At 43.4% G+C, this 576716-nt stretch overlaps 3 protein-coding genes and 1 pseudogene across 5 annotated transcripts; 2 read left to right on the top strand and 2 right to left on the bottom strand.

Moving 5' to 3' along the window:
- The first annotated feature begins 105862 nt into the window (after positions 1 to 105862).
- Positions 105863 to 170989, top strand: LOC147461954 (uncharacterized). The gene is made up of 11 exons (XM_086509416.1): positions 105863 to 106725; positions 106832 to 106881; positions 154273 to 154445; positions 154571 to 154631; positions 154723 to 154821; positions 154894 to 154988; positions 169324 to 169437; positions 169519 to 169586; positions 169805 to 169915; positions 169997 to 170291; positions 170370 to 170989. Exons 1-11 carry the CDS (start codon positions 105965 to 105967, stop codon positions 170493 to 170495), a joined length of 1953 nt encoding a protein of 650 aa, XP_086365542.1. The 5' UTR covers positions 105863 to 105964; the 3' UTR covers positions 170496 to 170989.
- Positions 170990 to 206522: 35533 nt separating this feature from the next.
- On the bottom strand, positions 206523 to 465788 carry NRPC2 (nuclear RNA polymerase C2). Of its 2 annotated transcripts, XM_086509417.1 has the most exons (38): positions 465449 to 465788; positions 464904 to 465031; positions 464530 to 464622; positions 434977 to 435055; positions 434812 to 434902; positions 383237 to 383289; positions 383079 to 383143; positions 370805 to 370910; positions 370614 to 370724; positions 370474 to 370533; positions 369903 to 369947; positions 369784 to 369834; positions 369595 to 369693; positions 358739 to 358798; positions 358559 to 358651; positions 358265 to 358366; positions 346610 to 346684; positions 346203 to 346313; positions 345971 to 346087; positions 334597 to 334713; positions 334430 to 334510; positions 334236 to 334340; positions 320186 to 320266; positions 252245 to 252376; positions 252117 to 252161; positions 251935 to 252012; positions 251724 to 251863; positions 216165 to 216273; positions 215964 to 216088; positions 215749 to 215884; positions 214519 to 214649; positions 207807 to 207932; positions 207670 to 207725; positions 207518 to 207588; positions 207357 to 207441; positions 207183 to 207286; positions 206906 to 207034; positions 206523 to 206712 (listed from the first exon to the last, which is right to left on the bottom strand). In XM_086509417.1, exons 1-38 carry the CDS (start codon positions 465572 to 465574, stop codon positions 206662 to 206664), a joined length of 3567 nt encoding a protein of 1188 aa, XP_086365543.1. In that variant the 5' UTR covers positions 465575 to 465788; the 3' UTR covers positions 206523 to 206661. The 2 variants fall into 2 exon arrangements, with proteins under 2 accessions (XP_086365543.1, XP_086365544.1); XM_086509418.1 differs by lacking the exon at positions 346610 to 346684 and having other exon boundaries at positions 465449 to 465786.
- Positions 465789 to 557267: 91479 nt separating this feature from the next.
- On the top strand, positions 557268 to 561841 carry LOC147461956 (putative pectinesterase 53). 2 transcript variants are annotated; one of them, XM_086509420.1, is made up of 5 exons: positions 557268 to 557749; positions 557902 to 558073; positions 558158 to 558364; positions 558452 to 558687; positions 561526 to 561841. In XM_086509420.1, the coding sequence occupies exons 1-5, from the start codon at positions 557376 to 557378 to the stop codon at positions 561671 to 561673; spliced, it is 1137 nt and encodes a 378-aa protein (XP_086365546.1). In that variant the 5' UTR covers positions 557268 to 557375; the 3' UTR covers positions 561674 to 561841. The 2 variants fall into 2 exon arrangements, with proteins under 2 accessions (XP_086365546.1, XP_086365547.1); XM_086509421.1 differs by having other exon boundaries at positions 557270 to 557749; positions 561558 to 561841.
- Positions 561842 to 566427: 4586 nt separating this feature from the next.
- LOC147461957 (uncharacterized) lies at positions 566428 to 566717 on the bottom strand (annotated as a pseudogene).
- Positions 566718 to 576716: the final 9999 nt, after the last annotated feature.

The following is a 576716-nucleotide window of genomic DNA, read 5'->3' on the forward strand; positions in this document are numbered from 1 at the left end:
TCCTTTTGTGCAATTTGTCTAAACATGTATTTGAGGCCCTAAGCATGTGTGTCTAGACCCTATCTACTTGTCCTATAATTTTGGTACATATAATGGAGCTTTGGATCTTAGAAGAACTGTCATGATTTGCTTGTTGATGTGATGACTAGATTTCATTGTCTCACTTACAACTAAGTGTTACACTTGAATTAGTGAGGGATTGAGCATGTTTTCCAAGAGATTTATAACCTCCTATAACCTTCATGTGTTGGTTGTGTCAGCTATGTCCCACTGAATGGAAATTATGTTCATCATTCTTGCTATATTTGCAATAAGATGACAAAATCACTATTACAAATAGATTTCAAATTACAAGAACTGTGGTTTTTTATATAAACTACAAACTTTAACTGGATTGATCTTAAAAGTGGTTAAGATCAAATTCAAATAGGTCTAGAAGATAGTCATAAAACTACACTTAGAACATCTTTTGGTCTATATGGGAATATACTAATGCCTTTGGAATCACTAATGCATTGGATACATTAAACAAGATGATGGATAGAATATTTTGTAAGCATAGGGCTTACACATGGTCGATGTGAAGCATTCTCCTTCTCAGTGCTTACTTTCCCATCCTCTTTTTGCTTTCTGGAAATTGTAATATTATCCCCCTCCACTGTTGGTTGTTGATAGAGTGGTGTACCTCCAAGCTCATCCTCAATTTCTCTTGCAATAATAGTTGGGCCGGATGCTCAGTCTTGTTGTGCCCCACGAGCAAGTTTTCTTGGACATGCATGCATCGTACAAGTTCAACATTTCTTTGTTTCCCTCGCCTGCAAGCCAACTCGCCTGCTTTGTTTCAGCAAGGTTAGTAGTCAAAACGTATGACAAATCATCCACTTTCTACAACACATTTGTATTTAGAGACAACATATCAACACCAAAATAAAATCCACCCTAAAATATTGATTGGTAATGTTTACCCCAACAAAGTGTTTTCCCCAGCGAGGTACCACACATGTCGCCAACTCAACCAACAATCCATTTGCGACAAGTTATAGTCAAGACACTTTTTTGGAAGCCCACCAAGCTCGTATATTTTTGTGCAAGTTGGTTGCCTCTTCCTCACTTCTTGCACAATGCCATAATTCACACATATGCTTGTGTTCATCTTGAAAATTCTTATGAATGTAGTGCACGGTGTGAAAGTGCAAGCTCTGCTCCCAATGAAACAAGTAGGAGTACTCTCTTCCTTCCATAGCATTGTCAGGACCTCCATTGAATACAATTCAAATAGCTTTGCAATTTGCTCCTACCTCATCTACCATGAATCCTCAAAAATCAATTAGAAGGTGTCCATTGTCCAACAACACCATATTCATCATTTCCTAGAACATGATTTGTGCATGCATGGCTTCTTCTTTCATCTCATGGATGGAAATTACTTTCACGTCTTGACTCCTGCAAAGATAAAAGATTAATCAATGACACAAAGGATTGAAGAGGGAGTTGTATGATGTCTTTCTTCATAGGGCTTACGTAGGATCATAGACATGTTCTGCCCCATTGTTGTCCACCCCACTACTCTACACACGTGATCAAAGCAAATGTAGCTTCTTCACAAGTCCCCATTCCCGTCTTGTCGCATTCTATTTACTAGCTCGATTCCAGATCCGGGTCCATTGATGGTCATTTTGAATACGTGACACCTTTTATTACGGTCTATGGATTGTCCTGAAAACAGTATGCCATGGAAAAATTTATACCCACAATTGTTCTTCAGCCTAAGCAACTGGAGACTCTGTGATGACTCCAATTTGTGTAGTAGTTGCTTCTCTCATCAAGTGTTTAAACCTGAGATGAATAGCAAAACCAAGGATGTCAGCCAAAAGATTTCGTAACACAGTCAGAGTTAAGAAGCTGAAATAACAGCTCTATGTATGGATCAATGACCACATTTCCTCTAGTATAGAGAGAAGCTCATTGCTATTCAATTGTTCCCCATTTTCTCAAACAATTTCTCCCATTACCATCTACTTTGCAAGATTCAATTGCAAAGGCCTAGGTCCAGTTGTCAGTGATTTGGACACCACTAAAGTCACAAGTTCTCTTTTCCATTGTATTGCCAATCCCAAAACTCCCTTTGTGACACGATGGTTATGGCTTCCAATGTGGATGAACAACTAGGTCCAGTTGTTCTCAACGAGCACGTAATAGATAGTGGAAGAACACTCTTGAAGCAGAACTGGACTTTGACCAGAGTGGAACACCTTAGAGTTCTGTTTTTAGAGCTCAACATACCAACGACCATAATTTATGTATTCAACTTCCCAGTCCAAGAAGTCTCGTCTGGTTGGTCATTTATCGCTCTGAATGAGCACAAATCATTTTTTGCAGATAAGACGTCTGCCACATTTACTTCTCTTTATTAGAGCCGGATACTTCATTTTAGAATGAACAGGCTTAAGCCAACAATGGCTGTCATAATTTTGATCAATCCCCAACATTTTGGGAACACCAACTCGCATAGGGTCCAACTCATAAACACAATATCCATTGTACACTTGGGAAACTTCAACGGCCTTCTTCTTAACCAAACACCTAGAAATCATTCAGCTCAACTTGGGGTATTTAGTGTAAGATCCCCAACCCGCCAATACCAAGATCGGGATGGGATCCTTGACAGGTCTCTAGGTCTAATAAAAATCAGAGTCTCTAAACAAGAAAAATCCAAGGAATAGACCTTTATCATTGACAATGGCTTGGTTCTATAGCCTTAGAAGAAGACCTAGTTCTGTCTCGCAGCGCAAACGGGACAACATATTAAAAGTCAAAAAAACTATTTCGGCCCTATAACTTCCACAAATTTGGCTAAGGTATCCTCAACCAACGCTTTTTTCCCCCTAACATATGTGAGGGCACAGCCACTGGTAGATTCCTCTTCCAAGTGAAGAAGTTTTCTAAACGTTTTAGTGCGCAGGGATGGATAGTTACCTGACTAATCAGGTCCACCCGTCCATGATTGACAACCTTAGTCAATCGCCACTTACCACCCCGCACTCACACATGATTCATTTGTTATGTAATTACTACCACGTTCTTATCACAATTAAAATAATGATTCCTTTTATCCTTCATAACAGGATTTCATCAAATTTGCCCTTGAAAACAGTATTGAAAAAATTCTTTTAGCAAGCAGACATCTTTAAACTTAAGACAGGGTACTGTCAATCAAAACATTGTCCATAATAACCATGACTAGTACTCTTCTGGTCTCAAGACCACCTAAGGGTGAAAAAATGGCACCCATTCCTTATTCACAATCCGGAGTGGATAAACCCCCACCCAAGGTTTCGAGTGCCCATACACCAAACCAGTTGCCCATACAACCGGGCGGCTCCCCTAGGATAAAAAAAGGGTATCCTAACTTATGTAGAAACATCAAGACATGACACGGACTAGAAACTCAATGTTCATGGGGGTAACCGACTTATCCGTGTGGCTGGAAAGCCATCATTAACATCAAAATATACCAAGGAGTCGGAGGTGTCTTCAGACAAGTTGTCTTAAGGATGATCAATCATATCTTTCCTAATTCAACCAGTTTTAACCCAAACAGTTCTTTCCTACATTATAAACAAATGCACGTTGGAATTTACCTTTCGTTTTTGGTCAATTATTCCTCTCTTGATTCTCTCACTCCTTACCTATGCAATGCTAACTTATAAAAGAACGTAAACTATTTAAAGATTTAATTGAATAATGGGAAACCCACCTGGGTCTGTGTTAACCCTCACGGCTCACGGACACCCCATCACCTACGATGGACGTGTATTATGTATTTGGTAGAGTCAGGTACCGGGCTTGTCGGACCAATAGGAAAAGGGTAAGAGTGATCGCCGATGAGAGACGCACTCTAACTGGGACATTCAAGGGATTAGTTGGCTAAGCATGGGCGCCCAAGTGTGAATGGGGTGAGCTCATATAAAAGCCAACTAAACCTAATTTTTACTCATTCTCTCATTTGTGCAATAGAAGAGTGCTCTTGCTCCATCTCCATCTCCATCTTCTTCTTCTTCACCTCCTTGTGTGTGTGTGTGTGTGAGAGAGAGAGAGAGGGAGAGTGTGTGTGGGATCGAGCATTACGAAGGCACGACGGCGGCGAAGGAGTTGAGCGCGGCACGACTGCAGCTTCTTCTTCATCACGGCGAGGAATCCACCACGAAGGCGAGCGTAGACCGGTGAGTGACACACCCTTTGCTCTCTTGAGCTTGCTAGTTTAGGCTTGTTGTGTGCTTGGAGCCATTCGTGGCTCGCACACGGTGTATTGGCAAGTCCCTTGCTTCGACAGTGCGGCAAGGAGCGCACATTTTTGGCGCGACTGCCGGGGATATGCCCTACACTAAGCTCGGTTAGCACTTTACGCTTTCTTGTGGTGCAATTTCTATCATAGGAAAGGCAGGGAATGAGTGTGTGTAGTTGTGTGGAGATTTCTGTTTTTTGCGTTTTCTACGTTTTCTGGTTTGCACTGCACAGTTAGCATTTCTTGCGATTTTGCATCTTCTGCATTTTCTGGTTCTGTCAAGTTTCAATTTCTGCATTTTTCTGTGTTTTTTCAATTTTCTGCATTTCTTGCGTTTTTTCAATTTCTGCAATTTCTGCATTTCTGCAATTTCAATTTCTGCATTTTCTGCATCAAAGAAAAAAAAATATAAAATTCAGAAAATAAAAACGCGAGTGAGTGGGCGGTTAAATTTTTGAAAATAAAAAACGTGAGTTTTAAAACGGACGGGTTGGTTTGTATAAAAGATAGATCGGGATCGGGATCATTTTCCCAAGCCCAAGCCCAGGCCTCAGGCCTCAGTCCTATGATATATACTAGACTCACTCTCATATATATACCCTACTCCCTCAAGAGAGAATGAGAGCATGTGGGACAAGTCCTCCACTCTCCTCCCTTCTCTTCCCACTTGCACCCTTAGACTTTCTAGATTGGGCCTAGTTCCCTACTGGAAATTGACAGTTTTAGGGATTCCGAGGGCATAGAGTGACCAAACGGAGAGCTGTAAAGCACGGCACGACCCTCTGACCGAGACGCTCGTTTTGAGCTATCATACGCTCTATTCTATAGCCGGGTCAGAAAAAAAGGACCAAAAAGTCAAATTAAGGAAAGACTTGGGTTGCAAAACACCCAAAAATACTAGGTGAGCAGCCTTCACGGGCACTCACTGACACTTCTAGGGGATCAAGTCATATGAACCTACGCTCTGGACGAGTGTTAGAGCACGATCACATTGGTAGTGCCTCTGTTCATACGGACACCCATTACCCATCCACGATAAGCTCTAGACCCTCAGCGGGGACACAAGGTAGCACCACCCCAGACCCTAAAATAGCCGCTAGTGATTCCTCCTCTGACTCAGAAATCATGGAAGCATACCCTACCCAAAACATTCAGAGAGAAGGCCATGCACCTCCCGAAGCTCCACAGCCTAGTACTAGTAAGTTTAGCCGTTTCATGGAAACATTAGGTAGAGCTACTCGCTCAGAACCTGATGCAAATGAAGCACACGAAGGGGGTGGGGAAATGGACTCTCCTTTCACATCGCACGTGGACCCCACACCCCCAAAGAGTGTCCATATGGATATCCTACCTGGGATGACTGAGTCGGACAATGAGGATTGGGTCCACCTAGCATCAACCATAGACACTTGGGGAAATAGGGGGATGACCTGGGTAACACCTGAGGGGGATGAAATGCCTGTACCCTTAAATATGCTACAAGCAATGCATATCGCTTCCGACAAGACTCATCCTAATGTAGCAAAGAAAACATACAAGTGGGTCCCTAAAGCTTCTTTAGTGACCATAACTAGTGCTAAAAAACAGAAGCCTTGTAAGAAACGTACCACTCGCTCCAAGAAAAGTAAGAAAATGTTGCGATGGATCCCTAAACGACTATTGGAAGCCCAAGGCTACTATAAGGAAATGATCAAATCTGGGTGCCAAAACGTAGATTGTGCTCTTATCTATCACCTGACCCAAGTGAGCCCAATCCCGTAGCTCCAAAACGAATCAATGATCGTGGAAAGAAAAAAATCACAAACTGCTACACACCCGCTCCCGAGCTAGTTTGGGTGCCAAAGAAAGAACGATTTGTTCCACCTAGCTCAGGAAGGGGGGAGTCCCATGAAGCTTCTAGCTCCTCATGTAATACATCCATAGAGGTAAAAGCTTCTACACAGCCTCCATCTATAGTAGTGGACCTCCATGAAGCTACAAAAGAATCCACACCTCCCAGTGTTCAAGAATCACCTGATGAACCACTTCAAGTTCGATCCTGGGAGAGTACCTTACCACCCTTGCAACTTGACGAGGCACCTAGGGTAATAGAAAACTACTAGCAAAAATCCTCACCTATTACCAACTGGAACAATTGGTTTCAAAGGGTGACAAGCTCATTTCAAACGGTATGATCTACCCAAGGAAGGGGGGAGTGTTTGTGGACATCCATTATTCACTTGCTTCCCTCTCAACCTTTTTCCCTAACCTCTTAATCTCCGATCTTAGGGATAGTACATATAAAGCTTTATACTCACAAAAAAAATAATAAAACAAAAAATAAAGAGCAAGAGCAATTAGCAAACGAGTATGCACCTTAAAAGTCAAGACATTGACTCAGACCTACACATGTCACATCTGGTACAGTGAAACAAAAACCTATGCCATAAAACACCTTTGATCCTCATCACTTGAGTGATGGAGGGTAGGTAAGATTAGTACGATAGGAGTGTTTCTGTTTTAGAGTTGAGAGATTAGCGAAGTTCTCTTTTCCCACTAATGTGCCTCCTGGAGGTATTCCTTTTGTTTCCTAGTGTGTACAGGAGCGTGTTGCTATTGATTGGATTTGGACCTTCATGGAACCTTTCTCTCGTTCACACTTCAAATCAAGCGCGACCATCAACACAAACAGGTGTTTTATGTCCATTAGCATTGCCCTTATCTTTTTGCATCCATGTTTGTCTGCTTTGATTGTGATTGGTAGCATAATATTCAGCGCATTTGCTTAGTATCAAACATTTAATTCAATGTAATGTTTTGTCATAATCAGTTGTCTAGGTTTAAAAATCAAGCAGTCCGACTAAGCTAGTTTGACCAAGCTAGGTATTAGAAATCTTCTCTTAATACCATGGGGAATGCCTTCCTAATAAGCAATGGTTACTTAGGTTCTTAATCCGATTTAGGCAGCATTGTGTGAAATGCACTAGGGCTTTCTAGTGGGCTTAACCCTATTGACCTTTAGCTTAAGTATTATAAAGGGATTTACTAATGTGATGAGCCTTGGGAGGGTAACAGTGTTATATGACCCCCCAAAGTTACAAAATTAAAATGCTGAAAATGAACAAACAAAAAATCAAAGTGCCACAATGTAAAATTTTAAGCTAGAAGAGAAATCCCTGCTTAAATTGGTACTTCACTCACATGTATCGCCTATGGTACTAGAGCCCTAGAGGTTCCCAGTGTGGGCGTTTTTTCTTGAAAAGCAAAAAACCCAAGGCATACAAAATAAGCACACACATCAAAATTGAATCAATGTGAAAAGACTTTGGGAGGTCAAAGAAAAAGTAATCAGTCAGGCGATGATTTCGTGAGAAATTCCTTTTATGGTAGCTTAACTACAAGGTCTTCTAGATATAGCCTCTAGTCAGCCCTCGAACATGAATACTTGGCTCTCGCGATTAAACAACTTAATTGACCACTAAAAATTAAGAAGCTTACCCATGGTATTAATATTCGATCTCTAGTGCCTTTCGACCGTCAAATTAGCGACCCCATACTTGTTTAATTTTCTACCTTTACATCTGTTTATGCATTTGATTACATTGCAATTTAATGTTCATTGCTAACAAATTGTTTGAAATTCTTTTACCAATCAATTTGTCTACCTAAAACTGCATATGCTTTTTAAGAGAATGCAATTACTGTGCCAATGTTGTTTGATTTTGCAGTGACTGAAGAAGGCTAAGGACATTCATCTCAAATGCTCTTCCACCTCGACGAACGAGCTTCAACTCAATAGCTTCCGAGGACGGAATCTACATCAGGAAGGGGGGCATGTTAACCCTCACGGCTCACGGACACCCCATCACCTACGACAGACATGTATTATGTATTTGGTAGAGTCAGGTACCGGGCTTGTCCGACCAATAGGAAAAGGGTAAGAGTGATCACTGATGAGAGGTGCACTCTAACTGGGACATTCAAGGGATTAGTTGGCTAAGCATGGGCGCCCAAGTGTGAATGGGGTGAGCTCATATAAAAGCCAACTAAACCTAATTTTTACTCATTCTCTCATTTGTGCAATAGAAGAGTGCTCTTGCTCCATCTTCTTCTTCTTCACCTCCTTGTGTGTGTGTGTGTGTGTGTGAGAGAGAGAGAGAGAGGGAGAGTGTGTGTGCGATCGAGCATTACGAAGGCACGACGGCGGCGAAGCGGTTGAGCACGGCACGACTGCAGCTTCTTCTTCATCGCGGCGAGGAATCCACCACGAAGGCGAGCGTAGAGCGGTAAGTGACACACCCTTTGCTCTCTTGAGCTTGCTAGTTTAGGCTTGTTGTGTGCTTGGAGCCATTCGTGGCTCGCACACGGTGTATTGGCAAGTCCCTTGCTTCGACAGTGCGGCAAGGAGCGCACAATTTGATCGGCCATCTGCTGTCTGCTGCACTGGCGCCTGAAGACTCTCCTCCGTAGGCCTACTACTAGGCTTAGCTTCATCGTCGTGTGACGCTCTAGTTCTTTTTAGAGTTCTGCCCTCATCATCAGATATAGGATTGGCTCGGGTCCTTTTAGGTGCCATAACTTCTTATTCCTTATAAAAAGGACGTCTAATCATTAGGTAAATTATCCAGAAGCTAGACTTAACCTTTGTATCCAATTTTACCCAAATCTAAGTTAAATTTATAGTCTTAATTGGTAAATTCTTTACCTAGTAATTTCTTATTTGCCTAAAATAGGCATGATAACTTTTTTTCACAGCTTTCCTAAGGGTTTTTTAGGCTATCCTAATTTTCTTATAATTTTCTATATCTTTTTCCTAATTTTCCCATCGAATCTTAAGCTTGGAATCTGCTTATTTTGAGCTTAATATTTATTCTATTTATTTTCTCTCAAATATTTCATTTCTTCAACTTTATATCACAGGTTTACACTTATTATAATTTTTCTAAAGACTTTTGATCGCAAAGTCTATTTATTTTAATTAATCTTTGGCCAAAAATAGGACTTTTTGTCAATTATAATTTTCTAAACTCACTAAAAAATTATGGTATAATTATCACAAGTAGATAAGGATAGTTTTGACCTCTAGTAATTATCTTATTATTTTCTGGCTTAATTATATAATTTTCACCTTTAATTTTCAGCTAAAGTTGACTTAAATAAATATCTATACTATTTTCCTAACCTTGACATAATTCTCACCACCCTTTTGTTATGTAATCTAACTTTGATAAATAGAACGTAATTATATAACATGATTTACTAATTTTCCCCTTTAAATTTTAGCCAGAATTAGTATATGTTGACTTCAATATATATCTATACTAACTTTCTAACCTTGACATAATTATCACGGACTTTCATCATGTAATATAGATTTGATAAATAGCATGTACTCATATAGCATGATTTACTAATTTCCCTCTTTAGTTTTTAGCTAGAATTAATATAATTTGACTTAGATAAATATCTATACTAAGTTTCTAACCTTGACATAATTATCATGGCTTTCTCATCATGTGATCTAGCTCTGATAAATAGCATGCACTCATATAGCATGATTTACTAATTTCCTCTTCAGCTTTCAGCTAGAATTAGTATAATTTGACTTAGATAAATATCTATACTAAGTTTCTAACCTTGACATAATTATGACGGTCTTTTTATCATGTAGTCTAACTTTGATAAATAGTATGTAATCATATCACATGATTTACTAATTTCCCCCTTTACTTTACCCTCACAAATAGTGTTTTCCTACTAAGCTAATTAGCTAAACTAATTATCTGTAGTTAAGATAATTATCACGGGTCTTTTAAGATGTGATTTACCTTTGATACTTATCTCAAAGGTTTTTAGCTTAATTTACTTTTTTTTTATTAATATTTTCTTAAAAATAGTGTTTTTCTACTAAGATAATTAGTTAAACTAATTATCTGAGATTATGATAATTATCAAGGGTTTCAAAAGATGATTTTTTTCTTTGATAATTATCTCAAAGCATTTTGGATCAGTTTGCTATTTTTCCCTATTTATGTTTTTTCTAAAAATAGTGTAATCTTATTGAGATAATTAATTAAATTAATTATTTGAGACTAATATAATTATCACGGGTTTTATAGGATATTTTTTTCCTCTGAGAATTATTTCAAAGCATTTTGGATCAATTTGCTATTTTTTCCCTTTTAATTTCCCCTAAAAACAATGTAATTATGCTCAGATACTTAGTTAAACTAATTATCTGGGATTAATATAATTATCACGGATTTTATAAGATGTGGTTTACCTCTGATAATTATGTTAAAGCATTTTAAAGCAATTTGCTAATTTTTTCCCTTTTAATTTTCCCTAAAAATAGTTAAATTATGCTGAGATAATTAGTTAAACTAATTATCTAAAGTTAAGATAATTATAATAGGTTTTGTAACATGTGATTTACCTCTAATAATTATCTAAAGTCATTTTGGATCAATTTTTTATTTTTCCCCTTTTAATCTCTCCTATAAATTGTGTATCTCTGCTAAGAGAATTAAGTAAACTAATTATTTGAGGTTAAGATAATTCTCATGGGTTTTGTAAAATGTGATTTGCCTCTGATAAATATCTCAAAGCATTTTGGATTAGTTTGATCATTTTCCCCTTTACTTTTCTCTCAAAAATAGTGTAATTTTGCTTAATTAATTATGAAAATTACTCAAAAAATTACAAGATAATTTTCCTAGGATAATGACAATCTCACACAACTCTGATAATTATCTCATCTTAATCTAAACTTAATTAATATAATTATCATTAATTTATGATTAAAATGAGTAATTTCAGTCCTAGTATGATATAATAATCACAATAATCAATAGAGAATTTTGAATTAAGAGAGGATTTTTTAGTATACATAGGTTTAATCTTCAATTAATTCAAAAAATTTTAAATAGGTTAACCTAGCTTTTCTAATTAAGAAAGGTTAGTGCTAATTACCGTTGATTAACCAACTAGAGCTTTGCTCTCTAGTGATTTCTGCGTAGAGGTCTCTCTAGATGAGAGAGAATGTACCAAGGCTCTGAGTCTGTCTAAAATTGTGAAGCAGGGGTCATATTTATAGGTTTCTTGGCACTCACAGGCTAGAAAATTGCAGTAACTTGCGTCCCAAGCAGCCTTACAACTCCAGAAACGCCCCTTGCTGCTAAATCTAGTCTAGGAAAGTTCATCATTACCCCACACAGCCCCCCAGATACACAGAATCGATTTTCTGTTAGTTTGTTGACTTTTAATGATTAATTTTGGAAATATGTGCAATTTCTAGAACCTTAGGATAAAAAGTCTTTCGCGGTAATAATTACTGAAACCATTCAATTTTACTTAACTAATTAAATTCATAGTGTAACCTTTCAGAGCACGTAACTTTTCCAGATTTTTTCGGAATTCGACTCTGAAAAATTCTAACCCTAGTAAAGCTCTGGTTATGGTTCCAGAAATACCAATATTTACCATAGTTGGATCATTCTACAGTGTTTTCTTAACAACCAAGTTAATTTGATCAGGCTTTGTACAATTTCTAAGGTTTCAAAAACTGAAAACCTTACGTTTAGCACAATCTGCTCCAATGTGCTCTATGTTTTCTCCAATTGGATTGAACCTGAAGATATGTTTTTGTATTTCTTCTCATCTTCTATCCAAACATCTTGTACTGATTCTTGGCACACAAAAAAAGAATCTTGAAGGATTTTGTTTGAGGTTTGAGAAACAAAACCTTCTTTTTCATTAGAGAAGCTGTCAAATAACTCTACCATGGCCACATTTGATCTTGAGGACATATCCACATCTAGATTGATTTTTGCAGGCCATGTTTGTAACCAATAGAAATCTTGCAGGCAAGGTTGAATCCAATATAAATTTAAATTGATCCCCTGATGTCACACCATCTTTCACCTGAGTTTGAATGTCGTTATCAAAGGTGGAAATGATGGCAAACATCTCGCTATTACTAACCCTCCCCCCACATCCCCACATAATCTCCGCGGTTGACCATGATGAGACTATGACAAATCTTGTAGGGCTATCAAGAAACAAGGGTTCAAGACAAATAATGTTCAAAATCACCTTGCACGATGAAGTGGAAGCCATTGCTAGAAGAAACTTCTCAAGAGCATGGCACCCAAGCCTATATTTATAGATAATCAGCAAACTACAATCCAAACAATGAAGTTTTTCTCTATCTTAACCTATCTATTGTACTCTCTCTCTCTCCCCCTCTCCAATTCCCTCCCATCTACCCCCACCTATCCTCATCCATCTCTCCTTATATCTATCATTTCCACTCCCTCTTTCTATACCTTCCTCTCTCCAAGTCTCTCTTTTTCACTCTCTAATTGTCTCCCCCCTTTTCTCTCTCTCTAACTCCTTCTGATTGTCCTCTTCCCTCTCTCTCCATCCATTTAGCTCTCTCACTCTCTCTAGTTGTCTCTCCCTCTCTCTATCTTTCACTCTCTTGCTCTAATTGTCTATCCCTCCTTCTCTTTCTATCCCCCTCTTGTCTACCCCTGCCTATCTCCATCCATCTCTCCCTCAATCTTCCTCTCTCTCTCTCTCTCTCTCTCTCTCTCTCTCTCTCTCTCTCTCTCTCTCTCTCTCTCTCTCTCTCTCCCTCTCTCTCTCTCTCACCCCTCTCTCTCTCTCTCTCTCTCTCTCTCTCTCTCTCTCTCTCTCTCTCTCTCTCTCTCTCTCTCTCTCTCTCTCTCTCTATCGTGCAGCTATTTTTTGACCTAGTAGACAACAATTCACTCTTTTCATCATAACTTCTTCATCCGAATTTTGATTTGGGTGATCTATAGCCTCAATCAAAAAGCACAACGCCCTCTATGCATTGATGTAAAGACATAAATTTTTAGAGTTATGGAAGTCATTTCTGTAGCAGCATTTCTGAAGTGAACAGGTTCAAGAAAGTTGACTCTCATCTCTTATTTTACCTACAATGTCTTTCGACACTCGCAAGGCTTCTTCTTCAACAAGGTCCAAAACCATTGTAGAAAATGATCCAAAATCTCCTAAGTGTAGAGATAGTAACACAATCATCCAAGCCAAGGTGAAGACTTACCGGCACTTGCAAGGGAGAATGGCACACTAAGGGTACTCGTGGTTGAGAATGAGAATCTCAAGAGGACACTTGAGATACAAACAACACGTTTGATGCAGCTTGAAGAGGAAGTCAAGGAATGTAAAAGCTCTCTTGTGGACTTGAATGCTTTGAAGGAGCGCATGAGCAAAGTAGAGCATGACCATGTATTGAAAGAGGAAAAAAGTTGACACCATGAGCCGGGATGTATGCGACATGAAAAATGTATGCACAAACAAGTCTTGGGCTTATCTATGTGGTAACAATGTGGTTCCTAATTCCTCACTCATGCAAGCTATGGTTCAAACAAAGAATGTGGATGTGGAGGAGTTGAAGGAACAGGAGCGACGTTCCAAGAACATTATTATTCGTGGAATTGTCGAAGAGAAGTTAGAGACACCTCCTCAAATTACTCTTCCTAATTTCTGCTACTCTTGAGTTAATAGGCCAATTCCATTATAGCACTCACCCTAACTCTCCTCCTCCCTCCCTCTCTCCCTCGCACTCCAGAGAAAGCGAGTGCTCACCTTCCCTTGAGCACGAGGGAGAGAGGGAGGGAGGGGGAGAGTTAGGGTGAGTGAGAGAGGGAGAGATTTAAAAAAGCAAAAAGATCTTTCTTGGAATGCTTTTTCATGGAAAATCTATCCTCCTCTTGCTTTAAAGATGCCCAAGTCAATAACTAGAAATTATATCCTCTATTTTCTTTTATACTCACTCTCTTACTCATCCTAACAATCTCCCTCCCTCTCTCCTACCCTCTCTCACTTGCCATCATGGGATAGGTGAGTGCTATTTGCTTTTATACTCACTCTCTTACTCATCCTAACAATCTCCCTCCCTCCCTCTCTCCTACCCTCTCTCACTTGCCATCATGGGATAGGTGAGTGCTAGCGCTCACCTCTACTACAATTTCTAAAGAGAGGGGGGAGCAAGATAGTTAGGGTGTCAGAGAAAGAGAGATAGGAATATAGTGAGATAGTCAGGGCTACATAGGAATTCGTCCACCCATTGACAATGCCCTTGCATTAGCTGCAATGCTCATTGAAAAATATGTACCCTTGAGAGGGAACACCACATTTGGCATACATATCAACTAAGTTATTGCCAATCAAGCCTTATTACCTAAGGGCATCATATGGTAATCACTTTTCTTGTGAAACCTTAAGCTTGCAATCCACAACCATCCAAACAAAACTAGTAGTTGTCGCAACAACTGATGCTCGAGTATGCACGTTCTCTCTAAATATGGATATATCAAGCTTTGGTGAGGTGTATTTATATCTAACCCCTCTAAATGGATATGATTCCACATTAAGACTTCGAGTAGAGTTGATACACATGCGTGCAGCAACTGAAAAGGTATGATGGTTATACAAGATACATCTCAAGCCCACCATGATTCATCATAAAAATATTCCTTGCTTATAATAAGTGGCATAAGAAGCATCTTGGTGACCACATTCTTGGTTATGTGGATACAACTTTACCTATAGGGGAACTCCTTACTTCAATCCAATGCATTGACCTCGTCCTTGCCTTAGATAGTCACGTTTAGGCAATCCAAATACATGAAAGAAAGTGTTGGTATCCCCAAGCCCTTGTTCTCCATGATCTTTTAACCCAATGGAAACTACCCTTTTGTATAGCTATATGCAAACTTAATCACAAAGTTTTCCATCTTTTGCTAATATAAGATTGAGGGCTCAATTTAACAAGTTGTATCCTTGCAAAAAGCTTGGTTAACATAGTCAAAATGAATACCTTTGATGTTGCATCTCCATGGTCGATTCTAAGAAAGACCTTGGGCCATGATTCTAAAAAACCAAGGGGCTTTGTAGGAAGAGTTGGGGTCATTCTCATCCTCCTTTGTAGAGGTATCAAGAGTTTCAACTTTCTCAACAGAGAGCTCAGCAAGAGCTTCACCAACAATAACGTGGGTGTAACTTCATCTTTTTCTCTCTACCTCTCACTCAACCTACCTCTCTCCCTCTCACACCCGCCCTCCCTCTCTCAGAAATAGAGTATACAGAAGAGAGAGAGAGAGAGAGAGAGAGAGAGAGAGAGAGAGAGAGAGAGAGAGAGAGAGAGAGAGAGAGAGAGAGAGAGCTAGAGAGAGCAAGAGAGAAAGTTGGTTAATGGCAGGGAGATATAGAGAGAAATAGAATTGGAATAAGGGAAAGGGAGTAGAGAGAAAGAGTTAGAGAAATAGGAATGGAGAGCGGGAGAGTCTAGAATCAGCAAGGTTTTCTCCAGGATATCTTTATGATAGGATAATAGAGAGAGAGATTGAATGTTTAAATTTAAGTGTATCAATTGTCTATAAATATAGGCAAGAGTGTCAGCTAAAATGTATACGGTTAACCAGTAAGCTCGATACAACTTATCAAGTGATGGCTTCCTCCTTGACATGCAAGGCTAGCTTGTTTGTGAATAATCTTAAGGGTGGCTATATGACACTGGATTGTCCAGCAAGATTTTCCATGGTAAATCTTGGAATTGGGGGTAGTAGAAACAATGAGATGTTTGCCATTATCTCTACTCCGAGCAGATGGTGACATTCAGACTGAGATTAAAGATGGTGTGACATTAGGTCATCAATTTCAATTTGTATTGGATTCAACATTGTCTACAAAGTTTCTATTGGTCACATACAAGGGTGTGGATATGTCACCTGGATCAAATGTGGAAATATTAGACTTATTTAACACATCCACTAATGAAAACAAAGAGTTTGTTGATGGAAATCCAACCAAAAGATATGGGGATTCATTTTTTGATTGCCCAGCAAACAGTGGAAGATATCGGTTGGCAAGAAAAAAATGACTACACAAAAATGTCATCGGGTTCTAACCAAGTAGAAAAAACAAAAAGTACTTTGGAGTTAATTTCTCTAAACAGCCACAAGTACCCCAAGTTGAATCAAATGATTTCTAGGTGCTTGATTAAGCAAAAGGTGGCCAAAGTCCCTCGGGTATATAATGGGGACTGTGTTTATGAGTTGGACGTTGTGCTGGTTGGTGTCCCCAAGATATCAGGGATGGATCAAAAGTACGTTGGTCATTGTTAGGTTAAGCATGTTCATTCCAAAATGAGGTATTTAGCTTTGATCAAGAGTAGTAAATGTGCCAAAAACCTTATCTGCAAAAATACCTCATAATCGATCAATGCAATGAGCAGAAGTTCGAATGAGACTGCTTGGATAGGGAAGTTGCTAACTTCAATTGGTATGTTGAGCTCCGACAATGGAACACTACGATGCTTCCACTATGACCAGAGTCTCGTTCTGTTCAAGACTGTTCATGTGATGTCTATTACTTGCTCACTAAATATAATTGGACTTGGCTATTTATCCATATCAAAAACTCTAATGATCCTGTCACAAAGGGAGTTTTGCGGCCTGCGATTCAGCATACAAGAGAACTTGTGTCTCGTGTGGTGTCTGAATCGACAACAACTAGACCTAGGCATTTACAATTGAGTCAGAAAATGGTAATGGGAGCAATGGTTTGAGAAAATGGAGAGCAACTAAATAGCAAAGAGCTCCTCTCTATACTGGAGGAGATGCTACCATTGATCCATACACAAAGATGCTAATTTGTATTCTTGTCTTCAAATGTACCGCGTCTCCTGCCTGGTTCATATGCATATTTGTAAAATTAATTTTAGGTTTAAGCATTGGATGAGGGAGGTGACTACTATATGGATTGGATTTGATGTAGAGTCCCAATTGATTTGATTGAAAAACAGTTGCTGCTAAAGGTTTTTCAACTGTATGATATTACTCTTTTAAAGGTAAGGCAACTAGGTAATGGAATTGTTTTTTTTTTGGAACTAACCTTATTTTCCAAAAAAGGAATTCCTATTTCTCTGAAAGGAATTCTCTTGATTTTGCATAAATTATGTGTGTAAAAGTTTTTAGTGACATACTAAGTTATTATCCAATTTTCAAGAGGGAGTTTAGTTTTGAAGGGTATTTGAGAAAGAATATTCCCATTCCAAATAAGATCATTCCCTCTCTTCCCTCTTGCGAATTGGAAAATCTTAAATCTTAAGCCTCTCCTAGCTGTAAGATTAATCCTCTATATGTAGGCCAAAAATAGTCTCATTTTCACTTGTCATCTTTGGAGAGAGCACTTGGAGACAATTTCCTACGCATGTTTGTGAGCTTCTAGCGGATTCTATGATGCACGGATTCACACAAGACATGAGCAGTGAGTTCCAAACCTACTAATAAACTTGTTTTATAGCACAATCATTGAATGGGTAGCTTAAAAAACCCTCGGTCAATAGGGCCTATCTAGAGCAGAAGAATACAAAATTGACCATAGCAACCAACCCCATGCACCAAAGTGGACCAAACTTGAAGGGGGCCATAGCATAAACTTATAGAGCACTGTTATAAGCTCATATGACTATTTGGCGGGGACCGAAGGGGGTCATTAGATAATAATAATCTAGATTATTACAAAGTGTCAAAACAAGATGTTGACGTCGCGAGGGGAAGTATAAATACAATGTACTTAGGTGGGAGCATGGAAAAACATTAAATGAGGCTTATGACATTAGAAACTGGCTCAAAGGTATGCAAAGCATCTGACCCACAACAAGAAATCAACTCCAAACCAGCCTAAACTGCATAGAGAGCTCATGTATCAAGGTGGCAAGGGGTTGAACTCCACATGTCACAAGGGGAGAGATATTGAGCTTTCTGTGAGCTCAAAGAGAGAAGTAGGTCACTCGGTTCAGGGGAGAGATATTGAGCTTTCTGTGAGCTCAAAGAGAGAGAGAAGTAGGTCACTCGGTTCAGGGCTGATTGATAGTAAGTCATTGTTTTTCTCATAACTTGAACTACAAAACTCAGAATCAAAAACTTTTTTCCATCAAAACAAATTTCTCTTCAAGCTCTATAACTTTATAGAAGAGTTTGTCAGCTCATTTAGAGTGTAGGTAAGTCTGAAATTAAAAAAATTGAGGTTATTTTCTTAAGACAGATTGTCTGGTCGAGTTGAGTAAGAGAGGAGAGAGAGTGTAGAGAGTGCTTCACCTCAAGTTCAACATTGAAGGCCTTGAGGACACACACAATGGAGCAGTGAGATGGAAATAGAGAGTGAGCATCCGACTCTCTCCGGATTGGACTCTCAAACAATTTCAGCATCGTGATGACTTTGACATAGTGAGAGTGTAGCTCTCCGGTTGTGATTACACATAAAGAGAGTGATTATAGCTCTCTGACCTCATTATTGGTCAAAGACAGAAACATGGACACAAATATACAGGTTGTGCTTCGGTGGAGCACGGTCGTCTCTTGCTCTGAGAGAGATTTTGTTGCAACCATACTTGCTACGTTTTATGTATGTTTATTTGTGGTTATCGGGAGTTGACTATTCCTAATTCATACTCACACCCATCTCAAGTTTTAGACAGACACAAGTAGCAGCTTCTAGATTGGATACATGTCTTCTACATGTAGTATTTTTAGTTTGGCAGTTCTATGCACAGTTTTATTAGTCTAGTGGGAGGTCATTTGAGTTCATTCATAGTATTGATGCTTTGATAGTGTTGTCCTCTTTTGAGAGTGGATCCCCACTAGATAGCTATTTCACTACTTTCATATCTTTTGGTGCTTGTTTATGTGCATATTTGCACTTTGCAACAATTTTATGACTCATCTATTTTGGCTTGATTTGGCAATTAACCATCCATTTTGGAGTTGAAGATGCACAAACGGCCTATCAAAGAGCAACGTTGAGTAGCACAAGGTTAGATTTGAGGATGTAGCCTCATGCGAGATCAAACAAACGACTTAGTCTGCTAATATTGTGGAACCTTGGAGATTTCATGAAGCAACATTTGGTGAGAGCAATTTTCTAAAGCTGGTAGCTCTCAAAAACTAGCATTACGTAAGCACTACGTTGAATTTAACTCAAAGCTGATAGCATTTTAGAAAAAAAGCAACATTGTTTAGCTCATCTGGAGTGCTACAAAGAGAGAGAGAGAGAGAGAGAGAGAGAGAGAGAGAGCAGAGACATTACCACACGTAGAGTGTGTGGGCTTCTTCGACATAGGCTTTGTCTCTCCAACTTCGGATATCTGACATCAAGTATGACTTCTCTAGCTTCGACACACACAGCATGTGTGTGCACATCTGGCTCTCGACATCGACTCTACTGGATCTTGGTTTTTTGACATTGACTCTACTCCATCTCAGTTTTTGGCATCAACTCTGCTCGATCTTGGTTTTGGCATCGACTCTTTTTTACGCCTCCAACATTATTCTCTTTAGCTTTGACATCTTCAACATTGGGTTTTACGACATGGACATCACTCTCAGACACAAACAGAGATTGGATCTATGCCTTTTCCAGCATTATTCTCTTCAGATTTGACATCTTTGACATTGGGTTTTACGGCATCGACATCACTCTCAAACACAGACAGAGATTAGATGTATGCCTTTTGTGGATTGATTGTTGCATACACCTGTGGGTTTTGCTTGATTCAACGATTCAAGCAAATCTTTGTGCTAGCAGTCTCTCAAGAGACGCGATTTCTTGAGCACACTCAGAGGTGTAGATTTGGCATCGACATTAGAGGTGGAGTTAGCATTAGATATTCGACCTAGACAATTTTTTTTGGAGATCCAACCATAGATCGTTTTCTGGTCGAGGCATAGCATTTTGTATTGACATTACAGGTGGAGTTTTACACGTTTTATAGGCTTTCAGATACTTGCAGGTACATCTTTCAGCATACTTGGCAGTCATTTTGGCACCAGTTTCTTTGCAGATGTTCATGCGTTGATAGATGCATATTTTCTTGAGCACACACACTACTATGGAGATCTTTTGACAGTAGATATTTTGTACTGCATGCAACTTCTTTTTAGGGCGAGTTTGTGCACGATTTCTCATGTATGTTGAGTTACGGTTATTGCCTATTGTACTTTGTGTGAAGCCATTTTCTGGTGATGCCATTTTTGAGACTCATATCAGAAGAGCCTTTTCTGAGACTGTGGCTAGTCTTGAGTGTGCCTTTGGAGGGTGGTTTGTGTGAGGTTTTCTTGAGCTGGGGTGTTCTTAAATGTTGAGCCACTTTCGATGACACAGGTTGTTGGAGTACCCCTCTTTCGGTATCCTCATCATAATCTATGTATTTGGATAGACACACTTTTGCTTTGATGTTGAGTTGGCAATCACATGACAGTTTGTTACCTCAGTCTTATGCATAGTGGGTCTTGGTCCAGTGTAGACCTACAATTGTATCAGTACTTAGAAGTGTGTGTGTGTGTGTGTGTGTGTGTGTGTGTGTGTGGTGTGTACACTTGCCAAGGCAAGTCCCAGAGAAGGGGGGACGAGTCTTTTTCATGCATAGCAAGCTTGGACAAGTGTATGAGCATGCATTAGTTTCACTTTACGTGTTCACTTCTCATTGTTCAAGCTGTATGCATTCCATTTGAAGACTAGTTGCAAATTTGCATGATCATATAAGCAAGGGCTTGTTGGGTTTTTGGCTCTCTTGCTCCTCATACACACACTCTCAAGGGCCCAAGTTGGCAAAGAAACCTCTCTCTGCCTCTCCCTCTCTCATGGGAGCTTATGAGGTGACCATCATGCTCAAGCACTTGGCTATGGACACAAATCCAAGCAAGTGAAAGCTTCTTCTTCATCATCTCTACTATTCTATTATGCTAAGCTATGCTAAGAGCTTGCTCATGAGTAAGCCTATACGAAAATACAATTTCTCTTGCTTAAAAAATACTTCTTTCACCCTCATCTACCTCTTACCCAACAATTATTTCTCCCTGCTAGGGTGTTTAGGGATTGGGAAGGAGGGTCATACCATGGAATCTGGAAGAGCACCATCTTCTTGGTGTTCTTCAAGATTCTTGCATGCCAAATAAAAGCAAACGAACAATTTTTCTCTATGAGAGGTATTGTATGAAGTTTTGTAAAGAGCATAGCCTTTTGCCAATATCCATAAGTGAAGGATATTTTCTACATTTTTTTTAACAGTTTTCTTCTAATTAAGAAAAACTTTCCCTTTGACCAGAGAGAGAGAGAGAGAGCTCTATCAAAAAACTTAACCACACCAGGAAGGACTACAGCTAAATCTTTTCTTGCTCAAGTGGAGAAGGTTCAAAGTAGCCATTCCACTCACATCAAGCAAAAGAAGGTAGTGGAAAACCCAAACATGTGGCTTGGCTTTGAAACCCAACTAACTTTATTAGAATTTGTCGTTTCCTAGACTTGAAGAGATAATCTTCTTGCAAGAACTTTCCTCATGGTCTGTTTTAATAGTTCATACACTGAAAGGCCAAGGGGAGACTGAACACTGGATCCTCCTCCCAGCCAACCTTTTATAGGAGGGCCCATGGCCCTTTGCCCTAAATGGATCCCTTGCCACACCTTCAGTTCGGGTCCCTCACCCCCCTCGATCAGGCCGTGCCCTCTAGCCCTTGGCCTGACATTACTTCCCCCTTGAAGAAGCGTTTTCATCCTCGAAAACAAGAGTGATGATACACTAATTTTTTCCACACTGGCATCCTTCATGGATCTAGTTGTTTGCTTGACCGGAACACAGTTCAGTAGGAGGTTCAGTGAAACCAAGAATACCATCTTGATTTTTCACATTGTTGTCCATTTGCAACCATCTTGTGTTACCAGTTCCTATCCAATCATAGTGTGTAGAATCCATGTAGAACGCACATGAGCATGCTAAATGAGTTATCACATTAAAGATGTACCCAAAAGAGTACCACTTTCCATGAAAGTAACTTGCTAACATAACTCATCAACCAAGTTTAAGTCCTTGACTTGCTCTCAAATTGCATTAGTAAACAACCCCACTAACTAGTGTTCGAGGTGCAAAACCTGACTTATACATGAAGAGACCAAACCTAGTCACAAAGATGCTTTAACTTAAGGTAAGCAAACTCCAAGTAGAGCAATAAATGCTTACTAATTGGATTGCTTGGTGCTAATGTACACACTTAGCATATCCTTTAGCACAAGATTACACTTTGTAATCTGCCTATCCCTTTGAATAACTGACAGTAATGAGGTGTTTTTCCCCACGATTTACAGACAATCTTCTCAGAGGATTGGTAAAAGGGGATCACAATATCGTACAACATTGCTGAGGAATCAACAATGTCCTGAATAACCATCGTGGTTCACGTGAAAGATCCACAAGCACCCAAACCGAGCCATGACCTCTATTGGTGATTGGTAGACCCAAAAGTAATCTCATAGAGATACTGTACATAGAGTGAAAAATGCTTCATAGCACTAATGTGATGAATATGCATCCCGCTCCAAAGCAGCAGTTGCTAAACACTAGGGCCCATAACACCTAGTGTGCATGCATTTAGTAAAAAACATATCCGAACCTGTATATCCATGATCATCCTTGCCAATATGTATGGCGAATGTGATGCTCCTAGCACACATTAAAGAGAAATGTAAATAGTTTTGAAAAGAAACTAAATACTTTCTACAAGTGAAACATAGCCTTGCTGAAACGTTTGAACCATAATAGAAGGTGAAACATTAATCACTTCTAGGTACAAACAATGAAACCTTTTCATTAACAACTCATAGCCTTGCTATATGCTAAAACAACCATCTGTAATGTTGTTTACTTGCACTTGTACCGTAACAAGTCATTCTAAGTATCCGACAATTTCTGGCCACCAAAATTGCTCTTGATACGTCGTGCTGAAAATGGTCTAGAAAACAGATTTGACCAGCACCTAGGAACTTTGTCGTGACACATACTTGAAATAGTGGGTGGCATTGTCAGTCCCATAGACTCATATTCTCCACATATGGAATATGTCTCATGTAAGAATGTCTGTAAAAAGAGCATCCTTCAAGTACAAGATGTACGTGTGCGTGGAGGTAGCTGCAAACACTCTACGACGGGAGTGAGAGGGACCCTCACTAGCCTTGCTCCACACTAGCTAAACCAAACTCCATGAGTTCCTAGACCATGTTGCATCCCATGTGACAACATGTGCCAAATAAACCCTACAAGTGGGTCTATAACTGCATACTGCAGAAACTTATTTTGGTCATTTTGTTGAAGAGCAAAAATAGATGACAATATAGTATATGCATCCCATTTAGAAAAGCAAACTAAAAGAAAGAAAATCAAATCAGAGGTGTACCTGTAGGTGAAACATAGTGTTCACTTATCCGTAGGGAAAGGCACCTGCCCAAATTTCCCGCCTGCAAAGGCCTAGGAACACTAATTGAAAATTAGTGAAACGCTAGTATTGCACATGTAACCTTGGGTGTTGCCTTTGCAATTCCAGACCCCTTGGTTAAAATCAACATTGGAAATTCCTTGGTTAAACCTTGCAGGAAAAGTGCTCAACTAGCAGTCGGCCCTTGGCCTATGTCCATGACCCCCCTTAGGTTTGCCCGTGGTATTACACTACCCCATGGTAGTCGGTGAACTTCTTTCCTTGAAAATGCAAGTGTGAAGGTTCCAAGAATGGATCATCCACTCTTACTAAGTGATTTACTAAGTGCTCAACTAGCATCCGGCCCTTGGCCTATGTCCATGACCCCCCTTAGGTTTGCCCATGGTATTACACTACCCCTTGGCAATCAGTGAACTTCTTTCCTTGAAAATGCAAGTGTGAAGGTTCCAAGAATGGATCATCCACTCTTATTAAGTGATTTAGTAATCACGAACCAGGTCGTACCCCAAAATTGTACTCATATAGGCACTAAGAAGAAGTTGGAGTCGTATTTACAACTAGATCTTTTTAACACCCAAAAATCCATAATCGTGGGTTTTTGTGAACAATCATGCGGTCTGAAATGCTGGCTTCATCTATACACCTTGATAGAGATAAGCCCTTACGCGTTTAAGACATTCAAAAACCCAACTTGATTTTGACACTCCAAGTGTGTACTGCTAAACTAATGCCCCAAGACTCTTACTTGCCCATTATAATCAATGGGTACTCAACTGGATAGAATTGTTCGATCTGAAAATCCATCAATGATGGACTACAAACAGATGGCACGTAGCCATGCCAAAATAGGTGGGAAAAGATGGCTCTTAGCCCTTTTTGTTGGCTCGTAGCCCTTCCTGTTACCGTATTGTCATAGAAAGATTGCAAAAATATCATGCCTAGTTTCACCTTTCCCGCATAGAAGTTGGGAAGAGGAAGAGAGATAGAATGTTGGGCTGAGGACAAACTCTTATGCGAATATGTTGTATGCCCCTTGTATTTGATCCAGTGTAGACCATGTCAATTTCATAGCTTATCATATAAGCGTACAATAGTGTACGGGTACCACGCCCTCGTAGAGAGAGATACCATAATTCACATCTTGACCCATTGACCTTTTGTATGTGATCGAGACTGTACCAGGGTGACTGTAAATACGGCACTTTGCCTAAAACTATTTTAAGATATCAGTCACTTACCTTGTGCTTGACAGAGTAGTTTGTGTTATAGTGAAAGCGTATGTAATGATGGTTGTTGTATGGCCATTGTACTAGTACGCCATGCATACATTGCCAAAAAAACACATTAAGCCATCGGCTTCAATGATAGACTCAACCATGTGAACCTTTGGGATACGTGCGTGGCACGATTCTCATGAAATTTGGCAAAGCACTTTGCTTTGTATAGCAGCTTCAAGGGAGTCTGCCAAAGCACGTTGCTTTGGAGAACAGAGAGATCTTTTGCAAAGTGAAAAGTAAAAAACGGATGAAACAAACATGACTTGAAAGTTACTAACCTTGTCGCCCACTTGTGGCCAAGTTTTTGATAATTCGCTCGAATCTGCTCCAATGAGGTAGCGTATGCATCATATACACCCATCTGCAATGGCAAGGTTTCCCAAGTTTGTATGCTAAGAGCATATTCCAAACTGTGGAGATCGTGATGCCAAATACCAAAAGGGAAGCCTTGCTTCACATAAGTATGCATGTAGTTCTAATGCGCATAGCTATCAGATACTCATGCCGATTTACAATGGCATACCAAAAGAAAGTCGACCGTGTTGAGCATTCATAGAAAATCAACCTTGTCAAATTGTACACTGTATTGAAAAACAAAAAAAATACTTGCAAGAGAGGTACTTGTATCTGCTTGGCATGATTACTGGTATCTTGAGGATTTGTAATCGAATCAGGCTTGACAAAAATGGGTGGATCATGTCATTGCTTGATTGCATGAACGTCAGACAACTGGCCTAGAAGTCAAGCCTGAGCAACTGGCTTGACAGTTTGTTGAAATGCAGTTAATGATCGGCCTTGCCGAGTACTTTGACCATATAGTCACAAGTTTATCGTTCAAACCACATGCCGTTCCTGTACATGCATGTATTGCTAAACAACTTTGTTTGCACTTAGTGTCAGTCATACTTACACCTTGACGTTTGTCCTTGACAAACATCTCTTGGAACAATCTTCCCGTCCAGCATAAGCAATGGTTGCAAAGCTTGTGTTGCCAAATGCAAAAACTTCTGCAAAATTGGAATGAATAAGAAACATCAACTTCAAGTCCATTGTACCTACCGACCATTGGAAACGTCTATATCGTCATCTCCATCAGGTATGAAGCAATCGTTAAATTGATAACCCCGACATGCTCATATGCATGAAAGGTCTGCAACTGCAAACGTGTTGCTACAATTTTTTGCATGCCTTGCAAGCCACACGCTTGTTGAAAAATTCTTGCCTGTCATAGTCTCTTTTGATGCACTTCTCCCTTGTCTAGGGTTGCTTGTAGACAAAGCATTAGACCGTAGGGTAATCCAAGAAGGGGACAATCGAGCCGCTCGAGGGCGTCAAGCCGAGCTATGAAGAATTTCTGTATGCTACTATCAAATTGCCGAATGCAAATTTTGGTCGTCGACACCATGTAGCCTACATGTGTTCTATGTCGACACCTTGCAGGCGTTCCCTATTCGACTAAATGGTTCTGGGATAGGCCTCTTAAGGCCTTTGAAGAGTGGCCACTTTTGGATTGTGAACGGCTCCCAAAATGTAAAACAAAGAAAAAAAAATCAACAGTGAAGCGATGGCGAGTAGCAAGCTCTGCGCAAGGGGAGAACCTTTTCGTCCTCGCACTCTGTTACAAATTGGGGCTCGGCCCTACGTTGAGAAAACACGAGCGGTGCCCTGCGATCCTGTTGAGCCCGTCTTCTCCTGATTCGATGCATGTCCACTGCCAGCCCCATCTCTGTGTTAGCAGCCCCTCCCACACGAGTAGCCGAGTTCCTCTTCCTCGATACAAGGGGCCATGCCCGCCCTGCATCATCGAGAAGAAGATCTCCTCAAGGAGCTTGCCCATGGTTCTCCACAGCGAAAGAGAGAGAGAGAGAGAGAGAGAGAGAGAGAGAGAGAGAGAGAGAGAGAGAGAGAGAGAGAGAGAGAGAGAGAGCACATGCAAAGCCCTGCCTTCCTCCCTCCTCCATAGCTCTCTCCTCTCCTGGCTCTGATACCAGTGAAAGGCAGAGGGGAGATTGAACACTGGATCCTCCTCCCAGACAACCTTTTATAGGAGCCCGGGCCCATGGCCCTTTGCCCTAAATGGATCCCTTGTCCACACCTTCAGTCTGGGTCCCTGACCCCCTCGGTCGTTGTAAGGTCTCCAAACCTGCCGACACCAAAAGCGGGATGGTACCATTGACAAGTCTCTAGGCCAACTAAAGTCAAAGTCTTTAAACAAGAAAAATTCTACGGAATTCACCCTTACCATTGGCAATGGTTTAGGTTTATAGCCCTAGAAGAGACCCAGTCCTGGCTCGCAGTGGAAACGGGACCCTATAAAAAAAAATTCCGGCCCTATATCTTCATCCGTTAAATTAAGGTTTCCTTATCCAACGCTTTTTTCCCTCTAGCATATGTGAGGGCACAGCCGCTGGTGGATTCCTCGTCCAAGTGAAAAAGTTTCTAAACGTTTTAGTGCGCGGGAATGGATAGTTACCTGACTAATCAGGTCCACCCGTCCATGATTGACAACCTTAGTCAATCCCCACTTACCACCCCACACTCACACATGATTCTATTGTTATTTAATTACTACCACATTCTTTCCACAATTAGAACAATGATTCCTTTTTAACTTTTCAAACTGCATTTCCTTAAGACAACTTTTGAAAACAGTATTGAAGACATTCTTTCAGAAAACAGACATCTTTAAACTTAAGACAAGGTACTGTCATTTTAAAGTATCACTGACCAGTACTAACTTGTCTCAAGACCACCTATACAAGGGTGAAAAACGGCACCCATTCCTAATTAATATAACCGGGGTGGAAAAAGTCTTCACCCAAAGTCCGGGCGCCCATACGCCAAAACCAGTTGCCCATACAACCGGGCGGTTCCTCTAGGATAAACTTAAAAGTACAGTCCATAAACATAAACAAGCACGGGGTAAAGACTCCGCACGTGCCGAGGTAACCGACTCCTCCATGATGGTATCTCCATCATTACTCATTACCTAGAGTAAAATATTTCCAAGGAATCAGAGGTGTCTTGAGACAAGTTGTCTTAAGGATGGTCAAACATTTCTTTCCTAAATTAATCAGTCATAACCCAATCATTCCTTTCCTAGTTACAATCATTGCTCGTGGGTTTCGTGGAAGTTACCTTCCATTTACAGCCAGTTTTTTCCTTCCTAACCTTACGTATGCAATGCTTAACTTAAAATGAACTCTAAAAGCTATTAATGACATAATAGAATCCACCTGGGACTGCTCGTCCATGTGCTGTGGGGCAGGTGTCCATAGACTCTCCTCTGTTGGCCTATGGCTAGGCCCTGCTTGATGGTCATTAGTTGCTTTGTTGTGCTTGTTACTAACATCCTCTTCTTCAGTCAAAGGATTCCCCCTGGTTCTCTTCGGAGCCATTTCGGCAGCCTTATAAAAAAGACTTAATCCATTAGAAGATTAATTGACTAACCTTTATTTTCCTTGTTTATCCAAAAATAAGGATTTTTGGAATAGATAGGGATCTTTAATAGTCGATTTGATAGGTTACTCATCCCATAACTTAATTATGCTATAAGTAACTTTTTCCCCACCCTTCAATAAGGATTTTGGACCTCGGTTAATTATTTGGCAATTAGATAAATTTATTTCCTAATTTTTCTTGTCCATTATATACAAAAATCGGTTACTTTTGACCAAAATACGTACCTCAACTATTTATCTAAGATTAGGATAATTATCATAGATTCATCAAGATATATTCCTTCTCTGGTATTGATATCAAAGGTTTTCGGTTTACTTTACTATATTTTCCTTATTATTTTTCCCAAAAACTAGAGTAATTTTACTGGGATATATAGTTAAACTAATTTTCAAATGGTAGCATAATTACCATAGGTTTCCTGAGGTCTAATAAATCTCTGATAAATATCTCAATTCAATTTAAATCTATTTGTTAATTTCCCCTATTTAATTTGTCTAAAAAACAGAGTTTTTCTAATAAAATAATTAGCTAGATTAATTATCTGAGCTTCCCCTAACTATCACAGGATTCTTAGTACCTAATTAACCTCTAATAAATATATCACAGCATTTTAATTCAATTTACTAAATTCCCCTATTTAAATTACTCAAAAAACAGAGTAATTCTGCTTAAGGAATTAGCTAGATTTATTATTTGAGCTTCTCCTAATTATCATAGGCTCCTTCACATCTTATTAACCCCAAATAAATATATCATAGTATTTGAAATCCAATTAGTAATTTCCACTATTTAAATTACTCAAAAAACAAAGTATTTCTGCTAAAGTAATTAGCTATATTAATTATTTGAGCTTTTGCTAATTATCATGGATTCTTAAACACTTAATTAACCATTGATAAATATATCATAGCATTTAAATTCCATTTATTAATTTCCCCTATTTAAATTGCTCAAAAAAAGGGTATTTCTGCTAAAGTAATTAGCTAGGTTAATTTTCTGAGCGTTTTCGAATTATCACGAGTTCTTAAACACCTTATTAACCACTAATAAATATATCACGGTATTTGAAATCCATTTATTAATTTCCCCTATTTAAATTTCTCAAAAATTAGGGTATTTCTGCTAAAGTAATTATCTAGAATAATTTTCTGAGCTTCTCCTAATCACGTGTTTTTAAACATCTAATTAACCACAAATAAATGTATCACAGTATTTAAAATAAATTTACTAATTTCCCCTATTTAAATTGCTCAAAAAACATGGTATTTCTGCTAAAGTAATTAGCTCAATTAATTTTCTGAGCTTATCCTAATTATCACGGGTTTTTCAACACCTAATTAACCACTGATATATATATCACAGTATTTAAAATATATTTACTAATTTCCCCTATTTAAATTGCTCAAAAAACAGAGTATTTCTACTAAAGTAATTAGCTAGATTAATTTTCTAAGCTTCTCCTAATTATCACGGGTTCCAAAACACCTAATTAACCACTGATAAATATATCACTACATTTGAAATCCATTTACTAATTTCCTCGATTTAAATTGCTCAAAAAATAGAGTAATTATGCCTAATTAATTAGGAAAACTACTCAAAAAATTATAGGACAATTTTTCTAGATTAATAACTCTCTAATGCATCTCTGATAATTACTTCAACTTAATCTAATCTTAATTAATATACTTACCATTCATTCATGGTTAATTTGGCTAATTTCAGCCCTAATATCATAGGATAATTAATTAGCTTAGTATTACAAAGCTTAAATTGCTTTAAAAACAGTGTATTTCTCCTATTTAAATTGCTTAAATTTCTCCTATTTAAATTGCTCAAAAAACAGAGTATTTCTGCTAAAGTAATTAGCTATATTAATTTTCTGAGCTTCTCCTAATTATCATGGGTTCTTAAACACCTAATTAACCACTGATAAATATATCACAGCATTTAAAATCCATTTACTAATTTCCCCTATTTAAATTGCTCAAAAAACAAGAAATTTCTCCTAAAGTAATTAACTAGATTAATTTTCTGAGGTTTTTCTAATTATCATGGGTTTTTAAACACTTAATTAACCACTGATAAATATATCACACCGTTTAAAATACATTTACTAATTTCCTCTATTTAAATTGCTCAAAAAAAGGATAATTCTGCTAAAGTAATTAGCTAGATTAATTTTCTAAGCTTATCCTAATTATCACGGGTTTTTAAACACCTAATTAACCATTGATAAATATATCACATCATTTTAAATCCATTTACTAATTTCCCCTATTTAAATTGCTCAAAAAACAGAGTATTTCTGTTAAAGTAATTAGCTAGATTAATTTTCTGAGATTCTCCTAATTATCACGGGTTCTTAACCACCTAATTAACCACTGTTAAATATATCACAACATTTGACATCCATTTACTAATTTCCCCGATTTAAATTGCTCAAAAAATAGAGTAGTTATGACTAATTAATTAGGAAAACTACTCTAAAAATTATAGGATAATTTTTCTAGATTAATAATTGTCTAATGCATCTTTGATAATTACTTCAACTTAATCTAATCTTAATTAATATACTTACCAAATATTCATGGTTAATTTGGCTAATTTCAGTCCTAATATGATATGATAATTAATTAACTTAGTATTACTAAGCTTAATTATAATAATCAGCAGAGATTAGTTGATTAAGAGAGGTTTTATGAGTATACATAGGCCTAATCTTTGATTTATTAACAAATATCTTAATCTAACCTTGCTGATTAAGAAGGATTGGGCTAATTACCGTTAGGGTTAATAATTAAAGATTATACTCTAATGATTTTTGCGTAGTGTTCTCCTTAGATGAGAGAGAAAGTATCAAGGCTTCGAGTCTCAGAAATTATAAAGAGAAGGGGTCCTTTTATAGCTTTTTCTGGGCACCTGGCAGTTTTTGGCAGTTTTCCCACATTCCAAGCAGCCCCCCAGCTTGCATTTTGCGCCATTTTCAGCTATCATTGTCCTTGGCAAGTTTCCCCAGCTTCCGCACTCTCCCCCATACCTTCCAGAATTTACTTGGTTGATTTTTGCATATCCTTAATGATGAAAATTGGAATTTTCTAGCTAGTTCTAGAACCTTAGTGTAAAGAGTCTTTGCTAATGATTAATACTAGAACCATCCAATTTTTGTTACTAATTGAATTTCTATTGTAATTTTCCAGGACCCGTAACTGTTCCACTTTTTATCAGATTCAGATTCTGAAAATTTCTAAACATAGTAAAGCTCTGCTTATGATTCCAAAAATACCAAAATTAATAGTGCTTGGAATCCTTCAATAGTGCTTTTTATTAAGTTTTGCAAGCTTTGTACAATTTTTAAGGTTTCGGAAACTGGAAACCTTACAATCACCCCAACTTAAGGATTTGAGATGTCCTCATCTGAATCGAAATTGGGAAAATCCTTGTGAAGGGATACTTCATCCTCCCAGGTGGCGTCCTCGGTAGGGTAGTCCTTCCATTTGACCAAATATTCTCTGATAACCCTGTTTCTCAAACTCCTTTCCCTAGTGTCAAGAATACAATCTGGTTGGAGTTCAAAAATTCCTTGCTTCTGCATCACAATTTGTTCGTCATCTAGAGTATAATTTGGAATTGGGATGTAAGGTTTTAGAAGAGTGATATGGAATACATTATGGACCTTGAGGTGCTCAGGCAATTTTAGTTTATAAGCTTGATCACTGATGAATCACTTCATATGGTCCACAATATCTGGAGCTTAGTTTTTTGTATTTTCCCAAGGATAGAGTGCTTCTCTTTGGCCGAACCCTTAGGAATACTTTATCTCCTTGTTTGAAAACCCAATCAGACCTTTTTTTATCAGCATACTGTTTTTGGCGATCCTTGGCTACCTGAATGTCTTGCCTTATGGCTTTGGTTTGGGCATCCATCTCCTCCAACATTTGCTTTGAAGCTTCTACTCTTGTAGTAGGGTCAGAAAAATTTCGGAGTGATATACACTCATGCCCATAAAGAGCATTGAATGGTGACATCCCAATGCTTTGATGAAAGGAAGAGCTATAGGCGAATTCCACCAGAGAAAGAAATTGGATCCATTTCCGGGGTTCCCTACCACAATAGGCTCTAAGGATGTCTTCAATAACTTGGTTCACTCTTTCTGTCTGGCCGTCTGTCTGGGGGTGATAGGATGTACTGAAACATAGCTGAGTACCTAAGGATTCAAACAAAGCTTTCCAGAATTTTGAAGTGAATTTTGTGTCTCTATGACTAACTATTCTCTTAGGAAGCCCGTGTAATCTAAAGATCTCTTTGATAAAGATACGGCTTATGTCTGATGCAGTGTAAGTTGTTTTTACAGGCATCAAGTGGGAGACTTTAGTCAACATATCTACTACCACCATAATGGAGTCGTAACCCCCTTGAACAGTGGGAAGGCCTGTCACAAAGTCCATGCTAATGAGTTCCCACTTCATTTGAGGAATGTCCAAAGGTTGAAGTTTTCCTGGCATCATTATTCGTTCAGCCTTTATCCTTTGACAGGAAAGACGTTGTCGATGTAACGGAGTATATCTCCCTTCATTCCTGGCTAGAAATAGCTTTTCCTTATGGGATTAAGGGTCTTTGCATACCCAGGACGGCCGGCAACTAGAGCGTTATGTCCTTCATAAAGGATTAACCCCTTTAATGTTGGATTTTTAGGAATGTAAAGCCGATACTTATAATAGAGAAGCCCCTCCTCAAGTGAATCCTTGATTCTGTCTTTCTCTTTCTCTTTTAGGTCGTGTTGATTGATAACCTGTAGAAGTTTTTGATAATCCTTATCTTCCAAGGAAGCTTCCTTAACCTTGTTGAACATTGGATTGTCAGCTCTGGAAATAGCCCCAAGAAAAACCTTACGGCTAAGAGCGTCAGCAACCATATTCTCTTTCCCTGGTTTATATTTTATCTCAAAGTCATATTCCTGTAAGAGTTCTATCCATCTTCTCTACCTCATGTTGAGTGTTGCTTGTGAGAAAACCCATTTTAAACTCTGATGATCAGTGATCAATTGAAACTTTCCTCCTAGAAGATAGTGCCTCTAGAGTTTTAGAGCATGGACGACAGCTAGAAGTTCCAAATCATGAGTTGGATAATTCAGCTCATGGATTCTTAATTTTCGCGAAGTAAAGGCGACTGGTCTTCCTTCTTGGTTTAAGACTCCTCCTATAGCAAGACCGTTGGCATCTGTTACTACTTCAAACTCTTGAGTGAAGTTAGGAAGTTTGAGTACATGAGCTGATGTGAGATTTTGTTTTAATGTGAGGAAACAATCCTCCTGTTCTTTTCCCCATGTAAGTTTGGCTGTCTTTTTAAGTAGTTGCGTCAAGGGTGCGGCAATAACTGCATAATCTTTGACGAAGATTCTATACCATCTTGTAATGCCAAAAAAATCCTCGAATCTCACTGACCGTTTTGGGTTGTGGCCAGTCTATTATATCTTTAATCTTTGAGGGGTCTACTAAAATTCCTTCAGGGTTTATTATAAAACCAAGATAACTAACTTCTGGTGTGGAAAACACACATTTACTCATCTTGGCATATAATTGATGTTGGCGTAGAAGATGGAGTACTTTACGTACATGGTCTTCATGCTCTTTTTCATCCTTAGAATATACCAAGATATCATCGAAAAACACCAACACAAAATCATCCAGATATTCTCTGAATATATCCAGCATGAGACGGTTAAAAGTGGCTGGAGCATTCGTAAGACCAAAGGGCATCACTATGAATTCATAATGCCCATACCGGGTGTTGAAAGCAGTTTTGTAAATATCTGCCTCCTTAATCCGGATTTGGTGGTAACGTGATCTGAGATCAATTTTTGTGAATACCTTGGCTCCATGTAACCTATCAAGCAATTCATCGATGCGAGGAATGGGTTACTTATTTTTTACTGATACCTGGTTAAGCCCCCTATAATCAATGCAGAGACGTAAGGATCCGTCCTTCTTCTTTTGGAATAGAACAGGTGCTCCCCAAGGTGAATGCTTGGTCTTATGAATCCCTACTCAATAAGCTGACGAAGCTGTTCTTTTAATTCAATAGCTTCAAGGAGGGACATTTTGTAGGGTCTTTTTGAAATTGGTTCACTACCTGGAAAGGTTTCAATTTTGTGGTCTATATCTCTGGGAGGAGGTAAATTCGAAAGATATTCCAGAATTATATCCAAAAATTCTTTAAGCCATTCTGGAGTTGGGTTGTCCCTTGAATCATCTGCCTTATTAAGTTTTACTACAAAGATCTGTTGCCCTTTACGTAACCCCTTCAGAAGTCGACTAGCCTTGACTAAATGAACCTTAGGTTTCCCATTTAATCCTTGTACTAATGTTTCTTCACCTAAGTGATTTTTGAAGGTTAAGTTCCCTTGAGCACAGTGAATTTGGACTTGATTTTTAATTAGCCAATCCATTCCTAGGATACCATCATAGATTCCTACTAGAAGAGTTCGAAAGTAGAATGAAGTCAGGGTTCCCCCTAGTTCAAACTCAACTTTCCCAGCTGTAAATTGAGATAGAACCTCTTTCCCATTTGCTAGTTCTACTACTAATTTCTTGGTAGGATATTGGTTCAATTTAAGTTTCCTTAAACATTTAGCAGAGAGAAAAGAGTGTGCGCTGCCACAATCTATAAGTAGTTCAAATTTTTCACCTTCTCTATTTGCAGTGGTTTGGATGACAGCATACTGTTGCCGAGCTCCAGGGTTATCAATGGCGGCAAAAAGAGTAGCTCTTTCATCTTCCTCATCCTGCAAGGTAGGCTCTCCTAATGCAGCATAAGCTCTGGCTCCTCTACCTCTTCCTCTGCCTCGTCCTCTATTGCCTCTACCTCTTTGATTATTTCCTTGTCCTGTCTGAGAAGGGGTTCCGTTAGCAATTTGAGGATTTTGCCCCTCATGACATTGACTCCTGTAGTGTCCCATTCTATTGCATCCATAGCATCTGATGTTCGGGAAAGTCTGCTCTATAGTGGCTGCAGCTGACACTGCCCTCCGTTGACCTCCTTGATTATAATTCCCCCTTGCTCTTCCTCTAAAGTTATTGTAGTTGTAATAGTTCCTGGCAGGAGGGTTTCCTTCAGCTACAAGTGGTTTAGCTCTTAGACGAGCATCTTGAATAGAGGTGGGTCTCATAGCTTCTAGCCGGTTACTCAAGGGTTTGTTTAAACCCTGACAAAAATGAGCAATATGTTGTTCCATAGTCATTGGTGGTGCGTAACGTCGTAAAGACACATATTTGGTGTAATACTCTTCCAAAGTAAGCCCTAATTGTTTGAGGGCAAAGAACTCATTCATCTTGATAGCTTGGTGAGCTGGAGGAAGATATCTTTCTTTCACTGTCTGCTTCATTCTTTCCCAAGAGGGACTAATGAAAGGATTATCTCTACAGTATTGTTTTCACCAGAGTTTGGCATCTCCGGTGAGTCGGAACATTCCTAACATTGCTTGATTCTCTGAAGCAGTTCCTGCTGCCAAGAAATAATCATCCATGGCGTGGATCCATGCTTCAACATCACGTTCTAAATTGGTTCCTTCTCCCTTGAAAGTTGGGAGTTGAACTTGTTTTAATAGTAGTTTCTTTTCCTGGGTGGGAGTATAGAGACTTTTGGCAATTCCCTGAGTTTGTAATTAATAAAAATGCTTTAGTGATTACACTACTTTTGTTTTGTCATGTAGTTCTCTAGTTTATATACTTTTTTAAAACACTAAAAACAGAAATCTGACAATCATCATCACCATTTCAATTTAACTACACAAGCATGTCATAAAACCATGGTATATACAAAGGTTGATACAACACTGACTCATACTATGTACAAGATGGGCTCATACTATACAAGATGGACTCATGCTATATACAATGTGTGATTCCCTAAATCAACATCCTCTTTACCACTAGTGGGTGTGACAGGGGATCAAAAAACATGACGTCTTTTGGTCCCCTAAACCTTGGGCCTACCCTCATGGGCCGGATCCTACCTGGGTATATTACTGTGGCTACCTGATCATAGACCCATTGATTCTGTAACAGTTCTACTCCATCTACAACAATGGTCTGATCTGGATCTTCAGTCCCACTGAAGAAGAAAACTTCGATGGTCCGAAGTGTTTCTGCCCAATTGAGTCTTTTTAGATTGAGTGTCAACCCTTCTAACTGACCCACATCAATCAGGAAAATTCTGCCAAACTGTGTGACCAGCCGATTCCCCATGTAGGAGGAGGGGAAAACATTAAATCTAACAATTGCATGATGCTCTTGCGAAGTACAAAGTTGTTGGAGCTACAAGCAGCCTCGAACATCATGATGTTGAAAATCACAAACTTTTGGTAAGCTTGGCAGATATTTTTCTGTATTGATAGGGAAATTCTCATTTCACAATATACCATAATTAAAAATGCAATACAACTTGTGCCTATTTCCCAACTTTTACCCTCCTAAGGTCAGGACCTTATTAAACCATGCTCTAATACCACTTGTAAGGTCTCCAAACCCGCCGACACCAAAAGCGGGATGGTACCATTGACAGGTCTCTAGGCCTACTAAAGTCAAAGTCTTTAAACAAGAAAAATTCCAGGGAATTCATCCTTACCATTGGCAATGGTTTAGGTTTATAGCCCTAGAAGGGACCCAGTTCTGTCTCGCATTGGAAACGGGACCCTATAAAAAAAAATTCTGGCCCTATATCTTCATCCTTTAGGTTAAGGTTTCCTTAGCCAACGCTTTTTTCCCTCTAGCATATGTGAGGGCACAGCCGCTGGTGGATTCCTCGTCCAAGTGAAGAAGTTTCTAAATGTTTTAGTGTGCGGGAATGGATAGTTACCTGACTAATTAGGTCCACCCGTCCATGATTGACAACCTTAGTCAATCCCCACTTACCACCCCGCACTCACACATGATTCTATTGTTATTTAATTACTACCACATTCTTTCCACAATTAGAACAATGATTCCTTTTTAACTTTTCAAACTGCATTTCCTTAAGACAACTTTTGAAAACAGTATTGAAGACATTCTTTCAGAAAACAGACATCTTTAAACTTAAGACAAGGTACTGTCATTTTAAAGTATCACTGACCAGTACTAACTTGTCTCAAGACCACCTATACAAGGGTGAAAAACGGCACCCATTCCTTATTTATATAACCGGGGTGGAAAAAGTCTTCACCCAAAGTCCGGGCGCCCATACGCCAAAACCAGTTGCCCATACAACCGGGCGGTTCCTCTAGGATAAACTTAAAAATACTGTCCATAAACATAAACAAGCACGGGGTAAAGACTCCACACGTGCCGAGGTAACCGACTCCTCCATGATGGTATCTCCATCATTACTCATTACCTAGAGTAAAATATTTCCAAGGAATCAGAGGTGTCTTGAGACAAGTTGTCTTAAGGATGGTCAAACATTTCTTTCCTAGATCAATCAGTCATAACCCAATCATTCCTTTCCTAGTTACAATCATTGCTCGTGGGTTTCGTGGAAGTTACCTTCCATTTACAACCAGTTTTTTCCTTCCTAACCTTACGTATGCAATGCTTAACTTAAAATGAACTCTAAAAGCTATTAATGACATAATAGAAATCCACCTGGGACTGCTCGTCCATGTGCTGTGGGGCAGGTGTCCATAGACTCTCCTCTGTTGGCCTATGGCTAGGCCCTGCTTGATGGTCATTAGTTGCTTTGTTGTGCTTGTTACTAACATCCTCTTCTTCAGTCAAAGGATTCCCCCTGGTTCTCTTGGGAGCCATTTCGGCAGCCTTATAAAAAAGACTTAATCCATTAGAAGATTAATTGACTAACCTTTATTTTCCTTGTTTACCCAAAAATAAGGATTTTTGGAATAGATAGGGATCTTTAATAGTCGATTTGATAGGTTACTCATCCCATAACTTAATTATGCTATAAGTAACTTTTTTCCCACCCTTCAATAAGCATTTTGGACCTCAGTTAATTATTTGGCAATTAGATAAATTTATTTCCTAATTTTTCTTATCCATTATATACAAAAATCGGTTACTTTTGACCAAAATACGTACCTCAACTATTTATCTAAGATTAGGATAATTATCATAGATTCATCAAGGTATATTCCTTCTCTGGTATTGATATCAAAGGTTTTCGGTTTACTTTACAATATTTTCCTTATTATTTTTCCCAAAAACTAGAGTAATTTTACTGGGATATATAGTTAAACTAATTTTCAAATGGTAGCATAATTACCACAGGTTTCCTGAGGTCTGATAAATATCTCAATTCAATTTAAATCTATTTGTTAATTTCCCCTATTTAATTTGTCTAAAAATAGAGTTTTTCTAATAAAATAATTAGCTAGATTAATTATCTGAGCTTCCCCTAATTATCAGAGGTTTCTTAGTACCTAATTAACCCTTGATAAATCTATCACAGCATTTAAATTCAATTTACTAAATTCCCCTATTTAAATTACTCAAAAAACAGAGTAATTCTGCTTAAGTGATTAGCTAGATTTATTATTTGAGCTTCTCCTAATTATCACAGGTTCCTTCATGCCTAATTAACTCCTAATAAATATATCATAGCATTTGAAATCCATTTAGTAATTTCCACTATTTAAATTACTCAAAAAACATAGTATTTCTGCTAAAGTAATTAGTTAGACTAATTATCTGAGCTTTTTCTAATTATCACCGGTTTTTAAAAACTTAATTAACCACTGATAAATATATCACACCATTTGAAATCCATTTACTAATTTCTCCTATTTAAATTGCTCAAAAAACAGAGTATTTCTGCTAAAGTAATTAGATAGATTTATTTTCTGAGCTTCTCCTAATTATCATGGGTTTTTAAACACCTAATTAAACAGTGATAAATATATCACAGTATTTGAAATCCATTTATTAATTTCTCCTATTTAAATTTCTCAAAAAACAGGGTATTTCTTCTAAAGTAATTAGCTAGATTAATTTTTTGAGCTTCTCCTAATTATCACGAGTTTTTAAACACCTAATTAACCATAGAAAAAATATTTCACAGCATTTAAAATCCATTTACTAACTTTCCCTATTTAAATTGCTCAAAAAATAGAGTATTTCTCCTAAAGTAATTAGCTAGATTACTTTTCTGAGCTTATCCTAATTATCATGAGTTCTTAACCACCTAAATAAACATTGTTAAATATATCACAACATTTGAAATCTATTTACTAATTTCCCCGATTTAAATTGCTCAAAAAATAGAGTAATTATACCTAATTAATTAGGAAAACTACTCTAAAAATTATAGGATAATTTTCCTAGATTAATAACTGTCTAATGCATCTCTGATAATTACTTCAACTTAATCTAATCTTAATTAATATACTTACCATTAATTCATGGTTAATTTGGCTAATTTCAGTCCTAATATGATATGATAATTAATTAGCTTAGTATTACTAAGCTTAATTATAATAATCAGCAGAGATTAGTTGATTAAGAGAGGTTTTATGAGTATACATAGGCCTAATCTTTGATTTATTAACAAATATCTTAATATAACCTTGCTGATTAAGAAAGATTAGGCTAATTACCGTTAGGGTTAATCAATTAGAGATTAAAATCTAATGATTTCTACGTAGTGTTCTCCCTATATGAGAGAGAAAGTATCAAGGCTCCAAGTCTCAGAAATTATGAAGAGAAGGGGTCCTTTTATGGCTTTTTCTGGGCACCTGGCAGTTTTCCCACATTCCAAGCAGCCCCCCAGCTTGCATTTTGCGCCATTTTCAGCTATCATTGTCCTTGGCAAGTTTCCCCAGCTTCCGCACTCTCCCCCATACCTTCCAGAATTTACTTGGTTGATTTTTGCAGATCCTTAATGATGAAAATTGGAATTTTCTAGCTAATTCTAGAACCTTAGTGTAAAGAGTCTTTGCTAATGATTAATACTAGAACCATCCAATTTTTGTTACTAATTGAATTTCTATTGTAATTTTCTAGGATCCGTAACTGTTCCAGTTTTTATCAGATTCAGATTCTGAAAATTTCTAAACATAGTAAAGCTCTGCTTATGATTCCAAAGATACCAAAATTAATAGTGTTTGGAATCCTTCAATAGTGTTTTTTATTAAGTTTTGCAAGCTTTGTACAATTTTTAAGGTTTCGGAAACTGGAAACCTTATAGTCGTGGGCGGTGCCCTCTAGCCCTTGGCCTGACATACACTACAAAGTGTATAGGTTGCTTGTTTCTTCCTTGAATCTATAATAATTCAGTGCATTTCAACTCCTTCTTGCCATTATAATCATTCCTTCTTTTCCAAGCACCCATAAATAACCATGTCAGCAATCTTTCTAGATCGTAGAGCGTCACTAGTCATCAACAAGACATCAAGGTCCCTTATCCACTTCCAAGTTTCCATGTGTATGCATTTGCTTGGACTACACACTAGACCGGGGTTGTTCCTTTTAATTCTTAGAGAGACATAGTGCCCACTCTTCACTATACTTTTGAGAAAGTTCTGCCATTCTTCTATTATAGTGTTTGTGGTGCCTATGTACTTTTGTACATTCCTTTGACACATGATGAAGTACACTATGATTATATCGTTCATTGCCTTTTGTTGCTCGGACTGTCTATGTGAGTAGCAAAATTGTCTCTTGTTATTTAGCTCTGCACATGAAGAAGGAGGGTAGTACATGTGAGAATGCAAAAGTCATGTATGTTGTAATGTTGATATAATAGAGAAATGCAAGAATGATGGAAGTCACTCTTACCTATTTGTCGGGGTTGACTATTGATGTAGGCGTATGGATCAACATGTTTGAAGCATTGCTAATAGAATCTCTATCATGGTGCCATGTGATCTATTTTTCTTTGAATTCTATTTTGAAGTTGGCTAGGATTTTGAACGCGTCATTTTTTGTCGAGTTTGTTTGCCCCTTGAGGTCAAAATAGTATGCATAGTGAAGTATTTCAATATTTCTAGAGTTCAATGCCTAACTTTGTTTGCACTAGTTAATTTCCATCATTTGTAGTCCAACGATCTTTGGGTCTATTTCCAGCTTGTTTGGTGATCTCTTTTATATGATCTATAGTAGATGAATGTGTCACTGATTCATTTTCCATGCATAAATGAGCAAGGTGACATTGGATTAATATTACTACATTGTTGGATGTTTGAAGCTTACTCGGTCGTTTGTTTGCAAGGTGGTGAACTACACGATTAAGCATGATCATCGGCTCAAAGACGGGGAAGATTGTTGGCTTTGGTTTTGGTTGTTTTCTTTGAAAAGTTTGAATATTCTCTAGGAAGTTAGCTTATGTTCATTAGTATGTACAATGTCATGCATGAAAGGTAGCTTAGCTAGTTTGTAGCGTATACTAATATACCTTATTTTGTCCACTTTATGTGGCCCTATAAAGATGAAAAGATTAGATGGTTTTGAAATTAATATTAAAAGCAAGCAGGCAGGAATTGGGAACAACATCAGCAAATTGAAAGCTGTATTACAAGAAGATGGCATAAAAGAAACTAAAAAGGCTCAAAATAACATTTTTTTAAGTTCAATAACAATTGTCTATCTATGTTGCACAAGTTTCTCCAAGTTTTCATTACTCCATGGCAATGGAATTGGTTAGAATGTATCTGGGGTTGGCGTGCTTAGAATTCTTAAATTTCACTAATCTGTGATTTTGACAGCATCATGTAGGTGAGGCCATGTGCAAAGGTGTCTCTAAAGACTAGGAAAACTTGGATGGAGATTGTTGCACCTTGTGCCTTGTATCTTGTTATGGAATATGCTAACATGGAGTTATGGTGCCATTTTCTATTGATTGAAGTTTATTTGTATTTGGTTCATATAAGTCTAAGCCTTTTACCTATAAACTAAATGAAAACATTTATATAATTGATTTGTCCTTTTGTTGTCTTCATTAACTTGTCAATGCTACATGCATCACCATTTGTTGTACCAATTCTGAGGCCAATGTTTTAAATGATCATGCAATAGGCACCAATTGCAATAGAATCAAGCTCATGGAACTTTGGATGTTGGAGCACATTAATGTTGCCCATGTTTGGCTTTGCATCCACTTGCGTAATTTCATCTCCACTTTGCAACTTGTGTAGGGCAAGGAGGCCCTATTGTTGTACGATTTCTCCATGAGTAAATATTGCTATTATAAATCTAATATTAGAGTGGCATGGTTCCACTTGATCTACAATGCATGCTTCGTCATGGAGCGAGTTTGTGGCCAGTTATTCTTTTTATGATTATGAATACTTTTTATGAGAATTATGTTTAGAACTTACTTTAGAAGTTATTTTTCACGTAAAAGCAAGATGCCCCTTTTCTCATACTTTAAAAGTCCTTTTTTTCATAAAAGCAAAAAGTGCTTTTAAAAAAGAAAGTGTGCTTTTTGATGTTTTTTTTTAAAGGACTATTTCAAAATCAAGAACCTATCTTCGGATGTGAAATTTGTGAAGCTTAAGTGCTCACTTTCTAAAATTAAATACTACGCATGTTTTTCTAGGCCAATAATAGAATGTAGTCTAAGTTTGGTTGAAAAAAATGGAGAAGATGATGAAGAGTTATGTGCCATCATGCGTGAATCATGCATGGACCTCTATAAATAAAACTCTTCTAAATAGAAGAGTTAGGATATGGAGCGAGCTTTTTTTGGGGGAGGGGAGGGCCACCACTGCACCACCATTGCCACCCTCATTGGGCTCCAAAGCCACCAACTCTTCTCCTCCACCACTATTGTTGCCCTCCTTGGCTACCAAAGCCACCTACTTTTCTCCTCCATCCTCTCCTCCTCCACCACCTCCACCTATCTCCTCTCATCCTCGCTATCCTCTATTCTCCACTCTCCTACTCTCTGTCTCCTTGCCTCTACACCTCTTTCTCACTAACTTCTTCCTCACCCCCCCCCCCCCCCTCTCTCTCTCTCTCTCTCTCTCTCTCTCTCTCTCTCTCTCTCTCTCTCTCTCTCATCATTCCCAGCCTTGATTTCACTCACTCCCTTAATCTCACTACCATGTCCTCTATCCATAAGTTTGCTACTCTCTCCCTCCCTTGGCCTCCACGTGTCATTCTAACCTAATTCTTTCCTCTGTCTCACCCATTCCCTCTCTCCTTCTCTTGGCCTTGATATGTCATTTTAACCTACTCCTTTCCTCTCTCACCCATTCACTCTCTTCTTCCCTCCCCTCCCTCCCTTACATAACCCTCTCCCTCCCCCCTCCTCTCTCTCTCTCTCCCTCTCAATTTTCTCTCTCTTTCCCTTTGTTTCTATACCTCACCCACACCCTAAACATGTCCTCTCTCTCTCTCTCTCTCTCTCTCTCTCTCTCTCTCTCTCTCTCTCTCTCTCTCTCTCTCTCTCTCTCTCTCTCTCTCCATACTGCCATCACCATGCTTAACTGCAACCCTCTCCTACACCCCTCCTCATTGTTTCTCCCTCCATCTCTTTTTTGGAAAGATCCCACTCCCATGATGTCTCCCTCCCTCCTGCCCTTTCCTCCTCTCTATGTCTCTCCAGCCACGAATATAGATAGAGGGAGGGAGGGAGGAGAGAGAAAATATAGTAGAGGTGATCTATATGTGTGTGTGTGTGTGTAGTTGTTAAATCTTAGATAATAAAACATAATTGAGTTTTTACATTCAAAAGACAACTAGCAATGGAACAAGGAATAGATATGTACAAAAACAACTCAGTATTAGAATCATTTAAGTACCATGTTTGTAGGAAAGAGATCCCCTTTCAGTGTGCAAAAAGTAAAAGAACTTCCCAAGTCATCAGTGAGTGTTCCATCCAGAGTAGGGTAGCTTGCCAAAGTTAAAAAAACTTCCAAGATAAGATAGAGTCCTTACCTGCATCCATCAAAACAAGACAACAATTCAGTTAGCCTTGGATGTGTTTTACAGGTATCAATGGACCATACCAGTTGTTATCCATGTCCATCTTACAAAACTTTTTTACCTTTAACAACCTACGTCCATAGTAAAACCTTTTTGTTTATAAGTTTAATTATCACTTCTAATCTAACTGACAGATTTCCCCTTCTAATCCGAGTGGTATATTCCCCTAAGATACAAACTTCATGAGTTATTTATCTGTCATATTAGTGAGGTTCTATCAGTAAACAAGCATAGATATTTTCTTCTAAGGATAGAACTGATGGTGTTTTTATGTTACAAATGGAGTTTAATGCAATCTATCCTTATACAAACTTATAGCTAGCCAAGTAGCAGAGGCCTAGCCCGTCCAAAAAACAAGGACAAACTGTGAGTGCAAATGCTGTAAAGCATTGTCGCAAACAATCCATATCATAACAATCAGGTCCTTCATAGAATATAATGGATCATATTCCTTCCCATAAAAGCAACATAAACTAGTACATGGGTACGAAAACTGTGGTACAACAGTTTACCACTCCCTTCATACAGAAGGTTTTACCAAGTCACAAAAGCTGTAGACAACATGCAATCCATCAATACCAACGACAGAATCAGTAGTAGGAATCCATCCTTATCCGAGGTACAAACCTTTCAAAGCTCTTGCTCTGTTTCTTTCCATTCAAATGTTAAGCCAAAACTGCCATATACCTACCTTCCAAATGAGTGAACAAAGAACCATTAGCAAACCCAAATCAGTGGGCTATACCCAACTTTACTTCCAAGTATAAAAGATGATCCTTTACTCAAAATTTGAGTACGCACAGTATTACAAAGTACCCAACGCCTTAGATGCTACAAAGGCCAAGAATAACCCCAATTTTTTGAAAAAAAACCAGTTATGTCGAGACTAGGTAATGTCTGCAGACGGTAATACCCTGCAACGGCTTTGAAAATCCCAAGTTATATGATCATATAGCAGTTTATAGCCATGCTGCGCACAGTTTCTTTTCAAAAAAACAGTAGGAAAAAACCCTTTTTATACCTCAAATGAAATCAAGCAGTAGATGCCAACCATTTTTAGCAACATATTCATGCTGAGTACAATAATAACTTATTGTTCATGAGTAATACATACACGCACAGTGTAAAAGAACCACAGTCATCGACAGTTGTAAAAACCAATCACAACCGCAAGCAGCAAAACAACCACCGCAATGCTATTGAAAAGCATTTTTTCCTACTGTGTTAACAAATAGCCGAATAATGCCTAATGTAAATAATTCCAACATAACCAGCAGTGAGGCAAAGGTTGGGTAGAAAAAAACCTGAGACACTTGAGTGGTGAGCTCCATAGCTCTATTTGTGAAGCAGGCAGTAAATCCTCTCAGAAAAAACACAACAGAACAATCACTGGCTAAGTGAGAGGCAGAGGTGCACCCTCACCTGTTTAAATAGAGGGTGGACTGCCAGTCCTCTGAGCGGGAGTAGTGAGTGAGCCGAGCCACCCTCCTTTGTGAGTGTGGTAGCATCAAATGGCACACAAATACCCATAGAAAGGGAGATCCATAGCCAGGGAGAAGAGGCCGCCTTCTCGGTGTAATGAGGACAGAGACTTTAATCACGCCCGATACGCCAGGGGAAACATATTTATTTATTTTAGCTTTATTACTCAAGGGTCGGGTCCCATGGTCTTTATAAGGTAATGGCATATTTTGAGCAGTATCACTAAAGTGTCCCAGCAATTTCCGAGCTAGATCAAAGTGGGGGGCAGGGGGAGTGTTGTAGAAGGGGGGTTTTGTGGAGATGGTTTGTATTTGATTATAACGAGAATACCTATAGTAACATTGTTTGTGTGTGTGTGTGTGTGTGTGTGTGTGTGTGTGTGTGTGTGTGTGTGTGTGTGTGTGTGTGTGTGTGTGTGTGTGTGTGTGTGTGTGTGTGTGTGTGTGTGTGTGTGTGTGTGTGTGTGTGTGTGTGTGTACCCGCCCTATCCTAGGCGCCATACACAATGGGTCGGTAGTAGGCCCATTGTGTATGGGCCTACTACCTAATAAGAGAAATTAGATTCTCTTGTTTAAAGTGTAACCCAGGCCAGTTATGTTGGGTGAGAGCTTGTATGATAGTGTTACAGATCACAGATCTGATTTCTATTAAACCCGTTAAGGCAATACTTTTTAATTAGCAAAAAGACCTCCTCCCAGGCAAGAGAAGGGTTAGAGGAAGAATAGCAAATTAAGTGAAGCAAGCAGATACAAGAGCTAATAGCATCCTTGTAAGGCCTATTGCTATTCTTTTTTTATGAATTCTATAAGTGGAAGTTTCAGGAGATCCCTTTTCCACACAAACCTTAGATCATACCCACCAACAGATGGGGTATGAACGAAAATTGAGAGGTTAAGAAATTGGACATATGTGCAGAAAGCCCCATTGGGTGTGACGGTCTCATGGAGAGAGGTGGGTTCAATTTTTAGGTAGTGAGGGTAAATCAGACAAATTCCCTTGGGGAAGTTTCTATTGTTGACACTAAGTAGGTCATCCATGTATCTATAAGTATGTTTCAAATGTGGAAGCTTATTCTTGTAAGATTCCATGGTCTTGAGACAGCACTTGTATTCAAAGAAAGCAAGGCAAATATTACACATAAGTGGAGAGCATGAAAATCCCATGGGGATGCCTAGGCATTGGTTAAAGCAAAGACCTCCTGAAACTATAGTGCAGTTATTCAGCAGCCAGGAGATAGGAGCAAAGCTTAGCTTCATTAAAGTGTAGGGAGTGTACGAAGTGAGATAAGTGAATCCACCTAGGTCTTTCGGAAAGAGAGATGTAGAAAAGCTTCTTCTTTCTAGCATTGGAGAAAGCCAATTTAATCACCTTGGCAAGAACAGCCTTAAGGCCAAGATCCCCATTAAGGGGAATATTTTTGTAACATTGTGTGATGTCAACACTAAAGATATGGAAGATCTGCTGAGGAAGGTTAAGCGAGACCTCCGTAGAGTTTTTTGTGAGCCAGAAGGGATTATACTAAACATGTAAGAAGTCTTGGTAGATTTTCTGTTTAGTGGCAAAAATAAGCTCAAATTCAGATAGAATAAGCTCAAGGCAAAAAGTAATATCCTTGGTGATATCAATAAAAATACAATTGGAGGCATCATATATCCACCTGAATTTATGCTTATGAATTTTATAAGTGGGAAAAAGCACTAGTAGCTTAGTGTTCAGCACAGAGTAGCCTAGAAGCCCTAAGTGTTTAGCAATTTTATTGGAAATAGTTTGAGGTGTAGCATTAATATGACAGAATTACTTACCAGATACTCAATTACAAATGGCCTTCCAAGCCAGGTATTTGCAAACGATAGTGGGATTAGAGCTTTTGTGAAGCCCGACAACAAACCATTTATCAGAGATCTTTTGAAAATCAAGAGTTAGCTGAGAAGTAAGCCAAGAATCATCAGATGATAACCATTTACTAGGAAATTGTGAAATTTTATGAAGGAAGCATTCCTTCACAACTTCCCTTAAGTCCGGTAGGACTGTCATCTCCAATCGGAGAGCACTGACAAAGTCAGTGAGACAACTTAGTATAGCTGATAAGGCAAGGTTTGGGTTTCTGGGAAAGTTAGGTATATGATTGAGCCTTTTGGCCATAATTCTACGTATTTTAGTATTTTTAATAATGCTAAGATTACAAGTGCAAACATAGTTACCAAAGGCCTCAAAATTTTTGCAAAAAGTGGTAAACTGAAAACATGTACAATGAGGGACAGAATCCTGCCGAAGAAAGTCATTATTTTAGATCAACCTTTTAACGGGATGATGATATTTCCATCCTATGAGTATATTGTCAAGCAATTTGTGATTACCAAAAAATAGATCAAAGCACTCACAAAAAAGATTTTTTGGTTGAATCCAATCAAGGAGTACATTGTGAAAGAGAATGTGTATGTAGATGAAACCATCATCCGGATCCACTTTGTTGAGAGTTCTTCCTCCACAAGGGCTTGTGGCAACCTGCAATATAACCAAGGTTTAAAATTCAGGGAAGTTCTTGATGGGGGGAGACCTGCCTCTTCCTCTTGTAAAGCTACAAACTCTTCCTCGGTTAGAGGATGAACTAGGTGTTATGAAGGAAGTGAAGGAGTTGGGGGTGATCAAAGAGTTAGCCCTTTTGAGAGTAGGGGAGTCATCCTCATCAATACAAGGTTTTAAGAAGACTAGTGATGAGCTTAACACCTTTAAAGTTAGCATAGGTAGTTAAGTAAATGCCAGGTTCATCAGCTTTTAACTCCTTCAAGATATCAAGCATAAGTCCACAAAAGATGTTGAAGGCAATCTGTGCAATTACAATCTGCTTAGCTTGGCAACCTAACCGAGAGAAAATGAGGGAGAGATGAAAATCCACAGGTTTCTCCGGTAAAAGTAAGTCCAAATGGTTGAGAATAAACCAGATGTTATGATCAAACCACATGATGCTGGATTGACAAGAGGCTTTAGGGTCAAGAAATCAGCAGGCACATTTCACATAAGGACGAAAGACATTCCAGATGGACTCGACGTAAAAATAAGGGTTACTCTTTCCATGTTTCCTTTGGTACGAATGTACAGGCCTGTATTTGAGGGGCACTTGGAGTGGTCGATGAGATTGAGATTGAAGGGTGCTTTGATGAGCTCACCTTTGTAAAAGGATTGCCCTCCTTTAAGAATCTTGAGTGTGCAATCTTCCACACTAGAGGCAGGGAGGTTGGCAGGGTAAACCCAGGTCTCACTCAAAAAAAGAGCTAAGAAAGCTTTGTTGGGCAAGACCCAAAGCTGATGGTCAACCCCGAGGGATTCAATTTCAATTTGTCTCACAGGCAAGACATGAAAATCTTTAGAGATTTTAGGCACCATCTCTGGGAGGTTTGAGTCATTGAGGGAGCAAAGATTACTCTGAAATTACTTAACTGCTTCAAGGGCTGCACTATCCCGACAGAAGATTCCACCAGTTTGTGGAATAGAAGGAGTGGCCGCGGTGCACAGACAAAAGAGGGATTAAACCCACATAACTTCCTAAGAAAGTTAGACATATCCGCACCAGAGGAGGAGAACAGAGCAAGCTCTTGCTGATATTGTGAGGATAATAGAGGAAGCTGGGCAATGTATTGGGAAATTAAATTTACTCCTTCCATGGAGTCTTTATCCAAAGTTGCTAAAATCTTGACCCAATCATTAAAAGATAGCATATGTAAGACATATAATTTTTTATCAAAGGAAAGAGCCAAATCATAAATTAGTTGTGAAGCATCCAAGCTGCTAATACATCTAAGAACAAGAGAAGTGGCCACTGAGAGGGGCTCCGAGGTCAATTCCAATCCTTGTGAGAGAGCAAAAGTCTGCAAAAACAGTGAGGTGAGGTTCACTTATACTTGCCATAGTAGGTAATACAATCTTTGGACTTCCTAGAGAGGAACGGTCTAGTTCTAACTGCCAAGGCATTTTTTGGTTTACGGTCCTTAAGGTAAAGCTGAATTTGTTCGAGAATCTTTGCATGATTCTCATGGTTGTGATTAGTGCTCATGCGAGCTGTCTTTCTATAAGGGAGATAGTCCTGAAAAGGGAACAGTGTAAACATAAATAGAGTTAGAAACAGTAATTGTGATATTTTCGGGCCTACAAACCTTCAACCGGCAAAGTCAAAGACTATAGTAGCCGTGAGCAGGGAACCAAAAAAAGAGTATAAAAGAACCACCTAACACCAGTCAACCGGTCAAGGGATTACAGACTATGGGTCCAACTTAGAACTCAATTTCGAAGAGAATTTCCAAAGCCAGCATTCCGATTTCTCTTGGAAAGAAAAACCTTATGTATAGGATGTGTGTGTAGCTGTTAAATCTTAGATAATAAGACATAATTGAATTTTTACATTCAAAAGACAGATGGCAATGGAACAAAGAATAGATATGTACAAAAACAACTCAGTATTAGAATCATTTAAGTACAATGTTTGTAGGAAAGAGATCCCCTTTCAGTATGCAGAAATTAAAAGAACTTCCCAAGTCATCAGTGAGTGTTCCATTCAGAGTAGGGTAGCTTGCCAAAGTAAAAAAAACTTCCAAGACAAGATAGAGTCCTTACCTGCATCTATCCAAACAAGACAACAATTCAGTTAGCCTTGGATGTGTTTTACAAGTATCAATGGACCATACCAGTTGTTATCCATGCCCATCTTACAAAACTTTTTTACCTTTTACAAGTTGGGCCCACAGTGACACCTTTTTGTTTATAAGTTTAATTATCATTTCTAATCTAAGTGACAGATTATCCCTTCTAATCCAAGTGGTATATTCCCCTAAGAAACAAACTTCATGAGTTATTCATATGTCATATTAGTGAGGTTCTATCAATAAACAAGCATAGATATTTTCTTCTGAGTATAGAACTGATGTTGTTTTTATGTTACAAATGGAGTTTAATGCAATCTATTCTTATAAGTTATAAACTTATAGCTAGCCAAGTGGTAGAGGCCTAGTCCCCCGTCCAAAAAGCAAGGACAAACTGTGAGTGAAAATGCTGTAAAGCATTGTCGCAAACAATCCAAATCATAACGATCAGGTCCTTCATAGAATGTAATGGATCATATTCCTTCCCGTAAAAGAAACATAAACTAGTACATGGGTATGAAAAATGTGGTACAACAGTTTACCACTCCCTTCATACGGAAGGTTTTACCAAGTCACAAAAGCGATAAACAACATGCCATCCATTAATACCAGTACAGAATTACTAGTAGGAATCCATCCTTATCCGAAGTACAAACCTTTCAAATCTCTTGCTCTGTTACTTTCCATTCAAATATTAAGCCAAAACTACCATATACTTACCTTCCAAATAAGTGAATAGAGAACCATTTCATAAACCATTAGCAAACCCAAATTGGTGGGTTATACCCAGCTTTACTGACAAGTATAAAAGATGATCCTTTACTCAAAATTTGAGTACGCACAGTATTACAAAGTACCCAGTGCCTCAGATGCTACAAAGGCCAAGAATAACCCCATTTTTTTGAAAAAAAACTAGTTATGCCAAGACTAAGTAGCAGACGGTAATACCCTGCAGTGGCTTTGAAAATCCCAAGTTATATGATCATATAGTAGTTTATAGCCATGCTACGCACATTATTTTCAAAAAAACAGTAGGAAAAAACTCTTTTTATACCTCAAATTAAATCCTTTCATCAGCTTTAAGTTCTTTCAGAATATCATGCATCAATCCTCGGAAGATGTTAAAGGCAATTTGAGCAATCACAATCTACTTGGCATGTCCACCTAGCCATGAGCAGATGAGGGATAGATGAAAGTCTACTGGTTTCTCTGGGAACAATAGATCCAAATGGTTGAGGATATACCATATTGCATGGTCAAACCACATGATGCTTAATTCACAGGTAGCTTTGGTCAATAAATCTGCAGGCACATTTTACATAGGGGCGGAAGATATTCCAGATAGACTCTGTGTAGAAATCTGGGTTACTTTTCACAAATTCCATGCTACCCTTAGTACGTATGCACAATCCAGCATTAGAGGGGCATTTGGAGTGGTCGATAAGATGAAGGTTAAAGGGGGCTTTAATCAATTCTCCCTTGTCCAAGAATTGCCCACCTTTAAGAATTTTAAGTTTACAGTCTTCCACTGTTGAGGCGGGGAGGCTGGCCAAGTATACCCAGGTTTCACTAAGAATAGGTGCTAGGAAGGCTTTGTTTGGTAGAGCCCACACTTGATTGTCAACTCCAAGAGATTCAATTTCTATTTGTCTTATTGGTAAGATAGGAAAGACTTTTGAGATTTTAGGTACCATCTCAAGGAGATTAACATCATTGAGAGCAAAGATTATTTTGAAACTCTTTTACTACTTCTAGAGCTGCACTATCTCGACAGAAGAGGCCACCAGTTGGAGGGATGGAGGGGGTATTTGGGGTGCAGACAAACGAGGGGTTAAGTCCACAGAGTTTTCTAACGAAATTTGACAGCTCAGCTCCAGATGAGGAGAACAGGGCAAGCTCTTGCTGATATTGTGAAGCAAGGACAGGAGGTTGGGCAATGTATTGGGAAAGCAGATTAACACCTTCTAGGGGGTCTTTGTCCAATGACGCCATAATTTTTACCCAGTCATTAAATGATAACATATGCAAGACAGAAAGTTTTTTGTCCGAAACAAGAGCTGAATCATAAATAAGTTGTGAAGCATCCAAACTGCTAATACATCTGAGGACCAAAGAGGAGGCCATAGAGAGTGGCTCCGCGGTAAGTTCCAATCCTTGAGATAAAGCACAAGTCTGCAAAAACAGTGAGGTCAGGTTTATTTTTTCTTGCCAAAGTATGTGATACATAATTTGGCTTTCCTAGCAAGGAAAGGTCTAGTTCTAGCAGCTAGGGCATCCTTTGGTGTATGGTCTTTAAGGTAGAGCTTAATCTAATCAAGAATCTTTGCATGATTCTCAGGGTTGTGATTAATCCTCATGCGAGCTGTCATTCTATAACGTGAGCAATCCTGAAATAGAGGTGACATAAAAATTAGCAAAAGTGTCTAAAAAGTAAAGTCTTTTTGGTCTTGCAACCTTTCAACCGGCAAAGTCTGAGACTATGGTAGCCGTGAGCAGGAAACCAGAAGAGAGTCCAAAAGGGGCCACCTAACACCAGCCTACCAATGAAGGATTCAACGACTGTGGGTCCAATTTAGAGCTCTATTTCTATGATAATTTCCTAGGCCAGCATCCCGGTTTCCCCGAAGAGGAGAGACCTTATGTATAGGATGTGTGTGTAGCTGTTTAAATCTTAACTAATAAGACATAATTGAATTTTTACATTCAAAAGACAGCTGGCCAAGGAACAATGAGCTGATATGTACAAAAATAACTCAGTATCAAAATTATTTAGGTACAATGATTGTAAGAAAGAGGTCCTCTTTCAGTAGGGTTGGTAGTAAAAAAACTTCCCCATTCCTCAGTGGGTATTTCATCACAGTAATGTTGCTTGCCAAGGAAAATAAAGCCTTCCAAGATAAGATAGAGTCCTTACCTGCATCCATCCAAACAAGACAACAATTATGTTAGCCTTGGATGTGTTTTACAGGTATCAATGGACTATATCAGTTGTTATCCATGTCCATCTTATAGGTTTTAATTACTTTAGACAAGCAAGTTTATTCATTAGATTTGGTATGTTTAGCAGTCTTTCATATCACTTTATAATGTATGGTGAAGTCCATCAGAAGTAAAACTACGAGCCATAGCTTAGTAGCTATGTATAAAAGCAACCATATACTTACCTTCAAGATCAGTAGAACCCATGTTACAAAAAGGTATTTCTTTAGACAAGGGGATGTGAAATTCGACTTCTTTTTGTCAACCAAATGTCACAGATGAGGGTAGTGACAACCTTTATGTTAAAAACCAATAAGACAACCATGTAACTGGTCAAGAGAGTAGTAAGACCCCCTCTTTTTTGAGACCTCTTTTTTGGCAAAATCTTGGGAGCTATACCCAAGCCAAAATGAACCCGGCCATATACTTACCTTTATTTTCATCAGTCATTAGCATTTTTCAAGAACACTAATGTCCGGCCGGCCCTACCAACCATAGCTTTTTTCCAAAGCCAAAATTTTTTTTGAGCTGCTGTATACTTACCTTCACAAAATGCCAGGCTATCACGGACTGTTAGTGTCCGGCCTGATATGAGCTCCCACTTGTGACAAGCCTCAGCGATAACCAGTTAATCATAGAAAAAACCAACCATTTTTTGAAAGCTGCCAGCCAATTAGATGCTTCTATCACCTTAGAGAGAGAGAGAGAGAGAGAGAGAGAGAAATACTAGTTATAACAGCGCAAAAAAACCAGTCATAAAGCAGTTTATTTTTGCCAGAGTCTGAGCCAAGTGGCCCATTAGTCATAACCCCTATGTTTCCACTGTTTATACAGTCGGTACACAGTTTCAGTCCCCATCTTTGTATCCATATCCAACTGTAGCATGTGTTAGGAACGGCCATCAAGCCAGCCATGATGTTCACAACCATATACATATATACACACATACTGCCATATATGCACAAGAAGCTTTGTGCAGAGATGAAGCTCTTTATACCTTCCTGAGGCTACCCTTATTGCAAAACAACGACCGACCAACGTTTTCTATGCACAAAAGACCCAAGGCTAGCCATGATGTCAAGGCTTTAGCAAAATAACCAGTCAAGCTCATGATCCTACAACAATTTACAAGAATCGACATGTCCTTCAGTATACTACAGAGGCAACCTATTCATTCCGAGGTAAGGAGACGCTTTTATACAAGGCGGGGGTGTTTACCATATCAAGCTTTTGATAAGAAAATCAACAGAAAATAACATTTGTACACGGTCTGCAAAAAAACCCATGCTTTGTATGCACAAGCAATCCCAAGGCTCAAAAAATCCTCACAGTACAGTAGCCAACTTTATGCAGCGTCTACTTTCTGAACCGATTATATGCACAAAAAAGGATCCATTTATTTTGCTCAAGTGCTTTAGGCAAAGCAAGAAGTACACAGTGTAAAGCTCAAACGACTTCATTCCTTTCTTACTATGCAAGGTATTGCACCATTACTTGAACAAAATCCTAAGCTTAGTAAGGTACCTGTGTCACTTGAGCTGCGAGCCCCATGTTGGCAAGATCAGACAGTAGCGAAAAAAACACCGAAAGAAATACCTACTCCATAGCTAAGTGAGGGGCAAGGTACGCCCTCACCTTATTTATAGAGGTTGAGCGTCCTTTGATGAGCGTGATCGGTGAGAGAGGCAAGCCCTTCTGTTAAGCGTCTTCAAGTGATGCATAGAAACTTTGCAAGGGGAGATCTCAACCCAGGATGCGTAGGCCGCCTCATGAGAGCTCTCAATGTGTTTAATTTTTAGGAGAGTTTTTTTAAGCAAGGACCTAGTCCCACCGGCCATGAGTAGCAAGTTATGAGCTAGTGTCCCATGAGTGCTTCAGAGGGAGGGGGGGGGGGGGGATATATAGAAGGAGGGTAAAAAATAAAGCATTTAGTAATACCACAATGTGTGTGTGTGTGTGTGTGTGTGTGTGTGTGTGTGTGTGTGTGTGTGTGTGTGTGTGTGTGTGTGTGTGTGTGTGTGTGTGTGTGTGTGTGTGTGTGTGAGAGAGAGAGAGAGAGAGAGAAAGAATTAATTGACTGTGTGAATCCATACTTTACAAAAGAAAATCTTGATTGAAGAAAATAGAGGAACGTTTAAAACTCTCAGGAATTTGTCACTCGTGGTGATTACACTAAAACCTGTAAAATTTTATTGGTTTTTACAAGGCTGCTCGGAATATATTAAAGATTTTGTAATTGTATCTGATTAAGAATACATCAAACCTTGTTTTTTTACAAACACTATGTTGGTGTGTGTGTGTGTGTGTGTGTGTGTGAGAGAGAGAGAGTGAGAGTGAGAGAGAGAGAGAGAGAGAGAGAGAGAGAGAGAGGACCGCATGGCAGTTAACATAATTTTTTTCAAGGCAAGCTCGAAATCTATTAAAGATGTTGTAATTTTACTTTGTGTAGACATGTGTGTGTGTGTGTGTGTGTGTGTGTGTGTGTGAGAGAGAGAGAGAGAGAGAGAGAGAGAATCACATGGAGAGCCCACAATGTGGTTGAGAGACTAAAGTGTGTAGGCTAAGTCATGGCTAAAAGTATGAGGGAAGCAAGTTTCGATTTGAACAAATGTTGATCGCTCTAGTAGTGTGTGGTACTTATACTCTCGAGCTTATAGTGAGCATAAGGTACAGAGTCAATTTAACTTGTCTTTATTGTCCCAGTGCCCCATCTCTCATCTAAGGGAGTGAGAGCTAACTCGAAAGATTGTGATAGTGCGTATTGTCAACAAGGGGATATGGTCAAGCATATAAGCATGAGTACGGTTTCCATTTTTAACAAAGAACATGGTTGTGTACTTGGGAGAAATATGGGTGTTGTAATGCATGAAATGTGACCCATTGGATTCTTTTGCAACTAGAACACATTTGCAGGGGCGTGTGTGTGTGTGTGTGTGTGTGTGTGTGTGAGTGAGAGAGAGAGAGAGAGAGAGAGAGAGAGAGTTAAAATGTAAAGCTTTTTTTTCTTTTTTAATGAGCTTCATAAGTTCAAATTTAACTTCAAAAGCCAAGTTTCCTTTGGCTTTGCATTTACACACACACAACACACACACACATCATTCATAAAGTCCCCCCCCCCCCCCCCCCCCCCCCCCCCCCCCCCCCCCCCCCCCCCCCCCCCCCCCCCCCCCCCCCCCCCCCCCCCCCCCCTTTGGCCCCCTCCCACCCCATATCTCCTTGGCCCCCGACCCTATCCCCAATTTTTGGCCCCTTCCTTGCCCACTACGCTCTCTCTTTTTGGTCCCTTCCCACTCCATACTCCTCCATCCGTCCCTCTCTCTCTCTCTCTCTCTCTCTCTCTCTCTCTCTCTCTCTCTCATTCATACACACACACACACGCGCACACACACACGCATGATCACCAATGTGTTTTGGATTCTAAAGATTCCAATGGGTCACGCTTCATTCATCACACCACCCATATTTCTCCCAACTATAAAACCATGTTCTTTGCTAAAAAAGAAAAATGTACTCGCCTTTATATGATTAAGTATATCCCTTTGTCAAGGGTACGCACCATCGTAGCCACTTGGCTTAGCTCCAACTCCCCGTCAATGCGAGACGAGGCACTCAGGAAATGGAAGAGATTCACATTAGATATGCAAAATATGTTTACTACCTCCCACTGCATATTCCTCCCCCCTTCTCCCTCTCTCTCTCTCTCTCTCTCTCTCTCTCTCTCTCTCTCTCACACACACACACACACACGCACACACACACACACACACACACTGTATTACGTGCATATAAGATTTTCTAGCATCATTGACATCCTAGATTCTACTAAACACGCTTCCTAGTTTTACTATATATCCACCATGGGATATGGCCCTTATAAATCATAAGTGGTACTAAACGCCTAATAAAGTGGTTTACTGTCTTTTGTAAACTGGTCGTGAAGGCGTTGGGGATTTTTCTAGAAAGCAGAGTCGTTTCTACATATCCCTTTCTAAAAAACCTAGATGGATAGAAAAAACATACTCCTTACACCCCTTACACTTCAATCAAGAAAAGCTATGTATTTACATATCATGTTACTTGATAACTGTACTATCATCTCTGGAGGACAATGTTTTAACCAAAGCCTGGGCATCCCCATGGGGTTCTCCTGCTCTCCATTTATGTGTAATATATACCTTGCCTTCTTTGAATACAAATGGTGTATCAGTGCCATGGAAAGTAAAAATAACAAACTTTCACTGTTTGGACACACTTACAGATATATGGATGACTTACTAAGAATCAACAATAAAGCCTTCTCAGAGGAAATCTGTCATATATATCCTACCTGCCTAAAAATTAAACCAACTTCTTTACAAGAGTTTGTAACACCTAATGGAGTTTTCTACACTTCAGTACAATTCCTTAACTTTTCTATTTCCCTTCATATACCGTGTGTAGGAGGATATGACCAAAAATTTGCATGGAAAAGAGACCTTCTTAAACTGACACCTTTTGAGTTCATTAAAAGGAATAGTAATAGGCCTCACAAAGCAGCTATTAGCACTTGTATCAGCCTACTTTACTTGATTATCTACTCTTCCTCCACTTACCTCTTTCCACGGGAGGACATCAAGGTATTAATAAAAGTACTTAATGGCTTAAATAGAAACAAAATAATCAATAAAATTCTACAATCTCTTACCCAACATGATTGGCCTGGGTTACACTTTAACAATAAGAGTCTCATCACTCTAATAAGGTAGTAGGCCCATTCACAATGGGCCTAATATCGACCCTTTGTGTTTCGTGCCTGGGACACGGCGGGCACACACACACACACACACACACACACACCTTTTCTAGCATCATTGACATTCTAGATTCTACTAAACACGCTTCCTAGTTTTACTAAATATCCACCATGGGATATGGCCCTTATAAATCATAAGTGGTACTAAAAGCCTAATAAAGTGGTTTACTGCCTTTTGTAAACTGGCCGTGAAGGCGCTGGGGTTTCTTATTGGCATTTTGCATCACAGACGGCCTCGCTGTCTTGGATTCCTAGGACGGGATCGCTCCACTCATTACTCTACATGATACACAAGGATGGCGGCCTTCATCCTCCTTCTATTTAAGAGGTGAGGGTGCATCTCTGCCCCTCACTTAGCTTTGTATGTGTTTTTGCTTGTATAAATCGTAAGGGATTGTGTATTTCTATACTGCACCAAAATATGGAGCTTGCAACACAAACTATGCAGGTTGGCTACTCTGCTTGATTATCTTTTTTTTTCCCTGCAAACCTATTGTTTATGGCAGTAGAACTAGTATGGTGTTGCTCTATCAGTTTGATGATATGGCACACTGTGAGGTTTTTTACTCAGCATAGCAATACTTGTTCAAAGTTGGTTGGTGGATAAGTACATAGCTTATGGTTGAGGTTTTTTTTTACAAAGCTTTGACCCCACCACTAGGTTCCAGTTTGTCATTAAGCCCAACATAATACAGTCCTATGGTTTTGATTATAGGTAGTATCTAGCAATTTGGGGTATTGCATCTTAGTTATTACCGCTTAAACTCAGAGTCTTTGTTGCTCTACGTTAATTATTCACTGGTTTTTGGGAAAATTTGGGGTTGTTGCCGCTTAGCTTGGCAAGGCAGTAATCTGTCGTTAAAGACCTGAAAGACTGAAGGTGCTTATTGTTCATAAAATAGCTTGGGGATTGTCTTGGTAGTGCTAATTAAGAATGATACATTGACCATTGTCACATATGCCTGGTAAGGCCCACCGTTTGGGTTGGCTATGTTTATATATATATATATATATATATATATATATATATAAAAGGGGGGGGGGGGGGGGGGGGGGGGGGTTGACATACTGCACATTGATGTTGGTGATTTTTGCTAGGGTTTGTAGGGGTGTTTTGCCCGGGTGCTTATCGATGCTGTACTGGTTCATTACTTGGTTATTTGGATGAGATAATGCAATATTTGCATTCACATGACTGGGTGCAGTTTCTGTTTTGTTTTAAAGAATGCTTTGGGATTGACTTGGTACTGTCGCTTAAGCATGGCATATGGATCACTGTCACATAAATCCCTAGTAAGGCCCATCGGGTGGGTTGGCTAAGTGAATATAAAGAGTTCTTTCGACCTACTACGCATTGTTGATGCATATTTTTGCTATGGTTTGTGGGGATGTTTGCCCCGGTTGCATACCAATGTTGTACTGATTCATTAACTTGGTAGTTTGGATGAGATAGAGCAATACATTTGTTGCATTCACTTGGCGGGTGTAGTTTCTTGACAATAGTTGGGGGTTTTTTGTGGATGCCCATGTTGCTTAAACACCATATTCATTCAAATGAACCTCTACTATTGAGAGTGGGTATACACCGTGAGACTTTTTGGTTTTAGACTTGATACTGGTTATTACAACGTGCACTGTTTTGGCTTATGGGAAATTGGGGCTTGGCTTGGCTGCACACGGGTATTGGATGGTTTTTTTCTAGCCCGAATGCTTACAGTTACTGGGCGTATTTTTTTGGTCGTCTTGTTAAGGTATTACAGTACTTTTTTACATTCACAATGACAAGTAAAATTGGAAACAAAAAACATAATGGCATTTATTCCTTTAACTTCATGGTTGGACATGAGGTCTATCTTGATACCGCAAGGGCTCCTTGTCACTTGGTTTGCTAAAGAGATGTATAAGGTAAGTGATATACAAATTGGGGGATGATTTGGATTCCATGTACCATGATGGGGCATAAACTCTATCTGACCTAAAACAAACATAAACGAGCTTGATACTTTTTAGAACTATAAATGGAATTTTCTAAAAGCTTCTATTATAGCTTCATGAGGTGGAGTTTCATTATTCTAGAAAGATAACTTATAAACTGATAAAAATATTGATGGGGGATTCAGACACTTGGATTAGAAGGGGTGATGGCCTTCCAATCAAAATAATATTTTTTTACTAGAAACTTTGGGGGTTTTTCTTTAATAAAAAAAGAGACATTTTTTGAATACTATGGACTAAGCTTGTAAGTTAAAAAAAGTTTGTAAGATTGACATGGATAACAACTAGTATCGAACATCGGTACCTGTAAAACACATCCAAGGCTAACATATTTGTTGTTTTGTTTGGATGGATGCAGGTAAGGACTCTATCTTATCTTGGAAAGTTTTTTTGGCTTTTAGCAGTTGTCCAAATACAAGATTACACATACACCTACTGCAAGGGAAGTACTACGGTTATGTGTATACTGGAATGAGGCTTCATTCTTACAAACATTGTACAAAGATAATTCTAAGACTGAGTTGTTTTTGTACTTACCATTTTCTTTATTCTGGAGCCAGCTGTCTTTTGAATGTAAAAGTTCAATTATGTCTTAATAATTATGATAAAATAGCTACATACACATCCTAAACATAAGGTTTTTTTATTTTTATGGAGAAACTGGGATGCTCATTTTTATGGAGAAACCGCGATGCTGGCTTTGGAAACTTATTCTAAAACTTAGTTCTAGGATGGACCCACAGTCTATAATCCCTTAATTGGTTGTCTGGTGTTAGGTGGTCCTTCATAGACTATTTTTTTGGTTCCCTGCTCATGGCTATTATAGTGTTTGACTTTGCCAGTTTAAGGTTTGCAGGCCCAATCTACTGTAACTAATCCTATTTTTGTTTTTATATTTCCTTTCAAGACCACAAACATTTTAGAATGACCGCGCATGAGTGTTAAACACAAATTTGAGAATCATACAAAGGTTCTTGAGTAGATTAAGTTGTACCTTAAAGACCATAAACCTGAAAATGCCCTGGCAGTTAGAACGCGACCTTTCTTTGCTAGGAAGGCCAAGGATTGTATTACTTACTACAAAAAGTAGTCACAACCTCACTAACTTTTTTGATATATTGCAGACCCTTGATCTCTTGCAAGGATTGGACTTGACCTCTGAACCCCTCTCTGTGGCTACATCTCTCGTCCTCAGATGTATTAGCAGCTTGGATGCATCTCAACTAATATATGACTCGGCTCTTACCTCATATAAAAAGATGTCCATCTTACACATGTTATCTTTTAATGATTGGGTCAAAGTTTTGGCTACCTTAGACAAGGATTCCAAGGAGGGTGTAAATTTGATCTCCCACTAAATAGCCTAGCTTCCCATACTCTCTTTACAATACCAACAAGAGCTTGCCCTATTCTCTTCCTCTCGGGCTGATCTGGCTAACTTTTTGAAGAAACTATGCGACCTCAATCCATCTTTTATTAGTACCCCGGCTACCCCTATTATCCCTCAAACTGGTGGTATCTTTTGTAGGGATAGTGCGACTCTAGAAGCTGTCAAAGAATTTCATAGTAATCTTTGCTCCCTCAATGACTCTAACCTCTTGGAAATGGTACCAAAAATCTCTAAAGTATTTCCTTTCTTACCTATTAGACAGATAGAAATCGAGTCTTTTGGGGTAGACCATCAGCTTTGGGTCTTACCCAACAAAGCACCGATTTTAAGTGAAACCTTGGTTTACCTTGCTAATCTCCCTGCCTATACTGTCAAAGACTACAAATCAAATAAAAGGGGAACTCATAAAAGCCCCCTTCAACCTGAATCTCATTGACCATTCTAAATGCCCTTCCAATACTGGCCTCTATATTTGTACAAAGGATAACATGGAGTTTGCCAAAAGCAACCCGGATTTCTACACAGAATCCATTTGGAATGTTTTTTGGCCTTATGTAAAATGTGCCTGCAAATTTTTGGACCCAAAATCCTCATGCGAATCCAGCATCATGTGGTTTGATCATACCATTTGGTATATTCTCAACATCTTGACCTACTCTTCCTTGAAAAACCCGTTGAATTTCACCTCTCCCTTATTTGCTCCTGGTTGGGTGGCCAAGCGAAGAAATTGTAATTGCTCAGATTGCCTTTAACATCTTTCGGGGAGTAATGCTGGATATCTTGAAGGAACTAAAATCTGATGAACCTGAGATCTATCTTACCACTTATGCTAATTACAAAGGTGTAAAGATCATCACTCGCTTACTCAATCCATGCATTGATGAGGATGATTCCCCTTCTTTGAAAAGACCCAATTCTCTTACTACTCCCAACTCCTTTACTTCCTTTTTGACACCTAGCTCTTCCTCTAATCAAGGGAAGTCTCGTAGCTACACTAGGGGAAGAGGCAGAAACTCCCCTATCAGGAATTTTCTTGATATGTAATCCTTGATGAACATGCAGGTTGCTATGAGCCCTTGTGGAAGATGGATTCTCAATAAAAAAGCTCCAAAGAAAGACTTCATCTACGTATACTGTCTCTTCCTTAATGTACTTCTCGACTGGATACAACCTAAGGTATTTTTTTGTGAGTGCTTTGACCTACTTTTTGGCAGTCATAAAATACTCGATAATGTACTTATCGGTTGGAGGTATTAACAACCCATTAAAAACTTGGTATATAGTGATGATTTTCTTTGGCATGAATCGGTTCCTGAATGTACATCCAGTCAGTTTATCACATTTTGCAAAAACTTTGATACATATGGTATGCATGTTTGTACTTGTGATCTTAACATCATTGAAAAAAATACCAAAATACAAAAAATCTTGGGCAGGGCTCAATCACATACCTAACTTTCCCAAAAACCCATATCTCGCTCTATCAGCTTTACTTAGCTGCTTAGCTAACCTTGTCAGATATCTCCAATTGGAGAAGACAGTCCTACTGGACTTAACAAAAATTGTGCAAGGTTGTTTTTCTCAACAAATCTCACAAATACCAAGAAAATGGCTATCAACTTATAACTCCTGGTTAACAGCACAACTTGCTCATGATTTTCACAATTTGGCTAAAAATTGGTTCATAGTCGGGCTCAATAAAATCTCTAATTGTCCCACTCTTATATGCAAGAACCTAGCTTAGAAAGCTGCTCAGTTTCGGGTTTCTAGGAGGGAATTCACTAGAATTAACACTTACCTACAAACAGTTACCAATAACATCTCTAGACACTTAGAAAATCTAGTCTATACTCTACAAGACACTAAACTACCAGTACTTTTTTCTACCTATAAAATGCATAAACATAAATGCAGATGGATATTTGATGCTTCTGATGGTATCTTTATTGATATCATTAAGGATATCTCTCTATGTCTTGACCTGATATTAGCTGAGTTTGAACTTATTTGTGACTCTAAACAAAGGATCTGCCACACGATTTTTTACAAATACATTACAACCCCTTCTGGATTGCAAAAAACTCTACTGAGGTTTCTCTAACCTCACTAAACAAGTCTTCCATATATTTTCAGCAGATATTACTCAATGTTATGAAAACATTCCCTTAGAAGGTGATCTTGGCCTTAAAAATGTACTAGCAAAGGTTATATGGCTTTTGCCAATGCAAGAAAGAAGAGTCGTTTCTACATATCCCATTCTAAAAAACCTATATGGATAAAAAAGACATACTCCTTACACCCCTTACACTTCAATCAAGAAAAGCTATGTATTTACATATCATGGTTACTTGATAACTGTACTATCATCTCTGGAGGACAATGTTTTAACCAAAGCCTGGGCATCCCCATGGGGTTCTCCTGCTCTCCACTTATGTGTAATATATACCTTGCCTTCTTTGAATAAAAATGGTGTCTCAGTGCCATTGAAAGTAAAAATAACAAACTTTCACTATTTGGACACACTTATAGATATATGGATGACTTACTAAGCATCAACAATAAAAGCCTTCTCAGAGGAAATCTGTCATATATATTCCTAGCTACCCAAAAATTGAACCAACTTCTTTACAAGATTTTGTAACACCTAATGGAGTTTTCTGCACTTCAGTACAATTTCTTAACTTTTCTATTTTCCTTAAATTTGCATGGAAAAGATATCTTCTTAAACTGCCACCTTTTGAGTTCATTAAAAGGAATAGTAATAGGCCTCACAAAGCAGCTATTAGCACTTCTATCAGCCTACTTTACTAGATTGTCTACTCTTCCTCCACTTACCTCTTTGCCTAGGAGGACATTAAGGTATTAATAAAAAAGTATTGCCTTGATGGATTTAATAGAAACAAAATAATCAATAAAATCTCTTACCCAACATGATTGGCCTGGGTTACACTTTAACCATAAGATTCTCATCACTCTAATAAGGTAGTAGACCCATTCACAATGGGCCTAATATCAACCCTTTGTGTTTGGTGCCTAGGACAGGGCAGGTACACTCACACACACACAATATTACTTCATATAAGATTTTCTAGCATCATTGACATCCTGGATTCTACTAAACACACTTCCTAGCTTTACTATATATCCACCATGGGATATGGCCTTTATAAATCATAAGTGGTACTAAAAGCCTAATAAAGTGGTTTACTTCCTTTTGTAAAGTGGCCGTTAAGGTGTTGGGGTTTTTTCTTGGCATTCCGCATCATAGGCGGCCTCACTGTCTCGGATCCCTAGTACGGGATCGCTCCACTCATTACTCTGCACGCTACACAAGGATGGCGGCCTTCATCCTTCTTCTATTTAAGAGGTGAGTGTGCATCTTTGCCCCTCACTTAGCTTTGTATGTGTTTTTGCTCACATAAATTGTAACGGACTTTGTTTTTCTATATTGCACTGAAATATGGAGCTTGTAACACAGGTTGGCTACTTTGCTTAATTATCATATTTTTTCACTGGAAACCTATTGTTTCTGGCAGTAGAACTAGTATGGTGTTGCTCTATCAATTTGATGATATGGCACACTGTGAGGGTTTTTACTCAGCATAGCAATACTTGTTCAAAGTTGGCTGGTCGATAAGTACAAAGCCTACGGTTGAGGTTTTTTTTGGCAAAGCTTTGACCCCACCACTGGGTTCCAGTTTTTCATTAAGCTCGGCATGATATAGTCCCATGGTTTTGATTATAGGTGGTATCTAGAAATTTGGGGTATGGCATAGTTATTGCCACTTAAACTCAGAGTCTTTGTTGCTCTACGTTAATTATTCACTAGTTTTTGGAAAAATTTGGGGTTGCTGTCGCTTAGCTTAGCAAGGCAATAATCTGTCATTAAAGAGCTGACAGACTGAAGGTACCTACTATTCATAAAATAGCTTTGGGATTGACTTGGTACTGCCGATTGAGAATGATACATTGACCATTGTCACAGATGCCTGGGTAAGGCCCACCGTTTGGGTTGGCTAGGTGTTTATACAAAAAAAAGGAGGGGGGGGGGGGGGGGGGGGGGGGGGGGGTTGACCTATACTGCACACTGATGTTGGTGGTTTTTTGCTAGGGTCTGTAGGGGTGTTTTTCCACGGGTGCTTACCGATGTTGTACTGGTTCATTACTTGGTTATTTGGATGAGATAATGCAATATTTGCATTCACATGGATGGGTGTAGTTTTTTTTTTTTTTTAAGAATGCTTTGGGATTGACTTGGTACTGTCGCTTAAGCATGGCATATGGATCACTGTCACATAAATACATGGTAAGGCCCATCGGGTGGGTTGGCTAAATGAATATAAAGAGTTCTTTTGACCTACTGTGCACTATTGATGCATATTTTTGCTATGGTTTTGGGGGGTGTTTGCGCTCGGTATTGGTTACATCGCACGCATTGTTTTGGCTTATGGTAAATTGGGGCTTGGCCCGACTGCATACGGGTATTGGATGGTTTTTTCTGACCCAAATGCTTACAGTTACTGGGCGTATTTTGTTACTGGTCGTCTTGTTAAGGTATTACATTACTTTTTTACATTCACAATGACAAGTAAAATTGGAAACAAAAAACATAATTGCATTTCTTCCTTTAACTTCATGGTTGGAGTTGAGGTCTCGCTTGATACCGCATAGGCTCCTTGCCACTTGGTTTGCTAAAGAGATGTATAAGGTAAGTAATATACAAATTGGGGGATGATTTGGATTCCATGTACCATGATGGGCATAAACTATATCTGACCTAAAACAAACATGAACGAGCTTGATACTTTTTAGAACTATAAATGGAATTTTCTAAAAGCTTCTTTTATAGCTTCATGAGGCGGAGTTTCATTAATCTAGAAAGATACCTTATAAACTAATAAAAATATTGATGGGGGATTCAGACACTTGGATTAGAAGGGGTGATGGCCTTCTAATCAAAATAATAATTTTTTGCTAGAAACTTTGGGGTTTTTATTTTTAATAAATAAAAAAGAAAAGTTTTTTAAATACTATGGACTAAGCTTGTAAGTTTTTAAAAAATTGTAAGATGGAGTGGTATAGTCCATTGATACCTGTAAAACACATCCAAGGCTAACATATTGCTTGTCTTGTTTGGATGGATGCAGGTAAGGACTTTATCTTATCTTGGAACGTTTGTTTGGCTTTTAGTAGTTGTCCAAATACAAGATTACACATACACCTACTGCAAGGGAAGTACTTAGGTTATCTGTATATTGGAATGAGGCTTCATCCGTACAAACATTGTACAAAGATAATTCTAAAACTGAGTTGTTTTTGTACTTTTCATTTTCTTTATTCTGGAGCCAGTTGTCTTTTGAATGTAAAAGTTCAATTATGTCTTATTAATTATGATAAAACAACTACACATACATCCTAAACATAAGGTTTTTTCATTTGTATGGAGAAACCGGGATGCAGGCTTTGGAAACTTATTGTGAAACTTAGTTCTAGGATGGACCCATAGTCTATAATCCCTTAATTGGTTGACTGGTGTTAGGTGGTCCTTTCATAGACTATTTTTTTGGTTCCTTGTTCACAGCTATTATAGTCTTTGACTTTGCCGATTTAAGGTTTACAGGCCTAATCTACTATAACTAATCCTATTTATGTTTGTATATGTCCTGAATCGGTTCCTTAATGTACATGCAGTCAGTTTATCACATTTTGTAAAAACTTCGATACATATGGTATGCATGTTTGTACTTGTGATCTTAGCATCATTGAATATACCAAAATACAAAAAATATTGGCCAATGGGCTCAGTCACATACCTAACTTTCCCAAAAACCCATATCTCGCTCTACCAGTTTTACTTAGCTACTTAACTGACCTTATCAGTTCTCTCCAACTGGAGAAGACAGTCCTACTGGACTTAACAGAAATTGTGGAAGGTTGTTTTTCTCAAAAAATCTCACAAATACCTAGAAAATGGTTATCAACTTATAACTCCTGGTTAACACCACAACTTGTTCATGATTTTCACAATTTGGCTAAGAATTGGTTCACAGTCGGGCTGGATAAAAGCTCTTATTGTCCCACTCTTATATGCAAAAACCTAGCTTGGAAAGCTGCTCAGTTTCAGGTTTCTGGGAGGGAATTCACTAGAATTAACACTTTCCCACAAACAGTTACCAATAACATCTCTAGAAAATTAGAAAATCTAAGTTATACTCTACAGGACACTAAACTACCAATACTTTTCCCCACCTATAAAATACATAAACATAAATTCAAATAGATATATGATGCTTCTAATGGTATCTTTACTGATATCACCAAGGATATCACTCTATGTCTTGACATGATATTAGCTGACTTTGAACTTATTTGTGCCTTTGAACAAAAGATATGCCACGACTTGTTACAAATACATTACAACCCCTTCTGGATAGCAGAAAACTCTGCTGCAAGTCTTTCATATTATTTCAACAGTTATTACTCAATGTTATGAAAACATTCCCTTAGAAGGTGATCTTGGCCTTAAAAATGTACTAGCAAAAGTTATTAAAATGGCTTTTGCCAATGTTAGAAAGAAGAGTCATTTCTGCATATCCCCTAAAAAACCTAGATGGATAAAAAAGACATACCCCTTACACTTGACTGAAGTGTAATATATACCTTGCCTTCTTCAAATACAAATGGTATCTCAGTTCCATGGAAAGTAAGAATAACAAACTTTCATTGTTTGGATACACTTACAGATATATGGATGACTTACTAAACATCAACAATAAAGCCTTCTTAGAGGAAATCTATCATATATATCCTAATTGCCTAAAAATTAAACCAACTTCTTTACAAGAGTTCGCAACACCTAATGTAGTTTTTTGCACTTCAGTACAACTCCTTAACTTTTCTATTTCCCTTCATATACCATGTGTAGGAGGATATGACCAAAGATTTGCATGGAAAAGAGATCTTCTGAAACTGCCACCTTTTGAGTTCATTAAAAGGAATAGTAATAGGCCTCACAAAGCAGCTATTAGCAATTGTATCAGCCTACTTTACTTGATTATCTACTCTTCCTCCACTAACCTCTTTGCTTGGGAGGACATTAAGGTATTAACAAAAAAAGTATTGCCTTAATGGCTTTAATAGAAATGAAATAATCAATAAAATTCTACAATCTCTTGCCCAATATGATTGGCATGTATTACACTTTAATCATAAGATTCTCATCACTCTAATAAGATAGTATGCCCATTCACAATGGGCCTAATATCGACCCTTTGTGTTTGGTGCCTGGGACAGGCCGGGCGCACACACACACAGTGTATTACTTGCATATAAGATTTTCTAGCATCATTGACATCCTAGATTCTACTAAACACGCTTCCTAGTTTTACTATATATCCACCATGGGATATGGCCCTTATAAATCATAAGTGGTACTAAAAGCCTAATAAAGTGGTTTACTGCCTTTTGTAAACTGGTCGTGAAGGCATTGGGGTTTTTTCTTGGCATTCCGCATCACAGGCGGCCTTGTTGTCTCGGATTCTCAGGACGGGATCGCTTCACCCATTACTCTGCACGCTACACAAGGATGGCGGCCTTCATCCTCCTTCTATTTAAGAGGTGAGGGTGCATCTCTGTCCCTCACTTAGCTTTGTATGTGTTTTTGCTTGCATAAATCGTAAGGGACTGTGCTTTTCTATACTGCACCAAGATATGGAGCTTGCGACACAAACTACGCAGGTTGGATACTCTACTTGATTATCATATTTCTTCGCTGCAACTCTATTGTTTATGGCAATAGAACCTATTGTTTATGGCAGTAAAACTAGTATGGTGTTGCTCTATCAGTTTGATGATATGTCACACTGTGATATTTTTTACTCAGCATAGCAATACTTGTTCAAAGTTGGTTGGTGGATAAGTACATAGCTTATGGTTGAGGTTTTTTTTTACAAAGCTTTGACCCCACCACTGGGTTCCAGTTTGTCATTAAGCTTGGCATAATATAGCCCTATGGTTTTGATTATAGGTAGTATCTAGCAAGCTGGGGTATGGCATCTTAGTTATTGCTGCTTAAACTCAGAGTCTTTGTTGCTCTATGTTAATTATTCACTGGGTTTTGGAAAAATTTGGGGTTGCTACCGCTTGGCTTGGCAAGGCAGTAATCTGTCGTTAAAGACCTGAAAGACTGAAGGTACTTACTATTCATAAAATAGCTTTGGGATTGACTTGGTACTGCTGATTAAGAATGATACATTGACCATTGTCACATATGCCTGGTAAGGCCCACCGTTTGGGTTGGCTATGTGTTTATATATAAAAAAAAGAGGGGGGGGGGGGGTGACATACTGCGTACTGATGTTGGTGATTTTTCCTAGGGTCCGTAGGGATGTTTTGCCCCGGGTGCTTACCGATGTTGTACTAGTTCATTACTTGGTTATTTGGATGAGATAATGCAATATTTGCATTCACATGGGTGGGTGTAGTTTCTGTCTTGTTTTAAAGAATGCTTTGGGATTGACTTGGTACTGTCGCTTAAGCATGGCATATGGATCACTGTCACATAAATCCCTAGTAAGGCCCATCGGGTGGGTTGGCTAAGTGAATATAAAGAGTTCTTTCGACCTACTACGCACTGTTGATGCATACTTTTGCTATGGTTTGTGGGGGTGTTTGCCCCGGTTGCATACCAATGTTGTACTGATTCATTAACTTGGTAGTTTGGATGAGATAGAGCAATACATTTGTTGCATTCACTTGGTGGGTGTAGTTTCTTAACAATAGTTGGGGGTTTTTTGTGGATGCCTCTGTTGCTTAAACACCTTATTCATTCAAAGGAACCTCTACTATTGAGGGTGGGTATACACTGGGGGACTTTTTGGTTTCAAACTCAGTACTAGTTACAGCGCGCACACTATTTTGATTTATGGTAAATTGGGGCTTGGCTCGACTGCATACGAGTATTGGATGGTTTTTTCCTGGCCCAAATGCTTACAGTTTACTTGGTGTACTTTGTTATTGGTCATCTTGTTAAGGTATTACAGTACTTTTTTACGTTCACAATAACAAGTAAAATTGGAAACAAAAAATATAATGGCATTTATTCCTTTAGCTTCATGGTTGGACTTGAGGTCTCGCTTGATACCACAAGGGCTCCTTGCCACTTGGTTTGCTAAAGAGATGTATAAGGTAAGTGATATACAAATTGGGGGATGATTTGGATTCCATGTACCATGATGGGCATAAACTATATCTGACCTAAACTGTAAGGACATGGGTCCTATGGGCAAGGCCATTGGCACGGCCGGACAGTGTGTACGATAGGGGGAGGCTATAAGATAGCACGGTTGGGTGGAGAGTAGCACATGCATTACCACCGCTCTTTCACTGGTGTTCGAGCTATTTTTGTGAGGAGGCTAAAAGCGGCTTGCATGTGCGTGCGACGCCCTGCTTCTCTCCCACGTTCCGCAGACAGCGACGTTTGGGGGATGATTTGGATTCCATGTACCATGATGGGCATAAACTATATCTGACCTAAAACTGTAAGGACATGGGTCCTATGGACAAGGCCATTGGCACGGCCGGACAATGTGTACGATAGGGGGAGGCTATAAGATAGCACGGTTGGGTGGAGAGTAGCACACGCATTACCACCGCTCTTTCACTAGTGTTCGAGCTATTTTTGGGAGGAGGCTAAAAGCGGCTTGCATGTGCGTGCGACGCCCTGCTTCTCTCCCACATTCTACAGACAGCGACGTCTCCGTTGTGCAGCGAAAAGAAGACAGGAACATTTTTTTGTGCGAGCAGCGCGTGGACAGACAACGACATCGACCGCCCCACCTACGCCCTCCACAACGCACGACCAAGGCAAACTCGACCGGCAACTCAACGACACCGAGGCTCCGAAGGGTGCTCGTGTAGGAAGGCCCGCTTAACCCTTGCATAAAGGAGGGTTGAACCCACGGTAAGAAGCCAATACTTTACCATAAAGCTATTGGACCTTGTTGTTTATAACAAGAAAAAATAGTCTACTTGTGTTGAAAGGAAAACTAGAAAGAAAGGGAAAGCTTCAAACTTTAAGGAAATAGTTTCACCCTTTTCACTTCTCCATAAAGCTATTGGACCTTGTTGTTTATAACAAGAAAAAATAGTCTACTTGTGTTGAAAGGAAAACTAGAAGGAAAGGGAAAGCTTCAAACTTTAAGGAAATAGTTTCACCCTTCCTTTTCACTTCTTGGAGGAAGGCAAGTTTTCCTCGAAAAATTCTTTTTTCCTCAAGGAGGTAACTTGAAAGTGAAGAAAAGCCTTCACAAAAATGACGAGTTTTTGTGAAGAATCATCAAAGGTGTTCTTACAGCAGCGAACGACAAATGAAGCGCTCAAATTCTCGTAAGGCGAGGTTCGCATACAACACAAATCGTGGAGCATACAAAACACAAAGACTTCAATTTCTCAAGGTATAAGTTGTCGTTTTTTTTTCTCTCTTTGCATTAGTGTGTGTTTACCATGGCCAGTGAGGATATCCCACCTACACACACGTTTGATTTTGAGCACGTAGATCAAAATCAGGGTACCACGGGTGCTACTGACACTAATATGCATGATGATGATGATCTAAGAGATCATGGGCTTGTAGACATGGCTTCTTTCAAGACTTTGGAACATCGCCAAAGCGTACTTGAAAGCAACCTCTCTGCACTCAATGCAAATGTTACCAATCTTACGGAGTTACTTGTGAAATTTATGGATTCACAGACGACTCAAGGAGCCACAAGTGGTACGGTTCAAGGGAACCAAGCTCGCACGACTCAAGGAGTCCAAGAGAAAACTGTTGCAAAAGATGCAAAAGGTAGCAATGCATTACTTAAGAATATCACCATTCATGAGTTGTCACGGGGAAGAGCGTGATTGCAACAAGGATGCGGTCAATACGTTCTTACACAAATGGAGTGATATTCATAGATTGAGACACACCGCAGATATAAAGACAGTTGTGGAAACAAGTCTATCTCTTAAAGGCAAGGCCTATAAGTGGTGGATGACATTTCCAGTAGATGCTCGTCCTATTAAGTATGGAGCCTGATTTACCCTTGTAATTTTATGTGGTAAAAGCGTACATTTGTAAGGCCCCCATTATGAGGAGAAGCCATCGTGCGTGAAGGAAAATCACTCACCGAAAACCAAAATTTTCACGGACACGAATCAGGGGAAACTTTAAAGGCCTCGAGGACGGAGGCCCCCGAGACCTTTTTTCGCCGGAATATTCTTTTTCACCGGAATATTATGGCCGGCCGGCGGCCGAAAAGTGGTCGGAAAACAATCGGTTGGTTGGCTGGTGGCCGGTAGTCAATGGCCGATGGCCGGTGGTCGGAAGTCAATGGCCGGTGGCCGATGGCCAAATTCAATGGCCGGTGGCCGAATTCAAAAGCGGACTTGTCTTCTCAAGGGCGGCCACACATGGGCGGATTGGAGGGTCCGATTTGGACTTATTTGCACAAGGACGGCTACACATGGCTGTCTCTCATAAGAGAGGGCAGCCCTTTTGGCCTATAAAAGGAGGCCATTTCTACACACATTTCATAGTGTGAAGTTGATGCAACAAGGTGAGTGTGAGGTGGTGAGAGTGAAGCAAGGTGGGAGCTCCATTAAGGATATAATCCCTTTGTAAACTACTTCTTGTTTTGAAGTACTAAAGCCATTGAGTGGCTGCTTTCCCGTGGACGTAGCCCACATTGAGTGAACCACGTATATCGTGTGTACTCTCTCTCTCTCTCTCTCTCTCTCTCTCTCTCTCTCTCTACTCTATAATCTCGTGTATGTAAATCTGTCTCTCTCCATTAAGTAATCTACTCAATTATCTACTTAGCTACGTCTTATTTCCTAACAACTGGTATCAGAGCAAGGTTTGCTCGTAGCTAAATCATCTCAAGGAAAGAATTCCTTGAATTGAGTGGGAGTTATGGCGGAGGAAGGGAAGCTCAAGATTGAGAAGTTCAACGGCAAAAACTACCAACATTGGAAGATGCAGATTGAAGACTATCTCTACCAGAAGGACCTCTATTTGCCACTAGGCGGTCTTGCGAGGAAGCCCGCAACAATGGCAAATGAAGCATGGATTGTCCTTGATCGAAAGGCACTGGGAACAATCCGGTTAAGCTTGACGTCAACGGTGGCCTTCAATGTTTCGGAGATGAAGACCACGGAGGACTTGATGAAGTCACTTGACGACTTCTACGAGAAACCATCGGCATCCAATAAGGTATTTCTTATGAAGCGCTTGTTCAATCTAAAGATGGCAGAGAATGGTTCAGTTGCAGAACACCTAAATGACTTTGACACAAACATAAGTCAACTTCGATCAGTGAAAATCAATTTCGATGACGAAGTGCGAGCTCTCCTTATACTATCATCTCTACCGGATAGTTGGGACAGCCTTGTGATGGCTGTAAGTAATTCTATCTCTGGCACAAATACTCTTAAGTTTGATGATGTTGTGGGTGTTCTCCTAAGCGAGGAAATGCGAAGGAGAAGCACAGGAGAATCATCAAGTGCTGCACTATCAGTGGAAACAAGAGGAAGGCTTAAGGAGAGGTTCAAAAACCAAAAGGGTCGTGATCGCTCAAGGCGGAGCAAGTCACGCACAAAGTCAGTTCTTGAATGTTGGAACTGCGGCAAGAAGGGCCACGTCAAGAAGGATTGCTGGTCCAAGAAGAAGAAGGAGACAGAGTCTCAAGACAACAAGCTAACATCGGAGGCCAATGTGGCAGGTAAAGTAAAGCAAGATGCTCTAATTCTCTCATTAGACAATGTGTCTAATTCCTGGATAGTAGATTCCGGGGCTTCATTCCATGCGACACCACACAAACAACATTTCCAAGACTACACCAAAGGTAATTTTGGGTATGTATACTTGGGAGATGATGAAGCTTGTGAGATTGTCGGCAAAGGTACAGTTTCTATCAAAATTGCTAACGGAAATGAATGGAAGCTGAAAGATGTTAGGCATGTTCCTTCTCTTCGCAAAAATTTGATCTCTACAGGACAATTGGACGATGAAGGTCACAACATTGCATTCGGAAACAAACGGTGGAAGATCTCAAAGGGATCTTTGGTGGTTGCCAAGGGTAAAAAAGTCGGTACACTTTACCTGTGTATTGTTAGCACGCAACCTTCAGCTTGTGCAGCAACTACAGAAGTTGACAGTGCGGTGTGGCACTACCGACTTGGGCATATGAGTGCCAAAGGAATGCAAATCCTTCAAACAAAGAAGCTTCTACCAGGTTTGAAAGAAGTGGACTTAGAGTTCTGTGAAGATTGTGTTTATGGTAAACAAAAGAGGGTAAAATTTCAAAAATCAGGAAATGAAAGAAAAAATAAAAAACTTGAGTTGGTTCATTCTGATGTTTGGGGTCCTGCAAGTACACCATCACTTGGTGGCTCATTGTACTATGTAACATTCATAGACGATGCGACTAGGAAAACATGGGTTTATGTCATGAAGAATAAATCCGATGTATTTTCCATATTTCAAAGGTGGAAAGCCTTTGTGGAGAATGAAATAGGTACCAAGGTTAAATGCCTCAGATCCGACAATGGAGGCGAATATTGCAGCCAAGCTTTTGAAAGATTTTGTGCTAGCAATGGCATTCGGAGGCAAAGGACAACCCCAAGGACACCTCAACAAAATGGGATTTCGGAAAGAATGAACAGAACAATCATGGAACGAGCACGAAAGCATGCGGCTACATGCAGGCCTACCGCTTGAGCTTTGGGCGGAAGCTGTAAGTACGTCTGTGTACTTAATTAATCGGTCACCCTCAACGGCATTGGATGGGGGAGTTCCAGAAGAGGCATGGACAGGTAAACCGGTGAATTATGCATTTCTCAAAGTGTTTGGGTGTGAGGCTTTCATGCACATAGATAGAAGCCTAAGATCAAAGTTAGATGCAAAGTCCAAAAAGTGTTTCTTCATTGGCTATGGAGAAGGAGACTTTGGGTATCGCCTATGGAATCCTGAAGATGGTAAAATCTTAAGGAGTAGGGATATAATTTTTAACGAACAAAATATGTACAAAGATTACTTGGAAAGAAAACAAACAAAAGAAACAGGTGATGAGTACATGGAGCTTGAGGACGATGAAGACTCAAGGACTGCAAACGGTGATAATGTGCAACAACGTCAACCAAATGAGGAGCCTCAACCTATTCCCCGAAGATCTACAAGAGCAAGTAGACCTCCAGAAAGGTTTGTTCCTTCCTTCAACCATCTCTTGATCTTAGATTCTGGAGAGCCGGAATCATATGAAGAAGCTATGCAACATGAATCCAAAGAAGAATGGACGAAGAGCATGCAAGTGGAGATGGACTCACTACATCGCAACCAAACATGGGAGTTGGTTGAGTTGCCTAAAGGTAAGCGGGCACTTCAAAACAAATGGGTGTACAAGCTAAAGGAAGAAGAAGGTGGGAAGAAAAGGTACAAGTCTAGGCTTGTGGTAAAAGGTTTTTCTCAAAAGAAAGGTATTGACTTCAATGAAATATTTTCTCCTGTTGTAAAAATGAACTCAATTAGGCTTGTCTTAAGCCTTGTGGCTACTCATGATCTAAATCTTGAGCAAATGGATGTAAATATGGCATTCCCTCACGGTGACTTAGAGGAGGAAATCTACATGCTTCAACCAAAGGGGTATGAAGTAAAAGGTAAGGAGAAAATGTTTTGCAGATTAAAGAAGAGCTTGTATGGTTTAAAGCAAGCATCAAGACAATGGTACTTGAAGTTTGATCGATGGATGTTGGATCATGGATTCACAAGATGCAACTCGGATCACTGCGTCTACACGGAGAATTTGGGAGATGGAAAATTCATCATCCTAATGTTGTATGTTGATGACATGTTGATTGCAAGTGCTAACATGCAGGACATCAAAGACCTAAAAGAGGAGCTGTCCAAATCTTTTTCAATGAAAGATTTAGGTGCTGCAAAGAGGATACTTGGTATGAAAATATCAAGGGACAGGACGAAGAAGACAATAAAGCTATCTCAAGAAGATTACATCAAGAAGGTACTAGAAAGGTTTGCAATGCAAAATGCAAAACCAGTTTCTACACCTTTGGCTGGTCATTTTAAACTAACGAAGGATATGTGTCCAAAGACACAAGAGGAGATAGCCTATATGTCTAAAGTTCCATATGCTGCAGCGGTAGGTTCTCTAATGTATGCTATGGTCTGGACAAGGCCAGACATTGCACATGCAGTGGGAGTTGTGAGTAGGTTCATGGACAACCCAGGTAAAGAGCATTGGCAAGCTGTGAAGTGGATACTTAGGTATCTAAAAGGGACAACAACAAATGCTTTGTATTTTGGAGGAACTGATATTTTTCTAGAAGGGTATGCTGATGCAGATATGGCAGGTGACAAAGATACTCCAAGGAGCACTACTGGCTATGTGTTCACGGTTGGAGGCACAGCAGTAAGCTGGGCTTCAAAGCTGCAGAAAGTGGTTTCACTTTCTACCACGGAAGTAGAGTATGTAGCAATGACGGAGGCAAGCAAAGCAATTCTGTGGCTTCACAGATTCTTAGAAGAGCTTGGATTCAAACAAGACAATTGTGTCTTGTATAGTGATAGCCAAAGCGCTATCCATCTTGCGAAGAACTCAGCCTTTCATTCAAGGACAAAGCACATTGAGGTGAGATATCACTTCATACGCACTCTTTTGGAAGAGGGACAACTAAAGCTAGGAAAGGTGCATACAAGTGAAAATCCTGCAGACATGTTTACAAAGGTAGTCAACAAGGAGAAGTTGAGCTTTTGCTCATCTTCAATCGGCATTCAAGGATAAGAAGCCAGAATGGAAAGCAGTCATAGGTTTGGTTTGGAGATCAGTCTCCAAGTGGGAGATTGTTAAGTATGGAGCTTGATTTCCCCTTGTAATTTTATGTAGTAAAAGCGCACATTTGTAAGGCCCCCATTATGAAGAGAAGCCATCGTGCGTGAAGGAAAATCACTCACCGGAAACCAAAATTTTCACAGACAAGAATCAGGGGCAACTTTAAAGGCCTCGGGGGCGGAGGCCCCCGAGACCTTTTTTCGTCGGAATATTCTTTTTCACCGGAATATTATGGCCGGCCGGCGGTCGGAAAGTGGTCGGAAAACAACCGGTCGGTTGGCCGGTGGCCGGTAGTCAATGGCCGATGGCCGGTTGTCGGAAGTCAATGGCCGGTGGCCGATGGCCGAATTCAATGGCCGGTGGCCGAATTCAAAAGCGGACTTGTCTTCTCAAGGGCGGCCACACATGGGCGGATTGGAGGGTCCGATTTGGACTTATTCGCACAAGGACGGCTACACATGGCTGTCTCTCATAAGAGAGGGCAGCCCTTTTGGCCTATAAAAGAAGGCCATTTCTACACACATTTCATAGTGTGAAGTTGATGCAACAAGCTGAATGTGAGGTAGTGAGAGTGAAGCAAGGTGGGAGCTCCATTAAGGATATAATCCCTTTGTAAACTACTTCTTGTTTTGAAGTACTAAAGCCATTGAGTGGCTGCTTTCCCGTGGACGTAGCCCACATTGGGTGAACCACGTATATCGTGTGTACTCTCTCTCTCTCTCTCTCTCTCTCTCTCTCTACTCTATAATCTCGTGTATGTAAATCTGTCTCTCTCCATTAAGTAATCTACTCAATTATCTACTTAGCTACGTCTTATTTCCTAACACGTCCTCCGTCTTGGGCTACGTTTCAAGCTTCTTTCTCCAAAGAGTTTTTGGACTCCAATAAAGAAGATAAGGATTGGTTAGCATGGGATGCATGCCGCATGTCTGGCCTCTCTCTCACACAGTACCTTTCGAAGTATCGGGAAATCATATTAAAACTAGAAGGTCTAGATGAATTCCAAAAGATACGGGGTTTTAATAGGGGTCTTGACAAAGACTATCGTCTTCATGTCAAGACCCAACATCCAAAAACTTTGGAAGAATCCATTAGTCATGCGCAAAGATATGATGATGACCAAGAGAGGAAAGGAAACGTTCCCTACTCTAAGAATACTTTTGCTAAGAGCAATGTGGCTAAGAGCCAATGGCGAGGTAGATCTCCTACATGTTCTAAGACGAATAAGAGACAATCTACCTCTCCACGTCCATAAGAGGCTAAGAAGCCTAAACAATCACGAGATACTCCGCGTGGGTCTATCAGCACTGCTGATTTTGAGCATGCAAAGAAACACAATTTGTGTTTTAGATGTCTTTTGGACCAACATAACAAGAAAGATTGTCCTCTTTTGCAAGGCAAAGAAAAGGCCATGCACACGGTGCAACGCCTCACATTAGATTCATCTCCTAAATATTGTGCGATTGAGGTTCTTTATATGGAAGAAAAGCACAAATGTTGTGTGCCTGCTTCAATGTGGCAACCCACCTTTGGCCCCCATGATTTGATTCGCATGCATGGCACTATTAACGGACAACGTGTTCGTATTTTACCTCTTATATGTACAGTCGAGCTTTCTATTTTGCAGAAAGCAACTTTAATAGATGAAGTCTTTTTGTGTTACTGCTTGTCTCCAAGTCTTGTGAATTCTCAAGAGCAAAGTGCGGTGAATTCTAGTAATGGTATGCAATGAATTCTAGTAATGGTATGCAAAGTGCAGTGAATCTAATGATAAAAAAAGTGTTAACAAATCTAACAAGCAAAGTGCTCTCAATTTTAATTCTATAGAGCAACGTGCAACTATTGTAAAACAAACACTACAGGAATTACAAGATTCTCCATCCCAGCATAACTCTAGTTTCCTTTCTCCTTTTGCACGACAAAAGTTGACTCACTTACTCACGGAGTATAGTGATGTGTTCTCAAGTGATTTACCACAGGGTTTACCCCCTACACGTGATGTGCAGCATGGCATAGATGTCTTGCCAGGCACTAAACCTGTGAGTAAACCGCCTTATTGTATGAGTACTAAAGAAGCCAAGGAGGTTGAGAGTCAGTTGGCTGACTTCCTCGCTCGTGGTTTCATTAGACCTAGCACTTCGCCTTGGGCATCACCAATTCTATTGGTAAAAAAGAAAGATGGTACGATGCGCATGTGCGTAGATTATCGCAGATTACATGCGATAACCATCAAGAACAAGTATCCTCTGCCTCAAGTGGATGAGTTGTTTGATCAACTCCACGGGGCAAGATACTATACAAAGATAGATCTTCGTTCAGGATACCGCCAGGTACGTATCCTACTGCAAGATATCTCCAAAACTGCCTTTAGAACACGGTTTCGGCATTTTGAATTTTTGGTTATGTCTTTTGGTCTAACCAATGCTCCAGCTACATTTATGACACTCATGGATAGTGTCTTACATCCCTATCTTGGAAAATTTATTGTGGTTTTCGTTGATGACATTTTCATTTACACAAGACTGAAGATGAACACATAGAACACTTACGATTAGTGTTTGAAAGCTACGAGCTCACGTGTTGTATGCTAAGCAAAGCAAGTGCGATTTCTTTAAAATAGAGATACATTACCTCGGTCATGTGATCTCTTATTCTGGCATCAAGATGGACACTAACAAGGTCGTTGCCATTCTTCGATGGTCACATCCCAACAAGGTTGAGGAGCTTCAAATATTTTTAGGCATGGCTAGATCCTATTGACAGTAAATCCGTGACTATGCCAAAATTATTGTTCCTATGATGGATCAACTTAAAGCAAAAGGTAAGACCTTTTCTTGGGAAGAAGCCCAAAAACGCAGTTTTGAACAACTCAAGGTAGTTATAGCCACTGCTCCCGTCCTAGCAATCGTCGACCCACTTAAGCCGTTTGTAGCAGAGACTGATGCTAGTGATAAATCCATTGGTGTGGTACTTCTCCAGGAGGGAAGACCTATAGCCATTGAAAGTAAAAAGTTAGATAGAGCTCAACAGAATTATTATGTCTATGAGAGAGAGCTCTATGCCATAATTCATGCTTTACGAAAGTGGTGACACTATTTATATGGTGCCGAGTTTGAAGTAGTTTTTGACCATGAGAGTATCAAATGGTTTACTACTCAAACAGACTTGAAGGGCCGTAAAGCTAGATGGGCGGAAATCCTTCAAGATTATGATTGTAAGCTACGATATCTCAAGGGGCGATATAATGTAGTAGCAGATGCACTAAGTCGGATGCCTCAGATTAATTCACTTGCTTTCGTGGAACTAAAGAGTGAATTTTTGGAGTCATTATGTGGCAAGTTTGCACAAGATCAATCATATGCTAAAGTGTGGAGTGCAATTTTAAAAAGGGATCCCTCACACTCACATGTCTCTGAACAGCCAGATCAACATGTCTCCGCATGCGCAGATAGAAATTCCAACCCACAGAGCTCCACCCCTACTCAGGAAGAGCTTAAGCGATGGAAGAATTTTTCCATTGATGATGGCTACTTACTCCACAAAGTAGAGTATGTGTGCCAACGGACTCAGATACTAGGCGCCCAATCTTATTTGAGTGTCACAATAGTCAAAGCGTTGGTCATCTAGGTATCCGTACGACGTATGCCTTAGTTCAACGGAAATTTTACTGGCCGAGCTTACATCATGATGTTCAAGAGTACGTTCTGTGAAAGGAGACTGTGTTGCTGATGTTGATGCAGAATGGGCTTTTAGCACAGAGTGTACTTACAATCCTGTTGTCCATGATGCATGCTTGTCAGTTGCTACATATCAACATGTGTGGTATTTCGACAGTGGTGCTACAAAGCACATTACCTCACATCGTGAATTGTTTACCTCTCTCGAGTCTGTCCCTCATGGGAATTCAGTCACTTGTGCCAACAACGCCTCTTATCGAGTTCAGGGAGTTGGAAAGATTGTGCTCACTACTGCTAATGGCAGTTCCTTCACACTTGTTGATGCACTTTATGTCCCTGGGATCAAGAAGAATCTCTTATCTGTATCCGCACTTGCTAGACTTGGACTTGTAGTCAAATTTGTGGATGATAGATGTACAGTTCATGATCTCAATTTTGGTGATGAAATTGTTGCATCTAGGCTTTTGTGCCGTGGGCTGTATAAGCTCACTTTGTATGACAACTGTGGACAAAATTTTGCAAATGTTGTTGCAGATTCAAGGGCTATTTCAGATGCAAAACGTTGGCATGCACGTTTTGGTCATTTGAATTTTGCCAGTTTGCTACGTTTGCAAAAATCTGATATGGTTGCTTCTCTGCCGCTTCTTGAAGCACCTGTCAAACATGTTTGTGAAGGCTGTATTTTGGGTAAGATGCAGCGTTTTAAATTTCCAAAGGATGGTTCAGTTCGGGCCACATGCAGGTTGCAGCTTGTTCATAGTGATGTTTGTGGGCCCATGCAAACTCCGTCATTGGGCAATTACCTGTACTTCATGACTTTCATTGATGATTACTCCAGGCATGCATCGGTATTTCCGCTTAAAGCGAAGTCCGAAGTTTTTATGTGCCTCAAACAATTTCTGGCTATGGCTGAAAATGTCTCGAAATGTACTATGGGCACCCTCCGTTCCGATCGAGGGGGGGAGTATATGTCTCATGAATTTAATGCATTTCTGGCTAGTCGTGGGATAAAACACCAATGTACAGTGCCTTATACACCTCAGCAAAATGGTGTTGCTGAGAGGAAAAACAGGTCACTGATGGAAATGGCACGATGTATGGTCAAAAGTCAAGCTTTGCCGCATTCTTTTTGGCTTGAGGCCATCGTGTGTGCCACTTATGTACTTAACAGGTGTCCTACGAAAGCGTGTTTTTGGCTGTTTGGCATATGCTTTGGTGCCACAAGTGCAGCGCAGAAAATTGGATGATAAGGCTGTGAAATGTATTTTTGTTGGTTATAGTGCTGAAAGCAAAGGTTACAGGTTGTATAATCCGCAAGCAAAACATATTATGGTTTCTCGGGATGTAGTGTTTGTGAAAGATTCTGTTCAGCCCTTGTTGTCATGTACTAGAGACAGTAATGTAAGCTCACATGACATATATGACACTTTGTTGCCTCTTTTCAGCGGTGGAAATACGAATGTAAGTTCCAATGAGGCAAATGTACAGCCTACGGGGGTTTCTGAAAATGTTTTAGATCAGCCTATACTGATGCAGATGTACATGATGTACTTGATGAGGAAAGGGCTGAAAATGAGGAGGCTAGAGGTATGCCAAAATGGCTGGTGCACACTTTGCATGACATTAAATTGGATGCACCTTTGTCTAGTTGTACTCGTTCAGGCTCTCGCCATGCATCTTATGCATCAGATTGTTATGCTTTGGCTGTGTCTAGCTTACATGATGTTGAGGAGCCTCTGTCTTTTGATGAAGCACAGAATTCAAAAAATTGGATGGCTGCCATGCAATCAGAATATGTTGCACTTATCGAAAATGACACATGGACTTTATGTGATTTACCTCCTGGCAAAAAGGCCATTGGTACGAAGTGGGTTTACAAGTTAAAACACAAGCCGGATGGTGAGATTGATCGCCATAAGGCTCGACTTGTTGCAAAGGGTTATGCACAGCAAAAAGGCATTGATTATGAAGAGACTTTTGCTCCCACTTGTCGTATGACTAGTGTGCATTTTCTATGTGCATTGGTAGCTCATTTTGGTTGGGATGTACATCAATCAGACATTGTTACTGCTTTCTTGAATGGTGACATATTTGAGGAAGTTTATGTAACACAGCCTCGCGGTTTTGTCATAAAAGGACAAGAGGACAAAGTGTGCAGATGTAAGAAGGCTTTGTATGGGTTGAAGCAATCTCCTCGTGCTTGGTATGAGAAAGGTGACACTCATTTGGTTAAACGAGGCTTTTGTAACAGTCCAACAGAAAGCACATTGTATGTAAAGTGGATGTACTTCTCATTGTGGTTCTTTATGTTGATGATTTGCTGATCACTGGACCAAATGAGAGACATATTGCTGAATTTAAGGCTGATTTGAATGCTACTTTCAAGATGAAAGATTTGGGGCTGTTGCATCATTACTTGGGTATACAGTTTAAGCAGTGTAATGGTGGTATTGCCTTGTCTCAGAAAAGTTACATAGAGACATTGCTATGTAAGTTTGGACTTGAGGATTGCAAACCTATTGCCACTCCCATGGAAAGTTGAGTCTACATTATGCTGACGATCCTGCTGATGTCACTCTTTACCAAACTGTTGTTGGCTGCCTCATTTATGTATGCAACATGAGGGCGGATATTCAGTTTGCAGTCTCACAGGTCAACAGATTTATGCATAACGCAGGGTCTAAGCATTGGCAGGCTGTCAAGAGGATTTTTCGCTACCTTAGCGGCACTTTACATCTTGGCTTGTTTTATCCCAAGGGGGGATCATCGCCAGACTTACATGCTTTTTCGGACTCAGAATGGGCTGGTTGTTTTGACACGCGAGTGTCCACAAGTGGTTTTTGTTTCATACTTGGCAGTTCATGTATATCATGGTTGAGCAAGAAGCAACCTACTGTGGCCACTTTGAGTTGTGAGGCTGAGTACAGTGCAATCTTCACAGCTACGGTTGAGTGTGTATGGCTCAGACGCCTTATGGCTGATTTGGGTGTTGGACAGGACACTGCCAACACTATCTACACTGACAGTCAGAGCGCATTGGCAGTTGCGAGGAACCAAGTTTTTCATGCTTGCACAAAGCACATTGAGGTGCATTACCACTATGTCAAGGAGAGGCTCTCAGCAGGAGAGATCAGCTTGGCTTATGTGCCAACACAGGACAACCTTGCAGATCTTTTCACAAAGGCATTGTCTCGTGAGAAGCTTGAAGCTTTCCGCAAAGCTTTGGTCTTACTCTCCTTTGTGGACTGATCCTGTCCTCAAGGCATGGCACTTCCCTTTACTCATGTGCCAGCTCTTGTTCACCGCATCACTCCAGGGGGGATTTGTTACCATATACATGTGGTAGTGATGTGTGTGAACACACTAGGACCGCCACGGCATTTTTTCCCTCTTTAGGAGGTTTTTTCCCCCGTGCATTCTATATACGCCCATCACTCTAGGGCTATCCATCTTTCCATTGCACACTAAGTAACACACTCTCTATTGTGTGCCTTGAGCTTCCTTCGTCTTCTCCAAGCTGTGTGTGTTTCTCTGCAACCCTAATTCCAACATTTTTTACACCACTAATGTATCATGTGGTTCACGCTTCATATATTACACCACATATGTTGCTAGCAATTACAAAACCATTTTATTCTCTAAACAAGGGAACCACACCCACCCTTACATGCTCAAGCCCACCCCTTGAGTGTGATATGCACTATCACCTCCCTTTGCTCTCATTCCCTAAATTACAAGATAGGGCATTGGGTTAATGGCAAGGAGTCTCATTGACTATGCAATTTATGCCCCCAACAAGCTTGCTAGCCTGAATATCACACGATCATTGAACGCTCATCATTTGATCACATTAATGCTTCCTTTAATGACATTGCGATGATCTCTCCCTACTCACCTTCCTCTCCCAACCATGATGTGGACTCTCAACTCTGATGTTCATTTCCACAAATCTTGAGCATCAAGTTATTTATCAGCTTCAAACATGCCACATGATGGAATGGATGTGTGTGTGTGTGTGTGTGTGTGTGTGTGTGTGTGTGTGTGTGTGTGTGTGTGTGTGTGTGTGTGTGTGTGTGCGTGTGTGTGTGTGTGAGAGAGAGAGAGAGAGAGAGAAACAAAGAGAGAGAGAGAGAGCATGCCACAAAGATTCATCCTCTCTCTTTTGAGCGAACCCTCCTTCTATCTCTCCCTCTCTCCCCAAGTGTCTAAATCAAACAACTAGCTAATAAATAGATCATCGTGGTGAAACTAATAGCTTTTGGGGGGGGGGGGGGGGGGGGGGGGGGGGGGGAGAGAGAGAGAGAGAGAGAGAGAGAGACATACATGCCATAAGTAATAAAATACATCATTGCTCAGATCGTGGACAACAAAGACAAATCTTCAAAATGATGAACATCCATTATTCATAGAAAGCATGACATTTTGTATTACATGTAGTGCATAAGGTGGAACTTATATGTTGTAAGTGTATTCAATTTCTTAAAGGCTTGGGTTTTTTAGGAGCACTATCCTCTATCGGTTAAGAGACTATTCACCACATGCTCCAACTAGTCCTTTACTCCTCTAGTGATGATTCCCACTGTCTTCTAGTAATAGATGGCAAATTGGCCCTTTTCATTCAAGTTTAGTAGCATGCCCATGTTGATTTCTATGCAAATTCAATAAAGGCCATACATTTCTACATGGTAAGAGGTTATTCACCACGTGCTCCAACTACTGCCCTCATCCTCCTTCATGATGATCCCCACTGTTTTCTAGTAGGAGATGGCAAATTGGCCCTTTTCATTCAGATTTAGCAACATGCACATGTTGAGCTCCATGCAAATTTGATAAAGGCCATACACTTCTTCTATTGCTTTGATCACTTGGTTGAACCATTGGGCTCCATGTATTGCTTCGTCGTTGGTGATGGCCTCCATGGCATCCTAAGTAGCCTTGATGGATGTCTTTGTTGGGTTCAAGCCCTTATTGGTCAGCCCGTGAGAACAAGTCTCAAGGCATGCAGGTATAGACTATTAGTTAGTTGAGTTTGCATGTGGAAAAGGTGTGGTAGACATCACCTTCCAAAGACTATGTAAAGGCTTCCCTTTAATAAAATTAGAGTAGCGTGGTTTTTGTTTTTTACTGTGTCGACTTCCTCTCTCTCTCTCTTTCTCGTCCCTCTTCTTGCTCTGCACACTCTGCACCATCCCTAGCACGAGTTCACAACAACTGGTATCAGAGCCCTACTGGGCCTCAGCGCTCGACAAGCCACGCGCGGGATCGGCCACTAGCAAAGGACAGAGAGGCGCAGTTGACTTGCAGAAAACTGGACAAGCCTGGCATCAACGAGGTCGCCCTGACCTTGTGATGAGTTTCGACACGCTCTCGCTTGCTAAAAGTGCCTGCAACATCTGCTTTGAAGCAATCCGCCATTGTGTTGTTCTTTTGCTGCAGAAAAATCGACAGATTGTTTTTTTTTCTTTTGTTAATCTTTTCACACACAAGGCATGTCCGCCCATTATTGGCCACCATCTATGGAAGAAGTACTTCCCACCTTCAAAGCCGACTTGGTGGAGCATTAAGGCATTGGACCACCAAATCTTGGAGGCAAGAGGCACAAAGCTATTGCTGAAAGAAAATTAGCCAAGTTTAGTAAGACGTCGGTCTACTTTGATTTTCAGCAAACGGGCATTCACACCTTCGCAAGATCTTTCTGCTACAAGTCAAATCTGATCGAACTCTTCACCTTTTTTTAAAGACCTCAACATGGCATCGAAAGTCGACAAATATAACGGGACCGGTTTCCACACTTGGCAGATCAAAGTTAAAGGCTCTTTGATGTGGAAAAACTTATGGAACGTGGTCAAGCCTCTCGCAGCCGACGAATCTGGAACATCCGCTGCAGTTACAAGGGCATTATCTGCTGAGCTACAAAGGAAAGACGAACAGGCTTTTGGTATCATCCTAACCTCTTTAGAAGATGATTTTATTCATTATTTGGACGATGTTGATTCTTCAAGTGCTGCCTGGATAGAGTTAGAGAAGCTTTTCGGTGCCAAAGCTAAGTATTCAAAAATGAGTTTAAAAATGGAATTATATTCCATCCGCATGCATGAAGATGAAAACATTGCAGCTTTAGCTAATAGGTTGAAGAGTATTAAAACTCAACTTGTTTATGTCGAAGCTTCAGTACTAGAAGAAGATCTCATAGCCATTTTGTTAAAAAGTTTGACTGACAAATTTCATCAGATTGTTACTGTTTTAAAAGAGAAAGATCCGCTGCCTTCCTTGGATGGTATCATCAATTCATTGCAGGAAGAAGAACACAGGGTACCTAGTACCAATTCTACTATCATTCCCAGTGCATATACAGTCTCGAATGCCGTATCTCCCCACCAATTCTTCTGATACTTCCAGTGCATATGCAGTCACTAAATGTGCTACTAGAGTAGCTTCATCTCGACCATTCAATGGAACCAGAACTTGTGCCATTTGTGGGCGCAACAATTATCAGACGAAAGACTGTTTCAAGAAGAATCCTTGTGTTCACTATGGTAAAACAGATCATCCATCAAATAAGTGCTTTCAAAATGGTAAAACTCAAATTCATGTGGTTGAGGGAGACACCGAATCTCCAATATATTCTGTTGATGAGGAAATTTATTAGATCAACTCTTTTCATGTTGTTTAGTCAAAATAAATTGTACGGGTTATAGACACTGCCACAAAGATAAGTGGTAAGACCTCCCAATTTTTATCAGTTCTTAGCCCATTTTTGTTGCACTCTCATGAGGTTACTGGGTACACCATAAACCCAAGGTTTGGCAGTGAACCAAAAACTCCATTTTTTGTAGCTAACTTTTTCTGACCTACACCCTATCTGTTCAAGGGGGGGGTTACTGATTTAGCACCAGGTTATGGATAAACCAAAAATCCTTGGTTGTGAGAAAACCTAAAACTCACGGTTAACGAGTACACCAAAAACTCGAGGTATCATGAGACGGCCTGTCTAGTTCGGGCTTGAGGGGGGGATTGTTGGGTTCAAGCCCTTATTGGTCAGCCCGTGAGAACAAGTCTCAAGGCATGCAGGTATAGACCATTAGTTAGTTGAGTTTGCATGTGGAAAAGGTGTGGTAGACATCACCTTCCAAAGACTATGTAAAAGCTTCCCTTTAATAAAATTAGAGTAGCGTGGTTTTTGTTCTTTACTGTGTCGACTCTCTCTCTCTCTCTCTCTCTCTCTCTCTCTCTCTCTCTCTCGTCCCTCTTCTTGCTCTGCACACTCTGCACCGTCATGGTTCCCTAGCACGAGTTCACAACAGTCTCAAGGTCGTCGAACATTGTGGCAAAAAAAGTACTACTCTATCCAAGCTAGAGGGTGTAGACTTCAAAAATGTGAAGATAGTGTCATTTTATAGCCCTTGAGAGGATTAATTTTTGGTAAGTCTAACACTACTTTGTAAGTAATAAAAAATCGTTTTGATCACTTAAAGATGTTTTAGAGTAGTCCATATTAAAATCTAAAGTTGGACATTGACAAGCCCATAAGATTTGGTTTGAGGGTTTTGACAAGGTTTTTTCAATGACAAATTGACTTAAAAATATCCCTGAGATGGAATTTTTTCTATTTGAGAAGCCTCTTTGGAATGAGGAAATGGGCATAAAGGTGGCAAAAGTAGAAGAAATATCCATTATGATGTGAAAAGTCATTCAATTGTTTTGACATAGTTTATGGCGATTAAACGGGTTCAAAATGGCTTTCAAACCTTAATTTTTGCATTTTGAGAGTAATATGAGAAATGTGTGGGAAAGGTATCATGTGCAATGGTGCACTTGAGTTTTAGATCACCCACAAAAGGTCAAGGAAGGGGGTTCAACCCATACAATAGAAAAGGAGGCAAAAAGAAAAGGTTCTAACTTGTCATGCAAGTTATCTACTAATTATAACAAATATAGAGCTTAATAGATTGGTTTGGGGTGCCATCTCTTTGCTTGAGTGTATATATGTGGGTGTGAGGCATGCTTAAGCTCTTGCAGCATGCTCAAACTCATGCAAAAGCTCTCATCTCTCTCTCTCTCTCTCTCTCTCTCTCTCTCATTTGTTCATCTGATTACTTAGCAAAATTAATTTGTTGTGATACAGAAAAGAAGAGGGACGTTCTTAACCCAAGATTTTCTTGTTTGAAATGCATAATCATGATCATGTATTTAAATTTTGAATCTGATCTCTCTCCCTCTCGGCAAGGCTACCCTATTTGCATAATTAAATGGCTTTAAGAAAGAGGCTAGTCTTGCAAGTGCAAAGTGGGCAAGACAAAGCTACTCAATTTTGACGTCTTAAACTTTCACAAAGTGTGATATTTAACAAAGCTCTCAATAGATTAGCATTTTTGGCTGCATATACTTGTAATTCTTTTCATCGAGGAAAAGTTCTTTAGAGGGGGTCAACCTTAGAAAATCTGGCCCTCTACTGTGTGTCAATGTATAATTTGCTTGTCTTGAATGTCTATATCAATATATTGTTATAATTAATCAATGTAATAGTTATGACATTTATTATCTGTAAGTTACCGTTTACATACATTGGTATTAAAGATTCTAGTCTTTCTTTCTTGTTGAAGAGAGGATTGTTAAAGAGCCTATTGGTTTACAAAGACAAGGGACATAGGGATTTCATGAAGATCACTTAACACCTTGGGAGGTATAGTCTTAATAGTGGACTCCACCGAGGGCTTCCCTTGGCTATTGAGCTATCAAAAAGCTTAAAAGGATTTGTGGATTTAAAGTGGGCAATGACATTTCTTCTGTCTATCTAAATTAATTAATAGAACTTAAACCATGGTAGTGGATGTTACCAATGAGCAGGCGAAAACGAGTCGTGACTAGAGTGAACTTAGAGTTCACGCATTCAAAATTTGAGAAAATGTCATTTAGGGATTGTTCAATGTCTAGGCGTTCAAACCTCACACGGTCATGGACAAACCCCGATTCCCAAGGTCTAAATTTCAAAGGTCAAATCTTGAAAAGCCAAATATCCCTCAAATTTCAAAAATTCCCAAAATACTCCCAATATTCTACAGTTCACTTTGACGCCGGTTTTTGAAGGGAGATTGGATGGCTAGCCCTTCTGATGACGGATCAAACAAATTTTCTTCCTTCAGAGTTGAAGGGAAACTTCAATTTGATCCCTTCAAGTTCAGGGGTTTTCACCAGTTGACCCTTCTTATGCAAGGTTGATAGTCGTTTGAAGGGTAGAAGGGCGTAAAAAATTATCGCTGCAACTTACAATAACTCTTTCTTTTCCGCCAAACTCACAATAGTGAGTGTATATAAATATTACAAAAAATAGAAAAAGAGGAATTCATTGTCTAATTTGAATTCAAGAATTGACTCAAAGCTATTAGGAAGAAACTTTGATGATGATAACGTTATTACACAAGGAATGCATGTAATTAGATACTTTTTAGAACAACATAGGAAGTCCAAAGCAATCCCAATTTGCAATCAGTTGTTTATACAACCAGAGGCTAATAATTCACTTTCTTCCATAGGACAAGTGCAAGCTATGTAGACTCATGCAAATCAAGAGGGTGCAACCCCTAGTTTGGAAGAGATCTCTCTCAAGAGTCCTTTGAATCGAACAATAGAAAAAGTGCATTACCTCATAAAGAAAGTCCTTTTGCAAAGAAAGGAGTCCCTAAGTCACTAAAGAGGGAAAAGTCAACATCTCTTGAGAAAAACTCTCCATAAAACCTACTTTGAGAAGAGTGAGACCAAGAGCAAAAAATCCTTTGACAATGAGGTAGCTCCTTAAAAAAAAACATGTTGCCAGAGCGTAAAACAAAGCATAAACAACTCAGTCCTAGCCCAAGCTCTTCTTCTTGCTAAGATGGGTCAAGCTGTTATAGAAGATCACTAGCTCGTGCGTCGACATGTCTCACTCGCTCTTACCAACGATACATTCGTGTGTGTGTGTGTGTGTCTTTATACATCTCCCCATAACACACATGGTATTTTTAAGGTGTGAAAAAAAAGTCTTCTAAAAGTAACATGGTATTTATTGAGGTTTGCATCGATCATTGTTAATTTATGTCACTTCTTTAATAATATATAAATTCCTTAAATGCAAACATAAATCTTGATATTTGAATTTAGAGTTCATTGTAAAGTTTTTATGTCGTTAAAGGTCATCAAATACATGTTGCTAAAGCCATTGCAAAAATCAACCCTTCTTTTGAAGACCCGTGACCCTTAATCTCGTCATCGTCCACGACTCAACACTGTGCACTCTCATGTGCATTGTGGCCTTGTGCTTTGTGTGAGAAAGTGAGTGCGTGTGAGTGCAGGAGTGTGAGAGCTCAGTTTGGGTGGAGCAGTTGTGGATAACTATTCCACTACCCCTTACTGTTTTATGTATCAAAGAATAAGGTTGATGAAAAGATGGGCGGTGCTTGGTGCCCAGCCCCACCAGTATGGCCTGCACCCTTACAATCTCCCACTTGAAGGCCATGGTGGCCCAAGTGGCCTATGCTATTACAAACATGTACAATTGTGAAGCATTACGAGGCTTCACCCTATGCCCATCATCTCAACACAATGTGCAAACCGCTATGTGGCTAAGCTCTTCGTAAGAGCATCTGTAGGGTTGTCATCCTTTTGAACTTTGGCTGAGTCAATGTGTTTACTAGCCAAAATATCATGTATCACATGATACCTAACCTTGATGTGTTTTGACTTGGAATGAAACACAAGGTTCTTTGCTAACATTGCACTCTGGCTGTCACAATGTAACACTGGAGTTTGGTGTATACCAAGGTCTCCCACTAGACAAAATAACCATACAACTTCCTTTCTAGCACTAGAAATTGCAACATACTCAGTCTCAGTGTTATGAATAAGGGATATGTACATTTATTACTCAAGTGCTCACTAAGAGCTATGGTCGTTTGTGCGGGCCAGCTAATGTGTATTCATTTTGAGCATTGAAGAATCTATAAATAAAATACGTACAAGAGGGAAATGCTCTCTGTTGCACGGGGGGAGATTGCACTTAGTGTCTCTGTCTTTCTTCTCTCCTCTCCTCCCTCCTCTCTCTTGTGCCGGCATAGCACTCCGCTCTAGGAGGTGCACCTCACATGCTCTCTCACTCGGTCTGGCTCTATGTCTCTCTCTATTTGCGTATATCGTCGATTATGTGCTTGTGGATTTCTAGGTATGGAGATTTGTCAGTTTTATGGCTTGCAGTATATTGTTTTTGGTACTTCGCAGGGTCTTCCACGCATCCGACACCAACAGTGGTATCAGAGCATAGGCTACGCTCCAAGATTAAGGATCTCAACAAGCATCAGCTAAGTATTTTGTTCTCTCATGCTTGTAAGTGTTGTTAGTTACTTCAGCTTGCAGTAATTAATGTTGATTGTATGATACACTTAGTCATCTTTCAAACTAAAGAGAATTTCTTCTTTATTGTCATGATATAGTAGTTATTAGTGAAATTATGATAATTAAACATAGTAATTGAAGGATCAGCCCACTCAAAACTGCGATCACCCACATGATTACAAATCATAGGCATACCGAGTTTCTTCCTCATGGGAACTACCCATTGCATAAATTTACATAATAGTTTATATATAATAATAATGTAGTCGAAGCCTTAAAAAATTAGCACTGGTTGCAATGAATCCATATCGCCAAACCACTGTCGATCTTCCATGGCGTGTGAGGTGTCAAGGAGCTGGGCACGACACGGTCTCCTTCGCTCTCTCTCTCTCTCTCTCTCTCTCTCTCTCTCTCTCTCTATAATCACGATTCTCTCTCTCTTTCTCTTGCAGTCTCCCTCTCGATGCCCATGCAGCGCCTCCCCAACCACCCAATCTTTGTCTCTCTTTCTCTGTCTCTCTCTAGTCGCAAACCGCCCTTGGTCTCTCTCTATCTTTCTTTTGCAGACGCCAGTTCCACTCTCTCTCTCTCTCTCTCTCTCTCTCTCTCTCTCTCTCTCTCTCTCTCTCTCTCTCACACACACACACACACACACACACACACACACACACACACCAGGGCTACCAACCACTCTCCATGCAAGCTGGTTGAGACCACTTCCACTTTCAACAACTCCTCGCCATGCAGTCTCCAACAGATTTCTTCTCTCTCTCTCTTTCTCTACACCCGAGTAGTTAGCATCTATCTCTCTCTTTCTATTGCACCGACTGCAGTTGAACTGCTTTCCCCTAGAGTCGTCAGTGGCACCCACTATTTACGTGAACACATCCCTGCTACAAATCTTACCTTACCTGATGCTTGGTACGATGACCATAAACCTTACTTTTCTCGCCTCAAATATGGCCCGTGGCTATCTCAAGAACCACAACACACCCGCTGTGACTGGAAAGAAATGACTCCAATTGCTGCAGGTTACAACTGGGAGGTTGAGGTTCACCAAATCTATGGTGACAAAAAGCCCATCTAGTTTTTTTTTTTCGAATGCCATTTTTCTACATTTTTGTCTATGACTATAGTACAGCAGACATAAAATTTCAATTTTCATCTCGACATTGCTAGCTCATGAAAAATGATCATATCTTCTGATTGATTCTTTTCCCACGTAGTTGAGTGTCCAATTGTGCAAGACAAAGTGTCATTGTGGTCACTATTATTAGCACTTTGAGTTTCTTCATCGCCTATGTCTCTGTCTTGATTGGCATTAATCAAATGTTTTTTATCATGATCCTCATTTGTTTTTGTTACATTTCTCTAACTCGTTTAAAGATTCACAAAAATTTATGCAGCCATAATGCAAGGCACTCAGATAAGTCATCTCACTACTTTATTATGCCCACTCATTTTACAAACTTCAGTGATAATATAGTAACCATGTTCTCTCAGCTTTCAAATTCCTACCTTCCTGGCAACTCACTCGAATCTCTTGATTAATCCATATCTTCCTACTTATTGGTTGACATACTAACACTGTCATACACGGTTGTGCCACAATCCTAGATGTGTTTACTCATACCACTCAATGAGCCACACCGCTTTCTCGACCAAAAGGCATCCTTCTTTCACTATACACACTACAAAATGACAAATTTCTAGTACTCCTCCATAGCTGATTCCGGTAAAACATGCTGAATATAAGGTCATATAGTTCGAATGAATTTTTATTTTCTTCTTATTTTTCAAATTTTGTTTTGAAAATATTTTTACAAAATCCCCTTGATTAGTTCCTTAACTGGACCTACTATTTGACCTTCACATTGTTATCACACAACACTAGTCTCTACTACCACCCATCCCTACATTGATTACAACTCTTATCACAAACTTTTAACATGTTACTACAATTAGTGTGTTCTTCAATTAGCTTTACAATTGATAAGAAGTCATTTTTACTGCTTTGTCTTTGAGAACTACTCTTGCAAATAAAGCTACATGCAATGGTTTCACATCAATGAACCTCCAGGTATAAATTTTTACACAAACCCTTGGTCACACTGGTTGAGACATGGTGCATTGTCAAGCAAGGATCTAATGGGCTGAACTAACTTGTAATGGCAACATTTCTACACATGTTAGAGCTCCTGCGCTTGACTAGGCGGGGACTCTCTGCCCCACATCTTGTTATGAAAACTTATGGTTATTGACATGTGTCTTACAATGCCTACACCTCGTGAGGCAAGCCTCTTCGCTTTGCAATATTATTAAGGGAATTTATGGATGTCAATACATGTGTACTAGAGTGCCTATGCCTGGTCAAGCAGGACTCTCCATGGTTACATTATATGTGGAACTGGCCCACTACATTTGGTATGGATTGATATGAAAGGATATGATGAATTAGTATGGCAAGGTGGAATAGTGACAGATGGTGGTCTTTTTGGCCTTTATGGCTTGCAATATGTTGTTTTTGGTATTGTGCAGGGACACCATGCATCCGTTTGTAGCACTCAGTGGTGGCAGACAAAGTGCAATTTGGGAGACATGATCTCCAAGAGACTGCCGCTCTAGCAAACAAGAAAACATAGCTGGATATGGATCTCCTAGTGTCCACAAAACCCGCATGATCCGAATCAGTGTATCCAACTATGGATGCATCATTGTTCCCAAAGCGTAAGCACTTGCTGGCTGAACCCTTGATGTATCTCAAGATATGTTTCACTGTTTCCCAATGCTTTTTGCCTAGATTTTCCATATACCCGCTGACCACTCCCACTGCAAAATGCAATATCTGGTCGCATTCTAACTATGGAAAACATGAGATTGCCATTTGCCAAAGAATATGGCACCTTTTCATCTCTGCCTTTTCAGTCGATTTGGGGCAATCATTCTTGCTAAGTTTTACATATGCACCCATTGGGGTACTCAATGCTTCCCCCCTTGCATGTTTAAATGTTGCAAGACCTTGTGAATATACTCTTCCTCTGATAGTTCAAGTATTCCATGTTTACAATTTCTCTAGATACGCACACCAAGAAAATGATGTGCATCACCCAAATTTTTAATGGCAAACTGCTTGCTTAAGGAATCCTTGAGGAGTGCAATCTCATCTTTTGATTTTCCAGCTATAGATATATCATCCATGTACAAGATCATACTGATGAGAACACCATCATTGAACCTTCTTGTGTATAAGCAGTGATCCTCTTGGCTCCGTACGCAATTTTGCCCTTGTTATCTTCTCAAGCTTTGTTTGAAAACCTTATGGTTGCTTCATGTAGACATCTTCTTCAAGATCCCCATGAAGAAATGCCGTCTTCATATTCATTTGGACCAATTCCATGTCCTCAATGGCTACTAAGCCAAGCACAAGACGTAGTGTAGTCATCTTGACTACTCGAGAAAAAATATTGTCGAAATATATGCATTTCTTCTACTTGAAGCCTTTAGCAACCAATCTAGCCTTATACTTAGGCTCAAGATCTTCTGTTGTGTACTTCTTCTTGTACACCCATTTGCAAGGCAATGCCTGTTTACCCTCTGGTAACTCTGCCAATTCCCAAGTTTCATTTGCTAAAATTGAGCTATACTCAAATTGCATAGCCTTCTCCCACTTCACGCTATCTTCCATTTGAATAACCTCTTTGTAACAAGTGGGCTCATTGCAGTTAGTGACTAACACATAGTCAAATCCTGGCTCAAACCACTCAGGGGCATGTGATACACATGTAGATCTCCTAATTGCGTGACTGTTGTATTCTATTCTCTCTGGAGCACTACTAGTGGTAGGAACATCACAGTGGACTAAGTTGGTTTTCGCAAATTTGTGGAGGCTACATCCTCAAATTTGACTTTCCAATATTTGGCCTCTTTAACAGAATGTATATGCATTTTAGACTCATTGAATATCACTTGTGAGCTGCCAATAACCTTTTTAGATTCCTGGTGCCAGAGACAATATCCCATCTCTCTATCTGCACCATAACCAATGAAGATGCACTTGTGTGACTTGTGATCTAGCTTCTTGCAAAGTTCTTTGAAAATGTGTGAAAATGCTTCACACCCGAACACACGTAATCTATCATAAGTCGGCTTCTTGTCAGTCCACATCTCCTGCGGAACCTTGAAATTCAATGGAGTACTAAGCTATTTATGATGTGTACATTTGTCATAACATCCTCTCCCCGAAACTCAGGAGGTAAACTCACCATAGATAACATGAATGTGAATCTTTCTTGAATCGTGCAATTCATATGCTCAATAATGCAATTATGAGCAAGTGTGTACGATGTAGTAAATTTTCACCGATCCCTCGTTTGCTATACAATTTTTGAACTCTATGGAGACATATTCTCCACCATTGTTAGTTCATAAAGCTTTTAGCTTTCTATCTGATTCGTTCTCAACCATGGCTAAAATTTTTTGGAATATAGTAAATGCTTCGTCTTTCCCCTTCAAGAGGTAGACCCACACCTTCCGAGTAGAGTCATCTATGAATGCCAAGAAATACAATGCTCTCCTTAGAGATTTGTGTGGCATAGGCCCACATAAATCACTATGAACCAAATCTAGAGGTTTTCCCAACTCTTGATGTAATGGCGAGGAAGTTTGCCTAATTTGCTTGTCATAGATGCAATGCTTACATAAATTGAAATCAAAATAGTTTAACACAGGTAAGTAGCCCAAATGTTGAAGGATTTTCAATCCTTTCTGGCTCATATGGCCTAGTTGGCTATGCCACAACTCAGTAGAAGGCTGCTTGGCTACATAGATAGAACTCTCTTTGGCTGAAGAGACATATAAAGAGTACAATGATCTAGATTTGTGACCTTTTATGAAAACTAAGCTTGTTTTACACACCATCTAAGAACCATTTCCAAAAACTCTAGAGCATCACCAGGCTGACCAACTAACACCAAACTCTTAGACAGTTTAGGATCATGTCTCCACGAAGCATAAATTCAATGCCATTCGTCATACATAATTTGACATCTCCCATACCACATATATCAAGCTGATAGGAATATCCAAGCTTGACTGAAGCATGCATAGCAATATATGTGGAGAAGCATTCCCTATGGGGAGTAACATGGAAACTCGCACCTGAGTCAATGATCCAATTTTGCACATAACACTCATCAAGAGACAATAACGCATTTGGACTCAAATTGAAAGTGAAAACAAGCACATCTGACGGCTACTGCACATGAAGAATAACCTTTGGAGGTGGAGTTTCAACAACATTGATATCCTCTATCCTTACACTACTCTTTGGAGCGTCAAACTTCATAATAGCTTTGCTCTTTTCACACTGCAAAACATGAAAATCTTTCTTTAAATGACCTTTCTTATTGCAATGATAGCATTCCACATTTCTCAAATCACAACCTCAAATCTTGCTAACAATTGTGGCGATGCTTACAATCCTATGAACGACAGCGGCTGCGATTACGTCCACCTCTTTGCCTATGGATATTATGGCCACTTGCCATATATGCATCTCCATGCCCCACTATCGAGAGATTGACGTTCGATCTATTTAGTGAGCAATGCACTAGTAACATCACTGAACTTTAGTTTACCGCTTGGTGCGGAGTTACAAATTGTAGTATTGAATGTAACCAAGGAAGAAGGCAAAGAGCATAACAAGAAAATGGCCTTCATTTCATCATCAAAATCTAGCCCTTTTGATGTAATCTAAGAAAATGTGCTATTGAACTCATTCAAGTGTGCATTAACACCACTACCTTCTTTCATATTTAAATGCATGAGTTTCTTCATTAAGAAAACTTTGTTAGGAGTAGTTTTTCCATCCAAGCTGTGCATAGAGAGTCCCAAAGCTCTTGTGCTATGGCCTTGTCCATAATCGTGAAGAATATGGTCTCACCAAGATGCAATCTAATTGTGGCCATAGCACGGGTATCCAACTCTTCCCACTCATCATCAATGTAAGCATTCTCTCTACTCTCCTATAATGGCACTGATAGGCCCTTGTTGACCAAGGCGTCAAGCATATGCATTGCAAGAACCTCTATGAGCAACTTAATGTTGATAAGATGGACTGTTGTAGCTCCCTTCCGTTTATGCCTCCCTTCTTTACCATTGAAGATGTATGTTGCGCGCTTGAGAAACTTGCTACCCGCAAGGCAGGGGACCTTCAAGGTGTCAAGGCTGAATGATTAAATGGACAAGCAAGAAAACACGATATTGGATATGCGATATCGGCCAATGCAGGACACTTAAACATCTTAACATTTCCTTTAATCAAGGAACTGGCGAAATACCTCTTAAAGCCTTCTTATTATCTACCTTGAACCTCACTATGTTTAACCTTGCACTTCAATATGGCATGCCTCATGATTGGAGTGAAAATTGGATCAAACCTTTACACAAAGGAGGAGTGTAAACAATGTGAACAACTATCGCACTATAATGGTTGATTCTTTGATGGCAAAGTTATTTGGATGTATCATGGAGATGAAGATAAGTGAATGGGCTGAAAAGAACGGGAAACGTGCGCTAGGCCAAGTAGGTTTTCGAAAGCATCATAGCACTATTGATCACCTTGTCACTCTTCGAGTTCTTATGGAAGCGTCAAAGGAAAAAAGTTGTATTGTTGCTTTGTGGATTTCAAGAAAGCTTTTGACATGGTACCGCGAGGAAATCTTTGGAGACGTATGCAAAGCCTTCAAGTGCCGAGAGAATTTATGCATGCAGTCTTTCGCATCTACCAAAAAGTGATATGTCGACTATGTATGGGAGATGGAATTTCAGAATTTTTTGCAAGCACCATTGGTGTCAAACAAGGATGCCCACTTTCCCCAACCCTCTTTGTGCTACCCATTGATGAATTGGAATGCATGGTTCTTGATTTTATGCAACAAGAAGGCATAGAAGAGGTTAAGATTGGAAATGCGGTGATCATGCTTTTGCTTTATGCCGATGATGTAGTGCTCTTGGCACATACCTTAGAAGATGCACAAAAGCTTATGAGTGTCTTGGAATGCTTTTGCCTACATAGCGGGTTGATCGTGAATGGATCCAAAACCAAGGTTATGCTTGTAAAGACCCTCAATGATGAAAATCCATGCATTGTATACAACAATGAGCAACTTGAAGTGGTAGATAGCTTCAAGTACCTTGGCCTTGAGGTTTCATCCAATCATAGATGGAAGGATTGCGCAATGCATCGCTTGGAAGCAAGAAAGAGGGCTTATTATGCATTTGAGAACATGTGCAATGCTGGAGAGATCAAGTGTTGGGCTCTCAAAAAGTACCTCTTTGACACATTGGTGACACCAGTGCTTCTTTATGGAGTGGAGGTGTGGGGTGGTAGCATCGGGAAGTCTACTTGGAAAGAGTTTGAGAATGTCCAAAAGCGTTTTCTCACCAACTTTCTCCAAGTCAAGACACAAACACCCTACATGCTCTTACTTCCTGAGTCCGGATCGCTTCCCATTGAGGTCTTGGGTATGCAAAGGGTTGTGGAGTACATGCTTAAGACAGAACATAGCCCTTTGTATCGACTTCCTAGAATCGCATATGAAGCAAGTCGAACGGTCCAAAAGACAGGCAAGAGCAAAATACTAAGTTCGGGGTGGATGCTTGACATCAAGAAATGGTTTGGAAGATGGGATGCATGTCACTTGGTCAAGGATGCGTCGATCGACTCCCAAGTTAATGAGGCCTTCTTACAATGCCAATGTATCACAGCTTGGGAGAAATCCGGAGGTTCTCGCTTCAGCCATTACACCACACACATTGCCCCAAACTACAAATCTCTCTTCTTCTCCGAACGCGGTATGTGAGGTCTCCACCCCGCCGTTTCCAATGGCGGATCTGATGGTGAACCCGGTGGCCACTAGATCTATTGCGGAAGCAAACAAAATGGTTCAGGGTTCGACTAGCGGACGATCTCTCATCACAAAGTGAGTCGAGTTTGAGCCTACTAGCAGGGAGATCTAGCTCCACCTCGCAGGGGAAGCGTACTTGAACTATCTAGCGATCCTAAGACCCACCTTCCAAGAGGAGAGAAACCTTGAGTGCCTTTTTCCCCATGTTTCAGAGGCACGTACTCTAGAGAATTTCCCGCTCTAGGGACAATGAGCATTACTAATATCGAGTAAGCACTATGGGGACAGAGAGTTCCCGACCAATCGGGACCACCCATCTCGTAGGCATTGGCAACCTGAGCCAAGCCCCCACTTTCCACCCCCACACTCACACTTCCTTGTGTGACCTAATTACTACCACAAAGGTTGTTCAACATAAACATTCCTTGTTTTAATTCCGAAGCACATTGTTCGTTAAGACAGCCCTTCAACCAGTATTGCAAACAACACCAAGACAGTATTCTAGAAAAAATTCTACTCAAACTTATTCATAAAAGTTCCAATGTTCTGGAGGTACAACATCCCCCCTCGAGCGAGAGGTCACTCCTCCTGTTGTCGCCTAGCTGCCCATACAACTAGGTATGTCCACCGCATAGAAAGCACGTCATGGACACTCCCACCGCATAGAAAGCAAGACGTGGGTTCCCACCGCATAGAAAGCAAGTCGTGGATATCCACCGCATAGAAAGCAAGTCATGGGTATCCACCACATAGAAAGCAAGTCGTGGATTCAAGAGTCCTTAACGAGGAACTCTGCCCCCTGTGATCAGTAGGGGGGTCATGACTGATTCAACATTGGAATTAAAATGAACATGTCGAGCTAAATTTTCCCTAGCAGACATTCTTTCCTAATTGCAACCAGCATACCCATCAATCATTTCCTTCCTACTTTAGAACTTAATGTACAATGAATTCAATGCCGAGATTTCCGTCGGATTTCTCCAACATGTTTGGGGATATTTTCATTCCTAACTAAACGTGTGCAATGTTAAATTAAACAACTTGAATGAAATTATGATCTACCTCTTCCATTTCTTCGTTGATGGCCCGTGAGATGGCCGGTACTTGTTCCTCCATGGGAGCTTTTCCCTTTTCGTTCACCTTGCTCGTTCCTGCTTCGTGGTCGTGGGCTCCACCAAAGCGAGTCCTCTTAACCGGGGCCATTTTAAACTCACTACTTTAAGTAATCAACTTGGGGAAAAGAGCTAATGTCCGTAGGCATCATAACAAGCCAAAGGATAGGTTAGCAACATCAAACAATCCCTGCTACATGAGAGGTTTAGATTTTTCCATATAGCAATCATTACGGATGACACATAATCCTATGGGAACCGGTTCTAAAGATAATTACTCGGCTTACATGATTAAGAATAATAGGATTTCACTAATGGAATTACCAGAGAGATGAATTAAGCACGATTAATCTCTTTCCTAGCAATTAGAGGGTGCAGAATTACCACATGCATAGGAGCGAGAAAAACTTAGAGACTTAATGACAGATTAATCTTACCTTAATTATATCTTAATGCATAACAAAGATGGATCTAAATCAGCTACAATATCAATGCGTGATAGAAAGAGTGATTCTCATCAATCTACACAATTACCAGCTTATCGATTAATTTCTATGCTACCTAGAGAGAGAAAATTCTAATAATCGTGCACTAATCATTAATTAAGAGTGATGAATGGCTGATAATTCAGCTATGGGATGATAATTACATAATAGAATATGGTTAAGGAGAATTTAGAGAGTAATTATAGAGAATTACGACTAGGAATAAGCATAATAGACGAGAAATTTAGATGGGAATGAAAAGGATTTGCAGAAAGCATTAATTAAACCGTGGTTACCGTGATTAAGGGCTGATAATCCTCTCGATTCTCTGATCTAATCGAGCTTCTTGAGGTGAGAATTCGACAGCACCTCCCTCCTTGCTTCTCCTTCAAAAGGTGTGTGTTCCGGCAACACCTTCCCAGAGTGTGTGTAGGTGTGTGTGTGTGTGTGCACTGTGTGTGTGTGTGTGAGCATATGTGTGTGTGTGTGTGTGTGTGTGTGTGCAGGCCTTTAAATAGGCTCCTACAGGCTGAAAATCGACCAGCCTTGCTATTAGCATCTGGAGGAGCACTCAGTTCACTGCATTGGCAAGTCTAGTTGCCTACTCACCAAGTGTCAGGTTGGCTAGTTTAACTGACTCTAAGACTTAGTTACTAGCTTGGAAACTCTCCCAGAACTCCCACAAAGCAAGAGGGCGTCCCCTAGCTGCTAAAGCTGATCTAGAGTGGGCTGGAACCTGTTCCCACAGAGTCCCGGGCCCTCTGTACCTCCCCGGACAATTTTTAGGAAAATTGGTTCTAGGCTAAAACGGGCGAAAATTGGTTCTAGGTCGGATTTTGATGTCGAAAATTGCTATAGCAAGCTCTAACTAAGGCGTACTGGCTCGAGTACCTGCCATATTTAGCAGCCCCCGGGGTCCGAAAATGCATTTTTTTGAAATTCGGGGTACGGGTGCAGTTTTTCGAGACGAACAGAACTGGACGGGACGGGTGACCAAAAACTTACTATTTTTGGAATTTTTTTACAAAAATTATTTTAATTCACATTTCGGAGCTTTAAAACATTCTAAACATCATGGCACTGACAGAATCTGGAAAACTGCTAAAAATAGTAACTTATTCCATTATATTCAGTTCATGGTACAAGGGTGCTCTTTTTGATCGGGGTCAGAGACCTTACACGGTAATTGAACCCATCCCTACATCCTTGAGCCCATCCCATTGAGTGCAATCCGCACCATTGCCTCCATGCGTCTTAGCTCCCATTCTCTACGCTGCGAGACAAGACGTTGGGGCACTGGCGAAGAGTCTCATCGACTTTGCACCCTATGCCCTCGTCAAGTGCGAGAGAGTGAGTACCACACACTACTTGAGTGCTCAGCTTTTGACCACATTAGGTCCTCTTTTCCCCATATATTCAACCATGAGCTCTCCCTACATACCTTCCTCTCCCAACCACGATGTGGACTCTCTATTGCGACGCTCATTCCAATCATTTTTGAGCATCGAGAGTCACTTATGACCTCCACTCACACCACATGACATGTTCATTTGGTCCCATAGGTCATATTTGACCTTTGAGGACGATAATAGAACTCTCTCTCTCTCTCTCTCTCTCTCTCTCTCTCTCTCTCTCTCTCTCTCTCTCTCTCTCGTTCATCTCAACACCTCACCATGGCCACATCTCGCCACCACCCGCCATAGCTTGTCTCCTACACATATGACATCACTCAAAACAAGATTTTCAACGAAATTTTTTTTTAATAATATATGTTTTAGTTGTGGATATCGCCAAAAGGCCATGTCTTTTTTTGATGTGATGAGATGAGAGAGAGAGAGAGAGAGAGAGAGAGAGAGAGAGAGAGAGAGAGAGAGAGAGAGAGAGAGAGGTTGCATTAACACTTCTTGTCCTGCTTGTCGATGATAGGTATGAGGTCTAAAGGTGCTGAGAGCTTTGAGGTGATGGTCATGTTGTTGCTAGTTGTGGCTGCTAGTCATCTGCGATCGTGTTAAGAAGTGTCTTCCTATTTGACATGGGTGGAACAAATGTTTTTCTACCATTTACGCTACTGCAAACAATTTTAAACGCTTGTTGATTACTTTTAAGGCATGCTATTGAAAGCAAGTAAATAAGTTGTGGCCATATGATACGATTGCAAGGCAATGGTCAAGATGTAGCGGCCGTAGCTAGGATGCTCATTGTAGAAAATGTCATCGGGCAAACCAAGTAAACAAACACGTTTTAGTTGCCTGTCAATTGTAGCTTGCATGGTGTACTCTATGTAGAAGGTGCATATTTTTCTTGCTTCATAGTTGTTCATTGTCAACTCTTAACCATGGTCATGTCTCTTCAAGTTGTAGCCACTTTAGCTATTATCTACAAAGCAAATTACTTCATGTGCCGTTTCCACATGCAATAACATCTTTTCAAAAGGAAGGGGAGAGAGAGAGAGAGAGAGAGAGAGAGAGAGAGAGAGAGAGAGAGAGAGAGAGAGAGAGAGAGACCTTGCTAGTTCATTCCCATTACAACACAGATGTGATCTTCTTGCTTGCATCACACTCTAATTGTGTTTTTATGCATACTTTACAAACACTCTCTTGATTTCTTATGCTTTTAAACCACTCTTAAATTCCAAGACTGAGATTCTTTTTACAAGGAGTCATATGTGTGTGTGTGTGTAGTGTGTGTGTGTGTGTGTGTTTCACACACACACACACACATAGAGAGAGAGAGAGAGAGAGAGAGAGAGAGAGAGAGAGAGAGAGAGAGAGAGAGAGAGAGAGAGAGAGAGAGAGAGAGAGAGAGAGAGTCCAAAGCGTGTTGGGGTTGTTTTACTGGTGACATAGTAGTTGTTGATGTCATTGCAGGCTTTTGAATTCAACAAATTTGTACATCTCTATGGACAAAGCTCTCTTGCATGCCACATAACTAGTAGTCCATCTTCAAAACTACCACATCGTTTATGCAACCATATCAACATTGTGAAAAATGCCTCATGGGCATTGAGGATAGTTGTATATCTCTATGGACGAAGCTCTCTTGCATGCCACATAACTAGTAGTCCATCTTCAAAACTACCACATCGTTCAACATCGTGAAAAATGCCTCAACGGACATTGAGGGTAGTTGCCAGCACCGCAAGCTCAATAGGTGAGATTGCTCTTTATGATGCGCAATTCATTACGTTGACCATTGCCTACAGATGCAACCAACAATAGCCATGCGTGTCACTAGAGCCACTTGACCTGTAGACAATTTACAAAGGGGAAAACAACAGGAAAAGGAGAGATTCAGAGCATGGAGAGGAAGGTCAGGAGCCTAGAGGCAAAAAGTCGAAACCGCTCGACCGTGACTCTTGAAAATATGAGGAGTATGCGATGTGAAAACATCCATGCCTTAAAAGCCACCCCCAAGTTCCAATGATGGAGATACAATCTTCATGAAGGGTGGGATTTGACCAAGCATTTCTCTCTCCTTTTGAGAAAGTAAAAAACCCCAAAGGCCAGCCAAGTAACAAGTAAATATTTGTCTTTTATGTATATTTTAAATTTTGTTTACTTAATCACATTAAATTGAGTTCCACATCCACATCCCCTTAGCGACAATAAAATAACAATCCAATCTTCACATCTAAAATGTGTTTAGTGAGATCTGCAAATATGTTTCCTCTTGATGTATCGTGTGTTAAAAAAAATTCATCACTAAAACATAAATTGCTATGGCAAGGCCAACCAAGCATTGACTAGTTAGCTCATTTGTCGTCAATAGCTTTGCGCGCACCTGCTCATACCCACCAACACATGCTGCATCAGATGGCCCCCCACAAGGATCTCTCTAGATTCTTGTTCACTTTTTATTTTTGAAATGTGAAGGTTCTATTCCCCCCCCCAGGCCCGCCCCGTTACTCTACTAGGCTATCTTATTGTTATGAGGGCTCTGGAGTCTATTGTAAGGTGAGACAAGGAGAAAAGAAGTGACCAACGACAGAAACAGAACCAATTTAACTAGTGCTTGCAGACAACATCAGCACATGGAAGATGGGCGAGACATGTGGGGCTCCGCGTCTGTGCCCGCGGATCATAGGGACCCTTCTTTTTGGAGCAAGCGGATAGGAAGGAAGAATTCTATGGAGGAGGATGGTGAACTCAAAGAGTTTGAAGAGGCAGGCCATGAAATGCAAGTAGAGTTTCGACGAGAAGAAAAGGAGCGGGAGCAGGAAAGAAAACCCAGAGACGATAGCATTCATGACAAAGAAGACAAGGAAAGAGATGATCAGTCTAGTCGAGGATGGGGCGGTCATGCAAGCAGTGCAATGGAAACTAGCAGGGAAAAATGGGAAAAAGGAAAAGATACTAGGGAAAAGGGAAGGGACAGGAGAGATCCGAATCATGTGGAAAGGGATGAACTAGGTGCAGTTAAGCAAGAAGTGGAGGAGCCTGATGTATCAAAGAAGGCTGCTTTTGAAACAGGTAATGTTGCAGAATACCTAGAGATAGAGAGGAAGTCATCCAAAGATTTAGAGAACATCAAGGGAGCTGACATTGATGAGAGGGAGCGAAGGAAAGAAAGAGAACGTGAGAAGAGACTTGAACAGGAGAGATCGGCAGAGAGAAAATCAAGGCACCAGGAAAAAGCAGTTGATGATGTCAGCATGGAGGATGGAGAAAGAGATAAAGAAACGTTTGTAAATCACAACTTTCAGCAGAAGAGACGGATGCTACGATCAAGAGGAACTTCTCAAGCACTCACCAGAGATGGGCGTCCTCGAATCCTTTCAAAGGATTCTGATGGGTAAGCTGAGCTCATTGGACTGCAGAACAGATTAAATGTGTTGTGCTATCTATATGCAGTTTCCAATGAATTTCTATGAATTTAAGGTGTGGATTTTTCTGTGCAGGAATCAAGGTGCGTTCTTTGATTCGAAGCCTTCATTAGCGGAACATCTGTGTAGATACTTTTGCAAACTTAAACCAAGTCTGTTTGTTCTGTTTTTCTTAGTGTGAGCAACCGAGCTTGCTATTGGTAGAATTTGCTGTTTGTCCTTATTTGATGTTGGTTAGGGGCTAAAGTTTTCTGCAATGTGAACATGAATCTATACGATATTTTGGGATCATCAAATATGAAATTATTTTAACGCTTTGTTATGGGCTGTCACACTTGACCTGTCACTTGCAAGAACTGCAAAGTTTAAGAGTATGAGACCTTGACAAAGTCTGTCTTTTCTTTGTGCATATTGCCTTGAAACCTTGGCTTCTGTCCAATCAGGTAGTTTGTGGGTTCTTATTAGGCCACTAAACTCTGGGTGTCTAGACATCAAGGCATAGTCACATGGGACGCGAAATGGGAACAGGGAATGTGGAACTAGAATGGGCAAGAATTGCCATTCCTTGTGACAACAAACTCACAACAGTCGCATGTATCGGGGGACCGGAACGGCAAAAGGGAAGGCAGAGCTGGGACGGGAACCCAAAAATGGCCAGTCGACTTTGTCTTTGTAGCCCAGAATGGGATTATTGGTGCATTTGATTGTTGTTCTTTCAGAGCTAGCTCACCAACTGAAGGATTTTCTTTTTGACTTCAACATAATAGACAATCATTTAGTATGCATAGAGTTCTGTATTATATGATTGGCGTGCCCAATCTGAATCGTACCAACCAAGTAAGGTGCAACCCTTGGAGCGTGTAACAGACTTGGACACTCCAAGTCAAAAATCAATCGCGACAGCACCAAATAACCACTTCAAAACAATTCACAGATCACAATAGAAATGCACTGGCCCGACGGAGTTCCGTGCCTAGAGATATTGGCCCCAAAGACTGGCGCCCCTTTCTGTATTTCTTTTTATATTAATCAGTTCAAAGTACAAGAGAGTGGCTAGGGTTTCACTCTCAGACTCTGCGTCCAGATGCTCTGAGAAGTGAAGCCCTCACCACTTATTTAAAGATACAAGGGATGCCCAAAAGCAGAGCCCCAAAAGCTTTTAAAATAAAAAGCATCAGTTCTCTCTCTCTCTTAGAGAGTCTTTTCTCTTTTTTTTTATAAAAAAAAAGCAAAATTCGCGTCGCTCATCATTTTCAAAATTTTTTTTTTCAGCCTCCGCGATTTCCGGAAATTAGGGTTTTTGGCAGAGATTAGGGTTTGCAGGAATTTTAGGGTTTTTGGCAGAAATTAGGGTTTCTGCTGTCTGCCACGTCATCACTTTGTGACAGAGCGACCATAGAACACACCATGGTCCAAGGTGCTGCTGATGTACCGCAAAGTACGCTGGGCACACTGCCAATGTCGCTGACGAGGTTGGGTGTTGAAGGAATTGAGGACAGAAATTGTGTAACAGATGTCTGGTCGGGAATAAATCAGCTATATAAGGTAGCCAACAACATTTCTGTACTGCTTTAAGTCAATCCGTGGGGAAGGATCGTGAAGCGATACGTTCTCTCCGGGCTCAAGAGGAGTGCCAATCGGTTGCAGCCTGTCATCTGGAATCTCTCCAGGATAGCCTTCGCATACTTCCGCTGAGAAGATGCCGTCGGGTGCCTGAAAAATCTCGAATCCAAGAAAATACTGAAGAAGTCCAAGATCAGTGATCTCGAAACGCGTCTCCATAGCTTTCATGATCGACTTGATCCTGCTGGTCCATGAGCCTGTGAAAATGAGATCGTCCACATAGACAATCACTATCGCAACCAAAGAGCCATCAGAGAAACATAACAATTGGAATCTGATGAGGTACGCTGTAACCCCAGCTTCACGAGAAACTGGTCAAGTGTGAGTTACCACTGTCATCCAACGTGCATCAGTCCATACAATGCTTTCCACAACTGATAGACCCTATCCTCCTTGCCTGGTATATGAAACCCAGGAGGTCGCTTCACATAAACTTCTTTATCCAAATCTCCATTCAGAAATGCACTTTTGACATCCATCTGGAACTCTTTGTCAACATTTATCTAGATTCTACCCTTCCTCTATTTATCTAGTATCCACACTCTCTATCTACCTACCCTCTCTTATGTCTTGTCTATCTAGATTTTACTCGAGCCCTCTCTCTCTCTCTCTCTCTCTCTCTCTCTCTGTATGTGCAATTCTTGCAAGTCCCCTCAACATCACAACAAGACAAAGAGCAGTACCCAATCACCAGGAGAAAACAACCATTCATCTCAGTGATGATCAGTAGCCCTTTTCTGCTTTGCCCGAGTCTTCTCCAAGGCAAGCTTGGTTTTCTTATACATTTTATCCATGTTCTCAACATATCGGTTTGCTTCAAAAATTTTGTCCTTTGTGTGCAAAATAGGAGGAACCTTTTTGCCACCCTCAACAATCTCAAAAGGTGCCTTGCCTGTTGACGAATGCACCGTATTGTTGTACGCATACTCAAGCATGGGTAGATACTGTTCCCACTTGCCCTTATTATCTGACACGTAGCATTTCAACAGATCTAAGACAATAGAATTAGCCTTTTCTGATTGTCCATTAGTTTGTGGATGAAATGAGGAGGAAAACTTGAGCGTTTCGGACGAGAATCAAATGGGCCTGCTTGCTGAACTTGGAGATAATGGTCCATATACCATCATTCCCTGTCTGCGTTCTTGGATGATCAAAGATAAAATCCATAGCAATACTTTCCCATGGCTTATCTGGAAAAGGCAGTGGTTGTAACAACCCTGGTGCCTTTTGCTTGTCAAACTTGACCTTTTGGCAAATCACGCATGCTCACACAAAGGCATTCACATCTCTCCTCAAAGTAGGTCAATAAAAGAATGCCTCAACCGCTTTCACTGTCGCATCTATACCACGATGCCTTGCATACGGTGGGACATGGCTTTCTACCATAACCTTATGTCGCAATGGCCTAGTGACACAGTCGGCCACACATCATCATAAAACTGTCCTTGAGGATGTAGTTCCGTAAGGTGCAGCGGAATGAATGTTGTTCTTTCTCAAGATGAGTGCTCTATAATGTGCTCAAGGGTTCTTTTTGTTCTTATGGCAGGGAGAGCCTTCCGTTCTTAATGAGAGAGTGCAATGATCACAAACAAAGTGAATGGACACTGTGCGTGCAAGTGTATGAGACTGAGAGATGGAGAGAGAAGAGAATACGACACCAGAGACGTAAAACCCTCATCCGAAGGCCCCACTCTCGCCAGCGAGAGTGGTCTACCATTGATTGCACAAATTGGTGCAAACTGAATGCATGTGACTGAAGCAAGTCTAGGCTAGATCGATGACGACGACGGGGATGGCGAGACCGATCTAAGGGCTGAAAACTGACGCTTCCTATCTGCTGTCCAAAAATGCTAATGGCTGAATTCTGCTGGCTGAAATCGCTGAAGAATCTGCTCCTAAAAATGTTGATAGGGCTGGTTCTTAATGGCTGAAAACTGCTGGTCTTTAGGGCTGAAATCTGCTGGTCTTAGGCTGAAAAATGCCATGAATGAGGGCAATTATATGATGCTGAAAAACGCCATGCAAGGGGGAAACAAAGGGCTGAAGGGGAATCACCCAAGGCTGAGATCTGTTGCGACAATGCTTGGATCAAAAACGCTAGGGCTGGGACTGTCTGTCGATGCTGCTTGCTAAGGAAAACGCCAACGTTGAGGGAGTCTTTGCTGGCGATGCTTGATGAAAAACGCTAGCATGGGGAGTCTTCTGCTTTGAGGGAAAACGCCACCAAGGGAGGTCTTGCTGAGAAGTTGCCTTTTGAGCACTGGTGCTCCTGCTGCCTCTTCTGCTAATTAGTGCTAGTCTAGGTTTGCTTATATACAAACTTACTCAATTTGCCCTACCTACTTTCCAACAAAAGTCACTTAAATAATAAGTGAAAAATGTCAAAAATAGGAAATAGGCTAAATACACTGAAAAATTCCCCTGAAGGATTCTGATGGATTCTGATGGGAATGCTTATGATCATTCTATGTGCAACTAGAGGATATGCATCTACACTAGGTGCCTGGGCATGCACGGTCAGTGAACAAACTCACAAAAGTGCCAGAACACTTCTAAATCTAGACTGATTTGACTGACTGAACCCTTGTCGTGCTGTAGCTTGTCCACGGACACATAGGGTTGGATGTGTCACGTGACATCCCCTCCTTTTTAAAGTGAGGTATTGGTACCGAACTGTATGGCGTCGAGGGAGATCGCCAATAGCATCCGGAATCCTGGAAGGGACTCTTCGCCGGCCCACTCTGATGTGTGGGTCGTGCGGTACTTGAACTTCATAAAGGTCTGCAATGCTTGCTTCTTTGGGCCGCGCCGAAAGCGACACAAAGTCTCTTATGGCTCCTTCGATGCTTCAACTTCGTCTTTAGTCATGCTTCTTTCTTCTTCAAGAATCTCCATGGCTGAAAATTCCTGAAACCATTTCCAACACAAAAACATGAATATACCCATTTCATGTAAAGTGAGTGGAAAAAATCTTGGTTTCCTCAAAGACTGTGCATGCAATGTAGATGAACAAAGAGACGGAGTGCCAAACCATTCACCACACACACGCAAACAATGAGATCGAATCTTTCTCTTATGATCTAAAGCAATCAATTGTGGCAATTCACAACGGAAATGCCCATGCTTGGTGCTCATATTGTCATGTGTTCTTTCTATAAATGTGTCATGCCAGGGAAGAGACATGGAATGTGACTTCCTTGAATGCATACTTTTCAGCTTTTCATGAACAATCCGCATACATTCGTGCTCATTCATGAGGGAAACGTGCTCAACGTACAATATGTCATGCCTAGGAAAAGGGATCACATAAAGACGCTGACGAAAATACAGGAAAGGACCACGAATGAAACACTCGAACAATGCGTGTGTATCAATCATGCGAACACACAATACTTCCGGGGGGGTTTCTTTGGACCTAGGCATGAGAGCCAAGATCGTTTCTTCGTGATTGATCCAATCTGCAATGAGGTTAGCTTCGTAGAAAAAGTATCCACTTATTCATCCTTCTTGTGAACAATCACATCTTCCTCATGCAAATCATCATGCTTGTGAGAAATCACATCGTGATCATCATGCAAATCATCATGCTTGTCATTGTCATCCAAGTGATCATGCTCATCATTATCATTCAAATCATCATACTTATCATCATGCAAATCCTGTGTATCATGCTTTGGAGAAGACAAGACTGAGAGAGTCTCCTTCTCTTGAATCCGTTCAATCTTCGCCTGCATATTAGCAATGAGAGAGGGAGAATGAACAACTTGCTCTCCACGAATGACAATGGGAGAGTCACTTTTGGCATTGAAAGTGAACGTTTTTCCATCCAATCAATGAGTGGGTTATGCTCACGAAACCATCGAATGCCCAAAATCATATCAAATCCTGAGAGAGGAGAGACAAAATTTTTTCTACAGAAAGCAGCTTGTTGAACTGTAAACAACACACCAAGACGCTCTTTCGTGATGAGAGAGTCCATACCGGGAGCAAAGCCAGAGACCTCGAGAGGAGATTTCTGACTAACCTCTAGGGGGGCTCTCTCAACAAGGGAGGGACTGATTACATCATGCATACTGCCTGGGTCAAACAATATGACAAAACGCTACCCCGTCATATGACCATAACATTTAATGAGAGACTCATCAATGGGAGGGTCAGGAGAAACTTGGGGCACACTTGTGTTATCATTAATTGCATTGACAGAGGAAGTGGGTTCTGTGGATTCTTTAGATTCATTCGATTCAAGCTTAGGGCATGTTCTTTTTATGTGACCCTTAATGTGAATGAAAACGACGACCTTTCTTAGAATAAGTGCTTTGCTCTTCCGACGTGATGTATCCTCCTAAAATTCCTTGTGCTACCTTTTCATCTGGAGTGAGCTTAGGTTTAGTAATTGTGTTAGCCTTACCCTTAGGTTCATTGGAAGAATTCTTTTCTGAGAGACTATTGGAAGATTGGTTAGAAGAGTTACCGTTCTTACCATTCTTACCGTTCTGAGGGTTTTGAGAAGTCTGCGAGGTACTTGTGGAAGTCTTGTTCTCCTTAGGCTTTCCCTTGTTGTGCTTCATCTCCTGTGCGAGAGCAATCGCTACCGCCTTGTTGAGATCGATTGGATCGAAGACTTCTACATCAAACTTGATGTAGTCGTCTAAGTTTCTAACCCAAAAAGGAATACCTCTTTGCGCTCATCATCCGACTTGCGTAATTGGGTACCTAGCTGCAAAACACGATTAGAAAAAGACATAACCGGTATACCATTTTGCTTGAGAGCGCGCCAATCGTCCTTCAATCGTGCGAGGTACTGAGGTGGCATAAACCGCGCCTTGAGCTTGTCTTGGAAATCAGCCCAATTGAAGGAAAGGGGCGTGAATTCGTCGGCTTCCTCTAGGTGCGTGGTTAACTGTGCCTCTTGCCATGCGTGGTACCAATTGATGGCATCACCGGCAAGGTACATAGCTGCCATCAAAACCTTGCTATTCCTTGTCTTCTTAGTTGTCGCAAAATAAGCATTAAATTGATGCAACCAAGAATGAATAACCGTAGCATCCATCTTACCAATATACTTACTGAAAGTCAACTTCTCTGTGTCTGGGTTGTTGGAGTCCGCATCTCGGCTTGCGCCACTTGAGGAACTACCAACATCTTTGGCTAGAACTTGTCAAACCAATTCTTGAGTGCAGAGTTCTCTTTGAGCCTCCCGATCGGCCTCCAAGGCCGCTCGTCTTGCTTTAGCTTCCTCCTGTCTTTGTGCTTTTCTTTCTTTTCGTTCATCGCGCTCGCATTCCAAGGCAATGCGAGTCACTTCTTGTTGTATGGCAATTCTTTTGTTGCGTTCTTCTCGCTCGTGTTCCAAGGCAATGCGAGTTGCCTCTTGTTGTATCGCATTTCTTTCGTTTCGTTCTTCGCGCGCGCGATTCGCTTCTTGTTGTGCCAGAGCAACGCGAGTCGCTTCGCGATTCGCTTCTTGCTGTTGGGCCATCATGTCCAACATCGACTTGACCATCGCCTCCATGGAAGTTGGTACAACTCGTGGCGTAGATGGAGAAGGGGGAGGATCCTGAAACTTGGAGTATTTTGGCGGACTATGAGAAGCGATGTTCGATCTTTTGTAAAGGATTGCCCTAAAAAATCTCTTGGTGTTGAAACTCTCGTCGCCTCTCTCATGCTCATCACCTGTATGCGAAGTATCCATTCCGCTTCGAGTGATGACCATCCACTGAAGTCTTGGGTTCTTGTGGTCTTGGATTCTTAAGTTCACGAGGAACTTGGGCTCTTGGGGTTCTTGAGGTTCTTGGGAGTCTTGAGGTTCTTCTTTCGCTTGCAATCTGTGTTAGAGAAGGATCTTCTCTTCACCCGAGTCCTGCTCTTTTTTGTGGGCGCACCCCTTGGCGGCCTTGCGCTCACACCAAGGTTGCTTTTCCCACCTCAAGTCGATTGGCCGGCCGCTAAGTGCACGGTCCGCTCTCAATGAGTGAAAAGAGGCACAAGGGGAGGCTGGACAAGCCCTTCTTTCCTGGGATTCCTGTCACTCTTCAAAAACACGATTAGGAATCGACACGCTCAAGCAAACTTGGGTTCGTGCGACCTCAACAAGCAAAAAAAAAATCTGTGGTTCTTGTGGTTTTTTCCTTGAGTGATACAGAACACTGCTAAAGCTCTGATACCAATGTAAGGTGCAGCGGAATGAATGTTGTTCTTTCTCAAGATGAGTGCTCCATAATGTGCTCAAGGTTCCTTTTTGTTCTTATGGAAGGGAGAGCCTTCCGCTCTTAATGAGAGAGTGCAATGATCACAAACAAAGTGAATGGACACTGTGCGTGCAAGTGTATGAGACTGAGAGATAGAGAGAGAAGAGAATACGACACCAGAGACATTGTAAAGCCCTCCTCCGAAGGCCCCACTCTTGTCGGCAAGTGGTCTACTATTGATTGCACAAACTGGTACAAACTGAATGGATGTGACTGATGCAAGTCTAGACTAGATTGATGACGACGACGGGGATGGCGAGACCGATCTAAGGGCTGAAAACTGGCGCTTCCTATTTGCTGTCCAAAAACGCTAATGGCTGAATTCAGTCGGCTGAAATCGTTGAAGAATCTGCTCCTAAAAACGCTGATAGGGCTGGTTCTTAATGACTGAAAACTGCTGGTCTTTAGGGCTGAAATCTGCTGGTCTTAGGGCTGAAAAACGCCATGAATGAGGGCGATCATATGATGCTGAAAAACGCCATGCAAGGGGGAAACAAAGGCCTGAAGGAATCGCCCAAGGCTGAGATCTATTGCGACAATGCTTGGATCAAAAACGCTAGGGCTGGGACTGTTTGTCGATGCTGCTTGCTAAGGAAAACGCCAAGACTGAGGGAGTCTTTGCTGGCGATGCTTGATGAAAAACGCTAGCATCGGGAGTCTTCTGCTTTGAGGGAAAACGCCACCAAGGGAGGTCTTGCTGAGAAGTTGCCTGTTGAGCACTGGTGCTCCTGCTGCCTCTTCTGCCAATTAGTGCTAGTCTAGGTTTGCTTATATACAAACTTACTCAATTTGCCCTACCTACTTTCCAACAAAAGTCACTTAAAAATAATAAGTGAAAAATGTCAAAAATAGGGAAAATAGGCTAAATGCACTGAAAAATTCCCCTGAAGAATTCTGATGGGAATGCTTATGATCATTCTGTGTGCAACCAGAGGATATGCATCTACACTAAGTGCCTGGGCATGCACGGTCAGCGAACAGACTCACAAAAGTGCCAGAACACTTCTAAATCTAGATTGATTGGACTGACTGAACCCTTGTCGTGCTGTAGCTTGTCCACGGACACATAGGGTTGGATGTGTCACGTGACAAGTGCACATGGCATTGCCCATCTTGCAACTGGTCAAAGATCCTTGCAAAATCTTCATTAGTTGCATACTGTTCCTTCATGTCATTAAGTTCATGATGATAAGAAATTAACACAGCTGAATTTGTGGCTTTCTTGATAATGCATCAACCACAACATTCTGACCTCTTTCTTTTGTAGAGCATGAAGGGGTGAAGCAATCTCGGCAAAGTTCGTGATAAACCTTCTATAGTAAGAGCATAAGCCTAAGAAGCTACGGACATCATGTATAGTCTCCAAATCTGACCATGTCGTGATTGCTTCAACCTTGGTAGAATCCATTTGGTCACCATCCTTTGACACTATGTGGCCAAGAAAGTGGATCTTCTTGGAGAAGAAATCACTTTTCTACTGCATAGCTCTTCGAACACAATGGTCAGGTGATGCCTATGCTCCTCTTCGTTCTTTGAATAGACTATCATGTCATCAAAGAATGTGCTGACAAACTTTTGATGTGGGCGGAAGATCCGATCCATGAACGTAGCAAGAGCATTTGTAAGACCGAACGACATCACCAAGAACTCATACAGACCAAATGTCCTCCTAAACGCAGTCTTGTGCACATCCTCTGGCTTGATACGAATCTGATGGTACTCACTCTTAAGGTCTATCGTGCTGAAAATTGCAGCATCCTCTAATCGGTCAAGAATATCATCAATCCTTGGGATAGGAAACCTATTCTTGATGGTATTCTTATTCAATGCACGGTAGTCAATACACATGCGCCAAGAGCCATCCTTCTTCTGAACTAGAAGCACTAGGGAGCAAAAGGGTGAAGAACTAGGTTGAATCAACCCTTTTTCTAACAGCTCCTCTAGTTGGCCCACAATCTCTTTCGATTGAGCCGCACTAATCCTGTACGGAGGCCTATTTGGTGGGCTACAACGTGGCACCAAATCTATCTCATGATCCTCATGCCTCTCTGGCGGCAACCGAAACGATAATGAGTTAGAAAAATAGTCACTAAACTCTCGCAAAAATGTTGACCTTTCTTTATTTAACAAAGGTAAATTTGACTGACAATTATCTGAAACATCATGTGCAAAAATCAAGTGCACAGATTGATTATTCTTAATTACAGAAGTGATGGCCGAAGCAGATACAATAGGGACAGACTCCCCTTTAAGCTTTACACCAAGGATGTGAGTTTTGCCCATGTGGTTGATCTTCTTGTCGAAGACATCCAGTAGTCCATGTATACGGAACATCCACGGGATTCCCAACAGCGCATCGCACCCTTCCAGTGGCGTGATATAAAATACCTTTGTGTACACATATGACTGAATATGCAGACGCAACTTTCCAATGATAGGCGTAACACACTTTGAGTGCCGGGACATGCCAACCTTGCCTTTGTTGTGTACCCCATCTCTTCGGCTTTTATGCCCAACTTGATGGCCAACTCTGGTGAGATAAAGTTTGCTTTAGCACCTGGATCAAAGAAGATAAGTGCTGTCTGGTCTCTGACTTTACCTCACGCTGTGCATAACTCACTGGCATGTGAGTTTGGTCTATCACCCACTATATGTGGCGCTAACCCGGCCGTGGGTTTGGGCTTCTTCCCTTTCCTGTCCTCTTTGTCCTCTGAGTCAGCTGGCCTCCTCCTCTGGGGACAATGTGCAGCAACAAGGTGGTAAGGTACGTAAGGTACAATACATATTCGGTATGACCTGTGCGTAGTACCGAATGGATAGAGTTGTTAGGTATGTAAAATTTGTATGTTTAAAAAAAAAAAGCCAAAAACCTACAATACGGTCCGTACTTGATAAAAAAATCATAAGTATCTCTCCAAGGATGTTAGTTCACTATTCTACAAACCAAGGCAAAGCTTTCATACTAGTTCCTGATCCTGCTTGCCCTCCTATATTCACCACTGCAATGACATTCGTGTGTGCTCTGCAGATGAAAGTTGTGTCGAAATGTTTGCAAAATTAGGCGTTGGGATAAGGCTAAAGAAGGGCAAACAAAAAATTACCGACGCGATGGGGGTTTTTTCCACACACACCACACCAAACCCAAAAAAAGAAACAACCCATATAGTACGAATCCGTACGGTACAATATGGTACTGTACCTTACAGACGTATCGTACCGTAGGGATCCGTATGTACGTGCGGATCCTACCTTGTGCAACAAAATGACGAGGTTGCTGGCATATAAAGCATTTGTTCTCAACCATTAAAGCTCTCTTTTTCTCGAACGACTTATTTATTTGTTTTCCTCAATGTGAACCGGCTGCGGCCGAACGGGTTTCTCACATTGGGAATCTAGGTCGGTGAGCTGGTTGGGCCAACTAGCATTGAATTCTGATGAATATGGAAGTCTGTGTGCGCCAAAATGGAATTTGGGCCACTCGGCAAGTCGCTTACAACTTTATAAGTTGGTGGGTACTAGGTGTTGGAATTAGGGTTGCAGAGAAACACACACAGCTTGGAGAAGACGAAGGAAGCTCAAGGCACACAATAGAGAGTGTGTTACTTAGTGTGCAATGGAAAGATAGATAGCCCTAGAGTGATGGGCGTATATACAATGCTCGGGGGAAAAAACCTCCTAAAGAGGGAAAAAATGCCCCGGCGGTCCTAGTGTGTTCACACACATCACTACCACATGTATATGGTAACAAATCCCCCCTTGAGTTATGTGGTGAACGAGAGCTGGCACATGAGTAAAGGGAAGTGCCATGCCCTGAGGACATGATCAGTCCACAAAGGGGAGTAAGCCCAAAGCTTTGCGGAAAGCTTCAAGCTTCTCACAAGACAATGCCTTTGTGAAAAGATCTGCAAGGTTGTCCTGTGTTGGCACATAAGCCAAGCTGATCTCTCCTGCTGAGAGTCTCTCCCTGACATAGTGGTAATGCACCTCAATGTGCTTTGTGCGAGCATGAAAAACTGGGTTCCTCGCAACTGCCAATGCGCTTTGACTGTCAGTGTAGATAATGTTGGCAATGTCCTGTCCAACACCCAAATCAGCCATAAGGCGTCTGAGCCATACACACTCAACCGTAGCTGTGAAGACTGCCCTGTACTCAGCCTCACGACTCGAAGTGGCCACAATAGGTTGCTTCTTGCTTAACCATGATATACATGAACTGCCAAGCATGAAACAAAAACCACTTGTGGACACTCGCGTGTCAAAACAACCAGCCCAATCTGAGTCCGAAAAAGCATGTAAGTCTGGCGGCAATGATCCCCCCTTGGGATAAAACAAGCCAAGATGTAAAGTGCCACTAAGGTAGCGGAAAATCCTCTTGACAGCGTGCCAATGCTTAGACCCTGGGCTATGCATAAATCTGCTGACCTGTGAGACTGCAAACTGAATATCCGCCCTCATGTTGCATACATAAATGAGACAGCCAACAACAGTTTGGTAAAGAGTGACATCAGCAGGATCGCCAGCATCATGTAGACTGAACTTCAAACCCGTTTCCATGGGAGTGGCAATAGGTTTGCAATCCTCAAGTCCAAACTTACATAGCAATGTCTCTATGTAACTTTTCTGAGACAAGGCAATACCACCATTACACTGCTTAAACTGTATACCCAAGTAATGATGCAACAGCCCCAAATCTTTCATCTTGAAAGTAGCATTCAAATCAGCCTTAAATTCAGCAATATGTCTCTCATTTGGTCCAGTGATCAGCAAATCATCGACATAAAGAACCACAATGAGAAGTACATCACCTTCATGCTTTACATATAATGTGCTTTCTGTTGGACTGTTACGAAAGCCTCGTTTGACGAAATGAGTGTCAGCTTTCTCATACCAAGCATGAGGAGATTGCTTCAACCCATACAAAGCCTTCTTACATCTGCACACTTTGTCCTCTTGTCCTTTTATGACAAAACCGCGAGGCTGCGTTACATAAACTTCCTCAAATATGTCACCATTCAAGAAAGCAGTAACAATGTCTGATTGATGTACATCCCAACCAAAATGAGCTGCCAATGCACATAGAAAACGCACAGTAGTCATACGACAAGTGGGAGCAAAGGTCTCTTCATAATCTATGCCTTTTTGCTGTGCATAACCCTTTGCAACAAGTCGAGCCTTATGGCGATCGATCTCACCATCCGGCTTGCATTTTAACTTGTAAACCCACTTCGTACCAATGGCCTTTTTGCCAGGAGGCAAATCACATAAATTCCATGTGTCATGTTCTATAAGTACATCATATTCTGATTGCATGGCAGCCATCCAATTTTCTGAATTCTTTGCTTCATCAAAAGACAGAGGCTCCTCAACATCATGTAAGCTAGACGCAGCCAAAGCATAACAATCTGATGCATAAGATGCATGGCGAGAGCCTGAACGAGTACGACTAGACAAAGGTGCATCCAATTTACTGTCATGCAAAGTGTGCACCAGCCATTTTGGCATACCTCTAGCCTGCTCATTTCAGCCCTTTCCTCATCAAGTACATCATATACATCTGCATCAGTAATAGGCTGATCTGTAACATTTTCAGAAACCCCCATAGGTTGTACGTTTGTCTCATTGGAACTTACATCCGTATTTCCACCATTGAAAAGAGGCAACAAAGTGTCATAAATGGCCTGTGAGCTTACATTACTATCTCTAGTACATAACAGCAAGGGCTGAACAGAATCTTCCACAAACACTACATCCCGTGAAACGAGAATACGTTTGTTTGCGGATGATACAACCTGTAACCTTTTCTTTTAGCAGTATAACCAACAAAAATACATTTGACAGTCTTATCATCCAATTTCTTGCACCGTGTTTGTGGCACCAAAGCATATGCCAAACAACCAAAAACACGCATGTGCTCAATAGAAGGGTTTCTATCATGCCATGCTTCATATGGAGTAATAGAGTGCAAAGCTTTCGTAGGACACCTGTCTAGTACATAAGTGGCACACATGATGGCCTCAAGCCAAAAAGAATGCGGCAAAGCTTGACTTTTGACCATACATCGTGCCATTTCCGTAAGTGACTTGTTTTTCCTCTTAGCAACACCATTTTGCGAGGTGTATAAGGCACTGTACATTGGTGTTTTATCCCACGACTAGCTAGAAATGCATTAAATTCATGAGACATATACTCCCCCCCTCGATCTGAACGGAGGGTGCCCATAGTTCATTTCGATACATTTTCAGCCATAGCTAGAAATTGTTTGAAGCACATAAAAACTTCGGACTTCGCTTTAAGCGGAAATACCCATGCATGCCTGGAGTAATCATCAATGAAAGTCACGAAGTAAAGGTAATTGCCCAAGGACGGAGTTTGCATGGGCCCACAAACATCACTATGCATAAGCTGCAACCTGCATGTGGCCCGAACTGAACCATCCTTTGGAAACTTAGAACGCTACATCTTACCCAAAATACAGCCTTCACAAACATGTTTGACAGGTGCTTCAAGAGGCGGCAAAGAAGCAACCATATCAGATTTCTGCAAACACAGCAAATTGGCAAAATTCAGATGACCAAAACGTGCATGCCAAAGTTTTGCATCTGAAATAGCCCTTGAATCTGCTACAGCATTTGCAAAGTTTTGTCCACACTTGTCATACAAAGTGAGCTTATATAGCCCACGACACAAAAGCCCAGATGCAACGATTTCATCACCAAAACTGAGAACATGAACTGTACATCTGTCATCCACAAATTTGACTACAAGTCCAAGTCTAGCAAGTGCAGATACAGACAAAAGATTCTTCTTGATCCCAGGTACATAAAGTGCATCAACAAGTGTGAAAGAACTGCCATTAGCAGCAGTAAGCACAATCTTTCCAACACCCTGAACCGAATAAGAGGCATTGTTGGTACAAGTGACTGAATTCCCATGAGGGACAGACTCGAGAGAGGTGAACAATTGACGATGTGAGGTAATGTGCTTTGTAGCACCACTATTGAAATACCACACATGTGAATCTGCAGCAGCTGACAAGCATGCATCATGGACAGCAGGATTGTAAGTGCACTCTGCGGCTAAAGCCCATTCTGCATCAACATCAGCATTACAGTCTCCTTTTACAGAAGACTCAACAATGGTTGCATTTGTAGTGGTACCAGCATTTGTAGTGGAACCACCCTCTTTCTTCTTAGCCTCTTTGGCCTTCAACTTAGGACACGACTTGATCAAGTTATGATTAGCTTTACAATAATGGCAACGCATCTTCTTTGCCCTTATCACTAGAATTTCCAGACGAATTGCTGCCAACAGAAGCATTAGGAACAGAAGTTTTGCCACTCGCAGCAGAACCATAAGAAGTGGCTGCATTGCTGTTACCACCCTTTCTTTGAGAAGCAATAAAAGCCTGTTCAACTGCACGCTGCCTAGTCCTGTTTTTCCTAGAAAGTGACTCTTGCAACAGCAATGTGCATAATGCATCAAACTTGACAACTTCAGGATTTCCTTGGGTCGTCAGTCTCCAAGTACTAGCAAAAGTCTGGTAGTAATCTGGTAAGGCATCAAGAACAGTCTGCACTAGGGAACTGTCTGAAATGACTTCACCTACAGAAATGAGTTGCTCATTGATATCCTTGACACTAGCAAGGAAAGTGTCCATATCATCTTCCTCATGCATAATCTTTGACTCCAGCTCTTTACGCAGCAAAGCAATTTTAGCCTCATTGCGACTTGCATAAAGACCAGCCAATATATCCCAAGTATGTTTTTCAGATTTTGCTAAATGGATGTGAGGAACAATGGTGCGCTTCACAGACAACGCAATCAATGCATGAGCGTGCGCATCCTTTACATCCCAACGAGCTTGTTTTGCCGTAGGCAAAACAACTCTATTACCAGCAATCCTTGCAGCAAGACCTGCAACATCCTTAACATCGCTTGTATCCTCAGAACGAGGACGTACATCAATGCCCTGCACAATATTCCAGATGCTCTTTGACACAAGAACATGTTGCATCATGTAAAGCCCACATAGGTTAATTGTCCCCATTCAACCTGTCCTCAGCAATAAACATCTGGAACACATCTATGTTGTTGTCAGCCATGGTAAATGCTGCACCTGATGTGAAAATTGCCCGAAAAGAGGAGAATTGAAGTGGGAACAACATGTGCTATATAGCACAAACCGTAGAAGACTGTAAGACACCTGTTATGCAGAAAATGGCACTGATAGAAATTCTGCACAAAATGATGAAATAGCCTATGCAGACCTGGTTGTAGTGGAAATAGAGGCCGAGATGACCCCGAATCAAAAATCTGAGCAGAACGAGCCCTACGAGCTCACCCAAAATATTTGTCAACTTGCGAACGCTCGCCAAAGCTCACTGAAATCGGAGAAAGTGAGCAGGCGTATGCTGGAGCAGCTGGCGACTAAGCTCCGGAGGACGCAACCTGCTCTGATACCAATTGTTGGAATTAGGGTTGCAGAGAAACACACAGCTTGGAGAAGACGAAGGAAGCTCAAGGCACACAATAGAGAGTGTTACATAGTGTGCAATGGAAAGATAGATAGCCCTAGTGTGATGGGCGTATATACAATGCTCGGGGGAAAAAACCTCCCAAAGAGGGAAAAAATGCCCCGGCGGTTCTAGTGTGTACACACACATCACTACCACATGTATATGGTAACACTAGGAAATTAAACCAAAGGGGCAAACTGGACACATGGCAATAGGAGAGCAACGTGCAAGCCAACTCACACTCTAGAAGACTCATCCTAGCTGGGGGCCCCCAAATATGAGAGAGGAGGATGATTTTGAGTTTTTAAGTGGATTTTCAGGTTTTGAAGCTTTAATGGTAAGCTTGCCTTCTTCCTTTGTCTCACGTAGCGCAATGATAGCTGACATTATTATAATCGGCTTGAGGGAGTGTCATTGTTTAACATGTCTCATGATTCCTCTTGCCACGTTCAATTGAATGGTGAACAGAATATTTAGACCACATAGAAACTTCAAGGGTACATTCTTTGATGATATAATTGTCTATTCGAAGTTTGAAAAGGAGCATAGGGATCGCTATGCATGAACATGCTACTCATTAATGCGAAGAAGAGTGAATTCTTTTTGGAAGAGATTCACTTCCTTGGGCACATTGTTTCAAAGGATGGGGTACATATGGATCCCGCCAAAGTGGAAGCAATTAGGTGATGGCCAGACTTGAAGTCCGTACATGACATTCGAAGCTTTTTAGGCTTATGTTCCCACATTGGGTTGCTCATATGGCTCCCCATCATCGGGCACATCGCCTTTAAAAGGCTTCAAGAAACTCACATGAAAAGCATTGTGAATCCTCCAAGTATCGAGCAGCTTCAGTTTAAAGGAGACATCATTTATCTTTTCTTTTATCTGGAAAGGTCCATGGTATCTGATGCTAAGCTTTGGAAAAAGCCGCTCCTTTCCCTTTTTCTTTCTTAGGCGTGCCTTCTCAAATCGTAAGAGCACCCAATTATCTTCCTTTGATTTCAAATCGCGACGGTGTCGATTTGCTAACAAACTTGGACAATCCAAGTCAAGATTCTACCGCGACACAACAAAAATTCACTTCAAAATAGTTCACAAAGATGACACGGCCCAATGTAGTTCCGTGCCCGGAGGTATTGGCTCCAAAGACTAGCGTCCCTTTCGGTGTTTCTTTTTATATTAATCTGTGTTCAAAGTACAAGAGAGTAGGCGCCTGAGCTCACTCTCAGACTCTGCGTCGAGATGCTATGAGTAATGAGGCCTAGCCCACTTATTTGTTGGTACAAGGGATGCCCAAAAGCAGAGCCCCAAAAATCTCTAATTCAAAAGCTTCAACTCCAAAAGCTGGTCAGTGTAATTTGCGCAGATCCGTATACAGAATGCCATGTCAGCAATGTCAACGCGTTTTACGAAAAACTGCCACGTCAGTAGTCAGCGCAACTTGAGGGGGTTCGTACAATTTGCCATGTGTCAGCCTGTCGGCGGCTTATCTGGGCTGCTGTCACGTCCCCAGTTGCAGGGTTGTGTCCGGGGCCAGCCACGTCACCAGTTTGTGACACTTCCAACGTCTGATTCATCCTCTCAATTTGTTCGTTGGACTCAGGATGATTAGCAGAAGATGACATACTAATCTTCGTCTGAAGATGAGCAAACACATCTTGCCAAAGTCGCCGAGTGAACTTAGTATCTCGATCACTGACGGTATCCTCTGGCAGACGATACAGCTTGTAAAGGTGATCGACAAATAAAACCGCCAACTCATGGGCTTTTACTGTCGACTTCGTTGGTATAAACTTCGCCATTTTTGTGAGTCTTATCAACCACAACCCAAATGGCGTCATTGCCCCGACTAAAATTTGGCAAACCAATGATGAAATCCATAGAAATACTCTACCACTCGGCATCAGGAATTTCCAATGGATGTAGCAAGCAAGCTTTCCTAAGGCGCTCTGCCTTATTGACTTGACATTGAGTGCATCTCTTCACATAACTCTCTATGTAAGAGTGTATTCTTGGCCAATAGAAATATCGCTTGACTAATACCAAAGTTCTCAAGATGCCTGGTTGCCCAACGCTAGGAACATCGTGGCATTCCAACAAAATACTTTGTCGAACCTCATTGATTTCCAACACACAAACTTTTTCATTTTTGAACAATAGTCCCAACTCCAATGGAATACTGTTGCTATCTCATCTCTCCAACACGACTCACTTGGGTCTCCGGACCACCCAAGCATGTACATGAGTCATGCCCGTTGCTATGGAACATTTTTCGAGTTGGGCAAGCTGTTTGATGTAACTATTGATCTATGTTCGTTGTTTTCTTCTCTTATGTAAATGAGCATGTGAGATTTACACTTAATTCTTGCTGATTTTTACTGACGAAAATCACAATTTGAGTTCTGTGTTTTTACTGGTTTTTTGCAGAAAAATCAGACTTTCATGTTTAATTCAGTATTTTTGCTGATTCTACCTGAAGTGCAAAGGTTGGAAAGCAATTTTACTGATTTTTTGAAGAAAAAAACAGAGATTCTCTTGTGATTCACAGAAGAAGCAGCAGGGAGCTGCACTGTCATATTTCTGATAGGATGAAAGTCGGGAACCACCTAATTTCGAAATCAGCAGTCTTGGATTGGATGATTTTCGATGAAAATCAGACCTTTCATTGTTCTCTTGCTGGCGTAAAGAGAAAGTACACTTCTCTTCTGGAACCTCTCTTGCAAGCAGGAGAGAGAGTTGCGTGTTCACAACAGCCAGTGTGGCTGTAGAGAGAGAAAGAAGAGAGAGACACTCTCAGAAGACACAACCGATTGCACAGTATTGCATGCGAGAGAGTGAATCAGCGTGGCTGTAGAGAGAGAGAGGGAGAGGGAGTGAGAGAGATAAGATCACACAGTATTGCAAGCGAGAGAGTGAATCAGCGTGGCTGTAGAGAGAGAGAGAGAGAGAGAGAGAGAGAGAGAGAGAGAGAGAGAGAGAGAGAGAGAGAGAGAGAGAGAGAGAGAGAGAGAAATGAAATGAAATGAAATGTTATATTAACGTCTTCAAAAGGCCAAAATGACCTATGAGACCAATCAGTTACAAAATAGTGAATCTAATACCATGTCTGGGTACAAAAGAACTAGAAAAGAACTAGAAGTGGAACAAAATACTACTACTACTACTACAATCTAAAACTACGTGGGTGTAGCAGCTGATACAATAGGTACCCGGTAAACTGGAGGTAACAGTGTGTGAAACAAAGATGGAAGAAATGGTGAGGATCCATCCTCATCTGCACTCTGGATGTCGAGAGAGTATGGCTCGAATCTTCTGTTGTAGTCTCCGTCGATGCTGTGTAGCTCCTCTCCTCAGTCGCGGTCGTCTGTATCTCTGTAGCTCCAATGCTCGGTCGATGAGAGTGCCAATAGTGGTCGAATGAGTGTGGGACGAGCTCTGCAGTGGTGGCTGCTCCTCTGGCTGTCCCATATCTAGTGAAAAGAAATCTGTAATGTGTCTCTGGGACTGCCTCTCTCTAGCTCTCCCCAGTAAAGTGTCTCTATACCTGTGTAACTCAAGTAGATATAGTCCAAGACATCTCTGATCCTCATAACTCATGACCCTAGATAGAGGACCAAAACCCTCTCTGAATAAGCAGTGGAAACGCCCCCGTATCTCATAGAACACTGTGCAATGACATATGTAGTGCAACTCTATCTCTGGCTCTCTCTGGCATAATCGGCATATCCTGTTGTCTGCTGGTATCCCTCTGAATGAGAGAGAGAGAGAGAGAGAGAGAGAGAGAGAGAGAGAGAGAGAGAGAGAGAGAGAGAGAGAGAGAGAGAGAGAGAGAGAGAGAGAGAGAGAGAGAGAGAGAGAGAGAGTGGCATTGGCCTCACTCTAACCCCACTGGTGCACATGTATCATTCTTTGAGTACACAGTCAGAATTGGACGATTTGCATTGATGAGACAGCACCCAGAGCAGCCCACTTGTATGCGTTTCTGGTTACATTCAGGTCTCTCCCATGCCTATCTACAGCAGTTTTGGTCAGCTATCTGGGATTTACATGTGGCTCGTCGTATTTCCTTTTTCCTGTGGATGATTACACATGCAGGACTTCCAGTTGGGACTTGGTTAGCTTCTATGGGTCATGATCCGTTATGTACTCGCTGTTCTTTGCGCCTACCTGAGTCACCTGCACATTGTCTTTGGTCATGCTCGTCTTCTCAGGTAGTGTGGCTCGTAGTTTGCTTTTTACTTAGCAGAGCTGGTGTTCAGCATGGATTTCTCACTTGGGGATCTGTCTCCTGGTTGATGCCGATGCCCGGACCGCATCTTTTCTACGAGGGCTCAGACACCGATCCAGCTCTTATGCTTACCCCGACTGGTTATCAGCGAGGGACTTTGGCTATGTTACCACAGATTGCTTGGCAGGGGGATCCTCAGACACGTGATGAAATCTTCTCAGTCATCACTAGCATTGCACTATGGAATGTTTGGAGAGCTCGTTGTCTTCACATTCTCAGTGTGGCTCCACAGCTCCTACCGGATACCCTCACTGCCATTTGGCTGGACATCATTCACACCCTCATTTGGCAGTGGGATTCTTCCTGAGGTACATCTAGAGCAGCCGAGGCTCGTCGATTTGCCTTTCTTCGGTGTTGGGCCCGATCTCCACTCTTCTTCACACTTACAGGTGGACAAATTACATGGCATTATGCACCTCCTCAGTGGTTTCTCCTCCACTCATCATACAGACCACCATGACATTGTTCTAGTCGAGTTGTCACTATAGTGGCTCTCAACCTTACATTCAGCTTGTACACCCCACGTGATATGCTATTTTGGCATCCATTGGGGATTATATCGTACTCTGTAATATACAGCCCTGATTTTTCAAAAAAAAAAAGAGAGAGAGAGAGAGAGAGAGAGAGAGAGAGAGAGAGAGAGAGAGAGAGAGAGAGAGAGAGAGAGAGAGAGAGAGAGAGAGAAATTCTTAGAAATCCAATAAGTACTCTACGTGGAGAGGGCTGCTAGCAGACTCCAGCGTGGAGGAAGTATGGGTTTGCCTCGAGAAGTCGTGCGCACGTGTCCTCTCCCTCTGTGTGTATGAGAAACTCATGCTCTCTCTCTCTCTCTCTCTCTCTCTCTCTCTCTCTCTAATTTTCACGCTACCCATCTTAAGTCTAGTAGTGTTTTTTTAAAGGGGGTGGCCAAATTGTTTAAAACTTTGGCCCATTTTATATGTGAAACCTGTGTCGTTAAAAAAAAAACTCTTACAGAGAGTTTGATATTAAAATACAACTCTCTGAGGGTTTATACTTTCACTTCTCTCAAGCCTGCTCTCTCACCCCTGCTCGTATCGACACACCCCGCTCATCACTTGCTACACTTAATATGCTCCCGTTCACGCGGTTGAGCGTAGAACTTCATCTTTTCGCGACGCGAAAAATCTGAATTCAATTGAATTTTGATATCTCTTTGGGTTTCTCGAGATGGAGTCCTCCAGTTTTGATTCATGAGGCGAGGGCACTCGAGGTAAGAAATTATTTTCTGTTTCTGTACGCCATTTTCATGGAATATAAACATTAACATTTGTCATCTCGAGAGGCTTTACATGGCCTTTTGGTACTTGTATTTTGCTCCTAAAAACACAGCTCAGTCGACGATTGTGACGTTTTCAGCGAGCGAATTTGAAAGTCGACAATTGTCGATAATGTGCGTCCACAGTTTGGACGAATCACTCAATTCTCTGGTGAGGAGAGAGACTGTACAGAGTTTGCAGTTAATGATTGGCTTTGCCAATGGACAACTTATATTGATTTCCATGAAGAATCAGATGCACAAAGGATGTAGATGCTTTCTCGGTACTCGAAGGGTGCCGCACTCATCTGGTGGTGTAAAATGACAGAAAAACCCGCGACGTGGGTTGATTTTTGTGCGAAGTTCTTTGATCACTTCGCGAGAAAGGATTTGTTGAAGGCACACACTAGGCTTTAGAGCCCGTCGATGAAAACAATGTCATTCGACCAATATACTACCGCCTTCAAGGAAGCCTTCTGCCTTGCTAATTTGGACTCCGAACATGCTGTCCACATGTATATCCTCGGCCTACATGAGGAGTACCGTTGGGCATTACTCAGAGGTAAAGCTCCGACAGATGTCGAAGATGCTGTGGCTAAGGCCACGATGCTCTATAAGATAAAAGAAGAAAGTAATATCGTACCCATCCATCCACTGGCAGCCTTTTCAGCTGTTAATTTCCAAATTTTTGGTAAGCTCATTTCAATTTTAAATTTGTTATTTTAGCGCACAGTTCATGCACTAATTGTACTTTTAGCACCAAGGTGTTTGATGAGCACAATCTTCTCCGTTTCCCCGGGAAGATCAATGGTCCCGTCGTGACCATACTCCTTGATAATGAAAGCTCACACAACTTTGTGGATGCAAAATTGGTGCAGAAACTGAGCCTGTGGACGTGGGACAGTGACCATGAGTATCGCGTGAAGATAGCTCGTGGCGAGGATATGGATGTATGGAATTGGATGGTTCCAGATTTGTCGCTCGAGCTAGCTGATTACAAAGAGAACTTGGATTTCCACATCATGTGCCTGAACAGTGCAGATGTTATTTTAGGAATTCCATGGGTTTAAAATAAACAAAACTCATTGTATATAGATTATATACATCACTCTCTTGTTTTTGTTAAGCAGGACATGCCTCATGTATTTGTGTCGCTTTGTAATCAGATTTCTGTAAATAATGGTTTTGCAATACCAATTGTTACTGCTTTGGAAATGTATAAAGATACAAAGTCTTTTGATGTTGACTTCTTGTGTTCTTCTATTGAACTTGGGGATTTCAACGAATCTAACCTTATCGGAGATATCATTTCTGATTTCAAGGATGTTTTTTCTGATGATCTACCTCCTAGCTTGCCGCCTTCGAGAGGAGTAGATAATGGCATTGAGTTGGTGGCTGGTAGTTAGCCCTTCTCAAAGCAATCCTATCGGTTTAGTAAAACCGAAGAGGATGAGATTCAACGACAACTGAAAGATTATCTCGACAGGGGTTTTGTTCGGCCAAGTAAATCCCCGTGGGGAGTGCGAGTGTTACTTTCTCGAAAGAAGGATAATACTATGCGCTTCTGCATGGATTGCAAAGGGTTGAATAAGCTCACTGTTAAGAATAAGTATCCGCTCCCACGCATGGACGATCTGATAGATCAGCTCCATGGAGTGTTGTATTTTACGAAGATAGACCTGCGATCAGGCTATCACCAAAGACGGATCAAACTGGAAGATATTCCTAGGACATGTTTCCATACGTGTTATGGTCACTATGAGTTTTTGGTCTTGCCTTTTGGTTTGACCGATGCTCCAGCTACGTTTCAGCAGATGATGAGTGATCTGCTGAGGCCATTTTTAGGCAGCTTCGTTGTTGTATTTCTCGATGATATCTTGATCTACAGCCGAAGTTTGTCTGGACTCTGAGCACCTAGCGCGTATACGTGCTGTTCTCGAAGTACTTAGAACTGAGAAGCTTTATGCTAAGGCTTCCAAGTGTGAATTCTTCAAGAAAGAGCTTTTGTACTTGGGTCACATCATTACTCGCGATGGAATTCGCGTTGACCCTGAAAAGTTGGACAAAGTGCGAAATTGGCCCATTCTGAAGAATGTGCGCTAAGTAAAGTCCTTTTTATTCTTCACTTGATTCTTTCGTAAGTTTATCAAGGATTACTCTAAAGTTGCTGCTCCGCTTACGCAACTTTTAATAGGAGGGGTGAAAGGGCTGAAGACTTCGGGTCCTCATCGTAAAGGTAACCCCCCTGTTGTCTGAAATGAGCGTCTCGATGAGAGCTTTCGGACACCAAAGCACTTGGTGACTACTGCGCCAATATTGCACATTGTGGATCCTAGCAAACCGTTTGTGGTTGAAACGGATGCCAGTGATTATGCTATTGGTGCGGCATTATACCAGGATAGACGTCCTGTTGTGTTTGAAAGTAAGAAACTTTCTGACGCTGAGATGCGTTATCCAACGTATGAGAAGGAGCTTTACGCTGTAGTCCACGCCCTGAGGAAATGGCGGCACTACTTGTATGGCTCTACGTTTGTTGCATGGACAGATCATTACTCCTTGCGCTATATCTGTGATCAGGGTGATCTCAGAGGCCGAAAGGCTAGATGGGTTGAGCTTATGGAAGAGTTTGACTTTGAGATCCGTTATAGAAAAGGATCGAGCAATCGAGTTGCCGATGCACTCAGTAGGAGTCTTGAGGTTAATGCCTTGTCTATGGCTGAAATCTCGACGGACTTCTATCTCTCTCTGAGAGGGCTATGTCGTTCCGATGGCTATTGTGACAAGATATGGAACGAGGTCGAAGCGGGGCATGACTTGCGTACAGACTTGGGTGATCCGGAGACCCAAGTGAGTCGTGCTGGAGAGACGAGACAGCGACAATATTCCATTAGAGGTGGACTATTGTTCAGAAATGGTAAAGTCTGCGTGCCGGAAATCGATGAGGTTTGACAAGGATTTTGTGCGAATGCCACGATGTTCCTAGCGCTGGGCATCTAGGAATCCAGAGAACTTTGGCTTTGGTCAAGCGATATTTCTATTGGTCAAGAATGCGCTTTTACATAGAGAGCTATGTGAAGAGATGCGCTTAGTGTCAGGTCAATAAGGTAGAGCGCCTTAAGAAACCGGGCCTGCTACATCCAATGGAAATCCCAGATGCCAAGTGACAGAGTATTTCTATGGACTTTATTGTTGGTTTGTCAAATACTAGTCGGGGCAATGACACCATTTGGGTTGTGGTTGATAGACTCACAAAAATGGCGAAGTTTATACCAACGAAATCGACAGTAAGAATCCATGATTTGGTGGTTTTATTTGTCGATCAGCTTTATAAACTGTATGGTCTGCTAGAGAATATCGTCAGTGATCGAGATACTAAGTTCACTGGCCGATTTTGGCTAGATGTGTTTGCTCATCTTCAGACGAAGTTGAGTATGTCGTCTTCTGACCATCCCGAGTCCGATGGACAAACTAAAAGGATGAATCAGACATTAGAGGACATGTTGAGAGCCTATGTCTCTCACAAGCAGTCTCATTGGGAAAGGTATCTGCCATAGTTAGAGTTTGCCTATAATAGTAGCAAGCATTTTGCTACTGGATTTAGCCCATTCATACTGATGTATGGATTTGAGTCTAAATCCCCAATTGCTATTGGCTTAGAGAAAGTCAAGGAACGCCAAGCTCGTATTTCCTGTATGACATGCAATAAATGCTCGAATTGGCTAAGAATAGTATAAGAACGGCTCGTGATCGAGTCACTACTTATGCTAATCAAAAGAGATCTCCAAGGACTCTAGATGTGGGACAATAGGTCTATCTGAAGATACCAAGGATTCCAAGACTATGCGAACAAGAAAGCATTATAAGCTTTCAGCTAGATATTGTGGTCCGTTCTTGATCACAAAGAAAATTGGCCAAGATGCCTATAAACTGGCTCTTCCTTCGGATGTTAATGTACATCCAGTGTTTCATGTCAGCCGCCTTAGAGTAAAATTGGGCAAAGCCAACGTTGTTATGCCTATCGAGGAAAATGTATGGCAAGAGATGCAAAGTGAGTGTATATTCCTCGAGAACCAGAGACAATTTTAGATCATCGTACCCGTCATTAGCGCCAAAAGGCTTATGACGAGTACTTAATTAAATGGAAGGGTCAATCTGAAAGGTTCGCCACTTGGGAATCAGTTAGAGCTTTGAAAGCTCAATATCCCCACTTCATTGATGAGGACATCAATGGTTCTTAAGGGGGGAAGTATGTTATGTCCCGCTCACAGGAGAGGGGATCTAGCCTAGACGTCGTCAGGATGGGTGTCCAGTGTCCGAGCGGACGTAGTGTGAACACGGTCAGTGTGGCCGGCGATTATTATAAAAGGGAGGCCAAGGCCGCATTTGCAATGATCGACCCCCACTGGCAAAGTGCCAGTGGTTAGCCCGCAAGGCTAGGAGTGCGCGAGGTCACCTCGAGGAGGTGAGGCCGGGTGGTATGGGACGCTCGGTCTTACAGGTGCACGCCTACGTCCTCGGACGCTGGCCCCAGTACGGAGGAGCTGCCGGATGGATGCTATGGTCGGGTGGTTCGTCTGACGCGTGTCTGTAGGTTGTCCGTGTAGTCGGGAGATCTACTCCGTGTGTCCGTTTCACTCAACCACATTTAGCCTTCCCGCATCTGAGATCACCTTGATCACAGACATAGCGCAAAGAGTGACGGTCTGTCCATGAAACGAACGTAGAGTCATACAGGTAGTGCCGCCATTTCCTCAAAGCGTGGACTACGACGTAAAGCTCCTTCTCATACGCTGGGTAACGCATCTCAGCGTCAGAAAGTTTCTTACTTTCAAACGCAACAGGATGTCCATCCTGGTACAACCCCGCACCAATGGCATAATCACTAGCATGCGTTTCAACCACAAACGGCTGCTAGGATCCACAATGTGCAATATTGGCGCAGTAGTCACCAAGTCCTTCAATATTTGAAAGCTCTCGTCGAGACGCTCATTCCAGACAATAGGGGGACTACCTTTACGGTGAGGTGCCAAAGTTTTCGGTCCTTTCATTGATTACAAAGCGACACAGATACATGAGGCATGTCCTGTTTAACAAAACAAGAGAGTGACGTACATAGTCTTCATACAATGTGTCTTGTTTATCATTAAAGCATGGAATTCCGAAAATAATATTTGCTTTGTGTAGGCGCATGATGTGGAAATCCAAGTTCTCTTTGTAATTGGCTAGCTCAAGCGACAAATCTGGAACCATCTAATTTCATATATCAGTGTTTTCGCCACAACCATCTTCACGCGATGCTCACAGTCACTACCCCGCACTTGCAGGCGCAACATCTGTAACAGTTTTGCATCCACAAAATTGTATAAGTTTTTATTATCAAGGAAGATAGTCACATTGTGGCTATCGCTCACGCAAAAGAGGGTATGTAAGAAACACTTTGGTGTCACATTTGCAATCAGTGCATGGAATTTTCATTGACAGGCTCTGAAGCCTAGCATATGTCTTCAACAGATCCTTTCTGGCGAAGTGATTGAAGAACTTTGCACGGAAATCAACCCACGTCGCGGTTATTTTTGTCATGTTACACCACCAGATGAGTGTGGCACCTTTCAAGTACCGAGGAAGCATCTGCATCCTTTGTGCATCTGATTTTTCATGGAGATCAACATAAGCTGTCCATTGGCGAAGCCAAATCATTGACTGCAAACTCCGTACATTCTTTCTCGCTAGAGAATTGAGTGATTCGTCCAACCTGTGGACACACATTATTGCCAATTTGCAATGGCAATTGTCGAATTCCGCTCGCAAAAAACGGCACAGTCGTCGCCTAAGCTATGTTTTCGGGAGCAAAAATACGAGTATCAAAAGGCCTTGTAAAGCCTCTCGAGATGAGAAATATTAATGCTTATATTCCACGAAAATGGCGTACAAAAACAAAAATTAATTTCTTACCTAAAGTGCCCTCGCCTCTGCTAGGATCGAAGACGGGTGCAATTGAGTTCAAAGCTATTTGAAAGCTAGAGCAACCATAGCTACACAGTAGAGAGAGAGAGAGAGAGAGAGAGAGAGAGAGAGAGAGAGAGAGAGAGAGAGAGAGTCAACACTTGAGTACTCAATATACAAATGTACAATATCTTTACAGCATAACATATATCATACATAGAAGCCTTTTCTTATAGAGCCCAAAGGCTATCCGGGCTAAGTGCTTGACTTCCATAAAGATGCATATAATATCTAAGATATTACAAAGTCTTATCTTCCACCTATACATTGGATAACTAAGGGTGGGTTCTCGCACCAAAGGCCATAAACTTAACAATCCTCCCCTTGGACTTTGGGCTAGGACATTACACTGAAGATCCTTATATCCACTAAGGATGACATAGTATCCACACAGGATGACACTATCCACTAAGGATGATAAGAACTATCCACAAAGGATGACAATAATACCTCCCCTTGAACTAGAGAAAGTAGAAATGGATCTTCAGAGTACATTGGTAATGAAACAAACTTTCCCTTCGTCCTCAGCTTCTTCTTCTTCTGTGTCTATATGAGCTGCTCCTCTCACTTGCTTCTTGCCTTTATTGCTGTTGCTGTTACCTTGATCCTTTGAATAGCATTAGAAGGAGGATGTCCCTTCTTGCTACAGAATTTATTGATATAGCAATCCTTAGCTATATGTCCCATTTTACCACAGTCGTAGCACTTTCGAACGTTGGAAGGTGATGTAAAATCTATGGATGATTCGCCTCCCCTTGCCACAAAAGCTTCGTTTGTCGGTGTAGATGAAATTTTCTGCTTCTTTTCCTCTGCCTGAAGCGAGCTTACCACACCTTGAAGTGCTAGAGTTGGCTCCTTTTCTTCAAGAATAGTGTGACTATATGGTCATAGTTGGAAGGAAGTGCACTAAGGAGGACTGCAACTTTGTCGTCTTCTTCTACTTCTCATTGGATGTAGGTCAATTGTGTGATCATGCTTTTAAGCCTATTGACCAAACTGGTTATGTCTTCCCCCTCAAGCATAGTGAGTTTGTAAAGTTTCCTTTTTAAGCTAACTTAACTTCGTTTTGAATTAGCTCCAAAATTCTCCTCTAGAACTTGCTAGGCCTCGTATGCATGTGTGCACTCATCTATAAAATGTACATAATTATCATGGAGTGCAGTAATTATGATGCCAAGTGCCTGTTCATCTTTTTCTTGATGGAGTGCAGTAAAAGCCTTGGTTTGTGTGCCTTCGTGATCACTAAGAGATGTTTTTACTACGCCCCATGAGGTTTTCTTCATTAAATAACTCCTTAGCTTAGTTTGCCAGGTATGGAAGCCCTCCCCATTAAATTTTATAATTCCTTTTTCTTCCATAGCACAAGTGCTCGTAGTTAGGGACTTGGTCTTACCGATAGAGAGACTCTCTCTACGGCAGTGTCTTGCCCTTAAAAAATAAAAATAAAGAAATAAATTTAAACAGTTCAGGTGCGAGCTTATTTAGCCCTTTGCTCTTGCCTTGAAATGAGAAAAAACAAAAAAGGACCTTTTGAAGTCATACAAGAATAAGAGCTCAAAGCTTGCAGAGTATTACAAATTCACACGGGAAAGACTCCTTGGCTAGGAGACCTTTTGGATAATGAAGCCGCACAAAGGGCCTCTTCTCAGGAGAAGCTTTCCTTTGAGGATCGAAGTCGGGGCTTCCTTTGTTGATAATAGTCAGAAATCTACACGTAGGAATGCTCTTTGTGGTCCTTGGAGCTTGCAGTAGTATGCGGGAAAGCCCTCTTGTGTTGACAATGTCTTAGAGTGGTAGTATTGTGTGGGAACAAGTGCTTATTTAATATGTGATTACAAAACAAAAAGAAAATTGCTTGCTTCTGACGATTTGGCAAAGGTGAGTAGAAGCCATTCGTTTCTGTAAGTGACTTTTAACAACGTGCAGGTTTCACACCTAAAAAAAGTAAAATTTCAAGTTGTCTTGGCCACATTAAAAAAAATAAAGGGTCACTTAATAAACCCTCTTAAGTCCTTTGAAGCATGGAAAAAAATCCAACACAAGGCCAGAAGGCAGCGTAGCATTAAAAAAATTCCGAACAGAAGGCGCACGTAGGTAGAGAGAGAGAGAGAGAGAGAGAGAGAGAGAGAGAGAGAGAGAGAGAGGACGACGTGTGGCAAATTTGGCCGCTTGTGTGCGTGTGCGGGCTTGTTCCAAGCATGCAACCCGCTTGCCCACGCTAGAGCGTACGCGACTCTCCACGTTGGCCAAAAAAAAGACTCGCCGCTCTGCAAAAAGGAGTCGCTGCTCTGTCTTTGCACGTTTTACACAGAGAACATTCTGTAGGAAATCCTCCTTGCAGAGAGGGAGGTACTTCTCTCTCTCTCTCTCTCTCTCTCTCTCTCTCTCTCTCTCTCTCTCTCTCTTTGTGCGTCACGAAGAGGAAGAGGTTACACAGAAAGATTAATGAAGGTACTATATGCTGAATTTTAGTCTAAAATCAGCAATTGAATGAGAAATTCACCGATTTTAAATTAAAATCAGCAAATTCAAGCACTGATTTAAAATCAGCAAAATCATTAAAAAAGCTCTAATTTTTAGCATTTTCCCCTGCTAGTTTGCTAATTTTTATCAAAAATCAGCAACAGATCATTTATTTTCACCCGCAAACATGCTTATGATGAGAAAAGTAAGTAATTTCAGCAATTAATCACTAAAAACTACGCGAAATTGAGATTCCCCGACTCGAACCGATCCGTAGGTGTGCACGTGGTCCTTCCTGCAGCCAAGCCGGCTCTGATACCATGAAACGAATTCACGGAGTGGATCTCCCGTCTACGCGGACCGCCTACAGGACGAACCATCCGACCATAGCCTCCATCTGGCAGCTCCCCTGTGCTGGGGCCAGCATCCGAGGACGTAGGCGTGCACGTGTAAGACCGAGTATTCCATACCACCTCGTCTCACCTCCTCGAGGTGACCTCGCGCACTCCTAGCCTCATGGGCTTACCACTGGCACTCTGCCAATGGGGGTCGATAACTGCAAATGAGGCCTTGGCCTCCCTTTTATAATAATAATGGCCGGCCACACTGGCCGGGCTCACACTACGTCCCCTCGGACATTGGACGCCCATCCCGACGGCGTCTAGGCTAGATCCCCTCTCCTGTGAGCGAGACATAACACTCACCAACAAAAAAAGAAAAAAAAAAAAAAATTCAAAACAGAAATGCTTCCCTTGTTTCTTCTCGCTCTTCTCTTCTTGTATCAAAACTTAAGCCTTCTTAGGTGAATGTGAAGGATAACATAATTGTGCAGAGCTTATACTCGTGCAGAGGCGGCCTTTCTTCTTCTTCTTCTTCTACTCGCCAACCTCCTTCGTACTACAGTGAGCTGGTCTACCTATCGAAGTGATGGCACACTTATCTACTCACCTCATTCACTAGTGGTTAACACTAGACCGTTGTACTAGTTTTCACTTTATGTTGTATTTTTTCCTTATGTTTTGTAGACCTCTTATCTTGAGTTAGAAAAGAAGAAGAAGTATAGTCTCTTTGTCTCCATCTGTGTGTGTGTGTGTGTGTGTGTGTGTGTGCGCGTGTGTGTGTGTGTGTGTGTTTTCTTGCAAGAGTTCAAGCTCTCTCTCTCCTTGTCCATCTTATAGCAGGTCCCAAATTAGTAGAGATTGTGATTTCATCCTACTCTTCAAGCATTATCCAATGATAGGTCACATAAAGGGGTTTTAGTTCACATCGAGTTACCACATTATGGAATAGGAATGTGCATTTCTTCACTATCTAATGTAAACTTTTGTAAATTTGAGTTCTGGCTTCCCGTTCCGTGTTTCAAACATGAGTATCCGAAATAGGGAATGGCATTTCATGCATGTTGCCGTTCCCCGTTCCGGGTAACTATGGCTTGTTGCCGCTCAGCCTTCTTAAGATACTCGTCCTTATCCCTTCAATGCTACCCTTTGTACCCTGTGGCAACATCTATGCCTTAACTCCTCTGTTGTGGCCACCCCCGTGCTGCCTTTTTGCCTGTTGAGCGATGGTGCTCCTGCTGCCTCTTCTGCCAATTAGTGCTAGCCTAGGTTTGCTTATATACAAACTTACTCAATTTGCCCTACCTACTTTCCAACAGAAGTCACTTAAATTAATAAGTGAAAAATGTCAAAAATAGGTTGAATGCACTGGAAAATTCCCCTGATGGATTCTGATGGGAATGCTGATGATCATGCTGTGTGCAACCAGAGGATACGCATCTATTCTAAGTGACTGGTCATGCACGTCTGCGAACAGACTCACAAAAGTGCCAGAACACTTGCTAATCTAGATTGATTGAACCCTTGTCGTGCTGTAGCTTGTCCACGGACACATAGGGTTGGATGTGTCACATGACATCCAATCCTTTTCAAAGTGAGGTACTGGTACCGAACTGTATGGCGTCTAGAGAGATCGCCAATAGCATCCAGAATCCTGGAAGGGACTCTTCACCGGCCCACTCTGATGTGTGGGTCGTGCGGTACTTGATATTCATAAAGGTCTGCAACGCTTGCTTCTTTGGGCTGCGCCGAAAGCGACACAAAGTCTTTTGTGGCTCCTTCAATGCTTCAACTTCGTCGAGAGTCATGCTTCTTTCTTCTTCAAGAATCTCCATGGCTGAAAATTCCTGAAACCATTTCCAACACAAAACCATGAACATACCTATTCCATGTAAAGTGAGTGGAAAAAATCTTGTCTTCTTCAAAGACTGTGCATGCAATGTAGATGAACAAATAGACGGAGTGCCAAACCGTTCACCACACACGAAAACAATGAGATCGAATCTTTCTCTTATGATCTAGAGCAATTAACTGTGGCAATTCACAACGGAAATGCCCATGCTTGGTGCTCATACTTTCATGTGCTCTTTCTACAACTGTGTCGTGCCAAGGAAGAGACATGGAATGTGACGTCCTTGAATGCATACTTTTCAGCGTTTCATGAACAATCTACATACATTCGTGCTCATTCATGAGTGAAACGTGCTCAACGTACAATATGTCATGCCTAGTAAAAGGGATCACATAAAGACGCTGACGAAAATACAGGAACCGATCATGAATGAAACACTCGAACAATGCGTGCGTATGAATCATGCGAACACATAATACTTCCTGTGAGGCTTCTTTGGACCTAGGATCGAGAGCCAAGATCGATCCTTCGTGATTGATCGAATCTGCAACAAGGTTAGCTTCGCTAGAAAAAGCATCAACTAACTCATCATCCTTGTGAACAATCACGTCATCTTCATGCAAATCATCATGCTTGTGAGAAATCACATCTTGATCATGTAAATCACCATGCTTGTCATTGTCATCCAAATCATCATGCGCATCATTATTATTCAAATCATCATGCGTATCATCATTCAAATCATCATACGTATCATCATGCAAATCTTGTGTGTCATGCTTCGGAGAAGAAGAGACTGAGAGAGTCTCCTTCTCCTGAATCCGTTCAATCTTCACCTGCACATTGGCAATGAGAGAGGGAGAATGAACAACTTCCTCTCCACAAATAACAATGGGAGAGTCACTTTTGGCATTGAAAGTGAACTTATTTTCCGCCCAATCAATGAGAGGGTTATGCTCTCGAAACCATCGAATGCCCAAAATCATATCACATCCTGAGAGAGGAGAGAAATTTTTTTTTCTACGGAAAGCAGCTTGTTGAACTGTAAACAACACATCAAGGCACTCTTCGTGATGAGAGAGTCCACACCGGGAGCGAAGCCAGAGACCTCGAGAGGAGATTTCTGACTAATCTCTAGGCGAGCTCTCTCAACAAGAAAGACTGATCACATCATGCATACTGCGTGGGTCAAACAATATGACAAAACGCTACCCCGTCATATGACCATAACATTTAATGAGAGACTCATCAATGGGAGGGTTAGGAGAAACTTGGGACACACTCGTGTTATCATTCATTGCATTGACAGAGGAAGTGGGTTCTATGGATTCTTTAGATTCATTAGAGTCAAGCTTAGGACAGGTTCTTTTTATGTGACCCTTAATGTGACAATGAAAACAACGACCTTTCTTAGAATAAATGCTTTGCTCTTCCGACGTGTTGTATTCTCCTAAAATTCCTTGTGCTATCTTTTCATCTGGAGTGAGCTTAGGTTTAGCAATTGTGTTAGCCTTACCCTTAGGTTGATTGGAAGAGTTCTTTGTTGGGAGACTATTGGAAGATTGGTTAGAAGAGTTACCGTTCTTACCATTCTTACCGTTCTTACCGTTCTGAGGGTTCTGAGAAGTCTGCGAGGTACTTCTGGAAGTCTTGTTCTCCTTAGGCTTTCCCTTGTTGTGCTTCATCTCCCGTGCGAGAGCAATGGGAGAGCCTGCCGTTCTTAATGAGAGAGTGCAATGGCTATGAACAAAGTGAATGGACACTGTGCGTGAAAGTGTATGAGACTGAGAGATAGAGAAGAGAATACGACACCAGAGATGTTGTAAAACCCTCCTCCGAAGGCCCCACTCTCGTTGGCGAGAGTGGTCTACAAACTCATACAAGTGGATGGCTGTGGACTGACACAATCCTAGGCTATGTCGAGGTCGACGACGGAGATGACGAGATTGACACTACGGCTGAAAACTGATGCAAGTTAATTGCTGTCCAAAACCGCTAATGGCTGAAATCTGATGCAAATCGTCTGCTGTCCCAAAAACGCTAAGGGCTGAAAATGGCAGGAACCAAAACGCTGATGTGGGCTGCTGTTTGGCTGAAATTCGCTGGTTTTGCGGGTCTTTATTGCTGAAATCCGCTGAAAAACGCCATGCAAAGGGGGGCGATTTGGAGTTCTTGGAAACGCTAGGGCTGAAGTTGGCTGCGATGATGCCTTGATGAAAACGCTAGGGCTGAGGTTTTCTTGGCGATGATGCCGTGATGAAAAACGCTAGGTGAAGGTCAGGTTCTTGCTTGGAGGAAAAACGCCACCAAGGGGATCTTGCTGAGAAGTTGCCTGTTGAGCGATGGTGCTCCTGTTGCCTCTTCTGCCAATTAGTGCTAGCCTAGGTTTGCTTATATACAAACTTACTCAATTTGCCCTACCTACTTTCCAACAAAAGTCACTTAAATTAATAAGTGAAAAATGTCAAAAATAGGGAAAGTAGGTTAAATGCACTGGAGAATTCCCTTGAAGGATTCTGATGGGAATGCTGACGATCATGCTGTGTGCAACCAGAGGATATGCATCTATACTAAGTGACTGGTCATGCACGGTGTGCGAACAGACTCACAAAAGTGCCAGAACACTTGCTAATTTAGACTGACTGGACTGATTGAACCCTTGTCGTGCTGTAGCTTGTCCACGGACACATAGGGTTGGATGTTGCGTAAAAAATGATGAAGTGCAGCGTGTACGAAATCCCAAATTTCGTGCTGACATGCTGACGTGGCAGTTGTATGGATTTCCGCAAAACGCACTGACAGCTTTTGGCACTAGTGTTTTTGGGATCACATGCTTTTGAGTTTGAATGCTTTTTATGTAACCGCTTAAGGGCCTTTAAATATGTGTAGAGGGCTCATTCTCTGACACACTTCTGAGTATTGGCATTGTACCAAGTTAAAGCAATATAAAGAAATACTGAAAGGGGCGCCAAGGTTTGAGGCCAATACTCTCTAGGGTGGAATTTCGCCACTCCGTGTCGCGTGCTCTCTCTCTCTCTCTCTCTCTCTCTCTCTCTCTCTCTCTCTCTCTCTTTTAGTTCACTTGTTGTTAAAGTGCTAAAAGTTGTTCACTCTGTTCTTTTCCGTTGGCACGTGGTGCTCGTCTTGTGATAGTGGTTTTCTGAAAGCCTACCGGTCCCACCAAAGAGCAGACAGAGCAAACCGGCGCTTCCAAAGTTTTTTTGAAGAATCTTCCTGTCCTAACCGCGGACTTCCTAGCCACTTTCACCCTTACTTCATCGCGCATCGGGCTCGCTCCCGTCTTCACCGCTCTGTCTTACAGGGCATAAGCCATAAAGAACCCAAGACATGGCGTTCATGGATTCAGCAGAATACTTGTAGTTTCTCCTCGACGAGCTTGGCGGCATTCTTTCGCGGCATCCTCAGCAGAATCTTTCGATGCTGCAAAGTTTTCAAGAGTTTTTGAATTGCATGTTACCCCCTCTGATGCCCCACGTGGTACATGTCATGAGGACGTGGGTTGTTGGTTTCTTTTTGATAAATTTTGTTTAATTTTTGGGACCCTCTTTTTGAAGTTGCAAATGGTTGGACATTGAATGGCCAGTGTGAAACGGTCGATGACCGAGACTTTCATCGGCAGTTGGGAAGGGCAGGTCACGACGAGTTGGTCGGGCCAATCGACACTGGAATCCGAGCGGTAAAAGGGTGTCTAGGCTCAATTCAAAGTCATTTAGGCCCCTCGCGACACTTATAAGTTGGTGGGTACTAGGGAATTAACTCAAAAGAGGCATAAGGGACACATGGCGGCTCCAGATCATTCTGCCAGATCTGCATGAAGAGGGGGCTCGCCCAAATTGAGAGAGGAGTCTGATTTTGTTAATTAAGTGCTACTATGTGTGTGAGTAGTGGGTGCAGGTGCTCACAGCTTTAATGGAAAGCTTGCCTTCTCCCTTGCTCTATGTAGTGCGACGATTTGCTCTTCCGCATCTCTCTCCCCCCCTTGCACATATGGTAATGGCCCACTAGTTGGGCTTCTTAGATGACCATGCATAGTTCTGGGGGTTTATGCACGCTTGCCAAGGCAAGAGCCTTCTGTATAGGAACCGGATTAGCTAATTGCTAATCCCCTTCAGATATGCACAGTTCTATCGCGAAGGAATGCAAAAACGGCGAGTTTTCTCCCGTGAAAACTCATCCGATTTGAAAGGGAACTGTCCCATTGCGTGCGGGAGCCTCTGAGACACGCGTAGATGTGTTTGCTCCGTCCAAAATGATGCGAAATAGAAAATTATAGCCTGTTGTGTTTTCTTGCAGGTTTAGGGTTTCGCACCTAAACAACAAGATATCGCCAAGGGAGCCTCGGGAAGGCCTTGGGTGCTTGTACAAGACAGTTTAGAGAGATTTTTTTGCGAGGAATCTCGTCTAATTCAAGGGACAAGTGACCCTACAGGTGCGAAAGCTCGAGGGCTACCCAGAAAAGTGATCGGCACACGAATTGGAGCGCAAAACAGAGAATTATAGCTTGCTGTAATTTTTTGCAGGTTTTTGGTTTTGGCCAGTTTTGATGACTACAGGTCCCAAGAGCTTCGGGGAAGCTAGGGAATCACCGAACAGGTGTTTTGGCATAATTTGAAAGCCAAAAACAAAGATTTCAGCTTGCTGCAATTTCTCGCTTGGTTTTGCAAAGTGCTCTAAAGTGTGTGGAAAGTCAATGTTTACTTGGGATTTTGTCCGTGGAGACTTCTACTGTGGTTATGCTGCCGAAATCGGGTTAGACTAGAGGAATTTCAGCCCAATAAAAGTGGGACAGCTTGTACAAGTTTATAGGTTTTTCTCAAGTTTAATAAGAATAAAGAAATACCGAAAGGGGCGCCAGTCTTTGGGGCCAACAGGGTGTCGCTGTCTGTTTGGTAGCGCTCTAGCTGCAAGGCCGTGGTTGGTTTTGAAGTGTTGAATTCTGTGAAGTTCCTTTGTGTCCTAAATTCTAAAGTAAAAATTCGGGTGAGAGCTAAAGTCTACTGCTCCACGGGCCGGCTTCAGTACCTCCTCCTCCGGCACCTGAAAGTACGAGAGCTTCCAAGCGACAACCTTTCCAGCCGTCTGTTCCGATCGGGGGAGTCTTCAGGAATATGGTGCAGCCATCTAACTTTGATCCTGTGCAACCGCCTTTGCCACCGCTGTTGCCTCCACCTCCCCTACCACCACCGCCACCAGGCTACAATGGATGGAGCCCATATGGATACCCTTATTATCTGTACCCACGATACGCGCCTAACCAACCAAAAGATTTCAAGGATGGTGGCACGATAGTCAAATTTTTCACTTTTTATGGGGTGAAAGATCGAAAGAAAGCATTGCAGTTCCTACAGCAATTCGACAACATCTATGCTTTGGAGAACTATACAAAAGAATCCAAGATTTCTCGAGCAGTGGGATTTCTTAAAGATAACGTGATGCAGTGGTGGAGTTTAATTGTGACGACACAACCGCATACTCCAACGCAGTTATATGACTTCTCTCTTTGAAGTCTGGATTTTGGTAGAGTGGGGCAACTTGAAAATGCTTGCCACCGAAACCATGGACGACTATAATAAAAGGTTTCTTGATGTGTACCTTCCGGTGTCTTTCTTTAGGTCCGTTCCCTTGGAGGCCCAATGTGAGCGATACACCATTGGGCTACCATCACCATTGCAGGAATATTGTCTCTCCAAGCAAGTCTCCACCATGCAAGAGCTTATGGACCATGCCGCGGTCGGCTACAAACTGATGAAGGGAAAGCTAGAGTTTACCACAGAAGAACCTCCGGCCACTACCCACAACTCTCGGCAACAACGAACAAATTTTCGACGGTCGACAAAACCCCAGGTGGCAGGACCACCTCCAGCTAAGAGATCTAGACCCACTGTTGTAAGGTGCAGGGGAAGTGAACTTTGCTCAAGATGAGTGCTCCGAATTGTGCTCAAGGTTCCTTTTACTTACGGAAGGGAGAGCCTTCCGTTCCTTTAGTGAGAGAGTGCAATGGACACAAACAAAGTGAATGGACATTGTGCTGAGAGTGAGAGATAGAGAGAGAAGAGAATACGACACCGAGAAGTTGTCAAACCCTCCTCCAAGGGCCCCACTCTCGATGGGAGTGGTCTACTATTGATTGCACAATCTGGTACAAGATGCTGATGCAAATCTAAATGGGGCTATGTCGAGGCCGACGGTGGTGCCGACGATGACGAGACTAGGGCTGAAAATCGAATGCTTGGGAATCTTGAACTGTCGACGATGAGGCTGATCTGCTACTGTTCATGCTACTTGAGAAAATGCTGAGGTCATGCTGCTGGAAACGCTGAATTTGCAGGTGCAAAACGCTGTTCTGCTGCCCTGTAAAACGCTGCCAATGCTGTCCTTCTAATCGCTGAATCTGCTAGCAAAAACGCTGGCCTGCACTGGCTCAAAAACGCTGCATCTGCTGATATGCTAACGCTGAAATTCAGTCCCTAAAAACGCTGGCTGAGGCTGTAATCGCTGCTGTAATCACATGCTACTGGAAGTGCCACATGCAGGGCTGAAATCGCTTGTGGAAACGCTGCTAAATCGCCGAGTGCAAGGGCTGAAAAACACTGGAGTGGGTTGCTGAAAACGCCAGGCTATGGGGGGGTTGTTCTTGCTGAGAAGGTTCTCCAGAGGGCCTGGTGCATTAGGTGCCTGTTGCTCTCCTTCTTCTACCAGATAGTGCTAGCCCTAGGTTGCTTATATATTTACTTAGTCAAAGTGCCCTACCTAGTTCCCAACAAAAGTCACTTAATAAAAAATAGGGAAAATAGGTTTAATGCATTGGAAAACGATCCTGATGGGAATGGTGATGATCATGCTGTGTGCAACTGGAGGGCATCTAATCTAAGTGTCTGGACATGCACGGTCTGCGAACAGACTCACAAAAGTGCTAGATCACTTCCTATTCTAGACTGACTTGACTGATTGAACCCTGGTCGTGCTCTAGCTTGTCCACGGACACATAGGGTTGGATGTGTCACGTGACAACCGTTGGGACCCGTACCTGACATCTATGGCATACATCTTGAAAGTACAAATGAATTGTGTCGAGCATATGGCAAAGTCAACGGCTTCAAAGCCCTACTTTTCTTTGATCCTAGAGCTACCGAAAACTTCATCCATCCAGAATTCCTGAAGCAGATTATGATCTTCAAGGTGGCGAAATCGAAGCCGAGTTAGCCACCAGTTAGACGCAGAAGGTGGTACCTCTCATCGGTGCTCTTCCAGTGACCATTCAAGGATATCACGGAAAAGCAGATTTTCACATTATGAAGTTGGGGCAACTGTGACTTGGGCATGAAAAGAAAGACGTGACAATCCAAATCCGGAACCGTACAATTACCGTGATGCAGAAGGACAAGCCAATCATCCTCAAAGTTCGGCTGTCTGAACAAAAACCTGAATGATTATTTAGTTGTTTTAATACTTTTGAACTTTGTTTGAGGAAGTACTACTTGAAATTTGTTTGAAATGGATGGTATCTGATTTAAACCTGTCTTGGTGCCGATTTGAATTGTTTGACTTTGGTTTTAATACTGGTTTCAATGATTGGTGATTTTACTACCGGGTGGAGTAGTGGCCCGAACCCTTGTGGTTATTTGCAGGGGGAGTATTGAATGTTTGAAAAGTGTTGTTTTTACTCATGGCCCGGACCTGGATGGTTATTTACGGAGGGAGTATTAAGGAGTTTGAGCAGTGGTTACTCTCAACACCTCCAAACGACGCAGGCTGCGGTTTGGGGAGCGTTTGGTTGTAAAAGGCCTCTATATCTCATGGCTCGGACCTTTTTAGGTTATTTGCGGGAGGAGTGATGAGGGAGTCGTTGCACAGCTCATGGCCTTGACCAAGATGGTTATTTGCGGGGGGAGTGTTCATCGGCGACTTTATGTTTTTATGTCTTGTAACATGCACATGTGAGCATTTGTGTTGCATTGTGATGTGCCAACTACTGAATATTCCTTATTGGATGAGATACTTCTAGGAAGTCAACGATCCAGGATATCAAGAGCTCCAATATGGAATGAGACTCTTTATTGGATGAGATTCTTTTGGGAAGCCAACGACCCAGGAAATCAAGAGCTCCGATTTGGAATGAGAAAACTAATTGTCCCTCTGAATGTCCCTTGGAATGACCCTCGGAAATTTTTGAGCTAACTTGAGTTGTTTTGCAGATACGTTGTAATGGCGGACGATTACTTTTTCAAGAAGGGGGGATGCCACAAATTACTGACGTGTCAAGCCACTGAAGAACGGAGCCAACCTGCAGATCCCGGCCAAGGGCCTAAATCCTAATTGAAGAAGCAGCACAAGAATAAGAAGTAGAAGAAGTTCCCACCAACTTATGGGACCCTATCCGATGGGGCCGAGGGGACCTAAAGATATTAAAATAAAGAAGGACCAACACACTCACACACACTCACGGGTATGTAAAGTTGACAGGTAATTGAGTTAGTACTACCCTCTACTGTGTACTGGCTGGTTATATGAGGCATGGTATCTAAAGCCGCTTCCTCTTCTCAAGCTTGTTTGATTCAAAGGAGGAGGGGGCAAACCTGCTACCTACAGAAGCATTGAAAGTGGCAACAATGGCATTCTTGTTTTGCTATGTGGCCACAAATGCTTGTTCAACAGCACGTTGTTTAGCCCTATTTTTTTTGGATTAGGCACAAGCCTAGAGGTAGAGGCAAATGTCACAAATTGTTGACGTGTCAAGCCTCTGAAGAATAGAGCCAATGGGCAAATCCCGGCCGAGAAGCCTAAACCCTAAGCAGAAGCAGTAGAAGAAGTTGAAGAAGTTTTACCAACTTGCAAAGTCTTGCCTATTTCTAAAGAAGAGTTCCGACCGACTTATGGGACCCCGTCCGATGGGGCCCAAGTTTTACAAAGACAATAAATAAAGCTGGACCCACCCACACATAGAAGATAGCGTAAATGTCACTAAGTGATGACATGGCAGGACCACCCAGACTGATGATGTGACTTGACTACCCGCGGACATGGCAGACAGTACGGACTGATGACGTGGCTTGACCCCCTGCGGACATGGCATGTAGTACGGACTAATGATGTGGCAGACAATACGGATTTCTGGAATCTGCGTTGACATGCTGATGTGGCAGACAATACGGATTTCCGTGTTTTGTGCTGACAGGTGCTTACGTGGCAGCATGTACGGATTTCTGTAAATTGCGTTGAGTGCTTTTTTGGCAGACTTTTGGAACAAGCTGCTTTTGGGACTTTTTTCTTTTGAGTTTACTGCTCTTGGGGCTTTGCTTTTGGCATCCCTTGTAAGAATAAAAGAGCCCTTAGGGCCTCACTCTTCAGAGCATCTGGACATAGAGTCTGAGAGCCGAGGACCCGTGGGAGTTGTACTTTAATCAAGATTTAATATGATAAAGAAATACCGAAAGGTGCGCCAAGTTTTGGGGCCAATACCTTTGGCCCCTTGGCACGGAACTACGGTAGGTTGTGTCGTCTCGAATTGAACTGTGATTTAAAGTTGTGAAGTATTTAAGTGATTCTCTCGTGTGTCCTGTGGGATTCCCGACTTGGGGTGCCCAAGTTTGTTACAGTGGTATCGGAGCATCAGGCGTGTGCTTTTCTCAAAGCATACCGATCCTATCAAAGAGCAGACATGGCACTTGGGCACTTCGTAAATTGATACTAAAGAATCTTCATGTCCCGACCCCGGACTTATTAGCCACTCCCATCCTTACTTCATTGCGCATTGCGCGCGCTCCCGTCCTCATCGCTTTGTCTTACAAGGCATAAAGCCATTAAGAATCCCAGATTACATATGGGCTCTCGTGAAGAGTCTGATGGAGATAACACCTCTCAACGGGGAGGCAAAGAAAAGTTGAAATCGAGCGCGGGAACCGAGGAAAAGAATGGAGATTCGGGCTTTTTTTTTTTTTGGTAGAGAAGTTTGCCAGAGCAGAATAGAAGTGTCAACTGCAAGGTGACACATGTGTGAAAAGATTGATCAAATACTCCAGAAACCCGAGGTTTGCAAAACACCTGAAGAATTACCTGATTGATGAGATTCACTCGAGATGGCGTAGGCCATTGAGTCTCCTCTCAGGATGGGGTGGAAAGCTGAAAGGACAGACGAGTGCTAAAAAGGGGAAGCTTTACTCGCAAGAAGAGCTGGACAAAGCTGTTGACCAGAAGATGAACCAAATACTGGAAAGGACACTGAAAGAGATCTTGATGTCTGAACATTTGGTTGTTTGTGAACAAATAACCGGAAATAGGAGCGAGGAACTCGCTTCTGTATGGATTGGGAAGCATGGAGCTGGACATCCACTCTTTTGCAACGAGGTGAGCCATTCCTTACCTGCTTTGCAGGTGAAATCAAGGATGAGATGGTGAGATCGAGAGCGACGACAACTCAGGAATGAATCGGATATCCTTTCGATTCGAAATAAGAATGATGATTTTGAATGAATGAATGATGACGCATGTTAAATGATTTTAGTGCATTAAGATTCCCATATGAATGAGATGACTGGATATTGTGGTGGGCGTATCAAGAGTTATTGTGGGATGAGATGGTTACATAGGGATCTAGTGCATCAAGACTTCTAAATGGATGAAATGACTAGATGCTTGAAACACTGTGTTTAGTATGAAATAAGTGGGTGAATGAAGAACTTTGAAACAAGAATTTCCCAAGGTAAATCTCATTTATTTATGAGATTAATGTTGTATGGAAGAACTTGCTAGTTGTGTTAGTAATAGGTGAAGTCGATGATAATGATAATAGGATTTAGAAAGAAAGAAAGAGAAGAAAGAAAGAAAGAAAGAAAGAATGAGATGATGATGACTTTGGAGCAGTGACAGCTCCGGAATGAACTTGAAGAGAAAGAGAGCGAGGAGATACTCGTTCCGAAACAGACATTGACTTTCCAAGACAGGAAAGAGAAAGGTAAAGTGAACGGTGTTCTTAGTTAAGACCATTGGGCATTAAATGCGAAATGGATGGAGGAGGAGGAGCTAGCAGATACTCCTCGGATTTGGAACTTTACCCCGACGCTTTTGGTCTAGCAGTGGCTATTCCATGAGCTCCCATAGATCAGCGGGTTGATTCTGGTGCAGGCGGGATTGCACAAGAGAGGACACAGATTACCTAGAAAGAATAAAGTACTGATTTTCCTTTGGATTTCGGGGATACTGATGGGTTGATAGAATTCTGTTGAATGACTTTATGAGAGAAGTACTTCGACTTTGGATCCCCGAAAATGATTTCTCGCACACAACATTGCTTGAGGCGAATGATTACTCTCAAACGATAGTGCTTGAGTCGAAAATCTCTATAGACATGATCGCAATATGGGATTAGTTAATCCGACATCAATGAGGGTGTGGATCTAGATGCGGTTACTAAATACGTTGCTGGTAGTCATGGTCTGAGATTTGGAATGAATTTTTCTGCGATTGATTTGTCATGTGATGTCATGTACAGTGGTGTGACTGTCGTCTTTGTACAAGTGCTAGATGTGTCGTGTCTAGTGCGTCGGTACTTAGAGCCGATGTCTACTGAACTGGTTTATGGCCTCTGTTTGTTATCAAGGGCGACTACAATTCTTTCAAGAGGGGGGGTATGTCACAAAGTGATGACGTGGCAGGACCACCCGGGCTGATGTCGTGACTTGACCACCTACAGACATGGCAGAAAGTACGGACTGATGACGTGGCTTGACCACCCGTGGACATGGTCGACAATACAGATTGATGACATGGCTTGACCACCCGCGGACATGGCAGACAATACGGATTGATTATGTGACTTGACCACCTGCGGACATGGCAGGCAGTACGAATGATGACGTGGCAGACAATACTGATTTTCGAAACCTGCGTTGACATGCTAACTTGGCAGACAATATGGATTTCACGTTTTATGCTGACAGGTGCTGACGTGGCAACCTGTACGGATTCTTGTAAATTGTGTTGAGTGCTTTTCTAGCAGTTTTTTGGAACAAGTTGCTTTTGGGACTTTTTGCTTTTGAGTTTACTACTATTGGGGCTCTGGTTTTGGCATCCCTTGTAAGAATAAAAGAGCCCTTAGGGCCTCACTCTTCAGAGCATCTGGACGCAGAGTTTGAGAGCCGAGGACCCGTGGGAGTCATACTTTGATCAAGATTTAATATGATAAAGAAATACTGAAAGGGGTGCTTGGTTTTGGGGCCAATACCTTTGGGCACGGAACTATGGTAGGCCGTATCGTCTCGAATTGAATTGTGATTTAAAGTTGTGAAGTATTTTAAGTGATTCTCTCTTTTGTCGTGTGGGATTCCCGACTTGGGGTGCCCAAGTTTGTTACAGTAAAAACCGATGATGTGGGAGCTGTACGGACAACCCACAATTCGCGCTGTAGCATGTTGATGTGGCAGGTGTACAGATTTCCGTGATTTACGCTAGGCAGCTTTTCAGCGCCAGTTTGAGGCTAGGTGCTTTTGAGTTTGAAGCTTTTCATGTAACTGCTTTTCATAGGCCAAGGGCCTTCAAAATTGTGCCATGGGTCTCATTCTCTGGCACGCTTCCGGGTGAAGGTGTAGAGCATGGAGTACCGGCTTGTACTGAGTTGAAGCAATATAAAGAAATACCGAAAGGGGTGCCAAGGTTTGGGGCCAGTGCTCTCTTGGGGTGGAACTCCGCCACTCCGTGTCTCGTGTGTTGTGCATCCCCCTCCGTTCAGTTGTTACTTGAAGTGCTTAAAGTTGTTCAGTTTGTTCTTTTTCGTTGGCACGTGGTGCTCGTCCCGTTACAGGCAAACGTTCGATAAGAATCTGGCAAAGCATCAAGAAATGTTTGTACAGGAGTGTTGTAGGAATGATCTCACTAATGGCAATTAAGAACCCATTGAGATCTTTAATCCCTGCAAGAAATACATCCTTATCATCCTTCTAGGACATAACCTTGGACTTTAGCTCTTTACGCACTGTGTCAAATTTGAACGTGCATACGAAGAAGCTAGTCTATCCCATGTCTGTTTTGTTGTTCGTGCTGAACTAATGTGTGGAGTAGTGGAACACGTAACAAATGCGCGATCAACACATGAGCATGCGATCCTTTGCATGCCAACACACCTGCTTAACAGTAGACAAAACAACTCAAGCAAGAGAACTGCTAGAATATGCACCGTTATCCATAGAACTTGTATCCTTAGAACCTGGTCTTATATCATAACCTTACACAATGTTCTAGATGCCCTTTCAACAAGGACATGTTGCATTATGTATGCAGAAAGTGGGTAGTTGTCCCCATCCAAATTGTCCTCGACAGACAAGCGGAAAACATCAATGTTATTGGCCATGGCCTGTGATTGTACTTGATGCAAAAGTTGCTTGTGTAAAGGAAAAAAAAAAAGCACAAAACTAACGTGCAATCTCAAGAGACCTTAAAGATCTATGTAGAGGATATCAATATAACCACACTTGGGTGATAGAAAGGTTATTCTAGTTTCCTCTTCTTGTTCACCCCCCCACCCCCCCCAAACCCACCCACCCACAAACGCGCGGGCACGCACGCGCGCGCGCGCGCACACACACACACACACACACGAGAAGAGAAGTAGTTTGTAACGTCGTGGGAACAATCCAAAGCGACATTAAAGATATATATGACGGGCCTTGAACTCAAGGCGTGCTACTCGAGGGAATTGAGGTAACCAATCTATCACACTTTGGTGATAGAAAGAGGTAAAAAAGTGCCCCAACGGTCCTAAGTGCTCTCTCTCTCTCTCTCTCTCTCTCTCTCTCTCTCTCTCTCTCTCTCTCTCTCAGAGTATGCAGAGACCCAATTTGTCTACTACTTTCTTATGCAAGGCTGCTTGTCCACATGTGGCGGAAAGCTGAGAGGCCCTATTTTTTAGTTGGTAAATACCTTCGCATGCCAGAGTCTTCCATACTGACTGGGAGACAATGTGAATCATGGGCTGATGACACCCCTTGGTGGGAGAAGGTGGATCCTCTTAATGCTATGTAGTATGTTGAAGCCTAGTTTCACGTTTGGCGGATCATCAATGCCATACAACAATGCATCGACAAAGTCTAGGAGGCAATCGACTGGATGATTGAGAAGTCGAGAAGATTATGTCAGATGAGAATCGTTGAGAGGAAATCCTGTGTCTCGAGGCAAGCCGATGACATGGTAGAACACGGAGAGTAGCAGAGGAAGCAACAAGAAAAGCAATTCATCAAGGGACTTCTCTGAGCCCTGCCATATGTAAAAAGCGACAGAAGGATTACTGCTGACGTTGCAGAGAGCGAATGGACGCTGCTGATGTGGTGGATTTTACCGAAGCTTGGGGCAATTTTGACGATTCGGAGTTTCATAATGGTGAGATTTTTATTCGTCCTCATGGGGCAAGCTGTTCAGGAGCATGAACATTTATCCCCCTACTTTGTTAGGCTTATGCGTTACTAGTCATTGTGCACATCATGCATGATTGCATGAGTTCGTATGCATGCGTATATTTGTACACATTTGTGCTCGCATATGTCTATGAGGTTGTTGCTTTGAGAACGTAGTGCGCAATCTTCCCACTTGAAAACTCTCACTTTATGAAACATGTAAGACTGTCTGGATCAGTTTGTGGAAAATGCCTTAGCAGGGTAAAGACAGTTGCTATGTGTTTGGGAAAATGGCCTGTTTCCTTTTTCTGTGATTCATTGGGACATGGTCGTAAAGGGCAGTCCCCAAGCCGTTCGGCCTGTATGTACGGGTGCCTTTTTCTGAAGGTGTTAAGGACAAGCATCAATTAATTTTATTCCCTACTATTCCATGAATGGAAGAGGAGTGATGGATACACAAGAGCTGTATTTGTGTTGACCAGTGTTCAATATAATTGTGTGCTGCAGGTGGCTCAGAGACTGCTGCAATAATATACAGGCCAGGGGAGTACATGCCTGAGTTGACAAAGCTTTGGAGGGAGTACGAGTCTTCAAAGAATGGGGAGGGTACAAGCTCTGGCCAAGGCCCAACCATTGAGATCAGAATACCGTCAAAGCTTGTTACCACTCTCAACCATCAGGTGAGCTTTTATTTTGGAAAAGACAAATTACTAAGCTTCTCCAAAGAAAATCTATCAGTCATTTTCTTTTTGATCGTCCCTGAAACATGCAACTGTAAATTTTTCTGCTTTTTGGTTGCATACAGGTCAGAGGAAGCCAATTGTGGGGAACTGATGTGTATACTGATGATTCGGATCTTGTGGCAGGTATGGGGCTTTGAGCATCGACTTTGAAATAGAGGTATCTGTATCAAGTTTATATTTTTCTTTTGCTATATCGCTTGTCAAATGCTGGCAGTGTTAATGCACACGGGATATTATCGACCAACCGCCTTTCAACCTCCCTGTTCAGTACACGAGCTTCGTGCAACTGTTCGTGTGCTTCCACCTCAAGACAGTAGGTTCCTTTGTTTTCAGGTTGCTGGTTGTAAAATCTGAAACCTATTCATCCCCTGAAGCATGGCTGCAGGCTATACTTCAACTCTTCGGAATAATATTAGGTCAAGAGCATGGGGAGCTGCAAGTGGATGTAGTTTTAGTGTAGACCAGTGCCGAATCTTCAAGGTGAGTGGCCACTCTTTTCTGCTGCATCCACATAAAAGTTTCAAAACAATTTTGTACATTGTAGGGAATGTTTAAGGCTAATTGGGGATTGCTTTTGTTCTTTGTTAGTGGCCTGCTGTTTTTCTATTAGTAGCTGCCCCCTCTTTAGGCCTTTCCTTCAAATATCATTTTTGTGTGTGTGTGTGTGTGTGTGTGTGTGCGTGTCTGTATGGGACCATACTGAAGATGGCAGCTTGGAATTGTAATGGATCTTGTAGGCTGGATGTGGGTGCCTTTGAGGATAGCTTTTGGGACAGGGACATTAGATTCTCCTCAGAGACTCGTTAGGCCTTTGGACAGATGATGCCACATGTGACGGGATAGAGAACAGCTTTTCGGACTGACGAGAGATCTGAGCAGGGAGTATAAGATCGGGGGGAGTAGCATTGTTATTCATAGAGGAGCTGTACGAAGAGATTATCATGCTAGATACATGTGTGTGAGGCTGAGGGCCGACACAAGCTGATTTTTTTACATTGCCATATGCTACTATCCTCCAAGTACATCAGTCTATGCTGGGCGTAGAGGGCAGTCACCTTTCTCTGTTCTAGACGATGACAGGTGGGAGGTTTTTTGGCTTGGTGACATCATCCTCCTGCCCTGACAGGCAATGCTCAGTCAGTCTTCTATGAAACTTTAGAGGAGATGCTAAGAGAGCTGGATGTAGAAGATTTGGGGCTTGCCAGACATTACAGGACAGAGAGCAGATAGAGTATGGGAGAACACGTGGTCTGGCCATACTTTAAAGCCTACAACATTTTCCTAGAGCAGCCGGTTTCACATGCTTTCCACATTGGCATGGGGCCAGCACAGTGGACTATGTCATGGTACTACCGAGCTTCATCCCCTTCATTCAGGATTTCACAGTAGGACCCAAACCAGTGGGTGTAGCAGCGGATTATGCTCTTTTGACACTTCCCATCTCCTTTCAGTATAGTACAACCCAGGTATGAGGAGGGAGGATACCTGCTATACATTTAAAACAGAGACTGACTCTGTTTATATAGAGGAGATCTATAGTCGTCTATGTACAGCAGCCATGCGAGGACTCTCTGTGGAGGAGATCAGTACTTTACTGAGTGAGACATTGCATGATGCAGCAGCAAAGGCATAGCCACACACTCAGCCTGATCTAAGACGCCCATTTGGGAGCATGCCTCAGAACAATTGGTATGATGAGGAGTGTAGAGAGATGAGAGCACAACTTTAGAGGGATCTTCTCCCCGGGGTCATCAATCTCAGACAGTCTTGGATAGCCTTTCGGCGCCTGGTGTTATGGAAGGAGCGAGCGTTTCTAGCTCAAATGGAGCGAGACTTATAAGCTGTTCTTGAGACTCAGGAGAGGCATGGCGTTTCTTTCATGAGCATTTTCGTCCCCAATGATTATTTCTCTTGATGTGGGGTCAGTATGCAATATCCTTATATATGGTCCCTAGATAGATACGCTTCCAAATCCTCCTGAGCCATGCCCATCTACGAGTACCTTCTTTACCATTGAGATGATAAAGACGGCCATTGACAGGAGGAGGACCAAGAGGGCATATGATCATGATGGTCAAGTAGCAAAGCACTTTATACATGCTACAGATATGCTGGTAGAGGTTCTTGCAGTTCTGTTCAATCGTGTCTTGTGTGAGGGTCTCTACCCGAGACTTGGAGACTGTGTACTATTGTGCCTATCTTCAAGGCAGGTGATCCTAGGGAGCTTAAAAACTACCGTACTATTATGATTGGACACACATTGGCATGGTTTTATGTATCTATCCTTGAGCAGCAGTTGAGCAGCTGGGTAGAGAATGAGGGCATACGGGCAGCGGGACAGGCCAGTTTCAGGAGAGGCTTCTGTCACAAAGTGATGATGTGGCATGCCCAACTGGAAGAGAAAAGGCCTAGTGGACAAGAGAAGCCTGAACCGACCAACATAAAGAACTTCTGAGCACATACCAAGTAGTGTAGGAGATAGCAGGCAGTCTTGCTTCACCTTGATAGTGGAGTGAACCAAAGTAGATAACCCCTCTTTTGAGAGAGAGAGAGAGAGAGAGAGAGAGAGAGAGAGAGAGAGAGAGAGAGAGAGAGAGAGGCTGTAAGGCACTGTTTCGGGGTTTGTTTATATGCTCAGCCAGTATGGAGGTCAGTCTGTTGTTTGTTGATTAGAGTGGGCATACATGATGGGTTCTTGACGTGGCGGGCAGTTGCATGGCTTTTGCAATTTCTAAGGGCACACAATATTGTCTAGTGCTTGTTGACAGATCCAGTCTTCATGCTTACTTAGGATATAGACTAGGCATTCTACAGACGATTCCAAATGCAGGTCACCCGGTTGGACTTCTACTAGCGGGATATAGTTTTCACTACGATTTGCAGCATCACTCTTTGGACCATGTGGAACGCCCATCGCGCTATAGTCACAGGGGACGCCCATTTTTGGGCTTCCCGTCCCCACTTGCCGTCCCACCCTCTTTTTTACACTAAAAATCCATTTGAGCCCCGTCCCTCGTCCCCCGTTCCCCGTCCCCAAACACGTCCCTTGTGACTATGCATTGCGCTCAAAGTCTTCCCCCACTGGGCTGCAACATACTCTTTGTAGAGGCAATGGAGTAGCATAGACGCTCCTTTCTTCACACATGGGGCGAGATCATCAGTTCTTTTCAATCGGGACCATGGTCACATTACATGGCATTATGCTCCTCCCAAGTGGTTCATTCTACATTCATCATACGAGTCACCTTGATGTTCACATAACCCTCGATTTGTTATCCCCCTTTTGTACTTCCCTTGGATGATAGGCCATTAGGCATCTCTAGAGGTCTCTTTTGTACAAAGAATACAACCTGCTTTCCTGCCAAAACACACACACACACACACACACAGAGAGAGAGAGAGAGAGAGAGAGAGAGAGAGAGAGAGAGAGAGAGAGAGAGAGAGAGAGAGAGAGAGAGAGAGAGAGAGAGAGAGAGAGAGAGAGAGAGAGAGAGAGAGAGAGAGAGAGAGAGAGAGAGAGAGAGAGAGAGAGAGAGAGAGAGAGAGAGACATATGAGACCAAGTTGTTACAACAGAGTGATTCTGATACCATGTTCGGAATCAAAAAGAATTGAAACAAAATACAACTACTACAAACTGGGACTGTATGGATGTGCCAGCTAATACAAGGTGCCCAATACATTGTGTAGTCCAATTAGAAAAGAGGGGGGGGGGGGAGATAGTTATGGTAGAGATCCACCGCACTATGGCCGTCGAGAAAGTATGGCTCGAATCCTCTGCTGTAGTCTCCGTCTATGCTGTGTAGCTCCTCTCCTCAATCGCGGTCTTCTAGATCTCCCTAGCTCCAATGCTCGGTCTATGAGAATGCTAGTAGTGGTAGTATGAGTGGGGGTAAAGCTCTGCAATGGTGGTTGCTCCTCTGGGTGCCCAATATCTAGTGTAAAGAAATCTGTAATCTGTCTCTGGGATTGTCTCTCTCCGACTCTCCTCAGTAAAGTGTCTCTATGAGAATGCCAGTAGTGGTAGTATGAGTGCAGGCAAAGCTTTACTCCTCTTGCTGCTCCTCTGGGTGCCCAATATCTAGTGTAAAGAAATCTGTAATCTGTCTATGGGATTGTCTCTCTTCGGCTCTCCTCAGTAAAGTGTCTCTATGCCTGTGTAACTCAAGTAGATACAGTCCAAGACATATCTGATCCTCATAACTCATGACCCTAGATAGAGGCCCAAAACCCTCTCTGAATAGACAGTGGAAATGGCCTCGTATCTCATAGTACACTGTGCAATGGCATATGTAATGTAACTCTGTCTCTTGCTCTAGATGACATAAGCGACATATCCTACTATCTGTTGGTATCCTTGTGAATCTACCTCTCTCAATCTCGAGCCGATGTGAGGATGTGCATATCTGGCCAATGGCACAACGCAAACCATGAGAAAGATGTGTGTCCATATAGGTAGGTTGAATCACAAACCCGTCCTCTGTGAGGTGGAGAAGATGTTCTCTATAGAAAGCCATCTTCGTGCCCAACTCCTGTATCGGCTCTATCCATGTCCTCGTGTCCAGCTGGATCAGATCCTGACGAATGAGTCTAGTGATCTCGATTCTCCACCCGTGTCAGGGACATCAAGGGTGCCTGTAGAGAGTACTGAAAAGGAGGCAACCTGTCCATGGTGAAGCCATGTGTCTGAAACCATGATGTCATTTGTGCACACCAGCATGATGTATCCCCTTGTAGAGCTAACTGTCTGGAGGACTCTAGGGCCAACGTGGCATATCTATCTTTGGTAGTATCCCATAGGCTGTGTACAAAGGAGATTGATCTGGTAAGCGCCTCAATCTCCATAGGGGGGGGCAGCTAACTCCGCTTGAATGATATCTGCGGTACAGAGGCCTTGGCTCTAATCAGCCGAGAGATCATAGATGCCAGGGGCCTCTCCATACGTCTCCAACCTTGCTGACCTACAGAAGGTCCCCAAACTTGCACCCCATATAGCATAGTAGAGGCAACCAAAGTATCAAAGAGCCATAACTTTGTCCTAGGTTCCTGGAACTGAACCTGCGAGAACACATCCTCTCCAACCCTCCCAAAGCCGCACAAGCTCTAGTCAGTCTAGTCTCTGCTGCTCTTCTCAAAGAAAATCTCGGCCCAGTAAAGACTACTCCCAGGTAAGTGTATGCATCGTATACTCCACAGTCTCCTGACCATACGTGAAAGTAGGTGCTGATCTCTTGATCCACTGTGGTGTGGTGTTAAACACCATAACCTTGGTTTTACCAAGGTTTACACATAATTCACTATCGTCTGCAAAACTATATATATATATATATATATATATATATATATATATATATATATATATATATATATATATATATATATATATATATATATATATATATATATAGAGAGAGAGAGAGAGAGAGAGAGAGAGAGAGAGAGAGAGAGAGAGAGAGAGAGAGAGAGCTCGTATTACACTATGGAATGTTTGGAGAGCTCGTTGTCTCCACATTCTAAGTGCGGCTCCACAGCTCCTTCAGGATACCCTCACTACCATTTGGTTGGACATCATTCACACCTTGATTTGGCAGTGGGATTCTTCCTCAGGTGCATCTCGAGCAGCCGAGGCTCGCCGATTTGACTTCCTTCGGCGTTGGGCACGATCCCCACTCTTCTTCACACTTACAGGTGGACAGATTACGTGGCATTATGCCCCTCCTCGGTGGTTTCTCCTCCACTCGTCACACCGACCACCATGAGATTGTTTTAGTCGAGTTGTCACTATAGTGGCTCTCCTCCTTACATTCAGCGTGTACACCCCACGTGATAGGCTATTTTGGCATCCGCTGGGGATTATATTGCACTCAGTAATATACAGCCTTGACTTTTTCCAGAGAGAGAGAGAGAGAGAGAGAGAGAGAGAGAGAGAGAGAGAGAGAGAGAGAGAGAGAGAGAGAGAGAGAGAGAGAGAGAGAGAGAGAGAATGAATGTTGTATTAACATCTTCAAAAGGCCAAAATGACCTATGAGACCAGTCTTCAGAGCGTTACAATGTGGTGGATCTGATACAAAGTTAGAATAACAAAATGAAATGACAAAATGATAAAATATACATACTATGAAATCCTAAGCTGATAGGTGTGAACTAAGTAGCTAGTCGGGATAGCTAAATCACAAGTCACAAGAGATCTAGCATTGGTCGCTAGCGGATCTCATCAATGTCCTCCATGGTAAGCAGTTTGACCGAGCGTCGTGCATGTCGGGCCAAAGTGATCCGAATCCTCTGATGTAGCCTCCGTCGACGCTGTGTAGTCCTCCGCAGTTGTGGGCGTCTGGATCTCCCCAACTCAATCGCTCGGTCGATTAGTGTGCCTCTGGTGTGAGGCGACAAGATCTGCTGTGGTAGTAGCTCCTCCGGGTGTCCAGTGTTTGCTCTAAAGAAGTCTGTGATTGTCTCTGAAACTGGCTGGCCTCTCCTCTCATCAGGCTCTCTCCATGTCTGCGCAGCTCGAGCAGAAACAAACTTAGGCATCTCTGATCCTCGTACCTCATGACTTTGGAGAGTGGTCCAAAGGCCTCTCTAAACAAGCAGTGGAAGCGGCCTTGTATCTCGTAGTAGAGGGGGTAGTGGCATGTGTAGTGTAACTCTGTCTCAGGCTCCATGTCAGTGGTCACACAGGGGGCATGTCCTGGCCTCTGCTGGTACTCCGTTGTATCTCCCAGTCTCGATGCGCAGCTGGTGTGAAGATGTGCATATCTGGCCAATAGCACACTGTATCCCATGAGACAAGTGGGTGTCCATGTATCTGAGCCTCGTCACAAAACCGTCTGCCGTAAGCTGGAGAAGATGCTCTCTGTAGAAAGCCATCTTCGTGGCGAACTCCTATGCTGGCTGTATCCATGTCCTCTTGGTGTCTAGCTGAGTCAGGTCCTGGCGGATGAGCCTGGTGATCTCGGACTGTGTAAGAGTCAGGGAGGGTGCATCCAGTGAGTACTGGAAGGGGGCCAATCTGTCTATACTGAACCCATGCGCCTGGAACCATGATGTCATCTCCCCATACCAACATGCTGTATCTCCCTGCATGGCTAACTGTCGAGAGGACTCAAGAGCAAGGCGGGCGTATCTGTCTTTGGGAAGTTCCCACATGCGGTGTATGAAGGAGACAGATCTGGTGAGCGTCTCAACCACTAGTGGGGGGTAGCTCTGCTCGGATAATGGCATGTGGTACTGAAGCCTTGGCTCTTATGAGCTGCGAGATCATAGAGACCAGGGGCTTCTCCATGTCCCCCCATCCATCAATGCGACCTGTCCTCCCGTGATGATCCACTGAAGGCCCCCAGATCTCAGCTCCATAGAGCAATGCAGAAGCCATCAAAGTGTCAAAGAGCCAGAGCTTCGTTAGAGGCTCCTGAAACTGAACCTGTGAACACATCCTCTCCAATCTACCCAATGCCGAATGGGCTCTGGTCAATCTAGCCTCTGTTGCTCTCCTCAATGAAAATGCTGGTCCATCAAAAACCACTTCAAGGTAAGTGTAAGCATCTGTATACTCCACCGTCTCCTGGCCGTACTTGAATGCGGGTGCTGACCTCCTGATCCACTGTGGGGTGGTATTAAATACCATGACCTTGGTTTTACCAAGGTTGACAGACAAATCACTTTCATGGGCAAAGCTATGCAAGCATTCAAGTGAGTTGCATCCCCTCCGGAGAGTCGGAGATCAACACAATAATATCAGCATATAAGAATAGCGGAATCCATGTCCCTGCCAGCGGTGCACCTCTATCCCCATCTCTCAAAATGTAGTCATAAACCTCATCCACATACATACCAAATAGAGTAGGAGAGAGCGGGCAGCCTTGCTTCACGCCAATAGTGGAGTGAACCAGTGTAGATAGACCCTCTGAGGTGCGTACATGCCCTATTATTGATCTGTACAATGCCATGATCCCCCAAATGAGCTCTGTGGGTACTCCCATCTCGTATAATCTGCGCTCTAGGTACTGTGTCAAATGCTTTGCGGAAGTCCACAAAGCTACAATAGATCCATCTTCCACGGGATCCGCCCTCCTCGATGATGGCCCTGAGTGTCAAGATATGGTCAAGAGTAGAAAAACCTCTCCAGAACCTTGCCTGCCCAGCTGCATGCATTCCCTCTCTCTCTGCCCATCTACTCAGCTGTTGCTCAAGAATGGATGCGTATAACCGTGCCAATGTGTGTCCAATCATGATTGTGCGATAATTCCCAGGCTTCATAGGGTCTCCTGATTTGAAGATAGGTACAATCGTAGATAGGCTCCAAGTATCAGGCAAGCCCTCACACATGGCACGGTTAAACATGACTGCTAGAAGCTTTGCTAGTAGATCTCTGGCATGCATGAAATGCTCAGCCACCAAGCCATCATGATCATATGCTCTCCCAATCCTCATCCTGTGAATGGCCTTCTTCACCATCTCAGCTGTGAAAAAAGCACATGTGTGTGGGCATGGATCTGGGGGGGGGGGGGGGGGGGTCGGGAAGGGGCGGCTGTTCAGAAACTTTGTACAAAGATGATGCGTGCTGACCCCAAGTCTCTGTAGAGGTAATGGCAGGGGGGGTGAGACAACTCATGAAAGAGCCGCCATGCCTCACGCGAGTCCTGACTCAAGAATAGCTGATAGAGATCCTGCTCTAGTCGAGCCAAAAATGCCATTTTCTTCCGCCGCACTAAACGTCGGAAGTCATTCTGTGACTGTCTGCGAGTGATGTCCCCCAAAAGCACTTCCCTCTGAAGTCTAGCTCTAGTCTGGCGGCATTCCTCATCATACTAGCTATTCTGAGGCGTGCTCCCAGAACGACGTCTATGCTTAGGCTGGGTGTGTAGGTATGCCTCTGCTGCTGCATCACGTAATGTCTGTGTCAGTATAGTAGTAAGCTCCTCCGGAGGTCGCCCTGGCTCCTCAGTGCATAGGCGTCTGTAGATGCCGTCTATGTATACAGAATCCGTCTCCCGTGTGAAGGTGTAGCGAGTAGGGGCTGCTACCCATGGACTGTGTGCTACACTACACTGGAAAGAGATGGTCAACGACACAATAGCATGATCTACTGCCACAGCAGTCTGGGCCCAACTATGAGATCTGGATACTAGAGATGAGGATTGGTTGTGCCATGACATAATCCATTGTACTGGCTCCATGTCTTTGTGGAAAGCATGTAAAACCTCCCGTAGCGGGAAATATCTATAGGCCATTCAAGATGGCAAATCCACGTGCAGTCCCCATGTGTATCAAGTGCCCTCCATACTCAGTATGTTCTCCATCCTGTGATAGTTTGGATAGGCCCGTCTCTGCAACATCCAGCTCTCTCAGCATCTCCTGTGAAGTATCATAAAATAGTGTCTGATGATGGGCAGTCCTAGCATTGAAGTCCCCTAGAATGATAATGTCACCATCTCTAGAGAATTCCCATAAGTCATCATCCAAAATAGAGAAGTGGGACTGTCCTCTGGGTGGTGCATATACTGACGTACTCGGGGAAAGTAGCAAATAGCAATGTAAAGATATCTGCCAGTCTTTGCTCTCAATCTCACCCACATGTACCTAGCTTGCTCATCCCTTCGAGCTATATGTATCAATGGGTGCAACTTCTCCCTGAATAACACTGCCACTCCTCCGGAGCCCCGCCCTCTGTGCTCTGATTGTGTCTCGTGTCTACAAGCTGTCTCCCATTTGTATCCACTAATGTGAGGCATAGACTGCCCAGGGGCTTGATGTGTCTTAGAGTAGAAGATGACGTCTCTCCCGTTAAAACTCTTCTCAAAAGCACCCACATCAAGACGCATAGATCCATCACAATTCCAGGTAGCAACTTTGAGTGTGGTCCCATAGGTCTCACACCGTCATGTGGAGCGTGGCTCCAATATCACCACTCTTCCATCTCTATAAAAAGCAATCTTACCTTTTTCCCTTGCCGCTCTAATCTCTGGCATTACCTCTTGCATATGGGCGACCTGTGAGAGGTTAAGGCCATCCCCAAGAAAGATGCCGGTCTTCTTAAGAGTTGGTCCCTTCTTCAAAAAGTCCTTCGCTTCCATGGAGGGAAAACGAAGGATAAGTGCCCTTTCTTTCGAGGTTTCCCCTTTACTCCTACTTTTCTTGTTGCCCACTCTCCAAGCTCTTGAGTGCATCGGCTCATGAACTCCCATCAAAGCCATGAGTTCTTTTACCTCTTCGTCTACATTATCTTTGTCTTTAAGGCTGCAAATTCTCACATGTAGAGAGCGTACACGTCTTCTTTGTTCCTCTTCTAGTGTCAGGTTGATAATGGTGGGTGTGGATGTTGTTTCCTTACTTTTCCCTTTTTGGCAACCTCAATCCATTTCTCAGGAGTCAGCTTCATCTGCTTTCTATTGAGTCTTTGTGATAACGTCCACCCAAGAGGTCGTCATTTCTTTATGCTGCTCTTCCCCCTCTTTGATGGCTCGCACTTGCTCTTTGATTGTGTTGAGTTCTTCTATTAGAGAGGGTTGTAATTCTCCCTCCTCAAGCGTGTTTCGTAATCGTGCCTCAGCCAACTCCTTCTTGAGTGATGCAATCTCTTCGTCTTGGGCCGTCACATTATTTCCCATTCCAATGATCTTGCTTTCTTGTGCCAAAACGCGATCTTCGAGCAGTTTTATTGTCCCTAATAGGTGGCGATTGATCTCGTTAATGGTCTCGGCCATTTCTTCTTTGCACTTTTGGACTGCATCTTCTAAGGGGTCGGCCTTGTCATTCTGCTTCCTCATGTTTGGTCGTCGTTAACAAACGAGAGGAAATTTTGCGGCGGAAGGAGACCTACACGCACAAGGACTTCCACATTATGCATACATGTTCCCACATTAAGCATACATGGCATACATTTCTGCAATTTTTACAAATTACAACCAAGCCCCGCTTTATTCAATTTCTGCAATTTCTAATAGTTTTGCAATTTTCTGAAATTAAGCAATTTTTGAATTCTGCTGTTTTCTGAAATTCTGAAATCTGCTATTTTCTAAAAAATCTGCAATATTTGAAATTTTAGACTGAAAAAGTTCTGCAAATTTTTGACTGCCTGCGGGGGGGGGGCAGCACTGAGAGAGAGAGAGAGAGAGAGAGAGAGATGAAAGAATGAAATGGAATGTACTGAAATATTAAGGTCTTCAAAGGGTCAAAAAATGACCCATGAGACCAACCCGTTACAAACTAGTGAATCTGATACCATGATAGGGTACAAAAAAGGAGATGCTAAGAATGAAACTAGGAGTGCTACTAGCGGGTACTGTGTGGGATATGTGTGATCATTGATACAATGGGTGCCTAGTACAAGAGGGTGATCTAATGGGTCGTGAGTCTATCCTCATCTATACTCTGAATGTCGAGATAGTATGGCTCGAATCCTTAGCTGCAGTGTGCGTTGGTGCTGTGAAGCTCCTTTCCTTAGTCACGACGTCTCGATCTCCCTAGCTCGAATGCTCGGTCAACGAGAGTACGGCAAGTGAGTATGAGCTGAGTTTTGCAGCGGTGGCTGCTCCTCTGTCAGTCCAGTGTCTAGTGTGAACAAATCGGTAATCTGTCTCTAGGATTGTCTCTCTTCAGATCTCCTTAGTAAGCTGTCTCTGTGTTTGTGTAACTCAAGTATATACAATCCAAGGCATCTCTGGCCCTAATAGTTCATGACTCTAGAGAGGGGTCTGAAGCCGTCTTTGAATAGACAGTGGAAGTGACCCCATATCTCGTAGTACACTGTGCACTGACATATATAATGCATCTCCGTCTCTGGCTCTGTATGGCATAGGCGGCATATCTTTCTGGCTGCTGGTATCCTTCTGAATCTACTAGTCTCAATTCTCGAGCAGGTGGGAAGATGTCTGTATTTGACCGATGGCACACCGTAACCCATGAGAAAGATGTGTATCCTTATAGCTGGGTCGAATCACAAACCCATCTCTTGTGAGTTGGAGAAGATGCTCTATATAGAAAGTCATCTTCGTATCCAACTCCTGTGTCAGTTCTATCCATGTCATCGTGGTGTCCAACTGGGTCAGATCTTGGCAAATGAGCGTAGTAATCTCCACCCGTGTAAGAGACAGCGATGGTGCATCCAAGGAGTACTGAAAGGGGGGTAACTTGTCCATGCTGAAGGTATGTATCTGGAACCATGACGACATCTGTGCATACCAGCATGATGTGTGCCCCTGTAGAGCTAACTGTCTGGAGGATTCAAGGGCCAATCAGGCATAGCTGTCTCTGGTAGTATCCATAAGCCGTGCATAAAGGAGTCTGATCTGGTCGCGCCTCTATCTCCACGGGGAGGGGCTGCTAACTCCGCTCTAATGATCTCATGTGGTACGAAGGCCTTGGCTCTAATCAACCGAGAGATCATAGATATTAGAGGCCTCTCCATACCTCTCCACCGATCCTGACCTACGGAGGGTCCCCAAACCTGAACCCCATAGAGCATAGGTGAAGCTACTAAGGTATCAAAGAGCCAAAGTTTTGTTCGGGGTTCGTGGAATTGAACCTATGCCCAGGCCAGTCTAGTCTTTGCTGCTCTCTTCAAAGAAAACCTTTGCCCAGTGAAGACTATTCCAAGGTAAGTGTATGCATCTGTGTACTCCACATTCTCTTGACCATAGGTGAATGTAGGTGGCTGATCTCCTGATCCACTGCGGTGTGGTTTTAAAACGCTGCCTGCGTGCCAAGGGGGGAGAGTGACGTGTCGCTAGCAAGGAAGTGAGGCCACCAGCGTTTCAAAACGCAGGCAGCAGGGGAAAGGGGAGAGCCGTTGTCAATCACGCCAAGGGGTTGGGCACCTGTCGCTGCCGGCGTTTCAAAACGCTGCCGGCGACGCTTGCTCCAACTAGCACCAAACTTTACCAAGCGGCCTGTCGGTATACTAGTCTTGCTAATAGCATTTTAAACTGCTGTTGTAGCGACCAACAATGGGCAGTGGGTTACAAGCTCCACTGCGAGCAAACTCCCTCCAGCGTATGACAAGGTTTGGGTGATTGGGGGGGGATAACACCGCCGGTTCTCCTCTTCTTCACGGGACGCCTTGCTTGCCCAAGGTCACGGAGCACAAAGCTTTGATACCATGTCAAAGTTGAGATAACTGTTGTGAATACAATGGGGGACTGGGGGACCGGGGTTGCTTATATAGCAACCTTAGTAAATTGCCCTACCTAGACTTTGACAAATAAGTAAAAGAAATACCTCATTGGGCTGTTCACTTGAGATGCCAAAACTCTTAACATAGTCAACCATAGATCTCCTCTGTATAGGGTCAGTCTCGTGTAAGTATATAGCGGGTATGTGTCCTCCTTCCTGACACTTGGGCTGTATTTTACTGAAAGGAGACTGCAAATGTCAAAAGAGCATGATCCACTGCTACACCCACTGGTTTGTGTCCTACTGTGAAATCCTGAATGCAGGAGATGAAGCTCGGCTGTGCCATGACATAGTCCATTGTGCTGGCCCCATGTTCATGTGGGAAGCAAGTAAAACCAGCTGCTGCGGGAAATTGCTGTAGGCAATTAAGTATGGCCAATCCATGTGAGGCCCCCATTTCCATCAAATATCTCCGTTATTCAGTGTACTCCTCATCCCGTGAACGTCTGTCCAGCCCCATCGGTCGCTGGTGAATCTCGTGGATGTCCTCCATGGTAAGTATTATGACTTGGCATCTCCCGTGCTGTAATAGAGTAGCTCTCCTCTTCCGCTGTAATCTCCGTCGATGTTGTGATGTCCCCCGTAGTCGTGGGCATTTGGATCTCCCGAGCTCAACGGCTCGGTCAATCAATGTACCTTTGGTACGGGTGGACTCTGAGATGTGCTATGGTGGCTGCTTCTCTGGCTGCTAATTTGAAGAAGTCTATGATCCGTCTCTGGGACTGTCTCTTCCCGCATGATCCCCTTAGTAAGTCCTCTGTGTGTCTGCGTAGCTCTAAAAGATACAAACCAAGGCATTTTTGATCCTGGTATCTCATAACCCTCAACAATGGTCCAAAAGTGAAAACGGCCCCGTATCTCGTAGTACACTTGACAAAGACATATATAATGCAGCTCTGTCTCTGGCTTCATATGACTTAAGTGACATGTCCTAATCTCTGTTGGTACTCCTCTGAATCTACCGGTCTTAATCTCGAGCTAGAGTGAAGATGTGCACATCTGACCTATAGCACATCATATCTCAGGAGATAAATGAGTGTCCATGTAGCTAGGTCTGGTCACAAATCCATCATCCGTGAGCTGGAGAAGATGCTCTCTGTAGAAAACCATCTTCATGCCCAACTCATGTGTTGGCCTTATCCATGTCAGCTTGGTGTCTATGGTCTACCTGAATCAAGTCTTGTCTAGTGAGTCTGGTGATCTCTGTCCGTGTGAGAGACAAGGAGGGTGCATCCAATGAGTACTGAAAGGGGGTAAGTCTGTCCATACTGAAACCATGTAATTGAAACGAGGATCTCATCTGTGCATACCAGCAAGATGCATCTCCCTGTGACACTAGCTGACGGGAGGACTCTAAGGCTAGTCAGACATAGCTGTCTCTAGGGAGGTCCTAGCTAGTATGTATAAAGGAGACTAATCTAGTAAGTGCCTCTACCACCAACGAGGGGGCAGCTAGCTTTGCGCGGATAATTTCATATGGTACTAAAGCTTTGGCTCTGATCATCTGAGGTATCATAGAAACCAACGGCCTTTCCATACATCTCCATTCCTCAATGGAGAGGAGGAAGAGAAGGGAAGGGGTGGGGTGGGGGTGGTTAGGCTAATATAAAGTTTTGCTTGTGTCAACCGTACCATGAATTTTGTAGGTCGGTGGTGGACATATTGATTTGGAACCCTGTTTAACAAGAATCTCTGCCGTTGCCCCAACACTTGCACCTGCTGCAATGGAACGCTCTATGACGACAAGGGCTGCATCGTCGGTATGATGCTTATTACACAAGGAAAAATGATAACTGAATCGAGTGTTTAAATCTGGACCTGACCGCTTTATATTGTTTCAGAACGCATATCGGCAACAGCGGTTTGTGCAGGAAGTTACAATCCAATACAACCTGAGCAATGAGCCGTGGTAGGAGTTTAACTTCCCTGCAGATTTTTTTGTTTGTTTGTCTCCCTACTAGTGGTAAGTAAAGGAGACTTGTAGAGCTCTCAGTTTTTGAATGACTGAAAAAGTCTGTTTACTTTCTGTTGAAAGGCCTATTGTGTGTTTTTTTCTCTTTTTGTTTATAGATCTAGTTCTTATCACAAAGTGATCATGTTTCGCTTCTCTTTTTTTCCTGCTGGCAGGATGAAATATAGTATGAGCATTGTTGCAGATAGAGGTTTGAAGAAGTCACAATTTACGTCTGCAAGGTTAAGGAAAGGGGAGGTGCTCTATCTTGAGACTCACAGAAAAAGGTAGAAGGGGTTTTGGCGTGACTGATGCTAATTATTATCTTGTTTTGCCCATGGCGAATGTAATGTTAATTGGGAATGCAGATTTGAGCTCTCATATAATGGAGAGAAAGTTGCTTGTAATGGAGGTTTTGGGGCCACTTCTGCAACTTCTGCTCCTGTTTCTACAGCTGGAGACAAGAACAGGGACAAGGAGAGTGAAAAGCCTCTTAGCAATCACAATGGGGAACGAGTATCAGGCCGAGGCAGCGGCATCAATGACAGAGTCCATCAAAATGGGGATATGTTTGATCATTACAAGTGGGCAGTCTGCAAGCAGCCACTGCCTTTAAGATTGATGCTTGTTAAGGGCGTTCCTATGCCCAATGAATACGTGGAGGTATTTGTTGTCTTATATGCTCAATTCTGTTGTAATTTCAGAGCATTTGTAATGTCGTTATATTGCATCTTGCTACAGGTTTTGGAGGAAGGGCTTGCATGGGAAGAAATACAGTGGTCACAAACAGGCGTTTGGGTACGTGAGAAGGAGTATCCTCTTGCACGGGCCCAATTTCTATCACAAAACCTTGGAAACCTTGAATAGGGGATTATTAGATATTGTGGCGATCATACATAAGTAGTGACTTCATTGTCTCAATATTGATGGGAGCCAACCAGCTTCTTCATCGTTCTACTTCTTCCTGATGGCCTGTCTACCAATAGTGTACAGTTGCATTTATGAGTGGTTGCTCATGGAGCATCTCATTTTGAAGACCTCTCAAGGATATGGAAGTATAGAGTAGTGCCTCTAGCATCGCAATATTGAGGAGAGCCAACTAGCGTCGTTGTCGGCTTCTTTCTGATGCCTTGTATACCAATCGTTGCAATTGCCCTTATGACTAGTTACTCGCGATTTTTGGTATTACTACGGTCTGTTCTATATTTATCAAGCCACATCTTTAATAGAGAATTAGAGAAATGGCTTGGGCTTGTAACACGCAGCTACATTAATGGTGGTTATTACAGGAGTGCCACTTGGGAATTATGAATTGATTGGCCCTGAAGGGGACGTTTTTTCAAATTTTTTTGGCAGATCTACTGAAAGCTTTTTCATTAGCAAGCATAGGAAGTAGGAAGTAGTTCTGAGCTATTTCCATGTGGACAATTGCTGATTTTTCTGCTACACCAGTTTAACTTAGATGACATTTGAAGGAATATTGTGATTGTACATTTATAAGCCTCTTGTGCCTTCTAATCCTTGAGCTTTTACTCTCTTTTCGAGGACCCTTCTCCTTTCCTTTGTTCTTGCCCTCACTTGATTGCATCCATCTCCTGATGTATGTGAGGTTTTTGCTCCAAACCTTGTTTGTGCATTTGGACTTTTCATATTTTCATGTATTCTTTCCTGCCTTGAATGAAGTCTTGACTGATTAATCCGTTCAAAACTTTAAGAGGAAATTTTAGTTGGGGAGGGTGAAAAATTCAATGGTGAGGCCTTATCATGTTCATGCCTCTTAAAAATTTACCGTCTTCATATATGGCATGCGTTTTGATAAAATGTCAGGAATTATTAATTTTTATTTAGTTTTGTAATTCATGCCATGTGCTCCATAGAAGGGAAATCTATAGGACTCTATGCTAAGATCTGGCCATGGCAATAGATGTGCTTACAAGGATAAGGCAAAGTGTGTGCGATAGGAAGAGGCATTTTTAGCTCCAGTTTGGAGTCTCTTTGGAGGCTCAACTCTCTCGATTGTTGCACTATTTTGCCTTTGATGATTGTATTCCATGTTTTCTATTGTGCTTCAAATCATGCGTTTTGAGAACCACTGCACCAAAGTCCTTTTTTTCCTTGACATAGAGGATTGTTCAATAGCTAGATGTAAATGAAGAGTGCTATTTATAGTCTCTCTTGATGCCATCCTTTCTCATGCTGAGATAAGTGTCATACCAAATGAAGTACATCAACCGAAAATCTTGCAAGACGATAGAGATTATAAAGGTTCGAGCAATAATTTTAGCTTGTTTCACAATGAAAAGGCCTCAATATCTGCCAAATTGTCAACAAGCTTAAGAACTCACATGTGTCCTGAAGCCGGGAGACATGGATCACATTCTCTACTTTGCCTTTCAGATGATTCCACTTGTATTCCGAAGGATGTGGGAACATTCACAAATTATTCAAAAAAATAGCATAAAATTGATTATAAGAAATGTAACATCACCAAGATAAAGTTATTAGCGTTTATTTTTCAATTGTAGGTAGGGAGCGCTTGTCTCAAGCATTCCCCATGGATCAAATGAAATATGTGAATGATTGTTTTTAGTGTCATCATCACACTCTCGAAAGTACCTTAATTAACATATATAGAAATATGAGCTTGCCACATGCATTCCCCCAAGAGTAGATGGCAAAGAGTGAAGATTGTGATTGATTACCACCAAGATCGAGTTTACAGAGGATGTCACCAACTTGTTAGTTTTTTTCTTTCGAATTATAAGAGAATTAAATATGAGCTTGCCACATGCATTCCCCCAAGAGTAGATGGAGTAAATGAATGCTTTGTTCATGCCACCTTAACTAAAGTCATCTCACCTTCAATGAAATATAATAGAGCATAACATTTTCGGAAAAAATTGAACTTTACAAGGCCGTATCAATCTAATTTTTGGAGTTTAAAAGTAATATTTTATTATCAAGGGAAAATATTAAACCCATTCGACTTCGCAATGGGCACATCTTCTCTCTACCCCTTTTTAAATCTACTTGAAAGCTACTAGTGCTTCGTCCTACGAACGCCCCACTTTCTGCCTCCACCAAATAACTATTTTGAACTGCGGTTCGCTACTTCCACTTTGTACATCATGGTTTAAACAATGGAATTTTTCCGTCCTCTCCTTTAATCCCATTGCACTAAAAAACCAACTGTTGTTTTGCTTGAAACTCTATTCCAAAAAGCAAGCCGGACTTAACATAGTCTTCTCTTCTGACTTTTTCCTCAAACATAATCAAGTCTAGTATTTGCATCCATTTTCATATCTCTAGTAAATAATTCCAGCATCGTATGTCCCTACGATTTTGCAAGCTACTCTCGTTAGTAGGAATCTAGCGAGATCCTCTCAAACCTTTGAGGAGAAAAACGGAGGAGCTGGCACGTATAGAGGTCTCTTTGCAGGTCTCCTCTCTCTCTGTCTCTCTCTCTCTCTAGATGGGTGTTCGGCAGGTGGGCAGTTCCCTCAAGCTGCGCAAATTGCAGGTCCGCTAGCTTGAGGGAACTGCCCACCTCAAGCTGCGCAAATTGCATGGACACGGGGTTGGTGCTGCGAGAGAGATATCATTGCTCGCAGCGCTCACGAGGGCTTGCAATGGGATAGAGTGCACGCATGAGACTCTCTCTCTCTCTCTCTCTCTCTCTCCACCATCACACTGTCTTGCTGTTGGACTTGCTGCGTTAGATTCACCTGTAGTGGCGACCCCTTCAATGCAGACGCCTGGTGATAGGACATCTGCTGAAGGCCCCGCGGGAGAACTGTGCGTAGAGACAGGAACTGCAAGCTGAGCATGGAGCATGGACGAGATGATGTGCTCAAGGAAGTGCAGGGCAGACATGAAGGCTGGTGTGCCTCCATCGTCATCTTCGTCGAGAGGTCTCCTATCGGGCAGGAGCGATGGGCGCAGGAACCGGACAGAAGCGGCAGCCTTTACATTTCCTAAGGTTAACGAGAGAGAACATCGACTACGAATTAATTAATGAGATGAGAATGTACCCAGTAAGTCGTTCTATAATAAATTACCAAGATTGCATCATGAATAGAAGGATATTTATGTCAAGGCACAGTAACTGCCCATTGTGTATCTTGGACAACATTAGTTAAACTTTACACAATGGATGCATTTGTTTCTTTTGTAAAGTCCTCTTTTCCCTTTAACTTGGAAAACTACTTGATGATGATGATGTGATCATTTGCCTTACAAAAATTTCTGAATCAAACCTCCTATAGTAGCAACATAGAGACTAGTTCATGAAACGTCCCTCAGTCACAAGTCTCCAAGCAGAAGCAATGTATGAAATGAATCTCGTAATGCGTCTCAAGAGCAATTTGCACATGGGAGCTTCAAAACAATTGAATTCTCCTTGAGACCTTTATCATCTTAAGAGAATAGTCCTTATCATCCTCTTGTATAATATTAGAGTTTAGTTTCCTTTTAAGATAAACATTCTTTTGCCTCATAACAACATCCATAAGACCGGCTTATAAATATCTATGTTCCTCCCTTAAGAAACATGTGGACTGGTGGAATGTTTGATAGAGAGCACATTCAAGCTGCACATAGAGAGGTAGTTTTCCATCCTCACAAGTTTCCAAGCAAAAGAATCCTGGTAAATAAGTGGAGCATGGGAGATACTCTAACAAATAAACGTCTGGGAACTTGAGCTTAAGAGTTTGACAAAGTGCTATGTTGTCATACTTGAAATTACTATGTCCTTGAAATAATAGATTTATGACTATAGTTACATTGGTCTTTCATCCCATAGCTTCTGACAGTTTTGGCCTCGCATACCTTGCATTAGACTGTTTGGTAGTTGACTATGAAGCTACATTGGTTGCTCTTAGATGTGTGTGCTTGTGATTAGCATTTGTATTCAAGAATCTCATTTTTTGTGGTGAAAGCATTTCAATTTTTGTATTCAAGAATCTCATTTTTTGTGGTGAAAGCATTTCAATTTTTTTAAGAGACAAAGTCATACTATCATACAAGCCCACTTGTGGAGAATTCATCTCACTTGGTCCAAAGTTGGCAATCGACAATAGGCTACACCAACTATGTCTCATTAAAACTAGGACAATTGGCCATAAACTACAACGTGACAATAGAGACTTTGTTGTTAATTTCCAAGTTTGTGCTGCTCTTGATGTAAATATGGCCATCCATATCCAAGAATTACACATGGGCCTCCCAAATTGGCCTTGGAGCCTTACTAAGAACTCATCAAATTGCTACACAATGCCATGCGATGAATCATTGCATGGTATGTCGGGGTGGTCATTTTTAGACACTTCTCCAAAGATTCAATTTTAGCTATAAGGTGAGTATTTGCTACTCATGATTGAAGCCTTATTTGATAAAGGGTATACAACCCTAAGTTCTGCTTGTGCAATTTCTATTGGGCCCAAAATAATACAATTACTATTCATAGCCGCACTATCCCATGAAAGGTTGTACTTCCTTAAATGTACTTGGGGCGTGGTAACTTAACAACCAATTTATAACTTCTAGATTTTCAAAATTTCATTTTGGAAAATATGACCAACCAAGTATTTTGGCTTGTCTTAAGATGAATATACACTTCTAAAGGCTTAGGAAAATTTTATAAATCTTGCTCTTTTGACTGACCTTTAATGTGACTCATTTGCAAAGGAGACTAAGTGATCCATAAATAGTTAGTGGCTTCCTTGAACACATGAATCATTAGTGTTTGAAAGGAAGCCAACCAACATATGGCATCTTTTTCTTTTTTAATCTCCATTGGTTCCTAAGATATTATCCTTGACACAATCGCATAAGTATGATCCTTAATTGTTTTGTTATATACCTTTTCTAAAGTCGATCTTATTTGGAAAGTTTAAAACCCCCCGCCCCCCCCCCCCCCCCCCTCTTTGGTGGAGTAATGGAGGAAATGTTTGAGAATGTTGTCACAAGTTCATAACCCTTGTCATTTTGTATGATTAGCGTACAAACCAAGCCTGAGCGCGATGGAATCACTTTGTAACAATATAAGTTATTATTCAAAACAAAGAAAATAGAGAAAATAGAGAAGCTATTTTAATTAGTTCAGTGCAGTCCACGTGTGACGCGTGTGTGAGAGAGAGAGAGAGAGAGAGGCAGGGACGTGGAACAGGATGCTAGATTGGAGGGCCGGGCCATTACACTGCATGTTGTTGAAACAACTTCGCCGCAAATACTTCGCCGCAAATGAGTCTCTCTCTGTCTCTCTCTCTCGCTTTCTCTCTCTCACACACACACACACACATTTCCTGTTGGCGCATTCTAATCTTCTCTTCTAGTTGTGAAGCGAACGACGCCATCGTACAGCTGCGGCCTTCAGCCTCCAAGCAACAAAAGGTTAGGAGGGAGAGAGAGCGAGAGAGAGAGAGAGAGAGAGAGAGAGAGAGAGAGAGAGAGAGAGAGAGAGAGAGAGAATCAACCTTTGAAGAAGCAGATGGGAATCGAACTTGTCTAGTGCTAATAGGCTTGAGAGTAATCTTCCTTCCTTCCTTCCTTCCTAAAAATGAAAGTGCTTGGAGATGTTTGCAAGAAACATAACAAAGGGCACTTTGGGCAAATTTAAGAGCATTTTGGGAATTTCGAGGGGTATTTTTGAAATTTGAGTTTTAGAAATTCACTCAAATCTTAGGGTATTTTCGTCAATTTTTTCTTTTAATTTATAGGCAATTGGCAAATGGTCCCTCAATTCTTGTTGCCGTTATGCTCTGGTGCCGAAGGTTCTTTTTCCCTTTTGGTTAACACTTTTTCCTTTGGGTTAACACTGTTGTGCCTCAGAAAGGGGGAAAAAATATAGGACAGCCTCTAAGTGCATTAAAAAATCTTGTTTCTTTGCATGCATGTACTTCAACATCAGGAAGCATTGGCTAACTCAAAAGCTTCTCTCAACTTGGTTGCTAACAATAAACGATTTTTTGGGCTTTTCTTTTGAAGGGCAAACTAATTAGACACAGGGATGTCCCCAAAGAGTTGGTCTAACGGTAAGGCTTTGGCCTCTCAACCTACGGGTTGTGGATTCAAATCCCTTGTTGGTTCACAAGCAAGATGTACACAAGCTCATATTTATATATAGAATTAAATATGAGCTTGTGTACATCTGATGAAAGTATGGGTAGTTGGGCAATGTACTGGGAAATCATAGCAACCCTGTCTTTGGTGTCCTTGTTTAAAGTTGCCAAGATTTTGACTCAATCATTAAAAGAAAGCATGTGCAAGATAGAAAACTTTTTATCCGTAGCTAATGCCGATTCATAAATAAGCTGAGAAGCATCCAAGCTCCTTATACATCTAAGGAAAAGGGAGGTTGCTACAGAGAGAGGTTTAGAAGTTAATTCCAGGCCTTGTGAAAGAGCAAGGGTCTGTAATAGACAAAATGCCCAACTAGCAAGAGATTTCTTAGGGTAAGAGGTTACAATGTTCTTGGCCTTTCTAGCAAGAAAAGGTCTAGTTCTAGTAGCTAAGGTTTTTTTTGGAGGATGGTTCTTTAAGTAAAATCTATTTTTTTTCTAAAATTCTTGTAAACTTCTTCGGGTCGTGGATTATCCTCATGTGAGCAGTCAATTTATAGTGTGTGTGATCCTAAAAGTTTACACAAAGTTTAGGTTAGTATTGTAGGATGGACCTGCAACCCTTAAACCGACAAAGTCAAAACGACTATGATAGCCATGAGGAGGTATCCAGAATTATAGTCTAAGAAGGACCACCTAATACCAACCAACCTAAACAAGAATTATAGACAGTGGGTTCAACGTAGCACTATAACTCAAGCAAAATCCTAAAGCCAGTGTCCTGGTTTCCTAGAGAACTGGGAAAGCCTTATGTATACAACATGTGTGTAGTTATTTTACTTAAATAATACAACATAAATGAACATCTTAGTTCAAAAGACAGCTGGCTTTAGATATGTGACAATGATTAGTACAAAAACAACTCAGTCTTAAAACTATTTTTGTACATTGCTATAAGAATGAGGTCTCATCCTAGTGTAGAAGTACAATGGTTGATTTAAAATGTATGCTCCATGAAATGGCAAGAGCCTGGTATGTCAAGGACAGACATTTCTTGGTATGTCAAGGACAGACATTTGCTTTAAGCCAAAAAAATTCCAAGAAAGGATAGATTCCTCACCTACATCCATTCAAACAAAACAACAAATATGTTAGCTTTGAATGCGTTTTACAGGTGTCAACGGACTATATCAGTTGTTACCCATGTCCAACTTACAACTTTCTAAACTTAAAACTAACATCCAAAGTGTACATGTATTCCAATTTTGTAAAGTATAAGGTGTGTTTTTTTTTAAAAAAAGGTTTCATTTTAATGCTTGTAAAAAAGGCCATTATCCCTTTGAATTATGGTAGTAATTATATGTTTCGTTTCTATATAGCCTGACTTTTAATAGACCTTAAATAGATATTTACATACATATCATTCAGATCAGAAGGACACCACCCCTTCTGATCCAAGTGTCTTAATATCAATATCAGCCCAAATTTATTTTGCACCTACTCCTCAGCCATACAAAAAATTACATTGCAAGGTTGTCATGCTCTTACTTAATGTAACAGAATCAGTCAAACAACTCATCTAGTTCAATCAAGTGTATGCAGTATCCCTCTTACCGCCTCCATCCCTAAAACCATCAGGCAAAACATAGTAGCCTTATCTTCAACATGAGATACGACCCTAAAAGAAACAACACTGTGTTATACATCAAACCATTGTCTCTTGCTTGGCTTAGGCATAAAGCTCAACTAAGCATATCAAGCCAATCAAATCACCGAGATTAGATGGAGTAAGAGGTACCAAAACCCATAAATACAGAAATTGTATCAACAAGTGTAATGAAGACATGCCAAAATCTAGTTTGCTTAGTCAAAAACCTCTATCATAGTATGCAGTTTGACCCAAACCACAGTGTGTAGTGCACCTCTCCAAACGTGGCATCATCATTATGCTAGCAGCCCTACAATAACCAGGTATCAAATGCAACAAAGACCCATAAGACCGGGTCCCTTTATATACAATGACTCCAATACACCCTCACCCCAAAACGCCGTGCCAAAACTCTATTTTTCAGCCCAAAGACACAAGGGGTAAATCAGACTTGCACCCCCTCTCTTTTTACTTAGTGTATTAGACCAGCCAATTCGTAGATGAATCCTTGGTGCATCTTGACCTTTAATGGAATCAGCGGCTAAAACCATAGTCTATAGCCTAAAATGCTGAGTCAATATGCAAAAATACGAGCCAATACTTAGGCCTCAGACGTTTTACCAAGCTTACCCGTGAAGTGCATGGGTACGACCCAGTGCCAGGTACCCCTATTCATCAAAAGATGGCCAAATCCCAAATTTTTCAGAGTACATGCCAACCAAGGTCTTAGTGTCAAAATACCTACAGTCGTGAAGTCACAAATCACAAGGCTTGTGAGTCCCAAAAAAATCTTTCCTATTTATGCAAAGCACACTTTAATCGCCTAAATTCAAAGCATAAAAAATAAGGTGCAGTAAATCGTAGGCAGTTAATAATTCCAACAGATAATAATCACACAGGTTATAAATGGATTCCTGTCAAACCATGGTGTATTAACATCCAACATATAAAATCATACAATGCAGCGTAATGAGAAAAATAGAGCCCAACTCAATGTATACATCACATCACCACCCAAGTGAGAGTAGAACCTATGCTTGTAAAAGAAAAAAAAAGAGATGTTTCCGGTAAGGTACCTTCCTGAGAAGTAACCCCTTGTTCCACCAATTCCATGGCTATACAACAGACGGCTGAGCAGAAGATGCCCTAAAAAAAACTCACTTTCACGCACACCTATTACGCAAAGGACAAGGCTAAGTGAGGGCCATAGAGCAACCCTCACCTTGTTTAAATAGTGAAGCATATTCGACTGATGAACTCAGTAGCACCAGCAGGGAGGATCCATTCCATGCTTGGTCATTAGTAGAATCCCGAGGCTCATGCTCCAGGTGATGGTTGCCAAGAGAGATCCTATGGGAGAGGGCAGAGAGAGGCTCATGAGCGTGAGACAGGGAGTGGGGCATAATGTGCACAATCGCCAAAAAATGTTTAAAGATGTAATAAGAATACTCCATGCACCCCATTGGGGGTAGGTAAAAACCCACACATAATTTTTACCAGAAGAGGTCAAGCTCTCTAGTAAAGGGTTTTATCCCACTGAGATTAAGTGGATGCCCTAAGGGGAGAACTTTAAAACTTCTAGAAGGGGTCCTGGATTGCTATGTATACATAGTATTTATTGAATTTATATTGTGTGCCCATTCTAGGGTCCTTTTTTGGTGGGAAAAATCCCCGACTCTGTCAGGCAGTGAGAATTTGGTTGTGAGCTGATCTGGTCAGGTGTAGAGCTATAACTATATCAGTACTTAAATGTGTGTGTGTGTGTGTGTGTGTGTGTTTGGGCCTAATCTTGGGATTAAAACACTTGGATTGGAATGGGTAGTGGCATTCCGATCAGAATGATATGTATGTTAATATGTTATATAAGGTCTTGATAAATTTGGGGTATATAAAGACTAGATCTATTAAAACTACATTAATTAGCTGTTATCCCAAAGGAGTGATGACCTTTGGATGTCTTGTTATTGAATTAACTTAAAAATAAGAGAAGCACACCTTTTTCAACAAAATTGATTACTTTGGAACAAGTCTAGGTTAAGAAGGTTGTAAGTTGAATATAGTCCATTGACACATGTAATACACATTCAAAGCTAACAAAATTGTTGTCTTATTTGAATGGATGCGGGTGAGGACTCTATCCTTTCTTGGAATCTCTTGGGCTTTGTTGTCGTCCATCCTTCATATATCAATCTAATTCCACTTTTTGAAGCAGACATTACAATTGTTTCTTTTTACTCTATTACTAGAATGAGACCTCATTCTTATTGCAAGGTACAAAAATAATTCTAAGACTGAGTTGTTTTTCTACTACCCCTAGTCACTTGTCTAAAGCCAGCTGTCTTTTTAAATTTATGGTTCTTTTGTACTTATGTATTTAAGTAAAAAAACTACACACACACAGACACACACACACACACACACACACACACACACACACACACACACACACACACACACACACACACACACACACACACACACACACACACACATGATGTTGTTTATATGCGGTATATAGGAGTGGCTTGTTGCCAATTCCTAGGTATAATTAGCTAGGGATTGGTCTCAATAACTAGTATTGGCCTGCGAAAGTTCTTGTGAATAATGGTTTGAACTCACTAGGTGAATTTCTAGATGGGAAATTAATGGTGGATTCTGAAAATATGGTACCTAACACTTTATGAGTTAAGTGGGATAGTGGGGTTTGAGTTGGCTGGCTTGACTCTGCAGACCTTGTCCTCATCCACTTGATGACATGGTGGCTCCCTCCTGGTGGTGTCTGCTCTACATCGCTCTCTCTTTCTGTGTGTGTGTGTGTGTGTGTGTGTGTGTGTGTGTGTGTGTGTGTGTGTGTGTGTGTGTGTGTGTGTGTGTACGAGGCAGCATCGATGGTTCTTCCCCCTCATGAAGATTGGTCCCGCCATACTGCTGTGGAAGGAATTTGGTTACTAGCACTGTACCCTATATAAGGTGAGCTTCCATGCTCACTTGGCATTGGTACCTATGTGCTTCTGTGGTGTGTGTGTATACTAGTGAAGGATTGTTTGTACCTTGGGGATTGTGAGGGTTTTGGCCAAAAGGATGTGTATTGTTAGAGTGGTTGGCTCTATGGCAAAAAGCAAAGACAAGCAAGCTATTGTGGAGATGGCTGCACTGATTCAATCTCAGGCAACTTAAGACATTGATATGGGACAATTGTCTGAGCTGCTTGGATGTGTTGTCATTCACTGTTTGATATGGTAATAAAATTCATGCATGTCTTGGCTATACTAAGTCAAAGTATGACTGTTATGTGTTATGTCATACTAGCTTGCTGATGGTTGGCAACTTTTACTGACCCTTAGGTATTTGCGGCACTGGTTTTATTACTCTTTTCAAGTTCAGTGAATTCTTTCAATATATGTCTACTGACCTGTCATATAGTAAAATACTTTGAAAGGTTTCTTTAATGTAGGATAATGGTGCCTTGTGATTTTTTAGCTAAGAAAGTAATGATAGAAGTTTTTTCTTACAACTTGGTGGATGATCCTATATTATATGGTAGGTATTGGCTTACTTTGAGGGGTTTAAGATAAGCGGCCCGGTCTATTTTACTGGGGCAACTGCTGTGATTAATTTTCTGATGAGGTGCCTCTAAGGTTTGTTATTGAGCTTGCCTTTGTTTCTCAGAGACGGTCTATGCCTGTTGATCGTTGTGTGACAGATCTTTGGCAAAGCTGCTCATGTGGCTCAATATGGTTGTGAATGGCTGGTTGTGGATATGGTTAAGAATGGTTGTGGCCAAATATGGTTGTAAAGGGTTGTGAAATGTGACCAAGTATGGTTGTGAATGGTTACCTTATAGCTGCTCATGTGGCCAAATATGGTTGCTTATTGCATCAAATTCATGTTATTTAATGGGCATTGGCATGACACTCCCTTGGCTTCTGGAACAATTGGGGGATTTTGGAATATCCCACCTCTACGTGTTTATGATTAAGGGGAATTGAGCATTCATACCTACTATCTTTTTCTGTGGTTTTTTGAGTCCATATAGGAAGGTATAGTACACACTTACTAACATCTCTTTGTGTTACAGGCGACTCCAAAGTATAGATTGACTGCACGTATGAGCATTATTACTGACCCAAAAAAATAGCGGCAATTGATGCCAAACTCTGTAAAGTTAAGAAACAAGTATATGTGGCCCACTTCGAGGATGAAAAGCCTCAAAAAACTCGTCTCCGATCTTATCTCATGAGAGCTTGCAAAGCAAAAGGGGCTCCACTTGGTTTCCCTGAAACCCCTTGTAAATGAAACCATCTCTGAATATATGTTATGGTTAGCTTTACCTTTCTTACTATTTGTCTTTGAAAGCAATCTAGTTGGGTGACATCTATAACATGTGGGATACCCATGCATCACCTGCATATGGTGCCAATGCTAACTATATGTTGCGTTGTTTCCGTGGGTGCAGGTGAGGGTTACCTTCTGAACTATGGTTTTCAAAGTTCCTTGGCTTGAAGATGGCGGACTTATATATCTTTAGGCTCTTGATTCTCTTGTACTTGTGTATAAAGACTGTTCTGTACTATGAATGGGAATTATACCACATTTTCATTGACATAGTTTCTAGTGTCTTTTGTAATTTGTAAGGATTCTTTGGTGTATATGTTATTTTGTTATTGGAACACACACACACAAGTATTTCTATCGGCTTTGATTAGTTAAACCATGCCCTCCTTCCCCCCAAAAAATCTATCCCTGATTAGCTTGTGGCTCCCCTGCACCAAGAGCATACTAATACTTGCTCACCCACATTCAAGCCATATAGAGTTGGAACATTGCACCATTTTCATTTTTTTCCCCTAACCACTTTTATAAATAAAGGGTTATAACACCTACCCCCCCTAGGATGTCTAGGTTATGACTTTGTATCTAGTTGCCTCTTATATGTTTTTCTTCCCTTTGACCCCGTGGGACTATACCCTTAAAAGGTGCATGGTTAAAAACCTAGAACCAGTTAGCTAAAAGGGTGCATGGTTAAAAACCTAGAACCAGTTAGCTAAACGTGGCAATTTAATACCCCTTTAATTCATCTTGTCCTACTGAGGACCCTTCACGTTCTTGCAGCCTTCTCTCCTCTCCCTCCCATTACCTACACTCTGGCATCTCGACTCACTTGTGAAAAATCCTAAACTATCACACTCTCGATCTCCACCGAGACGGCCATATTTGCTTCATATTTGGAAAGGCGCACTGGCGGATCATTCAGATCGGGGTTCGTAGTGGGAGTTACTGCTTGGAGCATATCATGATGCCTCAACCTTGCTGTTCTGCTATATAAAGAGGCGAGGGCGCTTTTTGCCCCTTACTTAGCCTTGGTTATGTTTTGTGTGTGTATGTGAAAGAGAGGAGTGAGTGTGTTGCCCTTACTGTGTTGACATGGATCTTATGGAGCAACCATCGTGGGTCGATGATTACTATGCTTGGTCTTGTTGATAACATATACTTGGGCTCATTGATGGAATATTGCACTCTTTTGAGTTTACTGTCTGTATATGGAATACTGCACTCTGTTAAGTTTACGTATTGAATTTAGGCGCATAAGTTTTATTTAAAACATTTTTTAGTATGTTACTCTACATGATAAACCCAATGCCGGGGAAAATTGGCTTTTTTGAACTGTTGGTGACACACAGACTGGTGGATTGTTTTATTACTGCTGCCATGGTTTGTGCATACTTTATAAAATGACAGTTTTTTCTTCTAACATTGTACTGTAGCTGTCTTATACTGTACTTGGCATTTAGTTGGGTGCCAAGCTCAAAGCACATAGCGTACATATGAGTCTAATAAGCTTCTGAGGATAAAACTAATTTCGTGTTTTTACATACTGACTAAACTCTCCATTTGAAACCGCATACAATGGGTTGGTTTTGCTTCCCTGATGACATTTATAGTAAGATGCACCTACCGGGGTGATTCCTTTACTAACCAGTGTTTGGTGTATTAAGCACGATATCTGAATTGGTTGTCATGCTGTTGGATCTGTACTTAATTTTGTATATTTAAAATATGCCAAACATGCAATCTTAGGACTTCTCAGAGGATGCATAAAACACCTAAGTATTGTGTCTTCTTTATGACATAAAAGGAATGGATTCTGCATTGGTTATGGTTTTTGTTTTTTAAAAAAAGGGGGGGAATGGGAGGGATTGATACCTCATTCACTTATTTTAGCTTTATTGATAGCATTGTGATGTGGAACACATGCTAATGAAAGACTCATCTAGATACCATAATATTCAAAGGTACGGATTGGTATGTAGATACACAATAATATGGGACTAAACTGGGAATTAAAACACTTGGATTAGAAGGGGTGGTGGCCTTCTTATCAAAATTTTATGTATATAAATAGCTATTTAAAGGTTTTAAAATTGGGCCATATAATAACCTTATCTATGAAACCTACTAAAATTCTCTCCGTAAAGGAGTGATGACCTTTATGATTACAAGTTTAAAATGAACTTAAAAAGAACCAAACCAAAATACACCTTATACTTGGATAAACAAGATTTCATGAGTGATTTGGACAATGATTTAAGTTAAAAAGGTTGTAAGTTGGACATGGACAACAACTCATATAGTCCATTGACACCTGTAAAATGTATTCATAGCTAACATATGTGTTGTCTTGTTTGCATGGATACAGGTGAAGACTCTATCCTTTCTTGAAATTTTTTTGGCTTAGTTGTTGTTCGTCCTTGATGTACCAGACTCTTGCCACTTTATGGAAAAATCAATACAGATTACCCTTTGTATTCAAACACTATAATGAGGCCTCATTCTTATAGCTATGCATAAAAATTATTCTAAGACCGAGTTGTTTTTGTGCTACCCTGGTCACTTGTCTAAAGCCAACTGTCTTTTGAACTTTTATGTTCTTTTGCGGTTGTTTATTAAAATAAAACAACAACACATACACTTGGTCACTTCATCTTGTTATGATTGTTTCACCCAGCTATACACACTTACACCTAAGCTACTAATATAGCTAATGATTTTTTTGTCTTATGGGGGCCTACCTTGAGCTTGCATCTTGGAACAATTTGGTTTTTTTAAAAGGCATAATGAAGATGATGTGTATACGAATTTACCTCCCTTGGGTTTGACCTCTTCCTATACTATCTTGACATAATTGGATGGCTTAGATAAATATGCCTATTGGGGACTGATGGTTACATTTTTTGGAGGATACATATACACATATCTTTTGGCAATATACCTTATTTATCTCATAATCCTTGTGTAGGAAACCGTGGCTTAGTTGTGGCCTATCCTATACCTAGAAACTCCTAACTCAAACTCTTAAATTATAGCTAAGCATAACTTGGCCTTCTCTATTGAAGGAGCTTCCACTTAAAAGCTTAAAATTTGTAGCTCTCCTGTGGGCCCGAACCCCTTTCGGCTTAAAGTTCTTTGGTTTGTATGCATTTGGTGGAATTCACCCTTAAACACACTTGTATTGAGATGTTACTCTGCAGCGGTATGAACACTCCCCTAAAAACTTACTTTCAATGGGTTTAATTACCCTGACATAATTATGTACAAGCCCTTGAAGGAGATCCCCCCTCTCGAGCGTGATGGGTTGCTCTCTGATGGATTTCTCCCCACCTACCGCTTAGCAGTGTTATCCCTGCGTAGTTTTTGCGTCTGTAACATTTAATGGCGTAGTAACTTGTGTGTAGCGAAAAATAGCATGAACATAGTGAACATTTAAATCATTAGAATAGATTCCTAATGATAATAACAAGAGTGCCTGGGTGGAGAAAGCAACAAAAAGCATAACACCTAGTTAGAGAGCATGAACAATACTTCAAAAGAGAGAGAAATTAAGCAATTGAAAACAGTTGAGGATTGGATTTGCATGGAGCCGGTCCCCCTCCAAAAGGCTTTGTATTATGGTTTCTCCCATCAAGAGAGACATTTTACAATACAATTTCTTGTGTTCCTTCAATACTAGCTAGTGCAATGAAGATGGAAACTTCATGCACTATGCAAAACACTTATCAAACACAACATCACTTCCCTCACGGTCTCAGACCCAAGACCTCACACACCTTTGAAGATAGTGAGAGCTAGCAGGGTATGAGAGTAGATTGATAGGAAGGAGGAGTATTCTTACGAGAAAGATGTACATCTCCTCACATAATCACTCATATTAGCATAGCTTAGCTTAGTAATTAGCATGGTAGAGGAGATGAGCATGCATTGAACCTTGGCTCTTGGTTGGATTTGCATCACAAAGCCAAGAGTTGTTGGTGTAGGCCTCCCTTCTTACAAGCTTGGAGTACGAGATAAGCTTTCCATTAAAGCTTGAGAAGGAGAGAGAGAGTCTTCTTGCTCCACACATTGGTTGTGTGAGTGTGTGTGTCAAATAATTCCTTGCAAAAATCAGCCCCCTCTCTCTCTTGGTTGACCCCCCTTGCTAATTACTCATGCTAGCATCCTATTGGACCTCCCAGGCTTAGCCAATGACAATTAAGCAGCATAAGTGATAGCCTTCTGACATGTGTCCCCCTTTCCCCTTTTGTGAGAGCTTTAGGTAATTTTAATAATTCAACTAAACTCTCATTGGACCCCTTTGCCTCCTGGCCAATAGGAATCAGGCAAGCCATTGGGTTGCTGAATGCTCATTGGTCCCCTTGGGAGACTATCCAATAGTCTTCTAGAGAGCTTAACTTATTGGTTCTTTTATGAAGTGTTTTTAAATTAATTAAGCTAGATTTACTCTAGCCTAATTCTCATTGGTCCACCTTCAAGGCCATCCAATAGGATTTGAGTACACCTTGTGAGCATCTGGGCTAGGGAGCTGACATGTGTCCCTCTTTCCCCTTGTGTACAAAGGGAGCTTGTGTGTATGTGTGTGTGTGTGTGTGTGTGTGTGTGTGTGTGTGTACACGTGTGTGTATGAGTTTCTCTCTCATCCCCTACTTCTTGGGCTCGCCCCCTCCTATGTAGGGCTTGACAAAGAATTTTGGGACACACACAAAGCATCCAATTTTCCCTAAAGTTGACCTTTGGACACAACCTTTGAATTTTGGAACCTAGCATTTTGGAAGTCTTAATGGACTTAACCTTAAGGTCCTTTAAGCCCATTGTTGCACATAGCTCTTTTGCAGATGGCCCCCCCTTTGGATCCCTACTGTGGCTGGTCTGCTAACTTAACCAATATTCTAGCTTTTTCTCTCCTGGCACTTCCCCATATTAAATGATCAGTTTAACATGAGAAAATCATTTAGGAGAATTAGATATTGATTATTATGACAATGTCTTTGCTCATGCATTGCATCAAGGCCGACCTTTGTGTATGCCACTTAAAACTTTACCCCCTATACACCCGATAATCATTAACACTAGTCCTGTAAATTGGACACTAAAGTGTCCTGTTTTCCTACCAAGTTTTGGCAATTTATTTGTCAAGCTAGAAAGAAGTTTTTTACACCTTGATCTACCATAGGTTAGTTATAAGGGAAAGAAAACATTGGATTTTTTTCATCTCAAAATACAAGCCCTATGGATATAATTGTGGTAATTTCTAAGTCGTAAATTCTGGTTAAATTTCAAGCTGTTTTGCCACAAAAATCATAAAATTCCTATATCTTTTTATAGAGGTGATCTTTTTTATGTTTGTAAAAGTCAAGTGTTAGTACTTAGTGTTACAAAATAATCGAATGACCTTCAAGGAATAGTTTTAAAGTTACTTGCAAGTTATAGACATAATTTCATACTTGAGCACGTGCCGACTAAGAGCATAATTTTGGCCTTTCAAAGGTCCTCTCATGAAATTGGGGCTATTCTAGTGCAATTTGAGAACATCAAATGACTTTGTATGTTAAAACCAAGAAACTACATATTTTTTTGGCTCCCTAACTTAGTTAAATCTTGTCGCTTACACCCTATCTTGAAATTTTGATTGTGCAAAAACTCTTGAAAATCTTTCTTCCTGCACAATAACATTGAAACCAAGGTTTTAGGTACACCAATTGTATCCATACAATGTAATTTGATACATTTAGTTGATATATGTGGAAAGTTTAAAGTTATTTGAATTTTTGAGTACTTATGTCTTAAGAATTAAAATATCAAATTTTTTGTATTTGCAGTTTTGAATATTTGAAATGATACCAAAGCACTTTAGTTGCCACCTTGAGTTCTCAATGGGGAGGGTAAGCAAAGTATCACTTTCTAGAACTCACAAATACATCAAAAACATATTTTTCTATGTATACAACAATATGCTTAAAATGGCCATATCAAACACGTAGAACTTCCCATTATTTTATATACTCTCCAAGTAATTTTTTTTGCACATGAAACTTGCAATTATCTATAGCACAATTATGGAAAAGATGCATACAATTTTCTACAAAGTCTTTTCATTTTTCCTTGAGCTTATAAAGTCAATTTCTTCAAAACATCAACCGCAATGTTATGGGGTTCCACTTGATGAGTATATTTGTTGATCATGACAACTTCTAAAATGTAAGGTTATATTTTTAAAAGACCCTCTAGCTAACATATTTAATCATACTAAGAGGTTTTTCTTAAATACACTGCCTGATGCAAGTAGCATTTAATCTAAATTTGTAAAAAAAGGACACTTAAGTGTTCTATCTTGGTACCAAACTAGTGTCAATGTATTTCTCTCTCTCCCTCTCTCTCTCTCTCAATCTATCCTAGCCTGCAACCTAGCTGATACACCGACTCTGGTCTTCCTCTCTCTTCAATGACATGATGATTATCCTGTCCACCAGTACTTGGTGTACCTGGGCTCTGGATTTGGATGATCTCCCCTACACTGGTGCTATGACAATACGCACACAACCTCCAACATTCCTTGGGGATACTTGGAATTTGCTGCTAGATTCAATGCTGACTTAGAGGCTCTTTCTGTTGGTGAGGACTTTTTCTGTGATGGTCTTGATGCTACTGAGGTGTTCTCCACTTGTTGAAGGGTTGCCTATTTAGCAAAGGTGAGAATTCTATCTTTATTAGGATCTTTTTGGCTTAGTTGTTGTTTGGTACTAAAGAACCTCGCTTCCTCCACTGTAGAACCATATTTTTTGACTATCTCATGTATAAATGCATTGGAATGATACTTCATTGTCACTTTGATGTACAAAAATGAAGCTAAGACTTAGTCATTTTTGTGCTAATCTATGTCCTTTGTCTAAAGCCAGCTGTCCTTTGAACTTTTATGCTCGCTTGTGTATAAGTATAAGTTTAATACTACAACAAACATGTCCTAAACACAAGGTTCTCCCACAAAACTAGGGAACCACGATGCTCGCTTTGGAAATTTTTGTCTATAGGCTTTGATGGACCCACTATCTATAATTCCTTGTTAGGTTGACATGTGTTAGGTGGTCTCTCCTTGTCTATAGATTGGATTCTTGCTCACAGCTACTATAGTCTTTGACTCTGCCAGTTATAAGTTGCAGGTTAATCCAAAATTACTCACCCTTGTGTAATTATTTTGATCCTTATAATTTCAAGAACATTTCACCTATAAGTAGACTACTCTTGGATAGACGGTTTGTAGCTAATGATTATTTTGTCTTATGGGGGGCTACCTTGAGCCTGTATCTTAGAAGAATTTGGTTTTTTTAAAGGCATAATGAAGATGATGAGTATACGGCTTTATCTCCCTTGGGTTTGACCTCTTCTATATTGTCTTAGCATAATTGAATGATGGCAGGGCTGATGGTTACATTGTCTAGAGGATACATATACAAATATATTTTGGCAACATACCTTATTGATCTCATAATTCTTGGGTAGAAAACCATGGCTTAGTAGTGGCCTATCCTATACTTGGAAACTCCTGGCTCAAACTCTTAAATTACAGTGCTAATCATAACTTGGCCATGTACATTGAAGGACCTTCCACTTAAAGCTTGAAATATGTAGCTCTCCTGTGGGGCTGAACCCCTTTCGGCTTAAAGCTCTTTGGTGTGTATGCATTGGGTAAATTTCACCCCTAAACATGCTTATATTGAGATGCTACTATGCATTGGTGTGAACACTCCCCTAAAAACTTACTTTCAATGGGTTGAATTACCCTGTCATAATTATGTACAAGCCCTTGAAGGAGATCCCCCCTCCTGAGCGTGATGGGTTACTCTCTGATGGCTTTCTCCCCACCTATCACTTAGCAGTGCTATCCCTGCGTAGTTTTTGCATATCTGCTCATGCATTGCATCAAGGCCGGCCTTTGCGTACGTTGCTTAAAACTTTATCCCCTATACCTGATTAATGCTTACTCTCTCTCTCTCTCTCTCTCTCTCTCTCTGAGCATGCAACCGAGCTAATACACCGACTCTGGTCTTCCTCTCTCCTCAATGACATGATGACTCTCCTCTCCTCCAGTACTTGGTGTACTCGGGCTATGGATTTGGATGATCTCCCCTACATTGGTGCTATGATAATACGCACATAGCTTCCAACATTCCTTGGGGATATTTGGATTTTGCTGCTGGATTCGGTGCTGACTTAGAGGCTCCTCCTGCTGGCGAGTACTTTTGCCTGTCTGGCCTTGATGCTATTGAGGTGTTCTCCATTGGTTGAAGGGCTACGTATTTAGCACATGTGATAATTCTATTTTTACTTAGAATCTTTTTGGTTTAGTTGTTGTCCGGCACTGAAGAACCTTGCTTCCTCCACTGTAGAACCATATTTTTTGACTATCTCATGTATAAAGGCACTGTAATGATACTTCATTCTCACTTTGATGTACAAAAATGAAGCTAATACTGAGTCATTTTTGTGCTAATCTCTGTCCTTTGTTTAAAGCTAACTGTCTTTTGAACTTTTATGTTTGCTTGTGTATAAGTATAAGTTTAATACAACAACTAACACACACACACACACAAACGCTCTCTCTCTCTCTCTCTCTCTCTCTCTCTCTCTCTCTCGTGCACTCTTCCATGGCATCATGTGCATATTTCAACTACAACGGTTCCCCCCCTATGCCCAAGGATCTGACATTGCTAGCATTCAAAGGAGGATTACCCCTTTGCTTGGTGTTTTCTATGCAAGAGAGTCCCCCTCTATTTGAGATTTATCTTCCTTTTTCCTCATTTTGTTCTCCAACCTGTAGCAATGGGCATTTAGGCCTCTTGCATTGTGAGATCGCTCCACTTCCTCCTTGCATTTTTTCTTGATAGCATTGTTTTAGCTGGCTTGATTTCCATTTTTGGAGGGATCATATGTGTTTGGTAGCGTAGGGGATAGCCACATAGGTTCCCTTTCCAAAGATCCATTCTTAACCTTGCCAAATGACTTGCCTCTAGTCTAGTTCAACATGAGGTGCTACTTCGGACAATGTATCCATTTTTTTTTTCTACTTGATGTGTGATGTGATGTAAGGGCTATTTTTTCTCTTCTTGAGTGATTTAACCCATACTTTTATATGTTCACTTCACCTACAAACAACCACCCAAGGGACACTAAAGGAAAAGATAACGTAGTACATAAAGACTTAAGTGACATTGGGAGAAGCAAAAAGGCTCAAAGAGACTTTGCAACAAGGTGCTCTAGAAGACAAGGAAAAAGCGAAAGTAGCTAGAGGAGTTGGCAACTCAAAGCCATCCAAAACTCCAGAGGAAATAGACATGAAGCTATTATGTAGGAATCAATGCATCAATCTAAGTTGGAGAAAGGTACAAATAGTACAAATATTTTTGTGTGAGTTAGCGGAAGAATTTGTACCTATTTCTCGAGTATTTCCCTTGATGAGGTCCTTGTGCCTTGATGTTGCACGTAGAATACAACCCAAAATCCAAAGATGCTACTCTTGAAGACATGTCATTCAATACCAAGACGAGAGAGAGAGAGAGAGAGAGAGAGAGAGAGAGAGTCATGCACTCATAATAACCATGAGGTAGCAATAAAGAGGCTAAGAGAAAAAGTGGAAGAAAGCAAAACCAAACTATGACCACTCTCGTTGCGCTATGATCCTATATGGAGGCACAAGGCCCAAGAAATAGGATGACACTACCATAGCTACAAATATTTGTAAGAAATCTATACTCCAAAGTTGTTAACATTGATGAAATGGTAAAGATGATGGTAGAGATGTGGAGCAAGCTTTTGAGTTTTCTCGTGTCTCTCAGAAAGCTCGGTTCCAACCGAAAAAGCTCACTCAAGAAGCTTACTCCCAACCGAAAAAGCTCACCCAAAAAATATTGCTTGCAATGCTCCTTTGAAAGATCGCTCCCAAGTCCAATATGGCGTAGGTACTAACCGATGTGTCCTCGTTTTTGTGTCGTGAAGGAAATGAGGTCCTCCCTCAATCTCATCCTCATGTCTTCGTCTCCTTGAAGTGCATCCAAGAATTCAAGAATATGAGAGACACATTTCATGAATTCAAGAATATGAGAGACACATGAATTCAATTCTTTTGAGGGGAGGGGGTGAAATCCATGAATTCAAGAATATGTGAGTCTCTCTCTCTCTCTCTCTCTCTCTCTCTCTCTCTCTCAAATTGCAGTAGTATACCTAGGTATCACTAAATAGGGACAAAAAATCTATGAAACCTGTTTGCACCAAAGCTTGAAGGTGAGAAGTGCTCAATTTTTTTTTTTGTCGTCTCAAGCAAATAACAATTTTGCACCACAATGTAAAAACCAATTTATGTGCATGTTGCTTGCTCTTCTAATAGTCATGCCCTAAGAGCTACTCGTATATTTTGTGGCACCAGGATAGAGCAAAAAAAGAGGCCCTAACTGTTGGCCCTAACTTTTGTAGACATGATCTCCATTAGAAAAACACGAGCTGCATAATTTGCATCCTTTGTGCTCCAAAACTTCTGATATAGATCTCCATTCTTTCCACTTCATGTGCAGTGGATGTTGAAGGTTTGGTCAATGGAAGGCCTATGACCATTTCAAACTTAAAGCACTACTGCCTTCTCCACTCCCATCTTTGTAGAATCAAATTTTGCAATGGTAGCTAAAGCTCACGTTTTACCCAAAGTGTTTCTGTCTTTCTTTTTCTTCCCGAGGCCTGAGGTGCTAGGCGCCTTGGAGCCATAAACAAAAAATCAATGGACTTGGGCGTTAAATCTGCAAAATTTGGGTGTGAGGGTGGATTAGAGATTTGGAAGGTATGCGGGGTAAGAGCTTTAATGGGAATGTGCCTTTCTTGAAGGTCAAGGGGTGTACACAACTCTTGATGAGGAGCTTTGTGTGTGGGGAATACGTGTTTCAAGTGAGACTTCTCATAAGGGCCTCTCTCTCTCTCTCTCTCTCTGTGTGTGTGTGTGTGTGTGTGGAGTGAGAGAGAGAGTGAGTGTGAGAGCTTTTTACCTTGCATCCTGGGGCGCTAGGCGCTGTGGAGCCTTAAAAAAGAAAGTTCCCCTTGCATCATGGGGCGCCTACAAACTTAAAAAGAAAACATTTCCCTTGCATCCTGGGGCGCTGGGCTGGAGCCTTCGGAAAAAAACTTTTTCCTTGCATCCTGAGGCGCTCAGCTTGCATCCTAGGGACTTTCCAGGAAATGCTTGGAAGTTGAATGGGGCTTACTAGTGAATGGAAGTTAATGTGAGTTAGTGCCTCTAGTGTATGCATATATGAGGGCTATGTATGCAATTTGCAACTATTTGCATCCACATATCTAACATAAATTGCCACACATTTTTTTGGTAGGATGCCGATATCTTATGGTCTCGAGACCCATTTCAGTACTTATCTCCTGATGTAGATTTTAAGGTGGTCTGAGATTATTTTGTGGGGGATCCAAGCTCATTGGATAATGAAGTTCACATAGGCTTTGCCTTTGCTAGGGCTAACAATAAGACCATCAGCTTGTTCAAGTATTGTATATGGCCAGAGAAGCGTTTCTTGGAGTGTGTTTCAGAGGGAGTTTGTGTCGGTCTATAAGGAAAGCCGACCTTGGCGGGTGGTGTTGGATCCCGTCTACCCATGGCATGAGCAACACACACCGTTGATCTTGCTCCATTTGGATCGTCGTAGCTCCAAGAGTTGGCGGCGACTGGAAAAGTGCAACAGATTTTAGAGAAAACGTGCATTCCTCTTGTTGGTGAGCGATGAGTGGTTCCCTTGGCAAATGAAGCAGATGCATTGTATGTTTCCAGAGTGTTGAGTAGGCATGTTTGTTGTCAAGGTGGTCAGACGCTTGGAATCCTCAGATGTTGGCCAAAGAGGGAAAAATGCAGTGCGTTTTACAGGGAGTAGAGTGAGGTTGCGTCTGCCTATAAGGAAAGCCGATCTTGGCAAGTGGTGTTGGATCCCGTCTACCCATGGCATGAGCAACACATACCGTTGATCTGGCGTAGCTCCAAGAGTCGGCGGCGATAGAAAAATGAAACGGATTTCAGAGAGAATGTGTATTCCTCTCATTTGCGAGCGACGAGTGGTTCCCTTTGCGAACGAAGCACATGGATTGCATGTTTCCAGAGTGTTGAGTAGGCATCTTTGGTGTCAGGGTGGTCGTACACCTAGAACCCTCAGATGTTGTCCAAAGAGAGAAAAATACAGTGCGTTTCAGAGGGAGTAGAGCGAGGTTGCGTCGGCAAGCCGATCTTGGCAAGTAGTATTGGATCCCATCTACCCATGGCATGAGCAACACTCTCTCTCTCTCTCTCTCTCTCTCTCTCTCTCTCTCTCTCTCTCTCTCTCTCTCTCTCTGCGTTTGGATCGGGGTAGCTCCAAGAGTCGGTGGCGACGGAAAAATGCAGTGAAGAAAATGTGCATTCCTCTCATTGACGAACGACGAGTGGTTCCTTTGGCAAACAAAGCACATGGATTGCATGTTTCCAAAGTGGTGAGTGGGCATGTTTGGTGTCAAGGTGGTCGGATGCTTAGAACCCTCCAATGTTGGCCAAAGAGGGAAAAATACACTACGTTTTAGAGGGAGTAGGGTGAGGTTGCGTCGTCCTATAACGAAAGCCAATCTTGGCAAGTGGTGTTGGATCCTATTTACCCATGGTTTGAGCAAAACACACCGTTGATCTGGCTCCATTTGGATCGCCGTAGCTCCACGAGTCGGCAATGACGAAAAAACGCAACATATTTTAGAAAAAATGTGCATTTCTCTCATTGGTGAGCGACGAGTGGTTCTCTTGGCAAACGAAGTACATGGATTGCATGTTTCCAGAGTGTTAAGTAGGCATGTTTGGTGTCAAGGTGGTCTGACGCCTAGAACCCTCAGATATTGCCAGTGTGTTTCAGAGGGAGAAGAGTGACGTTGCGTCAGCCTATAAGGAAAGCCGATCTTGGCAAGTGGTGTTGGATCCCGTCTACCCATGGCATAAGCAACACACATTGTTGATCTGGCGTTTGGATTGGCGTAGCTCCAAGAGTCGATGGTGACAAAAAAACGCAACAGATTTCAGAGAGAACATGTATTCCTCTCATTCGTGAAGAGCGACGTGTGGTTCCCTTTGCAACGGAGCACATGGATTGCATGTTTCCAGAGTGTTCAGTAGGCATGTTTGGTGTCAAGGTGGTCGGACACCTAGAACCCTCAGATGTTGTCCAAAGAGAGAAAAATGCAGTGCGTTTCAGAGGGAGTAGAGCAAGGTTGCGTCGGCAAGCCGATCTTTAGCATGTAGTATTGGATCCCGTCTACCCATGGCATGAGCAACACGCTCTCTCTCTCTCTCTCTCTCTCTCTCTCTCTCTCTCTCTCTCTCTCTCTCTCTCTCTCTCTTTGGCTGCATTTGGATCGATGTAGCTCCAAGAGTTGACGGCGACGAAAAAACGAAGCGGAGAAAATGTGCATTCCTTTCATTGACGAACGGCGAGTGGTTCCTTTTTGGCGAATGAAGCACATGGATTGTATGTTTCCAAAGTGTTGAGTAGGCATGTTTGGTGTCAAGGTGGTCGGATGCCTAGAACCCTTCGATGTTGGCCAAAGAGGGAAAAATACACTGCGTTTCAGAGGGAGTAGGGTGAGGTTGCGTCGTCCTATAACGAAAGCTGACCTTGGCAAGTGGTGCGATCCTGTCTACCCATGGTATGAGCAACACACACAGTTGATCTGGATCCGTTTGGATCGCCATAGCTCTACGAGTTGGCAGCGACGAAAAAACGCAACAGATTTTAGAGAAAATGTGCATTCCTCTCATCGGCGAGCGATGAGTGGTTCTCTTGGCAAACGAAGCACATGGATTGCATGTTTCCAGAGTCTTGAGTGGGCATGATTGGTGTCAAGGTGGTCGGACGCTTAGAACCCTCAGATGTTGGCCAAAGAGGAAAAAATGTAGTGTGTTTCAGAGGGAGTAGAGTGAGGTTGCGTCAGCCTATAACGAAATCCGATCTTGGCAAGTGGTGTTGGATCCCGTCTACCCATGGTATGAACAACACACTCTCTCTCTTTGGCTCCGTTTGGATCGCCATAGCTCCAAGAGTCGGCGGTGACGGAAAAATGTAGCGGATTTCAAAGAGATGTGCATTCCTCTCATTGGTGAGCGATGAGTGGTTCCTTTGGCGAACAAATCACATGGATTGCATGTTTCCAAAGTGTTGAGTAGGCATGATTGGTGTCAAGGTGGTCGGACACTTAGAACCCTCAGATGTTGGCCAAAGAGAGAAAAATACAATGCGTTTCAGAGGGAGTAGGGTGAGGTTGCGTTGGTCTATAAGGAAAGCTGATCTTGGCAACTGGTGTTGGATCCCGTCTACCCATGGTATGAGCAACACACACCATTGATCTGGCTCTGTTTGGATCGCTGTAGCTCCAAGAGTCGGTAGCGACGAAAAAACACAGCGGATTTTAGAGAAAATGTGCATTCTTCTCATTGGTGAGCGACGAGTGGTTCCCTCGGCGAACGAAGCACATGGATTGCATGTTTCTGGTGTCAAGGTGTTTGGACGCCTAGAACCCTCAGATGTTGGCCAAAGAGGGAAAATACAATGCGTTTTAGAGGGAGTAGAGTGAGGTTGCGTCGGCCTATAAGGAAAGTCGATCTTGGCAAGTGGTGTTGGATCTCGTCTACCATGGCATGAGCTCTTTTGATGAAGCCATAGAAAAAATATCGCTTCGTGGACAAAAAGCTCACTCAAAATGTTTGTTAAGCGAGCTATTTTTATGAAGCCATAGAAAGAAGCTCGCTCCATGGACAAAAAGCTTACTTAAAAAGCTCGCTCCGTATCCTTCCCCCATATGGCCGATGTCAAAATCAAAGAGAGACCTATCAAAACTAGAGAAATTTGGGCTTTCACTTGAAGATAAAGATCACTTAAAGCTTGAACTAGCTGCAACTATTGAAAGGGAAACGAAACTCATTGAACACTTGTCTATGGTGCAGGCCACTATAGCTCAATTGTAAGAAGACCTAGATGTAAGAAGACCTAGAAATCATAGATAAGCTACAAGCAAACTTGAGATTGCAACTACTTATGCACTCACAAGACCACGATGTTAGTGGCTAGGATTACATTGGAATGTTTGGGCTATGTCTTACATTGCTTGAACTATCAAGATAACAAGGCAGAGCACCTGAATGGAGGAGAGTGATGGAGAAGGACTCAAGCATCTTTGTGGATTTTATAGTTGGTCTTGTTTTGCCATGCATGGAACTGACTTGATATGGGTGATTATGAACACGTTGACCTAAATTTGTGAGTTTATATAACATGTTTATATATAACAATTCAATAGTTCAGATGTCCAAACCAAACTAGCCTGGCTAATTCTTTAGCATGTTTACGGATATATGGTTTTGCTAGTAACCTAGTAAGTGATTGCAATCCAAAGATAATCATTTTTGGAGGGTTCTTTTTAAGAGGTTGGACGCATAACTCAATCTAAGTACATATGATCTTTGATGATGGTCAACCCAAAAGGGTCAACCAAGTGCTTGAGGATATGCTAGGAGCGTATGTAATCCAAAAACAATCATTAGGATTCTTATCTATGAATCTTGGAACTTGCTTACCAAGCATGTGTCTTTAAGTTTAAGTCCCTTCATGCTTATGTATGGTTTTAAATCTAGGTGATTGGCCCCATGATGGGGTTGTCACACAAAGATTCAACAAGTCAAAATTCTTGAGTCTCAATCTTTTGGGTCCCAACTTCACTAACATATTGACATAGCTTGGCTCTAAGTAAGCTAGCTCTGGCAATTCCCTCTTGGTTTAAGATTTTTCCTTGAAATAGTAAGATAAATATCCCTTCTTGTTCTCTCTTTTTGCCCAATTACTTCACATGATACTAGTAGAGTGACCGGAGTAGCATTGGTTGTAGTAGAGGACTCACAAGGTTGATGTCCCTCATACACAACAACGCGAGCTCCTTCACACAAATGTTGAATCATATTTCAAGGTAGTTATTCATACGATGGAATGGTATGCATGATTGGGTTTTAGATTCAAGGCTTTACTTACCCTTATAGTACTCTCTCCATACACCATCTGTGAGAAAACACCTATGCTCACAAATTTTGGGATGAAATCTTGGACATCAGGGTGTTAGTACTGAGTACAACATATCTACGAGCTTATGGTTCGCAGGCAATTATTGTGCCCCTTGTATATCTTTATGAGAGCTATAGAATTGATGTAATTTTTCTTTTGTAATAATGATTTGTAGTGCACATGGGATTATAATACAAGTCTTTTTAGAGGGCCTCAAGTCCCATATGCGGAGCGCTGAAGCAGAAAGCGGGATATAAGTCCGGGGCCATGACCTAATAGGGAAGTGTGTGTGTGTGTGAGAGAGAGAGAGAGAGAGAGAGAGAGAGAGAGAGAGAGAGAGAGAGAGAGAGATCTATTCGTGACCATGGTGATGCCCTTCGGGCACTGAGTGGGCTCGCGCGGAGTCTCTCTACCATACAAGAGCTCAAGGATCATGCTGTAGGTCCGTGTGTTCGTTTTCGGGCCTCGGCGGGGTGCCCTTAATGATTTTTTACTTAGGCCGGGCTCACAATGGGCGGCGAAAGTCCCAACATTTTCCTGCTAGCCAAGCACCCTTTTTGATGCCCCGTTCATATAGGGCGGTGGAAGTTGCTGACGGGGCAGCCACGTCAAGGAAGAGAAATGCTTTTCCTCTTCCACCTTGTCCTATTTCTCTTCCGACTCCCCCTCCCCTTCGCCCGTGAGCACTTCCACCCTGACAAGGGTCTCCTGCAACATATGGGGAATTGCCATGCAAGCAAAGCACGCCAGGAAGCTACCACCTTGTGTGAATAGTAGGGCGGTGGAAGAACTACACTATGCTCTATTTTGTCTGGAACCGATGAGATGCTCCTTTTCTTCCACCCTTGCAGTCTGAACCGGGCCTTAGTTTGGGGACAAAAGCTTCGAAGTTGTTTCCCTTTTGGCAATTGTCTGCGCAACATACGTACGTGAGTTTTGTATCGTGAAAGATATCTTTTGTCATTACATCCAAAACTACAATGTGTGCTACTATAGAGAGCACTTATGATTTCAGATAATTTTTAGATTTTAGTGAATAGAAATTTCTCTTCTAAGTTCGGTAATCCCATTCATGTCTCTCACTCTCTTACTTTCTTCTTTGTTTGTTTGAATCCTTTGTAATCAAGATCTAGTTTGTGAGCTCTTTTGAGAAAAATTGAAAACTTTCATTGTGAACCTTTATGATGGCTTCTACTCGTCCATCCCTTGCTATAGATAATCTATATTGTTGATATTTGAGTACTTGCAATCCAAAAATCAAACTTCTTAGGAAGCATCAAAATGTGCATTTTTAATGCATGCTTATGATTGAGTAGGAATGTTGTGAGGTTGTTCTAACTAAGTTTGGTATTAGGCTTGTATATGCACCATTCCAAAAGTTTGTAGTGTTGGCTCAAGTGATAGGTTGGGAAAAATTTCTTCAATTTGATGGTGTGGGTGATAACTTGTTACTGTGAGTGTCTAGACACACAATGATTCATTTGATATGTGGTAATTTATGCTCCCCCAATTCCATAGTCAGATAATCTCCGTGTATTGAATATAGTGTATTAAGGTGTGTGAAAACATACAACTATGTTGCATGGTCCTGGGTGGCAACTTGCCGACATTGGCACTACTCTTGAGAATCAACCATAGTACTAAAATACTTTTTGGCTCTTATTAGAACCCTCCATCTTTATTTCATTCAAATGTTAGAGCTCGGTAGAGATACTAGGCTTGAGACCACTAGGGGAGTGGTAGGCTAATGGGTTCTTTAGATATTCAATTTAATTGATTGTTGTCGTTTCTTGAAGCAGAGCAACAATGTTTTGAGGTTTTTAGTCTATTACTATTCATTGCAACATTAGAAGAAAGTTAAGTACAAAAATTTGTGTGTCCAAAAGTCAGCAAAATTCGGCATATGGTTGGTAAATTCATGAGGCACCAAAACCAGTAAAAAATCCATTTAGAGATTCTAGGACCAACCTGGGTCAAAAATTTTACAGGGGGGATTTTTTTTTTTTTTTTTGGGTCTTCTTCATAGTTGGTTTTAGAATCTCCCACATTCCTTTTACGGGCATGTAGGGGATTCTTCTGATATACCACTTGATTTGGAAGTAAAAAAGCCAATCATAACATCTAAAAAGGTATTTCTTGGTTGAATTCAAAAGTTGATCTCATTTTGAATTCATGTTTCACAGCACGTGTTTTGTTGGAAATATAGTTGTAGGAATGTGCGCGAAGATGGAAGGAGAAGTTCAAGAGGAAATTGAATTACTCAGTGTGCCAATACAAAAGGCGTGGTGTATATTAAAAGAACATCCTAATGAGGGAAAAAAGTGTTGCGGCGGTCCTCAATGTGTTCACACACATCACTACCATAATATGGTAACAAATACCACTTGGGAGTGATGCAATGAACATGAGCTGCAATTCGTGTATAAGAAAGTGTCAGACCTATGTAATGAACTCTTTTGACATATATTCCCCCCTTGATCAGAACGAAGGGTGCCACACTACAATGAGATAAATTTTCAACCATAAGTGCATACAACCATGCATGCCTAGAGTAATCATAAATGAGAGTCACATAGAAAAAATGAGTCCCAAAAGAAGAGGTGTGCATCGGACCATAGACATCATCACTATCTACCAGCTGTAATTGCAAGTAGCCTGCATAGAACCCATCCTTTGGAAACTTAGAATGCTACGTTTAACCCAAAATACACCCTTCACACACATGTCTCAATGGTTCTTCAAGAGGGGACAACGCAGAAGGATACTAGATTCCTACAAATGCAACATCTAGCAAAATTTCAATGACCAATATGAGCATGGAATTTTTTTTGCATTTGAAATAGCTTTCAAATGAGAAACTATGCATGTTGAATCTTCCATACATTTATTGTAGGCATTAAGTTTATACAATCCATAAAATAAATAATAGATGCCACAATAGTATCACAAAAACTTAGATCATACACAAACGCATCAATCATCCACAAACTTATACAATATATTTTTCGCCAGTTCATACAAAGCATACAAAAGTGTGAAAGAGCTGCCGCTTGTGGAAGTAAGCATAACCTTCCGAGTTCTCTGAACTAGATAAGAGACATTATTGGCACACGTGACAAATATTTTCATTACGGACAATGTTAAGAGAAGTGAACAAATGATGATAAGACATGATGTCCCGAGTTGCACCATTGTCAAAGCTTGGGATTGACCATGGAAAACTTATCATACAATGTAAGTGAAAAATAGGGAGATTTTTCAAAAATCTGACGAAGTGTATAAGTAAGAGGTAAGCTCCCCGTAATTTGTCCTCTTGAACTTATAGATAGAGGAGGTAGGATATAAGTCTTACTAAAGCGGGGAGGAAAAATTAGAAGGATAAGAGATAGAGATGTATTTCCAATGTATTGGAAGGAGAGGAACATACACTATTTTTTAATAAACCCTATCAATAACATATATCTATCTCCATTGAAATATGTAGATAGAGAGTTTGATAAATACAAAAATCAAAAGAAAACATTGCTCTCACATTATTTGTAATTCTCATATGATGTCAATTGAAAGTTACTCTTTGATATTAGAAGATAAAGAACCTTTTCACTTAAACCACCTCAAGTTTATACGTAGCCACATGCTGCCATTGAGGATTACCGAATGAGTACTTCTTGATTTTTACTCTTTCTCATGATGTTAGGGTTGTTTGAGACTTAAAAAATAAGGAGAATTGTAATAAGGTATATTGACATAAACTTTTCCAAAAATACACAAAAGAGAAAAATACGACACGACATATTTAGCCATAATGTGTTTCAAACATCTATACAAAACCTTAAATGAAAGGAAAAGGCTATAATATTTCTTTCCACTAAAACTCTTATAATTGTAAGAAGGGGGTCATAATTAACATATGCTAATCATAAATAAGAGGTTTTTTAAGACTCTTTGCTCACAGGTGACACGTTCTTTTATGTAAGAAGTGGATCCTACGGGCGTCAAAATACCACACATGATCTACTTATTTTGAAATACATGCACCATGAAAGAGATGGATTGTAACAACATTGCACACTAATAAATGCCCATTTGGTATCATGTACAACATTTGCCAAATCTATATTGGAAGGAGCATCTGCAATGACTGCCTTTGCCTCTCTCTTTCGAGCCTCTTTCGCCTTATTTTTAGGGCGTTGCTTGATGTCAAGATAATCATTTGCCTTACAATAATTATGTTTCATCTTCTTTATTCCTTTATCACCATATTTCTCACACCTATTAATGTTTGAAGAAGCAATAACTATGCGGGCATGTGTGCTACTTGTAGAAGCATTAGAAGTGGCAAAAACAGTATTCTTCTTTTGCTGTGCAGCCACAAATTCCACACTGCTTAGCTCTAATTTCTATAAGATTGGACCTCTTGATACAATACAAATACAAGGTCATCTTTATCCTGCGTCACAAGTCTAAAAGGTGGAGGCAAAAGTTTGATAAGAATCTTGCAAATCATCATGAACGTTCATCACAAGAGTAATGTCAAGAATAATCTCCCCATTAGCAATTAACTGCTCATTGAGATCTTTGATCCTCTAATGTATGAATGTTTCAAACATCCTTTGCAACATGTTGCATCATGTATGCCTAAAGTGGATAGTTATCCCCATTTGTTTGTTCTCAGCATACAACATGCAAAAAACATCATTATAGTTAGCCATAGCCAATGAATGTACCTGATGCAAGAATTGCATGTATTGAAGAGATACCACACAAAACCGACATGTGCTATATGACACAACTCACTATAGACTATAAAGTGCCTTTTTTGCAAAGAATTGCACTATAAAAGAAGTTGCATAAAAGGACAAAATTGCTTGCACAGTACTACCAATAGTGAAAATGAAGGTTGAAATGAGTCTGAATTGCATTTTGACAGCCCCAAGATGAAAATCTAGCCTAAAGGTTATGTCACCCTTCCTACATTCACCAGAAATTACCTCAATAAAGAGAACACGACCTAGAAGATCGTTGGCAAAGTTGCCTTGGATGTCAAAGCCCACTTTGGTACCACTTGTTGGACATATAGATGTAGGAATGCACATCAAGATGGAGAAGATGAAGGAGAAGTTCAGGAGGATAAAACAAAGGAAGTTGAAGTACTAATAGAAGTATATACAAGCCAAGGGAAAAAGAACATCCTAAAGAGGAAAAAAAGTGCACCCCCCGACGGTCCTAAGTGTGTCCACACATCAATACCATTATATGGTAACATGTTGTGATTTCATATGATTCGAGAAGAATGTTGGATTGAGATCATTACATTTTGAAAAATCTCTACAAGATTGGTCCATACTGAGTCCTGGGTGGAATTGAGGGTCATTTGAACCACAAAAATTATATTTAGGTTCGAAAGTAGAATAAACAATCTAAGTAGGTCTGGCTATTGCATGATCAGATTGTATGCTAAGCTTATAGGTGATTTGAGTTCGTTTTTGAAGGCCTCTATTTTTGTGGCTCATTGCTTGTAATGAGTGGATCATCTGCATCGAATAGAATGATATTAATAGTGTTTCCAACGCTCGAGATATACCATGCAAATTTTATGCTACCATTCTCAAAGTTTTTGGTGATGAGGTAGATGTGTCTTCTCATTACAAGCCCTACGGGCTTGTTCGATACAATGAAGTGCTTTTTGAGCTTACATACCTTATGCTCTTGGCCCATGATAAAAAATCCCTAGCAGATGATAAAGAGACTATCCACCATGATGTGCAACTAATGCAACAATCATATGTATAGTAATGCTTGCATTAAGTGCAAAGTTTATGCCTTGCTCCTTGTGCAACTAAGAATGCTTTGTAATTTTCTAAACCACCATCAAACTTCCTCTTAGTTTTTGTACACCCACTTGGCGCCTATAGCTCTATTGTGAGAATGTAAATCTTCAAAGTCTCAAGTTATGGAGTTGTATTTCTCCTACATAGCTCGTTGTCAATTTGGAACTTGTAGAACTTGATGGTGATTTGCAAGCTATCATTTTCTTGTTGATAGTGGCTGTGGTAGATTGTTGTCACATACGGTTCTAACATGCAAGTTTTTGTACACCCACTTGGCGCCTCTAGCTCTCTTGTGAGAATGTAAATCTTCAAAGTCTCAAGTTATGGAGTTGTATTTCTCCTACATAGCTCGTTGTCAATTTGGAACTTGCAAAACTTTATGGTGATTTGCGAGCTCTCATTTTCTTATTGGTAGTGGTTGTGATAGATTGTTGTCACATAGGGTTCTAACACGCTATCTTGGAAGAGTTTGTTCTTGCTAAATTTCTTGTTATTCTGCATTTACAATATCCTCTTGTTGTTTTGACTAATCTGTTAATGTATATAAAAAAGGGTAGATCAAAGAAGTGCATCTTTTTGGGTGGCTATTTCATGATATACACAGTTTTCAACAAAGATCATACGATTTATCCCAATTATGCACAAGAAAGACACCCAAATATTCTAAAGTGTTGATTGTCCAAACCATGCTTCATATGGTGCAATGATTAAGAGCCTTGGTGAAACAACAAATGAGAATAATATTTGCACACCATAGATAATTTTTGAGGTCTTTGTGCTTGAGCATGCATCGTGCCACTTCTATAATGGTTTGATTGTTGGGTTTTGCCACAACAATTTCTTGGGGTGAAGAAATTTGACTTTTAAACCACTTTGTAGGGTACAAGGGCCAATAACGGGGAAACCTATGTATGATTAATATTAATATTAGAGGTAAATTGACTCTATTTGAAGGTTTTTTACACTAAATTTCTCTAGGTTTTCACCTTAAATTCAAAATTTAGGGGGAAATTTGTAGGTGGGATTACATTAAACCTAGGTTTTCTTACAAATCTATATATGAACGTTTTGATGGACATTTCTCCTTGCTAGCAAATGATGTTACTTCGTAGGTTGAGATAGGCTAGATTTTGTGCGGTCTTGTGTACCAAAAAGTAGGGCCAATGGCGAAATATTGCCATTGCGAATTGAACATGCCTCTACTAACAATCAATACTCAACTTTAGTTGCACTGTGTGAGGAAACGCTATATTTGTTGTTCGTAAGTTGGTCCCCCTTATACTTTTGGGGGGTGGGTTGTCCACACATTGGACCCCATCCTTACAATGAAGTTAATTATTACACGAGATATGTTACAATATTGGTCTTCATGAACACAAGCTCTAGTGGTATGTTAATCAAGCTGTGAGCTCTTCCTATCTACCTGACATGCATACTCGTAGGATTGGCCAATGCCAAAAAAAAGTCCAGACTGCCAAAGCGAGAAGTACACATATGCAGGCACGCTCCACACCCTCCCATTCAACACTCATAATGGACAAGCTGAAAGAGTCTCCCTAACCCTAATAGCGGAGAGCTTGCAGTAAGATTAATCATTTGCCATCTTGAGTGGGTGCCACAGAGAAAGGCGGAAGCCTTCGTTTCCCAAGTGGAAGTGCTGCCCGATAGCTTCGTGGCTCCGGAAATGAAAGGCTGCTTCTTGAAACGAAAGCGCACCCCTGCACACGCTCTTTGTTATCGCAGTCTGAACCGTGCCTAAAGTTTTCTGCCCCGACAGGAGGAATTGCACATGCAGCCTTGCCCAATCAGGCAAACTTGCACTCATTATACATGAAGCCCAACCATAATGTTCATTCCTTGCCTGCTCAAGCTTTGACACAATCATGTATTGGAGCTTGTAGCGACCAGCTTGAAGACTGGAATGCCAAGGAACTCTTACTTTATGCCAAGGAGCTCCAGAGAGTAAGATTTCTTCCCCTGACAGGACGTATCGTACAAGCAGCCTTACAGGATTCGGATTAAGAGCACCCATCTTACATAAACTCCGCCATTACACTGTTTCCTTGCTCATGCTTCTGCCAGCTCAAGCTTTGGCACAATATTCATGGATTGGAGCTCCTGATAGAAATGACATTCACGATTTAAACGAAAACCCCATGAAAGTTTTAGCTCAAAATTGACATTTTTATCTGATGCCATATCTACTCAACAAGCTGAAAATTCATGAGACTGATGTAACGTCTTCCAACCCATTGCCAGTCCATGCACAAAACTTGAGTCTGGAAGTGCTGAAAGAATAGACGAAATTTACCTGGAACAAAAGCTTACAGGCATATGGTAGCTTCATAGTGGCAATGCCTTCTCCATTTTTGCACATTGTACAAAAACCCATTTTCAATTTATGATTGTAGTGTCCAAGCAAACCACATTTAGTACAAACCTGCACCATTAGAGTCAAGGCTATTAACATGAATAACCAACAAAGAAGCATTCCTAGATCACCTAAATATTTCTGAAAGGCTCACTTCTAACATATGCTTTCTTCATAGGAGCAGTATAAAACAAAAATAAACGCTTTGTATACATACCTGAACCACAAATTGATCACTTGAAATCATCAATCTTTCCAGCAGTAGCATACTGGAACCATAAGCAATAAGGCAATCACGCTCCATCTCCCCTAGCCGCAATCCTAAGCATCACACAAAGTTTAGATAACCCTTCGAAGTCTGGATCGGATCCAACCAGGTTTACAAACAAACCTCCTTCTCTGCTTCTTCCTTCAGTAGGCTGTCTTGTTAAAACCATTCGAGGACCTGAAGCACGAGCATGCATTTTGTCTAACACCTGACATAGAAAAGGATCACAATCAAACCCAATAACTGTACTAAGAGCAATTGAGGTCAAAATGCTACTTTTGTACCATGTGCTTGAGCTTTTGGTAGTATATGGGGCCCATGAAAATGTAGGACTGTAATGGGTTACCAGTTATTCCTGCCAGTTAAAATTGACCAGGTTGTCAGTCACCATCTTGTAAAGCAGTCAATAAATTAACACCTTTCACCTAAAAGCAACCTGAATAGATGAAGTCCTTTCCACAGTAGCTGAATCCATGCTTCACAAGAGTTGCACTGTACAATAAATTAACTTCAGCTGTTTTTACTCTTGCAAATAGCAGCAATATTGATGCAAATTTAAGCTGAAAAAATCACCTGATTGACTCCACAGTGTCGGCATGACCACTGGGTTCACCAAATGCACTCCCGTAGTGAAACTTGCCACTGAGAACTCCAGCTTTTCCCCCAAGCAGCTCTATCATCTTTCCAATGGTCATACGACTGAATCCATCAAGAAAAACAGAAAAGCGATAAAAAGCATGCCAATGGGAAACAGCTTCTGAGGAGGCTAACGAACTGACCAGAGCCAATCAAATCAATGAGTATGAACCTAGGTAAGTGGAGCACATGACAATGTTAAATAGACTTTATCACTTAAACAGAAGCCAAACTGAAAGAGAGATATGATATGATATGATATATTAACGTCTACAAAAGGCCAAAATGACCTATGAGACCAACAAGTTACAAATTGGTGAATCTAATACAAAGTATGTGTGCTTAGAGAGAGAGAGAGAGAGAAAGAGAGAGAGAGAGAGATGAAATGAATGAAATGAATGAAATGATATATTAACGTCTACAAAAGGCCAAAATGACCTATGAGACCAAACTAATTACAATGGTGAGTCTAGTACCAAGTCTGGGTACAAACAAAGAAAACTACAAACTAAAAACTGAGATAGGAGTGCTACCGACTCCTATGGGTGGCTGGTAAGCTGAGCAATGGTATAATGCCACAAAAGGTACAAAGTGGGGATAAGTGTCACCATGATACAGTATAGCAGTAGCATGAAGCCTATCCTGATCGACACTCTGGGTGTCGTGCTAGAATCCTGTGGATCCTCTGCTGCAATCTCTGTCGGTGCTGCGTGGCTCCCCTCCTCATTCGTGGTCGCCTCGATCTCCCCAACTCTATAGCTCGATCAATGAGAGTACCACTGGTGTGTGTATGGGTGGAAACCGAGCTCTGTGGTGGTGGTGGCCTCTCTGCCTCTGTGGTACTCGGATTGAAGAAATCTAAGATGCGTCTCTGGGACTGTCTCTATCTATGCCCTCTCAGTAGAGAGTCTCTATGTCTCTGTATCTCAAGTAGAAATAATCTGAGACATCTCTGATCCTGATATCTCATGACTCTATCTAACGAGTCAAAACCATCTCTGAATAAACAGTGAAAGCGTCCCCGAATCTCATAGTAGACTGTGCAGTGACATATGAAGTGAAACTCTGTCTTTGGCTCTGCATGGCATAACTGGCATATCCTCTTGTCTCCTGGTATGCCTCTGAATCTACCTGTCTCAATCCCAAGCTGGTGTAAAGATGTGCGTATCTGGCCTATGGCACATCGTAACCCATGAGATAGATGTGTGTCCATGTAGCTGGGCCGTGTGACAAATCCATATGTTGTGAGTTGGAGAAGATGCTCTTTATAGAAAGCCCTCTTCATACCCAACTCCCATGATGGCTCTATCCATGTCCTCCTGGTATCAAGCTAGATAAGATCCTGTTGAATGAGTCTAGTAATCTCCATCCGTGTAAGAGCCAAAGATGGTGCATCAAGAGAATACTGGAAAGGGGGCAGCCTGTCCATGCTGAAACCATGCCTTTGAAACCATGAGCTCATCTATGCATACCAACATGATGTATCACCATGAAATGCCAGTTGTTTGGATGACTCAAGAGCAAGCCTAGCATATCTGTCCCTGATGGTGTCCCATAAGCTGTGTACAAATAATACTGATCTGGTAAGTGCCTCAATCTCCATAGGTGGGGCAACCAGATCTGCTCGTATGATGTCATGTGGAACTGAGGTCTTGGCTCTAATCAGCCTGAAATTATAGATACCAAGGGCCTCTCCATATTACTCCATCCAGCACTGTCAACAGATGGTCCCCAAACCTGAATCCCGTAGTGCATAATTGAAGCGACCAAAGTGTCGAAGAGCCAGATCTGGACCAAGAAAGCTCGCTTCTTCCGTCGTACTAGTCGTTGGTGTAGCAATACGAGACTGTCTATAGGTGATCACTCCCAATGCAAGCTCCCGCCGGATCCGAGCTCTCCTCTGTCGAGACTCCTCATCATACCAGTTGTTCTGAGGCATGTGCCCGGAACGACGTCTCTGACCAGGCTGAGTATGTGGATATGCCTCTGTCGTTGCCCCATGTAATGTCACTGTCAGCATAGACGTGATCTCCTCCACTGTGTATACTGGCTATGATGTGCATAAAAGTCTACGTATCTCCTCTGAGTCAGTCTCTGGTGTAAAAGTATAGCATGGATGTCTGTCTACCACCCCGTGAGGCTTGAGATGTATTGTACTCAAAGGAGACTGATAATGCAAAAGTGCATGATCTACTGCAATCCCAACAGGCTTGGGCTCCACTGTAAAATCCTGAATGTGAGAGATAAAGCTCCGATTTGTCACAACATAGTCTATAGTACTAGCCCTATGTCTGTGTGGAAAACAAGTAAAACCTATAGATGATGGGAATGTGTCACAAAGTGATGACGTGTCTGCCCGAGAGCATGCGGGAAACCCTAGCCCTGACTGCTGTTGAAAACCCTAGTTTTGCAAACCCTAACCCTAAAACTTGCAAACCCTAAAATCTGCCAAAAATCCTAACCCTAACCCTAAAACCTGTCCTAAACCCTAACCTAACCCTAGGCAGCAGGAAATGATTCCGGATAAAGTGCTGCTGATGACGTGGCAGGATTTCCGGATTTTGTGGTGCTGGAAACGACAACTTTTGCTTTATGCTGGCGACCAAATTTTGAGCTTGTGAGAGAGAGAATTGATTGCTTTTATTTTACAAAACTCAAGAGAGAGTTTGTGTGAGATAGAGAGAGACCACTTTGCTTTTGGATTGGAAGCTTTTGGGCATCCCTTGTAACTTTAAATTAGCGGTTTGGGCTCAGTCTGTAGAGCATCTGGACGCAAAGTCTGAGAGTGAAACCCTAACCGCTCTGTTGTACTTTGATCATTGATTAATACATAAAGAAATACCGAAAGGGGCGCCTGTCACAAAGTGATGGCGTGGCTACCGATAGCAGAAACCCTAATTTCTGCAAAAACCCTAATTTCTGAAAACCCTAACCCTAATTTCTGGCTGAAACCCTAAAAATGGCGGCTGAAAATGCCACGTGGCCAGCGTACGGATTTCCGGGAAACGTGGAGCTGAAAAAAGAAGCCTTTCTAGCGACGCAATTTGGAGGCTTTTGGCTACGCAAGAGGAATTGGAGAGAGAGAGAGAGAGAGAGAGAGAGAGAGAGAGAGAGAGAGAGAGAGAGAGAGAGAGAGAATTTGCTTTATTTTTGCTCTCTTGAGAGAGAGAGAGAGAAATTGCTTTTGAACTGGAAGCTTTTGGGGCTCTGCTTTTGGGCATCCGTTGTAATCTTTAAGTAAACGGTTTAGGGCTCACTCTGTAGAGCATCTGGACGCAGAGTCTGAGAGTGAAACCCTAACCGCTCTTTGTACTTTGACATTGATTTAATACATAAACAAATACCGAAAGGGGCGCCAGTCTTTGGGGCCAATATCTCTAGGCAAGGAACTCCGTCGGGCCAGTGCAAATCTATTGAGAGAGAGAGAGAGAGAGAGAGAGAGAGAGAGAGAGAGAGAGAGAGAGAGAGAGAGAGATGAATGAAATGAAATGTTATATTAACGTCTTCAAAAGGCCAAAGTGACCTATGAGACAAGAAAGTTACAATGTGGTGGATCTCATACAAAGTCAGAGTCATAGTAACAAGATGACAACAATGACAAAAATGAAATGACAAATGTCACAATAAAATACTATGGAATCCTAAACTACTAGGTGTGAACATCAGCTAGTTGGGATGTCCTCATCACATAATACATCAGCTCAAAACATATGGGGAGGGGGTACAATCACATACCCACCTCCTCAACCCTCCAGTGTTAACAAGTAACACGTGTTTGATAAATTCACCGACGGAATTCCAGTCAGATTTTGAGCTTGCCTTGAAGAATACAGGGAAATTTTCGCAAATTCAAATATTGACTAACAAATGGGAGCACTTCAAGGCAAGTCGTGGTAGCCAACCCTCTCGTCCTTTTACTGCATTTACACTAGCTTTGCGACTTCCTTGGATTCTGTTCAAGTTTTGACCTTCTTCCGCTAGTTTCATTGTGCTCTCTAGTTTTAGTGCTCTCTCATCGGGACGGTGAGTGGTCTTGTGGGGGGCAACCTGTAGCAGGGCTACAATGTCACTCGCGCGGGACAGGCAGTTAGTTTCAATTGGTCCCAATTGGTTGAGAGTTCACACTAGACGGACTCTGGCTTGGGCAGTGACACGTGGCAAGTGTTATGGATGGTGGTCCAGTGGACACTGTGGCCAGATCACCACCACCTCAGTTTGGAAATAGGCTTCACTAGATTAGAATATCTGCTAGCCGTTGGTGGCTCTTTAGGAGATACATATGTGTGGTTGGTGCTAGTCGTATGACACACTATCACTATTATCATCATCTACTTTGTATGGTCATTCGTCTTGATGTCTAGCATCTTGAGTTCTGCACAGCACGTCTGCACCATTCTTGCACATTTGAGCCTCGACACCCCCATTGTACCCGTGAGTTCTAGGCTGGAGCTCAGTGTGCTCCCATGCCAATGTCTGTACTGGTTTCTTTGAGTTAGTCGAGTCCCATGCTGTTCAGGTTCTACTGTTGAGTTGTTGTGTTGTTTGCTCTGTTATTCATTGTCTTTTGTGTACTCATTCTGTTGGAGTGAGATTTCACGCACATTGCACTGAGGAGCATCCACTATAGAGAGCACGACATCATGGTTGTCTATTCTCCCTAGCTCCAATGCTCGGTCAATGAGAGTACCATAGGTGTGATTATGACCTGAGCTTTGCAATGGTGGCTGCTCCTCTATCTGTCCAGTGTCTGGTGTGAAGAAATCAATAATCTGTCTCTGGGATTGTCTCTCTCTAGATCTCCTCAATAAATTATCTCTGTGTTCGTGTAACTCAAGTAGATACACGCCAAGACATCTCTGGTCCTGATAGCTCATGACTCTGGAGAAGGGTCTGAAGCCTTCTCTGAATAGAGTGGTAAGCGACCTCGTTTCTCATAGTACACTGTGCATTGACACAAGTCTCCATCTCAAGCTGGTGTAAAGATGTCTGTATCTGACCAATGGCACATCGTAACCCATGAGCTACATGTGTATCCATATAGCTTGGTCGAATCACAAACCCATCCCCTATGAGTTGGAGAAGATGTGTCACAAAGTGATGACGTGGCATGACCAACTGGAAGAGAAATGGCCGAGTGGACAAGAGAAACTGAATCGACCAACTTGAAGAACTCATGAAGCACTTACCGAGTGGCCTAGCCCAAAAATAGCTAGAGATTGACCCCTGGGACTGTTTTCTGTAAAACGCACTGACATGTTGACGTGGCAGACTGTACGCATGCCCGAATTTGCGCTGCTATGCTCACATGGTAGGCTGTATGGATTTTCGTAAATTGCACTGACTGATTTTGGCAGTTTTATGTTGGGAGCTTTTGGGTGTTGACGCTTTTGGGCATCCTTGTAAGAATAAAAGAGCCCTTCAGCCTCACTCTGTAGAGCATCTGGACGCAAGAGGACCCGCGGGAGTTGTACTTTGCCCTAGCTGCTGCACATAGACGACTATAGATCTCCTTTGCATAAAGAGAGTTGACACGAAGCGGTGAAGTTCCACTTTTCGATGAACTAGCCCCAAGACTGGCGCCCCTTACGGTATTTCTTTCTTGATTGATGATCAAAAAAGTACAAAGGCCGGGGGTGCTCCTCTTTGTAGAGTTGCAACACCTGATTTTCCAGAGAGAGTCCCAAAGGCTCACTTACACAGAGTACAAGGGCCCCCTAAACTGGGCGCCCCAGATGCTTTTCCAACTACCCAAAAGCTGAGCCCCAACGTCTCATGCAAAAAGCTGCCCAAAATTTGGCTGTACGGACTGCCATGTCACCAACAGGATCTTGCGGTGCAAATTGTGGATCAATCCACTAGCTCCAGCTTACGCAAAATTTAAGCTTTGCTTTATTTTGTGTCTGGCCAAACTTTAAGTGGCCCCTTTAGTGTCCACTAAGTAATGCCACATCATCAAATTGTCCACTAAGTACTAGAACTGAACAAACTGACCTCAACAAGAGAGAGTGAAGATGGTGGAGCAGGATGCTCCTACACCGCCAGTAGGGTATTCTTTATTGATGCACAAACTGTTACAAGTCTGCAAGTTATGCCCTTCGAACATTCCACTGATGCTCTTCAAGTATAGGCCTTCCAAATAGTCAATAATAGGAGCCCCCAGAAAGAGAGCACACATGCCACACACACTTGGTGTTTTTGTATACTTTTCACTCCTGACCCTTGTAATACCAATCGAATAGTTTTTAACTTGTTGCTCTCACAGGTAGTAATTTGACCTTTTGAAGACATTAAGTCCGCCGCTGTCCACCCAGAGTGTATTAGCTTTAGGATGTATCATGGATTTCACCACACTCTTTCAGTGTAATAAGGCCTGCAGTCCTTAAAAACCTGAGTGCATAAGCTTGACAAAGGAACCATGCAAACGCAGGGCACATGATGGTATCACTATGTAGTAATTATTCTTGAGTTTTGAATCTTCACTCCCATCCCCCCCTTTTACAGAAGGAAAAATACCTTCCCGCACTATATTCTATTAGCTCCACAGAACTACTTTCCTGATACAAGGAAAAGATGGAAGGGCATCTGTACCGAGTTACACTAGCAACACACATCATGAAAGTCTGCAAAGATTAAGTACATTCTACAGCACCTTGGAAATCCATGTGGATTCATGATCAAATCTGGGCAGATCCCACGCTCAGAGAAAGGAAAATCTTCTTGTTGAACAATAGTACCACAAACACCCTTTTGCCCATGCCTGCTGCTAAACTTATCACCAATCTGAAACAAGCAAAGAGGTTTACAATTAATCTGATTGAAAGTCCAGCGAAAAGACTACTATTACTGTGCTCATACTATTTCAGTTACTCCTACTGAGCTTTGATTACCGTCAAAAAACTCCATCTAAAGCTAAGTTGACAATCACCTCACTTTACACAGGCACGATTGTAGAACTCACAGACTTGTCAATAACAAAGACTGAAATGATTTTAATCCTGGCTGGCTCCTGAGTGAGATATGGGAATAAGACATTTCTAAAGCAAATCAACAACATTGGCATTCAGACTCATAGTAGAACGGTACCGCACTTTACCGTTGAAAAATGTTTCGGCTACATTATACCTGCCAATTGGATGCTTTATGATTGGAAAGCACCAAAAAGGGCAGCCCTTGTATTGATTTGTTTGATTCAATCACAAGGAGAAGACCAACTTGAAGAATGTAAAAAATCACTTTGGCTTTCCCAAATGGCATACTGTTGAGATTTTGTTTTACCCACACTTGAATTATCTAACATTGTCATTCTTATGAAGAGGTGGGAGGCAATGGTGAAAACATCATCGACACGTGTTTTGATGGCTTTTTATGAGATCAGGTATCTTTTAATGTGGCGTATTAGACCTGCACTGTTCTCAAGATTTTCTCACCACAAATAATGGAGTATGCAATCGTATAATTGTGGCACAAATATTGTTATGAGATAAGAGGAAGGCGTATCCATTGAAGCTTATCAGAAGAGTCGAAAAGTCAAATTATGGAGCTTGGTGATGGTGGTGAGCCAACAGATGGGGGTACCAATTTGAAGTCCTTGTCTGCTAATAATTTCTCAACTTCAATCCCCCTATTTGATTCCTAGCAAACTGCTAAGTGTCCACCACTAAACCCTAAAAACTCTACCACTCTATCAGAATATGATGAACTTAAAGCTATGTCTCCCTTTGTGTCTCCTAAAATGTGGGCTTCGAATGCTAAGACCCTCAAAACTCTCAAACCACCACCCTCTACAAGAATAGCCTCCACACAGAAAAATAAAGAATTGCAGACTTGGTTTCTTAACATCAGCTGTACAATGGGATCACATTATTCGTCAAACACATACCTCAGGCCTCCTTGTATGCCTAAACAGGACTTTTATCACAAACTGCTGTTCATCATTTGATGTAAGTAGGACTTTATCCACAACTGCACACTCTCCAGGAGGACCCTTGTATGTCATGGGAGTCGGTTTATAAGCACTACAGATTGCAAACAAATCCAGGATCAGATCTGATCTGCAACCAAAAGACAATTTAGCAATAAAAATGAATATCAGACCTATCAGGTATCGCCATTGGATTAGGCAAATTATCCCTTGTATTTATCGGACTTTCTTTATTTATGTAGATATCACCAGGTCTAATAATTTCCCCAACTCCAGCTATACCATCAAAATCTTGAAGCTGTCCAATGTCAACATTAAACAACCTCCCATTGTCATACTGCAGTGAATCAAAAACCAGGTGCAAACAAAGATACCTGTGCCCTATCAGGAACACGTAGGCGGCCCTCCTTATCAGCAATAAGCTTTGGAGCAACGATCCTATCTGATGTCCGATTTGTATATTTTTTAATGAGGGCTGAAGACCTGAAAGAGTTTTCACCCATCAGCATCCTTCTGCTCACGGAGTAGCCCCGCTTAAGTCCTGCCATGAGAACTAGGACTATGCAAAAGGGTATCTATTTGGAAAAGAAGTAATTCCTTTGTGTGTTACGCACGAATACAAAGCTTGCAAATCCTGTCGACATAATGATGTTGTAGTTTCCTCCCTCTCTCAGTCCAGTTTTCTAATGCATAGTACAAAACTCTATCATCGTCGTTTTTCTGTGTAGTAAATCTCCAACACCATCTCTACAAACTGGAACCAATACCGTACAAGACAAGCCAGAAGTGGCAATGGAGTATGCCGAAGAAACTCTGAAACATTGCGATGCAGGTTGCACTGAGAAACCAAATCAGATCTCTAGAAATTGTGGCACGAGTGCAGAACGAAAAATTGGACAAACCCAACAAACTGCGAAAGGGAATAAAAGAGCCCACTGAGGAGGCTGACCGAGCTCAGGTCGCAGGTCACCGAGTACGTCATAAAGGAAACCTGCCTACAACCAAAATCGTAACCAAGGGTAGTTTATGCTATGAGAAAAGAGAGGTAAAATCAGAAGTGAAGAGATCTGAATTTTGAAAGGTGAACCCCCTAACGTTCCCCCACAACAACCGATACTGAACTGCTGAGGAAACTGTCACGCTCTGACACAGTTACAGGATAAGTAAAGGTCCACTGAGCATTCAAACTGTAAAACAACGATCTAACTTGATACCGATCTAACAATGACCGGAGTTTACCAAGAGGTCAATCTACAAGGTAAGCGAGAGGTGGCTATTGAACAGGACGTATCAAAGATGACGGGAAGGAGCAACACATCCAAATCAATAATCTATGTCACAAAAGGAGAAAGGGCTAGAAGAAATACCATCCTCCATTGAAAAAGGCAGCACATCCTTCAAAATATGCACCCAATTATGTGGAAGTCACACTTTTGCAACTACAATGAAATGATCACAGTTCCCTATGCAAAAATGAGTTGGGCATGAAGATGGCTTTCTACAGAGAGCATCTTCTCCAACTCACGGATGATGGATTTGTGACCAGACCTAGCTACATGGACACTCATTTATCTCCTGAGATATGATGTGCTATAGGTCTGATGCGCACATCTTCACTCTAGCTCGAGATTGAGACTGGTAGATTCAGATGTGTACCAACAAAGGTTAGGACAATGCACTTAGTCATATTAACTTTGAAGCCAGAGACAGAGCTGCATTATATATGTCTTTGTCAAGTGTACTACGAGATACGGAGCCGTTTTCACTTTTGGACCATTGTTGAGAGTTATGAGATACCAGGATCAAAGATGCCTTGGTTTGTATCTTTTAGAGCTAGGCAGACACACAGAGGACTTACTAAGGGGATCATTCGGGGAGAGACAGTCCCAGAGACGGATCATTTCCCTCTCTCTCTCTCTCTCTCTCTCTCTCTCTCTCTCTCTCTCTCATAGGTTTGCCCATGAAAGTGGTTTGTCTGTCAACCTTGGTAAAACCAAGGTTATGGTGTTTAATACCACCCCACAGTGGATCAGGAGGTCAGCACCTACATTCACATACGGCCAGGAGACTGGAGTACACAGATGCTTACACTTACCTTGGAGTGGTTTTTAGTAGACCTGCATTCTCACTTAGAAGAGCAGCAGAGACCAGACTGACTAGAGCCCACGCAGCATTGGGTAGATTAGAGAAGATGTGTTCGCAGGTTCAGTTTCAGAAGCCCCGGACGAAGCTCTGGCTCTTTGACACTTTGGTGGCTTCAGCATTGCTCTATGGAGCTGAGATATGGGGACCTTCATTGGATCACCACGGGAGGCCGGGGCGCACAGATGGATGGGGAACATTAACCTCTCGTCTCTATGATCTCGCGGCTCATTAGAGCCAAGGCATCAGCACCACGGGCCATTATCCGAGGAGAGCTAGCGGCCCCCCCACTAGTGGTGGAGGCGCTCACCAGATCAGTCTCCTTCATAAACCGCACATGGGAACTTCCTAGAGACAGATATGCTCGCATAGCACTTGAGTCCTCTCGACAGTTAGCCATGCAAGGAGATACAACATGCTGGTATGGGGAGATGGCATCATGGTTTCAGGCGCATGGGTTCAGCATAGACAGGCTGCTACCATTCCAGTACTCATTGGCTGCATCATCTCTCACTCTTACACAGTCAGAGATCACCAAGCTCATCCGCCAAGACCTGACCCAGCTAGACACCAGGAGGACATGGATACAACCAGCACAGGAATTGGGCACGAAGATGGCTTTCTACAGAGACCACCTTCTCCAGCTTACGGAGGATGGTTTTGTGACGAGACCTAGATACATGGACACCCACTTGTCCCATGGGATACAATGTGCTATTGGCCAGTTACGCACATCTTCTCACCAGCTGCGGATTGAGATTGGGAGATATAGCGCAGTACCAGTAGAGGCCAGGACATGCCCCTTGTGTGACATGGAGCCTGAGACAGAGCTGCATTATACATGCCACTGCCCCGTCTACTACGAGATACGAGGCCGCTTCCATTGCTTGTTTAGAGAGGGTTTTGGACCACTCTCAAGAGTCATGGGATACGAGGATCAAAGATGCCTGGGTCTGTTCTTGCTTGAGCTACGCAGACACAGAGATAGCCTGATGAGTGGTGAGGCTAGCCAATCTCAAAGACGGATCACAGACTTCTTCAGAGCAGACATGGGACAACTGCAAGAGCCACTCCCACAGCAGAGATCCCCCTCGTCTCACACCAGAGGCACACTGATCGACCGAGCGACTGAACTGGGGAAATCCAGGCGCCCACGACTGCGGAGGACCACACAACATCGACGGAGGCTACGTCAGAAGATTCGGAGCACTCTGGCCAGGCATGCACGACGCCCGGTCAGACTACTAACCATGGAGGAGATTGATGAGATCCGCCAACGACCGATGCTAGATCTCTCGTGATTCAGCTATCCCAGCAAGCCGCCCCTTTTTTGCTTAGTTCACATCGACCAGTCTAGGATCCCATAGTATAATCTTTGTTTTGTACTGTTGTTATTTTGTTACTCTGACTTCGTATCAGATCCACCACCTTGTAACTTTCTGGTCTCATAGGTCACTATGGCCTTTTGAAGACGTTAATATAGCATTTCATTTCATTTCATTTCTCTCTCTCTCTCTCTCTCTCTCTCTCTCTCTCTCTCGTATTAGATTCATTTCTCTCTCTCTCTCTCTCTCTCTCTCTCTCTCTCTCTCTCTCTCTCTCTCTCTCTCTCTCTCTCTCTCTCTCTCTCTCTCGCTCGTATTAGATTCACCACATCTAACCTTTTGGTCTAATAGGTCATTTTGGCCTTTTGAAGACGGTAATATTACATTTTATATTACATTTCTATCTCTCTCTCTCTCTCTCTCTCTCTCTCTCTCTCTCTCTCTCAATGACATCATGGTTTCAGGCGCATGGGTTCAACATAGACAGATTGCCCCCCTTCCAGTACTCACTGGATGCACCCTCTCTGACTCTTACACAGTCCGAGATCACCAGGCTCATTCGCCAGGACTTGACTCAGCTAGACACCAAGAGGACATGGATACAGCCAGAATAGGAGCTGGGCATGAAGATGGCTTTCTACAGAGAGCATCTCCTCTAGCTTACAGAGGATGGTTTTGTGACGAGGCCCAGATACATGGACACCCACTTGTCTCATGGGATACGATGTGCTATTGGCCAGATACGCACATCTTCACACCAGCTGCGGATCGAGACTGGGAGATACAGCGGAGTACCAGCAAAGGCCTGGACATGCCCCCTGTGTGACATCGAGCCTGAGACAGAGTTGCAGTACACATGCCACTGCCCCATCTACTACGAGATACGAGGCCGCTTCCATTGCTTGTTCAGAGAGGGCTTTGGACCATTCTCTAGAGTCATGTGGTACGAGGATCAGAGATGCCTGGGTTTGTTTTTGCTCGAGCTACGCAGACACAGAGAGAGCCTGATGAGAGGAGAGACTAGCCAGTCTCAAAGACAGATCACAGACTTCTTTAGAGCTGCCACTGGAGACCCGGAGGAGTTACTACCACAGCAGAGCTGGTCGACTTACACCAGAGGCACACTGATCGCCGAGTGACTGAGTAGGGGAGATCCAGACGCCCACGACTGCGGAGGACTACACAGCATCGACGGAGGCTGCATCAGAGGATTCGTATCACTTTGGCTCGACATGCGCGACGCCCGGTCAGACTACTAACCATGGAGGAGATTGATGAGATCTGCCAGCGACCGATGTTGGATCTCGTGTGATCTAGCTATCCCAGCTAGCTGTTTAGCTGCTTAGTTCACACCTAGTAGATTAGATTCCATAGTATTTTATTTTGTCATTCTGTCATCTTGTTACTCTTCTTACTCTGACTTTGTATCAGATCCACCATATTGTAACTTTCTGGTCTCATAGGTCACTTTGGCCTTCTGAAGACGTTAATATAACATTCATTTCATTTCATCTCTCTCTCTCTCTCTCTCTCTCTACATGTGACGAGGCCAAGATACATGGACACCTGTCATGAGTCTGTGGCAACTTTACTTGTTGATTGCTTTTTGGGGGAATTTTATTTGACTTGTTTAAAAGCACCCCTTTGGAAATGCCAATGCCCGAGCTGCATGGTGTGAGGCGGATAGTGAGAGTCAAGGCCGAACGGCCAGTGAGCGCTGAAGTTGGGAAAATGGATTAAGGTTAGCCACGATGGGGCTACGAGTGTAAATCACCTATATAGCTGGCCGACATTGCACTTTTCGATGTGGTTTCAGTGGTGATTGATGGTCAGATGACCAGTGTGAGTGCCATGGAAGCATCTCCTAGAGTTTAGGGAACTGCTATTTTGGACCTGAAAATGTGTTCGCGTCATTACCTCCGGTATGACAAGGGGAACATTTTATTACTCTGCCGCGAAATCAACTGGGCAACCGGTCGGGAGATTTTTAGGCGACAACCCCGAAACAGGAAATGGCCTGTAAACGCGCCAAGTGGCACAAATTTTTGTGCACTTTCCTCATGCAAGAGAAGGTAGCGCTGAATTTATAGCTCAGTGGCTCATTTTGGAGCTCTTTGTCATAGGTTAAGAGCTATGGAGTGCTTCCTTTCCCTCTTATGTACAGTGCGGTGCCAGGAGTGATGCCCTGCACGCTACGCACTGCTCTCTCTCTCCCCTATGAGCACTATGTTATGCCCCTCTAGTGGGCTTCTCAATTGACCAATGTACAGTTGTGTGGGTTCATGCGTGGTTGCCGAGGCAAGAGCCTCTTGCACAGGTACTGGATTAGCTAGCGGCTAATCCCCCGCAGGTACAGTTGAATTTGGAGAGGTTTCACGTGCGAAATCTCATCCGATTCAAAGGGCAAGTAGCCCTACAGGTGCGGGAGCTCAAGGAATTGCTACGGATGCGACCGGCACGCGAAACGGAGCCCGAAACAGGGAATTACAGCTGCTGTGTATTTTTGCAGGTTTAGGGCTTCGGCCCTAAATGGTCCCTAATACCCCAAGGAGGTTCGGGGACGCGAGGGGACCGCTGTAGAGGTGATCTGGCGCATTTTCGGGGCAGAAAACAGAGAATTCAGCGTGCTGCAGATTCTCGCGAGGTTTTGCAAAGTGTCCGTATGCGTCAGGAAAGTCATCTATTGCATGGGGATACTGACTGTGAAGTGACCTAGTACAGTTATGCTGCCGAAATCGGGCCAGAACAGATGGAATTCAGCCCAGATTGTGCGGGGCAGCTTGTAGGAAATCACAAACTTTTATTCCCTCTGCTAAAGAATAAAGAAATACCGAAAGGGGCGCCAACCTTTGGGGCCTACAGGTGTCGCTGTTTGCTTGGGAGCATTCTAGCTTCCTGGCCGTGCTTTTGTTTTGAAGTGCAATTTCAGTCTCAGTTACACGTTCCTTTTAAGTCATTGCTTTGTGTCGTATAATCCAGTGTTAAGAATCGGGTGAAAGCTAACGTCTACCGCCCTGCGGGCGGGTTTCAACACCCACTTGTCTCATGGGATACGATGTGCTATTGGCCAGATACGCACATCTTCACACCAACTACGGATCGAGACTGGGAGATATAGCGGAGTACCAGCAGAGGCCAGGACATGCCCCCTGTGTGACATGGAGCCTGAGACAGAGTTGCACTACACATGCCACTGCCCCGTCTTCTACGAGATACGAGGCTGCTACCACTGCTTGTTCAGAGAGGGATTTGGAGCACTCTCTAGAGTCATGCGGTACGAGGATCAGAGATGCTTGGGTTTGTTTTTGCTCGAGCTGCGCAGACACAGAGAGAGCCTGACGAGAGGACAGGCTAGGCATTGTCAGAGACAGATCACAGACTTCTTTAGAGCAGATACTGGACACTCGGAGGAGCTACTATCAGAGCAGAGCTCGTCGCCTTACACCAGAGGCACACTGATTGATCGAGCGACCAAGATGGGGAGATCCAGACGCCCACGACGGCGAAGGACTACACAGCATCGACGGAGGTTGCATCAGAGGATCCGGATTACTTTGACCCGACATGCACGACGCCCGGTGAGACTACTGACCATGGTGGACATTGATGAGATCCGCCAGCGAACGATGCTTTGATCTCTTGTGATTTAGCTATCCCAGCTAACTGCTTAGTTTTCACCTAGCAGTTTAGGATTCCATAGCATAGTATTTTTATTTTGTCATTTTGTTACTTTGACTTTGTATCAATTCCACCACATTGTAACTCTCTGGTCTCAAAGGTCATTTTGGCCTTTTGAAGATGTTAATATAACATTTCATTTCATTTCACTTCTCTCTCTCTCTCTCTCTCTCTCTCTCTCTCTCTCTCTCTCTCTCTCTCTCTCTCTCTCTCTCTCTCTCTAGCCCTCGCCCCTCGCCTGCCCTGCACCTGCTCGCCCTCGTCCTGGCCTGCACCCGCTCGCCCTGCACCCCTCACCCCTCGCCCCTCGTCCCCCTAGCCCTCGCCCCTCCCACCCTACCCCTCGCCCCTCGCCCTATCTCCTCCCCCCCCCCCCCCCCCCCCCCCATTTTCCTCGTCCTCGCCCTCTATCCTTGCCCTCGCCCGGTGTAAGGTCGCCCTCGTCCTTGCCATTAAAACACAAATCAATTGAAAATTGCATGGCATTGCTTTGCTCTGCTTTAATTTGATTTTCCTTGCGGAAAGCACTGCCCACCGAAAAATCACAAAAATCAGAAAGGCCGGTTCTCCTACAAGTGCTAGAACAGGAGCAGACCAGGACATTGGGCGCAAGGCCCCCCATTATTTTGGTTTTAAGGCTGACGCCCGCAGTGGGCTGTGGTTGTACCTTTACCCGCAGTGGAATGCTTGATGCGGGAGACAATGTATGCATAGTGTGGATGCATATGTATGCTTAGTGGCTATTTTCCGGACAGTGATTAAGCATGAGGAAGCTGAGTGATAAAGCCGACCCCCTAGAGAATGCCATTCAAAAGTGCAAAGAGAAAATGACGGAGACTATTACCAAGATGAACCGCAATCTATTGGGCACAATAAAGTTGCTAGAAGGACGCGTCCTGATCCAAGAAAGCAAGATAAACGCATTGGAAGACCGAGTGACGACTCAGGACGAAGAAATTGCGTCACTCAAGAAAGATCTTGCAGAAGCACAATCAAGCAGCACACTGGAAGAGGGCGAATTGCGACCCTCAGTAATCGAAGAAATCAACACTATCAAGGAGCAAGTACGGGCCACCAAAGAGGGAGAAGAGCAACACAAAGAGATGACGACTTCTTGGGTGGATGTTCTTACCAAAACTCAGTAGAAGGCGGATGAGGCCGAGAAATGGATTGAGGTGGCCAAGAAAGGAAAAGGCAAAGAGATAACGTCCACGTCCACACCCATTATCATTAATCAGACACTAGAGGAGGAGCAAAGAAGACGTGTGCGCGCTTTACATGTGAGAATTTGCGGTCTTAAAGACAAAGGCAATGTGGACGAAGAGGTAAAAGAACTCATGGCCTTGATGGGGGTTCATGAGCCAACGCACACAAGAGCTTGGAGAGTGGGCAACATAAAGAAAAATGGAAGTAGTGGGCAAACCTCGAAAGAAAGGGCACTCATCCTCCGTTTTCCCTCCATGGAAGCGAAAAAGTCCTTCTTGAAGAAAAGGCCAACTCTTAAAGAGACAGGCATTTTTCTCGGGGATGATCTTACCCTCTCGCAGATCGCTCATATGCAGGATGTAATGCCGGAGATTAGTGCAGCAAGGGGAAAAGGCAAGATTGCCTTTTACCGAGATGGAAGAGTAGTAATACTGGAGCAACGCTCCACATGACGGTGCGAGACTTATGGGACCACACTCACAGTGGCTGCCTGGAACTGTAATGGATCCATGCGTCTTGATGTGGGTGCTTTTGAGGATAGCTTTACTGGAAGAGACATCATCTTCTACTCTGAGACACACCAGGCCCCTGGGCAATCCATGCCTCACATTAGTGGATACAGATGGGAGACAGCTTACAGACAGGAGACACGCTCAGAACACAGAGGACGGGGCTCAGGGGGTGTGGCAGTGTTATTTAGAGAGGACTTGTAGCCATTGATACATATAGCCCGTAGGGATGAGCAGGCTAGGTACATGTGGGTGAGATTGAAAGCAGAGACAGGCAAATATCTCTACATTGCTATTTGCTACTTTCCCCCGAGTACGTCGGGCTATGCATCACCCAGAGGACAGTCCCCCTTTTCTATTTTGGATGATGACATATGGGAGTTCTCTAGAGATGGTGACATTATCATTCTAGGGGACTTCAATGCTAGGACTGCCCATCACCAGACAGTGTTTTATGATACTTCAGAGGAGATGATGAGAGAGCTAGATGTTGTAGAGACTGGCCTGTCCAAACTATCACACGATGCGGAATATACTGAGTATGGACGACACCTGATAGATATGGGCACCACAAATGGACTGGCCATCTTGAATGGCCTACAGAGGTTTCCTCCTTCGGGAGGTTTCACATGCTTCCCACACAGACATGGAGCCAGCACAGTGGACTAAGTCATGGCACAACCAAGCCTCATCTCTAGTATTCAGGACCTCATGGTTGGACCCAGACCTGCTGGTGTGGCAGTGGATCATGCTCTTATATCGCTGACCATTTCTTTCCAATTTAGTGTAGCACACAAGCTACGGGCAACACCCCCTACTCGCTACACCTTCACGCGGGAGACGGACTCTATATACATAGATGGGATCTATAGACGCCTGTGCACAGAGGAACCTGGGCGACCTCTGGAGGAGCTTACTACTATACTGACACAAAGACTACATGATGCAGCAGCAGAGGCATACCCACATACCCAGCCTGAGCAGAGACGCCGTTCAGGGAGCATGCCCCATAATAGTTGGTATGATGAGGAATGCCGGGACACTAGAGCTAGACTTCAGAGGGAGGTGCTTTTGGGGAACATCACTCATAGGCAGTCATAGATTGACTTCCGACGCCTAGTGCGGCGGAAGAAGAGGGCATTCCTAGCTCGCCTAGAGCAGGATCTATACCAGTTATTCTTGAGTCAGGACTCATGGGAGGCGTGGAGGCTCTTTCATGAACACTCCCCCCCCCCCCTCCCATCACTTCTACAGAGGCGTGGGGCCAGTATGCATCATCTTTGTACACAGTTCTTGCGCAACCCCCCCTTCCCGACCCCCCCGATCCATGCCGGCACACGTGTTTTTTTTCACCGCTGAGATGGTGAGGAAGGCCATTGACAGGATCAAGACTGGGAGAGCATATGATCATGATGGCTTAGTGGCTGAGCATTTCATGCATGCCAAAGATTTACTAGCAGAGCTTCTAGCAGTTATGTTTAACCGTGCCATGTGTGAGGGCTTGCCTAATACTTGGAGCCTATCTACTATTGTACCTATCTTCAAGTCGGGAGACCCTATGGAGCCTGGGAACTATTGCACCATCATGATTGGACACACACTGGCACGGTTGTACGCATCTATTCTTGAGCAGCAGCTGAGTAGATGGGCAGAGAGGGAGGGGATGCGCGCAACCGGGCAGGCAGGTTTCAGGAGGGTTTTTTCTACTCTTGACCATATCTTGACACTCAGAGCCATCATTGAGGAGGGTAGATCGCGTGGGAGACGGATCTATTGCAGCTTTGTGGATTTCCGTAAAGCATTTGACACAGTGCCCAGAGCGAGATTGATGCGCAGATTACAGCAGATGGGAGTACCCACATAGCTCATTTGGGGGGTCATGGCATTATACAGATCAATAGTAGGGCATGTACGCACTCCAGAGGGTCTATCCGCACCGGTTTACTCCACTGTTGGGGTGAAGCAGGGTTGCCCGCTCTCTCCTACTCTATTTGGTATGTATGTAGATGAGGTTTCTGACTACATTGAGAGAGATGGTGATAGAGGTGCATAGCTGGCGGGGACATGGATTCCACTATTGTTATATGCTGATGATATTGTTTTGATCTCTGACTCTCCGAAGGGGATGCAACGTCACCTGGATGCTTTGCATAGGTTTGCCTAAGAAAGTGGTTTGTCCGTCAACCTTGGCAAAACCAAGGTCATGGTATTTAATACCACCCCACAGTGGATCAGGAGGTCAGCGCCCGCTTTCACATACGGACAGGAGAAGGTGGAGTATACAGATGCTTACACTTACCTTGGAGTGGTTTTCAGTGGGCCAGCATTTTCACTGAGGAGGGCAGCAGAGACTCGATTGACCAGAGCCCATGCAGCATTGGGTAAATTGGAAAGGATGTGTTCACAGGTCCAGTTTCAGGAGCCTCGGACGAAGCTCTGGCTCTTTGACACTTTGGTGGCTTCTGTATTGCTCTAAGGAGCTGAGATTTGGGGACCTTCACTGGACCATCACGGGAGGACAGGCCGAAGTGATGGATGGGGGGACATGGAGAAGCCTCTGGTCTCTATGATCTCGCGGCTCATTAGGGCCAAGACTTCAGTACCACGTGCTATTATACGAGCATAGCTAGCTGCCTCCCCACTGGTGGTTGAGGCGCTCACAAGATCGGTCTCCTTCATACATTGCATGTGGGAACTCCCCAGAGACAGATATGCACGCCTTGCACTTGAGTCCTCTCGACAGTTAGCCGTGCAAAGAGATACAACATGCTGGTATGGGGAGATGACGTCATGGTTTCAGGCGCATGGGTTCACCATAGACAGATTGCCTCCTTTCCAGTACTCACTGGATGCGCCCTCTGTGACTCGATGTGCTATTGGCCAGATACGCACATCTTCACACCAGCAGCGGATCGAGACTGGGAGATGCAGCGGAGTACCAGCAGAGGCCAGGACATGCCCCCTGTGTGACATCGAGCTTGAGACAAAGTTGCACTACACATGCCACTGCCCTGTCTACTACGAGATACGAGGCCTCTTCCATTGCTTATTCAGAGAGGGCTTTGGACCATTCTCTAGAGTCATGCAGTACGAGGATCAGGGATGCCTGGGTTTGTTTTTGCTCGAGCTGCGCAGACACAGAGAGAGCCTGATGAGAGGAAAGATTAGCCAGTTTCAGAGACAGATCACAGACTTCTTTAGAGCTGCCACTGGACACCTAGAGGAGTTACTACCACAGTAGAGCTCGTCGCTTTACACCAGAGGCATACTGATCGAACGAGCGACTGAGCTGGGGAGATCCAGACGCCCACGACTGTGGAGGACTACACAACATTGACAGAGGCTGCATCAGAGGATCTAGGTCACTTTGGCTCGACATGCACAGCGCCCGGTCAGACTACTGACCATGGAGGAGATTGATGGGATCCGCCAGCGACCGATGCTGGATCTCCTATGATCTACCTATCCCGGCTAGCTGTTTTAGCTGCTTAAACCACACCCAGCAGTCTAGGATTCCATAATATTTTATTTTGTCATTTGTCATTTTGTCATCTTGTTACTCTGACTTCGTATTAGATCCACCACATAGTAACTTTTTGGTCTCATAGGTCACTTTGGCCTTTTGAAGACGTTAATATAACATTTCAATTCATTTCATTTCTCTCTCTCTCTCTCTCTATATATATATACATACATACATACTATATACATATATATATACATACATACATACATACATACTATATATATATATATATATATACATATATATATATATATATATATATATATACATATATACATATATATATATATATATATATATATATATATATATATATATATATATATATATATATACATATATACATATATATACATATATATATATATATATATATATATATATATATATATATATATATATATATACATATATACATATATATACATATATATATACATTATATATATATATATACATATACATATATACATATATACATATATATATATATATATATATATATATATATATATATATATATATATATATATATATATATATACATATACATATATATATATATATATATACATACATATATATATATATATATATACATACATATATATATATATATACATACATATATATATATATATATATATACATATATATATATATATATACATACATATATATATATATATACATATATATATATATATATATCTTTCTCTATCTCTCTCTCCCTCTTTCCCTCTCTCTCTCTCTCTCCCCCCCTCTATCTTTCCCTATCTCTCTCTTTCTCTCTATCTCTGACATTGATCGTAAAGACCAACACAATGGATTTTCCCATAGAATAAGAGATATTCGTATAAAGAGTCCTACTTTTAGACTAACAAACGCTCAAACAATATTCTAAAAGCTAATGAGCCATGCACTCAAAGAATACCGTAGAAAATTCTTAGAAGTTTCTATGGATGATCTATATGTACATTCATCCAAAAGAGGAGACTAGTTTGAGCACCTCAAGTGTGTCTTTAAGAAATGTCGTCAATATAGGATTGCTGTAACTTGTAACTCCATCAGTCGGTTATAGTGGTATTAAAGCTCAGCTTATTGCTCTTCTAGAGCAATATAGAAGAGCAATATGAGATCTAGATTGGAAGAGAGTGAACTGTTAGAGTCACCAAATGTATTGCAGTTCTATCTTGAAGCCTTTGGTTTACCACCTACGTATTCTCCAACTCAAGAAGAGCAAAGGTCATAAGGAAAGAGACCTGCGCTAGACGGGGGTGATCCAGGAGCTAGCACTTCTCATGTATCTATGGATTTAGTGCAATAGAAGTGTACCTTGCTTGGCAATTGCCCTTGGGGAATAAAAGTTTTGTCCAAAAGTCTGTTCAATGCTATAGAAATAAGTATGTCTTGTCAGTTGTCAAGAGTACAACAATAGCTTCTAATGAGTACATGTTGACGCATTTTTAAACTGCTAGTTTATTATGCTTGAAAGGATTCGTAGTGTACTAAAAGTTATGGACTATTAAAGCCAGTGGCACAGTGTGAAAGCTATCCACTATGTCAATGAAATAGTCTCATAGGTAGACCATACATGAGTTAACAAGTGTTGAATACACAAAAGTATTAACTATGAGCACGTATGTCTCGTACCATGTTAACCAGGTGTGTACACACGAAAAGGTTGACAGCCGTGATACGCTGTCCATGAAGTGCTGCACACACTAATGGATTGATATTCATGCAAACAAGGACGTTCGCGATTTCAAGAGGGGGGTATGTCACGAGTCTGTGGCAACTTTACTTGTTGATTTCTTTTTGGGGGAATTTTATTTGACTTGTTTTAAAGCACCCCTCTGGAAATGCCAATGCCCGAGCTGCATGGCGTGAGGCGGATAGTGAGAGTCAAGGCCGGATGGCCAGGAGCACTAAAGTTGGGCAAATGGATTAAGGTTAGCCACGGTGGGGCTACGAGTGTAAATCACCTACATAGCTGGCCGACATTGCACTTTTCGATGTAGTTCCAGTGGTGATTAATGGTCAGATGACCAGTGTGAGTGCCATGGAAGCATCTCCTAAAATTTAGGGAACTGCTATTTTGGACTGAAAATGTGTTCGCGTCATTACCTCCGGTATGACAAGGGGAACATTTTATTACTCTGCCGCGAAATCAATTGGGCAACCGGTCGGGAGATTTTTAGGCGACAACCCCGAAACAGGAAATGGCCTGTAAACGCGCCAAGTGGCACAAATTTTTGTGCACTTTCCTCATGCAAGAGAAGGTAGCGCTGAATTTATAGCTCAGTGGCTCATTTTGGAGCTCTTTGTCATAGGTTAAGAGCTATGGAGTGCTTCCTTTCCCTCTTATGTACAGTGCGGTGCCAGGAGTGATGCCCTGCACGCTACGCACTGCTCTCTCTCTCCCCTATGAGCACTATGTTATGCCCCTCTAGTGGGCTTCTCAATTGACCAATGTACAGTTGTGTGGGTTCATGCGTGATTGCCGAGGCAAGAGCCTCTTGCACAGGTACTGGATTAGCTAGCGGCTAATACCCCGCAGGTACAGTTGAATTTGGAGAGGTTTCACGTGCGAAATCTCATCCGATTCAAAGGGCAAGTAGCCCTACAGGTGCGGGAGCTCAAGGAATTGCTACGGATGCGACCGGCACGCGAAATGGAGCCCGAAACAGGGAATTACAGCTGCTGTGTATTTTTGCAGGTTTAGGGTTTCGGCCCTAAACGGTCCCTAATACCCCCAGGAGGTTCGGGGACGCGAGGGGACCGCTGTAGAGGTGATCTGGCGCATTTTCGGGGCAGAAAACAGAGAATTCAGCGTGCTGCAGATTCTCGCGAGGTTTTGCAAAGTGTCCGTATGCGTCGGGAAAGTCATCTATTGCGTGGGGATACTGACTGTGAAGTGACCTAGTACAGTTAAGCTGCCGAAATCGGGCCAGAACAGATGGAATTCAGCCCAGATTGTGCGGGGCAGCTTGTAGGAAATCACAAACTTTTATTCCCTCTGCTAAAGAATAAAGAAATACCGAAAGGGGCGCCAACCTCTGGGGCCTACAGGTGTCGCTGTCTGCTTGGGAGCATTCTAGCTTGCTGGCCGTGCTTTTGTTTTGAAGTGTAATTCCAGTCTCAGTTACTTAAGTCATTGCTTTGTGTCGTATAATCTAGTGTTAAAGAATCGGGTGAAAGCTAACGTCTACCGCCCTACGGGCCGGTTTCATGGTTCCGTCACAGGGACAAGATCACTTTTTCCTTAAGAAGTGAGCCTTGGTTGGTTTGCGGCGAAGACACAAAGCACAGGAACTTGGAATTACACTATAGCTGACAGGACAAACAATGCTAGACAAGAGGGTTCCTCTTCCTAGGGTAGACAGGCTATCCCTTTATAGCATGAAGTTGGCGAGAGTTCACGACTGCCACTATCTACGCCTTTTGTGCATGTGAATGCACAGCGAGAACAGGTTCAAGGGTTCATGACTGGGCACTTTGAAGAGGATGCGTTCAGGACACAATTAGTTGCTGCTGTGAATGTCTTCACTCAATTGGTGCAGAATCCCAAGTTTATGGATTATCTGCAAGCACCATTAATGTCACAGCAGGCAAGGGAATGCCCTCAGCGTACAGAGCCCGTTGAGGCTCAAGCCCAGGTCCCCCATGTGACTGAGCAGGATAGAGAGCATTCACATGTTGCGGAGTCACGTCAGGCTCCTAAACAGGTCCCTCCTGACCATGAACAGGTGGCGAGGATCCCTACTCCACAGGTTTTGCCAGTTCAGCCCGCCACCTTTCAGGGTCAAACTGTTGCATTGAATGGACAGGGAACCAGTCTCCAGGCAATGCGTCAGGATTTTCCACCACCCACGGTACATCCTCGGTATTTCGGGGGTGGATCCGTGTTCCAAAGTATGGTTGGTTATGCGCCTGGAAACCAGCACTACATGCCTGGAACAGTGTTTGGGGGTATGCATGGCCAAACGCCAAACCCCATGTATGGTAACACTGGCATGCAGTAAGGCTTTCAGAGCAATCAGGGCCAGTTTGGGGTGCCACAGGTCAATTTTGGCATGGCTGGTTTTTCTGGACAGCAACCAGATATGGCACCTTTAATGCAAAATCTCAATGACCAAGGGGCATAGATGGTCCCTACTACAGTGCCCATGCTGGAGACACTTCCCTATGACAATTTGGGGCCAATAGAGAAGCCAAAACCATACAAAGAAGGAGGTGCAGCTGTGTGGCTTTGAGGATAAAACAAAGGCTCTTACTTTCCTCCAGCAGTTTAATACAGCTTATGCAGGGGGGAATTTTACGGAGGCCTCTAAAGTAAGGAAAGCTGCCACTTTCTTTAAGGACAATGCGCTCACATGGTGGACGACATTGTTCATGCAAGGACAGGCAGCCGCCACTTGGGTTTACTTCAAGCAAATGTTTGCATCTGCTTGGCTGTCGGATGAATTTGAAGCGGAAGTCATGACAGATTGGCACCAACTTACTTCGGCTACATGCAAGAGCTTACTGGAGTACAATAGGAGGTTTTGTAAAGCGTTACTCTCAGTGACCTCCTATAGATTTGTGCCATTGACAGAGCAGATTGAGAAGTACTGTTGTGGGTTGCGTAAAGGGCATCGCGATTATTGTACTAAGAACAGAGTGGCTACCCTCACTCAGCTTATGGAAGTTGCTAACACTCGTCTTGCCTTGTTGAAAGGAGAAGACAGTGGGTTTCCGAGCAACGAGAAAGGAGGGCAGCAAAAGAAAAATTCAGCAAAGCAGCCCTTTATGAGAGCGGCTCCTGAAGCGTCCCAGGGGCCAGCTAGGTTCAATATAGGCAAAAGTTCAGCCGAGACTTCTAGAGCGCAGGCAAGAAAGCAGAAAAGGAAGCCTTTTATGCGTAAGACACCCAAGGAAAAGAAGGTCTTGATGGCTGAAAACAAGTGCTTTATATGTCAGCAGACTGGTCATTTTGCAACCAACTGTCCACAAAAGAAAAGGCCAGCTGACTCAGATGACAAAGAGCACAGGAAAGGAAAGAAGCTTATGCCCTCGGCAGGTTTAGTGCCAGACATGTTGGGCGACAGGCCTAGTACAGATGCCACTGAGTTATGCAGAGCGTGGGGTAAAGTTAGAGACCAGATGGCACTTATCTTCTTTGATCCAGGTGCCAAAGCGAGCTTTATCACGCCAGAATTAGCTATGAGGCTAGGCATCAGAGCTGAAGAGATGGGATATACCGCAGAGGCAGGATTGGCATGTCCTGGCCACTCAGAGGGCGTTACTCCCATCATTGGAAAGCTAAGTCTGCATGTTCAGTCAAATGTGGACACAGAAGAGTTCTACATCATGCCGCTGGCAAGATGTGATGTCTTGTTGGGGATCCCGTGGATGTTCCCAGTGCATGGAGTCTTGGATGCCTACAACAAAAAGATCACTGTACAGCATAGGGGCAAAACTCACATCTTGGATGTAAAGCTAAAAGGAGAGTCAGTCCCTATTGTATTTGCTTCTGCTATCACTTCTGTAATAAAGAATCATCTTTCTGCGTACTTAATTTTTGCATGTGATGTTTCAGATAGTTCCCAATCAAATTTATCAGTGTTAGATAAAGATAGGCTAGCATTTTTGCAAAAGTTTAATGGCTGTTTTTCTGATTCATTACCGTCTCAACTACCGCCGGAGAGGCCCGAGGATCATGCGATTGATTTGGTGCCAAGCTGTAGCCCACCAAATAGGCCACCGTATAGGGTTAGTGAGGCGCAGCGGAAAGAGATTATGAGCCAAGTGGAGGAGCTCTTAGAGAAAGGGCTGATTCAGCCTAGCTCAACACCCTATTGCTCTCCAATGCTCTTAGTACAGAAAAAGGATGGCTCGTGGCGCATGTGTATTGACTACCGTGCGTTGAATAAGAATACCATCAAGAATAGGTTTCCTATTCCAAGGATTGATGGTATTCTTGACCGCCTAGAGGGTGCGGCGATTTTCAGCAGGATCGACCTTAAAAGTGGGTACCATCAGATTAGAATTAGGCCCGAGGATGTGCACAAGACTGCGTTTAGAACGACATTTGGTCTCTACGAGTTCTTAGTGATGCCATTTGATCTTACGAATGCTCCTGCTACGTTCAATAGAATGATGGATAGGATCTTCCATCCATATCAGAACATTCTTTGATGACATGATAGTCTACTCGAAGAATGAAGAGGAGCATAGGCATCACTTGACCATTGTGTTGGAAGAGTTGTGCAGGAACAAATTGCTCATCAATGGCAAGAAAAGCGAGTTCTCCTTGGAAGAGATCCACTTCCTCAGACACATTGTATCAAAGGATGGTGTCCGAATGGATCCTGTGAAGGTGGAAGCAATCAAGACATGGCCAACTTTAAGGACTGTGCACGATGTCCGTAGCTTCTTAGGGCTATGTTCTTACTACAAAAGATTCATTCGCAACTTTGCAGAGATTGCTTCAAAGTTCACCTTTACATGCTTTGCAAAAGAAAGAGGTCACTTTCAGATGGACCCAAAAAGAGATTTCAACTTTTAATCTCTTAAAGGAAAAGATGACTTTAGATCCAGTCATTGTTTTGCCATATCTCAGGAAGTCATTTGTGGTTCAGTGTGACGCTTGTGGCAGTAGCATTGGTGCAGTGCTAATGCAAGGGAACCGCCAGGTTTTGCAAAGTGTCCGTATGCGTCGGGAAAGTCATCTATTGCGTGGGGATACTGACTGTAAAGTGACCTAATACAATTATGCTGCCGAAATCGGGCCAGAACAGATGGAATTCAGCCCAGATTGTGCGGGGCAGCTTGTAGGAAATCACTGACTTTTATTCCCTCTGCTAAAGAATAAAGAAATACCGAAAGGGGCGCCAACCTTTAAGGCCTATAGGTGTCGCGGTCTGCTTGGGAGCATTCTAGCTTCCTGGCCGTGCTTTTGTTTTGAAGTGTAATTTCAGTCTCAGTTACAGGTTCCTTTTAAGTCATTGCTTTGTGTCGTATAATCCAGTCTTAAAGAATCGGGTGAAAGCTAACGTCTACCGCCTTGAGGGCCGGTTTTAACACCCACTTGTCTCATGGGATACGATGTGCTATTGGCCAGATACGCACATCTTCACACTAGCTACGGATCGAGATTGGGAGATACAGCGGAGTACCAGCAGAGGCCAGGACATGCCCCCTGTGTGACATGGAGCCTGAGAAAGAGTTGCCCTACACATGCCACTGCCCCGTCTACTACGAGATACGAGGCCGCTACCACTGCTTGTTGAGAGAGGGATTTGGACCACTCTCCAGAGTCATGCGGTACGAGGATCAGAGATGCTTGGGTTTGTTTTTGCTCGAGCTGCGCAAACACAGAGAGAGCCTGACGAGAGGACAGGCTAGGCAGTGTCAAAGACAGATCACAGACTTCTTTAGAGCAGACACTGGACACCTGAAGGAGCTACTATCAGAGCCGTCGCCTTACACCAAAGGCACATCGATCGAGCGACCGAGATGGGGAGATCCAGACGCCCACGACTGCGGAGGACTACACGGCATCGACGGAGGCTCCATCAGACGATCCGGATTACTTTGACCCGACATGCACGACGCCCGGTCAGACTACTACCATGGAGGACATTGATGAGATCCGCCAGCGAGACCGATGCTGGATCTCTTGTGATTTAGCTATCCCAGCTAGCTGCTTAGTTCACACCTAGCAGTTTAGGATTCTATAGCATAGTATTTTTATTTTGTCATTTTGTTACTCTGACTTTGTATTAGTTCCACCACATTGTAACTATCTGGTCTCAAAGGTCATTTTGGCCTTTTGAAGACGTTAATATAACATTTCATTTCATTTCATTTCTCTCTCTCTCTCTCTCTATATATATATATATATATATATATATATATATATATATATATATATACATATATATATATATCTTTCTCTATCTCTGTCTCTCTCTCTCTCTCCCCCCCTCTATCTTTCCCCACTCTCTCTTTCTCTCTATCTTTGACATTGATCGTAAAGACCAACAAAATGGATTTTGCCATAGAATAAAAGATATTCGTATAAAGAGTCCTACTTTTAGACTAACAAACACTCAAACAATATTCTAAAAGCTAATGAGCCATGCACTCAAAGAATACCTTACAAAATTCTTAGAAGTTTCTATGGATGATCTATATGTACATTCATCCAAAAGAGGAGACCATTTTGAGCACCTCAAGTGTGTCTTTAAGAAATGTCGTCAATATAGGATTGCTGTAACTTGTAACTCCATCAGTCGGTTATAGTGGTATTAAAGCTCAGCTTATTGCTCTTGTAGAACAATCTGAGATCTAGATTGGACAACAATTTCCCGCAGCTCTTGAGAACTCTAAGGATATCAACAACCATCAAGAGGAGTATTATGAAGAAGCTGGGAAAGTGTCACAAACTAGTGACATGCAAACCACTGAAGACGAAGGGGATTAGGATCTGCACCCTAGCAGCAGAAGAAGAAGAAGCAAAGACCAACTTATTGAAAATGGCCTCCGAGGGGCTTAAACCCTAAAATAAAGCAAGGTGCTCGCTTTTGGACCAGATGCTTTTAGAACTAATATTTTTTATGTGAGATGCTTTTCAATAGGCCAAGGGCCTTTAAATATGCTGTGTGGGCTCTCTCTCTCTAGCATTCTATCGTGTGGAGAAGCAGAACAGAGTTCCCAGACCTTAAAGAAATACCGAAAGGGGCGCCAGGGTTTGGGGCCAGTGTCTTCTCGAAGTGGAACTCCACCACTTTGTCTCTCTCGCGTGGATTCTGTAGCAAGGCTACAGTGTCACTGGCATGGGACAAGCAGTTAGTTGCAGTTGGGCTTGAGTCCACATTGGGAGGACTCTTGCCTGGGCTGTGACACGTGGCAAGTGTTGCGGATGGTGGTCCAGTGGACACCGTGGCTAGATCACCACCACCTCAGTTAGGAGATGGGCTTAGCTGGATTGGGATATCTGCCAGCTGTTGGTGGCTCTTGAGAGATACATACGAGTGGTTGGTTCCAATCGTCGGTAGGCATCATCATCTACTTTTGTGTGGTCAGTTATCTAGTCTCTCATCAGAGTTGTACACAACACGTCTGCACCATCCCTGCACAGTTGAGTCTCGACACCCCCACTATACATATTACATATGAGATCTGGGATGGAGCTGAGTGCGCTGCCATGCCAGAGTCTGTATCGGTTTCTTTGAGTTTGTTGATGTTCGTGTTGTTCATGATCTGCTGAGTCATACTGTTCTTGCTCTGTTGTTCTTTGTCTTCTGTGTTTGTGTTTTTATTTTGTGAAGTGAGATATCACCCACATTGCACTGAGGAGCACCCACTACAGAGGGCACGACACATTATCTCCACTACAGGTGCTCTCGTTTTTGGCACGCCCGGTGGGACCTCAATAGAAGTCTCACTCCATTGAAAGTCGAGTCGAGGAGCTACCTGGTTTTAACTCTCTGTATCACTCGGTTTGTTCACACAGGTCTGAGCTTGGTCCCGTCTGGTTTTCCCTCAACCTGCTTAGTTTTCAACCTGCTTGTCTAGTCTCTTGTCTTGGTCTAGCAGTCTCTAGGCTGGGTCTAGTCCTCTCTGGTCCAGGTCTAGCCAGTTGGGTCTAGTCTCTCTGGTCCAGGTACACCCAAGTGGTCCAGTCACTCGCCTTGGTCTAGTCTCTCTTGTCCAGGTCCAGCCAAGTGGTATAGTCTCTCTCTCGTCTTGGTCTAGTGGCGATTGGACCAGTTTTCAGTAAGTTAAAGGTCTTCGTGCCCAAAGCTTGGGTGGGCTTTTGATTACTGCATGACACATACAAGGCAGTCAAAAAAGAGCGACAAAGCCCACTATTAAGTCCTCTGAAGTATTACCACAGGAAGCATCAACCCTTCGTACCAAGTAGAAGTCCACCAGCCCCATTACCCCTACCTTCCCAACCTTCCCCTACCACTACCTCCAGTTCTACACCTCCCACATTACCCCATCAATAAACTTCTCATCCCCTGTGTTACAGCAAGCTCCAATGCAACAAGCTCTTGCACAGACAGCCATGGAGGAGCTCACAAGCGTTCTAGCTAAGGTGAATATTAAGTTTTCGACTCTCAAGGGTCTCTCCACAGAGGATGTTGACGACCATTCCCGAAGGTTTGTTTCTCTTTGCAGAGGTTGTGACCTCAACCGAGAAGATGCCTACTTAGTACTCTTCCCATCTACCTTGGATGGCTTAGCAGACAAGTGGTACAACCAGTTTGCAGAGAACCACTTTGCGACTTGGGCCACTTTACGACAACAATTTTGTGAAGCTTTCAGACCAAGGGACTTTCAGGAGAAGGTCCAGGATGAGTTGGCAAACCTGATGCTCCAGCCAAATGAGACTTTTGCAGAGATTTACCAGAACAAAGTCTCTGGTAGCCAAGCTTCCCCAGCAACTGGGTGAATTTATGGTTAAGAAGTGGGTGGAGAAGGCTCTTCCCAAAACTTCCCAGCAAAAACTCCGAGAGAGACTCCGACTTGACGCCACTCTTGAGGAGTTTGTCGCGGCTGCTACTAGGATGGAAGGAGCTGGGAAGCTGTTCACCAACTCCCCTTAGGTAGAGACACCCTCAGTCTTGGAAAGTCCTTATGATCCGTTAACTTCTTTATGCACGAAATTGGACGCCCTAAAGTTACAGCGAGCTCTTCAAGAGGAGAGGTCCTTCTCTCTTAGACAGGAGAAGCCTCCACATCACGAAGCATTGGAACAGATTAAGCGCGAGCTAGAAGAGCTCAAGTCTCAGCCGGTTTGGTGTAGCTCATGCCGCTCTCTAGGGCACCCTTCACATGGATGCCCCCTTCGGGTTTACTACCACTTCTGTGAAAAGTCGGGACACGAGGACAAGGATTGCTACTACCTCAAGGGATTGCGACAAATACAGCAGAGTCTTGGTCCTACTCTTCAACAAGGGCCACCATCTGCATCCAATATGGTTTCCCCCTATGGCCATCCAAACCACATGCCACCTTTGCTAACAGCTCCTCCTAAGCAAGGTATGCAGAGCACTTTTCCCTCTCAGAGCTTTTATCATACCCATGCTCCCTCATCACCTCAAAGCTTCTATACTTCCACCTCCAACTCCATGCACCAGGAGCAAGGACCACCTCGCCCTTCGATTCGCCCATTGAATCGGCCCATTTTGTGCTACAGATGTGGGGAATATGGTCATTGCCAAAGTAAATGCTCCCTGCCTGAAGGGTCCCCTCCGTGCCGTCATTGCCCTGAAACGAAGGATCACTACAGTAAGGATTGCCCTAAACTTCGTGCATCCACGGCTTCGAACCCAAATCAAAGCTAGAATAAGTTTACCTTTCCCAAGCTCAACTTAATAGCAGTTAGCACCATTCCTCAACCGCCCCCTTCTGCCCATGCGGTTACCCCTCAAGATAATATGCAGTTGGTCGAGGAGCAAGCGGGCGTCCTCACTCGGGCCCAGAGAGCAGCTCTCGGTCTTAGCATTCCCGCACGTTCAACTTCCCCACACATTCTCACAACAATGGATACCTTGCCTTCAACTGTTGACAAGCCATCACCCAGTGACAAGGAAGAATCCAAATCTTTTCTCTTTGATATTGACGAAGCCCTCTTGGAAGCAGTTTCCGATCGACAAACCCAGAGAAACCATTGGTAGAACAAGAAAAACTTACAGCAGAGACAATCTTGAAGAACATCTTCCAACAAGTGTCCCTCTAGACATGCTGCGGCTACATGCAAGTTTTAGAGGTGACACCCTTGCAGTTATTCAATCACTTTACAGGTCCTAGTGGCAGGCACCTCCCAGTGCAACCAACAGTCTGATATTAAAACCGGCCGGTGGGGTGGTAGGCTTTGGCTTTCACCCGAAATTCTTTACTTTAGACACACACAGAGAGAACTTTGCAAAGGTAACTTGCGACGAGAATTAGCACTTAAGCACACACACGGCTTGGAAGCTAGAATGCTCCGAGCAGACGCCGACAACCTGTAGGCACCAAAATTGGCGCCCCTTTCGGTGTATCTTTATTCTTTAAGAGAGTAATTACAAAGAAGAGTCCTGGGAATTCTTTTCTTGTATCCAGCTAGATACCACCTATTCTGGCAAAACTTCGGCCACATGACAGCCCAAGAACTTGCCCGAAACCAATTCCCCTGCTGGAACTCACTTCCACCGGCATAAACCCTATGATTTCTGCCCAAAAACAGTAAATTCAGCAGGCTGTATTTACTGGTTTTTGCCCTGTTTTCAGCCCTAGACAGTCCCTGAACTGTCCTCTAGCAGTGGGGCACTGTTCCCAATGGTTCTGGCATCCATATGGCTGAAAAACAGTCAAAATACAGCGCATAACCAGCGCTGAAATAGCACCTGTACGGTGAGGTTATGACCCTCACCGATGCCTGCTTTTGGAGTAGCAATTAGCTACTCCTGTTCCTGCTCAGAGAGGATCTTGCCTCAACAAAAACGTATGTAACCACACAGGTGTACATGAGTCAAATGAAGAGCCCTCTTGTGGGGCATCACATTACTGCATGTAGGGAAGAGAGAGAGTAGTGTGAGGTGTGCAGGACATGACTTCTTGCACCACACTGTACATGAAAGGGAAAGCTTGCAGTCAATAGCTCTTAACATGTGGCAAGCTGCAAATGAAGTCTCTCCCAGCTAGAAAACGAGCACCCCCTCTTCTGCATGAGGCAAGTCCACCAGAGAGTGCCACTTGGCACATTTACAAGGCATTTCCCGTTTTGTGCTTGCTGCTTAAAAATCTCCCGACTGGTTGCCCAATTGACTTTGCAACAGAGTTCTAAAATGTTCCCCTTGTCATTCCGGAGGTAATGACGCGAACAGATGTCATGGCCCAAAATAGCAATTCCCTTATTTTTAGGAGATGCTTCCGTTGGGCTCCCACTGGTCTTCTGACCATCTACCCCCATTGGGACGCATCCAAAAATGCAACGTGGCCCAACTGTCGGGTACTTTCCTTTGCTGACCCCACCTTGGCTTTATGCCTTTAGGGAGTTCACTTCCTAGTATCCACCAACTTGCTCAGTGCGACTGGGGGACCTAAATGATCTTGAACTGAGCCTAGACATCGTCTTGCTATACGAATTCTAGTGCCGACCCACTTCCCGTCTTGGGATCTTGTGCCATTGCCTAAAGGGAGAAAGGCTCTTCCTAACAAAAGGGTGTACCAGATTAAGATTGTGGATGAAAAACCCAAGTACAAGGCAAGATTGTGGATGAAAAACCCAAGTACAAGGCAAGATTGGTTGCAAAAGGATATGCACAAAAAAAAGGAATTGATCTTCAACAAATCTTTTCCCCTGTTGTAAAGCTTACAACATTAATGTCCTTTTTGCTCTCGTTGCGGTGCTTGATTTGGAATTGAATCAAATGGATGTAAAGACAACGTTTTTGCATGGTGAGATTGAGGAGGACATATACATGGAACAACCTGAGGGTTTTGTAGTTCCTACACGCGAGGAACTAGTATGCAAACTGAAAAGGGCTCTGTATGGTTTGAGACAATCATCACGGCAGTGGTATAAGAAGTTTCACACTTTTATGCTATGTCAAGTCTTTAAACGCAGCCATGCAGATCATTGTTTGTATACGAAAAGGGATGAAGATGATAGCCCCATCATACTTGTTCTCTATGTTGATGACATGCTGCTTGCCGGGAAACATAAGACTAGTCTCGATGCTCTGAAGCGTAAGCTAAATTCAGCATTTGCTATGAAGAATTTGGATGATGCAGAGCATATTTTGGGCATGCGTATTAAAAGAGAGAAAAAGCTGAAATTGCTGTTTTTATCTCAAGAAAAGTACATTGCAAAAGTACTTGAGAGATTTAATATGGCTAATGCTAAACCTCTTGGAGTACCTTTACCTCCATACACCAAGCTTAGCAAAGCAGATTGCCCAAAGGATAAGGTGGCACTGAAAGCAATAAAGGGAATCCCTTATGCATCAGCTTGTGGTTCGCTATGGTTGTCACTCGCCCCTACATTTCTCATGCATTGGGAGTTGTTAGTTGATACATGTCGAATCCTGACAAAGCGCATTGTGGGAAGCTGTCAAATGCATTCTGAGATATTTGCAAGGTACACAATCAAAGTGTATTTGTTATGGTAAAAGTGACTTAAAGTTGCAGGGATATTGTGATGCCGACATGGCAAATGACATGGATACCAGGAAATTACCAGTGGATATGTATTTGCTATTGCTGGTGGTGCACTCTCTTGGTGTTCTAGGTTACAGAAAATTGTGGCATTGAGTACTACTGAGGCTTAATACATTTCAGCCACAGAAGCTTCAAAGGAAGCCATTTGGTTGGGCAGACTTACAAAAGAACTTGGCACGCCTGCTCATACTCCCGTGTTGGGATGTGATAGCCAAAGTGTTGTCTATTTAGCAAAAAATGCCATGTTTCATGCGTGTACCAAACACACAGATGTGCGGTACCACTTCATACGTCAGGTATTGGAGGATGGTCTAGTCACTTTTGACTAAGATCCATACACAGCATAACCTTGCAGATGTTCTCACCAAGAGTCTTGCTAAGGCTCAACACGAGCATTGCATACAGCTGGTGGGAGTTGGTTAACTTAAAGGCGTCATTTATGCCTTTAAGTGGGAGGTTGTTGGGTTAAAGGCCCTAAATAACCCCTTATGTACATTTTTATACTTTGTCCACGTTCACATTGAACTTGGACACATTTTTTAAAGTTACTTATAATAAAAGTGGAAAACCCACAACTCAACATATGTGAGTTTTCCAAAAACCGTACGAGCCTCTCTCTCTCTCTGCACTTTCGATCCCTAGCGCTACCCCCTTCCTCCATCTGTGCCTGGCTCTACCCAGCCCAATCCTACACTCCTTCACCGGGCACATCTCTTGGTAGCCTCTGCTTCGCGCTTTTAAAATCGAAGACGAGAACTTGAGCGTAGTGCCCATGTTCTCAAACAATCCTCTCCAAAACAAACTTGTCATGCAAGGATCACGATCACTGACAATCGATTGTGGCATACCATGGTACTTAAACACATTGTACATGAACAAGCGTGCCATCTGATCAGATTTTATCTTCTTCCTAACAGGGATAAAATGGGCTTGCTTCCTGAACCTGCAGATAATTGTCCATATACCATCATTCCCTGTTGGCATTTTTAGAATATCAAAGATAAAGTCCATAGCAATGCTTTCCCATGGCTTATCCGGAATCGGCAGTGGTTGTAACAGCCCTGGTGCCTTTTGCCTGTCAAACTTGACCTTTTGGCAAATCATGCATGCTCGCACAAAGGCATCCACATCTCTCCTCAAGGTAGGCCAATAGAAGAATGTCTCTACCGCTTTAACTATTGCATCAATACCACGAAGCTCTGCATACGGTGGTACATGACTCTCTTCCATGACCTTATGTCGCAATGGCCTAGTGACAGAAAGTCTGCCATGCATCATCATAAAATCATCTCTAAGGAGGTATTGCTCATGATGTTGCCCCTCTTGCAACTGATCAAAGATCCCTGCAAAATCTTTATCAGTAGCATATTGTTCCTTCATGTCATCAAGCTCATGATGATAAGGAATTGACACAACTGAAATTTGTGGCTTCCTTGATGACGCATCAGCCACAACATTCTCTTGCCTTCCACGTGCATAATCTGGAAGTGGAACACAAAAAGAATGTTTGCCCATCGCATATGCTTTTCGGATAACTTTGACTGTGTCAAGAAGTATCGCAAGGTCTTATGGTCTATGTGGACAACAAAATCAGCACCTAGGAGGTAGTGCTTCCAGCTAGAAAGCGCATGAATCACGGCCAAGAGCTCTTTCTCATAGACTTGCATAGTCCTCTTTGGCCCTTGCAAAATTCGGCTTTCATAAGCTACTACCCGTCCATCTTGCATTAGCAGTGCTCCGATTACTGGAATTACTGGATCTGGCAAAACGATTACTGGATTTGAAGTCAACTTTTCCTTTAAAAGACTAAAAGCTGAAATCTCTTTTTGGGTCCATCTGAAAGTGACCTCTTTCTTTTGCAAAGCGTGAAGAGGCGATGCTATCTCTGCAAAATTCCTGATAAACTTTCTATATAGTAGGAACACAATCCCAAGAAGCTTCTGACATCGTGCACAGTCTTTAAGTGTGGCCATGTCTTAATAGCTTCGACCTTTGCGGGATCCATTCTGACACCATCCTTTGAGACTATGTGGCCAAGAAAGTGGATCTCTTCCAGGAAGAATTCACTTTTTTTAGGATTGACAAGTAGCCTGTGACTGCGCAGCTCTTCAAACACAATGGTCAAGTGACGTCTATGCTTCTCTTCATTCTTTGAATAGACTATCATGTCAGTGAAGAACGTCCCAACAAACTGTTGATGCGAGCGGAACATCCGGTCCATCATTATGTTGAACGTGGTAGGAGAATTTGTTAGCCCAAACGACATCACTAGAAACTCATAAAGACCAAATGCCATTCTAAACGTAGTCTTGTGCACATCCTTTGGCCTTATATGAATCTGATGGTACCCACTCTTTAGGTCTATCCTTCTGAAAATTGCAGCACCCTTTAAACGATCGAGAATATAATCAATTCTAGGAATAGGAAACCTATTCTTGATGGTATTCTTATTCAACGCACGGTAATCAATACACATGTGCCATGAGCCATCCTTTTTCTACACTAGGAGCATTGGGGAGCAAAAGGGTGAAGAACTAGGCTGAATCAGCCCCTTCTCTAATAACTCCTCAACCTGGCCCATAATCTCTTTCTGCTATGCCGCGCTAACCCTGTAGGGAGGTCTATTTGGTGGGCTACACCATGGCACAAATCTATCCGATGATCCTCAGGTCTCTCTGGCAGAAATTGCAACGGTAATGAATCAGAAAAATAGTCACTAAACTCTTGCAAAAATGTTCACCTTCCTTTATCTAACACAGATAAATTTGACTGAGAATTATCTGAGACATCATGTGCAAAAATCAAGTACATAGAAAGATGATTCTTCTTTACAGAAGTGATAGCCAAGGCAGATACAATAGGGACAGACTCCCCTTTGAGCTTTATCCAAAACATGAGTTTTGTCCCTATGCTGAAGGGTGATCGTCTTGCCAAAGGCATCCAGCACGCCATGTACTCTGAACATCCACGAAATTCCAAGTAGCGCATCGTACCCTTCCAATGGCATGATATAGAACTCTTTTGTGTCTACATATGACTGAATATGCAGACGCAGCTTTCCAATAATGGGAGTACACTCTGAGTGGCCAGGACATGCCAACCCTGCCTCTGCCGTGTACACCATCTCTTCAGCTTTGATGCCTAGCTTCATAGCTAACTCTGGTGAGATAAAGTTTGCTTTGGCACCTGGATCAAAGAAGATGAGTGTCGTCTGATCTCTAACTTTACCCCATGCTCTACATAACTCGCTGGCATCTGTACTGGGTCTGTCAACCACCATGTCTGGCGCCAAATCTGCCGTGGGTTTAAGCTTCTTGCCTTTCTGGTCTTCTTTATCATCTGAGTCAGCTGGTCTTTTCCTTTGTGGACGATTGGTAGCAAAGTGACCAGGCTGCTCGCATATAAAGCATTTGTTTTCAACCATTAGGACCTTCTTTTCCTCGAGCGACTTGAGCACAAAAGGCTTCCTTTTCTGTTTCTTTGCCTGCGCTCCAGAAGTCCCGGCTGAATCCTTGTCTTTGGTGGCCTTTTCTGACCCCTGTGACGCTTCAGGAGCCGTTTTCAGAAAGAACTTCTTCGCTGAATTTTTCTTTTACTGCCCTCCTTTCTTGTTGCTTGGAAACCCACTGTCCTCTCTTTTCAACAAGGCAAGACCAATGTTAGCAACTTCCATAAGATGAGTGAGGGTAGCCACTCTGTTCTTGGTACAGTAGTCCCAAAGCCCTTTAGGCAGCCCACACCAATACTTCCCTATCTGCTCTGTCAATGGCACAAATGTGTACAAAACCTCCGATTGTACTCTAGCAAGCTCTTGCATGTAGACGAAGTAATTTGTCATGACGTCGGCTTCAAATTCATTTGTCAGGCAAGCAGATGCAAACATTTACTTGAAGTAAACCCAAGTGGCGAGTGTCTGTCCTTGCATTAACAATGTCGTTCACCATGTAAGCGCATTGTCCTTCAAGAAAGTGGCAGCTTTCCTGACCTTAGAGACCTCTGTAAAATTCCCACCTGCATAAGCTGTATCAAACTGCTCGAGGAAAGTGAGAGCCTTTGCATTATCCTCGAAGCCACTGAAAGTGTCGAACTTTATAGCTGCACCACCTTCTTTGTAAGCTTTCGGCTTTTCCAGTGCACCCACATTGTCATAAGGAATAGTTTGCAACATGGGCACTGTAGTAGGCATCATCGACACTTCTTGGCCATTAACATTTTGCGTCATTGGTGCCATATCTGACTCCTGTCCATAAGAAACAACAATGCCAAAATGAGCTTGTGGCACCCCAAACTGGCTATGGTTGCTCTGAAAACCTTGCTGCATGCCGATGCTTACCATACATGGGGTTTGGCATCATGCCTTGCATACCCCCAAACATTGTTCCTAGCATGTACGGCTGACTTCCAGGCGCATAACCAACCATACTCTGGAACACAGATCCACCCTTGAAATACCCAGGATGTACCGTGGGTGGTGGAAAAACTAGATGCCTTGCCTGGTAACCAATTCCCTGTCCATTCAAGACAGCATGCGGGCTCTGAAAGGTGGTGGGCTGAACTGGCATAGCCTGTGGAATAGGCGTCCTAACCACCTGTTCAAGGACGGGAGGAACCTATTTTGGAGCCCCCGACTCCGCAACATGCGAGTGTTCCCTATCCTGCTGAGACACATGAAGTACTTGGGCTTGAGCCTCAACAAGCTCTGTTCGCGATGTAGGTTGCCTATTTTGCTGTGGCACTGGTGGCGCTTGCAAGAAATCCATAAATCTTGGGTTCTGCACCAGTTGCGAAAACACATTCACGCCGGCAACTAATTGAGTCCTGAACGCATCATCCTCGAGTTGCCTAGTCATAAAGCCCTGTACTAGAGGGACATTCACATCAACAGGAGGTACAGATTGACGTGGCCGTGAGCTCTCACCAATCTCGAATACCATAGGAATTTCTTGTCTGTCCTTCGAAGAGGAGCCCTCTTCCATAATGCCCTTCCCTTTGTCGGCCATAGTGTAATCCCATGTTCTTGTACTTTGTGTCTTTACCCAAAACAACCGAGGCTCACTACTTGAGGAAAAAGTGATTGATGTCCCGGCAACAGAACCTTGAAACCAGTCCGTGGGGCGGTAGGCTTTGGCTTTCACCCGAAATTCTTTACTTTAGACATACACAGAGAGAACTTTGCAAAGGTAACCTGCGACGGGAATTAGCACTTAAGCACACACATGGCTCGGAAGCTAGAATGCTCCGAGCAGACGCCGACAACCTGTAGGCCCCAAAATTGGCGCCCCTTTCGGTATTTCTTATTCTTTAAGAGGGTAATTACAAAGAAGAGTGCTGGGAATTCTTTTCCTATATCAAGCTAGATACCACCTGTTCTCGCAAAAGTTCGGCAACATAACAACCCAAAAACTTGCCGGAAACCGATTCCCCTGCTGGAACTCACTTCCACTGGCATAAACCCTATGATTTCTGTCCAAAAACAGTAAATTCAGCACACTGTATTTACTGGTTTTTGCCCTGTTTTCAGCCCTAAACAGTCCCTGAATTGTCCTCTAGCAGTGGGGCACTGTTCCCAATGGTTCTGGCATCCATATGGCTGAAAAACAGTCAAAATACAACGCATAACCAGCGCTGAAATTGCACCTGTACGGTGCGGTTATCACCCTCACTGGTGCTTGCTTTTGGAGTAGCGATTAGCTACTCCTGTTCGTGCTCAGAGAGGCTCTTGCTTCAGTAAAAACGCATGTAACCACACAGCTGTACATGAGTCAAATGAAGAGCCCTCTTCTGGGGCATCACATTACTGCACGTAGAGAAGAGAGAGAGCAGTGTAAGGTGTGCAGGACATGACTTCTTGCACCACACTGTACCTCAGAGAGAAAGCTTGCAGTCCATAGCTCTTAACCTGTGGCAAGCTGCAAATGAAGTCTCCCCCAGCTAGAAAATGAGCGCCCCCTCTTCTGCATGAGGCAAGTCCACCAGAGAGTGCCACTCGACACATTTACAAGGCATTTCCCGTTTCGTGTTTGCTGCTTAAAAATTTCCCGACTGGTTGCCCAGTTGACTTTGCAACAGAGTTCTAAAATGTTCCCCTTGTCATTCCGGAGGTAATGACGCGAATAGATTTCATGGCCCAAAATAGCAGTTTCCTAAATTTTTAGGAGATGCTTCGTTGGGCTCCCACTGGTCTTCTGACCATCTATCAACATTGGGACCGCATCCAAAAATGCAATGTGGCCCAACTGTTGGGTACTTTCCTTTGGTGACCCCACCTTGGCTTTATGCCTTTATTGAGTTCACTTCCTAGTATCCACCAACTTGCTCAGTGCGACAGGGGGACCTACATGATCTTGAACTGAGCCTAGACATCCTCTTACTATACGAATTCCAGTGCCGACCCACTTCCCGTCTGCGGGTGAAACCACCGTTCACATTGGCCATACAATGTCCGACCATTTGCAACTTCAAAAAGAGGGTCTCAAAAATAAAACAAAAATCATTGGAAAGAAAGCAACAACTACGGTTAGCAGATGCCCCGTCCTCGTGACATAGTTAACAATTGCCACGTCCTCCTGACATATATGATATCTCATCCCGCTGCTCCCGTCCACTGATTATAGAAGCCCTCGTCTCACCTTGTCCGTCTTGGGGCGGCACTTCTCATGATTGATAGTGGATGGTGGATCTCGCATCAATCTGATGCCTGAGTTCACTGTGTTAGCTCTTGATCTACAGCCTACACGCCCTGCTCCCTTCAATGGTGGATGTGTGGCATACACATTCTCACCGATAATCCATAGGGCCTTGGTTTTTAAGTTCTGCCTCGATATAACTCTCTAGGGTCTGTGGTCTAGCTTCATTACCTCGTATGATTTCCCATAGGCCCTTTTCATTAAAGGGAGCTTAATTCTGAAGGAATAAACATATTTCTCTGAAGGGGTCTGGCCATTTCGGGTCAATGTTGCGTCACTCTCAATCTTCTCTCCCTTACTCTCTAATCTGTCTCTCTCAGTCTCTCAAGTTATCCTTATCTATACGCATCTCTCATGCTATGTCTTTACACACATATATATCTCTCTCTCTATCTCTAGCCGAAAATTAATATTTATCTATTATGCAAAGTGTTAATTAACAGTAATAACCTTGTGGTGTATCCAAAGGCGAGTTTCATGGTTGTCACGTCATCACTTTTTAACAAAAGCTCCTCCACTACTAGGCCTGCAACAATGCAATATTTCAAAAGGGGTGACAAGGTAGCTAGGACATAGAGAACAAGTTAAGTAGAATTGCTAGGTAGGAAGAAGCCATCTCTCGAAGGAAGACTCTACCAGTGTCTTCGCGATGTAGAGCGTGCTTGAAAAGTCCCATATAATAGACAGAATATGTCAATCGGAAAAGGTCAATATGGTACACGGATGTCCACGGATGCCAATGAGCAATGAGCAAGAAGGGAGAATCACAGGGCAAAAGTTCTCATGCAAAAGACATACAGGATTAGAGTGATTGTATCTCGAGATTTGTGGTAGAGGCATCAAAATCCAATGAAGGATAGGAGGTTTACTTCTAAATGCCAACCCCACGCATCTGTCCACTAACAGCATAAAAGGTTCCATAAAAAACTCAATCTCAAACAAAGCGCGCCTCCACACGGTGGGTTTTAAAATCCACCTTCACAAGCACAATATGCATGAGAGAACAAAGGATATCTCTCTTGAGGAGATTAGATAGTGGGAGACATTCACAAAGAGAGATCACTGACTTCTTTAGAGTAGAGACTCGGAAATCGAATGAGCAAGAAAACTTCAGAGTCCACCTATACCAGAGGTATATTGATTGACAGAGCCATTGAGCTTGGGAGAGCTAGACGCCCACATCTACGAGGGCCAACATGACATCGATAGAGACTCCATTAGAGGATCAAGACTATTCTAGCACGACACGGGAGATGTCCAATATGACTATTTAGAGAGGCGGACATCGACGATGCTCTTCGGCGACAAATGCAGTACATCCTCAGACAACACCTAATGCCAGACATCCTTCTATTTTACTTCATTTTATTTTGTAGCCAAACATTGTCGGATCCACCAGGATTGTATCAGTTTGGTCTCATAGGTCATTTTGGCCTTTTGAAGACACTTAATATAACATTTCATTCCATTTCATTTTCTACATGCTTGTTTACCCACCTATCCTATCTATCTACTTATCTTGACCCCAACTGAACTTTGCCAAATATCTATATTCTAGGATATTTTCCGCTTTAAGTCTAGTTAAGAACAAACTTATGAATGTATCTCAGCTCATAATTGTAACTTTGTCTCTCTTCATTCTCCCTGCCATAGAAACACGGAATGCCTGTTCCAGGCCCTCGTCGTGTCCGGAATGCGTTCCAGCCAGAGGCTGATCCGAAAATGCCATTACCGCCCTATGCTGTTTCAATTTGTGTTTCATTCAGGGAATGCGTTCCGAAGACATGCCAGTTATCGAAGTCCCATTCTGAGTTTGAAAAGGGGCCAACCAAAAGTTTAAAAGGGTTATGCGGGTAATGTTCATCACTTTTTGGGCATTTCTGGAACCATGTGGACATAACAGCCTAGCGCTCAAAAGAATCTCCATTTTTAAAATCTCCTCTAGGCTTCCTACCTCTTGTTAGGGTTTTAATCCTACTTCCATCCTATGCCTATGTGAACAACCCTTTATGGTGCTACTCTCACACACTCTAGTGGGAAGCAACCTTACACTTTGCATGACTACCCATGTGCCACCTATATGGCACTACCTAAGAGTGCCACCTCCTATGCCATGTACTAGGACATGTGGATTGAGGCTACACTCTCATAGTGCTATATAAGCACACAACTCATTGTACAAATTAACGTATCTTATCAATCAATCTACCTATTTTGTATTATTTTGCACTTTGATTGCTCACGTCATTTTTAATTAGCACGTTAACTTAATGTTTAAATCATGAATGCGACTAATCATTATCCGCTGTAATCGAGCCTTACACCTTTGCCCTTTTTCTCCCCCATTCCTGTTCCTCTCCTTTGGTCGTTGCCCGTTCCATGTCTTTATGCTTCCTACAACTTGTTTTCCATCCTCTCTTTCCTATACCCATAGCAAGTTGGCATAACCTTAATGCAGTATTCCAACAGTCTAGACATTGACAAAAACTTGAATGCAAAAATCTTCCTATCCAAGTTTTTCCTTTTCTTTTCTTTTCTTCCTCCTATCCACATGCCCACCCAGCCACTTATACATGCTAGTACAAATCATACATATGCCCAAACAAACATTGCTCATGCATTTATGTTTAGTTCGTAGAACATATTGTTCATAGCTTACTTTTTCATGACAATGCACCTTCCAAACCCCCTATCTAGAGAAGACTTATTCATAACAATTGCATCTTCAATATCATATCCACTGTAGCTCATGACAGCTACAGTAGCATTTTGGCCTGCTCCAAGTTTGTCATATTTCACCTGCAAACAAAATTGTGCTTAAATAGGAAAGCTAAAGCTCAAAATTTTGTAGTAAAACCTGACAGTCTTACCAACTCAATAGTCCGAGTTGTAAGGAGAGGGCGCTGAGGATAGACTAATAGATAAAGAAGCGTATCCATTCTCCCCAACTACACATCCAAATAAAGTGCCCACATGTAAAACTAACAATTAAATTGATCCAAGTACTCAAAGATCAACAGAACTGATTTTTTCGTTCTTTTCAATAAAGTACCTGGTTATAGGCAATATTCCCCATAGCTTGCTTGCCCATAGCGCACTGCAGATATCAATCACTTGAGTCTAGAGCAGTCCATGATTCCAGAAGAATATAGTCAAGTCAATTTAGAATTCCACCTATACCTGATACGTGTTACGAGGTGATTGATTATGGTGAGGAAATGGAATTAGGCCAGCACAAACACCCAAAATAGTGAACGGTTCAATTTCAATGTGAGTGGTCTGCGATGTAGCTTCCCCTTCATAAAGAGCGATCTACAGTTACAACAAGTTCAACCTTAAAACATTGGCAAGGTTCTAATCTCTTTCAACTCAGGATAAACCAGAAGTATCAAATTTGCAGCATTGATTTGCACCAGACAGTACATACTACAAACATGATCCATGAACAGAAACTGTTTGACCTCTTTCACTTGCAAACAGATAAGGCTGTTCTATTGAAAGACTTTAAAATCTCGTGACTCAAGGCAAGGCAAACAGTTCTCATGAGTAGAAGGAACTTCCAGAAGGTTTACTAGTACCATGCTGTGAGATGGTAGAAAAGGCAACAAGATTGCATTCCAACCTAAGCAGCCAGCAACATCATCAATGTCCAAGACATCGACCTCCTACCATCCGAACCAGCACTGGATTGCAATCTCCACAGCAAACCAACAGAAATTACATCAAATCCCGAATCACAGAAGACGACATCGAAGAATACTTAAACACCTCCAAAGGAACACCACCGCCAGCTTTTAAAAACCAATGGAGCACGGAGCTGTTGTGGCAAGTTTCATCAGCCGTGCATAAAGATGGACTGGCAGAAGGACAAAGTTAAATAAAAATGTCCATCTTGCAAGAAAAGATTGGAGATAGGAGGGCAGAGGGGACGAGGAAAGAGAGACGCATTACTGTACTGCTTCCCAAATCACAGAAATCACCCCCAAAACAGGGGAAGGTAAAAAACAGAGACAAAACATTACAGATAAAGAAAAGAAAACTGCGGGACGAAAACCATAGCAAAATGGGAATGGACATTTCTAGGATCCCCGTCCCCCCTTCCGCGTTCCCTTTTGACATTCCCTGTTCCATGTGAAAGCTGTGAGTATGTCATCACAGGGAATGTTAATTCTTCCCCGTTCGAGTTCCCATTCCCAGTTCACATTTTGTAAATTTTTTTTCCAAGAAAAAGATCCTTCTATTAATTAATGAAACTGCCCATAGGGCTGCAACCACCTCTACTAGGGAGGGCTACAACAATCATAAGGGGAGACTCTCCCATTGGAAAAACAGCATACATACAATGAGGGCTAAATCAGGAGATGGGAGGAGGGAAAAACCACACAAGTGGACGGTAGTGCCATCTGAGCACACCCTGGACCATGGTGAAGAAAGGCCCAGGGCGCCAGAGTCGAAATAATGCCTCTCTATGCTCCCGCATGCAGTCGGAGCTGCCCTGAAGTCTCTCGAACTGTCTCCTGAGAGTATGGATCAGCTCCAGCCAAAAATCTCGAACAATCTCCGCTGGTGGCGCAAGGCGAGCCTCAGAGATGCAGTAGCAGTGGGCCCGCCAGATGAACCAGAGTGTTAGGCCACAGACAAGCTCCCAGCACACCTCTCTCTCGCTGCACCACTCCTACGGAGTAAGCTCCGTAGGAGATCGACCTCCCTGTATCACTATCATGTTGCTGGTGGAGGATAGCTGAACTGTAATGCAGGGCCCGTGAGAGTGGACCAAGCAGTTGCACCCCAAGTGTACTGCCATGCTGTGGAAAGAGCTGGCATCAGCGGAAGGACCCGAAGCCAAACCTGTTGTGCCATAGGGCAGTCCCAAAGACAGTGACACTGACTCTCCAAAGGGTGGTCACAAGCTGCACATGCTGCCGAGAGGCCACTATGTACAAGCCAACTCCCCACTACTGTAGCTCTATGTGCAACCAGCCACTCGAACGACGTGACTCGCCGTGGCTATCTAGCGTCCCACAGCCTCCCCCCAAAAGCTGACAAGAACTCACCTGTGAGACCCTCCTCGTATCAATAAGGTGCTGCAGCAGGATGAGCCTCTCCCCGTGCTGCCAGTATGTGACGTCCCAGTCGAACAGTGTACTCAAAGAAAGGGTCCCTCCAAAACCACTCTCCACGATCCCACTGCACTCGTGCCAGTGGACAGCTCTCCCAAGCCCACAACTTCCAGTGGCCTGTCTCGAGAACTGCTGGGTCGGGATCTATGACACAAGTCCTCCCACAAATGCCCACAACTCGGATCCTGTGAAAACAACACTCTGCAACCTGTGGGGCCTCTATTGAGACTGTGTAATTGACCCTCGCCCTGTAGCTCGAAAAACATGGAAGGTACAGTCTTTGAGCAAGCCCGAACTGTGATGAGGACCTCCAGTCGCGTGAAGGCCCCCATCCATTCGGGCATTGGGCGCTGGGCGCTACTGACTCGAAAGGTGTAAGCCACTGAGCTAGTACTGCCTTTGTGATGTCCTGGCACATGCTCTACACCCCTCTCATGCCCTGTAGTTGAATGCTCTCAAGCTCCTCTGACAAACCTGAGAACTGTAGCCAATCACCTTTAGTGCGTGTTGGACCCTCGGTCATGGGACCCCAAGCAACATGAGGCCTACTACCAACCAAGTGGCCTCTCTAAGTGTTGACCATGGGGTTCTAAACAAGGGGCTGTCTCAGGAGCTCCTCCGTGCAAGTGGGCTGGTGCTGCTCCTGGCCTCTTCGCAGCTGCTCCCAGGAGCGAAGCAAGCTCACAGCAAAACGATCCTCCAGTCTCCTGCTGAGGCCAACTCTGCACATCTCTGTGAAAATCCATCTGATGGAAGGTCTTTAAGGGCCTCTGTAGCAGGCTACAATGTCACTTTACAGGACACAATTAGTACAATTGGTCTCGGTTGGTTCACATTGGACGGACTCTCTGGGCTGGGCAATGACACGTGGCAGCAGAGATACGGACTGGTCTAGTGGACATCGTGGCTAGGTCACCACCATTCAGTTTGGAGATAGATTAGATGGCTGACATTTATGAGCCGTTGGTGGCTCTTTATGGTTGTACATATGAGGAGTAGCTGTAGGGTCATGATCATCATCTTCTAGATATATGGTCCGGTGTCGTCGTTTTGAGTAATGAGTCTCACTCTCCGTTGAGATACAAATCGTGAAGCTAGTTGGTTTTTACCTAGCTTAGCCTATTTTGCCTTGCACTGTGTAGTCTGCTGGTCTGGTCCTCTCTCGCCCTGGTCCAACCAGCCCTCGTCCCTGGTCTAGTCCTTCCTCGTCCTGGTCTAGTCCCTCCTCTTCCTGGTCCAGTCCTCCTTGTCCCCGGTCTTGGGTCTAGTCACTTGCCTGGTCTAGTAGAGTCTAGACCTGTCTTCAGCCAGTTAAAGCAGTTAAAGGTCTTCTTGCCCAAAGCTTGGTTGGGTTTGTGGTCGCTGCATGACACATACAAGGCGGTCATTAGAGCGTCCAAGCGCACTACTGAGCCCTCTGAAGTACTACAACAGAAGAAGACCCTTGGTATTTAGTAGAAGTCCATCAACCTCATCACCCATACATACGACATCACCCATTCCTCCATCCGGCTCCACATCTTCCAGGTCACCTTCCCCAGTAAAGCTCTCCCCTATTTTGTTACAGCAGGCTATTGAGCAACGGGCTCTTGAGTAAGAGGCCATGGAGGCGTTGGCGAGTGTTTTGGCCAAGGTAAACATCAAGTTTCCTACCTTCAGGGGACACTCTTCAGAAGATACACCAACCATGCAAGGAGGTATAGGGGTCGTGGTCTTAATAGAGAAGATGTTTTATCTGGTACTCTTTCCATCTACCTTGGATGGCTTAGTAGACAAATGGTACAGCCAGTTTGCAGAGAACCATTTTCCAACCTGGGCAACGTTAAGACAATAGTTATGTGTAGCATTCAGGCTAGGTGACTACCAGGAAAAGGTTTTGGATGAGTTCGCTAACATGGTGCTCCAGCCAGAGGAGACTTTTGCAGAACTTATGACTAAAACCAAGTCTCTGGTTGCCAAGCTTCCACCAACAACCCAGTGAATTTATGGTTAAGAAGTGGGTGGGGAAGGCTCTTCCCAAACAAAAACTCCGAGAGAGTCTCCAACCCGACGCCACTCTAGAGGAGTTCGTCGCAGCTGCTACTAGGATAGAGGGCTAGGAGGCTGTTCAGCAACTCCCCTCACATAGAGACCCTCTTTGTGTTTTCAGAAAGTCCTGCTGATCCATTGACTTCTTTACGTAGGGAACTTGAAGCCCTAAAACTACAACGCGCCCTTCAAGAGGGGAGAAATCAATCTCTGTTATACAGGAGAAACCACCACATCTGGAGGCTTTGGATCAAATCAAGAGAGAGGTAGAAGAGCTTCAGTCTCAACAGGAGACTAAAGCTATGGTATGGTGCAGCTCGTGTCGCTCTCCAAGACATCCTCCACGGGACTGTCCCCTTCGGGCTTATTGCCACTTCTGCGAAAAGTCTGGGCATGAAGACAAGGATTGCTACTATATCAAGGGATTGCGGCAAATACAACAGAGTCTAGGTCCTTCTATCCAACAAGGAATAGCACCTGCATCCAACATGGTTTCACCCTATGGCCATCAAAACCCGATGCCACCTCTGCTAACAACACCTCCTATGCAAGGTATGCACAACTTTGCATCCCCCAGCTTTTATCATGCTAGTACTCCTTCAGTTCCCCAAAGCTTCTACACGTCAGCCTCCGGCCCCATGCAGCAAGGGCCGAGACCACCCCGGCCTCCAATAGGCCAATTTTGTGCTACAGGTGCGGGGAGTATGGACATTATCAGAGTAAATGTCCGTTGCCAGAAGGGTCCCCTCCTTGCCGACACTGCCTTGAAGCTAAGGATTGCCCAAAACAACGTGCATCCACATCTGCAAGCACAAGCCAAAACCAGCAGAAGTTTACATTTCCAAAGGTTAACCTCATCACAGTAAGCACCATTCCAAGGGCCCCGCCTTCCACTCTTGTAGCTGCCTCTCGAGATGGGTCCGTTGCCAGAAGGGTCCTCTCCTTGCCGACACTGCCTTGAAGCTAAGGATCCCTATAGTAAGGACTGCCCAAAACAACGTGCATCCACATCTGCAAGCACAAGCAAAAACCAACAGGAGTTTACATTTCCAAAGGTTAACCTCATAACAGTAAGCACCATTCCGCAGGCCCCGCCTTCCACTCTTGTAGCTGCCTCTCGAGATGGGTTGAAGCAAGTGGAATAGCCGGCTGGTGTGCTCACGCGAGCACGGAGAGCTGTTCTTGGTCTCAGCCTCCCTGGCAGTCCAATTTTTTCGTCTCCAATCACACAAATGAGTCAAACTCCCTTAGTAGCTGACAAACCAGCAGGTAGTGCCAAGAGCCAACTTACCTCTCTTCTATCAGATATTGATGGTGCTTTCATGGAAGCAGTAGAGGACTTGCAGAAGCTTAAGATACCAGCGCAAGATCTGATCAAAAGAGAGAAGCCTACAGCAGAGTCTATCTTGTAAAACACCTTTCACCAAGTGTCACTGTACGACATGCTTCGACTTGATGCAGATTTTCAAAGTGACATCCTTTCCATCATCCAGTCTCTGTATCCTGGTGCAGGGTCTAGTGGCAAGCACCTACCTATGCAGCCCTTGGAGTCCTACATGATTTCCTATCCTGTTGCTCCTCGTCTCACTATGTCTATTCTTGAGCATCATTTCTCAGGCGTCATAGGGGATGGTGGATCTAGAATCAATCTGATGCCAGAATTTACTATGCTGGCTTTAGGTCTACAGCCTACCCGCCCTGCTCCATTCACTGTTACATTGGCGGATCAGAGGACAATCTATCCAGTGGGCATAGTAGATAAGGTGCCTCTGACGGTACAAGACTTCACATTTAGCTTGGATTTTGTGGTGGTCAGTCTTCCCCAGGTGGAGGGAGGATTTCCTTTGCTTATTGGTAGACCTTGGTTGCGGCATACTGAGGCACTTCATGATTGGGGAAACGATGCCATGTGGATACATACTCTTGGCTCCCCCATGCAACCAATTCGACTCAAAGGAGGCATGGATCCAGTGGTTCATCACAAATCATTGTCAATACAATCCAACCCCGACCCTGAGCCGCCTATCCCACCTGACAAATGTCATTTTTTGGTCACTGAGGGCACACTTCTAGGCCATCTGGTGTCTACCAAAGGTTTAGCACCTGACCTAGAGAAGATCGTGGCCATCTTGAAGTTACCACCTTGAAAGGTGTTTAGAGCTTTGTAGGCCAGGCTATCATCGCAAGTTTATACGAATGTATGCACAGGTGGCTCAACCATTGACCCGACTCACTAGTGCTACTGTACCCTTTCAATGGTCAAAACCTGAGGCTAAAGCATTTGCATACCTCAAAAAACGCCTCACTGAAGCACCTGTTTTAGTGGCTCCAGATTGGTCTCTCCCTTTTCATGTGCATACTAACGCAAGTCAACTGGCTGTGGGTGCTGTGCTGACTCAGCCTAAGTAAGGAGTAGAACCTTGATCGCCCTGTTCACTATGCAAGTCGCCTGCTCACCAAAGCAGAGCGCAACTACAGCACCACAGAAAGGGAAGGTTTAGCTGTGGTGTATTCTTTACAAAAGTTTCGTCATTACTTGTTAGGGGTTCACTTCACTATCATCACGGATCATCATGCGCTACACTATCTTCTGGATAAACCCCAAGTTGCAGGAAGAGTCTGGAGGTGGCTACTAATATTCCAGGACTTTGATATCGAAGTGGTTCTTAGTCGAGGCAAGCGGCACGTCATGGCCGACCATCTATCTCGCATACATACAGGTGAGCCCGATACTGGGGTTGATGACTTTCCGGATAGTCATCTCTTTAAGGTCGACACGACCCCATAATGGTATGGAGATGTGTTACATCTGCTCTCTACTCGCCTATATCCTGAGAATGCTTCTCCCTTGCAAAAAAGAAGACTCTTGCTGAAGTCTAGACCCTTCACTCTGATTGGCGGACAGCTCTACAAATCTGGGCCAGATGGTGCGCTGCGTAGGTGTGTGTCTCCTCATGAAGTAGACCACATTCTTGAAGATACACACAATGGTCCTACAGGTGGCCATTACCCTGGTCACATCACGGCGCAAAAAATCGTACAAACCAGCTTATGGTGGCTCTATATATTTAGAGATGCTATTGCTCATGTCAAGATTTGTGATGTCTGTCAGCGATGTGAGCCCAAGCCTAGCAAGCAATCCAATCGCCCTCTACAGGTATCTATGGCATGGTTGCCCTTTGAGCGATGGGGCTTTGACTTTGTTGGTCCAGTTACTCCACCTGCTCAACCCGGCAATCGTAAGTATCTCCTGGTAGCAACAGATTATACAACAAAGTGGGCCGAAGTGGTGGCTAGCATCGACTGTACAGTCGCCACTATCGCAAAATTTTTATATGAAAATATTTTTTGCAAGTTTGGGTGCCCTCTGGAAATCACCAGTGATCGAGGTACTCATTATGTCAACGACCCGATCTCCACACTCCTCACGAACTACAAGATTTTTCATCGCAAATCTTACTTTTACTATCCTAGAGCAAATGGGCAAGCTGAGAGCACTAACAAAGTGCTAATCGCGCTTCTAAGGAAAGCTTGTCACCTACATCCAACTTCTTGGGCTCAGGCTATCCTCGGCATAGTTTGGGCTTATCGCACCTCCTTCAAGGCAACCACTAACTACACTCCATTCCAGCTAGCTTTCGGTTTAGAAGCAATTGCACCATATGAGTTCAACTCAGGTTCCGCAAGAGTGGGAAGTGTTCGCGTCACAACGGGAATTGCTTCCGCAAACCTCTCGTCTCTCAATATTAGAAGAAAGCAGGACGTTAGCTTCACAGGCTCTGCAAGCCGAGCAACTTCGTCGCAAAGCGTGGCATGATCGCCATCTTAGAAAGCCAAAAATAACGCAAGGCACACTGGTGCTACTCTATCAAGCTAAATATCTAAAAAAAGCTAAGAAGCTGGTCCCAACCTGGCAAGGGCCATTCATGGTACAAGAAATTTTGCCACAGGGGGCTGTCCAGTTAGTCACTCTGGCAGGCGTTCCGTTGCCACTGGTAAATGGATCAAGATTTAAGTGGTATCACTCACTTGCCCTGACTCTTTAGAAATATGGTTATTTTATCCCTCCCACCAATAGCCATATGACTGTCTCGTCCTCAGCTCTCTTCGGCTTTCCCTTTTTCCTCTTCTCAAGTCTTCCTCATGTCAGTTCGCATCTCAGATGTAATCGATGTTATCTTTAAAATTCTCCTTGTTTGACAGTGTGTATCAATTCTGCTCTCCTCTCATTGATAGAATTGGGTTTCTGGAGTCCTACTATGATCCACCGTTACTGCTCGGTTTGTTTCTTCTGCCTCTCTGTCCTCGTGGATTTGTTGAATGTCCGACGTTCGACTCTCATCGGATAGATCCTTGAATTACTTCAAACCTGCTACTATATCTCCCCCTCTCTCTCTCTCTCTCTCTCTCTCTCTCTCTCTGAGCTCTCACGCACACACATCTAGTTCTTTGCCTTTCTTGTGCGATCTCTTTCGTAAACTCTTTCAGCACGCTTCACTCCTGCTGCCATGCTACTTTCATTGCTCTTCCCCTCTCTCTTACAATTACATGCAAGTTTGCTTGAAGTAATTGCTCTAACTTTTCTAATCGACCACATCCTAGCTAGTTATGCTGGCTGCACGTTACAAATTTTCATCTCTTCCTTTCTCCTCTCTCTCTCTCTCGTCCACTATACCCCCTTTGCCCCCTATCTAACTCTCGGCCCTACTATCTATTCTCCCCCTTACCCTCTTATCCTCTAGCCCTTCACACCCCTCCCTAATCCCACCCTCTACTTCCCACGCCCCTACCCTATACTCCCTCGCCCCTACCCTCTAAAATCCCCCTCGCCCCTACCCTCTAAAACCTCCCTCGCTCCTACCCTCTACAAACCCCCTCGCCCCTACCCTCTAAAAACCCCCCTCGCCCCTACCCTCTAAAATTCCCTCGCCCCTACCCTCTAATTTTCTCGCCCCTCACCAATCCACCAACCCTATGCTCTGATTCCCTCGCCCCTCAACAAATCTCCCACCGCTCCTACCCAATTTTCCCCTCGCCCCCTTATCTAATACCTGTCGCCCCTACCCTAACGCAACCCCCCTCACCCCTCCTGCAGTCTATCCCATCGCGTTGCAGGTTGCAGCGCAATCCATTAAGTGCAACACTTTTCACATCCCATCAAGTGCAGAGCTTTTCACGATTTTCAACCAGGCCCTATTTCAATAATCTCGACTGATGTTTCCAGTTTTGCAGTGTTTGAGGAACACAACAACGAGTTCAAGCAGAGGCCAAGAACAATTAACTAAGGCGTGTACAAGCAAGAAGGCTAGGAAGTCTCGATAGAGACCCACTGAAACATCCCAAAGTTCTGCAGAGGAAGAAGACGTGGAAACCGCCATCCATGGCCTCACCGATCTGTCCTCCACTGATCACAATGATGAGAGTTACAAAGCTTCTGATTCCGGCTCTGCCTCTGACTCTGACTCTGAGTCTTCTAGCCAACAGCAAGATGATGAACACGAAGATGATGTGAAAAACAAAAAGAAGGCCATCACCCAGGTACTGACCGATCAAATTCCTCGGCCTCCTTCCTCCAAAACTCAAACCAAATTCACTTTGAACTTCCATCTGTAGCAGCCTCATCCGTCTCTTCGAGAAGTTTTATCAAAAGATCAGCTACATACGCTAGGTCTGTCAGCAATAGCAGAGGCCGATCTGCCTTCTGATATTCCCATGGATATGGTGCATGAGGTTCTCAAGCTTTTTCCCAAAGTAAGAGGGCACCCACTGATGGCTACACGCATTGGTCACGCTTTGGGGATGACAACCTTTCCTGTAGTAAAACTGGCTACGAGAACCTATTCAAAACTTTCAAAAGACGCGACCATTGAAGCATGCAAAGAGCTACTTAGTACTAGTCATGCTGACTATTCAAGAAATAAAAATCTATGGGCCACTTTCAAGTACTACTTTTTGGTCAGAGCTGCTAAAGTAAGCAAGGGCAGATGTGACGTGCCTATTATATTCTCGCACTGCGAATGCCTATACTTCGTCATCCACACCATCCCGTGGCTTTCATCAAATTCTCTTTACCTCTTTACAATCGCTGGCAAAAAGATTCAGGTGCAATCTGTGCAATCTAGCTTTCAATGCTTTGCAGCTCCGCTCCCATGTTGGCTTGGGTCATTAACATACATGTTAGTCCCATGGATGTGGATGCGGATATGCGGCGTAAAAGCTCTAAAGCAAAAGGGAGAGATATTGAACAGACAATGGATCTACCTAGGAAGCCTAAGAAAAAGAGGGCGAAGGTAGTGAAGGACACAGTAGAATCTTTAATATCACTGCCAGTTTCGGACAGCCAGCAGCTTCGAGTGAAGCAACCTGTTCGACGTTCCTCGCATACTCCCGCTACTGGTTTGATGGTAAGTTCAGTCGCTGCAGATCACACTATGCATGTCACAGTTGTGGCTTCTACAGTGTATGTTCCTCTCTCTACTGCTGCTATTTTTACTCCTACCACAGTGACTAGCTCCCAAGCCCCAGTTGGAGTTGCTTCTTCTCCTATTCCTAGTCCTGCTGCAGCCACTCCAACCGTCTCTACTCCAACAGAGCGGCATGCTCTCAATCCACCACGAGCAGTGCCACTTGGCACCACAGTGCCACCAACAGTACCACTTGCCAGCCCTCTCCCGCCTGACATCGTTACAGGATTTTCCACAGTGTCGGACTCTACATCACTTTTTCGCCTATCTGAAGATACACTGCAAGAAGTCCAGGCAAGTCATTGCCACCATTGAGCTTGGAGCAGAGCGGTTGGCAGCTACACACCAGTGTCACGCAGCTACTTACGCAGCTATGGAGGGATCTCTGCGAGTCGCTGAGAGTGCCATCACCGATCGGGATGCTACTATTTTCGCACTCCAACAGGCCTTGAAGTTAAAGTCTCAAGTGATTATAACCTTCAAGTTCAAGTACAAGGATTTAGAGAACTGCTCTACATGAAAATAGGGTAACCCAGCCTACGATGATGGGTATGGGGTATGGATGGACTAGAGCAGATACACCAATGAAAAATGCAGCAAAAGGTCCTTCTCAGCAATTTATGAGACTCTACCAACAGACTCCAATTCAGTACTACAATCAACAGTATCCTCAAGGGTTTCAATCGTCACCATTGCCTCCGACGCAGAACGTTCCTTGCTGAGACGATATTGTTGGAGCACACCGCCATGGCTGTGTTACTCGACGTCCTCAGTACACTATAGGAAAGGTGTTATCCTCTGCCCAACAGCAAGTGGCTGGCCCCTTTCCAGGGGGCCCAGTTACGGACAGGAGAGCCTACATACAGCAGGGCCCCACCATTGATTTGATGGCTCCACCTTCAAAGACTGATGCTTCGGGTGGTGTGGCGACTAATCTTTCCCTTGGGTGACTGCAAGGCAGTTTTTTATGATGACAGTAATGTACAGTAGTGGTTCTTTTGCAGTCGACTAGCAGTTTCAATTCTTTCTCTCACCGAGATGGTGAGCGATCTTGTGGCGGGCACCCTGTAGCAAGCTACAATGTCACTTTCACAGGACACAGTTAGTACAGTTTGTCTAGGCTGGTTCACACTGGACGGACTGTCTGGGCTGGACAGTGACACGTGGCAGCAGAGATACGGATTGGTCTAGTGGACATCCTGGCCAGGTCACCACCATTCAGTTTGGAGATAGATTAGATGGCTGACATTTATGAGCTGTTGGTGGCTCTTTATGGTTGTACATATAAGGAGTAGCTGTTGCGTCATGATCATCATCTTCTAGATATATGGTCCGGTGAGATCGTTTTGAGTAGTGAGTTTATACACAGCACGTCTTCACCATCCCTGCACATCTGAACCTCGACAACCCCATTGTACCTCTGAGTCCTGGACTCGAGCTGAGTGTGCTGCCACGCCAGAGTCTGTATCGGTTCTTTGAGATAGTCGAGTCATATGTTCTGGTCTACTGTTGTGTCTCTATGAGCTCAATTGTTATCTATTGTTCCCTCAGTTGTTATCTATTGTTCCTTGTTTTCAGTCTGTTTCGAGTGAGATTGTCACGTACATTGCAATGAGGAGCACCCACTGAAGAGAGCACGACACACTATCCGCGCTACAGCCTCCTGCCTGAGGCAATCTAGCTCTAAGCCGCTAAAGCAAAAACTCCTTCCACGGCTTCTTCCCTGGAAGCAGTCCTCTGACAACAAACTTCCCAAGAAGGGCTCTGCTCTATTGTGCAAGGTGCATGATCCCCAATCCCCCCTGAGAACAAGGTAGAGTGATGACTTGCCAAGCCACTTTGGCCCAGGCTATATGAGTGTCGCGCCCTGACCTAAGGAAGTTCCTCATCAGCCTCTCTACCTGGCTGATGCAGAAGCTCGAAAAGATCCAACAAGATGTAATGTACCACATAGTAGCCAACACCACCTGGTTGGCCACTACAACTCTACCTGCCAAAGAAAGTTGTGCCGAGATCCAATGTAGCAGCTTCCTCCTGATGGATAGTAGGAGGGGAGCAAACCTGACAACCCAAGTATCGAACTGCAGTCCCTGGGGAGATCCATCTAAAACCCTCACCTGGCAGCCAATCAGGCGTAGGAGCAGTGCCAACCCAGAAAGCCAGTGTCTTCCTCCAGTTGATCAGTGTGCCAGATGCACAACAAACCGTCTGAAGAGCCTGCTCACACCTATGTAGGTTGGCCTCCTGGCCCTCCAAGTACAAAGCTGAGTTGTCTGCAAACTCAACATCCAGTGGCTCATCCCCCCAAATAGGGAGCGCTAAGCCACATAGACCAACCTGTTGTAAAACCAAAAATATGCTCATCGCCTCAGCATAGAACAAAAAGAGGAAGGGGGCAAGAGGGCAGCCCTGTCTAATCGAGCGTGTGATCATGAAAAGGTCTCCTCTACCTCCTGCCAAAAGCACCCGACTGTGTGCACGTTTGTAGAGAGTTGACACTCCTCTGATCCAAGCATCTGTGAAGCCCATCCTGCATAGAGTGCCCTTCAAAAAGTCCCAGTCAACTCTATCATAGGCCTTCTCAAAATCAAGAGGAAGTATCACCACATCCTCACCACAGAGGCGCGCGAGGGCAGAAGCATCTGTGATGCCCATCCTGCATAAAGTGCCCTCCAAAAAGTCCAAGTCAACTCTATTGTAGGCCTTCTCAAAATCGAGAAGAAGTATCACCACAACCTCACCACGGAGGCGCGCGAGGACAGAAGCATCCCAAAAAGTAAAGATGTTGTCAAGGATATTGCGCTCCTTGACAAAATGTGTATGGGTCCCATGTATGATGCTCTCTAGAAGTGGTTGAATCCTCAAACTCGGCGCCTTGGCAAGAATTTTGTAGGCTGAGTTGAGGATGGTGATGGGTCGCCACTGCCGAATCTCATCCAAGGAGCCACCCTCCTTGGGTTTGAGGTATATCAAGCCCTCACTCATGTTGTCAGGCATCTCTCCTGTGTGTAAGATGTACTGAAAAGCGCTGCATAGGTATGAGCCAAGCAAGTCCGAGTAATCTTAGAAAAAACTGGGAGTCAAACCATCCTTGCCGAGACATCTACCACGGGGGAGTGCTCCAAGGGTTGCGTGGAGCTCCTCTAGCTGAAGAGGCAGCTCAAGCCTCTGGCGCATATCCTCAGTCACAAGACAAGGCATCTGTGCCCAAACCTGCTCTCTGCATGCATCCAGACGCTCTGACTGAGGCTCTACTGACAACAGGTCAAGGTAACGGTCAATAGCAACTCCATGCATGTCCTCTGGCTCTGAGGCAACTGACCCGTCAAGCCTCTTCAACTGGCTGACACTGGCGTGTGCATGTGTAGCACCGTGCACGGATAGTGTGTCGTGCTCTCTACGGAGGGTGCTCCTCAGTGCAATGTGCGTGACATCTCACTCAAAACAGAATGGAAACAAAGGAAACAATAGATACAACTGATCAACACAGAGAGACAACAGCAGACCAGAACATTTGGACTCGACTATCTCAATGAACCGATACAGACTCTGGCGTGGCAACACACTCAGCTCCGACCCAGAACTCATGGATACAATGGGGGTGTCGAGGCTCAAATGTGCAGGGATGGTGCAGACGTGCTGTGTATAGACTCGCTACTCTAGACGACGACGCTCGACCATATATAAAGAAGATGATAAGTCATGACCCAACCGCTACTCCTCATATATACAACCATAAAAGCCACCAACGGCTCATATATGTCAGCCATCTAAGTCTATCTCCAAACTGAGTGGTGGTGGTGACCTCGCCACGATATCCACTAGACCACCGTCCATATCCCTGCCACGTGTCACTGCCCAGCGAGTACGTCCAGTGTGAACCAAACCAGACCAAAGACCAACTGCACTAACTGTACTAACTATGTATCTTGTGAAAGTGATAGTGACACTGTAGCCTGCTACAGGTTGCCCGCCATTGGAGATCTGAAAGATCTGCAACCAGTCTACTACTGGTGGTCGGATGATGGAGGGGGAGGGGGAGGCTGGTAGAAAGGTGGGTAAGGAGATGGAGGCCAGGTGTATGGTGGAGGGTAGTGGCCATGAGGAGGGTACATTGGATATGGAGTAGCAACCCCTTGAGCAGCAGACTGAGTAGGGTGAGAAGGTGGGACAGATGAAAACAGAGGGAAAGACTCAGTAGGGTGAGAAGGTGGGACGGTTGGTGGAAACCCAGGGAAGCTATTGTAGAAGGGAGGAGGGAAAGAGGTGGATTGGGAGGGGGAGGCCATGGAGGGTCCATGAAACTCTGAAAAAGCCGATCCTGCTTGCTTAGACTCCATAGTAGGTTGTGTTTTCTCGGCTGCTTGAGAATCCCCTCAATGAGCTTTGGAAATGTCTGTTTGTAGTGCCATAGCAGGAACTTGCGTAGAACTTGGAGCTGTAGTTGTAGCTGTTTGTGAAATGGCTATAGACTGATGTTGGGCACATGAGGGACACACTGAATATATCACAGGAGAAAGTTCCTGAACTGCGGCCATATCATTTGCCTCTTCTAGTTGCATTTGTAAAGTACGGACTATGTGTTTGAGGTCTTGTACCTGTTGAGTGAGAATCGTTATGCGATCTTGAGCCTGAGCAATTAACATATCCCTATCCATCAATCGTTGAAGGTGGCTGCGCACTTCCCTTTGCATATTGTCATAGACTACGCGATGCAGACCGTTAGTACCTTGCAAGGAGAGCTGCATCTATAATAGTTGAAATCGCTCTTCTGTCCGCATCTAGAAGTCTGTCAACCTGAGGCGCAAAGTTGGCAAACATGTCAGGTTGCCCAGAGCTAGGTGTCCCTGCAGTACTCCTATGTGTCCCTACACTATGAGTAGTAGTAGGAGTCGTAGTAGGTGGTACTGCCGACACAACTGGACCGTGTGTTTGGGCGCCTGCAACACTACTAACAATAAGTGGTGTAAATGTAGAGGTGGCCACAAAAGTGGTCATGCTCACAACCCTTGGGTTTGCGGTATTGACGTCAGAGATTTTAACCTGTGATTCAGAGAAGGGTAGTGTTGCTAGCTCTTCCATCGAATCCTTTTGTACTTTAGCCCTCTTGCGTAAAGTGCCTTTCCCTTTGGATATTTTGGATCGGCCTTGGCATCATCTTGCAGAGTGAGAACAGATGTTGCATCTGCTTTCTGCTACATAGTTTAAACTATCCAATACATAATAGGGGCTGCATAGCAATTGAACCTCTCCGCTTTTCCTTTCCATTGAGACCGAAATCGCTTTGCCCTGTCCTACAGCGCCTTAAAGAGCAAATGGTGAAACGGATACGACAGACAGTGGCAGAGACAAAAAAATGCATCACATATTACTGGAGAGGAAGGAACCATTGCTCTTTCCGGTGCAGTAAAAAGTAGTACTATAAAATGGAGTACAGCTGCAGATTCCTGTGATAGTCCGCATGTGAGTGCAGCAACAGCTCTTGGCAGGCATTAGCAGTGTCTTCAGGGGAGAGATTGGAGAAGGTTTAAGTGGTGGGCAAAGGTGCAAGCACATTCAGTATCCCCATCGCATGCCCAATATCCTCTAAAAGTAAGTAGAAGGGCACTCACCTTAGTATTGGAAATTGTGCAGGACACGTCGCCCTAAACTAGATTTTTGAGACCCAGGTGTAATAACTGCTGTTGAGAGAACACATCTTTTGAGTACTGGGTTGGGCGTCTGTAATAAGTGATAGATCATTAGTAAGGGTACCTTCGAGATGGCACCAGAAGGGCGGTGGGCACCTGGAGAGTGGTGACCTTGCCAGGAGTGACTGATTGGGGTGAGTCTTCGTCGGAAGATTACTCAGATGGTTGCTTTGAACTCGGGGCATAGTCTGACTTACTCTCACTGCTATCCCCAAAGGAGGCAGAGGACTCTTGCTCAAACTAGAGGTGCTGCTCTCGATTTTGAGTACAAACCATATTGATGAAATGTACCAGAGAATTTGTTTGTAACTTTAGTCTGCAATTAATGACACACTTGATACAGATACAACTATTTTCCGCAACTGAGTAGAGCTCCTTAAACCACACCCAGATACATGTTCTCAACCACACCCAAATACATGAAGCAAGGTCTAGCTTGAATTTAACTCTGTTCAAAAGCTTCCAGTTTCAAGGAGCACGGAGAGAGAATTAAGCCTGGCGAAATCCTGGCGCTGGAGAGAGAGGAAGCCTGGCCAGGCGAAATCTTGGCACTGGAGAGAGAGGATGGAGAGAGAGGAAGCTTGGCGATAGAAGTTGATTTTTGTGGGATGCAGCTCGGCTGAAAACATTTTGCAGAGAACGTGCGTGACATGAGTTGCGGGCTGAATTTGATATGCTGGATGGCTATCTTTAGCTAAGGTGAGGTAAAAATAAAAGCCCGATCAGATTTTTCTTTTATTTTTTTACTTACGTAGAGACGGTCGAGCATTCATAGCATTAGGAAAAATATGAACCCCAAAAGGGCCCTTTAGTGAAGACGACCCGCTGCTCGCTGCTGCTGCCGCACCCACCCTCTCGCCGTCGCTGCCGCTTCCCCCCTGCCCTCCCCGCCCACACCTGCTGCGCGCTGCCTCCAACACGCTGCCCAGCCCGCCCGCCTCTCCCTCTGCCCTCTGCCCGCTTGCTGCCCTTTGCCCGCCTGTCACCCTGCCCACCCTTCGCCGCTGCCCTGCCCGCCTACCGCTCCGCTTTTTGCCTCAACCCCGTCTCCCAATCCCGCCAGCCTTCGCCGCTGCCCTACCCGCTAAGCCCACCATTTGACTTGCTCTTTCACCAACAGAGCAAGCAAGACTAGCCGCAGAAGTAGAGCGCTTGCAGGCGACTTCTGTCATCTGCAATATTCTCGGCACTAGACCTAGCAAAGGAGAGCGGTGACCTTCTCCAAGCCCGCCTTCTCGCAGAGGTGGGCAAGATCTTGGACGTTCAGATTCTCGGACGAGGCTACTATGAAATCGAGTTTGAGACTTCCGAGATGGCGTCCAAGGAGCCATGAGCCCCTTGACCATCCGAGCAGCTCGAGCCCACTTTCGACAGTGGAGACATGGTTTTGACCCTTCTTCAGATGTCTTGGTAGAGGAGGCGGACATTCCCATCTCCATCTGCTTTCCTGGTTTGCGGAGGGAGTACCTACCACTTTTGTCCAGGATAGGCTCAACGATTGGGACTGTCCTAGAGACACCTCGCACAGCAGCCTCAGTAGCTGCCAAGGCGGCCGGCATTCCCTCAGTTCGCGTTCTGGGTAGGGACACACACACTCTCCCGAAGGTCATCCTCCTTCCTCGAGTGAGTGGGGGTTGGTTTAGACAAAGCATGGAGTACTCACGTCTCCCGAACGAGTGCTTCATTTGTCGACAGATGAGCCATCTTGCGAAGGCCTGTCCACGGAGGAGGCCACAACCTACACCACAGACTCAGCCCCAGCCTGCAAGGGCTGGCCACCAGCCAGAGGCAGAGACACAAAGCACACAGGCAGAGCCACCCTCCGAGCTTGGGGCTCCAATGGAGCAGGGATGGCAGCAGGTTTATGGTCGACAACGGCAAGGGCCACAACGACAGCCTAGCACTCAGGGTGGTCCTAAGGTGTCTGCCCAGCAACAGTGGGTTCCCACGGGGAACCGATTCGGTCCTCTTGAGCAGGACAAGGTCCCTGCTCCAGCCTCCACCTCATCTTCACGCTCGACAGCCACCCCTCCTCCAGAGTCCCCCCCCGCCGCCTCTCCTCCTCGCCTCTCTACCTTTGCTGATCCCCCTCGCCCCTCTTCTCCCCCACTTCCCCTCCCCCACCTCCCCCTGCTCCTACACCCCCCACCTTCCGCTCCAGTTCCACAGTCACCCCAAGAGGCAGGGCCATCCCGGGTTGCTAGGAGATCTCGCGACAGCAGCTTTGTCAGGAGTCGGGGACAGCCTTTCTTGCGACCCCCTTCACAGGTACAGACGTCTCCCTTTGCAGCAGTCCCTCGTGGTCTACGAGCTTTGATATTCCGCGCCGATGGGACTTCTTTGACTATGACTTTACACGCTTTCTCGGTGACTCCTTACCAGACCATGAGGCAGTCTGGTTCAGGGTTCATGTTCTGTTCCTTGTAGCTAGGGGGATAGAGGCCTTGGATCCAACGGTTGGCTTCTCTTTTCCCCTTTGTGGCAGGGACCAGACTGAGCGGACTCTCGACTCAGTGTTAGAGTGGTTGCATACACAGGCCCTAGAGTTCTCTCACCACATGGGAGACCTAGGAGTTACAGACATGCTGCAGACTCTCTGGCCATTGGCCAAGTTTGCGGTGACCCCTCCAGATGCAGCAGGATGTAGACACATTGTGGTTCACTTCCTTGCTGGTACGCAGTGCTCGCCATGCTATGTACACATTTATGAGGACTCCTCGACAGAGGAGGTTGCTTTACGCACGGCTCGGTCTACTTGGGCTTCGGCCAGGCACTCTTTGTAGTCACGCCTATCTAGAGGACGCTCGGATGCGGATTACTCCCCATCCAAGCCAGCCTCGAGATAGCACGTTTATTTGATGCGCAGGATCTGTTCTCTCTCGCTCCCCATGAGGATCGTCTCATGGAACGTGCAGGGTCTAGGTGGGCCCCAGTTTCAGCGTCAAGAGGGGCCGACCGCGTCCGGAGCTTCACTGTTGCCTTGTGGCAGGCGAGATTGATCTCCTTATGCTACAAGAGCATCATCTGTGTGAGAGCCGCATTAGACGTTGTGGTCAGCTCTTGCTTGGACGATATGATACTTTTTGGTCAGCTGCTTTTGGACCTGGAGGCATCCAGGGTGGGGTATGTATGACTATTGCGGATTCTTTGCAGCAGACCATTGTGGGCAGAGGGATTATTGTGCCAAGCAAGGCTCAATGGATCACTATGCAAGTTTAGGATTGCCTCGTGGGCTTCCTCAACATATATGCGCCCAATGTGGCAAGTGCACGAGCACAGTTTTGGTCACACATTGTTGAGTCTCTGCCGCAGGCAGAGCAGTGGTGCATACGGGGTGACTTCAACATGTTGGAGGACCCTTCTGACAGGATTGGTGGTAGCCATGCTACTGTGCATGGAGTTGAGCTGGCAGCTTGGGAGAGGTTTTGTATGACTTTGAGGATTTGGGATGTGTGGCAACACTCTAGCTTTGTGAGGCCCCCAAAGAGCCTGGCCTTCTCTCATTCGGACCGCAGAGTGGGAGGAGTGAATCTATTGCGGATAGATCGCTTCTATACTAATGACCATTCCTGTGACTTGGGTGGGACAATTGGCATTTTGGCAGGGACTTCCTTCTCGGATCATGCACCAGTGATCTTCACAGTGGCAGATAGATAGAGGAGGGGGAGCACGATGCTTCGCATCCCTGAGAGGGTCTTGCTGGACTCTGCACTCAGAGAGCGAGTAGAGGCTCTCTGAACAGAGAGCTTGGACATGAAGGATTCTCTTGCTGACAGAGTGGCCTCGGGACTAGCTCAGCTGAGTTGTTGGCTCGCCTGGCTGCAGCGAGAGAGGAGGAGCCGCGTCTTAGGCGGGGCATTGCTTCCTTGCAGAGGATGCAAGAGCAACATCCAGACAGTCCTTGGTTGGAGGAGCAGTTATAGTCGGCTCGCCAGGAGCTTGTTAGCACAGAGGAGCGGCGCCATGAGTATGCTTTCCATCGACTGGCATCTCAGTGGACACAGGTGGGTAACAGAGTGACTGGTGCTTTCTTCGAGGCAGTGGGACCTCGGCATACGCATGCCGAGGTCAGTTAGTTAAGGAGACCCGATGGGTCAGTTGCTTTTGAGCCAGAGGACATGCGTGCAGTTCCTACTGACTTCTACCGTGAGGTACTGTCTGCAGAGCCTCAGTTAGAGCGTCAGGATGCATGCAGAGAGTAGGTGTGGGCACAGATGCCTTGCCTTGTGACTGAGGAGATGCGTCAGAGGTTTGAGCTGCCACTTCAGCTTGAGGAGTTGCACACGGCTCTTGTGCACTCTGCCATGGTAGTTGTCCACGTGATGATGGCTTGACTCCCAGTTTTTTCTTGGTGTACTGGGACTTGCTTGGCCCAAATCTCTGTAGTGCTTTTCAATACATCTTGCACACAGGAGAGATGCCTGACAACATAAGTGAGGGTCTCATCTACCTCATTCCCAAGGAGGGTCGCTACTTGGATGAGATTCGACAGTGGCGCCCCATCACCATCCCCAACTCAGCCTACAAAAGTCTTGCCAAGGCTCTGAGTTTGAGGATCCAACCACTTCTAGAGAGCCTTATACATGAGACTCAGACAGGTTTTGTCAAGGAGTGGAGTATCCTTGACAACATCTTTACTTTTTGGGAGGCTTTTGCCCTAGCACGGCTTCGTGGTGAGGATCTGGTGATTCTTCTTCTCGATTTTGAGAAGGCCTACGACAGAGTTGAGTGGGACTTTCTGGAGGGCACTCCACGCAGGATGGGCTTCTCAGATGCTTGGATCAGAGGGGTGTCAGCTGTGATAGACGAGCACACAGTCAGGTACTTTTGTCAGGAGGTAGGGGTGATCGTTTCATGCTCACACGTTTGGTCAGATAGGGCTGTCCTCTTGCCCCATTCCTCTTTCTGTTCTATGCTGAGGCGATGAGCACGTTTTTGGTGTCACAGCAGGTTGGTCTACGGGCCTAGTGAGCTCTTGGACGCTGGGTTTGCTGACGACTCAGCCTTGTAATTGGATGGCCAGGAGGCCAACCTCCACAATTGTGAGTAGGCTCTTGAGACCTTCTGTTGTGCATCTCGTGCACTGATCAATTGGAGAAAGACAATGGCTTTCTCGGTTGGTAGTGCTCTTGTATCCGATTCGATGCCAGGTGAGGGTCTTAGGTGGATCCCCCCAGGGACTGCAGCTCGATACTTGGGCTGTCAGGTTGGTTTGGATTTGTCTCCTGAGCAACAGATTGCTCCCCTCCTCTTGTCTATCAGGAGGAAGTTGTTACATTGGAGCTCCGCACAACTTTCTTTGGCTGGTAGAGTGTAGTGGCCAACCAGGTGTTGTTGGCTACTATGTGGTACATCACTTCTTGCTGGATCTTCTCGAGTACTTGTATCAGCCAGGTAGAGAGGCTGATCAGGAACTTCCTTTGGTTAGGGTGTGACACTCCGACAGCCCGCACCAAAGTGGCTTGGCAGGTCATCACTCTTCCTTGTTCACAGGGAGGGCTTGGGATCATCGACCCAGCACAGCACAGCAGAGCCCTTCTTGGGAAGTTCATCGTCCGAGGACTTCTTCCATATGAGGAGCCCTGAAAGGAGTTCTTGCTACAGCGGCATCGTGCTAGGGTACCTCAGGCAGGAGGCCCCTGGCAACCTTCGACCACATGGATCTTCACAGAGGTGCGCAGAGTTGGTTTGATCAGGAGACTGGAGGACCGCTTCGCTGTGGGTTTGCTTCGATCTTGGGAACACTTGCGGCGAGGCCTGGAGCAGCGGCAGCCTACTTGCACAGAGGAGCGCCTACGATAGCCCCTTGTTTGGAACCCCATGGTTAGCACTCAGAGAGGCCACTTGGTTGGTAGTGGGCCTCATGTTTCTTGGGGTCCCATGGCAGCGGGTCTAGCACGCTCTTTAGGTGACTGGTTACAGTTTTCAAACTTGTCATGGGAGTTGCACGGCTTTCAGCTTCAGGGCATGAGAGGGTGCAGAGCATGTGTCAAGACATCTCAAAGGCAGTTCCAGCTGAGTGGCTCACACCTCTCGAGTCAACAGCGCCCAGATGGATGGGAGCCTTCACGCGACTGGAAGTTCTCATCTCAGTTCGGGCTTGCTCAGAGACTGTTCCCTCCCTGTTTTTCGAGTTACAGGGCGAGGGACGCTTACAGCGAGTTGCAGTAGAGGCCCCGCAGGTGGTAGAGTGTTGTTTTCAGAGGATCCAAGTGGTGGGCATCTGTGGGAGGACTTGTGTCATCGATCCTGACCCAGCTGCCCTTGAGACTGGACACTGGAGACCGTGGGCTTAGGAGTGTTGTCCACTGGCACGAGTACAGTGGGATCCTGGAGAGTGGCTTTGGAGGAATCTTTTCTCTTTTGCAGACCACCCAGGTGTCCCTTTCTTTCAGTACACTGTTCGACATACTGGTAGCACAGAGAGAGGCTCGCCCTGCTTTGCAGCACCTCATTGACAGGAGGAGGGTCTCACAGTTGAGTTCTTGACAGCTTTTTGGGAGAGGTTGTGGGACTCCGGACAGCCGAGGCGAGTCACTTTGTTTCAATGGCTGGTCGCACACAGAGATACAGCAGTTGGGAGTTGGCTAGTGCATTAGTGGTCTCTCGGCCGCATGCGCAGCTTGTGACCATCTTATGGAGAGTCAACATCACTGTCTTTGGGACTGTCCCTTGGCACAACAGGTGTGGCTTTGTGTTCTTTGGCTGATGCCTGCTCTTTCCACAGCTCGGCAGTACACTTGGGGGGCAGCTGCTTGGTCCACTCTCACGGGCCCGGCACTTCAGTTTGAGCTATCTTCCACCTGCAGGATGATAGTGATGCAAGGGGGGAGACCTACAGTCCAGCCTGCCACAGAGCTTACTCCACAGGAGTGGTGCAGCGAGAGAGAGGAGTGATGGGAGCTCATCAGTGGCCAGACACTCTGGTTCATCTGGCGGGCCCGTTGCTTCCGCTTCTTTAAGGCTCGCCCTGTACCACCAGCAGAGACTGTTCGCGATCTTTGGTTAGAGCTGATCCACACCCTCAGAGGACAGCTCGAGAGGCTTCAGGGCAGCTCCGACCGCATGAGGGAGCGCAGAGAGGCCTTCCTTCGACTTTGGCGTCCTGGGCCTTTTTTCACCATGGCCCAGGGTGTACTCAGATGGCACTACCATCCACCTGTGTGGCTCTTGCCTCCCCCCATTTCTTGATTTAGCCTCATTGTACATATACTGTGTTTCATCGGGAGAGTCTTCCCATCATGGTTGTTGTAGCCCTCTCTTGAAGAGGTGGTTGTAGCCCTATGGGCAGTTTCATTAACTAATAGAAGGATCTTTTTCTTGGAAAAAAGAAAACTTACGTGGAGACATCATGGCAAGGTTGAGGGCGAGCGCGAGGCCAACAGGTACGAGGGCGAGGCCTTCATAGGCGAGGGGAGGTCGAGGCTAGCAGTGGCGAGGGCGAGGCCAGCCAAGGCGAGCGATTGGTCGGCACTGAGGGCGAGTTCAACAAGGGCGAGGTCCGGCACTGCAAGGGCGAACCAAGGGCGAGGCCCGCATGGGAGAAGGCGAGGCCATGTGGGCGAACCAAGGGCGAGGCCATCCTAGCAGGGCGAAGGCAAGGCCAGCATGTGTGAGTACTAGAAGCATCAACCAGGCAAAGGGGCGAGCAACAACAGCAATAACATGGGAAGATTAACAGTTTGGCAGAGAATAAGGTAATCTAACTCATTGAGAGAATCTGTGGAAGATGAAAATGCGAAGTTAAATATCTAATGAATATGTAAATGGCACACCCACAAGATACCCAAATGAAGAGCACAAAGACTTATATATATAGCAAAAAGAACTTAGTACCATGTGAGGACGCCAGAGATCATCAGAAGTTTTAATATTGCATTAGTCAGGTTGAGATAGTGGGTAGGCCAAACAAAGTCAACGAAGTGAACAGAGTTAATTGAAGAACAACCAACAACAATTTAGGACCTCAAAGTGAACCACAACAAGAGTGATCAACTGTAATACGACCATGCTCACCAGAGTAGCCGAAGGAGAGGATGCGAGGGTACATGAGATACTAACACAGAGTGAAGGAGAGAGTTTTACAAAATCTAGAAGCATGCTTACCAAAGCAGGAGAGGGTATGAGATAGTGATGGGGAACATCAAGATCAAGTTTAGGGTTGAGGAGGCCACGAGTAAGATCAACACTTGATTCTAGAACCTTGACCGTCAGCTTACAGAATGATAGCATTTGATCCTAGACCCATTGACTAAAGGCAACGGAACTCCGTCTAGGGTGGATAATTGTACGGCCCCTTGGGGTAGAATCTCCTGCACATTATATGGTCCTTGCCATGCTAGAACCAACTTCTTTGCTTTTTTCTAATATCTAGCTTGATAAAGTAGCACTCGTGATCCTTGCATGATTTTTGGCTTAGGGAGATGGAGATCATGCCACGCTTTGCGACGAAGTTGCTCTGCTTGCAGAGCCAGAGAAGCCAATCTTCGGCTTTCATCCAAAAGGTAGAGACAAAAGACAAATGCCGACCATTGGCACGCCGACTCCCTACTCGCGGAGATCTTGAGTTGAATTCTAAGGGTGCTATTGCTTCCAAACCGAAAGCTAATTGAATGGGGTGTGATTGGTTGTGGCTTTGAAAGAAGTTCGGTATGCCCAACGGGTGCCGTGGATAGCTTCAGCCCAAGACGCTGGATGGAGAAGACTTGCTTTCCGCAGAAGGGCTATTAGAACCTTATTGGTGCTCTCAGCCTGCCCATTTGCTCTAGGGTAATATGAACAAGACTTACGGTGAAAAATCTTGTAGTTGGCTGTAGCGCGGATAATGTGTTGTGCTCTCTACAGTGTGGGTGCCCCTCAGTGCAATGTGCGTGACAATCTCACTCAAACAAATGGAAACTCTCTCAAACAGAATGAAACACAGAAACAATGGATAGCAACAAAGACACAACAGTGGACCAGAACATGTGGACTCGACTAACTCAAAGAACCATGTACATACTCTGGCGTGGCAGCACACTCAACTCCAGCCCAGGACTCACAAGTACAAATGGGGTGTCGAGGCTCAGATGTGCAGGGATGGTGAAGCAGTGCTCTGTGTAAGACTCCCACTAGACGACTATGTACCAGATAATATAAGATAATGATAATGACCCAACGGCTACTACTCATAGATACAATCATAAAGAGCCACCAACGGCCCATAAATATCAGCCAACTAAGTGTGACCTGGCCACATTTCCACTAGGCCACCAGCCGTATCCCTGCCACGTGTCACTGCCCAGAGTGTCCGTCCAATGTGAACAGACCAGACCAAATGTACTAACTGTAACTGTGTCCTGTGAAAGTGACACTGTAGCCTGCTACAGGTTGCCCGCAACAAGACTGGTCACCGTCTCGGTGAGTCAAAACTGAATGAAACTGCAAAAGTAACTATATGTACAATGAAAGGTGGGGTAAGAGCATAGTCCTGTCACCCAAGGGAAAGTGTCGTCGCCACTGCTGCTCCAGAAGTATCCGGATCGGGAGGAGCCATCAGATCGATTGTGTAACTATGCGGTTGTTGTACTCTGCTCTGCATAACCTGGTTTCCTGTGGTTGTAGCAGCCATCTGCTACACAGCGGATGGAAGCACCTGCCCTGAAGTGAACACACCCATGGCAGTGCACACCAGCGACACCGTCACAGCAAGGAACAATCTGGCTCTGCATGTGTGGCATCTGGACCTGAGACCCCTGCTGAGTGAAGTACTGGAAGGGTAGTGTCCCATGAACTGCTGAGAGGGCTGAGAGGGACCTGTTTGGTAGTGTCCCATGAACTGCTAAGAGGGCTGAGAGGGACCTGCTCGCGCTGCAAAGCCTGCTAGATTCTGGACCTGTATCCCTGGCCCAGTCCATCCATATCCCACAGGAGCCTGGGTAGGCCTGTTATCATACATAAGCATTTCTTGAAATCCCTACACCTGTGCTTTTAGGTCATCAATAATCCTCGACTTTATCTTCAATGCCTGCTGTAGTGCAAAAATCGTTGCATCTCGATCTGCGATGGCACTCTCGGCAACTCGCAGAGATCCCTCCATAGCTGCGTATGTGGCGGAGTGATGCTGGTGGGTTGCAGCTAGCTGCTCCGCGCCTAGCTCGATGGTGGTAATAGCAGCTCTGGAGTCCTGAAGTAACTTCTCTGAAAGCTGAAACACAGAAGTGGAATCGGTCCTACTTGAAGATCCCTCACATGGATGTGATACTGAGGGCGCACATGTGGCACAGCCGGCGAGCTAGAAGTAGGTACAGTTGGTGTAGTAGGTGTCTCGGAGATTGTTGTTGTAGGTGGAGCGAGAGATATGTTGACCGGTGTATGAGTGAAGATTGGAGAAGAAGGAAGAGGATCCTGTATAGGTGAAGTGACCATCCTGTCCTGAGGAGCGGCAGTAGACACTGGTGCCAGCACAGCAGAACCAGGTGTAGAAATAGACGTATGACGCTGAAGATGTACCCTAGTCTGCTGGCTCTCAGAAACTGGCAAGGAGAGTAAGGACTTCACTGTATCCTTCACCACTTTCGCCTTGATCTTCTTTTTCTTGGTGACTGTGGGGCATAGTTACATGGGACGGCGGGTCGGGGTCGGGAACGGGGTCGGGACGGCAAAAGTCAGGAAACGGGGACGGGGGTCGGAACGGCAAAAAAAAAAGAGAGTTTTTTTGGCATTTTTTGACCTACACACATGCCACACGCATAGAGCATCACTTTGACCATAAATTTACACTAAATAGACCAAAGAACATGAGTCATATAGGCTGAAATGTGCTAATAAAACATCGATGATCGATCGATACAAAATGAGAAGTGCATGCCACAAGGGCTCAAGAGTCAAAAAGCCTAAAGGACTTAGGACAAGCCTGAGGCCTCAAGGATAACAAAAAGTACAAAGGGCTATGTAGTAGGTAGAGTCGTAGACTCAAGAGTCTAGACTCGAGAGTCGAGTGATCAATGATCATCAAACTCAAGAAGTGCTCGCCTGCTGAATCTCCACATCGTCGTCGTAGTCGAGGTCGTCAGCAACGTATGAGGGCTCCGGCTCGGGAGGCTCACATTGAGGCTCGAAATCCTCCTCTAGCTCCTCCAAAAGAGTATCGGCCATAGATGGATTCTCTTGTGCCATCTCCCACTCAGTGAAAGGATCTGCCTTGTGTGTGACGCTCTTGGCAAGCATGCGCAAGTTAGCGCTCACAAACACCAAATCATTGGCCCTCTGAACCCCAAGGCGATTCCTCTTCTTAGAGGCAATGTGGCTGTACACACTCCATAGTTGCTCCAAGCAACTAGTGGTACATGCTTGGCTAAGGACACGAACAGCCAAGCGCTGCAAATGTGGGCCATCTCCTCCATAGTCCTCCCACCACAAAACCGAGCCGATCTTGTTGCGATCAAGCTGTGCATCTACACATCCATAGGAGCCCTTCTTTTGCCTGTAGTTGAGTAGCTCGTCTCTAATCTTGCGCCTAATGTCACTGCTAGGCTCAAGGCGCTCCAATGCAAGCCGCCATCCTTTGCTCACCTCCTTGTCGGTCTCTTGACGCCTTCCTTGAAACTCAGGATCAAGCACATAAGCTGCCGCATGAAGTGGAGAGTAGTATCCATTCCACCTCGACTCACACAAGCCATGAATCTCCGCATGCTGAACAGGGTCAGGCACTAGCTTCTCAAGTGCCTCTATCATCCGATCCATGGCTTCGTAGACTTTGCCAATGCATGGCTGCAAGCCATCCACCACTCGAAGTAGGTGTAGAATAGGCTTGACCATGGCGTCAAGAGTCTTCACCTCCTCCCACCAAGCGGCGTCGTCGGCCCATTCTCGGCTTTTCAATCCTACTGCTGATGTAGACTCCGGCATGGCCTGGAACTCATCACTGAGAAAGAGGCCCCTTAAGGCTCCGCCACATGTAGACAAGCGGCCTAGCATAAGCCAATTGAATGCAAATCTTGTCTCTGAATATTTGAGCAAAGACAAGTGGCTCCTCTTTGAGAATTCATGGCGCACTTTTTGATGGTTGACCACAAGGGAGACAATTCGAGAGGCGTCACCAATGGTGGGTGAAATCCATGACAAGTTCCCTATGTCCTTGAGGAGGTTATTGAGGCAATGTGCCATGCAAAATGTGACATGGATGCTGGGATACATGCCCTCAATGATAGCTCCGGCTGCCCTATTTGACGCCTCTCCATCTGCAACCATACAAAGGACATTCTCCGGGCCGGTGATCTCTATGGTGCTTGTCCACTCCGCAGCAAGCATCTCGGCGGCCTTGCCACTATCAGATGCATCATGTGACTCCACAAAGTACATCTCCCCCCGAGAGTAGGCCACCACCCCGTGGATGGACCGCTTGCGGGTGTCGCTCCATCCATCTACAAGAAGAGAGACGCCATTGGTCTCCCACAAATCCTTTGTTGCTTGGGCCGCTTGCTCCACGGCAAGCTTCTCTTTGTCAAGGAGGGTGGTGCGAAGCCTCTCCGATGAAGGTGGCACATAAGAGGAGCCATATTCCCCTATTTTCGTAACCATGGTTCGAAAGTATGGAGACCTATCCACACAAAATAGAGCATGTTGCGTTAGTATGGAGAGTCGAGAAATTATAACCCATTATGAATACAAAATGGAAGATTGCAATGTGTATATGCCAAGGGAAACTCGCCGCGAAGCATGGAAGGCAATGTGGTCGAGGAAGAAGAATCGGGCAACCGACCTATCCACCTCTTCCTTCAATTTAGGATTCCAATTTTCGTTGAGAGTGGTTTGGCAATGCGGAAGGGAAGAGGACGGTGTAGATCCATGGCTCTTGAAGGTTCGAGAGATGTCGTCAAGGTTGGCTTCCCTTTGCTCTCGCGGTGTCGCCGTGGCGGAGGGATCAACGGCAACAAAACGGCCCCTCTTGGCCGCTTCCGCAACCTCATACACGATGAGTTTCTCAAGAAGATCCAACCTCTTCTTGGGAGCTACATGAGGGCAAAACTTCACCTCGTGACCGGGTTCATGAAGAAGATGGGCTCGCACTTTGTTTGAACCACCCGATCTCTTGTATGGACATAGCTTGCACGTCCATGGTCTTGCACCGCCACCTTTGCCACGCGAGCTAAAGTCGACTTCATCCCACCACGACCACGTTTGCACGGTGGGCCTCCTTCGAGAAGAAGCGGCTTGAGAAGTGGAGTTGGCTTGAGATGACATGATGGTGGAGAGACTCGAGAGAGTAGAGCTTAGAAGTTAGAAGGGTTAGAGGAGAGCTTGTGTGGAGAGAGAGTAAAGGAGAGCTTCAAAGTGGGTAGAAGAGGGAGAGGAGAGCTTCAAAGTTCAAACTTGAGCCTTGAGCTTGAGGGAAATGGAATGAGCATTGAGCATTGAGACTATGAGTATTAAGAGGCCCAAGGGAGCCTTTTATAGCCTCCCAAGGGCCAAGGCTTAAAAAATATGGCAGTTGGGGCTGCAAAGAGCCGTTGCAAACGGTCAAAAACGGCCATTTTTTGAATCCGACCCCGGCCGACCCTTGCCGTCCCCGTCCGATCCGTCCGACCCAGGTCCGGCCCCGGCCGTCCCCGGTCCGTCCCCCCTGCGACCCGCCCGTCCGGCCCGTTTTCCGTCCGTCCCTCGGCGTTCCCAACCGTTACCGGCCCGGTTACGGCCGTCCCCCGGCCCTAGGGCCCGTCCCCCCCGTCCCCTGTAACTATGTTGTGGGGTCAACCTGCATGCTCACAGTTTTCCTTTTCCCTTTCGAGGTTCCCTGTTCCTCATCCACTTCATTTATGTTAATAGGTATGTTTATGACCCATGCCAAGAGAGGTGCCGCAAACCATTTAAAACTTAACTGCACAGACTGCACTTGGGCCCGAAATCTTTTAGCCCTAGATTGCAAAGAGCTGAAGAGAATTTGGTGGAATCCACATGGGATAGTGTGGATTAAACAGTATAGCCCGTCGCAGTGGGAGAATGTAGTGAGAAGATCTGTTTTTACCTTGTCTTCGTTGGCATCCCGAGCCAGAAAGTAATACCTGAAGATTGCGAGAAGCCGTCTGTTTCGCTCATAATTTGCGTGATCCGAGCTCAATAGCTCTTGACATGCCTAAATTGTCGCATCCTTGGACAACAAGGAGAAAGTGCAAGTAGTAGACTTCACAGCTGGAAAGGTGGTCATACCCATGGCTTGGCCAAGCCTTGTAGCTGTTAGCTTGTGGCCCCGGACCTTTGGAAAGTCTTTCAACAGTTGATGTATCAGTTCTGCTAGAACTGTATTAGGTAAATTTGCATCAGCCAATGCTGTGAGGCCCAGAGTCCGTAGCTGAGCAGTCGAAAGCACCTCACTGAGAGATGGTCGAGGTTGCTGCATATGAAAATTTAATGAGAATGCTGTGCGATTTTTTGAAGAAGCAGGCCGCTTGATTTCATGAGTGATGATTTGCTGCTTTTCTTTTTTCTGAGCCACTTTTGAATGTTCCTCCTGATCACTGGAAGCACCTGACTCAGAATTTACATCCGAATCATCAGATGCTGCTGATTCTGCTTTCTAGCTCTCATCACTTGGGTCACTGGAGGTAAAGTCATCTATTTCATGGCTGCTGCTGCTTGCAGAATCTTCCTCTGCTTCGCTCTCTGATTGTGCAACAAGAGGTTTCCTCCTCATCAACTCTACCTTTTTCTTGCCACTTCCTTCTGGCTGTTTCTCTTGCTTGCTACCTCCTGCCATGGTGAGGTCGGATGGATGACAAACGGAGCAGTTGAGTAGACAAGTGATGGAAAAGCACTCAGTCAGATGCAGACCAAGTTGGAAAATCTGCAAAACGATTTAGGCTGGGGCGAGTAATTTAGGGTAGGGGCAAATTCGAACAAAAATAGGACAGGGGCGAAATTGGGTGGGGCGAAATTGTTTTTAGGGCAGGGGCGAAATTGGGTGGGTACAGGGTAGGGGCGAGAACAAAAATAGGGCAGGGGCGAGAGGGGTTGTTGGGAGAGGGTAGGGGCGAGGGTATAGGGTAGGGGCGAGAGTTAGAGGGTAGGGGCGAGAGGGGGTGCTGGAGAGAGTAGGGGCGAGGGTATAGGGTAGGGGCGAGAGGGGGTGCTGGGAGAGGGTAGGGGCGAGAGTGGGAGGATAGGGGCGAGGGGTATAGGGTAGGGGCGAGAGGGGTTGGTGGGAGAGGGTAGGGCGAGAGTTAGAGGGTAGGGGCGAGAGGGGTGCTGGGAGAGGGTAGGGGCGACAGTGGGAGGGTAGGGGCGAGAGGGGTGCTGAGAGGTAGGGGCGAATTTTGAGAGTGGGCGAATTGAGAATAGGCAGGGGCGAATTGAATAGAGGGTAGGGGCGAATTTTACCAGCTGGGGCGAGTCCAAAAAGAAATAGGGTAGGGGCGAATTTTATGTGCTGGGTAGGCTAGGGCGAATATTGCAGGGCTGAGGCGAGGGGTCGATAGGTAGGGGACGAGGTCGAAGGCTGGATAGGTAAGGGCGAGGGTGAGGCTGGAGAGGGAAGGTCTAGGGGTTCAATAGGTGGAAAAAGGGCGGGAGAATTGAATGGTTAGGATGAGGTGAGATAAGGGAAAAAGCGAGGGGAATTAAGAATCTGGGCCGATGCTTACCGCAGGTTATGTGGTACTCATTTAAGCCAATGAACACAGCTGAGGAGAGAACATGGGGCAGGTTAAGAGATGCTAAGATACTTATTGAGCAAGGGAACAATGCGGTAGAAAAGGAAGGCACAAGGAGGAGAGAGAGAGCTAGATATAAATGCTGTGAGAGATAGAGAATAAAATTAAGTTAGAGACGAAAAAGGGGGATGCAGTTGAGCTGCTTTAATCTTCAACACTATCCCATAATCAAAATGGCTATTAAATGAGACTTGAATTCGAAAATTACAAGAACACAATGTAGCCGAGACAGAGTCAGAACAATAAATGATGCATCAGTGCAACAAGGGGATTTTTCCAAGATAAGAACTGCCATGATGAAGGTTGGAGAAGAGATGAAGATGGTAAGCCCTAGAGAAATACCTAGCTGGGAGTTGATAATCATATGGTGGTGAGATGGCTATCCTCATTAGCTTTGTATATGATTAGGACTAGTGATAGCACTTAATCCTAGATCCGTTGACCAGTGGCAAAGGAACTCCTGTCAGGGTGACTAACTGGACAACCCCCTGTGGCAGAATCTCTTCCACCATGAAGGGCCCTTGCCAAGCTGGAACAAGCTTCTTTGCTTTTTTCAAATATTTTGCCTGATAGAGTAGCACCAATGTGCCTTGCGTTATTTTCGGCTTTCTGAGGTGACGATCATGCCACGCTTTGCGACGAAGTTGCTCCGCTTGCAGAGCATGAGAAGCTAAAAGGCGGCTTTCATCCAATAAGGTAAGACGGGATATAGAAGCCGCTTCCATGCCCCAACTTGCACGCAGACTGCCCACCCTAGGGGATCCGGAGTTGAACTCAAATGGAGCTATGGCTTCCAAACCGAAAGCGAGTTAAAAAGGAGTGCGATTCGTTGTTGCTTTGAAAGATGTGCGGTATGCCCAAAGAGTGCCGTGCACAGCCTGAGACCACGATGCTGGATGGAGGTGACATGCTTTCCTCAGGAGTGCGATTAGAACCTTGTTGGTGCTCTCGGCCTGCCCATTGGCCCTAGGGTAATAAGAGCACGACTTGCGATGAAAAATCTTGTAATTTTCCAGTAAAGTTGAGATCATGTCATTGACAAAATGACAGCCCCTATCACTGGTGATCTCTAAGGGACATCCAAATCTGCATAAAATATTTTCATATAAAAATTTGGCTACTGTATTGCCAGTGCAATCTACTGTCGCTAGAACCTCCGCCCACTTTGTTGCATAGTCAGTAGCCACTAGCAGATATTTGCGATTACCTGGTTGAGCCGGGGGATATATTGGACCCACAAAGTCCAAGCCCCATCTCTCAGAAGGTAGCCACGCCATCGAGACCTGCAGAGGACGGTTGGATTGCTTATTTGGCTTCGGCCCACAGCGCTCGCACACATCACAAACCTTAGAATATGCTATTGCATCCTTAAAAAGGTAGGGCCACCATAGACCACTATGCAGAATCTTCTGGGCCGTGATGTGACCAGGGTAATGGCCACCAGTGGGACCATTGTGGGCATCCTCCAGAATATGCTCCACCTCATGAGGCGAGACACAACGCTTCAGAACACCATCTGGTCCCGATTTGTAGAGCTGGCCCCCAATCAGAGTGAAAGGCCTGGACTTCAACAGCAATCTCCTCTTCTGCAGTGGAGAGGCTTTCTCTGGGTACAGCCCACTAGATAGAAATTGTAGGACCTCGCCGTACCATTCCGGGGTTGTATCGATTTTAAAAAGACTGCTATCTGGAAAGTCATCCGCAATCCCGGTAGCTTCTTCAACTGTGTGAATGCGAGAGAGGTGGTCAGCCATTACATGATGCTTACCAGGACGGAGTACCACTTCAAAATCAAACTCTTGGAATAGGAGGAGCCATCGCCATACTCGACCTGCGACCTGTGGCTTATTAAGCAGATAGCGCAAGGCATGGTGATCAGTAATAATTGTGAAGTGGACCCCTAGCAAATAGTGACGAAATTTTTGTAGAGCATACACTATAGCCAAACCTTCCCTCTCTGTGGTGCTATAGTTGCGCTCTGCTTTGGTGAGCAGGCGACTTGCATAATGTACAGGGCGATGCAAGTTGAACTCTTTGCTAGGCTGAGTCAGCACAACACCCACAGCCAGCGGACTAGCATCTGTATGCACATCAAAAGGTAGGGCCCAATCCGGGGCAACTAGAATAGGCGCTTCAGTGAGGCGTTTTTTGAGGTATGCAAATGCTTCGGCCTCAGGTGTTGACCACTGGAAGGGAACAACAGCACTGGTGAGCCGGGTCAATGGTTGAGCCACCTGTGCATACATACGTATAAACCTGCGATACAATAATACCTGCTTCTTACATTTTTTTCCAACTCGATTTTGACTGCTTCTGCATACTTGGGATTCAGTTTGTAAGCCGTCCTTTGACCGGCTTAGCCCCCTCAACCAGAGGAATTGTGTGGACTCCTAGCTCTGCTGGGATTCCTTCCAAATCATGGTAAGACCAGGCAAACACATCCTTGAAAGAGCGCACGAAAGAGATTACCAGGTCGAGTAGAGCGGGGTGATCCCATAACCAAGTGGCTAACAAGATGGGCTGATGGTTGTCAAGGCCGCCTAGGTTGACCTCTCTGACTGGGTCAGGCCGTGCAGTGGGCGAGGCTGCATCAGGGAGAGAAGACCTTGCCGCCTCTGTTAGCTTCTGGACATTATGAGCTGGCGTCTGATCAATGTTGAAATCAGCATACTCTTCCTGCAACCATCCTGATGGAAGCTCTGCAAATGGTAAATCCTCAGATACTTCAAAGTGCTCCGGCATGGGTGGAGAGTCACATGGGGTAGAGGCTAAGGAAGGAGTTGGGGTGTTGGCCAACTCTTGCAAGGGAGACTTTTTCCCCCTTCTATGGTGGGTTATAGGCTCACCCAGACCGATGGTTTCCATTAAGGGACCCTCTGAAGGATGGGCACCAGAGACCGGTCCACTTGGTTCTGGCTCACTTGGCTGACTGGGATTACTGGCTTCAGGTGTAGCTTCAGGTGTAGGATCAGGGGGAGAGGGTGAATCTGTGGGCAAAGGTTGAAGAGAGACTACATAGCATGGCATCGAAGCGGTAGCTTCTAACCATTGCAGTAAGTCTTCATCGGACCCATCCGGAGGGACCTGCTGCTCCAAGTCAGGGTTGGACTCTACTGACAAAGAGCTATGCTGAACGACCGGATCCATACCTCCTTCGAGACGAATTTGTTGCATTGGAGAGCCAGGAGTATGTATCCACATGGCGTCGGTTCCCCAGTCATGAAGTGCTTTCGTATGTCGCAACCATGGCCTACCAATCAGCAAGGGATAACCTCCCTCTACCTGGGGAAGATTAACTACCACAAAATCCAAGTTAAAAGTGAAATCTTGTACCTTCAGAGGCACCTTGTCGACTATGCCCACTGGGTAGACTGTTCTCTGATCCGCCAATGTAACAGTGAAAGGAGCAGGTCGGGTAGGCTTTAGACCTAAGGCCATCATAGTGAATTCGGGCATCAAGTTGATTCCACATCCTCCATCAACGATGACGCCGGATAGCTGGTGCCCAAGAATAGATACAGTGAGACGAGGACTTTTATAATCGGTGAGGGGAGCAGATGGATAGGAAATCAAATAAGATTCTGAGGGCTGTACAGGGAGGTGCCCGCCACTAGGCCCAGCCCCCGGGTACAGACTGAATGACTGACAGGGTGTCACTTCTAAGTGTTGCGTCGAGCCTTAGCATGTCGTATAGTGACACCTGCTGAAAAGTATTTTTCAAGATGGCTTCTGCTGTGGGCTTGGCGCCTTCGAACTGGGCTCCCTTTGGGACCTTAATCTGTTCCAAGTCAGCCACTGCTTCCAAGAAGGCTCCATCAATGTCAGATAACAGGGAAGTTGGTTTGCTTTGAGCAATTTTGAAGGACTCGTCCTTTGGGTCAAATAGACCAGCTTGAGGAAGTGGGGACTGGCGAGGTGGACTTGTGGGCAGACTGAGACCAAGAGCTGCTCTTTGTGCCCGAGTAAGGACACCAGCAGGCTCATCCACTTGCAGTGGCTTAACCACATAAGTAGCACGTGATGGTTGAGGCATGGTGTTCACAGTAATCAAGTTTATCTTCGAGAAGGTGAATTCTTGCTGGTTCTGAGTCGAGCTTGAAGACGTGGATGCCCTTTGCGTGGGACAATCCTTACTATAGTGATCCTTCGAATCAGGGCAATGACGACAAGGAGGGGACCCCTCAAGAAAGGACACTTGCTCTGATAATGCCCATATTCTCCGCATCTGTAGCAGAGTATGGGCCGATTGGAAGGACGAAACGGGGGACGAGGTGGTTGCTGCATGGAGTTGGAGGCTCAAGTGTAGAAGCTCTGAGGAGTTGAGGTGGCATTAGCATTATAAAAACTTTGAGTCGGGAAAGTACTTGACATACCTTGGACAACAGGGGTATTGAGCAAAGGTGGCATGTAGTTGGGATGGTTGTAGTGGGAAACCATGTTGGATGTTGGTGCTAACCCCTATTGGAGAGTAGGACCAAGACTTTGCTGTATTTTGTGCAATCCCTTTATATAGTAGCAATCCTTATCTTCATGACCCGATTTTTCGCAGAAGTGGCAATAAGAGCGAAGGGGACAGTCCTGTGGAGGGTGTCCTGGAGAGCGGCATGAACTACACCATACCATAGCCTTAGTCTCCTGCTGAGACCTGAGCTCTTCTAACTCTCTTTTAAGTTGATCATAAGCCTCTTGATGTGGAGGCTTCTCCTGTCTAAGAGAGAAGGATCTCTCTTCGTGAAGGGCCCGCTGTAACTTTAGGGCTTCCAGTTCCCTTCTTAAAGAAGTCAAGGGGTCTGATGGACTGTCCATGAGTACAGGGGCAGTATCTAACTGAGGAGAGTCAGTGAATTGCCTTCTTGCTCCCTCTATTCTAGTAGCAGTAGCAACAAAGTCCTCCAGACTGGCTTCAGGACGGAGACTTTCTCTGAGCTTTTGTTGAGAAGTCTTAGGCAGAGCCTTCTCTACCCACTTCTTCACCATGAATTCCCCTGGTTGCTGAGACAGCTTGGCGACCAGGGACTTTGTTCTGGTCATGAGCTCTGCAAATGTCTCCTTGGGCTGGAGCAACAGGTTGGCCAACTCATCTAGAATCTTCTCTTGATAATCCCCTGGTCGGAAAGCTTCACAGAACTGCTGTCTTAACATGGTCCAAGTAGTAAAGTGGTTTTCAGCAAACTGACTGTACCATTTATCTGCAAGACCATCCAAGGTGGACGGGAAGAGCACCAGGTATGCGTCTTCTCTATTGAGGCCACGACCTCTGCAAAGAGAGACAAACCTCCGAGCATGGTCGTCTGCATCTTCTGCGGAGAGACCTTTAAAGGTAGGGAACTTGATGTTCACCTTTGCCAGAACACTTGTGAGCTCCTCCATGGCCTCTTGCTCCTGAGTCTGTTGCTCACTAGCTTGCTGTAACAAAATGGGGGAGAGCCTTACCGGAGAAGGTGACCTGGAGGATGTAGAACCGATCGAAGGAATGGAGGTAGCCGTATGAGTAGGTATGGGTGATGGGGTTAATATGCTTCTACTGGAAACCAAGGGTTGACGTCCTCTGTGGTAGTACTTCAGAGGACTCAGTAGTGCACTTTGACACTCCAAAGACCTCCTTGTATGTGTCATGCAGTAACCGCCAACCCCACCAAGCTTTGGGCAAGAAGACCTTCACTTGGGCAAGACAACCTTCACTTGGTTGAACATTGGTCTAGAGTCTACTAGACCAATGCGAGTGACTAGACCACCTGGCTGGACCAGGACGAGGAAGGACTAGACCAGGGACGAGAAGGACTAGACCACGACGAGTACTGGGTGGACCAAGGCGAGAGAGGACCAGACCAACAAGGCGAGAGACTAGACCAGCTAGATTAAGCTGTCAAGGGTGAAACTGGACCAGACCAACAGACTGCATAGGCGAAGCCAAGAAACCAGATACTCAACAGAGTGAGACTTCAGTTGAGGTCCCACCGTGATCGCCAAAATGAGAGCACCTGTAGCGCGGATAATGTGTCGTGCTCTCTACAGTGTGGGTGCCCCTCAGTGCAATGTGCGTGACAATCTCACTCAAACAAATGGAAACTCTCTCAAACAAAATGAAACACAGAAACAATGGATAGCAACAGAGACAGAACAGTGGACCAGAACATGTGGACTCGACTAACTCAAAGAACCATGTACATACTCTGGCGTGGCAGCACACTCAACTCCAGCCCAGGACTCACAGGTACAAATGGGGTGTCGAGGCCTAGATGTGCAGGGATGGTGAAGCAGTGCTCTGTGTAAGACTCCCACTAGACGACTACGTACCAGATAATATAAGATAATGATAATGACCCAACGGCTACTACTCATAGATACAATCATAAAGAGCCACCAACGGCCCATAAATATCAGCCAGCTAAGTGTGACCTGGCCACATGTCCACTAGGCCACCAGCCGTATCCCTGCCACGTGTCACTGCCCAGAGTGTCCGTCCAGTGTGAACAGACCAGACCAAATGTACTAACTGTAACTGTGTCTTGTGAAAGTGACATTGTAGCCTGCTACATTGGCGAGCAAGGTTGAAATCATTTCATTAACAAAGTGACTGCCCCTATCACTGGTGATCTCCAGGGGAGATCCAAACCTGCACAAAATATTTTCATATAGAAACTTGGCTACAGTATTGCCAGTGCAATTAGTTGTTGCCAGTACCTCTACCCACTTGTAGCCACCAGCAAATACTTCCGATTACCTGGTTGGGCCGGCTGAGCAATTGGACCCACAAAATCTATGCCCCATCTTTCAAAGGGCAGCCATGCCATAGAGACCTGCAGAGGACGGTTGGACTGCTTTGCTTGGTTTAGGTCCACATCGCTGACACACATCACATACTTTCACATAGGCAATTGCATCCTGGAAAACGTACGGCCACCATAGACCACTCTGTAGAATCTTTTGGGCGGTAATGTGACCAGGGTAATGGCCACCAGTGGGACCACTGTGGGCATCCTCCAAAATAAACTCAACTTCATGCGGGGAGACACACCGCCTCAGAACACCATCCAGTCCTGACTTGTAGAGTTGGCCTCCAATCAGAGTGAATGGCCTAGACTTCAACAACAGTCGTCTCTTCTGCAGTGGAGACGCGTTCTCTGGGTACAAGCCAGTAGATAGAAAATGCAAAACCTCGCCGTACCATCCCGGAGTGGTATCCACCTTAAAGAGACTGCTATCGGAAAGTCATCCTCAACCCCTGTAGCTGCTTCAACAGTTTGAACGCGAGACAGGTGGTCAGCAAGGACATGATGTTTGCCGGGTCTGAGTATCACCTCGAAATCAAACTCTTGAAATAAGAGTAGCCACCGCCATACTCGACCTGCAACTTGCCGCTTATTAAGCAGATAACACAGGGCATGATGATCAATAATAATTGTGAAGTGGACCCCTAATAAATAATGGCGAAATTTTTGTAGAGCATAAACAATAGCTAAACTTTCCCTTTCTGTGGTGCTATAGTTGCGCTCTGCTATGGTGAACACGCGACTTGCATAGTGAACAGGGTGATCCAGGTTGTACTCCTTACTATGCTGAGTCAGCACAGCACCCACAGCCAGTTGACTGGCATCAGTATGCACATGAAAATGTATAGACCAATCGGGAGGCACTAGCATAGGTGAGTGAGGCATGCAAATGCTTCAGCCTTAAGTCTTGACCATTGGAAGGGTACAATAGCACTAGTGAGTTGGGTCAATGGTTCAGCCACCTGTGCATACATTCGTATAAACCTGCCATGATAGCCTGTGTGGCCTACAAAGCTCTGAACACCTTTCGGGTTGATGGGAGGTTGTAACTTCAAGATGGCCACGATCTTCTCTAGGTCAGGCGCTAAACTTTTGGCAGATACCACATGGCCTAGAAGTGTGCTCTCAGTGACCAAAAAATGACATTTGTTAGGATTGAGCTTTAGGCGTGCCTCTGCACCTGAGGAAGACGACAAAGAGCTGAGTGAGGTGCTCCTCTAGATTTTCCACTGGGGTTGAACATTGCGCACCTGAGAAGGTAAAAAAATCGTCTATGAAGATGCGAAGATGATCCATAAGTAAAGGACAGAATATGAGATATACTGCTCGATTGAAGGAAGGTCGAGCGTTTTTCAACCCAAACGACATTCTAATGTAGATGAAAATACCCCAGGGAGTGACGAAAGCCGTTTTAATATGATCACCTGGATGGATGCCCAACTGATTGTATCCACTGAATCCATCCATGAAACTGTACAATACATGCCCTTCTACATCCTCTAGCACACGCTCAGCGAAAGGAGTGGGAAAACCATCTGGGATAGTTACCTTGCTCAAAGTGCGGTAACCTACGCACACACGGATTTTATTGGACTGCTTCTTAGGCGCTATTACCATGGGTGACAACCACTCAAGAGTGCTCCACAACTACAATGATCCCTGCCTCCTACATTTTTTCTAGCTCTGACTGACAGCCTCTGCATACTTTGGGTTGAGCTTACACAACCTCTGAGAGGCTTAGCCCCTTTATCCAGAGGAATAGTCTGGACACCCAATTCTGGTGGGATCCCTTCCAAATCCTTGTAGGACCAAGCAAAAACATCGTTAAAAGAGTGTATAAAAGAAACTACCTAATTGAGTAACGCGCAATGCTCCCATAACCAAGCTGCTAAGAGGACGTGCTGAGGGTTCTCAAGATCGCCCAGATTGACTTCTTTGATCGGGTCAGGAGGTGTAGCTGAAGAGGGTGCCTCAGAAGATGAAGAGTGAGCTGTCTCTTGCATCTTCGAGACATCATGGGCTGGTGTTTGATCGATTGGAAACTCCGCATACTCCTCTTGTAACCATCCTGGTGGAAGATTCTCGAAGGGTAAGTCTTCAGACACAGCAAATTGCTTTTGAGTGGGCGGGGCGTCAGACCCGGGAGATGTTAGAGGACGAGGTGGAACGTTGGCAAACTCATGCAGAGGAGATTTCTTCCACCTTCAGTGATGTGTTATAGGTTCACCAAGGCTGACGGCTTCCATCATAGGAACACTTGAATCATGGTCATCAGGGACTAACACACCTGCTTCTTTGAATGGCACACTTCCTACTGTATTACTTGGGTCAATGGTGTCAGCTGAGGAGCCGAGAGAGAGAGTGTTACAGGCACAGGTGAAGCTTGAATAGAGACCACATAGCACCGCATCGATGTGGTAGCTTCCAACCATTGCAACATGTCTTCATCAGACCCATCAGGTGGGATAGGCTACTCATTGGATTGAGTGACAACGAGCTGTGATGAACTATTGGATCCATACCTCCTTCGAGTCGAATTGGTTGCATGGCGGAGCTAGGGGTATGTATCCACATGGCGTCGTTTCCCCAATCATGAAGTGCCTTAATATGCCGCAACCATGGTCTACCAATAAGCAAAGGAAATCCTCCCTCCACCTGGGAAAGACTGACCACCACAAAATCCAAGCTAAATGTGAAGTCTTGTACCTTCAGAGGCACCTTATCTACTATGCCCACTGGATAGACCGTCCTCTGGTCCGCCAATGTAACAGTGAATGGAGCAGGGCGGGTAGGCTACAGACGTAAAGCCAACATAGTAAACTATGGCATCAGATTGATCCCAGATCCACCATCCAATATGACGCCTGAGAATTGATGCCCAAGAATAGACACAGTGAGACGAGGACTTTCGTAGTCGGTGAGGGGAGCAGCTGGAGAAGAAATCATGTAAGACTCTGAAGGCTGTACAGGGAGATGCCTGCCACTAGGCCCCGCACCCGGGTATAGAGACTGAATGATTGAGAGGGTGTCACTTTTGAGGGTTGTTTCTAGCCGGAGCATCTCATAACGGGACACTTGTTGAAAGGTGTTCTTCAAGATTGCTTCCGTTGTGGGCTTAGCTCCTTTAATCTGGGCTTCCTCTAGAACTCTGACCTGTTCCAAGTCAACCACTGCTTCTAAGAAGGCTCCATCAATGTCCAAAACATAGAGACTGGCCTACTCTTAACACCAATGAAGGGCTCGTCAGTTTGGTTAGGTTGTGGAAGTGGAGATGGACGAGATGGACATGTTGGCAAGCTAAGACCAAGAGCTGCTTTTGTGCTCGAGTGAGTACGCCAGCGGGCTCCACTTGTTGTGGCCGAACTGTATGAGTACCAAGTGATGGCTGAGGGGTGGTGTTCACTGCGACCAAATTGATCTTCAGAAATGTGAATTCTTGTTGGTTTTGAGTTGGGCATGAAAATGAGGATGCCCTTTGCTTCGAACAATCCTTACTGTAGCGGTCCTTAGACTCCGGACAATGTCGGGCAAGGAGGAGACCCTTCAAGTAAAGGACACTTACTTTGGTAATGCCCATATTCTCCACATCTGTAGCATAAGATGGGCCTATTAGTCAGACGAAACGGGGGACGAGGTGGTCTCTGCTCTTGTTGCTGCATGGAGGTGGAGGTTCACATGTAGAAGCTCTGAGGGGCTGAATGAGCATGGGTATACAAATTTTGAGACGGAAACGTATTTGACATACCTTGGACAGTAGGGGTATTGAGCAAAGGTGGCAGGTAATTCTGATGGCCATAGGGGGAAACCCTATTGGATGTTGGAGCTAGCCCTTGTTGAAGAGAAGGACCTAGACTTCGTTGTATTTACCGCAATCCCTTGATATAGTAGCAATCCTTGTCTTCATGCCCAGACTTTTCGCTGAAGTGGCAATATGCCCTAAGGGGACAATCCTGAGGGTGTCCTGGAGAGCGACACGAGCTGCACAATACCATAGCTTTAGTCTCCTGCTCAGACCGAAGCTCTTCTAGCTCTCTCTTGATTTGATCCAAAGCCTCGTGATGTGGGGGCTTCTCCTGTCTAAGAGAGATTGAATTCTCTTCTTGAAGAGCGCGTTGTAGTTTTAGGGCTTCAAGTTCCCTACGTAAAGAAGTCAACGGATCAGAAGGACTTTCCGAAAACACTGAGGGGGTCTCTATGTGAGGGGAGTCGGTGAGCAGCTTCCTAGCCCCCTCTATGCTAGTAGCAGCTGCGACAAACTCCTCGAGAGTGGCGTCAAGTCGGAGACACTCTCGGAGATTTTGCTAAGAAGTTTTGGGAAGAGCCTTCTCCACCCACTTCTTAACCATAAATTCACCCGGTTGCTGAGGAAGCTTGGCAACCAGAGACTGGAGCACCATGTTGGCCAACTCATCCAAAACCTTTTCCTGGTAGTCACCTGGCCTGAATGCTGCACAGAAATGTTGTCTTAAAGCTGCCCAAATTGCAAAATGATTCTCTGCAAGCTGACTGTACCACTTATTCGCTAAACCATCCAAGGTAGATGGAAAGAGTACCAAATAAGCATCTTCTCTATTAAGACCATGACCTCTACAGAGAGATACAAACCTCCTTGCATGATCGTGTGCATCTTCTGAGGAGAGTCCCTTGAAGGTAGGAAACTTTTTTTTTTCCGAGAAAAAGATCCTTCTATTAGTTAATGAAAGCTGCCCATAGGGCTACATCCACCTCTGCAGGAGAGGGCTACAACAAACATGATGGGGAGACTCTCCCAATGAAAAAACAGCATATATACAATAGGGCTAAATCAAGAGATGGGAGGAGGGAAAAGCCACACAGGTGGACAGTAGTGCCATCTGAGCACCCCCTGGACCATGGAGTAAAACGGCCCAGGGCGCCAGAGACGAAGGAAAGCCTCGCGGCGCTCCTGCATGCGGTCGGAGCAGCCCTGTAGTCCCTCAAGCTGTCCTCTGAGAGTATGGATCAGCTCTAGCCAAAAGTCACGAACAGTCTCTGCTGGTGGTACAAGGCGAGCCTCAAAGATGCGGAAACAACGGGCCCGCCAGATGAACCAGAGAGCTAGGCCGCTGATGAGCTCCCAACACTCCGCTCTCTCACTGCTCCACTCCTGTGGAGTAAGGTCTGTAGCAGGCTGGAGTGTAGGTCGACCCCCCTGTATCACTATCATCCTGCTGGTGGAAGATAGCTCAAACTGAAGTGCCAGGCCCGTGAGGGTGGACCAAGCCGCCGCCCCCCAAGTGAACTGTCGAGCCGTGGAGAGGGCAGGCATCAGCCGAAGAACTCGTAGCCACACCTGCTGGGCCGAGGGACAGTCCCAAAGACAATGTCGCTGACTCTCCACCAACTGGTCACAGGCTGTACATACGGCCGAGAGACCACAATGTACAAGCCAGCTCCCTACTGCTGTGGCTCTGTGTGCAACCAACCACTGGAACAAGGTGACACACCTCGGCTGTCTGGAGTCCCACAGCCTCTGCCAAAAAGCTGCCAAGAACTCAACTGTGAGACCCTACTCCTGCCAGTGACGTGCTGCAGCGGGGCGGGCCTCTCTCTGTGCTGCAAGTATATGACGTCCAAGCCGAACAGTGTACTGAAAGAAAGGGACTCCTGGGCGGTCTGCAGAAGAGAATGGGTCCCTCCAAAGCCACTCACCAGGATCCCACTGTACTCGTGCCAGTGGACAGCACTCCCAAGCCCATAGCCTCCAGTGTCCTGTCTCAAGAGCTGCTGGGTCAGGGTCTATGACGCAAGTCCTCCCACAGATGCCCACAACTCGGATCCTCTGGAAACAACACTCTGCTACCTGTGGGGCCTCTACTGCAACTCTCTGTAATCGTCCCCCACCCTGAAGCTCGAAGAACAGGGCTGGGACAGTCTCTGAGCAAGCCCTGACTGAAATGAGAACCTCCAGTCGTGTGAAGGCTCCCATCCACCGGGGTGCTACTGGCTCGAGAGGCGTGAGCCAATCAGCTGGAACTGACTCTGAGATGTCCTGACACATGCTCTGAACCCCTCTCATGCCCTGTAGCTGGACAACCTGCACCTCCTCTGACAAACCTGTGAACTCTAGCCAGTCACCTAGAGAGCGCGCTGGACCTGCTGCCATGGGACCCCAAGAAACATGAGGCCTACTCCCAACCAAGTGGCCTCTCTGAGTGCTAACCATGGGGTTCCAGACGAGGGGCTGCCGTAGGCGCTCCTCCATGCACGTCGGCAGCCGCTGCTCTAGGCCACGCCGCAATAGCTCCCAAGACCGAAGCAAACTCACAGCGAATCGGTCCTCCAGTCGCCTGCTCAAACCAACTCGGCGCAACTCTGTAAAGATCCATCTGGTCGAAGGTTGCCAAGGGCCTCCTGCCTGAGGCACCCTGGCACAAAGCCTCTGCAACAAGAACTCCTTCCAGGGCTCCTCGCCTGGAAGAAGTCCTCTGACGACGAACTTCCCAAGAAGGGCTCTGCTCTGCTGTGCTGGATCAATGATCCCAAGCCCTCCCTGAGAACAAGGAAGTGTGATGACCGACCAAGCCACCTTGGCTCGGGCAATCTGAGTGTCGCGACCAGACCAAAGGAAGTTCTTGATCAGCCTCTCTACCTGGCTGATACAAGAACTCGAGAAGATCCAGCAAGAAGTGATGTACCACATAGTCGCCAACAACACCTGGTTGGCAACTACTACTCTACCAGCCAGCGAAAGTCGTGCTGAGCTCCAATGTAACAGCTTTCTCCTGATGGATAGGAGAAGAGGAGCAATCTGCTGCTCGGGAGACAAATCCAAACCAACCTGACAACCCAGGTACCGAACTGCAGTCCCTGGAGGAATCCACCTGAAACCCTCTCCTGGCATCCAATCTGGCACAGGAGCACTACCAACTGAGAAAGCCACTGTCTTTCTCCAGTTGATCAGTGCGCCCGATGCACAGCAGAAGGTCTCCAAAGCCTGCCCACATCTGTGTAAATTGGCCTCCTGGCCCTCTAAGTACAAGGCTGAGTCGTCGGCAAACTCAGCGTCCAGAAGCTCATCTCCCCGTATAGGGAGTGCTAAGCCCCTCAAACCAACCTGCTGTGACACCAAAAATCTGCTCATCGCCTCCGCATAGAACAGAAAGAGAAAGGGGGCAAGAGGACAACCCTGTCTGACCGATCGTGTGAGCATGAAGCGCTCACCTCTACCTCCTGCCAAAAGCACCTGACTGTGGGCCTGTCTGTACAAAGCTGACACCCCTCTGAGAAGCCCATCCTACGTAGCGTGCCCTCTAGAAAGTCCCAGTCAACTCTGTCGTATGCCTTCTCAAAATCGAGAAGAAGAATCACAAGGTCCTCCCCACGGAGCCGTGCAAGGGCAGAAGCCTCCCAAAAAGTGAAGATGTTGTCAAGGATACTGCGTTCCTTGACAAAACCTGTCTGAGTCCCATGTATAAGGCTCTCCAAAAGTGGCTGAATCCTCAAACTCAGAGCCTTGGCAAGAATTTTGTAGGCTGAGTTGAGAATGGTGATGGGACGCCACTGTCGAATCTCATCCAAGGAGCCACCCTCCTTAGGAATGAGGTAAATCAGGCCCTCACTCATGCTATCCGGCATCACTCCTGTGTGCAGAATGTACTGAAAGGCACTACAAAGATCTGGGCCAAGCAGGTCCGAGTACTCCAAGAAGAAGCTGGGAGTCAGCCCATCCTCACCTGGACAGCTACCACGAGGGAGGGCCCTAAGAGCCGTGTGCAGCTCCTCAAGCTGAAGAGGTAACTCAAGCCTCTGCCGCATCTCCTCAGTCACAAGACAAGGCATCTGTGCCCAAACCCGCTCCCTGCATGCATCCTGCCTCTCTGACTTTGGCTCAGCCGACAGTAGCTCACGGTAAAAGTCAGTAGCAACTGCACGCATATCCTCTGGCTCGCAAACAATTGACCCATCGGGTCTCCTCAACTGATTGACCTTGGCATGCGAGTGCCGAGGTCCCACTGTCTCAAAAAAAACACCTGTCACTCTGTCACCCACCTGAGTCCACTGAGATGCATGCCGGTGGAAGGCAAACTCATGGCGCCTCTCCTCTGTGCAAGCAAGCTCCTGTCGAGCCTGCTGAAGCTGCTCCTCCAACCATGGACTGTCTGGATGCTGCTCCTGCATCCTCTGTAGTGAAGCAATGCCTCGTCTGAGACGCTGCTCCTCCTCTCTCGCTGCAGCCCGTCGAGCCAAAGACTCCTGGAGAAAGAAGTGGCTGAGCTGAGCTAGGCCTGAGGCCACTCTGTCTGCAGGTGGAGCCTGGCTGTCCATACCCTCTGTCCATAGAGCCTCGACCCTCTCTCTGAGTGCAGAGTCCAACAAGACCCGCTCTGGGATGCGAAGCATCGTGCTCCAACTCCTCTGCCTGTATGCCACTGTGAGGATCACTGGTGCATGGTCCGAGAAGGATGTCCCTGCCAGGATGCCCACTGATCCCCCCAAGTCACTGAAGTGGTCACTAGTGTAGAAGCGATCTATGCGCGATAGATTCACTCCTCCCACTCGGCGGTCCGATCTAGAGAAGGCAAGACTCTCTGGAGGCCTCACAAAGCCAGAATGCTGCCATGTATCCGAGACCCTCAACGTCATACAAAACCTCTCCCAAGCTGCTGAGTCGACTCCATGCACAGTAGCATGGCTGCCTCCGATTCTGTCAGAAGGGTCCTCCAACATGTTGAAGTCCCCTCCTACACACCACTGGTCAACCTGTGGCAAAGACTCAACAATCTGTGACCAAAACTCTGCACGAGCACTCGCCACATTGGGCGCATAGATGTTCAGGAAACCCACAAGGCTACCCTGAACCTGCATAGTAATCCACTGAGCCCTGCCTGGTACAATAATCCCTCTGCCCACAATGGCCTGCTGTAATGAGTCCGCAATAGTCATACATACCCCACCCTGGATGCCTCCAGGTCCAAAAGCAGCTGACCAAAAGGTATCATAGCGTCCACGAAAAATCTGACCACATCGCCGAATGCGGCTCTCAGACAAATGGTGCTCCTGAAGCATAAGGAGATCAATCTCTCCTCCCACAAGGCATCGCTGAAGCTCCTGACGCAATCGGCCCCGCTGTCGCTGAAACTGGGGCCCACCGAGTCCCTGCACGTTCCACGAGACGATCCTCATGGGAAGCGAGAGAGAACAGATGCTGCCGCAGCAGCAAGACGAGCTATCTTCGAAGCAGGCTTGGATGGGGAGTAATCCGCATCCGAGCGTCCTCTAGATAGGCGAGACTGCAGTGAGTGCCTAGTCCAAGCCCAAGTAGAGCGAGCCGTGCGTAAAGCAACCTCCTCTGTCCAGGAGTCCTCATGAATGAATACATAGCAAGGCAAACACTGCGTATCAGCAAAAAAGTACACCACAATGTGTCTACATCCTGCTGAATCTGGGGGAGTCACCGCAAACTTGGCCAGTGGCCACAAAGTCTGCAGCAGATCTGTAACGCCAAGTTCTCCCATGTGGTGAGAGAACTCGAGAACCTGTGTATGCAACCATCCCACCACTGAGTCGAGGGACCACTCTGTCTCAGTCCTGCCACAGAGGGGGAAGGAGAAACCAACTACTGAGTCCAAGGCCTCTGTCCCCCTAGCGGCGAGGAACAGAGCGTGGACTCTGAAGCAGGCTGCCTCGTGGTCTGCTGCGGAATCGCCAAGAAAACGAGTAAACCCGTAATCGAAGAGCTCCCAGCGGCGTCGGAGGTCAAAGCTCGTCAAACCACGAGGGATAGCTGCAAGAGGAGATGTCTGAATCTGCAATGGGGGCCGCATGAAGGGCTGACCCTCTCTCGCTAGGCGACTCGTGGCGAAGGCGCTGCCAAGAGATCTCCTGGCCGCCGGCAAGGGTCCAGTCTCCAGAGCCGACTGTGGTACTGAAGCAGGAGGAGGGGGAGAAGGGGCTGGGGGGGGGGGGGGGGAGAGGAGAAGCGGGGTGGGGCGGCAGAGACATGGGGGGGGCGAGGTGGGGAGTGAGCGGTAGCAGAGGGCGGGGGAGGGCATGAGGAGGAGGAGGGGAGATCGGAAGGCGGAGCGGTTGGCGAGGGTGAAGCGGAGGTGGAGGCTGGCGTAGGGGGCTCCTCCTGCTCAAGAGGACCAAAGCGGTTCCCCATGGGAACCCACTGCTGCTGAGTAGGCACCTGGGGGCCACTCTGAGTGCCAGGCTGTCGCTGTGGCCCCCGGCGTCGACGGCCACGGGCCTGCTGCCACCCCTCCTCCGCTGGAGCCCCAGGCTCGGAGGGTGGCGCTGGATCTGTGCTCTGCGTCGCTGGCTGTGGCTGCGGCCCAGCCTTGGCAGGCTGGGGCTGAGGCTGCGGTGCAGGTCGTGGTCTCCACCGTGGACAGGCCTTCGCTAGGTGGCCCATCTGTCTGCAAATGAAACACTAGTTCGGGAGACCCGAGTACTCCACACTCTGTCTAAACCAACCCCCACTCACCCGAGGCAGAAGGATGACCTTCGGGAGCGTGTGGGTATCTCTGACCAAAACTCGAACTGAAGGGATGCCAGCCGCCTTGGCAGCTACTGATGCTGCCGTACGAGGTGTCTCCAGGACAGTTCCGATGGCGGAGCCAATCCTGGAGAGAAGTGGAAGGTACTCCCTCCGTAAACCCGGAAAGCAGACTGATATGGGGATGTCCGCCTCCTCTACTAGCACATCCGAAGACGGGTCAAAACCATGTCGCCACTGTCGAAAGTGGGCGCGTGCTGCACGGATGGCCAATGGACTCATAGCTATGACCTTGGAGGCCATCTCGGAAGTCACGAACTCAATCTGGTAGTACCCCCGTCCGAGAATCTGGATATCCAAGATCTTGCCCACCTCTGCGAGGAGGCGGGCCTGGAGAAGATCTCGCAGCTCTCCTCTGCTGGGACGAGTGCCGAGAACCTTGCAGATGACAGAAGTCGCCTGCAAGCGTTCTACCTCTGTGGCAAGGCTCGCTTGCTCTGCCGGCGTAAGAGCAAGTCGAATGGTGGGCTCAGCGGGGTCGCGCGAGGGGGCTTCAGGCGAGTCCCTCTAAGGTGGAGCTGGAGCCTCCATCTGTGTCTACTGCTGAGTCGAAGAAGCGGGCGATGAAGAAAATCTGCGAACGAGTACGCCAAGCACTTGTCTGAAGAGAAAGCGTTGCCGAGCCAGGTGCAGAAGACCTTCGGGAGCAAAGAGGACGGGGGGGGTGGGATGGGGATGGCAACGCGAGAGGAGGGCAGCGGGCAGCCTGTGGGGCAGCGCGAAAACAGGGGGGGGGCAGCGGGCGGGCAGCAGCGCGCAGGGGCAGCGGGTGGGGGGGGAAGAGGTTAGCGCGCAAGGGCAACGAAGGGGGGGGGGGGGGGGGGGGGGGGCAGCGATGGCGCAGCAAGGGGGGGGCGAGCAGCAGTAGCGAGCGTCCTGTGGTCTTGGATTCTAACTGAGATCCATCCTCATTTGCACTCTGCACGTCGAGAAAGTATGGCTCGAAGGTAGGAAACTTGATGTTTACCTTGGCCAAAACACTCATCAACGCCTCCATGGCCGCTTGCTCAAGAGCCCGTTGCTCAATAGCTTGCTGTAACAATATGGGAGAGAGCTTTACTGGGGAAGGTGACCTGTAAGATGTAAAACCGGATGGAAGAATGGACGATGCCGTATGTGGAGGTATGGGTGATAAGGTTGGTGGACTTCTACTTCTACTAGGTACCAAGGGTTGACGCCTTCTATTGTAGTACTTCATAGGACTCAATAGTGTGCTTTGACGCTCTAATGACCGCCTTGTATGTGTCATGCAGTGACCACAAACCCAACCAAACTTTGGGCAAGAAGACCTTTAACTCGCTGAATGAACACAGGTCTAGACTCTCTAGACCAGGGCAAGTGACTAGACCACCTGGTCCAGGACCAGGACCAGGGCAAGTGACTAGACCACCTAGCTGGACCAGGGACGAGGACTTGGATGGACGAGGGCGAGAGAGGTCCATACCAAAGGGCGAGAGACTAGGTCAGCTAGAGTAAGCTGTCTAGGACCAAACCAACAGGTGCACTAGGCAAGGCGAAGTAGGCGAGGCTAGGTAAAACCCAGCTAGCTCCTCGATTTGCACCTCAATCAGAGAGTGAGACTTCAGTTGAGGTCCCACCGGTAGCGCGGATAGTGTGTCGTGGTCTCTACAGTGGGTGCTCCTCCATGCAATGTATGTGACATCTCACTCAAAACAGAATGGAAACAAAGCAAACAATAGATACAGCTGATCAACACAGAGACACAACAGCAAACCAGAACATATGGACTCGACTATCTCAAAGAACCGATACAGACTTTGGCGTGGCAGCACACTCCACTCTAGCCCAGAACTCACAGGTACAATGGGGGTGTCGAGGCCCAGATGTGCAGGGATGGTGCAGACGTGCTGTGTGTATAGACTCGCTACTCTAGACGACGATGCTGGACCATATATGAAGAAGATGATAAGTCATGACCCAACCGCTACTACTCATATGTACAACCATAAAAGCCACCAATGGCTCATAAATGTCAGCCATCTAACTCTTATCTCCAAAATGAGTGGTGGTGGTGACCTGGCCACGATGTCCACTGGACCACCGTCTGTATCCCTGCCCAGCGAGTCCGTGCAGTGTGAGCCAAACCAGACCACAGACCAACTGTACTAACTGTGTGTCCTATGAAAGTGACACTGACACTGTAGCCTGCTACAACATGCCGGGGTTCCATTGTCTCAAAAAACGCCCCTGTCACTCTATCACTCACCTCGGTCCACTAGGATGTCTATCGATGGAAAGCAAACTCATGACACCTCTCCTCTGTGCTAGCAAGCTCCTAGCGAGCCTGCTGCAACTGCTCCTCCAATCAGGGACTGTCTTGGTGCTGCTCCTGCAGCCTCTACAAGGAAGCATCGCCCCGTCGGAGATCTTGCTCCTCTCTCATTGCAGCAAGGCGGGCCGTAGACTCCTAAAGAAAGAGCCAACTAAGCTGAGGGAGACGTTGCACTAGAAGGGTCGCAAGAAAGGCTTGTTCCTCTCTCGTCAAGCGACTCGTGGCAAAAGCGCTGCCAAGAGATGACCACCCAGGTGTCCCTTTCTGTTAGTACACTGTTCGACTGGGACGTCACATACTGGCACCACAGAGAGAGGCTCGCCCCGCTGCAGCACCTCATTGGCAAGAGGAGGGTCTCACAGCTGAGTTTTTGGCAACTTCTTGAGAGAGGTTGTGCGACTCCAGACAGCCGAGGCGAGTCACTTTGTTTCAGTGGTTGGTGGCACACAGAGTTACAACAGTTGGGAGTTGGCCGGTGCATAGTGGTCTCTCGGCCGCATGTACAACTTGTGGCCACCTTGTAGAGAGTCAACGTCATTGTCTTTGGGACTGCCCTTTGGCACAGTAGGTGTGGCTTCGTGTTCTTCGGCTGATGCCTGGTCTTTCCACGGCTTGGCAGTACACTTGGGGAGTAGCGGCTTGATCCACTCTCACGGGCTCGGCACTTCAGTTTGAGCTATCTTCCACCAGCAGGATGATAGTGATGCAAGGGGGTGGCCTACACTCCAGCCTGCTAGAGAGCTTACTCCACAGGAGTGGTGCAGTGGAGAGAGGAGTGCTGGGAGCTCATCACTGGCCTGGCACTATGGTTCATCTGGCGGGCCCACCTTTTCCGCATCTTTGAGGCTCGCCCCGTACCACCAACAGAGACTGTTCGCGATCTTTGGCTAGAGCTGATCCACACTCTTAGAGGAGAGCTAGATAGACTCCAGGGCAGCTCCAACCGCATGCGAGAGCGAAGAGAGGCCTTCGTTCGACTCTGGCGTCCGAGGCCTTTTTTCATTGTGGTCCACGGTGTACTCAGATGGCACTACCGTCCATCTGTGTGGCTTTTCCCTCCTCCCATTTCTTGATTTAGCCCCATTGTACATATGTTGTTTTTTCATTGGGAGAGTCTCCCCATCATGATTGTTGTAGCCCTCTCTTGAAGAGGTGGTTGTAGCCCTATGGTTTCATTAACATAACAGCAGACCAGAACATATGGACTCGACTATCTCAAAGAACCGATACAGACTCTGGCGTGGCAGCACACTAAGCTCCAGCCCAGAACTCACGGGTACAATGGGGGTGTCGAGGCTCAAATGTGCAGCGATGGTGCAGACGTGCTGTGTGTATAGACTCGCTATCCTATACGACCATGCTGGACCATATATGAAGAAGATGATAAATCATGACCCAACCGCCACTACTCATATGGACAACCATAAAAGCCACCAATGGCAAACTCATGACGCCTCTCCTCTGTGCTAGCAAGCTCCTCGCGAGCCTGCTGCAACTGCTCCTCCAATCAGGGACTATCTTGGTGCTGCTGCTGCAGCCTCTACAAGGAAGCAACGCCCCGTCGTAGATCTTGCTCCTCTCTCGCTGCAGCAACTAGGGTCGTAGACTCCTGAAGAAAGAACCAACTAAGCTGAGGGAGACGTCTGCACTAGAAGGGTCGCAAGAAAGGCTTGTTCGTCTCTCGTCAAGCGACTCGTGGCAAAAGCGCTGCCAAGAAATCTCCTAGTAGCTGAGGATACTCCTGTTCCTCGGTCCGCTGCGGGGGGGGGGGGGAAGGGGGAGGCAAGAGCTGTAGAAGCAGGGGGGCTAGCGGGAGGAGGAGGAGGAGGAGTAGGGAAGCGGCAGAGAGAGAAGGGAGAGGTGGGGCCGAGGAGGAAGGAGGCGGGAGGGGAAGGGGGGGGGGGAGTGTAACAAACTGCTGACCTGTCAAAGCCTAAAGAATGGAGCCAACTTACAGAAGTGGCCCGAGAGCAGAAACCCTAACCCTAATTTCTGCCAAAAACCCTAACTGCTGAAACCCTAATTCTAGAAACCCTAACCCTAAAACCTGCAAACCCTAATTCTGGAAACCCTACCCTAAAACCTACAAACCCTAATTTTGTTGCCAGAAACCTAAAACTGCAAAAATCCTAACCCTAACCCTAAGGGCAGCAGGGAGATTTCCGCGTTTTGCGCTGGTTGTTGACGTGGCAGGCTGTACGGACTTCCGTGATTTACGCTGGCAGCTTTTTGGCTTTGCTTTTGGACGAGAAGCTTTTGAGTTTTGAAGGCTTTTCACTGTAATTGCTTTTTAGGCCAAAGGCCTTTAAATATGAGGTTAGGGCTTCTTCTCTGGCATGCTTCCTGGAGAAGGTGCAGAGTCTCGAGTACCGGCTTGTACTATGTTGATGCAATATAAAGAAATACGGAAAGGGGCGCCAAGGTTTGGGGCCAATACTCTCTGGGGTGGAATTCCGCCACTCCGTGTCGCGTGTCGTCTCTGTCGCTCAATTCAGTTGTTATTGAAGTGCTAAAAGTTGTTTCAGTCTATTCTTTTCTATTGGCACGTGGTGCCCGTCTTGTGATAGTGGTATCACAGCATCAGGCGTGTGCTTTTCTGAAAGCATACCGGTCCTACAAAAGAGCAGAAAGAGCTATTGGAATTTTAGCCACTGCCACCCTTACTTCATCGCGCATCGAGCGCGCTCCCGTCTTCACCGCTCACGTCTTGCAGGGCATAAGCCAATTAAGATCACTTGCAAGAGAAGGATCCAGATTTGTTTCAAGTCACCGTTTTTTTCTCAGAAGCAATGCCATGCAGATGGTGATGTCTACAGCTACCAAGCAGCATACTCCCAAGTACTTGGCAAGCTTTCAAGAAAAGTTTTGCCCGAAGTTATATGGTTTCTGACATCTTTGTTCAGAGTGCAACTTCTGGCAGAGTGGGGTATCCTGAAATGCTTTCCATGGAAACCCTAGCAGATTATAACTGGAAGTTTCTCGACATCTCCCAGTAGATGTCTCTTCACGATCAGATGACCTTGGAGGTCCAGTGCGATTGCTATCTTGGGACTACCATCGTCGCCAAAGAAACACTGTTTGTCCAAGAGCTGATGGACCATGCTGGCTACGACCTTATGGAATGAACCTAACCCTAATTTTTGGTGCAAGTTTCAGGATGGAAAGTCAGTCGACTTTTTGAGCTCGACTGATGTCGAGATTGCTTTTTAAGTTTGAGTTTTGTTTGAACTTGTTTGGTGATCCTGTTTGGAATTTGTTTGAAATGGATGGCATCTGTTTTGGTGCCGATTTGAATTGTTTGACTCTGGTTTGATACTGGTTTCAATGATTGGTGATTTTACTCCCGGGTGGAGTAGTGAGAAATACTGTTTTGGTATTGTTTCAACCTCGGAACGACGCAGGCCGATGCCTGGGAAGCGTTTCGTTGCATGTTTGAAAACCTCCGAGCGATGCAGGCTGATGCCTAGGGAGCATTTGGTTGTATGCTTGTAAAATAATTGTTGTTGTAACTCCCGGCCCGGACCTGGATGGTTATGCGGGAGGAGTATTAAGAACTCTGAGCAGTGGTTACTCTCAGCACCCCCAAACCACGCAGGCTGCGGTCTGGGGGGCGTTTGGTTGTAAAAGGCCTCTATATCTCCCGACCCGGACCTTTTTAGGTTATGCGGGAGGAGTGATGAGGGAGTCGTTGAATATCTCCCGGGCCGGACCTTGTTAGGTTATGCGGGAGAAGTGTTCATTGGCGGCTTTATGTTTTTATGTCTTGTAACATGCATATATAAGCATTTGTGTTGCATTGTGATGTGCCAACTACTGAATAATCCTAATTGGAAACGATTGCCTGGGTATGTAATTTTAGTGCATCAAGACACCCGTGGAAGATCAGTACGGTCTGGGTGTGATGGCTAATTTTACTATGCCGGAAAATCAAGAGTTTCGATCTGGACGTAAGGAGAAGCTAACTCCTTGATCAAAACAACCGAAAGGAGAAGCTAACTCCTTGATCAAAAGAGCAGAAAGGAGAAGCTAACTCCTTAATAAAAAGAGCAAATTGATTGTCCCTCGAAATGTCCCTCGAGATGACCCTCGGAAATTTTTGAGCTAACTTGAGTTGTTTTGCAGATATGCTGTAATCGCGAGCGATTACTCTCTTTCAAGAAGGGGAGATGTAACAAACTGCTGACGTGTCAAAGCCTGCAGAATGGAGCCAACTTACAGATGTGGCCAAGCGGCCTAAATTGTCACAAAGTGATGACGTGGCTGTCCGAGAGCAGAAACCCTAACCCTAATTTTTGCCAAAAACCCTAACTGCTGAAACCCTAATTTTGGAGACCCTAACCCTAAAATCTACGAACCCTAATTTTGGAAATCCTAACCCTAAAACCTGCAAACCCTAATTCTGTTGCCAAAAACCCTAAAACTGCAGAAACCCTAACCCTAACCCTAAAGGCAGCAAGGAGATTTTTGCGTTTTTCAATGGCTGATGACGTGACAGGCAGTACGGATTTCCGTGATTTACGCTGGTAGCTTTTTGGCTTTGCTTTTGGACCAAAAGCTTTCGAGTTTTGAAGGCTTTTCACTGTAATTGCTTTTTAGGCCAAGGGCCTTTAGATTTGAGGTTAGGGCTCATTCTCTGGCATGCTTCCTGGAGAAGGTGCAAAGTCTCGAGTACCGGCTTGTACTGTGTTGATGCAATATAAAGAAATACCGAAAGGGCGCCAAGGTTTGGGGCCAATACTCTCTGGGGTGGAATTCCGCTACTCCGTGTCGCGTGTCGTCTCTGTCTCTCAATTCAGTTGTTATTGAAGTGCTAAAAGTCTGTTTTAGTCTGTTCTTTTCTATTGGCACGTGGTGCCCGTCTTGTGACAGGGAGGGGCTGTAGGTGTAGGTGTCCCGAACCAGAACACGTACTGTGGGAATGTCAGCTGCCTTGGCAGCTACAGAGGCTGCCGTGCGAGGTGTCTCCAGAACAGTCCCAATCTTTGAGCCTATCATGGAAAGGAGCGGAAGGTACTCCCTCCTCCGGCTGGGGAAGCAGACTGAGATGGGAAGGTCTGCCTCCTCGACAAGAGCGTCGGTAGTTGGGTCGAAACCATGGCACTGCACTATCGAAAGTGAGCTCGAACAGCTCGGATGGCCAGAGGGCTCATCGCAATGACCTTGGACGCCATCTCGAGGGTCTCAAACTCTATCTAGTAGTAGCTACGCCGAGCAGCTGAACGTCGAGGATCTTGCCTACTTCTCTGGCGGGCCTTGAGGAGATCACGGCCGAGAATCTTGCAGATTACGGAGGTGGCCTGAGGGCGCACCACCTCTGCCTCTAAGCTCGCTTGCTCTGTCAGCGAAGGAGCAAGTCGAATGGTGAATTCCGCGGCGTCGGGCGAGGAGGCTTTCGTCAAGTCCCTCTGTGGCGGAGCAACGCCCTCCATCTGTGTCTAATGTTGCTGTGATAGCGACGAAAAAAGATCAAAGGTGTTGAAGAGAGCAAAATGAGATGACAAGTTGAAAAGAAGCCGTTGGGAAACACCACCAAGGGCGAACTCGGGAGAGCAACCAAGACAGCAAACAGGAGGGGGGAAGGGGGGACGGGCTGCGGGCAGCAGTGGCGGGTAGCGCAAGGATGAGACAGGGCAGCGCGAAAGGAGGTGTCGGAGAGGATCCACGGGCTGGCAAAGCAACATGAGGGGGGGGGGGGGGGGGGGGGGGGGGGGGGGGGGGATGATGGCGATGGCTATCACGTATGGCAACAGCAGCGAGTCTGATTAGGGCTTTTAATAAGTTACCTCATGCAAAAGGGTAACCAGCCTAAACAACCCGCTAGCCTTCAAGCCTCTCCCCCTTCCCATCCATCCCCTTTCCCACCTTCATCCCCTCGCCTCTCGCTATGCCGACTCTCCTACCCTGTTATGGCCCCTCCTTCTGAGGGAGGTCTTTTGGAGCAAATAAGGGACGTCGACATTCCATTCATCAGCAGTAGCAGACACAAATGGAAGCTAGTGCTCCGCCACAGAGGGACTCAGATAAAGCCCCCTGGTCCGACCTCGCCGAGGCTACCATCCAACTTGCTCTGTCTCGCCAGCAGAGAAAGCGAGCCTCACAACAAAGGTGAAGCACCTTCAGGCCACCTCTGTCATCTACAAGATTATTGGCAACAGTCTCAGTCGAGGAAAGGTAAGCGACCTTCTGCAGGCCTGCCTTCTAGCACAGGTGGGGAAGATCATAGACATTCGGCTTCTCGGACGGGGATACTATCAGATAGAGTTCGAGGCTGCCGAGATGGCGGCCAAGGTCATCTCGATGAGCCCGTTGGCCATCCGAGTGGTCAGAGCTCATTTCCAATAGTGGCATTGTCACAAAGTGCTGACGTGTCAAGCCCTAAAGAATGGAGCCATCTTGCAGATCACGGCCGAGGGGCCTAAACACTAAGAAGAGTAAGCAACAACAGCAGAAGAAGAAGCCCTATCAACTTATGAGACCCCGTCCGATGGGGCCCAAGTGACATTTAGGATTAAAATAAAGCAGGACCCACACACACACACACAAAGACTTGCGTAGCAACTGTACGAACAACCCGAAAATTGCGTTGATATGATGACGTGGCGGACTGTACATATTTCCATGTTTTGCGCTGACTACTGGCGTGGCAATTGTACAGAATTCCGTGATTTACGCTGGCAACTTTTTGGCATTGCTTTTGGACCAAAAGCTTTTGAGTTTGAAGGCTTTTCATGTAAATTGCTTTTGGGGCCTAGGCCTTTAAATATGAGGCCATGGGCTCATTCTCTGGCATGCTTCCTGGAGAACGTGCTGAGTCTGGAGTACCGGCTTGTATTGTGTTGATGCAATATAAAGAAATACCGAAAGGGGCGCCAAGGTTTGGTGCCAATACTCTCTAGGGTTGAATTCTGCCACTCCGTGTTGCGTGTCATTCATCTCTCTCTCTCTCTCTCTCTCTCTCTCTCTCTCTCTCTCTCTCTCTCTCTCTCTCTCTCTCTCTCTCTCTCTCTCTCTCTTCAATTCAGTTGTTATTGAAGTGTTAAAAGTCTGTTCAATCTATTCTTTTCTATTGGCACGTGGTGCCCGTCTTGTGACAGTGGTATCAGAGCATCAGACGTGTGCGTTTTTGAAAGCATACTTGTCCTACAAAAGAGCAGACAGAGCAAACCAGAGACTATTGGAATTTTATTTGAAAATTCTTTGTGCTCCTGACCCCGGACTTATTAGCCACTCCCATCCTTACTTCATCGCGCATCAGGCGCGCTCCCGTCTTCATGGCTCTGTCTTACAGGACATAAGCCATAAAGAACCCAAGACATGGCGTTCATGGATTCAACACAATATTTCCAGTTTTTGCTCGACAAGCTTCAAGACATTCTTTCGCGGCATCTTTGGATCTTGCAAAGTTTTCAACAATTTTTGAATTACATGTTACCCCCTCTGATGCCTCAAGTGGTACCTTCTCCTCCGGTACCAAAACATACGAGAGCTTCCAACCGGCAACCTTCCCAGCCGTCAGTTCTGATCGGGGGAGTCTTTAGGAATATGGTGCATCCATCTGACCCTGATCCAGTGCAACCGCCTTTGCCATTGCCGTTTCCCCCACTTCCACTACCACCGCCGCCACCAAGCTACAATGGTTGGAGCCCATATGGATACCCTTACTATCCATTCCCGGGATATGCACCTAACAAACCCAAAGATTTCAAGGATGACTGGACGACAGTCAAGTTTTTCACTTTTTCCGGGGTGAAAGATCAGAAGAAAGCATTACGATTCCTACAGCAATTCGACAACATCTATGCTTTTAGCAACTATACAGAAGAATCCAAGATTTCTCGAGCAACAGGATTTCTTAGAGATAATGCTATGCAATGGTGGAGTTCAATCGCGACACAACCACATGCTCCAAGGACCTGGCAAGCTTTTAAGACAATTTTTGCATGCAGTTACACGACTTCTATGTTTGAAGTCCGTATTTTGGCAGCGTGGACAACTTGAAAATGCTTGCCACCGAAACCATGGACGACTATAACCAAAGGTTTCTCGATGTGTACCTTCCGGTGTCTTTTAAGTTCATTTCTTTGGAGGACCATTGTGAGCGCTACACCATTGGATTACCATCACCATTGCAAGAATATTGTCTCTACAAGCAAGTCTCTACCATGCAAGAGCTTATGGACCATGCTGCGGTCGGCTACAAACTAATGAAGCGAAAGCTACAGTTTACCACAGAAGAACCTCCGGCCACTTACCACAACTCTCGCCAACAAAGAACAAATTCTCGATAGTCTCGTGAAAGTCAACCGCAAAGGCCTCGTTTGACACCTCAACAACGAGACACCTTATTACAAGAAGGCCGATGTTTTGGATGCTTTCAAACAGGACATAACTATTTTGGTTGTCCCCAACGCACTGACAGGCCAGCGGAACCGACGCCTACGCCGATGGTCGACAAAAACCCAGGACCATCTCCAGCCAAACGAGTTAAACCGGCCATTGGATTAGTACCTGACATCTATGGCATATGCCTTGAAAGTACAAATGAATTGTGTCGAGCATATGGCAAAGTAAACGATTTTAAAGCCCTACATTTCTTTGAACCAAGAGCTACAGAGAATTTCATCCATCCTGAATTCTTGAGGCAGATGCACTTTGATTATGATGCAGAGGGTGGAGCTATTGAAGCTGAGCTAGCAATCGGGCAAACTCAAAAAGTGGTACTGGTCATTGGTACACTTCCAATGACTATGCAAGATTATCATGGAAAAGCCGATTTCAACATTATGAAGTTGGGCAACTGTGACATTCTCTTGGGCATGCCTTGGCATGACAAGAATGATGCGACTCTCCAGGTTCAGAACCAAACCATCACCGTGATGCAGAAGGGCAAGCCAGTCGTCCTCAAAGTTCGATTGCCCGAACAAAACCCTGAATGAACTATCTAGTTGTTTTTACACTTGGATACTTTTGAACTTTGTTTGAGAACTTATTGTTTGAAACTTCGTTTGAAATGGATGGTATCTGTATTAAACCTGTCTTGGTGCCGATTTGAATTGTCTGACTCTGTTTTTAATACCGGTTTCAATGATTGTGATTTTTACTCCCGGCTAGAGTAGTGAGAAATAATGTTTGAAAATGCTTGTTCATACTCATGGCCCAGACCCTTGTGGTTATTTGCGGGGGGAGTATTGAATGATTGAAAAAGTTTGTTTTTACTCATGGCCTGGACCTAATGGTTATTTACGGGGGGAGTATTAAGAAGTTTTGAACAGTGGGTACTCTCAGCACCTCCAAACGACGCAGACTGCGCTGTGGGGGACGTTTGGTTGTTCAAGGCCTCTATATCTCATGGCCCGGACCTTTTTAGGTTATTTGCGGGAGGAGTGATGAGGGAGTCGTTGAATATCTCCCGGCTTGGACCTTGTTAGGTTATGCGGGAAGAGTGTTCATCGGCGGCTTTATGGTTTTATCTCTTGTAACATCATATGTAAGCATTTGTGTTGCATTGTGATGTGCCAACCACTGAATATTCCTAATTGGATGAGATTGCTTGGGTATGTAATTTTAGTGCATCAACACACCCGTGGAAGATCGGTGCGGTCTGGGTGTGATGGCTAATTTTACTACGCCTCAATAACAAGAGCTCCGATCTGGACGAAAGGAGAAGCCAACTCCTTGATCAAAAGAGTCGAAAGGAGAAGCTAACTCTTGAACAAAAAAAAGAGAGCAACTAATTGTTCCTCGGATTGTCCCTTGGAAATTTTTGAGCTAACTTGAGTTGTTTTGTAGATATGCTGTAATCGCGGACGATTACTTTCTTTCAAGAAGGGGGGATGTCATAAGCTACTACGTGTCAAGCCTTGAAGAATGGAGCCAACTTGTAGATCACGGCCGAGGGGCCTAAACCCTAAGGAGTAAGCAACAGCAGCAGAAGAACAAGTCCTACCAACTTATGGGACCCCGTCCGATGGGGCCCAAGTGACATAAAGTATTAAAATAAGCAGACCCACACACATACACAGAAAGACATGCGTAGTAGCTAATGACGTGGTAGCTGTACGGAGAACCCGAAAATTACGTTGACATGATGACGTGGCATATTGTACGTATTTTCGCATTTTGCACTGACTACTGACGTAGCAGTTGTACGGAATTCCGTGATTTACACTGGCAACTTTTTGGCATTGCTTTTGGACTAAAAGCTTTTGAGTTTGAAGGCTTTTCATGTAAACTGCTTTTGGGGCCTAGGGCCTTTAAATATGAGGCCATGGGCTCATTCTCTGGCATGCTTCCTGGAGAAGGTGCAGAGTCTGGAGTAGTGGCTTCTACTGTGTTGATGCAATATAGAGAAATACCTAAAGGGGCGCCAAGGTTTGGGCTCCGTGTCGCATGTTCTCTCTCTCTCTCTCTCTCTCTCTCTCTCTCTCTCTCTCTCTCTCTCTCTCTCTCTCTCTCTCTCTCTCTCTCAGTTCAGTTGTTATTGAAGAGCTAAAAGTTTGTTCAGTCTGTTCTTTTCTATTAGCACGTGGTGCCCGTCTTGTGACAGGCGCCATGGCTTCGACCCCGCATCAGATGTTCTGAGGAGGAGGCAGGCTTGCCTATTTCAGTCTACCTCCCTGGCTTGAGGAGGGAATACGTACTTCTTTCCAGGATTGGTTCCGAGATCGGGAGAGTCTTGGAGACCCTACGCACGACAGCTTCAGTTGCAGCCAAGGCCGTCGCTCTGCCCTCAATATGCGTTCAAGTACGGGACACTCATACTCTCCCGAATATGGTCCTTCTACCTAGGGTGAGTGGGGATGGTTATGCCAAAGGGTCCATGGAGTATTCGGGACTGTCGAACTAGTGCTTCATTTGTAGGCAGATGGGCCACTTAGCGAAGGCCTATCCTTGTAGGGGATCTCGACCCGCGGCGCATGTGCAGCCTCCAAAGGCTGAACATGCTCAGCAGACACGTACCCAAGACACACATGCTGGTACCTCAACAGAGGCCAACAATCAGCCACCATGGAGTCTGCCAATTGACTTTTATTGGCTGTCCATTGCCCACTATTGTCCTTAATCCTTTTGATAGAGACAGATTGCCACGAATGGTGCAAATGGTCAAAGAACTTTTTCGATGTACAACCTTTATCCATAAAAGGACACTATCTCGATCTAACCTTCCATTTTTTAAGTTTCCTCCTAATATTATGTATCAAAGAGGCTTTAGCTGCACATAATTCCTCCTGTTCCGAATCAGTAAGCTGTCTAGTATCTGCAAGACTTTCTAGAGTTTGACAAGTCACCGTATCTTCCTGCACTTTATCTCTCAATTGGTGCATGTACCACGAAACATAATCCTTTATGACTACATGGATCGGCATGACAAAACGATACTAGGCCACATCCACATCGATAAACATATAAGAGACAAGAGGAGGAATCACCGCTTCAATCAAGTTGTGGAATGCCTTGTGTGAAAGATATGCATTATTAATACGCAGCAACCGCTTACAAGGAAGCGGGGAATCTGCATCCAATGCCTCAAAATGGACCAAGAGCCAAAGAGGGAAATGATCACATAGAGTGAAGGAACGATCAATCCTCATATCACATGCAAACATACCATATTGCGGAGTGCCCAATACATAACCACCAATCCAATCGTGCTCTTCCAGAGTGAGCTTTATGAGTAAAAGTATAGCCCCGCTCTGAAGAGTGAGTATTGGTCCACAAATCCAATGCACCTGTGTTACTGACCATAGCATCCCAAGAAGAACGTTCAGAGCTCAACATATGTGAATGGCCAGTTATATTGTTCATGTTTGCAGGTGCATTATTAAAATCCCCGCACTAAAAGGCATGTGAACGCTAGAGGTATTTGACCAAATCTTGCCAAAGATGAGTTCTTTGTGCCGAGGCAGTATAAGCATAAATACCAGCAAATTCCATAATATTCCCTTTCACAGACATTAAACAATCATCCAACGCCCTGCCGGGTGATTATAGGCCAAAACCGACTGCAATTCATGACGCACCATCATTAAAACACCTGAAAAAGAGCCAGTACGAGCATAAGCAATCCAAAACCCCACATAATACGATGATTGACCAACAAAGCCGTGTCGATTATGCTCCTGTAATACCACTATATCTGCCTTATTTGTACGTACATAATGCCAGATTAGCTCCACTTGTCGTGGTTGCATAATCCGCCCACATTATACATAAAACATCTAATAGGAGAATACATCTCTACAATATTTACAAGAGAATCACGAGGCACAATCGTCAAATAGAATTGCCCATAGGCACATCCGCCTCCATACTAACAACCAACAAAGCGGATTCCATATGCGTCCCTTGCGGGGGATTTTGATGCATCGGCAACGACACAGATGTCGACCCAAGCAAAGCATCTTTATATGAGTGAACCACTCTATCCCACACTTCGACTAGAGATTTATGATCATGAGATGCAGATGTCGAAATCCCACCACTTTTCCCATCCAAAGCAAGTACACATAATTTCTTGAGAGAGACGAAACAGGAGGTTTTGCAGTCTTCTTTGGAGTTTGCCAACCATCAATGGAATCTCCCATTTTGGCTTTGCCTTTATATGAGCCTTTGCAGTAGGATACGCATTAGCTAAGCTCTTAACTTGGTCTTTACCTTGTTTGACCTAGATGCTTCCATTAGAATCCCCCATCTTTGGCCTCAAAGACAAAGACGAGGGAGAGGCAACATGAGTTCCAGCTGTGAGAACAGCAGAGGGTGGCAATTTTAATAACGACTCTTGGCATTCAAACTGCATATGGCCAAACTTGCCATAGCTAAGACATGCACCTGCAAACTTTCCCCATTTGAGTTTAAATGCCTTTTGCCTATTAGATCATCGGAGTCAACCGTAATTCCTGACGGCGTCAGCTTATCCGTATCCCACAACACATAAAATCTATTGAATTAGTATCCAAGTTTGGGGGGCATATCACTTTGCCCAATAAGCTGCCAAAAGAGGCAAGAAATGCTTCCAAGTAAGTGGAAATCCGACTATTTCCACCCAAACTGGGCACCTATGTCGTATCTAACTCTCATAATCTTTAGTAAGGGCCCATGGTAATACATGTATCATTTGCATGGTGAAAAACAAAGGCGACATTTCCAACAAAAGTGAACGAACATCCATGTCTGCCAGTAACACCTCATAAAACCCACGGACACCAAAATACCCCCCTCGGACTACTTGTTGTTTCAACAAAAAATCAACCCATTGACCTACATCTTGTGTTGAGGGCATCTTGCAAGGGAAAAACAAAATAACCGCATAACGCATATTGTTCAACTGGATCCATAAGCTACGCAACCGGAATAACCACTTCAATAGGGGGTTGATGACCTTCCAGGCATTTCGAGCATCCGCAAAATCCTTCGACAAACACTCTTTTATGATATTTGCAGCATCCATGGAGGAAAGCTCAACCTGTTTCCTACACTTATATACAGCTTCTTCTGCCATGACCAACCAATACCGCACTTCTACAGACAAAGGTCTACTTTAATTAAAGATCACTGCTTGAAACCCACTAGACAATCACTCACTTTTTTTTTTTTGGTCAGTCTTTCTCTATTCAAAATCACAAAACTATACATAAACGAATCTCTGCTCTGCAGAATATTGAACAAAAGTGTGTACCACAAAGGCTAACAGAGATACTTGTGAAACCCAAATCATTGCAGCAAAATTTCACTGGAGAGCTGACCATAGGCGAAGGAGAACTCTGCGCTGTCTAATTCCCTGCACGCTGAAACTACAGCCAGAGCAGCAGACGACCAACACACACACACACACACCCTAGCTGGCGCATGAAACCTGTAGCAGAAGCGCGAAATGCAGACTGGCAGATGAAAGCGAATTTGCAGGTCACGGAACGCTCAGCAGATGACAGCGCACGCAGAATCTGAAAATGGGCTGCTCCCCAGCAATACGAGGCTCAGCAGAAGAGTGCACTGGCGACAGAAGGTTTGCGCAGAGGTTCTCCCACCTTCCCTCTCTCTCTCTCTCTCTCTCTCTCTCTCTCTCTCTCTCTCTCTCTCAGGTATGGGGACCCTCAGTAGACCACCATGGGAGATCTGGTAATACAGATGGATGGCGATGTATGGAGAGGCCTCTGGTCTCTATGATCGCTCGGATGATTCGGGCTAAGGCCTCAGTACCACATGAGATTATCCGAGCCGAGCTAGCCGCCCCCCCCCCTCGTGGTGGAGGCACTGACGAGATCGGTGTCCTTATGCACGGTTTATGGGATCTCCCCAAAGACAGATACGCTCGGCTTGCCCTGGAGTCATCTCGACAACTAGCTCTACAAGGCGATACAGCATGTTGGTATGGACAGATGGCATCATGGTTCCAGTCGCATGGTCTCAATATGGATAGATTACCTCCATTTCAATACTCCTTGGATGCACCCTCCTTGTCTCTCACACGGACAGAGGTGACCAGGCTCATACGTCAGGATCTGATTCAACTAAATACCAGGAGCACATGGATACAACCGACACAGGAGTTGGGCACGAAGATGGCCTTCTACAGAGAGCATCTTCTCCAACTCACGGAGGACGGATTTGTGACTAGGCCACCATACATGGATACACACTTATCTCATGGAATAAGACGCGCTATTGGACAGATACGCACATCCTCACATCAGCTCCAGATCGAGACTGGCCGATTTCGAGGGGTACTGGCAGGAGCCAGGATATGTCACCTATGTAACTTAGAGCCAGAGACAGAACTGCACTACACATGCCACTACCCGGCATACTATGAGATACGCAGACGCTTCCACAGCTTGTTTAGAGAAGGGTTCGGACCTTTTTCTAGAGTCATGAGATACAAGGATCAGAAGTGTCTCGGATTGTTCCTGCTAGAGCTGCGCAGACTTAGGGAGAGCTTGCTGAGGACATCAGGGGAAAGACAGTCTCAGAGACGAATCACAGAGTTCTTTACACCAGACAGAGGAGAGCAAACGGAGCAGTCATTACAACCTACTCATACTAGAGGTACACTGCTTGACAGAGCCACTGAACTTGGCAGATCCAGACGTCCACGACCTCGGGGGGTCTCCCACTACCAACGAAGGTTGCAACAGAAGATACAGATCACTCTAGCTCGACATGCAAGACGCCCAACCAGAGTTCTGACATGGAGGAAGTCGATGAGATCCGACAGCGACCGATGAGAGATTTCATCTGAACCCACAAACCCCCCCCCCCCCCCCCCCTTTTATTCCCTTTCTCCTTAGTGACTTAGTGTTTTAGTGTTAGTTCTTTGTAACTTGGTAACTTTGTAACCTGGTAATTTCCGTACTCACACATGGTATCAGATTCACCAATTGTAACTTTTTGGTCTCATAGGTCATTTTGGCCTTTTGAAGACGTTAATATAACATTTCATTTCTCTCTCTCTCTCTCTCTCTCTCTCTCTCTCTCTCTCTCTCTCTCTCTCTCTCTCTCTCTCTCTCTCTCTCTCTCTCTCTCTCACACACACACACACACACACTCAATCGAAAACCTTGCCTTTGCATCAATTTTGTCAAGCGGAGAGGCAAGGTGCCCATCGCTGTCCACTGGACTGATGCTGACTACAAGAATGCCCCACCTCCCTTGCCTGATGTTGGTCCCTGCAAGCTACCAAACACATTTGACCACACTCATAGTGGTGCTGCCTCAAGTTCATCGCCCTTGCAACTATATTGCAAAAGTGTTTTTCTGCAACCCACCAGCCATGACACCTAGTTGTTTCATCTTCATTGGTCGTGAGCAATGTCCACACGGCATGGGGGGGCTCAACATTTGCAAAAACTCCAATCATTTAGCTATGATTAGCAAGCAGCTATTAAACCACTAGCCTCCAGGTTGATTGTGCTACGTTGCCATGAACAACACGGAGGTATGAAAGGCTGCAAACATGCAGAATACATGATGAGCTCAGAAACTTACTGTTGAGATATAGTATTTTTTCTCTAATCATTTATAGATCTGAACCACTAGAAGCTTTTAAATCCGTGTTATCCTCTCAAGGGATGCAAGACACTCGTTACCACAACTGGCTTTTCAAAGCACTCATGAAAAGATGCTAGACCAAATTCTGAAGGATTTTCTATGTACCCAACTCAAAGTCACGATTGGTTTGAGCTTGAAAAAAAATAAATTGATAACTTAAGGGAAATCTCTTTATGTGTCTTTTCATACAAATTAAGGGAAAGCAATCAGCCCAAACAGAGCCAACAAACAAATTATTAGTAGATATCAACTCACAACCAAAACTCATCATCATTTTGCATTGAAGGAAAAATTCACCCCACCACATAGTCCTTCCTTTGGCAGGCCAACAAAAGAGATTCCACAGTACCTAGTGATTCTACAGTACCCAGTGATGCGTACAGCAACCCAATTGACTCTAACTGGATTTAACATCCAATTAAGAAGACAAAAAATTGTGCTGTTATAAAAGAGGGAGTAGAAGTTTGGATAAAAACACAAATTTTGTCGGCAAATTGAGCATACCAACGTATTGTTTTCTTCGTTCACATCAAGATACTCCACAAGTCCCTCCCTCAAAAAATCGTCAAATGTTCGAAAACCATCCTGAATAGCAATGATAATCCTTTGTCAAGCAATGGCAAAAAAAGAGTTGACACAAAAAAAAATCTCTTTATTAAACATCAGGGATATTTAACACCGCAAAACATAATCTACAAAACAAAGAATGCGCTTTGAACATGGTGTAAAAATTACTCGTAATGCTAGTCATGCAACCAGGTTTGCCCAGATTGGATCAAAACATACTGAAATCCCAAAGTGACTATTCACTTTTTGGTCATTTATAGACTTGTGATCTTCTAATTTGAAGCGCTTCTTCACACTCATCTTTCCTTTCAGGTGTTCAACGTGGTTCTACTTGGTTCCATGTTCCGCATCTGACTTCGGCCTTTCTTTTGTTGGCCCATACATTGTAAGGCTGCTTGAAAAACCATCAGAATGCCCAAATGGTGCCGATTCTGAGGCCAAATACAAGACTGATGACAAAGCACACCCAAAAGCAACATATGAAAGACTGTAGACCTCTAGCCACATGGGAAAACTGGAAAACTGAACAGCTAGGGGATAAAATCTCTCCTAAAGAGGAGCAGAATGTGCCCTCACAAGCTAAGGAAGAGAAACAATGACAGCTGCCTCTGGAAGATAGGCACTCCCACCAAAAGCTCACTCTGCAACTGCATATCAAAGACCAAGACCACCACAACACCACCAGAGGTGATATGGAGTGAGAAATGGGCTGCCAAAGCAGCTGCTCAATGTCCACAGAAGCCCTCCTACTGGTACAATCTGAAACCATAGGGCAGAGGAAATACAGAAGGGAACAGTCCATGACGAAGATGCTATAGAAGAAATAACTGGCATCGCCAAGAGCTCTATTGAGGGAAGCCATGAGGAAAAGCTAACAAGAGCACTAAAAGTGGAGCATTACCGGCTGCCTCTAAACTGAGAGAGAGAGAGAGAGAGAGAGAGAGAGAGAGAGAGAGAGATAGAGAGAGAGAGAGAGAGAAATGAAATGAAATGTTATATTAACGTCTTCAAAATGCCAAAGTGACCTATGAAACCAGAAAGTTACAATGTGGTGGATCTGATACAAAGTCTGAGTAACAAGATGACAAAATGACAAAATAAAATACTATGGAATCCTAAACTGCTAGGTGTGAACTAAGCAGCTAGCTGGGATAGCTAGATCACAAGAGATCCAGCATCGGTCGCTGACGGATCTCATCAATCTCCTGCATGGTCAGTAGTCTGACCGGGCGTCGTGCGTGTCGGGCCAAAATGATCCGAATCCTCTGATGCAGCCTCCGTCGATGCTGTGTAGTCCTCCGCAATCGTGGACGCCTGGATCTCCCCAACTCGGTCGCTCGGTCGACCAGTGTGCCTCTGGTGTGAGGCGACGAGCTCTGCTGTGGTAGTAGCTCCTCCGGGTGTCCAGTGGCAGCTCTAAAGAAGTCTGAGATCTGTCTCTGAGACTGGCTACCCTCTCCTCTCATCAAGCTCTCTCTGTGTCTGCGCAGCTCCAGCAAAAACAGGCCCAGGCATCTTTGATCCTTGTACCGCATGACTCTGGAGAGTGGTCCAAAGCCCTCTCTGAACAAGCAATGGAAGCAGCCTCGTACCTGTAGCAGGCTACAATGTCACTTCACAGGACATATAGTTGGACAGTGGGTTACACTGGGACTGGTTCACACTGGACGGACCCTCTGGACGGACGTCTGGTCTGGGAGTGACACGTGGTTGGGTACCTATCGATGACCGACAGTGGCCTAGTGGACCTCGTGGCCAGGTCACCACATGGCTGACATTTATGAGCCGTTGGTGGCTCTTTACGGTGGTACATATGAGTAGTCTTTTGGGGCAGTTCTATTATCTTGTACGTAGTCGTCTAGAGCGAGTCTTACACAGAGCACTGCTTCACCATCCCCGCACATCTGAGCCTCGACACCCCATTTGTACTTGTGAGTCCTGGGCTGGAGCTGAGTGTGCTGCCACGCCAGCGTCTATACATGGTTCTTTGAGCTAGTCGAGTCCACATGTTCTAGTCCACTGTTGTGTCTCTGTTGTTATCCATTGTTCCTATGTTTCATTCTGTTTGAGAGAGTTTCCATTTGTTTGAGTGAGATTGTCACGCACATTGCACTGAGGGGCACCCACACTGTTGAGAGCACGACACATTATCCGCGCTACAGGTGCTCTCATTTAGGCGATCACGGTGGGACCTCAACTGAAGTCTCACACTGTTGAGTATCTGGTTTCTTGGCTTCGCCTATGCAGCCTGTTGGTCTGGTCCAGTTTCACCCTTGACAGCTTAATCTAGCGGGTCTAGTCTCTCGCCTTGTTGGTCTGGTCCTCTCTCGCCTTGGTCCACCCAGTACTCGTCCTGGTCTAGTCCTTCTCGTCCCTGGTCTAGTCCTTCCTCGTCCTGGTCCAGCCACGTGGTCTAGCCAGGTGGTCTAGTCACTCGCCCTGGTCTAGTAGTCTTGGTCCTACTCTCCAACAGGGGTTAGCACCAGCATCCAACATGGTTTCCCACTACAACCATCCCAACTACATGCCACCTTTGCTCAATACCCCTGTTGTCCAAGGTATGTCAAGTACTTTCCCGACTCAAAGTTTTTATAATGCTAATGCCACCTCAACCCCCCAGAGCTTCTACACTTCAGCCTCCAATTCCATGCAGCAACCACCTCGTCCCCCGTTTCGTCCTTCCAATCGGCCCTTACTCTGCTACAGATACGGAGAATATGGGCATTATCAGAGCAAGTATCCTTTACCTGAGGGGTCCCCTCCTTGTCGTCATTGCCCTTATTCAAAAGATCACTACAGTAAGGATTGTCCCACGCAAAGGGCATCCACGTCTTCAAGCTCGACTCAAAACCAACAAGAATTCACCTTCCCGAAGATAAACTTGATTACTGTGAACACAGTGCCTCAACCATCACCTGCTACTCATGTGATTAAGCCACTGCAAGAGGAGGAGCCTACTGGTGTCCTTACTCGGGCACAAAGAGCAGCTCTTGGTCTCAGTTTGCCCACAGGTCCACCTCGCCAGTCCTCACTTCCTCGGGCAAGAAGCAAAAGGAGAGGAGTGCTTTGTGTTCAAAATGTCTATGATTGGTCCTGCATCTGGATTGGATCTGATTAATTGAATGCAATGAAGTGGACCTAAAGATCTTCGACACGCTTGGATGAAGTTTGATCACACTCACCGAGTGGCGGATTGGGTCACCATGGCATGCCATATTTACGATCCAAGGTTTGTTCTCTTAGAAACATATTTTTGAAGCTTGGCATATCTTAAGAAAAAACCAACAACATGTTTACTAATGTGCATGTCTTATGTTGTAGCATGCAAGGTAGGTCTGCTCACTATTACAACTTGTGAGATGAAAGAGGAAGACATGGAAGCACAAATTCTTTTATGGCAGTGCATAAATGAAGTTATGGAGGGTCATGGATGTGAGAGAGTAGATTTTCATGGATTCATGGCGAACGAAGCTCAAGACAACTGGAATGTAGTTCACACCGTGTAGTAAAGGAAATTTTCTAAATCATCGAGAGTGATATTGCCTTTTTCATTGGAAACAAAGAATGGTGGAACACACCACAAAGTACATTGTCCTTTATCTCAACAAACTCAAAAAAACATGTGCAAAAAGTGGCATTTAGCACCCTCTAAAGAGGTAGCTCCAGCAGAGTCTGGTCTCCTTCGACAATGGTGGTGAAATGGAAATTGCATGGATAAAAACATCCCTTCAATGGACTCTTGGTTGAGTTGGGGGGAGGTGTTGTTGGAATTAGGGTTGCAGAGAAACGCACACAGCTTGGAGAAGACAAAGGAATCTCAAGCACACAATAGAGAGTGTGTTACTTAGTTTGCAATGGAAAGATAGATAGCCCTAGAGTGATGGGCGTATATAGAATGCTCGGGGGGAAAACCTCCTAAAGAGGGAAAAAATGCCCCGGCGGTCCTAGTATGCTCACACACATCACTACCACATGTATATGGTAACAAATCCCCCCTGGAGTGATGCGGTGAACGGGAGCTGGCACATGAGTAAAGGGAAGTGCCATGCCCTAAGGACATGATCAGTCCACAAAGGGGAGTAAACCCAAAGCTTTGCGGAAAGCTTCAAGCTTCTCACAAGACAATGCCTTTGAGAAAAGATCTGCAAGGTTTTCCTGTGTTGGCACATAAGCCAAGTTGATCTCTCCTGCTCAGAGCCTCTCCCTGACATAGTGGTAATGCACCTCAATGTGATTTGTGCGAGCATGAAAAACTGGGCTCCTCGCAACTAACAATGTGCTCTGACTGTCAGTGTAGATAGTGTTGGCAGTGTCCTGTCCAACACCCAAATCAGCCATAAGGCGTCTGAGCCATACACAGTCAACCGTAACTATGAAGACTGCCATGTACTCAGTCTCACAACTCAAAGTGGCCACAGTAGGTTGCTTCTTGCTCAACCATGATATACATGAACTGCCAAGCATGAAACAAAAACCACTTGTGGACACTCGCGTGTCAAAACAACCAGCCCTTGGGATAAAACAAGCCACGATGTAAAGTGCCATTAAGGTAGTGGAAAATCCTCTTGACAGCCTGCCACTGCTTAGACCTTGGGCTATGCATAAATCTTCTGACCTGTTATCTGACATCGATGGAGCCTTCTTGGAAGCAGTGGCTGACTTGGAACATATTAAGGCCCCAAAGGGAGCCCAGTTCGAAGGTGCCAAGCCCACAGCAGAAGCCATCTTGAAAAATACTTTTCAGCAGGTGTCACTATACGATATGCTAAGGCTCGACCCCACACTTAGAAGTGACACCCTGTCAGTCATTCAGTCTCTGTACCCAGGGGCTGGGCCTAGTGGCGGGCACCTCCCTGTACAGCCCTCAAAGTCTTATTTGATTTTTTATCCATCTGCTCCCCTCACCGATTATAAAAGTCCTCGCCTCACTGTATCTATTCTTGGGCACCAGCTATCCGGCGTCATCGTTGATGGTGGATCTGGAATCAATTTGATGCCCGAATTCACTATGATGGCCTTAGGTCTAAAGCCTACCCGACCTGCTCCTTTCACTGTTACATTGGTCGATCAGAGAACAGTCTACCCAGTGGGCATCGTCGACAAGGTGCCTCTGAAGGTACAAGATTTCACTTTCAACTTGGATTTTGTGGTAGTTAATCTTCCCCAGGTAGAGGGAGGTTATCCCTTGCTGATTGGTAGGCCATGGTTGCGACATACGAAAGCACTTCACGACTAGGGAAACGACGCCATGTGGATACATAATTCTGGCTCCTCGATGCAACCCATTCTCTTAGAAGGTGGTATGGATCCCGTGGTGCAGCAAGTTTCTTTGCCTCTACTTTCTCGTTGTCTGATGCCAAGAGCTTGATGGAAATCAAGCAATTTGACGGTACAGGTTTTGACCTATGGTGGCAGGACAGGATGCACGGGATTTTGTTCCTCAAGGATTGTGAGGACGCCCTTTTGGCTGTAAAGCCTGAGGATATGCCGGATGAGGATTGGGCCAAGCTCAACAAGAGGGAAAAGGCCTACATCAAAATGGTTGTGACCGATGACATTCTGGTGGACATAAAGGGCTTGGACAGTGCACATGCAATTTGGCATAAGTTGAAGGCCACTTATGAGAATGCCACCCCTGTGAATCAGGTGCATTTGATGCGCAAACTGGTGAACATGATGCTTGACGCAGCCAAGTCGGCTTCTGAGCACTTAAGTGCTTTCACCAGTGTTATGAGTCAGCTACAGGATAGTGGGCTTCAACCTTTTGATGACAAGTTGAAAGCCATATTTTTGTTGATGACTTTGTCAGACTCTTGGGAAACGCTTGTGGTTTCTTCGAGTAATAGCCCCAACCTCACATATGATGGAGTGCCAGGCTCCATCTTAAATGAGGAAATTAGACGCAAGTCTAGTGGTGGGGAAGGTGACAGTTCTGCTTACAATGCGAGAGGCAGAAGTCAAAAGCAAAATACATGTACCAAGACTCAAAACAGAAGCAAAAGCAAGTCTAGGGATAAGGATGTGACTTGTTATCAGTGTGGCAGAAAAGGCCATAAGAAGCCAGATTGCAGGTATTTCGAGAAAGAGCAGGAAAGAAAGAAGGAATCACAGGAGAAGAAGAAGACAGAGGATAAGAAAGGGGAAAAATCAGCAGGTACCTCCTCCAAGGATTCGGAGACTGTCAATGTATCCTTTAGTGTGGTTATCACAGAGTTATCCGACAGTGAAGAGATCTTGGTTGCAGCTTCATGCCCCTCATATTTTGTTGTAGCAAATGCAAAAGACATGCTTATCTCACGTAGAGATGTCATTGATGCATTGCTAAGTGCAAATGATGGCCTTACACACTCTTGGATAGTAGACTCGGGTGCCTCATTTCATGTGACTCCATCTGTGGAGTGTTTTGCTTCTTATCATACAGGCAAGTATGGCAAGGTTTACCGTGGGGATAACCATGCTTGTGACATTGAAGGAATGGACACTGTGCGCTTGGCATTAAACAATGGCCAAGAGTTTATGCTTAAAGATGCCAGGTATGTACTAGGCGTCAAGAAGAGTCTATTGTCTGTTGGCCATATGGATACACAGGGTTATACAACCATTTTTGCTGGGGGTTCATGGAAGTTGCTTAAGGGATCAATGCTCATTGTCAAGGGATGCAAGAGTGGTACATTGTACTATTTACATGGCAGCTTTGCCTGGCAAGTTTCTTGCATGGGGCTGAAGTTGCTTCTCATTTGGAGTTGTGGCACAAAAGACTTGGCCATATGAGCCAGAAGGGACTTGATGTGCTCTCCTCTTTGAAGAGAGTTGATGTAAAGTTAGATTTCTATAATGATTGTTTGTATGGTAAACAAAAGAAGTCTTCTTACTATTCTGGTGTCTCGTGCAAAGCTAATGCTCTTGATTTAATTCACTCCGATGTATGTACAATGCCTGTTAAGTCTTTTGGTGGTGCATTATACTTTGTTACATTCATTGATGATTGCACTAGGAAAAGCTGGGCATATTTGTTAAAGAATAAGAGTGAGACATTTAATGCATTTAAGAGGTTTCATGCTTTTGTGACCACGCACAAGGGTAGTAAGCTTAAATGTCTGAGATCTAACAATGGGGGGGAGTACACGTCTGCTGAATTTCAGCGTTATTGCGAAGAATATGGGGTTAAAAGGGAGTTGACAGCCCCCTATAATCCATCTTCCAATGGTGTGGCTGAGAGGTATAACTGTACTTTATGTGAGAGAGTGCGTTGCATGTTGTCCACGGCTAATCTCCCTCATGGGTTTTGGGGAGAGGCTTTGAAAACTGCAGTTCATGTATGTAATCGCTCTCCTAACAGTACGCTGAAAAATGACATTCCAGAGGAGGTTTAGTCTGGCAAACCTGCCTCTTATAATCATTTGAGAGTGTTAGGCTGCGAGGCTTTTGTCCATGTTCGTAATGACTTGAGAACAAAGCTAGATGCCAAGTCCATCCAAGGACTCTTCCTAGGTTATGGGGAAAAGGGTGAAATGGGCTACAAGCTATGGTTGCCTCAGTTTAAGAGGGTAGTACACAGCCGAGATGTAGTGTTCAATGAGGCTAAATTGCTGAAAAATGCTACATCTTCTGAAATTGACAAGAAATCGATCAAATCTCAACCTCTCTTGCCACCTATTGATGTTGAAAAAGAGCCTCAGGATGCATTACCGCAAGCTGAAATTGATAATCGCCGGTTAACCTTGAGCCAGAAGAGGTAGGACATGATTTAGATGCTCCAAATGAGGATGGACAGCCACCTGTCATGGCTGAAAATGATTTTCAGCAGCATTAGCATGTTGAAAATGAGTTGCTTCCTGATGTAGAACTTGTGCCTGAGAATGTAGATCATTGAGTACGCAGGTCTACTCGTGTCAGAAGGTTGATACAGCACTTTGAGCCCTCTTTGCATCATGTTATGTTGACAGATGAGGGAGAGCCTCTTACGTATACAGAGGCAAAGACATATGAGTCAAGCAGTAAGTGGAAGCTTGCAATGCAAGGGGAAACGAAATCCTTGTATGCAAATGATACTTGGGATCCTGTGCCATTGCCTAAAGGGAGAAAGGCTCTTCCTAACAAATGGGTATACAAGATTAAGATTGTGGATGAAAAACCCAAGTACAAGGCAAGATTGGTTGCAAAAGGATATGCACATAAAGAAGGAATTGATTTTCAAGAAATCTTTTCTCCCGTTGTAAAGCTTACAACTTTACGTGTCCTTTTTGCTCTCGTTGCGGTGCTTGATTTGGAATTGAATCAAATGGATGTAAAGACAGCGTTTTTGCACAGTGACATTGAAGAGGACATATACATGAAACAACCTGAAGGTTTTGTAGTTTCTACACGTGAGGAACTTGTATGCAAACTGAAAAGGGCTCTGTATGGTTTGAGACAATCATCACGGCAGTGGTATAAGAAGTTTGACACTTTTATGTTGTCTCAAGGCTTTAAACGCAGCCATGCAGATCATTGTTTGTATACGAAAAGGGATGAAGATGGTAGTCCCATCATACTTGTTCTCTATGTTGATGACATGCTGCTTTCCGGGAAACATAAGAGTAGTCTGGATGCTCTGAAACGTAAGCTAAATTCAACATTTGCTATGAAGGATTTCGGTGATGCAGAGCATATTTTGGGCATGCGTATTAAAAGAGATAGAAAGCTGAAATTGTTGTTTTTATCTCAAGAAAGGTACATTGCAAAAGTACTTGATAGGTTTATTATGGCTGATGCTAAGCCTCTTGCAGTACCTTTACCTCCATACACTAACCTTAGCAAAGCAGATTGCCCAAAGGATGAGGTAACATTGAAAGCAATGAAGGGAATCCCTTATGCATCAACTTGTGGTTCTCTTATGTATGCTATGGTTGCCACTCGTCCCGACATTGCTTATGCAGTGGGAGTTGTTAGTCGATACATGTCGAATCCTCGCAAAGCGCATTGGTAAGCTGTCAAATGCATTCTGAGATATTTGAAAGGTACACAATCAAAGTGTATCTGTTATGGCAAAAGTGACTTAAAGTTGCAGGGATATTGTGATGCAGACATGGCAAGTGACATGGATACCAGGAAATCTACCATTGGATATGTATTTGCCATTGCTGGTGGTTCAATCTCTTGGTGTTCTAGGTTACAGAAAATTGTGGCATTGAGTACTACTGAGGCTGAATATATTTCAGCCACAAAGGCTTCAAAAGACGGCATTTGGCTGGGCAGAATTGCAAAAGAACTTGGCATGCCTGCTCATACACCCGTGTTGGGTTGTGATAGCCAGAGTGCTGTCTATTTAGCCAAAAACTTACAAAAGTCTTGATGTTTCAAGATAACCTCTTGCATTGAAAGATCACAATCACTGTAAGTCTGAGAATTTACTTCACCTAACAAGCATTCTAAATAGAACTTTTTGCACGTAACAACAAAGTTATTAGATCACTTATCTACATAAGAGATTACAAAATCACGATGAAATTTCCTAAGAGCATCACGATCAGAAGAAGATAAGCTATTCCTTCCTGAAGAAACTTTCCGAGAGCAAGATGCTAATTTCAAAGAAGCTTTCTTGAGGATTACAGACTTCCAATGGGTAAAAATACCTTGAACTCCTAAAGACTCCTCGAACTTTACTACGAAACTAGAAATTCCTTTTTCTATGGCTTTGAGAAGGCAAGAGTCGTTTGAGGAAGGGAGCCTATATTTAGTACCTCTTGAGAAAAGGTCTTTCAAAGAATCTGAAGGAAGGATAGAATCTTTAAGCCTTGAGGCCCAAGGGAGAGGGAGAGAGAGCCTTGGCTTGAGGGAGAGAAGAGAGCTTGGCTTGAGGCAACATAAAGCTTAAGCCTCGAGGGAGTATGAAGAAAGAGCGTGAGGCTTGGGGCTTATATAGGAGAGGAGAATACCCCCCCCCTCTCTCCCCCCCCCCCCCCCCCTAAAACATTCAAAAGCGCCCAACAACCAGTTTTTTCAAAACTGCAAACGGCCATTTTTTTTCAAATTGCACGTTCCGGCCAGATGTTCCGCCCGTTCCGACCAGGGTTTCGACCAACGTTCCGATTATGCCAAAAAACGGAACGCCGTCTCGCTGCGTTTCCGTTCCGGCCCCTTGGACTGTCTGGGAACGCGTTCCGAGAACAGGAGGGGCCCATTCCACTTGTTCCTTTTACTCTGATTTGAAGTAATTGAAGGTGCTAAGAAGGTTTCTCCATTTCTAAGCACCAAAGATAAAAATTTTGAAGCGGATCAAAACACAAGGGATTTGGACATCGTCTTTGCCAAGGTTCGCGAGGCTCTAGAGAAATCTCAAGCACGGCATAAGAAGGCACCAGATAAACATAGACGCGACTTGCAGTTAAGGAAAATAATTGGGTGCTCTTATGCTTTGAGAAATTCTAGTCTCCCCAAAGCTGCATACACTAGTCAATCTAGTCTCTGCTGCTCTCCTCAAAGAAAACATTGGGCCACTAAATACCACCCCAAGATAAGTGTGCATCTCTAACTCCATTGTCTCCTGACTATAGGTAAAGGCGGGTGCTGACCTCCTAACCCACTGTGGTGTGGTGTTAAACCACTGTGGTGTGGTGTTAAACACCATGATCTTGGTCTTGCCAAGGTTCGCAGACAAGCCACTATCTTGAGAAAAATTGTGCAGGGCATCAAAGTGAGGCTGCATTCCCTCTTGGGGAGTCGGAAATCAACACAATACATCAGCATATAGCAACAATGGAATCCATGTCCCTGCCAGCTGTGCTCCTCTATCACCCTCCCACTGTGTGTTATCTGCAACCTCCATACCAAAAAGAGTAGGGGAGAATAGGAAACCTTGTTTCACCCCAATAGTGGAGTGAACCGACTTAGATATCCCCTCAGGAGTGCGGACCTGCCCACTATTATCATGTATAAATCTATCACCTTGCAAATCAGCTTTGTGGACACCCCTATCTTCTGTAGTCTGCGCATCAATCTGGCTCCGGGAACTATATCTAAAGCTTTGCGAAGATCCAAAAAGCTACAAAAAATCCTCCTCCCATGTGATCTGCTCTCCTCAATAATAGCTATGAGTGTCAATATATGGTCCAGAGCAGAAAAACTCCTTTCGAAACCTGCTTGCCCTGGCGCTCGTACGACCTCTCTCTCTGCCCATCTACTCAATTGCTGCTCAAGAATGGATGCATACAACCTAGCCAATGTGTGTCCAATCCATAGTTACAGGGAATGGCCAGTTTCATGTCTTGGTTCCCCGTTCCCATTCCAATTTCCCGTTCTGAATCCACGTTCCGTGTTATATGAATATCCGAAAAATGGAATGGCATCACGTGCCCATGGCCGTTCCCCATTCCCCGTCCCAATTTCCCGTTCTGGGTAACTATGGTCCAATCATGATAATGCAATAGTTCCCAGGTTCCATAGGATCTCCTGCCTTGCAGATAGGCACAATAGTGGACTCACATATGGCTCGGTTGAACATCATTGCTGAAATATCTGCAAGCATATCTCTGGCATGTATAAAGTACTCTGCCATGAGACCATCACAATCATATGCCCCCCCCCCCCCCCCCCCCCCCCCCCCCCCCCCCCCCCCCCCCCCCCCCCCCCGGTCCTTATATGTCAATAGCTTTCTTTACCATCTTGGCAATAACGAAAGTGCATGGCTCTGGGCATGGCTCTGGAGGATCTAGTAAAAGGTGGCTGCCGTGAGGCTGTGTAGAGAGCTGCTGCATACTCATCCCAAGTCTCAGTGGAGGTAGTGGCTGGGGATGGGGAGTGCTCGTGAAAAATTCTCCATGCCTCATCTAAGTTCTGCACAGAAATAGCTCGCACAGGCCCTGTTCTAGCTCCTCTTCTTCCCTCGCACTAGCTCCTCTTCTGTAAGTAGTGACCCCCAAGAGTACCTCCCTCTGAAGTCCCACTTTTGTCTCTCTACACTCATCATACTAATTGTTTTGGGACATGCTCCTAGACCGTCGTCTATGCTCTCGCTGAGTGTGTAGGCATGCCTTTGTTGCAACGTCTGTCAATATCTGGCCAAGCTCCTCTAGTGGCCGTCTCGGCTCCTTTGTGCACAATCGCCTATAAATCCCATCTGTGTAAACATGGTCAAGTCTCTAGAGTGAATCTGTAGCGAGCAGGTGCTGATACTCGTGCCACTTGAGGTGTGCTGAACTCAGAAGAGAGCAGTGTGAGGAGTGCACAGTCCACTGCTATACCAACAGGCCTAGGGCAGACTTCACAGTCCTCAATAGAAGATATAAAGCTTGGCTGAGTCATGGCATAGTCCACTGCGTTGGCCCCATGTTTATGCGAAAAACAAGTGAGACCATCAGCTGCTAGAAATCTCTATAGGCCATTAAGTATGGCCAGCCATGTGCAGTCTCCATATCTGTCAAGTATCTCCCATCTTTTGTGTGTGCCTCATCTTGGGAACACCTAGCCAGTCCCATGTCAACAACATCTAGCTCGCTCAACATTCCATTTGCAGCATCATAGAATACTGTCGCGGAATGGCCCAACCTGGCATTGGAGTCCCCCAAAAGGATGATATCCCCTTTCCTGGAGAATTCCCATATGTCATCATCTAAAACCGAGAGGGGATTGCCCTCTAGAAGTCACATAGACCGAAATGCCGTAATGCTAGATATTAGAGCGGCAAGGGAAAAAGGGAAGATTACTTTTTATAGAGATGGGAGGGTGGTGATAATGGAATGACTCTCCACATGACGGTGTGAGACCTATGGGACCACATTAAGGATAGTAGCCTAGAATTGTAATGGATCACTTCGTCTTGATGTAGGGGTATTTGAGGACAGCTTTACTGGGAGAGACATTGTCTTCTACTCAGAGACACACAAGGCACCGGAACAGCTTCTACCACATGTGATTGGTTATAGATGGGAGACACGTACTGTGGGAATGCCAGCTACCTTGGCAGCTACAGAGTGCGAGGTCTCTCCAGAAAAGTCCCAATCTCTGAGCCTATCATGGATAGGAGCAGAAGGTACTCCCTCCTCAGGCCGGGGAAGCAGACTGAGATTGGAAGGTCTCCCTCCTCGACAAGAACGTCGGTAGCTGGGTCGAAACCATGGCGCCACTGTCAAAAATGAGCTCGAACTGCTCGGATGGCCGGGGGCTCATCGCAATGACCTTGGACGCTATCTCAGGAGTCTCAAACTCTGTCTGGTAATAGCCACGCCCGAGAAGCTGAACGTCGAGGATCTTGCCCACCTCTGCTAAAAGGCGGGCCTAGAAGAGATCACGCACCTCTCCTCTGCTAGGGCGTGTGCCAATGATCTTGCAGATGACGGAGGTCGCATGGAGGCGCTCCACCTCTGCTCTGAGGCTCGCTTGCTCTGTCGACCGAAGAGCAGGTCGGATCGTGGGCTCTACAGGGTCGGGCGAGGGGGTTTCTTGAGAGTCCCTCTGGGTTGTATGATGGAAAGGGAGCCGAGTGAAGACAACCCTCTGAGAAGCTCCAACGGGTAATGTCAAAGCAACGTCACTGTCGAGGCGAAGCCAAGTGAGCCCTGGCGAGTGTGTCGAGACCGTCCCCGATAGGCTGTAAACAGCCCACCACAATAGAGGCGGGCGGGCGGGCAATGAAGCGAAACGCGGGGCAAGGGGCGGCACTGAGCAGAGTGCGGGCAGGGAGCAGGGGGCAGGTGTAGGGCGGGAGAGCAGCGTGCAGGTGCTGGGCGGGGGGGCAGCACGCTGAGGGCTGGCGGGGGATTAGGCGCAGGGCACAGCACACTGGGGCAGGCAGGATGGCAGCGCACAGGAGGTGGGGCTGGCAGACGCTACGCAAGGCCAGAGAATGCAGTAATGGCGAGGGGGGTGCGGGCAGCAGCAGTGAGCGCGTCAAGAAGGGTGAAATTATGCATCTCCACATTGCTTTTCACTGGTGGTTTCGCAATTTTGTACATCTTTAATTACTACTACACAATATGAGAAAAAAAAAAGGTTACAGGAGGTGGTAAACCTTCAACTCTTTCATGTGATGCTCCTTCACTCTAGAAACTCCATGATCTGCTATAACTAGCGGCCTACACACACGACCGCCATCTGATGCTACATAAACACAGCGCTGTTCACAAAGTTTAATAGGGATTAACATGGAAAAAACAAAATTTTTAATAAAAAACCTCAGTCTAGCATGACGAGTTTAACACACACCTGCTTTGGGTTGGTAAAAATGCTCACAAACTCGCCAATTTTCCCGAGTCTACGGAGAAATCTTAATGTGTTTGCAAACCACTGAAGAAAGAAACAAGGAAAGATCCATGCCTAGCCTTAAAATTTCAAGCTGCCCCAACAACCTTCAGAAAACTTAAATACCATACCATTGGCCGTCGATGTACTCCAAGGATCAGTCCATTGAAAATAACTAGATAAACTTTAAAAGAATTGATTTCATCTCCAGATAGCATGCTCAGCTCTTCAACTCCCAGTGTAGTACACTGTAAAAATAGCCACAATAGCAAGCAGTTTATTATAATTTAGCTTGAGAGAACATATAACATGCTCAGTCCATTCGCTTCGGAGGTAGCACACTGTAAAGATGGCTACAATAGCAAGTAGTTTTAAAGGCTTGAAGGATCATAAAATAGGTTTCAGATACATTCCATGCACAAAGTCTAACAGCCATGTTCTTAACATCCATTGGTGATACATGTCAAGGTGAGTTGTGCAGCAGATAATCTTCAATCCATTCCACCTCTAACACACACTTTCTTGCAAACCTAATACACCATTCCAATATGTATGACATTGGGAGGGAAGGAGATACACACTGTGATAGACTTTAGGGCTTAGAGCAAAGCTTGAGTGTCTTGATCAATCTCTCAGCTTATCTATAGGTTGGGACAAGGTAGACATGGAGATGAAGTCAAGGATGAACACACTCTAGACACAAATATTCTCAAAGCACAGTTAACCAATGTAGTTCCTTTTGTGGACCTTAAAAAGCCTGTTGATATCTTAGCCATAGGAACACAAGCAGTCATTCATAAATATGGACAAGTTTGACAAGATAACAGTCCTCAAGTAAACAAAGTCTCTCAAAGGAACTAAGGTAAGAACAGCCAACGAGCTGACACCACTGCAACTCAAGAATAGACAAATAGAATTGGCGAAAGTTAAAAGTGTTACGGGTGCTGGGAACCACATGATCCATCAAAGATAAGATACAATTGATCATCAACCATGGTGTAGAGACTAATCTCTTGCGAAAATATGTTGAACTGTCTTTCATATGATTATATAAAGTAGATTAGCAAACGTTGTAGTTTAGTGCTATATACCAAAAATGATCTCAAGTATCTACAGAGCCATCTTGTAGCAGCTAATATATTCCATGGGACTCAAAAGCCCCTATGATGTGCCTCAAAAATCATCTGCACCTAGCTCATCAACTCTCTATGCCCTACCCCAAGATAAGATGTAGATCGATGCAGATCTCCTGGAGAGCCATATTGTAAGAAGTATGGGAGGAATTCACTCATCTCCCACAATGAAGACCAAGGGAAGGTACTAAGATGAAGAACGCTTTAACCATAACAGCCTCCCCAAGGCATCACTGATCTGGAACTGATACATACGCAAAAACTATTCATAGTCTATGGCCCCACCAGCATCTGCTCCTAAAAAGTATCATAGACTGTAACCTATGTGTAAGGGAATATCATGCGTGCTCTGTAATCTATACCTGATCATAGGTACTCCCTCTACACCTAGAATTGTCTGGCCCATAGTAGCAGAGTAGTCCATGGAGACGAGTCAACACATAGAGTCCCATACCTGAAGGGAGTCCTCACTTCCTCAGGCGATTTGCATGGTTTGGCTCTACCTTTTGTGAAACAATTTATAGGTCAAGCCTATGATGATGACTCTCTGTTTATGCCCAGGAACAAATAAGGAAGATGTGCAACAAATTATGTATGCTCTCTGCATCAAGATGTGCAACAAATTATGTATGCTCTGCATTTATTTGGCTTGGCAGCTGGATTGCATGTTAATTTTCGTAAATCCAAGTTGCTGCCTCTAAATGAATGTGATTGACATAAGCTTCTATAGCCAGGGGAAGTGGTTCTCCCTCAAGTTATAGTTTGCCACCTCGGATATCCGATTGGTTGGAATGTCTCCACGGCGCAGAAACTAGGTTGGGTGCTACAAAGATTGCACCTAAAGCTTAGTTATTGGAAATTATCACATGGCCATTGCATGTGCGTCTCAGGGTTGTCCAATGCATTATGATGGCGTATGTACAGTTCTATATACCGCTGTTATCTTGGCCTTGGCGGTGTCTTCGATCTCTTATGTCTTGTATTTTGGAGCATTTTTGGCGCACATCCTCCCATAAAAAGGGATTGCGGTTTTTGTCCATGGATAAGTTATGCACACCTAAGTGCTTGGGAGGGATTCATATTTTGGATTTAGGTCGACGTGTGTGGGTCCCGAAAGCTATGCTTTTGTCTGTTTTGGTAGAACAGCAGCAGCCTTGGCCAATCATGGTTTCTCATTTGTGTCATGACATTGTCACGCCGTCTTTTGGTCATTGGCACCCCTCGTATTGGGATGTCGTCTTTGGGCAGCTTGATGGCCATATTCCCGGATGTCCCTTCGCTTCATCTCTTCTTGCGGATTGGAAGGTCGTTACCTCTTTTTTATCCTGGCATGGTCGCCAATCTCCTCAAGGTAACTCACTTCGAATGGAGAGTATTCACTAGAGTAAAGCAGTATCTCCTACGCTACTGCAACGCTCTCCTAGACGAGCATACTTTCTTTCGCAAAAAGGGATTTGCCAGGTTGATCAAGTAGTGGATGACTCGAGACAGGTTCTTTCTTTCTCTGTTGCCGCTCTTCATTATGAGTTGGGACCTCATTATCGACATTTGCGGCAGCAAATTCAACAGTTACTTGTTGTTGTTTCTCCAGTACCTCCATTACTTGGGAACACTCAGGTTTCCGATTAGCATCTTACTCATGTTCGGTTAATTTGCAAATCGACAGGGTCAGTTTATGCTTTACTACAATCTGATGCATGGATTGTGTCTCATGGAAATCATTTATGGTCGCTCTCCAAGTCTTGGTTGTGGTGGCAAAGAACGTTATCTCGCATTTCAAAGAATCGCCTACCACTTGAGGAACGCATTTTCTTATGGCGATGCATGGTGGGTGCTCTGCCAATTGGCTCTTTGTTGCATGCACGACGCATTGCTTCTTCTCGTAATGTCCGATGTCATGGAGCTGATGAGTCTGTTACACACTTGCTTTGGGATTGCTGCTATTGGCGGATTTTCATCAGGAAGATATCCTTTGCTTTGCGCCTTCGCTTCCCATCTAGAATCTTTCACAGACGGTTTTGGATTTTTGGAATCCTTCAACCACCACAGTCTCTGTTTGAGGTCTTCTTCAGTTGGGTCAGATTTTATGTTGGGACCATATGGCATCAACGTAACTCTCAAATGTTTCATGCGCTACAAATTGACCCTTTCCCTTGCTTCGAGTTTTCGCTTGGACAAGCGCTTCGCTATGCTTATAATGTGGGAGACATCACTCTTGAAGCTTATAAGATTTTCTTTGAATGTTTCTAAATTCATAAGTATCATGATACTCCGTCTATTTGTACTTCATCATTGAGGGTTTTCCTCCTTTTGAGGTTTCCCACCTGTAAATTAAATCAAGATTTACAACAAAAAAAAAGTGTGTGTGTGTGTCTCTGTGTGTTGTTGTTTTTAAATCAATACTTATACACAAAAGAACACATAAGTTCAAAAGACAGTTGGCTTTAGACAAAGGACAAGGATTAGCACAAAAACGACTTAGTCTTTGATTCATTCTTGTACATCATAGCGAGAATGAGGTATCATTCTAGTAATTTGTACATAAGATAGTTAAGAGCAATTGATACTAAAGTGACCGAGGCCAAGTATGTCGGTGACGGACAGCAGCAAAGCCAAAAAGAAGCTGGCATTTGCTTTTTAGCAATCAGAAAGCCATTTACCATTCTGATTAAGTATAGAGGTGTGTTTCTTTTAATTCCTTTTAAATTCATTTTAACTTGTGATCATAAGGTCATCACTCCTTACGATTCAAGCGAGACTATAGGTTATAAATAAGGTTAATAGTTATCCCATAAAAAGATTAAGTTCTAATCAAAAGGCCATCACCCCTTCAGAACCAAGTGTCTTCCCCATATTTTTGTCCCATGGAGTTGGTGTATATGAAGTATTAGCAAAGTTACTTCCAGTTTTCAAAGGTCTATGTTTACAAGCTGTATCTTAGTTATGACTTTTCAAAACTGACTAGTGCTAGGTAAGGTGACTTGTGAATTTTGAGTGCGTTACTGACCGTCAAAGTTCACATTTTTAACAAGCAGACATTCAACATCATTACTGTGGGAGATTCCAAAATTACACTAGCTCTACCAAGTTAAAAAAATATCTACTTTTATCAAAACTCAAATTAGAAGCAATCCGGCTATCTGTTTGTATCACAAACACGGATTTGCTTTAGTGTGATATAATTGATCAAAAAAGTCAAGCCGGCAATCAATTTTTGAGTATTTGTACAAACCAAAAAGAATTTGTAACATGAAGTAGCATCTAAGTAGAGTCGGTTAAAGCTTCGGAAATAAAACTATAATGTCTATTTGTATGAGCAGACTAGGTTCTTTTATCTGCAAAGGGCCATAATACCTCATGCTAAGCTTTGAAAAAAGACGCTCCTTTCCTTTTCGTTTTCTTAGGCGTGCCTTCTGCAAACGTAAGAGCACCCAATCTTCTTCCTTTAAATTCAAATCTCGTCAATGTCGATCTACTGCCTTCTTATGTCGTTCTTAAGATTTCGCTAAAGCCTCCCGGACCTTGGCAAAAGTAGTGTCCAAGTCCCTCGTGTACTGATCGGCTTCAAAAATCTTATCTTTAGTGCTAAGGAAGGGTGGAACCTTCGGAGCACCTTCAATGATCTCAAATGGCGCCTTTCCCGTCTAAGAGTGAATCATATTATTGTAGGCAAATTCCACCAAGGCAAATATTTTTCCCATTGAGTCTACTGATCGGAGATGTCGGACTTCAATAAAGCCAGAACAACTGAGTTTGCAATCTCAGATTGCCCATCTGTCTGCGGGTGGAATGATGACGCGAACTGCAACCGTGTGCCAATGTTCTCCCAAATAGCCCTCCAAAACAAACTCGTGAATCGGGGATCTCTGTCGGAGACTATTGTCTCAGGCATGCCATGTAGTGGGAAAATCTGTGCAATGAACAGTCTCGCTAAATGATCTGGCTTGATTGTTTTCTTCAATGGAATAAAGTGAGCTTGCTTGCTAAATCTGTCGATGACAGTCCAAATGCCATCATGCCTACTCTGTGTCTTCAGGAGATCAAAAATGAAATCCATTGCAATACTTTCATAGGGGCGGGTGGGAATGGGTAAAGCCTGTAATAATCCCTGTGCCTTATGCCCATCAAACTGAGTAAGAGCATGAATCACTGCCAAAAGCTCTTCCTCATAAATTTGCGCTATCAATTCTCGCCTTGAAAACAACCGGCTCTCATAGGCAATCACATGGCCTTCTTGCATTAAGACCGCTCCCAACTACGACCACAAGCATCACAATACACTTCAAATGACTTTTGCAAGTCCAGCGAAGTCAACACTGTTCTAGTAGTCAGTTTTTCTTAAGTGTCTGAAAGGAAGTCACCTCTGTCGCTCCCCACGAGAAAGGGACTCCTTTCTAAGTCAATATGTGCAAAGGGGAAGCTACCTCTGTAAACTTTCGAATGAACCGCCGGTAGTACGAACACAAGCCCAAGAAGCTTCTAACTTTATGAACATTCTACAAATCTGGCCAGTCACATATAGTGTCAATCTTGGCTGGGTCAATCTGTACTCCTGTTGTTGAGACAATGTGTCCCAAAAAGTGTGTCTCTGGCAAGAAAAATTCACTCTTTTTTGCATTGATAACTAATTTGTGATCATGCAATGCCTGAAAGACTTGTAGCAGATGGTATCGATATTCTACTTCATCCTTGGAGAAGACTATAATGTCATCAAAGAAAGTGCCGACAAAAGATCGATACTCACAGAAAATCCTATCCATCATTCGTTTGAAAGTCATTGGAGCATTGGAAAGGCCAAAAAGCATCACCAAAAATTCATACAAACTGAAACTTGTCCGAAAGGCTGTCTTGTTGGCATCTCCCGGAGCGATTCTGATCTGATGATATCCGCTTTTCAAATCAATCTTGCTCAAGAATATCATCGATACTTGGAATCGGAAATCTGTTCTTGATAGTGATTTTTTTGAGAGCTCTATAGTCGATACACATCCTCCAACATCCGTCTTTCTTTAGTACCAACAACATCGGAGAGCGGTAGGGTGAAGTACTCGGCTGGATAAGACCCTTTTCAAGAAGGTCATTCACTTGGTTCATGATCTCTTCATTCTGGGCTCAGCTAACATGGTAAGGTGGCCGGTTTGGTGGTGTGCTTCTAGGACTCAGATCAATAGTGTGATCCTCAAGACCAGATGGGGGCAACTCGCCTGGCACGCCCTCAAAGAAACAATCAGCATGTGTATGGAGAAAATCTTGGCGTTCTTTGTCAAGTTCAGACATATTCGTTCTGTGTTCATCATTTAACTCTTTCAAATATATCGAGTAAACAATAAGACTGGATTTCATATTTTCCTGTTGATGGATCGTGAATACAGACAAGGCACAATGAACATGTTGCCCAATACTATACATGCTTTTGAGTCTCACCCCTATGATCGAAGCTGATTTTTGCTACTACACTCGCATTTAACTTGTGAATGATTTCGAAGGCTAGGCGCTTGAAATTTGAATGTTATTAGTGGTCAGCCCCAAATCATTTGCGGGTCCGCCGTCAGAAGATGTCTTGGCACAACTGGATCACTTTGAGAACGTGGTACCTATCAAAATTGGGATGACAATCGCAAGTCCATGGAAGCTCTCACGTTGTTGGCGCAAAATCTCCACGAAGCAGAGCCGCGCCGCCAATTCGGGTAAAATGAAGTTGGCCTTGGCTCCTCTATCAAAGAAAATAAGGGCTTCTTGATCTTTCACTTTGCCCCAAGCTCAACAAAGTTCTGTACTTTCATCTATCTGGCTTGGGTTAGTACCCATGCAATCTGGTACCAGTCCTGCTTTCATCTTGCCTTTTCTACCACGTTCCTCTGTTGCTCTAGAACTCTCTAGCATGTCTTCAGTCTATCCTTGCTGTGCCTTTTTGGGGCACTTTGCGGAGATGTGCCCTTGTTCCCCGCAACTAAAATACTTCCCCTCTTTGAGATAGTTAGCCCTTTCTCGAAGAGCGAGTCAGGGTCGTGTATCCTTCTTTTCTTGGGAACTCTTTTTCTTTCTACTTTCATTGTTGGTATGGTCCTCTGAGTCAATATCTCATCAGTGGTGTAAGTTAAATTCCCGGAGTGTATCGAGAAACCCCGTTTCGCATGACCCATTAATTCTTGAATAAAATTCGACTTTTGTTCAAGGCAGCACCCACATCAAGCATGCAAGGGTAGAGTGGTATCAAGGGTTGAGCCCTATGTATCTTGGGGGAGTGGCTAAGGTAAGTGTACCGACATGCAAAGTGCTCTGCTTGGAAGTAAGCAACATGCCACTCCATGGTGGAGTCCCCCAAGGCCACTCGAGTGTCTTTGAGTGCTTGCTCTAGCTCTCCAACCCTCTACTGTCTTATGTCGGATCTCTATAGGCAGTCCGCAGCAAAACCGCTCAATCTGTTCCTTATTTTGACCTTCTTAAATGAAGAGGTTGGTAGAAAAGAGTCCCAAAACCTCTCGCAATAAGCGTCCAAAGAATCTCCCTTGGTGATCCGAAGATGGTTGGAAGCGGCTCTTATATTCCATTCATACTCCCGGGTCAACCAAGAAGAAATAAAGAGCCTTTTGAATTTCAACCACTTGACTAGAGCTTCTTTCCTTAGAAGAAGGGTGGACCACCATGTTCGAGCAATTTCTTTGAGAAAAGATGCAGCCCTCCCAATCTTGGAGTGCTCTGAGTAGTGCCCTCCAAAGAAGGCTATGCCAAACAGCTGGATGAAGGCCAAAGCCCTCGGAGCATCTCGGAATCCACAGAAGAATTCAAATTTTATCGATTGTCCACCTTCTTTAAATTCTTTAGCTTTCTTGCTCGTCTTCGAGGAAGTCATGTTGGTTGGCTCTGTAGAAGTGCTTCTTCTTTGCATAAAACATATGGTCATCGGAGTCCGAACTGTCAGAGGATGACTCCTCCGTAGAGCTATCAGAAACTGGTTAGAATCTTAGTTTCTTTGCCTTTTTCTTGCTCTTTCCGAAGCTTCGCTTTTTGTCCTCCTTGCTCGAGTCAGAAGAGCTAGAAGAACTGTTAAAAGGAGAGGAAGAAGAAGAACTGGGTAGTCCTTCAAAGCGTACACGCTTCTTCTGCTTTCTTGCTGATACAAAAGAAGATTGACGGCCCAAATAACCAGGGTAGTCAGTCCCCTTCTTGCGCTTTTTCAATTACTTTTTGGATTGATTCTTCGTGTCCACAACCTGACTGATCTCGGTCTGAACCACCTCTTGAAGTTCTTGTTCTGTAAACATCCTCAAAGAAGGAGGTTCCTTGATTGCCGGTTTGATTGGTGGTTCGGAGGCTTTCTACCACTGAGGTGCACTTCAGCGACGGATTGCTACGACAAAACTTTTGCAAACTGAGGGTCTTTCACGAATTTAATCATCTGCTTTGTGCACTCGTCAACCTGCTGTTGACGCTGCATCTCTTGAAGTTCATATTGAGCAGGCCGAGGTGGCCCATACTCTTCCTCTGTTAATTCGTTTAAATCTTCTGCGTGGTCTCCTCCCGCCTCAGCAGATGCAGAAGAGGTTGAATGATTCTTGTCAGAATCCATAAGAGTCGCGAGAAAAGGGATCGGATTTCCCGGTAGTAGAGAAATCGGCAGTGCTATGAGACCACTCTAATAAACTTGGACACCCCAAGTCCAGATTCTACTACGACATAGCAAAGATTCACTTCAAACTTATTCACAGATCACAAAAAAGTCGACACGGTCCAGCGTTATATTAATCTTTGAGAAAGTACAATTGAGCCCGCGGGTGCTTGCTCTCAAACTCTGCGTCCAGATGCTCTGCAGAGTGAGCCCCTAAGGCCACTTATAAACAAAGGGTTGCTAAAAGCAGAGCCCCAAAAGCATCTAAATCAAAAGCAAAACTGCCCCAAAAGTTGCTAGCGTAACTTGCGGAGATCCGTACGCTGCTGTCAGCACAAAAAGTGGAAAATTTGTACGTTGTTGCCACGTCAACACAGTTGGCGCGTATCGCGGAAATCTCTACAGACACGTCAATCTGCCAGCACATTATCCGGGCGTCTATACTGGCTGCCACGTCAGCATGCATTTGTGTGTGTGTGGGCACTGCCACATCATTAGTTTGCGACAGTTCTAGCTCAGAAAGCTATGCTATTGCCAGTCTTCGTAGAGCAGCAACAACCCTAGACACTCATGGTATCACATTTGTGTACGCATATTGTCACACCATCCTTTGGTCATTGGCAACCGACATATTGGGACGTCATCTTTGGGAAGCTCAAAGGAATTTCCCTTCTTTTCTAATCGTTAATTGGAAAGTTGTCACCTCGCATTTGGCATGGCATGGTAGACAATCCTCTCTAGGAAGCCCCCTTCGATTGGAGAGTGTGCATTGGAGCGGGGCAATCTCTTCAACTTTGGTCCAATGGTCTCCTCGTTGGGCGTGTTCTCTCTCAGAAAGGAACATGCCAGGTACATCAAGTGGTGCTGGATGACAGGGGTTATGTTCTTTCGTTCGTTGATGCGGAGTCCCATTTTCGGTTGGGACTCCACTATTCTCTTCTTTGGCGCGAGATTCAAAGGATGCTTGCTTATCTCTCACCCATTCCTCCTTTGGATGTGGACTCTTGCTTCTCTGATTGGAATCTTGCTACTACCAGGCTGGAATGCATTTCAGCCTGTCACAAGTTGCGCACGTGTCAAGCCACTGAAGAACAGAGCCAACCTGTAGATCCCGGCTGAAAGACATAAACCCTAGAAGCAGCAAAAGAAGTTTTACCAATTTGCAAAGTCCTGCCGAGTAGCATATTTTTTAAGAGGAGTTCCCACCAACTTATGGGACCCCGTTTGATGGGGCCCAGGAGACTTAAAGACCATAAATAAAGTATATCGCACATACACGCTCACTTTCCTGCGTGAAGAATTGATGACATGGCAGATTTTCGGAAATTCCACTGACTTGCTAACATGGCAGACTGTACGGACAGATTCTGTAAAACACACTGACAGTGCTAACACGGCAGCTGTACGTATTTCCTGTTTTAAAGCTGGCTGTTTTTGGGAAGCCAGATGCTTTTAGGCTTGAATGCTTTTCATGTAAACTGCTTTTAGAGGCTACGGGCCTTTAAATATGACCCATGGGCTCTCACTCTGGCAGTCTACCCGCGGGAGATGTAGAGCAGAGCCATGGGAGTTGTACTGGGTTGAAGCAATATAAAGAAATATCAAAAGGGGCTCCAGGGTTTGGGAGCCAGTGCTCTCTTGGGGTGGAACTTCGCCACTCCCCCTCTGGTGTGTCGTGCATCGCTTTCAGTTCAATTGTTATTTGAAGTGCTTAAAGTTGTTTAGTCTATTCTTTTCCGTTGGCACGTGGTGCCCGTCCTGTTACACAGCCGATATTGTTTATGCCCTCTTGCAGTCTGATGCATGGATTGTGCATCATAGTAATCAACTATGGTCACTCACCAAGTCATCCTTGTGAGGAACATTGTCTAGCATTTGGCAAAGTCATCTACCTCTGAAGGAACATATTTTCTAGTGGCGCTGCTTAGTGGGGGCTCTACTTGTTGGCAACTTACTTCATGCACAGCATATTGCACCTTCTCATTGTCTCAGATGCCATGAAGTCGAGGAGATTCTGCAACACTTGTTGTGGGGTTGCTGTTGCTCCAGATCATTCGGCAAATATTGTGGGGTTGTTGCTGCTCCGGATCATTCGGCAAATATCGGCTGCTCTTTGGCTGTAATTTCCTTCCGGTACTTTCCACATAAGGTTTTGGCTTTTTGGGGTGCTCCAGCCTCTGCACTCTCAGTTTACAGTGTTTTTTAATTGGGTCACATTTATGTGGGCCATTTGGCACCACTGAAAGTCATTAATGTTTCAAGGCACTGATGATGACCCATTTCCCTTTCAAGTTGTCGCTTGGTCAAGCGCTGGCGACATCACTTTTGATGCCTATAGGACTTACTTTGACTGTTTCTAGCCCTCAAAGCCTCATAGTGATCCACTTTTTGTATCTCTTATTTTTCGAGCATTTCTCTCCCTTTGAGGTTTCCCACTTGTAAATTCCACCGACAAGATTTAGCAAAAACAAAGTATGGATATGTGTGCAAGTGTGAGTGCAACACAATTGCTAATATTCTATTCTGGCATTCCTTTCATGCTTAAATAAGTACCATGAGTTAAATGTGAGTTTCTATAAATGTTTTGAGGTCTTCAATATTTGTTTTGGCTTCATGCTTAAGAAAGCATAGATAGAAAAAGAGAAACCAATTTAAGAAAATCATTCATGCTCCAGTTTAAAAAATCAAATAATCCCCAGAAAACGAATGTTTTCACTAAACTAGTTCTTAAATTCAAAATGACCCCAAAAGTTTGAAGCATACCAGATTTATCAAAGGCCCTTCTTCCTCATCTGTTGTCACATGTGTCATAAGGGCTAGATTCTTGGTAAGGCCGCAAGCTTCCCCTTCTGGTGTATCACATGGGCAAAGCATTCCCCACTACAAAAATAAAACGTTCAGTGCCCCAGTAATCAAGCAGCTACACAGCTAACAATCAAAAACAGGTATAACTGATATAAATGCCGATGGCCACTGTGCAACAAGAAAATTTCACCTGACTTGGTTGAAGTGCTCTTGGTCCACTAACTTTCCGAGTTTTCTCAAATTGTGATGATATGCGGGTCATGTGTCCTAAGGCTGCAATAAAGGAGAGCCTGGAAACAACCTGCACATGCCACAAAATTGAGAACCCATAAAGAATGTAGATTTAGTTATAAAACCCAGGTCCTGTGTTATAAAACCCAAGACTTGGGACACAATAAAGGAGGGCCTGGAAACAACCTACACATTCCACAAACTGAGAACCCAGAAAGAATGTAGACTTTGTTATAAAACCAGAGTCTTTCCTGAAAAATTGTGGACAGTATTGCATCCCACCAAGCACCAAAGCTAAAGGAAACATGAAAACTGCACTGATTTCTATTCCTGGATACCTCTTGAGATGCTCAAAATGAGACTGACCTCACAGAAGTACAGAGCGGTAATACAATTCAGCCTGTAGCCCATGAGCTTGCCCAAAAGCAATAAACTGAAAAACTGTAAACAATGTTAAAACTGAGCCAGAGGTAATAAACTAAAAAAAAGGCCAATGGTAAAAATCCTCCTAAAGGGCGTTCAAAATTTCCGAACCATTTCCTTATTCGAGAGTGCCCACTCACCAGGGTTACAACTGATGCTCTGGCATTTGTTATTTACATTTTGGCTTGAAAGCAATCTGTATTTACAACTGGGGCTTTTAGTGCCATGTACATCTCATCACACTTACCGAGGATCTCTTTGTCCAGCTCTTTCCTCATATATGCATACATTGCATTTCTATAATCCCCCCCCCCCCACACACACACACGCACGCAATCTTTTTACGTCTATTAGAGGGCGTAGGCAGCCTATGAGACAAATAAAACATACATGTGTGTGTCCTCCATCTATAGGGCAAGGACAAAAGTACGAAGTAACAAAATGTGGTCATGTGATAGGGGGTGATTCATGGAATATCATGATAGGACACAAGATATATGGTATATGAGAGAGAGAGAGAGAGAGAGAGAGAGAGAGAGAGAGAGAGAGAGAGAATTTTTAACGTCCTAGGAAACTATCCCAAGAGACCTCAAAGATCTCTCCAACGAGAGTTGAACGAGAGAGAGAGAGAGAGAGAGAGAGAGAGAGAGAGAGAGAGAGAGAGAGAGAGAGAGAAATGAAATGAAATGAAATGAAATGTAATGTAATATTAACGTCTTCAAAAGGCCAAAATAACCTATGAGACCAAAAGGTTACATGTAGTGAATCTAATACCAGGTCTGGGTACAAAAAGTACAAAGAACTGAAAAGAAAATAGTGGGTAGGGGTGGGGTAAAAGCTGATACAAGGGGAATACAAAGGGTGAGCTGATACAATGGAGCTCTCTGACAGTCATATACATATACATCAGTATCCAAAAGGCTATATAAATTCAATGTCCTCCAAGGTAGGCACTCTATTAGGACGGCTCTAATGTCGTGCCAGTATGGTATGGTTCCTCTGTCGCAGTCTGCGTCGATGTCGAGAGGGCCCCCTCATCCGTGAGCGACAGGACCGCACCTACTCTATCGCCCGATCAAGCAGTATGCCTCTGGTGCCTCTGGTGTTGTTATGCTGTTGGGGCTGCTCCGACTCCTCTGTCTGTGACTGAAAGAAATCTGTAATCTTCCGCTGTTGCTGGATCTTTCTCATTGTGCCCCTCTTGAAGAGGTTCTCTCTGTGTTTGCGAATCTCCAGTAAGTATAATCCGAGGCATCTTTGATCCTGGTATCTCATGACTCTAGAAAGTGGCCCTCTCTAAATAGAGAGTGAAAGCCGCCTTGTATCTCATAGTGTACTGGGCAGTGACATATGTTATTGTAGCTCTGTCTCTGGCTCTATCTGGCACACCTGGCAAATCCTGCACTCAGCGGGTACTCCTCTAAATCTGCCTGTCTCGATCTCTAGCTGATGTGAGGATGTGCGTATCTGACCAATAGCACATCGTATCCGTTGGGATAGATGAATGTCCATGTATCCTGATCTGATCACAAAACCATCCTCCGTGAGTTGGAGAAGATGCTCTCTATAGAAATTCATCTTCGTACCTAGCTCATGCCTAGGTTGTATACATGTCCTCTTCGTATCCAACTGAATCAAGTCCTATCTAATGAGGCTGGTAATCTCCACCCTAGTGAGGGAAATGCATGGTGCATCCAAAGAGTACTGAAATGGGGGTAGCCGATCCATACTAAAGCCATGTAACTGAAACCAAGATGCCATCTCTGCATACCAGCATAATCTATCTCCCTGCAATGCCAGCTGTCGCCAAGACTCTAGTGCTAGCATATCTGTCTGTTGGGAGAGCCCAAGTGCTATGCATAACTGAAACCGATCGAGTGAGTGCCTCCGATACCACTGAAGGAGCAGCGAGCTCCGCCCTAATAATGTCATGTGGTACTGAGGCCTTGGCCCTAATCATCCGAGAAATCATAGACACCAAGGGCTTCTCCATACATCTCCATCCATCAGTACTGCCAGCTCTGCTATGATGATCAACTGAGGGGCCCCATATCTCCACTCCGTACAGCATGGCCGAAGTGACCAAAGTGTCAAAGAGCCAAAGCTTTGTCCAAGGTTCCTGGAACTGAACCTACGAACATATCCTCTCAAGTCTCCCCAACGCTGCATAGGCTTTGGTCAATCGCGTATCTGCTGCACACCTCAGGAAAAATACTGGACCACTGAAAACCGCCCCAAGATAAGTGTATGTATCTGCATACTCCACAGTCTCTCGACGATATGTAAAAGTGGGGGCGGACCTCCTTACCCACTGTGCCGTGGTGTTAAACACCATTACCTTGGTCTTACCAAGGTTCACAAACAATCCACTGTCCCGTGCAAATACATGCAATGCATCCAAATGACGTTGCATCCCTCTGGAGAATCTGAGATCAACTGAGCACCCCTATTACCCTCTGCCTATACATAATCTGAAAACTCATCTACATATACCCCAAAGAGAGTCGGAGATAGGGGACAACCCTACTTCACCCCAATGGTGGAGTAAACCATGTCCGACATGCCCTGAGTAGTGCGTACCTGTCCTACCATTGTCCTGTATAAAGCTAAGATCCCCCAAATCAGCTCTGTGGGCACCCCCATGTCTTGCAATCTGCATCTGAGTCTGGCTCGTGGCACTGCATCAAAGGCTTTGTGGAAATCCACAAAGCTACAATATATCCTCCTGCCATGGTGTCTACCCTCAATAATGGCTCTGTGTATCAAAATCTGGTCAAGAGTGGAGAAACCTCTCATAAACCTTGCCTGTCTTGTTGCCCATATGCCCTCTCTCTCTGCCCATCCACTCAACTCATGCTCAAGAATTGATGCATATAGCCTAGCCAGAGTGTGACCAACCATAATGGTTCGGCAATTCCTAGGAAGCATAGGATCTCCCGACTTGAAGATAGGCACAATAGTGGACATACTCCAAGTCTCACGGAAACCCTCGTACATGGGTCTATTAAACATCATAGCAAGACGCTCTGCAACCATATCTCACGCATGAATAAAGTGCTCTGCTAACAGACCATCATAATCCTGTGGTCTTCCTGTCTTCATCTTGTCAATGGCTTTCCTTACCCTCTCAGAAGTAAAGAAAGTACATGTTTCTGGGCATGCCTCTGGAGGGTCAAGCAAAGGTGGTTGCTCCGATGCTGTATAGAGAGATGTAGCATAGTCCCCCCATGTCTCTGTGGAAGTGATGGCTGGCGGTGGAGAGTGCTCATTGAAAAGCCTCCATGCCTCACTAGCGTCCTAACTCATAAACAGCTGATAGAGATCACGCTCTAGTTGAGATAGGTAAGCCCTCTTCTTTCGTCCCACTAGGCGGCGAAAGATAATCCGTGATTGGCTGTGTGTGTGTAGTAGTACCCATGAGCACCTCTCTCTGTAATCTGATCCTCGTTTCTCTACACTCCTCATCATACCAACTGTTCTGAGGCATGCTCCCAGATCGTCTGCCTGTAGGCTGGCTGTGGGGATATGCCTCTGACTGCATTGTGGAGCCTCTCTGTCAGAATCTGGGTGAGCTCATCTGGTGGTCGTCCTGGCTCCCAAGTGCATAGCTTCCTATATATCTCATCAATGTACACGGGATTCGTCTCCCTCGGGAAGGTATACCGAGTACGTGTGGAGGCCTCTCCCAATGGAGCTATGTTGAATTCGAACGATAGAGTGAAAGACAAGATAGCATGATCGACTGCTACCCCAACTAGCCTAGTTCCCACCATGAAATCCTGAAAGAAAGGAATGAGTCCTAGCGGAGCCATAACATAATCCATTGTACTAGCGCCATGCCGATGTGGAAAGCATGTAAAACCACCTGCTTTGCAGTGAATTTCTGTAGGCCATTCAAAATGGCCAATCCATGTGCAATCCCCATATTGATCAAGTATTTGCCATACTGCCATACTCAGTGTGCTCCTCATCCTGTAATAATCTAGACAGGCCCATTTATGTAATATCAAGCTCTCGCATCAACTCCTCTGAGGTATCATAAAATACTGTTTGGTGATGGGCAGTTCTAGAATCGAAATCCCCCAAGATAATAATGTCGCCATCTTTGGAAAACTCCCATATATCATCATCCAAAATAGAGAAGGGGGACTGTCCTCTAGATGATGCATATACTGAAGTACTAGGAGGGAAATAGAAAATAGCGATGTAGAGATATCTGCCCGTCTCTGCCTTCAGTCTCACCCACATGTACCTAGCATGCTCATCCCTCCGAGCGATATGTATCAAAGACTGTAGCTCCTCCCTGAATAAGACTGCCACTCCTACTGAATCTCGTCCTCTGTGCTCTGATCGAGTCTCATGTCTCCAAGTTGTCTCCCATCTGTATCCGCTCACATGGGGCATGGACTGCCACGGGGCCTGATGCGTCTAAGAGTAGAAAATGATGTCTCTCCCTGTGCAACTATCCTCAAATGCCCTTACATCAAGGCGCAAAGATCCATTACATTTCCATGTAGCCACTCTGAGTGTGGTCCCACAGGTCTCGCACCGTCATGGAGGACGCTTCTCCAGTATAACCACTTGTCCATCCTTGTAGAAGGCCACTTTCCCTTTCTCTTGAGCTGTCATTATCTCGGGCATCACTTCTTTCATATGAGCAAGCTATGTGAGTGTGAGATCATCTTCAAGAAATATGCCCGTTTTCTTAAAGGAAAATGAATGAACCACGAGAGCAATGAGTGCTATTATTGACTAAAATACAATGAAAATGTCCAATATGTGCCAATGAGAGTATAGGGACAACGTATATATTGGTCAAACACGTTGCCATCACTCCATATATGTTGAGCAATGAAGGGAAGGTGGAGCCTATGAAGGGCGATGACCTCCTGTGGATAAGTGTAGGACACTTCTTCAAGAAGTCCTTCTTTGCCTCCATGGATGGGAAGCGCGTGAGAGAGAGAGAGAGAGAGAGAGAGAGAGAGAGAGAGATGAAATGAAATGAGATGTTATATTAACGTCTTCAAAAGGCCAAAATGACCTATGAGACCAGAGCGTTACAATGTGGTGGATCTGATACAAAGTCAAAGTAACAAAATGAAATGACAAAATGATAAAATACAAATACTAAGAAATTCTAAGCTGGTAGGTGTGAACTAAGCAACTAGCCGGGATTGCTAAATCACAAGTCACAAGAGATCCAGCATTGGTCGCTGGCGGATCTCATCAATCTCCTCCATGGTCAGCAGTCTGACAGAGGGTCGTGCATGTTGGGCCAAAGTGATCCGAATCCTCTAATGTAGCCTCCGTCGATGATGCGTAATCCTCCACAGTCATGGGCATCTGGATCTCCCCAACTCAGTCGCTCAGTCGATCAGTGTGCCTCAGGTGTGAGGCGACAAGATCTGTTGTGGTAGTAGCTCCTCCGGGTGTCCAGTGTCTGCTCTAAAGAAGTCTGTGATGTGTCTTTGAGACTGGCTGCCCTCTCCTCTCATCACGCTCTCTCTCTGTTTGAGCAGCTCGAGCAGAAACAAACCCAAGCACCTCTGATCCTCGTACCTCATGACTTTGGAGAGTGGTCCAAAGCCCTCTCTGAACAAGCAATGGAAGCGGCCTCGTATCTCGTAGTAGACGGGGCAGTGGCATGTGTAGTGTAACTCTGTCTCGGGCTCCATGTCACATAGGGGGAATGTCCTGGTCTTTGCTGGTACTCCGTTGTATCTCCCAGTCTCGATCCGCAGCTAGTGTGAAGATGTGCGTATCTGGCCAATAGCACACAGTATCACATGAGACAAGTGGGTGTCCATGTATCTGGGCCTCGTCACAAAACGGTCCGCCGTAAGCTGGAGAAGATGCTCGTTGTAGAAAGCCATCTTCGTGCCCAGCTCTTGTGCTGGCTGTATCCATGTCCTCCTGGTGTCTAGCTGAGTCAGAACCCGGCGGATGAGCATGGTGATCTCCGATTAAGTAAGAGTCAGGGAGGGTGCCCAGTAAGTACTGGAAAGGGGGCAATCTGTCTATATTGAACCCATGCGCCTGGAACCATGATGTCATCTCCCCATACCAACATGTTGTATCTCCCTGCATGGAAACTGTCGAGAGGACTCAAGTGCAAGGCGGGCATATCTATCTCTGGGAAGTTCCCACATGCAGTGTATGAAGGAGACAGATCTGGTGAGCGCCTCCACCACTAGTGCGGGGGGGGGTTCTTGCTCTGCTCGAATAATGGCGCACGTGGTACTGAAGCCTTGGCTCTAATGAGCCGCGAGATTATAGAGACAAGGGGCTTCTCCATGTCCCTTCATCCATCAATGCGACCTGTCCTCCCGTGATAATCCAATGAAGGCCCCCAGATCTCAGCTAAATAGAGCAATGCAAAAGCCACCAAAGTGTCAAAGAGCTAGAGCTTTGTCCGAGCTTCCTGAAACTGAACCTGTGAACACATCCTCTCCAATCTACCCAATGCCGAATGGGCTTTGGTCAATCTAGTTCTTGCTGCTCTCCTCAATGAAAATGCTGGTCCACTAAAAACCACTCCAAGGTAAGTGTAAGCATCTGTATACTCCACCATCTCCTGGCCCTATGTGAATGCGGGCGCTAACCTCCTGATCCACTGTGGGGTGGTATTAAATACCATGACCTTGGTTTTACCAAGGTTGACAGACAAATCACTTTCAATGGGCAAACCTATGCAAAGCATCCAAGTGACGTTGCATCCCCTCCGGAGAGTGGAGATCAACACAATATCATCAACATATAACAATAGCGGAATCCATGTTTCTGCCAGCGGTGTGCCTCTATCCCCATCTCTTTCAATGTCGTCGGAAACCTCATCCACATACATACCAAATAGAGTAGGAGAGAGCGGGCAACCCTGCTTCACCCCAATAGTGGAGTGAACCGGTGTAGATAGACCCTCTTGAGGTGCGTACATGCCCTACTACTGATGTGTACAATGCCATGATCCCCCAAATGAGCTCTGTGGGTACTCCCATCTCCTGTAATCTGCGCATCAATCTAGCTCTATATACTGTGTCAAATGCTTGGAAGTCCACAAAGCTACAATAGATCCGTCTCCCACGGGATCTGCCCTCCTAGATGATGGCCCTGAGTGTCAAGATATGGTCAAGAGTAGAAAAACCTCTCTTGAGCCCTGCCTGTTTAGCTACACGCACTTCCTCTCTCTCTGCCCATCTACTCACTGCTGCTCAAGAATGGATGCGTACAACCGTGCCAATGTGTGTCCAATCATGATAGTGCGATAATTCCCAGGCTCCATAGGGTCTCCTGATTTGAAGATAGGTACAATCATAGATAGGCTCCAAGTATCAGGCAAGCCCTCACACATGGCACAGGGTTAAACATGACTCCTAGAAGCTCTGCTAGTAGATCTTTGGCATGCATGAAATGCTCAGCCACCAAGCCATCATGATCATATGCTCTCCCAGTCCCCATCCTCTCAATGGCCTTCTCCACCATCTCAGCGGTGAAAAAAGCACATGTGTGAGAGAGAGAGAGAGATGAAATGATATGTTAACGTCTTCAAAAGGCCAAAATGACATATGAGACCAATCTGTTACATACTGGTGAATCTAATACCATGTCTGAGTACAAAAAAAGAGATACTAAATTGAATCTAGAAGTGTTCCTAATTGGAACCGTGTGGGGTATGTGTGAGCACTTATACAATTGGGGCCCAAGACAAGAGAGGGATACAATGGGTGATGAATCCATCCTCAACTGTACTCTAGATGTCGAGATAGCATGACTCGAATCCTTTGTTGTAGTCTCTATCGATGTTGTGAAGCTCCTCTCCTCAATCGTGGGCCTCCCCTACTTCCTAGCTCCATGCTCGGTCAATGAGAGTACCGTGGGTGTGAGTATGAGCTGAGCTTTGCAATGGTGGCTACTCCTCTCTCTGACCAGTGTTTGGTGTGAAGAAATCAATAATTTGTCTCTGGGATTGTCTCTCTCCATCAGTAAACTATCTTTGTGTTTGTGTAACTCAAAGTAGATACAATCCAAGACATCTCTAGTATTGATAGCTGAGAGAGAGAGAGAGAGAAATGAAATGAAATGAAATGTTATATTAACGTCTTCAAAAGGCAAAGTGACCTATGAGACCAGAAAGTTACAATGTGGTGGATCCAATACAAAGTCAGAGTAACAAAAATGACAAAATAAATATATACTATGGAATCCTAAACTGCTAGGTGTGAGCTAAGCAGCTAGGTGGGATAGCTAAATCACAAAAGATCCAACATCGGTCGCTGACGGATCTCATCAATCTCCTCCATGGTCAATAGCCTGACCGGGCGTCGTGCATGTCGGGCCAGAGTGATCCGAATCCTCTGATGTAGCCTCCATCGATGCTGTGTAGTCCTCCGCATTCGTTTTCATGATTATATTTCCTCTAGTGATTGTGCTTGATTGTGAAAAATGCTTATATCTTATCCCCAGTTGCACAATGCCGATTTGGGCGATGATTTTGATAATTCTCTCTCAAAATCACGTGCTTGCTGGTGAAAGAGTTTCATGGTATAATTTCATATGTGGCGCTTCAGCATTAGATTTAGGGTTACATGTAAGACAAGGGGTTCTTACTTACGCATTCTCCCATAGCACACAATCTTCTATTATTCCATGCAAGCTTCTGCTCATCATCCTTAATGTTTTGTTTTTTTTTTACTCGGCCTCTGTCCCAAATGTGCATTTTCCTAGTTTGTGGTTGTTTATGTGGCCCGAGTTCCTAGCATTGTCTCTCCTTTGTTGGTTGTAATCGAGAACATGTGTAATTTGCAAAATCTACATGTCAAGCTCTTTACATGGGTTTTAACAGGGGGAATGGATGTCACCAGGAGGTGTATTTTTCCTCTTGCCTTCTTTAAATATGTATTACATATTTTATTTTACTTTATTTTTGCTTGTTTTCCTGGAGAGTGTGAAACAACTACAGCCAAACGGGTTTCTCACATCGAGAATCTAGGTCGGTTAGTAGGTGATTGGTTGAGCTAGTTAGCACTGAATTATGATGAATCTGGGCCACGTGGCAAGTCACTAACAACTTTATAGGTTGGGAGGGGTTACAAAACTCAACCATAAGGAGAAAACTATCAGCAGGAGACTAATCTGCTTGACAACTCACTACCCAAAAGCACAAGCCCAGCTTGGGCACCCGCAATGAGAATGGGGGCTGTTTTTGGCTTTTTTGTGAGTGGATTATCAGGTTTGAAGCTTTAATGTAAAGCTTTCCTTCTCCCTTGTCTCATGTAGCGCAATGATTCCACTCTCACGCATCTCTCTCCCCTTTACACATATGGTAATGCCCCACTAGTGGGGCTCCTCAGATGACTATGTACAGTCTTGTGGGTTTTAGGCGCGTTTGCCAAGGCAAGAGCCTTCTGAACAAGAACCGGATTAGATAATTGCTAATCCCCTGCAGGTACGTACAATTCCATCGTGACAGATTGCAAAATAGGAGAGTTTTCTCGATGAAAACTTGTCCACATCAAAGGGGAAGTGTCCCATTGCGTGCGGGAGCTCCCAAGACACTCATAGACATATTTTCCCCGCTCAAAGCCATCCAAAACAGAGAATTTCAGCTTGCTGAATTTATTTGCAGGTTCAAGGTTTTGCACTTAAACTCCAAGATAACACCTCGGAAGCTTCGGGGAAGCCTTGGGGTGGTTATACATGAGTTTGGGCACCTGTTAGTGGCCAAAACAGGAAATTACAGCACACTGAAATTTACTTACAGCTCACAGGAAAGCTTCTAAACTGCAAGGGAATCCATCCTAGACTTGTACTTTTAACATACAGAGATTCTGGCGCCATTACAGTGCCGAAATTGGGTCAAAAACCTGCAATTTCAGTCCTGCACAGGTTTTGAGAGCTTGGTGGGAGTTTGATCTAAGTGTTCAGATTGTTTGTTTTCAATTGAATAGAGAAATACCAAAAGGGGCGCCAGTTTTTGGGGCCTACAAGGTGTCAATCTTCATGTGCGCAGTGACAATCTAGTTGCTGGTTGCATCTGTGTTCTCCCTTCATCCTTTGTGTGAAAGCAATAGGTAATGAAATTAGTATCGCCCTCCACTGTGTACTAGCTGGTTCCAATGGACTTCCTCCAAAATTGAATTGTTTAGTTGCTTTTCATGCTCATTTTCGTAAGATTTTTGTCTCTCCTCCATTACCCTGTAAAGACGTGAATAGAAATATTTTGGACTTGGATGGACGGGAAGCCTCTAGTGGAGAGGACGTGGAGTTTTTTGTGCACTTAAGGGATTTTTAGAAAAGGCCTTTACTCTGCCAGTTGAACAAAGCTTTGGAGACGCAGGTTCTGCCACGCTTGCAAAAAGAGGGGTATTTGTTACTCTTACCTAAACAAGTATTATGTAGGTTTTTGCACATTGGTAGCCCATCACTTACGCCTTCATTTACAAAATTTTGGCTAAAATGTTGGTTAATCTTATCAAAGGAGCTTTATGTGATCACTAGCATCCGTTTTAGTATGTCTTTACACCCGTCAACATATCACAAAATATATTGCCAATCCTATAAGGGTTCGGAATATGGGCTGTATGAGTGTCATTATAGCCATTATTGATGGTGATCTTTGCCGATACTCGGTCTCTTGGACGTTCGGTGCGTCAAGGCCATCCTTTGAGTGCACTAATTGCAATTGCCTCTCTTCTCTTACTACTTTACATTGATAATTCGCCTGATACAAATCAATTACATGGGCTAGTTTTACCTTCTGGTACTAAGAAGTCTATGTTGATGACTCTAGTTTATGCCTCGTAATGGTCCCTCTCACGTATGGATGACTACGAACGCCTTCGATCTGTATGCTCTTGCGACAGGCCTACATATCAAATTTCGAAAAGTAGAGTTGCTTACCTTGAACGTTAACAATTGGCTTGCTTCTTCGAAGCCTGGACAAATTATGAGGCCTACAGATATCCTTCGGCCTGCTATGTCACTTCTTCTTAGCAAGTGGAGCGGGTGCTTCCACTTAGCCTTCACATGTTCGTTTGCGGATTGTGCAATCTGTTTTGATTGCCTACATTCATCTCTTTTTTCCTTTGTTGCATTGGTCAACTAGCTCTATGTATGCTTTCATGTCAAAAGTCTTAGATTTTTTTCGTGCAAAATAAGCATGCTAAGAAAGCCTTGTGATTTCTTTCAATGAAACAACCAGTGCTCCCCTAAGCATTTTGGAGGGTTGAATATTTTGCATGTACTTATATATATGTTGGTTGACACCTTACGGGCTCCGTATGATCACCAACGAGGTAGCTCAAACAGCATACAGTGACAACAGTAGGCTTTTATCAGTACCAGGCCCATTGCTCCCTTCTTTTTGGACAGAGTGGCTCACTCCAGCCGAAATAAAAGCCATCCGTGTGTGGCTTTTCCCACCTACCATTCAAGACATAGCCTTTTGAGGCATTTGTATATTGGGAGAGCCTCCTAGTGCCCCTTATCTTGTACAAAAACATCTTAAATATTTGGGCATTTGATTAGTTCTAGAAAGATCTTTTCTCTATACTATTAAAGACCAAAAAAAATAAAAAAAAATTGAATTGATCAAGTTTCTACCTGAGTTACACCTTTTCGTTCCATCCTAAACCTTTTAACAGTCCAATTACCGCTTGAGATTGCATGCTCCAAACCTTGCGACAACATATCAGGTCTAATAACCTGAAAGGACAGACAAGAGAAGACTTGATTATTAACTTTCCCACGTTAAGTTTCTTTCATATAGTCCTTCATTATACCTTTTTAAGACAAGAGAAGACTTGATTATTAACTTTCCCACGTTAAGTTTCTTTCATATAGTCCTTCGTTATACCTTTTTAAAGATCACAACATCAGAAACTAAAACATAAAGACCTTGGCAACGTCGAACACTGTCGATCTGTTTGGTTTTGCAAAAGTAGAATCCACCAAACGTTTAATTTCTGTATTCATTCGTTTGAATAGATCCTGAAAAACGCATCACAGCATACTTAATTTAGTGACCAAGATTAAAATAAATAAAAAATCATTCATAGTAGGCACTATGGTTCATACCTCAAAGAGTAAAGCCAACAACTGTCCAGCCAACTCAAGACGTTTGTTGCCAACATAATCCTAGCATGCAATGGGGAATTTCAAACTCCGAGCAAAACTTTTCGGGCAATCATAAAACCGAGCAGAGGCAAACATGATTGATATAAAAAAAAATCATAAAAGGCATTTGCATAGCAAAAGACATACAATAGTTTAGCTATCCCTAAATACACCACCCCCCCCCCCCCCCCCCCCCTCTTTCTCTCTCTTCCCAACCCGCAACATATTTGAAAATTGGGATATCCAACTCTACTCTAAGGTATCCTACATCATCATTTTAGATTGGCCACCATGGCTGTCGATTTGTTCCCCACTACTGGTACCCATCCACAAGCGTCAATGCTAGTAATAATGGCAGTAGCGCCACCCATAGCCTCTCAGCTCTTTCCCCATGGGGATTTGCACAGGCACCGGCAGTGAGATGCCATGCGCCCTACCTTCGCTTTTTGTTGGCGGTGGTCTCTTCTGCAATGTGTCCCAAACAGCACTAGTTGCATCCACCCTATCACTTGCATGTATTCACCACCTCCATAGCTTTTGTGTAATAGACTTGGACACTCCCAAGTCAAGAATCAATCGCGACAGCACCAAATAACCACTTCAAAACAATTCACAGATCACAATAGATTTGCACTGGCCTGGCGGAGTTCCGTGCCTAGAGATATTGGCCCCAAAGACTGGCGTCCCTTTCGGTATTTCTTTTTGTATTAATCAGTTCAAAGTACAAGAGAGTGGGTCGGGTTTCACTCTCAAACTTTGCGTCCAGATACTCTGAGAAGTGAAGGCCCAAACCACTTATTTAAATGTTTACAAGGGATGCCAAAAGCAGAGCCCCAAAAGCTTCAAATCAAAAGCAACTGCTCTCTCTCTCTCTCACAGAGAGTCGAAACTTGAAAGCAAAAGCATTCTCTCTCTCTTTCTCATTGCATAGAGAAAAAGCAAGATTTGCGCCGCTCAAAACCAACCAAAAAAAAAAAAAAAAAATCGCCTCCGCGATTTCCGGAAATTAGGGTTTTTGGCAAGGTTTGCAAGAATTTTAGGGTTTCTCGCAAAAATTAGGGTTTCTGCTGTCCGTAGCCACATCATCACTTTGTGACATACCCCCCTCTTGAAAGCATTGTAATCGACCGCGATTACGCCTGCAAAACCGACAAAAGCCATAAACCGTCTTAGCAGACACTGATTCTTAGTACCTACGTACTAGGAACACACGTCTAGCACATGTACAAAATCGACAGTCACATCACACGACATCACAGGATCACCAGACATCACAGGACATCACATGACATTCAACATTCATTCAGATCTTAAACCATGATTTATCGGCAATGTAGCTAGCAATCACATCTAGGTCCAATCGGGACCTCATCGATGTCCAATTGACTAACCCCTATTGCAACCACGTCTATTCAAGATCAATCAAACCAAAATGTTGCAGTCATTTGGTCTATCAGTTCCTGCACTCAAAAGAAGTCAAGAACAAATCAGTATCATTATCAGGAATTCCATTTTATAAAGTCATCCAGCAGAATACTATCAGCTCTCAGTATCCCTGAAGCTCAAAGAGACATCAGTGACTTTAGTATCAAAATCAAGGCATCTGTTGACAAAGGAGCGGAGTAGCTCCCCTCTTGTGCATCCCACTGCACCAGATCTTCGGCCAAGCTGAATTTCTGGGTTCCGTTTGGAGTAGACTATGCTAAACCAAAACATCGAGGTAAAGTTTCACAATCCGAGGAGTATCTGCCAAGTCCTCCTCCTCCATCCACTTTGCATCAAATGCAGGAAAGTCCTTGAACTTAACCAAAAACCGCCTTCGGACTTTACCTTTAGTCTTCGTATCCTTATGTGCCAAATCTGTTCAGGAACAAGGATCTCCTCGTTTTCTTCGACTTCGGGTTGCTCATCAGGCTCCCCATCATCAAGCACATCACCCTTAACAGGTTTCAAGAGACTCACATGCAATGCATTGTGAATCCTCCAAGTATCTGGCAGTTTCAATCGGAAGGAGACATCATTTATCTTTTCAGTTATCTGGAAAGGTCCGTAGTATCGCATACTAAGCTTTGGAAAGAGCCTCTCCTTTTCCTTTTTCTTTCGTAGGCGTGCCTTCTCAAAACGTAAGAGTACCCAATCATCCTCCTTCAGTTTCAAGTCACGACGATGGCGATCCACTGCCTTTTTCTATCATTCTTGAGACTTCTGCAAAGTCTCGTGAACCTTGGCAAAAGCCGTATCCAAATCTCGCGAATATTCATCCACTTCAAATATCTAATCTGTCGTGCTCACGAAGGATGGAACCTTCTCAGCACTTTCAACAATCTCAAATGGCGTCTTCCCCGTCAAAGAGTGTATCGTGTTATTGTAGGCAAATTCCACCAAAGGTAAGTTCTTTTCCCATTGAGTCTTCTGATCCGAGATACAAGACTTCAATAAATCTAAAACCACTGAATTGGCAATCTCAGATTGCCCGTCAGTTTGCAAGTGGAACGATGACGAGAACTGCAACTGCGTGCCAATGTTCTCTCAAATTTGCCTTCCAAAACAAACTCATAAATCTCCGGTCTCTGTCGAAGACAATCGTCCCAAACGTGCCATGTAATCGGAAAATCATCGTGATCATTTTGTGTTCTCGGGAGATAAAAATTGAAATCCATTGCAATAATTTCCCAGGGGCGGGTGGGTATGGGTAAAGGCTGTAACAATCCCTGTGCCTTATTCCTGTCAAACTTGACCTTCTGGCATACTAAGCAACTGCGCACAAACTCTTCCACATCATTTTTGAGTCTCGGCCAAAAGAAGTATCTCTCTACCCCTTTCATGGTGGTAGCAATGCTGCGGTGACCCGTAAAAGGTGGATAGTGGCATTCAGTCATAACCTTTTCCCTCAACGGCTGTGTAACGCACAACATGGTTTTTCTCATCAAGTAGCCTTCCCGAAGGAAGCATACGGCTATTGTCTCCCCATCCCGTATCCGTGTGAAAATAACTACAAAATCTGTATATGTGGCATAATGATCGACCATATCCTCGAAGCTCCTATGATGTATCGCGGAAATAGCCAGAACCAACGGCTTCTGAGACAAAACATCTGCCACCACATTCTTTTGTCCCTGCACATGGACAATCTAGAAGTGAAACTGTGACAAGATGTTCGCCCACCGCATCTGCTTTTCCGAAAGCTGCTTCTGTGGAAAGAAGTAGCGCAAACTCTGATGGTCTGTAAAGACAGTAAAATCCACTCCGAGTAGGTAATGCCGCCACTGAGTAAGAGCATGGAAAACCACCAAAAGCTCTTTCTCATAAATCTGTGTTGTCATCCCCGGCCTAGAGAACAATCGACTCTCGTAAGCAATGACATGGCCTTCTTGCATCAAGACCGCACCCAGACTACGACCATAAGCATCACAAAATACTTCAAATGACTTCTGCAAGTCCGGCAAAGTCAAATCTGGTCCTGTAGTCAATTTCTCTTTCAATGTCTGAAAGGCAGTCACCTCTGTGGATCCCCACGAGAAAGGGACTCCTTTCTGTATCAAGATATGCAAAGGGGAAGCAACCTCTGCAAACTTTCAAATGAACCGTCTGTAGTACGAACACAGTCCCAAGAAGCATTCAACTTCATGGACATTCTTTCAATCGGGCCAATCACGAACAGTGTCTATCTTGGCCGGATCCATTTGCACTCCTGTTGCTGAGACAAACTGTCCCAAAAAAAATGTATCTCTGAAGCATATGATCTATGTGTTTTGCTTCATTCTTGGAGAAAACAATGATATCATCAAAGAAAGTGCCAACAAATAGCCTGTACTCTTGAAAAATCATGTCCATCATCCGGTTAAATGTCGCAGGAGCATTGGTTAAGCCAAAAGGCATCACCTCAAACTCAAATAACCCAAAAGTCGTCCGAAAGGCTGTCTTGTAGACGTCTCCCGACGCGATTCGGATCTGATGATATCCACTCTTCAAGTCAATCCTGCTAAAGCACGAGGATCTCCCTGTCAAGTATATCATCGATCCTAAGAATCAAACATTTGTTCTTGATGGTGATTTTGTTGAGAGCTCTATAATCGATGCACATTCTCCAAGATCTGTCTTTCTTCAAATCCAACAACAGTGGAGAGCAATACGAAGAAGTACTATGCTGGACAAGACCCTTTTCCAAGAGGTCTTTTACTGGGTTCATAATCTTTTCATTCTGTACTCAGCTCACACGGTAAGGTGGCCGGTTCGGTGGCATGCTTCCAGGTATCAGATCAATGGTTTGATCTTCATGCCCTCTAAAAATCAATCGGCATGAGTGTGGAGAAAAATCTTGGCGTTCTTTTGATCAGGTCAAAACATATTCAACCTTTATCCATCGTTCAGTTCTCTCCCAAAAGAATGAGTAAGAAACTGAAGTTCATCAAGTACAATCTCTAAGCCCTTCATTTATCAAAGTCGCTTTCTCGGCCCGGTAGTCAACCACGGCGTAGCTCTTGTGGTACCAAGGGATCCTAAGTAGAACGTCAATCGCGTTCCCTATACACCCCTGTCATTGCAAACAAATTTTGCCAATGCTCGGTGTAATGGCAACATCCCATCCGGGTGCCAGTCGAACTACCTCCGCCTGTGGCGTCCGTCTGTCGAGTGTAATTCCAAATCGAGCCGCCAATTCCAAGTGAAAAGAAGTTTGCCTTGGCTCCTTCAAAAGAGCTTCCTGATCCTTCACTTTGCCCCAAAAGCGGCAAAGTTTGTACTTTCATTCATTAGATTCGGTGCAAGTCCCACTCCATGTGGTACCAGTTCTGCTTTTCTATCTGCCTTTTCTGCCACGTTCCTCAGCTGCTCTCGAACTGTCTGGGCTGTCGTCGTCTTTATCATTCTGTTCTTTCTGTGCCTTTTTAGGGCACTTCGCGGAGATATGTCTATGTTCCCCACATCCACAGCACTTCCCCTCTCTGATGAAGCGAGCTCTCTCCTCAGGAATAAGCTTGGGTCGTGCATCCTTTTTCTCTGGGTTGCTCTTTTTCTTTCTACTTTCATTCCCAGAAGTTTGTTCGGCTCGTTGTGTCATGGCCTCATCTGTGGGGTAGGTCAGACTGCCAGTGAATGGCAAAGCCCCGCTTCGCATGACTCATCAACTCCTTAATAGAAGCTGACTTCTGTTCCAAGCAGTGATCTCGGATCTCTGTAGGTAGAACGAAGGTAAACTGCTCAATTTGTTCTCTGAACGAGATCTTCTTGAATGAAGAGGCGGGTAGAAAAGAGCTCCAGAATCTTTCACAGTAAGCATTGATTGTATCGTTCCTGGTCATCCGAAGATGGTTCCAAACAGCTCGTACATCTCGTTCATATTCTTGCGTCAACCAAGAAGAAATAAAAAGCTTCTTAAATTTCAGCCAATTAATTGGCACAGTCTTGTTTAAAAGAAGCATGGACCACCAAGTACGAGCATTCCCCCTAAAGTAAGAGGCAGCTCTCCGAATCTTGGAGTGCTCTGAATAGCGTCCTCCCGCGAAAGCGATGTCAAATTGCTGGATAAAAGACAAAGCCTTCGAAGCATCTGAGTATCCTGAAAAAGTATCAAACTTGATCAAGTGTCCACCTTCCTTAAACTCTCGGACTTTCTTGCTTTTATCCTCAAGAAAGTCATACTGGTTGGCTTTGTAAAAATTCTTCTTGTTCGCATAAAGTTTCCATCATCGGAATCTGAGCTGTCTGTAGACGAGTCCTCAGTAGAACTGTCATTTTCTGGGCGAGATTTAGCCTTCTTTGCCTTTTTCTTGCCCTTTCCGAAGCTTTGTTTCTTGCTTCGCTTCTTACCTTTTTTTTGTCTTCTTCGCTCGAATCTGAAGAGCTAGAAGAACTGTCAAAAGAAGAAGAAGAACTGGGTACTCCTTCAAAGCGAACACACTTCTTCTGTTTCTTTGCCTCGTCGAATGTCGACTTACGACCCAAATATCCTGGGAAGTCAGTGCTTTTCTTCTGCTTTTTGCCGTGCTTTTTGGCTTTCTTTTGCGCGTCAAAAAGCTAAGCAATCCGTGCATCAACCACCTCTTGTAATTCCTTCTCTAAAAACTGTTTGTGATCAGAAGGTTTCCTTGACAGCGGGTTTCAGTGGTGGTGTAGTGGTTTTCTGCCACTGTTCATGCACTTCCTGAAAAGAAGTTTCGCTCATATATTTTGCCAATTTCGGATCCTTCGCAAAACTGAGCATCATCTTTGTTGCATCGCCAATCAATTGACGACGCTTCGTCTCTCTTTGCTCCGCCTGAGTAGGCCGAGGCGAGCCATACTCTCTGTGAGAATCTTCGTTATGATCCCTACCCGCATCTCCAGATGCGGAGGGAGTCGACTGATCCTTGCGTGAAGCCATAGGTGCCGCGGGAAAAAAATTGGGGATCGGATTTCCCGTAAAAGAGAAATCGGCCGTGCTCTGATACCACTGTAACAGACTTGGACACTCCAAGTCAAGAATCAATCGCGACAGCACCAAATAACCACTTCAAAACAATTCACAGATCACAATAGATTTGCACTCGCCCGGCGGAGTTCCGTGCCTAGAGATATTGGCCCCAAAGACTGGCGCCCCTTTCGGTATTTCTTTTTGTATTAATCAGTTCAAAGGACAAGAGAGTGGGTCGGGTTTCACTCTCAGACTCTGCGTCCAGATGCTCTGAGAAGTGAAGGCCTAAACCACTTATTTAAATGTTTACAAGGGATGCCAAAAGCAGAGCCCCAAAAGCTTCAAATCAAAAGCAATTGCTCTCTCTCTCTCTCACAGAGAGTCAAAACTTGAAAGCAAAAGCATTCTCTCTCTCTTTCTCATTGCGTAGAGAAAAAGCAAGATTTGCGTCGCTCAAAACCAAAAAAAAAAAAAAAAGTCCGCCTTCACGATTTCCGGAAATTAGGGTTTCTGGCAGAAATAAGGGTTTGCAAGATTTTTAGGGTTTTTGGCAGAAATTAGGGTTTCTGTTGTTCGTAGCCACGTCATCACTTTGTGACATTTTGTATATAGGCGCACATATTGCCTTGCAAGGGTGATAATTGGTTGCCTAGCTACTACAAACAACAAGTACGAAACTAAAGACTAATAGGACTCACCACCTTATGATACTCTTTATAGAAAGAAAAATTTGTGAAGATTTTAAGGGCAGTAATAGCTTATGAGGTGATCGTCCTATTCAAAGAATCACCCTAGTCTTTTCAAGTTTTCGGAAGGTGGTAGGTCAAGCAACTATTACTAGAGGAAAGCGAAGGGTGTCAGGCAAACACCCTAGTCCTTTTCAGAAGGTGGTAGGTCTTACTAGAGGAAAGCGAAGGGTGTCACACAAGCATCATGGATGCCAAGTTGGTCACAGATGGAGCTCCACACCTGAAGCACCCACCCTCAATTAAGCTTTACCTAGGATGTATACTTATATCAGCTCTTTTGATGCCTTTGGTAGGAGAAGCAAGGAGCTCAATTCTTTTAAAGACTTATGGTATTGTAGTCAATCTTGGGACGTCATTTGAAGCCTTCTGCTATTGTAGTCTGCCTTGGGACATCCTTGTAGAAGAGCTTCTCTTCCTCATGTCTCAGAAGCTTGGCACTAACTGTGGCATCCAATTGTGTTGGAGTGGTGCTACAAGCAAAAAAGGAATTTCAAGGCTACTCGTCTGTCATGCAATGCACATCACTTGTTGCCATTCAGATCATTAGCAAGAGCTATGTATGGTTGTCTCCGAGAGCTTTGCTTGCTACCAATTTGATGTTTTTTCCTTAGTTTGTTCGTTGTTGCCGAGAGGTTTGATCGGTAGCCAGAGTTAATTCTGTAGAAAACTCCGACTTTCCCTTCATCAGATTGTAGCCGACCGCGGCATGGTCCATAAGCTCTTGCATAGTTGAGACTTGCTTAGATAGGCAATATTCTTGCAAGGGTGATGGTAATCCAATGATGTATCGCTCGCATTGGGCCTTCAAGGGAATGAACCTAAAAGACACCGGAAGGTACACATCAAGAAACCTTAGCTTATAGTCATATGTGATTTCTGTGGCAAGTATTTTGGAGTTGCCCCACTCTGCCAAAATCCAGACTTCAAAGAGAGAAGTCATATAGCTGCGTGCAAAGAGTGTCTTGAAAGCTTGCCACGTCCTTGGAGCATGTGGTTGTGTCCCAATTGAACTCCACCACACCATCGCATTATCTCTAAGAAATCCCACTGCTCGAGAAATTTTGGATTCTTCTATATAGTTCCCCAAAGCATAGATGTCGTCGAATTGTTGTAGGAACTGCAATGCTTTCTTTCGATCTTTCACCCCGGAAAAAGTGAAAAATTTGGCAGTCGTGCCACCATCCTTAAAACCTTTCGGTTGTGAGCAGTGAAGACGGGAGCGCGCCCGACGCACGATGAAGTAAGGGTGGGAGTGGCTAATAAGTCCAAGGTCGGGACCCGAAGATACTTCAAATAAAATACCAATAGTCTCATTTTTGCTCTGTCTGCTCTTTTGTAGAACCAGTATGCTTTCAGAAAAGCACACGCCTGATGCTCTCATACCACTGTCATAAGACGGGCACCACGTGCTTATAGAAAAGAGCAGATTCAACAGACTTTTAGCACTTCAATAACAATTGAACTGAGAGAGAGAGAGACAACACGCGACACGGAGTGGCAGAATTCCTTCCCAGAGAGCATTGGCCCCAAACCTTGGCACCCCTTTCCCTATTTCGTATGATGCATCAACACGGTATAAGCCGGTACTCCAAACTCTACACCTTCTCGAGGAAGCATGCCAGAGAATGAGCCCATGGCCTCTTATTTAAAGGCCCTAGGCCCCAAATGCAGTTTTACATGAAAAGCCTTCAAACTCAAAAGCATCCAAAAGCAGCCAACGTAAATCACAGAAATCAGTACAACTGCCACGTCAACAGTCCACGCAAAACGCGGAAATCCGTACAGTCTGCCACGTCATCATGTTGGCGCAAAATCAGGGTTTTCCGTGCAGCTGCCACGTCATCAGATTCTACGTTGTGTGTGTGAGGGTCCAGCTTTAATTTAATTCCTTTATGTCACTTGGGCCCCATCGGACGAGGTCCCATAAGTTGGTAGGACTTCTTCTTCTGCTGTTGCTTGTTCTTCTTAGGGTTTAGGCCCCCTTGGCCGGGATCTGCGAGTTGGCTCCATTCTTCAGGGCTTTGACATGTCAGCAGTTTGTGACACTAGATCTATCTGCTTCACATCGTTTATGTATACACACAGTTTTCCATTCACATTCACACTTTTGCAGGTTCATTGACCTTGTCAACCCTTAGTATGCGCGCAATCAATGCCCGTGAACCCTAATTGAACTATCCAAATCCTATTAAGCAATAGTCTCCTTTTACTTCTTCTAAACAGCGAACGTCTGTTTCTTCTCCTTCTTGACTCCAAGTCTTTATAAGATTTTGAGTAAACGGAAAAATTTTATCAAACCTGTCTGATCTCCTTGGCAATGGACTAATGCAGTTGTCCATTTGTTTGCAAAGGGCAAAGAAGTTATGGGCTTGGCAACATTAGTTCTACTACCTCACAACGTGGCCAAGATATTGCACCATCGCAAAATCTCCCATTAAAACAACCTTCAGGCAACTAAACAGATAGATTTTGGCATGAGCTAAAGTGATCTTGAACAAGAGACATTGCCAGGTCTGTGTTGATTTCACATCATCACAATTCACCATTATGGCACAGAGGGTCTAGCTTAGCCGTAGCGGCTTGCCCCACCCTGTCAAAGATGAAGGTGAGGTGACCAAAAGGAGGCCATTTCCTGTGCTCACTACAGAAGCAAATCAAAAAGATAAAACAGACACAAAAGGATAAGCAAAATAGGAAAGATATGGAAACTCTAGAAGATAAAACACGGTACAGAATTCCAAAAGATGACGCAAGAAAAAAATTAGATGTAGTTCATCCACATGACAATAACACCATCAGATTAATCATGCATAGGATGGACTAAACACTACACCATCCTCACCGAAGTTGCCAGCCTAATAATAGGAATAGAAATAGAGTATATTAATATATGCTCCGACCCACACATACATGAGAATAATCAATACAAAGCTCTACCTACTGTTATTTTCCACAGCTCAGAGATGCAAGGAAGACTCTTCGAATAAAAAGATAGTCGGTAGACCATATGCACCACTCGGATAGACAGAATCAACACAATATTAACTCATCCTGATGTGGAGGAAAACATATGTCCACTATATGAGTATATATGTACCTAAATAAATCAAGCAAATCCGAGATTCGCCATTTCAAGGAAGGTGCAGATTATACAGTCTCAGTAGTCATCCACAAGCCCATATAATTATTAATCCATCATGCATAGTATTGACAAGATATTGCAGCTTTCGTATTAATGTTTCCAGTGCCAATAGTAGATATAGAACCCTAAGTCTCTAGTTGTGTTAAGTGAAGAACTAATATTTCGCCACAAATACCTACACGGCTGCTACCTGAGACAAAGCCTTAAAGATTCATCGCCTTTGTAGGAACATTTAACCTGAGCTAGAGCTAGGTTATCTTCTTCAAACTTAAGCTTTGAGGAAAGTGTTACTAGTAAACCTATTAAGGAAACACAATCCAATTCTTTCACATAATTTGATGGGAAGAAATTTCTTACATCGAAGAAAGCACCCCCCTTGCCGCTACCTTGTTAGCAATTCCCTAGCATACACCTATTGCTTACAGTAATTTGTTTACCTCTTAGTAGGCTATTTGGTAGCAAAACAGACTCCACAAAATAGGCTAAACAGACCCAATGCCAAACAATAAGCTGGCAAGTCAAAGATGAATTTTACCTTGTCATCAATAAAAGAGGGATCCATCATAGCTTCCAACATGCGTCGAAGAATTACACCAACATATATACATTTCTGGCGAAAGTTATATTCTTTGACCTGACATGGAGAGATAAAAACATTTCCAATTGATAACCTCACATGCAAGCGTACATTTTCTCAGAGAAAACAAAAAGTTTAGAATCTCACAGGAACATGGGCAAGGAAAACGTTCTGTAAGATGTCTCGAGCCTCATCAACCTGCAAGAAGATCGAACCAATGAGAAATTCTTATAAGAGCATGCATGATTTACTTTGAGATTTTATACCTTTGACTTTGTCTGCTTGACCCAAGCCTTCTGCATTACTTTGACCTGAGCATGACAGACATCATATGTCTATCAAAAGAAAGAACAAAAGAACACAATACTCTCTTCCTTAACTGGAAACTTCCTAGCGGTTTTCTAGAGCAGAAAACAAGTAGGTTCCGTAGAGATGTTCATTGATAACCAATATGATTGATCACTGTGTTTTACAGAGACCATAGCTCCAAAGATAAATTATATACAACCTTAGGACCTTGCGATACTTATTACTCTCACTCATGTTCAACTATAGACGTTTCTAGAAATATTTACCTCTCGTAACATCTCTAACAAATTAGTTTGAGAAAGATCATCGTGGATAGAACATGGATTCCCTCAATTGTAAAGGTTGCTTTTATTAAAGTATTTAGTAAGACAAACTTTCCTCAAAACCTATAATCTAGATGTTTCAATATAAGCAACCAAAAACTATGTGCGAAAAGGCCCATACAATCCCATCCATTCATATTCATTAGCTTGTGATGTAGGAGAACAGAATGACAGTAGCTTAAGAAAAAATCAGAACCATAAATACCTTGGTGCCAAGGTACTCAAGTGCCTGGTTCTCAGTATATACTCCAAGAGATGAACATTCCTACGTTTAAAATAAGCAACACAGTAAAGTACAAATTAAGAACTAAGCAAGCAGTTTTCCGGTCATCAATAAGTGCTTACTTGAAGAGATGGAGCCAGTATGCCAGCATATCTTGGATCACGACCCACGAGCTGCACAATCTCTTGGTCACTTTCCATACCCATACCTTTGAATACCACGATAATGGGAACCTACAAATCAAATGTTTTTTCAGTACAATTTTAGACAGATAAAGGCAAATCAGCATTTAAATTCAAACAACAGTCCTTACATCATCCGTGAATGTGTTAAGACGAACGTAGATCCTTTCATGTTTCACCAAGAAATTTGTCTTGCTTTTTCTTTCATGGGTGCTGCTGGTCACAGATGCTGCCACACTTACCATGCGAAACAAAGAAAATTTGATCTAAGCTCGCCGCAAGTGTTGCTGAGAATTTATAGTTGTGAGATCCATATATAGGTAGGTACGCACACGCATATTTATTTGTGCTTGTGCTTGTGCATGTGTATGTGTGTGTGTAAACACACACACATACATATACTTGTAAACACACACACGGGTGCATGCATGCCCATCAAACCTCAACCTCACCACAAAACATTTCAGCCATGACATGTTTCGTGCTAAAACATGGACTTTCAACATGAAATGTTTCACCCCATAGAAAGACCAGACGAAATGTCGGACCAAAACATCAACAAATAAAAAATCAAAGAACATTATGAATCATAATTATTGATATCACAATGACTCAAATTTGGCAACATAACAAACGTTCTACATTAAGAAACAAGCTACAAGCACTAATTGCCATTGACCAAGCACCAAATACGAGCATTGAGCCTAGCTATTTCAAAATAACCACTGCACTGTCAACAATGGGATAAAGACACTAGAATAGTAAATAGCCAAAACTTGTAACAAAACATAATTCATAAAAACAGTACATGTATGGACCTAGAGGAATCCATGCCAAATGCCAGATTCCCCTTCAAAGAAAAGTTCCAAGTTGTAACCTCATGCTAATCATCCACGAGACAATTTTCTCAAAAGAGCACATGATACAATACAGACATGAGATCCAAACTAAAAAGTTTCATCAAGATTCAGGAACAAAATATAGACTCATGGTAGTCATCCACAAAACAACTTACCAGAAACATATATGACACAAAATAAACATGTCATTCAAATCGTAGAGTCTCGTCAACATTTGGGATTTTAAATGTCACTCACATTCTCTGAGAGAATGAGAGTAAGTCTACATCTCTCCGAGTTCAAATTAAGTGACTTCATCAACCACAACCTCCACTATAACCGGCGGGCCATGTGGCAACGGGAAAATTACTAACATAGACTTGGAACAAAGAAAATAAAGCAGCTTCAAACTTAAATTGAGTTGATAAGAAGAGGCAAACTTCCCCTTCAGAGAGTGTTGACCCCCAAATTGGAGCCTCTTGCAGTATTTCTTTTATTATATTGATCATAAATCGTTGCAATTGCGTGCTTGTCGAGTGAAGCGCACCATATCCTTTTGGATAAAGCAGTAGACATCATCCACTACACACACGGCTAAAACTTCAAATTCTTGTCTGTCCTTGCACACGATTTGCATTGGTAGTCAACCCTTCAAATGCAGATCCGGATCTGATCAAAGTATCTGATTGAGCACGTGTGAGGCTCAAGCGCGTTTTGCAATATCAAGATAGATGAAGTTGTCTCTAGATCTCGGATCACAGAGGATCAGTACTCGCTGGTTGTTCACAGATCCCTAGCCCTTGAGAAGCTAACGCTTTCCTTTCTTCGTTTCCATATTTCGTTGTACATGAAGAATAGAATTTGAGCTTGGTGGAGCGGGTTCCTTGTTCTTTTACTTCTTCTACGAAGATGCTTGTTCCTGCCATTGCTACCAAACAAAGCAGTCGGGCTTCATATGTCCTTTCTTTCCACAGTAGCAGCATCTTCCTTCTTCCTTTAAGATTTGTACCTGGGCAGGCGAGAGATATTTGAGCTGCTTACCCGTGCCCTTTGGCTTCTTAGATTGATCAGGACCCCTAAGGGAGCGCTTTCTACCTTAATTTCCATGATCATCATATACCGCTCTCTATCTTGCACGGTAAGAGCTTTTTCCATCCTTATGGGAGGGGAGTTCCAGTAGAGTGTAGGTTCTCAACAATGATTGCCCACTCCATCATCCTCTAAAGGGTATCAAGGGGATACACCTTCATGCTCTACCGAAGCTAAGGTTGTAGGCCTGCTTCAAGTCTCGTGTCTTTTCCTCATCGGAGACCTTCATAAAAGGTGTGACTTTCAAATGAGTCGGAGATCAACACAATATCATCAGCATGTAACAACAATGGAATCCATATCCCTGCCACTTGGGCAGCTTTGTCACCCTCTCTGTCAATGTCATCAAAAGCCTCATCTATATACATTCCAAATAGAGGAGGAGACAATGGACAACCTTGTTTCACTCCTATAGTGGAGTGAACTAAATCAGATATCCCTTCTGGAGTGCGTTAGCAGCCGAGTGCATCAGAGAAAATAGCTAAAGCAGAGGAGACAAAGGACAGCCTTCTCTGATGGACTTGTGAAGAGGAATAGCATCAATCAAAGTACCATCAACAAAAAAATTGCAGAGCCATTTACAAACAGTAGGTGAACAAAACTACTAAACTCCCTGCCCAACCCCATATCATGCAAACTTTGTAGAATGTACTCCTACTCAATTCTATCATAGGCTTTATGAAAGTCAATCTTGAAGAAAAAGGAGTCCTGGTCTAATTCTTCAACAAACTCCATGCCTTCCCAAATGGAGATGATAGCATCTAGAATGTATCTTCCTTTCATACAGCCTTTTTTACCTTTGAGAATGAACTGATCCATGAGGTGGCTTAGTCTTCTAGCGGGAGAAAGGAAAAAGATCTTATACACAGAAGCCATACAAGTTATTGCAATGCCTGCAATTTGACCGCTGCCCGTATGCCCTCACTCTCTACCCATCTACTCAACTGCTACTCAAGAATAGATGCATAGAACCGTGCCAATGTGTGTCCAATCATAATAGTACGATAGTTTCCACGCTCTGTAGGATCTCCTGCCTTGAAGACAGGCACAATAGTAGACAGTCTCCAAGTCTCACTAAGACCCTCACACATGACACGATTGAACAGAACTGCAAGAACCTCTACCAGCATATCTCTAGCATGTATAGAGTGCTATGCTACTAGACCATCATGATCATATGCCCACCTGATCATCATCCCGTCAATGGCCATCTTTACCATCTCAGTAATAAAGAAGGTACTTGTAGACAGGCATGGCTCAGGAGGATCTGGAAGGGGTGTCTATCCAGGGGCCGTATATAAGGATGTTGCGTACTGACCCACAAATCAGGGAAGTAATAACTGGGGGAGGTGTTGGGTTTACAAGCCCCCAGCTTTCCCACGCAAAACTGCCCCCAGCTTTCCGTAAAACGCGGACGTCCGTACACAGTGCCATGTGGCAGCCTTTTCCGCAATTTACGCCGCAGTCGGCCAGGTCAGCAGCCACGTCACCATTTCAACCCGCCAAAGGGGTCCTTGCCAGGGGGGGGTTGTGTGTACTGGGAAGCCACGTCACCAGTTTGTGACATTATCACACTGTCGGCAAGCTTAGGCCATGAGGAAGGACCTTGTGAGTGGCATCCCAAAACGCAGTGAGTCCAAGCGATGTCATTGGCAAGCTTGAGTGCACGTTCGAGTTGGCCGTTGGTAAGCCTAGCTAGAAGAACGTCCTAAAACACTGCTCACACGGTGCTTCAGAGAGCCCAGGAGGGCGTTGATGTCGTCACAGGAGGCTCAAAACGCCGTCTGTCCAGCTACAATACTTGAAACAAAGGTCGCAGCTGTGGTACATTAAAGCTTGGTGACTTCGTGAGCGTTTTCAACACGCTAGGCACGCGCATCTCAACACGCTCAAAGCAAGGCTCAAGTAAACAGTGAGAAAATTTTCTCAGCACTCTTCGCCTGCGTGGTCTGCAACAAATTTTGTCATTTTAATATTTCACACTATTCTTAAATAGTGGTGGCCATCGTATTTAATCCTTGGCTAGAGGGTCTGTCACCCAATCACACCCGATCGATCAAGATTGCGAAACCGGTTCACGACCATCTCGGAATACTCACAACGGTGGTGTCGACGACAATACAAGGAATTAACGTTTTTTGCTTGCATTTGAAAGGTTGTCTCCAAGTGGCGATAAAGATTGATCTTCTAAAAATTTGACGAGCAACAATCACAAGAAGCAAAGATTTTTCCCAAGAGTAAAATGCCACTACAAATTGGCAATTTTTGGATGAGCTTAGTGGCATCCACCGACAGTGGGAAATCCATAAGCTCTCACAACATATTAAAGCACTCCTACAAAATGGAGGATCCTTGGAGGGTTGTTGATACATATGAAAATGTGGGAATTAGGGTTGCAGAGAAACGCACACAGCTTGGAGAAGACGAAGGAAGCTCAAGGCACACAATAGAGAGTGTGTTACTTAGTGTGCAATGGAAAGATAGATAGCCCCAGAGTGATGGGCGTATATACAATCCACGGGGGAAAAAACATCCTATAGAGGAAAAAAATGCCCCGGCAGTCCTAGTGTGTTCACACACATCACTACCACATGTATATGGTAACAAATCCCCCTTGGAGTCATGCGGTGAATGAGAGTTGGCACATGAGTAAAGGGAAATGCCATGCCCTGAGGACATGATCAGTCCACAAAGGGGAGTAAGCCCCAAGCTTTGCGGAAATCTTTAAGCTTCTCACGAGACAATGCTTTGTGAAAAGATCGGCAAGGTTGTCCTATGTTGGCACATAAGCCAAGCTGATCTCTCCTGCTGAGAGCCTCTCCCTGACATAGTGGTAATGCACCTCAATGTGCTTTGTGCGAGCATGAAAAACTGGGTTCCACGCAACTGCCAATGCGCTCTGACTGTCAGTGTAGATAGTATTGGTAGTGTCCTGTCCAACACCCAAATCAGCCATAAGGCGTCTGAGCCATACACACTCAACCGTAGCTGTGAAGACTGCCCTGTACTCAGCCTCACAACTCGAAGTGGCCACAGTAGGTTGCTTCTTGCTCAACCATGATATACATGAACTGCCAAGCATGAAACAAAAACCACTTGTGGACACTCGCGTGTCAAAACAACCAGCCCAATCTGAGTCCGAAAAAGCATGTAAGTCTGGCGGCAATGATCCCCCTTTGGGATAAAACAAGCCAAGATGTAAAGTGCCACTAAGGTAGCGGAAAATCCTCTTGACAGCCTGCCAATGCTTAGACCCTGGGCTATGCATAAATCTGCTGACCTGTGAGACTACAAACTGAATATCCGGCCTCGTGTTGCATACATAAATAAGGCAGCCAACAGCAGTTTGGTAAAGAGTGACATCAGCAGGATCGCCACCATCATGTAGACTCAACTTCAAACCTGTTTCCATGGGAGTGGCAATAGGTTTGCAATCCTCAAGTCCAAACTTACATAGCAATGTCTCTATGTAACTTTTCTGACACAAGGCAATACCACAATCACACTTCTTAAACTGTATACCCAAGTAATGATGCAACAGCCCCAAATCTTTCATCTTGAAAATAGCATTCAAATCAGCCTTAAATTCAGCAATATGTCCCTCATTTGGTCCAGTGATCAGCAAATCATCAACATAAAGAACCACAATGAGAAGTATATCACCCTCACGACTTACATACAATGTGCTTTCTGTTGGACTATTACGAAAGCCTTGTTTGACCAAATGAGTGTCAGCTTTCTCATACCAAGCACGAGGAGATTGCTTCAACCCATACAAAGCCTTGTTACATTTGCACACTTTGTCCTCTTGTCCTTTTATGACAAAACCGCGAGGCTACGTTACATAAACTTCCTCAAATATGTCACCATTCAAGAAAGCGGTAACAATGTCTGATTGATGTACATCCCAACCAAAATGAGCTACCAATGGACATAGAAAACGCACAGTAGTCATACGACAAGTGGGAGCAAAAGTCTCTTCATAATCTATGCCTTTTTGTTGTGCATAACCCTTTGCAACAAGTCGAGCCTTATGGCGATCGATCTCACAATCTGGCTTGCGTTTCAACTTGTAAACCCACTTCGTACCAATGGCCTTTTTTCCAGGAGGCAAATCACATAAAGTCCATGTGTCATTTTCTATAAGTGCATCATATTCTAATTGCATGGCAGCCATCCAAGTTTCTGAAATCTGTGCTTCATCAAAAGACAGAGGCTTCTCAACATCATGTAAGCTAGACACAGCCAAAGCATAACAATCTGATGCATAAGATGCATGGCGAGAGACTGAACGAGTACGACTAGACAAAGGTGCATCCAATTTATTGTCACGCAAAGTGTGTACCAGCCATTTTGGCATACCTCTAGCCTGCTCATTTTCAACCCTTTTCTCATCAAGTACATCATGTACATCTGCATCAGTAATAGGCTGATCTGCAACATTTTCAAAAACCCCCATAGGCTGTACATTTGCCTCATTGGAAATTACATTCATATTTCCACCACTGAAAAGAGGCAACAAAGTGTCATAAATGTCCTATGAGCTTACATTACTGTCTCTAGTACATGACAGCAAGGGCTGAATAGAATCTTCCACAAACACTACATCCCGTGAAACAAGAATACGCTTTGTTTGCGGATGATACAACCTGTAACCTTTGCTTTCAGCACTATAATCAACAAAAATACATTTGACAGCCTTATCATCCAATTTTCTACGCTGCACTTGTGGCACCAAAGCATATGCAAAACAGCCAAAAACACGCATCTGCTCAATAGAAGGCTTTCTATCATGCCATGCTTCATATGGAGTAATAGACTGCAAAGCTTTCGTACGACACCTGTTAAGTACAGAAGTGGCACCCATGATGGCCTCAAGCCAAAAAGAATGCGGCAAAGCTTGACTTTTGACCATACATCGTGCCATTTCCGTCAGTGACTTGTTTTTCCTCTCAACAACAGCATACTGTTGAGGTGTATAAGGCACTGTACATTGGTGTTTTATCCCACGACTAGCCAGAAATGCATTAAATTCATGAGACATATACTCCCCCCACGATCGGAACGGAGGGTGCCCATAGTACATTTCGAGACATTTTCAACCATAGCCAGAAATTGTTTGAAGCACATAAAAACTTCGGACTTCGCTTTAAGCGGAAATACCCATGCATGCCTAGAGTAATCATCAATGAAAGTCACGAAGTACAGGTAATTGCCCAAGGACGGAGTTTGCATGGGCCCACAAACATCACTATGCATAAGCTGCAACCTGCATGTGGCCCTAACTGAACCATCCTTTGGAAACTTCGAACGATGCATCTTACCCAAAATACAGCCTTCACAAACATGTTTGACAAGTGCTTCAAGAGACGGCAAAGAAGCAACCATATCAGATTTCTGCAAACGCAGCAAACTGATAAAATTCAGATGACCAAAACGTGCATGCCAAAGTTTTGCATCTGAAATAGCCCTTGAATCTGCAATAGCATTTACAAAATTTTGTCCACACTTGTCATACAAAGTGAGCTTATACAGCCCACGGCACAAAAGGCCAGATACAACAATTTCATCACCAAAACTGAGATCATGAACTGTACATCTGTCATCCACAAATTTGACTACAAGTCCAAGTCTAGCAAGTGCGGATACAGACAAGAGATTCTTCTTGATCCCAGGTACATAAAGTGCATCAACAAGTGTGAAAGAACTGCCATTAGCAACAGTAAGCACAATCTTTCCAACTCCCTGAACTGGATAAGAGGCATTGTTGGCACAAGTGACTGAATTCCCATGAGGGACGGACTCGAGAGAGGTGAAAAATTCATGATGTGAAGTAATGTGCTTTGTAGCACCACTGTCGAAATACCACACATGTGAATCTGTAGCAACTGACAAGCATGCATCATGGACAGCAGGATTGTAAGTGCACTCTACGCTAAAAACCCATTCTGCATCAACATCAGCATCACAGTCTCCTTTCACAGAAGACTCAACAATGGCTGCATTTGTAGTGGAACCAGCATTTGCAGTGGAACCACCCTCTTTCATCTTAACCTCTTTGGCCTTCAACTTATGACACGACTTAATCAAGTGATCATTAGCTTTGCAATAATGGCAACGCATCTTCTTTTTGCCCTTATCACCAGAATTTCTAGACGAATTGCTGCCAGCAGAAGCATTAGGAACAAAAGTTTTGCCACTCGCAGCAGAACCATAAGAAGTGGCTGCATTGCTGTTACCACCCTATCTTTGAGAAGTAATAAAAGCCTGTTCAACTGCACGCTGCCTAGTCCTGTTTTTTCTACAAAGTGACTCTAGCAACAGCAATGTGCATAATGCATCAAACTTGACAACTTCAGGATTTCCTTGGGTCGTCAGTCTCCAAGTACTAGCAAAAGTCTGGTAGGAATCTGGTAAGGCATCAAGAACAGTCTGCACTAGGGAACTGTCTGAAATGACTTCACCTGCAGAAATGAGTTGCTCATTGATATCCTTGACACTAGCAAGGAAAGTGTCCATATCATCTTCCTCATGCATAATCTTTGACTCCAGCTCTTTACGCAGCAAAGCAATTTTAGCCTCATTGCGGCTTGCATAAAGACCTGCTAAAATATCCCAAGCCTGTTTTGCAGATTTTGCTGAACGGATGTGAGGAACAATGGTGCGCTTCATAGACAACGCAATCAATGCATGAGCCTGCACATCCTTAACATCCCAACGAGCTTGTTCTGCCGTAGCCAAAACAACTCTAACAGCAGCAAGACCTGCAACATCCTCAACATCGCCTACATCCTCAGAACCAGGACGTACATCAATACCCTGCACAATGTTCCAGACGCCCTTTGACACAAGAACATGTTGCATCATATAAGCCCACATAGGGTAGTTGTCCCCATCCAACCTGTCCTCAGCAGCAAACATCTTGAACACATCTATGTTGTTGTTGTCAACCATGGTAAATGTTGCACCTGATGTGAAAACTGCCCGAAAATAGGAGAAACGGAGCGGGAACAACACGTGCTATATAGCACAAACCGTAGAAGACTATAAGACACCTGTTCTGCAGAAAACGGCACTGACAGAAATTCTGCACAAAATGACGAAATAGCATGTGCAGTACTTCCTGAAGTGGAAACGGAGGCCTGAATGAGCCCAAATCAAAAATCTAAGCAGACCGCACTCTATGAGCTCACCCAAAGTATTTGTCGACCTGCGAACGCTCACCAAAGCTCACTAAAATCGGAGAAAGTGAGTAGGCGTGTACTGGAGCAGCTGGCGACTAAGCCCGGGAGGACGCAATCTGCTCTGATACCAATTGCTGGAATTAGGGTTGCAGAGAAACGCACACAGCTTGGAGAAGACGAAGGAAGCTCAAGGCACACAATAGAGAGTGTGTTACTTAGTGTGCAATGGAAAGATAGATAGCCCCAGAGTGATGGGCGTATATACAATCCACGGGGGAAAAAACATCCTATAGAGGAAAAAAATGCCCCGGCGGTCCTAGTGTGTTCACACACATCACTACCACATGTATATGGTAACAAAAAAGAACCAGTTTTTTGATGATAAAAACTTGTACAGTGACGCCAACGAACAACAAAAGAGCGACTCCAAAATCAAAGCGTTTCTGAAAAGAAAGCTAGTGATGGTGACTCTTTCTACTGTTTTGCTTCAAGCACTTGGTACACCACCGACACAGCATATAAAAAATATTTTTCCCTATCAAGTGTCATAGGTTTATTTTTAATTTGGTATGTTGTCAATATCAATGTCAAAAGCCTTGTTTTAGCGCAAGTTATCTTCATGCCAAAATTTTGTACGGGTTATAGACATTGCCACATATCAGTGGTAAGACCGCCCATTTATGTTTGGTTATGAGTTCTTGTAGTCTCACACTGATTGTTGTTTGAGGGAAGTGCACACACACACCTATGTTGTTGTCAGGGGGGGGGGTTCTACTCATAGTTTCAGGTGATTGAACTCTGCCATGGTCTATACCAAGTCCATTGTCGGTGGTTTGGGCTTAAGGAGGGGGTTGTTGGGTTTACAAGCCCATTTTCCCATGGGAAAATCTTTATGGCATGCAGTAACACCTCCAGTTTGCATGGAGTGTGCATGGGTAATGTTTTAACTCTATATATGTAAAGGTTTCTTACAAATTAATAGAAGGCAATAGCGTTGCTTTTTCCTTGATGCTGTGTCGAGCTTCTCTCTGTCTCTTGTTACTCTCTCTCTCGTTTCCTTCTCTGCGCTGCATCTCCTCTCACCATGGTGACCCACCTCTTCCATCCTCCCTAGGCCTTTTTCCATCGGGAGGGAAGTACTGAGTCTCTACTCGAGAACAACTGGTATAGGGTCTCGCTCCATCTAAGCTAGGAAGTGTCAAGAGAGCAGGATCCACTGCTACACCCACTCGTCTGCGAGATCTATATAAACAAAGTCGGTCTCTGATGTAAATGTATAGCGGTATTTGTCCTCCCTCTTTGACACCTGGGCTGTATTGTGCCAAAAGGAGACGGAAAGTGTCAAGACAGCATGATCTACTGCTACACCCACTGGTCTGGGTCCTATTGTGAAATCTTGAATGCATAAAATGGAGCTCGGTTGTGCCATGACATAGTCCACTGTGCTGGCCCCATGCTTGTGTGGAAAGAGAGAGAAAGAGAGAGAGGGGGGGGGGGGCGGGAGATAGATGTCCTTAAAGCAGAGCTTGCAACTTTACCGGGCCGCCCATCCTACAAGGAAGGAGAGATTATAAAGGTAGAAAAAGAGGCGATCAAAGAGGAGCCCACCATAGCAATCACCGTGAGCTTTGAGGGTAAGATGGAGGCAACGGTAGTGGTGAAGCGGAATATAACACACAGAGGAGAGGGAGGGGAGTTTACATAACACACACAAGGGGGATTTTCGAAAATAACATTTCAGCCAGACATTTCAGATGGAGCATTTAATTCTCACCCATCAGGGCTGTTGCAATACTTTTCTCGGGGACGTGACATATATACTCACCCATACATTTAGTGTGTGATGGTTTATTATTTTGCTTGAACTCGACTTCATTGTCATGGTCACAAATGGATAGTTTATCAACAAGAATATCACCTTCTAGGATCTTGAGGAGTCTTACCATCACACGATCGATGTTTCTCGAGCGAAAGAAAACCTGAGCGAACTCTTGAGAAACTTATAAAAACAATATTATGCACTTACATAATGACACCACCCCAAACAAAAAAAAAAAACATTAACCACTCAGTATAGAAGTCTACAAATCAACGATAGAGTGTTAAACAGGATTCTAAAGTAATCAACACTTTAATAAACACATGTGTACCCTAGCCAACACCATTAAAAGACTAGAGAATGGTTAATGAGGATGATACATTTCATTTCTATTGAGCAAAAGAAGGAGACTACACAACATGATAGAGCTTGTACGTGAAATACTGTAGCAAAAGAAGTACACTAAACAACATGGCAGAGCTTGTATGCAAAAGACCATAAAAAAAGAAATAGAGTAGAATTTCAAATCGTCCAATGATGTCCGTTGCTAAATGTAGAACTCAAGAATTAGCTTAGCAACAAAGAAAGGCATGTCTGTACATTGATGCAGTAGCAAGTGAGTTAATTCAAGTGAGCATAACTTTGGGCTTGAAACTATTGCAACTGTTTTAAATATCTTCAGACACGGAAACAAATTGTGTAGCTTCTCATCAAATAAACCACAGGTTTTCTGAGGCAATGGTCTAGGTCTGCACATATCATGATGTGTGTGAGTCAAGACTTTTCCTTTTGTCCTGCTTATCTGGAGGATGTGTGAAGGTTAGATAGATCTTGGGAAATATAGATTAAGACTGGCCTTGCTGCATACAATCTGCTATGTACGAGAATGCAAAGCTGTACCTAGGGATTGAAGGGGGTTCAATCATGTTTTATAACCTGAAAGAGGGCTTTCCAGTCCGTTCTCACAAACTGATCAGAAATCAGGTGGATTTTAAGTGTCAAAAGATTAAAGGAAATTTCAGATTTTCGAAATCAGTTTACAGAATGTCAGATTTCGGAGTTACTAAATGCAGAGTTGCCTTCTGTGAAGATTTTGCTGCTGCTCAGCACTTCAGAGAAAAACAAATGAGTCTCATTCCATGCTTGTGACAAAAGTCTTTGCTTGACCCTACAGTTGTGAGATCCTATTTTGCAAGAGCATACAAACAATCAACTAACGGTCTTAGAGATAACTCAAAAGTTATTTTGATGTTCAAGTAGACATTTGTCCTAAGCATCTGTGGAAATGCAAAATGAGCAAATATGCCGTCTTTACAATCATGCTGGGACAATTTTATCACAAACTAATATTTATCTGCAGCAGCCTTCACTGCATTGCACATACCAAATATGCTAGCCAAGATCTCTAAACATATGGACTATGGTTACACAAACAACACTTTGTACAAGCCTATGAAAAAAACACTTAGCTTACCATCCATTACTGTCCGTATCAATAATTATGCGGTTCTTTGATAACTGCTCTTGAATCAAGATGACCTGATATTGCCATTGCAAAAAAAATAACAAAACAAGGTATTTATCAGCAGATTTTCATACCGACTTCCTCAAACTTATTCATAATCTACGCACCTTCTCAGTTCCTTTAACAACAAAATATCCACCAGGATCCAAAGGACACTCTCCTACACAAAACAATAGCTTTTTAACAGTCCATCAAGTGCTATATGGCCAGTATTATAGGAAGTAATCCACGAGCTTTTTAGTCTTTAGAAACAGTACATTCTGACATACTACAATGCGCTCTAAAATATTAAATACAACTTTCACTCAGAAGGAACCCATCTGTGCTGAGCAAGTACATTGTATCTAAGCTCTAAGATCTGAAATACAACTTTCACAAAGAAGGAACTCAACTGTGCTGAGCAAGTGCTCTAGGAGAGACTCCGGAGTCCAAGTACCTAGTGTAATAGATTGTAGCATGTTCTAAAATGAAGCAAGAGAGGGATTTGGGGGGGGGGGGGGGGGATGAGATGCTTAGTTGCATCTGCAACTATCCTAGAAGACCTATGAGACCAGAAAAATACATCATCGCCATGCGATCCAAACGTGATCCAGAGAGAGATGAAATGAAATGATATATACTATTGACATCTGCAATGACCTACAAGACCAGAGGTTACCAACCGTCATATATGTGATAAAACTGCCTTGAACAAAACTGAATAAAAGCTGACGTAAGAAACTAGGAGAATTAAATATATGAAATGAGTGTACACCACGAGGGATGGGGGGGAGGTCAACCATGAACTGTCCAAGGGTCTCTACAATATGGTATCTATCTCCTTGCCAGTAAAGAACCGAACAAGCCTCAACTGATACCTGAAATGAAATGAATTGAAATGTAATGTAATATTAACGTCTTCAAAAGGTCAAAATGACCTATGAGACCAAAAGGTTACACGTGGTGAATCTAATACCAGGTCTGGGTACAAAAAGTACAAAGAATTGAAAAGAAAATAGTGGGTAGGGGTGGGGTGAAAGCCGATACAAAGGGAATACAAAAAGAGGCTGGGGGGGGGGTTGGGGGGGGGGGGGGGGGGGCATAGTTGACACGTACGGTCACGTACGACGGCTACACGTACGAAGACGTGCGGTACTAATCGAACTAAAAAAAATTAGACGTACAGTGACGTAACGTACGATGCAAAAAAAAATCATGCGTCTTACACATGATAGTTCATATCAGTCATGACATCGACCTTAGTACTTAGTACCAGGGCTAGAAACAAACATTTTTCCTAACCGATCAAAATAAGGGAAAACTTGAGTTTTCAGGTCAAAATTTGAAGCTTTTGCCCGTAATTACACTAAAACTTGTGTAAATTTGCCGGTTTTCTTAGAGGCAAGCTCAAAATCTAACCGGGATTTTATAATTTCAACCGGTTAAAATATACTAGACCCCTGCTTTTTTCTAACACTGCTTAGTACTAAATACGTGTAACTTAAGTCTTAAAAGTTAGAACATGAAAGATCTGTCCATGGACATTGGAAACGGCAATGTCCGAAGAAAGAAGAATCATGATCTCCAAAGTGGTGGCGGCCATAGTAGATCCGCTACCCAAGCCTCGTCGCACATAGGTCATGGTGGTTTGAGCCAATGCAGCCATTGGGCTCTTGTTCAAATGCAGTCGAGATGCAAAACATTCCCACACCAAAAATCGCCCCGCCAAACCAAAAAAAAAAAAAAAAAACGGACGACTCATGTACAGAACGTACGAGTCGTACGGTGCGGTACGGAACATACGGAACGTCCCGTACATCGAACGTGGACAACCCTCGGGGGGGGGGGGGTTGAGCTAATACAATGGAGCTCTCTGACAGTCGAGGCATCATATACATATACATCAGTATCCAAAACGCTATAGAGATTCAATGTCCTCCAAGGTAGGCACTCTGTCGGGACGGCTCACACCAGTATGGTATGGATCCTCTGTCGTAATCTGCGTGGATGTCGAGAGGGCCCCTTCATCCGTGGGCGACGTGACCACCCCAACTCTATGCCTCTGGTGCCTCTGGTGTTGTTATGCTGCTGGAGCTGCTCGGACACCTCTATCTGTGACTAAAAGAAATCAGTAAACTTCGGCTGTTGCTGGATCTCTCTCATTGTGCCCCTCTTCAAGAGGTCCTCTCCGTGTCTGCGAATCTTCAGTAAGTATTGTCACAAATGGAAGCGCATAACAATATAAAATATACTCAGATAAATAGAATTTATCTCTTATTATTGAAGCCAAAGGATATAGAGAGAAATAGATAAAGAGAGAGAGAGAGAGAGAGAGAGTGAGTGAGAAGATCGACACAGTACTGGGGACCAAAAGATGGGCTTGTCCCCCCCCCCCTTAAAGAGAATTCTTTATTAGGGAGAATCTTTTTACAAGCACAAGAACCGGAGAAAACCCTTCCGTTCTAAATCTCTGACTCGATGGTCGTTCCTTCCCGTAAGGGAAATCCGAGAGACAAGCTCTCAATCCTTTTTTCCGTCTGTACTCGGAGTTGAGACTCTGCAGACAGTTTCCGAATTCCGTTTCCGGAATTCCCAAGCGTAGGCCGAAGCCTTCTCGCTTCTCCTTCGCGATGAAGTACCTGCAAATACACACGCAAACACGCGACAACAATTCGTATGTGAATTCACAATAGGTACCTGTCGCTCTTGCACGAGAAAAGCGACTTCCGTGCTTCGCAGTCTCATGATCTCTCGCGTCTTCTGGCGGCAGAGTCTTCTCTTGCTGGCGCTGGCAACCTCCCTTCGGTGAGGGCATGTGGTGCTTTTATAGCTCCTTCACCACGGCACGAATAGCTGCTTGCGGAGAGATCGCGGCCGTTTTTTTTTTTTTTCCGTATTTTTTTTCCGTTTTTTTTTTTTTTTTTTTTGTTCTACCCGAAACAGGGAGAGAGAATTCGCTAGCTGGTTTTGTTGCTTTATTTTCTAAGTGGCTGCCCACTTATTAAGTGGACGGCCGGCATATTTTTAAAATTAGTCTGAATCTCCCCAAAAACTCAATAAAACTTTATAAGTTAAAATCAATGCTTTCACAGCACTTCCGAGGCGTCCCTGGATGCAACCACATGCACGAATGCAATGCAAACATAGATTCCTCGCGGGAAAGCGTTTGCTCTTCCCGGAAAACTCGATCAAATTTTCCGCTTTTTAAGAAAAGCTTCTCAGAACCCATCTTTATTCTTGTGCTTGCGTCTTTACGCGTATTCCTCTTTCCAGTTCGGATTTCCTCTCGACTATGGATATCCCCTTTCCGATGCACCCGTCACCCACCTTGTGACGCATCAGGAATACCCATCACCTAGTCCTTTCCTACCGAACTTACGGTACAATCCCCTTCATGATGCTCTATGTCACCCATCCTATGACGCATCAGAGATGTCCGTTCCCGGATGGTCGGATACTTCTTCCCGATGCTCCCTGTCACCCATCCGATGTGACGCATCAGAAGTACCCGTTCCTGGTGGCCTTACAGATATTCTCGTTCACAGTGCTATCGTCATTACTTTGAATGACGCACTAGGAATACTCTGTGCTCGGATGTCTCCAGTGAGAAAAACCCTCTCACTTAAAATTCCAATAATTCATTTAGAATTATTTTTCCTTGATGTTCCAAGCGAGAAAACCCTCTCACTTATAAATCCAATACTTCATTTAGAGTTATTTTTCTGTCACATAAAGCCAATTTAGCAACATCCCTCTCACTTATAAACAGTTGTCCTCAACTGTAGAGGTCCAACTGAACTGCCGGAGAGAAACCGGAAAATTTCAAATCTTGCTCAATGGTGAGTTGAGCTAGTCCTTTCTCAAAAGAGAACTTAAAAATTAAATTAAACAAAAATTCAAGAATTCAATACTTACCTTACCGCTTCATGTCCTTCCTCTAGTACCTCGAGGATATCCTTCACCATTCATCAAACTTACGAGCCATGTAAGAACTCGTCATTTGCGTCTTTCCAACAGATTGGAAGTTTCCTCATCCGAGAATCTGTTAACTCAATTCCACCTTCTCAATCCCGAGAAGAATAATCCTCCTAGAAATCAATCTAGGTATCTGTCTTTGCGCATAATCCTGCGCTGTTAGTATAGAGGGTATTAAACCTCTTATGTACTCCCACATAGGGAATGCTCAAGTCATATAAGCTCGATGTCTTTCTTCCACAATTTGCGATCACCTTAAAGAAGGTTCTTGTTCCAGGCCGTTGCTCAACGTAGGCGGACGGTTCCAGGCCGAAGATTCCTTGTGCACAACAGCACTTCCTTCCAATCGTTTCCTCCTGCGAGTTATTACCACCACCAGTGATTTCCCGACACCCATTAGCGTCTCTTCCTTACAAAATCATAAAAAATGATTCACCTTGCGAGCATCAATGACGACTTGCAAAATCTCAGGCAGATAGGATTCTAGCCATAGCATTTTCTGAACGTACGTTCAAACCCGGTTCACAATAGAGAGAACCCTCTTTGATTCTCAGGGATGTTCTCCCATATGTAATTCTTACCATTTTGAAATGGTTGGCGAACTATATTCTTACGAACATAATAGTTCGAATTTATTCCAGTAGCGTGTAAATGCTACTTGACCTGCTCATGGAGAAACATATACCGCAACCAAAAGTTGCTACTGTAATGGTAAAAGCACATAGCGTACTCGATGATCAACAACCATCGGAAAACCTCTTCTCCGTAGATTCCTTCTACCAAACACATCTCAAATAGAGATTCTCGTGTCGGAATATTCTTGCGTGCAAAAAGGCGCTCGAGAGTACAACAAACTCTCGTCCAGTTCCTTGGCATAGGTCTGCATCTTCGTGTGTTATCCATGTACTCAAAAGTGTACATAATTCTTAAGCTGTGTTAGAGATTCAATGAACCTGGGAAATTACCTTCCCTTCGTAAGATCCTTAGAGCAAAGACGCTCAACTTGATGATCCCTTGGCTCGATCTTAGAGCAAAACCCGCTCATCAAATAATCTAGGATTTCAATCCTTGGATTCCTCGAGCACAGGCCGTAGTCGTCGCTTGTTCCTTCCCTCGTAAAGAGTGTTCATTCACTTGTGCGAAAAGCACTACCATATCTTCCCTTACCAGGTAGGGGGTGTGGGCTTAAAGAGTATTCAAGCTTAGTGAAAGCTTTTCTTGGTTGAAAGATCTGAATGGTTCCTTCCTTTCTGCCGTCCTACCCACAATAGCAGGTAATTTGTTTGTGAACTACCGGATACGAGATCAATAGTTGACCTTCCGGATAGTTGAGCAAACCAATTCATCTCAGAAAACGATGTTTCAAATTGATCCTACTCTCATAAATACGCGAGAGTGATTGTCCTCGTCAGACACATGCATATCTCGTGCATAAAAGCAATACGCATTTTATGAGTTCCTCAAAGATTTCACTTTGATCCAAGACCTGCCCTCTCACTTAAAGTTTGAGGGTCAAAAACTCGGGAGTTAGATTGAATTCCCTTACTCCAAACTTTCTCCGGATAGCAATGTATCCTTCGAGGAGAGGTAACAAAAATTCGTTGTTTCTGTGTTCAATGGTTCTCGTCCCACTGCGGGGATTGTATTCTATGTACATCAAGGTGTACACTTTCAGCTTTTATTGTTGACTCCACCATCTACTGCAAAGTATCTTGCAGATGGGTTTACAAAATTCGGGCAAAAGTCCTTTGAATTTCTTCATCTTTCCTTCCTCAGAGAGGGTCAAGAGTGGAGCTACCTTGGCAAGAGTGAACCACTACTTGCTTGGACTTGCTCGTATTTCTATTGGGCAAACCGATCCCAATCTTCTTGGATGCCTTCCTCAAAGGGTAGAGGAAAAAAATTCAGCCTTGAATTGAATCCAAGTCTTGTTGTAAGTTCCTTGCAAAGCTTTGGTATACCACCAAGTACTTGCAATCCCCTTGAGGTGTTTGGTCACATGCCTCACCTTCGACGCTTCTCAGAAATTGCCGTTTGCAAAGGCAACTTCATACTGTCAAATGAAAGCGGTAGCTTTCGGGGCATATTCTCTTCCGTCAAAAGTATCAAACTTGATCGGAGGGTTCTGAGGTCTAAAGACCTTCTTCATATCCTTCCCGAGATGACAGGATTTCTTGGCTATGGTTCTGGAATGATGTTCATGGATATCTTCTGAATTCTGAAGGATCTCGAGCATTCCGCTCCTTGGATTCTCTAGGTTCTTGAGCATCATGCTCTTGTTACCTTCTCAGAGAATCCCAAGTCTTGTGTCGACTTCTTGCAGAGAGAAAAAAAATTCCAACTCTGCGAGCTTCTTCCTGCAGGACTTACCTTTCCGCCTGCTTACTTCTCTCTTGGCTTGTCATGGCTTCTTCCCGTATCTTCCCAGAGTCGTCCTCCTTTACAAAGAAAGAGAGAAGACCATGCTCTAATACCATTGTCACAAACGGGAGCGCATAACAATATAAAATATACTCAGATAAATAGAATTTATCTCTTATTATTGAAGCCAAAGGATATAGAGAGAAATAGATAGAGAGAGAGAGAGAGAGAGTGATAAGATCGACACAGTACTAGGGACCAGAAGATGGGCTTGTCCCCCCCCTAAAAGAGAATTCTTTATTAGGGAGAATCTTTTTACAAGCACAAGAACCGGAGAAAACCCCTCCGTTCTAAATCTCTTACTCGATGGTCGTTCCTTCCCGTAAGGGAAATCTGAGAGACAAGCTCTCAATCCTTTTTTCCGTCTGTACTCGGAGTTGAGACTCCGCAGACAATTTCCGAATTCCGTTTCCGGAATTCCCAAGCGTAGGCCGAAGCCTTCTCGCTTCTCCTTCGCGATGAAGTACCTGCAAACACACACGCAAACACACGACAACAATTCGTATGGCAGATCCACAATAGGTACCTGTCGCTCTTGCACGAGAAAAGCGACTTCCGTGCTTCGCAGTCTCGCGATCTCTCGCGTCTTCTGGCGGCAGAGTCTTCTCTTGCTGGCGCTGGCAACCTCCCTTCGGTGAGGGCATGTGGTGCTTTTATAGCTCCTTCACCACGGCACGAATAGCTGCTTGCGGAGAGATCGCGGCCGTTTTTTTTTTTCCGTATTTTTTTTTCGTTTTTTTTTTTTAAATGTTCTACCCGAAATAGGGAGAGAGAATTCGCTGGCTGGTTTTGTTGCTTTATTTTCTAAGTGGCTGCCCACTTTCTAAGTGGACGGCCGGCATATTTTTAAAATTGGTCTGAACCTACCCAAAAACTCAATAAAACCTTATAAGTTAAAATCAATGCTTTCACAGCACTTCCCAGGCGTCCCTGGATGCAACCACATGCACGAATGCAATGCAAACATAGATTCCTCGCGGGAAAGCGTTTGCTCTTCCCGAAAAACTCGTTCAAATTTTCCGCTTTTTAAGAAAAGCTTCTCGCTTCTCAGAACCCATCTTTATTCTTGTGCTTGCGTCTTTACGCGTATTCCTCTTTCAAGTTCGGATTTCCTCTCGACTATGGATATCCCCTTTCCGATGCACCCGTCACCCACCTTGTGACGCATCAGGAATACCCATCACCTAGTCCTTTCCTACCGAACTTACGGTACAATCCCCTTCACGATGCTCTATGTCACCCATCCTATGACGCATCAGAGATGTCCGTTCCCGGATGGTCAAATACTTCTTCCCGATGCTCCTTGTCACCCATCCGATGTGACGCATCAGAAGTACCCGTTCCTGGTGGCCTTACAAATATTCTCGTTCACAGTGCTATCGTCATTACTTTGAATGACGCACTAGCAATACTCTGTACTCGGATGTCTCCAATGAGAAAAACCCTCTCACTTAAAATTCCAATAATTCATTTAGAATTATTTTTCCTTGATGTTCAAAGCGAGAAAACCCTCTCACTTATAAATCCAATAATTCATTTAGAGTTATTTTTCTGTCAAATAAAGCCAATTTAGCAACAAGTATAATCCGAGGCATCTCTGATCCTGGTATCTCACGACTCTAGAAAGTGGCCCAAAACCCCCTCTGAATAGACAGTGAAAGCGGCCTCGTATCTCATAGTATACTGGGCAGTGACATATGTAATGTAGCTCTATCTCTGGCTCTATCTAGCACACCTAACAAATCCTAGACTCAGCGGTACTCCTCTAAATCTGCCTGTCTCGATCTCCAATTGATGTGAGGATGTGCGAATCTGACCAATAGCACATCGTATCCCGTGGGATAGTTGAGTGTCCATGTATCCTGATCTGATCACAAAACCATCCTCTGTGAGTTGGAGAAGATGCTCTCTATAGGAAGTCAACTTAGCTCATGCGTAGGTTGTATCCATGTCCTCTTCATGTCCAACTGAATCAAGTCGTGTCGGATGAGCCTTGTAATATTTTCCCTAGTGAGGGAGATGGAGAGTGCATCCAAAGAGTACCGAAATGGGGGTAGCCGATCCATACTAAGCCATGTAACTGAACCCAAGATGCCATCTCTGCATACCAACATGATCTATCTCCCTGCAATGCCAGCTGTCGCGAAGACTCTAGTGCTAATCGAGCATATCTATCTCTGAGAGAGCCCAATCGCTATGCATAAATGAAACTGATCGAGTGAGTGCCTCCACTGCCAATGTAGGAGCAACGAGCTCCACCCTAATAATGTCATGTGGTAATGAGGCCTTGGCCCTAATCATCCGAGAAATCATAGACACCAAGGGCTTCGCCATACATCTCCATCCATCAGTACTGCCAGCTCTGCTATGATGATCAACTGAGGGGCCCTATATCTCCACTCCGTACAGCATGGCCAAAGTGACCAAAGTGTCAAAGAGTCAAAGCTTTGTCCGAGGTTCCTGGGACTGAATCTGCGAACATAACCTCTCAAGTCTCCCCAATGTTGCATAGGCTCTGGTCAATCGCGTATCTATTGCACGCCTCCGGGAAAATATTGGACCGCTGAAAACCGCCCCAAGATAAGTGTATGTATCTGCATACTCCACAGTCTCTCGACCATATGTAAAAGTGAGGGCGGACCTTCTTACCCACTGCGTCGTGGTGTTAAACACCATTACCTTGGTCTTACCAAGCTTCACAGACAATCCACTGTCCCGTGCAAATACATGCAATGCATCCAAATGACGTTGCATCCCCTCTGGAGAATCTGAGAACAGCACAATATCATCAGCATATAATAGCAACGGAATCCATGTCCCTCCAAGCTGAGCACCTCTATCACCCTCTGCCTGTACATAATCTGAAAACTCATCTACATATATCCCAAAGAGAGTCAGAGATAGGAGGCAACCCTGCTTCACCCCAATGGTGGAGTGAACCATGTCGGACATGCCCTGAGTAGCGCGTACATGTCCTACCACTGTCCTGTATAAAGCTAAGATCCCCCAGATCAGCTCTGTGGGCACCCCCATGTCTTGCATTCTGCGTATGAGTTTGGCTCGTGGCACTGTATCAAAGGCTTTGTGGAAATCCACAAAGCTACAATATATCCTCCTGCCATGGTGTCTACCCTCCTCAATAATGGCTCTGAGTGTCAGAATCTGGTCAAGAGTGAAGAAACCTCTCCTGAACCCTGCCTGTGGTGTTCCGGTATGCCCTCTCTCTCTACCCATCCACTCAACTCATGCTCAAGAATTGATGCGTATAGCCTAGCCAGAGTGTGACCAACCATGATGGTTCGGTAATTCCCGGGAAACATAGGATCTCCCGACTTGAAGATAGGCACAATAGTGGACATACTCCCAAGTCTCAGGGAAACCCTCGTACATGGCTCTATTAAACATCATAGCAAGAGGCTCTGCAAGCATATCTCGGGCATGGATAAAGAGCTCTGCTACCAGACCATCATGATCCTATGCTCTTCGTGTCTTCGTCTTGTCAATGGCTTTCCTTACCCTCTCAGCAGTAAAGAAAGTACATGTTTCTGGGCATGCCTCTGGAGGGTCAGGCAAAGGCGGCTGCCTTGATGCTGTATAAAGAGATGTAGCATATTCCCCCCATGTCTCTGTGGAAGTGATGGCTGGCAGTGGAGAGTGCTCATTGAAAAGCCTCCATGCCTCACTAGAGTCCTGACTCATAAATAGCTGATACAGATCACGCTCTAATTGCGATAGGTAAGCCCTCTTCTTTCCTCGCACTAGGCGGCGGAAGATAATCCGTGACTATCTATGTGTAGTAGTACCCATGAGCACCTCTCTTTGTAATCCGATCCTCATCTCTCTACACTCCTCATCATACCAACTGTTCTAAGGGATGCTCCCAGATCGTCTGCGTGTAGGCTGGCTGTGGGGATATGCCCCTGATGCTACATCATGGAGCGTCTCTGTCAAAATCTGGGTGAGCTCATCTAGTGGTCGTCCTGGCTCCTGAGTGCATAGCTGCCTGTATATCTCATCAGTGTACACGTGATCTGTCTCCCTCGTGAAAATATACCGAGTATGTGTGGAGGCCTCTCTTAATGGAGCTACGTTGAGCTGGAACAATAGAGTGAAAGACAAGATAGCATGAGCGACTACTACCCCAACTGGCCTAGTTCCCACCATGAAATCTTGAAAGGAAGGAATGAGTCCTGGCGGAGCCATAACATAATCCACTATACTAGCGCCGTGACCATGTGGAAAGCATGTAAAACCACCTGCTGTAGGGAATCTTTGTAGGCCATTCAAATGGCCAATCCATGTGGAGTCCCCATATCGATCAAGTATCTGCCATACTCAGTGTGTTCCTCATCGTGTGATAATCTAGACAGACCCATTTTTGTAATGTCAAGCTCTCATATCACCTCCTCTGAGGTATCATAGAGTATTGTCTGGTGATGGGCAATCCTAGCATTCAAATCCCCCAAGATAATAATGTCGCCATCTCTGGAAAACTCCCATATATCACCATCCAAAATAGAGAAGGGGGACTGTCTCTAGGTGATGCATATATTGATGTACTAGGAGGGAAATAGCAAATAGCGATGTAAAGATATCTGCCTGTCTCTACCTTCAGTCTCACCCACATGTACCTAGCCCTCCAACCTATATGTATCAGAGATTGTAGCTCCTCCCTGAATAAGACTGCCACTCCTCCTGAACCTCGTCCTCTGTGCTCTAATCTAGTCTCCTGTCTGCAAGTTGTCTCCCATCTGTATCCGCTCACATGGGGCATGGATTGCCCAGGGACCTGATGCATCTCAGAGTAGAAAATGATGGTCTCTCCTTGTGAAACTATCCTCAAAGGCCCCTACATCAAGGCGCAAAGATCCATCACAATTCCATGTAGCCACTCTGAGTGTGGTCCCACAGGTCTCGCACCGTCATGCGGGGCGCTTCTCCAGAATAACCACTCGTCCATCCTTGTAGAAGGCCCACAGACAATGACGCTGACTCTCCAAGGATGGTCACAAGCTGCGCACGCTGCTGGAAGGCCACTATGTACTACCCAGCTCCCCACTGTTGTAGCTCTATGTGCAACTAGCCACTGGAACAAATTGACTACCGCGGCTGTTTGGCGTCCCACAACCTCACCCAAAAGGCTGACAAGAACTCAGTTGTGAGACCCTCCTCCTGCCAATGAGCTGCTGCAGCAGGACGAGCCTCTCTCCGTGCTGCCAGTATGTGACGTCCCAGTCCAACAATGTACTGAAAGAAAGGGACCCCTGGATGGTCGGCTAGGGAGAAAGGGTCCCTCCAAAACCACTCTCCAGGATCCCACTGCACTCGTACCAATGGACAGCTCTCCCAAGCCCAAATCCTCCCGCAGATGCCCACTACTCGGATCCTCCGAAAACAACACTTTGCAACCTGTGGAGCCTCTACTGAGACCCTGTGTAGTCGACCCTCACCTTGTATCTCAAAAAACATGAAGGGTACAGTCTTTGAGCAAGCTAAAACTGCGATGAGGACCTCCACTCACGTTAAGGCCCCCATCCATCTAGGAACTTCTGTCTCTAGAGGTGTGAGCCACTCAGCTGGTACTACCTCTGTGATGTCCTGCCACATCCTCTGCACCCCTCTCATGCCCTGCAACTGGATGCTCTATAACTCCTCTGGCAAACCTGAAAACTGAAGCCAGTCACCTAGAGTGCGTGTTGGACCCTCTGCCATGGGACTCCAAGAAACATGAGGCCTACTACCAACCAAGTGGCCTCTCTGAGTGCGGACCATGGATTTCCAAACAAGGGGCTGTCTCAAGCGCTCCTCCGTGCAGGTGGGCTGGTGCTGCTCCAGGCCTCTCCGCAACTGCTCCCTAGAGCGAAGCAGGCTCACAACAAAATGATCCTCCAATCTCCTGCTCAGACCAACTCTGCGCATCGCTATAAAGATCCATCTGATGGAACGTCTCCAAGGGCCTCTTGCTTGAGGCACTCGAGCTCGAAGACGCTGAAGCAAAAACTCCTTCCAGGGCTCCTCCCCTAGAAGCAGTCCTCTGACAACAAACTTTCCAAGGACTTTGCTCTGTTGTGCTGGGTCTATGATCCCCAAACCCCCCCCCCCCCCCCCCCCCCCCCCCCCCCCCCCAGAGAACAAGGTAGAGTGATGACCTGCCAGGCTACTTTGGCCCAGGCTATCAGAGTGTCGCGCCCTGACCAAAGAAAGTTCCTGATCTTGGAGTGTCTTTATCGTGCCTAGGAGGTTGCCATTAATTTTGTTTTCACAGTCTCACATTTCCTCCTTGCATTATTGGATGGCATCCTCAAGGGGGTCGTCCTTGTCGTTTTGCTTCTTTATGTATAAGAGCTTCCCTTTATTTGATATGATAAATCACACCATACTTAAGAATTTTTCTGAGCCACAATATGCATACATTTTTCCTCTCACAAAAAATCCTTTGTTCCTTCTCTCAACCACCACACACTATGCATAAATTCCTAAAACTTTCCCCCTTTTGACGATTTGGCTTGGGACAGTTGTCCCTCATCATGTGCCTGTTTTTATACACATCCAACTTTGGGATTGGTCTCTGTGCCAGACTTTGCATGCTATTGGTCACGTGATGTACTCACCTACGCAGATCTCGTTAGACAGCTTGCATCATGTATTTGTGTATCATGTGCGGCTTGTCAAGCTATATCATCCATGTAGAGCGAGCATTGTGGTGCAGGGGCAAAGATTTAGATATCCGTTATGGTTCCATATACAAACTCATTGAGGAGTTCCTTGATAAAGGTAAAAGCGCGCGGGGGGGGGGGGCTAGAACGACTCTGCTCAATCTTCAGGAGAAGAAATCTGAGTTACACGTATCATGCTTTGGTTTTGTTACGCCCCTAGACATCACCATGGGTGCCTGAGCATTGTCTAGCGATGTGAGAGACCCTACGCCTGCACATTGTTTTTTTTTTTCCGAGAAAAGGATCCTTCTATTAGTTAATAAAAATGCCCATAAAAGGGCTACAACCACCTCTACTAGAGAGGGCTACATCAACCATAAGGGAAGACTCTTACAATGGAAAAACAACATATGTACAATGAGGGCTAAATCAAGAGATGGGAGGGAAAAGCCACACAGGTGGACGATAGTGCCATCTGAGCTCACCCCGGACCATGGTGAAGAAAGGCCCAGGGCGCCAGAGTCGAAGGAACTCCTCTCTACGCTCCCGCGTGCAGTCGGAGTTGCCCTGAAGTGTCTCAAAATGTCCCCGGAGAGTATGAATCAACTCCAGTCAAAAATCTCGAAAAGTCTCCGCCTTCGCTGGTGGCAAAAGGCGAGCCTCGAAGATGCAGAAGCAGCGGGCCCGCCAAATGAACCAGAGTGCCACGCCACAGACGAGCTCCCAACACACCTCTCTCTCACTGCACCACTCCTGTGGGGTAAGCTCTGTAGCAGGCTGGAGTGTAGGTCCACCGCCCTGTATCACTATCAGCCAGTTGGTGGAAGATAGCTGAAACTAAAGTGTAGGGCATGTGAGAGTGGACCAAGCAACTCCCCCACAAATGTATTGTCGTGCTGTGGAAAGAGCTGGCATCAGCCGAAGGATCCGAAGCCAAACCTGTTGTGCCATAGGGCAGTCCCACAAACAATGACACTGACTCTCCAAATCGACTCGCCGCGGCTCTCTGGCGTCCCACAACCTCGCCCAAAAGGCTAACAAGAACTCAGTTGTGAGACCCTCCTCCTGCCAATGAGGTGCTGCAGCAAGACGAGCCTCTCTCCGTGCTGCCGGTATGTGACGTCCCGACTCCCAATCAAACATTGTACTGAAAGAAAGGGACCCCTGGATGGTCGGCTAAGAAGAAAGGGTCCCTCCAAAACCACTCTCCGGGATCCCACTGCACTCGTGCCAGTGGACAGCTCTCCCAAGCCCAGAGCCTCCAATGGCCTATCTCAAGAGTTCTTGGGTCAGGATCGATGACACTCTGCAACCTGTGGAGCCTCTACCGAGACTCTATGTAGTCGATCCTTTCCCTATATCTCGAAGAACATGGAGGGTACAGTCTCTGAGCAAGCTTGAACTGCGATGAGGACCTCCAGTCGCGTGAAGGCCCCCATCCATCTTGGAGCTGCTGTCTCTACAGGTGTGAGCCACTCAGGGGTACTGCCTCTGTAATGTCCTGACACATGCTCTGCACCCCTCTCATGCCCTACAGCTAGATGCTCTGTAACTCCTCTCGCAAACCTGAGATTTCAAGATGGAACAAGATTGAAGTAGGGGATAGCTCATGTAAAAGCTTGTGTGATCCGGAGACCCAAGTGAGTCGTGCTGGAGAGACCAGATAGCGACAATATTCCATTAGAGATGGACTATTGTCTAGAAATGGAAAAGCCTCCATGCCGGAAATCGATGAGGTTCGACAAAGGATTTTGTTCAAATGCCATAATGTTCCAGGCGTTGGGACCCAAGCATCCTAAGAACTTTATCTGGTGAAATGATATTTCTATTGGCCAAAGATGCGCTCTTACATAGAGAGCTATGTAAAGAGATGCACTCGGCGACTTTTTTAAGGAATGTGGCTTAATTTGGTTGACCGCAACAAGAGACTGCTCTTCAAAAACCATCTTGTGACGTAAGACTTCAAGTTGAAAATCTTGCAAAAACTGTAAAGCATTCAACGAAGAGGAAATCTTGTTAAGACATTTGTCATCAGCTTTTGTATATGAATCAAACAGATTTATGAAAGATTACATATGTTAGTCTTTTCGATTGAAAGATTACATAATTGGACATGTGTTCTTGTGTTTATGGAACCATGATTGATTAGACATACTTCTATCCCTAAGTAGGGAAATATGAATGGCCATTGACATGCTTGAAAAGCATGAAGGACTATATCCTCGTACCTTATTGGAAGAGAGATATAGATGGATACAAGTATATGCAACGGATGAAATCTACCTTAGGCGCACATGCAGAGTATAACATGCATGATGACTTGCAGTGAGTGTTGTTTTGAAAATGCTTGAGCATTATGTATTTTGCTTGTGAAGAGCTTTCATTTGATTCCCATATTGATTTTGTTGTTATGAGTTTTCAGCCGATTCTAGAATGTTCTAGAAGCTTCTAGTCAAGGCCTAAAAGAATCTAAGAGGAGAATTCCAAAAGAAAAACAAGTGTCAAGACACTTGTTACAAGTGTAAGGAAACTTGTCAAAGACAAAAGATAATTCACTTTTTCTCTTTTTTTTTTCAAAAGGCCAAGACACTTGAGACATGTAAGGACACTTGTCAAAGACAATTTATCTCTTTAGACAAGTGGCAAGACACGTGCTAATGCAAACACATAACCTTCTTATTCAAGAGGCAAGTTCATTTATAAAAGCAACCCTTTTCTCTCATTTTGGAGATAACCTCATTGCTGAAATTAATCTCAAAATTTCAGTCCAAGAAGCCTCTACACTACCACCACCACTACCCTCTACATGTTCTCTCTTTCCCTTGAGCTCTACTTGTTACCAAGAAGCCTCTACATTACCACCACCACTGCCCTCTACATGTTATTTCTCTTTCCCTTAAGCTCTACTTGTTACTTGTTACGTAGTTTTAGATTGTAGTAGTAGTAGTAGTATTTTGTTCCACTTCTAGTTCTTTTGTACCCAGACATGGTATTAGATTCACTATTTTGTAACTGATTGGTCTCATAGGTCATTTTGGCCTTTTGAAGACGTTAATATAACATTTCATTTCATTTCATTTCTCCCCCATAAGCCCTACATGCTCTCTCTCTCTCTCTCTCTCTCTCTCTCTCTCTCTCTCTCTCTCTCTCTCAAGCTGCGCGACCTGCAAACCCTACGCGCAATTGGACAAACAGCAAACCCTCTGCTCTGCACGACCTGCAAACCCTGCGCGCCATCAGTTCTCGTGCGCCCCTCGGCTCCGCAAACTGGGCGTTCAGTGCACCCTGTACATCTCCTCGCGGCAGACACTCCTTCGCACAGCAATCAGCCATTTGCGCATCTGTGCAAGCTGCCCGCAGTGAGCTGTACCTTTCTCATCCAAGGATAGCACTCTACTTGTGTGTGTGTGTGTGTGTGGGATGAGAAGCAGCATGCGGATGTGTGTGTGTGTGTCTGTCTATGTCGAGTGTGTGTGTGTGTGTGTGTGTACGCTCATGGGGGATTTGGGTGTGTGGTGAATCCTTCGGCCTCGTCTGTCGCGCGACTCTGTTCTGCACAACATCTACCCTGTGCAGGCCCTTCACAACGCGCCGGGGGTGGAAGTTTGATTTCGCCTGTACGCGGTCCTTCCATCCTCTTGTGTGCGAGAGAGGGGTGTGTGCTTTTGTACAGCTAGCCGGTGTGTGTGTTTGTCTGTGTATATAGCAGTCATATATCAAAAACTCCCAAAAAAAGAAGAGAGTTTGTGTGTGAGAGCTTCACATGGATTCGACTGATCAGTGTATATATAAGCGTCGGAAAGCCATGGAAACTTCGGAGATGGATGCTTTGAGTCTTATCAAAGAATGTTTGCATGAGGACTTCGAGGATGCACGTCAAGCCTGGGAAGGATCCGCTCCTGTTATGGAAGTGCGCATCCCTATACAGGAGCTCATGGATCCTGTTGCTCAATATGCACTTAACGCTGTGATTCTTTTTTTCCCGCGTAGAATGCCTACGGCTCAGGATGTAGGCCAATGGGTTGATTTCCTACTCAAACGGCAAGCAGTCCGAGGGGTTTACTTTGCGCGCGAGGGTTCTACGAAGTCTTGCTGGCTGACATGGATGCTCGGGATGCTCTGCTTGAAATGTCTCCTCTTTTCTTCAATACGCAGATGACTCATGTGCTGCCCTGGGCTCTTACCAAGGACTATCAGAGTCTCATTCGTCACAAGTGTCCAGTCTCGGTTGAAGTGGTCGACTTTCCTCGCACTTGGCGTCATTTTCTTCCTTTGTTGGTTGCTCAGTTAGGCAAAGTCCTTTGGCCTTCGAAGCTGGAGGCAAACACAAACCATTTTTGTATTTTGTGGGACACGGATATCCCCACGACAGCAGGTATTTCGATCGATTCTGGGGATACAGTGGTTGGAAAGCGCCCATTTAAGCTTAAATGGGGCAAGTTTGCAAACTCTTGCTTCCGCTGTGGCAAATTTGGTCATATGAAGTCCGAAAGTCTGGAACCAAATCTGCAACCACCTCTTTCAGCCGTCCTTGCTCCTCAACTTCGCTCGCCTCTGAAACCTTCTATTGAGGTTCAAACTAAAGGAGTTTCAACCTCCTCCCCCTCAGCTGGGGCGATGAAAGGCAAGGAGAAACAGGTACAATTGTCTGCACTTTCTGCTTCTCCAAATATTAAAGACAAGGGAAAAGAACCGGTTTCGACCTTTCAAACTTGGATAGTGCCCAAGAAACCCGCCAAAGCTGCTACAGCTCGTGTTCCAGCATCTTCTCGTAATTATGTGCCTCCTTTGAAGAATGTTGCTCAGAAAAAACTCCCTTGTAATGACAACACTTCTTTGGCTGAAGCTTGGGACAAGGTTGTTCGTTCTTACAAGGAGATTGTTACTGGAGAAGCTTCTTCATCGCAAGGTGCATTTCCTTTCAATTATCCAGGTCCACACACACACACACACCTATATCTATCTATATATATATATAGATATATATATATATATATATATATATATATATATTATATGTCCCTCTCTCTCTCAAGCTCTAATCAAAGATTGGTATTTATCCTATGTGCAAAGAGTTAATTGCCAGGTGGTGTATCAAGGGCGAGTTTCATTGGTATCTGAGCGTAATCACTTTCCTTACCATTTGGGTAATTTGAGGCGGTTTTGGATTTGAGTACTTTTGCTACCTAAAGATGCCAAGCCACAGAAAGAGATCAAGGTCAACAACACATTATAGTCGTTCAAAGGATTCCTCTTCCTTAAAAGAGAATCCTCCTTCAAGAGTAGGAACCATGAGAAATCAACGAGCCAACATAGAGAAAAGACGACAAAATTTCAAGCATATGGTTATCCTCGTTGCAACAGAGTGGATGTCCCACTCCTTGCTCCCAAATGTTTTCTATGCATGTTCCTCGCTCCTATTACCTGTTATCTCTGCACAAATAACAAGAGCTTCAAAAAATGTTAATTTTACGCGTCCTGATTTTTTTTGCAAAAACCCTAATTTTCCAAATTTGTCGGAATCAAACTCCATTCGTGTCAATGCGTAGGGTCTTTGAGAGGATCAACTTTGTCTTATGCCTCATATCTAAATTCTTAGCCGTTGATGAGATTTTTAGAGGCCTCGGTTGAACTGAAAAGCATCAAAAAGCTTTTTTTGTGCTTTTTAGGGCAAAAATGAACTCCTGTTTCTTCTCCTCCTTCTGTGGTCATTTCTTCTTCATCCACCCCCCTAGCTTCCATTTGTAGGTTGGTGTAGAACTACTTTATCTTGCTCTGTTGTTCTTGGGAGCACCACTATGCTTTCAGAAAAGCACACGACTGAAGTTTTGATACCACTATAATGGGACGGACACCACATGCCAACTGAAAAGAATAGATTGAACAGACTTTAGGCGCTTCAAATCAATTGAACTTGAAGAGAGAGAGAGTCCACACAAGACACAGAGTGGCGGAGTTCCACTCCTAGGCTGCAATGGCCCCAAACGAACCAGATTCTTGAAACGATGGCGCCCCTTTCGAAATTTCTTTATATTGCTTCAATAGGTTACACTCTAGGAACTATGCTCTGCTTCACCTCCCAATAGAAAGCCAAAGAAAGAGAGAGCCCATCACACTTATTTAAAGGCCTTTGGCCTCATCCAAAAGCACTTATATGAAAAGCCGCAAGTTCTAAAAGCGCCTTCATCAGTTCAGTTTTCAGCCCTTAGCCTCGCAGATCCAAGCATCAATCGGCAAGATTCCATCAACATCTCAGCATCCACGACCATTGTATCAGCATTTGTGCAATCTAAAGCAAATACCTCTCTAGCGATAGATAGGGGGGCCCTTGGAGAGGGGTTTAAGACCCCATCCGGTGTTAGTCTTCTTCTCTCTGTATGACTTATAGAACCTTCACCCACAATATCATGCTCTTTTTTCTCTCTAGTCTTTGTACATCCCTCATGAAGTAAAAGGAACCTTGAGTACGCACTGAGCACTCATCTTGAGCATCCACCATCAATCACTTCCGCTGCACATTACACCCTATCGTTTGCACCTTCGGCTGCTTATGTCTCTAGTGCTCTATCTCCTGCTTCCCCCTCCTCCTCTGCATTTCTTGTTTGCAAGTGCTACCCGAGGCTTGTTCGGTGGGTGGTCGACACACGGAGGATGTTACGGATGAGATCTCTCACAAAAGATTCGAGATCGAGTGGTTGCCGGGTTTCGAGAGGAGGTTTGCTCGCAACATTAGACTTAATTATCATGCGTTTTCACCTTTTCGGCTGCACCTTTGACAATAGGTAGACTGGGTATCTCTCTCTTTCATCCTAAGGTGGTTCCATGGAGTCAAGACATCAGCTTCATATTGGGGGTCAACCAAATATATGAGAACCACCTTTAAAAATTGACCTAGTTATAAGGCCCTTTTCGGTGCAGTAAGAGCCTCGACCTCCACGTTTGTGAATTCCCTTGGAGGTGGATTGCCACTTTGCAAACCTTGGAAGCTTCTGTAAAGTTGCCTCTTGAAAAGGCAGTGTCAAATTGTTGGATAAAGAATAAAGTTGGATGGATATCCTTGTGGCCTGAAAAGTTGCCTCTTGAAAAGGTAGTGTCAAAGTGTTGGACAAAGGACAAAGCTCGATGGATATCCTTGTGCGAAGAAGTTCCAAACTTGATGCTCTGGCCGCCATCTCTTTCTAGGCTCGAGAGTTGTCATATTTTGTTATTCTGTTTGTCTTTCTTATGAATGTCGATCCAAAAGTGATGGATCTGTCATCAAAACTATCAGAGTCAGAAGTCATAGAATCATCCTCCTTTGATCTGCCAAGTATTTTTGAGATCGGCTTTTTTGATACTTTTGTTTCTTTAATCTCCGTTTGTCTTTTTCACTTGAATTAGGGTTGGAACTAGCAATGGAGTTGTCCTCAAAGTGAGCACGCCAATGATGTTTCCGGTCATATCCATACTCCGCAAGCTTTGTGAAAGTGAATTGTTGACCCAAATATCCGGAAAAAGATTTGGACTTGCATCCTTTTCGTGAATGCTTTCGACACTCCATCAGCTTGTTGACTTGGCGCTCCAATACTTTGTGGAACTCCTCTTTTGCTCTTTTTTCCCTACTTTCAGATAGCTTTTACTTTCATTGCTGACTTGAATCAGGTCAGTAACCTTCTCCCATCTCTCGTAAACTTCTGCCAGGGGTTGATCGCGTATGTGTTTCGCATAAAAGGGGATTTTTGGAATATTTAAGAAGTTGACTCGTCCAAGATCAAAGACTACATGGGAGGAGGCCAAAGTGTCAAGTTTGACACTTTTCGTAGTTCTAAGGACAGAAGGGCTTTGGCTTCATACAACATTTTGACAAAGCTTTTTGGAGGGGAAATCTCATAGAAGCCTCCAAAGAGTTAGGAAGGGGAGTGCTAAACAGTGGTGGTCAACACTCCAATTGCAAGGCCAAGTTCCCAAAACATGGGGTGAATTCAAGGAACTATTTGCATCGATTGGTTGACACCATCCTTTGACTCTTAGTATGGAACCAAATGCTATTTGAAGAGGAAGATTATGATAAGAAGTTCTAGAATTTTAATCTTCTTGTAGCTTCTTTCTGACTAGTTACTTTGGAAAAATATTGTGGTGGCTACCTAAGGAGCTCAGGGGTTATTTCCTAAGTAAAAGGCTACAATGTCACTAATAGCTAACGTGTCAAGCCACTGAAGAACAGAGCCAACCTGCAGATCGTGGCCGAGGTGCCTAAACCCTAGAAGCAGTAGAAGCAACAAAACTTTTACCAACTTGCAAAGTCTTGCCGAGAGGCCTATTTTTAAAGACCAGTTCCCACCAACTTATGGGTGTCCGATGGGGCCCTAGTGACACAAGACTTTCAAATAAAGCAGGACCAACAACACACACACTCACTTTCTTGTGTAAAAGCTAATGATGTGGTACTTGTATGGACGACCCGCGTTTTGCGCTGATTGATGACGTTGAAGCTTTACGGGTTTTCGTAAATCACACAGCAAATTTTGGGCATCAGCTTTTGGACCAGATGTTTTCAGACTTCACGCTTTTCATGTAAACTGCTTTTGAAGGGCCAAGGGCATTAAGATATGAGCCAAGGGCTCATGCTATGGCATGCTTCCGTATGAAGGTGCAGAGGAAGGCGTACCGGCGCTGTACTATGCTGAAGCAATATAAAGAAATACCGAAAGGGGCACCAGGGTTTGGGGCTAGTGATCTTTCAGGGTTGAATTCCGCCACTCCCCGTCTTGTGTTTCGTGCATCTCTTTCGGTTCAATTGTTTGAATTGCTTAAAAATATGCTTAGTCTGTTCTTTTTTGTTGGCACGCCGACCTGTTACAGTGGTGTCAGACCTCTAGTCGTGTGCTTTTCTGAAAGCATACCAGTCCTATCAAAGAGCATATAGAGCAAAATGGTGCTTCCAAATTTTTCAATTTTTTCAAAAAAAATTATCAAAGAATCTTCGTGTCCCTGCCCTGGACTTACTAGCCACTCCCACCCTTAGTCCATCTCTAGCAGAGATAATGTGCCATGCCCTCTATAGTGGGTGCTCCTCAATGCAGTGTGCATGAGATCTCTCACTCCACAGAATGCGAACAAAGAAGACAATGAACAATAGAGCAACAACAGTACGACTCAACAGTGAACATGAACAGCATGAACATCGACTAACTCTAGAAACCAATACACACTCGCATGGCAGCACACTCAACTCTAGCCCAGCTCTCATAGGTACAGTGGGGTGTCGAGGCTCAATTGTGCAGGGAGGGTTGCAGACGTGTTTTGTACAACTGAAGATGATTGACTCTAGAGGACTAACCACACAAAAGTAGATGATATGATAAAACCCAAATAGCTATGGATATATACAACCATAAAGAGCCACCAACGGTTCACCAATATCTAATCCAGCTAAGACTACCTCAAAATTGTGGTCATGGTGGTCTGGCCCCACGACTGCTAGACCACCACCCGTATACCTGCCACGTGTCATTGCCCAGGCAAAAGTCCGTCCAGTGTGGACTCAGCCCACAACTGCCACTAACTGTCTATCCAATGCTTGCGATATTGTAGCCCTGCTACAGGTTGCCCGCCACAAAACCACTCACCGTCTCGATGAGACTAACACTATGCCGAAAAGAGACCCGAGAAATAACTGTATGTACAAAAGAAAATTGAGTAGAGCAGTGCGGTCCTGTCAACCGAGAGAAAGAGTTGCCGCCACTGCTGCACCCGAAGTATCCGCCTCTGGGGGAGGAGCCATTGAATCTATATTGGGAGGCTGCTGATGATGAGCTCTGCTACTCTAGCAGAACTGGCTCTTGATGACTGGAGCTGCCAACTGTTGCGCCGTTGATGGGAGCATCTGGCTTGAAGTGTACTCAAGGCGGCGACTAACACAACCAAGTCGGTGTGCACCAGCAACGCTCTGTGTCGACGGCATACGGGGTAAGGAACCGACGACTGAAAACACTGAAGGATAGTAGGTATAGTGCTGAGGCTCGCCGTATCCGATAGTGTGTAGAGGGTCCCATGAAATGGCAGAGCTACGTGGTGGTACATATCCAACAGGAGCCTGTACCTGTATCCCCTGCCCTGTCCAGCCATATCCCCTACTCCCTGGAGCCTGAAATCCCATATCATTGTGAAGTAGCACTTCCCGAAGTCCCTGCATCTGAGCTCGAAGGTCGTCAATGACTTTAGACTTTTCTTGCAATGCATGTCGCAAAGCAAAAATAGGCATCTCTATTTACGATCGCGCTCTCTGCGACACGCAGAGCCCTCCATAGCTGCGTATGTAGCGGAGTGGCGCTGGTGAGTAGCCGCCAACCGCTCTCCCCCAAGCTCAATGGTAGCAATGGCCTGCCGGGACTCCTACAGTATGTCCTCCAATAGCCGAAAAAGTGACGTAGAGTCCGAAATTGTGGAACAACCCAAAGCAGTGTCTGCAGGAAGATGGTCAGGTGGAAGAGAGCTGGCAAGTGGCACTGCTGCTGGTCAACTATGAGTATGTGGCACTGCTGGCGGGGAATCCGGAGCTAGTCTCACTGGTGGAGTAGAGACAGGTGGAGTGGCCACAACAACAGGGATAGGCATAGGAGAAGAAGCAACTCCGAATGGGGCTTGGGAGCTAGTCACTGTGGTAGGAGTGAAAATGGCAGTTGTAGAGAGAGGGACACACACTGTAGAAGCCACAACTATAACATGCATAGTGTCATCCAAAGCACCCGAGCCTGTCCTAAAACCTGTAGCAGGAGTAGATGAAGATCGACGTACAGGATGCTTCACTCGAAGTTGCTGACTCTCTGATACTGGCAACATTATCAGGGATTTCGTTGTACCCTTCACCACTTTAGCCCTTTTCTTTGCTTTCTTCTCAAGTAGACCTACTATATGGGCGATTAATTTCCCTTTACTTTGGAGTGCGTACTCTGCATCTCGGCATCCACATCCACCCAGCTTATATGTATGTTAATAACCCAAGCCAGCATAGGAGCTACAAAGCACTGAAAGCTTGACTGTACGGACTGCACCTGAGCTCGAAATCTCTTAGCCCGAGATTGCAAAGATGTGTAAAGAATCTGGTGAAATCCACAAGGTATTGTGTGGATCAGACAGTAGAGTCTTCACTGTGAGAAAACATTGAAAGCTTTTGTTTGTTTCTCTGGCATCTTTCAGTAAAAAGTAATACTTAAAGACATTCCACAACTCTTTATTCAACGCATAATCTGGGTGATCAGAGAGCAGCAACCCTTGACACGCCTGAACTGTAGCATCCTTCGAAAGCTTGGAGTATGTGCATGTGGCTGGTTTCAAAGATGGGAAGGCGGTCATGCCCAGTGCGTGACCAATTCTGGTAGGGGTAAGGTTGTGGCCCCGTACTTTGGGAAAACGGTTCAAAAGCTCATGTACCATATCTCCATGCACATCAGTGGGTAATTCAGCATTGCTAATGCAGTCAGACCTAGTTGTTGCAATTGGTCCTGAGAAAAGATCTTTAAAGAAGGATGAGGTAGCTGCAGGTGAAAGTTTAATGTGAAAGGTGTCTGACTTTTGGACTTAAGAGGTCTGCTGATTGCATGACGTAACACATGTTGTGCTCCCTTTCTTTATGTTTCTGGGATCCACCTCTGGACTGCTAGACGGCCCTGATTCAGATTCTCAGCTGGAATCCGGATCCACCATGTGAGAGGGAATTTTGTAGCTCTTGTGACTGGCTTCACTGGAAGTCATCTCAGTAACACCATGGCTGCTGTGATCAGATTCCGCTTCCTCTGCAGAACTACTTTCTATTTCCTTGCACGGAGGCTTCTTGCGCAAAACTTCCCGTCGTATTTGCGGAGTACTACTTGCCATATTATCTCAGTAACCACTCAGAAAAAGTACACTCAGCAAGCTGTATCCTGTATATTGTTCTTCTGGTATACTGTTCTCCTACTATATACTGAAGTATGTATACTATCCTTACCACAAGAATTTACATTCCAGGCGCAATCCCACGGAAGCATACATACATACCCGTGTAGATATTTATGAGAGCAACGATATATCCCACTGTGTGCAGTGCAGACTGAAAGACTGAAAGGAAGTAGATTGTTCAGACTGCAGTCCTTCTTAAGCTTTACTTGTGCGATAGCTGAGAGGAGAGGGGAGTACGACAGGCAGAGAGGTAGCAGGAGATAGGCGAGGAGATCATTGGATAGATAAGGGCACAGACAGAGAGGAGGATGGGTTGCGCAAGGCGTCAGGTTGGTGGTAGCGATGTAGGGTAGAGAGGGCGAGGGCAGTGGGTAGAGGCGATGGGAGATAGAGAGGGACAAGGGTTAGAGTAGATGGGCAAGGTTTAGTGTGTAGGGGCGAGTGCTAGTAGATAGGGGCGAGGGGCAGTAGATAGGGGCGAAATTAGCTAGGTAGGGGCAAGGGTAGTGGGTAGGGGCGAGGGGTAGTGGGTAGGGACGAGTGGATAGGGGCGAGGGGTAGTGGGTAGGGGCGAGGCCAGTAGGTAGGGGCGAGGGACTAGTGGGCAGGGGCGAGATGGGGAGAGAGGGGCGAGGCTAGTGGTTAGATCCTAGTACCTGAAACTACAAGGGACCAGAGTTTAAACCGCAATGCACAAGGCAGAGGGCAACATGTAGAAATTTAAGATGTTTAATTTGTTTAATCTGATGAAGCTGTGTGAGGCTAAGTGATTGCATATTCATTTGTTAGCTCTTGGCTCCACATTGAAGACATTGCACTCACCTGGAGGTAGGAAGGGCGAGGGTTATTGGTTAGCTCAAGGTGCTGAATGAACCTGTACGGCAAGGGGTGATTCCTGAGAGAGGGAAAACTCGGTTGTTTGTGGCATTCTGAAGTGCTACACAGATAGAGCAGAGAGAGAGTGGGTATAAATTTTGCGGAGAGAGCAATGGTAATAGAGTGACCCAAAAGCCGCACTTACAAAACAGTGGAAGAAGAAGAAGAAGGAACTTCATGCTACTGAAAGAAGAGTGGAAAGAGAATTATTGCGCAGAAAAGCCTCCTAATGACCAAAGTGTGTTACACCAGAGAGACCCCATTTTGAGTATCAAACGAGACTGACAGTTTGAGTGTCAAACAACACTGACGATAAAAAGCAATACAACAATGTAGTCCACACTTATGAAAAGAATGAGCTGATTACAAGAAGTTTAGGACGAAACAAGCACCCCAATTACACAGTGGTAGAGAAAGTATATCGAAGGAGGAAATGTGGAGACACCTACAGGCATAGTAGAGACAGAGAGTGTGCATGGATAGTATCATAACACCCGCTCAGGTGGGAAGGTAAGTGAAAGAAGAGATAAGGGAGATTTAGGAACCTATACTATGGCAGAACAACTACGAATGGCGAAACAACTGCAGACGGCTTACTCGTAGGGATAATAGCATCTGATTCTGGAGCCATTTACTAGTGGCAAGGGAACACCTTCCAAAGTTACTAGCTGGACTGCTCCCTTTGGCAAAATTTCATGTACCATGAATGGGCCTTGCCAAGCTGGGACCAACTTCTTTGCTTTTTTTATATATCTAGCTTGATACAGTAGCACCAGTGAGCCTTGCATAATTTTTGGCTTTCGGAGATGGCGATCGTGCCAAGCCTTGTGACGAAGCTGTTCTGCTTCCAGATCCTGAGAAGCCAAACGTCGGCTTTCTTCCAATAGGGCGAGACGAGAGACAGAGGCAGACCCCAAACCCCCATTGGCATGCAGACTGCCTACTCGCGGAGATCCTGAATTGAATTCAAAGGGTGCTATTGCTTCCAAACCGAAGGCTAACTGAAATGGGGTGTGATTGCTTGTGGCTTTGAAGGAAGTTTGGTATGCCCAAAGGGTGCCGTGGATAACTTGAGCCCAAGACGCCGGATGGAGATGACATGCTTTCCAAAGAAGGGCTATCAGAACTTTGTTGGTGCTCTCGGCTTGCCCATTCGCTCTAGGGTAAAAGGAACAAGATTTACAATGAAAAATCTTGTAGTTGGCCAGCAAGGTTGAAATCATTTCATTAACAAAGTGACTGCCCCTATCACTGGTGGTCGCAACCCCTGTGGCTTCTTCACCGGTGTGAATGCGAGAGAGGTAGTCAGCAAGGACATGATGTTTGTTGGATCTGAGTACCACCTCAAAATCAAACTCTTGTAGCCACCGCCATACTCGACCTGCAACTTGCGGCTTATTAAGCAGATAGAGCTAGGCATGGTGATAAGTAATAATTGTGAAGTGGACCCCTAATAAATAATGGCGAAATTTTTGTAGAGCATACACAATAGCCAAACCTTCCCTTTCTGTGGTGCTATAGTTGCGCTATGCTTTGGTAAGCAAGCGACTTGCATAGTGAACAGGGCAATCCAAGTTGTACTCCTTACTAGGCTGAGTCAACACAGCACCCACAGCCAGTTGACCAGCATCACTATCCACATGAAAATGTATAGACCAATCGGGAGCCACTAGAATAGGTGCTTTAGTGAGGCGTTTTTTGAGGTATGCAAATGCTTCAGCCTCAGGTTTTGACCATTGGAAGGGTACAGTAGCACTAGTGTGTCGGGTCAATGGTTGAGCCACATGTCCATACATGCGTATAAACCTGAGATATAGCCCAAAGCTCTGAACACCTTTTGGGTTGATGGGAGGTGGTAACTTCAAGATGGCCACTATCTTCTCTCGGTCATGCGCTAAACCTTTAGCAGACACCACATGGCCTAGAAGTGTACCCAGTGACCAAAAAATGACATTTGTTCGGATTGCGATTCAAGCGTGCCTCTCTGCACCTGAGGAAGATTACGAAGAGCTGAGCGAGGTGCTCCTCTAGATTTTCCTTTGGGGTTGAACAATGAGCACCCGAGAAGGTTGAAAAATCGTCCATGAAGATGCGAAGATGATCCGTAAGCAAGAAACAAAATATGAGATATATTGTGCGATTGAAGGAAGGTGGAGCATTTTTCAACCCAAACGACATTCTAGTGTAGATGAAAATACCCCAGGGAGTCACAAAGCCGTTTCAATCCGATCACCTGGATGGATGCCCAACCGATTGCATCCACTGAACCCATCCATGTAACTGTACAATACATTCCCTGCTACATCTTCGAGTACACACTCAGTGAAGCGTGTAGGAAAACCGTTTGGGATAGTTACCTTGTTTAGAGCGCGGTAACGACGCATTGCTTCTTAGGCACTATCACCATAGGTGATAACCACTCAGAGTGCTCCACAGGTACAATGATCCCTGCTTCTTGCATTTTTTCTAGCTCTAACTTGACAGCTTCTTCATACTTTAAGTTGAGCTTGTAAACTCGGCATCTGACCAGCTTAGGCCCTTCAACCAGAGGATTAGTATGGACACCCAATTCTGGTGAGATCCCTTCCAAATCCTTATAGGACCAAGCAAAAACATCTTTAAAAGAGTGCATGAAAGAGACTACATGATTGAGTAGCACGGAATGCTCCCATAACCAAGCGGCTAAGAGGATGTGCTGAGGGTTGTCAGGGTCGCCCAGGTTGACTTCTTTGACTGGGTCAGGAGGTGTAGCTAGAGAGGGCGCCTCAGAAGAGGAAGAGTGAGCTGCCTCTAAGAGCTTCGAGACATCATGGGCTAGTGTTTGATCGATTGGAAACTCCGCATACTCCTCTTGTAACCATCCTGGTGGAAGCTCCTCGGAGGGTAAGTCTTCAAACACAACAAAGTGCTTTGGAGTGGGCAAGGCGTCAGACCCAGGGGGTGTTGAGGGAAGAGGTGGAACGTTGGCGAACTCATGTAGAGGGGACTTCTTTCGTCTACTATGATGTATTGTAGGTTCACCAAGGCCGACGACTTCCATCAGGGAAACACTTGAATCATGATCATCAAGGACTAACACACTTGCTTCTGGGATTGACACACTTTCTTATGGATGACTTGGGTCACTGGGTTCAGCCTAAGGATCCGGGAAAGAGGGTGTATCCACAGGCATGGCTTGAATAGAGACCACATAGCACGGCATCGATGTGGTAGCTTCCAACCACTGCAGTAGGTCTTCGTCAGACCTGTCAGGTGGGGTAGGATGCTCGAGGTCGGGGTTGGACTGTACTGACAAAGAGCTGTAATGAGCAACTGGATCCATGCCTCCTTCGAGTCGAATTGGTTGCATGGGAGAACCAGGAGTATGTATCCACATGGCGTCGTTTCCCCGATCATGAAGTACATTAGTGTGCCTCAACCATGGTCTACCAATAAGCAATGGAAATCCTCGCTCCACCTGGAGAAGACTGACCACCACAAAATCCAAGCTAAAGGTGAAGTTGTAACAAACTTGGACACTCCAAGTCAAGATTCTACCGCGACACAGCAGAGATTCACTTCAAAACAGATCACAATTCACACTTGATTCGACACGGCCCGGCGGAGTTCCATACCTAGAGATATTGGCCCCAAAGACTAGCGCCCCTTTCGGTATTTCTGTATGCTGTCAGCGCTTTTTACGGCACAAAAAGCGGGATTTTTCGTACTATCTGTCAGCGCAGATTTCAGGACTGCCACGTCAGCCTGTCTCCGGCATTATTCGTTGCTGCCATGTCGGGGTGTGTGTGTGTGTGTCCTATGTTGCCCTGCTTTCAATTGTGTCCAAGGTCCATGCCACGTCACCCATCTGTGACATACCCCCCTCTTGAAAGCATTGTAATTGCCCTCGATTATGCCTGCAAAACAAACAGAGGCCATAAACTGTCTTAGCAGACACTGACTGTTAGTACCGACGCCTAGGAACAACACATCTAGCACATGTACCAATCGACAGTCACATCACAGAACATCACATGAGAAATCACATTCAAGAATCATTCCAATCTCAGACCATGATTAATTGGCAACGTATTTAGCAATCGCATCTAGATCCAATTGAGACCTCACAAATGCCCGATTAACTAATCCATATAGCAATCATGTCTATAGAGATTTATGAGACCGAAATACTGCAGTCATTTCGTCTATCAGTTCCTGCGCTCAAACAAGTCAAGTACAAATCAATCAATATCATTTTCATTATCGGGAATTCCAGTTCATAAAGTCATATAGCAGAATACTGTCAGCTCAACAGTATCCCTGAAACCCAAAGGAACATCAGTGACTCTATATCAAATCAAAATATCGGGGCAATCTATCAACAAAGGAGCAGAGTGACTCCCCTCTTGTGCATACCCGCTGCACTAGATTCGCCCATGCTGAAATCGGGGTTCTATCGGAGTAGACTATGCTAAACCAAATGCTTCAAGGTAAAGGTTCACAATCTGAGGAGTATCTCCTAGGTCCTCCTCCTCCATCCACTTCGCATCCAATGCGGAGGATAGTTCTTGAATTCAAGTCAAGTACAAATCAATCAATATCATTTTCATTATCGGGAATTCCAATTCATAAAGTCATATAGCAGAATACTGTCAGCTCAACAGTATCCCTGAAACCCAAAGGAACATCAGTGACTCTATATCAAATCAAAATATCGGGGCAATCTATCGACAGAGCAGAGTGACTCCCCTCTTGTGCATACCCGCTGCACTAGATTCGCCCATGCTGAAATCGGGGTTCTATCGGAGTACACTATGCTAAACCAAATGCTTCAAGGTAAAGGTTCACAATCTGAGGAGTATCTCCTAGGTCCTCCTCCTCCATCCACTTCGCATCCAATGCGGAGGATAGTTCTTGAATTCGACCAAGAACCGCCTCATCACTTTACCTTTTATCTTCAATCTTTATGTGCAAGTATCTGTTCTGGAACGAGTATCTCCTCGCTTTCCTCCACTTCGGGTTGCTCATCTGGCTCCCCATTATCGAGCACATCGCTTTAAAAGGCTTCAAGCGACTCACATGAAAAGCATTGTGAATTCTCCAAGTATCGGGCAGCTTCAGTCTAAAGGAGACATCATTTATCTTTTCTTTTATCTGGAAAGGTCCATAGTATCTCATGCTAAGCTTTGGAAAAAGCCGCTCCTTTCCCTTTTTCTTTCAAAGGCGTGCCTTCTCAAATCGTAAGAGCACCCAATCGTCTTCCTTTAATTTCAAATCGCGACGGTGTCGATTCTGCTGGCTTTTAATGTCTTTCTGAGATTTCTCTAAAGCCTCCTGGACCTTGGCAAAAACAGTGTCCAAGTCCCTTGTGTACTGGTCGGCTTCAAAAATCTTATCTTTCGTGCTTAGGAAGGGTGGAACCTTCGTAGCACCTTCAATAATCTCAAATGGCGCTTTCCCTATTGAAGAGTGAATCGTGTTATTGTAGGAATATTCCACCAAAGGTAAAAACCTCTCGCATTCAATCTTCTAATCCGAAATGTAAGACTTCAATAAATACAATACGACTAAATTTGCAATCTCAGATTGCCCATCTGTCCGCGGGTGGAAAGATGACGAGAACTACCAACCGTGTGCCAATGTTCTCCCAAATAGCCTTCCAAAACAAACTCGTGAATCGGGGATCTCTGTCAGAGACAATTGTCTCAGGCATGCCATGTAATTTGAATATCTGGGCAATGAATAGTCTCGCTAAGTGATCCGGCTTGATTGTTTTCTTCACTGGAATGAAATGAGCTTGCTTGCTAAATCTGTCAATTAACTGTCTAGGTACCATCGTGCCCACTCTGTGTCTTCGGGAGATCAAAAATGAAATCCATAGCAGTACTTTTCCACGGGTGGGTGGGAATGGGTAAAGGCTGTAACAATCCCTGTGCGTTATGCCTGTCAAACTTGACCTTCTAGCATACCAAGCAACTGCGTACAAAATCGTCCACATCCTTCTTGAGTCCCGGCCAAAAGAAGTATTTCTCCACACCTTTCAAGGTGGTATCAATGCCGCAGTGACCCGTCTTTCTTCAAAACCAACAACACAGAAGAGCAGTAAGGTGAAGTACTCGGCTGGATAAGACCCTTTTCCAAGGCGTCTTTCACTTGGTTCATAATTTCTTCATTTTGGGCTCGGCTCACACGATAAGATTGCCGGTTCGGTGGTGTGCTTCCAGGTATCATATTGATGGTATGATCCTCAGGATGAGCTGCTGGCAACTCGCCTGGCAGACCCTCAGAAAAGCAAGCAGCATGAGTATGGAGAAAATCTTGGCGTTCTTTATCAAGTTCAGACATATTTGTCCTATGTTCATCATTCAACTCTTTCAAAAAGATCAAGTAAACAAACAGACTGGATTTCATTAATTTCGAAACGGCCGAAGCCAATACAATAGGGACAGACTCGCCCTTGAGTTTCACATCCAGTACAATGTTTCGGCCCTTTTCAGTAGTCAATGTCGCTTTCTTCGCTCGATAATCGACCACGGCGTTGTTCTTATGGTACCAAGGGACTCCCAGGAGGACATCACAACCTTCCAAGGAAATTATGTAGCAGTCCTTGCTCCCCAAATACCCCTGACACTGCAACCAAGGTTTGCCAATGACAGGTGCAATGGCGACGTCCCTATCGGGTGCCGCTAGAACTGCCTCTGCTTGTGGTCCCATCCGATGGGGTGTAATCTCGAGCCGCGCCGCCAATTCAGGTCAAATGAAGTTGGCCTTGGCTCCTCCATCAAAGAAAATCAGAGCTTCTTGATCTTTCACTTTGCCCCAAGCTCGGCAGAACTTGGGGCAAAGTTCTGTACTTTCATCAATCATGCTTGGGTCACGGGGTCGTCGATCCTTATCTTTCTTTTCTTGGGGGCTCTTTTTCTTTCTACTTTCATTATTAGAAGTCTGTTTGGTTCTTTGAGACAAGATCTCATTTGTGGGGTAAGTCAGATTGCCTGAATGTATGGCAAAACCCCGTTTTGCACGACCCACAATTCTTGAGTAGAATCTCACTTTTATTCTAAGCAGTGATCTCGAATCTCTCAAGGAAGTCCGCAGCCCACTCAATCTGTTCTTTAAACGAGATCTTCTTAAATGAAGAAGCTAGTAAAAAAGAGCTCCAAAATCTCTTGCAATACGCGTCCAAAGAATCTCTCTTGGTCATCCGAAGATGATTCCAAGCAGTTCGTATATCTCGTTCGTACTCTCGAGTCAGCCAAGAAGAAATAAAAAGCCTTTTGAATTTCAACCATTTAACCAGAGCTTCCTTGTTCAATAGAAAGGTGGACCACCATGTTCGAGCATTTCCCTTGAAGAAAGAGGTAGCCCTCCGAATCTTGCAGTGCTCTGAGTAATGCCCTCCAGAGAAAGCTATGTCAAACTGTTGTCTGAGGCCAAAGCCCTCGAAGCATCTCAGAATCCAGAAAAAGTGTCGAACTTAATTGACTGTCCACCTTCTTTAAATTCTCTAAATTTTTTGCTTTTATCTTCGAGGAAGTCATACTGGTTGGCTTTATAGAAATGCTTCTTCTTTGCGTAAAATCTGTGATCGCCACAGTACGAACTATTTGAAGACGAGTCCTCTGTAGAAGTCTCAGAAATTGGGCGAAACTTAGGCTTCTTTGCCTTTTTCTTGCCCTTTCCAAAGCTTTGCTTTTTGCTTCGCTTTTTCCCTTTCCTGTCTTCTTTGCTCGAGTCAGAAGAGCTAGAAGAACTGTCAGAAGAAGAACTGGATACTCCATCAAATCGCACATGCTTCTTCTGCTTTCTTGCCAAAGCGAAAGTAGATTGACGACCCAAATAACCCGGGAAGTCGGTTCCTTTCTTCTGCTTTTTGTCATGCGTTTTGACTTTGTTGGTCGCGTCAAAAAGCTAAGTAATTCGTGTATCAACCACCTCTTCCAATTCTTGCTCTGTAAACATCCTCGGAGTAGGAGGTTTCTTGAGTGCCGGTTTGAGGGGTGGCTTTGTGGCCTTCTGCCACTGGGTGTGCACTTCGTCGAAGGATGTCTGAGTCAAAAATTTTGCAAATTTTGGATCCTTCGCAAGGTTAATCATCATCTTTGTTGCGTCGTCAACCAATTGTCGACGTTCCATCTCTTCAATCTCCGCCTGAGTAGGCCGAGACGGGACGTACTCTTAGTGAGAATCTTCTTCGTGATCTCTTCCCGCATCCCCAGATGTAGAGGAAGTCGATTGTTCGTTGTTGGAATCCATAAGTACCGCGAGAAAAGGATCGGATTTCCTGGTAGAAGAGAAATCGGCCGCGCTCTGATACCACTAACAAACTTGGACACTCCAAGTCAAGATTCTATTGCGACACAGCAGAGATTCACTTCAAAACAGATCACAATTCACACTTGATTCGACACGGCCCGGCGGAGTTCTATGCCTAGAGATATTGGCCCCCAAGACTGGTGCCCCTTTCGATATTTCTTTTTGTATTAATCTATGTTCAAAGTACAAGAGAGTGGGAGGGTTCTCATTCTCAGACTCTGCGTCCAGATGCTCTGAGTTGTGAGAGCCCTGACCAGTTACAAGGGATGCCCAAAAGCAGAGCCCCAAAAGCAATCAGTGAAAAGCCTTGAAAAATAAAGCAATTGATCAAAAAGCTCCTCAAATCAGCATAGAATTTTGCCAACGCAAAAGCTGTCAGTTCTGTACGCTGTCAACGCTTTTTATGGCGCAAAAGCGGGATTTTCCGCACTGTTTGTCATCGCAGATGGCCGGACTGCCACATCAGCCTGTTTCCGCATTATTCGGTGCTGCCATGTCGGGGTGTGTGTGTGTGTCCTCTGCTGCCCTGCTTTTAAGCGTGTCCAAGGTCCATGCCACATCACCCATTTGTGACAGAAGTCTTGTACCTTCAGAGGCACCTTGTCTACTATGCCCACTGGATAGACTGTCCTCTGGTCGGCCAATGTAACTGTGAATGGAGCAGGGCGGGTAGTAGGCTGCAGACCTAAAGCCAACATAGTGAACTCTAGCATCAGATTGATCCCAGATCCACCATCCACTATGACGCATAGACTGTCCTCTAGTCGGCCAATGTAACAGCGAATGGAGTAGGGTGGGTAGGCTGCGGACCTAAAACCAACATAGTGAACTCTAGCATCACATTGATCCCAGATCCACCATCCACTATGACGCCGGAGAATTGATGCCCAAGAATAGATACAGTGAGAAAGGGACTTTTGTAATCGGTGAGAGGAGCTGCTAGATAGAAAATCATGTAAGACTCTGAGGGCTGTACGAGGAGGTGCCCGCCACTAGGCCCTGCACCCGGGTACAGAGACTAAATGACTAAGAGGGTGTCACTTCTAAGGGTTGCATCGAGCCGGAGCATATCATAAAGGGACACTTGCTGAAAGGTATTCTTCAAGATTGCTTCCGCTATGGGCTTAGCTCCTTCAATCTGGGCTTCCTCTAGAACTTTGACATGTTCCAAGTCAGCCACTGCTTCTAAGAAGGCTCCATCAATGTCAAATAGCATAGAGATTGGCCTGCTCTTACCACCAATGAAGGGCTCGTCAGTTGGGTCAGGTTGTGGAAGTGGAGATGGACCAGATGGACCTGTTGGCAAGCAAAGACCAAGAGCTGCTCTTTGTGCCCGAGTGAGGACGCCAACGGGCTCCCCCACTTGTTGTGGCCCAACCGCATGAGTAGCACGTGATGGCTGAGGGATGGTGTTCACTGCGATCAGATTGATCTTCGAGAATGTGAATTCTTGTTGGTTCTGAGTTGGGCCTGAAGATGAGGATGCCCTTTGCTAGGGACAATCCTTACTGTAATGGTCCTTAGACTCCGGACAATGACGGCAAGGAAGAGACCCTTCAGGTAAAGGACACTTGCTTTGGTAATGCCCATTTTCTCCACATCTATAGCATAAGATGGGCCGATTTGATGGACAAAACGGGGGACGAGGTGGTCTCTGCTCTTGTTGCATAGAGTTGGAAGCTGAGGTGTAAAAGCTCTGAGGGGAAAATTTTGAGACAAAAAAAGTACTTGACATACCTTGGACAATCAGGGTATTGAGCAAAGGTGGCATGTAATTTGGATGGCCATAGGGGGAAACCATATTGGATGTTGGTGCTAGCCCTTGTTGGAGAGAAGGACCGAGACTTTGTTGTATTTGCCGCAATCCCTTGATATAGTAGCAATCCTTGTCTTCATGTCCAGACTTTTCGCAGAAGTGGAAATAAGCACGAAGGGGACAGTCCTGTGGAGGGTGTCCTGGATAGCGGCATGAGTTGCACCATACCATAGCCTTAGTCTCCTGTTGAGACCTAAGCTCTTCTAGCTCCCTCTTCATTTGACCCAAAGCCTCGTGATGTGGGGGCTTCTCCTATCTAAGAGAGATTGATTTCTCCTCTTGAAGAGCGCGTTGTAGTTTTAGGGCTTCCAATTCCCTACATAAAGAAGTCAAAGGGTCAGATGGACTCTCCAAGAGTACAGAGGCAGTCTCTACTTGAGAAGAGTCGGTAAACAGCTTCCTTGCCCCCTCTATCCTAGTAGCAGCCGCAACAAACTCCTCCAGGTTGGCGTTAGGTCGGAGATTCTCTCAGGGTTTTTGATGAGAAGTCTTTGGAAGAGCCTTCTCTACCCATTTCTTGACCATAAACTCCCTTGGTTGCTGAGGAAGCTTGGCAACAAGAGACTTTATGCGGGTCATGAGTTCTGCAAAAGTCTCTTTGGGCTGAAACATCAGGTTGGCCAACTCATCCAGAACCCTTTCTTGGAAGTCCCCTGGTCTGAAAGCTTCACAAAATTGTTGTCTTAATGTGGCCCAAGTAGTAAAGTGGTTCTCTGCAAACTAACTATACCACTTGTCTGCTGAGCCATCCGAGGTAGATGGGAAGAGTACTAAGTAGGCATCTTCTCGATTGAGGCCACGACCTCTACAGAGAGAAACAAACCTCCGGGCATGGTCGTCAGTATCCTCTGTGGAGAGACCTTTGAAAGTCAGAAACTTAATATTCACCTTAGCTAGAACACTTGTGAGCTCCTGAAACCAGCCCGTAGGGCGGTAGGCGTTGGCTTTCACCCGAAATTCTTTACTTTATACACACACACAGAGCACTTTGCAAAGAGAACCTGCGACGGGAGTTAACACTTGAATACACACACGGCTCGGAAGCTAGAATGCTCTGAGCAGACGCCGACAACCTGTAGGCCCCAAAATTGGTGCCCCTTACGGTATTTCTTTATTCTTTAGGAGGGTAAATTACAAGGTAAGGTCCTGGGAATCCTTCACGTGTATCCACCTAGATACCATTTGATTTGGCCAAATTTCGGCAACATAACAGTCCCAAAACTTGCGCGAAACCAATTCCCCTGCTGGAACTCGCTTGCACTGTCGTATACCCTCTGATTCCTGTCCAAAAACAGTAAATTCAGCACGCTGTATTTACTGGTTTTTGCCCTGTTTTCAGCCCCAAACAGTCCCCTAACTGTCCTCTGCCAGTGGGGCACGATTCCCAATGATCCTGGCGTCCGTATGGCTGAAAAACAGTAAATATACAGCGCATACACAGCGCTGATTTTGCACCTGTATGGTGAGGTTATGACCCTCACCAGTGCCTGCTTTGGAGCAACAGCTAGCTACCCCTGTTCCTGCTCAAGGAGGCTCTTGCCTCAGCACAAAAGCATGAACCCACACAACTGTACATCAGTCAAATGAGGAGCCCTCTTGTGGGGCATCACATAACTGCACGTAGGGAAGAGAGAACAGTGTGTAGTGTGCAGGGCATCACTCCTAGCACCACACTGTACATGAGAGGGAAAGGAAGCACTCCATAGCTCTTAACCTGTGACAGGTTGCAAATGAGGCCTCTCCCTTCTCTAAATTCAGCGCCAATTCTTCTGCAAGAGGAAAGTGCATGAAAAGTTGACACTTGCCGCATTTACAAGCATTTGCCCGTTTCGGGCTTGCCGCTTAAAAATATCCTGACCGGTTGCCCAGTTGACTTCGCGGCAGAGTTGTAAAATGTTCCCCTAGTCATACCGGAGGTAATGACGCGAACACATTTCACGGCCCAAAATAGCAGTTCCCTAAATTTTAGGAGATGCTTCCGTTGGGCTGCCACTGGTCTTCTGACCATCTATCCTCATTGGGACCGCATCCAAAAGTGCAATGTGGCCCAAATGTCGGATACTTTTTGTTGGTAGTCCCACCTTGACTTTACGCCTTAATTGAGTTCACTTCTTAGTATCCACCAACTTGCTAAGTGCGACGGGGGGACCTATATGATCTTGCTCTGAGCCTAGACATCCTCTTACAATACGAATTCCAGTGCCGACCGCTTCCCGTCTGCGGGTGAATCTACCGTTCACATTGGCCATACAATGTCCGACCGTTTGCTACTTCAAAAAGAGGGTCTCAAAACAAATAAAATAAACCCCATTGGAAAGAAACCAACAACCAAGGTTAGCAGTTGCCACATCTCTGTGACATGGTTAATAACTGCCACATCCTCGTGACATACCCCCCTCTTGAAATCGCAAACGTCCTCGATTCCATACCATAAATACACGGCACTGATGATCTTGTGCTATTAACACTCTTTTATCATCGCATGTATCCGCAAGAAAGGTCGTAACATACATAGATGCAAATGACTTATTGAGGCTTTCATACTTTTGCCATTTCCATCTATGGCACTGAATTCATATGTACATTTGATGTACTAGCTCTATCATTACCCCTCCTTTACACACGTTGGGTTGGGGCATAAGTAGGCTGTAACCCAAAGGCTTCAAGGTAAAGCTGCAATACATTTGGTGACTCTGACAGTTCATGCTCTTCCATCCACTTTGCATCCATAGGTGGATAGTTCTTGAACTTCACCAAATAGCGTCTTGCAACTTGTCCTTTAACTTTTCTGTCCTTATGTGCCAAAACTTGCTCAGGTACCAGGATCTCATCAAGTTCCTCAACTTCTGGCTGATCCTCAACTGGCATATCTTCTGGCACATCACCCACGAAGGGTCTTAGAAGACTCACGTGAAACGCATTATGAATCTTCCACGCATCAGGTAATTTCACCCTGTAAGCCACATCGCTGATCTTGTCAAGCACTTGAAAAGGCCCATAGTAACGCATGCTGAGCTTAGGAAACAGTCGTTCCTTGCCCTTCATCTTTTTTAACCTTGCCTTTTCGAACCTTAAGAGAACCCAATCACCAAGTGATAGTAGCAATTCACGACGGTGACGATCAGCAGCCTTTTTCTGTTTTGCCTGAGTCTTCTCCAAGGCAACTTTAATCTTCTTATACATCTCATCCATGTTCTCAACATATCGATCTGCCTCAAAGATCTTGTCCTTTGTGTGCAAAATGGAAGGAACCTTTTTGCCGCCTTCAACAATTTCAAAAGGTGCTTTGCCAGTAGACGAATGCACCGTATTATTGTACGCATACTCAAGCATAGGCAAATACTGTTCCCACTTGCCCTTATTATCTGACACATAGCATTTCAGCAGATCTAAGACAGTAGAATTGGCCTCTTCTGACTGTCCATCAGTTTGTGGATGAAACGAAGACAAGAACTTGAGCGTAGTACCCATGTTCTCAAACAATCCTCTCCAGAACAAACTGGTCATGCGAGGATCACGATCACTGATAATCGATTGTGGCATACCATGGTACTTAAACACATTGTACATGAACAAGCGTGCCATCTGATCATATTTTATCTTCTTCTTGACAGGGATAAAATGGGTCTGTTTGCTGAACCTGCAGATAATGGTCCATATACCATCATTCCTTGTTGGTGTCCTTGGAAGATCAAAGATAAAGTCCATAGCAATGCTTTCCCATGGCTTATCCGGAATCGGGAGTGGTTGTAACAACCTTGGTGCCTTTTGCCTGTCAAACTTGACCTTTTGGCAAACTATGCATGCTCGCACAAAGGCATCCACATCTCTCCTCAAGGTAGGCCAATAGAAGAACGTCTCTACCGCTTTAACTGTTGCATCAATGCCACGATGCCCTGCATACGGTGGGACATGACTCTCTTCCATGACCTTATGTTGCAGTGGCCTAGTGACACAAAGTCTGCCATGCATCATCATAAAACCATCTCTGAGGAGGTAGTGCTCGTGATGTTGCCCCTCTTGTAACTGTTCAAAGATCCTTGCAAAAGCTTCATCAGCAGTATACTGTTCCTTCATGTCATCTAACTCATGATGATAAGAAATTGACACAGCTGAAATTTGTGGCTTTCTTGATAACGCATCAGCCACAACATTCTTCTTGCCTTCCACATGTATAATCTGGAAGTGGAACATGGAAAGAATGTTTGCCCATCGCATATGCTTTTCGGATAACTTTGACTGTGTCAAGAAGTATCGCAAGGTCTAATGATCTGTTTGGACAACAAAATCAGCACCTAAGAGGTAGTGCTTCCAGCTAGAAAGCGCATGAATCACGGCCAAGAGCTCTTTCTCATAGACTTGCATAGTCCTCTCTGGCCCTTGCAAAATTCGGCTTTCATAAGCTACTACCCGTCCGTCTTGCATTAGCACTGCTCCGATGCTACTGCCACACGCGTCACACTGGACCACAAATGACTTCCTGAGATCTGGCAAAACAATAACTGGATCTGAAGTCAACTTTTCCTTTAAGAGACTAAAAGCTGAAATCTCTTTTTAGGTCCATCTGAAAGTGACCTCTTTCTTTTGCAATGCGTGAAGAGGCGATGCTATCTTTGCAAAATTTCTGATAAACCTTCTATAGTAGGAACACAATCCCAAGAAGCTTCTGACATCGTGCACAGTCTTCAAGTCTGGCCATGTCTTGATAGCTTCGACCTTTGCGGGATCCATTCTAACACCATCCTTTGAGACTATGTGGCCCAGAAAGTGGATCTCTTCAAGGAAGAATTCACTTTTCTTAGGATTGACAAGTAACCTGTGACTGCGCAGCTCTTCGAACACAATGGTCAAGTGACGCCTATGCTCCTCTTCATTCTTCGAATACACAATCATGTCATCGAAGAATGTTCCAACAAACTGTTGATGCGAGCGGAAAATCCGGTCCATCATTCTGTTGAAGGTGGCAGGAGCATTTGTTAGCCCAAACAGCATTACTAGAAACTCATAAAGACCAAATGTCGTTCTAAACGCAGTCTTGTGCACATCCTCTGGGCTTATACGAATCTGATGGTACCCATGGGCTCTTAAGGTCTATCCTGCTGAAAATTGCAGCACCCTCTAAACGATCGAGAATATCATCAATGCGAGGAATAGGAAACCTATTCTTGATGGTATTCTTATTCAACGCACGGTAATCAATACACATGCGCCATGAGCCATCCTTCTTCTGCACTAGGAGCACTGGGGAGCAAAAGGGTGAAGAACTAAGCTGAATCAGCCCCTTCTCTAATAACTCCTCAACCTGGCCCATAATCTCTTTCTGCTGCGCCGCACTAACCCTGTAGGGAGGTCTATTTGGTGGGCTACACCCTGGCACCAAATCTATCCGATGGTCCTCAAGTCTCTCTGGCGGCAATTGCGACGGTAATGAATCAGAAAAACAGTCACTAAACTTTTGCAAAAATGCTGACCTTTCTTTATCTAACACAAATAAATTTGACTGATCACTATCTGAGACATCACGTGCAAAAATCAAGTACACAGAAAGATGATTCTTTATTACAGAAGTGATAGCAGAAGCAGATACAATAGGGACTGACTCTCCTTTAAGCTTTACATCCAAGATGTGAGTTTTGCCCCTATGCTGTACAGTGATCTTTTTGTTGTAGGCATCCAAGACTCCATGCACTCGGAACATCCACGGGATCCCCAACAAGGCGTCACAACCTTCCAGTGGCATGATGTAAAACTCTTCAGTGTCCACATACGACTGAATATGCAGATGCAGTTTTCCAATGATGGGAGTAACACACTCTGAGTGGCCAGGACATGCCAACCCTGCCTCTGCTGTGTACCCCATCTCTTCAGCTCTGATGCCCAGCTTCATAGCTAACTCTGGTGAGATAAAGTTGGCTTTGGCACCTGGATCAAAGAAGATGAGTGCCGTCTGATCCCTAGCTTTATCCCATGCCCTGCATAACTCACTGGCATCTGTGTTGGGCCTGTCACCCACCATGTCTGGCACTAAACCTGCCGTGGGTTTTGGCTTCTTGCCTTTTTGATCTTCTTTATCCTCTGAGTCAGCTGGCCTTTTCCTTTGTGGACAATTGATAGAAATATGACCAGGCTGCTCGCATATAAAGCATTTGTTCTCACCCATTAGGACCTTCTTTTCCTCGAGCGACTTGCGCACAAAAGGCTTCCTTTTCTGTTTCTTTGCCTGCGCTCCAGAAGTCCCAGCTGAATCCTTGTCTTTGGTGGCCTGTTCTGACCCCTGTGACGCATCAGGAGCCGTTTTCACAAAGGGCTTCTTCGCTGAATTTTTCTTTTGCTGCCCTCCTTTGTCACTGCTCGGAAATCCACTGTCCTCTCCTTTCAACAAGGCAAGACCAGTGTTCGCAACTTCCATAAGCTGAGTAAGAGTAGCCACTCTGTTCTTTGTACAGTAATCGCGAAGCCCTTTAGGCAGCCCACAACAATACTTCTCTATCTGCTCTGTCAATGGCAAAAATCTGTAGGAGGTCACTGAGAGTAATGCTTTACAAAACCTCCTATTGTACTCCAGCAAGCTCTTGCACGAAGCTGCCGTAAGCTGGTGCCAATCTGTCAGGACATCGGCTTCAAATTCATTTGATAGCCAAGCAGATGCAAACATTTGCTTGAAGTAAACCCAAGTGGCGGGTGCTTGTCCTTGCATTAACAATGTCGTCCACCATGTAAGCGCATTGTCCTTTAAGAAAGTGGCAGCTTTCCTGACCTTCGAGGCCTCTGTAAAATTCCCTCCCGCATAAGCTGTATCAAACTGCTGGAGGAAAGTGAGTGCCTTTGTCTTATCCTCGAAACCACTGAAGGTACTGAACTTTACCGCTGCACCACCTTCTTTGTAAGCCTTCGGCTTCTCTAGTGCCCCCAAGTTGTCATACGGGATGGTCTGCAACATGGGCACTGTACTAGGCATGATCGGCACGTGTTGGCCATTCACATTTTGCGTCAGAGGTGCGATATCTGGCTGCTGTCCAGAAAAACCAGCCATGCCAAAATGACCCTGTGGCACCCCAAACTGGCCCTGGTTGCCGTGGAAACCTTGCTGCATGCCGATAGTACCATACATGGGGTTTGGCATGATGCCTTGCATACCCCCGAACACTGTTCCTGGCATGTACGGCTGACTTCCAAACGCATAACCAGCCATACTTTGGAACACTGATCCACCCCCGAAATACCCAGGATGTACCGTGGGTGGTGGAAAAACTGAGTGCATAGCCTGGTATCCAGCTCCTTGTCCATTCAAGACAGCATGCTGGCTCTGAAAGGTGGCGGGTTGAACTAGCATAGCCTGTGGAATAGGCGTTCTAGCCACCTGTTCAAGCACGGGAGGAACCTGCTTTGGAGCCCCCGACTCCGCAACATGCGAGTGTTCCCTTTCCTCCTGCGCCTCATGAAGTACCTGAGCTTGAGCTTCAACAAGCTCCGTACGCGGCGTAGGTTGCCTATTTTGATGTTGCACTGGTGGCACTTGCAAGAATTCCATAAACCTCGGATTCTGCACCAGCTGCGAAAAGACATTCACCGCGGCAACTAACTGAGTATTAAACGCATCATCCTCAAGTTGCCCTGTCATAAAGCCCTGTACTACTGGAGGGACATTCACGTTGACAGGAGGTACAGACTGACGTGGCCGTGAGCTCTCGCCAATCTTAAAAACCATAGGAATCTCCTGCCTGTCCTTTGGAGAGGAACCCTCTTCCATAATTCCCTTCCCCTTGTCGGCCATAGTGTAATCCCCGTGTTCTTGCACTGTGTGTCTTTACCCTGAACAATCCAGGCTCACTCTTTGAGGAAAAAGTGATTGATGTCCCGGCAACAGAACCATGAAACCGGCCCGTAGGGCGGTAGGCGTTGGCTTTCACCCGAAATTCTTTACTTTATACACACACACAGAGCACTTTGCAAAGAGAACCTGCGACGGGAGTTAACACTTGAATACACACACGGCTCGGGAGCTAGAATGCTCCGAGCAGACGCCGACAACCTGTAGGCCCCAAAATTGGCACCCCTTACGGTATTTCTTTATTCTTTAGGAGGGTAAATTACAAGGTAAGGTCCTGGGAATCCTTCACGTGTATCCACCTAGATACCATTTGATTTGGCCAAATTTCGGCAACATAACAGTCCCAAAACTTGCGCGAAACCAATTCCCCTGCTGGAACTCGCTTGCACTGTCGTATACCCTCTGATTCCTGTCCAAAAACAGTAAATTCAGCACGCTGTATTTACTGGTTTTTGCCCTGTTTTCAGCCCCAAACAGTCCCCTAACTGTCCTCTGCCAGTGGGGCACGATTCCCAATGATCCTGGCGTCCGTATGGCTGAAAAACAGTAAATATACAGCGCATACACAGCGCTGATTTTGCACCTGTATGGTGAGGTTATGACCCTCACCAGTGCCTGCTTTGGAGCAACAGCTAGCTACCCCTGTTCCTGCTCAAGGAGGCTCTTGCCTCAGCACAAAAGCATGAACCCACACAACTGTACATCAGTCAAATGAGGAGCCCTCTTGTGGGGCATCACATAACTGCACGTAGGGAAGAGAGAACAGTGTGTAGTGTGCAGGGCATCACTCCTAGCACCACACTGTACATGAGAGGGAAAGGAAGCACTCCATAGCTCTTAACCTGTGACAGGTTGCAAATGAGGCCTCTCCCTTCTCTAAATTCAGCGCCAATTCTTCTGCAAGAGGAAAGTGCATGAAAAGTTGACACTTGCCGCATTTACAAGCATTTGCCCGTTTCGGGCTTGCCGCTTAAAAATATCCTGACCGGTTGCCCAGTTGACTTCGCGGCAGAGTTGTAAAATGTTCCCCTAGTCATACCGGAGGTAATGACGCGAACACATTTCACGGCCCAAAATAGCAGTTCCCTAAATTTTAGGAGATGCTTCCGTTGGGCTGCCACTGGTCTTCTGACCATCTATCCTCATTGGGACCGCATCCAAAAGTGCAATGTGGCCCAAATGTCGGATACTTTTTGTTGGTAGTCCCACCTTGACTTTACGCCTTAATTGAGTTCACTTCTTAGTATCCACCAACTTGCTAAGTGCGACGGGGGGACCTATATGATCTTGCTCTAAGCCTAGACATCCTCTTACCATACGAATTCCAGTGCCGACCGCTTCCCGTCTGCGGGTGAATCTACCGTTCACATTGGCCATACAATGTCCGACCGTTTGCTACTTCAAAAAGAGGGTCTCAAAACAAATAAATAAACCCCATTGGAAAGAAACCAACAACCAAGGTTAGCAGTTGCCACATCTCTGTGACATGGTTAATAACTGCCACGTCCTCGTGACAGCTCCTCCATGGCTGGCTATGCAGAAGCTTGTTGCACTGGAGCTGGCTGTAACACAGTGGGTGAGAAGTTTATTGATGGGGGTGACTAGGGAGGTGTAGGATTGGTTGAGGGAGAAGGTAGGGATAATGGGGCTGGTGGATTTCTGCTTGGCAAAAAGGGTTGACGCTTCCTGTGATAGTACTTCAAAGGACTTAGTAGTGTCGCTCTTTTGACTACCTTGTATGTGTCATGCAGTAACCCAAGCCCTCCCAAGCTTTGAGCACAAAGACATTTACCTACTGCACACTGCTCCAGACTCCACTAGACTAGGGCGAGTGACTAGACCTCCTGGCTAGACCTAGACGAGAGAGGACTAGACCCAGTCTACTCCCTGGCTAGACCTGGACGAGAGAGGACTAGACCCAACCAACTAGCTGGTCTAGTATTGAGCTGGACAAACCAAGCTGGACTACTCTGGTCCAGACCAACACAGGCGAGAGCTTGAACGAGCTAGCTCCTCGACCTGTAGCCACAGTGGAGTGAAACTTTAGTTGAGGTCCCACCGGGCGTGCCAAAAATGAGAGCACCTGTAGCGGAGATAATGTGTCGTGCCCTCTATAATGGGTGCTTCTCAATGCAGTGTGCGTGATATCTCAGTCCACAGAATGCGAACAAAGAAGACAATGAACAACAGAGCAACAACAGTACGACTCAGCAGTGAACATGAACAACTTCAGAACAGCATGAACATCGACTAACTCCAGAAGCCAATACAGACATTGGCATGGTAGCACACTCAGCTCTCATAGGTACAGTGGGGTGTCGAGGCTCAATTGTGCAGGGAGGGTGCAGACGTGCTGTGTACAACGAAAGATGATAGACTCTAGAAGACTAACCACACAAAAGTAGATGATATGATAAAACCCAAACAACTATGGATATATACAACCATGAAGAGCCACCAACGGCTCACCAATATCTAATCCAACTAAGACTATCTCAAAACTGTGGTCGTGGTGTTCTGGCCCCATGACTGCTAGATCACCACCCGTATGCCTACCACGTGTCACTCACCAGGCAAAAGTCCGTCCAGTGTGGACTCAGGCCAACTGTCCCTAACTGTATGTCCAATGCCTGCGACATTGTAGCCCTGCTACACCATCGCGCATCTGGCGTGCTCCCGTCTTCATCGCTCTGTCTTACGGTGCATAAGCAATTGTTTTTCTCAGATGTAGTGCCATGCAGTGGTGGAAGTGTATAGCTACCAAGCCGCACACTCCAAGGACTTGGCAAGCTTTCAAGAAATTTTTGCCCGAAGTTACATGCCTTTAGACAGCTTCCTTCGGAGTGCAGCTTCTGGCAGAGTGGGGTATCCTTAAATGCTTGCCATGGAAACCCTAGAAGATTACAACTTGAAATTTCCGGACATCTCCCAACATGTGTCTCTTCCCTAGCTGATATCCTTGGAGGCCCAGTGTGATTGCTATGTCTTGGGACTACCATCACCACTACAGAAACACTATCTGTCCAAGAGCTTATGGACCATGCTGCGGTCGGCTACAAATTTTTGAAAGAAACCTAACCCTAATTTTTAATGCAGGTTTCAGAATGGAAAACCAATCATCTTTTGGAGTTCGACTAACGTTGTGAATGCTTTTTCAGTTTGACTCTTGAGTTTTCTAAATTTTATTTGAGAACTTGTTAGGTGATCTTGTTTGGAATTTGTTTAAAATGGATGGTATCAGTCAACCTGTCTTGGTGTCAATTTGAATTGTTTGACTTTGGTTTTTAATACTGGTTTCAAGGATTGGTGATTTACTCCCGGGTGGAGTACTGAAGAGAAGAATTGATGTTTGAGAATGGTTGCACATACTCATGGCCCGGACCCTTGTGGTTATTTGCGGAATGTTTGAAAACGTGTTGTTTTTACTCATGGCCCGGACCCTTCCAGTTATTTACGGGGGGAGTATTGTTGTTGTTACTCATGGCCCGGACCTGGATGGTTATTTACAGAGGGAGTATTGTTTGTGTTGTTGTTACTCATGGCCTGGACCCCTCTATATCTCATGGCCGGACCTTTTTAGATTATTTGCGGGAGGAGTGATGAGGGAGTCGTTGAATAACTCATGGCCTGGACCGGGATGGTTATTTGTGGGGGGAGTGTTAATCAATGACTATATGTTTCTATGTCTTGTAACATGTATATGTGAGCATTTGTGTTGTGGTTTAAGTTTTAACTCCCAGTTTTTTCTTGGAATACTGCGACTTGCTTGGCTCATACCTTTGCAGCGCTTTTCAGTACATCTTGCACACAGAAGAGATGCCTGACAGCATGAGTGAGGGCTTGATCTACCTCATTCCCAAGGAGGGTGGCTCTGTTGCTAAATTGGCTTTATCTGACATAAAAATAATTCTAAATGAATTATTGGATTTGTAAGTGAGAGGGTTTTCTCGCTTGGAACATCAGGAAAAATAATTCTAAATGAATTATTGGAATTTTAAGTGAGAGGGTTTTTCTCACTGGAGACATTCGAGTACAGAGTATTCCTAGTGCGTCATTCAAAGTAATGACGGGAGCACTGAGAACGGGAATATTTGTAAGGCCACCAGGAACGGGTACTTCTGATGCATCACATTGGATGGGTGACAGGGAGCATCGGAAAGAAGTATCCGACCATCCGGGAACGGACATTTCTGATACGTCATAGGATGGGTAACATAGAGCATCGTGAAGGAGATTGTACCGTAAGTTCGGTAGGAAAGGACTAGGTGATGGGTATTCCTGATGCGTCACAAGGTGGGTGACGGGTGCATCGGAAAAGGAATATCCATAGTCGGGAGGAAATTCCGAACTGTGTTAGAATTGTGCACAAGGAAAAGCAAGCACTTGAATGAAGATGGGTTCAGAGGAAACTTTGAGGAAAAACAGATGCTTTTTGAGAAAGCGGGATTGCCTTTCGGGAAAGCAGATGCTTTCTCGCGAGGAAGTCCATGTCTGCATTGCAACTATGCATGTGATTGCATCTAGGGACGCCTGGGAAGTGCTGTGAAAGCATTGTTTTTAACTTATAAGGTTTTATTGAGTTTTTGGGCAGGTTCAGACTATTTTTAAAATAAGCCGGCCGTCCACTTAATAAGTGGGCAGCCATCTCATAAATAAGGCAACAGATCAGCCAGCGTTTTCTTTCTCTCTTTTTCTGGTAGAACAGGAAAAAAAATTGAAAAAAAAAGTTTGAAAAAAAAAAAAAAAAACGGCCACGATCTCTACGCAAGCAGCTATTCGTGCCCGTGGCTAGGAGCTATAAAAGCATCACATGCCCTCACTCAGAGAGGAGGACCAATCTTTGCAAGAAGGAGATGTTGCTGCAGATTTCAACCGTAAAGAAGACGTTGCCGGTGATGCCCATGGCTGCCCCAAGTGTACCAGATGTCGCCAAGACCCAGTGCGCGAGTTTCCTCGCGAAGAAGTGCCTACGAAGCGTGTTTCCATCACGACAAGTTGCTGTTTTTCTCTGTTTTCAGCCCATAAACGTCGTAGACGGGGCTGATTTACGAGAAGGAACCCGAGAACACACCTCTTTTGTGTGTAGGATTGGAAGAGAGGATTTTCTATGGAGAGATCTCTTCCGGGGAATTGCTTTTCGAGAACGGAGTTGCGTTTCGAGCATCGAGACTTTGAAGGTAACGATTTTCATGTTATGAACTCTGAGTATTTGTTTGCAGGTGTACTTCCTCTTCGTGAGGGAGTAGGAGCACAGGAAGGCATGAGCCTCTGCACGAGAAAAGCGCTCTGAGGAACTAGAGCCAGATCAGCCCAAGGGTTTCGTACCCGAGTTTGGGAAGTAGATCCACGGATCGGAGAGAGGTAGTCTCTCAAGTTGCGATCCGGAAGTTGGGATTCCCAAGTAAGGACTTCGTGTCCGGGAAAGCAGAGTTGTTCTGCGGGATGAGGACTCTGGAAATAGAGTTCTAAAAGAGAGTTGCAGGGATGTCATGCCCTGAGTCTGGAAGGTGAGACCAAGAGGCGAGAACCTTGATTCTCGAGGAATTGGAATAAGGAACGGAAGTTCCTTGGAATAGGGTTTTGCCCTAGGAATCAGAAGCTGAGGCTTCCGGGAACCATCAAGTCTTATTCTAGAACGAACGTGGTAATACGTTCGGTTCAAGTGCTTGTATAGACTTCTCCTCAGTAATAAAGATACTATTACGGGGGGGGGGGGGGGGGGGGACCAGCCCATCTTCTGGTCCCAGTACTGTGTCGATCATCTCACTTTATCTCTCTCTCTATCTATTTCTCTTTATATCCTCTAGCTTCAATATTAAGTGATAAATTTTATTTATCCGAGTATATTTTATATTGTTATGCGCTCCCGTTTGTGACAGGCTCCTTGGATGGATTCGACAGTGGCAGCCCATCACCATCCTCAACTCAGCCTACAAAATTCTAGCCAAGGCTCTGAGTTTGAGGATTCAGCCACTTCTAGAGAGAATTATACATGGGACCAAGACAGGTTTTGTCAAGGAGCGCAGTATCCTTGACAACATCTTCACTTTTTGGGAGGCTTCTGCCCTCGCGCGCCTCCCAGGTGAGGATCTAGTGATACTTCTTCTCGATTTTGAGAAGGCCTATGACAGAGTTGATTGGGACTTCTTGGAGGATACTCTCCGTAGGATGGGCTTCTTAGATGCTTGGATCTGGGGTGTGTCAGCTCTCTACAAACGTGCACACAGTCAGGTGCTTTTGGCAGGAGAGGTAGAGGCGACCGTTTCATGCTCACACGCTCGGTCAGATAGGGCTGCCCTCTAGTCCCCCTTCCTCTTTCTATTCTGAGGCGATGAGCAGAACGTTGGCAGGCAAAGTGGCCAACCAGGTGTTGTTGGCTACTATGTGGTACATTACATCTTGTTGGATCTTCTCGAGCTCCTGCATCAGCCAGGTAGAGAGGTTGATCAAGAACTTTCTTTTTTCAGGGTGCGACACTCAGATAGCCCGGGCCAAAGTAACATGGTAGGCCAGCACTCTACCTTGTTCTCAAGGGGGGTTGTGGATCATAGACCCAACACAGCAGAGCAGAGCTCTTCTTGGGAAGTTTGTTGTCAGAGGATTGCTTCCAGGGGAGGAGCCCTGGAAGGAGTTTTTGTTTCAGTGACTTCGAGCTCGAGTGCCTCAAGCAGGAGGCCCTTGGAGACCTTCCATCAAATGGATCTTTACAGAGATGCGCAAAGTTGGTCTGAGCAGGAGATTGGAGGATCGTTTTGCTGTGAGCTTGCTTCGCTCTTGGGAGCGGCTGCGAAGAGGCCTGGAGCAGCACCAGCCCACCTGCACGGAGGAGAGCTTGAGACAGTCCCTTGTTTGGAACCTCTTGGTCAGCACTCAAAGAGGCCACTTGGTTGGTAGTAGGCCTCATGTTTCTAGGGGTCCCATGGCAGAGGGGCCAGCACGCACTCTAGGTGATTGAGTGACCTTATTCAACTCTTTGTAATCCACGCAAAAGCGCATAGTGTTATCCTTATTTTGAGAAAGTAACACAGACGCTTCCCACAAGGATTTACTTGGCCGAACAAAAACCCTATCGAGATAATCTTTCAACTGTCCCTGAATCTCGTCCTCTTCGGTTTTACTAAACCGATAGGGTTGCTTCGAAAAAGGGTGACTACCAACCACCAACTCAATGGCGTGATCTACTCCTCTCGAAAGCGGCAAGCCAGGAGGTAGATCGTCACAAAAACATCCTTGAATTCAGTCATGATTTCTTGGATAAGGGTGGATTCGTCAGAATCCCAAAGTTCAACAGAAGAACATGAAACATTTTTAAGAAATTCAGTGACAGAAGTACCAAGCACTAATGAATCAAACCAAGCAGATGGTATACACTGATAAAAGTCAACATCAGAGAGCCACTAAATTAACTTTGCATCCCCATAGTTCTATCCAAGGCATCCACAATCAAAGTACATTTATTTAATTTAAAAAGTGTCAACATGAGCGGACTCGTCTTAATGCAGAAAACGGTACTAGTGAAATGTGCTTTGGCGAGGTCCTACAACCCCAAGTGTGAGAGCTGTGGTGTAGAGAAAAATTCCTGTAATGATGGTCGACGTAGATGCAGATGAAAAACGATAGATATAGGCGTCGTAGCAAGGGAATCTTTAGGCCAAGGGTCGTATAAAAAAACCAAAAAAAAAAAACTGAGCTCCCAAGGACTCTTGTGACTCGTAAGAATTTCTCATTACGGTGAGAGAGAGAGAGAGAGAGAGAGAGGCAAATATTCAAAAAGCTCGCAACAATTCAATTTGTGGACCAACAGACACGAATAAATTATTGAAAGGAGAAACAACAAAAAAGTGGGGCAAAATGTGGATATGTGGGACAAAAGCACTTTACTTTGTTCATAGAAAATGACTGCAAGAAACTAACCTAATTTAGCAAGCTGGGCTTCAGTTTTCCCAGTGAGAACACAACGTGAGGAACGTAGCATTATAGGCATTCTTCCAATCATTACACCTCCCTGTTTAATTGAGCATTCATCACTTACATTAGCTGTGGTCAATTTTCCTTTACCAACAAACACTTGAATTATACCTGCCCCTCTTTGCTTTTACGTGACACGATCTCTTTCCCTCTTGTGTACTCTATGTCTACACTTATTGGAGCTGCATACCTGTTACAAAGCTTTCAATAAGACTACACAAGAGCATGGCAATCGAAATTCCCAAAGACGATTGCCATTATAAGATCCTAGATCAAAAAACTTGAGATCGAACAATGCTGATGAAATTAAACTCAAAGTTATGACACAAGGAATTGATAGTCACATTAACTCCAATTTGAGAAAACAAAAACATAAGTCCACTCACACAAGCAAACTGACAAATCCATATGTACTGCTAGTTGAGCTAAACTTAGACCTACAACATGTATCTTCTCAAAATATACTCTGTAACAAAATAAAAAGTACTTTATAAAAACCAATTGATTATTCATCATGTTGTGATAAGGACACTTGCACACCTTAAACAAGCCAATCTCTTTCATAATTGTTAACCCTCACGGCACACGGACACCCTATGATCTATAAACGTTGTATTATTTAGAGTCAGGTACCGGGCTTGTCGGACCAATAGGAAAAGGGTAAGAGTGATCACCGATGAGAGGCGCACTCTAACTGGGACATTCAAGGGATTAGTTGGCTAAGCATGGGCGCCCAAGTGTGAATGGGGTGAGCTCATATAAAAGCCAACTAAACCTAATTTTTACTCATTCTCTCATTTGTGCAATAGAAGAGTGCTCTTGCTCCATCTCCATCTCCATCTTCTTCTTCTTCACCTCCTTGTGTGTGTGTGTGTGTGAGAGAGAGAGAGAGAGGGAGAGTGTGTGTGCGATCGAGCATTACGAAGGCACGACGGCGGCGAAGCGGTTGAGCGCGGCACGACTGCAGCTTCTTCTTCATCGCGGCGAGGAATCCACCACGAAGGCGAGCGTAGAGCGGTGAGTGACACACCCTTTGCTCTCTTGAGCTTGCTAGTTTAGGCTTGTTGTGTGCTTGGAGTCATTTGTGGCTCGCACGCGGTGCATTGGCAAGTCCCTTGCTTCGACAGTGCGGCAAGGAGCGCACATTTTTGGCGCCGTTGCCGGGGAAATGCCCTACACTAAGCTCGGTTAAGCACTTTACGCTTTCTTGTGGTGCAATTTCTATCATAGGAAAGGCAGGGAATGAGTGTGTGTAGTTGTGTGGAGATTTCTGTTTTTTGCGTTTTCTGCGTTTTCTACGTTTTCTGGTTTGCACTGCACAGTTAGCATTTCTTGCGTTTTTGCATTTTTTGCATTTTCTGGTTCTGTCAAGTTTCAATTTCTGCATTTTCTGCATTTTCTGTGTTAAATTTTCTGCATTTTCAATTTCTGCATAAAATAAAAAATAAATAAATTTTTTAGGAGAAAAAAAAAATTAAATCCGAAAAATAAAAACGCGAGCGAGGGGGAGGTTAAATTTTCGAAAATAAAAAACATGAGTTTTAAAACAGACGGGTTGGTTTGTATAAAAGATAGATCGGGATCGGGATCATTTCCCCAAGTCCAAGCCCAGGCCCAGGCCCAGGCCCAGGCCCAGGCCTAGGCCTCAGTCCTCAGTCTTATGATATATACTAGACTCACTCTTATATATATACCCTACTCCCTCAAGAGGGAATGAGAGCATGTGGGACAAGTCCTCCACTCTCCTCCCTTCTCTTCCCACTTGCACCCTTAAACTTGCTATTTGGAGCCTAATTCCCCAGCTAGGAAAAGACTGTTTCGGGCTTTTCTGGAGCAAAATAGAACCAAACGGTGGGCTGTAAAGCACAGCGCGTCCCTCCTAGCGATACGCTCGTTTCGAGCTATCACACGGCCCATTCCACGACACGCTCTAAAAAATCTAGCAAAAAAACAAACAAAAAACACGCTAAAAACTAGTCACAAGGCCTCCTAGAGCAGCTTTTTGACACCTTAGGGTATCAAAAGCACATGCACTTACGCTCTGGGCGGGTGCTAGAACACGAGCATATTGAGGGTGCCTCTGTTCATACGGACACCCATTACCCATCCACGATAGGCTCTAGACCCTCAGCGGGGACACAAGGTAGCACCACCCAAGACCCTAAAATAGCCGCTAGTGATTCCTCCTCCGACTCAGAAATCATGGAAGCATACCCTACCCAAAACACTGAGAGAGAAGGCCATGCACCTCCCGAAGCTCCACAGCCTAGTACTAGTATGTTTAGCCGTTTCATGGAAACATTAGGTAGAGCTACTCGCTCGGAACCTGATGCAAATGAAGCACACGAAGGGGGTGGGGAAGTGGACTCTCCTTTCACATCGCACGTGGACCCCACATCCCCAAAGAGTGTCCATGTGGATATCCTGCCAACTTCTTACCAAGAAGGCCGTGTTGAGCTGCCTCCTTCAGAAGTTCCCTCTAGAGTACCGTTGGTGACAAGTAAAACCATGGGGAGCAACATTGCTTCTACCTCACAAGAAACCGTTAACACGTCGACTCTAGAAGGATTGTTCATTAATGATCATTGGACATACGACCTCCACACTGAGGTGTTGACGGATCTACACTCTGGCCACGCCTACCATGTAGGATGGATAGAGATTGTACAATCCACCTCTAGTGCCACGAGCATCGAAGATCAACAGAAAATGATCTGTAATGTTATCCATGGCATTATTCAATCAGAAAGGCAAAACCGAGGGGTAAATATACTCTCAACTGGCCCCATGAGATTTCTGGATACGAGCAAGGCTCAACAGCCTACTCTATCACAAATGGAGACTCCTCTAATGAGCCCCATGGACCCATCTTACGTCATTTCACCTGGGGTCTCTATGCAATCTGAGCCTCCGAGCGACAACTTTAGCTTCCCTAACTTGGCTCAACCCTCTATTAAGGAAAACACAGTGCTCACTCCAGGGATAAACCTGACAAAGAATGTACCGATGACATCTACGGTTAGCACAGTGCCACTACCTAGTGTCGTAGTACCTAATATGGGGCCTCGACCGCATGTGCCTCTAGCCCCTTATGCACACATGGCCCCCACACCTCCAATTGTACCACTTGCTTATACTCCTCGAGTGCCGCTCCCTAGCCCTTATCCGAGTGGACCTATGTCCGGTTATGTTCCATATCCTGCATCATCCACACATATGCCAAGACCGGTACACGTCCCTCTCCCACATATGATTCCAGGAGTACCTCCACCGGCCCTGCCTCCTCACATAGTTGACTTGGCAGCGTTTGCTCAAACCATAGGTCGATCTATCGCGGAAAATATGCGTCATGCATCTGATAGAGAGCCTAGAAGTAAGGCAGTACAAATTGCTAAACTCACGCAAAAATTCAATGGGGACAAAGATGCTAGAAAACACATTGAAGTGTTTGAACAAGTATGTGATTCCTTAGGGGAACGCAACGAACTACATAAGTGCAATGCCTTAAGCTTGACATTAAGTGGGAAGGCTGGAGATTGGTATAGAACCCTAAGGGTGGACGAGAAAACAATCTACCCTACCCTTCGAAGGTTGTTTCCAAAGGAGTACATACGAGAAGGTGTGCTTTGGGGTGTAGCATCTCAGCTACAGAAGGCCGAACGTAAGGAAGGAGAGTCAGTAAGGGACTTCATTAGTCGTCTAAAGCACTTAAACTCTCGCTGCCCTGTAAATGAGCGCTTCAACAATAACCAACTGCTTGATCGATTCATCCGAGGGTTGAGGAATGAAGGAATCTATAATGGACTAGTGATTAGAGGTATCACAACCTGGGAAGATGTCACTGCCAATGCAATCCAATTAGAGGACAACTTGATGATAGCAGGCATGAGGGTGTCTACTGACACGAGATCCACTAGCTCACAAGCCATTGAGTATGAACCCATGACTGCAAAGCCCATTGCCAATGAGCCAAAGGTATTTGAGACATTCTTGACAGACCTCACCAAGGCAATCCAAGAGTCTCTTAAGGATAATCGACCCCCTCAAAATAGTCACATGTATCCAAGAAGGGAGCAACAATGGTGTTCCATTTGCTTAGGTCCACATAGCACTAGTGAGTGCCCTACGTTTAGAGTAAAATTTAATGGAACTTGCAACGCATGTGGTAGGTATGGTCACCAAGCTAAGGATTGTTTAATGATCAAACGTATGATGGCAAATAGACCACCTGTAGCCTGGACGGATGCACCTCGAGCTCCTGTATTGATGCCTGCTCCACCTGTTGAGCAACTACCGCAACACATGGTCCCTAGATCTCAAAATGTTGTACAAGCTACACCGCTACCACCTCCTATGCTAGGACCGCAACCCCCGCATCCAAGAGTCGCCCCTATGAACCAAGTGGGTTGCGAGCCATCTAATGCTTATGCAGATGGCTGTGAGGAGGAAATAGACACTAGTATTGCCTACGGACTTGATACATTGGAAGAGTGTCCTATATACTACATGGAAGATTGTTGGGGGCAAGTCAAGCCGGTTTATCAAGCTGCTGCTCTCGCATCCAGAGGTCAAAATATCAACACCCAGACTAGGAGACCACCTCTTCAATGCTACGAGTGTGGTGGACCACATCGGGCAGCGGAGTGCCCTATTAGGCTGCAAAAGAATGCTGCACAGATGCAAATGAATCAAGGGAGCACGTCTACAATGCCAATACTCACATGTAATCGTTGTGGCATAGATCACTTGATTGCCCAATGCCCCTATAACCCAAATGCGCCTAAAATCACACCCCTAAATTTGGTCGAAATTGCTAGTGTGACATCGCCAATACCACCCGTCGCACCCGCTTATGCGATTACACTGTCCATGCTTCAAGGGCCAGGCCATATCCTCGAAGAGAGAGATACCGCGTCAGTTATCCAAGCAAAGAAAAAGAAGACACGAAGGAAGAGGTCGCAGAATACAGGAAATTCAAAGCCAAGTTCCAAAACAACCATAGGAACAGGAGATGACCCCGTGTATATGAATGACCTCGAGGATGGTTCAGATTCAATCGAGACAATGGAGACTAGAACCAATACCACAAAGGGAAAGACCGACAAAGAAAACCGTAACATGGAACCAAATGAAAACTAAATAAGAGAAAACCATAAAGAGCCTCTGAAAACACCACAAGTGTTTCCAAATCCAATCCAAGACCCCCAAGATAAACAGCAGGGGCAAAAAGGGAAGAATCGTAAAAAGAAGATTGGGACGTACCCAAACCAAGTAGACGAGATTGAGCAGGTGAAACATCTAAGAGGTTTAGTAGAGGAGACTCAAAGGAAACTAGAACCAGAACCCATGCATGTCAAAATTCATGACACAGTGTTTCCCACGCAAGTTCATCCACCCCACATGAACCATAGACCGTTAGCCATATCTAGTATCATCCAAGAAGGGAGTGAGGACGGGACATCAGAAAGTGAGCATACACCTTTCTTGTTGGAAAGGATGTTTAACGAAGGAATACCTGATCCCATTGAGGAATATGAGATTCCATCCTCACCAGTTCCTAGTCAAGGACCTACACCCTGCAAAATGCCAATGAATGTTGCCAAACTAGTGGACTTCATGTCTTCTGAGGTCCGAACCACGATCATAGCAAAGCTGTATGGAGATCCTGAGTTATTCCTTACACTTCGAGCATTCCTTAACGGAGAGCTACGAACGGGATTACCGCAGTTTGCGCAACCAAATAGGCCTGACTCGATTATGATTGATGAGGAAAATCATGTGCAATCACTTGACTTAGATGGACACGAGTCTGTGATCGAGGTACCCATTAACGAATTAGGACAGTATTTTGAAGGCGACGAGTCTAATGCGACCCTACCCATCACTACCAAGGGATTAACTATAAAGGGAATTCTTGATGGTGGTACAGGAGTTAGCATCGTTACAAAAGATTGTTGGGAATCCATGGGAAAACCCCGCCTCAGTGTTACTAACATTGTGGTAAAGATGGCAAATGGTACCATAGCCAAACCTATGGGGATGCTCAAGGATCTTAAGATCAAAGTTCTAGGACACAAGGTACGACATACGTTCATTGTAATGGATTTCTCTAAACACCTTATGTCATATGAGATGATTTTAGGACGACCATTCATGAGGGAAGCACAAATGGTTCACGATTGGTCTAAAAATCATGTCTATTTGCAATTCCAAGACTCTGTCCTTAGAGTGGATTTGGTGACTGGTAAGGTACACCCCTTAGGGAGTAAAACCATTATTGATCATCGCTCTGACACCACAGTTCACTCGGCCCCACTACAATATTGTTACACTTGTAAGAAGGATACAGACATTGGCCAAGATTCTCCTTATATGGATATCCTACCTGGGATGACTGAGTCGGACAATGTGGATTGGGTCCACCTAGCAGCAACCATAGACACTTGGGGAAATAGGGGGACGACCTGGGTAACACCTGAGGGGGATGAAATGCCTCTACCCTTAAATATGCTACAAGCAATGCATATCGCTTCCGACAAGACTCATCCTAATGTAACGAAGAAAACATACAAGTAGGTCCCTAAAGCTTCCTTAGTGACCATAGCTAGTGCTAAAAAACAGAAGCCTTGTAAGAAACGTACCACTCGCTCCAATAAAAGTAAGAAAATGTTGCGATGGATCCCTAAACGACTATTGGAAGCCCAAGGCTACTATCAAGGAAATGATCAAATCTGGGTGCCAAAACGTAGATTGTGCTCTTACCTATCACCTGACCCAAGTGAGCCCAATCCCGTAGCTCCAAAACGAATCAATGATCGTGGAAAGAAAAAAATCACAGAATGCTACACACCCGCTCCCGAGCTAGTTTGGGTACCAAAGAAAGAACGATTTGTTCCACCTAGCTCAGGAAGGGGGGAGTCCCATGAAGCTTCTAGCTCCTCATGTAATACATCCATAGAGGTAAAAGCTTCTACACAGCCTCCATCTATAGTAGTGGACCTCCATGAAGCTACCAAAGAATCCACACCTCCCAGTGTTCAAGAATCACCTGATGAACCACTTCAAGTTCGATCCTGGGAGAGTACCTTACCACCCTTGTAACTCGACGAGGCGCCTAGGGTAATAGAAAACTACTGGCAAAAATCCTCACCTATTACCAACTGGAACAAGTGGTTTCAAAGAGTGACAAGCTCATTTCAAACGGTATGATCTACCCAAGGAAGGGGGGAGTGTTTGTGGACATCCATCATTCACTTGCTTCCCTCTCAACCTTTCTCCCTGACCTCTTAATCTCCAATCTTAGGGAATGTACATATAAAGCTTTATACTCACCAAAAAAAAAAAAAAGGAGCAAGAGCAATTAGCAAACGAGTATGCACATTAAAAGTCAAAACATTGACTCAGACCTACACATGTCACATCTGGTACAGTGAAACAGAAACCTATGTCATGAAACACCTTTGATCCTCATCACTTGAGTGATGGAGGGTAGGTAAGATTAGTACGATAGGAGTGTTTCTGTTTTAGAGTTGAGAGATTAGCGAAGTTCTCTTTTCCCACTAATGTGCCTCCTGGAGGTATTCCTTTTGTTTCCTAGTGTGTACAGGAGCGTGTTACTATTGATAGGATTTGGACCTTAATGGAACCTTCCTCTCGTTCACACTTCAAATCAAGCGCGACCATCAACACAAACAGGTGTTTTATGTCCATTAGCATTGCCCCTTATCTTTTTGCATCCATGTTTGTCTGCTTTGATTGTGATTGGTAGCATAATATTCAGCGCATTGGCTTAGTATCAAACATTTAATTCAATGTAATGTTTTGTCATAATCACTTGTCTAGGTGTAAAAATCAAGCAGTCCAACTAAGCTACTTTGATCAAGTTAGGTGTTAGAGATCTTCTCTTAATACCATGGGGAATGCCTTCCTAATAATTAAGGGTTACTTAGGTTCTTAATCCGATTTAGGCAGCATTGTGTGAAATGTACTAGGGCTTTCTAGTGGGCTTAACCCTAGTGACCTTTAGCTTAAGTATTATAAAGGGAGTTTACTAATGTGATGAACCTGGGGAGGGTAACAGTGTTATATGACCCCCCAAAGTTACAAAATTAAAATGCTGAAAATGAACAAACAAAAAATCAAAGTGCCACAATGTAAAATTTTAAGCTGGAAGAGAAATCCCTGCTTAAATTGGTACTTCACTCACATGTATCGCCTATGGTACTAGAGCCCTAGAGGTTCCCAGTGTGGGCGCTTTTCCTTGAAAAGCAAAAAACCCAAGGCATACAAAATAAGCACACACATCATAGTTGAATCAATGTGAAAAGACTTTGGGGGGTCAAAGAAAAGGTAATCAGTCAGGCGATGATTTCATGAGAAATTCCTTTTATGGTAGCTTAACTACAAGGTCTTCTAGATATAGCCTCTAGTCAGCCCTCGAACATGAATACTTGGCTCTCGCGATTAAACAACTTAATTGACCACTGAAAATTAAGAAGCTTACCCATGGTATTAATATTCGATCTCTAGTGCCTTTCGACCGTCAAATTAGCGACCCCAGACTTGTTTAATTTTCTACCTTTACATCTGTTTATGCATTTGATTACATTGCAATTTAATGTTCATTGCTGACAAATTGTTTGAAATTCTTTTACCAATCAATTTGTCTGTCTAAAATTGCATGTGATTTTTAATTGTATATGAGAATGCAATTACTGTGGCAATGTTGTTTGATTTTGCAGTGACTGAAGAAGGCTAAGGACATTCATCTCAAATGCTCTTCCACCTCGACGAACTAGCTTCAACTCAATAGCTTCCGAGGACGGAATCTACATCCGGAAGGGGGGCATGTTAACCCTCACGGCACACGGACACCCTATGATCTATAAACGTTGTATTATTTAGAGTCAGGTACCGGGCTTGTCGGACCAATAGAAAAAGGATAAGAGTGATCGCCGATGAGAGGCGCACTCTAACTGGGACATTCAAGGGATTAGTTGGCTAAGCATGGGCGCCCAAGTGTGAATGGGGTGAGCTCATATAAAAGCCAACTAAACCTAATTTTTACTCATTCTCTCATTTGTGCAATAGAAGAGTGCTCTTGCTCCATCTCCATCTCCATCTTCTTCTTCTTCACCTCCTTGTGTGTGTGTGTGTGTGTGAGAGAGAGAGAGAGGGAGAGTGTGTGTGCGATCGAGCATTACGAAGGCACGACGGCGGCGAAGCGGTTGAGCGCGGCACGACTGCAGCTTCTTCTTCATCGCGGCGAGGAATCCACCACGAAGGCGAGCGTAGAGCGGTGAGTGACACACCCTTTGCTCTCTTGAGCTTGCTAGTTTAGGCTTGTTGTGTGCTTGGAGCCATTTGTGGCTCGCACACGGTGTATTGGCAAGTCCCCTTGCTTCGACAGTGCGGCAAGGAGCGCACAATAATTCTTTCAACTTGTTCGTTGTTCATGCAAGTTTACTATCAGGCAATAACTGAGTGTAGAGACTTCATGAAGTAAAATCTAGTCTTCAAAGACCAATGTTGTCACAAACTGCTGATGTGCCAAGCCACTGAAGACCTGAACCAACTTGCAGATCCCGGCCGAGGGGCCTAAAACCTAGCAACAGTAGAAGAAGCAAAAGTTCCTCGCCGAGTGGGGCATACATTTAAAAAGAGAGTTCCAAATGAATAAAGAAGTTTTTACCAACTTATGGGACCCCGTCCGATGGGGCCCAAGTCCCTAGGACTTTAAAAACATTAAAATAAAGCAGCCCACACACACTCACAGGTTTCAGCATAAAGAAGATGGCGTAAAGGCTGTAAGGACAGATTCTACAATTCATGTTGACAGACTCTTTCCGCGTTCTACGCTAACTGCTGACATGGAACTGTACGGATTTCCACGTTCTGCACTAACTCCTGCTGACATGGCAGATTGTACAGACAGCTTCCTAGCACTAGCTTTTGGGAGTCCACGTGCTTTTAGACCAAATGCTTTTCATGTACTACTTTTCCAAGGCCGAGGGCCTTTAAATATGTGCCATGGGCTCATTCTCTGGCACGTCTCCGCGTTGGAGTGCAGAGGACAGATTGTACTGTGTTGCAGCAATATAAAGAAATACCAAAAGGATTTGGGGCCAGTACTTTCTTGGGGTGGAACTTCGCCACTCCCCATCTCATGTGTCGTGCACTCTCTCTCAGTTCAGTTGTTTTGAAGCGTTTAAAGTTGACGCGTCTGTTCTTTTCCATTGGCATGTGGTGATGAAATTCACAAAAGAGAATCATAAAACTTCTTTCATGTAATTTCAAATTCCATATACTCTACGGGTGTCTTCCAAATGCACTAATGGTTATTCATACAAGATAAGGCATGTCATATACACATGCAGATTGATTGCATAAATTAATGGGGAACTTTTTCAAGCTGTTGATGATCTTTTGGTTGTGCTAAGGCTAAAACATTGCATAGAGTAATAAAAATTACTTTGTTCAAATCCTCTTTAAATCAGTCCAGTTGTAACACTAACTTAGCATAAGTAAAAAATAGAAAGCAATCTAAACTTTGGCACCATCAAAATTCACGTTCCATCTATGCACGGAGTCCTCCCTATTCATCAAAAAACAATAGAATATAATATTGCAAGCCAAATCAACACCTCCTGCCCCTTTTTGCTCTGACTAGCCACCTAGACGCTAAGGCTGCTAATCCAAAAGCGATTGTACACATGTTGGAAAGTTAAACAACTTTGCCAATGTTTGACATTTCTTGCAATGTTTGTGTGATAGGTGATACTATTGTAACGAAAAAACACATGCTATAAGACAGAATGGGAAAACTTTTGTCATAGACCATTGACCAATAAAAGGTTTTTCATAGACCACACTGACCAACAAGAGAGAGAGAGAGAGAGAGAGAGAGAGAGAGAGAGAGAGAGAGAGAGAGTGGTATGTCTATGAGCTAGCGATTCTACATAAGATTGAGGCATATGGACTCTCCTCGTATGGCACAAAGGATTCCACCTCAAGGTATAGGTGCTCGTGTGTGGGATTGGTGTGAATTTATGTTTGTCTTGTGTCTCATTGTGCGTATGTATAAAGTTTCTTTTTTTGTCATGGATTTCTTATGATTTGTACCGAGTGTTTTGTGTCTATCAGAGGGACTTCATGTCGTCTAGAGGGCACCTTCACATGAAGAATGTAATAGACTTGGACAAACCAAGCCAAAGATCTACAACAACTGTTACATGCTTGGACACTCCAAGCGAGAAATCAAGAGCAACACACGAACGGAAACTGCAAAATCACTAAACTTTAAGAGAGAGAGAGAGAGAGAGAGAGAGAGAGAGAGAGAGCATGGCAGAGTTCCATGCCCAGATGCACTAGCCCCAAAGACTCGCGCCCTTTCGGTATTTCTTTATTACTTCTCACGGCAAAGCAGAACTCCCGAGGGTCCTCTGCTCTCAGACTCTGCGTCCAGATGCTTTGTAGAGTGAGGCCCTTGGGTTCTTTATAAACAGTACAAGGGTTGCCTAAATGCAAAGCCCCAAAAGCATTCTCAAAAGCACTAAACCCCAAAAGCATCTACTCTCAAAAGCTAGCGCTGGAAACTGCCAAAAGCTGCCAGCTTGATTTGCGAAAATCCGTACAGCCTGCCTGTGGCATCAATGGCGCAGAACGCTGAAAATCCGTACAGCAGCTGCCACATCAACATCCATACAATGGGCCAAGTCAGCATGCAGTACATTTAAGAAAACCTCCTCAGAGTTCCAGCTTTGGGTTTTTAGGGTTTTAGGGCCCACGACCGGTGCTCATAAGTTCTTTAAGTTGGTCGGTTCAATCTCTCTTGTCCACTCGGCCATTTCTCTTCCAGTTGGGCATGCCACGTCATCACTTTGTGACCTCCCCCCCTCTTGAAAGAATAGTAATCGCCCTCGTTTACACCTGCAAAAACAGCCAAAAAGGACAGAAACTTTCTTCAGTAGACACTCACTCTATGTACTCATGCACCAGACTCCACCAATCCAGCATTTCTACAAAGACATCAGTCACTGAACAATCACATCTCTGTCGATGGTCTCAAATACAAATCGTGATCATGGTAACCATTTAGCAATCACATCCAAACCGTGTTGATCTTTTCACAGATGTCTTGATCTACTTAATCTTGTTACTAGCAGATTCATATCCTTTCATTTCACATTTCAATCAAGCAACCATGCCCAAGAACATCCCCACAAGACAGTACATCCACATAGCTTGCAATTCTCAAAATCAGATGTAACAAACTTGGACACTCCAAGTCTGAAATCTGTCGTGACACGAAAGATTCACTTTTAAAATTTCACAAATTTAAATCACAGAACCTGTGATTCGACACGGCCAGGCATAGTTCCATGCCCAGAGAGATTGGCCCCAAAGATTTGCGCCTCTTTCGGTCTTTCTTTTTGTATTAATAATTGAGCAAGTACACGTGCCCTAGGCTCTCCTCTGCTCGCCGGCTCCTCAGCACTGAATGAGCCAGAGAGAGCCCTAGGGTCTTATTTAAAGGTCCTTAGCCTTGGAAAAGCAGTTTACATGAAATTTGAAAAGCTTCAGTTCCAAAAGTAAATCTGGTACCAAAATCTTGCGCTAAAACAACCAACGCAAATCGCCAAATTCCATACAGCCTGCCACGTCAACAGCGCAATTCACCGGCGTCCGTACAGCCAGCCACGTCAACAAGTTCTATGCCTTTTTTAAAGGTCTTGTGTCACTTAGGCCCCGACGGCACTTAATCATAAGTTGGAACAACTTATAGGCTTGTAATGTATTGTCCACAAGTCATGCCACGTCATCAGTTTGTGAGATACCCCCCTCTTGAAAGAGTTGTAATCGTAATCGATTACGCCTGCAAAATAGACAAAGGCCATAAACCAGCTCAGTAGACACTGACTCTAAGTACCGACGCACTGGACGTATAGCTTGCCACGTCAACAACGCAATTCGTGGGCTTCCGTACAACCAGCCACGTCAACAGGTTCTACGCCTTTTTTTCAAGGTCTTGTTACTTAGGTGTAATAGACTTGGACACTCCAAGTCAAGATTCTACCGCGACACGACAAGAATTCACTTCAAAACAGTTCACAGTTCACAATTGATTCGACACAGCCCGGCGGAGTTCCGTGCCTAGAGATATTGGCCCCAAAGACTGGCGCCCCTTTCTGTATTTCTTTTTGTATTAATATGTTGCAAAAGTACACAGGAGTGGTTGGGTCACACTCTCAGACTCTGCGTGCAGATGCTCTCAAAAGTGGGAGCCCAAGCCACACTTATAAAGAGTTACAAGGGATACCAAAAGCAGAGCCCCAAAAGCTGCCCATAAGAAGCATTCAAATCTCCTCTCACAAGGCTTGGTAAAAATAAAGCAAAGCTTTTAAAAAATAAAAGCTCTCTCTCTCTTTCTAATGCCTTGCGTAGCCCAAAAGCTGCCAACTTTTTCTTTTACATAGAAATTGTTGCTTTTTCCGTAAGCTGTTGCCATATGGCTGTCAGTACAGCCCTCCGCATTTTCCGGTGCAATCTACGGAGGTTGACCGTACAGCAGTGCCACGTCATCATTTTAGTCTGTTTTCCCCGGGGCTATCCATGCCAAAGGGGAAGGTGTGTGTGTACACAGGCTGCCACGTCACTGAGTTGTGACATACCCCCCTCTTGAAAGCATTGTAATCGCCCTCGATTACGCCTGCAAAACAGACAGAGGCCACCAATTGTCTTAGCAGACACTGATTGTTAGTATTGACGCACTAGGAACACACATCTAGCACATGTAGCAATTGAAAGTCACATCACAGGACATCACATGACAAATCACACTTAAAATTCATTCGGATCTCAGACCATGAATTATCGGCAACGTATTTAGCAATCGCATCTAGATCCACTCGGGACCTGATAGATGCCCGATTGACTAATCCTTATTGCAACCATGTCTATCGAGATCATTCACACCGAAATGCTACAGTCATTTCGTCTATCAGTTCCTGCACTTAAACAAGTCAATATCATGTTCGGGAATTCCAGTTCATAAAGTCATACAGCAGAATATTGTCAGCTCACATATCCCTGAAACTCAAAAGAGACATCAGTGACTTTAATATCAAAATCGAGGCAATCTGTTGACAAAGGAGCGGAGCAACTCCCCTCTTGTGCATACCCGCTGCACCAGATTCCGCCCAAGCTGAGTTCGGGGTTCCATTTAGAATAGACTATGCTAAACCAAATGCTTCGAGGTAAAGATTCACAATTCGAGGAGTATCTGCCAGGTCCTCCTCCTCCATTCACTCCACATAGGTCTTGAATTTAACCATGAACCGTCTTATCTCTTTACCTTTTATCTTTCTATCTTTCTGTGCCAATATCTGTCCTGGAACGAGTATCTGCTCGTTTTCCTCCAATTCGGGTTACTCATCTGGCTCCCCATCTTCGGGCACATCGCCTTTAAAAGGCTTCAAGAGACTCACATGAAAAACATTGTGAATTCTCCAAGTATCGGGCAGCTTTAGTCGAAAGGAGACACCATTTATCTTTTCAGAGGTCTGGAAAGGTCCGTAGTATCGCATACTAAGCTTTGGAAAAAGCCTCTCCATTCCCTTTTTCTTTCTTAGGCGTGCCTTCTCAAAATGTAAAAGCACCCAATCGTTCTCCTTCAATTTCAAATGGCGATCTACTGCCTTTTTCTGTCTTTCTTGAGATTTCTGCAAAGCCTCGCGGATTTTTGCCAAGGTCCAAGTCACGCGTGTACTCATCGGCTTCAAAAATCTTATCTTTCGTGCTTAGGAAGGGTGGAACCTTCGTAGCACCTTCAATAATCTCAAATGGCGCCTTCCCCGTCGAAGAGTGTATCGAGTTATTGTAGGAAAATTCCATCAAAGGTAAATACTTTTCCCATTGAGTCTTCTCATCTGAGATGTAAGACTTCAATAAATCTAGTACCACTGAATTGGCAATCCCAAATTGCCCATCAGTCTGCGGGTGGAAAGATGACAAGAACTGCAACCGCGTGCCAATGTTCTCCCAAATAGCCTTCCAAAACAAACTCGTGAATCTCGGGTCCCTGTCGGTGACAATTGTCTCAGGCATGTCATGTAATCTGAAGATTTGGGCCACAAACAGTCGCGCTAAGTGATCCGGCTTGACTGTTTTCTTTGCTGGAATGAAATGAGCTTGCTTGCTAAATCTGTCAATAACAGTCCAGATACCATCGTGACCACTCTGTGTTCTCGGGCGATCAAAAATGAAATCCATTGCAATACTTTCCCAGGGACGGCTGTATGGGTAAAGGCTGTAACAATCCCTGTGCTTTATGCCTGTCAAACTTGACCTTTTGGCATACCAATCAACTGTGTACAAAATTGTACGCGTCCTTCTTGAGTCTCAGCCAAACAAAAGTATCTCTCCACACCGTTCAAGGTGTAACAATGTCGCGTTGACCAGTAAAAGGTGGACAGTACATTCGGTTAGAACCTTTTCCCTCAACGGTTGTGTAACGCACAACATCGTTTTCTTCATCAAATAGCCATCCCGAATGGAATATTCCGCTACTACCTCCCCATTCTGTATTCAACTGAATACATCTGCAGAATCTGTATCTGTGGCGTACTGACTGACCATATCCTCGAAGCTTCTATATTGTATCGCGGAAATAGCCAGAACCAACGGCTTCCGGGAAAAAGCATCTGCCACCAATTTCTTATGTCCCTGCACATGGACAATCCGGAAGTAAAAGTGTGACTAGATGTTTGTCCACCGCATCTGCATTTCCGATAGCTGCTTCTGTGACAAGAATAGCGTAAACTCCAATCATTTATGAGAATAGTAAAATCGGCTCCGAGTAGGTAATGTCGCCACTGAGTAAGAGCATGGATAATCACCAAAAACTCTTTCTCTCTCATCTGTTCTGTCAATTCCGGCCTTGAAAACAATCGGCTCTCATAGGCAATGTCTGGCCTTCATGCATTAAGACCGCATCCAGACTACGACCACAAGTATCACAATATACTTCAAACGACTTCTGCAAATCCGGCAAAGTCAAAACTGGTCCTGTACCCAAATTCTGTTTCAATTTCTCAAAGGCAGTCACCTCTGTGGGTTCCCACGAGAACTCCTTTCTGTGTCAACATAGGCAAAGGGGTAACCAACCTCTGCAAACTTTCTGAAGAACCGCCGGTAGTAAGAACATAAGCCCAAGAAGCTTCGAATTTCATGGACATTCTTCAAATCGGGTCAATCACAGATAGTCTCTATCTTGGTCGGGTCCATCTACACTCCTGCTGCTAATACAAGGTGTTCCAAAAAAGTGTATCTTTGGGCTCGGCTCACACGGTAAGGTGGCCGGTTCGGTGGTGTATTTCCACATATCAAATCAGTGGTATGATCCTCGGGGCGAGCTGGTGGCAACTCGCCTAGCAGGTCCTCTGAAAAGCAATCGGTATGAGTGTGGAAAAACAATCTTGGCATTCTTTTTCGAGGTCAAAACATGTTCGACCTCCAATCATCATTCAGTTTATCAAGTACAATGTCTGTGTCCTTCATTTGTCAAAGTCGCTTTCTCGGCCCGATAGTCAACCACGGCGTTGTTCTTGTGGTATCAAGGGATTTCGAGCAGGACGTCACAATCTCTCAAGGGAATTACGTAGAATTCCTCGTGTCCTAAACACCCCTGACATTGCAAACGAAGTTTGCCAATAATTGGTGTAATGGCAACATCCCGTCCGGGTGCCGCTAGAACTATCTCTGCCTGTGGCCTCAGTCTGTCGGGCATAATTCCAAATCGAGCCGCCAATTCAAGTGAAAAGAAGTTGGCCTTGGCTCCTCCATCAAAGAAAAATGAGGGCTTCCTGTTCTTTCACTTTGCCCTAAAAGTGGCAAAGTTTTGTACTTTCATTCATTTGATTCGGTTCGCGCACCACGCAATGTGGTACCAATTATGCTTTCATCTGCCTTTTCTGCCACGTTCCTCAGCTGCTTTCAAACTCTCTGACCTTTCTTCATCCTGTTCATTCGGTGCCTTTTTAGCGCACTTCGCGGAGATGTGCCCAGTTTCCCCGCATCCAAAGCACTTCCCCTCTTTGATGTAGTTAGCTCTCTCTTGAAGAGTAAGCTTGGGTCGTGCATCCTTTTCTTTCTTTTCTGGGTTGCTCTTCTTCTTTCTACACGTCACTGAGTTGTGACATAGGCCCCGTCGGCACTTATTCATAAGTTGGAACAACTTATAGGCTTGTAATTTCTTGTCCACAAGTCATGCCACGTCATCAATTTGTGACATCAGACACTAGGTGTCACGTGACACATCCCAACCCTATGTGTCCATGGACAAGCTACACCACAGCAGGGTTCAGTCAGTCAAGTAAAGTCTAGATTAGCAGTGATCTAGCACTTTTGTGAGTCTATTCGTAGACTGTGCATGCCCAGTCACTTAGCATAGATGCATATCCTCCGGTTGCACACAGCATGATCATCGGAATTCCCATCAGAATCCATTAGCATCAGTTAGGGGAATTTTCCAGTGCATTTAGCCTATTTTCCTATTTATTGGGATTTTCACTTATTATTTTTAAGTGACTTTCCAACAAAAGTAGGTAGGGCAATTTTGCTAAGTTAATATATAAGCAAACCAAAGTTCACACTTTCTAGCAGAAGAGGCAGCAGGAGCTTCCCGCTCTACAGGCAACTTCTCAGCAGTACCCCCCCAAGCACCTTGGCGTTTTTGGAGACCCCACATCGTCGCCGACCCGCAAGATCTGGCATTTTCAGCCTAGCCTGGATCGCCGACACCCCAAGTACCCTAGCGCTAGCAGATAACTGCCATCGCCAGCAGCATCCACCAGCATTGCTAGCGTTTTTTCCAAGCAGCCAAATCAACGTTTTTGCATTGAAGATCCAGATCAGCAGTAGCGTTTTTGGCAAGGACCATTAGCGTTTTTGCTTTGCAGATCAGGCACTTCAGCGTTTTGCTTTGCAACTCCAAATCAGCCTAGCGTTTTGACCAGCACCAAGAAGCCTCAGCGTTTTTTATTCTCAGCCATACCGCAGCAGAAAACGCAGGTTTTTAGCAGTAGAACCGTAGCAGACCAACCCCCATTCAGTTGCAGATGATCCCCCAAGTTTAGCCCAAGAAAACGCAGCCAAAACAGTCATTTTCAGCCACCGAAACAGTCCCGAATTCAGCGATTAGAAGCCTACAGATTTCAGCCATCGAGTCGTCGTCGTCACCACCGTCGTCGTCATCGGCATAGTCCCATTGCATCAGTACATAGCATACGCATTGTACACCTTTGTGCAATCAAAGTAGACCACTCTCGCCGACGAGAGTGGGACCTTCGGAGGAGGGTTTTACAACCTCTCGGGTGTCGTCTCTCTTCTCTCTCCTTCTCTCAGTCTCATTCACTTGCCCGCACAATATCCACTCACTTTGTTCGTGATCATAGCACTCTCCATAAGACGGAAAGCTCTCTCTTTCCCTAAGAACTAAAAGGAACCTTGAGCAATAAAGATCACTAATCTTGAGAAAATACAACATTCATTCCGCTGCACCTAACATTGGTATCAAAGCTTTGGAAGTGTTTTGCATTACTCAAGGAAAGAACCACAAGAACCACAAGAATTTTTTTGCTGCTTGTGATCGCACGAACCCAAGTTTACTTGAGCGTGGCGATTCCTAATCGTGTTTTGTTGAAGAGTGACAAGAATCCCAAGAAAGAAGGGCTTGTCCAGCCTCCCCTTGTGTCTCTTTTCACTCATTAAGAGCGGACCGTGCACTTAGCGGCCGGCCAATCGACGTGAGGTGGGAAAAAGCAACCTTGGTGTGAGCGCAAGGCCGCCAAGGGGTGCACCCGCAGAAAAGGGTAGAACTCGGGTGAAGAGAAGATCCTTCTCCAACGCGATTTGCAAGCGAAAGAACACCTCAAGAACCCTAGATTCTCACGAATCAAGGACCTCAAGAACCTCAAGAACCCAAGTTCCTCGTGAACTTAAGAACCCAAGACCCCCAAGAACCCAAGTTCCTCGAGAACTTAAGAACCCAGACCACAAGAACCCAAAAGAACCCACGACTTCAGAATGGTCATCACTCGAAGCGGAATGGATACTTCGCTTGGAGGTGATGAGCATGAGAGAGGCGAAGAAGAATTTTCCCCACCAGGAGGTTTTTCCGACCCTCCCCCTTCCCTATCTACGTCAAGGATTGCACTAACTCCTATGGAGGAGTTGGAACAAGAAAGAGAAGCAGACAGAAAAGCCTACGAAGAAGACATGGCAGCCATCGAGCGTAAGTACCAAGAAAGAATGGCAGCCATAACGCGCGAGAGCAAAGCAAGACAAGCATATTTTGATCGCGAGATCAAAGCACAAAAAGAAAAGAGCGACCAACACATGAAAGAGTTCTTGCGACTCTTTTCTATTGTGCAGGCGCAGTTCGCACAAGATCAGGAAAAGGAGACTCTCTCATACTCTACTTCTCCAAAGCATGAAACACAGGATTTGCATGATTGTGTGAAGCATGATGATGATTTGATTGACAATGACTTGCATGATGTTTTGATTGACAATGATAAGCACAATGATTTGCATGATGAGAAGCATGATGAATTGGATGCCAATGATAAGCATGATGATTTGGATGCCAATGATAAGCATGATGATTTGAATGATAAAGACAAGCATGATGATTTGCATGATGATCAAGATGTGATTTCTCACAAGCATGATGAGTTGCATGAAGATGATGTGATTGTTCACAAGGATGATGTGTTAGTTGATGCTTTTCCTAGCGAAACTAACCTCGCAGATTCGATCAATCATGAAGATCCGATCTTGGCTTTCGAGTCGAGGTCTAAAGAACCCCCACAGGACGATTCGATCATTCAGGACGAACCGATCTTGGCTCTCAAGCCTTGGTCCAAAGAACCATCACAGGAAGTATTATGTGTACGCATGATTGATACGGGTGTTTCATTCGTGAAGGTTTCCTGTATTTCAGTCAGCATCGTTATGTGATCCCTTTTCCTAGGCATAACATATTGAATGTTGAGCACGTTTCTCTCATGGATGAGCACGAATGTATGCGGATTGTGCATGAAAAGTTGAAAAGTTTGTATGTCAGGAAGTCACATTCCATGTCTCTTCCTTGGCATGACACAGTTTCCGAAAGAGCACATGATTGTATGAGCACCAAACATGGGCATTTCCATTGTGAATAGCCACAGTTGATTGATTTCGATCAAACAGAAAAGATTCAACCTCATTGTTTGCATGTGTGGTTTGTCACTCCGTCTCTATGTTCATCTACATTGCATACACAGTCTTTAGAGAAGACAAGATTTTTTTCCTTCACTTTACATGGAATGGGTATGTTCATGGTTTTGTGTTGGAGATTGTTTCAGGAATTTTCAGCCATGGAGATTCTTGAAGACGAAAGAAGCAGCACTCTAGATGAAGTTGAAGCAAGAAAGGAGATTCAGAAGACTTTGTGTCGCTTTCAGCGTGGCCCAAAGAAGCAAGCGTTGCAGACCTTTATGAAGTTCAAGTACCGCACGACCCACACATCAGAGTGGGCCGGCGAAGAGTCCCTTCCAGGATTCCGGATGCTGTTGGCGATCTTCCTCGACGCCATACAGTTCGGTACCAGTACCTCACTTTGAAAAGGAGGGGATGTCACGTGACACATCCCAACCCTCTGTGTCCATGGACAAGCTACACCACAGCAGGGTTCAGTCAGTCAAGTAAAGTCTAGATTAGCAGTGATCTGGCACTTTTGTGAGTCTATTCGTAGACCGTGCATGCCCAATCACTTAGCATAGATGCATATCCTCCGGTTGCACACAGCATGATCATTGGAATTCCCATCTGAATCCATTAGCATCAGTTAGGGGAATTTTCCAGTGCATTTAGCCTATTTTCCTATTTATTGGGATTTTCACTTATTATTTTTAAGTGACTTTCCAACAAAAGTAGGTAGGGCAATTTTGCTAAGTTAATATATAAGCAAACCAAAGTTCACACTTTCTAGCAGAAGAGGCAGCAGGAGCTTCCCACTCTACAGGCAACTTCTCAGTAGTACCCCCCCAAGCACCTTGGCGTTTTTGGAGACCCCATCCTCGCCGACCCGCAAGATCTAGCGTTTTCAGCCTAGCCTGGATCGCCGACACCCCAAGTACCCTAGCGCTAGCAGATAACTGCCATCGCCAGCAGCATCCACCAGCATTGCTAGCGTTTTTTCCAAGCAGCCAAATCAGCGTTTTTGCTTTGCAGATCAAGATCAGCAGTAGCGTTTTTGGCAAGGACCATTAGCGTTTTTGCTTTGCAGATCAGGCATTTCAGCGTTCTGCTTTTCAACTCCAAATCAGCCTAGCGTTTTGACCAGCAGCAAGAAGCCTCAGCGTTTTTGATTCTCAGCCATACCGCAGCAGAAAACGCAGGTTTTTAGCAGTAGAACCGTAGCAGACCAACCCCCATTCAGTTGCAGATGATCCCCCAAGTTTAGCCCAAGAAAACACAGCCAAAACAGTCATTTTCAACCACCGAAACAGTCCCGAATTCAGCGATTAGAAGCCTACAGATTTCAGCCATCGAGTCGTCGTCGTCACCACCGTCGTCGTCATCGGCATAGTCCCATTGCATCAGTACATAGCATACGCATTGTACACCTTTGTGCAATCAAAGTAGACCACACTCGCCGACGAGAGTGGGACCTTCGGAGGAGGGTTTTACAACCTCTCGGGTGTCGTATCTCTTCTCTCTCCTTCTCTCAGTCTCATTCACTTGCACGCACAATATCCACTCACTTTGTTCGTGATCATAGCACTCTCCATAAGACGGAAAGCTCTCTCTTTCCCTAAGAACTAAAAGGAACCTTGAGAAATAAAGATCACTAATCTTGAGAAAATACAACATTCATTCCACTGCACCTAACACTAAGTTCACACTGAACATCGTGTTTCAGTTCCATATGCACCTCCAAGTGGGAGCGTGAGAATGAGCCCATGGCACATATTTAAACTTGCAGAGTTACCGGGGAATGCCCCCTAGCCCCCGTTCCGGCGTTCCGAGGGGCAGTTCCCTTCCCGAACGTTCCGAAGCGTCCCGGAACGTTTGACGTTTCGGGTGGCCAGTGCAAACCGGAACGGCCATTCCGGAATGCCCACGGAACGGCCAACGGCTACAAACAAATTTGGCAAAAATTGAAAAAATGTGCAATGTCTCAAGGACTCATAAAATGCACCCCCCTCCCCCTTTCTCTCCACAAGCTAATCCTCAAGGCTCAAGCTCTCTCCCTCTCACACTCTCAAGATCTCTCCCTCTCAAGACTCACTCTCTCAAGGCTCAAGGCTTCACGCCTTCAAGCTCTCTTCCTCTCCCTCCCACTCTCTCAAATCTCTCTCTCTCTCTCTCTCTCTCTCTCTCTCTCTCTCCATCATCATCTAGTCATAGCAAGGTTGAATGGTCTTCAAAACGAGTTTTTTGTGAGTATTACAGTCAAAGCACTCTAATACTCCTTGTATTTAAACACAAGGAGCTTAAAAATGCACTATTTGGGTGTTTTTTATACCTCCCGTTCCGCGCCGTTCCCGTTCCGGACCCCTAGCCGTTCCCCCGTTCCGCAGGGATCCCGTCGCCGTTCCCGTTCCGCGTTCCGGGTAACTATGATTTAAAGGCCCTAGGCCCATCCATAAGCAATTTACATGAAAAGCATGAAGCCTAAAAGCATCTAGCCCAAAGCGTGGAACGGACAAGCCATCAGCGCGTTTCACGGAAATCAGTATTGCCACGTCAGCAGTCTGTCAACGTGAATTACGAGCGTCTATACAGTGCCACTTCAACATGTCAACAGAAATAAAGGAATGTCTGTACAGTCCTGCCACATCATCATCCGCTTGCAAATTAATCTCTCTTTGTGTGTGTGGGTCCTGTTTTGCCTTTATTCACTTGGGCCACCAACGAACGGGATCCCATAAGTTGGTAAAACCTCTTTAATAAGTTGCCCCCACTCGACGAGGATCTGTAACTTGGTAAGACTTCTTCTGCTGCTGCTTCTTAGGATTTAGGCCCCTCGGCCGGGATTTGTAGGTTGGCTTAGGTCTTCCGTGCTTGATACGTCAGTAGTTTGTGAGATCTCCCCTTTCTGACAGAAGAGTAATCATCCGCGATTACGGTATATCTGCAAAACAACTCAAGTTAGCTCAAAAATTTCGAGGGTTCCAAGGGACATTCCGAGGGACAATCAGTTTTCTCATTCCAGATCGAGCTCTTGATACCATGGGTCCTTGGCTTTCCAAAAAAATCTCATCCAATAAGGAGTATATATTCTCATTCCAGACTGGAGCTCTTGATATTCTAGCGTACCAAAATTAGCCATCACACCCCGGACCATGTTGATCTATAAGAGGTGTCTTGATGCACTAATAATTGCATACCCAGATTCCAGCCTTTCCCCTACCGGTTCGGCTTGGATCTGGCCCATATCCAAGCCGCGCTAGCATCCCATTGCAGTCTGGTACTTCGATGGCCCATCAAGCCTCACCTAGGCCATTCCCTCGTCATCATCGAGGGCTCCATTGTCAGCATCATCGAGATCTGCGTTTTTAGCCCTGCTTTACGCGCTACATCTGCTGCATTTTGCGCGCCAGATCTGTGTTTTTGCAGCCAATTTTCAGCCCTTGTTTCCTCTCACATCCGGAGCCCCCTTGGTGGCTATTCGCAATCCCACATCGAGAAGGATCCAAAGGTGCATCAAATCAGCCCCGGAGGTGCCCGAGTTATCGTGGTGACAATCATCATCCGAGTCAGTAGAGTCTACACTTGAGGTATTGCATGTGTGTACGCTCCATTAACGCAATCAAAAGCAAAAACCACATCGGCAACGGTGTGGGAGGCCTTGAGAGGGTTGGTTGGGACCCCATCGAGTGTCATTCTCCTCTTCTCTTTCTCTCTCCCTCTACACATCTCTACCACACTCTCTCATCCCTCTCTTCAGGAAAAAGTAAAAGGAACCATCATTCAGGCTAAAAGGAATCACTAACGCAAAGAAAGAAAGAAAAGGATTTGTGTAAATGTTAAACCTAGATCTTCACCATTTCAATTCCGCTGCACCTGACATTGGTATCAGAGCTTTGAAAGTTTTGCACTGATCCGCTAATCTTTGGAATTGTTTTTCTGTTGAGTCTTTGAGTGTGTGTTGTAGCGTTTCGCCCAAGAACGCTTCTCACTCAGGGTACTGCAAGACCTGTAATTGCACGTAGGACTGTGCGCCTTGAGTGTAGGAAATGCAAATATTGTATACCGGGGGTTACAGTTGCGGTGCGCCTTGCGAGAGGGTCGTTGACTTGGTGTGCGCGCTCGACCACTTGACATAAAGAGATCCTAGCATGGATATTTGCAATCATAAATTCTTTGACATGACAGATCGCATCATTGAAGACATGCATTGGAAGCATGAAGATGTTGATTGCGGTATTAAAATTTGTTGGCGACCTATGACGACAAATGAAGGCGCCATCCCAATCAACATATTAGCTTTGGAGTCTTGACATTGTTTGAACAACCATCTCTCCCATCTGCTTGGAAAATTCCATCATTCCAGAAGAGGCATTGCACCGCATTGATCTGTAAACATCTTTGGCAGCACATCGGGGTCCACACCATCTGCATCTTCTTGGTAGCCATCAATCCGAAGCCGAAGGGCTCCAATTCGAGGCAACCACCGTGGAAGTTCGCACGCATCGTGAGCTTGCATTTGCAACCACATCCGTTACAGAGACGAGGATTCATCTAGAGTTTCAATCATACGGCAATCTAGTCCAAGCCCCAAGAGGAGTCTCTATCTTTGAGGAGTTACTTGGCGGTTTCATGAGACATCATACAGAGGACTTTCCATGGTTCGTGGGCATTCCAAAAGACGTATCCATCTTCATCTCCCATTCAGCGTTGCTCTTGTCAATTTTCCCGCGTAGGGACAGCATAGGTTGGCCAGTAACCTTCGTGGACATCGGCGTTTGCATATCCCGCCATTCGCTCTACGAGCATCCATCCGATTTGCAGTTTGGTTCATACCATCCGAGTTGGGGTAGCAAAGGTTATTGTTTTCCGGTAACCAACAAGGGTATCGTTGATTCAAGAGGCAATACATTGTTTGCGAGTAGATGCATCATCACCATCCTTGTGTTTTGGACATTTCCACATCACCCAAGGAAGCCTCTCTCTCAAAAGTCGCCATGGAGGACATCATCTAGAAGGAACTTCATCTGAGACCATCTTATGGTGTGCATGGAGTTCAGTACCAGTACCTCACCTTAAGCAGGAGGGGATGTCACGTGCACATGGCTCTATGTGCCACGTGGACATGCTTCATCCACTTCTAGAGCCAATTTTCCAGTTTTGGAGCCCTCTCGCATAAATGGTTTGTACTTGCGTTTTGACAGATGTTGTTACACTACGGTGGGCGTCGACAGTTTCACCCCAAAACTTAGCGATAGTCAAAAACTTATAGATTAAATCATTTAATAATTTAATTTGTTGGATTGGTGGACAGACCTAAAGGGTTTCTAACTAGCAGATTGGGCCTACAAAGGAGCATCAAACCTAGCATTTCCAAGCATTGCAACAAGTGCCAGGATCAGCTCAGTGTTTTGGAGATAGAGCAGCCTAGCGTTTTTGGGACCAGATCTTCAAGTGTTTTCAGATTTTCACCCTAGCGCTTGTGCATTCCCATGCCGATTCGTGGATCTAGCCTCACTAGCATCCCGTTGCGGTCCGGTACTTCGACAGCCCAATGGCCCATCGAGCCTCACCTCGGCCATTCCCTCGCCGTCATCAAGTGCTCCCATTGTTGTCCAACGTCGGCATCGTCGAGATCTGTGTTTTCAGCCCTGCTTTACACTAGAGATTTGCTGCATTTTGCGCGCCAGATCTGCGTTTTTGCAGCCAGTTTTCAGCCCTTGTTTCCTCTCATATCGGGAGCGCAATTCAGCCCCAGATCTACCCCTTGGTGGCCATCCACAATCCCACATCGAGAAGGATCCAAAGGTGCATCAAATCAGCCCCGGGTGTGCCTCATCTTGAGCAATTATCGTGGCAACATCTCGGAACGCTCCAATGTGCGAAGGGCGGCATCTTACTTGAAAGGAAATGCGCAGACATGGTGATCTACTCAATTGTTACGCAAAGAAGCACCTAAGAAGTGGGTAAAATTCAAGAGAATTTTCACTTCTACCTGGATAAGAAGGCTTGGCATCATCTGAGAATGACTAAGAAAGACACGTTAGATGACTACTCCGGAGGTTTTGGGATACCTACTTGCCTGTGTCCTCGTTTCAAAGGGTCACTTTGAGGGACCAAATTGAGCGGTTTTGTTGTGGTTTGCCGAAAGAGATTCAACCATATTTTCTCCAATAGAAGTCTGACTCTACTCAGAGACTTCTAGGACATGCCAAGCAAGGTTTTGGAATGCATGCCACCTTATTGACTTATCCTACAAACAAGCCAGTGTCCACCTCAATAGGGCAAGGGTCTTCCAACCAATGAAGAGAACGAACCAAGGGAACCGGATAAAAGTTCATCAGAAGATTTCAGAGAAGCAAGGGAATCAAATGATAGTGATCCAAGGGTTCCAACGAACCAAGGAAACCAGGTACAAGTTCATAAGAGGATTTCGGAAGAGACAAGGAATCATATGATAGTATATACGAGAATTCCGATGAAGCAAGGGAATCTATTGATGGTTCATCACAGAATTCCAACAATTGAAGTGCAAGTGAACAGGGGAGGCCAATGGGGCTACCAACAGGTCACAGGGCACAAGAAAAGAACAGAAAGGTAAGCTAGGTCCACTAGATAATTTGGTCAAGGGTTCTTTTTGGCCCTCAATGCTAAGTGGATGGAGGAGAACATTGCAAATTCTCTTCAAAGAGAGTTGTACCTCGAAGCTTTTGAAATATTAGCAATGTCTATGCCAAAAGTTACCGATCAGCAGGTTGAATCTGGTGCGGTGAGGACTGCACAAGAGGGGAGCCACTCCACTCCTTTGTCACAGATTGCCAATATTGAATAAAGTCACTAACTTCTCTTTGAGATTTTAGGAATACTACCAGGCTGACAGTATTTTGCGGAATGACTTTATGGACAACTCTACATTGAATTGGAAATTTCCTTAATTGAACTCAACAAATGTGCTCTTTCATGTGTGCTAAGAGACATAGAGAAAGATGAAATGTCTACACCTTTGTTTGATAAATAATTTGAACTTAGAGCATATAGACATTTGTTAGAGATCAGTGAGATCTAGATGTGATGGCTAAGTGAATGTGAATTGAATGAGATCCTAGTGCATCAAGATGTCTATCTGGATGAGATGATTGGATACTGGTGTAAGTGCATCAAGAGTCCCGGAAGGATGAGATGGTTGCACACTGATCTAGGTGCATCAAGAGTTCTGGATGGAATCAGATGGCTGCATTCAAACACAGTGTTCATGTGTGTGATTTTGTGAACGGCATGCTATGTGGAATACTGTCTTGTGGGGATGGTCAAGAGCATGGTTTGCTTGACTGAAATGTGAAAAAAAGGATATGAATCTAATACTAACAAGATTTAGTAGATCAAGATATCTGTGAAAAGATTAGCGTAGTCTGGATGTAATTGCTAAATAGATTACAATGATCACGATTTGGACCTGAGACCCTCGACAGAAATGTGACCGATCAGTGGACTGATGTCTTTGTAGAAGTGCTCGATTGGTGGAGTCTTGTGCATGGGTACATAGAGTCCGTGTCTACTGAAAGTGTCATTTGGCTGCTCTGCAAGCGTAATCGAGGGAGATTACAATTCTTTCAAGAGGGGGGAATGTCAAAAAGTGATGACATGGCGTGTCCAATTGGAACAAAAATGGCCGAGTGGGCAAGAGGAACTAAAATCCGAAAGAACCGAAGAAGTTGCGGACAAGTGGCCTAAAAAGGGGTTAGGAGTTTAAAAACCTAACCCACCAACTTAAAGAACTTATGGAGCACCCACCAAGGGGCCTAAAACCCTAAAAATAGAAAAGCTTGCACCTTGGCTGGATTTTCGTAAATTGCGCTGACCAATGACATGGCAGGCTGTACGGATTTTCATGATTTGCGGTCATTGTTTTTGGCAGCTTTTCATGCGAGCTTTTGAGAGCACACGCTTTTGGAATCAAGTGCTTTTAGAACTGATGCTTTTGAGGCTCTGCTTTTGGGCATCCCTTGTAAGTTTATAAGTGCCCTTGGGGTCACTCTTCCGCAAAGCATCTGCATGCAGAGTCTTGGGGAGAGTTGGACCCTCAGAAGTTGTACTTTGCGAGCATAATAATAAAGAAATACCAAAAGGGGTGCCAATCTTTGGGGCCATGCGTCTTGGCTCGGAACTCTGTCGTGTCGTCTCTCTCTCTCTCTCTCTCTCTCTCTCTCTCTCTTCACAAGTTTAGTGATTTTGTAGTTTCTATTCGTGTGTTGTTATTGATTTCTGGCTTGGAATGTCCAAGCCTATAACACCCGCAACCACAATCTTCTGCAAATGTAACACCCTTTTCCACTCAAAAGTGATGACTTTTGGAAAGACTTTGGAAGGGGTGGTAGCCACCTTTATAGATGGCACAAATGTCTAGAACTATACTGAACACATGAATGTATGCCAAAGATAGAACCCATCTGCCTCAACATGTCTGGCAACCAAAAATGTGCAGACAACTCTGGAAAAGCTATTTTTACATGATACTGTGGGACCTCATATCTGTCCTCAAGAGCAGCTAATGTAAAATCTTCGTGCCACGGATGCAAAAGAACCAATCTGTCCCTAAAGCTGAGAGGGGTGCGGCTTACGACCCTAGAGGCAAGTTCCTGTGATGAGAAAATAGTAGTGAAAGTACCTTTGCCGAGCAAGATGATGTCCTTCACTATGCGTTCATCCGAACCAACTAGAGTACACTTGAGCCACTCTCAGATGTTGACATGGCCATAGGTACATCCAACTAGTTGGCCGACAACGCCTCTGACAGAGAGAACCTCAACACGATTGCCGATTTTTTATTGAAGATCCTCAGATATGATGACAGGCAGCGCCATAATACGAGAGAGAGAGAGAGAGAGAGAGAGAGAGAGAGAGAGAGAGGGTAGCCGATGGAACCTTCTTTATCCAAACCCATGTGCCTGGACCACCCTTAGGCACTTGCATATGCAGCTTGTTATCAGCATGGAGAGCCTTTCCCAGAGATCTCTCATTCTCAGATGTCCTGTCTCTTTTCTACCTCAATAATCTCTTTTCTCCATAGTTGCAGCTGGTGTCGTTACCAAAGGATCCTATCAGAGTCAAAAGATCGGAGTTGAGGTCTCCATCGGATCCGAGGCCAACCCATGTCTCAATCACATCTTCCGCCGCCTATTTTGTCGGCATCCGCTCGCCGCAATCATAAAGCTTGATCAATTTCTTTTCATTCTGAAGTTTGAGAGAAATATCGATACAAATAATTGTCAAGATTAATAACATTCCCAAATCTAAATCACAAGACCAAGAGAGCTTTTTGCTCCAATAGGTACAAATACCAAACATACATCATAACACAAAGCAAACAATTTAACAAGCCAAGAAAAAACAGATTTCAATTAGCAATAATAGAACACTGATTCAATGTACGTGATATCTCGTAAACGGCATTGCTGAGGAGTAATGCTCTCCACCATGTAATCCTGTTCTAGAGATGGCTTCCCCACGTAAATGTCCAAGTACCTGAGGAGAGAGAGAGAAACCAAATCGACACAGTCAGACTTCCAGAAGCAGAAAATGTTCGTGAGTTAGTTTGGAAAAAGTCACATGAAAAATGAGGCCCTCTAATATCTAAAGCAAAAAGCCCTTAGTGGACTCACACTTCTAAAACAGAACCCTTTTTTGAGAAAACAGAAAAGTTCAAGAACTGCTGATTATCACCAAGAGCATGAAACATCTGCAACCTCACCACAGAGAAAACCATTTTGGTTAAAGAAACAGAAAATTTAACATCCATGTCTTACTTGATATAGTAATTGGGGTCCACATCACTAGTAATCTTTTCATTCGCTTTTGCATGAATAATCTTCTTGATCTCGCAATTGACAAAATAATTGAAGGAATCAATATGCTGCTTCACCAGACCCCTGGCCTGCAACGGTGTCAACAATGAGTAAGAAAAGTCAGGACTTTGTCCACCAGTTAATAAGCATGAAATGAATTTATGAATTCTTTCATCTCAATTTTCATCATTCCCTTTTCAAGTATCCAAAATCCAGATACAAAATATATAGTAGGTTGAGATCTTTTTCACTAATGTAAACAAATTCAGCCTGAAAATCCTCCCTTAATGTTGAGTTCATTATATAAAAAGCAGCATAATATAAGCAAGTGGGCGTTTGATCTAATGACTAGATTTTCTAGTAAATTTTGCAAATAATTAGCAGTGAAAAGGCCTCTACTGTTGTTAGATCATTTCTTTTGTACCCCAAAAGCAAAAAAAACAAAGGAGGGGTGATCAGGAGAAACAATGGTAGTCCACTGCAAACACAAGCAAAAGGCGGCGCACTTTGAGAAAGGCTGGTAGGAGCTGGAGCTTGTCGACGGCAGTTTTGACAGGAGCCTCCAGATGCTCACTTTTGCCTCCCTTGCGGTCCTTCAAAAGAGTGGAGTCACCTCCATCCGCCGCTCCCATGGAGTTCTACTCGTCGACTCTACTTGGCGACGTCAATTATAACACTGCAAAAGTAAAACCTTCGCCTTCCCAAAACCTTCGCCTCAAAAAATTTGGCTTCAATTGCATACTAAACAGGAGAATGGACAAATGGCAGATCGGCATACAAAGTTTGTTTGAGTAGACATTTAGCCCACACTAGTATGGCTTTCGCCGCCTCTCTCTCTCTCTCTCACAGTTGTGCGCACGTTGTCCAGTGTTTTTGTCGGAGCTACGAGGCACACAGATCGGAGAGTGGGGGGGGGGGGGGGGCATCCCTCCCCCTTTTATAATAGTATAGATACACATACTTGTTGTAGAATGTGGTCTTGGTGGTGTGTGTGTGTGTGTGTGTGTGTGTAGTTTTATGAGGCTCAAATTTGTTTCTTCAAGCAAATCATTAATTAAACTTCTTTGTTCTTAACCAACATTAAAAAGCCTTAAAGCCGCTATTTCTTTGAGAGATTGGTATTTTCATTGGATACAAAGAAGGTTTTTTTTTTTAAATGCCTAATGAAGTAGCAAACCACTGAATTTCACTTGTAAGGTAGTCATTGATAGTAGGTTGAAGGCTCTCTCTCTCTCTCTCTCTCTCTCTCTCTCTCTCTCTCTCTCCAAATTAGCTTTGCAGGGCACTCACACAAAGACTTCACAACAATGTTAGCGATATAAATTGTTATAACACTTTATGAGCATGTCATACTTCAAGCTCAAGAAGTTATCAATACTAGTATGAGTAAGAAATGTCAGTTTAGGCTACTTTTTCTATTGTTTGTATAGATTAGAAGAAGAAGAAGAAGAAGAGAATCTTTATGCCATAAAATGATTCAAGGAGACCTCAAAGATTCTATTCAACAAGTCTTACCTTTTGTACCACACGTAGGTGATAGAGAGGCCACTCCGTTTTCTAGGAGACCTCAAAGATTCTATTCAACAAGTCTTACCTTTTGTACCGCACTTAGGTGATAGAGAGGCCACTCCATTTTCTGTTCTTAATCTCTCTCACACACACGTGCGCGTGAGAGGGACTTTTTTTATGTTGTAGGTATGATGCCAAGAGATCTCAAATATCTATCCAACAAGCTTCCCTCAAAACTTGATAATTAGGAGGGAATTGGGATAATCAATCTACCTTGGTCGAATGATAGAAAGGAGAGCAGGTGCATGAAGAGAGAGAGAGAGAGAGAGAGGGGGGGGAGGGGGGGGCTTGATAAGTAAATATGTCCGATCAAATGATAGTTTCCTTTATCTCAATAACACAACAATAAGAGGTAGAGGAACCACGAACAAAACAATGAGCTTGAAGCAATGTATGACGTGTTTTTGTTATAGTGATTTGAAAACTTTGAAATTTCATTCAACATGGTTAAAATTTGTGTAGTTTGATATGGGTGGGAATTGTCCAAATGAATGAAGCCTATCACTCGTGGTGGATCAAAATCAATAGTTCTGAGAAATAAGTGCATTCGTTGATCAATCATTTTAAATAAACCAAATGGTTTGAATTCTCTTTACTTAAGGTCAAGATTAGCTGAAAATAGTGTAGATTGTCGATTGTTGCCGAATAACTTGGGGCTATATATATGAAAATATGAATTATATAATTTTATTTCTATTCCACCTTGGATTTCCATTGGTGAGATATATCTAATGTGTGATTGATATATGTTGACCGATGACTAGATGCCGATATATGGACTCATTCACTTTGGGCGGCCTCTAAAATCCACTTGAACTATGAAAAGTTTATTTTAAATAAGATAGTTTAATTTTGACCCGAAGCGGAATGTACCTCTCTTTTTTAGCTTTCTTTTCAAGTTAACTACTTGAATCAGATACATGCATAAGGGAGAGGCTCACTCATGCATGGAGCGGGATGGACCCTATATGTGTGTATCGTCTTCTCTATCCCCATCTTTGTCTTTATGTGTGCTCTCTACATAATCGATTCCATGTTTTTATATCGCCATGTGCAATAGTTAGCCTATCAATTAGCAACACCTAATTAGCCTCTCCATGTGCAATAGTTAGCCTATCAATTAGCAACACCTAATCAGCCTCTTTCAACCTCACAAGTGTTTTAGAGAATTGAAGGATATGTTGCATTTAATTACAAAAGGAGATTTATTTAGCATTACCTTTTGCCAATTTTTCATGGATAGCTTTAAAACTGAGGTCTTTTGTAGTCTCATCTTTTTTCTAATCCTTGTGGATGAAACTAACCCATAAGACCATGTTGGTTTTTGTGGAGTATAATTGTCTCCAAAACAAGCAATCATGGAGTTAGATCTTCGAGGGAGCTCAATGGAGCGAGCTTTTTCTTTTTTTGGAGTGCCGCCCTCCCTACCTCCCCTTCCTCCTCTTGCCACCCATGTGCTTCCTCCTCTTCTCTTCCTCCTCCTCCAACATCCTTCCTCTCCTCCACCTCCTCTCTCCATCTACTCCTCTAACCACCTTTCCTTCCTCCAGCTTCTCCTCTAGAAACCACCATTCCTTCCCTAAAGTCCTCCTATCTCCTACTCCCTTCTTCCTCTCTCTTTTCTTAGTCACTCTATAACCTCTCTCTCTCTCTCTCTCTCTCTCTCTCTCTCTCTCTCTCTCTCTCTCTCTCTCTCTCTCTCTCTCGTGATGTCTTCCCTCTGTGCGTGTGTCTCTCTCTCGCCCACCATCCCCCTCTCTCGTTGTCTCCCCCTCCCCCCCCCCCCCCCCCCCCCCCCCCCTCTCTCTCTCTCTCTCTCTCTCTCTCTCTCTCTCTCTCTCTCTCTCTCTCTCTCTCTCTCCCTCTCCCCCTTGCCTTCCCGAAGTGAGCTCCACCCCCCTCCAGCCCTCTCTCCCCCATGTCTTCTCTCTCTCTCTCTCTCTCTCTCTCTCTCTCTCTCTCTCTCTCTCTCTCTCCACCCCACCCTTCCCTCCCATCTCAGAGTGAGATCCACCCCCGCCTCTCTCCCTCTCTCTCTCTCTCTCTCTCTCTCTCTCTCACACACACACACACACACACACACACTAGGACGAGAGGGAAGGGTGGCAAGGGTAGACTCTCTCTCTCTCTCTCTCTCTCTCTCTCTCTCTCTCTCTCTCTCTCTCATACACACACACAGTAGGACGAGAGGGAAGGGTGGCAAGGGTAGAGAGAGAGGGGGTGGAGAGAGCTATTTAAAAAAAACAAAGCACTAGCAGTATCTCTAGTGCCTCCCTTTTTTTGTAAAAGAGGGAGAGAGGGGGAGAGAAAGAGAGAGTGATAGCGGGAGGGGAAGAGAGAGGGGAGGGAGAGAGAGATAAAGAGAAGAGGGGTGGCAGGTGGAGAGAGAGAGAGAGAGAGAGAGAGAGAGAGAGAGTAGGAGACTGGTAGAGAGAAAGAGAGGGAGTGCGCGAGGGAGGGGGGTTGCAAAGGCAAAGAAAGGGAGTGCAGTTTTTTTTGTTTTTTTTAATTTTAAAGGCAAAGAAAGGGAGTGCAAGGGTGCTTAGGCCAAAAAAAAACCAAAAAAGAAGTCATCCACAGCAAGGAATAGCGATCGCGCTATTCTTGCTTTGGATGACCTTTTTTTTTGGCCTAAGCACCATTGCACTGCCTTTCTTTCCCTTTAAAAAGAAAAAGATATATTGCACTCCACTCTCCCCCTCTCACACCCCCATCCCCTCTCTCTCTCTCTCTCTCTCTCTCTCTCTCTCTCTCTCTCTCTCTCTCTCTCTCTCTCTTTGCCTTTCACTGCAAGTTCGAGAGTCTAAGTACCACACACTTCTAGAGTGCTCAGCTTTTGGTTACATGCAAACTTACTTCCTTCGCATTTTCAACCATGATCTAGACCACACACTTTCCTCTCTCAGCCATAGTGTGGGCTCTACATTGCGACTTTCATCGCCACAATTTTGGATCATCAAGAATCACTCACATCAGCCACACAAATACTACATCACATGTAACTTTGGTCCCATATGTCATATTTGACGTCCGAGGACGATAATAAAATCTATCTATCTACCTCTCCCTCCCCCGCTGGCCCCTCCCTTCTATCTCTCTCTCTCCCCTCCCCTGTCTCTCTCTTTCTCTCTCATTTTACTTTGTACCCATGCATTGTATTAGATCCACCAAAACTGTATCAGTTTGGTCTCCTAGGTCAATTTTGCCTTATGAAAATTCTTAATATAGCATTTCATTCCATTTTAGTTAATATAACAATTCATTCCATTTCGTTTCATTTCTCTCTAGGGCTGGAGGGACTCGAGGGGTGGTGTGGTGGGAGCAAAGAGATAGAAAGGGAATAGGGGGTGGGGAGAGGTGTGGCAAGTGGAGAGAGAGAGAGAGAGAGAGAGAGAGAGGGATAGGGAGAGCAGGATAGGAGGACATCTATATATATATATATATATATATAGAGAGAGAGAGAGAGAGAGAGAACACGGGGCAAGAGAGGGAATGGGTTGGAGGGATCATGAGAGGAAGAGAAGAGGAACTATGAGAGGGTTTGACTTTAAAAAAAAAACCCAAGGCACTAGCAAAATCGCAAATGTTTTAGGTTTTTCTAGATAGATAGAGAGAAAGAGAAGAGAATTTTAACGTCATGGAAAAGCATATATATATATATATATATATATATATATATATATATATAGAGAGAGAGAGAGAGAGAGAGAGAGAGAGAGAGAGAGAGGAGGTCCTTGGCTACTCCACTGGTGGGAGGGGCGGCAATGGGCGGTGGTGGTAGGAGTAGGGGCGGCACATGGTGGTAGTAAGTTAGCACACTGCACCACTAACCACCAGTGGTGGGCTAGGGTGGTGATGGGTGCTAAGGGGCGGCAATGGGAGGTAGTGGTGGTGGGATGAAAAAAAAAAAAACTCACTCCAAAGCTCGCTTCATCAAGCTCGCTCCGTAACCGTTCTCGCAATCATGCCGCAATGTGTAGGGTCTAAGCACGCAACTTTAGGCAAAAGCTGCATATATGATAGAAGCATATTTGAGGTTTTGCTATTCACACAAAGTTTTTGTGCATTTACTCATATCAATAACAAAAATTATCCTACATGCATGAGATTTAACAATCATGCTTTAGAAAAAAATACAACACTCCTTCTCCTTAATGAACGATAAAGCTTAAAATAATGTTGAGATATACACCATAATCACTACTATGTTCAATAACTAACTTGCAAGATTGATGCACCATAGGAAAGACAATTGTGAAATTATTTAGGAAATTACATTGTACATGATGTGTGCTATGTATTTGCATCATAATTAATATAGGGAACAAATGGATATGATATGATTGGAGCTCCTCTTGGTGAAAGACAATTATAAGATGATTACTTGATGAAAGATTTTTCATCTTTGGTAGCTTTCGACAAGAGTTCTATGTCGGCTTGTTGGTTGCATTTGTGTTGAATTGAAAAGCTAAAGGAATTTAGAAAAGAGCCTTCAAAAAATGTCATTGGCTTACAATAAATGTTATTTCTCTAAGTCAATCTCACTCTATTGTGTGCATTCTTGCCATTTTATAAGAATGTACTTTCTAATATGTTTTCTCATTTTAACATTCAACAAAAGAATGCATCCCTAACGAGAAACTCTCTCTCTTTCTAAATGTGTATCTTGTATTTGTGATATATGTCTCTAAGTCGTCTCTGTCTACCCATGATTCACTTTATTAAATATTAATTAATGATTTATACTTTTATTTTAAAATTAAAGAGTACCATGTAGATAATTAAGATATGGCTCAAAGTAAATATTTTGTTTAGTTGATTATTTTTTATGCAATCAATGTATTCACTAAAAGACATAATTAAATTGAAGATTAAATTTTAGAAAACATTAATATTTAATATTCATAGGTATATATTTGAATGATCGAAATTGAAGAAGTTTATAAGAAGTACTATATGGCTCTCCTAATGGCTTCAAGAAGCTTGATGGGCTAGTTATCATCCAATATACACATCAATGTCTCATTAATAAAGAATCTTGGTTGGTACAAGAAGGCATTGAAAGCTACCACTCGCTTGCTTCTTCATCAAATCAACAACAAACTTGTGGGTGTAATGTGCAAGACATACTATTTTCTTCTTTATTGTTCACTCCCTCTCTCTATCTACCTCTCTAACTAAATCTCTACCTAAATATATATCTCTATCTCTATTTTCCTGACACCCTACTTACCAACCGTAACTAGATCCTACATCATGGTTACCTGGAACTGGAAATCGGAACAGGGAATGGGGAATGGAAACAAGCATGAAGTGTTATTCCCAGTTGCAGACACTCATGTGTGAAACACAAAATGGGGATTCGAAACGGGAAGTTGGAATGGAAACGGGGAATTGAGACCTAAAAATGGCTATTCCTAGTAACTATGCTCTACATCATGTTAGATGAATAACCCATATAGCGCAAACTTTCACTCCTTCAGTTTTGTGCTATCTCCTTGGATTAATGTGTGTATAAGTCATAAATTCATTTCCATCAAAGAATTACACTTCTTTTTGGATCCAAAAGATTGCGAGAAATTCTTCTCTCTCTACGTCCCATTATTCTAGCACTCTTAGATTACTCACATTCATTCAATGTGCATATATTTATTTTTCTCTACTGGCTAAACGGGCCATCCCCATTTTGGTCTCGACAAATTGTCTTTAAGACATGCGTATATTCAATGGTTATGGCACGGATATTATGGGGGTCCACAATGAGCGTGTGCTCCATTGTTTGCAGCACCTCATCGCCATTGGGATGCGAATGTTAGTCGAGAAAGAAGCGAGGTCGATCGATGTGGGGATGACGACCCTCCATCACGAATTTAACATCCTCACGTACCTGCAATCTATGGGGGACAACGAGATAGGGCTTTTGACAAGTACTGCTCAACTTCATCCACTTGGATAGACTCCCTGGTAAACAAGAAGCCTAAGAACCAACTATTCAAGAAATAGACTTGGACCACCGGGACCGAGAATTGGATGAATAAACGTATCCTTGCGACTGAGTTCAACTCAATATGCTACCATGCATGGGACAAGTAGGACGAGAGGTACTTGTGCTTTGCATTGGAACCCTATGAGACGACCACCTATAAACAAACTCGTGGATACTTACTGCGGCTATGAACACACTCATAGATACTTACTGTAGCTCAATAGGAGCACTGTAGTAGATAGCCGTGATGAGAGACCATTTGTTCTCAAGGTGGATAGGTTGACTCAAACTGACAAATAGTTGGTGAAGCGGACACAGTGTCTGTTCATTGTGTTCCCAGTCAGAGGGTCAATTGCTTTTGCATTTGATGATGAATTTCTCGGTGCTTGATGGTCCTAGGGAGCAATGGGTAAATCAATTCAAGTCCACCTTCAACGATATTATTAACCCGTCCCTAGACCTAGATGAGATTATCGTTATCCTCCTTGGTGGGGAGGCTCGCAGGGAGTGGATACTCTGATGGGTACGCTGTGATCGGCACTCGAGGAATGGAACAATAGGGCACATCCCTGTAGCGAAGTTCCTCGGTGAGGCTATGCCTCGATACTTGAGTGTTGTGCATAGGCGGATGGAGAGATAATGCCTTCCTTCCTAAGCTTAAACTTATATTGCGATCCCTCTAGAGGGAAATGACATTATTTACCCAAAGCGATGACAGATGAGCACTTAGAGCCATTCAAGTACCTTGCCCTTGTGGGAGGGTCACGTCGCCAAAACAAAATTGGGAGGTGGAAGGGAGACACCACCAATCCCAGCGGACACCACTTGTGAATTGACGCCCTTTCAAGCAGGTATGACATTTCCTTTGGGAAACCGTCGGGTTTTAAGAGCAGTTTAGCGTGGTGAGCGATAAGCTACCTCGTGGAGGAAACTCCAAAGGGAAGGCCGAAGCAAGTTCCGCAGTACCTGTGCCTCTAATCTGAGGTACATGGTTGCTTTCACATCCCAAAAAAAAAAGTGATCTGGGCCTTTCAAGGGCTTTGTGCTAAGAGAGTAGATAAGCCTGGCCTCTTGGGGAGACAAGTCCTCACGTAGTCTAGGGGACAAGAGTGACAAAAGCGTCTACCATAGGACTTTAGGTGTAAATTGAAGCCTTTGTTGTCTCTTTCCCATTTGTATTTAATTGGTATATTTCTTTTTTTGCTTTGTGTTGGGGAGACGACAAAGGGTATCCATCCTTGACTCCTAAAACAAAACAAAATCAACATTTATTTTTCTCTCCGGGATGGATCTTGCTTCATTTGTCATGAACCAAGAGGACTTATGTATACAACTCACTCTAATCACAAGGCAAATTATAAGCATCTTTGCGAGCACAAAGTTAATGTTTCAAAGAATAATTTGGGGTTTGTTTTGGCGACAAAGGATATCCGTTATAAATGCATTAGTAAACCCTTTCATCTTACCCATGATCAGATATGATCAAAGCTTTGATGTTTTCATTTTTATCTTATTTTGAGGGGTCTATGTGTACATGAATTGTGGTTTTAAGACTTCTATGGCTGCACTTTAAATGTTCATCACCAAATACTAAACTTCATTAAGTAAAAATCCTTTGCTATCTCCTCACAAGCTTTCACAACTAGAGATTCGGTACGTTCTAGCAAGCACGCCAAATTCTTAACACATTTTTGGTGAACACGATGAGAATGAAAGCTAGGGTGAGAGTTTGTGGGATTCATGGGTGATTGTGCGGAGCAACACGGCATGCAATTTTACCCGATTACAATGCAAACGTTTTAAGTATTTGCTTCTTTCATGCAACAACAACATGCTACGGAACAACGTCACCACAAAATGCGTTTCACTACCCTTGAAATGCGAAACGCCTAAAACGGCCGACACGTTTCACCTTGTAGATGAAACGCCTGAATAAAACAAAGTTGCGCATGAAACTTGAACAAGCCTTTGCAATTGGTCTTAGCAATGTTCTAATCTTGCCTTCACAACAAACCACTCTAGAGAACCACTCTACTATATGAGAACTCTCTCTCTCCCTCTCTCTCTCTCTCTCTCTCTATATATATATATATATATATATATATATATGTGTGTGTGTGTGTGTGTGTGTGTCTATCACGTGCACATGGCTCTGTGTGCCACGTGGACATGCTTCATCAACTTCTAGAGACAATTTTTTTTGTATCCCTAGATAGGAGTGTCTAGAATCCTAGGAGGAGGAGTAGCGGCAATTTTGTGAGCCTATTTGCAGGAACTGCATGTCTGGACGAGTCCATTAGGTTAGGTTTTCCATTTTTGGAACCCTCTTCCATAAATGGATTTGTACAAGCGTTCTGATAGATGTTGTTACACTACAGTGGGGATCTGGCATGATATGTATGTAGTTTTAGGCTAGAGGAATCCAATGAGCCATTCCCCCCGTCGATCAAATTCCTGGATCGCTAGATGTGCGAAAGTTTCACCCAGAGATTTAGCCCTAGTCAAACTTATGAATAAATCATTCATGCTTTATTTTATAATAATTTGACAGAGGTTTTGCCCTACATAAGCCCCAAGGAGCTCTTAAGTAGATTTTTCACCTATAAAGGGAGCAACATCCCTAGCGTTTTCAGAGAGATCTCCTAGCTCTACCATTCATCCAACGTTTTGCAGAATCAGCGCTGGTGCACTTCAAGAGAAAGGAAGGGGGGGGGGGGATGATGGTGATTTTGAAACAAAATCCAAAGAGAAGAAAAAAATAAGCTACTTTATAAAATAATTAAAATTGAAATTTATCGTTTAAAAAAGATCACTAAAAGAGTAAAAGAGTTTTCAATATTCATTTTGCTTTAGGATAAGTTTGTAATTTAAACATCAGATGTTGCACACTTTGACAAGTAAACATTCTAAAAATGAATGAATATACGCTATAGTTTCTACTAATCTCCATTACTTCTATGTGTTAGCTTACGAAGCATCACCAATTAATGAGGTGGTTGTCTTAATGACATGACATTAATGACATGGCAACAAAGTAGAGAATATATGGGTATCAACATGAAAAGAACCATATCTAACGAGCTTAGCAAATCATGCTCCAAAATACCAAAAGTACAAATTTATTGGAATCTTTCAAAAAAGCAACCTTTATTAATCAATTTTAGGGTGCTTATTATTCTAAAAAATACATAGACAATAGGCTCTCTCTTTCTTGATCTTGTTAGTTGGATAAAAATAGGAAGAAATACCACAATGAGAGGCAACCTTTGGAGCCAACAGAAACTATGTCTCTTAATTGTTTGATTTGATTGGAGTTAGATGAGGTGTTCTCTCTCTCTCTCTCTCTCTCTCTCTCTCTCTCTCTCTCTCTCTCTGTGCGTGTGTGTGTGTGTGTGTGTGGTATTTGCTAGAGGTGTTTCTTTACCTAGTTTTTTTTCCCAAATGATTTTGGACAATGTGGTGTTTCAATTCTATGCAAGGACTACAAGCAATGAGAAGGGATCATACAAAATTAATAGAATATACAAAGGAGAATATGGGTTTTGATTCTAGATGAAGAAGGTGGAAAGAGATGCAAGAAGAGTCTTCTTAATATCTGATTGTTTCGACCATTGTGGGCCAAGGATTGAGCATAGGTTGATTGGTGCCAAAGTAGAAGAATATTGTAGTTTTTCAGCTTTATGGTGCCTTTTTTTGTAGCTTTATAGGCTTGCAGACTATAGGTACATTGGGAAGTGTGTACGAACATGGCACATTATCTATCTACCAATTTTAAGGATAAATGAATCCATAAAATTTACTCATGGTTTTACGGTGTGACTCATGGTTTGGTGGGCATAAATGAATCCGACCCACTTTATTAAAAAAAACAATGAGTTTTGAAGTTATGCTAGGTTTTAGAAAATTTGGTCCTTTCTACACCACTATTCTTGAAATAATTCAAGAGAAGTAGTCTAGATAGATGTCCATTTTACCTAACTATTTTAGGTGTTTAGGTTAAAAGGAAACCACTTTTTATTTTTCAAACATTAATATGACATGCATACTTCAAGTTTATTGAAGAAGGGAGACTCCCAAACTTGCACCATTACACAAGCATAGTTTATGTACATTAGCTGCATCCTTAACCCTCCAAGCTCTCTAAGAGCATCATGACCACACATTATCGAAGCAAAACTGAAAAAGATATACCTTTGGTGCCTTGTATGCTATTACCACTACTATGAGCTCTTCTAGCTTGTGACGCTAAGCGTTCGTTTTTTGGTCAAAAAGTCAGAGTCGATCTTTGTGTCACTATTAGCATCAATATGTGCATCAAAAACATCAATTGTGAAAGTGATGCACATATTCAATGCTAATAGCGACGCAAATATCAACACACTAAAAGGACAAAAAAAATTGAAGCATGGCGTGAACTCATTTTGAGCTATTCGTGGCAAGAAAGAGCTTCATCTCCTCCAAGTTGTGCTGCAGGTAAGCCTCATCTCTCCTCTCTCTCTCTCTCTCTCTCTCTCTCTCTCTCTTCCCACCCATCTCTTTCTCTCCCTATGACAAAACACACACACACACACACACACACACACACACACACACACACACACACGCACGCACGCACACACACATACACACACACACACACACACACGGGCGATAGAGGGATTCACTCCTCCAAAGTAGGTGCATGAAACCTTTCCCTAAAGCCTTAGTAAACCAGCCTCTATCAACTAGAGGTAAAGATCATCTGCCTTTTGTAGTCATGGATTTATGACATTTTTTCATCATGAATAAAATTGGATTGGGGCCATTATACATGGTCAAGCATGTAAACCAATTTTTGCTTAAATCTTGCACATGTCACATGAATGAAAAGTCTTACCACTTGCATGGAAAATATCTACATCCAATTTTTAATAAATACTATCAATGGGTCAAGCCACAACCCCCACTCCTTGGTAAAACTACTGCCTACCCTCTACATTGGTCCTTGCAATCATGACCTCATCCTTAATCTACTACATAAAAGTGAGTGTATGGAACCCATAGATCATGCAATTGGACGACTTATTGATTGGCCCATACTTCATCTATTTGGGTAACCCAACATGGCTAACCAGGTCCCTTCTAACATATAAACTAATCTTTGTGTACATCGATGGCAAGTGCATTATTTCATTGACACCTACAATCCATGAATCAATTGCTAATTGAACTTTTGGTTTATGATGGATGCAGGTAACAATTATGATGATTGCATAGTTTGGCCTATGTGGTAAAAAGGCACCGAAAAGCTATACCCCAGCCACGCTTCTCCAAAATCTTGTATCAAGCAGCCAATGATAATTAACCCCCTTTTTTGCATGATCTACATTGTCTTATCAATGTTGTCATTTTAGTGTTGTCTATTGATTACACACACTTATGGTCCTAGTGATTTTTACTACCATCTTTGATCCTTTGACATTGCATCATTAATAATTTTAGCCTTCATGCAAGAAATTTTCATTAGCTCGGATGCAGCCCTACACCCTCTAGGGTATGGTAATAAGTTACAAGTTGTCCCAAGCTTCATCCAAGGGCTACTACTCTTCATCAAAGACCATGATTTTCATAGCACCATCATTCAACATGACATGCTAAAAATTAACAATGATGAGAACTCTGAATTGCTACTACTATCCATATTAAATATCCCTGCATGGTTGAGAATGTATGCACTAGCCAAGGAAAATTCATTTATGGCGATTGCTAGGCAACATGATTTAAGTGCTAACATGAACACTATTATTGAGGCATATACAAAACAACAAAAGGAGTGGCGGGAACATTCATCTTCAGTCATGAGGAGTTTCATGGAGTTAGATGGAAGAAAACTCAAGAATGCCCCCTTGATGAGGCAAACAAGAGGAAGCATGCTGCTGCAAGGGGCTCATCTCCTCCAATGAGTCCAAAAAGTCTAATCCTTGAAGAGCTAGATGAAAATGAAGTTGAATTGATCAAGAAAGAATTTTCAATTAATGGCACCAAGGTTTGATCATGCCTAGTGGATCATGATCCATAAGGTGGAAGCTTTCTTCCCTGTTGATTCTCTGAAAACGTCAACACTTACTTTCTTGAAGTGGGTCTTTATTGAAGGACAAGAAGCAATCAAAGGCCTATTGATACATGTCTTGTACAAAGAGAGGCTAAAAGACTATGTCAAGCATGTTTCCTCTTTCACCAGCCAACACCCAATTCACCTGTTGGGGAGTAGGAATCGTTCTTAGCAAAGGCAATACTACCTGCTCGACATGAACACAACACAGGAAAGAGAGCAAGGATGGAAACGCACAAGTTGGGAAGGGGAAAACCCAAAGTGCAAAACCCTAGATACCTTACATAACCACTCACAGCCCCCTCATGGACTCTCATTGCCTCACCTTTTGAATCCTTTGGAAGTTACTCCACTATAAGCTCAAATTCATCAACACATTATGGAATAGAATGCATGCTACCCCCTCTAATATCCCTACATCTAAAAACAAAATTACCCAAAACCCAAGGTGTGCACAATCTGCTAAGAACCTATTGTATTTTTGAATGCAGGAAGTGTTAAGACAAATATGAAGTTGGAAGAAGAACACTCACCCCTAATAACTCAACCACATTCCCCCAAATGTATCACTTAAAATACCACAATTCCTTTTTTGATATTAGCTCTTTAGGGAGCTTCTTGAGGGGTGCAACGTACACCATTTGGTTTTTTGTATGTTTTGGATGGACCTTTATGGAGTTTGAAGTTACCAATTGTCCCAAGCTTCATCCAAAGGCCTACTACTCTTCATCAAAGATCTTGATTTTCATAGAACCGTCATTCAACATGACATGCAAAAAGTTAATAATGATGAGAATTGTGAATTGCTACTACTATCCATATTAGATATCCCTGCATGGTTGAGAATGTATGCACTAGCCAAGGAAAATTTGCTTATGGCAATTTCTAGGCCCTTATCTCCTCCAATGAGCCCAACAAGTCTAATCCTTGAGGAGCTGGATGCAAATGAAGTTAAAATGATCAAGCAAGAATTTTCAATTGATGGCACCACGGTTTGATCATGCCTGGTGGCTCATGATCCATAAGGTGGAAGCTTTCTTTTCTATTGATTCTCTGAAAATGTCAACACTTAATTTCTTGAGGTGGATCTCTATTGAAGGATAAGAAGCAATCAAAGCCCTGTAGATACATGTCTTGTACAAAGAGAGGCTAAAAGATTATGTCAAGCACGTTGCCTTTTTTACCAGCCACCACCTAGTCACCTGGTGGGAAGTTGGAATCGTTCTTAGCAAAGGCAGCACTACCTGCTTGTCATGACCACAACAAAGGAAAGAGAGCAAGAATGGAAATGCACAACTTGGGAAGGGTAAAACCCAAAGCACAATACCCTAGATACCTTACACAAGGACCCACACCCCCTCATGGGCTCCTATTGGCTCACCTTGTAAATCCTTTGGAAGTTACTCCACTGTAAGCATAAATTCATCAGCACATCATCAAACCTCACCATTTACCTCTAGAATGCATGCTATCCCCTCTAATATCCCTACATCTAAAACCAAAATTACCCAAAACCGAGGTGTGCACAATCTGCTAAGAACCTATTGTATTTTTGAATGCAGGAAGTGTTAGAAAAATATGAAGTTGGAAAAAGAAAACTGACCCCTAATAACTCAACCACATTCCCCCAAATGTATCACTTGAAATACCACAATGCCTTTTTGGATTTTGGATGGACCTTTATGGAGTCTGAAGTTACCAATTGTCCCAAGCTTCATCCAAGGACTACTACTCTTCATCAAAGATCGTGATTTTCATAGAACCATCATTCAACATGACATGCAAAAAATTAGTAATGATTAGAACTGCGAATTGCTACTAGTGTCCATATTAGATATCCCTGCATGGTTGAGAATCTATGAACTAGCCAAGGAAAATTCATTTATGGCAATTTCTAGGCAACATGATTTTAGTGCTAACATGAACACTATTATTGAGGCAGATACAAAAGAACAAAAGAAGTGACGGGAACATTCTTCTTTAGTCATGAGGAGATTCATGGGAGTTACATGGAAGAAAACTCAAGAATGACCTAATGATGAGGCAAACAAGATGAAGCATGATGCAATGGGCTCGTGAATACCCCTTATCTCCTCCAATGAGCCCAACAAGTCTAATCCTTGAGGAGATGAATGCAAATGAAGTTAAAGTGATCAAGCAAGAATTTTCAATTAATGACACCACGGTTTGATAATGCCTGGTGACTCGTGATCATACGGTGGAATTTTTCTTCCCTGTTGATTCTCTGAAAACATCAACACTTGATTTCTTGAGGTGGATCTCTATTGAAGGACAAGAAGCACTCAAAGCCCTATAGATACATGTCTTGTACAAAGAGAGGCTAAAAAACGATGTCAAGCATGTTGCCTCTTTTACAGCCACCACCCAATTCACCTGGTGGGGAGTTGGAATCGTTCTTAGCAAAGGCAGTACTACTTGCTTGTCATGACCACAATGGAGGAAAATTCATTTATGGCAATTGCTAGGCAACATGATTTAAGTGCTAACATGAACACTATTATTGAGGCAAACACAAAAGAACAAAAGGAATGGCGAGAACATTCTTCTTCAGTCATGAGGAGCGAAGGAGGGATAGAAAGAGAAATATGATTGGAGGTAGAGAATAGGGGAAGAGAGAGAGAGAGAGAGAGAGAGAGAGAGAGAGAGAGGAGATGAGAGAGAGATGGAAGAAAATTCAAGAATGACCTAATGATGAGGCAAACAAGATGAAGCATGATGCAAGGGGCTCTTGAATACCCCTTGTCTCCTCCGATGAGCCCAACAAGTCTAATCGTTGAGGATATGGATGCAAATGAAGTTAAAGTGATCAAGCAAGAATTTTCAATTAATGGCACCATGGCTTGATCATGCCTGGTGGCTCATGATCCATAAGGTGGAAGCTTTCTTCCCTATTGATTCTTTGAAAATGTAAACAATTTATTTCTCTAAGTGGGTCTCTACTGAAGGACAGGAAGCAATAAAAGCCCTATTGATACATGTCTTGTACAAAGAGAGGCTAAAAGTCTATGTCAAGCATGCTGCCTCTTTTACCAGTCACCATCCAATTCACCTAGTGGGGAGTTGGAATCGTTCTTAGCAAAGGTAGTACTACTTGCTCGACATGATCACAATGGAGAAAGAGAGCAAGAATGGAAACACACAACTTGGGAAGGGAAAACCCAAAGAGCAAAACCCTAGATACCTTGCACAACCACCCACACCCCCCTCACGGACTCCTATTGCCTCACCTTCTGAATCTTTGGAAGTTACTCCACTATAAGCATAAATTCATCAACACCTCGCCATCTACCTCTACAATGCATGCTACCCCCTATGATATCCTTGCATCTAAAACATGAATTGCCTATAACCCAAGATGTGCACAATCTGCTAAGAACCTATTGTATTTTTGAATGCAAGAGGTGTTAGCCAAATATGACTTGGAAGAAGAACATTCACCCCCAATAAATCAACCACATTCCCCAAAATGTATCACTTGAAATACCACAATACCTTTTTGGATATTAGCTCTTAAGGAGCTTCTTTGGTCTTTTTTTCTATGGTCTAGAGGGGTACAATGTACAACATTTGGATATTGTATGTTATGGATGGACCTTTAGGAGTCTGTTAAGTTATAATTATGCAATGCAAAATCTGTTTTGTTGTCATGAATCACAACATATTTGTATATTGAGGCAAGGAATGATGGGATTTTCCAAAGAGAATGCATACTTGCATGTTTTTGATCCCAACACTCAAAAAATCATCACATACATGTCTACACGCATCATGTGAGGAACTATACATAATGCGGTTACTATAACCACTCCCGTGTTAATGCCTTGCAAAAATCAACCCCCTCTCTCTCTTGGTTGACCCCTCTTGCTATATCCTCTTGTTGGCCCCTCATTGGCTCATGCCAAGCTTAGCCAATAGGAAATTAGAAGCATAATTGCTAGCCATTGACATGTGTTCGCCTTTCCCCTTTTGTGAGAGCTTTAGGTATTTAAATAATTCAATTAAACTCTCATTGGACCTCTTAGTCTTCTGGCCAATAGGAATCAGGCAAGCCATTGGGCTGCTGAATGCTCATTGGACCCCTTGATAGACTGTCCAATAGTCTTCTAGAGAGCTTAATTTCTATTGGTTTTTTATCAAGTGTTTTTAAATGAATTAAAATAAATTTACTCTAGCCTAATTCTCATTGGTCCACCTCTATGGCCATCCAATAGGATTTGAATGCACCTTGGGGGCAACTGGGCTAGGAACCTGACATGTATCAACTATGCCCTTTGTGTAAAGGGAAGCCTTGAGTGTGTGTGTGTGTGTGTGTTTCTCTCTCATCCCCTACAAAAATGGCTCTCCCCTCCTTGATAGGGATGTGGGAAGACTTTTGTCTTCCCACAAGCATCCAAATTTCCCTAAGCTTGACCATTGAGCATTTCATTTAATTTTGGAACCTAAGCTTTTTGGAAGTCTTAATGGGCTAAACCCTAAGGTCTTTGAAGCACCATTCATACACATTGCTCTTTTGAAGACGGTCCCTCTTTTGGATCCCTATTTTTCCTCCTTTGGATCCCTACTGAGACCGGTTTGCTAGCCTTACCAATATTCTAGCTTTTTCTCCCTTGGTACTTTCCCATATTAAATGATCAGTTTAACATGAGAAAATCATGTAGGAGAATTAGATATTAGTTATTAGTTAATATAACACAACCTATTGAATTTAAGAGCCCTTCCACTTTTATAGCATCAAGCAACCTCTTCGCAGGCTTCATTTTAAAGGCATAATCAATATGAAGCTTTAATAAACGATCAAAGATGCACATAAAAGCATGAAGTGTAAAAAAATGCACATTTTTGAGAGGGAACTTAATTATAGGGTTCCATTCATTGCCTTTTGTGGCACGATTGGGCTCCTCAAACATAGGACATTGTAGCACCGAATGCTCTCACACACGTGTAATTTGTGACCTGTCCTCTTCCTCTATTTTGTCGACTATTATGTTTTTGCATGCATTCCTCTTATAGCCCTTAATGCAGAATGGACAAGGATATAGAGTTCCAGCCCCTTGTTTGCACCCTAGAATGCACTTGATTGTTTTCAAATTGTCACCTAAGTGCCAATCAACTTCAAACTCCCCTATGCCATCTACTTGGGAGGTTTTTCCCCAGCTAGTTGTGCCTTAACAAAATGCATTCAAAAATCCAAGTAAGCACTCCATTGGTCTCCTTGGGAACCTCAATAGCATCAAGCCACCAAATTTCTTTCTCCGACCAAACACTGAAAGATGGTGCCAATCCTCGTTCATAGCTGTACATTGCATGAAATAATGCCTTGTTCACGAGAGTAATACTCATCCTTTCTAGTCTTCGTTTCTTCACAATCTGACACTCGTTTTGCTTGAGCACAAACACCAAGTTTGAACCTAGCACTGCAAAATGTTCAAAATAACATATGGAAACCCATAATTTGGAAAAAAAAATTACTATAGCCACCATAAAATTGTATCATTGCCATTTGAAGCCTTCTCAAATCAACAAAAATATTATTTGACATTGAGTAAGGAAATCCATTGTCCACCTTGTCTGCACCTACGCTTGCATTGGTACATTTCCTTACTCCTTTTGACCGGTTGGTAAAGATGGATGAAGGCATTATCTTCTCTATGTGCAAATAGCCTCCTATTCGAAAGACACATCCTTGTTCGAGGCCTTCTTAGCAAGATTGACCTTAAGTGGTATAGGAGAAATATTCTCAGTAATTTCTCTTTCCCTTAAAGCATTCCTCCTCTACATGAACGATCCTTTTGAGCAATCAACTAGTGGTACGGGAAAGAAGTTGACATTGATGCAAAGACCAGATGCAAAGACCATTGTGCGCTATTAGCTCCAATAGTCGACATTCGCTAGTAGTATCCAAGAAGATCTTGCTCACCTCTACCTAGATATTGTAAGAATGAAGCAAGGCTATTGATTTTTGGACACACATTGATGGCTAGATCATTAGGGTAGAGGCAACCATGCACCCAAAGGTCCACATTGGTGTGACCTGCACCACGGCATTGTTGTGCAGTTTGCAAGTAATGACGCTTTGAGAGTGCTTTGGCAACTGAACATGTAGAGAAACCGTTTCCAAACTTGACGATCTTGCTGTGGATGGGAGGTTTGTAATTTCATTTAGCTCCATGGCAAGGGGGATAAAGCTGACCTCAAGCAAGAGTGGAGAGTTGCAACAGAGCCATGGAGTGGAGAGGTGAGCTATTGAGTGAAGAGCTATAAGATGGAGAGCTGCAGCAAAGCTACGGAGAGCAGAGGAGAGCTATGGAGTGGAGAGCTATGGGATGGAGAGCTGCAGGAGAGCTACGGAGTGGAGAGGAGGGATATGGAGTGGAGAGCTATGGGGGAGAGAGCTGCAACAAATCTATGGAGTGGAGAGCTATGAAGTGGACCCGTAACAAGGAGAGGGAAGGAGGAAGAGTGTGTGCTGAAAAGTAGGAGAGAGAAGAGAGAGGGAGAGGAGTGAGAGAGAGGGGAGTGATTTTGGGGGGAAATAAAAAAAGTGGAAAGTTTAACAATTTGCAGGTATAGCAGTGAGATTTTGAGAGAGAAGATGGATTTTTGGGTATACATATAGGTTGGGGAGAAGTTTTGAGTCAAAATGAGATTTTTTTGTTGTTGAAAAAAGTGATTTTTTTTTCTACGGCTATGGTCGCCCTTGATAATGTGGCAAAAGAAAGGGAGGAAGCGTAGTTATTGTCATAAGGGCCACCACTCTTTTGGGTAGAGAGACAATGTACCTATCCTCCCTCCCTAGCCTCTATTTCAGCCTACAAGAAGCCTATGACAGCCTTAAAAGAAGCCTATGAGAATACCCTCATTCAATGGCTTGCCTCCTAAATCACACATATTTTTAGTCTTAATCCCTTAAAATTAGAGATCCTTACAAGGCCCTTTTGGGCTTCAGTTTTTTCCTAATGACATATACATACTAGTAGACCTAAGTAGGGGCTAGTAGTGCCAAAGGTCAAGAGGCACCTCTTTAGATATCATCACAGTCTCAACAGTGGTAAAACCAAAGGTACATTGCAGCAATCCATGCATGAGTGGATCAATGACCGCAACGCCACAATTAAAAAAGGACTATACCCAAAAGGAACCTTTAACCTTTGGGTGCTATGCTCCCGTACTTAGTGCCTACATACATGCATAAACAAATATATACGTACACACCCACCTATAATTTAAGTATATACAATTATGTAAACGTAACCATCGTTTTGTGTTTACGTAATTGTATAATTTAAGTATATACAATTACGTAAATATAGTCATCGTTTTGAGTAGAGATAAAGAGCTATGGTTGTAGATGTAGCCATCGTTTTGTGTTGTGTGCAATGCGACAGTGCTCCCGCTTCTGTAGAGTGCTTTGAAGAAGAGCTTCTTTATTGTGCTTATTATGTAGTATCTCTTCACAATAGCTCCTTGTTTGAGGGATTACTGTGCACATTGCATGCTTGCCTCCATTTTGAGGTACGATACCATTGAAAGCTTTCCAACCAAATCTTGCATCCGTACCATTGCTCTTTATCTCCTTGTAAGTTCACATGCACAAACAGCTCGCAAACAAGCCATTTCCAAATTCTGCATCGTTTTGAGGACGAAAAAATGCAGCAAAGTTTAGGAACGGCTTGTCTGACGAGCCATTTGCACGTGTGAGCTTGCAAACAACTACATACCTAAACTCATGCTATCTCTCTCTCTCTCTCTCTCTCTCTCTCTCTCTCTCTCTCTCTCTCTCTCTCCCTCTTTCCCTCTTGCTATCTCTTTTTCTCTCTCCCTCTATCTCTCTAACTTTCCCTCTCTCCCCTCTCCCTCTCTATCTCTTTCTCTCTCTCTCCCCCTCTATCTTTCTCTCCCTCTCTTCCTCTATCTCTCTCTCTCTCTCTCTCTCTCTCTCTCTCTCTCTCTCTCTCTCACACACACACACACACACACACACACACACACACAAACGCAGCCGTTTTTTGACCTAGTAGACAACAGTCCACTCTTTTGATCATAACTTCTTCATCCGAACTCCGATTTGGGTGATCTATAGCCTCAATCGAAGAGCACGAAGTCCTCTACGCATTGATGTAAAGACAGAAATTTTCAAGGTTATGGAAGGCGTTTCTGTAGCAGCATTTCTGAAGTGAACAGGTTCAACAAAATTGATTCTCATCTTCTATTTTACATACAATGTATTCCGGCACTCGCAAGGGTTCTTCTTCTTCAACAAGGTCCACAACCATTGTGGAAAATGATCCAAAATCTCCTAAGTGTGGAGATAGCAACACAACCACCCAACCAACGACATCGGAAACCATGATCATGGCGTACTTGGTATCATTGCAAGAGACCGTAAACAAACAAGGCGAAGACTTACGAGCACTTGCAATGGAGAATGGCACACTAAGGGTACTTGTGGTTGAGAATGAGAATCTCAAGAGGACACTTGAGATGCAAACAACACGTTTGATGCAACTTGAAGAGGAAGTCAAGGAATGTAAAGGCTCTCTTGTGGACTTGAATGCTTTGAAGGAGCTGATGAGCAAAGTAGAGCATGACCATGTATTGAAAGAGGAGAAATTTGACACTATGAGCCGGGATGTATGCGACATGAAAAATGTATGCACAAATAAGTCTTGGGCTGATGTATGTGGTAGCAATGTGGTTTCTAATTCCTCACTCATGCAAGCTATGGTTCAAACAAAGAATGTTGAGAATGTGGATGTGGAGGAGTTGAAGGAACGGGAGCGACGTTCCAAGAACATTGTTATTCGTGGAATTCCCGAAGAGAAGTTAGAGACACCTCCTTCTCTTGCCATTGTTATTGAAGATTTCTTCAAAACCCACTTTGGTATGTCCGGAGTTATGGTCTATGGAGCACATAGAGTGGGGAAGCAAGGAGCTCCTCGCTCGGGAGAACGGCCAATTGTATGCACCATGCCGGATGAGACCAAGCGAAAGATTATCCTTGATAATAGTTGGATCTATTTGAGGGATACAAAATGTTTTGTATGTGAAGATCGCACTATTAAGCAACAAAATATGCGTCGCAAGGCATATGAGGAAAAGAATAATAAAAACAAGGAGATCTCTCATGAAGAAAATGTGCCCAAGGAGGAGGCAAGTCTCTCAAGCAAATAGGGATGCGTGACCTATGAGACCGAGTTACAATTGAAAATATGCTTTTGGAATTGTAATGGATACCCATGGAATGCGGGGGTTGGCATTGATGAACTAACAAGCAAAGCCGATGTTGTACTTCTTGTTGAAACTTGGGAGCATGATACACAAAGGATTAACGGCTTGGAGGATTACAATGTACATTCATTGATGTGGTCAAAGAATCTCAAGCAATGAAGAGGACAAGGAGGGTTAGCATGTATAGTTAAGAAAGGATTGGAAGATTTTGTATCAATTGTGAAAGATGACAAGTACAAACGTTATGTATGGCTGAAAATTATGACACCAAAAAGAGCACCCATTTTTGTAGCCGGTTGCTACATTCCTCATGATGATTCTCCCTTTTATGCTTGCATGGATAGAGATCAACCATTTTCTGATTTGGAAGAGGACATTGCTTATTTCAAAGGTGAAGGTGATGTTATTGTATTTGGGGATATGAATGCTCGCACAGAAACATTGCAACATGATACTCAACAATTTGATATGCCATACATTTCAAGGGAGTTGGAGAAAGTTCACTTGTATGATCGTACTTCAATGGATGAGAAAGAGCCGGATCACTATGGAAAGTTACTTTTACACATGTGTAATAGCACGGGTATGCTCATTGCCAATGGTGTATCTTTGTGGAGTGGAACCAATGGATTTACATGTAGGAGACATAATGGGGATAGTGTGATTGACTATATGCTACTCTCTGAAGCCATCATGTATCGCATAAAGAGTTTTATGTTTGGTCAATGGACCCCGGAATCCGACCATCGCACCTTATGTATTGACCTTTCATGTGGAGAAGCAACTAAGCATGATAATCTCAGCCAAAGGAAAGAGAAGTTATCACTATGTATGGATTTCAAATGGGCACCAATGTACATTGAAATGATTGAGCAAAAATTATGGATGACAAAGCTTCAATGTGATGCACCATTGGAAACTAAATGGGAAGCTTTAAAGAAAGCTATTTGTTCTTGTGCGGAAGAATGCTTTGCCATAAAGCATCTCCATGGTATCAACAAAGATAGATCACGCAAAAGGTGGTTTGATAAAGAATGTCAAGATGCTCGAAAGTCCTTGATAAAGCTTGATGCAACTATGGACAAAGACAACTATCAAAGTCATTTGCATACATACAAGGCATTGATTCAAAAGAAGAGAAGAAGATGGGAAGTAAAGCAACAAGAATTTCAATTCCAAGAAAAGGCACATGCATGTGGAAGATTTTGGAGAAACTTGAGAGGCAAGCGGGTTGAGAATTTTGGTAACTTGAGTCTAGTGGATATGTACACACATTGTAGGCAATTATATGAGCAAGCAAATACTGAAAAAATGCCATTTTATGGTTCACTCCCATGTATGCCGTCTTTTTTTACTATTGAGGATGTATGCGGTGGGCTTGAAAAGTTGGCCACTCGCAAAATGGGAGATCTTCAAGGTATCAAGCCGGAGATGATCAAATGGACGGGAGATTTTACCCATGAGTGGATGTGTGATATGTTCAACCTTGCACTTCAACATGGTATGCCTTATGATTGGAGTACTAATTGGGTTAAGCCTTTGCATAAAGGAGGGGATGTAAAGAATGTAAGCAACTATCGGACTATAATGATTGGGTCTCTTATGGCAAAGTTGTTTGGGTGCATAATGGAGATGAAATTGAGTGATTGGGCTGAAGAGAATGACAAGCGTGCAAAGGGACAAGCGGGTTTTCGTCGATGCCATAGCACCATTGATCATCTTGTCACTCTTCGTGTTCTTATGGAGGAAAGTCGGTTGAAAGGCAAGCGATTGTATTGTTGTTTTGTGCCGGACTTTAAGAAAGCCTTTGATATGATTCCACGTAACAATTTGTGGAGAAGGATGGAAGAACTCCAAGTGCCAAGTGAGTTTATGCTTGTGGTTTCTCGAATCTATGAGAAGGTGATTTGTCAATTGCGCATGGGAAGAGAAATTTCAAAAATTTTTGTAAGCACTATTGGGGTTAAACAAGGATGTCCATTGTCACCAACTCTCTTTGGTTTATACATCGATAATTGGAACAAATGGTACTTGACTTTATGCAGGAAGAAGGCATTGAAGAGGTCACTATTTGCAATGTGGTAATCATGCTTTTGTTGTATGCGGATGATGTAGTGCTTCTAGCACACACTTTAGAAGATGCACAAAAGCTTATGGTTGTCCTTGAGAACTTTTGCTTGCATAGTGGCCTGATTGTAAATGAATCCAAAACAAAGGTTATGCTTGTGAAAACCAACCATAAGGAGAAGCCATGCATTGTGTACAACAACGAGACACTTGAAGTTGTTGAGAGCTTTAAGTACCTTGGCCTTGAGGTTCCATCCAATCACAAGTGGCATGAATGTACTATGCGTCGTTTGGAAGCGGGAAAGAGAGCATATTATGCATTTGAGAACATGTGTAATGCGGGAAACATCAAGTGTTGGGTTCTCAAGAAGTATCTTTTTGATGCATTGGTGACACCGGTTCTTCTTTATGGAGTTGAAGTGTGGGGCGGGAGTATCTCAAAGTCTACTTGGAAAGAGTTTCAGAATGTCCAAAAGCGTTTTCTTACAAACTTTCTCCAAGTTAAGACACAAACACCATATATGCTCCTACTTCTTGAGTCGGGATCTCTTCCAATTGAGGTTATGGGCATGGAAAGGGTTGTGGAGTACATGATAAAGATGCGTCAAAACCCCTCACATCGACTTCCTACAATTGCATGGGAAGCAAGCAAAAAAGTTCAAAAGACGCATAAAAGCAAGATCTTGAGCACGGGATGGATGCAAGACATAAAGAAGTGGTTTGGGAGATGGGATGCATTACACTTGCTACATGATGCTTCAATTGACTCTCAAGTGAATGAAGCTTTTCTACAACGCCAATGTATTACAGCTTGGGAGAAATCCGGTGGGTCACGCTTCATACATTACACCACCTATATTGCCCCCAACTACAAAACCATGTTCTTCGCTGAGAGAGGAAACCGTACTCACACTTACATGCTTGAGCCTATTCCCTTGTCCGCGATACGCACTATCGCAGCAATTCGGCTTAGCTCCCATTTCCTTCGATGCGAGATAGGGCGTTGGGGCAATGGAGAAGAGTCAAATCGATTGTGCACATTATGCTCACTACAAGTTCGAGAGTCTGAGTACCACACACTACTAGAGTGCTCAGCTTTTGATCACATCCGAACTTGCTTCTCTCACATTTTCAGCCATAACTTAGACCTACACACTTTCCTCTCCCAACCAAAGTGTGGGCTCTCCATTGCGACTCTCATCACTACAATTTGGGAGCATCGAGAGTCACTCATCAGCCATACACATACTACATCACATGTAACTTTGGTCCCATAGGTCATATTTGACCTCCGAGGACGATAATAAAATCTATCTATCTCTCTCTCTCTCTCTCTCTCTCTCCCTGTCTCCCCTCTCTTTCCCTCTCTATCTCTTTCCCTCTCTCCCTCTTTCTATATCTCCCTCTCTCTCTCTCTCTCTCTCTCTCTCTCTCTCTCTCTCTCTCTCTCTCTCTCTCGCTTGGAAGATGATTCATAAACATTTTGTATATTTTATCCTATGAAAAGTTTTTGTTGTATTTGTCCATTCATCGCCGTTCTCTCTCTCTCTCTCTCTCTCTCTCTCTCTCTCTCTAATTTTGTCAAGCATGATAATTTATGTTAATCAAGTGGGTGTGATTACTTTAATGATAATATATCCATCATTTTTCGGTACTATTATTCATGAAAAATAACAAATGCTTTTGTAATTTTTTAAGAAAATAGAAAGAAGTACTCAAATTTACATGTTTGGGCTCCAAATCATTCCGTTGTCGTGCCGTGGCACGTACAGTGTGAAATGAAAACAATGACCTCACTTTTGACACTTCTTGATGCATGGAAAAAAAAGCAATAATGTACATATTGTGATATATGCTAAAGCGACTACCGCGGTTGCTATCATGTACATACCTATCCGGGGAATCGTGGCCCTAGATGTGGCGGCTTTGCGTGCTTTCCTAGTTGATGAGATGATTAATTTGTTTTGAAAATGTACATATTCCAAGTGTTTCATGGTGTCACACTCATCTCGCCTATAAAGTCTGATGCCATAAAAACTGTCGAAAATAGCAACTAACAGGCGTCGTTGCAGGATTGCATGAAAAGTGACCCAAAATGGTATATTGATAAAATATGATACATATCTATGCTTTTTATGCTTATGAAAGTGATCCCACAAATTTAGGGATTTTTTGACTCCGTTTGGGATTTCTTGCATAAAAAATGGTATTTTTTTGAGTAAAAAATGAGATGAAAATGACCTAGTTTTGGTCCAAAGTGGCAAAATGGCCCAAAAATTGACACATCAGCTCATATTTCCGTGGGAAGAGAGAGAGGGATGCTTTTTAGTGGAAAAACATGCAATTTTGCTCTACTGTGCAATTGCTTCCATGATTGCTCAATCTATGTGTAGGGCAGTCCTGCCTCTCACAATTTTGTATCCGAGCCTGTAAGGGAGTGAAATAGGGTTTACCCTTATCAAAATTGTGTGTGGGATTCAATCTAGAAGCTCTTAAATCTCTGCAAAATCAGAAAATGGTCGTCGTGAAGGTGGAAGCTCGTGTATTCCTTTCAATTGTTGAAGTTACGACTATGTAATTGGGGACGAGGCTACATGTTTCCATGAAAGAGGTTTTGGTTTTGATTAAAAGTTGTGCTTCTATGAGAGTTTAAGTTTCATGGCCAAAAGTTTGGTGTTCTTAGTATCTATTTTTAAGGTAAAACTGGATGTGAATTGGTGATCCTTTCATCTACGAACTCGTCTACAAAAACAAGCAATTTCCAAGCATAATAGGGGAGAGGGTTTGTGACGTCTTGTCACGAACACTCTTAGTTTTGCATTCATCTTTAGAAACAGAGTTGGTCATTTTCCATAAACATTTTTTCTTAAAGTGTTTGTGACTCTCATCACGAGCTCTCACAGCCAGAGGTTTTGCACCTTCCAAGCTAGAGCGCACACATTTCGACATTTTTGGTGAACCCGATGTGAAACTACTGGGGTAGGAGTTTGTGGATTTATCTACACACTTTTTTAGCCATGGATGAAAATCCAGAGACACATGGGATGCACTTTGATCCTGCAGACATGCAGATGTTTCAAGCATTTGCCATGTATATGCAACAACAACAATATCTTTGTCTTCCAAGATAAGCTCTAACTTTTATTCGATTTCTTTGCTTACTGCTTGTTGGAAAAGGTTCTACCTTCTCCCTATCCAAGGAAGCTTGTTTAATTTGTGATAGCTGAGCATAGCGTCGCTCAAACTCTTTGAGAATCTCTATAGCAGAAATCCTTTCTTTAGGCTTTGCAACCCAATCTAAGAAAGTTCTTTTGGTCACCCTCTCAGAGTCCTCCATAAAGTAGTCTTCTTTTAGAGCAAGCTTGAATTCCTCCCAATTTATTCCATGAGCATTTTGGATTGCCCTAATATGGTCTTTGATCTCTAGGACACAAACTAACTCAAAACTTTGGACCATGTCTTCCTTGCACACTCGATTCAACTTCATTTCCTTCATATAATCTCATAAATACTTTGTGATGTCTTTGCCATCAAACTGGTCAATTCTCTTCAGAATAGATTGCAGTGCTTTGGTGGTTGAAATTTGGCTTCTTTCCAAAGATACAAGGTTTGAAGACGTGGTGTAATGATGTACAAGATGCAGTCTTCCTATTGGCAAAAACACAATGCAGAAGAGACAAGATGGTGGTGAAGAAGAGACAAGTTTCTGCTATTACTGAGAAGCAACCAAAATCTGCTATTGTATCTTCTAAGGATGATGAATCTATGCTTGAAGAACTTGTGAAGGGCATAAGTGAGCTGAAATTAAAGCTAACAAGGCTTGAAGAAAAGGGGCAAACATCTGGACATCCATCAAGTCAAAGATCTCAAAACAGAGAGGGGTTTTTAAAAAGGTGCATATGGTGTGACAACCCAAACCATTCAAAAAGGGACTATGAAAGATTCAAAGATGCCTTGTGTAAAGATCTTGTCTTCTTCAAAGAGAAAAATATACATCTTAGTGAAATAGGGAAGCCCTTGACGAACAACTTTGGAATAGGAGGGATGAAAAAGCTAGTTGAGGACATGGAAACCAATCATGCTATCTCAATGGTTAAAGCAACAACATTTGGCTTAAAGGCTGGTCAAGTCATGCTCAAAGGATCAAACTCTATTGAAGATCTAAGTGAGGATGGTGAAGATGTCTGGCCATCTGCGATGGAGTTAGGTATGAAGGGAAAGTTGACTAAAGAAATCTTACATGAAGTTGGAGATTGTATTCGTCTTGAGACTGGATGTAATGAACCTGTAGATGACTTGTTAGTGCATGCCTACATCGCAAAGTGTCAAGGCAACAAGGCACAAAAACATAGGAGAGGAAATGGGGATGAACGTCCCTCAAAGAGGGCTACTAGAGGTGGAGGAAGGAAGGATCCGGGTCCCTCTCAAGAGCCCATGACAAGGGAACCTCTATCACAAGAAGTACCAATGAGAGATGTTGCACCAAAGGAAAAGCAAGATAAAGAAAAGAGCAAAGGAAAAAGCCCATCATACAAGTTACAATCAAATATTGAAGTTGCCACAGATTTAAAGAAAGTTTTAGAGGGAAGGATCTTAAATAGAAAGGTGGAGTTTACATTGGGAGAAGCCCTTGGCATTGCAAAGAGAGAGTTCCACGAGGAAATCATTGATATCATAAGAAGAAAGCGAGAAGCTTTCACGGCGGAGTCTATCCAATCATAGGCTGAAGAGAGTGCTTCAAAGACACATGTGATACAAGTACAACAAAGAGATGAAAACGAGAATGTTGTAAGATGCTACCAGTCTTTGGGCGGTAGAAATAGGCATGTTAAATTTGAAGATGAAGATGAAGACGAAAAGGAAGCCATTCATAAGAGCCACTATTTTAGAAACCATTGGGCAAGGCTACAAAAGAAATCTTGGTTAAGGTGGGAGATCTTGAGGAGCCTTACGTGGCCTTGATAGACCATGGTTTGGAGATTAACCTCATGTCCAAGAGTCTCTACATGAAGGGAAAGTGGCCAATTGATATTGACCATGAAACTTGTGACCAATTCTTTTTGAATCTCGGAGACTAGGTTGCAAAGAAGCTGATCCATCTTTTCCTTGCAATTTGTAGGCAAAGGCAATGCCACTGGTTTCACCTTCTTTGCTACAGTCTTGTACTTTGTCTCCCCTTGCACTTCTAGATCTTTTTGCACATTGAAGCACTCCTCATCTTTGAAAGACTCAATGATTCTATACATGTCCATAGAAGCTACTTTTACCATGTCATTTCTATGTTGAAAACTACAATCTGCTATAGCATTGAGATCACCCATAGTATCTACAAAAGAAACCTCTTAAAAAACACGTGAAATGTACTCGTCTTCATCTAGCAAATCATGGTTTTTGTATTTTCTTTATACACTATTTACATATTGTTTTTGTCCTTTCTTTAAATCTCCAAGCATTGTAATAGATACTGATCCATCCTTTGCTACTAGGACACCTGTAGAAAAAACTTTGTCTCCCTTTGGATCAGGCAAGAACCTTTTTCTTCGTGTACCAATGCACTCCCATCTTACAATGGTACTCGGCCAAAACCCCTCATCTCCCTTTGATCTTGAAACTCCTTGCTTGGTTTTGGTGGAGAATGGTCCCTTAAGCTGTCACAATTTCTCTCATGGTCAACGATACTGTCAACAATTGAATAGCTCGTTTTACATCTTTGCTTTTGACCATGGCACATGCAGATCCATCATGCAATACTTTTGTCTCCATTCGCACTGCGGTGATTTATGGTTGTCCAAGGATTAGAGGATACTTTGACATGGCAAGGGATTTCTTTACAAGAATTGGTATCAAGCTAGCCCTGACTTGTGCTTATAATCCAAAGAGAAATGGAAAAAGTCAAAGAGGACATCCTCCTATCATCAAAGCTTTGGCTAAAGCATGCAAAGGTAGAATGCATGAATGGCCAAGGTTGCTACCATATGGTTTATGGGTTGATCGTACAACTCATAGCTCAACTGGTTACATGCCTACTAAATTGATGTATGGTCAGAAGCCAGTCATGCCAATTGAGGATGCAGTTCCTACTTGGAACATGTTACCTTGGAAAGATGGTGTAAGTAAGAAAAATCTACTTGCATTGCGCATAAGGAAATTGGAAAGAAGGCAAGAAGACATAGAGATTGCAAAAGCTCGATTGAAGGATGCAAGACTAAAGAATAAAGATAGATTTCATAAAAGACATAGGCTCCAACCAAAGACTATTGAGAGGGTGATTGGGTCCACATGTATGACAATAGCATTGACAGCTAGCACACCACACAAAGAAAGTTTGAAAAAAGGTGGTTTGGGCCGTATATTGTCAAACATGTGCATGGAAATGCTACATATACCTTGAGGGAGCTCGATGGAACAGAGCTCAAAGCTCCCATATCAGGCAAAAGAATCAAGATGTTCAAGAGGAGACATGATAACGATCCTTTTGATTCACAACAAAATGATTATGAAGAACCTAATGAAATTGCCATAGGTGAGGATGAAGAAGCAAAGTGTGATCTTTGAAACTTTGCAGAAGATGAAAATGACATTCAAATATTTGTGGATCTTAATGAAGATTAAACCTACATAAGTAAAATGTTGGTACATGTCGGAGGATGTGCAGGTTCAGAGGGGGTGAATGTCGTGCCGTGGCACGTACGTAGTGTGAAATAAAAACATTCACCTCAATTTTGACACTTCTCGATGCATGGAAAGAAAAGAAATAATGTACATATTGTGCTATATACTAAATCGACTACTGCGGTCGCTATCATGTACATACCTATCCAAAGAATCGTGGCCTTGGATGTGGCACCTTTGCGTGCTTTCCTACTTGATAAGATGCTTAATTTGGTTTGACAATGTACATATTCCAAGTGTTTTATGGTGACACTCTCTTTTCGCCTATAAAGTCTGATGCGGGAAAAAACTGCCAAAAATAACAGCTATTAGGCATCGCAAAATTGCATGGAAAGTGACCCAAAATGGTATATTGATAAAAGATGATATATGTCTATGATTTTTATGCTTATGCAAGTGATCTCACAAATTTAGGGATTTTTTTTAACTCCGTTTGAGATTTTTCGCATAAAAAATGACATTTTTTGGGCTAAAAATAAGCTGAAAATGACCTATTTTTTTGGTCCAAAGTGAAAAAATGGCCCAAAAATTGACACATCAGCTCATATTGCCATGGGGAAGAGAGAGAGGGGGCTGCTTTTTAGTGGAAAAACCTGCAATTTTGCTCTACTGTGTTACCATATACATGTGGTAGTGATGTGTGTGAACACACTTTGGACCGCCGGGGCATTTTTCCCTCGCTCATTGTATATACACCCATCATTCTAGGGCTATCGATCTTTCCATTTCACACTAAGTAATACACTCTTTGTTGTGTGCCCTAAGCTTCCTTCGTCTTCTCCAAGCTGTCTGTGTTTTCCTGTAACTCTAATTCCAACAATTGGTATCAAAGCAGGTTGTGTCCTCTCGGGCTTACTCGCTAGTAGCTCCAACACATGTTTGCTCACTGTCTCCAATTTCAGTGAGCTCCAGTACATTGTTTGCTTAGATTTATGATTCGGGCTCATTTCGGCCTTCGTTTCCACTACAGGCAGTACTGCGTAGGCTATTTTGTCATTTTGTGTAGATTTTTGTCATTGTCGTTTTTTGCATAACATTAATGAAGCACAAAATTCAAAAAATTGGATGGATTCCATGCAATCAAAATTTGATGCACTTACAGAAAATGACACATGGACTTTATGTGATTTGCCTACTGGCAAAAAGGCCAATGGTACGAAGTGGGTTTATAAGTTGAAACGCAAACTGAATGGTGAGATTGATCGTTATAAGGCTCGAATTGTTGCAAAGGGTTATGCACAACAAAAAGGCATAGATTATGAAGAAACTTTTGCTCCCACTTGTCGTATGACTACTGTGCGTTTTCTATATGCATTGGCAGCTCATTTTGGTTGGGATGTACATAAATCAAACACTGTTTTCTTGAATGGTGACATATTTGAGGAAGCTTATGTAACACAGCCTCGCGGTTTTGTCAAGAAAGGACAAGAGGATAAAGTGTGCAAATGTAACAAAGCTTGTATGGGTTGAAGCAATCTCCTCGTGCTTGGTATGAGAAGGTTGATACTCATTTGGTCAAACAAGGCTTTCGTAACACTACGAGAGGTACTTCACATTAGCGACGCTCGTAGTGCGACGCTCAAAAGTGAAAATCCATGGTGTCGCTATGAGCGTCGCTATAAGTGTTGCTATTTTCTTTGTTGCATAGCGACGTCTATAGCGACGCTCATAGCAACACCGACACGGGTAAAAAATAAATCAAGAGCGCCAGAAACTCAAATCTCAGATCTGAGTTTTCGACGCTCAAGCGAAAGAGGTAACCCACGCTCTCCCTCTTTCTCTCTCTCTCTCTCTCTCCCCCCCCCCCCCCCCCCCCCCCCCCCCCAACACACACATACACACACACACACGAGGAGAGGAAGGAGAGCCAGGTATGCTCCTTCCCTCTCCTCTCTTTCATGTTCCACTACAAGAGGTACTTCACATTAGCAACGCTCGCAGTGCGACGCTCAAAAGTGAAACCCAATGGCGTCGCTAGTTTACTTGTAGCTTAGCGACGCCCATAGCGACGCCTATAGCAACACCGACAGGGGTAAAAAAATAACCGAGAGCGTCCGAAAACTTAGATCTCAGATTTGAGTGATCTGAGTTTTCGACGCTCAAGCAAGCAAAGGTAACCCGCGCTCTCCCTCTCTCTCTCTTTCTTCTCCACACACACACACACACACACATACACGAGGAGAGGAAGGAGAGCCAGGTATGATCCTTCCCTCTCCTCTCTCTCATGTTCCCTTCCCCTGTTTCTCTCTCTCTCTCTCTCTCTCTCTCCCTCTCTTTCTCTCTCTCTCTCACACACACACATTGTGTTTTTGAGAGAGAGAGAGAGAGAGAGAGAGAGAGAGAGAGAGCACATGCATAAACAAAAAAAAACTAACACACATGCATAAACAAAGAATGCATACACACACACATTGAGAGAGAGAGAGAGAGAGAGAGAGAGAGAGCACATGCATAAACAAAAAAAAAACACACACATGCATAAACAAAGAATGCATACACACACACATTGAGAGAGAGAGAGAGAGAGAGAGAGAGAGAGAGAGAGGAGAAGAAGAAGAAGAAGAGAGTTTTAACGTTGTAGGAAACTATCCCAAGAGAGCTTAAAGATCTAGTCGACGAGGAGTTGAATTCAAGACCTGTTATTCAAGAGGGAAATGGCATAAGCAATCTACCACACTTGGGTGATAGAAAAGTTATACCATTTTCCTCTTTTTTTTGGCGCGCACACACACCCCCCCACACACGCACCCGGGAAGAAGAGAGTTTTAACGTCGTAGAAAACTATCCCAAGAGACCTTAAAGATCTAGCCGACGAGGAGTTAAACTCAAGACCTGTTATTCAAGAGGGAAATGGCATAACCAATCTACCACACTTGGGTGATAGAAAGGTTATATCATTTTCCTCTTTTTATTGGCACACACACACACACACACACCCCCGAGAAGAAGAAAGTTTTAGCGTCATAGGAAACTATCCCAAGAGACCTTAGAGATCTAGTCGACAAGGAGTTGAACTCAAGACATGTTATTCAAGAGGGAAATGGCACACCCAATCTACCACATTCGGGTGATAGAAAGCTTATACCGTTTTCCTCTTTTTATCGTTTAAGATTAGGTTAGATTTAGATTTACGTTAGATTAGATTTATGTTTATTTAGGTTAGATTAAATTAGATTTAGGTTTATTTTGAGTTAGATTTATGTTAGATTAGTTTAAGTTTATTTACACGCGTTATATTTAGATTTACGTTAGATTAGATTAAATTTAGGTTTATTTTGAGTTTAAGATTAAATTAGATCTAGATTTATGTTCGATGGACCATGCGGACCAGCAATTCCACGACAGTCTAGCGGTGGTGGTTGTTATGACAAGGAGCACGTCGTTTCTGGAGCTCATGTGTTGCAGAGTCCCTAGGACACACCGAGGAGTGTCCCTGGTTGTGAGACTGCTCAGACTACACCGAAGGATTATACTGCCCATGCGTTTGAGAGTGGTGTCCCGGCCACTGCGTCGGAGATGCTGAGGAGTGACCCGAACACTGCATTGGGGTCGCCTAGAGGCCTGGACAATGAGCATTCACCGGACAGGGTTGCTATAGTTCACGGGAGGGACATGCCAAAGGGATACGCCTACCTCATCAATCGTATGTCCGATGAGATCATTATGACCCTTGAGGGGAAGCAGGTGATCGGCCGCATACGAAGTTGTGTAGACAGGTTTTCTGACACACTGTAGTCTGTCATGGTCTCTTGGAGGGCTCAGGATAAAGCCTCCAAGGATTATTTTATTGCTACGCTGCATCGGGAGTTTCCAGTTCCCTCTCTAGAGAATACATTTGACGATGCTTCGATGAGGAGACGCATGCGCGACTACATGAAGCATCAAAGTTCAGATGCACATCTGCCAGACCTGATTGGCTTGAAAGAGAGGAGTGGAGGGGTATTAGGGAGGAGAGGACGACCAATCCAGATAGGTGGTGGCAGCAGAGGGACGCAGCAAGAGTTCGCATCAAGACGAGATTATCCCATCACCTGGGGAGTGGCAGCTGGGCCAGCTTCGAGGAGGATTTTTTCCCATCACCTGGGTCATGGATTGACGGGGCGGAGAGGTGACATTATTAAACTCTTGCATTGAAGTATTTGTATATGTGAGACCCATTTACATCTACGCAGCTAGTAGCCCCATTAGTATGTCTTTTACCCTTCAATGGAGCGAATCACCACATGTTCAATTAGGTTAGATTTAAGATTAGATTTTGGATTGAGTTTTTATATTAGAGTCTACCTTTGAGGTTACGGTAAAAAAATTAGAGTTAGACGAACGGTGAAAAAATCTACTATGGAAAGATGTTAAGATGTTGTGAAATGCTATAGCTAGAGAAGAGGCAAAGGGGTTTTGTCCACTACATGCACTATCATGTAGACGTGGATGTGTAAATTTCTTATACCCACAAATATAGGCATTGACCAATAAAGACGAGATTATAACCTGATGGTTCTGATCTTTGTGCGCCTCTAGACCGAGGTGTGCGGGGATTGGACATGACTAGAGAATGTGAGGTAGTTTACAATGTGAACAAAGAGAGAGAGAGAGAGAGAGAGAGAGAGAGAGAGAGAGAGAGAGAGAGAGAGAGAGAGAGAGAGAGAGAGAGAGAGATAACATACAAAGAATGCCAATAGAACATTAAATTTTTTGTCCAGGTTATAAGGTTTTTACCCTCATTATGAGTAGTGACGAGGATGTGGGCCGTCCAACCGAAACACCTATCTCTCAAGGAGGATCTTATGTCCTTGTAATCAATGCAAGCATGCTATGCGACGGACAAGACGCGTTTCTTTGCAGCACGTTCGCGAATTTGAAGAGTTCGATCCATCTATTATAGATCGAGTTGTTGCCAATTATAACTCGTCGGACTCTGACAATGGCCAACATGCAGTAATCTTGCAACCCAATAGTCGTGTTCTCGCAGGCGCTTTGGTCAAGCAGCATTTGCGGACCCCCACTGGCGTAATGCACTCGCTCCAAATGTGTTTTACTAAAGAAGGAAAGCTTACCGGTTTGAAGTCACACGACTAGCATAAAATGTGTCAGGTATGTTCATAGAGGAATATATCATAGTGGGAATTGTGTAACAAATTCGTGTGTGGACTTTAATATCATTGTTGCACGTGTTTTGCAGTTTATTTTATCAGTGGCCATTGAGGGATGTTTGTCTCTTGACGTCCGTAACACAATCTACAAACTTGCAAAGTTGGTGCAATGGATCTCACAAAAGGAGATCAACGTAGACTCCATACCATTCGCCAAACTAAACGCTGCGAAGGTTGTGCGCATGTTTGAGAAACACTTTCCTACTACCATGCTAACCATCCAGGTGCATCTTCTTGTTCAATAGTTGATGAGGTGGAAATAGCTGGCACAGTACATTCCAGATGGATGTTCTTTTTGCTCAAGGGATATGTGTGTCAGAAGGCACGTCCGGAGGGTAGCATGGCAGAAGGTTGGCTGGTATCAGAGTCCGTGGTGTACATTGGAGAGTGGCTAGACGGATTTGATAAAGCCCAGGACACGCTATGGCAAACCATAGATGATGAGCGTATATCTAGGATTGTCATGTGTAATCTCGATGTTAAAAAAAAGATGATGGAAGATCTAGAGGCTAAAATCAACCGATTTTACATGCTTCACAATCCAGTGATGCAAAAGTGGATTTCACAATATGAGGATGCAAAGCAAGAGCGACAAAGGGCACAAATCGAGTGGAGACGGGGAAGACGACCACCGATGCACTATTCGAAGAGTCTGAAGAGCCTACCAACATTCATGAGCTTAAGATGGTTGCACAACCAATTGAAAAGCGCACAACAGTGCGGTGAAGAAGTGACTGAGGAGGAGTGGGAGTACTCTCGGGGTTGCTACTCTCTATGGGGTGCATGCAGAGGATCTACAAAATGAAATGGAGGACATTTGTTTAAACGGAGAGCTCTATATAGATATAGGAAGTTATGTTGAGCTTTGCGAGGATGAGAGAGAGACCTCTTAAAGCCATAAATATTGTATTTGAACAATCTAGCTCTATTTTATAATGTATATTGTAATCACGTGGCTTTTTGTCCATTTCTATCTATATGAGTCATTGCGTCATTGTATTTTATGGTCATTGCGTCGTTGTATTTATGGTCATTGCGTCGTTGTATTTAATGGTCTTTGCGTCCACTCCAGGTACGTATGCTCTAGGTATGTTCTCACAAGTAGGAACGACGAGCATTGCGCTTCGAGTGGGATGGAGACTGAAGCTGCAATCGCGAAGCTGGTTTGCTCAATATAGATGGTGCTCGTCCCACCACTAGATCTAGCTGATCGAATGAAAGAGACACTAAGAAGCACTACTACTGCTTCTCAGCGTCTCTTTCACCCGATCAATTAGATTTAGTGGTGGGGCAAGCAACTTCTATGAGCAGATCTTTGCGATGCAGCTTCAGTCTCCATCGCACCCGGAGCGCAGCGCTTTTACAAATTCACAGAAATTCAACGAAATCTCTCTACACAGGAATCCCTCCCCCTTTATGAGTCCCTCTCTCTCTCTCTCTCTCTCTCTCTACTTGTCCATGTTTTCTTCTCCATTCATTCAATATTAAGTTTAAATATTCGTGTGTTTAATGCAGGTATGGATGATGAGCAGGTTCTTTCTTCTTTGTCACCCGAGGAGAGACAGTGGTATGTGGAGCGTCATCGCTCTGGCGCACCATCGCGTGTTCCTACTCCTTTAGCGTCTCCCTCTGTTTTGGAGCATTCAACGTGCTCCGAAGCTTCGGTGTCGACGAGACGATCTTCACACTTGTCTAGGCACTGGCGCTCTAGTGGTGGTGGTGGCGGTTGTTGTGGGGATGCCGCCGCCGATGGCTCGACATCGCCTCGTGTTCAAGAAGGATCTTTACCCTCCCCTTCTTTGCCCGCCCCCACACCATCCACGACATCGCCATCTACACCAGGTTTTGCGTGGCTGAAGGCCGTTCTTAGCGGCTATACACCACTAGCTACTCCTCGAGGAGTAACTCCAATTGACACTCCTCGCTTCGGGGCCCTGATTCCAATGGAGACACTTGACGTCCGTACCCCCATCAACACGCCGCTAGAGACCCTTACCGAGACACCCAGGTTCACGCGTCACCGGTGAGAGGGCTTGCCTTACTTCGTTGACTTCAGTGGTGGCATCATCTTGGATGATGAAGGCAAGAAGGTGATCTCGCGCATGTGCGGTCTTTGATCTCAGGTGTTTAGACACTACATACTAAACACCTGGAGTGAAGTACCAAGTGATTTAAAAGACAGAGTCATCAGCATGCTTCATGGCGAGTTTCCCATTCCAACACGGGATGACCGTTTCAATGAAGACCTGATGAAGGTGCGAATGCACGAATACTGCAAGCACAAGCGTTCCGAAGTGCAAAAAGCAATTAAGCATGGGTGGAACAGACCAGATTGGCTGGCCAAAGAAGATTGGAAGAATGCGAAGAAAGTAGCGCGCGAGAATCCCGACAAGTGGAAGCAACAAAAGGAGGCAGCCAGAGCGCGAGTAGAGGCAGGGAGCTCGCACCACATGGGGAGCGGCAGGTGGGCATCATTTGAGGCCGATTTTGTAAGTGTTTTCGCATTGCTCTTTAAGTTTGATAGTTTAGGGCTTAGGGGTTTTTAAATTCTAACATAATGGATTCTTTGTATGTTTTGACAGTGGTCGATGACAGGTCGTGACCCCACACCGTACGAGCGTGAGTACGCAGGTAGGAAGGGCTTAAACGCCTTGATGGACATTCTGAGTTCTCGCGGCGGCATGGTTATAAGTATTAGGGTTTACTCTTTTCTGTTTGTTGTATTGTTTATAAACGTGCTATATGTTTATACTTACAGAAAGCTGTCTTTTTTTTTTTGTAGAATCCGACAGATACACCGCTTGGACGCGATGAGACGTTTGATTAGACGAAGTCAGTCTAGCCGTAGCTAGATAGTATTAGTTTCCTTTTGTCATAGCATATGTATCATGAGAGTCACGCTTATACGTCTTTTTGAAAACCATGTATATTTTCTCAATAATGACAATGGTGTTGTAACTATTACATTTGCAAAGTTTAACAATCAAGTGATTTTGCCGATGATGTATACAATTGTCATTGATTTACTTTCATCAATTTACTTTTGTCAGTTTTGTATCTTTATTCTGCAAACAATACTATGGATGATGGAGTTAATGGTTATATTGTCTTGTGGGTGACTACTTTGGGTCTATATCTAAGCTTGCACTTTCTTTCAAAGGTGAATCAATTAATGAAACATTCAATATGGTTTATGGGTGGCAGGGCTGAATGCCCTGCGACCAATTTTTTTTTCTCTCGGGCGTCGCTATGACCGTCGCTATATAAGGCTTTGCAGCGTCGCTATAAACGTCGCTATAGGTGGCCTGTAAACGTCGCTATGATCGTCGTTATATAACGACGGTTATAGCAACGCCCATAACGACGTTCCCGTATCGACGCTCTTGGCGACGCCAGGGAGTATAAAAACCCAATGTATTTCCGTCACTAACAGCCTCACAAGTGCATACAACCTCTTGTAGTGGCCTTCCCCTCTCCCTCTCTCTCTCTCTCTCTCACACAGACACACACACACACACACACTCACACATACACATTGTGTCTTTGAAAGAAAGAAAGAGAGAGAGAGAGAGAGTACACACATGCATAAACAAAAAACACATACACACACATGCATAAACAAAGAATTAATACACACACACACACATTGAGAGAGAGAGAGAGAGAGAGAGAGGAGAAAAGAAAGAGAGAGAGAGAGAGAGAGAGAGAGAGAGAGAGAGAGAGAGAGAGAGAGAGAGAAACCAAAGAGAGAGAGAGGGGGAGAAGACGAAAAGAGAGAGGTAAGAGGAGCAAACAGAGAGAGAGAGAGAGAGAGAGAGAGAGAGAGAGAGAGAGAGAGAGAGAGATAAAGTAGAGAAAATATGAAATGAAATGAATGTTATATCAAGATTTAAGGTTAGGTTAGATTTAGAATTATATTAATTAAGATTAGGTTAGATTAAGATCTAAGAGTAAGTTAGATTATATTTAACTTATACTTAAAATTTATGCTAAATTTAAAATTAGGTTAGACTTAAGATTAGGTTAAGATTTAAATTGATTTAAAATTAGGTTAGATTACATTTAATTTTATGTTTATGTTGAGTTTAAAATTATGTTAGATTTAGATTCACGTTAAATTTAAAATTAGGGCAAGATTCAAAATTAGCTAGGTTAGATTTAAGTTAGATTACATTTAGGCTTAGGATTTAAGATTGGATTAGATTTAGGTTTAAGTTGCGCTTAAGATTAGATTAGATTTAGATTTAAGTTAGATTACATTTAGGTTTATGTTAGATTTAAGATTAAATTAGATTTAGGTTTATGTTGAGTTTAAAATTAGATTAGATCTAAATTTATGTTTGATTTGAGATTAGATTAGATTTAGTTAGATTTTAGGGCATGTGAATGAAGGCTTTGCCCAAAGAGAAAACACTAGTTACACAACAATATGTATATTCCCATCAAAATCTGATACCTATTAACTCAACCACTAATCATATTCAATTAGTCGCGGATCACCATATGTTCAATTAGGTTAGATTTAAGATTAGATATTGGATTTAGTTTTTTATATTTAAGTCTACTTTCGGGATTACAAAAAATAAATTACAGTTAGGCAAACGATGATCTCTCTCTCTCTCTCTCTCTCTCTCTCTCTCTCTCTCTCTCTCTCTCTCTCTCTCTCTCTACGGATGCGACCTTAAGTTGAAAAGCTTTCAACAACATGATACTCAGATTGGAAGCCAACATGTAATGTGCTAAGTAATCCCTCAAACAAAGATCTGCTATGAAGAGATATTAAGATGCTGTGAATTGCTACAACTAGAGAAAAGGCAAAGGGGTTTTGTCCACTACATGTACTATCATGTAGACGTGTGTAGATTTCTCGTACCCACAAATATAGGCATTGACCAATAAAGACGAGATTATAACCCGGTGGTTCTGATCTCCGTACACCTCTAGACCAAGGTGTGCGGGGATTGGGCATGACTAGAGAATGTGAGGTAGTTTACAGTGTGAACAGAGAGAGAGAGAGAGAGAGAGAGAGAGAGAGAGAGAGAGAGAGAGAGAGAGAGAGAGAGAGAGAGAAAGAGATAAAAAACGGAGGATGCCAATAGAAGATTAAATTTATGTCCAGGTTATAAGTTTTTTACATTCATTATGCGTAGTGACGAGGATGTGGGGCCGTCCAATCAAAAGACCTATCTCTCAACAAGGATCTTATGTCCTTGTAATCAATGCAAGCATGCTGTGTGATAGACAAGATGCGTTTTTGTGCAGCATGTTTCCGAATTTGGCGAGTTTGATCCATCTATTACAGATTGAGTTGTTGCCAATTATAACTCGTCGGACTTTGACGCTGGCCAATAGGTAGTAATCTTGCAACCCAATAGATGCATTCGCAGGCGCTTTGGTCAAGTAGCATAGGCCACAAGATGTAGCCTCTGACAGCTCGGCAGATGATCATGCAGACCGCATTCCCAATGAGGCAATGTTTGAGCCCGAGATTGATGAAATGATTGAGACGATCATGGATTTAAAAAGGCTTATCTATGATGATATGAAAAGTGAAGCCGATACGCCATTGTATAGTGGAGCACGTGTGTCTAGATTGAAGGCGCTCCTAGTTCTTCTCAACATGCAGGCAAAGTTTGGATGGAGTGACACTAGCGTCACAGTTCTTTTCAGGTGATCTATTACAATATGTTTACTTTAATAAAAAACTGTAGATGTATAATGATATGATAGATTACTTACACAAGTGTACCGCATTTTTTTCGCTGTGTAGATTGCTCAAAGAGCACATACTGCCAGCCGATAATGTGATGCCAGATTCCAGAGAGGAAGTAAGAAAGATCTTGCGAAACTTGGGGATGGATTACAATTTGATTCACGCTTGTCCTAATGACTGCATTCTTTTCAGAGGGGAATACATACGCATGGAGAAATGTTCGAAATGTGATTCTGAGAGATATTAGTAGATCTCCATGGAACAAAAATTCCACAAAAGGTTTTGCGACATTTTCCTCTGCTTCCTCGCATCAAGCATTTCTTCGAATGTAAGTCCATGGCCGCCCTAGCATCATGGCATGAGGAGAATAAATCTTCGGATGGTGTGCTACGGATTCCTGCAGATTGTGCAGCTTGGAAACATATAGACGATACAGGGCCGGGTTTTGCCAGGGAAGCTCAAAATTTGCGCATAGGCCTGGCTATGGATGGCGTAAATCCATTTGGTTAGAGATCAACATCTTACAATGTATGGCCCGTTGTCATCGTCAACTACAACATTCTCCCCGTGATTGACTTCCAAGAAGAGTTACCTATGGCTAAGCTTGATTGTGCTGAGGCAGTATAAAGTGAAGAATATGGATGTGTATATTTGTCCACTATTGGAAGAGCTACAACAATTGTGGATTGGCATAGAAGTGGTGGATATGAGCCGACACACAGGTCGACGGAATGCTTTGATAAGAGAAATTCTAATGTGGACCATGCATGACTATCTCGGACTAACAAAATGCTTAGGTGATTTACACTCAAACTTAAAACACTGTAAATCTTGGTTTTTCTCAAGCTTATCTATTGTCATGTGTATACATGCAGGGCTTCAAACAAGCGGATACAGAGCATGTGTCACATGTGGACCTAGACTTAATGCACGTCGGGCGCCCTCATTGAAGAAGCAAATCTACGAAGGTCATCAAGTATATCTTCTAGAGAATCATGTGTTACGCGATGGCTTTTTGGGAAGTGAGCCACCGAGGATGTTTGCAGAAGCATGGTTAGAGCAGAAGGAGGTGTGTGATGACGGTTTTCCCCCAGGGATGAAGAGACTCTATCTATGGTACGAGTTACCATATTGGCCCAGACTCATGATCAATCACTTGCTCGATCCAATGCACATATTCAAGAATGTGGGTAATCTGCTGTGGGACCATCTGACCGGTAAGAAAGATACTTTGGGAGGCAGGGTTTACCTTAGAAATGTGGATCGTATGGAGCAATATTGGCTGTAGATAGCATCCGATGGATCGATAAAACTACCTAAAGCGCCATGGATATTGATAGGAGCCCAAGAACGCAAAGTAAAAGAGAACATTCAATCTGTGCGGACCCCCACTGCTGTAATGCACTCACTCCGAACGTGTTTCACTAAAGAAGGAAAGCTTACCGGTTTGAAATCACACGACTGGCATGTGTCAGGTATGTTTGAAGTGGAATATATCATAGTGGGAATTGTGTAAAAAATTTGTGTGTGGACTTTAATATCATTGCTAGACGTGTTTGCAATTTATTTTACCGGTGGCCATTGAGGGATGTTTGTCTCCTGATGTCCGTAACACAATCTAAAAACTTGCGAAGTTGCTGCAGCGGATCTCACAAAAGGAGATCAATGTAGACTCCATACCATTCGCCAAACTAAACACTGCGGAGGTTGTGTGCATGTTTGAGAAACCCTTTCCTACTACCATGCTAACCATTCAAGTGCATCTTCTTGTTCACATAGTTGATGAGGTGGAAATAGCTAGCACAATACATTCCAGATGGATGTTCTTTATAGAACGTTTCATGAAAACACTCAAGGGATATGTGCGTCAGAAGGCACGTCCAGAGGGTAGCATGGTGGAAGGTTGGCTGGTATCAGAGTCCCTAGTTTACATTGGAGAGTGGCTAGACGGATTTGATAAAGCCCGGGACATGCTATGGCAAACCATACATGATGTGCACATATTTGGGATTGTCATGTGCAATCTCGGTGTTGAGAAGAAGATGACAAAAGATCTAGAGGCTAAAATCAATCAATTTTGCATGCTTCACAATCCAGTGATGCAAAAGTGGATTTCACAATATGAGGATGCAAATCAAGAGCGACAAAGGACACGGATTGAGTGGAGACGGGGAAGACGACCACCGATGCATTATCCGACGGGTCTAGAGAGACTACCAACATTCATGAGCTTAAGATGGTTGCACAACCAACTAAAAAGTGCACAATAGTGCGGTGAAGAAGTGACTGAGGAGGAGTGGGAGTACTCTCGGGGTTGCGCGACCAAGGTAAGTTTGCAATGTATGACTAGTGACTTTTTAGATGTTTGAACGGCCACTCATAATCTTTGTTGGTTGTAGTATAAGTCATACACAACAGCATGGTGTAAAGGTCGCCATTTTAGGTGGAACGGATCGTCAAAAAGCGTTTTACTTAAGATTGTGGAATCATGGCAAAATTTGAACAGTCTAGTCGACGAAGGTCCTCTGATGCAGATCCTGTGGTGGCGGAACTCACTTACTTTAGTACGCTACAAGAGATTTTGAGGATCAATTATAGAGGATTTTTTGTCGACTTGTTCAACGTGCAATGGTTCAAGATAACCATGGAGGGTCGCAACGCTATTGTGCGCAGAGGAGGGTCTGGTTTCCTTGAGGTGGATTCAACTAAAAAATGGAATGACCTAAGAGACACTTTCGTACTACCCGAGCATTATGAACAAGTAAGTATGTAAATAGTCAATATCCAAGTTTAGAAGTTATGTGCTTGGAAGCTCTCATGTAAGTTATGTGGCTCTGGTCGGTGATATTTCATCCTACAAATTCTGCATCAAACTGGTGGTACGTCATAGAGGTAGCCCCTCGTAGTGCACGAACGTATGAGGGCTACCATGTACCAATCACAACGGCATCAATAGAGGAGATCGGAGAAGATGCTCAGTCAGAAGCCGCTGAGGTGGTGCCAGACAAGCATTAAGCTGCTACTCTCTATGGGGTGTATGCAGAGTATCTACAAAATAAAACAGAGGACATCTGGCTAAACGGAGAGCTCTATATAGACATAGGGAGTTATGCTGAGCTATGCGAGGATGAGAGAGAGACCTCTTAAAGCCATAAATATTGTATTTGAACAATTTTTCTCCGTTTTATAATATATATTGTATTCACGTGGCTTTTTGTCCATTCCTGTCTATATGATATACTTCAGAAATTTAAATTGTGTTTAATCGTCATTGCTTCCACTCCAGGTATGCTCCAGGTATGTTCTCACAAGCAGGGACACTCCTCGGTGTATCGTGAAAGTCTGAATATATGCCAACGCAGCACTGTGCTTTGAGTGCGATGGAGACTAAGGCTGCAATCGCGAAAGAGGTGATCCGTCCCTGCTCATAGATGCTGCATCTATGAGCAGGGACGGATCACCTCCTTCGCGATTGCAGTCTCAGTCTCCATCACACTACGAGTTCATCCTTTTACAAGATACGTAGAATGCACACGGGAGACAAATTCACAAGAGCTTCACAGGAATCTCTCTACATAGGAATCCCTCCCCCTTTATGAGTCCTCTCTCTCTCTCTCTCTCTCTCTCTCTCTCTCTCTCTACACAAGAATCCCTCTCCCTATTATCTATAGTATAGATTATAACTTGTCCATGTTTTCTTCTCCATTCAATATTAAGATTAAATGTTCATGTGTTTAATGCAGGTATGGATGATGATGAGTTTCTTTCTTCTTTGTCACCCCAGCAGAGGAGGTGGTACGAGGATCATCATCGCTCTAGAGCACCATCACGTCGTTCTACGCCTTTAGCGTCTCCCTCATTCAGCGTGCTCCGAAGCTTCGGTGTCAACGAGACGATCTTCACACTCGTCTAGGCAACGACGCTCTAGTGGTGGCGGCGACGGTTGTTGTGGGGATGTCGCCGCTGATGCCTCAACACCGTGTTCGACAAGGCTCCTTACCTTCCCCTTCTTTGCCCGTCCCCACACCAGCGAAGGCATCTCCATCTACGCCAGGTTTTGCGGAGCTATTGGCTGTTCCTGGCTACACACCACTACCTACTCCTCTAGGAGTCACCCCAGTAGACACTCCTCGCTTCGGGACCCAGACTCCAGAGGAGACACCTGATGTCCGTACCCCCATTGAGACGCCACTAGAGACCCCTGCCAAGACACCCAGGTTCACGCATCACATGCGAGAGGGCTTGCCGTACTCCATCGATGTCAACGGCGGCATCATCTTGGATGATGAAGGTAAGAAGGTGATCTCTTGCATGCATGGTATTTGCTCTCAGGTGTTTAGAGAATACATACTAAACACCTGGAGTGAAGTGCCAAGTGAATTAAAAGACAGAGTCATCAACATGCTGCATGATGAGTTTACCATGTCAAGTCGGGATGAGCGCTTCAATGAACACCTGATGAAGGTTCAAATGCGCAAATACTGCAAGCACAAGCGTTTTAAAGTACAAAAAGCAATAAAGCATGGGTAAAACAAACCAAATTGGCTGGCCAAAGAAGATTGGAAGAATGCAAAGCGAGTAGTACGCGAGAATGCTGACAAGTGGAAGTAACAAAAGGAGACAGCCAAAGCGCAAGTAGAGGCAGGGAGCTCGCACCACTTGGGGAACGACGGTTGGGCATCATTTGAGGCCAATTTTGTAAGTGTTTTTGCATTGCTCTTTAGGTTTGGTAGCTACATCTATTTGTACTTTTAAATTCTAACATAATGGATTCTTTTTATGTTTTGAATAGTGGTCAATGACAGGACGTGACCCCACACCGTACGAGCGCGAGTATGCAAGTAGAAAGGGCTTAAACACCCTGATGGACATTGTGAGTTCTCGTGGCGGCATGGTTAGTATTTCACTTTACTCTTTTTCATTTGCTGTATTGTTTTGTAAATTATATGTTTATACTTACAGAAAGTCTTATTGTTTTTTTTTTTGCAGAATTCGACAGATACGTCACTTGGATGCGATGAGACGTCTGATTAGACGATGTCAGTCTAGCCGTAGCTAGATAGCATTAGTTTCCTTTTGTCATAGCATGTATAATGAGATGACGTCTATACATCTTTTTGTAACTATTGGAAAACCATGTATTTTCTCAATAATGAGAATGGTGTTGTAACTATTACATTTGCAAAGCTTAACAATCAAGTGATTTTGCCTATGATGTGTACAATTGTCATTAATTTACTTTCATCAATTTATTTTTGTCAGTTTTGTATCTTTATTCTGCAAACAATACTATGCATGATGGAGTTAATGGTGATATTGTCTTGTGGGTGACTACTTTGGGTCTATACCTTGCACTTTCTTTCAAAGGTGAATCTGGGCTTATCTTGGATTTATTTAGGTTTACTCTATTATTGAAACATTCAATATGGTTGATGGGTGAATGCCCTGCCACCCAAAAAATTTTACTCTCGGGCATCGATAAGCGTCGCTACATAAGGCTCTGCAACGTCGCTATGAGCGTCACTATAGGAAGCTTGCAACTGTCGCTATTTGCGTTGCTATATAGCTATGCTTATAGCAACACATATAGCGACGTTCCCGTAGCGACGGTCTTAGCGACGCTGGGGAGTATAAAAACCCAATGTATTTCCGTCGCTAAAAACGTCACAAGCGCACACAACCTGTTGTAGTGTAACAGTCCAATAGAAAGAACATTGTATGTAAAGCGTGAGGGTGATGTACTTCTCATTATGGTTCTTTATGTGAATGATTTGCTTATCACTAGACCAAATAAGAGACATATTGCTAAATTTAAGGTTGATTTCAATGCTACTTTCAAGATAAAAGATTTGGGGATGTTGCATCATTACTTGGGTATACAATTTAAGCAGTGTGATGGTGGTATTGCCTTGTGTCAAAAAAGTTACACAGAGACATTGCTATGTAAGTTTGGACTTGAGGATTGCAAACCTATTGCCACTCCCATGGAAACACGTTTGAAATTGAGTCTTCATGATGTTGATGATCCTGCAGATGTCACTCTTTACCAAACTGCTATTGGATGCCTCATTTATGTATGCAACACGAGGCCTGATATTCAGTTTGCAGTCTCATAGATCAGCAGATTTATTCATAGCCCAGGGTCTAAGCATTGGAAGGCTGTCAAGAGGTTTTATGCTACTTGAGGGGCACTTTACATCAGCTTGGCTTGTTTTATCCCAAGGGGGGGTCATTGCCGCCAGACTTACATGCTTTTTTTAGCTCAGATTGGGCTGGTTGTTTTGACACATGAGTGTGCACAAGTGGTTTTTGTTTCATGCTTGGCAGTCATGTATATCATGGTTGAGCAAGAAGCAACCTACTGTGGCCACTTCTAGTTGTGAGGATGAGTACATGGAAGTCTTCACAGCTATGGTTGAGTGTGTATGGCTCATACGCCTTATGGCTGACTTGGGTGTTGGACAAGACACTGCCAATTCTACACTGATAGTCAGAGCACATTGGTAGTTGTGAGGAACCCAAATTTTCATGCCTGCACAAAGCACATTGAGGTGCATTACCACTATGTCACGGAGAGGCTCTCAGCCAGGGATTTAATATTTACGTTATTATCACAAATTTTGTGTGATCACAAGGTCTTATTGACACATTTACATGATTACACTTAACATGGTCACAAAGAATCCGGTTTAGGGGGACATGGAAACCCACAAAAATCCCACCGGGCTTTTCAGTTTTCCTTGCGGGCCCGTCGGGGAAACTAAAAGGCCCGTCGGGGCTGCATAATTATATATATGGGGCCCCGATCGGGCCCGTTGGGCGTTATTCTTTGAGTCATCTTTAGAGAGAGAGAGAGAGAGAGAGAGAGAGAGAGAGAGAGAGAGAGAGAGAGAGAGAGAGAGAGAGAGAGAGAGAGAGAGAGAGAGAGACGATCGCCTTTGCAGGTAAGTCGAGAGGAGAGAGGAGAGAGGAGAGAGGGAGAGAGAGGGTCGTGTGGGAGCATGTTGTGCGTCGCAGTGCACAGCAGTAGCGGAGTACCTGACCACACGACCCGGGTATGTGTTGTGTGTGTGTATGCGTCGTGTGGTAGCGTACCTTTTGTTCTATTGCGTGGTAGTCATAAGGTACCTTACCACACAATGGGAGGGTGTGTGTAAGGTGTTCTACGGAACATTGCTTACCACGCGGGCATCACCTCGGTGACGCGGGAAAGATGATGTCCTTGTGATAAGTATTGGCTTACTGTCTGGGTACTATGTCAGTAACGCGACGAATCTAGTATCCTTATGGTAAGTCAACTTCCCTTCCCATTTCCCAAAAAACATATGGGCATTGGTCGATAATGCGGCTATATGATGCTCATATGCAAGCCATTATTTCTCCTTAGATTTAGGCGGCACTCGATCGGTAACGTGGCTAATTGAGTGTCGTTTGTTAGAAGCATCTGTTTTTGCATAAATGTGGCATTCAAGCCATTAACGCGGCTGTACGAACGTCATATAATTTGTATGTGCATGTGCAATTAATTTTTTTAAGTATTAAGTATATGAAATACTTGGTCGGTAACACGGCTATGAAGAGTATTTCATATACAAATGTTTGAATTGTTTGATTTTGTTGTTTTTAAGTGTTCTTATGAAATTATATATTAACTATTCATATTCAAAAGAATGCTTTATTCATCAATCATCGCTATTTTAAATGCTACATTTACATAAATTATATGCAAAAAAGTATTTGCACACAATTTGCATGTTAAATATTTTTTTGTATCTTTTTAAAGAATGCTTTGTTCATTAATCATCGCTATTTTAAATGCTACATTTACATAAATTCTTTATAAAAAAGAATTTGCATACAATTTGCATGTTAGATATTCTTTTGTATGTTTTTTAAGAGCATCGATCATCATCGCTATTTTAAATGCTACATTTACATAAATTCTATGTAAAAAAGTGTGAGAACACAATTTGCATGTTTTAAATGAGCTAAAATAAATTGATAATATATACATCAGGATGCATGTATCTTCCAAGAGGCTTTGAATTGTTTTATATTTTTAACATGTTTTGTTACATTTGGATAATTCTATTAGGAATGATATATTTATTGTACTTTACACGAGCAAACGTACCATTTAAAGTCAAAATGATTATCACCTAAATAAATATAATCTTGCATAATTTTTTGAAGTCTTTAAGTCGGTGTGTGCTTTGTTTGAACTAGCGTGAGTGCAGGGTGAAAAATATAAGTTAAAAGTACACTATATTTTGAAAAGTTCTTGATTGTTAACATGTATTGTTTAATATGGATGAAGTTCTTATAAACCACTTGTTTGCTTTGCATTTTATACGTGTAATAGATTACAGTTTAAAGTGAAGATTGTTTTGAATGTTTATCAGTATTTCTACATTTCTTAAAGTCTTCAAGTCATGGTTGAGGGTTTGCCTGAAATACTGTGAGAGTGTTAGTGCAGTGTGCTACCATGAATTTGTATTTGATATGCTGTTTTTTATTGTCCAATGCTAAAATGACGTCAGATCAAAAGAAAATTATTATGCATGCCATTCAAAAAGAATGTATTTTGGCAATATCATCATGTGCAAATAGTCGCATACAGCAGATTAGTGAAATCAACGTCTTCATCAAAGACCTCACTAGCGCTATATGGAAGAACACAGAGCACAGGCTGTGAGGTGAAGGCCAATATGACTTGCTGATTTCTGCAAGCATTCAAGAATTTGACCCCCACCACAAGGTTAGCAATTTGAAAGTATGTTGCAGAGACTTAAAGGAAGATATCTCTCCTGCCTGCGACATGTTCAAATTCGAGCTCTAGGATAAATTGTGGGAGGAACAGAAGGTAAAGATGAAGCGTGTGAAAGCGCAGGACCAAGAAACCTTACCCAAGAGATTGAGATGGCCCAAGATGGGCAAGCAGCTTTGGGAGGTTGATCAGATGCCAGCGGCACCGACACAATTATACGCACGACTTTAAATGCCAAGTGTGCTCATTGGATGTTGGCATCCCTCACGAGGCCTTGGTAGAAGGTACGGGGGTTGGAGCATGCTCCTTTGGTGTGTGCACATTGTACACCATCAAAGGGATCTCTTTCTTTCCAAACCACATTACATATGTAGAAAAATGCTACAAGGGAGGGAGTGAGGCAAAATTTGATAGGTTTCACACAGATCAAGGAATGAAAACGCTTCACCTCTCCATTGTAAGCTTCATTGGCTTTACCACCGAAGCTCCTTGGATCACAATATTCCTATACTACAATGGGGATACCGTAGGAGACATGATGTGCCGCTTATCATTCGCCCATGGATTGTTCAGACGCCACATGCAGAGGCTACAACATGGCTGGAGGTCATCGCCTGTAGCAAATCTACCTGTATAAGAGATAGACACGGCACAGATCAAAGAAGGATCAAGAAATTGCCAGTCATTTGTCACATCTTAATCGATGGCGTTGCGGTTTCCACTTGGCCGGGATAGTGCACAGTGACCTGCACCCGTTCAACATAATGTTGGACTTTACTCACGCTAATAAACCTCGTGTCGGCATCATGGATTGGGGAATGATGCTTAGAATGTCAGCTAAGTGCGTGTCAATTAATTATCTGCATCCAAGCGCACAATCGGACTCTGCAATTTTGGAGGCACAGAGAGCAAGGGATGCAAAGATGGCTAAGCGACCGTGGATTGCTCCAGAACTATATGATCCATGGTGCATAGCTGCATACACAAAATCAAGTGACGTTTATGCATTGGGTTATTTATTTGACATGCTGATAGATTCTTGGAGTGTAGCCAGAAAGTTTATTTTCTAGAAGAAGTTTTTTACCACCCCGACCAAGATGTTATGAGGGCCATTCAGACTAAAGTAGATTGTTGGATGAAGTTAAAAAAGTGGGAACAAAGAAGAAATGCATCTAACATTTTGATATTTTTCAAAGAACATTCAAAGATAGATCCTAACCCTGTCCAACGACCGCTTTGTTGAACTTGCACCATCTTTCTATTCGATATAAACGTTTTTATGATATACATCTATCTTGTCTAGGGTATTCTATTTTTATTGAAGTGTATTATTTGGTTTGGAGTGGTTCACCTCCTTGAGTCAATTATCTTTAATCATTTCAAATTTGTCGTGCTATACGGGGTATTTCAAATTTGTCTTTAGGTTGAATTAGGTCCAACAATTGTGATTTTGTTTAGTGGCATCAGTTGTGGTTTGATTTAGTCAGCTATGACATCTTATGTAGTGGACAAGAAGTTGCTACCTTGTGCATATGTGAGACTATTGAATCGTGAGAATATATATTTACCAATGATATTGAATATTTGTCTATTTGTCCATTGCAGCTCCAAGAGAAAATGGCCGATGACGAACAAGTTTGTGGCACCCAATCAGTACATGATGATCAACAACAAGCGGCTGTTAATGAATTTCAACGCATGAAGTCTCTAGCACACGGTATGTCGGCACATCAAGCGATGTGCACTGCTAGATGACTCTCAAAATGGGTAAATCCAAACCACATGCAATGAAAAGAGATCAATAAAGAAGTGACTAAGGACATGATCAAAACAATATAGCCATGTGAGGACGCAAAGATCAAGAAAGGAAGGTGGAAGATATCGAAGTGCCTCCACGATGTGTTCAAAGAAAATGTTGAGAGGATCTACTTGGAAGTTTATGGCCATCCACTGCACAATGCAGATTGTGCGTTATATTTTGCAAAGATGTTATTATTTCACTTTGTGCAACAACGACCAGTAGACTTTTTGTCAAAGGAGAAAACTGTTGCCACTCATGATATCAGGGAGAGTTGTATCACAACTTTCACCCAAGATGAGCTGGCAGTGGAAGGCGCCGACCTATAGTTAAAGAGAGAGAAGGATATTTACATGACACACGTTGCAGAGAAAGATGCAGAAATAACATGGCTTTCTATAGCCACCCAGACACCCCAACCCTCACAGGTCCGAATGTTGAAAAGCATTCACTGCTTAAGGCAAGACGTTCAGAATTTGACACAGCGAGTGAATCCTTCTCCTGTACAAGGGACACACATCAGCCACCTTGTCTTGCATGCAGATTTGGTCCCCTCGTCTACTTCAAATGCATCCTCATCTTCCCAATATCCAGTTTTCTACAATAATTTTGATGGATGGAGTAGATATTATACATTGACATGTGGTCATTATTATCACTTTGTCTGTCTTATTTGTTTAATGCAAAATAGTAGCTGATGTGCAATCTGTTCACAAGATATTCCACAAGGAATATATATTATGTTTGGCATGGAAATGAGTATAAATTCAAGCAAGCCTGGCAAGATATCCCTATCACAATTAGAAATCTATTTGGTGACCAAGATGTTGCTTCAGAGAAACACAATTGAGATCGACAAACTATGTATAATCGCGAATATGAAGCATTGTATATGATCAAAATACATTGAATACAAGGTCTTTTACAATGGTTTTTGACACGATCTTCATTCTACTCTCACGTCAATTATTTTGGCGAACCATATGGTTTCTTTGCTAGTGTACCAATCCTTCAGCACCAAGTTTAAGCTATGCGTATTACAACCATTGGCAAAAATGTGTGGAAAGCACTTCTTTATTAATTTACTGGCATTTTTACAATTCTTTGCGTTTTCCATGACTACTTAAACGACATGTTCAACATCGATTTCTTTTATTACATTAATCAAGACCTCAAAAATAAATTTACCACTTTTAATTGCACCAGAACTATCAATCGCCTTTATAAACGTTTCTCCCCTTGGACAAACCAGGATTACATTGATCAACGGTCTTCTTTGAACATTTGACCAGCCATCACTCACAATTGTGTATCCTAAAAGCGAACATTTTCCAAGTATTATTTTGCCAACACGCTCTTTGACTTCAGTGTAACATTTGTCCAAGAAAACAGTTCCTATCGTGTGATAAGAAGGAGCTGAAAATCCTAAGCCAAACTCACCGATTTTCTTTCAAGCACCCTTCCAATGATTGCTCTCTACCATGACCAAAGCACATCCAATGAAGAATATTGCTTTGGCGAGTGCAGTTTGTGCTTCTTCAAGAGACTGCACTCAAAAGCTTTGATTTTTGATGCATTTGACCAAGTCCACTTTCATTGTGACGTGTAAAAGGAACGCTGCTTGAAATTTCCTCCCCATGTGTAGGCTGTTCTCCAAGGTTATTTGGCTTTGACAACACTTGACTTGCAGCCACAGAGCTATATATCTGTTGTCTCTTGCCACCCTTTTTGGCAAGCTCTTCTTTCAAACGCTTTGAAATTGCATGTGCCTGAGGATGTTCACATTTCTTACAACTCTTTTTAACGCTACCCAAAAAATGGTTCCTAATACATGGTGCACCACCTAATTTTGTGAGACAAAATTTACATTGCTATTCCATATGTGGGCCGCATATGTTGTGAGCATAATCCCACTCTTTGCGAGGAGCTTTTTTATTCTTTGGCTTCTTCGTACCACTTGTGCCCACATTTTGCTCCATTGCTTTTAAATTAAAACTGAAGACAAAAGAACCAGATGTTCAGTTTTTAAAACATTTTTCTTATTTTCAATATATATTAAAAAACCATTCACTATGAAAGTAACCAAAATGCACAATATGAGATTTTCAATGCACGCTAATCAATCCACATATCGATCACCTATGTTGTGAGCAAACATACGCATTGTAGCATAATAACTACAACAATGCTATGAATTTTCCAATGCAATCATTATTATGATGATTATTTATTTGTCCACTTTGATTTGCAAACAATAAGACACATCTAATTTCAAATGCTACAAAGGATAATCAACTTCTACACTGAACGATGTCAGTTGTTTGCAAAAAACAAATGAAAACAATAAAATATATGATTGGTCATTTCATGCACTAATAATCTATCATAATACATAATGCACTCTCTGTATAAACCAATGCATGAGCTAACGCAAATAAATCTTCAATATAATAACACAATTGAGGACTACTTGTACCTAGTGAAGGATTGTATCCCCCTTATGCAACCAATTCAATATACAAAAGCTATTTTCACCCAATTAAGGATTATAGCTCTTATATTGTGGAGTGAGAGTGTATATCAACTCAAATCTATGATGTTGAAAAATGCAAGACTTCAAGAATCTTTATATGTCTGTACACTAGTACAGGACATCCGACCCTTGACTATAAAACTTGCAAAGCGTTTACCGCGTCTCTTTACCGTGTTTTGGAGAGAGAGAGAGAGAGAGAGAGAGAGAGAGAGAGAGAGAGAGAGAGAGAGAGAGAGAGAGAGAGAGCAAAATGGGGTGGTCAAAGGAGAGAGGGAAGAATTTATTTTGTAAATTAAATATTACTATGTATATTATCGTGCATATTACCTCGTATATTATCGCAGATATTATCGTGTATATTACTATGTATATTACCTCGTAAATTTCAAAAAGAAAGAGAGCATGATATGCCGCATTTTTTGTAGCATACCTTGCTCTTCTACTCCTACCACCATCGCACTGCAGCCGTATTCTCTCCCTCTCAAAGCTCACATTCCTCTGTGTGTGTGTGTGTGTGTGTGTGTGTCTCTCTCTCTCTCTCTTTCACCTACTTTCTCTCCTTCACGTGACACACACACACACACACACACACACACACACACACACACACACACACACACACACACATGCACAATCAATCTTTGGTGGAGCGCTCCATCACTTGACAATCGTTGGAGAGGAGAGGGAGGACCGCAAGAGGGCTCTACACAAGAGGATCGCAAGAAGACTCGAATGTTAGAGGAACACAATAGGTAAGCTTCTACAAACCCCCCCCACACACACGGACACACATTAGAAAAGCTAGATTGAAAGATTTTGTACCTCTTTCATGTTTGATGTAGGTGCTTCTTGTTTGCTTGGTTGATTGTTTGTTGTAGGTGTGTGATTAGTTCGTAGATACTTGCTTGATTGCTTGGTGTGTATTAGGGAGAGAGAAAAAGGAGAGAGGAAAAGAGAGGGAGAAAGAGATATTAGAGTAAATTTAATGGTTAATATTAAATTAATGTTAAAGTAGAGATTAACGTAGATTTCATGATTAATGTTAAGTAGATGCTTAAGTAGAGAGAGAAAAAGTCAAATTAAACATCACACCTATACATTAAGCTTGTTGTATGTTTAATGTTAAATTAGTGTTAACTTAGAGTGAATTGATGTGTATGTTAGATTAGAAAAATAAAAATAAAGAGATTAAAAAAAAACATTAGGTATTAAACATTAGAAAAAAAGTGATAGAGTATGATAAATTGTACATTAAAAAAAGGGTTTAGAGAGAGATTAGAGAGAGAAATATTCAATTTAGTGTATGTGAAATTAGAGAGAGAGAGAGAGAGAGAGAGAGAGAGAGAGAGAAGAGTGATTAGAAAGAAGAGAAAAGAGATGAGAGAAGAGCGATTAGAGGGAGGAGAAGTGTTGTAGATTGGATGAGAGAGAGAGAGAAGAAGAAAGATTAGAGAGAGGAAAAGAGGGATAGAGGCTGTAGAGAGAGTGGAGATAGAGAGGAAGTAGGGAGAAATTGTTAGATTAGAGAGAGAAACAAGGATAGAGGGTGTAGAGAGAGTGCGTAGAGAGGGAAAGAGAGTAGATAAAGGGTATAGAGATAGAGATTACGTGGAGAGAGAGTCAAGATTAGGGGATAGAGAGAGTTGAGAGAAGGTAGAGATAGATATTAGGTAGAGAGTAGATAGATAATGTTAGGATTTATAAAGAGATTAGAGTGTAGAGAGGTGTACATAGATTAGATAGAGTGCAGGTAAAGATTATGTAGATTAGGTAGAGAGAAAGAGTACATAGAGAGTAGCAATAGAGAGAGTCGAGATTAGGGAATAGAGAGAGTAGAGAGAGGGTAGATATAGAGATTAGATAGATAAGATTAGGATTTAGAAAAAGATTAGGGTGTAGAGAGAGGTGTGGATAGAGTAGATAGGAGGATGTAGAGATTAAGTAGATTAGGTAGAGAGTATGTAGAGAAGGTGTAGAGATAGATAGATAGATAGGTAGAGAGAGAGAGAGAGAGAGAGAGAGAGAGAGAGATAGATAGATAGATAGATAGATTGAATTATCGTCCACGGAGGTCAAATATGACCTATGGGACCGAAAAAAAAAATAGTACAAAGGATTCCTTCTAAGTTGGATACATCTCAGTTAAGGACTGAGGGTCCAATGAGGGGTGAACAAAAAAGAGAAGGTAGGATGAACAAAAACCTAAGGATGGGTAGGTGAGGGGGGAGCCGGTTTAGGAGTTCGAAACTCTTGGATAATGGCTTTACCTCCTCGATAAACTGCCCATTTTGCTTTTGTGCGCGCTTCTCACATCTTTTGTAGTTCTGCCTTCTTCTGCTTGAGTTGGTTTGGTGTAAGGTCTTCCGCAAACCAAATTTTAGTGTCCTTGAGAAGCTTCGAACCAAATTTTAGTGTCCTTGAGAAGCTTCGATTGCTCAAGGAGTTTGATTCGATTCTCCTTGGTCTTGAAAGTAAGGATTGCGTGGTTAGTGCAATGCTCATGTGTAACGGAGGCGATTGTTGCTGGAGCCCAATGTATCATATGGGTTGTTGTTTGGATGCGAGAAAGTGACCCATGAAACTTGAGATCCCCTTCCCCTTTCCAATTGCTTGGGAGCCTGCCAATCCGGACATTGAGGGCGATATCCTCTTGTTGTTGTCGTTCGTGTAGCGTGGATGCCACACGGTCTTCAACCTTGTGGAGGATGACCTCCTGCACTTGATTCTTGACTGCCTTAGTGAGGGTGGCCTCTACTTCTACCTTTGTTTTGTTGAACTTGATTTCTATGTGTTCCCTCTCTTCCGTGTCTTGCCATTCTCCACTGCGGTGAGCTGAGCTTCGATGGCGGTGAGTCTTTGTTTCAACTCATTTTGAAGGCGGGCGGCATTGTCCATCTTTGGAGGTGTTGCCACGACCCCGGCAAAACCGAGCTTGCCTCGGGATTGCCTCGGGATGAGGCTCGAGTGGCCATGGTTACTCCAGAAATGCCCAAAAAAACACCTCTTGTGTTCAAAAGATGTACCCAAAGGTTACCCTGTGTTCTTTTTCTTTTTTCCTCAAAGGGTGCACTCGATCAAGTGTCACTTCGACCAGGTACTATCGCGTGTAGAGGTCGCGAGCCCAAGGCTTCTAGTCAAGGTCGAACAATATGGTGGCGGGCAGGGACTGGGAAGCGCAATGCATCATGCTTGATGGGGGCAGGGCATGGCTACATTGACACCCCCCCATAGGGCAGCCCCTCGCCTAGGGGGAGGCTATGGAAGGCGTGGAGGAGGGCGTCGCAGAACAGAGGTAGAGTCATGAGAGAGAGAGAGAGAGAGAGAGAGAGAGAGAGAGAGAGAGAGAGAGAGAGAGAGAGAGAGAGAGGTGTTGATAGAGGTTAGGATGTAGATAGAGGGAGTAGATAGAGAGGATACATAGAGTTTAGAGATAGATAGAGGGACTAGAGTGAGTGTATATATTTACCTCTATTAAGTGCTCTCTCTAGGTTTAGAAGGTAGAGACTGTGAGGGTAGATATAGAGATTAGGTATAGAGTACATAGATAAGATTAGGATTTAGGAAGAGATCAGAGAGGTGTGGATACAGTAGATAGAGATGGTGTAGAGTTTAGATAGACTAAGTAGAGAGGGAGGATATGTAGAGAGTGTACATAGAGATTAAGTAGAGGGTAGATAGATAAGGTTAGGATTTAGGAAGAGATTAGATTTTAGAGAGAGGTGTAGATAGAGTAGATAGAGGGAGTACAAAGAGTGTAGATAGAGAGACGGAGGATGCATAGAGTGTAGAGATAATTAGAGGGACTAGAGAGAGTGTAGGATTTACCTCTATTTAGCACTCTCTCTGTGTTTAGAGGGTAGATCTAGAGATTATGTAGAGAGTAGATGGATAAGATTAAGATTTAGGAAGAGATTAGGGTGTAGAGAGAGGTGTGGACAGAGTAGATATAGAGGGTGTAGAGTTGAGATAAATTACATAGAGAAGGAGGATACATAGAGAGTGTAGATAGAGATTAAGTCGAGGGGAGACAAATAAGGTTCGGATTTAGGAAGAGACTAGAGTTTAGAGAGAGGTGTAGATAGAGTAGATAGAGAGGATGTAGAGATTAGGTAGAGCATTAACACAATCTTGTCTTCCCAACCAGCACTGCCTTGCACACACATCTAATCATTTGCACGATTTTGACTTTGTTGAAGCTACCTACAACCCGAAATTTATCGGACGCCCAACCTCAACTCTGCCCGAGTTGCTCTCAACTCCCAAACTCATCTTGAGCACCAACTTTGACTCTATTTGAGCTACCCGTGACTCTCTAGCCTCTATGCTTTGAGTCTCTTCACAGGAAGCATGTGCCTATCATGGCCACTGGAGCCTCATGTCAAGGCAAGTCTACATTCTCCGGGGTCGTGGAAACACCCGCAAAGACAAAAAACCTAACACGTAGGTCTTCAAAATGAAGTCGAGAAGCTTCGCAAGGAGAATGAGGAGCTGAAGCATAGACTTGTTGCCATCGAGGCTCGACTCACCACAATGGAGAACCACAAAAAGGAAGAGATGCAACATATGGAAATCAAGCTCAATAACACAAAGGTGGAAGTAGAGACCACCTTCACAAAGGAGGTCAAAACCCAAGTGTAGGATATCATCTTTCGTAACGTTGAAGACTGTGTAGTGTCCATGCTACATGAACGACAATGCCAAGACGATATCGCCCTCAATGTTCGCGTTGGTAGGCTTCCAAGTGACTGGAAAGGGAATTAGGGGGACCTCAAGCTCAATAACACAACGGTGGAAGTAGATACCACCCTCACAAAAGAGGTCAAAACCCAAGTGCAAGGTATTATCTTTGGTAAGGTTGAAGATCATGTAGTGTCCACCCTAGGTGAATGACAATGCCAAGAGGATATCACATTCGATGTTCCACAATTCCTTTGCTCACATCTAAACAACAGCCCACATGGTACAATGGGGTCAGCCACAATCACCTCTCTTACACACGAACATTGCACCAACCATGCAATCCTCACTTTCAAGATCAAAGCAGATCAAATTAAACTCCTTGAGCAATTGCGGATTTTCAAGGACACCAAATTTTGGTTTGTAGAAGATCTAACACCCTCCTAACTCAACCAGAAGAAGGAAGAACTCCAAAAGATGTGAGAAGCACACTCGATAGGGAAATGGTCAGTTTATCAAGAAGGTAAAGCCATTATCCAGGAGTTTTGAACTCCCAAACCGGCTCCCTCCTCACCTACCCCTTCTTAGGTTTTGTTTATTTCATCTTATCTTCCCTTTATCACACCTCGCTATACCCTTACTCTTTAATTGAGATGTATTCAACACCCAGGGGGGTCCACCTTTAAAAAATACCTATAGCATGTGCACTCAAGAGGTATTTTTAAAACCCCTATACACACACTTCATCATGAATTAAAAGACTCATTTTCCTTCATAAACCTGTAACTTTTTTTCAATTTTCCATTTTTAAACCCCTCTTGTACATGGAATTCTCTAACTCTTTAGTATATAAAAAACCCCTCTGGGTGAACTCACGTGCTACACTTAAATATTTTTAGGTGGAGCCCCCGAGATCCAACAAAACCTTTATTAAGAAGGAACTTTGTAATGTTTTATTTTTGGTCCCATTGGTCATATTTGACCTTCGTGGATGATAATTAGTTCTATTTTTCTATCTATATCTACCTATCATAGATATCATAATGAGAAGAATGCATAATCATTGAGAATGCCAAATGGATGCCGGCACAAACATGGCAATGGCAATGGAAATGCTACAAAGTGTCAAATACAATGCTTATCTTAAAGGTTATGAGTGTGCTCCTAGTACTATAATTATGATCATGCACAAGGGTTCTTAAGTCAATCATCAACTACATCAGCTTCCAAATCACTGGTTGATTTGACTCACTCTTCAATGTCAAAGATGAGTATACAAACCCCCTACAATAAATAGAGCTCCCTTGTGAGAGAAGAGTATTAAGAAGAAGCGACCAATATAATTTGTTGATGTGATCAACTATGTGCTAGAAGAAGACAATGATAGACCAGATAACTTTATACAGGTCAACAATAAAGATGCTCATCTGAGACATCCAAATTGGATGGACCAGATGAGCATCATTATTTTTGAAAATCCGTACAACGATAATATGCGAGGTAATAAGTGTGGTAATATACGCGATAATATGCAAGGTAATATGCACAATAATATTCGCGGAAATATTACGCTCATATTACCGTGTATATTGTTGTCAAACCACAACCACGTCCTTTGCCGCTGTTATTACCGCACACGCAATCGAAGTGGACTGGGTTTTTGTGGACTTACTCCCCTTTGTGGACTGATCATGTTCTCAGGGCACTTCCCTTTACTCTATGTGCCAGCTCTCGTTCACCGCATCACTCCTGGGGGGATTTGTTACCTTATACATGTGGTAGTGATGTGTGTGAACACACTTAGGACCGTCGGGACATTTTTCCCCTCACTAGGAGGTTTCCCCCCCCCCCGTGCATTGTATATACGTCCATCATTCTAGGGCTATTGATCTTTCCATTGCACACTAAGTAATAAGTCTTTATTGTGTGCCTTGAGCTTCCTTTGTCTTCTCCAAGCTGTGTGTGTTTTCCTGCAACCCTAATTCCAACATACTGTGCAATTGCTTCCATGGTTAATTGCTCAATCTATGTGTAGGGCAATCTTGCCTTTTCACAATCTTGTATCTGAGTCTGTGAGGGAGTGAATTAGGGTTTCCCCTTATCAAAATGGTGTGTGGGATTCAATATAGAAGCTCTTAAGTCTCTACAAAATCAAAAAATGATCATTGCGAAGATGGAAGCTCGTGTATTCCTTTCAACTGTTTGAAGTTGCGACTATGTAATTGGGGGAGAATCTACATGTTTCCATGAAAGAGGTTTGGGTTTTGATTGAAAGTTATGCTTCTATGAGAGTTAAAGTTTCATGGCTGAAAGTTTAGTGTTCTTAATTGCTCTTTTTAAGTAAAATTGGATGTGAATCGGTGATTCTTTCATCACGAACTCGTCTACGAAAACAAGCAATTTCTAGGCATAATAGGAGAGAGGATTTGTGACGTCTTGTGGACGGCTTGTCACAAACGCTCTTAGTTTTTTAGTCATGTTTAGAAAGAGAGTTGGTGATTCTCCATAAACACTTTTTCTTAAAGTGTTTGTGACTCTCATCATGAATTCTCATAGTCAGAGGTTTTGCACCTTCCAAGGTAAACCGCACACATTCCGACAGTGTGATTATGCTAGAGACAATAACAACAGTTATAACCTCTCTCCCTTTCGCACATCTATCTTCACACACGTTTGGGCTCCAAATCATTGAGAGATAATTCTAGAGACAATAACAGCTCTTTGTTTCTCCCTTTCTCGTGCAGTGCGAGAGTGCTTCCGCTACTTAAGACTAATTTGAAGAAGTGCTTCTTTATTGTGCTCCTTGCTCACACCTCTACAAAACACGATAAAAGACTGTGGTAAACGTTTTCAAAGTTTCATAGTGAAATTAGTTTCTAACTAACTACATAATCATATACCCAATTAGGTAAATGCTTTTCTTTATTTGCTCTTCCTCTTTATGTCCTTTCATTGTCTTCTTCCTTCCTTCCCTTGCAGTTAATAATTAGTGCTTCTATCATCCATACTAGCTCGCGCGCCCCGCCTATCGGCAGGCCTCGCTCGCTCTTACCACCTCACTCTGTATGTGTTTGTGTGTGTGCATGTTTATACATCTCTCCATGACACACACACAATCGACACTTTTAGTCTTTGGTCCCTTTAGACTACTCCTGGTACATATTCAACAGGATCAAGATATTGAGCTGGAGCTCTATAAACTTCTCTTAAATCTATTTTTGAACCCAACTCAAGTAAATCTTATAATGACGAATTAACCCAAGCTCTTGCTTTAAGAGCATGAGCCTAATGTTGGAAAAGAAATAAGGATAAAGCAACTTGATGTAAATCGTGTCCAACTCTTCATCTACATATGACCCCGAAATTACAATATATTTTTTCTCGATCACTTCCCATGCCCATTGCCATCCCCGTTCAGCAGGTAACAAATTTTCTTCAAAGGCATCAACAATAAGATTTTTTACACTTGGAAAAATATTCACAATTTCGTGGGCCATTTAATTGGCTGCAAGAAAAGAAGACAACATTAGTACTCAAACTTAAAAAGAGAGAGAGAGAGAGAGAGAGAGAGAGAGAGAGAGAGAGATGATCAACATGGCCACTTAAACACTTTAAAAAAGTATAAGCGCAATACGAATACTTCAATTACTAATTGTCATGCCAAAAAGTGTCAAGAGGTTCATTAGGTCAAAGTCTTTACAACGACCTCAATGTTTTTGTTTAAAACGACTCATATTCTACTCTATAACTGGACGGTTGAGGATTGCTCTGATATACTCCATTGATAAACTTCACAATTAATTTCAAAATTTCAATCTCTTCATCTAAAATGTAAGATTTGTGATTGTGATATATCTTTCGCAACTAAATATCACAACCACAAACATTGACATAATAAATATCAACCATATGTAGTTCTTGTAGGACTCTCATCAATTTTATTTCACTCAATATTTGTGACACTTTGCATAGTGAAATGCTTAAGCGTCCACAATTTCCATACCACCCATCATCATATGAATACACCCAATGATGCCACAAACACCATGTACCATATCCTTGACAAATGTACTCTTCCTTAACTTTCAAATTTATAATCATCCTTATATGTATTGAGAGAATAGCCAATACATCATGACCCATGCTAACCTACATTAGCAATTCTCAAATTTCTCTCTCTCTCTCTCTCTCTCTCTTCAATAAGCCAACAATAACTAAAAAAATATGGTACTTAGAATGGATAGATAATTAATCAAAGTGTTTGATCATCTAGAGAAGTTGAGCCTACCATTAGGGGAATTTTGAGGTCACTTTTGTGCCCTGTAAGAATATGTAGAGAGAGAATATATACTTTATTTAAAAAATAGTGAAATGTTTGTAAAAAGGTAAGTTTGCGTCCTTTTTACCTCCGTCGAAACATGTCATTGTCAAATCTTTCTAGGATCTTTAGTATTCTAAAAAATACTCCCTCCAAAACTAACGAAAACGTCAGTTCTGGCCCAAAATTCAAAATTTCCAAAAGCTGAAACAAACCTTTTCTGTGTCGTCTTCTTCCTCGTATATGCAGAGCTTTTCCCTATAGTACTATCTTTGACAAATACTGTTAACAGACTTCCACGGAGAAAAGAAGCTTATACCATCTACACATTGAGCTAAATGAAGAATATTGTCCAGTGCGCAAGAGAAACAAATGTGCAGAGGTGTCCTCGTCCATATTTGAAGCAATGCGGCAAGATAAAAAAAAACACATTGATCATTGGACTGATGGAAGATTGTATCCAGTGGACCCAATGACAAAGAGCACTCCCCCATTCTCAAATTGTTCATCTTTGATAAAATTTGTGGATGATGGTCAAAGAGGGTTGCTGGGTTATACACAGAGTCTTGCGGCAGAGAGAGATATTCTTAAGTTAGAAGATCATTTGGCCAAACAAATGATAAATACTCTTAAACAAAAGCTTGAGGAATGTAAAGAGAGCAACGAAAAGCTACAAACTCAGCTCAAACAAGCTAGAAGAAAGAATACAATGTTAGGAAACAGACAAAGAGAAAAGAAGTTAAAGAACATTGAAGCCTTGAGACGTGGTGGAGGAGGTTGCAGCAGGAGAATCAGAGCAGCATGGTATATATGCTTATTTTATATTGTTAAGTTGCTACTATTCTTTGTTAATATGCTTAGGTTACTTTTCTTTGTTAATATGCTTAGGTTGTATTATGATTCTGCTCCACATTATTATGCTTATGTTAGGTTGTTAATCTTTTTGTTAGGTTGTTATTATGAACCTATTGCTATTGTTCTTTATTAAATGATTAATATTCAGTTAACTTGAATTTAGTTGATCACTGTTTGTTTATTTTGTTGGTGTCATTTGGACAAGATCAATAATCAGTTAATTTTGTACCTTTTGATTTAGGACTTTGCTACAACCAAACTCTGCATCAAACATGGAAATGGCAGCTAAATATTATTGTGATGTTTTACCTCCCAAGGTTGCCAAAAAGATTTTCACAGAGAAGAAGTTTAAAAAGGCAAAGGAGCAGTGCATTGAGGGATTTTTGCAAAGCTGTTGCTTGGACAAGGAGGATGTGCAATATACTATGGATAAGGTAGGCATTAGCAGAGATGGTTATAGCAAGCTGTTCAGAAATATGAAGTCAAGGTTAAAGCAATGTAAAGTCAGGTCCTCTTTGCTTCCAAAGCCATCCATTGTGCAACAGGCAAGGAAAAAGATCAATGAGAGGATAATGGAGATGTTGGGTGAGCCTCACCACATTCATGGTACCTATCATGGTAAAAAGATGGATCTTCAATTTGACGAGTTCAATAATATTTTCCTTGACTTGAAGACACTTCATAAGGAAATGATCAGATTCTATGAGCTGGAGCATACAGAAGAAAATGGTGTTGTCAGTTTTGTGATAAAGCTTGATGAATGCGAGATTGTTAAGAGCAGAAAAATTGAGAGGATTTCCATAACTTTAATGAACAGAGCATTGAAACCGAAGGATACCAAGTACTTCAGCGTGCAATTGGAGAAGAATGTCTGGTGGCGAGGTGCTTTTGAAGTAGAGAGTGAAGACTTTGATGTTCTGGATTGGGTTTTCCATCAAACAACAATACCCGAAGTCATTAATGCACAAGAATTAGGGGAAGAGCTTGAAGTTGAGGGGTTTGGAAGTTATAGGGTGGAATGGCACATGGGAGGAGACCTTAAAACCCTTAAATGTATGTACAATGTCTCCAAAGGAGCTATGGCAAAGAGCCCTTGTCTGTATTGTATGGCATCAACAAAAGAATGTAATCTTGCAAATTGGAACAAAGCACCCAATAGGCATACTCAAGATCCAAACTTCAAAGCACTTTTAAATATTCGACTTGCTAATGTCCACATATGCACTTTGCATGCTCTTTGCAGAATTGTGGAGAAAATTGTACATCTGTATGTGGGGTTTGCCTGGAAGTTACAGCCAAAAGCTAGAGATGCTGCAATCAAATGTATTGAAAGGGTTTTATCAGAAATTGGCCTTCACAGTGGTAAGGTTAAGATTGAAACAGACCTAAAGAGGTCTTCAAATGGAAACAATGTGCCTAGAAAGGTCTTTGTTGGTGGTGTGAAGGCCAGAGCTTTCCTAGGGTTTCATGGCAAACTAGGAAAGGTAAATGCCAAGAAGGGTTCATCCAATGAGAAGTATAACTAGTGGAAAGCTCTCCACAATGCCATCAAAGATCATGGTCTTGAAGGTACATCAAGAAAAAAAAAAAGCAGAGGTATGCGAATCACTAGACAAAGTATTTTCCTACTGTGATAAGACATCCTGTGGCAAAAATGATCTGCCAAATTTCAAGAAAGTGCTCAATAACTTCAGAAGTGCAATGAAAGATGCTTGGGATCAGGAATTCACACATTACATGGTAAGTTTTTTATTTATTTTCTTACCTTTTTAATATGTACATACTTTTAGTTTGGCAGCATATGATTAATCTCGTACTTACTTTGCCAGCATATAATTTACAATCACACTCCTTGGTTTGTAAAGAGATGGGGCTCCCTGTCCATATGGTCTACACAAGGCATGGAGAAATCCCATTATCAAGCAAGAACCAAGTTTTTCAAGCATACAAGACATGGGGGAGGTGCAGTGAAGGCAAACAGCTTGCTTGAGGTTTTCCAATGGTTCTATAGACAAATATGGCATAGAACCAGATCAAAAATGACAAAGAAAGCACTACTGAACTCAGATTTAGCAAATGCCTTACACAGGAACAAGCAAAAAAGACAAAATTCATATAATAGTTCATCTGCAAATGAAAAATTCATACAATGGCTAGCTACAAGAGAGAGACAAGGTAGAAAGTGGGCCAAAGTACAGGTTTGAGCAAAGTCAGTCTTCTGATGAAGGTACATCAACTTCACCCCTAAACTTCAGAAACTTCTGCTTATTGTAGCCTATCATTTGTCTCTTGAGGTCCCCAGAGTGGGCGAGCACATAGGAGGCCATTGTGGCAAAATAACCAGCTCTAGAACCAGTAAGGCCAGGGAAGAATCCAAAAATTCTGATGGCTTCCTCCTTTTCCACCAATATTAACTTCTCTAACCCTGGAGGAAGCTGATATGAACCAACAACCTTTGCAAGTGCTTTAATTGCAAGCATTGGCAGCAATGGTTCTCTTGTAAACTTGTTATGGAATATAATGACAGTCTCTTTGTTGAGCTTCCCAATAAAGTGTCCCAAGCTCTAGTTCCTTCCTAAATTTAAGGGTCTGGAACCCTTCCCCCTGCCAAGGAATTTGTCTGTGTCCAGTATTTCAATCTGCAAAAATATGTCTTGGTTAATTGTTCAGCACATTAATTAGACAAAGCAAAATGGTCATAAACATACCTTAGGAGACTCATCCTCCTCAAACAAGGCAGGTTCCCATATATCAATGGATCTAGTTGGCCTTACTTCATAATCTCTGGTCTTTTCCTCTCCCATATGCTCTATTTTAAGCCTTTTCTGGATCTCATTGAACTCCTCTTCAGAAGGTACACCCTGTTGCTCATATCTCAGAACAATGTCCTGCACATGCTTTCCAACACTTGAGCTGTCAATAAATTTTTTTGCCTTTGTGTCCAAGACTGCTAAGGGGCAAGGTGAGTAATCAATAAATCCTATGTCATTAGATCCCCACTCAGCCAAAACTGCCAAAGCATAATCTTCCCTTAGATAAAAAAGATGCTGAATGTCATTCAGCAAAACATATTCCTTTTTGTTAACTTTGTATGTGGGAAATGTTGCTGTGCAATGCAAAGGATCAACATCTTCATCCTCAATGTCAACATTCTCCACTGTAGTGATGTTTTCTGCTTTAAATTTTGCAATGTCCAACATCTCAGTGCTTTGTAGTTTCTCTTCCTCTTCATGGAACTCCATCTCTATCTCCTCTTCCTCCTGGTCTTCCTCAGCCTGAGAAATCTACTTTGGAATCTGTTTGCCCTTTGGTGTTGGGAGTACACTGAAGAAAATGATAAGTCCAAGGTCATACTCTACCAACTGGCAATGCATATTACCATGAAATTTGCAAGGCTTTATGATCTTTTGCCAGTCTGGATGAAGGCTTGACCACTTCTTTGCAATACCTGTCCTTGACAAGCTACCTACTTTGCACATATAAACAAAATGAACAAGATTGTCAAGCCTATGATCTCTGGTCAATGTTGTATATATCTCTATCAAGTCACTAATTTGTGTGGAGAAGCCATCCACAAGTACTTGAAGATCAAAGGCAGCATTAAAAATCTCTTTGACACTTTGAAATCTTGTAAGTTCATTAACTTTGTAAAGAAAAGACATCAACCTGTCATCAACGGTCTCTTGTATATCCTCTGTATCCATTATGACAATCCACAAATGTCTGAGAAAGAGAAAAGAGAAGCCATCAAGACATTAAGAAATAGACATGACATGGTGTGTAAATTTCTTCTATGACTAAAATATATAAATAAACCACCCTTCCTTCATAATGCAAAAAACACATAATGGTTTATAAACAAGTATGCAAGTTGTAAATCTAAGCAAGCAAGAAAGAATTACATCAAATTGTGTCACTTGCTAAGTTGTGTCACTTGCTACGCGAGCTGTGAGGGTTAGGAGAAAGTCGGCACTCAATAAATTCGCGCACGGCGTGACACTTGGTACGTGAAATCCTAGTGCTAGGAAGAGGTCGACACCTTCAGAATTCGTGCACGGGGCGTCGCTTTGAGGGTTGGAGGCTTTATTTCTAAGCCTTGTGAAGCACAATAAGCGGAAAAGCGGGTTGGGTAAGTTGTTTATATGGCCAAAAACGCCGCCTCGGGGGGTGTGCAAAGCGGTTGTTGCCTGAAGTGTGTGCCCAATGGCTAGTATGCACCTGGGGAGGAGCGGTGCGCCTAGGGACTTGCGCATAGGGCCCTATACAAGTCCAAGAAGCTCCTCAAAATCCAAATCGAGTGCATTTTGAAGGAGATTTTACCCGGTTCTAGCGGCGCTTCCACAACCCGATTCTACCCGCGCTTGGATCAACCGTCACCCCGTGCGCGATCTATGTATGTGTGAAGATATTACTCCCTTCATCATTTCGCGTACGGGGTGTCACATATAATGTCTACCCCCAAGTCACATATAATGTGTTTGTATGCCTACATCTTGTCACTCCGTGTGCGAGCCGCTTGGACGTTGAAAGCTTTCAATGCTATGGTTATCGCGCATGGGGTGTCACCATCCATTATAGTAGTAAAAATTATATGTACATCTTTTACTTTTATTACTAATGTTTGTTGTTTGTTGTGCAGCAATCATTCCTATTCCTTTTGAAGATGGCAAGGACCAAGAAGATTGCAAGGAAGGTTGATGAGCCTCTATCCAAAGATGAAGAAGAAGTTCCTCAGCCTAGCAAAGCTTTAGCTAGTACTTTACCAAACCAACCATCCACTTCCAAAGTTCCTGGCAAACCAACTTCTGCTGGCACAAAGAAGAGCACATCTCAGAGGAAGGATTCTTCTCTACCTGACCCTAAACCAAGCAAAAGGAAAGCTAAACATCAGAGGAAAGCTTCCAAGCCTCTGCAGCTTAAGCCTCTCCTTACAAAGAGAAATTTCAAGCAGGGGGTCAAATGTCTAAGAGAGATAAGGAAGGCCATAAAGGCCATCAATCTTGCAATTCCCAAACTGCCCTTCCAGAGACTGTGCAGACAAGTTGCAAAGGAGTACAAGATTTCCATGAGGTGGACTAGAACTGCATTGGCATGTATCTAGGAGGCTTCTGAGGACTTTATGATTGAGCTTTTCCAAGATGCCTATATCTGTGTAGCTCATGCCCATAGGGTTACTTTGATGGACAAAGACATGATCACTCTCAGGAGGCTGAGATACAGGTTTTCAAAAATTTTGGAGCCTGTCCCTATGCATGATATAAAGGCATTCAATATTCTCAACATTCCTCCATGGAGAAAGCCCAAGGAGCCTGAAGTAGGAGTTGTTGATATTACTGAAGAAGAGAAGGAAAGGAAAAAGAGAGCCAAGGAAGACAAGGAAATTGCGGAGAGAAAGGAGCTTGACCTGTTGGAACCTCAGCTAGTGCCCCTCTTGAGGAGTGTCAATCCTACTGGTTTTGTTGTCACTCTATTCAGTGAGGAGGATCCTAGGGAGGATTACAATTCACTTGACTCTGAGACCTTGGAAATTCTCAAGGAGTGGACCAAGGAGATCAATTCACCACTCCTTATCACATGCCTAAGGTTGTTTTTGTTTTCCTCTGTATTTTTGTTTATAGCAAGAACTCTTTATATAACAATATCTTGTACCAGGTTAATGATGCATACATATGAGCCAGACCTTCAACAAAAGGTGGAATTTTTAGACCCTTCTATCTCCCACTTTCTCAGGACAGAGACAAACATTAGAGAGCATACAAAGTGGTTGACTCATGTGGACTTGGAAATCTGTGAAATTTTCTTGATTCCTTATCATGAGAGGTATTGATATTGTGAAAAGAAAATGCTACTTTGTCAATTCTCTTGCTGGAGTACATGGTCAAGCAAAATTGTAAGTATAGCAGCAGACACATTTTGTAAACCACAAGCACATACTTTTAGTAAAGCAGAACCTCATTTATAAAGAATTTTGGACAGTGCTGCTACAAGATTTATAGAGACACTGGAGAATTGTCCACCCATGCCACAGATGCTGAATGAAATCCAATTTGCAGTTGTGAAGGTTGGAATTATTTATGCTTTGTGCACTTCAATGGATTATCCTCAAAGATTTTTTCCCATAAATACATGTAATGAATTGCAGGTTCCAATCCAGCCTGAAAGCCATTCATGTGGATGGAGGGTAGTGACAAATGCCAAGCTCCTCTTGGACTTCATATACTGCAATGACAATCAGGATATAGAAGTATAGCATATTTCATATTTTCCAGCTGTATTTTTTCTCATTTTATTTTTCCTAAAACTTGCTTTCTATTGCCTTGTATAGATCAACAGAGAGTGCTATAGTGAGAACCATGTATGGTTGACAAGAGCAAGGATTATCAAGTATATGATTGAAGCAAATGGACAACTGCAAGAGTCATTTAAAGATGATGATGTTGAAGAGAAGGGGAAAGCAAAGCTGGAAAAGGCAAGTGAAGAGGAAGGAGAGAGTGGTGAGCAGGAAAAGGCAAGTGAAGAGGAAGAAGAGAGTGGTGAGCAGGAAAAGGCAAGTGAAGAGATGGATGATAAGAGAAAGAGGAAGCAGCCTTCAAGACCTCCAACCAAAGAGCCCTTTTCAAAAAGAAAATCTCCCAGGAAAAAAGAGCCCACTTCAAAAAGAAAATCTCCTGCAAAAGCACCAACCCCATTAAGGAAGTCCCCTAGGGATAGGAAAACTCCTGGCAGAAAACTATTCTAGCTTATTGTAGCCCACTTGTATCAAGCTTCCCACTTGTATCAAGCTTATTGTAGCCCACTTGTATCCAATTGTCTATTCTATAGCCCACTTGTAACCAATTGGCCCTTGTATGGACCCTTGTATGTAAGTGCAAATATTTGAAATTGAATACATTTTGATCACCTTGTTTTAAGACTCTGTTACAAAATCAAATCATTGGATGTTTGGAAAAGTTGCATTTCAATAACAAAATAAAGATCCTTTTAGATCATGTGATACAAAATAAGATCCTTGCAGGTCATGTGATACAAAATAAGATCCTTGCAGGGCATGTGTTACAAAATTGCCTTGAAGGATGTTTAAGGCACCAAATGTACAATGCCATCCAAGATGTCCTTGCACTGTAGCCTCTTTTCATTCCTTTTTGATACCTACAAAAACAATCCAAGTTAAATAAGAACCAATAAGAGAACAAGAGACTTTTAGGCATAACAGTTACCTTTCCACCATTTACTTGAAAGCAGAATGTTGTGGGCAGTTCAATTTCATCATTTTGCAGGTCCAATCTCAATTGCTGTAAGCTACACATGCCTCTTATCTTTACAATTGACATATGCTCATTGTTTACCCATATATCAATGTCTTCTATTGGGCTGTCAATGAAGTCCTCCATGTCTTGATCAAGTGGAGTTAGCTGACCACCAACATAGTGCCATCTTCTGTAATAAAATGACATAATGAAGTTTTGTGTCCCTATCATGTATTTGCAAGCAATTGAGCCAGCTTGCACATTACAAGTGATTCCATTCACTGTTTTGGTGTTCCAACCCTCATCCACAAATTCAAGTACATTTGCTGAGTCTAAAGTCTTCACTGAAAACATTGTTCTAGATTTTCTGACTTCAACATTAGAGAAGAAGTCTACAAAAACTGTAATGGGAATGAATATAGAAATTCTACTCTGTTTGCTTGCTATGTTTTCTTTCAAACACTTTTGAATCTCACAAAACAGTTTGCACCTGTAGCCCTCACTTGTATTTGAGCTAGGGAGTGACCATTCTCCACTTTTGAAATCAGGCAAGTCTAGCTTGGTTGTGGCTCCAAGTTCTCCAATTCTTCTAGTTGGAACATAATAATAGTCAAAGAAGAATATTCCATTCTCTGCCAGTGAACCCTTAGTCCTTCCCTTGTATATTTCTTCACCAATTGATCCATGACACACATCCAGAATATTTATAACACATTCTAATGGCTGCCATTCCATAATGTTTGAAGGATACAAATCTGTACAACAAATAACCTTATACAACATGCATTACAAATAAGGATTTAAGTTAAGAGACTTACAGTTTGGTCTATGTAATGGCAAAGAAGAACTCTCTGAGTCAATATGCAGATCTTTATGCATGTACACATGCTGCACCAGCACCTCTTTGATTGATTTTTTGTTGTCGCCAAAGCTGAAATCTTTAACAATACCCTTCCATCCCGCCAAGAAAGAGTTTTTGGTGGAAGACTTTATTCTCTTGTTTTGTTGCATCAGTATCCACGTTCCTTTGTGTATAGTTATTGGAATCCATTGTCCATTTTGATCAGTCGTGTTGTAAGTGACAATGGCTTCAATGGAAGTTCTTGGTCGTTTTGATCGTGATGAAGATTCCATGGTGAAAAAAGAAATGAGCAGAGAAGTCTAGTCTGAGTTCAAGAGAAGAATAAGCAGAATGTGCAAAAAACGGTTCAAATCTGGAAAAGATCATGAGATAGAATCCAAACGTTGTTTTATGATGGCGACGTGCAAAATGAAAACAATATAATATGAGAAGCACGTCTTTCTAAAAGCGACAGCTATTGAATGCCTTTGCACTTTTACTTGTTTACATTGCTATTTACCAGCTCAAAGTTGCGCTAAAGATAGAATATTTACTTTTTTTGTGAGTTTTCAAAAATAGAGGTTCCGTAACGGAAGCTCTTCAACCATTGGTTGAGACCACTCTCTCTCTACATGCTAAAAGGCACAAAAATGACCTCAAAATTCCCCTAATGGACACACTCTACTTGGAACTCTCAAGATCCAAGGTCCGACACGTCGAACACTGCGACCGAGGTGTCGAGGTGATTCACCCAAAGAATAGATTCTAAACATCCACTCATTCACTCCATAGGGACTATATGAAAAGTTGCAATTGAGAGGCCGTTGCATACCTAACTCTCGTACGTGATTCGCATATCATCTATATCAAACTCTATGTGATAATAACCTACAACACTTCTAAAATATCGTGCTTCATATAATGCCAAGACAGAATGTCTGCAATAATATTGAAGCCTGCAATGAAGATAAGAACCTACCATTTAGACATAAAAAGTAACAACACATTTAACGTCATATGGATTCAAGTTCAAGCTATACGCACCGAAGGATCTCAAAATCCTCAATAATATGAACAATATCCTCAGCATGTGCAAGACCCCTCCACAATGGAGGATCTAGATAAACCTAACACATGTATAAATACAAAATAAAGGTCACAAAGTTCTCATTCATGGTAAAAGTAAGTATCAAAGATAATATTTTAAATTTACATACCTCTAATATAAGTAGGTACATCATTGAGCGTGTATGAAACCATGATGTATCGTGCCATTTTTTATATGCTCTAACATCACAAATTTAGAAGTTTAAGAGGAACAAAGCTGAAATAGAATAAAGAAGACTTTAACAATCATGCCGTAGAGAATCATATCTCTCTTTCTTTTGTTTTAGTGAAGGATTTAAGAGAGAGAGAGAGAGAGAGAGAGAGAGAGAGAGAGAGAGAGAGAGAGAGAGAGAGAGAGAGAGAGAGAGAGAGGAATGAAAGCAATTCAAAAGACTTTGATATTACACAACTTCACAAAGATTATTTGAATATTTTGAATGTAGTAGAGATGATACACAACAGTTATTCAAAGTGTAGCCTTCGAGAGACCACATTAGGGATTCTATAAGTCCAAGGACCTATGCTGTATACATTTTGCAAGATACGGGGTGGTGTTTCAACTTGAGTAAATATCCTCAATTGATATGGTGTAGTGCGGTGTCCAGCAACCCCCACCTATTGTGCATTGACTCGCCTCTTATCACTCACAAACCAAATATTAACTTGAATTTGTCGATGCTCGTGGTCCAAAGAAAAGGTAACATGGTAGTATCCAAGAACTTCCATAGACATATCTCTACCTAAGTATAGCATTTCATAAACACCTACGATGATAAATCCTCGATGGGAGTGATCTCTGCAAAGGCATCCATGAATTATGTAGAGCAATAAAAGCTTAAAACTACCAATATACCATATATAAAAACTCTTACAATATAATATAGTCGTATCAAATAAGATCACCAAAAACATAGCAGGAACTCTTCCCCTCCATTGCGGTGGATCTTCAATAGAGTAATTCAATGTATAAGCCAATCTTCTTAAGAAAATAATAGGTCAAGTTAATAACCTAATTTAAGAAAGAAGATAAATACCTCAAATGAATCAAATAATTATGGAAACACATTCTTGTCAGGGAGCTCTTCACAAACCAACTTGTCATAGTGTAATGTATCTATGGGTTTATATTCGGATGCAAGTATCAACAATATATGAGCATGAGAAAGACCTCTCTTCTGAAACTCAATCACTAAAACATGTCCAATTACCTCCCCAGAAACGGCTTGCTTGATAAGTAAATGCATCATATCTTGGAACTTCTGATCAAACACTCGTATAGTCAAATCAGGACGATCAACAACACTTTGTCCAGGTAGTAATGTATCATCTATTTCCTTCCATCGTGGATTACATGTGAATGTGATGAAGAGACCTGGTTTACCCCTACTACGAACAATTTCCATTGCATCTTGAAATAGTTGGCACATATATCTTGGACCTCCAACAAAAGATGAAGGCAAAACAATTCTACGGTCAACATTTTGACCTTCAGTCCTCTCTAAGCCATCTCTAGCCTCAACCATGTCAACCAATCCTTGATACACTTCACCACAAAGTGTTTTTTGGTTATTTTGCATCCACAAAAGCCGTGACTCCTCTAGAGTACTATAAGCATCCATGAAATACTGTTGTAATAGCCTATCCCCTTGAAGAAGACACTCCAATGTATCATCTCTTATTTGTAAGCAAAAGACATAATATTGCTTTTGACTCTTTTTTTTTCCATCTGTAGTCTGTAAATAAAGATGCCACCCATCCTCTCCACATGGAAATAATAAAACATACAATAAGGACATGTAAGCTCGATGCATGCTAGAGATTCTTTTCAAGCCGTCGTGTAAAAAATTCAATATAATGTCGCGATAGCCAATAATTCTATCATCCCCTTGTCCTAGCATAATTGCAGCAACTTCAGAACCCCTTGGATCAAGATATTGCCAACCATCACAATGATGCTCCACAATAACCATCCTCATATTGGGTACAGTAGCATCTCTAGACAAAGAAGCAGCAGATCGTAGAGCATTTGCATAGGGATTTACTCTATGCATCATCAATTGTAAACACTCTAGAATACTGCGATCTAAATTTGAAACATGATGCAATCTCTTGCTCAACTCATGTTCGGTATCAAAAAAATATAATTGTGCAAAGCGTGGAACTTCATTTTGTCCTTCACCTGAGGCTAAAGAACCAATGCTATGATAGACAGAGCCATGAACCTTAAAAGTGTATACACCTCTCCCACCATAATTAATAGTCTCATCGATATGGGCACCAAGAGACACAAATGCCAATGCATTATTATATCCTCAAATGTTTTGTAAGAATTGTCTACTTCTTGTTGTAGTTGAGCTCATCAAATCTTTCAATTTGTTTGGTGGCTCATTCAAGGAAGTACGTAATTGAACTCTTCCATCAGAGCAGCAATATTTACCCACAAATATTTGGATAGTCTTTCCTTCGTCCTTCCAGGCCTTTGCTCCACATTTAGAGCAAACATAATCTAAGCTTCCTAAGTTGTGCAACACACACTTTTTGGATAGAACTGGTGCCATAAACTTGTGATGTAAAAGGAGAGACGTTGGATATTCAAAGCGGATGGACAAACAATGCTTTTCTACTTTAGAATAGTTTTCTACTATGTTCATTGTTGTCCCAACATCCATGGCTTTAAAGTTTCCTTCATGTACATCATGCATGCTCTGCCTTTCATTGCACTCCAATAAAGTTCCAATAGTACTTCGTAGTAAATGCCTTGTTCTCTCTCGTGCTATTTGGTGCCTCGCCTTTCACGAATCATCACACAGTCGACTACGTCGTGCATGACCAGGTGATAATATACGTGGTCCAGATACCATCTATGAAATCAGGTGCAAATAGATCTCATATAAATATAATATACTTGCTATAATTTTGATCAATCACTAAAAGACATTCTTATGCAAGATAAAAATCAATATAAACTTGGACATCTAATTATATCCCTCTAAACTAAATACATTTGACACATTGATAGTGACTCAATTCAAAAGTACAGTTTGATAAAAATACAGGATAACATTATATATTTCTTCCATTTGTAGGATTAGGTCGTTGAGAAACTTGACGCTGCCTTGGTCGAACTAATCTAGCCAAAGCACTAAATATATTTGAGGTAACTCGGATATCTGAAAGTCTTGAACCTTGAACCTTTGTCAAAGCACCGAGCTTGTTGATGATACTTCTCAATCCTGGCACGATTTGTCGTAGAGTATTGTCTTGAATTCGTCCTTTTGATTCACGTTGACTCCGTGAAGCCTCTTTTCAAAGATTCTCAATAGATGCCATTATCATCTTTTGAGAACCCTCAACTTTGGAAGGTTTCTCTGTAATGTATGCCTCACTCTCTAGCCTCTGTATGTTTGATGTTTTTGTCTCTTCTCGCAATTTCCATAGTATCCCACTTTCAATCTCCAATGCAGAGCTTAAAGTTTCAACCACATCAGAGACATTGGTTTGCATTGTCTCCATCCTATTGCATGAGGCTTTGATCTCTAGCAAGGTTTTAATAATTTGGGTTTTAAAATTCCTCTCGACATTTTGAGTTGCTCTCTTTGTATTGCGAATACGTCGAAGAGATGAAAGTATCTCTAGTTCATTAGCTGATGCACTATTCCTCCTGACATTTCGAGCCGCTCTCTTTGTTGCACGCACATTGCGAATAGGAAGAGATGACAGTATCTCCTCTTTACCTGCTGATGCACTTACAACTATTTTAGAAGATATCAAGCCGTTGGTTGCAATAGCCAGTGGAATGGCACAACTAATCTCCATTTTACTGTGAACAAAAAATTACAGTGGTTACAAAGTGATATGTGACAACCAAAGAGAAAGGTTTGAATGCTTGTACATTCAAATGCTTGCTATTTTAGAATAAAAAAAATACATCATCTCTATCTAGATGTAAAAAACAACAAAGGATTACATGAGAAGTGGAAAACAAACCAAAATGCTCATGAATCACTTTTGTCAATACATAAAACTTTTTCTCAATACATAATCAACCCCATCTACATTTGAAAATGGGAAAAGAGCGTTTAGCGCTCGGACACTTGGAAATAGGCTCCTATGATTCTCTATCTTATAGTCCTACAATGCTCTTTAGCGCTTCAATTTTGCTATAAACTTCAGATATAGAACAACAACCTAACTCAGAATCAAGGTAGAGGGCATCTGAGTATCCCAACTTTACTCGAATTTGCAAAAGGGTAAGTTGCGAAACCATTGACTGGGATCATTCTGGATTCTGACAAACACTTGGGTAAAGGGTACCCCATCTCGAGTCATGGAAGTGCGATCGTAGGTTCTCCAAGCTTCTTGTATAGTAACACCAGGAAAGAAACCTCGAACAATGCTTTGAAAGAAGCCAGCTTTGTTTTCCGAAGACTAGTGAATCATTACATGATCCAATCCTATCTCCATCGCTTCCAATCCATGACCAAAACATTACCAAAACATTCAGCAGATACCCTAGGTGCCATAAAGTTCCTAAGGAAAAAATAAGAGACACTGTGAGTGTAGTTGCTCTAGGACTTCATCCACAAAACTTGACTTTACAATATGTCTCTTTAGATGAGTGCTCGAAGCAGTATAGATCTCTCTCTCTCTCTCTCTCTCTCTCTCTCTCTCTCTCTCTCTTCCCCTTTTTGAAATCCACAGAGAGGTTTATTTTGAACTGTAATGCATATGTAATTGCAATCAGAAGAGATGCCCTCACTTCGCATCACATGAAAAATAGACCAGTCCACGTCCCTTTGGGACATGTTCCACTGTCAAAACACTTTAGAAGAACAGGTTGAGTTCAAGACTCATAAAATAGAAATGCTTTTATTTCTATGATTCTTTTATTTCTATTATTAATCACGGCACGATGTATAGAACAATCAGGTGTTTTATCTTATTTTTAAGAATAAGATGTTGATTATTCAAATGCCATCTTGAATTTCATGCCTTCATTTCAAAACACGTCAGAGTTCTTTATGAATAATACTAGATAAATGCTAGTGTCATGGCACTTACAGCATGTGGTCACCTTTTGGTGATCAAACTGTGGTCTATTTTGAACTGTAATTATGCATATGTAATTGCATCAGGAGAGATGCCCTCACTTCGCATCATATGAAAAACAAACCAGTCCATGTCCCTTTGAGACATGTTCCACTGTCAAAACACTTTAGAAGAACAGGTTGAGTTCAAGACTCATAAAATAGAAATGCTTTTATTTCTATGATGCTAATATCATCTCCCCGCACATGCAATTATCAAACACGGCATGATGTATAGAACAATCAGGTGTTCTATAGGGTGAAGGCAAATATCCCATCTTGGTTCAGTACGAAGGCTCTTTTGGGATTGCCTTTTGAGTATCATGCCTTCTAAGGTCTATTGGAATTGCTCTAGGCATTTACATCAAACCCGAGATCTTAAGAAACCCTCTCCACAACATTAAAATCTACATCTTTGGATGGATTTGTCACTCACATTTAACTCTCTCTCTCTCTCTCACATTACCATAACCAGAACATTTTATATCATTGTCGTCTCTCTCTTTCTCTCTCCCACCTATTATTTAGTTCACTTTGGTCTTTTTCTTCTTCTTCTTCTTCTTCTTCTCTGTGTGTGTGTGTGTGTGTGTGTGTGTGTTTGTGTGAGGTAGTGTGGTATGCACACATGTATGCATATAACACTACAAGAGGCTATTCATATTAGCGACGCTCACACAGCGACGCTCAAAAAAAAAAATCCCGGCGTCGCTATGAGCGTCGCAAATTTACAAGTAAATTTGCGACGCTCATAGCGACGCCGGCTGGGGTAAAAAAAATAACAGAGAGCGCCCAAAAACTCAGATCTCAGATCTGAGTTTTTTGGCGCTCTCAAGCAAGGAGCAGGTAACGCTCTCCCTCTCTCTCTCTCTCTTTCTTCTCCACACACACACACACACACACACATACACACACACACACACACACACACACGAGGAGAGGAAGGAGAGCCAAGTATGCTCCTTCCCTCTCCTCACTCTAATGTTCCCTTCCCCTCTTTCTCTCTCCCTCTCTCTCTCTCTCTCTCACACACACACACACACACATAGTGTTTTTGAGAGAGAGAGAGAGAGAGAGAGAGAGAGAGAGAGAGAGAGAGAGAGAGAGAGAGAGAGAAGAGTACAAACATAAACAAAAACGCACACACACATACATAAACAAAGGATGCACACACACATTGAGAGAGGAAAAGAGAGAGAGAGCATGCATAAACAAAAAACGCACACATTGAGAGAGGAAAAGAGAGAGAGAACATGCATAAACAAAAAACGCACACATTGAGAGAGGAAAAGAGAGAGAAAACATGCATAAACAAAAAAACGCACACACATTGAGAGAGAAAGAGAGAGAAACTAATTTAACGTCGTAGGAAACTAATTAAAATTAAAAGACCTAAAGATCTAGCCGACGAGGAGTTGAACTCAAGACCTATTATTCAAGAGGGAAATGGCATAACCAATCTATCATACTTGGCATGGGTGATAGAAAGGTTATACCATTTATCTCTTTTTATTGGCACACACATCCACACACGCACACACACACACAAGAAGAAGAGAGTTATAACGTCGTAGGAAACTATCCTAAAAGACGTTAAAGATTAGGTTAGATGTAGACTTACGTTAAATTAGATTTAGGTTTATTTAAGTTAAATTAGATTAGATTTAGGTTTATTTTTAGTTAGATTTACGTTTATTTACGCTAGATTTAGATTTACGTTATATTAGATTAGATTTAGGTCTCCATAGACTGCGATGCCTGCATGAAGCGGGTGAAGAAAGCCCTCAATGGAATATAGGGTATTGCTGCCTTCACTCATGGTGGGCTCCGTCGATCCAAAAGTACTGGTGAAATGTCTTCAGAAGATAGGGAAGAAGGTGGATCTTCAGGGCGGCAAGAGTCACTACATCCCCGACAATGACCATCTAGACAACCTCTAGTCATTCAACAGCAACTTCAAAGTTAGTAACAAGAGCAAGAACGGTCCAAAGGGCCAATTGCTGTCGTCAGATGTGGATGGAGATGAGGCAGCGTCACCGCCGGAAGTTAACTCTCACATCTTTAGTGATGAGAATGCCAACTCTTGCCGAGTTATGTGAAAAATTATGTGTTAAATCAGTTTTAAGGTTCTTATAATCCCTGTTAGTTTAGTTCTTTGTTTTTAATATAACATAATTTACGTTAGATTTAGATTTATGTTATATTAGATTAGACTTAGGTTTATTTAGGTTTACCCACACACACACACACACACACACACACACACACACACACACACACACACACACACACACACACACACACAAGAAGAAGAGAGTTTTAACGTCGTAGGAAACTATCCCAAAAGACGTTAAAGATTAGGTTAGATGTAGACTTACGTTAAATTAGATTTAGGTTTATTTTTAGTTAGATTTACGCTTATTTACGTTAGTTCGAGTCCACGCAAGAATTACTTACGGTTTAGGATTTAGAGTTAGACGAGCAGTGAAAAGATCTACTGTGAAAAGATGTTAAGATGCTGTGAAGTGCTACAGCTAGAGAAGAGGCAAAGGGGTTTTGTCCACTACATGCAGTATCATGTAGACGTGGGTCTGTAGATTTCTTGTACCCACAAATATAGGTATTGACCAATAAAGACGAGATTATAACCCGGTGGTTCTGATCTCCGTGCACCTCTAGACCGAGGTGTGCGGAGATTGGACATGACTAGAGAATGTGAGGTAGAGAGAGAGAGAGAGAGAGAGAGAGAGAGAGAGAGAGAGAGAGAGAGATAAGACGAAGAATGCCAATAGAATATTAAATTTTTTGTCCAGGTTATAAGATTTTTATCCTCATTATGAGTAGTGACGAGGATGTGGGACCGTCCAACCGAAACACCTATCTCTCAACGAGGGTCTTATGTCCTTGTAATCAATGCAAGCATGCTGTGCGACGGACAAGACGTGTTTCTTTGCAGCACGTTCGCGAATTTGGCGAGTTCGATCCATCTATTATAGATCGAGTTGTTGCCAATTATAACTCGTCGGACTCTGACGCTGGCCAATAAGCAGGAATCTTGCAACCTAATAGACGTGTTCGCAGGCGCTTTGGTCAAGCAGTATATGTGAGGCCACAAGATGTAGCCTCTGACAGCTCGGGGGATGATCATGCAGAGCACATTCCCAACGAGGCAATGTTTGAGCCCGAGATTGATGAAATGATCGAGACGATCATGGATTCAGAAAGGCTTATCTATGATGATATGAAAAGTGAAGCCGATACGCCATTGTATAATGGAGCACGTATGTCTAGATTGAAAGCACTCCTGGTTCTTCTCAACATGCAGGCAAAGTTTGGATGGAGTGACACTAGCATCACAACGCTTTTCAGGTGATCTATTACAATTAGTTTACTTTAATAAAACTCTAAATGTATAATGATCTGATAGATTTTTACACGACTGTATCGTATTTTTATGTTGTGTAGATTGCTTAAAGAGCACATACTACCAGCTGACAATGTGATGCCAGATTCCCGAGATGAAGCAAGAAAGATTTTGCGAAACTTGGGGATGGATTACAATTCTATCCACGCTTGTCCTAATGACTGCATTCTTTTCAGAGGGGAATACATAGACATGGAGAAGTGTCCGAAATGTGATTCCGAAAGATATCGAGTAGATCTCCACGGAACAAAAATTCCACAAAAGGTTTTGCGACATTTTCCTCTGCTTCCTCGCATCAAGCATTTCTTCGAATGTAAGTCCATGGCCGCCCTAGCATCATGGCATGAGGAGAATAAATCTTCGGATGGTGTGCTACGAATTCCTGCAGATTGCGCAGCCTGGAAACATATAGATGGAACATGGTCAGATTTTTCCAGGGAAGCTCGAAATTTGCGCTTAGGCCTGGCTATGGATGGCGTAAATCCATTTGGTCAAAGATCAATATCTTACAGTGTATGGCCCGTTGTCATCGTCAACTACAACATTCCCCCGTGGTTGACTACGAAGAAGGGGCACCTATGGCTAAGCTTGATTGTGCCAGGGCGATATAAAGTGGAGATATGGATGTGTATCTTCGTCCACTATTGGAAGAGCTACAACAATTGTGGATTGGCATAGAGGTGGTGGATATGAGCCGACACACAAAACGACGGAATGCTTTGATCAAAGGCATTCTAATGTGGACCATGCATGACTATCCCGGGCTAACAGAATGCTCAAGTGATCTATTGACACTCCTCACTCAGACACTGTAAATCTTGTTTTTTCCCATAGTTGATCTATTATCATGTGGATACATGCAAGGATTCAAGCAAGCGGATACAGAGCATGTGTCACATGTGGACCTAGACTGAATGCACGTAGGGCGCCCTCACTGAAGAAGCAAATCTACGAAGGTCATGAAGCGTATCTTCCAGAGAATCATGTGTTACGCGACGGCTTTTTGGGAAGAGAGCCACCAAGGATGTCTGCACAAGCATGGTTAGAGCAGAAGAGATGCGCGATGACGGATTGCCTCCAGGGATGAAGAGACTATCTCTATGGTACGAGTTACCATACTGGCCCCGACTCATGATCAATCACTTGCTCGATCCAATGCACATATTCAAGAATGTGGGTTATCTACTATGGGACCATCTGACCGGCAAGAAAGATACTTTGGGAGCCAGAGTTGACCTTAGAAATGTGGATCGTATGGAGCAATATTGGCCGCAAACAGCGTCTGATGGATTGATAAAACTCCCTAAAGCACCATGGATTTTCACAGGAGTCCAAGAACGCAAAGTAAAAGAGACCATTCGATCTTTGCGGACCCCCACTGGCGTAATGCACTCGCTTCGAACGTGTTTTACTAAAGAAGGAAAGCTTACCGGTTTGAAGTCACACGATTGGCATAAAATGTGTCAGGTACGTTCATAGTGGACTTTCATATCATTGCATAAAATGTGGACTTTAATATCATTGCTGCACATACTTTACAATTTATTTTACCGGTTGCCATTGAGGAATGTTTGTCTCTCGACATCCGTAACACAATCTACAAACTTGCAAAGCTAGTGCAATGGATCTCACAAAAGGAGATCAACGTAGACTCCATACCATTCGCCAAACTAAATGCTGCGGAGCTTGTGTGCATGTTTGAGAAACATTTTCCTACTACCATGCTAACCATTCAGGTGCATCTTCTTGTTCACATAGTTGATGAGGTCGAAATAGCTGGCACAGTTCATTCCAGATGGATGTTCTTCTTAGAACGTTTCATGAAAACGCTTAAGGGATATGTGCGTCAAAAGGCACGTCCGGAGGGTAGCATGGCAGAAGGTTGGTTGGTATCAGAGTCCCTAGTGTACATTGGAGAGTGGCTAGACGGATTTGATAAAGCCCGGGACACGCTATGGCGAACCATAGATGATGAGCGCATATCTGGGATTGTCATGTGCAATCTTGGTGTTGAGAAGAAGATGACGGAAGATCTAGAGGCTAAAATCAACCGATTTTGCATGCTTCACAATCCAGTGATGCAAAAGTGGATTTCACAATATGAGGATGCAAAGCAAGAGCGACAAAGGGCACGAATCGAGTGGAGACGGGGAAGACGACCACCGATGCACTATCCGACGGTTCTGGAGAGCCTACCAACATTCATGAGCTTAAGATGGTTGCACAACCAATTGAAAAGCGCACAACAATGCGGTGACGAAGTGACTGAGGAAGAGTGGGAGTACTCTCAGGGTTGCGCGACCAAGGTAAGTTTGCAATGTACGACTAGCTAGTGACTTTATTTCTAAACGTTTGAACGGCCACTCATAATCTTTGTTCGTTGTAGTATAAGTCATACACAACAGCATGGTGTAAAGGTCGACATTTTAGGGTGGAACGGATCGACAAAAAGCGTTTTACTCAAGATTGTGGAATCATGGCAAAATTTGAACAGTCTAGTCGACGACGTTCCTCTGATGCAGATCCTGTGGTGGCGGAACTCACTTACTTCGGCACGCAACAAGAGATTTTGAGGATCGATTACAGAGGATTTTTTGTCAACTTGTTCGACGTGCAATGGTTAAAGATAATCATGGAGGGTCGCAACGCTACTGTGCGTAGATGAGAGTCTGGTTTTCTTGAGGTGGATTCTACTAAGAAATGGACTGACCTAAGAGACACTTTCGTACTACCCGAGCATTGTGAACAAGTAAGTATGTAAATAGTTAACATCCCCCTTTTACAAGTTATGTGCTTGAAAGCTCTCATGTAAGTTATGTGGCTCTGGCAGGTAATATTTCATCCTACAAAGTCTACATCAAACTGGTGGTACGTCATAGAGGTAGCCCCTCGTAGTGCAAGGACGTATGAAGGCTACCATGTGCCAATCACAACGGCATCAATGGAGGAGATCAGAGAAGATGCTCAATCAGAAGCCGCTGCGGTGGTGCCAGACGAGCATCAAGATGCTACTACTCTATATGGGGTGCATGCAGAGGAGCTACAAAATGAAACAGAGGATATGTGTTTAAACGGAGAGCTCTATATAGATATAGGAAGTTATGCTGAGTTATGCGAGGATGAGAGAGAGATCTCTTAAAGCCACAAATATTGTATTTGAACAATTTTGCTCCGTGTTGTAAAAGCTCTGGCTCTCTAAGTACCTTCCATGGTGTATAACGCTCTTTTCTACTCGCGCTCATATCTTTTGATTGAAAATTCTGAGTTTTTGACTTGCCTCTTCTATCATTGCGTCATTGTATTTATATGCGTCATTACATCATTGTATTTAATGGTCTTTGCGTCATTGTCTACTCTATTCATTCAATATTAAGTTTAAATATTCGTGTGTTTAATGCAGGTATGGATGATGAGGAGTTTCTTTCTTCTTTGTCACCGCAGCAGAGACAGTGGTACGTGGAGCTTCATCGCTCTGGCGCATCATTGCGCGTTCCTACTCCATCCGCATCTCCTTCTCTTTCGGAGCATTCGGCGCGCTCCGAAGCTTCTGCGTCGACGAGACGATCGTCACACTTGTTTAGACACCGGCGCTCTAGTGGTGGCGGTGGCGGTTGTTGTGGGGATTCCGCCGCCGATGCCTCCACACCGCCTCGTGTTCGACGAGGCTCTTTACCCTCCCCTTCTTTGCCCGCCCCCACACCAGCCACAGCATCGCCATCTACGCCAGGTTTTGCGCGGCTGACTGTTCCTAGCAGCTACACACCTCTACCTACTCCGCCAGGAGCCACCCCACTCGACACTCCTCGCTTCGGGGCCCAGACGCCGGTGGAGACACCTGACGTCCGTACCCCCATCGACACGCCGCTAGAGACCCCTGTCGGGACACCCAGGTTCACGCGTCACCGGCCAGAGGGCTTGCCTTACTTCGTCGACTTCAGCGACGGCATCATCATGGATGATTACGGCAAGAAGGTGATCTCGTGCATGCGTGGTCTTTGCTCTCAGCTGTTTAGACACTACATACTAAACAAATGGAGTGAAGTACCAAGTGATTTAAAAAACAGAGTCATCAGCATACTTCATGATGAGTTTCCCGTTCCAACACGGGATCAACGCTTCAATGAAGACCTGATGAAGATTCGAATGCGACTGCAAACACAAGCGTTCCGAAGTGCAAAAAGCAATCAAGCATGGGTGGAACAGGCCATATTGGCTGGCCAAAGAAGATTGGAAGAATGCGAAAAAAGCAGCGCACGAGAATCCCGACAAGTGGAAGCAACAAAAGGATGCAGCCAGAGCGCAAGTAGAGGCAGGGAGCTCGCACCACTTGGGGAGCGGTGGATGGGCATCATTTGAGGCCGATTTTGTAAGTGTTTTCGCATTGCTCTTTATGTTCGATAGTTTAGGGTTTATGAGTTTTTTAATTCTAACATAATGAAATCTTTGTATGTTTTGACAGTGGTCGATGACAGGACGTGATCCCACACTGTACGAGCGCGAGTACGCAGGCAAAAAGGGCTTAAACGCCCTGATGGACATTCTCAGTTCTCGCGGCGGCATGGTTAGTATTAGGGTTTACTCTTTTCTATTTTTTGTATTGTTTTATAAATGTCGTTATATGTTTATACTTACTGAAAGCTGTCTTATTGTCTTTTTTTGCAGAATCCGACAGATACGTTGCTTGGACGCGATGAGACGTCTGACTAGACGACGTCTGTTTAGCCGTAGCTAGATAGCATTAGTTTAGGGTTTCTCATAGCTTATGTATCATGAGACGGATTTTATACGTCTTTTTGAACCATGTATATTATTACATTTGTCACCGCAGTTCATTTTGCCAATCAATTCTTTATGCCTATGATGTTGTACTATTGCCATTATTACATTTTCCAATCAATTCATTTTGCCTATGATGTGTACAATTGTCAATTTTACGCTTGTCAATTTTGCAAACAATGCGTCTTGTGGGTGACTATATTTTTGGGTCTATTATCTACCCTTGCACTTTTTTTAAAAATTGAATCAAGTACAATATGGTTGATGGGTCGCCCTGTCACCAAAAAAAATTTCTCTCGGGCGTCGCTATAACCGTCGCTATTTATGGCTCTATATAGCGACGCATATAGCGACGCCTATAGCAAGGCATATAGCGACGCTCTCGTAGCGACGGTTTTAGCGATGCTCTCGTAGCGACGCTATTAGCGACGGTTTTAGCGACGCCGGGGGTTATAAAAACCCAGTGTATTTCCGTCGCTAACAGCGTCACAAGAGCACACAACCTCTTGTAGTGTAAGTACCCTTTTCAACTCTCTAATCGTCGCATTACCAAAACATTTCATTTCATTGCCATCTCTCTCTTTCTCTCTCTCCCCAATTTTCTTTTACTCTTTGGTCTTTTTCCTCTCTCTCTCTCTCTCTCTCTCTCTCTCTCTCTCTCTCTCTCGCACAAAAGCAACGGAGATCTAGACGGCCATGATTGAGGAGTGGAGCTACATAGCATTGACAAAGAGCACAACAAAGGACCTGAGGCCATACTTTGTCGATAGCTAGAGTGCAAATGAGGATGGATTTAGCACCCAAACATGGTATCAGATTCACAGTTTTGTAACAGTTTGGTCTCATAGGTAATTTGGACTTTATAATGCCGTCCCTTTGGTCTCATAGGTCATTTTGGACTTTTGAAGACGTTAATATCATTTCATCTCTTTCTCTCTATCTTGTATTTTTATGAATTAGTTTTTACCATCTACTAATTTAATAAAACATTTCTCTCTCTCTCTCTCTCTCTCTCTCTCTCTCTCTCTCTCTCTCTCTCTCTCTCTCTCTCTCTCTCTCTCTCTCTTTGTGTGAATAAACAAAACAAATAAAATAAAAAATAATTAAATTGAAATACAAATTTAACCAAAACATTTTGTAACAGTTTGGTCTCATAGGTCATTTTGGCCTTTTAAAGACGTTAATATCATTTCATTTCTTTCTCTCTCTCTCTCTCTCTCTCTCTCTCTCTCTCTCTCTCTCTCTCTCTCTCTCTCTCGTATTTTTATGAATGAGTTTTCGTCATAACATTAGTTTAACAAAACAGCTCATTTCATTCACAATTTTGAAACAATTTGGTCGCATAGGTTTTCATTAACCTAATTTACCTAAGTTTGGGTCAATTGTAATCTCTCTCTCTCTCTCTCTCTCTCTCTCTCTCTCTCTCTCTCTCTCTCTCTCTCTTTGATTGCATTTCATTCCATTTCACAATTTTGAAACAATTTGGTCGCATAGGTGACTTTGGCCTTTTAAAGACGTTATTATAACATTATATTTCATTTCAAACCTAATTTACCTAAGTTTGGGTCAATTGTAATCTCTCTCTCTCTCTCTCTCTCTCTCTCTCTCTCTCTCTCTCTCTCTCTCTCTTTGATTGCATTTCATTCCATTTCACAATTTTGAACAATTTGGTCACGTAGGTGACTTTGGCCTTTTAAAGACGTTATTATAACATTACATTTCATTTCATTAACCTAATTTACCTAAGTTTGGGTCAATTGTTCTCTCTCTCTCTCTCTCTCTCTCTCTCTCTCTCTCTCTCTCTCTCTCTCTCTCTCTCTCTCTCTCTCTCTCTCTCTCTCTCTCTTTGAGTGAAAAAACAAATGATAACAAATCAAAAATTAACCAAAACAAATTAATACTAGACCAAAATATTTACTTGCTGAGTGACCTGGTTGAGCTTCACACCAGGCCTCCGCTTGCACACGCTGTTGTCTCTACAATAAAAAAGACAGCATTAACCTTGCCTATCTCTACAATAAAAAAAGTGTGAGAGAGCGGGGGTGGGCGCACTCAATTGAATACAACAGGGCAGAGAACACACTGCGGCCAATGGAAGTGATGGTAATCTAAAATTTTAGGTGAGTAGTGTGGGCATTGAACGCCCCACGGATCTCGAAAACCCTAACGAAAGTGTCGTTTCTATTTGTTCTTCTTTTCTGTATGGTTTAACTTGCAGACTTGAGCGTTCTATGCTTCGTACTGGTGCGTCGTCTTGGACACATTGTTGTATCCTAGCATTTGCAACGGAAGGTGAGGGGTTCTGTCTGGAAAACATGGGTTTTATGCAGATAAGGCATGCGATGAATGTTGAAAGCATTAGTGGGCAAGAAACTTAGTTGCAAGAAAGCTTCAGATAATGGAGATGTGTAAACCAGCTGTGCAGAATGAGTTGTGCTTGTCTATAAACATAAGTTGTTTTTCTTAGAGTGTTTTAAGAGAAAGTTACATTCCTAAATTTTTGGAGCTCAGAGAATGCATGGAGCTCATCACATATTTACTGTGCAATTTAGTGTTTTGATCATGTGCTAATGCAAGCAACAGAGGGCATGTGGTGGGTATTTGATGTTTCTGTTTGGAAGCATGCTAGAGCACTCTGTAAACCCTAAATGCAAAACCCTAAACTCTAAACCCCATTACCAGCCTTTCTGTCTTGGATTGTTGACAGAAAGTTGAATGTGCCCTATATTTTCAGAGTTTGAATGATTTGTTTTGATGCTACTCAAGATGGGTTCAACTCCTATTGTATGTCTGTCATTGCTGGTGCTCATCAGGCGGCATGCTCTCTCTCTCTCTCTCTCTCTCTCTCTCTCTCTCTCTCTCTCCAAGATTCTCTTCAACGGCTGGCGTAGCCGTGAGGACTGCAGTGCCTGGCGTAGCCGTGAGAGATCTACGGGATGACTGAAGTGCCTGGCCGTGGCCGTGAGAGAGCTGCGGGAGGATTGCAGAGCAGTGCCGTGGCCGTGGCCGTCATGACTTGGCCGGGACGCTCGCCAAGGACATCAGTGCCTGGCCGTGGCCGTGAGAGAGCTGCGGGAGGACTGCAGCGCCTGGAAGTGGCCGTGGCCATCATGACCTGGCCGAGACACTAGCCAAGGACGTCAACGTGGCGCTGGCAAGTAAATGCAAGCAAGTAAACCACATCCATGCAAGAAAATGCAAGCAAGGCGAGAGAGAGAGAGAGAGAGAGAGAGAGAGAGAGAGAGAGAGAGAGCTGGACTCCGACGCAGCATGAGCATGACGAAGCAAGCATGACACTGACAGTGTGAGGATAGAGCAAACGTACCAAGTTGGCTTCGAGCTCCTCTTGCGTCTTCTTCTTCTTCTTCTCTCTCTCTCTCTCTCTCTCTCTCTCTCTTTCGTACTTCACGGAGAGCATGGAACGACTGAGCTAATGAGGTGCTAATGAGGTTGTAGTGTAGACTTGTAGTACTTCACTATGGGTACTGAGGTTCCCTACAATCCACCTGCCGTGGTACTTCAATGCGTACTTGAAAGCTACGCAGAGCTGCCACCAGCTCTATGAAAAGCGGGTTAATTCGCAATTTCACAACCAATAAAAGTTTTTTTGTCCTACGCCTTGAGATCGTAGAAGTTGACACCTGGCATAGGAAGCCTTCCGCCATAATATGTTAGTAGATTTCTTGGATAACTTCGGAAACAACTATATTTACCATTGTACTTCAACTACAAAATTGGTCATTCTGGTCGTGTAATATGTCTTGTTTAGTCTGTATGTCTTCCAATATTACGTAATGTTGGTTATCATATGTTTACAGTGTCTTCTTCTTTGCCAATGCCATTTACTCGTCGCAAATGTGTTTCGTAAAATCGCTCCAACCAAGCAGACTAGTTCGAAGTAAAAAAAGGGGGTGGGCAAATTAGGCAAGCTCCGAGGCGGCGGTCAATCATACAGTTGTATAATCGCTTTCCAACAGTCTTCTGTTGTGGTCCGCGGATGGAGGCTCCGAAGTCCGCACGTATTTGCAATCTACAAGTATCCACGGATCGTAAATTGGCCGGGCTCTGACCAAGTCTGGGACAATGTCTCCATCTCTCAACAGATAAGCCGTAGCGGTAGCACGTAGTAGACCGATCATTATTGAGATGAGTCTGGATGTGATCTCTTAACAGGCCGTGTGATCCCATATTTGATCTAACCGCTCATGTCGATGGGCCCAATTATAACAATTTATGGTCCCCTGCAGCAGCGCCTGCCCTCCTTCGCTCCACGCTTGGGCGCCATCTCTATACGCCTTTTCGCCTTTTGAGGTACAGACGACTATCCAGTTCAATACAGACGAGTCGGTGAGGCTGAGACGACAAACTAGTAATGTGGAGGTGGTCCTGCTTGATTATTTATTCTAAAAGGGGTAGATGCGGATATAATAAGGGCGGCGCACGATTAAATGTAACACTTGCATTTTTATTACTCATGCATGCTCAGCATTAAGTCCTGCAATCAATAATATGGCGCTGCAGACTAAGTTTACATTCACTTCAGCAGCTACTGTACTACTGCCAATACTAGTATCATATGCATGGCTCGCCTTCTTCACGTTGGAGACGCCTTGTCAAGCTGCTGCCGGCAGTGTAATTGACGATATTGTTGATGAGAAGGAGAAAGATTTTGTGGCGTGGGTTGCTCGAGTGGGTGCAGCGAAAAGTAACGTGAATGGTAATAGTAGTCGGGTGGGACATCAGTTCCTAGCTGCTGGGCGCACCTTGACGGTGGGAAAGGCGGGATCCGGAGCGCAGTTCTCAAGCGTGCAAGATGCTGTGGACGCCGTCTCCACTGGCAATGCCCAACGCGTTGTCATCCAGATTGCGGCGGGCCTTTATCAGTAAGTGGGAAGTCGTCTCTTCTCTACCTCCCTTCTTATATCACGAATACCTGTCGACTAATTTGCTCCAGCTTAACTAATTTGCTCCAGCTTAAGATCATCATCATGCCTTATGCAACCAGTTAATTAATGTATTAATTAACTGCTTGCAGAGAGAAAGTTCATGTACCCTCGGGAAAGCCCTACATTACATTTGAGGGGGCAGGAGCAGGCCTCACCACCATCAGCTGGCATGACACGGCCGCGAGTAGTGGCGGCATGCCAAAGAGTGCTTCCGTGGCCATTGACTCTCACAGCTTCATCGCCAGAGCGATTACGTTTGCGGTAGGATTGTGCTAGTTTTTTATACGTCTGTGTGTATATATTTACACACTTATAGCTCTCTGATGATCTCTTGACGTATTACAGAACTCGGCACCGGCTCCGCCCATAGGCTCAACCAACAAGCAAGCAGTGGCTTTAAGGGTGTCTGGCGATAAGGCTGCGTTCTACAATTGCAACTTTCTAGGACATCAGGATACTGTGTATGATGATAAAGGTAGGCACTACTTCGAGGGCTGTCTCGTTCAAGGCTCCGTGGACTTCATCTGCGGAAATGGGCAGTCGTTGTATAAGGTAGGGCGCATCATGATCAGGCTCTGTATAGTTTAAGCAGCTAAGCTAATTAATTCAACTATTGCAATAATATATGACTACTTATAGGGATGCGAGTTACGGGCCCTGCAGCGATCAACGGAGGCGCTGACGGCGCAGAAGCGGGAAAGCCCGGGCGAGGCCACGGGCTTCTCCTTCGTGGACTGCAAGGTGACGGGCGCAGGCATGGCATACCTGGGGAGGGCGTGGGGTTCCTACTCTCGTGTCATCTTCTCCTTCACTTACATGGCCGACATGATCAAGCCTGTGGGCTGGTACAATTGGGGCGACTCTAGCCGCAACAGGTAATTTGTACAAGCAGCAATTAGTGAGAAAACGGTTTCATCCCTTCAAACTTTACTCATATTGAAACTCTAAACTCTAGAGAACGGTGACTGTTTTGGCTTTCTAAAAGAAACCCTTGGTGTTGGGCTTAGTTAGGTAGTGTTGGACTTGGTTAGGGAGACTTTAATAGTTTTAGTTTTCAATGCTCTTGATGGAGAGTTACTTTCATTTTACATCCTATCGATCTTTACTTTTTTTTTCTTGCATTCTATTGTTTTAAAATGCTAAAGGATATAAGTAAAGTTTCACCTTACATAATTTTAGTAAAATTTACCCACACATATATATGTTTTTTTGGCCAAGAAGGCCATACGGAAGTGGTAGAGAAAACGTGCAATTCTTGTTTGCATTTCTCACCATTCCCCAGGTCACCATCACATTAACTTTGAATAAGGAAAATGTTTAATTAAGAAATGACTTGAATGTGAGTGTGTGTGTGTGTGGTACACACACACACACACACGCACGCACATGCATCTCTCTCTCTCTCTCTCTCTCTCTCTCTCTCTCTCCATCAAAGTGTTCAGGAAATATCATTTTTCAGACATACAAACTCCTTTTCTTGAATTTGCCAAGAGAAAATTTTAGAAAATTAGCTGAGACACATTTTTTCCGAACACTATCAATTAACATGTCAAATGTCTCACTCAATTTATTACAACAAAAAATGTTGCCTTCTTGAGGCCATCGTGAAGTCTTCACCTTGTTTTTTGCATTCTATTGTTTTAAAATGTTGAAGTGAAGCTTCACCTTGCATAATTCTAATAAATTCTACACACACACATATTAATTAGTTCTTTTTATTTCACCTTTCATTTCACAACTTCACATGGCTTTACATTTCTGGCATTTTATAGCTAGATTTCAATTAGTGTTAACATTCAAGAAAGTTTCTTTTATTAAGCGGCTACTGATTGAGTTTCCTCTTCATAAAGAAAAAAACCGGAAATACTAGCAAAAATTTTAAGATTTGCAAAATGTTTGGACGACTTTCTCACATATTTCTTCCGTTTTTTTTTCGTTTACCATGATGTGGAGCTAGCTAGTTTCGATTTTCAATCGGTTCGAGACTAAGCTGATACAATCCTTTCCCAAACATTGATACCAGTTTAAACAATTTAATCACTTTCTTACTGTTTTTGAAAGCCCTCGTGACCCTTTCCCTTTTTTCATTTTGAAATCCATAAAAATAAAAGTTACTTCCCTTTTCTTTCAACAAGCATACCTTCAATGCTTTTGAAGCGTCCCTTGGAAGGGTTTCTCAGTTTACAGCTATTTCCTCATTGAAAGCCTTAGACTCCGGCAATTGACAGTAATCACAGGGTCCACCTTTTAAAAATCGCCAACACTAGTCATGCATGATCGTTCGAAAGGTATTTTAGAAACCCCTCTCCACACAGCACACACACTTCACTTGTAATTTTTATGAAATTACAAATTTTGACTCCTCATTATTGTAATTTTATTACTCTTTGACGTAAAAACCCCTCCCAATAAATCCACATGCCACATTTACACATTTTTAGGTGGACTCCCTTGATCTTGAGCTATATTACCCACCCTCATACCACCTTAGAAACATGCACTCTACAACTATGCGTCAATCACATGAACTCTACAACTAGCGTCAATAGTGGCATTTGACTCTAAAACTAAAAACTTCTTAGCTCACAAGCTCACACTCCGATAAAAAAATATAAGTCTTATCTTCTTCTACGTACCAAGAGAGAAGCAATCTTCCTCATGAATTCAAGTTGCGTATTTAGGGGATTTACAATTGATATTTTGAAAATTTTGGTAAGAAATTTATGGCACTTTGAGAACTTTTGGCACTTTGCAAAAAAATGAGAGGTACATTATAGATGCTTTTAACGTAAGGGAGATTTTTACTCAATTGTTACAAATTTTAGGGGCACCTTGATAAATTTTTCCATTTTTTTGAAACTTGTATCCACCAAAGGAACTCCATGAAACAATCATTGTATGCCAAATTGCTCATCGAACAAGAAACACAATGCTTTTCATGTCTCTAGACCTTGGTGAGGTCACTTACAAAAATGTACCTATCACATTAGTTCAATAGAAGGTATCTAAAGTTCCTAAAACTTAAAGCAATTCATGTACAAAAAGATATTAAATTTTCAATTTTCAAAAAAATTTACACATGAAGGGTTTTAAAAAGATGCCTTTAACGTATGTGATATGGTAGTATTTACAATGGGGTCCAAGTAAATAACATGAGAGCCAAAGGAACGCAATTCAAATGTGAGGCTTCACCTATGTCTTGTGTACACGAGGGTACATTGTAAACAAAACAATCATCTATGAGGATGTTGCCAAATTTTCCCCAAATTTTGGATAAGATCTTAAACCTTTCAAAAAGATTTTAAAGTACCCTTTTGTCCAAAGGAGCTAGCTTGGTTATTTGAGCATTCATCCTTGGTGATTAGGGTCATCGGTTTGATTGCAACCAAGTGACCCGCCGTTGGCGCTCACAGACGTACTTTGTCACCTCGCACGAGAGTTGTGAGATTTGCCAAAAATAAGAAGATTTTAAACCTTTCAAAAAGATTTTTCATTTCAAACTCTTACACATAATGTTATGTAGTCTTGTAGCTCTTGCAATTGTGTCCTAACCACTTATAAATCTATGTAGTTAGACGTGCTTTTATCACCCTGCTAGCATCAAACTAAGAAACTTATGGTCTTAGGTCTTTTGCTCCAATATATGGTAAAACTCGAGCAAGAACTTGATTAGATTCTAACATCTTTCATGGTGTAATGTTGGTACCATTCAGCAAGGTTTTTTTTGGACAATACAAATGTACAGGGCCAGGAGCTGATCAAAGTAAGCGGGTGGGTTGGGCAAGAGACCTAACTGATGCAGAAGCAGCTCCCTTTCAATCCCTTAGCTTTATTGATGGTGCATCATGGTTACAGTCATGAACACTTAATTTGGAGAAGTTGTAATATTGTATTTAAAACTTACCACGTCTACTTAGCTAAGCGCAAGTTGTATAGACAATCATGTGACACTCCAAATGTATCCTCTCAATTTGTACAAATAATTATCAAATATAAAGCTCACCAATCAAGATCCAAGGCTTGTTCAAATCCATTTTTTTTCCAAAACCTATCAAATGAGCAATTATTCTAAAAGGTAATATAATCTTTTTCATTATAATCCTTCCATGGGAGATGTGTCTCACCTATTCAGATGTATATGTGCCATTTCAATCCATGGCATTGCAAGAAGCGAAAACATGGCGATTGATCTGAGAACTTTGTTATATTATAACACTTTAGAACAATGTCAATAAGTGTATCTACATGATAGTTGGTATATATCAACTTTGATATCAACACTAATTTTGGTATTGTTTTGACTCTGATAGCAAATGCAAGCCGTAAGAGCACATGTAGCTTTCCTTAAAGGATATACTTTAAAAAGGATATCATTGTGATTAGCAAGGTTTTTGCAATTAAGAACATAATCAATACTAAAAGTGAGACTAGATCTATTACACTACCATTGCAAAAATCATAAGCATGAACCACAAACTTTGATACCACGTTTGGTCTGAAGTTGCATGGTTGGCATAAGAAGTCATTAGATGAAATTTGGACTCACAAAGGGACCCTTTAAGGAGTTTGACTTTATGTCTCTCTACCAAAATGGGCGCATGGATAAATTTTACAAACTCCAAAGTTGGCGGAGGTTTGACAACTAGAATGTCCTCTTCAAGCTCTATCTACTGATATATAGCACGCCATGAAATTTCTCATATTTTAGAAGATTCTTTTTTTTATTCACCTACGATGTGACAACTCTGTCGAAATCTAAGTGAATCAAAAAAAGAATCTTCTAAAATATGAGGAATCTCATGGCGTGCTATATCTCAGTAGATAGAGCTTAAAGAGGACATTCTAACTATGAAACCTCCGCCAACTTTGGAGTTTATTTGCAAAAATTTATCCATGTGCCCATTTTGGTAGAGAGAGGTAAAGTCAAACTCCTTAAAGGGCCCCCTTTGTGAGTCCAAATTTCACTTGGTGGTCATGTTTGTCCCAAAGTATTTGCACGCACACTAACCATAAAACAGTTAACTTGTTTTGTAGTTTATTTTGCTTGTGGCTTGAAAGGACCAAAGGAATTGTGCACGCTCTTCTCTACCCAACCACCTCCTCTTATAAGCCTCCTAGTCCATCTTTAGCAGACTCTTGCTCATTGCATGTCTAGCCGGCCTTGCCAAGGAGCCATTGCCCCCCTTGGTCCTACACTCATATTAACATTACTCTCATCTTCAAGAACATTTTTTGTTCTCCAAAACATCAATTAACACTAGAATGGTAACCTAACAGGACATAAAAGTGTCCTTTCAGGGTTTTGGAAAAATTTCCAAAACCATAGTAGATCCATTCATTTTGAAAAATCCTTTCATGAGCTTATAGTTCAATAACTACTACATATGGAAAAAATGAGAAACTTGTAATTTTTCTCATCCCTTGGTCACTACAAGCCTCCAAACTTGATGGACCAGTGCATTTTGCCCAAAACAACAATTTCTTACGTTTGATTGCATATAAATAAGAGTGGATATTTTTGTAGGACATGAGATAAAATGCCCCGTTAACTTCAATGGGTTGGTGACCAAAACATATGGTTGCTTTTACCTCACTAATTTTTTTTTGGGCAACAAAAATAGGTACAAAAAAGTTGCACTTTTGCCATTCTGCGGACCTATCATCAAAGTTTCTATAGTCACACTCAATACAGATACTATATACATATTTTCTTAGTTCCCTTTGGGCCTCTAGATTCAAAAGGAGCCATGGAAAATGTCAAAAGGATAATGGATCTCTTACAATTGGAACCTTGGGGGCAATGATAAAGTGCTAAATACAGCAAACATGAAAAAACTGGGTTTAGCATTATGACCTCTAGAAACCCATTGAAACAACTCAATATCTAGCCAAGTTTGTAGTCTATGATTAGATATGGTCACTACCTACAAAATACACACAATTGGCCTAAGAAACTAGCAATATTGAGAAAGTTATACTTGCTACTCTAAAATGTATCGTATTCTTCAGCAATCAAAAAACTCAACCATCATCATATACTATGCTATATAGCATATTAGGTCCCCCAAAACTCAAGGAAGATTAACTTTATGTTATACATTACACTTACACAATAAAAATTGAATTTGGATATCAAGAAAGCCACCAAAAAAATCATAAAAGTGCTAATTTTGGCCAAAAAACAGGATTATGCAATTCTTGTAAATTGGTCATAACTTTCAATTTTAACACTTAGCTCTCCATACAAGCATCAAAACATGTTGAGAACTATGAAGGCCTAACCTCTAGCCATCTAAAACTCACAAACATGAAGTTTAGAGTGGTATAGTTGCCAAAAATTGAAAAAAAAAACAAAAACAGGACCCGTTTTTTCACACAGTTTAGGTTCAGAAATGTTGTGCAAGAGTAAGGTTAATGGTGAGATCGATACTCAAAAAAAAATGCTAATTATAAGTTTTTTTCAGCTCATAAGGCAACTTTGTGGATATATAGCACCTAGAAATTGATTTTCATACTCTTCAAATAATTCAAGCAAAATGGTCACTTAACGTGACACAAAAGTGTCCTGTTACCATTCTAGTGTTAAAAAATTCATCGTAAGGCCACCAACATTTTTTAGATCAAACATGTTCAAGACTTTGATCCAAATTTCCATGGGGTTTGAATGTGATCTACAAAGAACAATGCCTATTGATGACTCTCCTTACAAGGGATGTATTTCACCTATAGACAATTGCATTTTTCCACCACAATTTGATGTTGAGAAGATGGTTGACTATATGCTCTTGGAGGATCTACTATCCTACTTGTTTCAGCTTGATGAGAAAAGGGATGTGCACAATTTGATTACTTGTAATCATTATGGACAACCCATGGTGACAAATGCCATCAAATACAAACAAATCATGGAGTACCAGAAGCAAAAAAATGATAACTGGTCAATTAAGGTGTTCTTTACAAGAAGAATACCACCCACAAAAGGTGACAGAGATGAAACTATTCTTGAGAAGACACAAGTGAGCCAACCCAATGAAATGAAAAGAGCCCAAATGCACCCATTGAAAGCATGAGGGCACCACAATTGACATCTCTAGCTAGGAGATTGGGTTGTAACACAAGAGGAGTTTTGAAGGCAATCACTGCAAAGGGTTATATAAATAAGGTGAAGCTGAGAACAATAATCTAAGGCTGGATAGAAAACAACCCTCAGGTACTAGTGAACTGTTTTAAATCTTGATACACATGCTTGAAAACATGCATGTGCATGGTATTCTAATGAATCTTTATTTTTCTTCCTTCTTGCAGGATCTTACAAAGGATATTAATAGATGGGGATCAATCAATAGATGTTTTGATATTTTTGCTCAAAATAATAAAGTGATCACCTACATTTTTGTTTATCAAATTGTTGAGATATTTTCTCTCAATTTGTAATCATCAAATAAATATGGAAAGTGCAATTTTTATTAAGATTGATGATCTTTGTCTTGTTCAAAACTTTCAATTGTGATTTATAGTTTTGTTAACATTAGATTTTCCTTGTCTACTTTGGAAAAAATTGTGAAAGATCCAAGTATTTTTGCTTTAATTAAGCTATCAATTGTCTATGTACTAGCCCTTAAAACGATGTCAAATAGCTTGCTTGCTCCATTGTCTCACATTGGTGTTTAGGTAAGACAAGAGTTGGACCTTGAAGGTATGATTTCATATATAACTCGAGTAAGTGAAGAGACACAAAGCTTAAATATCATATTAGCTATTTAGTGTTAAGCTCCATCAGCTATACAAAGATGCAAACTAGAGTGTTAGTAGTTTGATGTCTAGTTTAAGTGAGAATCCATTTGAGGTGAGGTAAAACTTATAGTGCCTCATTTTTCTAGGACCTTATCCCATCAAGGAAACTAGAATCTAGCATAACAAATTAAGACTCTCTTGGATCCTAGATTGGACAAGCAATGGACCTTAAGAGATTTATTATTGGTTTAGAGCTTAGAGCTTAGTTTAGACAAGTAAAATACCTTTAAACCAATACTTAATTACTTTCTTACTTAAATCATTTATTTGTATAAGTGAAAGGTAATAGTCAAGTTCCTTGAGGCTAACACATTAGATACCTAGTTGTAGACTAACTTGGATGAGCAGTGATCGTTGTTTCTCCTTGTGTCTCCAGCCTAGACTACAAGAAAACAATAATTAGAGCTTTGGCTTAGATTTGGATCAAGGGCCACCACTTTTCCAAGATTCTCTCATTGAAACATAGATATATGCAATAGGATACCATTTTTCTAAGTTAGGCATGGAGAATTTGTTAAAGTTTGAAGCATCTCAAGTGAATAGCCCAATGGATCCTAGTATTTATTTTGGCTTAAAGTATTTATTTTACTTATTTGTCAAATCTTGGGTAGGGCAATTTGCTAAGGTGAGTATATAAGTACGCCTAGCCCCCATTGTAAAGATATACTAAGTCATTGTCGATGTTTGGTGGTTCAGAAGTCTCTCTCTCTCTCTCTCTCTCTCTCTCTCTCTCTCTCTCTCTCTCTCTCTCTCTCTCTCTCTCTCTCTCTCTCTCTCTCTCTCTCTCTCTCTCTCTCTCTCTCTCTCGCCCCTTGAGCGGCCTACTGTGTCTCCGGTCTCCCTTGGGTGAGGGGGCAGCCCTAGGGGAGGCCACAGAGCCCTCCTCCCCATCTCTAGTAGCAACCCCGCCCAGTGCTGCTCGCGTGCACTCTCGCTCTCTGTAGAGCTCGTCAGTTTCAACCCCTGCTCACCCCAGCCAATCTCAGCCTATCTCAGCCTCGCCAGTCTCGGCCCATGCCCAGGCCCGGCCAATCTCAGCCTCGCCAGTCTCAGTCTCAGCCTTGCCCATGTTGAAGCCCGCCAGTCTCAGCCTCTGCTCACCCGAGTCTCGACCTGCTACACAGAGAGAGCTCCTTTAATTAAAGTTGATTATAAGCCTTTGAAGGTGATTTTTTCTCTTGAGTGACTGCCCACCATGGCCACTCGGGCCTCTTCTCGCGTGAAGCCCACATTCGCCGGCATCGTGGCAACACCCCCAAAGGTGGACAGCATGGCCCGGCTTCAACATGAAGTCGAAAGACTTCGCAAGGAAAATGACGCTTTGAAGGAAAGACTCGCAGCCATCGAGTCTCGCCTCACCACAGTGGAGGACTCCAACAAGGGGAAGACGGAACAAAAGGAAATCGAGCTCAATACGAAGACGGAAGTCACCCTCACAGAGAAGGTCAAAACTCAAGTACAGGATGTCATTTTTTGCGAAGTCGAAGTTCGTGTGGCGTCTACGCTACGCCAACAACAACGACAAGATGCTATTGCTCTCAATGTCCGCATTGGCGGACTCCCGAGCGATTGGCAAGGAAAAGAGGACCCCAAGATCCACAAGTCTTTCGATCGCATCCGAACAACAACCCCCATGATACAATGGGATCCAACGACAATCACCACTCTCGCTCACGAGCATCGCACCAACCATGCAATTCTTACTTTCAAGACCAAAGCGGATCGAGTCAAGCTCCTTGAGCAATCGAAGCTTCTCAAGGACAAAAAAATTTGGTTTGCCGAAGATCTCACACCCACCCAACTCAAACAAAAGAAGACCGAACTCCAAAAGATGCGAGAAGTGCGCACAGCAGGGAAATGGGCAGTTTACCAAGGAGGCAAAGCCATCATCCAAGAGTTTCGAACTCCCAAACCGGCCCCCTCCTCCTCACCTACCTCATCTTAGACTTTTGTTCATCCCACCTTATCTTTTTTCTCCCCACTCGATGGACTCTCAGTCCTTAACTGATATGTATGAGACGAAATCCTTTGTACTATTTTGTTTTGGTCCTATAGGTCATATATGACCTCCATGGACGATAATTCAATCTATCTATCTATCTATCTATCTATCTCTCTCTCTCTCTCTCTCTCTCTCTCTCTCTCTCTCTCTCTCTCTCTCTCTCTCTCTCTCTCTCTCTCTCTCTCTCTCTCTCTCTCTCTCTCTCTCTCTCTCTCTCTCGCAAACACTAAGCCCTCCCCTTCTCTGCATCAACTGTGTCTCCCCCCAGGTGAGGGTGGCCCTGTGGGGGGGCGTCAAGGCTCAAGATTTGTCCCTTTGCTCTAGCTGGACACAGGACGAGGCCCTTGAACCAAGCTTAATGCATGCATTGCTGCAGAGGCCCTTGCGTGAGCTACTGCAAATCCTTCCAAATACAGACAAGGGCAAACCCCCCCCCCCCCCCCCCCCCCCCTCTCTCTCTCTCTCTCTCTCCTCTCTCTCTCTCTCTCTCTCTCTCTCTCTCTCTCTCTCTCTCTCTCTCTCTCTCTCTCTCTCTCTCTCTCTCTCTCCCCCCCCCCCCCCCCATTGCCCAAGCTCTGTAGAGCTTCACTATCGCCTTGACCTTCTGCTCTCCACTGTCACTCTCACCCTTTGCCCTACTTCAAAGCGAGAACGGCTCTGCAAAAACACAAAGTTGAGCACTCTCTGCGGCTCGGCTAGCAAGCACCCGCAACGGCCCCACACTCCCCATCAAGTTAGATACCCTCCACCATCGATCGAGCTCCCTCTGAAGTCGAGCACCGGCTAGGCACAACCCTAAGCCAGAAAACAAAAAATTAAGGATGCTATCCCACCCCTAGAACAGGACAACATCTGCACTGATGTCTCACACTCATAAGACATTTCTTGCTGTGGCAGCTGCTCCAGAGAAGGACCCTGACTTTGAGGTAAATTTTGCATCCCTGTCGCTAACAATTCTCTTAGGTAGACCTTGAAGTCTAAAGATCTCCTTCATGAAGATTTGACTAATATCAAAATCAGTGTAGGTGGTTTTCACAGGCATTAAGTAAGCTACCTTAGTGAGCATATAAACAACAAAAAATACTACATCATCACCTCCAACAATGGGTAAACCAATAACAAAATCCATATTGATACATTCCCATTTCATTTGAGGTATATCAAGGGTTTGAAGTTGTCCAGATAGTTTGATTCTTTCATCTTTAATCCGTTGGCGTGAGAGACATTGCTTCACATAGCGAAGAACATCCCCCTTCAAACTTGGCCAAAAGTTCTTTCAGCTTTAATCTGTTGGCATGAGAGACATTGCTTCACATAGCAAAGAACATCCCCCTTCATACCTGGCCAAAATGAGCTTCTTCTAATAGCATTTAGGGTCTTTGCATACCCTAGGTTTCCTAAATTTGGGCTGTCATGAGCCTCGGCCCTCAAATAAGATTTCTCTCTTCAATGTTGGGTCCTTAAGTACAAAAATCCTCTGTTAGAAATAAAGGCATCCCTCTTGAACAAAGGGATCCTTTATCAATATGATCTTTGCTTCAGGTGTTATGCCTTGTTGAATCTGCAAAGATAACTACTGATAATCTGGGTCTCTCAAGGATGCTTCCTTAATTCTTTCTTAGATAGGATTATTAGGTATAGAGATAGCACTAAGAAAACCTTTGTAGCTAAGTCCATCCGCGACTACATTCTCTTCCCCAGGTCTATACTTTATGTCAAAGTTGTATTCTTGGAGAAGTTCAATCCATATCCTTTGCCTCATGTTGAGATTGGGTTGTGTAAAGATCCACTTAAAGCTTTTATGGTCAGTGACTAACTAAAATTTGCGAATGAGAAGATAATGTCCACATAACTTTAATGCATGGATAATTGCTAAGAGTTCCAAGTCATGGGTAGGGTAATTCTTCTCATGATCCCTGAGCTTTCAAGAAGAATAGGCTATGCGCCTACCTTCTTGAGTAAGGACTCCTCCTAAAGCAAGTAGTCTAGCATCAGATATAACTTCAAAATCTTTGCTGAAATTGGGAAGCTTAAGAATAGGGCTAATACTAGGTAACCTTTTAACTTTGCAAAATTGGCCTTGTGTTTTTCTCTCCGTTTAATCCTCATTCCTTTCTTTAATAATTCTATCAGTGGTGTTGCAATGAGAGCATAATCCTTGACAAATATCCGGTACCATCCTGTGATCCCAAGAAATCCCCTTATGTCGCTGACAGTAGTAGGTTGAGGTCATTCTACAATGTCCTTGATTTTGTTGGGGTCGATCGAGATACCCTTGGAAGAGATAATAAAGCCAAGATAGCTGACTTAGGGAGAGAAAAAGGTACATTTACTTTTCTTAGCGTAAAACTGATACTAATGCAAGAGCTGTAGCATGTAATACTTTACAAAAGTTCTCTTCATGATCTACCTCATCTTTAGAATAGATCAAGATATCATCAAAGAAAACCAAGACAAAATCATCTAGGTAAGGTCTAAAAATATCATGCATTAGTCAATTGAAACTTGCAAGAGCATTGGTAAGACCAAAAGACATTACTGTCAACTCATAATGTCCATACCTAGTATTGAAAGATGTCTTTGGAATATTCAATTCTTTGATCCTTATCTGGTAGTATCCAGAGCAAAGATCAATCTTTGTGAAGATTTTAGCTCCATGTAGCCTATCCAATAGCTCATCAATCTTAGGAATGGGGTACTTGATCTTAACAGTAACTTGATTAAGTCGGTAGTAGTCTATGCAAAGTCGTAAAGAACCATCCTTCTTCTTTTGGAAAATGTCATAATAATCAATATCTAATTCTCCTAAATGATTTTCTCATGTTAAACTGATCATTTAATATGGGGAAGTGTTAGAGGAGAAAAAGCTAGAATATTGGTTAAGCTAGCAGACCGGCCACAGTAGGGATCCAAAGGAGGGAAAATAGGGATCCACAGGGGGGGCCATCTGCAAAAGAGAGAGGTGCAACAATGGGCTTGAAAGACCCTAAGGTTCAGCCCATTAAGACTTCCAAAATGCTAGGTTCCAAAATTCAAAGGTTGTGTCCAAAGGCCAAACACTAGGGAAATTGGATGCTTAGTGTGTGTCACAAAAATTCTTTATCAATCCCTACATAGGAGGGGGCGAGCCTTGCAAGTAGGGGATGAGACAGAAACTCTCTCTCTCTCTCTCTCTCTCTCTCTCACTCTCTCTCTCTCTCTCTCTCTCTCTCTCTCTCTCTCTCACACACACACACACACACACAAGATCCCTTTACACAAAGGGAATGAGGGACACATGTCAGCTAGCTCCCTAGCCCAGATGCCCACAAGGTGTACTCAAATCCTATTGGGTGGCCTTGGAGGTGGACCAATGAGAATTAGGCTAGAGTAAATCCAGTTTAATTAATTTAAAAACACTTAATAAAAGAACCAATGGGAATTAAGCTCTCTAGAAGACTATTCGACAGTCTCCCAAGGGGTCCTATGAGCATTCAGCAGCCCAATGGCTTGCCTGATTCCTATTGGCTAGGAGGCAAAGGGGTCCAATGAGAGTTTAGTTGCATTTATTAATTACCTAAAGCTCTCACAAAAGGGGAAAGGGGGACACATGTCAGAAGGCTATCACTTATGCTGCTTAATTACCATTGGCTAAGCCTAGGGAGGTCCAATAGGATGCTAGCAAGAGCAAATAGCAAGAAGGGTCGACCAAGAGAGAGAGGGGGCTGATTTTTCAAAGGCATTATCACCTACACACTCACACAATCTCATGTGTGGAGTAAGAAGACTCTCTCTCCTTCTCAAGCTTTAATGGAAAGCTTATCACCTACTCCAAGCTTGTGAGAAGGGAGGCCTACACCAACTCTTGGCTTGGTGATGCAAATCCAACCAAGAGCCAAGCTTCAATGCATGCTCATCTCCTCTACCATGCTAATTACTAAGCTAAGATATGCTAATATGAGTGATTATGTGAGGAGATGTACATCTTTCTCGTAAGAATACTCCTTCTTCCTCTCAATATACTCTCATACCCCGCTAGCTCTCACCATCTTTGAAGGTGTGTGAGGTCTTGGGTCTGAGACCATGAGGGAATTGATGTTGTGTTTGATAAGTGTTTTGCTTAGTGCATTAAGTTTCCATCTTCGTTGCACTAGCTAGTATTGAAGGAACACAAAGAATTGTATTGTAAAATGTCTCTCTTGATGGGAGAAACCATAATACAAAGCCTTTTGGAGGGGGGACCAGATCAAGCAAATCCGGTCCTCAATTGTTGTCAATTGCTAATTTCTCCCTCTTTTGAAGTATTGTTCATGCTATCTAACTAGGTGTTATGCTTTTTGTTGCTCTCTCCACCCAAGCACTCTTGTTAATCTCATTAGGAATCTATTCTAATGAAATGCTCACTATGTTCATGCTATTTTCTGCTACACACAAGTTATAAGGCCATTAAATGTTACAGAAAAGGATTGGAGCACCCCACAAAAAAGTACTTGGTCGGATAAATCCTTGCTTAATAAGTTGCCTAAGTTGCTCTTTGAGTTTGATTGCTTTAGGGAGCAAAATTTTATACGGTCTCTTTGAAATAGGTGCACAACCAGGGATAGTCTCTATTTCGTGATCAACTTCTCTAGGTGGTGGGAGACTTGTAAGATCCTCAGGGAACATATCTGAATACTCTCTCAACCAATCAGGTTGAAAGTTTGAATCGCGTCATCTACCTTGTTAACTTTAACTGCATATATATGCTGACCCTTTCGTAATCCCTTAAGAAGTCTGCTAGCCTTGACTAAGTGAGCTTTAGGTTTCCCATTCTTTCCTTGAACTAGAACTTCATTCCCTAGTTCATTTGTAAAGGTAAAATTCCCTTGTGCACAGTGAATATTAGCTTGGTTTTGTTTCAACCAATCCACCCCCTAATATCCCATCATAAATCCCTAGAGGCAAAGTGCAAAATTGAGCAAAAGTAGAGTAGTCCCCTAGTTCAAATTTTACCTGTCCCGCAATATGCTGAGTTAGGACTTCCTTTTCGTTTTCTAATTCTACAATTATCCTTTTAGCAAGATATTGGTTTAGTTTCAAATTTCTCATGCATTTAGGAGAGAGAAATGAGTGTGTGCTTCCACTATCAATTAAGAATTCAATTTGTTCACCTTGGCAAGATCCCGGTGCTTGAATGTCTGCATATTGATGGCGAGCACAGGGGTTGTCAATTACGGCATGTAGATTTAATCTCTCTTCAGCTTGGTCTCCTACGATTGGCTCTTCCATAATAACGGCATGAGTTCAAGACATCGCTCCTCTTCCATGACCTCTTCCTGCATTCCTTCCTCCATGACGAACAGGTTGACCTCTACCATTTGGTTCTATAGGAATGGTGTGATCGTTGATACGTTTTTTCTAGGACACTAACTCTTGTAACGACCTAGCTGGTTACACTCAAAGCAACGTAGATTTGGATGATGGGGTTGAGTTATTGAAGTTGCTGCTACTACATGGTGAGGTTGATAAGTTTGAGTAGGAGGTCACGGGCTCGACCTGGCCCTTTGATTTCTAAACTTTCCTCTTCCCTTATTTCTAGCCGTTTCTTTAGCTAGAGGTGTTGCCCTTAAGAGAGCATCCTGGAGTGATATGGGTCTCATCACTTCAAGACAGGTATCCAAAGGTTGATTCAATCCTTGATAGAACCATGCTACCTGCTGCTCAATGGACATTTTTGGGGCATATCTTTGCAAGGTTATGAACTTGGAGTAATACTCCCCCATTGATAAGGATAACTATTTTAGAGCAAAGAACTCATTAATTTTGATGTCCCGATCAGCATGTGAAAGATATCATGATGTCACCACTTCTTTAGTATCCTCCCAAGGCTGGGAAGATCCTGAAACACCTAAGTCCTTGCAATGTTGTTTCCACCATATTTTTGAATCGCCAGCAAGACAAAAAAATTGCAAGCATAGTTTGATTTACACGTTGGGTCCATGCAGCTTTGAAATAGTCCTCCATTGCCTCAAGGGATATTTATCCATATGTTTGTAGCAAAAGTATCACCTTTATGTGAATTAACCCAAAAAGGTGCCAAGTATGTTTGGTCTTGGGAATGTAAAGCAGCCTTCTAGTCAATTGGGAAGTGATTTTTCATGTACGCATTGATGCATCTAGAATGGCAATGGTGCCATACTAGCACAACTTGAAGGAAAACTGGTGTATTTTGCAAGCAAAAGGTTCAGCACAAGGCAAAGCAGGGGTACTCTATCATAGAGAGGGAAGCCTTGGGAATGGTTTTTAGTGCAACCAAGTTTAGCCATTATCTTCTAGGAAAATTAATTCATTCCTATGTGGATCATCAAGTCTTGTTATATCTAATCAACAAAGTAGTCATCCAAGAAAGGCTTATTAGACACAAGATGGTTTTTTTGGAGTTTGAATTCAAAATATTTCATAAACACGTTGTGGGGCTGATTTCTTTCAAGACATATTCAATATCACTGAGGGATAAATCTATGAATACTAAATTATTTTAAGCAACAACATAACAAATAGACAGTGAGATTGGCAAGAGATTTATGATTTCTTGCAACAAGAAAGCCTACCAAAAGATTGTTCTTAGGCCATAAGAAGGCACTCGTCCTCAAAATCTTAAAATTTACACTAATTGGAGGACATCTCTAGAGATTGGGAATAGATGATGTGTTAAGGAGATATGTACCAACTCAAGTAAAAAATGCACATTATCAATGAAGCTCATAATAGGAGCTCCAGAGGACATTTTTTCACTCTAATTACTTATAAGAAAATCTTACATGCTAGACTATGGTGGAGAATCATAATGACAGATGTTTGGGCTTTTTGCAAAACCTATGATATTTACCAAATGATGGGCAGACCAACTGCACCAGATATGGTAAAAAATATTCATGAAGTGGGGATTAGACTTCATGGACTCTTCAAGAAGGTAACAACCATAATGAACAAGTACATAGTCATGGAAACATATTTTGTGAGCAAGTGGGTTGAAGCCAAAGCACTTCCAAATAACACAACAAAATGCACAACTTGGTTCATTTTTTAATACATCATCTGCGGGTATGGCTATCCTCTAGAAATAGGTTAAGATCAGGGTAGTCACTTCATCAGTGAAACTATTTAGATCCTCACATAAATATTTTCCATAAAGCACCATAAGCTAACAACTTACTATCGTAAAAGACCATTGGTACAAAGTGGGTTTACAAGTTGAAGCGCAAGCCAGATGGTGAGATTGATCGCTATAAGTCTCCACTTGTTGCAAAGGGTTATGCACATAAAAAAGGCATAGATTATGAAGAGACTTTTTCTCCCACTTGTCGTATGACTACTGTGCGTTTTCTATGTGCACTGGCAATCATTTTGGTTGGGATGTACATCAATTAGACATTTTTATTGCTTTCTAGAATGGCAACATATTTAAGGAAGTTTATGTAACACAGCCTCACGGTTTTGTCAAGAAAGGACAAGAGGATAAGGTGTGCAAATGTAACAAAGCTTTGTATGGGTTGAAGTAGTCTCCTTGTCCTTGGTATGAAAAGGCTGACACTCATTTGGTCAAACGAGGCTTTTGTAACAGTCCAACAGAAAGCACATTGTATGTAAAGCGTGAGGGTGATGTACTTCTCATTGTGGTTCTTTATGTGGATGATTTGATGATCATTGGACCAAATCAGAGACATATTTCTGAATTTAAGGCTGATTTGAATGCTACTTTCAAGATTAAAGATTGGGGCTATTGCATCATTAATTGGGTATACAGTTTAAGTAGTGTGATGGCGGTATTTCCTTCTGTCAGAAAAGTTACAAAGAGATATTGCTATGTAAGTTTGGACTTGAGGATTGCAAACCTGCCACTCCCATGGAAATACGTTTGAAATTGAGTCTTCATGATGATGGTGATCCTACAGATGTCACTCTTTACCAAACTGCTATTGGATGCCTCATTTATGTATGCAACATGAGGTCAGATATTCACTTTGCAGTCTCATAGGTCAACAAATTCATGCATAGCCTAGGGTCTAAGCATTGGCAGGCTGTCAAGAGGATTTTGGCACTTTACATCTTGGCTTGTTTTATGCCAAGGGGGGATCATTGCAGCCAGATTTGGATGCTTTTTTGGACTCAGATTGGGCTGATTGTTTTGGCACATGAGTGTCCATAAGTGGTTTTTGGTTCATGCTTGGCAGCTCACGCATATCATGGTTGAGCAAGAAGCAACCTACTGTGGCCACTTCTAGTTGTGAGGTTGAGTACAGGGTAGTCTTCACAGCTACGGTTGAGTGTGTATGACTCAGACGCCTTATGGCTGATTTGGGTGTTGAACATGACACTACCAACACTATCTACACTGACAGTCAGACCACATTGGCAGTTGCGAGGAGCCCAATTTTTTATGCTCGCACAAAGCACATTGAGGTGCATTACCAATATGTCAAGGAGAGGATCTCAGCAGGAGAGATTATCTTGGCTTATGTGCCAACGCAGGACAACCTTGCGGATCCTTTCACAAAGGCATTGTCTCATGAGAAGTTCAAAGCTTTTTGCAAAGCTTTGGGCTTACTTCCCTTTGTGGACTGATCATGTCTGTGGGGCATGGCATTTCCCTTTACTCTATGTACCAACTCTTGTTCACCGCATCACTCTAGGGGGGATTTGTTACCTTATACATGTGGTAGTGATGTGTGTGAACACACTTAGGACCACTAGAGCATTTTTTACCTCACTAGGAGGTTTTTTCCCCCGTGCATTGTTTATATGCCCATCACTCTAGGACTAACTTATCTTTCCATTGCACACTAAGTAGTACACTCTCTGTTGTGTGCCTTGATCTTCCTTCATCTTCTCCAAACTGTGTGTGTTTTCATGCAACACTAATTCCAACAAGCCCAAGAGTCTTTAACTCAAGAACATACTCATGCTAACCAATGGAGTACTAATTAGGCATGCGATATTCAATAGATAAGAAATCCTAATGGATATAGCTAATATTGATTAAAGGAATGCTAATTGTACAAACATGCAATGCATAATGGCAAGCCTAGCTAGCATATTTGTGGTCTGATACCACTTGATGGGAATTGGATCATGCTAGATAGGGTGGAT

Source organism: Adiantum capillus-veneris, chromosome 3 (genome assembly GCF_014529385.1).
Source record: "Adiantum capillus-veneris isolate H3 chromosome 3, ASM1452938v2, whole genome shotgun sequence".
NCBI lineage: Eukaryota > Viridiplantae > Streptophyta > Polypodiopsida > Polypodiales > Pteridaceae > Adiantum > Adiantum capillus-veneris.

What these genes read in the sequence shown, in the direction of transcription:
- LOC147461954 (XM_086509416.1), top strand. Translation starts at nt 105,965, where the DNA reads ATGGAAGATGGGCGAGACATGTGGGGCTCCGCGTCTGTGCCCGCGGAT. An exon ending in TGTGCTTCCACCTCAAGACA is followed by an intron (nt 154,822 to 154,893) that starts GTAGGTTCCTTT and finishes GCATGGCTGCAG; the next exon opens with GCTATACTTCAACTCTTCGG. An exon ending in CGACAAGGGCTGCATCGTCG is followed by an intron (nt 169,438 to 169,518) that starts GTATGATGCTTA and finishes ATATTGTTTCAG; the next exon opens with AACGCATATCGGCAACAGCG.
- NRPC2 (XM_086509417.1), bottom strand. Translation starts at nt 465,574, where the DNA reads ATGGGAGCGGCGGATGGAGGTGACTCCACTCTTTTGAAGGACCGCAAG. An exon ending in GGAATATTGCCTATAACCAG is followed by an intron (nt 252,013 to 252,116) that starts GTACTTTATTGA and finishes TTGGATGTGTAG; the next exon opens with TTGGGGAGAATGGATACGCT. An exon ending in GTGTTCCTGATAGGGCACAG is followed by an intron (nt 216,089 to 216,164) that starts GTATCTTTGTTT and finishes GACATTGGACAG; the next exon opens with CTTCAAGATTTTGATGGTAT.
- LOC147461956 (XM_086509420.1), top strand. Translation starts at nt 557,376, where the DNA reads ATGGCGCTGCAGACTAAGTTTACATTCACTTCAGCAGCTACTGTACTA. An exon ending in ATTGCGGCGGGCCTTTATCA is followed by an intron (nt 557,750 to 557,901) that starts GTAAGTGGGAAG and finishes AACTGCTTGCAG; the next exon opens with AGAGAAAGTTCATGTACCCT. An exon ending in GGCGACTCTAGCCGCAACAG is followed by an intron (nt 558,688 to 561,525) that starts GTAATTTGTACA and finishes GGTACCATTCAG; the next exon opens with CAAGGTTTTTTTTGGACAAT.